At 42.6% G+C, this 576,716-nt stretch overlaps 5 protein-coding genes across 6 annotated transcripts; 2 read left to right on the top strand and 3 right to left on the bottom strand.

Moving 5' to 3' along the window:
* Window positions 1-5,035: 5,035 nt before the first annotated feature.
* On the top strand, window positions 5,036-84,290 carry DOCK11 (dedicator of cytokinesis 11). Of its 2 annotated transcripts, XM_058814178.1 has the most exons (54): window positions 5,036-5,197; window positions 21,414-21,530; window positions 21,753-21,842; window positions 22,516-22,598; window positions 23,651-23,720; window positions 26,105-26,200; window positions 29,333-29,467; window positions 30,468-30,645; window positions 31,082-31,161; window positions 31,541-31,624; window positions 33,463-33,603; window positions 35,624-35,833; window positions 36,166-36,288; window positions 37,288-37,370; window positions 38,769-38,891; window positions 39,071-39,147; window positions 39,650-39,834; window positions 39,957-40,022; window positions 40,190-40,282; window positions 40,679-40,802; window positions 41,398-41,519; window positions 42,384-42,470; window positions 43,602-43,691; window positions 45,209-45,327; window positions 46,997-47,066; window positions 47,189-47,314; window positions 47,895-47,966; window positions 48,325-48,471; window positions 48,912-48,995; window positions 49,444-49,555; window positions 52,061-52,239; window positions 54,221-54,334; window positions 54,844-54,919; window positions 55,197-55,300; window positions 57,226-57,337; window positions 57,454-57,520; window positions 57,988-58,035; window positions 58,223-58,288; window positions 58,536-58,669; window positions 59,307-59,422; window positions 61,169-61,306; window positions 65,663-65,845; window positions 66,485-66,598; window positions 68,271-68,486; window positions 68,569-68,626; window positions 70,304-70,410; window positions 71,394-71,516; window positions 72,400-72,513; window positions 74,311-74,457; window positions 75,273-75,483; window positions 75,807-76,000; window positions 76,458-76,558; window positions 77,700-77,838; window positions 80,315-84,290. In XM_058814178.1, the coding sequence occupies exons 1-54, from the start codon at window positions 5,096-5,098 to the stop codon at window positions 80,435-80,437; spliced, it is 6,273 nt and encodes a 2,090-aa protein (XP_058670161.1). In that variant the 5' UTR covers window positions 5,036-5,095; the 3' UTR covers window positions 80,438-84,290. The 2 variants fall into 2 exon arrangements, with proteins under 2 accessions (XP_058670161.1, XP_058670162.1); XM_058814179.1 differs by lacking the exon at window positions 58,223-58,288.
* A 3,672-nt stretch (window positions 84,291-87,962) lies between these two features.
* Window positions 87,963-106,394, top strand: IL13RA1 (interleukin 13 receptor subunit alpha 1). Its single transcript, XM_058814061.1, has 10 exons — window positions 87,963-88,075; window positions 91,169-91,326; window positions 94,852-94,987; window positions 96,872-96,992; window positions 98,760-98,944; window positions 99,331-99,482; window positions 100,648-100,777; window positions 101,230-101,326; window positions 101,597-101,681; window positions 102,798-106,394. The coding sequence occupies exons 1-10, from the start codon at window positions 87,994-87,996 to the stop codon at window positions 102,915-102,917; spliced, it is 1,266 nt and encodes a 421-aa protein (XP_058670044.1). The 5' UTR covers window positions 87,963-87,993; the 3' UTR covers window positions 102,918-106,394.
* A 2,475-nt stretch (window positions 106,395-108,869) lies between these two features.
* RADX (RPA1 related single stranded DNA binding protein, X-linked) lies at window positions 108,870-129,436 on the bottom strand. The gene is made up of 15 exons (XM_058814191.1): window positions 128,797-129,436; window positions 127,376-127,518; window positions 126,440-126,632; window positions 123,226-123,334; window positions 123,005-123,096; window positions 122,788-122,910; window positions 121,907-122,005; window positions 121,194-121,361; window positions 120,583-120,743; window positions 119,975-120,168; window positions 118,871-118,939; window positions 114,284-114,363; window positions 113,514-113,807; window positions 112,206-112,388; window positions 108,870-111,788 (listed from the first exon to the last, which is right to left on the bottom strand). The coding sequence occupies exons 1-15, from the start codon at window positions 129,434-129,436 to the stop codon at window positions 111,643-111,645; spliced, it is 2,694 nt and encodes an 897-aa protein (XP_058670174.1). The 3' UTR covers window positions 108,870-111,642.
* Window positions 129,437-133,134: 3,698 nt separating this feature from the next.
* NRK (Nik related kinase) lies at window positions 133,135-220,274 on the bottom strand. Its single transcript, XM_058814211.1, has 31 exons — window positions 220,142-220,274; window positions 215,675-215,740; window positions 192,754-192,810; window positions 187,805-187,930; window positions 186,913-187,023; window positions 184,981-185,071; window positions 182,742-182,872; window positions 180,281-180,335; window positions 178,244-178,322; window positions 177,385-177,560; window positions 175,614-175,686; window positions 175,015-175,210; window positions 173,553-173,717; window positions 172,651-172,809; window positions 169,439-169,588; window positions 164,164-164,295; window positions 161,880-161,947; window positions 160,703-160,818; window positions 158,548-158,645; window positions 158,039-158,166; window positions 154,339-154,432; window positions 152,112-152,285; window positions 151,491-151,620; window positions 150,894-151,052; window positions 149,089-149,232; window positions 147,747-147,881; window positions 145,920-146,020; window positions 145,209-145,358; window positions 142,138-142,297; window positions 137,620-137,762; window positions 133,135-136,831 (listed from the first exon to the last, which is right to left on the bottom strand). The coding sequence occupies exons 1-31, from the start codon at window positions 220,181-220,183 to the stop codon at window positions 136,748-136,750; spliced, it is 3,693 nt and encodes a 1,230-aa protein (XP_058670194.1). The 5' UTR covers window positions 220,184-220,274; the 3' UTR covers window positions 133,135-136,747.
* Window positions 220,275-240,972: 20,698 nt separating this feature from the next.
* Window positions 240,973-572,530, bottom strand: IL1RAPL2 (interleukin 1 receptor accessory protein like 2). Its single transcript, XM_058814193.1, has 11 exons — window positions 572,470-572,530; window positions 560,065-560,165; window positions 401,466-401,739; window positions 387,084-387,270; window positions 383,111-383,264; window positions 333,483-333,557; window positions 265,748-265,877; window positions 259,509-259,654; window positions 254,225-254,368; window positions 250,086-250,256; window positions 240,973-241,670 (listed from the first exon to the last, which is right to left on the bottom strand). Exons 2-11 carry the CDS (start codon window positions 560,144-560,146, stop codon window positions 240,973-240,975), a joined length of 2,061 nt encoding a protein of 686 aa, XP_058670176.1. The 5' UTR covers window positions 560,147-560,165; window positions 572,470-572,530.
* Between the last annotated feature and the right edge of the window lie 4,186 nt (window positions 572,531-576,716).

Below are 576,716 nucleotides of genomic sequence, written 5' to 3'. Positions count from 1 at the left end.
GTGTGCATCCACATCTTAATTGCTGTATTCTTTGTCCAAGCTAGAGAGCTGCTCATGGGAGTTGTGTGAGATAACAATCCTCTTGTGTGTGGCATTTATTGTAAATGATCTTTAAAGCTTTCAAGCAGAGGAAGATAAATAGGGGAGTGCTGATAAGCTGGATGTTGCTGTATTACAGTAGAGCTCTGTGCTTAGTCTGGACCCTGTGCTTTCCTTCCATCTCTCCTATCTGATCAGTTGTGCTCCAGGATGCAGGAGAGAGGGGCAACAGCTCAGGGGATCATCACTGCACTGCTGGGCTTCCCAGTACTCAGAGAGGCAGGGATTTGCTGGAGAGAGTCCAACAGAGGGCTAGTCAGGGTATGGAGAGCTTGAGAGAGCTGGGTCTGCCCACCCTGGAGAGGAGCCATCTCAGGGGGATTTGCCCATGTGTAAAAGTTCCTGACTGGGTAAATGTTGGCGACTTCACGGTGGTATCCAGTGGAAGGACAAGTGACTATGGGCACAAATGAGATAGAGGAAATTCCTATGTTTAAATAAACATTTTAAAAGTGTTGGGTTGGGTTATTTTTTCCTGTCAGAATAGTAAAACACTAGAACAGATTCAAACATCAGCCTTTTGAGGTGTTCCCAATTTACCAGAAATTGTTCTTGCCCTTTCTCCCTGGGGTTAGGGATGGAGCCTGCAGGGCAGTGAGCAGCTAGGGCAGTGCTGTCACTGCTGTGTGACCATGGCTGTGATGTGCTGGGGCAGGCAGCGAGGCAGCCAGGGCACTGCCGTCCCTGTGTTGTGTGACCATGTCTGTGATGGGCTGGGGCAGCCAGGGCAGTGCTGTCCCTGTGTGTCCCTGTGCTGTGTGACCACGGCTGTGATAACCATGTTTGTGGTGCAGGCAGCAGCTCTGCAGTTGCTGTCAGGGCTCTCCACCCGCACAGTGAGACCAGTGCTGGCCCTCACCAACAACCACGCCTTGACCTCTCTCCCTTCCAGTGTCTGGGTGTGCAGAATACCTGGACTGAGGATGTTTTGTCTCTGCTCAGTTCTCTGTGGGAGAAGTTCTCTGTGTGCTCCTGCAGAGCTGAGTGCTCACCCGAGGGTGCCCTCCTGGGCAGGGCAGTGCTCTGGCACTCCTCCCATCCCCCGGGCTGTGCCCGTGCATCGGGGATCAGTCAGCAGAGGGCAGCCCTTTAACACCAGGGCTCTGCAGCCCAGGGACCAGCTCCGTGCTGCCCGGCTGGAGCAGCCTCCCTTCACCGCCTGGAGAAGCCAACAAGTGGCTGCTTAATGACAGTGCCACTGCCACCTCTAGCCATGGGGGACACGGCATGTGGCTCCCGGGGAGGAACAGCCCTAGCTGAGGTGTCTGACCAGCTGCTCCTGCCATACCCAGCCTTGCACAGTGTTTGTATCTCCTGAGACTTCCTAGATTTCCCCTAAACACCTCAGCAGTGCTGGCTGGCTGCATGTGCAGCCCAGGAGTGATGGCTGATCAAGATAGCCAAGCACTTGATTTGCCCCTTGCTTTGGCAGAAGGCACAAGATGCACAAAATTGGACCTGTGGCAGTCTGTGCCTTGGCTTTGCTGTCAGGAGGGGTCAGTGTGCAGACACCATCCTAAGGACACTTTCTGGATTGTTTGTTTGGGTTTTTTTTTTTTTAAATTTTGAAGTACTTGAAATACAGCTATGATGTTTGAATGTATCTCACAGGAATTTTGAAGCTGGGAAATGGAAGATGTAATGGCATCTTCACAATCCTTCTTCTGCCCAGCAAAAAAAAGCACATCTGGATCTGGGTAACTGAGTCTGGCAGGTTCTCTGCAGGAATGCAGGACCCTCCACAATGCAGTGAAACTTGGTTAATCACCTGCTTCAATTAACCACATTGGTAAGTGTTTTTGTGGGATAGGCTCATGTGCAGGTGCTAGTAAGGCCCACAGATAACCACTGGAAGCAGTGAAAAATTGGATTATTGGCTGATAATATTAAGTGCTTTTTATCTTGGATGGCTTGAGAAATTAAATCCTGAGCCTGCCACTAAGCCTTCAGTACCTTTGGGAGGTTTGTGGAGCTGGGTCAGGGTCCCCAGTGTATGGTTCCAGACTTCATGTCAGCATCAGCTGCACTGACAGATATTTGTCCAAAAAAAAAAAAAAAAAAAAAAGAGATTCTTCTTTAGTGCATCTTCTGTGCTATAGTGCTACTGCTCAGTGGGAAGGATACCACTGATACCAGTCTAATATGATGTCTTCTGGAAATTTTCTCTTCCTGTAGTCTGTGCTGTGCAGCAGAGCTGTTTTGCCCAGGTTGCCTGTACCTTCCAGTACGTATCCTCACTGGGAAGTACAAGCTGCTGCTGCTGCTCACCCTCTGATCACTCAGGCAGGTGTGGGATCAAAATGACATTGGGGACTTCAAGGCTGTAGTCTCAACAAAACGACAAAGAGATGAAAATATCAGCACATTTGAATCTGTGAGCTCCCCATGTAAACTGAGTTGGAGAAAGTTTGGTTATCTGAGGCAGTGCCACTCCTCAGCACTTCTAAATGCTCCTGTGTGTCCTTGGATGCCTTTCTTGTGCTGATAAACAATTACTGGCCTTTTTTCCTTGTGAAAAAGGAGATGAAAACTACAGTCCTTGCAGGCCTGGGTTGGTCTGTAACAGCAGTGCTGTGGCTGCTGTCTTGCCTTAACACTTTTTGTGCTTGAGACTTCCTCTGATGTTTAGTCTGCCCAATATGGAATCACAGCTTTCTGCAGGTTGTTTTCATGTGATGTGTCCTTCCCTTTGCTTTTATTTTCCCTTTCATGCTTTGCTTCAAGAAGCAGCCTCACTGTTCCCTGGCCCTTCCTGGCTGCTGAGCTCAGGTCAGTGGGATGCTGCTGATGGGCAGCTCAGCTCTTTGGATGCTGGCACCCAGCCAGGCTCACAATCTTAGTGGGAGCCTTTTGCTTCTGTCTAGCTAAGAAATTGAGTGTGTGCTTTAGAGAGGGCTTTATTTCTTGTCAAGTGACCATCCCAGCACTCTCCTCCCCAGACAAACACTCAGGTTCTCAGAGCTGTTCCTAATGTAGCAAATGGAAGGCAGGGATGCCTCTGGCACAGCTGTTGGCCCCAGTCTCTGGTGGGGCTCTCCTGCAGTGCCCAAACCCCTCTGAGGAGCCACAGGGGCCAGGGGCTGTCCCCAGCAGCCAGCAGGAACAGCGCTGCCCTCACTCTGTGACCAGCATCGCTGTGTCACCTGTCCTTTTGTGGCCAGGTGAAGGAGACCTAATAATTTTATTTGCCAGTTCACTGCAGGGGAGTTGATGTGAGGATTTGAAGTGGCTGATGAAAATCTCCACAAGAACATTCATGGGTGTGGGAATAAGGAAGTGAACCTCACAGTGCTGCCACTGGAATTGTGCATCACAGTGCTTTTAATCTAATTTAGGTTCAGAAAACCTTCATATTTGTGAAAATGCAAGTTCCTTAACTTGTCAACTTTTTCTATCCCGCATCTAATAGATACTTGATAATTAACAATAAAATTTCAGATTTGTTTTGCCTCTGATGTAAAAGCCCAGAGCAATGTTTCATATGAAATGGTGACTGCTGCCCCTTCAGTGAACTCCTAAAAAGCAGAACAATAACTGGCTTGCATGCTTTGGGAGTCACGAATAACATTTTAAATGGTTTGGATCATAATGGCTGTATTCATTGCCCCCTACAGATTGGCTCTCATAATCAAAACTACTTCTCTATAAGTTGTGTGATTTATGGGATGCCTATAATTCCAGTGAGATCCTTGTAGATAGTATTTAATCAGTCATATGGCACAATGTGTGTAAATTCCTATGAATATATGGCAACTCTATTCAATTCAGTATCTTGCTCTGAAGACACAACACACAAAATAAGTTTAAAAAAATTAAAAGGTTTTAATAAACAAAACAAAGGCTCTCTATTGTAATTTCAAAATCACCATCCTTCAAAGAAGTGCACAATGACAAAGTAATGAGGAGTAGGAATTGAGTCCTAAGGAATCTTCTTTTCATATCCTTATTTCTTGGTTTTGCAGCTGAGCAAGCAAATGGAATATGATCATGTCCTCTGTAACCAAAGCAGTTTCCTATAGCAAACTCTATAAGTTGGATATTTTCTCATTTAACCCCAGCTCACAAATCAGCTGCACACAGCTGTTCCATCCCTTCCCCCAGTGGATGTGGGGAGAGAATCAGGCGGGTATAAGTGAGGAAACTAAATACAGTTCAATAAGTAAAGCAAAAGTTACATAGGCAAAGCAAAACAAGGAATTCATTCACAATTTCTCAGGGCAGACAGGCGTTCAGGCATCCCCGAGCCAGCAGAGCTCCCTCATGAGTGATGGTGACTTGGGAAGACACTGAATGTCCCCACTCCCTTCTTCTGACCCTGATTTATACCATCACCTGATGCCTCAGGGTGTGGGGTGTCCCTTGGGTCACTCGGGGTGAGCTATCCTGGCCGTGTCCCCTCCCAGCTCATTGCTGCAATTTTGGGCTGGGGTGAGGAGCAGAAAAGTTCTTGCCTTGACTCTGTGTCGGCGCTGCTCAGCCGTAAGGAGAACATCCCTAATTATCAACACAGTTTCCAGCACAAATCCAAACCACAGCCCGCTGCCCTGGTAAATTTCACCAGCACAGAGATGCTCAGTAGAAACTTCTTATCCTGGATCCAGCTTAGCCTTGCAGGAACGCCTGGGAGAGCCGGGAGATCATTCTACCAAGCTGCCCGGTGCTCCATCCCGCGAGTGCCGTTGTTCTGAAGCTCCAGCCCGGTGCTCTCGGCTGAGCCCCGGCACGCCGAGCCCTCGCTGGCCGGGTCGCTGCTGTATCCTCGCTGTGCCGGCGCTCCGGGGCTGTCCCCGTGCCGGAGCGGGCCACGGGCCACCTGCGTTGGGGACAAAGCGGGCCCGGGCGGGGCGGGACAAAGCGGGGACCCTCCCGGGCCCGCCCCGCGGCTCCGCCCGCCCCGGCCCGGCCGCGCCCGCCCGGCGGCAGCGAGGGAGCGCGGAGAGAGCGCGAAGGGAGCCCGGAGCTCGGTTCGGCTCGGCGCGGATCGGATCATGTCGCCATGTCGGAAGTGAGGAAGTTCACGAAGCGGCTCAGCAAGCCGGGCACGGCGGCCGAGCTGCGGCAGAGCGTGTCGGAGGCGGTGCGCAGCTCCTTCGTGCTGGTGAGCGCGGGCAGCGCCCGGCAGGGGCCGCGCCCCGGCCCCGCTCGGCGCTGGGCGGCAGCGGGAGGAGCCCGGCAGCGCTGGGAGCGGGCAGAGCCGGGCAGGGGAGGCGGGGAGGGGAAGAGGAAGAGGGCCTGGAGCGAGGGCAGAGCTGGGTCGGGGCTTGGCAGAGCGGGAGATGCGCAGGGCGCGGCGGGGCAGGCTTTGGGATGAGGGCGCGGCTGGGCAAGGCAGGGGATGCGGATCTGTCTTTAGGGTCCCCTCCGTGTGTGCCGTGTCCTGCCCTGCCGTGCCGTGCCATCCCACCTGCGCCGCTCCGGGCCGGGAGCATCGCAGGGCAGCGCCGCTCGGTCCTGGCGTGGGGCGGCGGCAGGAACTAACGGGAACCGGAGTGCGGCGCACCGAGCGAACAGGTGGCGGAGTAACGGGGTGCGGACAGTGTGAACCCGGCACATGGACAGGGCAGCACTGAAGGGCACGGCCGGGCAAGGCGGGAGGCACAGGCGCTGTGAGCCGGGAGCCCGACAGATCCCGATAGAGCCCGACAGATGCCGGGAATCGCGCTCAGGGGTCGGGGCTGAAAGTCACACGCGTGGTCAGAGGCGTTTGTTTGATCCCGGCATGTGGGATGCTGCAGCAGGTTGTCTTTGTTGTGCTCACAGCTGTGCAAACGGCAGCGCTGCGCCTTGGGAGGATGCCGGGGTCAGCTCCCAGCTTCCCAGGCTTTGTTGGATGTGTTTCACTGGTGCTCATTGAATTACTCTAGCGTGTGATCAACTTTGACCTTGACTTTGATGGAAGAAAGGTTAGGCAATGGGATATGCAGAAAGTGCAGTACAAGTTCAGGAAATAATTCCTATTCGTTCTCTACTATTAGATTGAATGACATGTGCTGTTAAATAAATTGAGAGGTTTGAACATTTAAAAAAACTGAGTTTTCTTGTAAATTTACAGATTTCTAAGCCTGAAAAAAAAAAAGCTATGGTAATAACCTAGTCTGATTTCCTCGTGCTAGTTTTTGCTGATTATGTGCAGTTGTTGGGGATTCTTATGAGCTTCCATGTGATTTGCTTTCTCTCTTTCAGCAACACACAGGGACAAAGGCTTTGTACAAGCTAATGGAACTTCTCATTAAAAATAAAATTACGTATACAAGACAAGAAGAGCTTTGGTATCCTACATGCAAATGGTTGTGTGGCACCCGTGTCAGGTTCTTTTTCTCAGAAGGGGAAGGGATGGGTGGGACTGCAGATGAAGATAAATAAAACCTTGACAGGAACCCAGAGGAGCGTCAGAGTCTGTCAGGCAGCCACTCTTTTTCTGAGCCCCTCTAGGGTTTCATTGCCCACGCTGTCCCTGCCAATTCTCTCTCTCTCTGGCAGGCAGATCCCCAGAGCTGCTGTGCTGCCTCGTGTGTTTGCAGCCGGGCACCAGAGCAGGGTGAGGGCAGGTGCTCCTGATCCAGGTCCTGGCAGAGGCTCCTGCTTTTGACAGTTCAGCAGCAGCGGATAAATCCCAGCACTTCTGCATCACTGGGAAGGGCCACAAGGCGCTGCAGTGATCAGGGAGGGAGGAAGGAGATGGCACAAGCTCATAGGATGTCTCACATGGCATTTTGACCTTCCTTAGTGATTAAGGATGAGGTTTGCTCCAGCAAAAAGCTGGCTCCTCTCTATCTTCTGGTTTGTCATCTTTGTGGGGAAGGGATGTGTGTGGTTGTTGGGAGGGTACAGAGAGGATCCTGAGAAATGCTGGTGGGGAGTGGTGGAGTGAGGGCGGGACTGAGAAGTCTCAGTTTCTGATCCTGTTCCCGAGGTGGGTCTCAGTTTTGGTGCTGATGGTGCTGGGCAGCTGCAGAGCTGTGTGAGCACCTCCCCATCCCATCTGCCCTCTGCTTGCCACAGCCAGTGTGGGGCAGGTGGAAGGGGCCAGCATCAGGACTGGGATCCCTCGCCCTGAGGCAGAGCTGAGCTCAGGGAAGCCGAGGGTGGCCAGGGGGTACAGGGAGAGTAGGAGTTGGTGTTTGATAACAGGGTGGAGCAGGCTGGCAGCAAGTGACACTCTGTGTCCCTGGATGTCAGGAACTGGGACTTTCTGAAGCAGACTGGAGTTGCACTGGAGCCTTTGCCTGACAGGATCCCATCATCTTCCTGCATACTGAACAGAGCAAGTGAAATTGAGTTAATAAAAACTATGTGAATAGTTTAATATTCCCTTGGTCATCTTGTCAAGTGCCTTGGCTGTCTGCCTGCCTTGGGGCAATCACAGCTGAAAGCACAGGAATGGTAGCATGAAGGGAATGAAGGGTGGTGGGCAGAGCTAATGCTGCAGAGCCCACACCTCCATCCCTAGCAGGAGTGGGCACCGTGGGGCTCTCTCAGTGTGTTGGGTGAGCTCAGCACTCTGGGCATTCAGGGCATGCCTCGAGACAAGGAACTGTCTGGAGTATGAAGCTGTTTGTAGTCAGTGAATGAAATGCCCATAAAAGAAAACATCTCTGAGGAAAGCTTTTAATGCCATGGACGTGGTCAGCTTGTCCAGAGCCACAATTTGTGTGTTTAAGGAGGTGTCTCTCTGGCCAGAAGTGTCCAGCCCAAGGATGTCTGGTACAGTGTGGTTACAAAGCTGCTGTCTTGCAGGAGCAGTGAGGCCCATGCCATCTTATTTCTGTTCCTCGTTTTTGATTTATGCCTGTCTGGTGCAAGGACAATATTTAGGTTGTTGATTTTGGCAGGGCTTTGCTCCTTTGTGCCTGTGGAAGGGAAGCATTGGATATGGTGGCAGTGAGGGGAGCCTGTCCCTTTCCAAGGTGTCCTGGAGTCCCTGTGTCCACACTGTGCCCTTTGGACCAGCTGCTAGGATGCAGTCACAGCTGCTCCTGTCAGGGTAGGCAGAGTGGAAGTCAGCACAGGCTGTGGAGGGGAGCTCAGGGACACTTTGGTCCCTTGTGAAGCACAGGGAAGGATGAAGCGCCTTCGCCTGGGGCTCCTGTTCCCTCTCACTGTGCTGCTGTTCCCAGCACCCTGGCCATCACTCTGGCCCTGCATCTCATTCACAGACAGGCTGTGCAGGCACAGTTCAGCAGGAATCCCTTGAAAGCAGGCACAGCCCTGCTGGGAGTGCTGGGTGCCGCAGGCAGCGCTCTGTGGGAACCCTGCTTCTCTCTGTGCTCTTCTCTGCAAGAGGCTGCAGGGCAGATTGTATCAATTTCAGCTTTGAATGCTCCCTGATGTGTGCTACTGATTACAACTAGGGATGCAGTTTGGGCTGGTTAATTGACAAATAATGTCACTGTTTAAATAAACAGACAAATTCAGTGGAAATGTTTGTTGGCAGGTGGGATAAATGACACGCTTGAAAGATAAAGGCAGATTTTAAGATTAAGTTAAAGAAAGGAGCAGTCAAAGCCCAAGTGTGATGACTTAAACCATTCTTAACTGAAAGATGACCTGTTGGGGCACCAACAGTAAAATGCTGTGTTAGAAGGGAAGCTTCAGAGCCAAAGTGCTGATGGTACCTGGGAGAGGCATCTGGGCTAGAGCTGAAAGAGCAGCCAGGGACCTTTGGCAGTGCATGGAGATGGGTGATTTTGGCTCAGACCTTCAGTGCAATCTCCCTCCTCCCATCCTCTGAGGTTGCTGAGTAATAGTGGGAAAGTCGAGCAGCAAGGAGGAGAGCCCTGCTGGGGGCACTGCTGATGGGGAGCTGGGCAGGTCAGACTCTGGCCAGCAGGATGCACTGAGTGCTCAGGTGGGCAGGCCTTGCTCTGATGGCACTGCCTGTGCCCCTCTCCTGCACCCCAGCTGCAGCCCATGGAGGCTGTGGGGCATTGCAGAGCTGAGCAGTTTGAGCTCACGTGTGTGAGTGAGATCCTGGCTCTTGTGACAGCAGCAAGGGCTCTTCCTTCTGCCTGAGGACCAAATCAGCTGCACTTGTTTGGGTGGATGTGAGGCCAAAGCTGAGACCCCTGTGCCTGCCCTGGCTCTCTGGGTTTGCTCAGCAGCTCTGGGGCCCTGCAGGGACAGGGGGCTGTGTCTCAGCCCTGTGCAGGTTTTCCAGAAGTGTCGTTCTCTGTGTCGTGACAGGGAAATTAAAAGTGTGGGAGGCACAAGATCAGAGCAGCAAGCACTTGACAAAACACAGCTGATGCATTTTCCCACAGCGCTGCCAAGCCCAGTCATCTGGTGGCAATTCTAAGTCTAGCACAATTGCTCTGATTTTCTTTAGATCATTTCTATACAGTTTGACTGAAGATGCATTTACTGCTTTGCCATGAGGATTTTGGAAAGGGTGCAGAGCCAGACTATATCTGAGAAGGAGCAGCTGCAAAAGATCAGCCCAGGCTGGGTCAGCCAGGCCAGGGGAGCATCTCTGGGTCAGCCAGGGCACAGCTTGGTGCCACTCACAGGTCTGGGCCAGAAATGGCAGTGGGAGAGCCTCTGCTTACAAACAACTGTGTGCATCCTTGGCACCCAGAGGTATTCAGGGCAAGTGTCTGCTCTCTGTGGTGTGCTCCCTGTGAGAGGGTGGGCAGCGTGCCAGGAGGAGATGGGTTTTGTTTGATCCTGGCTGGGCTGGGCTCCTATGGGTGGCTCAGTTTCAGTCAGACACAAAAAGGAGATATAAAGCTCCTTAATGGTGATAGTAAGGAGGTTTTGACTGGAGGCAAAAAGGCATTTTGTTCTTTCTGTGAGCTTTTTTTTTTCAGCTTAAACTATATTATTAGTGTCTTGATTTATGCTCATGCAGAGGAAATCAGCTTTCTGCATAGAATCCTCTTTTAATAAGCTAAATTCACTTTGATCAATGTGAAGCCTGTTTATATGCAGCGTTTGTAGTGATCTTGGCACCCAAGAGAGACAGAATATATGCCTGTTCCCCTGGGGGCAGTCAGCATGCTGTGTTTGCACAATTTACATAGAAAAACAGACATATATGAGGCACGGGAGGAAACTCTGCCCCTGTCAGTGGGCGGGAGCTTTGCTGTTGGTGTAACCAGGGCAGGGTTTGCCTGCTGTGCCACTGCTGACTCCTGTGCAAGTGTCTGTGGAGAGAATCTTGTTCACAGGGGCTTATTCGAGAAAACACTTAAAAGCATTGTTAAAATTATTCACATGCTTTCCTGAACCAGGGCTGCTGTGCCCTGAGGGGCTGGGTTTAGCCCAGGGCTGGCCAGGTGTGCCAGGGACGTGGCTGGGTTTGCCCCTGCCTGAGCACACACCAGTGGTGGGGTGGATGAAGGGCTTGGCTTGGTGGAGAGGAGCAAGGCTCCAAGTACAGTCTGCAGCTCTGTGGGGACAATCTCTGGCATACCTGCTGCTGATACCCATCCTTAAGAGATGGTGCAGTTCCTTGCTCTTCTGAGTGCTGAGGTCTGACTGGTACAGGATGAGCTGCAGTCCATGTGTCCAGTTCTGGAGGTTTTTGGAGGCAACGACAAGCTTTTGATGGGTGCAAAACCTTATCCTTCCCAAGGCATCATTCAAATGTTTGCGTCCTCCTGCCTGTTACAGGAAAGCTCTGGGAAGACAATGAAGCACCACATGTGTTTATTTCTTTCCACATTTTGCTAGCTGGGGCTTTAGCACTCACTGGGCAAGCTGAAAGTGCTGAGGACAATGCCATGGAAATGCAGGTGTCCCTGCACTGGCAGCATCTGCACCAGCCCACCCCTGGCAGTGCAGTGAAATGGCTGGAGCAGATGGTTGGTGGTGCTGCCTGCAGCCACTGCCAGCACTGCAGCTGGGATTTGTGCTCTTAGAATCCAGAGAGGGGATGGCTCCTGGGCTTTGCTTCAGCCTGTCCTGGTATCTGGAGGTATTTGGAGGTATCTCCCCCAGCACCAGGAGCATTTGAACCAGCACAACCTGCTGCAGTGTGTAGCGTAGCCTTGTTTTCTGTATGCAGCTGGGTGGCTCTTTCATCATTTCACTTAGCCCTGTGCATGCTGATTTATTATCTCTAATGGTGCAAAACTGCACAAAGCTTTTGGGATGCAAGTCAGGGTCACACACAGCAGCTGAGCAGCCGCCAGGCCTGGGGTACCACGTGTGCTTCAGCATCCCTGGTTAATTGGCCTCCTCACTCCTGCTGTGCAAGGAAGAACACAGTAGTTTCTTAAACCTTTGTAGCCATTGCTGTCATCTTAAAAAATGCTGGAATATGTTTCCCTGTCACCAACTCTTCCATCTCTTTCATTCTTTAAAAAGTACAAATCAAAGCTCTCCCTTGATGGCTCCTCTTTCCTTCAACACAGCCCTGACTTATCTGTACAGCCTTTCCCTGCCTCCTGCTGCTTCTCTAATGGGGTCAGGGCTGCTTGTTCCTGACCCCTTTCTCACCCCTCTCTCTCACTGAAAAGCAGTTTCTTCTCTCCCCTATTAATATCTCCTGTCACAGGACTGTTCCTGGGGAGTGCTTGCATCTGGAAGGAGACTCTGCTGCTCCACAGAGAGCATTCCCCACTCCTCATCTGCCCCTGCCTCCATGCTGGGTGACATCCCCACTGCAGCCTGGCCTCTCTGTCCCCTGAACAAGGGAGAAATGGCATCTCTCCTGTGCAGTGGTGGGAGCTGGTGGTGTCAGGGTGCTGCACATTGCCCTGGAGAGCCATCCCAGCCATGTGGGACTGTGTTTTGGCAGTGCCAGGAGCTGGGTGTGGGCTGGGCTGCAGTGTCAGTGTGGAGCAGTGTCCTGCAGCTCTGGAGGGCCCACAAGGGCAGCTGGCTGCCTGTGTGCCAGGTTTTCCTTTCCCTCTCTTGCTCCCTAAACTCTCCCTTGTCCTGTTGGATGGTGTTGCAATTGTAGGGATGTTTTTATTTGGGGAAGCTTTAGGGTGCTTCTTTGACAGCAGCACTTTGTGGTTGGGTTGAAGCCTTGAAGGGTCCATCCCCTGCAGAGCCCATCCACAGCCTCCTCTGTTTGCTGGGGGAACAGAGTTAAACTTTACAGCCCCTTTGCACCTGTATCCAGTGCCTGCAGCCTGAAAATGGAGCAAAATGAGGCTGAGACAACTTCCTGAGCTGCTGAAACCACCCCTGACACAACTGGGTGCTGAGGCACCCAAAACTGCCCTGGGACTTCCTGCTCTGCTCTTCCTCTCTGTGTTCTGTGGGCCTGCACTGTCACACACATATTTTTTCTGACAAATCCTTTTGCCAGGATTTTTTCTCCTGAGAGGCCTCAGAAAGGAAATGTAAACAATGATTATCTGCTGCTGTGGAATGTGGCAGGTGCATCTTTGATTGGTCTCATGTGGATTGTTTCTGCTTGATGACCAAACATAGGTCCAGCTGTGTTGGGACTCTGGTCAACATTTTATTATCATTCTTTTCTAGCCTTCTGATTAAATCTTTCCTCTTTCTTTAGTATAGCTTTAATGTATCATTTGCTTTTAATATAATGTATATCATAAAATAATAAATCAGCCTTCTGAAACGTGGAGAGCCAAGATTCTCATCTCTTCCCTCATACTGGGACCCCTGTGACCATGACCACACTGGACAAGTGTCCTGCCCTGCTCCTGGCTGTGTCCCTGCCCCAGAGGGGTGGGATGGGGTGGGAGTGCTCCCCTGCTCACTGGGGCAGAGTCTGTGCTCTGGCTCAGCCCTTGGCTCAGCCCTGCGTGCGAGCAGCTGCCCAAGAGAAAAACAAGAGTTTGAGACAGACAGGAAAGGGAGGGGTTCTGCTTATGTGCCATTAATTGCTTTAAGATGTTCTGGCTATTCTGGATTTGGATGCTAAATATAAAACTGATACTACATAAATAAATGATGGAATACAAGTGACATCTGAAAAGCACTTTGGGATGTTCCAGCTAAGAACCTAAATAAATAACATGTATTATTGTCGTTGTAATTACTATTTTCCTTTTTTAGCATGCCTGTATTACAGAATGCTTTGAGAAGTCATATCTGGCAGAAATTCAGTTATCCCATAGAAACCAGTACCCTTTTGCCAATTTCTATCAGCTGTATTATTTCCGAAGGAGGAAACCAAAGCTGTGACGTGTTTGCACCTCTCTCGAGCTCTGCAGCAGATGCTCAGCTGGATGCAGGTGCAGTTTGGCTGACACAGAGCTGCCCTGGTCCCTCCCTGTGCTCCTGGAGGAGAAGGGCTGGGTTTGAGCCAGGCTGTGCCTGTTCAGAGCCAGGCTGTGCCTGTGCAGGCAGGGACTCACAGGACCCCAGGGGCTGGCACTGCAGACCCCATGGCAGAGGGTGCTGAGCTGTCACTGTCACACAGCAGCCCTTGGTGATCCTGAGGAGGGTCAGGCACAGGGACAGGGGTACTGAAAGCAAAGTGCTGCTCCTGATGCGCTGCCCTGTGCAGGAGCAGTGCTGGATCACCTCAGGTGTGGCTCTGTACTTGTTCATGGTTTTCAGAGGTGGTGTGTGGAGGTGAAGTGCAGCTGGGCTGGAGTGGCAGCACTGCCTTCACAGCCACTCACACTCGGGCTCTGAACTCTCACTGCTCCATTGCAATGCAGCTGTTTTCTGGGGCCTGTTTGCTTAAGTGATTATGCAAGAATCTCAAGCTTTCAGAAAAAAAAAAAAAAAAAAAAAGAAAACCAAAACAGTGTTCCTGCCCCTCGTGGCTGCAGAACTCTGCTTCAGAATAGGATCTGCTAAAGGCTGTGAACTGTGGAGTCCATTTTTGAGTAAGTGGAAGGAAAATGAAGAGTCATGTGCTGATTATTCTGGTTTCCTGTATTTCTAAACCAACTTGTAGACACTTCAAGGCCTGAGTTCATTTTATTTTACAGGCCTAATAATGACAGCTAAATGTTTGCATGTCTACAGTGACATGAACTTTTTTGACTGTTTCTTCAAGCCTTCTCCAGGCTGGTGTCTCACACCAATACTGTGTTGCTCTCAGGGACAGCAGTGTGACTGCAGGCACTTGTTTTTTCACTGGGATGTGGGCATTGCATTGAAAAAGGAGACTTCCACCTTACAAAATACCCAGAACCCGGGTTCTGGTGCCCCCAGGGCCGTGGATGCAGGAGGGGAGGGCTGTGGTCGGTGAAATGCTTTTGCACAGAACTTGGGCGGGGTGGAGGGAAGCACAGGGGAGGGGGCTGGCTTCTGATTCGAGCTTTGGGATGGAAAGAGTGAGTCATTTCCACTGCTGATGTTTTCCTGCAGGGTGCCAGGGCTGTGCACTCATCCTCCCCTTCCCCACGAAGGCTTTTCATTTCTCTGAGAGCTCCTGGGAGGTGCAGCCGTCTCCGTGCAGTGCAGGGACGATGTGGGGCACAGCAGCCTGGTGCTGGCTCTGCACTCAGAGCTGGGCAGGGCACACACTGGCACAGAGTGGGGTGGAGAGGGGATGTGTGCACTCTGAGCCAGACCCCTGTCTCATGAGAGCCCTGGCAATGATGTGCTGCTGTTCAGGAGGCTGCTGTGCTGCTGCCCGTGGAGGGCTGTGCAGAGCCTTGCTCTGAGCTCTGTGTGTGTTGGTGTGTGTTTATGTGTTTGTGTATGTTTGTGTTTGTATGTTTGTGTTTGATCTGATCACTCCCTGGCAGGCCCCTTCTCCTCACCAATTCCTTCTTCCCTTCCCAGTTGCCCTGGGGCTCCTCTCCTGCCTGCAGTGCCCACCTTCTCTGCCAGCCCTTCCTGGCCTCCCTGGCCCCATCTTCTGCCTCTCACAGCTACACAGCCCATCTTGGCACAATTCTTGCTTCCCATGATGTGGCCCCTGCACAGATGGGTAAAGCCTCCATCCTCCATTCTGCCCTCTCCTGCACCACCTTGGGCCAGCTTCTGAGCCCTTTCCCTCTCCATTCTTCCCCTGCTTCTCCTCTTTCTGGTGAGGTTTTCCTCCCTTGCCTTTTCACAGGATGCTCTGTGTGTTTGCATGCCCACCTTACAGCCCACCCCTCTCACCTGTCCCAGGTGCAGCCCTGGTGTCTCAATGTTTTGGTGTCTTCAGCAGAGCCAGAATTCCTGTCTGGATATTTTTCTTGTGTTTTTAAATTTCCTTCTTTCTGGCCAGTGTAAAAATAGTTTTGGTCTGCTCATACCCAGCTTTATGGACTGTTTTTCACCCTTGAGCTTTTACCATTGTGCATCTGCTGCATCCCTTTATGGACTGTTTTTCACCCTTGAGCTTTTACCATTGTGCATCTGCTGCATCCAGCTGAGTGCTGGCTTTGCAGCAGGCTCGTGGACACCAGCTCCCCATCACCTGCTGGGAGCTGCCTCATTGCCTCCCTGCTGCTTTGTTCCCAAAATGTGGCTTTGCTGAGAAGCCCAAACCTCCTGGCACCAGCAGGGCAGCCCTGTGTTGTGGCTGCTGCCATGTGTGCTGACTCACACTGTCTCCCTGCTTGCCCTTCCTCCCTGAGCTCTGCTCCCGCCTCTTCCCTTCCCTTCCCTTCCCTTCCCTTCCCTTCCCTTCCCTTCCCTTCCCTTCCCTTCCCTTCCCTTCCCTTCCCTTCCCTTCCCTTCCCTTCCCTTCCCTTCCCTTCCCTTCCCTTCCCTTCCCTTCCCTTCCCTTCCCTTCCCTTCCCTTCCCTTCCCTTCCCTTCCCTTCCCTTCCCTTCCCTTCCCTTCCCTTCCCTTCCCTTCCCTTCCCTTCCCTTCCCTTCCCTTCCCTTCCCCTGGAGTTTGGAATGCAGAGTCCTTGGGGCTCAGGCTTTATTCTGGCTTTGCAGAGGTTTATGGCACTTCCATGAACATTGAGTGGCCAAGCCCGGAGTTTCTGGGTTTTGATGATTCTTTCTCATGCCCAGCAGTCAGCAGTGATGACTTCTCTGAAGTGAATCCGAGCTTTTGTAAATTGAGCTCTGTAGCCTTTCTGCAAGCTGGAGTGAGAGTGTGTAATGGGATCAGATGGCAGTGCAGGAGCTGGGGGTGGAAAAAGTCACAAATGTGATACTAAAAGGAAAAAGCTCCTAAGGCCACACAATGTGAGTTTTCCCTGACCTGATCTTTGAATCCCTGGCTGTGGAAAAGCTTTTTTGTGGATAGAAATTGCTCATTTCCACATGCCCATATGGTTTGCCAAGTGAGTTTGCTCAGTTTCCAGGCATCATTTGAATTCTCTCATGTACAGTCAGGTTTCTTGAGCAAAATAAAAAAATGGGGGCTTCTCTCTGCTGTTTTTGATTGTGCACTGCAGTGGGGAGTGGTGTCTCTGCCCTGGAGTGTTGCCAGTCTCAGAAGTGATGTGATTTTAGCTGTGACAGGTGTGTCCCAAGGGTAGTTGTACACCTCCATTTCACCCTATTTTAGCTTTTCCTCTCATTTTCTGTGCATTTCACTTACTTGGCCCTTTGGTGTTTAGTTTAAAATTTGGGCTTTTGCTTGGCTTTCATGTAAGTGCATTGCAGGGTTGCAACAGGTGAGGCAGCAAGCAGATAGGTGTAAAATGGGGGCTGAGTTTTGGGGAGCAGTTTTACAATCTGAGATAATGCAGTTACACACATCCACGTGACCTGTCCTCTTCCTCCTCCTCTCTTCAGCTGCTCTGAGCAGCAGCACTTTAACAACTCATCCGTTTGTGTCTCTGGCTGCTCTGGGGTGTGCAGCACACGCTGGGCAGGGCTGCACTGCTGAGGGTGTGGGGACAGGCCCGAGCTGGGGCTGCTGAGTGTGCAGGGCTGGCAGGGGGAGGAACAGAGGAAAGGATGCAGAGCCGAGGGGGGGGGGGGGAGTGTGTGAGTGAGCATGCATGAGTGTGAATAGTGTGCAAAAGTGAGTGTGAGTAGCGTGCAAGAGTGTGAGTAGCATGTAAGAGTGAGTGTGAGTAGCATGCAAGAGTGTGAGTGTGAGGAGTAGTGTGCAAGAGTGAGTGTGAGTAGTGTGCGAGGGTGTGCATGACTGTGCATAAGTGTGCAAGAATGGGAGCAAGTGTGAGTAGTGTGCAAGAGTGTAAGTATTGTGCAAGGGTATGAGTGGGTGTGCGCAGCTGTGCGTGTGAGCGAGTGTTCGTGTGTTTGCTCTCTCTGGTGGTTTCTGCCCGGGCAGGGTTTGTGCTCAGCCTGGCCGGGGCAGTGTCACCAGCACAGGGACAGTGTCACCAGCACAGGGACAGTGTCACCAGCACAGGGATAGTGGCACCAGCACAGGGACAGTGGCACCAGCACAGGAGCCCTGGGCCCAGCCAGGCACTGAGCACAGGCCCCTGTTTGGGTTTCCCTCACTCTGGGCCCTCTGTGCTTGTGCCTGGCCAGAGGCAGAGCCGTGTGTTGGTGTTTGGGGCCTGTTCCTGTTGTTCAGAGGCAGAGCCATGTGTTGGTGTTTGGGGTCAGTTCCTGCTGTTCAGAGGCAGAGCCGTGTGTTGGTGTTTGGGGTCAGTTCCTGCTGTTCAGAGGCAGAGCTGTGTGTTGGTGTCCTGGGCCTGTTTCTTTTGCAGGAATCCCTCTGAGTTTCCTGTTCAGTGCCATCAGCTCGCTCATGGTGGGTGCTCCATACTCCAATGGAGGCTCCTGCTGTGCCTGTGCTGCTGCCCCAGTGCAGCCCCGTGTCCCTGCTGGATGGGCTCAGCACACAGCCCTGTCCACACTCTGTGCTGGCAGAGGACAGGAGCCATGTGTGTTTTGGGAACAGGCTGGTGTGGGGGGCTTCAGCCTGAGGGATGAGTGGGCTTATCTGGGAGGGTGCCCTGCTCTCATGTCGTCTTTGTTTAAAGTCATGCTTGTTTTTCCCTGAGGTATTTCACTTGTTTTTATCCAGCACAGTGAGCTGCAGTGCTTTGGGCTGGGTGCTGCTGCTGGCTGTGCTCAGGTGCTGCATCCACAGGAGCCACAGGAGCCACAGGAGAGGGCAGCTGAGCCCAGGATGTCCCTGCTGTGTTCTCAGGAGCATCTCCATGCAGTGTCTGCTGCCCTGGATGAGGAGCTGCTGTGTGTGCCACAGAGCAGGGTGCCTTTGGCAGCACTGCACATTTTTTCCTGCAGAAATGGATTGATTTTGTTGCTGGACTGGCAACATTTCTTCGTGCTTGGGTATTAGCTTCCCCTGTGGAGGAGTTTGTGGTTTCTAAGACTCTAATTACTTTAGTGTAATAGTTTTTCCTCTGCTTTTGTAGTGACTTTGGTGGGTGCCATCTGCTGTTGTGACACTGCTGGCCAGTGTGAGCCTGGGGTACACTTCAACCTTCAGGGAAACTAAGACTTTGAAATCCCATTTTCAGCTTTATCTGCAGCCTTTCTGGACTGATGGGACTGTGTGGACTCAAAGGGTCAAAAGGGCAGCAGATATTTGGGATGGCTCCCTCCTTACCCCAGGGTCTGTTTGCAGGACCCAGCCTGCCTGGCCCCGCTGGGAGCCTGCACAGTTGAGGGTGGAGGGAGGGGTTTGTTTCCTCGATGGCAGGCAGGAGCCACATCCTTCCTTCAGCAGCTGCTTGCTGACAAACAGCTTGACCTACATCCTCTGGCTTTGCCTCAGACACAGCAGACAGGGGGTGGTGTGCTGGGTGTGAGCATGGTCAGTGCTGGGCTGCAGGGGATGGACACAGGGCTGCTGTCTGCTGAGACAGGGAACTGGCACAGCCTGGGGCAGGGGAGCCCTAGGACTGGATTTCTGACAGCCCCAGAGGAGAAATGTCTCTCTGGGTGCTGCAGAACCCTTCTGGGTGCCAGTGCACATCCCTCCACCCCTTCATGTCACAGGGCCTGGCACTGCTTTGTCAGATATAGATCACAGCCTGCACCACACGTTTTTTCCAATATCATTACATCCATCAGACTAGAAGGGCTTTATAATCCATAACCCTTTATGGATTTTTTTTTTTTGTATTTGTTGTAGGCAGTGCTCTATGAGTTTCCAAACATTTTGTGTGAGGATCAGGGATGCTTTGCAGACCTTACCCTTCAGCTGCCATTGAATCCCACCAGGATGACTGCCAGGACTTTGTCTTGCTGGTCATCAGAGGTATCAGATCTAGAAAAGAAATGTCATCAAAGCCCCAACTTTTTAAAAGGAACAGCTTTAGAAACACAGCCCTACCTTCAGGACCATGTTGCAAAACAATAAAAGGACTGAAAATAATACAGTGTGATTGGAAGGTCTGCATTGCCAAAGAGATGTGGAAGGCTCACAGAGGGACTCTAATTTACTGTCACAGCTGCTGCAGGGTGAGGTGAGGGGGGCTGGTGTGAGTTCTTGGGGTCATGGCACTGCTTTAACCCACCAGGGCTGCTGAGCTTTGCCAGGATTGCTGCAGTGAATCAGGGGCTGGCAGAGCTGAGTGCCTGCTCTATGGGGCCTGCCTGCTGTCGTGGGCCTGTTAATTCACATTAATTTGCAAAGCTCAGCAGACTTTGAGAAGTGCACAGTGCTGTCCTGAAATAAGACTGGTGTTTCAGGTGATTAACCAAATTCAATTAAGCAATTAATGAGCATGAGACTGACTTGAGAGTAAATGAGCTCCTTTTCTCTGTCTACCTGTTGGGTATTTCAAATTCCTGTTTTTCAGATGGACTCTTTCTTTTCTTTATAAATCCCTTACAGCCCAGGTCTTGGATGTAGAATCAAGAAGTTCTGTGTGCAGTGAGACTGGCAGCGTTTGTCACCCCATTCCCAAATCCCTTGTGGCTGAGGGAGCTCCCTGGATGCCCTGGCAGCCAGCCTGGGCTCTCTGCTGCCTGACCTTTATCTTTCTCACTGGTTATCTGAGGAGTGTGAGGGTCCTTTCAGGACTGTGCAAGCAGTAAAGCAACGTTTTCAGGGAGTGATTAAGAAGGGAGCTTTTTTCACATAACTGAGCTAATTCATGCTGGATTTCTGCAGCATGGAAAGGAAACATTTAAATGCAAAACTGTCTGAGGCAGGAGTTGTTTCATTAGTGCATCCCAGGAGCCAAAGGCACAGAACAGGCACAGGACCTTTGGCTAGGATTGGTTATGGAAGAGCAATGTTGACTTCCTTACTTATCTCACATCACAGAAAATATTGGGTTGTGTGGACTCCCAAACAAGCTGGTGTGGCTGTTTATCCAGTGGTGTTATACAATGCTGAGCTTTCAGTCCTCATTTGAGACTCTTTTTTAAGCTGCTGGTTGTGCTGTGTTCAGCAAGAGACCTTGTACTGGTCTCCTCTTTACTCCAGTCATGGTGAGCAGTTCATCCCAGAAAAAACATTTGACTGGAGGGTAATGTTTGCTGCCCATGGGGAAGCATCTGATGTTCCTCTTCTGAGAGGGGAGAGCCCAAGCTCTCCATGTTGTCCTTCAAGGATGTCCTGTCCAGAGGCCCATGGCACCACGTGCTGCTGCAGGGCCTTCATGAACACTGTGGCACGGCCAAGCTTCAGGATTTTGTTTGAGGTTCAAAACAAGACAAAGGTGATGGGTCAGAATTTGGTTCCTGTTTTATTGTGACCACTCCTATACAGAGTCATTGGTTGGCTTTTGGTGTGTGAAGTTTGATTTTCACAATGCAGTGCTGAGAGCCTGACTCTTGCTGATGAAACCTGAAGTCAGGCTGGGCAGCTGAGATGGCATTTGCCTGCTTCAGAAGTTGTTTTTCTCATTTTACTAAGTTCTGTGTTCTGGACTTGTTACACAGACAAAATTGGTACAATAAGGAATGTAATGAAACTCTCCTAATAGTTTTTGCTCGTGACTCCAGGGATTTTTGGAGAAGTTCCTCTTGCTTCCCTGAAATGTGAGTGAGAATAAAACTGGGCTCTGGCCTTTGGCTGTGTCTGGGCTGTGATTTATGGAGAGGGCTTTCCTGTCTTTCCAGAGGGATGCTGTTCTTCCTTCCAGGGGCTGAGATTCCTGCTTTGGCAGTGGTAGCTGCAGCCTTGCTCTCCTCATTCCTAGGAGAGCACAACTCTCATTGCTCCTCAAGCAAAGCCAGCCCTGAGCTGAGCAGAGCCAGTGCAGGAGCCTTCCTGTGCTTCTGCCAAGCTGCACAGATGAGCTGCTCAAACATAAAGATGCTGGATCTTGCAGCTGTTAAAGAGAGCTATGGCCTGTCCAGGAGGCTTTCTTGCTCCATTAGGAAATTAGAGACTGTGCTGAGACAGAGCAGCACAGTGCTTCGTTATTCCCATAGTTTATTGCTTCAAACTTAACCCTTCATTTCCCTCTCTGCAAAACATGCTCATCAGTGCTGACCTGCAGCAGAGGAGCATCAGAGTGCTGAGTAATGGGCAGTCCAGTGTCACACAGTTTGAAATTAAGACAAGAGGTTAGTTACTGGTTATTTTAGATGCTACACATGTGTAATATTTTTCATAATCTGATTTTCCTGCAGGAAAAAACGAAAGTGGTGGAACCCCTGGACTATGAGAACGTGATCCTGCAGCGCAGAGTTCAGATCTACAGCGATCCCCTCAGGGACCTCCTGATATTTCCAATTGAGGATGTGTCTGTGAGTTTGCTCTGGCTCTCTCCCATGTTTGAGGCTCGCTCCTCTCCCATCTTGCTTACCTTGGAAAATTTCCACCATTAACCACATGTTAATTCTGGCTGCATTACTGACACATAAAACCAAAATGACCCACTGGTGGCTTAGGCCCACCACATTTATTTAAAGTGAGTGTCAAGCCCTGAAGATGCAGTTTGTGCTGAAAAAGTTCTCCTTTTCCTGCAGATCTCAGTCATCGGCCGACAGAGAAGGACTGTCCAGTCAACAGTGCCAGAAGATGCTCTAAAGAAAGCTCAGAGTCTCTTTGTCAAAGAGGTAGGGACAAAGCCCATGTGACACCTGCCTTCAGCCCTTGATGGCCCTTGGACAGGATGCTCAGCTGTAGCTCCTGATCTGCAGCATTGCAGCTCCCTTGGCTTCTCCTTTGTGGGCATCCCTGCCTGACCTGCTCAGGAGAGTTCTCACAGGTATCTCACGTGCAGTGTCCTTGCAGTGGGTTTTGGACACAGCCAAGGTGTGTGGCTTTGCATCACCTGCCTGACAAGGGGATCCACAACCTCCCTGGAGCATCTGGAGTGCTGTGGGTTTGTTGTGAAGTGCTGCTCTCCAGGACCATTCCCTTCAAGTGCAGCAGAGCAAAAAGCAGTGGCTGTGTTGAGTTAGATGCACTGTTTTTCTGAGGACAGAAAACTTTTGCCTTCTGGAAAACCGTCTCCTCCCATATCCCTACTCCTTTTTTAGAGCCTTGGAGTGATGTAAATCCAAAATCTGTAGCTGTGTGGCAGGCCGGATGCTGTGTGATTTTTGTCTCTGTGCTGAAAAGGTTCCTTACGGAATTCTGCATTGCTGCATGAAGCAAGTGAAGCAGCCTTGCCCACGCCCTTCCCGCTCCTGCTTACCTCACCCTGCAGTGTGTAACCTCTCAGATGGTGCTGGGCTTTGTTGTGCTTGCTGTAGCTTTCTGAGAGCTGCATTGTTTTCCTTTCAGTGCATTAAAACCTACAGCTCTGACTGGTTCGTGGTGAACTACAAATACGAGGAATACTCAGGAGACTTTCGGATGTTGCCATGGTAAGTGTCGTGCTCCCTTGGAATGCTGATGTGTGATCACAGCCTGAGCAGGAGCAGTGTGCCCTTTCCCTGGTGCCTGTCCCACAAGCAAGGTTAGAGCCAGAGGTTTGTGTTGTCCTGTCATTGTCCCCCAGCTGTGCCAGGGAGGTGCCCACAATGTTGTGTGGGTCAGTGCTTCACATCCCACCCTCCAGTGTGTGCCCACACCCTCTTTTTGGGATGAGGACAGACTGCAGCCCAGAGTCATGGCAGGGTAAATAGTGTTGGCAGTGCCTGCCCAGGAGCCTCATTGCCCCACTGGGCTGATGTTCCCTCTGTGCCTCACACAGGCCAGGCAGATTCTCCTTGTGCCCCAGCACAGGGAGGGTGATGTGATGTTGCTGCTGGTGCTGCCAGTGTTGGGGAGTTGTGCTTGGAAACGCTGGGCTGTGCCAGTGCTGTGCCAGTGCTCCCAGCTCCAGAGCTAATTGGGTTTTTCAGACGGGCACATCCATCTCAGATTTCTCTGGATTGTTATTTCCTGTGTGGTGGCGCCTGCTCTGCTCACTGCCCACACTCTGGGCATGTCTGGACCCCTGTCCAGGCTGCTCACGTGCTGGAAGCTTGTTAAATGCTTTTCTTCTTAATTGGATGTAGTGGGTGTGTTCTGAGGGTCTCGAGGGGATGTGAAGCAGCAATGGAGTCATAATACTGATCAAATAATGTTAAAATTTTTGAATAATCTTGTAGTCTGATCTTGCTTCTTTTTTTGTAAAGATGGAAGATAAACCAGAGTGCTCTCTCTTTGTTCCATAAAAGCAAGTCAGCAAAAACTCTGCAGAATCAAGAGCTAACAAGAGAAAGCTAATTACAGGCTTTTTGTGCCTAATTTCCATGAAATGCGCTCAGAACTTAGCTTTCCCCAGCTGCAGGGAGCTGAAGGTCTCTTGCAATTTATCTTCTGTGCTCTGTAGCCTGCATTTTGGCTGCTGCTTCTGGATCCAGCATCAGCTGCTGGCTCACACAACCCTCGTGTTCCATTCATTAAACATGAAAATGTGTTGTGATTTCAGCAAATCCTTTAGGCCAGACAAGATTCCAAGCCATGTGTTTGAAATTGATGAAGACTTTGAAAAGGATGAGGTAAGGAGAAGGTTGGTTTTTGGGTTTTTTTTTTAATGTATTCCTGTTAAAAAGAAGAAATACATTGAGAAGTTAATTTGTGTTTAATTAATTCAGTTCATAGGAACAGTTTTCTGGTGAGTTGCTTTCTACTGTGAAATTGGGATCAAAAGTGAGGCAGTGATTTATTTCAAAGTATGACATGATAATCTCTTGGAGCCAAGGGTCTCCTAAGTTATCTGCAATATTAGTTATGTTTCTCATGGTTTTTTCCCTTGAAACAGAGCATCATAAGAAGAGGAAAAAAAGGAAGCCAAGTAGTCACTAAGGAAAACTCTTCATGTCCAGAACTAAAACTGGGCAGTCTGTTTTTCAGCTACACTGTGGTTCTGGGGCTCTCCTCTTGGAAAGTTTGTAGTTTACCACATAATCAGCAATTTTTCACCAGTCACTTTGACCCACCCTGCTGACAGTGTGTCAGTCAGTCCTGCTCTGCCCATCCTCTGCCAGTGCTGGGAGGTGTTTGCACCTCTGGAAGGGGCATCTTTGTGCTCAGCTGGCATCAGGGAGCACTGGCAGCCCTGGAGCTCCTCTGTGGGGTGGGCTGGGAGCTCTGCCAGCAGGGACATCTCAGAGCTGATGGTTATTTTGGATGGTGCAGATGCCATGTTTCCTGCCCATGAGTATCACATGTGCTGCAGAAGGGACAGGCAGTGTTTTTCTGTTTCAAGTACCACGTGGAGATAAATCCATGCACATGATATTAGGAAGTTTTTGTTTACAGAGGGAAGCCTGGTTTAGCCCAGCTGTTTAAAATTCCCATGGCACCAGTATGTTGCTGCTGAGAAATTACAGAGCAAAAGGGAACTTTGCTGCAGAGCTGAAGATTTGGAGGGGTTGTTTCTTGCACATTTCTCAAATTACTGGGGTATGTCCCAGCACACCTCAGATCTGGACTGCATTGGCTTCTTTGTAAATGGAAATGTTTTGTCAAGTTTGGCCTTAATCTTTTTTTTAGCTGTGTTGTTAATTTGCATTACATCAGTAACTTGAGGTGGTGCCTCTTAAAAACTATCAGCTCTGGGCTGGAGACATTGCTATGCACTGTTATCAGCATGGTTCCAGAAAAGCAAAAGGACAAAAATACTCTATCAAAATGTGAAGACCTTTCTTCTTCTGGCCAGTGTCCCAAATCCTCAAACAAGAGAAGTTACTGAGGTTTGTTGTGGAAGAGTATTGCAAGTGCTTTCACAGATGTTTTGAGGTTTGTATCTTTTGGCATGGCTGTATCTAAAGGATTCTGTTACAGTTTCCCGACAAAGCATTTGCATTAGAATTGTGTAATGGAAATTCAAGTAAAAGAAATCTCTTGATTAAAAAAGGTGAACCACTATAAAGGAGAGATCATGGGTTGTTTTACCCAGGGAAATAAAGCATCAGAAAATATACTCTGGAAGTTGGACGTGAAAAGAGTGAAGCTCTCCCTTTGGATGCAGCAGGCTCTGTAAAGCAGCTCCTTCATGGCTCAGCAGGGCAGGCTGGGGCTGCCTCTGCTGCTGAGTCACTTGGAACCCCAGGGTGAGATTTTTTCATCACTTTGGGCTCTCATTTACCTCCCTTCCCAGTGGAGGTCATGGTTAAGTATGAGTGGAGAGCCATTCTCTCTTTTTGGGACCATGGGACAGGAGCAGGTGGAACCCATCTGGTGTGCCAAGAGCAGCCTGGTTGGGTCACTTGCAACTTTGTGGTTTGGTAAATGTGAAATCAGCCAGTTACATTTCAGTTATTTTACTGGGGTTTGGTGGTTTTTGCTGAAATTTAAAATATGAGGATGACAAAAGGATATGACAGGAAAAGTTCAGAGTTCTGCATTTTGCAACTTCCTAAACAGACTATCTTGAAAATTTCCATCTTCCCTGTTTTGAAATCCTGCATAAGAACCTGAGCCTCATTGCAAAATCACTGTGCAGCTCTATCAGAATAGATGTAATCTTTCTTTTTTAAAAGGTGACTCAATCTAGCCCATCAGAATAGATGTAATCTTTCTTTTTTAAAAGGTGACTCAATCTAGCCCGGTTTACCTCTTTATTGGAAAGGAATATCCCTGATATTTTATTTTATTTTATTTTATTTTATTTTATTTTATTTTATTTTATTTTATTTTATTTTATTTTATTTTATTTTATTTTATTTTATTTTATTTTATTTTATTTTATTTTATTTTATTTTTTGTGGTAGCACTGTATGCCTAGCTGTACCTGTTGCACATACATTCTACATGTCAGTGTATTGCTGTAGTTAAATGGTATTGCTCTCCAGGGTGGACAAATCCCTTTGTCCAAGAGGAATTTCCTGTGGGAAACAGTTTACCTGACCTCTTTTTATGGTTGTTTGCTGTCTTTCAGGACTCCTCTTCCCTGTGCTCCCAGAAGGGGGGTGTGATAAAGCAGGGCTGGCTGCACAAAGCAAATGTCAACAGCACCATCACTGTTACCATGAAGGTGAGTTTGGTGCAGTTACTGATGAATGAGATGAAGCCCAGGCCACATCTCCAAAACTCCCAGGAGCACAAACAGGGTTTGGGTTGGGATGGGATCTGCCCCTCTTGTATCCATGGTGGGCTGGAAAACCCAGCCTGGCAGCAATTTCTGACCCTCCCCTCCCCAGCATGTAAGGCTGATGCACGTTAGACCATGACAGGCAAGCTGACCAAAAGGTGCAGCATGTTCTGGTAAAGCAAGATTGTTTTGTGGATGAGCAGCTGAGGCCCAGGAGAGGAAACAGCTGCCCTGCAAAGACAGCTTTCTGAATTTACAGTTTCCTTGCTGGTTGGAAACATGTAGAGAGCTTTAAAATAAAATGATAAATCTTTGCTTTTAAGGCAGGGGTGATATTAGTGCAGAGATGTAGCATTACTGACCTAAAAGCAGCAGCTGCCTTGTCTCCTGTTCTCTGCTCTTTATAATCCAGTGTGACATTGCTCAGATTGTGCAGAGATTTTGAGTAGTTCCTCCAAAGGTTTTTGCTATGGCAGTGAGCAATCTGCAGTCCCACCATGCAGCTGCCTTGTCACAGCACAGATTGTTGGGGAGTTTGTAAGGATATGTTGAAATAATCTCCAAAAGCCTAACTGTTCCAAGGCTTAATTCAATGAGTTATGCTTCCAGGGGAAGTGGAACAGGACTGCTCATAGGGCTAATTTTAATTTGAGTTTTAAAATGGGCTTGGAGGTGATAGACAGAAAAGGATTTTCTGATCCTCTGCTTTTCCAAGCAAGCTTAAAGCAACATTTTCCCCTGAAATTTCTGGAGGTGGTGTCATTTGTGCTCAGCATAGTCAGTTTGGTCTGTTCTAGCCTGAGCCTCTGCTGGTGCTGGTCTCAGTGCCCTGCACCTCAGACCTGCCTTTCAGAGAAGTTACCTGAACTGCACTGGCTTCATTTCAGTTTATAAGATCCAGGGTCTCCAGTGAAGCTCTGATATCGAAGTACTGAGGATCAGGAGCTGTTCTCTGAGCTGTGTCTTGGAGCCAAGGGTCTCCTAAGTTATCTGGAAGATTAGTCATATTTCTCATGGCTTTTTCCCTAGAAACAGAGCATCATAGGAAGAGGAAAAGAGGAAGCCAAGTAGTCACTAAGGAAAACTCTTCATGTCCAGAACTAAAACTGGGCAGTCTGTTTTTCAACTACTCTGTGATTCTGGGGTTCTCCTCTTAGAAAGTTTTGTGGTTTACCACATAATCAGCAACACCTCTAAGGCACGTGTGAGGAAGCTGAGGACTTTGGCTGAAGACTTTGGCCACCTTCAGCCTTGCCACCACGTGGAGAGGCTGCTGTGGTGTGTCCATCTCGTCAGTGCTGGTTCTCTGCTGGGCTCTTGGTGTCTCACACTGTGCTAAGTGTGTGCAGAGTGTGTTCTGTGGAGAGCTGAGCCACAAGCAAACTCTCATTGGGCTGCAGCTGCCACCCTTTATTTCAGAGCACCCTTTCCTGTGCAGAGAACTGCCCTGGTTTGGCTCAGCTCTCCCTCTCTGGTTTGCATTGTTGGTGGCCTGTGCTATAACCACAGCACCAGGACTATCCTTCTGTCCTTCTCTGCCCAAATGCACTTCCCCAGCTGTCTAGCCCTCCCTCTGCCATCTCAGTGCTCACCAGCAGCACCTGTAGCCTGATCAGAGGGGATGTTCCCTCTGCTCATAGGTTTAGAGTATTAATTTCATCTTCTGACAGTGATTTCTGACAGCAGTGCTTGCACAGGGGGAAGATCACAGGAAAAGTGTTTGCTGTTTGATTCTGCATTTGCTTTTGAACAGAGTTCAGCAAATGCAAACTGTTTAGCATGAAATCCCATAACCACAGCAGATATCAACCCTGTAATATCTAGAGAGAGATCTGTCATGGGTTTCTGTAGCATCCACTGCAAAAATTCCTGAGATTGCTTCAGTGAAGTGCTAAATCAGTGTTTAGGCTGGATTAATGCTTCACATCCTTGGCTTTCCATGTGTCTTTATGCTCTGTTGAGCTAAAGGTTTAGTTAAATCTGATAAAACTTAAAGCTCAGCAGCCCGTGGAGCATCTCTACAGCTAATTATCATCCAAATGAGGCAAGAGGTTACTCTCAGAAGGGATGGGTTATGCTTCAGGGCACGAGGCTCCCTCCCAGTTCTCTGCAAGCCAGGGGGTTTGCTGAACATGTGCTGGTGTCAGTAATGATAGAAACAGGAAATTACTTGTAATCTCCCATGTGGGATGAAAAATGCTGTGTTTATTCATAGATCTTCCAGGTAGACAGAACAGTGGAAATCCTTGCAGTGTGCTGCTTGGCCTAGCTTCCTTCATGATTCTCCTCACACAGATACCCAGCAACAGTGAAATGCACCCTGCTCCTTACAGCATATGGTGCTACCACAATTGCTGCCAAAATGGTCTCCTGAATTATAGTCCAGTAGCTTTAGGCTGACAAGCATGAAGAAAGGTGTTCAGAGATACTGGAGAGTTTTTTTTTTTTCTTCATGAAAATCAGAAGTACAAATACAGGGACAATTCTCCTGAAATTACTTCTTTTTGATGTAAGAATTCGACACTAAGCCAAAGCCACTTCATGAAAATAGGTTTGTATAAAAAAACCCAAACCCAAAGCCACAAAAAACCCAAGCAGTTGAATGGATTGCATTGTCCCTTGGCTTGCATTTGAGTGCTAGGACTTTCCACATGTCTGTTCCTAAGTTTTCCAGACAATTGCTTTGTAAGTCTGTATGAAAAAGGCTCTTGAAATACCTGCTTTAGGGTGGGATGGATCTTCAAGTAATGTGCTGATCTGAATTTACTGTGCAGCATTGCTTTGTAAAGATAAATGAGGCTGGAGCCAGCTGAGAGATGAGCTGGAAGCCCTGGGGCATTGCTTTAGATGGCAAACTTACAATAACAACAAGGGCATTAAAATTAAAGAAGATGATGGAAATCTCTCTTTGTAAAAGCAAGCCATATTCAAATGGGTGAATCTGAGCACTCCAGGGTCAGCAGTGTTTTGTGTTACGGCCTTTTCTCAAGAGCAGGGAGGGCAGATGTGGAAACCATGGTTTGTGATGCACAGCAGAGTGAATACTTGCCTGAGCAAGAATTTGTGTTTTTACAGGTATTCAAGAGGAGGTATTTTTACTTGTCACAGCTCACAGATGGCTCCTATATTCTGAATTCCTACAAAGATGAGAAGATTTCAAAAGAATCCAAAGGCTGCATTTTCTTGGATGCTTGCAATGATGTGGTTCAGGTAGGTGTCCTTTCCTTCATGGATTTATGGATTGCTGGCTCTGAGACAGACAGGCCTGCTCTCTCGAGAGGTGTGAAGGCATGGAATTGCAGATTAACCCAAAGCTGGCCAGCTAAACTGATCAATAGGCCAGTGAGTAAATGATATTGCTTTATCTGGGGCACCTTCCTCCTCTAATTGCTGCTTGCTCCAGCTTTTTCTTTCTTAAACTGTGTCTTGGTAAGTCCGTGCAAGCAGGTAATCCTTTGGAATTCAGGACCTACTCAGGGGCCATAAGGTTTTAGGAGCAGGTATTTGTACAGGACTAATCCTGGATTGCTTGGTTGTGCTAGAGTGAGGTGCAACAGTGGATTGCTGTTCTGCCTTCTGCCCTTGCTGTCTCTGCAGAAGCTGCAAGCATTGAGTGTGATGCAGGGTGGCTTAATTTACCCCAGTGGTTTGCTTCAGCATGGATGAGTCAGAGCTGTGAGTTCCCATTTATCTTTCTGAGCACAGTAAAAGCAATAATGCACACACCTCAGTGATCTATGGGAGGTACTTCCCAAGTTGCATCAGATTTGCCTTGGTTTCTGGTTGGAAAATGCTCTTTAAAGGCCAGCACAGCTGCAAAAAGCTGCAATGTACCATTTGCTTTTTAAAGATAGATGCCTCTAAGTGTCCTGGAGTGCAGCATTACTTACCATGTCAGACAAATCCAGTTCCTGACTTCTCTGGGCAAATATTACAGGTCTGGTGACATCAGAAGGAGCTTGTTCCTGCTTCTTAGTGCAATGTCTGTGCTCCAGTCTGGCTTTCATTCACTCAGAGCAGCTGGCCATGGACCTGTGCACTGCTCTAGCCACAAAGCCCTCTGTGATTGCAGCCAGATTGCTGTGTCAGGGAGGGTGCCTGCCTTGTATTTTGTGGTGTTTCAGCTCAGGATGCTTTCCCAGAGAGGAGCTGTGTGGCAGGTACTATATTGTTGAGGAAAATGCAATATAAATCTGTTTTTGTTGCTCAGTGTCCCAAGATGCGCCGCTACGCGTTTGAGCTGAAGACAATAGACAAGTACAGCCACTACCTGGCAGCTGAAACTGAGCAGGAGATGGAGGAATGGCTGGTAACTCTGAGGAAGATCATTCAGAGCAATACTGAGAGTTTGGTGCAAGAGAAGAAAGATGCTGTGGAGTCTGTGCAAGGTCAGTTTGTAAACAAACACCTCCCTTCTGCGCAGAATACAGGCAGGGTGCCTGGAGAAGTGTATGATATACTGAATTTAAAGCAAGAATTGTGGCTGACACACAGTATCATGCAAAGGGGCTTAGTGTAACACAGATGATAGTCTGAGGAATAAAAGTGGAGGGAAATGTGACCCTTCTTCTGGAAGGGAAATCCATTGCAAAGTTTCAAGGCTGCTGGAAAATTGGCTCTGTGAAGTTCTGCTCTGGACAGACCTAGCAGACTGTAATAGTACACTTTGATACTGGTAATGCATGGAAAAATCTTACTCCCAAGGAATGGAAAAGTCTCAGTAAACTGTTTTCTGTGCTATTGTTAGCAAATACTGCAGGATGCTTTCTGGCAGAGTGCTGCTCCTGCAGTTGTTTTGAACATCTGTTTCTGGTGTCCTTGCAGATGATGAATCGAGCACGCAGGGAAAGTCAGAGAACATCCTGGAGAGCCTGGAGAGAAGCATGCATCCAGAGCTGATGAAGGTATATTGTGTTTGCAGGACCACTCTCCCCACCCACAGCTACTTCTGTCCAGCTTTTCTGGGAGAGGGATTTTCCGCTTGCTGTGTCTCCAGCTCTGGGCAGGCACCAGGTCCTGGTGGGTTCTCTGTTATCCCACCTGTCTGTCTCACCCATGGTTTGAGACTGTGTGTTCCTCAGCTCCAGGTGTGGTTGCCTGCTTCTGCCTGTTTTTTCCTTCAGCACAGCCACATCTCTGCACTGTCCTTGCACCATGGCAGTGCTTTGTATCACAAAGGCAACCTGAAAAATAATTGTTTTGTTTTGATTCAGTTCTTTCCCAATAGCAAGTGTTTGCCTCTGTGTGGCCAGGCACTAATGTCAATGCCTTCCTTTGTCATAGTATGGAAGAGAAACAGATCAACTAAACAAACTGAGCAGGAATGATGGAAGACAAAACATCTTTTCTTTTGACCCAGAAGTCCAGGTAAACACTCCCACATTTCCGAGTGAGAGGTTTTGTTCACTGTGTCACCTCCCTTGTCCCCTTGCATGGCCACAGGGTTTGCCTGCAGGAGCAGCATGTTTTCCAGTGCAGAGCAGAAGTGCAGCCCATACTCCTGTCAGTGAGAGCAGAATGAGGTGCCAATGCTCAGGAATTATAGCTCTAATACAGGGAAGAGTTGCAGCAGCCCCACACATGGCCTCCCTCCAGCTTTGCTGGCATTTGTGTGATCCATCTTGGTGTTGCTGGATTTCAAACCAGGTTTCTTCTGGGGCTCTGAGAAGTTCTCATGCTTGCAAGAAGAAGCAGCAAAAGAGGTGTTGCATGGATGGCTGCAGTGCTGCATGGGCTCAGCACATCTGGTGCAGGGGGCAGAGGTGGCAAAGACCATGGCAGGGGTTTGCAGGGAGTTTACTCCCTCAGTCTTCAGGGAGTTTTCACATGTAGGGACAGACAAACTGGAAAAAGCCCTGTGCTGGTCTGGTGCACTGGAGGAGGGGTCATTGCCTATTGGCCTGTTTTCTTCTTGGCTTTGAACTTGAATTCTCTGCCAGGGTCCAGGTGTGGGATTTCAGTGGAATGAGCTGCAATTGCTAACAGAGTTTTAGAGAACTGTTCCAGGATCTGTCATGGTTTCTGGTTCTCCTTCTGGTTTGGCGTGTTCACACCTGTAAAGTAGAACATTCTGGTTTAACAAGGAAATGCAATTAGTCTTTAAAAGGTTTAGCTGTACAAAATGAGCTTTTCTCTTGGCAATTCTTTAGAGTCTTTAACAGAAGGAAGATAAGCATCCAGGAGGCTTTTTGGTTTATTTTTTTTTTAGGAGATGCTCTGAGAAGCTTCCTGTATTTTAGTCAGATAATAAAAATGGAAATATTGCTCAGTGTGGAGCATCTAAGATAACTTCTTTTACCTGATCAAATGGTTAGGCTGAATTCACTGCCCTCTTTCTATACCCAGAGTGCTTCATTCTAGTGTGGGTCAGTTGGATCTGCTGTAACACCAGACATTCAGAGTCTTTGCTCCAGTCAGTGCTGGTACACGCACACTTGTGTGCCTGGTGCTAAGGAAACTGGGAGCAGGAATGTATACCTGCAATGTACTTTCTTCATTAAAAGAAAATAAGGGAAGCAGAAATACCTGCTGGTATTTAGGGATGCTCTGTCCCCAGTGCCCAGCACAATGGGTGTGTGAGAGGCTGAGGGTCTTTGGTTGCTGTGTTTGGCTGCTCTTTGAGGAGGGTGAGTGTGGAGGCACAGGCCAGGGTGTGCTGGGCTGGGGAGGAAGTGATGATCATTGAGCCTGTTTGGATTTCCCAGCCAGACACTCTCTGCTGTTTCTAACCATACCAGTTACTGCTGTGCAGCTGGGCCTGCCTTCCACTCTGAAATGTTGTTTACAATCCCATGTGTGCCTTGTCTGTATTTCAGGCACAGGGGCCATCTCTAGCTGGCCACACCTTCATGGTGGAAAGCACTTTTCTGGTTGTTGTCTCGTGTTCCGCTTTCTTGCCCGAGCTCTAAGTGGTGTTTGGGAAGATCCCCTGGGTTACAAATAAGCAGGAAGGAACTGAAATCATTCTGAGGTTTAGTTTGCTGTGCTCTACAAAACAGGTTGCTAAAAATTGATACATACCCATGAATCCATGTCCTGAATACCTCTGTGTAACACCATCAAATCACACTCATTTGTGAATGTCTTGTACCTTTCAACTTTAAAAAATTGATAAAGATAGTATTGGCAGTAATGTGATCACTCAACATTATTCAGGGGGTTGTTTTCTTTTTTAATGAGACCAGATGTGTTTGTTTGCTGTCTAGAGACTCGATTTCTCAGGGATTGAGCCAGATGTGAAGCCTTTTGAGGAAAAGTGCAGCCGGCGCTTCGTGGTGTGCTGCCAGGACTTCTCCCTCAACCTCCTTGCTCAGCTGAGTGACAGGGCAGAAGAAGGACCCACCAACGTAAGGGGAGCTCCAGCATGTCCTGCTTTGTCTTTTTTCCTCTCACCAGCAAGAAAATACCTTGGCAAATTAACCTGTGGGGTTAAAACAATCCCATTTTGCCATGAGCACCAGTGGGACCTGGACAGGCAGTGACTGCTGGCCCAGAGTCCAAAAAGGTGCTTGGGCACATCAGCAAACACCAAAAATTTGTTTGCTGATGTGCCTCAGCCCACTGGGAAACCTGTGCTTCAGGGCTACAGGAAATGGGGACTGTGTGTCTGCCAAATTCTCCATCCCTGTGAGAGTCCTGTTGGTAAATGATTAGGCTCCATCTCCAGGCCACTCACAGCTGTGTTTTATTTTGTTTCCCCTAATGGCAAGGGATTTCCCTGTTCTGGAACCTTCCTCTGACTCCCAGCCTAACTCTATTCACAGTCACTTTACTATATGCATTTGTTATTGTGCCAAAGTTGTGCCCCAGCCTAAAAACCCTTGTATTTTCTGAGCCTCTGATGTCTGTAGGCAGCTATCACATCTCACCCCAGCCTTTGTTCTGCTGGGCTGAACAGACCAGTCTCCTCCAGTCTTTCCTTCCCAAACAAATCCCTGCTGTCACGTCCTGTGCTTGCTCTGGCTGGAGTCAGCCCTGCCTGCAGGGGTGCAGGGCAGGCAGAGGCACCAGCACTGCCCCATCTCTGCTGCTGCTGCCCTGGCTGATGCCTGGGAGAATCACAAAGGCTTTTTTGTGATGGTTTCATATTGGCAGCTCACAGCTCTGAGGCACAACACCAGGCTCAGTGACTCCCAGCAGATGGATGCATTGCTAATAGCAAAGATTCTTGTTATCCATCCTTAATCAGGGCCAGAGTGAGACCTAATCAGCACATTTTCAGCATTGATGTAATGCCTCCAAGTCATGCTGGAATGTCTTGGGCATGCTGCAGTTTTATCTTCAGGCCTGCATTTTTATATTTCCATGGATGCATGCCTACTAGGATGTTTGAATTAGAAATACATGAATTATTGCCACTTGCCTGGTGCTGTCAAGATCAGTAGCTACAAAGCAGTTGGCAGATTTTGCACATGCATTTCCTCAGCAGTGTCAGCCTTGTATTTGAGCTCTCCTGGCTGTGAGAGCTGACTTTCCTCCTGGGATAGCATCTGAGGAACATTTTCAGTGTCACAGTTGAGCCATCCAGAGCTGCTGGACTTTGGGAAATAAATATGGTGATCTTTAGTATGTGATCATAAACACTCTTAAGCTGATTTCTTATTGCAAAATGATAAACAGATCTAATGAATATGGCTCACCTTTTCTTCCTGACTTTATAGTTTACCACTTAGGTAAAAAACATATGGATTTCATCCTTTATATTTCATATAACTTTATTCAAACTGACTAGATTAAAATGTGAGGAGGTGCAGGAAAAAAAGCATCTGTATATTTATAAAGCAAATAAACATGGATTGTGTGTTACTATAGTGGATATTTTTTGCCCCCAACGAGGGAGAAATGATGAGGAGGACTCCATCTTATCAGAAGGCAAATTAATTACTTTATTATACTATGTTATTCTATATTATATTACATCTATTACATTACATCTAAACTGAAGCTGCCAAGCACTCAACTGCACAGAATCTTGTCACTGTAAGCCCACAGTCCTGACACACACACACACCTGGCCCTGATAGGCCAAGGAAACAAAACACCATCACTCTGGGTAAACAATCTCCATGTTGCATTTTACTTTGGCACAACACAGGCACAGCAAATGAGATAAGAATTGTTTTTCCTTTCTCTGAGGTTCAGAGAATGTGAATCTCAGAAATATTCTTAGGAAGTTGTGTCTTGCTTTCCTCTGTGAAGAAAAATGTGGCTACATGTAGCAGTTCTGTAAAATGCTGGTGTACCAAAGTAAAGGAACAAAGAGGAGGAGAAAGTTCCCAGTTTTCTTGTCAGGAAAGCAGTGCTGTTGACACTCTTGAGCCCGTGCCGTGCATTTTTTATGACACACATATTCAATCCAATTTCCAGGTTGAGCCCTTTTTCCTAAGCTTGGCGTTATTTGACCTGAAGAGTAACTGCAAGATTTCAGCTGACTTGCACGTGGACCTGAACCCGCCGTGTGTGCGGGACATGCTGCAGGAGGGCTGCGAGCCCCGGGCAGAGGGAGCCCCGGGGCAGGGCCCTGGGCAGGGCCTGGTGCACGGCGTCCCCGAGTCCTGCCTGCGCTACATAAAACGGGTCAGTGCCTCCCCTGCTCCCCTTCTGGGTCACTGCTGGGGCTTTCAATGGCTTCGGAGTGTGCTGTTATGCTCTGTGTGGTAACCAGAAGCCAGCTTTTCTCTTGAGCTTTGGTCAGTGTTGAAGTTGCCGTGCAGGGCTTGCTGGCGGTGACGGGCAAAGCGCAGGGAGAGTTTGCCAAGACTTGGCCATGCTCAGGCCTGGTGAGCCCCTGTGGCCCATCCCCAGGGCAGGGTGTGTGTGGGGTGTGGGAAGGGGCAGTGGGATGTCAGGCCAGACCCTGTGGTGCACACTGGGGTCCTGCAGTGACAACTGCTGCCTCTCTGTTGCAGGGGGTGTTCTCCGTGACCAACCCGCACACAGAGATCTTCCTGGTGGCCCGAGTGGAGAAGGTGCTGCAGGGCAGCATTGCCCACTGTGCAGAGCCCTACATGAAGAACTCAGACCCTGGGAAGGTACTGCCTGGGGCCATGGGTGCATCAACTGAGTGATGCTGTCTGCTGCTGCTGCAGGGTGTAGAGGGGATGAAACATGGATTGTTCTGCAGCTCTTCAGTTTCTTTCTTGCTGGCAAAAATAGGTTTTGTTCATTCTGTTTGCACTGTTCCCAGGCTGGCTTCAGTTGGACTGTCCTGGGAGACTTGGTTTCTTCCCCTGGAAAGAGGCAGACGATTAGAAAGAGCCAAGCATTTGAGGCCAGACCTTTCTCCGTTACACTTCAGCAAGCCAAAGCCTGGGCTGGGCTGACAGGAAAAAGCGGGATGCTTCATCCCCAGAATGAAGTGTCTGCATAGAATCATGGAATCCTTTATCTTGGAAAAATCCTATAACATCATTGAGTCCAACCATTAACCCAGCCCTGTCAACTCCACCACTAAATTGTGTCCCTAAGCACCACATCCACATGTGTTTTAAACACATCCACCACTTCCTTGGGCAGCCTTTCCAATGCTTGACAACCTTTTGGGTAAAGAAATTTTTCCTGACATCCAAGGGAGAGGCTCTACTGTTTGACACCAGCTTCAGTTTCTGGATCCTTTTGAAGCTGATGCTGTCTTGTTGCAGCCAGTCAAGAATAGTTCCTGAAAAGTCAATTATGGAATACCTGGTAATGATGGCATTCCCTTGGCACACTTTGTGAGTCTGTATAGGATAAGCCAAGTGCAGTCAGTTTTGGAAAATACACTAACACCTTTTGGCAAATAGAGCACTAATAAATACCCTGGCAGTTCAATCCTGAGGAGGTTTAACACGACTGCCCACAAAGTTTGTGCTGCTGCTTTGCAGACTGACAGCTGTGGGTGCTGTGAAGGGACACACAGGGGTGTCTGTCAGCTGCACTGGTTCCTGGAGCAGACAGAGATGCTCCTCCTTGGAGACTGCAGCATCCTTCACTGCTGTTCTGGGGCAGCATCAAGCCCTGGCAGCTCTGACCTGCCTCTCTGTGTTTTGCAGACTGCCCAGAAGGTCCATAAGGTGGCCAAGCAGGTGTGCAGCCGTCTGGGGCAGTACCGGATGCCCTTCGGCTGGGCTGCCAGGTCAGTTCCTCACCTTGGGCTGGGCTCTGCCCACACTGGGAGCTGCTGCTGCTGCTGCTCAGAGTGACCTGGGACATGGTTGGGAAAGGGGCCCAGTGACTGAAGTCAGTGAGGTTGCAGCTGAGGGCAGAGTGTGGCTCCAACTCTCAAGAAGGAATTGGGATTGGCCTGAAGTGCTCTATCTAGAATTAGAAACAAATATTAAAAAGTAAACAGTGCTAGAGCTGGGAAGGCAGTAACCTTCCTACTGACCTGCAGCTACTGCTGTCAGGGCAGAACGTTCCTGGGGACAAAATACACTGTCCCATGCTACCAAGAAAATCACTGCAGAAATTCCCTCCTGGCACCAGCCACTGCCAGGGACAGGATTAGAGCAGAGGCCTTCCCAGCCTGGCAGTGGCAATCAGATGGGTTTGTTTTCTATCTTAAACTCTGCTTTAATTAATGTTCTTGGGAATGGCTGGAGGTAGTGATCCCATTCCCTTGCTGTTGTTTTACTGGAACTGAGAAGTATGTCAGTGCTAACTTTCTTAAAGCTCAGTCAGAGGAAGGCAAGCTCATCTGCTGCCTCCTAGTGCTAAATTGCATATTGGTGCTGGGAATGACATGGGAGCACAGAAAGCTGTCACAGTGGGCTGCAGTTTTAGGGATGTACTGCTTGCAATGTGTATTCTTGAACTAGGTGTTCCTGTGGTGCTGGCTGCTCGTTTTTGAGGTGATGGTTTTGGGATGCAGCTGGATCCTGGCAGCCAGCACTCAGCCCTCTGCCAAGGGGACCCTCCCCTAATGGTGGGCTCTGGGTGGGCATTGGCTTGGACTGGCTCCAGGTTTGTTCTTGATGGGTAAAGAGCTGCCTTTGGACACCAAGGAGTTGAGTGGGCTGGTGCAGGGAGCTCTGCATCCCTGGAACATTTCACCTGTGGGTCTCAGAGGAAAGTGCTTGCACAGAGGTGGAGTGCAGATGCTTTAATGTTCTTATTACACACAAAAACCTATTAATTTCAAGGGCAGAAAGGCTGTTATTCATCCAGGGCAGAGTCCAGTCTCCTGCTCTGACTCGAGGAGGAAGCTGATGCATGTCCCCAAGCTGGTTTTTATTGTGCACTCCTTTCCTAGGGGGATTTCTGTGCTCCCATGTGCAAGTGGGAAGGTACTTTACCACTAGGTGTTAGTGGGAGGGGATGGAAGGGTGTTTGTGCTGTGGACCAGGCTTGGAAATGGGCTGAATGTGTCCTGAGCTGGCTGGAGAGAATAATCAGGTCTGTGGTACTGGGAGCAGTCACAGGCCAGTGAGCCCCTTGCCTGATGAACTGAGCCCCTTGCCTTTCAGATGTGTCAGAGACCTCAGTGTCTGTATGTTTACCAACATTTAGAAAATACACCTCTTCCTTTCTGCAGGCCAGTTTTCAAAGACTCCCAGGGCACTCTTGATGCTGATGGAAAATTCTCACCCCTGTACAAGCAAGACAGTGGCAAACTCTCGAATGAAGATATGCTGAAGCTTTTAGCTGAGTATAAGAAGTAAGTCCAAGAGACTGGTGCAGGGGCTGGGCAGGCATTTAAACATACATTTTTAAACAGTTTAGTGTAAGCATGAGATGGCAATTTCTAATATTTGGAGGGTAGCAAAATGTGCTGATGATGTGCTCAACACCTGAGTTTTCAAGGTTCACACTCTTGTTCCTCTCTCCCTCACACAGACCAGAGAAGACAAAACTTCAAGTCATTCCAGCCCAGTTAAATATCATCATCAAAGACATCCCACTGGACTTCACAAGTAAGGATCTTGGATCTTATCAGAAGTGCTGATGGCTCGAGCCTCAGGAGTTAATGCTTCTAGGGGGGGGTTTTGCTGTTGCATTAACAAGAGTATCTCAGGGCTGCCATCAGAAATGAGTAATTCAGCACAACCACTGACTTTAAGTGTTTCTCATGCATTCTGTGGAGGAGATGTGGTCCAAGTGCAGAGATTTACCTGAGGGATAGATCCTCTTTACATTTTGGCCATCACACCCTAAATCTGAAGGAAGCCAGCTGCCTGCTTTTGCATCGATCTCATACCACATTTTTGATCCATAACTTTGTAGAGCTTTACAAACGTGGTCAATGTGATTCTTTACCTTGCATTTAAAGAAACTGAAGCAAAGAAAGGACTTGTGATGTGTTGAGTGTAATTCCATAGGCTTTTGGCAACTCCTGTCACAGGTTATGTAGGCTAATCTCCTGTCCAAAAGGCTTTTCTAGTGGATCTAATTTTCTCAGTTCTTATTCTCTTACAGATTGTTTCACAGCTTCTTACATTCCTATAAAACCTTTTGAGAAGGGCTGTGAGGACATTGCAGTTGAAGTGGAGGAGCTTGTCCCAGAAGTTGCAAAATACTGTTACCCCTTCACTGTCTACAAAAACCACCTCTATGTCTACCCCTTGCACCTGAAGTATGAGAACCAGAAGGTGTTTGCAAAGGTGAGTGACCCTAGGAGTGACCCAGGGAGTGACCTGGGCAGTGAGCTGGGCAGTGACCTGCAGCCAGGCTTGGGGTGGGCCAGGGTGATTGCTGCTCATGCTCCTGTTCTCCCTTATTTCAGGCAAGGAATATTGCTGTGTGTGTGGAGTTCAGGGATTCAGATGAAGCTGATGCCAGGCCATTAAAGGTGAGTTAATGTTACCTTTTAACAGGGCTGCCATTTTGGGTGCTCTGTACCTGCCAGGCTGAGCAGGGCAGGAGAAAAGCACTGAGTTTCCATGGTCACTGGTTTAATTTGTCCAGCTGATTTAGGGTGGCAGGACCCTGAGTTCAGCTGTTCATTTGTGTTTGCAGTGCATATATGGAAAGCCTGGGAGCCCTCTGCTGACCACACACGCCTACGCTGCCGTGCTGCACCACAACCAGAGCCCCGAGTTCTATGATGAGGTAAAAGCAACCTGGGAAACAGCAGATTTTCCTGGATGCTACAATGCCAAGGGGCTTTTCAGGACACCTCTTTTTCCAGGGCTGGGTGAAATATGGGTAAAGATAATCACCAGCCCTTTGCCTCAGCAGAAGGGCTCAGCACAGCCAGAGCCTTTGTCAGTTTTTAATGTCAGTTTGTTTTCTGCTGTCTTTACTGTCACGCTTTGTGCACTCCAATCACACACCCTCATTAATAAGTAATGTTGCAAATGTGATGGAAATGTTAGGAGTTGTTAAAGGTGGGTAAGAATGTGTCTTGTGTAACTGCATACAACATAACATTTGTGAAATGAAGTAGAACTAAAATATTACTCCACAACTAAAAATACAGTCTGATCTATCATGATATCATTTTAGATTAAAATTGAGCTTCCAATTCACCTCCATCAAAAGCATCATTTGCTTTTCACCTTCTATCATGTCAGCTGTGAAATTAATACAAAGGCAACATCGAAAAAACAAGACACCGTTGAAACTCAAGGTATGTTCAATGCTTCAATTACTTCTGTTGGAGTGTAAAAGGCCAAGATAAAACAAATGTAGGGACATGGAAAAAAAAGTTATTAACAAACCAGCCTATATGAATTTTCTTTTTAAAAAGCAACGTAATATGATATTGTAGGTCAAAAATGGAATAAACTCCATGTTTTTAGTTTATATTAAATCTTGAATTTTTGCTGCAGTCTGACAGCTCTTTCTGTATGTTCCTGACTTGCACAAATGTGCTATTGTCAGGCAAGTCACTAATGAAAACTTGCTGTGAGATCAGGGTCTCAAGGGCTGATCTAGCAACTCTAGGCATGTGCACACCTGGGTCCCACTGGCTGGGAAGCCTCTCCCTTCATGGGGCCCTCAAAGAACCCTCACCATAGTGCACAGCCATGGCTCATGCACTGTTCCTGCCCCTCACACCCACACCTGCTCTGTGCTGTGTTCGAATTTGGTTCACCAGGTAAAATGTGCTTTAGGGACACTGCTGTGGTTGATCCCTTGGGCTTCCTGGGGTGAGCCAGAGCTGTTTTTGAGCTGGGCATGTTGCAGTGTGTGTGCTGACCCTGTGCTGGTTGCCTCTGCAGTGGGGTTCTCCTGGGTGCCGCTGCTGAAGGACGGGCGCGTCGTGCCCCTGGAGCGGCAGCTGCCCGTGTCCTGCAGCCTCCCCCCCGGCTACCTGGGCCTTCCAGACTCTGACTCACGCAAGGTGGGTGCCTTCTGAAATTCTGAAATGGGCTGCGGTGTCTTTGTCATATTTGCTGAAAAATCCCTTCACCAGGATTTCTTCTCCTGAGAAGCCTCAGAGAAGAACGAAAACAATAATTATCTGATGGCTTCTCCCTGTTTTGCTGCTTTGGAATGTGGCTTGGACATTGTTTATCCAACAGGTGGTTGATTGGTTTCATGTGAATTGTTTTGAGTTAATGACCAATCACCATCCAGCTGTGTCGGGACTCTGGAAGCAGTCATGAGTTTTCATCATTCATTCTTTGTAACCTTTTGTCTGTATCCTTGCTCTATTCTTTAGTATAGTATTAGAATAGAATAGAATAGAATAGAATAGAATAGAATAGAATAGAATAGAATGGAATAGAATGGAATAGAATATCCTAATATTATCCCAGTATTAGCCTTCTAAGAACATGGAGTCAGATTCTCAATTTCTCCTTCATCCTGGGGACCCAGAAAATACACAGAGGAGGGAAGCTGAGCTTTTGTTACCACTGTAAATTATGGATTTCTGTTAGTGCTTTGCTCAGCTGAAAGGATCTCTACTTTCTGTGGGGCACCCCCAAAGCTTAAAGTTCTTAGGGGTGTGGGAGGCAGGACTCCTTTAATTCCACTTTCTCTGGGTATGCCAGATGCAGAGGGTATTTGTGGCAGGCTGGGCTGTTGCAGATGGCACAGAGCAGGAGAATGCTCGGTGTGCCTGTTTTCATGGGGAAGGTGGTGTTTGTGCTGGGGGTAGACCCTTTTTCCACCCCAGGCTGTACCTTCTGGGCAGGTGTCTGCACAGAGCCGTCTGCTCACCACAGTCTGAAACCAATACTTGGATGTTGTCTGTTCACAGCAGTCCAGCATGGATGCAAAGTGGGTGGATGGAGCAAAGCCACTGTTTAAAATCAGAATCCATTTGGACTCTACCATTTACACCCAGGTAAGTCAAACACTTTAAAAATTTCCAGCACAAATGCAAAAGAAGAGACTGCTGTGTCTCTACTACAGCTAAGCTGTACCTGGTGTGGGAAGGAGGGCCCTGGTACCTGGTTTGCAAAGCAGCCCTGAGATATTCCTGAAGCAGCATGGCTGGCATCTGCTCCTTGGTTGGATGGGGTGAGATAATTGTGTGACTGAATGAGCCTGGGGAGAGGCTGAGGTTCCCTTGGCCAGTTGCACTGTAACTGGCAGGGCCAAGGAAACATTTGAGCAAATGACCTGCTTCAGTGAGGCAAAAGAGAGACCTGGTGGATGTGAGAGGTTTCCCCAAATTGTAGAATCATTAATGTTGAAAAGACCTCTAAGATCGTTGAGTCCAAACTAGTATTAGACTTCTTATTAAGTTTTTTTAAAAAAACATTCTCTGACAGCAGCAGGCACAAGAAAACAGTCCTGGTTTCCCTTTGAAAGCAGTTCAGGCTGTTTTACCAAGCCCTGCTGTGTTCTGTAGTCTTATGGTAGTGATGGACTTTCCTAAGTTTCACATGATGTGCAGCAAAGGTCCCCAGCACATTCTCTAGGGCTGGGCTGTCAGCACTGCTCCTGGGGGAATGCCCTTGGCTGGATGCCATCAGCTACATTTACATTCAGAAAAAATGGCTTTCAGCATCTAATTCTGTTTTTGGAGATTTACTGACTCTGTATAGCACTGAGAGCAGCATAGTAGTTATGCTTCCTCCCAAATTACATTTCCAGATGCTTTTCAGATTTAAATAACCCAGTAATTAAATCTAACCTTGGAGGAGGAGGGAGAGTAATGGGAAGGAAAGTCTGCCCCAGATGGGCAGTAGGAGGCTGGTGAGGCAGTTTCTGTGAGTTGCAGCTGTTGGGAGGGTTTCTGTTTCTCCAGGCCAGTGCTGTTTGGGGACTGGGGCTTAGGCTAGTACAACCACAGCAGAATTTTAACACTGCTGGAAGTTTTGTGCTTAATATTGAGGTTAGTTGGGACATGGGGTTTGCTGGGGACATGGCCCACTGCTGCAGGAAAGGCACCAGATTTCCAAGTGCAAGCAACAAAGTAAGGGCTGACAGATGCTGAGGCTGCTGAACTGACCTTGTTTGTCTTTTCCAGGACATGCACTTGCACAAATTCTTCCACTACTGCCAGCTGGTTCAGGCAGGAGCCAAGGAAGTGCCAGGAGAGCTCGTTAAATACCTAAAGGTGAACAGTGCCTGTCACTGGGCTTCATTTGTGTTCTTACAGACTGTCAGCAAACACCCTGCCCTGTGGGAGCACACCCCTGCTGGGGCCACTGCATTGTGCAGTACCCTTACTTTTGCTTTATCCTATCAGATGGGCTAGGATTTAAATTAAATGTTTTTTCATGTCCCTACATTCATTTTATCTTGTCAGACGATTTTCTGTGTGCTGCTTCCCTCTGCCTTCCACAAGGGATAAAACAAGCAGTCAGCATTGCTCTGCCATGCTCAGGGCAAAGCTCTCTCCTGGTGCACTCACACTCTCCTCCCTTGCTGCTCTAGCTTTGATTCAGCCCTTTAAACTCTAGCACAATTCCTTGTTTTCTGGAAGCCCATTCAAAATGCAAGGTTTTTTCCAGGCTGAAAAAGATCAGTGAGATTATCAGCCAGTTAAATTTGAGCAGAGGTGACCTATGACCTAGACCAAGCTTTTTGGAAATCACTGCAGCATGAGTAAGGGCTTTGGAGCAGGTCCAGCAAGGGCTTCTGCAGGGAATATTATTCTTGGCTGTTTACTGTCCTTGTTGCCTTCCATAACTGCCTGTTTTTGAGAGTGGTGCTGTAGCAACAGCTCCACTTGCAGCGGTGGGGATGTATCACCACAGGGTTACTTAATATGTGTCAGATAAGGTATAAATATTTTAAGAAATAGAAATAATAGCAGGTTTTGAAGCCAAGCACTAAAATTACAGTAGCTTTGTTGTGAGCATTTTGCCAGGTCCCAGCCCTGCCAAGCCCCAGCACTCTCACTGCAGCCTTCGGACAGGGAGATAGGTGAGATAGGTATGTGCTAACCACAAGTGAGGGAATCTTAACCACCACCACCTCAATAATTTCAGTAATTTAAGTAGCTAGATAAAGATTTAAAAACCTTTTGTTAGATTTGCAGGTTTGAAATCTGAAAATGAAACATGCTGTGTTTCCTAGACTCATATCACGAGCTTCAGGCACAAGAGCTCTGTGAGTCTGGTGGAGAGCCTGTGCATGAGACCATCCTGACCTTCACCAAGTGCCTTAAAATCCATTTTCAATAGCAAGCTATGCTCTTTGAAAAGAAAAGTCTCTCTGAAAGTCATTGGGCAGCAGTTTTTCATGCTCCAAAGGCATTTGTGGAAATGGGACTTCAAAAAACTGGCACAAGTGATGGGAAGACTTAAGAGCAAAACTTAAATTCTTGGCTTTTCAAATCAGATTAGTAGCATGTGACCTCTAATGAAGTCATATCTGCCTGGACACATCTGAGAGGAGGATTTATACCTGCCATGAGTGATTTATAGTTCTCCCTGAGGGTTTTCAGCTGGGATGTGTCAGCAGGTCCTGCTATGGGTCCCAGTTTTCCTGTCCTCCAGTGTGCTGAAGCATTTGCACACCCTGAATCGTTTGCTGTCCCATTGCCACAGAAATGTCTGAGGACTGTAAATGTTTAACATCTGCAACACGTTGAACTAAAAGTGTCTGTGTTCTGAACATTTGTTTTAGTGTTTGCACGCCATGGAGATCCAAGTAATGATTCAGTTTCTACCTGTAATTCTTATGCAACTATTTAGAGTCCTCACAAACGTGACGCAGGAGGATGAAGTAGCTGTCAACTGCACCATGTGAGTGCTGGCTGAACCTTCCAGTGACAAATGCAAGGCCATGAATGGCAAAAGCAGGGTCTGGTTTCCCAGGACAGGGTGCTAAGTGACAGCACTGGCTGTCCCCTGCTGCTGTCTTCCCCTGGATCGTGTGGGTGGCATGGGGGCATTGTGGAGCTCTTCTCCTGGGGGCGGTGTGAGGAAAAACGTGGTACTTTAAAGATACTCCTGGTTTGTTTCTCAAAAGAGAAAGTTTGGTGGCTCTGGGAGCTGAGTTGTCTTATCAAAGGGCTGCAGAGTGCCCAGGTGTGTCCCAGCTGCAGATGTGGGGAGCAGTGTCCTGGTCTCATCCCGGCACACCAGTCCCTGGTGCCAGGACTGCTCCCGGTGCCCTGGGGCTGCTGCAGCTCCAGCTGTGCAGGCTCTGATCTCCAGCAGCCCCGAGAGGGCAGCAGTGACCCAGGCAGCACTGCTGGAGCTGCAGCCAGAGCACCTTCCCTGCAGGGAGAGCAGCCAGGGCACCTTCCCTGCTCCAGCCAGGGCATGTTCCCTGCAGGGAGTGCAGCCACAGCACCTTCCCTGCCTGGCACCAGCAGTGACCCCTGGATCCCAGAGATGCACTAAAACATGCAAAACGTGCACCTTCCTCATGATGCTGCCTCAGAGCAGTGCTGCCTGCACAGGGGGTGCTGGATGTCACCCTCCCCTGGTCCCTCCATGTGCCAGGAGCACCCTGCTCCCATGGAACTGGAGGCTGAGCCCCAGTCCCCAGGGATGTGGTGCCTGTTGCAGTCACAGCCCTGCCCCATGTGGTGTGGGTCATGAGAACTTTTCCTCTGTGGAGCACTGTAATTCCACTCTGTTTGAAGAGGGTGAGGACAGGGCAACAGGTGACCCCAGGTGCCTGTTGGGTGACCAGCTCCCACCTTCATTTCCAGAGATTTTTATCAAAGCTTGGCCTGATGCTTTCCAGTTTGTCAGTATCTTTCTGTTTAATAACATCTCTTTTCTCATCAGATTTTCATGGTGGAATTTAAAACCCACTTTATCTGATAAATGGCTTGTAAGCTCCTCCTTGTGGTTTGGCCTGTGGGGTCTGTGACAGCATGCAATGGCTCGTTGTTCCCTCTTGCTGGGAGTGGAATGTAAATCCCCAGTAGTGGCTGGGGAAACCAGGTCTTGATCAGCTGCCTGGGAGTGAGTCCAGAGGGCTGGCATGTTCTCCAGCATCTGCTTGACCTTCCCACACTGCAAGGCAACAGCCCTAAATAATCCACTGCATGTAACAAGGAGCACATGATGTAAATAAATGATAAAAAAAGAAGTTTCCAGAATTAATAAATCCTGGGGATGCAAGGAAGTATCAGAGTATAACAAGGATGGAAAATGTTCTGTCTCACCTCTTTGTGCAAGGAGTGCTAAAAGTCAGCCTGTCTGGGCAATTCCTGGGCCAGCACAGAAGTGGAGAAGACCTTTGGGCAGCTCATCTGAGTGCTTTGTGCAAGGGTGGTGCAGGAGCTGTGTGTGGGGGTGCTGGCAGCAGAGCTGTCACTGTGCAAATCAGGCCGTGCCAGTGGCCTCTTGAGGCTTTTGTGGTTGGGCAGGTGGGACACGTGTGGGTGTCTGCTTTTGTGAGCTAGAGGAACTTGCCCTTGTGTGGCTGCTGAACACAAACCACGTTTCTCCCCAGGGTTCTTCTGCACATCGTGTCCAAGTGCCATGAGGAAGGGCTGGACCACTACCTGCGCTCCTTCCTGAAGGTCAGTGCTGACACACTGCCCCTGTGGGGACAGCTCACCTCACCCTGCTCTTTTACCCCAGTCAGGGGTGACATGCTGTCCCTGTGGGGACAGCTCACCCTGACCCTGCTCTTTTGCCCCAGTACGTGTTCCGAGCCGAGAAACCCAGTGCCAAGCAGGCCAAGATGACCCACGAGATCTTGGTGCTTTCCATGGCCACCATCTTGAAGCAGTCAGCAGATTTTCTGGCCATCAATAAGCTCCTCAAGGTGAAGTATTGGCAGTACTTGGCTGCCAAGGGCAGAGGGGAAGGAAAGGGGATCTGGTGTAAAGCCCAACACTCACCCCCATCTAAACCCTCTGCAGGGCAAACCTTGCATGCAAACCAACTCCGTGCACCACATCCTTGAGGTTCTCCCATTAAAACAGAGATGAATTCTTGCAGAGAACCTCTGTTTAGGCCCATGGCAGGAGGCAGCAAAAGGCTGTTCATTTGGCCAGTTTTACCTATTTTCCCCAAGCCACACCTGAAGGGTGACTCATGGGAGGCAAGCTGAGTTTCTGCCCCTCTGGGCCTTTGCAGGGCTCGCACCGCAAACCCTGCTGGTTCTAGGAATGGTGCATTTGGGATCCATAGGGGCTAAATCTATTCCCAGCCTAAGACTGGCAGGACATCTCTGGGTAGCAAAGGCATTTGTTCCAAGCCAGCTGTGCAAGCACAGCTGTGCTCACAAAAAGCCACTTGGATGTGAGCTTTCCCTCCCACACAGGTGCTTCCCCCTATAGTTGGGAGTATCAGTCATATTCAATCCTGCTGAGAAAAGTAATAGTATTCTTTGTTCATTCTAGTACTCGTGGTTTTTCTTTGAAGCACTGGCAAAGTCCATGGCAATGTACTTACTGGAAGAAAACAAAATCAAGGTAAATATAAATTTGGTCAACGTTGCATTACAAAACTGTCACAAACTCCTCCAAAAGCTTTTCTGAAAAGCTATGTGACTATTTAAAAACAAAAAGCTGCCAAGCTGAACAGCTTCACTTTCATTTTCACTTCACTTTTTCCCTTTTCCACCCTTTCACTCTTAGTTGTAATTTAGAAATTCCAGCAGTCCTTATGGCTTGTGCAGCCTCTTTTCTGTCACTACCTGCTGCAGCTGCAGCCAATACTCTCTTTAATCACTGTTTCATTAGGAAGCAGGAAAAACAAACACTCAAGAGCTCGTGCCTGAGCTCAGTTGTCCCAGCTGAGCTGCAGCACTGAGTTGGGCTCTGCTTTCAGCTGCCCAGAGGGCAGAGGTTCCCTGAGTCCTACCAGCACGCCCTGCACTCGCTGCTGCTGGCCATCATCCCCCACGTCACCATCCGCTACAACGAGATCCCCGAAGAGTCCAGGAATGTCAACTTCAGCCTGGCTAACTTCCTGAAGGTCAGCATTTCTTCCCTTCTCCCAAGATTTGATAGATTGATAATGAGAAATACAGAGCAAGCAAACAAATGTGGTTTTGATTTATCTTGCCTTTGGTTTTTTCAGTTGTAAAAACTCTTGAGGGGATAAGCTGTCCTAGGAAAGAAACCTTTCCCTTTCCAAAGAGACAGTAACTGTATGTTACTGAGGGTTTTCAGGCATTCCTAGCAACTGTTTGGAACCTGAAATATATCTACTCTCATTTAAAATATTTCTATTGTCCACTGGAGACTTAAGTAAAGTAATCCAAATTATTTCACAGAAACAGGATCATGTATTGGAAAGTTAGCAGCAAGCCAGAAGATGAAATCTGGCTGCTGGCAGGACAATAGTATGGAGGGGATTTAGGATAATTGCTTTTATTTTTAATGGTTGGTCACATGTTGCTATTTTCTCCCCAGCGTTGTTTGACCTTTATGGACAGAGGATTTGTTTTTAACTTGATAAATGATTACATTTCTGGATTCAGCCCAAAAGACCCTAAGGTAAGCAGTAGGTTTCTTGAAAAGTGGTTTGCAGCTGTACATGTCTACATCAGTCAAAGCTTTGTAGTGATTATTTTATACTACTCTTGGAGGTCTTTTAGACTCTGTTCCTGCAGAGTCTTTTAGAGGCAGAGACCTTTTTGTCTGGGCTAAGAGCCTGTAGCCAGATGTTCTTTAAAGTAATGTAAAAGTCAGGATGACAGGAAAGAGTGGTCAATAGCCTGGATGAAAAAGACAAAGGAGTCCCAAGTGATATCTGTATGCATTGACACTTAGGTAGAACAACACAAGAATTTGCCAATTATTTGTGAGTTTCACCAGATGCTGTTTATTAGAAAGCATAGATACATTTATTAGATTCTTCAACCCTTGTGTAACAAGTGCATTGAACTGGAAGAAAATGGGCCAAACTAAAAACATTGTTTGTGTTTGTCTTTTTTTATCTCAGCTGCTGGTTGAATACAAGTTTGAATTTCTTCAAACTATTTGCAATCATGAGCACTACATTCCTCTGAACTTACCAATGACATTTTCCAAACCCAAGCTGCAAAGAGTTCAAGGTATGTTCTTTCTTAAGAGGTTGTCTAAAGAATTATAATTTATTAGTCCTCATGACTTCTGACTGGCTGAACTTTGGTTTGGTGTCAAGGAAATGTATGTACTGGTTAGGACATTAACCTCAGGACAAGATGTTTTCTGTCAGATTTATATAATTTTGTTCCAGAATGATATGCAGTCAGTCTTTTTGGTATTTCCTATATTTAAGTTTACATGGGACTAGCAATATCTGGAAGACAACTGCCTGTGTTTCAGTAAGTAGGAAAATTTACTGCAATTTAGGCAAATTTATTGCAATGCAATCCTTTGTTCTCAGGAGTTTCAGCCTGCCCTGAGAAGTGGGGGGTCCTGTAGGGAGTGGGGGTGCAGGAGAAGAGATGGAACTCACTGCCCTGCTGCCAGCTCTCCCTGTGGCCCCCAGAAGGGGATCAGGTCACCTTCTGCTCTGACACTGAACCAGGCACAGAGGGCGCAGTGTGCTGGAGCTTGTTCTACACCTGAGGGCAGCCAGCAGAACTGGAGCCTGTCCTTGGTGCTCCCCAAGGGTGTTTGTGCTATGGCACCCCCACACATCACTCTCGTGTCACTGTCACACCCTGTTCTCTCTGCCCGAAGCTGCTCAGCAGGGCTGGAAGGGGCCCACAGGGGCTGGGCTGAGGCTGTGTGCAGGTGCTGTGGCTGCAGCTCTGGCACTGCTGGCAGCCCCAGGAGTGCTGCAGACAGAGCCCCAATCCCTCTCATGGCTCATCTGTGCTACACAGCTGCAGTAAGGATTGCCAGGTTTGGGTGCCACCAGCCTGGCCAGTGTAAGTACTGGAGAGGAGGGTGAGGATTGGGATCTCCCATGTAAAAGCCCTGTGGATTTATGGTTGTGTGATGTGTTCTGGTGGAGGAAGTTGGCTGTGCCTCACAGTGAAGCCATACAAGTCCCAAAGTGGTTCCACACACATACAGCTGGTAAAAGCAGAAGTAAATGAAATATCCCTTACTTTGGTAAATATCTCACACATGAGAGCTTTCTGGAGCAGCTGCTAATCTCTTACTTCAGTTTGGCTACTTGCCTGGCATTGTTTAACAAAGAGTATTGCTAGAAACAGCCAAGAAAAACACATCCACAGCCTCCCTGGTGCTTGTTACAGGCGTGGTAACATAAAGATGCTCTTTCTTGGTTAACATTCACCTTTGCCTTTGAGATGGTTGAATTGAAGAGCTGTAAGGGCAGCTTCTCTTTTCTGCTGTGTTTTATTGTGACTGGACCTACCTGCTGAGGTTCACATAGAGCCCTTGGCAGCAGAGCAGCCCAAGCTGAGGTAGCAGAGGTGCCTTTGCAGTGGTGCCATGACAGAGCCATGTGGGGATGCACCTTCACTGCAGACCTGGCTCCTTTATGGACACACCTGTGGTACAGGGCTCAGGAGAGACCCTGCTGGTGTGTCTGACCTCTTCACCAGCCTGTGTGGCTGCAGGGAGGGATGCCCAAACCCCTGCTGCTCTGTCTCTAGGAGGAGAAGGAATAGCCCTCAGGGAGGTGGACAGAGAGAGCTTCTGCAGCTTCAGCCACTGCAGATGGGCACCCTGGCAGAGCACAGCCCTGCAGCCACATCCTGTTGGGTTGGAGTGTTGCATCTTGGAACAGCGGCTTTGAAACCTCCCAGCCAGTGCAGGGCTGGTTGTTGGTCTGTCCCTGCTGCCTCACGTGGGGACAGCAGCCAGAGCAAGCCCCAAGCTCGGCCTCATGGCCAGCAGCACACAGTTAGTTTTGCAATGTTGTGATGGGAAAGAATCCAAGGGATTGACAGAAGCTGGAAGTTAAGCAAAGACCTCACAAATAATATTAAAACATGACATACTGTCCTGTTTCTCCAAGATTTAGAGCATTACTAGTTCCTCTTTATTTTTGCTGTCTTTTTATTTGACTCTTTTATTTTTACACATAATTAGAATTTTTTTCATTTGCTGTGGAATGGTTCACTTCAGTGGGTAGGTCCAGCTGGAATGGTGAACTCCTCTAATGTTGAATTAAGTATGCACTTTCCAATCAGTTAGCTTGCATCCAACTAATATAATAACCATGATGTGAGACAATGAGGCATTTGCTAACATGACTAACAGTGAAAGCTAGGTAATGTTCCAGATTGCTTTTTCTTTCCTCTGAATCAAAGTTTCACAATCCAGTAAATGCTACTTTTGAATCAATGAGTTTAAAAATATCTTCTGCAGCCACAGAGCTGTTGGAACCCTTTGACTGGGATTTTCAAAGCTGAATGCACCCTGCCTTACCACAGAAGAACTTTCATACCTGTGGGGTTTTGGGGGAAAAAAAGTCTGAGCTGAGCAAATGGCATTTGTACTTTTGGGGGAAGAACAGAGAGCTTTGGGGTTATCCCTGTGGTGGTTCTAATTTGGTGAATGGCCTGGCAGAGGTGATGGTGTAATGACTGTTATGTCTTGCTCTGAACAGACTCTTGGAACATTTCCCTTAACCATTGCCTTGTTGTTTCTTTCAGATACAAATCTTGAGTACAGTTTAACTGATGAGTATTGCAGGCATCACTTCCTTGTGGGAATGCTCCTTAGAGAAGCCTCTGTTGCCTTGCAGGACAATTATGATATCAGATACACAGCCATCTCAGTCTTAAAAAACCTCCTCATCAAGCATGCCTTTGACAACAGATACCAGCACAAGGTCAGGCCTGTTTTGTTGGCTTTTTAAACTTAATGTTGTTGCATTTTATGGAAAAAAACCCCACATACCAGAGTTTTAGATATTGCAGGATGCACCAAAAGTATTCCAATTGTTTTTTAGGGAACTGTTGTAAATAACTGACAGTTATGGAACAACAGTAATAGCTCAGAAACCATCTAGGAAATGCAGCCCTCTTACTCATGCTGAGTATGTAGGTAATTATCCCTAAACCATTAAGGAACTTGAGAGAGTCATTAGCCAAGAGTTGTTCGACAAAATGAGGACATTAGTGATGTTCTGGTCTTGGGCCTAAATTCATGTCCTGTATTAATATGCTATAATCAGGAAACAGAGCTGATCTCTGTTACAAGTCAGCTGCATGTTTTACTGATTAGTGACTCAGAGGAGAAGATCTTGATTCTCATGAGGTGCTGGATTTCCTCTGGGTGGGTCTCAGTTTTCTTTGGTCAGTCTCAGCACGCGATGATGCTGAAAGAGGCTGGAAATGGGTTTGTTTTACCTTGGTGCTGCTCCCTGCTGACCCACATGCCCTCCAAAGTGCCCAGCTATCTGTGCAGACACTGCCTGCCCTTGCTCTAGCCTGAAAACATCCCTCTGTGTAAGTTTGGTCCTCACATTGCTCCTAGTGTGCTGCATTCTTGGTGTTATCCAGGAACATGGATGGCTGCCTGGCATCGAGGGTGGGAGAGTGCCCCAAATGTGCCAGGGGCTCTCATGGGCCCAGAGCCAGCTCCTCTTCCCTCCCCTCTCTTGCCCCTTTAAGGCCTGAGCTGGAGCTGGGCTGGCTTTGCTCTGCAGTGAGGATCCATGAGTAACTCAGGAGCTGTTTGCTCCCTCGGTGTGCAGCACTGCCCTGACTGCTCAGAAGCTCCCCTGTCTTACTGCTGTCCCACAGGATATTGGTGTATGTGTTGTAGATGTGAATTTCTTTATTATTTAAAAGGTTCTACTCAATTTGCAAGCCTTAATTTTTTTTTTTAATCTTTCAGCCCAATTTAAAATAATATATGTCTAACAAAAAAGAATTGGATGTAAAAGAGTCCTCCATTTAGAAAATGTCAACCCAATCATTTTGATCTGTACCAGTTAATCCAAATTAATCTGTTCCTACAAACTGTTTTCACTAGAAGCATTTGCTATAGAGAATTTCTGACTGGAAGCAGAAGCCAGCACCAGGCATGGAGCAAATATTCCTGTTATATTACTCTTGGGTGTTGCACTTAAAAACCAAACTATGCAAGTCAAGTGCCAGTTAAAGTGTTAGGAAATCCAGGACTTAGTTTTTCACACATCCTGTGGGACTGGGAATGTTACTTAGCCTCCAAAACCCCTGACTGCCCCAAGCTTGTTGCTAGAAGGGTAATACCTCTCTGGCAGCTCTGGAAGTGGGGATGAGAAGCCAAACCAGCTCACATTCTTGAACACCACATACAGTGTCTAAATACAGATATATGTCTGTATGTGTTTTGGCTTAAGAGTGTCACGTTCACATTCTCTGAAAAAATCCCTTTGCCCAGGAATTTTCTCCTGGGAAGCTGAGGAGCCTGAGAGAAAAAGGGAAACGATTTTTATCTCATTTACTTCTCCTCTGTTTTGCTCATGTGGAATGTGTTTGGAGATTGTTTACCCACAGGTGATTGTTTCATTGGATTCTGGTGTGAATTGTTTTGTCTCACTGGCCAATCAGTGCCAAGCTGTGTTGGGACTCTGGAAAGAGTCACGAGTTTTCATTATTATCTTTTTAGCATTGTGTAAGTATCTTTTCTGTATCCTTTAGTATGGTATAGTTTAGTATCCTTTAATATAATATCTTAAAATAATAAATTAGCCTTCTGAGAGCATGGAGTCAGATGCATCATTCCTTCCTGCCACGGGACCTCCAGCAAATACAACACAAGAGTTTGTCTTTTTTCACTCCATTGGGAATCTTACTGAGATTTTTCTCTGTGCCTGCTTGCAGAACCAGCAGGCAAAAATTGCCCAGCTGTACCTGCCGCTGTTCGGGGTGCTCCTGGAGAACCTGCAGCGCGTGGCCGGCCCCGAGGCCCTGAGCTCCTGCCCTGCCTCCAGCCCTGTGAGTAAAGCTGGGGTTCCTCTACATCTGACATGTCTCTGGACAGGTTGTGCAGTGCTTGGGGGGAGCTGAGTCCCTCTGAGAGCAACGAGCTTGAGCAGGGCTTGGCCTGGGGCTCCAGCAGCTGTTCTGGGGAGTTGCTGCTTGGTCTTCCCAATAATTGTGTGTGTGGCTCCCAAATGGCCTTGGCCTTGCAGACTAGGCTCTCCTCCTTGCTGGGCTAAAAGAATAACAAATAGGATATCTGAGAAAAACAATTCAGAATTTCAACTCAAATGGTGAAAAGGAAAAAGGAAAACACTACCATGACTTATTCTATATGTTCTGCTATTCTTTGTACTCCTTCCCAACTCCTTTGTTTCCTTGTTATACAAGCAAGGAAATTTTTGTTTTCATCTGTGTTGTTTTTAAAACCTGCTCTAATCTGGCATTTTGTATTGCACTGTTCCCTTCTATAAGAGAATAGGTGTTTTCTTTGATTGGTCACAAAACCTTATATTGCTTTGCAGGCATCCAGGGATGAATTCATATGCAGTTTTCCATCCCCCTCAAGCAGATCCAGCCTGATTGCAGACAAAGATCCAGGTAAATTAATTTTTCTAAATTCTAAATTTTCCTATTTATTTTAACACAACTGTTACCAGCTTGAAGCACCCAAAACCCATTACCCAAAACCTGAAACAATCATGTCCTAAAAGACCTCACAGACTGTGCATGGTTTTCCCCAGATGTGGTGTTACCCTAACTGTCCTTTCCAGATTTTTCCTTTTCCAGCTTTTGACACAGGGCTTTGGCAAGCCCCATCTGTGCTGTGCTGACAAGTGCAAAGGGTTTAACTGTGGGGTCTGGGGGTTTCTTTCAGCCTGTGGAGCAGCCCTTCCAAATGGCCATTCAATAAAGAGAGAGGACTCAAAAGGATCCCTGAACTCAGAGGGAGCAACAAGTTCCCCGGATCAGAGTGAAAATGTAATGTACCAGGGGCTGGGCAGAGCAGCACAGCCTGCAGGCTGTGTGAAACAAGGGGGAGGGAAAAGGAGTTTCCCGTGGTAAGACTCTCCGAAGTCAGCTTCTAGATGTCTCTGGAAACAAACAGATTGATGTTTAGCAAAGGTCAGAGTCACAAGTCTGGTATGCTTTCCTTCTTCAAACATCACTGAGCCAAAAATAGAATGGCTGACAAATTGCTTGTTGAAGATGAAAGGCAAAATCTGTGTGGAAAATCTCTGCTCCTGTGGTGCATCTGTCCATCCTCAGATGTGCTCCCTGTGTGTGGGTGGCTCTGAGCCTGGCTGCACCTCAGTACCTGGTGCTGGGAATTGGTTTCCAGATATCTGAGAAGCAAAGCACCATGGTGTGAGGTTGCCAGTGACCACTGACTAAAGATAAAGTGATTGCAGAAAAACCAGCCCAGGCAAGTAACCACAGGCCCAAACTTGCAGAAGGTGACTGTGGTCATGCCACAAAGACCTCTGACCCCACTGTTCAGATAGGGAGAGGTATTCAGTACTCTTCTTCTTGGCAGATTGCACACATGAAAATCAGATATTTGTGCAAACCAGCCCCTGGTTTTCCTCAAGGCACTTTGCAGATATCTTGAGTTGGCGTGAATCATTGATACATCTTCAAAAACTTTGGCCCTTGTAACAAGCAAGGCAAAGATTATCTGGGCTTATGGCTGTGTCCTGACGTGCTTAGAAGAGATAAGGCCTTGCCAGCTCTCCTCCATAAATCACAGAGCTCCAGGGCTGAGTACAGCCGAGCACTTCACTGTCCAGCAAAGCCCTGAGCTCCAGCCCTGCTGATGGGCTTTGCAGGAGGTGCTGTGGCTTCCAGCTCAGCTCTTCCTTCATGGCCAGACATCGTCCTCTTGAATGTTCTTGAATGTTTTTCAGAGTTATTGAAAGCCATCTTTCTTGATTGAAACCAGTGTGCACAGAACCATGTGAAAGCAGTGCCCCATGGAGGAGCACAGCTTCAGCAGCACTCTCAGAGGCAGACTCTGCTCATTGCCCCACTCCCCTGGAGTGAATTGTGTGCTAACTTTGTAGTTTGGCATGGTCAGTAGCAAATCTCTGGCCATAGCACCCTGTCTCCAACTCTAACATGATTGTTTATATCTGCTTTATTATGACTCACATCCACAGCTTATCCCGGAATAAACAGCAAATAAGTTCTGTGGATCCCTCTCCAAACATGAGAGGCAGAGCTTTAGGAGAAGCCTAGGGCTTTATTGTATCCATTTATTGAAGGATACAGCTCAGGCCAGCACAGAGAATGCAAAATAAAATTGCTGTAACTTTAGAAGTCATGCTTCCCGCCACACAATGCCCAAGCCTTCCCCACATAAATTGACTCATCAGCAGGATTTCGTGTATTTTGCCTGAGTCACTTAGTAGGAGGAAAATTGAAACACTTCCAAAAATCAAGGGGAGGAGAAAGTTCTTAAGATGAAACATCCTCCTTTTTTAATAATTGATATTATGTTTTGAAGTGTATGTCTTTAACAGAAAGTCAGACTTTTGCTTTAAATGGTGGCAGCCAGTGAATTTTTGTTTACGGGAACTGGCTTTAAAAATGTCCAGGAGCTTAGCTGCTGCAGAGAGCAGGGGAAATGAAAGCAGGCTGCTGTGTATTTTGCTGGATAACCTGTCATTCTCTGCCCAGACATCTTTTCTCTGAGCAGAGAAGTGTTTGGGTGTTTGGTGATGTGCCCAGGATTCCCAGGCTGCTCATCACTGGCTGAGCTGTTTCCAAGGCACGGTGCTGTGGGGTGCCCATGTGGGGGCAGGAGGGATGCCAGCACCCCTGGTGTGTGCCAGGTTTGCTGTGCCCATGCTGCACAGCCCTGTGCAGAGCCAGGAGCCCTCGGTGTCACAGCTGTGTCCCAGCAGATCCGCAGGAGCTCCATGAGGAGCAGCGTGTCCCACTGCAGCCGGCTGGACCAGTTCGAGATCCGGACACTTCTCATGTGCTACCTTTACATTGTGAAGATGATCTCTGAAGGTTGGTGCCTCCTGCCCACTGGGGCAGCCAGAAAGACAAGGGACCAGTTTTGGCCTGTAAGGTCCCCTCTTTGAGGTTTTTAAAGTCTCAGTGCACTTTTCTTCATTTTCTTTCAGATACTCTTTTAGCTTACTGGAACAAATTCTCTCCCCAGGAGCTGATCAATGTCCTCATGCTTCTGGAGTGAGTATCACAAGGCTGCTTTTCAAACCCTGCTCCTTAGTGTGGGCAGAATGGCTAAGGAGGAGAGCACACACTGTCCTGTGCAGCACTGGGGGTGTCTGGCCAGGTTGGAATGACATGCTCTTCCTCCCTCTGAGGAGAAGCAGGTGTAAATTGAGGAAGCTTGGTTTAGTGGCAGTGCCCCGTGCTCTGACTGGGGGGTGTCCTACCACCTGTGGGCTCAGCTTCCCCTTCACTGTCACAGACTCCACTTTGCAGCAAATTTGGGAGAAGACATGGGTGAGAAGACAGAAATGTGCCATAGAATTTTGAAACCAAGAGTGTGAGGTCAAGTGACTTGTAAATACAGATGCAAGCCCTTGTACAGAGAGAAGTGTGGCTGCAGGCCACAGGGTGGGTTTTAAATGTTCTGGATTGTTCCTGATCTGTAGGATCTTTAACAGATACGTTTTTCATTTTCTTCCTAGGGTGTGTTTATTTCACTTCAGATACGTGGGGAAGAGAAATATTGCCAGGTACTGCATCCTTCCATCTGGTGCTGGGCTGTGGGGGTCATGCCCGTGCTCCCTGCCCCAGCAGAGGTGGGGAGGGCTGGTGCACACCCATTCTGGGCAAACCCCAGTGGGTCTGGGGCTCTGCTCGGTGCCATGCCCTGAGCAGGGGCCCCTCACCTCAGCTCCCTGCCCCTTCCCTCCCCTCCAGCTCCTGCATGAGATCCCCAGGCTCAGGCGAGCGCAGGTTGGCAGTGTCCCCCCCAGCCAGCTGCAGGTGAGACAAGAGCCCCAGCTGCATCCCTGCTTCCTGAGCAGCATCCCTGCTTCCTGAGCAGCATCCCTGCTCTCATGTTAGCCCTAGGGCCTCCTGCAGCAGCAAGGCTGGCACAGCGCGGGCAGGCCCACTGGGACTGCCCCAGACTGGTGTGTTGGAGGAACAGGCCTCCATCCTGGTGCCTTGTGTGATGTGCAGTGGTGTGTTTGCTGCTGGTGCCCCAGGGCTGTCTGTGCTCCCCTTGCAGGGTGCAGGATGCCTGGCTGGCCAAGCACACGGCGGCCGAGAGGAAGTCGCAGACGATGCCGGCGCTGCGCAGCCGGGCCGGGGCGCGCCTGCAGCACCTGGGCAGCCTGGAGAGCTCCTTCACCCTCAACCACAGTACGTGTGCCAGCAGGGCAGGCACTCCAGCCTGGGAAGAACTGCATGGAGCCGTTTTACACTTGCTTTCCACAGGTTACTCAGATTCTGCAGAATTGCCCTGGTCACCAGGCCTCCCTGCAGCATTCCTGGATGGGTGAGGGTGGCATCCAAGCCAGCCCCTTAAAAATCACCCCTGGGATTTCGGACTTGTGTGGCTTTCTGCTCTTGCCTGTCTTGGCTCAGCTCCTTGGCTGAGTGTGTGGGCAGGTGGATAGAGAGCAGGACAAGCAGGAGAAGTGCACTGCCCAGACACCTATGCTGGGATCTGCTCTAAGCCTCTTCATGTGGGTGCACTTTGTCCCATTAAAGGACTTTGCCATCTTCCCTCCCTGGAGACAGCTGGGACACCTCATGCTCTGTCTGGCTTTAAAGACAGTGATATAAAGGGGCAATGCAAATACTGTTTTCCTGGTGTGGCATCAGGCTGAGGCAGCTTCTCTGAGTGGAGTTGGCAAATTCAGCATCTTGCTATTCTGGCATCATCTCCCAAATGCAGTGAAAGTGCAAGGGAGAACCTTATCTATATCAGCACTTAGATTTTTTGGGAGCTGGAGTGTTGAACACTGTTTCCTCCTAATTTTCTCTCTGTCCACAGATGCAGGCACCTCAGAAGCAGATATTGTGCACCAGGCATTACTGGAGGGCAATATTGCCACCGAAGTGTGCCTGACAGTCCTGGACACCATCTCTTTTTTCACTCAGAGTTTCAAGGTCAGCACTGAAATCAAAAATGTTGTAGAAAAGTTTTATATATATTTGGATTTTGGTGACCTGTTCTCCTAGAGTGGAAGAATTTGGAAGGCTTTACAAAAGCAAATAATTTTCAGTTTGGTTATTTTCCAAAACAGTGTTTCACAGAGTAATTATACCCATACACAATTTTTCCAGTTCTTCAAAGCTGCAAGGCCAGAGAAAATCCCATGTATGTTATAGCAGGTTTTACAAAAATAGAATAAGAGGAAATGTATATCATGTAGAAAGGACGGACTAGAGAAAAGGGAAATGAATGTCCAACATTTTTAGAAGTCGCTCTTTTGTACCCTAAATTACCTGGAAGCAAGGCCCATTTTTCTTTGAATTGCTGTACATTAATATCTCTGGGGCTGAGGCTCTCCAGCTGTGGTTACCAGTGCAGGACCAGAACCATGGGTAGAAGTCTTCTCTTCCATGTTGGGATTCATGCTTTTGGCAGCCATTGCCATCTACACAAACCAAGGCCTCTGTGGTGAAGAGATCCCCAGGATGGCAGCAAAATACTGTCCCAGAAATTCCCTTCCTGAAGTGTAGTCAGAGGAATCCTGCATGTAGCAACGTGTCTGGTGTGGTGTCACAAGAACAGCTCTGGATTTCAGAGCAAGCACGATGAACATTTCCTTTTTACATGGAGATGAAGAGAAAGCTGTTCAAAGCCTCTGCTTCCACTGCAGAGCCAAAAAGCCATCCTGGTGCAGATGTTAAATTACTCCTTGGAAGTTTGGTAACAGCAAAAGGATTTAGATGCAACATTTAAAACTTGCTTGACTTTCTCAGCTGCCTCTTTGGTAATATTGCTGAACTAAAAAACGATGTGATTTTCAAACCACAGGACAGACTGGATTCCCTTCCCCTTTAGTGGGCTTTGGCTTCACTTTTATGGCCACACCAGACACGAGTGGGTCCTGTGCTGCAGCAGCTGGGCTGGTGCTGTTCCACTGCCACAGGAAATGAGCTCAGTGTAAAACTCTGGATCCTGAACTTACCACAAGGTCTGTGCAAGCTGGCAAAATCTGAGCCAGCCCAAGGACTGTGAGGACTGGCAGTGTGATGGGGGCTGTTGATTTCCTGTCAATGCAGGATATCCACATCCTTGTGTCATGCCCAAATCTCCTGCACAGCCCCGTAGGGATGGCGGTGGGCAAAGTCCACCTGGTCTGACACCAAACTGTATCAATAACCCCCAAGTAATTCCATTTTGCTAAATCTACAAGATGCAAACTGGCAAAACTCTTCAGGAAACAAGGGAAGTGAAATTACTAACTACAGCTACTGATCTATCCAGTGAGAAAATGGGTCTTTTTTTTTTTCTTCCCCCCTCTCTTTTGGGCTACAAACAAAACAATTTTCTAGAAAAATAAAAAGAAATGGAAAAAATCCCCCCAGAGTGATACTTACATTGGTAACATGTTTTGTTTAAAATAACTAGGCAACCAGTCACAGTTGCACAGAATATTGACTTACTCTTTGGAATTAGTGATTCAGAAGTGATATTTTCGTTTTTTTTCTCTGCTGCAAAAATAGCCTCTGCTAGCTACTATAAGTTTTTATTGATTGTCACATTTTATTGGTTATATTTTTACTGAAGGCCCTGTTGCTTATCTGGCTCAAGAATTAATATGATTAATTATGCAAAATTATCTCTGTCACTTCCAGCTTCAGGCACAACATTCCTGCTAAGCAAATTCTCCTGTTGCTTTCCAGACCCAGCTTTTAAGCAACGATGGCCACAATCCACTTATGAAGAAGGTTTTTGATATTCATCTGGCTTTTCTCAAAAATGGGCAGTCAGAAGCAGCCCTTAAGCACGTGTTTGCCTCTCTGAGAGCTTTCATTAGCAAGGTAGGTACAATGACAAAGGTGTGGGAGAACTTGTAAGTATGGCAGAGAGGCCAGTATGATTAAACTCCTGTTAACCTGATATTTTGGAGATGTGTTTTAGCTACACTGATTTAAAACACAGCCCAGGTTAAGTTCTCTAGTTATTTATTATTTGTTGGACATCAGTAAGCAAAGGAGAAATCATGAGGAATTCCCACACTTGCCTTGGTCACAAGGATTAGTGTCTGTTTGACCAAGAGCTGGTGCTTGAATCTTTGCCCCAAAGTGCCAGTGCTGCTGACAGTGCTGTTGCTTGAATAATGCATGCACTGACAGGCAGCTCCTGAGCCACTGCTGGGAGAAGTGATAGCTCTGCTGAACCTTGTTCTGTGCTCTCTGAGCCCTGACAGGTAGTGAGGCTGTTTAATGTCCCGAGCTCAAGCAGAGACAAAGCCACAGCTGACCACAGAGGAGCAGTGATTGATGCTGACATTGCCCTCTGTTCTTGTCAAAACCTGCCACTGCTCAAAAGGACGTTTTTCCAGATCTGATGTACATTATAACACCATTCCTCCCAGATGTGCAGTTATCATAAATACAAAATTAATTAAAACACCTCAAAGCCCTTGAGCGCAACACTTCATTCATGATGAAAATCCATGTGGCAGATTGCAGCCAGACAGGGATGGTGTCTGAGTGGTAAGCAAAGAGTAACTTTCAAAGGAGCTTTTGCACTAGCTGCTGAGCAAAATCTGATTAAAATGAGACTGCTAAACTGCTTTTTAATGGTGGAAAAAGTCTGTACTTTTTACATTTTGCTGTAACCCCACAGCAAAGCTGAGAGTTAGTGTAAGTCTAGGGCTGGATTTTGGTGCTAAGCAAACACATGAGAAGCAGAAATGCAGAGTTCTTGCTGGCTCCCTGTCTGCTCCAGGCAGTGTGGTCTCCTACAAGGTGTTTTTCCACGGGGCTTCTTAGAGCCTGCTAGATTGGCAGCTGGCAGGGGCAGGAATCACTCAGTTTTTCTGCAGGGTTCAGTGCCTGTTTATTACTCTGCCTTTCTTTTGACTTTTCTGCTTGCTTGTGATCTGCTTAGCCTTGAGATCCATCCTGCTGCAGATCTGCGCACACCCTGCTCTCCCACTTGCTAGCCAAAAGTTTGTTTAGCCAGAAATATTTGTTTTGTGCCTATAGCAAATATTAGGCATTCCTTGCCTTCCTGACATATTTTCTGTGGGTTTTTTTTTTTGAATATGAAGCCAGACCTGCGCACCTGCTCAATTTGATCTCACTGTCAGCCTTCAAAGCCTGGAGCCCTTCAGGGCTTCCACACTTGCTTTCCAAAACATCAGTGGCAGCAGGGAGGCTGCATGCTTGGCTGCTGCAAGGATGGGGGATTGTTTTCTTGGATTTATGCCAGTCTACATCCATGCTGAATTTCACCTCATGGGTCTTTAAAGACACAAATTATTGATTTCAGCTTTCTTGCATTTCCCCTATAGCAGGGCATATATGGCTTCTGTAAAAGCAAGATATGAGTCCAGCAGATGGTATCTAGAAGGAGGAAGTGTTTTCTTTGCCAACTCCATAACCACACGAGTCCCAAACTTCCTTTTAAGTCCTTTCAAGTGTTCTTCTGAGGCCTGAAGTGGCTATGGTGGCCAAGGCAGGTGGTCACTGCATTGTATGACAAGTCAAGGATGAAATGTTTTCCTCCAAGTTTGTTTTCAAATCCTAGCTCTGCTCTACTTTGTAACTTCCAGAAAAGCAAAAGGGAGTTATACCTTTGTCACAGTTAGAATGGAAAATTTTTCATTTTTAGGACCTCCTATAGCTAAAATTACAATGAAATGAATCCCCCTCTTATTTGTGGTCACAGCAAATGGTTGCTGGAGGGAAAAAACTCCTGAGATGTATTCTGCTACCTATAATTTGTCTTCTACATTAAACCCAGTTATTTGATAGGCAAAAGACTTTAAAAAAATGTTGCAAGAGAGCAAATAAAAATCTTCTATAATTATTTGCATCTTTGGTTTTGGTTGCACGTGTGTGTTCTGGGAATTTGGCAAGAAAGCTTCCTCTGTTTTACTGGCTGGTAAGAACCAACCAAAGCTAGATTGCTCTTGTTTCACACTCTAGGTTTTCTTAAGAACTGAATCTGTCTATTTACAGATAAATACATATATAAATACCTCTATGCATGCTTAGGAATGATCTTTAATTTAAAAGTTATAAAGGAAAACGTGCATAGAGGAGGGGTGTGCATTACAGACTGGCTCAAACGTCCTTCTGCCTGTCCCCATGGCTGTGCTGCCCTCACATCCCTTTGAGCCTCGCTGGGAGCTGGCTGCTGGGTTGAGCCCTGCTCTGGTCCATGGCATGGGGCTGGGTCAGTGCAGAGGGCACAGTGAGCACCTCAGGGGCTGTTCCATGCTCTCCCCAGTGCTCTGGCCCAGCTGGGGAGCCACAGGCAGCACCAGGCCTGGCTGGGCCTGCAGCAGCCCTTCATGCCTGGATCTGCTTCCCCGGGCCTGGCACCAGGAGCCATTGCCTCTGCTTGGCCTCCAGGAAGGGACGCAGTTCCCTGAGAAAGGGGCACAGGTTTTCCTCCAGAGCTGGTGTGGAGGGGGGTGCACAGGGCAGCAGATTCCCAGGCAGGGGCTGTGTCCCTGGCAGTGCATTGGAGTGTCTGAAAGCCTCTGCTGGCTGGCAGTGTCCCTGCTGGGAGAGGTGCCAGCCATGACTGTGCTGTGTGTGCCTGCCCTGTCCCACAGCTCAGCCCAGGGCTGCCTATGATCCTGTTTGGCTCTGGGGAAGGGCAACACTGCACTGGGCAGCAGCTCTTGCAGCTCCTTTCCCAGGTGCACACACGATCTGTGTGCACCTTATGATGTTTATTTGCCTCTTTCCTTCTTTCTCTTGTTTTGTTTTTTGATGATAATTTTTGGCCAGAGGCAGTGAACAAAAAGTGGTTTGTGCCCTAATTCTATTTTCTTGGTGCAATCCCAGTATCTTGCTAGCCACAGGTCCCAGATCCCTGTTTTAAGACTGTCACCAGCACACCATGGTGGTACCTACAAGTTTTCCTGGATCATCCATACTTAATGCAAGGAGTGGAGGGCCACAGTAACAGTTTCAGCCTCTGGCTGATTCTATTTACTGTCACCTCCCATGGGCAGAAGGTAGTGGGGCAGATGAAAGTGGCTAATGGGGCAGATGAAAGTGGCTAATGGAACATGCCCCATGAGGACCATGGGGTCTCAAACAATCTGAATAGGTAAAATGGTGGTTGCCTCCGTTGCCTGTTTTTAGCAGGAGATTCTCTGGGCCTGGGCGCCAGCCACAGCAGCAGGAGCAGAGTGCTGCTGGGCCATCCCCAGCAGCCTCCACCCCTCGGGAGGTGCTTTATCTCCCCTCCCCAGCAGGTCCCTGCGTGCCAGCACAAAACCCTTCCTTGTTCTGCTTCCCTGTGCTCAGCCTCTGTGCCGAGGTGGAGGGAAGCCAAGGGTGGTGTCACCTCCCTGCCAGCCACCTCCTGTGACCACAGCCACAGGGACAGACACACCCTGGCATCCCCAGGAGGCTGCTGCCCACTGGGACAGGTGTCCCCCCTGTCTGCTGCAGGTGTCCCTTCCCAGGCAGGGCTGAGCTTGCCCTGACAGCTGTGCTCAGGGGTTTGCTGAGGGGACAGCCAGGCCACCAGGGTGTTCCCCTTGTCCCTGCTGCAGGTCCCTGAGCCCTGCTGTGACTGAGGGAGCTTGCACTGTGGCTTGGCTTGGTCCTGCTGCTCCCTGGGTGGCCCTGGCTGGGGAGGCAGGGCAGGTTACTGAATTTGATGCTCTAAGTGACAAGCATGTTTGCATTCCTGAGGGCATGCAGGCATGATTTTAGCTGTTTTGGGGGGATCATGTAGAAGTAGATGTGTGAGCATTGCAGGTCACATTTCCCAATGAGGTTGGATTCCTAGTTGGGCTCTGATGGATTTTCTGATCTTCCAGATAGCACCTTGTGGTGGGAATGCCTGTGGGACCTCTCCTCTTTGCCCCACTGCTTGGGATTATGGCTTTTGGAAGAATGTAATTCTATCAGTCCAGTTTGGTGAGAATTTGCCAAAAATCCCAGATGTTATCAGGGGAGGGGTTAGATGGACACAAGCAGTCACATCCCCAAGAAGCGTGACAGCAAAGTTCCCATCGGTCTAGGAAATGAGGTTAAAAATAGACCCCAAATTCATTCCCACAAATACTCTCAGGCTCAGAATTCTGGCAGAATTTCTGCTGAGGCTGTCCAGGCTGGAGCTTAGTTTGTTGCCCTGCCCATCTGATCCCTATGCCATTTCGTGGTGTATCTTCTAATATTTGCTTTTCTCTTGTGAAGTTTCCCTCAGCATTTTTCAAAGGAAGGGTGAACATGTGTGCTGCCCTCTGCTATGAGATCCTGAAGTGTTGCACTTCCAAGGTGTCCTCCACGAGGAATGAAGCCTCTGCTCTTCTGTACCTCCTGATGAGAAATAATTTTGAGTTCACGAAAAGGAAAACGTTTCTGAGAACACATCTTCAGGTCAGTGGCTGGAGAAAAGCTAGAGACAGGACACCTCAGATTGAATGAACAGTTACAGCAACAGAGCTCTGTGACCTCATACCTGCAGAGGATCCTGCCATTGCCATATGGACCAAAATCCTCCTGCTTTCCAGGCTTTGCTTAATTCCAGTGACTGGTCCAAGCACCTTTAAGTAAAATAATTGCCATCAAGTACTCCAAGCTGTTGAGTTTTAGTGTATCAGACACATCTCTGTGCCAGAGACTGGCTGGGATGGGGTGGAAGGGACAGCTGCCCTTAAGGCAGGAGAAGGGATTTCCTAGGAGCTGCTTTTTTGGCATTGGTAGTTTTTGAAGCAAATGTAGATACCATGGGGGACAGATGAATACTCTCTGGGTTGTAAAGAATCACAGAAGAAGGTAGCTAATGTCTAAACAGGGATTCATATTAGAATAGTTGGATTGTTGGTTCTGCAAAGCAGTTTGGTCCTCTGGGGAGTGTCTGTCCTTGGGGGATGTGAGAGCTGAACCACAGCACCAACCACTGCTTACGTGGTGGAAAAGATGTGATGCTTTCCTGTCAGCATTTTATTAACTGTGACCTTAATAAAAGCCTTTTATTAGGGCTTGTTTAAATAAAGCTTCTACCTTGTCCTACAGATAATAATTGCAGTGAGCCAGTTAATTGCAGATGTGGCCCTCAGTGGTGGGACCAGATTTCAGGACTCCTTGCTCATCATTAACAACTTTGCAAACAGCGACAGGCCCATGAAGGTGAGTTGGAGATGTCACATCCCTCATGTGCTGTCAGCCATTGATGCAAGCCTGGGGACAGACTCCAGGAAACTCTGTTTAAGGGTTGGGCTAATGACTGGAACTGTGATTTATAGGCTTGTAGTAGGCTGCATTTGCTCAGTAAACAAGTGTTGTGCCAGCAGCAATTGGACCAGCTGCTCAGGCAGGTCGTGCTCCAAACTTGAGGCCTCACACCAAGGGGAGGGAGCTCAGCAGCTCAGATTGTGCTTTGCCATGTTCTGCTTGCCAGATTGTCCGAAGAGCTTTCCAGGAACTCCCAGTTTTGAAGGAAATGACAAGGGAGGGTCTGGTATTTCTGTTGCCTGAAGGTAATAATTAGCAGGATTTTGTTTTATTCAACTAAGTGTCAGTAATGTTAAGAAAGAGCTCTTTTGTGGAGATTAATGGTTGTATTTCTTTGGAAAATAATTGCCTATCTTTGTGCTAGAATTAGTGGCTTGTACCCCATCCATTGAGCAATTGCAACGTGCTCCATTTCACACAGAGCAGCTGCCAAGGCAGGATAGGGGAAATGGAAAGTGTTTTTACAGTTCCACGGTTATCCTGTGACCTAAAGGCTTAATGGGAGCTTCCATTAGGTGTTTAGTTGTGATCTAACAAATTTATAGATAGGATATGCCTGGCGAAAACCTCAGTTCTTTTCTGCACACAGATGTTGGTAAAGATTTTACTGAGCCATACTTGTAATTTACATCATGAAATGATCATGATATCAAGTTTTTGTGTTTGTGTAAGTGCAAGAGTACAGGAGAGGTTTCAACACACTGGAGAGAATGCCATGCACAGCCACAGCAGCAGCTGGGCTGCAGGAATCTGAGGAGAGGGAGCATAAATCAGGCTCATCATGGAGGGGAGAGAGCTGAGGGGGAGCCTACCTGCTTCTTTCCACAGCAGACAGTTTATAGAGGCATATTTAGACTCTTTTCAGAGGTGTGGAGTGCAGGACAAGAGGCAGTGTATGCAAGTTGCAGCAAGGGCAATTCCAGTTTTGCTTAAGAAAAAGTTATTTCCCAAGAGCACTGTGCAGCCCTGGGGCAGGGCCTAGAAAGGAGGTGGATTTTCTGTTTTAGGAGATTACAAAACTTGGCTGGACAAGCCTTGGTCTAACTCAATGTTGGCCTAGTTCTGAGCAGGGGATCAGATCAGAGCACATGCTTCTCTACTACATTCTTGTGGTGGGAAGCTCTACAAATGCCTTCAGTGCTTTAGGAATTGAAGACAGACCACATCAGAGCCTAACAAGCCAGATGTTGAATGACATGAAAAAATACTGCAGCCGTGGTTCGTGGTCTCATCCAGAGATCTTTGCATGCATGGAGCACTTGTGTGTTGCTCTCAGAGCAGCTCCTCAGGATGTCAGAGTGGCAGCCTCACTGCAGCACAGGAACAGCCAGCCTGGCACCCTGGGCACAGCCTGGAGAGATTGGCCCTGTGCATGGCATGACTGAAGTGCCTCTGAATGCAGCTGGAACGCTGCACTCTGTGTGCAGTGTGAGTTCAGTAAGAAGAGTTAATTAGCCTTATCTGCTGTGTTCTCAGTGTTCTCAGATAAGTGAAGTTGGCTGAAAGGGTAATTTTTGGCAAACTGTATTTTCTGTATCAGCTTCTAATTCAGTTTGTTTCGTCTCAGGCAACAGCTTTTCCTTCCGAAGTGAAAGATTTGACGAAGAGAATCCGCACAGTGCTCATGGCCACTGCTCAGATGAAGGAACACGAGAAGGACCCAGAAATGTTGGTGGATCTCCAGTACAGCTTGGCCAAGTCTTACGCAAGCACCCCCGAGCTCCGGAAGACGTGGCTGGACAGCATGGCCAAGATACACGTGAAGAACGGGGACTTCTCAGAGGTAATTTGTGCAACTCAAAACTGGTGCACAGCAGGACACATGTACAGATGGCATTTTGATAATGTCCCTTTGTGCTTTGCAGGCAGCCATGTGCTATGTTCACGTAGCAGCCCTCGTTGCAGAGTTCCTGCACAGGAAGAGTAAGTGTCTGCTGCTTGGGAGACACGAGGAGGATGATGGTGGGGTTTGGGGGTGTCAGAATCTTTTTAAAGAAAAGGCTCTCTCAATTTGGTAAATTGTTATTTTATAAACAAGCTGAAAAGGAAAAAGAAATCATTGCATTGTATAAAGCTAGAAGATGATGAGTAGTTTCTAAGAAATGACAGTTGTTCATACCTGTTCACTTAGACAGCCACGCTAGCGTGGTGCTAAGTGAAATAAGAGCTGACACATCATGTCTTGGTTTAAATGTTCACTTGTATTTTACATTAGGAAATGCACTCACTGGGGAAGGCCATGTTAAAAACTGACTCAATATGATCATCAGAATTATTACTATAGGCAGTACAGAAAACTGTAGAATAAAACAGTCAAAATTCAGTCAAGAAATGAGACTGTAGCCTAACCATACACATATGTAAAGAACAATCAGAAAAAAAGGAGAGTTTTGTGGCTTAGTGCAAAACAGGAAGGAAGGACAGAGCTGTGTGTTCTCAAGTTACACCACATTGCAGGTTTTCTTTTAAATACCTGTTCTGCAGTTGATATATTGACCCCATTTCTCATTTCCATTTAAGGGAGTAATTGTTGAAGTGGACCCTTAACATTTCAGAAAGCTAAGGCTGCATGAAAGCTGATTGCCTTGGCTGGAAAGTCCTTCAGTGCCCTGCTCAGGGGGATTGGAGTCCCTCCAGATTCTGTACTTTGTCTTGGCAGAGTGGGAAAAATCAGGACTTGTTCTTGTAATATATATGCACGTTTCACATGGCTGCAGAGAGCGGGGTACTGAAAGTTTGCAATGTTTTATTTGTACACAAAGGCTGCTTACCACAAGTAGTGGTAAAGGAGAACTCCTAAAAGGGAAGAGGAACAAGTCCAAAATAATATTAAATTAGGTTTGAACATTGAGTTATTTCTGTTACTGGCACTCTTTGCATATACAGAGGCTGGAATGATTCAGTAAAGGCTGAACTACCCAAAGCTTTGGTGTACCTTACTGTGCTTCCTTGCTAGGAGTGTACAGCTCTGTGTGCTTACCCCCCAGCTCTCCAGCAATAGCTGGGTAGGAATAGAGTTACTTTTCTTGCTTGGTAGCTGGTGCTCTGTTTTGGGTTCAGTGTGAGAGTAATGTTGACAGCACATGGCTGCTTTGGTTGTTTCTCAGTAGCATTTACTCCAAGCCAGGGACTTCTTCAGTGTCTCGTGCTGTGCCAGTGAGGAGCTGCACAAAAACCTGGGGAGGAGAATAGCTGGGGCATCTGACCTGAGCTGGCCAAAGGGATATTTCACATCTCTGAATGTCGTGCCCAATGCATTTGCAGGGGGAGTTACTTGGAAAGGAGGCCAGTGTGGGAATGGTTTTGGCATTGGTCAGTAGGTGATGAGCAACTGTGTTGTGCATCACTTGATTTTCTCGAGGTTTATATGTCTCTGTTATTATTATTTCCTTAGTTTACTTTGTTTCAATTATTAAACTGTTCTTATCTCAACCCATGGGTTTTACTTCTTTTCCCTGATTTTCCTCCTCATCCCACCAGGGCTGAGTGGGGTAGTGAGAGTGTTGTTGAGTGGTATTGATTTGCCAGCTCAGGTCAAAGTACAGCAGCATGACACATTTGAGATAATTCCACTAATCCATTTGCTTTTGTCTGCTGCAGAACTGTTTCCCAGTGGATGTGCTGCCTTCAGGAAGATCACTCCCAACATTGATGAAGAAGGTGCAATGAAAGAAGATGGTGGCATGATGGATGTACATTACAGTGAGGTGAGGTCCTGTGCTGTAGATAGGAGGATGGGAGGATATTTGATATCTGGTTAGGATTTAGTTTTAGACTTCATTCATATGAGCTCTAACAAATTGCAGTTGTGCACTGCTATGTGTAAACAAGACTGTTCCACTCCAATTTCCCAAGGGAAATCTGCTCTGGAGAATTTTCTGCATGTGATTCAGACAGGTAAAACTGATGTAAGTTCTTGGTTCTGTGAAGGGCTTTTCTAGCACTGAGGCTGAAAAAGCAGCACCCCAACCTCTGCCTGCTGTGTTATGCAAACGCTGATGTTGCCAGCTCAGGGCAGCACAGCCAGGTGTGGTGTTTCCAAGAAGGGGCAATACAAAGTCAAGCTCTGCAAGGGAGAGGTCATCTTAGGGTGCCCCTGGAGTTAGGGCTGTTCTGCAGCACACCATGATAGCAGAACAATCCAGAAACCCTGGCAAGGCCTTGGGGAAGTGGGTAGCTCCTCCCATGAGTCATGAAGCCTCACAAGAACTTCTGCACCATCCCTGTGCAGCTGCCTTGCTTTGGCCATGTGGCTGAGCAAGGTGGCCCTGCAGCCCAGCTGCCCTTTCATCAAGGCTTGAGGATCCTTGGCATCACAGCCAATACTTGTTCCTTGGGTGGGTGTGTTTCTTAGTCACACACCTCTGATCTCCAGTGCTGTCCAGTTCATACTCTCCCACAGTTTTTGCAGTTTCCCAGGAGAGTAACTAAACATACTTGCTGGCTATTATGCTAATGGCTTATGAAGAATTAATGAACTTATAAAAAATAACTTGTCCTTTTTCTTCTTCTTCCCCTTACCCCTCCCCAAAATTTAGAATGCCTTTAGAAAGGCCGAGAATACACAGTGTTTAAACTTATGTAACTGCAATTACTTATTCTGGGATCTGATAGAAGTGTCCGAAGTTAAAATGGTTTTATTTTCTAATCTGGAGTGTTAGTAACACCACCCATTTGGCGGCTGTCACAGGAGGTCCTGGTGGAGCTGCTGGAGCAGTGCATAGATGGCCTGTGGAAGGCAGAGCGTTATGAAACAATTTCTGAGGTTTCCAAACTGATCATTCCCATTTATGAAAAGCGGCGTGAATTCGAGGTGGGTATTTTCAACTCGTTTGCATAGAGCAGGTAATTTTCTAGACTGCTGAGAAATAAAAAACAGGGGACTTTTTTATTTTTGAAGTTATGAGTTACTGAATTAGTGTCAGTAAAGCACACACTGTTCCTCATTGGTGGTTATTAAAGAAATTACTGAAAGCAGTGATCTGAAAGGTATTTATCAGAGCTAATGGGTGACTCATGACTATTTAGTGAATAATTGCCACCTTCCTTCCTGTAAAAAAAACCCTTTTGTCATTCCATATGCTCATTGAAGCTCTATTCTTTTTGAGACCTGAGGTTTTTAAGGGTTAAAACCAGAATGAAAGGACAAGATCTTGGGTACTTCAGTGGCAAGTGGAGAGGAAGGAGGGAGGCTGTTCCCAGCCTTGCTCCTTTTCCCATGTGCTGTGACCTGTGCTTCAGCTTAGTGCTGGTCCTCTTTCCCTCCCTCTGTATGACCTCTTCCCCTCCCATCCAGCCATAAAACTGAACCTGGGAGGAGGGGGGAAAGCCTTACCTCGACCTATTTTTTCATTGCTAAAGCTGTTTTTAATCAAAAAAAGACTTCCTGGGTAAAATATTGCCAGCTACTCTGTGTGTGAAAGCTCAGTCAGGAAACACCCTGAGACACCCAGTGCACTGAGCCTTCTCTCCAGGGGCAGTGCTGTTCCTGCAATCTGTGGTACCTTACAGAACCTGAAGCATCTACTTAAAACCAAGTTTTTCAAACAAGACTGCATGAGTTCAACCTCTTTAGAAGTTAAGGTTTCAGTCCTCCAGAGGATTGTGTTCAGGTATCTCTGAAGCTTCTGGTGTTAGCTAGAATGTGCTGCTTGGAAAATCCTGCTTTCCTCATAATGTTAAAATCTGATTTCCAGAAACTCACCCAGCTGTACAGAACACTCCACGGAGCCTATGCTAAGATATTGGAAGTAATGCACTCAAGGAAGAGGCTCCTTGGAACCTTTTTCAGAGTGGCCTTTTATGGACAAGTGAGTATACACACTGGCTTGCCAGCTGCCCCTCACCAGGCATCCCGGCCCAAGAGCTGCTGCTCTGTCAGACCTGGAGTTGAAAAGCTCCTCTGGTGCAGCCACCAGTGTCTACATGAGTGTTTTGGTATTGCACACTGGGGATGAGGGTTTGTATCTGTTTCTAGGAGCACTTGATTTATTATAAAGTTTATGATTCTGCCTGTAGGCTTTTCTTAAAACAACTCAGCAGTTAGGAAATGCCTTAGTGGGCTCAGAAAATGCTGAGGATTTTTTGTAATTATAGTTATTGTAGTTACATAGACACAATCTAGTGTGGATAGTCTATAAATAGTAACAGTATATAACTATAACCATAGTATATAAACAGTAGTAGTAACAGACTTTTTTTTTTCTACAAAAAAATGCTGCTTCCTTCTGGGTACTAGCAGAGTAAAAGGTTATGAGAGAAGCTGGAGGCAAAATATCTGTCAATGTTGATTACACACATGTAGAGATAGGTAGTGCTAGTGTTACCTGAGGTAGCTGAAAAACTGAGTAAGATCTGGGGCTCAGAGTCCCAGGAAGTGGCATGATCTTATCACAGCTCACTGAAGTCTTCTGAGCTTAGAAGCAGTTGTGGTTTTATTTTTTTTCTCCACCTATGGCAGTTAATAAAGTGTGATACCCTCATGTCCTTTCTGTCTCTGAACAACCTGCTTCTGCTTGAGGACTCAACCAAGGGGAGCTGCAGGACCCCTCTTTAGAAAACGCCATATACATTTTATTGGCCTTGCCTTTCCTTATTCCTTCTTTTCGAGGAGATGATGAATACCCCTGAAACCCTCATGGGTTTGTACCTTTGAATGTCACTGTCACAACATACCACAGCAGTGACTTTTGCTGCAGCAGACATGCATTCTATATTTACCCTCATCTTCCCTGTAACTTTGGATATGTAAAAAGTAAATAAGGTTAGCAACAGATAAAAGGAAACAACTGCTGGCTTATTTTTCTGGAAGTTGGAAATAACTGGATCAGCCCTTAAAATTGAGCTGTGTAGCATCCCAACAACCAGTACTTGATCCAGTTTTGCACTTTGAAGCTTTTCTGGCTTTATATTCCAGCTACACACAGATAGCTTAACGCTGTGTCACGAGTTCTAGCTGGAGCAGTTCACCAAAGCATGAAGTTCCCATGCTGTTTCCATTATGGGTAAGACTGGTGATGCAAACACAGCCTTTGATGTGTTTTGGTCTCCATTTACAGTAAACACACCAAATCCCACTTCCCTGCATACAAGAGGAATTAAAGCACAGGAAACCCATTTCTTTTTTTTATTGCTTAAACTCTCTTGCAGCTTACACAAATTCTTGAATTTTTGACTGTTCCTGTGGCTCTGCTGTCAGGGCTTCCTCATCTCACGTATCTCTCTGCTCCTTCTCTGTACCTTGTTTTTGTGGTTTTTTTCTCCTGCCTATCTCTTTCTAACCTTCCAAAAGGTCAAATGCAGGCCAAACCATCTTCCACATAGTTTAGATTTCTCACTGGTTCTACTCAAGTAGTGATGCATTGTGTTTGTGTTGGTTGAAGAATTTTATTTTTTTAGATCATTTTTGAAGGAAGCTATTAAACAGGCAAAGTTCAGTGAGACTTTATGAGCCATAGTCTTCCAAAACTTTTTGGCTTTCTGAAATGTTAGTAGAAGCTTGCTTTACAAACATCAAATCCAACATAAAAGTTTTCTAAATTAAGAAAGACAGCTATTCCTCACTGGTTTTTTTGTTGGTTTTTTTTTTTTTTTGTGGTTAATGCCAGACATTCTTTGAGGAAGAAGATGGGAAGGAATACGTCTATAAGGAGCCCAAACTGACAGGCCTCTCAGAGATCTCCTTCAGACTTCTTAAACTTTATGGAGAAAAATTTGGGTCAGAGACTGTAAAGATTATCCAGGATTCTAATAAGGTAGAGTTAAACTGTGGAGGTGCCGGAGGATGGCAGAGCATCCCTTCCTTCTGCCAGTGGGAGGGGGAGAATGAGCCCTCTCCTCCACCCTCTTACCCTATTGCCCCTGGCATCCTCCTGCTCCTCGGTGTGGAAATGTTGCACAGCTTGACCAGTGCTGGTGCTGCTGTGGCTCCCAGGTGTGAATTCTGACTGGAAATTGCAATCCCCACTGCACTGCCTTGCTGAAGGCATTAGAAGCCAGCACAGAACATCAGTCACTGGAAGCAGAGTTACTTCTTGTTGCTTTGATGCTGCAAGTCTGAAAGAAAACCTCTTGGGGCCTTGCAGCCTTCTATGGAATACTTATTTATGCTCCCTGCAAGAGCTGTGCACACCCTTGGGCTGCAGTGGGATTTATCTGGGCAGTGCTGGTGATCCCAAAGCTGGTTTAGTGCAGGCCTGCAGGTTTGGCTGGCCCAGCACTGCATGAGCACTGGCTCATGGTCTGGACACTTTGTGGCCACATTAAAAGGACTGAATGGCTCAGAACTGTGCTGCCTTGATGGATCAGGGGACGTGGCTGCCTGCTGCAGGAACAGCTTGTTTGGCACCATGTCATGTATTTCTTGTGCCACACCTCCTTGTCTTATCTGCTGGTGCATGGTCTAGACATACCAGCTGAAGGCAAAAGGAGCATTTGGCATGTCATTGGCCTTCCTGCAGTGAGGGCAGATCAGCGGGCATTTATTTTAAATCAAATCCCAGTGAATAGATTAGTCAATTATAACTTCTTAACCTTTGCTCCCCCTGTGAGTAACCCTCTTATTTCATAGGTCAACATTAAAGACCTTGATCCCAAGTATGCCCATATTCAAGTGACTTATGTGAAGCCCTACTTTGAAGACAAAGAAATGTCTGAAAGAAAAACTGAATTTGAAAGAAATCATAATATCAATAGATTTGTGTTTGAAACTCCTTACACTTTATCTGGAAAAAAGCATGGCAGTGTGGAAGAGCAATGCAAAAAAAGGACCATTCTAACTAGTAAGTACAAATGCCTGAACATGAAACAATATCAGTAACTATTAGGAGACCTTTTCGAGCTCATGAAAATATTCAAGAAGTGTGACAAATTCTCTCAGCTCAATCAGAATTATGAGACAATATTCTGGTTGGGAGGGGGAATTTACCTTGTGTTTTTTATGTGCACATTTTTACAGATTAAAAAACCATCCTGGTAAATTATAGCTTTGTTTGGGATTTCACATCCCCAGGGGCAAGAATCTGCCTGTATATGTTCTATGAAGAGTACTCCTAAGTGCTGCATGACTTCTCAATCTATACATTTCTTTTGCTGTTTCTGCTAGCTTTGAACTCCTTTCCATATGTTAAGAAGAGAATTCCAGTCAATTATGAACATCAAGTTAATTTAAAGCCAATTGATGTCGCTACTGATGAAATAAAGGACAAGACAGCAGAGCTGCAGCAACTCTGCAGCTCTGCTGGTGATGTTGACATGATCCAGCTGCAGCTCAAACTGCAGGGCTGTGTCTCTGTGCAGGTCAGTCTGTTTGATGTCTGCTCACAATTGCATTTACATGCACAGCTCGGGGTGAGGCATGGTCACAGCACATTTACTTTCCAGAAATCATTAACTACCCAGGCTTCAGGGCTGCCCTGCTCCAGCACAGCCTCCCTGTCACCTTCAGTGCTACACACACAGCTGGCTCATGGGAATAAACATTTCCTCCAGTGCTGTTTACAGTGTCAAGTCCAAGTGTAATTGCACATTAATTAGCCATAAGTAACTGCTGAAACATACTCAAGGTTATACTGTAAGGATCAGGCACAAAGAGCTTTTTGTGAGTCTGCCTTCTCAAGCTGGATGAGTGACCTTAGGACTCAGACCACGCTGCTTTTCCACACAGAAATAAGAGGAAAATATGAGGAGACAATCTTAATATCTCTTTTTATCTCAGCAGGAATTCTAGCATAAATGATTTCTTCTTTCATTCTAGGTTAATGCTGGTCCTTTGGCCTATGCCAGAGCTTTCCTAAGTGACAGCCAGTCCAGTAAATATCCTGCTAAGAAGGTGAATGAGTTAAAAGAAATGTTCAGGTAGGATTTCTAATGTAATAAAAACCAGCAGCTGGCTGGAAGATGGTACCTGCTCTGATTATGTTTTTGTCTGTCTCCAAACTCAGCAGATGCTGTATACTTAAATATGTCTTATAAAGATCCAAGTCTCGTGGGGTTGTGGGTGCTCACACATTTGAAAAAAGCCAATGAAATTATATATATCAAGATATATGTTCCCAAGTCCAGGGCTGGGCTCTCCATGAGGAGATTTGCCTGAACACTTGCTTCAACAGTTTCTGTGAGTTTTTGAGATTATCACATAAAGTATGTTTGAAAACCAAAGATCTGACAGTCCAGGGGCTCAAGGGTCTTTGATATTTTGTATTGTTTGCCAGTTTTTCCAAGGGGATTTTTTGCTAGCTAATGATGAACTTAAAATACTTTAAAGAAAATCCTTTCTCAGTTTATGGAAGAGCACTGATCTTGTTTCTGTTGCTAATTTTTGAAACTGTATGACTTGCGCAGGTGTTTTTCCAATTTCCGGACCTCTCAGGTGCAACCAGCTATCCACCAGCCCCTTCTGTGCTGGTGGCTCCCATTTCACCCATTTCTCCATTCTCATTGTATGAAGAAAGCAGCATTTGGGCCAATCCCATTCTCCTTCCGTGTACTGAGTGACCTGGCAGTCAGGGAGCAATCCCTGAGAACATGCCATGCATGGTTTTACTTTCCAGCCTTGCAGTGCAAACACTGTCTCCATTTCAATTGTGAATGTATCTTTATTGAGCTTTATAAAAAAGGAAAATATGTGTGTTAAATGAAGCAAAGGAACAATAACAGATCTCAGAAAGAGCATTACAGTTCCCCATGGTGTGAATTTCCTTCTGGAGGGTGCCTGACCTCTGACAGCCCTGCTGTGTCACGCACACCCAGCCCTGCAGGACTGGCTGTCCCACCTCCTGGGGATCCAGGCTCACAGGAGCTCCAGCAAAAAGCCCAATGCCTGTGTTGCAGTCCCTCTTCATTCCCTGATTCCCTGGGCCAGGGATACCCCTGGAATATGTCTTGCCCCAAACACAGCAGAAGAGGGGGTGGGAAATACTGAGGTTTGCCTGTCTGTTCAGTTGCTTGCTTTGGTAGAAGACTGGGTTGTTGTAAAGTTCTTTCCTTTCCTCCCCAGGAAGTTTATCCAAGCCTGTGGAATTGCTCTGGAGCTCAACGAGCGTCTCATTAAGGAGGATCAAGTGGAGTACCACGAGGGGTTAAAGTCAAACTTCCAGGATATGGTGAAAGAGCTTTCTGACATCATCCATGAACAGGCATGTACTGCACATGGGGAGCCCACAGAGGTGGCTCTCTGTGCTGGAAAACTGACTAAGCTGAGAACTGGCTGGGAACTGAAAATGTGATCACTCCTTGTGTTCTGTAGCTAAATATGAACGGGCGAGTAAGCGAATGTGAAATTAGGCTGTAGAGTTGGTGGGTTCCTAAAACTGCTTGCTGTTGACTGGACATCTCAGCCTGATGTTGGTATTCAGAGTGCTGCAGGGTGGAGTCTTCAGGACACACCACTGCCTGCCATGGCCATCAGAAATCCTGTGCCATGTTCTGCATTGTATTTGAAAATTATAAGGAGGTCATAGGTCAAAGTTCTCTGGCAGAATTTCCATTTCCTCGGTTATAGCCAGCTTATGGGTTTTTTTAAATTTTATATTTCCTTATATATGTTTTCTTACAATTTTGGCCTAATGCCAACATGCCATTTCTATGCGCTGTTAAAATTCATGCTAGTTTATCTGATCTATGATTTTATGTTTTCTTGGATCTTTCTAGGAAAATACTTTTTAATAGTAGCATCAGAGAGGTGAGAGATTCAAAGAGCAGTTGTACTTCTATCTAGTGTTATGCTGTGAAATTAGATGAGAATTATATTTCTGAAGTAATTTCCATGCCTCTGCTCTTTAATGTTGCCTTCATTATGACGAAAGAAAGCTTGTAGAGTTATAGCATCAAGGATATGAAATCAACAATACAGACTGCATTGTGGTTCATACAACTTGAAATTTCAAAAGAATGCTTTCAGGATCTCCCAGTTAGTCAATATGCAGTCTATGTGTGACTATGAATTAAAGATGCAACATCTTAACTCACTAAAAATGAGTTGAGTAGTTAGTTGAGTAGTTGTTCACACTTAAGTGAAAAATCTACAAATGGCAAAATAATACAACTGCACCAGGCTGCTGTTTCTAAATGAGGTTGATTTACAATGAAATAATGCTTATGGGAATCAGAGTCTTGTTATGGAATAGTACAATATCATTTCAGGGCAGCAGTCTCATGATGGGGATGAATTTTGTTGTAGGAATGTAAGGGTGGATCCATTCAGAGTGACTGCTGCATTTCTGTTGCTTTTGTTAGATTCCCCTTCTATTCTGCTCGTGGCCACCATTGTTTTAGGGGGCAAACTATTGATTTTGCACATTTGCCACATTGGTTTTTTCATTGCCACTACCTGCAGAGAGGCTTGTTCACAAGAGCTGCCACCTGCTTACTCTGTTTGCCAGTGCCAAGACTTCTAATTTGCATGCAGCTGCTGAAACTTTTGTGGCTTTTGAATTTTGCAATAGTCAAATCAAAAACAAATCACTCAGTCCTGCACTGTCAAAGTACAATAGCTAAGATTATTTTAGCACAAAGAAGCATTGTTAAAACACACCCCCTGCTACCTCAATAGATTAATCCCCTGCTGTGTTGTCTTTGCTTAACGGGCAAAGTATGACTGAAATGTCCAAGTGAAGGTCTCCCTTGGAAGGATATACTTTTCACTTTCTTCTTGTAATAGCTCAAAAGGCAGCTTAAAATACTGTGTTTATGAACACTGTTCTTTATAGTTCCACAACATGATGATGTACAACAGCTGACTTGAACTTTTCATTGCCATCAAATGACCTAATATCTAACAAATTCATCCTAATGCAATAAGTTTTTTTTTCTTATTTTGCAACATTACTCAGTTAAATGTGAAAAGTATAGTGCATTAACTTAGGGTTCTCGCTGCAAATAGCATATGCTTTTCTAAGTATTGTCAGTGTCCTAAAGCAGCACAGGCATTGCCCTTTGTTTGAGATGCAAGAGCAGATGGTAATCACTGGGTCAGCCTGTGACCTATTTACAGATCTTTTAAGCTACAATGTAAACACAAAAAATTTATAAACTGCAGCTGAACAAGTCCAGGAAATTCCAGAGACTGGCAGAAAGCTGGATTTCCAGAGGCTGTTTATGATGGCCAGTGATCTCAGTTTCACTACTGCAATTTCAAAGTAAACTAACTTGACTGGTGAACCACATGGTGAAAATAAATGCACAGTCAGCTCTGCCATTCCAGCTGGATCCTGTGCTGTCAGGGTGTCCTTCAGGCTGCAGAATACAAAATGTGGACACAGAGGGAGTGAGTGTCTTTGGGATTTAGCTGCATGTACTCCCCATGCTCACAAAAAACCTATTAGAATTCTGTTACTGCTGAGACATAATAAAAAATTGTTATACAGAGAACTGTTTCTTTTCCACAGTGCATAGTTGTAACTAAAAGTGATCCAGTAATACACAGAATGGTGTTTAAATTAATGCTACAGAAATCACTAAACTATTCTTCTTTCTCATTTCTTTGTTACGCTGCCTTTGTGAAACAGCTTTGAAGACAAGGTTGGATATCTCTTTTGCATACCTTTTAAACAGCTTGATTATCATAATGAAGTGAAACCTGTACTGAATTTGTGATTGTTTTGCTTTGTTTAGATCTATCATGAAGACACAATGCATTCACCGTGGATGCAAGACTCCCTTCACGTCTTCTGTGCCATCAGTGGAACCTCTGGTGATGGAAGTTACTGCTCGCTCAGACCCACTGCTGACATATAAACATATCAGTCATATCTTACAGAGCCTCCTCAGGAATTCTTGGAACTGTACAAAGGATGTTTAAAACCATACATGATGAGCAAAGATTGAATTGCAAGGGGGTTTGATTTGTTTTGCTTCAGGTTTTTTTTTTCCCCACAAAAAAAGTTGCCATGCTTTCAAACAGGGTGCTTGCTTATTTTGCTGAGCAACATTGAAAGTGCCTGGACATTGCACCACTGTGCTTGTTTTCTACTATTTTTTTTAAGCTAAATGAACAGCAGGATGTGGAAAGGCAATTATCTAAATACATGTTGAATTGCTGAACTATGAATCAAAATAATGACGTACTGTGTAAAGTTGTACAATGGAATATAATAAAATGTAAAACTACTTTGTAAATAGAAGGACTGTAGAGTATATAGAAATTAGCATTTTATCATATTTGCTGCTAAAAGCTTTGTTGGACAGGGGATGTGAAGGAGAAATTGTATTTACTGGTAAGAGACCTTTCTCTTTTAAAAAGTGACTTGGGGTCCACATACCCCTATTGCACTTAGTGAGAGTAAACTTGCCCTAGTCTGGAATAATAAAACCTAAGTCAGAAATTATAATTTTCATACATCCTCAGAGCAGATATTTCTAAAGTAATCTCCATGAAAGTTGAGCTTACTGTAGCTGATTCCAATTTTGGATAAATTTTCACAGCTGCAGGAGAGGATGGATTGTACTCACTGAGAGCAAACCTGAGAGATGTGTCATTTGATAAGAGTTTTCTCCTGCTTGCCACTCATGGTCTCACACAGATAGGAACTCTGAGAACAGCTTAAATTGAATTGGAAATTATAAGGTGCTTTAATAACTTTCGGAAAAATTATAATAATCAGAGAGATGTGGTTTAAAAACTTGCAGCACATCAAAATAACTTATACAAAATTGAGGGATTTGTTAGCACCACAAGTCATGCATGTTCCCTCCTGTTAAGCCGATTTGTTCTCTGTAAGCTCTCTGTTTTTGTCTGATAGGTGGTTGGAGAAAATGTATTTTCCAGAATTCTTTTATTCCTTCTTCCCCTTCCCAAAGCTTTCATACATTCTCTGCCTCTTTGTTAATATCACGCTTTAGATTCAGGAAGAAGAACACAGTTCAGTAATTATTTTATCCAGCAACATTTTTAACATCCGTGTTTTTCAAAATCCTATCAATTGTAAATATGGTTCCAGCAGTTCATATGGGAAGGGTGGGAGTTTTAAGGATATGTAAAAAAATGTCATAATAAAAGGACTTCAGCTGGGTATTTAGCTTGGCTGTAGTGTCTATAAAATGTTAAGCTTCTACGTTTTTGTGACAAAAATGATCTTCAAATAGTAACTGGACCACATTTCAAAATGTTTATTATGCATGATTCTAAATACCTACAATTATTTGTATTCTGAGAAAATAATGTTGTGATCCATGAATTTACCCATTAGCTGTTTCAAGCAAAATACAGATGTGCCTATAACAAACCAGCCACATTTCTGCTTCTATGTGCTTTTGTGCCAGACAGGCTCTAAATTAAGCACAAACTTTAAGTAAGAGGAAGAGAGATTAGTGTGTGTAAATATGGTTAGCACCTTCCTCATTGTTATCTTTCAACAAATAATATGTAAAAGCATGTAGTGAGAGTTTTCCAAATTACTTTACTAAGAGGTGTGAAGTTCATTGTTAGTCAATCCAATACAAGATACCTTTGGAGCTAATTGACCTCTAAATATCAGTAGTAAAATAATATCTTGACTAGAGTCAGCAGATGTATGAGATGCAGACATCCAAAAGCTCTTGCTTGCACTATAGCTCTTTCAGATACTACAGAAAACCTCCTTTTCCTGGATTTGCAGGGAGATCCTTATGCATGTTTTTGGACGTTTTTAATGTTCTGAGATAATATTGTTGGCTGAATTTTCAATTTCTATTCCTTATCTTTACTGGAATTCCAGTGGATATCTTACTTGTATCTTCAGATATCTTTTAATGGTCCAAGATGAAGTTTTGTCTGAACTTCTGAAGCTGTTGATATTGGAGTTGTTCTGCCATTTCACTGTCGTATACTGGGAAGCTGTCACAGTAACTGGGGCCAAAAAAGAAGTGCTTAATATCAGTCCAATTAGGATATATACAGTCACTGCATTTCAGAAGATACACTTATTTGTGGTTTTAATGAATTACATAAATTATATGCCCTAAGGATTAGCTTTCTGTCCTGCTAAATAATTTTTCTGGATTTTCTACAGAAAAATCTCTTTTTTGGATAGATTATAAGAAGACTGATAACAAACTAGCTTGTTTTTCCTTTGTGTATTCAATCCATCTAGAAAGGATGAGGAGTGGCCATTATTACAGCTGGTTTTGGACAATGATGCCAAGAAGATGATCCCATTTTCTCCATCTATCCTTTTCTTACTTAATTGTCCCAGTTTAGGGAAATCTGCCAGATCTTTTCTTATTTATGGCTAAAAGAGCTTAACTCACAGATATATCTGGAGATTGTACTGTATATGTGCCTGTTTTAAGTAGCTGATACTCACATTGGGTACATCATATTTGCTACCTGTTTAAGAAGAATAGAAATGTCTATTATCATTAACATTTTTTATTTTCTTATATTGCCTAAGGGATGGCAGGATTTTTTAGTCTTGAAAAATTAGTGGAACATATTTCAAATGACATCCTGGCACACACTCTTTCTGTACCTCAGTTTGCCTACATTACATATTTTATTTGTGTGCCTCTAATTATTTTTGCTGTAAAACTGCTGTGTAATACATCAAGTCTTCAGAATGGATACCTTGGTAATTTTGCATAAAAGGAAAAGAAATGGGATGCAGTGTCTGTGAGGATTAAGAGGAGTTGGCTATTCAAAGTATCAGGATTGGTTTGGATAATGGGATGTGTCAGAGCCAGATGGTTTACAAATAGGACATACAAAGCAACAAAGGGTCTGCCAGAATTTTATGTACAATAATTTCCTTTTAGAGATTTACCAAGTAGGCAAAGTATGAACATTTTCTCTCTTGGACCTACTGCTTTTTTTTCTCTGCAGAAGGATTAGAAAGTATCAGTTTAAGAAAAATAACCTCAGAACTCCATTTCCTCTCACAAAAAAGTCTGGAATGAAGAGCTTACTTCAGAAAATGATGTATTTTTACGTATTATTTGATGTTCTAATCTTCTTCTGATATCAGGACTTCTCATGAGATAGGCCAGCAAATGAAAAATCATGGATGAGAGAATACCTGTAGTGTGTAATGTTTGGTTTTGTTCCAGAAGACCTTTGAACTCTCACAACGTGGTATTGTGATATCAAATAAGACTTTACATAAACATAATACCTTTGTCTTAAAGTAGGTAAAATATGTTTGTTTTCCCTTTTTAAAGATACCAAATTCCAGGGATTCCCCATTATGATTTGAGTAACTTGGCCCAAAAGAACTGGAGAAGAACCTAAGTGGAAATTATGGGCTCAAAAACTTCATAGAAATGAAATTACATCTTACCCAATTTACCCACTTGAGGAGAGTAGCACATGTTGATCTAATATTCACAGAGATGAGTTCTCTAACTGAAAAGGGGGTTCTTACTCTGTTGAGGAGCACTGTGTACAGCTAATTCTTATACTGCCAGACTGTCGTACTTCAAATAATAGGCTTATGCCAAGCAGTGGCAAACCAGTTGTGATACAGGGATAATATTTCAGCTGGATGTAATTTACTCTGTTCTCATGTAAATCTAACACCTGTGCTCCATAATCATAACAGGAGTGCTTTTATCCTGCATGTTTACCTTTGAGTGTTGTACCAGCCCTGTTTAAATTTCTGTGTGTGAAAGAACAACACCTCCCGTTTGCCTTGGTTCTTAACTGCTGTACTGAACAGAGCTGCTCCAGAGCTTCCTGAGACTAGCCATCCTATGCTGTTCTTTTTACTTCCTTTTTCTTGAATAATGAGTAATTTTGACAGGAACCCAGGGAAAAAAAAGTCACATTGCAGTCAAGTTCAGAGTTTATTCCAGGTCAAAATAAAAGACTAGAAAATCAGGAAAAATAAGTGTTTCAATAATCATGTTTTGCCTAGAGGTTTTTTTGTGTGTGTTTGTTTGTTTGTTTGTTTGTTTTCCTCATTTCACAGAACAGGGTGAGTGATCAGAAGCTAATAGCAGTGCAAGATTCATGGGACTAAACCCTAGTGCACTGAGCTATCACATATGCACCCCCTAAAAAAGGTTACCAAAATAAATCTTCAAATACAGAAGTGCCCCAAATGAAATGGTGAATACTAAACTATTCAGCAATAAATAGAAGATGCTGACTGAAAAATCCTAAAGGAGCATGAGCACCACAACATCCAGCTCAGGGAAATCCCACAAACATGATTCATCGGGAAAACAGAGACGGTCATACACACAAATTTATCAATAGAAACAAGATCTGAATCACAAGTAATTAAATATCCCAGCAGATGACCCTACTTTCCTAAAAAAAATCTGGTAAGTTTGTGGTTGTGTTTTTGCTCTGTTCTGAAGTTACAAATTTCAGACTTTTGCTCTTTGAGGATGTATTTATTATTGCTCTTCTTCAACTGGCTCAACCTACAAGGTGGTTACAATAATGTACATGCCCAGGCAGCTGAACTAGCTCTTACATTATGTAATGTAAGTCAGGTATAATTGTTATTTACCTCAGCAGAGGATAAAGGAAAAACTGCTTTTTTTACTTCTATCTTCTGGGGCTTCTGTATGGAGCTCTTGCAAGCCTTGGCCAAACAGCTGTAAAACCAGGTTTGTGCCCTGTCTCCCTTAGTGAGTAAAGGCCAGATAAGGCCCTTGCCAAATAAGTAGGTAAATCAAATAGATCTTCATACTTAGGGAATAGTGAGTAGAAAAGTTGATGCATGGGCTTGTGATAGAATTTATCAGAGGGGGAGATACAACATTGGCACAAACATGCTGGGTTCCATGCCCACCCAAAAGGGCTCTTCAAAGGAGGTGGGTTTTATTCCACAAAGTTTCTCTTTTCCAGCAGGGCTTGGGCAGCAGTTCAGAGTTTGCAGAGTTAGTGTCTGTTGTGAACGTGAATCACAAAGTTCTAGATGTCCCCAAAGAGCACAGAACAAAGAGCACAACAAAGGTCAGAATGTGAGGAGCCATGTGAGTCAGACTGGGTTTTTTTCAACACAGTTTTGGATTTTTGTGCCTCAGATCCAGCTGCATTTGAGTTCTTTTTTGAACTGACTCCAGTGGTCTTCTGAAGAGCCTGTAATTATTTTGGCTGAGACCTAAAGTATTGACAGAAGCTGCTGCAAAATCGGAAAGGAGGAATCTCAACATTGATGTGGAATAACTTCTGGTCCCAAAAGGGACAATTCCCCATGACTCTGCTGCTAATAATTGCTGCCTCTTGCTGGAATTGGTAATTGTGCAGGCACACCAGGCATTGGCACAATTTCTTAATTTGATTTAGGCAACATGCACCGGAAAAATTGGATTTTTCTTTTCTTGCATCTGCAAACTCACTGCATGTCCCCACCATCACTGGCTTTGTTTGTGTGGATGGAAAAGGCAGGAGCACACAGCCAAGGGCAGGTCAGTAAGATGATTGTAAATCAGTTGATACCAAACCTGAAGCCATACCCCAGGTACTTGTTCAAGAGATCATTGGAAAGGTTCCTCAGGTGTGTCTGTGCGAGTTCCAGTCAGCACAGCGCAGGTGCATTGACTCACAAGAACATAAGTGAGGATGAGATTTGCAACAGAAAGCTGCAGGACAGGACTCAGTGAGATTGAGAAATGGGAAGTCTCTGGTATGTGGCAGGGATCAAAGGCTCTGGCAGCAATTGTGATTGCCGGGAATCGGGACGGGAATGTAACAACGAGCTGAGCTTTCAGGGAGAAGGAAGAGAGAGGGGGAAAAGTGTCTGACAACGCTGAAGGGCAGGCAGCCAAAAGCAGGGAACGATTGCATGTGTGCTTGGCATTGGCTCTCCTGGGAGAAGGAGTGGACAAAACAGAAAGAAGGAAGGAAAGAAAATAGCAAGGAAAATGAAAGCAAGAGAGGATCAGCTTGGATCAGCTCTACTCTGCAAATGTTCTCACTGGCAGGCATAGCCCGTGCTTGCTCTAATTGCACAATCCAATCTCCATCACACAGCTTAAATGTTCCACCACGTTTATCTGTTTATAATTGCAACGTCCTTGGGCACTTTTAAAGAGCAACTAGAAGTCCTCTTATTTCACAGGGGAACAAAAAGGCAGAAAAGCAAAAAAAGCCCAGCATTAACACAGGATATTCCCCACCCTATCATAAAAAGCTCCACTTCCCTTTTTCTAGAATGAGTGTCTAAAAAGCAGATGCACTCTTGCAAAACTCTTTGAAGAGCTGAGTAAATACTGAAACATTCTGTTGGGTTAGGAATAAGTTAGTTTTACTAACAAATTTTGGTTTGCCTTGAAACTCAGCCAAGTTTCCTCCCTGCTGGATCTATACTATTTTTAGAATACCTGTATTTGGGTGGTAACTAGGACCATGCTTGCTAGCTACCATAAAATTCTGGTTCTGAAGGGAAATTTTTGTCCCAAATATTTTATTCTCCTGAAATTAATCAAAATAGCACTTATGTCTTATTCCCAGTTCTGAGAAAATTTTGGAAAACTTGCTGCATCTCACCCATAAAAAAATGTGAGAGCAAAATTCCAAGTGACTATGTTGTATTTGGAAAGGGCTGAAGGAGAGGGAGTTTGGGGAAGTTTGTGGAAGGCAGATCTGAAAAAAAAAAAGAACAATATGCATTTTTAGCACATACGAGAACTGTAGAAATTAGCTGAATTTTCAGGAGGGATTTTGAAAAGCGGCATTGTGCCAGGCTCCGACATCAAGAGAACTGCTCGGGGATGTGCTAACGTAGCTGCTTTCCTGGTAGAGGACATGAACCATACCCGTCTGGGGCACGGTTCAATAGCTGTAGCAGACAAACAAGTGCGAACCCAGTCGTAAAATGAAAACGACTTTGACTTGCAGAACGAGACCTTCGTGAGCCTGCGGCCGCGCTGCAGCGCCCTGTCGGAAGCACGGGGGGCACGGGGCAGCGGAGCGGGTGTGATCCCTCAGGGGCTGTGCGGACACCGCCCGCGCCCCGCGGCGTCCCTGCGCTTCCGCAACTGCAGCGCGGCCAAGCCCGGGCTCGGGGAGGCACCGGCGGCTCCAGCGGAGGGGAACTCAGTGATCTCACAGTCTCTTCCAATCGAATCGATTCCGTGAATCTCTGTGCTGGCCATGCGGGAGGCAGCGGAGGGTAGCGCATGGGGCACAGAGGGGTGACAGCAGAGGGAGGGCAGTGCGGGCCGGGGGATGCCCCTGTCGCTGCACAGCCCTGAGCCCGGGGCGGTGCTGCCCAGGTGGCGGGGCCGGGCCGCCCCTCCCGCCCGGCTCGGATTACCTGGGCGGGCCGGCCCGGCCCGTCCCGTCCCGTCACGCCGCCCTTCCCGGCTGGTCCGGCCCCCTGACGGGAAGTGGGAGCGAGGGGCCGCGCTGGGGCGGCCGAGCCATGGCTGTGCCCGCGGCAGCTCCGCTGCCCTGCCCGCTCCTCCTCGCTGTGTGCTGGGTGGTGGCCGCGGCGGCGGCGGCAGGTAGGAGCGGGCAGGGCGGCGGGGCGCGGGCGGCGGGGCCCGGGAGCGGCTGCGGGCTGCGCTCCGGGGCGCGGTGCCGGCGCTGGAGCGGCCGCGCCGGGCTCCTCTCCTCGTGCGTGGGGCGGGCGGCTCGGCCGTGGCTCCGCGCACACGCGGGCATGGATGTAAGGGAAATCCTTTCATTTTGTGGTAGAAATAGCCCGAAGCTCGTCAGCCGTGTGCGAGGCAGCTCCGGCTGCGCGCCCTGCGCTGTCGCTTACCGGGAACGGGGATGCTGAAAATCTGCTCTCCCCTTTCATTAAGGCAGGGTCGGTAGAAATGTTTTAAGCTCCATCTTCGTTTCCCAGGACAGTTTCTGCCTTAAAACCCCGAGCAGAGCCCCCTGCCCTGCTCCCGGTGCCCGCGTCCTGCGGCGGTGCGGGAGCGGCTCCGCCGGTGCGGGCACGCAGAGCCCCCCTCGCCCCGCGCCTCCGCTCTTCCTTCGGGATTCCCGAGTTTGGAAGTACGAGTGTTTAGTTTTGGGAGACATGCGTGCGCGTCTGTGAGGGCTTCATAAGGACGCGGGCTTGAAGGTTTATTATCTGCTCACGTTATCCAAAACCCCAGCTATAGACATTAACGAAATGTTATTTTTCAACTGTCTGCAGTTCGGTTTATCACTGTGAAATCAACTTTATCGCTATGAAATCAACTTTCAGAAAACGCAGGAGAACAAAATAAAAATGTGATGAGTTTTATACTACTTTACAACACTCTCACGTGATACTTGAAGCAAAGGATTTGCTGATGTTTCCTCGTTAGGGCTTTTAGAAATAACATGTTTTCTATGCCTCACGTAATCTCTGCTGGCTATTGCTGTTCTTCTTTTCTTAGAAGCACCGCTGTGGTTTTGCATTTTAAGAGTGAAATAACGGCTTGCCCACATTTTGTAGTTGGTCATTGAGTTGTTCTGCAAAATTGCTACAGAAATTTTAATAACGAGAACATGAGATGGTGAGCATGAGCATATTTTACACAGATAAAAGTATGAGATTGGCTTAATCTATGAATAAAAGATGAATTAAAAACATTAAAACACGAGCTTCAGAACTCTGTAGATTATTCAAAAACCTTCTATATTTAAACTTTTATGCTAATATGATTTACTGATTAATTTATAAGCTGGGAATATTAACACCTCTTTGTGTGGATAGTAATCCAGAAACCTTAAGTGCAATGGCTTCTAATCAAATCTTTTAGAAGAAAGTGTTTGGAACTTACGAGTAGAAATCAGGGATGACATTTTTTAATGGTTTGTGACTATTGTAGATAAAAGTTCAGTCATGACAAGATGGAATGCTTGGAGCTGTGTAATCTTGTTGAAAATGTTTTGTTTTGTTTTTTTTAATATGATCAGAAAGACGCAGTATTTTCAAACTTAATGTCCCAAGGCTGTTCCTAAAGCCTGTCCTATGTTTTTGTTAGTGGAAGAGGTAATAGGCAAAGATGTTCTTGCTACGTTCAGTTTTCTCACTGGAGTATTTTTGCAAGAATAAAAATTTCTCTTTTCTGCTCAAACAAAAATCACAAAAATTTTAAGTATTCAAACAAAATAAGCGTATTCAAACTAAATCAGTGCATCTTTGTAATTATTCTCATTATCTGTGCAAGCACATGGATTATAATGGTGCCTGATCTTTACCATTGCCTGTTCCTGTACTATGCAAAGGTCTGAGAGAGCTCCAGAAGTTTGATGAATTCCTTTCAAGATTTAGCTGCTCTGGCTTTTAGGAAATGTAAAATAATGGTGTCATGGATGCTTTGGGCAGAACTGTTGCTCAAGGAAGCTCTTTTCCTTCTGTATCTTCCCTCTTCCTTGTGCTAGCAGAAGGAAACGGGGCTGCGCTGTGACCTGGATGGGAAAACTGATCTTGATGGAATTATTCTGCCCTTTTCCTATGAGCTCACTTGAATATTGAGATGGGTTGAGCTTGGCTCCCTGGGACAGGAGGACCTGCAGCACGAGCTGATATCTGTTTGAAGTGTTTGTGAAACTATTGAGTAACGAGGGTACACTCTGCCCACAGACTTACACGTGGTGGTGGCTCAGTGATGATACCTGGGGGTACCCTGACAAACAGAAATTGGGCTTGTGGTTCAACATCTTCTCATAGTACATATTAGAGTAGCCCTTTAAAAAAAACAAAGTTCACTCTTATTTTTTTATGGAATTCCCAGTTGGTAATGTTTTCTAGAATTGATGTCTGACGCGTACTTTACTTTTTCCTGGAAGTTTGCCATTTCTTGTCGTATTTCCCTTCTTTGTTTTCTAATATGATCTTCAGGGTTTGTGATGGGTCTCGAGTAGGCATTGACTCAGTGCACACGATAAGGAAGGGTCAAAGCACAGATGGATTTATCGCTGTGACCATCTCTGAGTCATGGCCCTGCTCTGCTTCTCGTTGGCTTTTGGGGAGGTAAAAAATGTATCCCTGAAGTGTGGCAGCAGTAAATTACTACTTGTCCCACACTGGTTTTGCTCACTGTGCCAGAACACAGCATTATATTTTTAATAGGTAATTGAAAAAACGATGTGGTTTCCTTGTAGTTTTTTAACATTCTTGCATTTGCAATCTTTGCTTTGCTTGCAATCTTTGCTTAAATTTTGCTTCTAAGATACAGCTGTTACTAGCAAGATGTAATCACTTGTCTTTTTAAGGATTTCTCTTTAAAACGATGCTGATGGATAACTTTTGGGGAGAACACAGTATTAATTGCTCCACAAAATGTATATGCTGTTTTTACTAAAGTTTCAGCGTGTGATTCATCTTCCTGCAATGCGCAAAAGCTCAAGTACCACAACCGCTGCCTTGTTGCAGGCTGCAATTTCTTAAAAATTACTTTTCAGGTAATTTGTGCATACTTAAAATATTTATGGGTTGAGGTAACAAGAATAATAGAAACGCTTTAGTGGGCAGTACCTTATCTGATAGAAAACGTGAGTTGACAAAGCCGACAAGTTATTTGTGTTCTTTTCTGTCAGAGAGTTAAAAATCTGCCAGTATTACTAATGGTAAAGTGTGGATTGTTACACTGGTAACTCCTTTCTTCCAGGAGCAAAAGTTCTTCCATCTCCATCCAACTTGAACTATTCACTGACCCATATCTGTACTCTGACCTGGACATGGAACCCCCCAGAGAACATCAGCAGTAGCTGCAACCTGGAGTATTCCAGTGACATCGTCATTAATGGGGTTCCTGAGGACAGAAGAGTAAGTGCATCACCTTTTGAGCTCTGTGTTCCAGTATATGTCTTATTGTTATGAAACTCCCTGTGGGAGACCATATACACGTATATAGCATTTCATTCTTATCATGGGATCAAAACCTCAAAAATGAATCATACCAGCATATGGGATCTTCAGATCATAAAAATCTGTCTGTTGCTCTCTGATAACTGAGTGCTGGTGGTAACACAAAAGTACTGTAATTATAGTGGGAGAAGTCTCCTTTCAGTCTTTGCTTATGCAGTTTTCTAGATACAGGGCAGTCTACATACTGGAGAGTTAAATGGGAATTTGCAAAGGCTTTTCTCCTTTGCTTTGGACTCAGTTTAAAGAGACATGCAGATTTAGTTGTAGTTTGACAGTATTGCATCTTTTGGAGATAATGCCAAGAATTAACATTCCCCATTTACCCTCTCCCTGCAATTACAATTATTTGTGGGAGGGTTGTGTTTTGAAGACAATATGGTGCCTGTTTGTTGCCTGGAATTGAAGACATATAACTCATTTGTTTTGGGCTTTCTTTTTCTGTGTTAGATGGTTTGCCCAGATGTGCTCCTTGCTGTGGATTAGCTGCTGTTTGACAGGGCATTGCTGTGCTGTCCATTGCTATGGGCTGTAGGACAAGTATTTTTACAATTTATTGCCAGTAAGAGGATAAATCCGTTATTCCAAACTCTGGGAATTTGAAGCCTTTGGTAGATGCCAGCTGTGGGGGAGAGAGTGCTGCTATTTCAGATATGGTTACAATTGATATGATGCCTCTTGAAGCAGTCCATTGTTGTTGAGCCCTGTTAACAGACTTACAGCCTGATGCTTACATTGCCCTTTTCATGCTAACCACTGTATTTTTTCCCGCAGCTCCAGGATATCCTGGACATGAGTAGGGATGTGGTTTGGCCAGTTTGGATGGAGCATTGAACAACCTGTTCTAGCGGAATGCTGGAACTCACAGCGAGGGGGTTGGAACTGGATGATCTTTGAGCTCCCTTCCAGCCCAAAGCATTTTATAATTCTGTGACTCTGGTTTTGCAAACAGCTGAGCCGATTTAATGTCACTGCTAAAAGGGTGATGTTTCATTTTGACACTAATGATCTCTAAAAATCTTCGTTGGAGCTTTAGATAAGCCAGTTGAACCCATTAACACAGCAGAAACCTATTTACCTATTTTGATTGATTTATTAACAAACCAACAAGTAGAAAGTCTCCATGGTTAAAGAGCTAAGTTTCTGGAAGAGTCTAATAGATATTAAGGTCATCGGCAATGAATAAACTGAGGGTCAGCAGTTTCACAGGACAGGATGAAACAGATTGTACATCTTGCTGAATCTTTTTGCTCACAGAATCTGTTGGAGGTTAGGATTTTTTCTTTATTTTTTTTTTTTTAAGGAAATTTTCTCCCACTTGTTGTTAGAGATGATAACGACTGGTGCTTAAGAGAGACAAAAGAAGTGGCCACGGTGGGGTGAAGGGGTGCAGCCGGCTGCAGCCCCTTAGCTGGGGGGTTTTCTTTTGGGAAGGGCAGAGATACTTTGGCATTTTGGCTCAGGGGTGAGGGGCTGGGCTCAGCTCTGAGCTCTCTCTCATTCCTGGGGTCTCAGGCTGCACTGTGGGAAGAATTCCTCACCACTGGGGAGTCCCATCTCCCACTGTTTTCTCCTACCACGAATGAGGCTCATAAGGGTGGCCATTGAACTGGGGCCTTATTAACACCCAGTCTGGGACCCTCATCATCTGCTCGGAGGCCTCAGGGAAAACCCAGGACCCCGAGCCCCTTCCCCCTCGAGGGAGCCTCTCCTGGTCGTGTTCAGGAGCCGGGCTGCCGCTGCCCAGCCCCGCCATTCCTGTGCCACCGCCCCGGGTGTTTCACTGCACTGTAACCCCACACCCTGCCTGACAGGACACCCCGCGGCTCCTGCTACGGCTGAAGAGTTTCTGATTAATTTCATTTATTACTGTGGGATTGTACTCGCCTCTGCCATTCCAGCTTGCTGCTTCTGAGGTTCCTGCTGCAGCTCCTTTTGCTATCCAGAGGGGCACTGACACCGGCTGCCCCTGGGGTTTGCAGGGGAAGCCGCTTTGCTCTCTCTCCCGCCGTCCCACCCGCCATTAGTGCGTGAGGGAGACGCGGCCGAGCTCGGCCACAGCGCCCCCTGCCCGGCCGGGAGCCAGCAGCGCCCCTGCTGGCCGTGCCCGGAACTGCGGCGAGGGAGGCTGGGCTGGGTTTGTGCTCTGCTGTTTGCGGTGTTACACACACGGACATTCCAGTCGAGAACTGGTGATCCTTTCCTCGTGTCTTTGCCTGAAAGGGTTGTTATCTTATTGCAGGGGTTCCATACTGTTGTCTCCTTATCGCAAAAGTTTCATATCTTCTTGATGTTTCTCGAGGACATCTCCTCAGAGCACTGACTCTTTCTTCATCACAAAGCAGCCAACTGACTCCAGTTCCCTTTTCACCCAGCCACCCCACTCTTTTATAGCATCTTCTTCTCATTGCTTATAGCTGTGGCCTGTCAAGTCAGGCCTGTTCCTAATCTTTGATAATTGGCCCAGCTGCAACTCCTTAGGGGTAAGATTACTTTTTACACTATCTTTATTTTCTTATATTCTATCCCCCTACATGAAAACCCTGTTATTTTGGAGTTATAATAATTTTGTGGGAAGGGGGCCCACATTTTCTATTCCACCTTCCTTGCCAGACACCTGTCTTTTAAACCCAGACAAACCTAATCTGTCCATTTGTTTGATTTCTTTACCCTCTCATTAGCACCAATACTTATTATTTTTATATATGAGTGATTACAGCAATCTTTGGCCATAACAAAATTGTTTGTTTCGTACCCAGTTTCCAGTTAACTAAAAGGCATCCTCCTAGGCCAACAGAAGATGCTCAAGAAAGTGTGTGATAAAAGGGTGAGCCTTTTTCTCATGCAAACATAGTCGAAATGGTAAGATCATGAGATACTTGGGCTTGATGTGGTGTCACTGCTTTTAATAGCCATTTATGGGTTTGTTTTGGTAGGTTTTTCTTCTGCTCCTTAAATCATCCAAACTCATCTCACTGCTTTTTGGTTGTGTCTTCAAATGTGCTTCATTCTGTTGGTCGTGCCCTCATGTGTGCACACACAGAAAGGTGAAGGTCAGATCTGTAAGTGCCTGTTTATACCACTGTAGTATAAACATGCTTATTTTGTAGTATCCATGAAGACTTTTTCTAGGATCATTTCCCCCTTATTGTACTTACTTCTTGATCTCTGTGTAGCTTTTGCTTATGTCTGTAGGTCACAGGGGTAGGAGTAGCTCTTCTTTGTGAGTTCTGACTGCGCCTGAGAAAGAAAAAAGCAAAGCCAAGAGATGCTCAGGCTTCCCACCTAGCCAGACAGTGGTTTCCTTTGGCTTTGAGCTGTAGTCTTTCTGAAGGGCTGTAATGTATCCTGACACTGGCAGGAATTCCCATGTGTCTGAGATGGTATGACAGATGTTTTGGTTTTCTTCCCCCCATGTAAACCCAGGAATGGAGTAAGAGCCGATTCCGTGTGACGGACGCGCACTTGAGTGAGGAAATGCGCCTCAGAGTGAGAAGTGAGTGCAAGAATGACAACACCAGTGAGCCCAGCCCCTGGGTGGAGACCTCCCTCCTGCCAAAAGGTAATGCCAGCAGTGGCCAGACCCCTCTTGGCCTGAGAAGACATGGCTTTTTCTCTTCTCTTTCAACAAGAAATCATAAAATGCATCATAGAGAAATACCTGACACAAGGGCTGGTTTTATTGATAGAGCTTAAACAGAATGATTATACCACCTTTAAATGCAACTGGGGTCTTCTGATCCTAAAGTCTTCTGGGCAAGCTTGTAAAATAGAAGCGCTCTTCCAAAACAGCAGTGTAGTTCCTGTTACTTGTCTTCTGCCTCCTTTGAGCCCTTCTTTCTGAAGGGCTGTAATATATCTTTACACTGGCAGGAATTCCCTGGTGTCTGAGATGGTATGACAAATGTTTTGGTTTTCTTCCCCCCATCTAAACCCAGGAATGGTGTATGAGCTGCTTTGGTTTAGGTGGTTGTGGCACAGGAGATGGCTCTGACTCCATTAAGCCTACTGCCTTCATGACTAACATCTGTCAGTTTATTTTGCATGATTTTTCTTTATAAACAGAAACCCATAAAATACAATTGTCTATGTAGGAGGGAGGAATGTAGTAAATTTAATAACTTGTTGAATAAATTACTTAAATAATTGTAATAGGGTTCTGTCTTTTTCAAGAAATGAGTGAGGTCTGCAAAGCATAGCAAAATGAATAGAGAAAAAGTATTTTTTGTTTCTTGGCATGCAGAAGTATGGGGTCCACAGCAAAACTGTTTGGAAACAGACTTTGAGGAGTAAGCTATTTTGCTGAGTTCTTGAAGTTAGGATGTACAGCAAGAAAATGAGCCTCTTGCCTAAAATTCTGTCTTAACCCAGGAGCATGACTTGATGTGGATGAAAACCACATGTAATTGGGAGAATCAGAGACCTTATCGAGCTTGTGTGGGTGTCTGCCAGAAGGGTTCTGGAAAATCAGGGAAGGAGATCATTAGGACAGCATGTACTAAACAGGCTGGGGATTTTAAAAGTGTGTGTGCAGATGAAATATTTTTATATATTTCTTGGAATAGGAAAACCTGTTTCATTTCCCTATACTCTTAGTTGCTGCTTCAGGGAGAATGCAAGCTCTGACTTTCAATGTAGACCTGCATTTAATATGCATTTAGTTTTTAGTTCGTGGAGATGTTGCTGCTTGTTACAAGGAAAAGGTGTCCAATACAATGTAATATGGTAATAGAGTGTAAAGAACTCATACAGAAATGCAAGATTGAATATGAAAGACTTTATTCCATAATTGCTCTGCCTGGGTGATCCATTGACCTATTCACAATTGCTAAGTACTCATTTGTATTGATGTGACTTGAGTTTCCAAATGTTAGATTTTAATGTCTAAAGGTATATGGGTCTCAATTAAAAAGTCAGCTTACCTGGTGTTACTCTTGTCAATATTTAAGACTCAGAGGTATTTCCATATTATAAATATCAAGCAACTAATACTATATCTGGAGAAGCTAAAAATAGTCAGCCTTTCATTATGGTTGACATTGATGGCTGTAAAAACATTTAGCTTTGTTATAGTTTTCCCTGCAATTACCAGCTGCTTTGACTTATTTTTAAATACCGGTAGATTAATAGAAATAAATATTTTCCTGACTCAATACCTTGACCTTAGCATCTGGTAACTCTAAGTTGCAATTCAGCCACGGTGAACCCTGGGATGTGCTGTTGTGATTGGCTTGCCTCTCAAAGTTATTCTGCTGAGCTTTCAGCCATTGCAAGCTCTAAACAGCTGGAATTCATCATTTGTTGTGCTGAACAGGCAGTGTAGAGTGAGAGGTAACCAACACATTTCTGTCTTCCAGTTTCAGTTATGAAATGTTTTACTTCTGGAATCAGCAGAGACAACTTGGACAAAATAAATCTTAGAGAACATTTCCAACTTGCCTTGCAGGTATTCCAGGTACTGCTGCTGTTGACTTGGGCTGTGTCTGGCACAATCTGGAGTACATGGCTTGTACCTGGCATCGTGGGGAGAACGCAAGCAGTGACACCAACTACACTTTGTTTTACTGGTTCGTGGCAGATTTGTCTACCCAGCTCTAAAGTGCTCTAGGACTAATCTTTAGTTTTACATGACACATTCCACTTGTCTGCTTCCTGTTGCTTTTAAAGTTCCCAGGGCATTGTGTCCAAGTTACTGCTCAGTCCCATCCAACAGAAAACTTCACCACTGAAGGGGTCAGGAGCTGCTATGGCCAAGACTTTTTGGGAAGTTGATATAACTGTTTTGTGTCTGCTACTGTAGCCCAGATTAACACAGCTGCTGTTGCTTTCTATATTTTTCTATTTTGGCACTTGATTCAAAGAGGGAATAATTAAGAACTAAGCTAGACCAATGTATTAGTTGCTTTCTTTGCAGTCCAAGAAAACAGGATGTTTAAGTGAGGATCACTCACAATGTATGTGTCAGCTCATAAAGCACTGGGAAATGGCATGAAAGCATTAATAACTCTTAGCAGTACTTCTGTTTGCATCTTCAATGTTGTAAATAACTGATTCACCTTTAAAGCTATGAAGAACATCTTTTTATCATCATCCTCCCCGCTGGCCGGCAGACAGCCATAAATGGTGTCTTGTTCCCAGGGAACAGACTTGTGTGAGCCAGCTCTTGGCATTGATAGCTGTACATGCTGATCTATGCATACTTCTGCACCTTGATGGGACTTGTGAAATCCCAGATTGCATTAGCTTCTGTAGAAATAGTGGAGTTTCCTTTTCGAAAGCCCCATGTTGTAGTTTTAAATCAGCTTTCTGTCTTATTTGAGCTAACTACATGAACTTTTTGCTCGTCTTCTCCAGTGGCAGTCTCACAGGCCAGCTGTTCAGTTCAGGGCATTTGGGCAGCAAACAGCACAAATCTTGCTGCCTACATTAAATGTGGGGGGACTATTTGTTCCCTGTCTAAACTGCTGCTCAAACTTATTCTTTGTTATAAGATCAGGACTAATGCAGGGTTGATGATCTGAATTTCTGGGTAGAGCAATACTTATTGGAATAATGCTAATGGATTTGAGCTATAAATTTTCAACCTGCCCTTAAATTTAATGGAAGATGTAACTGCAGGGATTTCAAAGTGGCTTAATTCATGCTTCTTTGAAAGAATAATAATTTTTAGATTTTTAAAGCCAAAAACTAAGAAAACACTTCAATTTTAGACTGAAAGATAGATTTTCCACAATGCCAGTGAGGTGGGGTTTTTGGTTCTGTTTTTCCTGGGAGGAAAGGCTACTGGTGTATTTTCGTTGAGACTCGGGCCACAAAGAGAAGCAAGGAAGAAGTTTGTCTTCCTAACTTCTCTATTATTGGAAGGGAATACTGACATTTTGAAAATCAAATCAGGTAAATAGGTAAAACTCAGCTGTCTCAAGAGCTGTGCTACTTGAGGCAGAGCTAAAGGTTGATCAGCTCATTCTATCACAGATGAAATTCTGCTGACAAGAAATGGTCCAAATTAGTATGTTTTCTAAATATTCTTTACTCCTTGGAATTGTTCTCCCATGTGGAAAATGTGAACCAAAGCTGACAGCAGTTGTTCTTTTTGATATAAAGCAAGCCTGCCTCTCTTTCTGCTCCTTGGCACTCCTCACAAAAACAAGACTCTTTCTGAAGCTTGAGATAAATTAGAGGCTGCTTACTTTGCTTAGCTTTACTTTTTTATATGCTATAGCATAGCTTTAATGCAATATCAGTCTTTAGAATTTGTAACACACGTTTATAAGCAAGCCTTCCCCTTGCTGTCCTTCTCTTCTGAAGTTTACAAGAATAATTTATTCCTCTAGGTTTGATGGCTTGGAAAACTCTAGGAGCTGTAGCAACTCTTCTGTAGACCAAGGAATCTTTGAATGCATTTTCAATCTTACCTTCCCAAAAGACAGGAGAACTTATCCTGATATAAGTATTTTGATTAGAGGTGATTCTGAAGAAGTCAGGCCTGTATGTGCAAGTAAAAATCCTACCACCCTCGGTAAGTTAACCATCACATCATAACAATATAATTAAAATAAGAAATTTCTAGTACATTGTTGTGTTTGAGAAACTTCACCTCATAAAGTATGGATGAGACAATGAGACTTGATGCTCCCTTTTACTGACCTTTGATTTGAAATTATATAGACAAGAGTTTGTTTTCTGTGGGATGGGTATCTGGGAAGAAGGATGACAGGTAATTTTCTATTAACTTCTGCTCTTATTCTTTAGTTGGATTTACTCATTTTTTGACTTACTGGTGCTAACTTCTTCCTCTTTCTTTCTTAATCTGGTGTAAGTGTAGCATTCTGCAGTACAGGACTGAACCATATTTGTAAGCAGTGAAATAGACTTTTGAACTAATTATTCCATTTTGCATTTCAGTAAAACCTGCCACACCAAGACAATTGACATTGTCAAAGACTAATGATAGAATTGATGTAAAGTGGAGTGAATCAGAAACTTTTCCAAAAAGTTGTTTGCAGTATGAAGTTAAGTTTAGCAATGGTGATTTGGACACTGGTCAGATCATTGCAGTAAGTTTTCATTGCTGTTCTTTTTTTTTCTGTGAATCTTTTGAAATATTTGCAGTTGATAATGAGCAGTTGCATGTGACTGGGTTGGGTGCCAGAGCTGGAAGTGCTATGTGAATGTAGGATTTTTCTCTTATACTGTAGGTTTATGTTAGTAAAAGCTGTACATCAAAATTCATTAAAGTCTTATGAATCCTTCCCATCATTTTTAGTGTAATTTGTTAGTGTGTGAGAACAGTCTGATAAAGGGGGATTTACTAAACTCTCAGGAAATGGTGCCTGTCTGCTTCTCAGTCATATGGGCTTTGGTGTTCTGGTGTTGGGTTTTCCTGCTGTTGGTCTCTGTGGTCGTGTGGCAGCTTTGGATTTAAATGCTGTGACCTGATTGCCCTAAAGAATAATCAGCTGTTGGTGCAGACAAGATCAGAGAATCTCTCAGATTCTCTGAGAGAAAAGCAAAGGGATAAAGACTGAGGATGGAGGGGAAGAAAGAGGGGTGCACCCTCAGATACACTGATTTTAGTGTGTACATAAAAAGCATTGAGTTCAGTGTCTGGATGGACTTGTGCTGTATGTCCATAGCCAAACTGAATGTTCTGTTTGATCAGAATGGTAAAAACAGCATGATAAATTTCAAAGTGAGTGTCAGTCTTCTCCTGTGGAGCATGTTTAGTTGTTTATTCTACCCCAAACTCAAATGCTAGCAACATTCCCCAGGAAGCTGGTATTTTGGATAAAAAACAAGTGCAGTTAGATCCTATCTAGTGTGTGCTCTTTGTAGAGGCATCACAGAACACTTTGGTATGGTTGGTCATGCTGCCCTGACAAGAAGGGAAGGTAAATCACAGATGTTTCTCAGAAAAAGGAAAAAAAAAATTAAAAAGGCACTGTTCCAAACACTAAGTCTTAGTTTAATCTTGATGCCAAATGCTACATGATAGATGTAGCAGTGAATGAGATGAAATCTTAGCTTTGGAATGTGCATTAAGGCCTTCTGTGCTTGTTAAATTCCACTATGTCCTATTTTTAATGAGGTTTCATAGTCATAAAAAGGTCTTCCATCAAAACATTCAAAATCCATTAGCTTCACAATGTAAATAGTCATGGAAGTGGCTGAGAATACCTTGGTAATTGAACAAAGCAAATTGCCTTCTCTTTTTTGCCTTAGTCTGAGAGTTCTGTGTCAATTGCTGGCATTGATGCTCACAGCAAGTACAGCTTCAGAGTGAGAGCAAAGCCAAAGCGGGAGTGCTACAACAGCCACCTCCAAAGTGACTGGAGCGAGGAAAGGAGCATCGGTGAGAGACTTGGCCCTGCACCGTACTTTACTCTTCATCTCCAAGGCATTTAATACCTTTCTGTCTGCTAAATAAATGCGAGTCAAGGATCATCTCCTTATGTACTTACTTAATTTTGAGTGAAAAAAGGACAGAAGAGCTCTAGTCCTTCAGCAGCACCACCAGTCCCTGCCTGTGCTGCTGTTGATGGTGGAGCCATTTGTGGAGCTATGCAAAGTCCAGTGTAGCCAATTTTTCAGCCCTGAGTCTTGCTCATTTGCACTTCCCTGCCAAACACATCAACATTATAATCCCAGCTTTGGAAAACAAGACTGTCCTTGCCTACAAAAGTGCTAGTGAACTTGAAAAAGCACTGAGTCTATGAACAAATTGGAGAATTAACTATTTTGTTGTCATTATTTCTAAAAAGCCTGTCAAAATATCCCTAAGTTTCAGCAATTTCTGTTTTCCAGGTGAGAAGAGGGACTCTACAATCTATTTAGTTCTAATAATTACCATTCCATTAATAGTTGCAGTATCTACAATAATTCTACTGATTTATCTAAAAAGGTAAATATTGATCTCCCTACATTTGCTGCTGTCTTTGTCAAGACGAAAGTTATTTAGAATCTGCCTGTGTCAATGTTCCCTTTCTGTTTTGGGGAGTAAAAATAAGAAATGGGTAGAGTTGCACAGAGAATGAACCACAAAGTTGACTCCACAAATTTTCTTGACTGTACCCAAACATGATTTTGACATTTTTAAATGATTCTGTGGGTTTTAAATTATTTTTAATTAATATATATTTCATCTAAATATTTTCTTTTTAACTTTATGAAGGCTGAAGATATTAATTCTTCCACCAATTCCGGACCCAAGAGAAATTCTCAAGCGCATGTTTGGAGAGCAGAACGAGGATTCCCAGGTTAGTTAGAAGCTGTTGGGTCAACAAATCTATTGAACTGGTATCTCTAGGCTTGCAGTTTTGTTTCTCCTATGCCTGTCTTTTAACTAACTGTGTATAAGCAAGTATTTAATATGAAGATTAAGTATTTTACAATACTAGGAGTTGTTCAGAAACAATTACCCAAAACTTAGATTTCCTTCCCCACCCCCACAACTGTGTATACTTTTCTAGTTAGATTAATAGAATTACATTATTCTGTTACTCCAGACTACTATAGTCCCTTAAATTTGTTTCAGGTTGGGTTTTTTTGGGTGGCATTTTTCTCATTGTCAGGCTTCTTTTGCTGTGTGGGTTTTGGTTTGAGGATTTTTGGTTTTGTTTTTGCAACTCCATTAAATTATTTTTACTGAGCATTCATGTCTTTCTGCTACTTAATCATATTTATGATGCTGAATTAAGCTATTTGTGTTTGACTTCCAGAAACTAACATTTTTAGCACTCTCACATTTATCACAGTCTGTTAGCTAGGAAGTAAATCAGCAAAAGAACAAAAGCAGCTATAGTTTCAGTCACTGGTTGATGAAAGGCTTGCAGTGGTGCATTATTATTTCGGGGAAAATAAACGTAATACCATTAAGGAAACTGATTTCTAAATAAATGTCTCTCAGTAGCCCTTTATACAAGTCCAAAGAGAAGCACACTGACAAGCCCTTGTTCAAACCTTGACATGAATGTTGTTCTCCCAGATGGGACTCTCGGCCACGAGGGCTGTAACTGTGGTAGCAGTTACACTTTGTTGTGCTTTCACAAGTGTTTTGTTACTGCCCCAAGTAACTTTTTCTGTGTGAAAACTCTACAAAGAGTGTACATGCTCAGTTCTCCATCCTCCTGCCTGAGCTTCACCCGTTGGCTGTAGTTGGAAGCACCAACCTTCAGTTCCTCATTTCCAGAGGACATCTCTTCTGTCAGCCAGGCCTAAGCCATGGCTCTGAAAAGCACATTTTGTTGCCCAGCCGCCTTGGCTTTCACCATAATACAGGGTATATGTTGTGGAACAGGGGTATGTCTTATGGGGTGAAAAAGCAACACTTGCCATGAGGAAATACTGTTAAAAATATTGTTCCTCTCTTTCAGAGCTCTGCAAAGGATGACCCCATGAATGCTTTTGACAGGTTAATTATAGAAGAAGAAATTCATTCTTTAATTTTAACAGAAACTTCAGAGAGCACTAATCCTGAAAAAGAAAACAGGTAGACTCTGCTTTATCAAAGAAAAAGGAGGAAGCTGATTCCTGCTCCTGTACCTCAGGTGACTGTAGATGTGAAGAGGCCTGTGAGGCACTGGGCAGCTCTTCCTTCTGCATCACTAACAGTGGCTGTTCCTCCAACTCTGCCAGAAACACCCATCTGAGCTCAGGATGAGCCTGCGTGAAATCCCCTGGGAATGCACTGTGGGTTCCCTGCTCTGGCTTCAGCCAGCTCTGCCCTGCAATTGTTACTGCCACTCGCACTTGTGTTTGTGCCTCACACCACACTGTCAGGGTTGTTTGTTTTTGGTTTTTTTGTTCTGGAGCAAGCACTGTGACTTCTCTGAAGTATTTGGCTCTGTTTGCAGTGGGTGGGATGGATCATTCGTGCTACCACGTGGGGTGGCAGAGCATGGACTGTTTGTGGATAACCCTTTGTGTGCCTGGGCTGGGCACTCTCTGGAGGGCACTTATGGACTGAGCTTCTTGTGCTTCTGCCCATCAGCTGGGGCTTGGTCAAATCCCACCAAAGAGGGTATTTTTTTAATTTGAAAATATGTATGAAAAGCCTCTGCTTTCCAGCTGGTGTTCAGAATATTCATAAAAAAGGCTTAGTTTTGTTAGCCTGTCAATTGTCTGTCCTCAGATGGCTTGCCTTCATGGACTTCTTGGGTTAATTATACTTTGTGTAAAAAGAGAAATATAATTTTTTTTACTTGTTCTGTGCAGTAGCAGATAACTGTATTGAGTCTCACCAGACTGTGATTCTACTTTGGCCATATTGGCCTGAAGACATCTGATTTTTAGCAGCTAAGTTGTCCTGAGCCTGTTCAGCAAAAACATCAGGATGGAGCATGAGTCTAAGGAGAGGTGGTCAAAAGGATTAGCAAATATTAAACCACTGAAACCCAACTAATGCAAAGGCTTCAAGACCCATCCTTACTGCCAAACTAATGGATCTGGGGAAGAGGGGGTGACAACCTTGACCTGTTTTCTAAGAAATAAGTTTTATTCTTTTTATAGTGATGAGACTCTGATTTGAGCTTCCCCTCTAGGACTTAGTAATGTAAAAGAAGGTGCTGATTTGACTTTTTAAAAAATATTTCTTCTATATTTTACAGGTGTAAAATATTTCTTCTGTATTTTGACAGTTGTTTTATGTTGTTGTTTTGTTCATTCTTTGATGGTTTTGTTTTGAGGGTTCTTTACCCAGCAAAGCTCAGCAGGTGTTTTGTGGACAACTGTGACATTTTTCTGTCTGCATTCTCAGCATTAGTTTCTGCCCTGTGCTGCAGGGGTGGTTACAGTGGTACCTTGATTGTGCTGGAGGAAGAAGATAATGGAATGGAGAGAAAAGGATCCATGGAAGCCCTTCATGGTTAGTGCTCAGGGATTTCTTGCTCCTTCCAGATAAGTGTAGACATGTGAGTTGTGGATGTGGGCAGGCTTAGCAGACGGGGAAGAGATCTCCTGATAGGCTTTCTAGGAGCAGACCATAGCTACTAACCTTTCAAAGTTCATCCTTGTCTTCAAACTCCATTCAGTCAAAAAAATGAAACTAAATGCTATATTTTTAGAACATATTGTTCTGCAAGAAGTAGAATGAGTACCACAGGCTTTTTAGCTACAAATGTGCATCTTTTATGCACTTATGTATTCCCTCCTTATTAATACATCCAGTTCTCTCCCCATTGTTCACTGAGCCTCTCAAATACAGTTTTTTCCATGTCTCTTATCCTCCTTTTGTTAGTGGTAGAAAGGAGAGGAGAAATGTAGCAGAACTAGCAGACCCCCGAGTAACACAAGCCTTTTACCTCCAATCAGGCTAAAAAAGCCCCAACATTATAAAAATTATTAAATGAGACAAAATAAAAATAAAGCCTCAGGGATTTCAGTGAGAAAAAACTCAGGTTTTACAAAGTCAGCTAGTAGCACTCTCTGAAATTCCAGAGATTAAGGAATAGCATGAGGAGAAGAGTAATTACATTCCTTGCTGAATTCATTCCCTCTGCAACACTGATGTTCTTATAATGATAAATATTCCTTCAATCTACCTCATCTGGAATGTTGCTCAACATAGACCACTAGGCAGAAATGTATAGTTTCAAGATAAGTAAACATAACTGTAATATAAAGTTTTGTAGCTTTCAGCATAACAATCTAGGAAAATCAGTACTTACCCCTAAATTCTTTTGACTTTTATGGTGGTGTCTATAACAAAACCAAAACTTACTAGCTTTTAAAAAAAAACCCAAACCAACAAAAAACCCCAAACAAATTTGTAAAGCCATAGAATGAAAAAAAAAAATGATGGAAGGTGTTAGGCCAAAAGGAAGATTTAAATGCTAATGATGGTTTAAGTCACTATATAGAAAGGTTTTGAATAACACTAGTTGACACTTCCTCATGGATTCATTTATTGAGCCTGTGTTTCAGCATGTAAAGCAAGTATCTGAATATACTTTCACCTTTAACATGTTTTTTTTTTAAGGTAAGAGGTTTTTTAGCTTGAAATTATCCAGATTTTGCTATGATTTTTTTTCTTCATTGCAGTTACTTGATCTGTAAATTTGTTCAGAGTGAATAAATGTGATTGAATGCTTTTCAGTGTAATGGCATGGCATTTTGTTCTTAGGTTGAGGAGATTAAACTGAGGCCAAAGAGGTGAATTTTTAATGAGGAACCATGTCTGAAGCATGCAGAACTCAGAGAAGAAAAGCTGAGTTGCTTTGCCCTCTTCCCTTTTAAGAGTGAATTGTTTTAAGAGTCCATTGTGGATGGATTGCATGGTCATGGTTTTGGCCGGGATAGTGGAACAGAGGTGGAGCTGAGCCCAAGGTTTGGGCTCTCACCCTCTCTACTCAAGGCCATTCTACTTTCTGACATTGGCACATTATTTCAATGCCATAGAGACTTAATAAACCATCAAACTGGAATTTGACTGAAATTGCTGCAGCTTTCCCCAATGTATCTTCAGTATTTTACATCTTTGTTAGCTGCTGAGTTTATTGAAAATGCCAGGTTGCTAAATTGCTGGAAGCCATCAACTTGTCACTTAGACCCAAATATATTCAAGTGCCAAATAAACACATTAGTAATGACTTCTTGGAAAGACTGAGAGAGAATTCTTAGTTCCCTTTAGTGAGCTGATCATTCAAAATTAAGATATAAACCATGACATCAAACCCAAGACTCGTGTTTCTCTTTCACAATGCTACAGCTTTGGCGGTAATAATGACTAACAATGATTTTAATCACTCCCTGTAAGTGACCTTTTCCTATTTTAATATATTCTGTTAAATAATCTCAGCTTTCTGTATTTGGCATCATTGAGAAATTGAACAATGCTTTTTTTTTTTTTTTTGGTTAAGGGGTGACATGACATAGTTGAAAAAGTTCAGAGGAAAACACTTCAGTGTAAGTCACAGTGTTTCAGTGCTTACTGGGTAGAACTGTTCACAGGTTGGGTATTTCCATTCACTGGAAAGTATTCAATAAACTTATTTCTGAGCTGGGACTTCAAATACTCAGAATTTCCTTTTTATTTTTTTTTCATTATTAAAAAAAAGAACAGAATGAATTTTCTGTTTTGGAGGGTTTTCCACTCACTCAAGCAAGAACAGGATGTAGGTGAGTAGGGGGTGGAAGTCCAGATATGGTCAGGATGTTGTAGAAACCTCTCTCCCTCCTTCTCACCCAAGAGCTGTGGTTGGGCAGCAGCTGAGAGCTACAGGAACAGGCAAGGTGGGACTGCGAGGAGCAGTTCTGCTGGGTTACTGAAGGTTCATCAAGATAATCCCCAAATACTTCTGTTTTAAACAATATTTGCAAAATATGTTTTAGGGGAGCATCACCAGCTGTAGAAATGTAGCTTCTAGATAATACTGAGAATCCAAATGCAAAACCAGATTAAAATCTCTCTATTTGGATGAACTTTCTGCAAGCTGTTGAACCAAGGTGATAGCAGGAGGCTCAGATCACATGATGTAACAAAATCCACACTGTTACCACAGCAAAGCAATGTGGGTTTGGGTGGGTGGCACAGGGAAGAGAAACTTTCTCTCGGGTCCGGAAACTCTGTCTCAGGTTTCTAACATGTAAGGGCCTGAGGGCTTGTTGATGACTTATGGGGGTTTTTTGGGGTTGGTTTTTTCAATCTGTTTTTCCAATATGCTGGTTAGGTAAATGAAATCCTTTCTCTTTGTTTGTAAACCTTGTGGTGTTTATCACTGAAGGACCCCTTCTATGGCCATTCTCTGGTTATTTCTTGGTTTTCTGAAGATAGTAATTCAGTGGGGAAAGACAATTGGTGCTGTCTCCACAGAGCTAAAACCAGCCAGTGTACTCTAGTAATATTCTCTGCTTCTTGTTTGGCTTTTGCTAAAATACTGCAATTATTTTCATGACTCTTGCACAAAGCAGCTACAAAAAGATAACTTTCCAGTTAACCAGGACTTCCAGTAATCATGTTCTTAGTTTGTTATATCAGTTTTCCTCTTTCATTTGGCTCAAACAGCTAAATAAAATAGCAGTATCTTTTGGCTAACTGTATGATGGGATTAAAAGCTTTAGTGAGAAAGATGTTTGGTTAAGCTCAGGCCCCGTCACTTTTTGGAATCTCGGGCAAAATTTGCAAAGCTAGATGGAATGTTAGGGGCAGCTTGAACCAGGAGTTAAGCTAATGCTTTAAAAGTAGAGCTGCCCCTACATCTTCTGTGTTGAAAGAAAAAATAACAAACCCAACGAAATATGTGCTCCCTTATGGGAAAAAACTAAGTTGTACAATGGGCATGCTGTCATAATTTCTGCCTCAAAGTCCTCTGTTCTGAAACACCACATCTGAGCTGTATTTAAAGACACTTAGCCATGTCATTGCCACTTTACCTGTTTAGCTGCAGCAACAGAACAGATTTTTTTTGTTTTTTAGTGGCAGACAGCACCAAAATTAGCCTGTTCTGCCTGTTGGAACCTTTCTCCCCTCTGTACTTCAAAGCCTTTTAGCCTCTCACTAGTTTCCTTTTACCACACAAAATGTCAGTGTGGAAACTTCTAAAATGCCAGCAAGGTACTCCTAAAAGATGTGAAACTGCCTGGTCCTCCAAATGTCAAAATCAGCTACAGGGAAAGCTACTCAAGCTATGGCTATTTAGTTTTAATATCACACCCTGTCATGTTGTAGAATATTCAGCTGTAGACAACTTTGCCTACATGGATAGCTAATAAGGCTGAGCAATTCGTTGACATTTTTCCACAGCTGACTTCAACACACTTGTCTTGCATACAACACCTTGTGACTTTTTTAGCTAGGAGGTATAAAAGGTAGAAATGCTAGCAACACACCAGGCAGAGAGAGAATGGCATTTGCCTTTCTGTATGTGGGATTTCAAGGACTGTGTTTGAGCTTGGTTTGGAATAAAAATCCTGTTTCTAAATCCTTGGGATCACTGGGACATTTTATTAGGTGTGTAACAGTAATTTTGTTTATGGCCTATATGAAAAAATTATATTGATAATCTATTTAATTAAGACTGGGTAGGGCTGGAAGAGTTGTCAGGGCATCCCCTGCCATGTTTTCTTCTTCTGAGTGATGCCAAGACAGAGTGCTCTTGGTGATCTGTCAAACTTGTAAAAAAACTCTACTAGAGAGCCTCACTGCTGTTTTCTCCTTAATTCAAAAACTCCTCCACCAACTGACCAAGTAAAGTCACCTTTTTTTCTGTCCTCCTCTCACCAGAATCTTGTTTGCACTCTGATCATATCTACTTCTCCTTTAAAGTTTCTTGAAAAGAGTAAACATGACTGTGGAGAAGATTCTGGGAAAATCAAAACAACTTACAAGAAGTAAAAAGGAAAGAAATGGAAAGAAAAAAAATCCAAGATGTTTACATATATAAATTTGTTTATTTATATTCTCTTCTTTTCAATGTTGCACAACTTCTATATCACATTAATTCAAAATTAGTATTATTTTCATGATTTATGACTTAGGAACTTTTATACATTCAAAAGTACCACTACCTACATATGCTCTACCTTCCTCCCTTCTTTGACATTAACGCTGAAACACAAGAAACATGCACATGTAAGGTTTTAGAGTAAAGTTCTTTGGTTGGGTTCACCTTCCACAGTAAAGAAACATGTTCTGATCTTATTTTACCCCTAGCAGTAGCAATACACAGCAGCAATAAAGGTGATCCCTTTGCCATTTTGCAGGAGTAATGACGCTGTATCTTTGCTTAACATGGCAAAACTGTCATTTTGACAGACTCAACACCAAAAATCAATTTGTTTTTACACTTGTGTTAATAAACACTGAAAGAAGTAAAACAGCAAGTGGTTTCTTTGCAGAGAACCCTTGCTCCAGTCTGACAGTGCTGGATTGGCACTGTCAGAGGAGGAGGGAGACAGGCAGAGTGGCAGAATCACAATAACACAGCAGCACTTCAGCCACTGAACTCCACATGTTAAGTCCAGTGTTATTTAGTAGGATGGTGACTCTACAGAATGATCCAAAGTAGTAAAATTCCAAGTCTACTACAGGCATTGGATATTCACCAGCTGCACACAAATCCTGTGCTTTCAACACTGGCCCCCCAATCTGTGAGAGTAAGTACCTCTCCTTTGCCATGAAAAATTTCAAACACTTAAGTAAAATCACATCCTTTAATGTTTAAAAACATTATCTATATTCCAAACAATTCAGATATTTCCTTTAGAGTTAGGAAATCCCAACATATAGGATGAAATATTAATGCTTTATGTTTAAAGGGTGCTAAGCAGTGCAATGCCACAAACAGCCTTTGGCTCCATTTCTGTGGCATGGGGTGAAGGAAGGTGGCTGGACCATCTCACTGATGTGGCTCTGTGACAATTCAGCCACATTTGTGATGACAAACACAATTCCTTTAAAATTGCCTTAATAAAGAAGAGTTTCATTAAAATTAGACTTCCATCTGAAGTATATGTAAATAAAAAACATTGGCTGGCACAGTCAGCATGGCTCAGTTTGGAACATGAAGCACTGTGTCACTCAGTCCAGAGCAATGGCCTCTCACCTTCACATACCCATAAGCAGCACAATGACACAAATAATACTGCAAGCAACACCCTGCTCTTCTTGGGTTGGTTCCTTTTCATTTTGCCTTCTGTGGGTACTCTGAAAGGCATGACTTGACAAACATTGCTCCAGAACTAATACTTCTGATTCATATTAAATAGACAGATACAATACAGTCACATTTCATTTTCTTTTAGTTACAGTGCAATTTAAGTTAAACTATTCTTCTTAATATATTTTTAAACCTAAACTACACTAGAAAGACACAATAGTTTTATTAATTTAATGATTTTTTATCTGAAGTTGTCTGTGAACTTGTATGTAACAAAATGAATTACAGTTCTCTGTCAAATTACCATTAACTGAAGATAGGGTACAGACTTTAAGTACTGGGGGACAAAGTCCACTGCCCCCAGGGCAGACAAGTGACAACTACTACTTGAAAGAGGTAATCTCCAATTACCAACAGGCTGCTAAAATGTACCTAAGAATTTATCTGTTCCTATAAATTAACTCTGTGGGCTTTGGTCAATAATGATACAATTTACCTGGCAAGTCTCCGTAATTCTTTCTTCTCAAAGAATTGAATTGAAAGCAGCATTTCAAATGGACAAGTAGTCAAATTGCAAAGAGCTCCTGCTTGAAAATAAGTTTGTAAGAATCCACTTCCTCAAGTGATTTGAGGCTGTTTAACACAGGTAAAAATGTGCTACTTGATTCTGGACCAGCAGGAGCCAGTTGCTCCTCAGGCAAAAAGTTGGCAGAATTTTCCAGTCCTTTGCTTTTGTGGAAGTAGCAGCTTCTCATATTGGCAGAACTTAATGTTCTCAGAACACACTTAGAAATGATGTGGCAAACTGTATATCCTGCCATAATTAGCACTTCTTAAAGGCAGCTTTCTCTTGCAAAGCTCAAAGCAAGTTCCAATAAAAAATTTCTTTAAAAATATTTCGATACTCATATTAATGAATAAAATATGTCAAAAAAGTTTGGATGCTATACTCACTACCTAATACTCTGTGTACAAAAGCAGACATATAAAAAGAGCACCTGACCTTGCTCAGGTGAAAAGAACTGAAAGTGGTTTCCTGGATCATGGTACTAAAGGCACCATGGTATTTAGTCTCTTTCACAGAAAGCTTCAAGCCTAAAGAGCAGTTAGGCTGCCTCTGGTAGCTTTCACTAAAAAACATCACAGAACATCAAAATTCTAATCCTCAAAATTATTCTAATTTCCAGCCAAAATTCTTATCACAGCCTGTTAATTCTTTTGCAAACACTGCCTTAAATATTAGGAAAGCTTGCCTCTCTTCTCAGTTCTCACCCAGATATGTACATTTCCTTGGTATGTTTGTGCACAGGCCAAGAAAGACAGCTGACAATCACTTTGAGTCCTTGGTATCCTGCCAAATGATCAGCTCACTGTACTGCCTAGTCATTCTTCTTGAACATCAGCAAGCAAGACATTGTCTAATCCATTTCAAGACTGAAAAATAAAGGCAACAATTGTCCTCCCCAGTTACATGGATGACCATTACAACTGCCCTAAGAATCATGATTTTATATTTGTGTCTACTAGTTCTAGAAAAGTGCAATGTATAGAGGGTGCATTCAAGTTACAGCAATTTTATTTCCCTCCTTTTGAACAACATACATTTGACAATTAAGTTATTAAATTATACTGGGTCCAGCACACCTGGTTCCACTGTCTTGTAGATTTGGTTCAGAAACACTTCCACCTTGTCATCACCCAAGTGACACATGTCCAAGATGCAGATAACATGTTTGCCATCCAGCTCCTTCGCTGCTTTTACAATTTCATCTAGAAGTTAAGAAAGGTGGTTTTAAAAGGTATTTGCTGTATACTCTGTCCAAAATAAAAAAGATGTACAGAATTGAAAGTGTTCTCCATACAGTAATGTTCAACCTTCTTTCAGTGAAAAATTTTATTCATAAATTCCATCACTAAAAATGACAGAATCAGAATTAAATATGAGTTTGTAGTTTGGATATTAAAATACTGTTTTCAGAGGATGAGAACAGCTCCAGCAAAAACTGCCTTGAAAGTTCAGTATTACAGCAATTTACTAAAGGTGGTGAAATAGAATTCACATCTCTTTCACTGAAGAGGTGAACAGTGTCTGATCTACACCAGAGATTTCTACAGAGGATTAACTCTTGCACTGTCAGATAAACCAAGAAATGATAAATGAGTAACATCAGTGAAAGGCAGCCTCACCTGAAAGAGGAAACGTGTCACCAAGCCTCCCACTGCTGGTGGCCTTCTGCTGGCATGCAGAGATACAACTCATACAAGACAATAATGTATCATTCTGAATGTCTTCCAGTTGAAACAAGTGGGGATTGTCAGGGCAAAACAGTGGAAGAAAAGCAACATCTATTGCTATATCATGGTTTATACCTATTGAAGAAAAATATTTTATGTCAGCAGAAAACTTCATATTCAGCCCATCAGCAACTCTGTGCACCACTTCTCTTTTTTTTTAAACAAACCACTGAACTGATTTTTAGTTACATCTTTTGTCCATTAGTTAATAATGTCTAAAAATATGTCTCTACATAGGATTATGCACAAGCACATTCAAATTGATAGGATGTTATGAAATACTGTGGTTTAAGGCTAACAATGCTGATAGTTCAGAAAACATTAAACCTTGGAAGCCATTTCATCCTCCTTTTAACTTTATCTGCAAATGCAGAGAAATTAACTTTATAAAGTGTGCAATACAGTGTTACTTTCATCTTCAATATTGTATAGTCAGTCTCAGGATTCCAATGACTTCAAATATTCTCTGCAAATGTCCCTTAGCAAATAATGAAAATCTTTAAATTATGGGAACTTAACATGAGCACTGTTAATCAAGGCAATTTCTGTCCCTTTTTAAAGGGAAAACAAAATCAAACTTAATAACCCCCAATAAAGCTAGCAAACAGATACACATCAACTTGCATATTTATATTTTGATAAATAAAAAACAATCAACTGGCACTTCATGTTAACCAGAAGCAGCATGGAGCAGTTAATGAGTATGGCTAAAATTTTCTGCCATGGAAAGAAGGCACTGAAAAAATCAACTCAATGAGAATAATGTTGAAAAGAAGCATTTATAGTTGTCTTTAAGAACACTGACTTGTTTCTCATAAACACCTCTCCAGCAGAAAGTCAGCTGGCAAGTGCAATTTATTAATTTGCCTGATTACATCAGGACCTATTCCTAACTGAAATAATCAATAGTTTAAGGACTAAACACATTCTTCAAATAACACTCATAAGACTATGCCAAAAACTGAAATTATACAAAAAGCGTTCCTACAAATAAGATATTCAGGCATTTCATTGAAAAGTATGTTTAATGAGAATAAAATTTACCCTAAATGGGGACTCTAACAAAAATCTAAAATGTCAATAATTTTTCAAACCTCAGGAAATACTCAGAATCAATTGATTCCCTTAGAGAAATCCATTCAATTTCTGATGAACTTACATTGCTCTTGCTTAACCTTTTTTACACTGCAAGCTACTTACCCAGAACTGTCACTTCATAATATCCAAGGCCAATAGCACTTTTAAATTCATTGATGTTTTTATCTATTCTGACTTCTATTGGCTGGTGCACTGCTGCATGAAGGTTGTACTGTTGCATAAGTAAGTCTTTGTGCACATAATCAAATTTACGTGGGATACTTTCTGGGAAAATTTTGCTGTGATGAAAATAATTCATTAACTTGTCTTTCACTTGTGCCCACAGGTCACTCTGCCAGGAACCACAAGTTCTCCCAGGCTCTTCAGTTTCAGCTATATTATTGACTCCTTCTTGATCTATTATAAGCACAGAAAACTTTTAGTTGCTTATATAATTGTATCACTCCTCTGTTAAATAAGAAACAATTTTCATTAGAACATTTCAATTACGAACACATGGCAGAAATGAAAAGAGCTATGAGAAAATGTGAGGTCTTATGCTATAAAGTGCTTCTGAGATACTAACCTAACTTAAAACTTCTATAAAGATATACTGAGAATTTATTGCCCATAATGGGAAACAATCCAATGCTGTCCTTTCAGCCATCCCTTAGAAGGCAGCAGGGAACATTGAGTAAAATGACATTCATAATATATTGCTACAGTGGTTCCCCAGAGGCTGATGCAAACCAGATGTACAGAGGAACTATCTTAACAAAGGTTATAAGGATATCTTTGTTGCCTGGTTTGGACTTGAAGAAAAGTAGTCTTAAGCCTCCTAAGGTTAATATATAATAAAAGCCTCCTAAGGTTAATAACTATTAGCAACATACCTGTGCAATACTGCAAACTGTCTGACACAGCCTGTCCATTTTTATCTTGCACAGAATGTCCATGCTGATATTCATCTAAGCTATAAAAAGAAAATTATAGTGTGTATATGTATACATATATTCATTGTGACAGTTGTACACAGCAGCTGGACACAACAAGTAAACACAATTTACTTGTGCTCAGTAAATCAGCTCAGCAGAGCTCAGGACTGGCTGATTCCTGGCTTTGGGAAACAGACGGGAAGGGTTCGACACTGGCAGCGGTGTCTGCTGCCCTCTACCGGCACCGGGCGGAAACACCACGTGTGACACGGCCAAACACAGGTGACCGACAGGTGACCGACAGTGACTCGATGGCAAACCCCGTGCTCAGCATGCGGCTGCCCTGCCCTGCCATCCCCTCCAGCACCCAGAAACAGCACGAACGGAGCCATGCCCCCACTCCGGAATCCAAAACGACAGAAATGCCAAATCTCTATTTTCCTGTGGACATACTGTCCAGTTGTAATGATCAGTTCAATGAAGCAAACTAAGTATTTGTTAGAGCTTTTTTTAATCATAAAGTTTTGAATTAATGGTAAGAAACTATTCTTTATCAATAAATTACCTAGGATATTATGCAGGAGAAAAACATAAGAGGCACTCTGCAAGCAAACATGGTAAAATAAGCTCTTAGGCCCATGTAGTCCTTTCTTCTTTCTCCTCTTATTAGAATAAAACCCACTGAAAAATGTCTGAAAAAACTTAGGGAAAGGACTATCTTGATTATCTTGCATCACAAACAACTGAAACAGGTAAGACTGTTAAGGCACCATTAAAATTCCTGATCATCAAGTAGTTAATAATAATGGCAAGATACAGACAGTAAAAAAGGAATCAAAGATGAACATGCTATTTACAGCATATTTTATTGATATTAAATTTCATAGGGATTTGCAGGTTTTAAAAATATTTTTTCTATTTCATACTAGGGTGCATCTTGAAATTTTCATGGTAACATTTCCTAACAAAGGGAAAATACCTAAAAGAGTATCTAGTGAAAAGATAAAAGGAAATGCACTATGGGTTTTGAGTATGAAAGCATATTTTAAGAAATACACTCCCATCATGGATTTATCACCTCTGAAGTGACCTCCTTGTAATGTCCAAATCTAGGCACAAAACAATCCTCACTTAAGCAGTACAAGCTGTGAAATTACTGCCCACAAAATTAATTTTCACTTTTGAGATTTGGACCTGTCAAACATAAAATGAAACCCCAGCACAGTGTTAAGAAAGGCTTGCTCAGAAACCAACATGTCAAGTTAGATACACAACAACTTCTCTCCTCATTAAAGCTGAGGATTAAACCAAGTCCTACTGCTGGCAAGTAGATATTGTGGAAAGTGGATATCATGGGTTCTTTCCTTTTAAAATTGTCCAGATTTGGAAGTGAATAGGCTCTGATTTAAAGCAAGCAGATCCTCAGGAAAATACAAAGAAAACTTGTCATGATTATTCCCCACTTCTTTCACAGATCTGCAGCTGGGATAATTCCTACCTGCCCAACACATAATTCCTCCAGGCCTGCTTTGTGCTGGATGTGTGGACAGCCTGACCTGAGCTAGGCTTGTAAGGGAAACTACTTTAATTCATCCAGGTGCTTCTTTGTGAGTGAACCACCATGTCTGCAATGCACCTGAGGCCACCAAATCCTTCCACTTACTGCAATGTGCTCCTGCTGTTGTACACCAAAACATCCACAGCCTATTTTACCCATGCCAGCTTTAGGAGAACTTGTGCCCTGCCAGATTTACTGTTTCCAGCCTGCACTCTGCACATCCTCCTTTTCACAGATGTCCACTTGAAAAAAATCCTTTCTTCACTATTTTCAGATACATTGATACTCAATTTGTCAGTCTTTTTATTTTAAAGCATTGTCATCAAAAATAACATCAATCAAAATATATGGCAGGTCAGTATTTTCAGAAACCATTGGGAAAATAAGCACATCCCATGCTTCACACCTATTTCCCAAGCACTGGGACTAAATGTGATAAATGGAATTCAGAAAAAAAAACAACTTATGACTCACAGCTATGCCCAAACAATGCAAGGAAGTAAAGTGCCTCAAAGCAATACAAGAAAACATCTCACTCACTGATAAAACTGGTAAAACTTTTTTATAGACTGGCTTGAAATGAACTGTTTTGACACCATTGTGATAAACACATCTACCACAGCAAGTAACAGAGAGACCAAAAAGCCTTCTATGAGAACTGACAAGTCACACAAATTGATTTTTAGTATCTACTAATTTCTCCCTGACAAGTTCTGATTTATGTGAAAAAGGGTTGTGAAGGAAACATCACACGCTGTGAAACTTTCCATCATACAAACCTCAAGATGAATTTCCCTAAATTACAGAGTCCCCATTCCCTTGCTGTCACATCCACAGGAAGGAAAAATATAAAAGGGTCTACGTGACAAAAAAATACAGAAGTGAAACTACAAGGACAGAAGCATGCAAACAAGTTCATTTCATGCAGTATGGAGATGGGGCATGTAGTGCAGCAATTCTATGGTAACACACTAAATTTACAAAGATTAAAATTCTAAGAAAACTACTGAGCTTTTTTCACTTCCACATAAAAATCCTGTCTGAAATTCCTGATCTTTCCTCATTCACCATCACTTCATTCTCTATAAATTAAATTACTTTGGAGTACATTAAATTCTTAGAAGTACCATTATGTGGAAGATCTTTACTAGCAAGGATATAAATATCAACAATAATACTACATTACCCATTTGCTTTGTTTCTGAAACCCTTAAAAATCAGGTAAGTTACCTCAGAAATGCAGGAACTGTAGCTGTCAATAAAAAAACTCCAAATAAGCTCTTACTGCTTAAAAACCCAAAAATGAAACTGCATGCTGAAAATAACATACAAAAAACTTGATGCAGAATAGTTTAAGTTAGAATATGTACTTAAATATCTATGATTGGATTCAATGATCCTTGTGGGCCCCTTCCAACTCAGAATTTTCTCTGAAATATGTAAAGTTTGTTAAAACTACTATTGTTATTTCATCAATATATTAAAGTATTTCAGTGAGAGCTGACATTCTGCTACATCTAAGGAACAGAAATCAATGCAATTTTAAAGTATGTCAGCTAACTTTTTCTTTGGCAATTTGGAGAATTCAGCACAATTCTATAGGTAGTTACAGAAATACATGAGTTACCTTTTAATTATATAGAGTGAAACAGCTTTCCATAATCCAACACAGCCTTTCTCCTCCTTTAGCTGGGGTTCTAGCACTAATGGCATAGAGTGGACACACAGGTAGCGAGGAGAGTAGCAGATTGAGAAAAGCAGAGAACAAAGTAAACATGCCTTAACTTCTGGCTTCACCTATAAGAAATGGGGAGAAGACATTCTTCCCATCCTCCCCCCACCCTGCAAAAAGAGGAACATTTCTCAGCAAGCAAAAGAAAACAAGATTCCTTACAGTCAAGGAAGATCTCCTGATTTTTGGATGGATTTGTATCACAAGTCCCTGCAAAGTCCTGCACCACCTGCAGAACCTAAAGCCAGGTGATGTTTTTAATGAACCAGCTGCAAAGCTAGGTAATAACTTCTCCTAGAAAATGCAGTTTCTACCAAAAGGACAAGGAAACAACACATGGGTTCAAAAGAGCCTCATTTATCCCACAGAAAAAGCTGTTGCAAATTAGCTTCCAGTAAATGTGTTTCAAGAAAACAGGCATGCTGGTAGGGGAGCAACACTGCAGAATGGTCAAAAACTTTGTTGCCCTATTCCTAGCACTGTAATTCTTGGGTTTAGGAAAGGAAGAAAGGGAAAAGGAAGAGATGCTAAAAGTAAACCAAAAAGGCAATAAGCCATATATGTAGTCATGACATAAATCCAGATCACTGCCAAAATACACAAACATCCTAAATTACTGACACCAAGGAGTTCCAACATTCAAGTTGCTCATGTTCTGTCTGGAACAAGTGACAAGAATTTATGGCCCTTAAAATGCTCATAGGAAAGCAGCTTCTAGCCCCTGGTTAACAAATAAAAGCACTCACTCAGTTTTCTTAATAATTTCACTTTTGTAATTATTTCAGTAGGTTCCAGACTTGACAGGGCTCTGGGTTTGAAACTCCTATGTGGACTTCAGAAAAAGCCCACCTTCTCTGGATCCAAGCTGAGTTGTGTAACACCTGAATGCTGGGGAGTGAAAGGAGCAGGGGAGTGGCTTCCCAGGGACAACTATACTTACACCTCTGTAGCATCAAGAAAAATGTACAGCTCAGCCACCACCATAAAGTCCATTAATTACCATGATGAAGCTCTGTTATTATATATTCCCTTAGTAGAAGTAGTAGCAATAGAAGATCTTTAATAATATGCCCAAAATTATTTTTCAGATATATTTAGAGTGAGTGCAGATGAGTGAATAGAAAACATGAAACTCTACCCTGATCTGTTCTTTCATTTTGCTTCCTTAGAGATTCCTGATCTGTAAAACTTTTACTTGGAGTATTTTTGTTTGATTATTGCAATTATTCAACACAATTAATTTCACATGACTTACCCAAGTTTTCTTCTTACAGTCCGTGTAAAATAGGGGTGAGATGATACAGGAGTAACAGAAGTACCTCCCCTTAAAGTAGGAAATTCACCATTACTTTTCAGTATCTATTTAAATGGAAATTCACAAAGCAAAGAACTTTGATTTTTTTCTTTCAGGCAGAACTAAACTAAGACACTCAAACGCTGGAAGTTTTCATATGGAAAAGAATCCACTAAATTTGCTATAACACTGCCAAGACAGAACTTCTATTTACCAAGGTTTTCATAATACTAAATGTTCATTCAATGCTAATTATATTTTATTTCATTTCCCCTCAAAATATACTAAATATCCACTCTCTTCACACATTATGACTTATGAATGTGAAAAGTAAAGAAGAAAAATATACCCTTTATAGTATGAGAAATCCACTGCAAAAAAACCAGATGTGACTGGCCTGACTTTTGAAACTTTCCATCTGTCAATGTGTACACCAGGCTCCCAAAAATGAGTATGGCTGTACTAGATTTTACACAAGTGTTGCAACAAAGAGCAGTCTTATACAAGCAGTTACTTTACTCCAGAATTTAACACAGCTGTATCAAACAAATTAAAAGTTATTTTGAGCCCTTAGATTAGCACATGACCACCATCTACTTTTCTTTCTGACAGCAAGTTACAGCTACATGCACTACCCCATTGCCCAGAAATCAAAAATAAGGTGTGTTTGAAATTAAGGAACAGGTATACCTGATTCTGCATTTTCAGCCAAGATGTCTGACTTCCTCACATCACTGTAACTGTTGTTTGTTCCACAGCTATGTCACTAAACTACATTTGGTTCAAGTATTAACTACTTATATCTCAAATCTGTGAGCTTAATAAGAAAACAGTATAAATATTAATCAGAAGAGAGCACCACAAACCTACTTTAATTAATCCTTCATTAGCATGAACAGTGTAACTGTCATCACCTGATGCCAGGAAAAGTTCATAATTACATTTCAAAGATTAAATTATTTTTGCTTTTAAAGCTCTCTTATTATTTTCTACAGCCTGGCCTCTGGCTTAATTTCTGAAAGCAGTTTTTAGAAGATTCACCACATATTAATGAAGAGAGCTTACTGTTCTGCATCTCTTCTGAATCTGCGTGGTGTCCTTCTCTTGACTGAACTCCTTTTTGACAGTGGAGCTTGGTGCTGATGTTCTCCAGGAGTGCAGTGTGGCCCCAGAAAAGACTGAATTTCTTTGTGTTTTCCCTTGTCAACACAGTCTTCTTTGGACACAGAAGAACTTCCAAGAGACTGAGAGGTATCTTTCTGCAACAACAGTTAATTGTTTAAGAATTTCAATGCACTCAAAGCTACCTCTTCCAACTCAAAAACTTGCAAATTTCTGACAGTCAGCTTACATCTAGCAGAAATGATATTCTAATCACATTAATAAGGTAAATTCTGTCTAGAAGGTGACAAATGAGCATGTTGCAGCAGTTGCCTCTCCCACACTCCAATTTACACGAGGTGATCAGTCAAACTAGTAACTTTGAAACAGTTACAAGTTTTACAGAGGACTGCCAAAACACATTCAGAGAAGCACTGAATCATCACGTTTTAAAATTTTGCTCTCAAAAATCAGATTAAGAGACAATGTAATGAGATTCTGAACTCATATGCAAAATTCTCCATTCTAATGACAATCACAGCTGCTTTGGCATTATCTGTCACACACCATACCTGGACCAGGTCCCCTCCTGGGGTTTCCTCAGCTGCATTGCTACAGCTGATGTATCTTATGGCACTGATTATGCCCTGAACAGCAATTCGCTTGTGTTCTCTGTAGTGCAGGTCTTCAATCTCTTTCCCTATTTCACCTATGGGTTTCAAAACTGATTCAACTGCAAAAAATAAATTTCCACAATCAAGTTCTAGAGTCATATAATACCAAAATCTCTGAACACAAGACTAAAGAGAAGATTTACTAAATATTAAATTGATTCAAACTTACGCTTTTAAAGAATTCTAAACTTTTTTGTTATCCACATCACATGGAAAAAAATTAAAACAATAAATCTTTTTTGTGCATTTCTGTTTCAGGAGAAATTGCCAGTTCAATGTAGCCTTCAGAATAACTATTCTTAATTTTGATGTGGCAGAATATTCAGAGTAAAACTTCTGGGTATATGTGTAGCTCCCCTCAGCTTCTACAATTCTCCTGCAGCTAGTGGTGCAATATTTTCTGCGAGGTGAGGATTTAGCCTATGAAACATTTAGTCACAAAAGGAAGTTTTCTTTGAGTAAGACTGACTGGAAAGGCCACAAATCTAAAGATATTTAATACGTGATACCTTCATTGTTTTTACAATATTTCAAAAAGCTATCAGGAGGTCGTGGAAAAGGGTAATAGCCACCGATGACAGTTTTCTTTATTTGATCAGCTTCACTTTGAGATTCCATCCACTGAATGAAGTTTTTCACTTTGGCATCCTTGGTGTATGGCTGGCCCTTGTGCCACCCTTTTAAGACAAAAATAATCAGATATCAAAACCAAAGCAGGCAGCTGACATTTGTTCTCATTTTGAAACTCCCCTGAACACTACCTAGAAAAAGCAAATTAAGAAAATCTTGAGAATACAAAAGATGTCTTTTGTCAAGAGTGTTTCATAAAATGAGTACCTTGAATTCCTTGACTACACTTGCATTTGACACTGAATGTCAAACGTTAAATAACAGAAAAAGCCAAAACAACTAGCAAAAAAATCCTAGAATAGGAAAGCTGCAAGTGTTTTTTAATATTTTAAGTAAGTGGTAACCACAATTGCTACTCTATCAAAATATTAACAGCCTGAAAGAATTAGTAAACATGTCTTAACCTAGAAATACTTTTTAGAGATAAATCCATTTTAATGCCTTACAAGAATGCCATTTGCCTTCTTGTCTTCTGCAGTGATGTTTCCTTATTACCTCATAGTCTGTACTGATTTATTGTGCTGTAAAATGAAAATACCCTTTCCAAAGAAACAACATGAGAACTACATCAAACTAGAAGCAGTTAAATTACCTTTAATGAATATTTGACTTTCATTTGAAGTTGTAAGATAAACTGTCCTGGAAGGATTCTCAGTCATCACTCTCATCTGTGTGCACACCAAGTATGTCACTGGAGAAAAAAAAAACTTCATTTTTTTTCCTGACAGTTCATTGATTTTAGAATAGCAAGATTGGCACACACTGGATTAATTTTATTAAGTCCTCTAAGCAAGGCAATTTAGTTCTTGACCCTACAAATGTTTCACAAAGGTTTTGAGTCTCCATTATAAATTACCATATGGACATGTAATTAAATTTGGAATTTAATTTCAGCATAGATATTACAACTGAAACATGAGATACTTCATCAGGTAGGATATCATTGAAACAAATATCACAAATATTGGTATTAGATAGCTGTGTTTCTTAAGGATAAAAAGTATAAAATAATGAGAAATTATGGCATGCCACTGCAAAATTTCTAAACAGAGCTCAAACTTACTCTTTGGTTAGTATCTCAGTTAAACACTGGAATGTCATTTCTTCCCACTTCCCCAGAACACTCAAGATGAATGCAGCCATAATCTAAGCAGGATTGTGCAGCTGGTGCTGCATCAAATGATAAAAAAATGCATATCAACACCAACCAGTGTTCAAAAAAGAATGAGTGCTTGGAGGAGAAGAGAAAGAAGGCAAGAAGAAATATTTAAAGCTCTTCTAAAATCCTTCATTAAGGATTCCCTAGTTTAAAATTTATTAGTCTTAGCTCACTGATCCACTATCTTCTGCTTGAGGAGATGAGATAAATTGTGACATTTTTTTATTCAGTGGCAACTAATCTCAGAATTAGAAATTCACAATGAACTAGAAAAACATTAAGAATAATTATTAGTATTATAGAGAGATGAATACTTGGATGAATATGCTCAAACACATCTGGCTGAGAAGTTGCAAACAATTCCAGTATGAACGGTTGTTCTGAGGTCCCATCAATGGCATGTGCCCAACGATACAGCCAGAAGTCTTCACTGTGTTCTAGACAAACAAACATTAAGAAAAATGTATAAGCATTTACTTAGAAATTTAGAAACTATTTGATAAGTTCTGAAAGTCATATTTATAGAAAAACCTCTTTTTCTGGTTCGCTCAGCTCTTCCTACAAATGTCACAAGACCAATAACATCACAGGAATGATTGTGCGGCAAGTCATCCAGCTCTGACCTAAAAGCAAAATAGAAGAAAGCTGGGTAAGCTTTCTCAGAACCTCTGCAAAAAGCATTTCCAATTAACATTCACTGTAAGGTAGTGTAATTTAAATTCCAGCTTGATAACCAATAAAATTCTATTTACCTTGTGATAAACCTATATTTAACTTCAGGTAATCCCCACTCTGGCTTAACCATTTCTTCTGGAATAATACTTATTTCAGTAGGAGGATCCCGAACATTGAGGCAAATTTCTGACAAAGAAAGAAAAGTAACATTTATGGCATGAATACAAATTATCATCATCAACACTGTTATAATAATAATAATATAACAAAAGTATCAAAACCCATAAAGAAACTGGGGTAAAGTTTCTTAAATATTCTGACTTTGTGAAATCATTCATCAATTTCTCTGAGTTCAGGTTTTCATCAAAATAAAAAAAGAATTCAGGTACAACAAAGCAATTTTATCATGTGAGTAATGTTAAACTCTCTAACTGCCTACGAGAGACAACTGGTAGAATCCAGGCAGTATTTTAACAGGAACTAATCCAACCACTCTGATTAGACACAAAGTACTTTTTACACTAGCTGTGTTGTCAAATGCCAGTGAGGTCTGAAACTGATGTGCAGACAATGAAGTAAAATAACTGGTGCATGAGAATTTCCATATTTGATGCCAGTTCAATAGGATAGAAATACACACCATGGCCATGGAGGAAAACAAAAGGTCTTCCCATGCCTATTCTATAGCACCTGAACATTTTAATTTATTTCTCAGACTGTTTTGATGCTAAATTACAAATAATGGTGGAGCACTGGGGCAAGCAAGGTGTTCTTCAACCAGATTAAAAAATACAGGAATAGTGGCTTCAGCTTCTAGAATACACAAGGCAGTACTCATAACAGGACAAATCTTGCTGGTATATAAAAGACAGATTCTGATTAGGTTTCTTGGGTTTGAGTAAGGGATTATTCAAAAAATGCACCCAGGGAAGAAATTAAGTAGATATAAATAACACATACAACTGTTTATGTAATTATATCTAGTGCCTCACCCTGGCAGTGCAACATTTGGAAGGTGTTCTACTTCAAGTCAGAGCCTCTACTTAGGGATGCTCTCTAGGCTTCTGCTTTCTAGAAATGCATCCAGAGAACTATGGTGGTTTTGCATATGGATGTTTAGGACAGCATTGCCACGAAAATTCCTGAAACAAAACTTTCCCATGCATCAAAACTATTTCTCAATTGTTTCATTATTTTGAGATTAAATGAAAGTCATACACTCAGGTCAGGATTACACAAAGGCTGTCATCAGTGCCACACAAATCCACTGCTGTGTGAATCTGAAATATGCACACTGCCTGGCAGGGGAACTCAAGGCATTGGTACTAAGTTCCAAAGGTTTGAGGCTGTGAAATGGCACCTCTCAGCAAGTCCCACAATGCTGCAGCTGCAAACAGGGGCCAGCAATGCAGAGCTGCCTGCACAGCAGTCAAGGGATGTGCCTGAAGCACAGCACCTTGCAGAACTCTCCATTTGGAAACCTTTTAATACTTTGATAAGTATTAAATAAGGGAATTGATAACTCTCCAGATACACTGTACAATATTTGCAGTTGAGTGGTTCTAAGGACAGACTGGAAAGTTGGGATTTGATGGCATTACAAATTTAAAATAAATGAAGGAAAAAGTAATTGTTACTTTTGTGATTTAGTGTAATTGAAACCTGAAATATTGGCCCACATGGGCATACACAGAGATACTTAGCAAAGTAATAATTTCACTTCATCTGAACAAAAAAAAAAAAACAAACAAAAAAAACCTCATGCAATGGAAGTTGCAAAAAATCCATCTTACATATGCTCTAGAATTTTTTTCTGGATATTCTGTTTTCTTGTGACTCTGTTCTTATATGACATTTGGTCATACCCTCCATCCATGCATCATGGGATTATGTGAATTCATATTAAGAAAAAATTCTCAGCTTTGTGCAAAGAACTGAGATCCTGTACATACTTTTCTATGAACCAAAGATTTACAGTTTCTGCAGTTTATCTGTGCACCATGGTGCTCTCCAATGGAGTGACTTCTGTTTCTTCCATTACAGAGCAATTACCCTTTACAGCCCAGTGGCTGTGTTGGCCATTTTGATCTCTTTGTTACCATTCCTACCCCAATAATTCTTGTAAGAAATCAGAAGTGCAGAAGTGCATGAAAATGCAGAGATAGTTGCACATAGAGAAAGTCACCTCACATGGCATATTCTACTCTTCTTTGCATAGAAAGGCTTTGTGGCAATTATAATTGTTTTCAGGGTTGGCTTGTAGTTGTCATCACCTTCCCTCACAAACTTCCATTCCCAGCTGAACATTTCTATCTCCTGCCAAGCCATCACAAATACTTCAGACATTGAGATCTGGTTTAAATGCAAATATTTATCAGTCAGGGAAGATACTGCTTCTGGCAGTGAAAACATTGCTTCTTTTTGTGCACTGTAGCTAACTTTTTGTAGCTTCTTTTTGTGCACTGTTTCCTGACTCCATTAGGAAACTGTCATTGTCAATAAGTGATACATACATCACCCTTCACCAACGTGCATATTGTTACAAGAAGTTATTTGAATTTTCTGAATGTTGGCTGTCATTTTGTTCTGAGTATAAAAGCACAAAATGGGAAAGAAGAAAGAGTGAAGGAAGGGAGAAAACAACCCCAAAGTTGATCAAATCCAGTTTGAAAAGGCCATTACCGTTATATTGCAGGACTTGTATTTTTGTAGCATAGCTCCTGTGAGTATCTGCCACACTAAACAACTGGCAAGTAAGACAATGCTTTTTTTATAGCCAAGGAATATTCTTCATGCACACTCCCACAGTGATGCTCTTTCAGCACACAGAAGTCATCAGTGCAACTTTTTATTCTGTGGAGTTGTGCAGATACTCTGGGCCTTGACAGTATAAAATCTAAAGTCAGATGAGGTGATAATGTCCTTCAATGACCTGGAAAAATATGTGTGCAGTGTACAAGTGATATGTGTGTTAAGCAGGAAGTAGAATCAGATAAAAATCATTACTAGAGGCCTATCCTTATAATCTCTGTTCCTGATATCAGAGATTCTTTTTTATTTTTTAAGTAAAGGGTTTAACTAATTGTGGCAGCAAACTGTGTAGACATGATTCAATATAAACAAGGAAGAGCAAGAACCTGAAAGCTCAGACACCTTTCAGAAGTACTAATTAAGGATTTATACCTTATCAATTAATCTCAGCAATGGATCACTTTCTATTTTATTTCTATGGAGGGCTACTTTGCACAACTGTATTTTATAGACTCAAAATGGGTTTCTGCAATACTTAACCAATTGTAGCAAATCTCTTCATCTGTGAATCCCCTGGGGTGGGGTGTGTTTTAAACGGGTAACTGGATTTGATGGCATACTTGGCAAGGAGCAGCACTGTGCCAACCTTCATGCTGTGATACCATTCAGGACACAGAGAGTTCCACAAAACCATCGACATCATGCCTGAGCCATCAGCAACTTCAAAGTAAGCCTGAAGAAAAAAAGAGACAATCTACAGTCATCATATTTATTATCATTCTGCTAGGTATTTATTTTGGATAATGCACCAGTACTTGACTCATAAATGATTTCTCTTGTTACAAATGGATACAGAAGATGTTCCAGAACTTGTACTGAATACTGGAGTGGAAAAAATTCCCAATTTCTAACCTGGTCAAATGCTGAATCTGAAACTGAGCAGATAACTAAGCAGTTAAAAAAGATTTTTAAATTAACCCACCAAACCTCCAGTCTCCTTTTCCAAGAAGTTCAACACAAAAATATCACAAGTTAAATGTATTAGAAAAATCATTAAGAATTTTACAATAAAATAATCTATCTGAAAATCAACAGATGACAGAATCAGGGCCTAGAAATAATTTAAATATAGTGCTTTTTTTTTTTTGACAGGATATACTAAGTGCAACTTTCAAAGCATAGAGACCAGAAATGTTTAGGCTGTTAAACTACTAACACCTCAAAGTATCCTTTCCTTCACAAAAAGTTCAAATGAACTATAGTAACTGAAATTCATCCACTAAAGTTTGTAAATATATGATCATAAAACTCAGCATTTGAAAACTCAGCTCTAGAGAGCTCAATATTTTTGTAAAGGCAGCATTTTCCATATAAAATAGCTATAAAATAACTTTATGTGCTTACTATACAGGAAAAATTATTTTCAAATATCCTACAGAAATCTGAGTGTTAACCTATGCATTTATCCCTCTTTACCTGATAAGGCATATCCATTTTTTTCTCTGGTTTTCCATAGTACTTTAGTCTAGATTTGTGCAGGATTCTCACAAGAAGTGGATGGAAATGCACTCTGCTTCTCCATGTCATTTCCAGATGACCAAGATTAGTCAGTTTGGAGACTAAGGTTAAGGGGAGGGGAAAAGAAAAAACCAAGAAAGAGCATTCATGATCGAACATCTAAGTTTTCAGGAGTAAAGTGGCAGGAGGTTACATGTATTTTATTAATGTTTCTAACATTTAACAAGGCTCACCTGCTGATATCATTCACCAATAAAATTCTGTTATGAATTATCTGCACACAGCATAGTTTTGCTCTTCTTTTTAATTGAGACACATTTTAAATGACACAGAAGAACTGTCAGATGAGCAGAAGGGCTATTTAAAAACCACAGGTGTCAGCCTGCAAGGGCATCACACTCATGCAGAAGTGCTGTTATACCTCTCTCCTCACCAGGCTTCATGGAATGGCCTGAGCCCCCCAACACTGACCACATTTTGGGTGGCAGTTTCTAAGTGTGAGCATCCTGCCCCACAGACCAGACACAAGACTACCACTGCACCCAGTGTTTTTGACACCTCAGGAGACTGGGCACAAACACCACAGCTACATACTTTCAGTCAATATTTGTAGAGTTTAAAAAACTCTCTCAAAGCAACAAAGAATCACAGAAGGGGTTGGGTTCAAAGGTTCTCGTTCCCTCTGCCGTGGGAGGGACACGCAGCACCACACCAGGTTGCTCAGAGCCCCATTCAAGCTGGTCCTAAACGCTTCCAAGGGTGAAGTATCCACAAGCTGACAACTCTGGGATACCTGTGCCTCACCATCTTCCCAGGGAAGAGGTTTTTCCCACAGGAGCAGGTGAACTGTGACACAGGTGGCACATTCCTAGTGAGGCCAAACACAGCTGGAGGATATCAGGAAGCTCAGCCCAGCTGCACAAGCAATCACAGAATCAATCAGCTTGGGAAACACCCCTAAAATCATCGAGTCCAACCTATGACCAAACACCACCCTGTCAGCCAGGCCATGGCAACAAGCGCCACATCCAGTCTTGCCTTCAACACCTCTAGGGACGGTAACTCCATCACCTCCCCGGGCAGACTGTTCCAATGTTTAATCACCCTTTCTGCGAACAACTCTTCCTTATGTGCAAGCTAAGCTTTCGCTTAAGACTATGTGCCCTTGCACTGCCGCTGGTTGCCTGGGAAAAGAGCCCGAGCCCAGCTGGCTACACCCTGCTGTCAGGAGACTGCAGAGAGCGAAAAGGCCGCCTCAGCTCCCTCACGGGACCTGTGCTCCCGACCCTTCCCCAGCCCCGCCGCCCCCCACACACGGCACCGCCCCCTCCCTCAGGGCGTCCCTGCCGCACCCCTACAGCCGCCTCCTCCGCGCTTACCGTCCACATCCACCTGCACCGGGGGCCTGTCCCGTACCCACACGTCTCCATAGGGATCCTCGTTGTTCCAGAGCGGCAGGTAGTGCCTATTGTCTCCGCGGAGGGGCTGGTGCGGGCGGTGCCCGTCGGGCGGGGTGCCCGCGGCGGCGGTGGCGGTGCCCCCGTCCCGCTCCAGCCCCTCCAGGCAGACGAAGCCGCGGTTCAGGCGCCTCTCGTCGTAGCGGAACGAGCAGCGCGTCAGGCGGAGGCGCGTGCCCGGCCGCAGGCGCGCGCGCTGCACCAGCCCGTTGAGGCGCGGCGCGAGGTGGCAGCGGTACCAGCCCGCGCCGTCCGCCAGCGTCAGGTCGTACCAGTACTGGCGGGGGGCGGCGGGCGGCGCCTGCGCCAGGTACCGCTCCACCGCCACCACCGTCACGTCCAGCGGCTCCGAGAGCACCGCGCTCAGCTGCGAGGAGCGCTGCACCATGTCGAACACCCTCTGCAGGCAGAAGGCCTCGCTGCCCTCCGCCGAGGCCGCCGCCCGGCTCTCCTCGGCGCATTCCGGGGTAGGGTCCTGCATGACAGCGCCCTGGCCGCCCCTCGCGGGCGAGAGCCGCGCTCCGGGGCGCTGCCGGGGCCGGCCGCGGCTTCCCGCTGTCATGGCTGAGCGCAGGGCGCCGCCCCCGTGGTGCGCGCGCGCGGGGCGGGGCGGGCGGGCGCGCGCCTTTCAAACCTCCAACGGCCGGGGGCGGGGCGGGGACAGTGATAGAGACACGGCGGCCGGGGCGGGGACGTGGGGACAGCGCCGGGGACAGCGCCGGCCGGGGAGGGGACAGAGACGGGGACTCGGGCCCGGGAGCGCGGACGGAGCTGAGGCCCGGGGAAGCGGTGGGAGAGGCGGCCGCCGGTGTTCCTCCGCCAGGCCGGGGCCGCGGCTGTTCCCGTGCTCGCTCGCCGGTGGCTGTGGCGGTGACCGGGCGCAGGTGCTCCCAGCACACCGTCGGAGGGACAGAGGCCCTGATCGGCGAGCATCGCCTCGGTCCCTGCCTCCCTGCCGCACCTGTTCCTGGTTCCACAGCGCTCGTCATGGCTTCTTCCTTGCCATCAGTGTGTTCCCAGCCGCGAGAGGCTTGTGCCTGCTCCTAATACTGTATTTGTCTTTTACACAGTTGCAGTGTGAGGGTAATCGTAATCATTTTGCCATTGAAACAGTCTACTGGGTCTTGTTCTTGCTCCTATCTTCAGAAGAAATTCTTGCTAGTGGTTCCTAAGTGTGTGAGATTTATATTATTATTGATTCTTGTCCCACTGCAACTACCCACTTCTTTATCACACCATAGAATCAAAGAATGGTTTGGGTTGGAAGGGGCCTTAAAGACCATCTGGTTCCAAATCCCCTGCCATTGGGACACTTTCATTGATCTCATAAGTAGTCCTGTGAAAGCTTACCGAGATCAAGAACTTTGATATTTTATCAGTGCCTGTATTTTTTTTTCTAGTGGAGGAAGCACCTCTTATGAGGAAAGGTGGAGGGAGTTGAGCATGTTGAAACCAGAGAATTACAAGATTGAGAGGGGATTTAATCAATGCCCACAAATATCAGAAAAACAGGTTTCAAGAGAATGGGAACAAGTGGTGCCCAGTGACAGGATAAGGGGCAACAGGCACAAACTAAGACACAAAGAGTTCCTTCTGAATAGGAGGAAAATTTTCTTTTGAGGGCAGAAGCAGCTGCAGTGTGCTTGGACCTCATGGCTTTCTGCTTTAAAAACACTAACCCTAGGCAGGTAAATCAGCTGGAACTGGAACAGGCTGCCCAGAGAGGTTGTGGAGTCTCCTCTGGAGATATTCAGAAGCTGTCTGGATGAGATCCTGCTCTGCATGGCCCTGCCTTGATGTTCTCCAGAGATCCCTGCCCACCCCAGCCATTCCAGCAGGACAGAGTGAGGAGAGGGGTGGAAAAAAAGGCCAGGAAGAGTTGCAACTTCCAGTCTTTAATACTGTCACTGGTCCAGATAGTCTGGAAACCCAGAAGTGTGGCTGCAGCTTAGGCAGAGCTGGCTCAGGTGCTGGGCCAGAGCAGTTCCTCCAGCCTGAGCACAGCTGTATCCTTGGTCTACTGCCTTTGTTACTGTGGAGCATTTGCCGTGGGGAAATTGGAAAACCTGTCACCTGAATCATTTAAAATAGACTGAAAAAACTAGACAAAGGGGTATAAAGCACAAGCTTTTGCTGGCCTTTAAAATTCCCTAGGAATGATATGACACTATGGATTTTATGATAATCACAGTGCATTCCTCAGTGAGAAAGTTTAAAACAAATCAGTCATTTGTGTTATGTTGAAGCTAAGTATTGGGTAAAACTTCCACAGTGTGTCTTTCTTCCCCAGTAAACACATGACTTGTGTGAACTGATAAAATGGCATTTACAGATTACAAAAATGAACAAATGATCTTGCACAGGATGTGATTTCACATCACACACAATGGATATCTATGGTGTACATTTTTTTTTAGTTATTAAATAACATGTGGGTATAATGATGAAATCTCTGGAATGCCCCCAGCTTATCTCCACTTTTGTCTGTGCTCATGATGGGAATTGCAGAAGAAACTTATTCTTACACAGGTTATTGTTACACGTGCATTTGTTGCCATTTTTATTGTGGGTCACTGGAGTTTTATTCATTGAAGCTGAAGCTTTTGTGGAGTGGTAATGGACTGATAGCAGAGTTAATACTTTATACTGGATAAATCTGTATGCATTGCAGGTTCAGATATAAGATTGCTCCTTCTCTTAGGAACTTGCTCCTGCTGCCTTCTTTCTCACCAGCAGAGGTCCAGCTAACACACCAATTTCAAAACTGGAACAAGGCTAAATCTCTTGCTGTCAGTGTGTCAACAAGTTTTAAAGACTGGTTATGCTGTGAGTTCATCTAGATGTAATTTCCCTAGCATAACAGAACAGTGGGACTGATATGACTGGATTAGAAACTGGAAGTTGAGAAACACTCAGAGAATGAATCAGTAATGCCTGGAGAGGAGCCATCAGCAGATGGCTGTACCACATCACAAGAACTGAGGGCTTTGTGTTGTACTGAGCCTGCTTCATCAGGGTGTGTAAGCAGCTCATTGAAGACAATATGATTTTTATATGCCTACAACCAAGTGTGCTAAACAGTACTTGTGTTCACCCCATGTCAATCAATAGTCTCAAATTCTCAGAGACATTTAGCAGTCAAATATCTTGGGTTTTATATACAACACACCTTAAGAGTAGTTAGCCTTTACAGCAGTGACAGTGAGGAATGAGCTATGCTGAACAGGAGGATGCTATTACATTCTGTTAAATATTTTAATTTAATATTTTATTTAATTAAAATACATTGGAGAAATGAAAGGCACAAAAGAATAAAAGGTGATGCTCTAGATTAAAAAAAAAAAGCTGGTGTGCAAGATCATAAAGCTTACTGTAAAAGTTGTTCACCACAAAGTGTTTTGACGACAAAAAAAGAAAAGTTTTTCTGATGCATTTCACCATTATTTCCTAGGTGCTTTTGTTAAATCTTCTTAGGAAATAACAGAAGTGGTTAAGTAATGCTAAAAGAACATTTTGGGTGATTACCCAGCTGACATACCCTTGCCGTTTAATCAGCTGTCTGCACTTTGAAAGGCAGTTTAAGAAAGTTGTGAGTTATCAGCAGGAAAATTTCTTACACTTTTGATGTGTGGAACTTTGACTTACTGCACAGGTTTTAAAATCTACAGAAGTCTTTCCTACAGACTGCAGGTTTGCTTATGCTTCATTTAACTTAAATACAGCAGTTTAACCCTGGAACTGAACTTGTAACCCAGCTTTTATGGTGGCCTTTGGAGAAACAATGCCAGTGGCAATAAAGACTGTGTGAGCTTACCTGAGAAGAAGTGACTTGGGCTAACCTGGCACTCAGGCTGATGTGCACAAAAGCCACTTCTTGTAGCATCAATGGCTGCAAGCTGTCACTTTGCTGTAGTTCCCGTGCCCTGAGCCACAGGGTGTGTGTGTGAAGAGAAGAGCAGACACACAAAAGTGCAGAGAAGCTCATTAGCAGCACACTCAGCACAGCACTGGCTGTCACCCTCAGGTGCACTCTGTCCACTCTGAACTCTCACACTGTCACTTGGACATCTTTATCCAGACAAGGATATATATTTGTTTTGTCCCTACAGGCAGAAATGGATGTTTCCCTAAGGATGGTGACTGGATTTGGAAAACAATAACAAAGGTTTCTACAATTTTTACAACAGCTGATGTCAATATAACAGAATCATTACAAGTGTGATACTAGTTTTGATTTTTCAGAGTATTTTTATTGCTGTTTCAATTGTACAATTTCCACATTAGAGAACAATACATAGTGTACAGTACATAACTTGCATGGTTCCCAGGTTTTAGAGTCATGTGCCAAGCTTCAGGCTGCAAAAGAGAGTTCACCATGCCTAGAATGAAAGCAGGCACATACACACAGTTCTACATTGCTGCAGCATCAGCACAATCTTGTGTGGCAAATGCAACATTATGAGCACCACCTGTCATTAGGAGACTGCCTGTACCAAAGGGTTGATGACATGGATCCTTAACATTCTGCCCCTGTAGCATTTTTTCATGTCAAAGTGACATCACTAAGAAAACACATTAAGCAGTTTAGTCCTTGGTTTTAAAAGTTAGTGAAAGGGTACAGCTAGTGAAACACCTCATAAATGAAATTACAAATTTGATATACATTTTGCATAGTTAGAATTATGTCTGGGTAATCTTGGTTACTGGATTTTTACATTTTTTTCTTCTGGCCTTTGTCCTTTTGCTTTGAGCTGAACAGTTATTCAAAATACTCCCTCATTCAGTGCCCCCCAGTCACTTCAGACACCTTTCCATTTCTTTGGCTACTTTCTTTTCCTTAACATCTTTTAACCTTTTGTATTCCTCCTACAGCAATATGCTGTGCCAGACATCCACTCCCTTACCTTTGGCTACTTGTGTTTCTTTTCTTCAGCTTTTCCCTCCTCTTCAGTCACTTCCTCTTTCTTCTGTTACTCTTCTCAACATCTCTGAGCTCTTTCTCATCTTCAGCCTTTCTGACTATCTCTTGATAGAGGGACAATGCCACAGGTTTCTCTTTGTGGCATTCACCTCTAAGTGCCTCCTGCTTTCCATAATTACACATAGAAAGTTTATGGTTTTTTTACAGTGAACAGAAGATGAAAATCCAACTCACTGCCTTGAATTGGAGCTGGAAAGAAGAAAGCTAACAGAGGGAAACAGAATGAATTATGATCCCAATGAAATGGTGCATATTCCCTCTCTTGAACTTGTGGTTGTTTGGGTTTTTTCCCTTTTAACACAAACTTTTTCACAGTGTGTCAATGTATTGTTGTTGTAATTTTCTGCTACAGTAAACTTAAGCTTGATCACATTTACTTCTTTAATCTGTTCATATGACTTGTTATAAATTCCCACTGTTCTTTGCTAAATTCTTTTTAACTAGTCCCTAGCATCAGGAAAATATCAGCCTCCTACCTGTTGACACCAGAACAGGGGAGACACAAATCCCATGCATCCTCTGTAGTGCAGAGGCTGCTGAGATAAACACATTTTCAAAATACTACAGGGCAGCCTGGATCACTGATTGCTTACAGCACGAGCAGCTCTGCAAGTTCTGCACACCTATTGTGTGCAAAATGAAAGCTGCTCTTCCTTCATTCTCTTAGACTTGAAAGTCAAAAGTAAGTAAGTTGCTTATAAATTGATTGTCTCCAACTTACTTTTGCCAGTAATTGTAACTTTCATCTCTGATTCTGTTATAGATTTGGACTTGTTTGGTTTTGTTGGTGGCTTTTTTCCCCCCATGTTGTTTGTTTACTCTATAAGTCCAATGCAACCAGCCCAAATGTTCAGCAGCACGGGAAGCCAAGCCAGGCTTTGCTCATGTGCCCCAGCCCTGGCCCTGGCAACAGGCAGGAACATTACTACAACAGAGCTCCTGTTGTCACACAGCTCTGCTCAAGCAGTTTCCATTCAGGTTTCAAGTCTGCACAAGCTAATCACTCACATACATTAAGAACCATTTTGAGTATTTAAATGTATTTTTTTAGTATGGCTTCAGGCTTATTTTTCTGTTAGTTAAACATTTAAAAGGAAAATTCTTCATTAAAAAGCACTGTAGGTTTTGAGATAAGCTAGTGCCTGTGAAAAGTGCTAGGTTAGTAACTTTGGAAAGTGCAATCCTCCACATAGCCAAAAACATAAGAACAACAGTGCAGGCACCTCTGACCTGCCTGCAGCAGGGAGGTGCCAGCCCAGGGAACAGGGGGAAGGGTGAACAGCCCCTGGTTTGAATCCCTGCTGGGACAGCACAGGGACACAGTTCTGAGCACCTGTCAGTCACTGCCAGCACCCAGACTGACACACTGGACAGCACAGCTGCCAGCTCCAACAACTCTTTCTGCCTCTTATCAACACAGAACCATCATCCTTGAGGTAGACAAACAGATATTCCAACACGCTTTTCCTGCACCCTTCAGTATCAAATATTTCAAGTAAAAACACCTATTTTCAAGCACTGGAACTAGTGATTTCACTTTTGCCCACAGCATTAGCCCTGCTGTATCATGTCTGGAATGAGCTCTTTTTGATGCTCATTTGATGCTCTACATTTTCAAAGCACATCCAAAAATCAGCTACATAAAGGTTACATTAAACCCTAAAATTGAATCATAGTATATGATTGTATATAGTGTGTACATATATATATATATGTATATATTATATCTCTATAGTTTTATGGCCAATTTATAAGCCCCTGAGAACAGAGTTTATGCAGAAACACTGGCACCAATAACACTAGAAGATGCAGCTTTATTTAGGTATAATTAGCATAGAAAGCACCTGGAATTATTTATATTTTCTATTTATAATAGATTAACTCTTTGGATATTTTCATAGCTATATTAAGAATACATTTGTTAATCTTAATATCTGTTGTGGAAAGATTATATTTACATACAAATACACAAAGACTTCATGTGAAAGAGCAAGAAGGAAGAAAAGAAAGTGCCTGCTCTTGTGCCCTTCTTTATATGCATGGGTAGTGCCTTTAAATCAATTCATATAAGTGTGGGTCCCAGCTGTGAATGAAAGTTACAGGTTCTGTTTCATAATGCTTTATGCATCTATGATTTTGACTGAGTATTTAAACAGTTTTTACAAATACATCCTACAGTAACTGTGTCTATGGGCTCAGGCATCCAGCCCTGAGAGAAACACAAAGTCTGTCCCTCCCTGCATTGGTAGAAATCTCCCAGCTGGGGCACATGTTCAGAATTAACTATTTTTACAACTCTTTACTGAAACACATCTGTCCACCCAGCACAGGGGATGATCCCTCAAGGTCCAAGGAGGATCCCTCAAGCCTTCTGGTCTGGCTGGGACCCACCACAAACCCTTTTACTCCTTCCCTGTTGTAAGGCTTGGACAAGTCATTCAAGTTCATCTTGGTGACAGTAACAGCTTGCTTAAACTGCAAAAGGAGTCCAAACCCAATTCAGAATAGATTCCAACTGTGCTTTTGTATCTACCTACAGCTGTCACTGTCCATAAAAAGTGACTTCAGTTCAAGATACCAACATTACATCACCTGTGAAAGTGTAACTGTCCATTTTTCAGAGTACAGGAGCTTCTTACATTGGCTACATTCTTCACTAAAGTCTCCTAATACAATCTTTGTTTGCAACATACTTTGAAAGACAAACTAAACATGTTTGCAATACTTCAACAGGAAAATGGAATTCTTTCCAGACTGAAAGAATATGAGTTTTAATAAGTCAATAATGACAACATTTTTGTAGGTAAGAAGTGCAAATTTGTGTATATTACCTCTGAGAATTTTACACTGCTACCTACAAGGAATTTTTCATTGTCTTCATTTTGATGTGCTTTACCAGTTGAATAGTACATTTTGACCAAGAGTCATGAAGTATATTTGACTGCTGCCTCCTGACTGTACAGATGCAAAGAACACCTTGAAAGGGAAAAAAAAGGAAGAAAACAAAAGATGCTACTGTCAGTTTATATTTATGAAAATATTTTTACTCATATAAGAAAGGTGATAGAATGCCACAGTCCCAAATACAAGGATACACATATATCACAATTGAATTTTAATCCCACGAGAAACTTTTTACAGTGAAACTGTACATGTAGTACAACTGCATTTTTTAAAATGTATTTCTTTCCCTATTTGAAAATATATAGGAGAAAATTTAAAAATAATTAATCTAAGGTTTTAGGATTTCAATTTTCTAAATATGACAGTGGGACTAAACAGATTTCAGAGAGCATTTACCAAAATTGCTATATGCAAGAAGTCATACCTGATTATCCATACCCTGGTGTCTGCAATGAGGAGTGTTGGGGTTTTTTCCCATGATGACTGCTCTAACTCCTGTAATTTCAGTAGTTCAGGAGAGGCTGTCCTGTAGCTGGGAATTTTCGGGGCTCCCTCACTAACCCTCCCCACTACACCTGTGGTGCTGTGCAGTTCACAATGCCTGCATTTGTCTGCACTGATAGCAGTGAAGGCTGGGTGGAATAGGGAGTTCTAACAGCTGGGGGTGGGAATGTGTGCAGCATCCCTAATGAATATCCATAATGGGTGCTTTGTGGGACCACTGACTACACTGGCTTTGAAGAGGGAACTTATACCAAGGTAGCAAATAACCAGTAACAAAGTTACCAGAATTAACTGGTGTGTCATAGTAAGCTATTACTCATTTTTGCTAAGTCGCCACACTGTAGTCATCTCTGTACCTTATCATTTCTTTCACATAGAAATTTTAGCTTCTGTGCTTTCTTGTGCATAAATACTCCTTCCAGATTTCCTGTTTCCACAGAGCGTAGTTCAATCGCTTTTTCTCCCCAGCCCATGACCTGATTGGACTGAAGGAGGTAAGCTGTAGGAGAAAAACAAAAAAAAAACAAAAAAAAAAAACAAAAAAAAAAAAAAAAAAAAAAAAGTACTGTTTAACAGCTGAAAGACTGTTTCTTGCCTCATTTATGTTAATTATGGAACTGATTAAGTTTGCACAAAAAAAGCCTTAGGAATAGTAACTAAATTTCATTTTGTCTCTCAGACTTATTTTGAACTCTAGACATAAACCTTAACTACTACTGTATATCTTAGACTTACAAAAGCTTGGAGGAAAACTCTGAAGGGCATCTTGTTAACCACTGCCCCCCTCACCCCAAAGTGGGGCCAAAATAGACAAGGTTACTCAGGACCTTGTACAGATATGGTTTGATGGATATTTCACAACCTTTCCAAGACCCTGCTGCAATGCATCACTACTTTCAAGGCTGAACATTTCTTCCTAATATCTTGGTACAACTTGTGCCCATCTTTGCCTCTCATCCTTTAACTGTTCATATTCAAGAAAAGTCTTGACTGTCTTCTCTGTACCCACTGTACTCTGTTCCTATTAGGAAGCAGGGTTTGTATTTACTGTGGAGTTCAGCTTAGTCTGAAACCTGAATACTTCAGAATCTGAGACCATGGCATTATTAATTTGGTGTCTTCCCATGCCTGGTTATATGCAATATTTACAAAACCAAAACAATATATTCTAGCACTGTGGAAGCTTAGTACAACATTCCCATTAAATCTGGCAATAAGAAAGTAGAATAGTGATGAAGGAGTTAAGACCACAGATTTCAAATTAGGCACAGTTTCAGTGAAAGCCCTCTGACTGGTACTTGTATGGGTTTCCAAGGTAAAATCACATTAGTTATGCTCTATTGGTAGTCAATACTCAGAAACTGTTCTTGCTCAACTATCAAGTGTTACTGCATTAGTCTGAGAATTCTGTTGCTCTAAAATGATGTAGAAGGAATGTGTGCACTGGACTGGCTTTTAGCTTCATTGGACAGTGTATATCTGCCCTACATTATTAGTGTGAGCAAGGTCTGCTTCCTAAAACCTTCCATGTTGATTTAGGTTTTTGTTTAAAAATTGAACTTTCAGTACAGACTGATCCTGGAAACAACAGCCTGCAATCCTGCTTGAGAAGGACAGCAGAAAATAAAGGCAATATGCACACATGACTTTATATACTTCTAGCAGGGTTGATTTAACATTAACTTGGAATCCTTGCTTCATAATTGTTGTTAGAACAAATGTATGAAAATCATACCTCCTTGGAAACACATATGGTTTGGTTACAGTGTTGTGATTTTAGCTTCCTCAGAGTCTATATAAATTTCCCCTAAATCTGTTCAGAAGACTTTCAGTTATTCTTTGTGCACACTGAAGGCTTCCCTGCCACTAGTGCTGAGAGCAAGATAATTCTTTCCCAGTATTCCAGTCATGAGTAAAGAAGAATAAATGAACTGTTTTAAAAGCAAAGCAACAGTGAGTAACCAAGGGTGAGGGGCAAAAGAGGAGTAGTATTTTCTAAAACTCAAAGCCATGAAATGAATATATTTTACAATCTTTTCTTCATGCTTCAGGCTGTACAACAGGGCACCATTGCTGTAGGCTGTGAAGAAAGTATCATTAACATTTGTGAACAGTGCAGCAGCAGCAGCATGAGCCCAGGGCAGCACCCATGCAGTCTACAGGATCTGAAAAGTAAGCCCAGACCACACATAAAGAACATCAAAATGATACAAGACTCAAACTTTTGTTATTTTTTGTGCCAACTGATATCACATTAACCTTTTCAAAGTTTGCTTTTGAACACAATAGACACAGAGACAGCCTGTGGTTCTGGGGGTGGGAAGCAAGGCAGGTGCATGTGTATAAACAGCATGAAACTGTTCTGTGGTTACTCTGTTTAGTATGGGTCATATAGGTCTAGCAACAAAGAACTAATAAGTCTCCTGATCTTTTCCACTAGATGAAATCTACACTTCAGCTGCCACTGTGCTGTGTCTGTATCAGTGCCTTTGGCAGATTTCAATTTGATAGCTTCCTTGCAACTCCCAGGAACCACTTCATTAGTGTCTGCTGCAACCTCTAGGTCATCTGCTGGGCCACTTCTACTGTGTTCTGAAGAGATCTGACCTCCAGGCAGTATTCAAAAAGGAACTGAATAAACCAGATACACCAAGTTCAGCCCTGATGCTCTGCTGTCTGGCCAATATATCCAGAACTTGGCAACTGACAATGGCAGGTTTAAGTACAAGTAGCAAAAAATTTCAGTTTTGTAGCAGAATCAAAAAATTATTTCCCAAATTTCTTCTGTGAAAGAAGAAAATGGCCTCATTACACTCATTACACCATTTGCACAGTTGTCCAATAATAATGACTTATTTATACATGGAGATAATTGTGAAGGATAGCAGGCTATCAATTCAGAGGTCAGTACTGAGTCATGATAATCCTCCCATGTGGGAGCTATTAGAGGTGTTTCATGTGAGATGAAGTGAGAGCAGATCCTCAGAGTTGTCTTATTTTGGAACAATAGCTCCTATACCACGAGCACCTTGGGAATAGTTACTCTGAGTCCACTTTCCACTGCAGCTTTAGATAAAAATATCCTGTGCTTCCAGCTGGCATACTGTAGAGCATTGAGGCAGTAATTTAACCACCTTTTGGTTACACTCCCTGTTTCTCTACAGAATAAGCTTCTAAAATGTACAGGGAAAAGGAAATAAAGACTTTTACTAGTTCCTCTGGGAATATCCAGATTTGTGTCAACCCTTCATGGCTACATACTATAAATAATTCATTACTCACATGAACAGGCAAGAGTGCTCCCAAATCTTATTAACCTGATGTTTCTTAATGCCTTTTTAAAACCTGTTTCATAGAAAATATTACAGCTATATTTATATTTAGCCCTACATATGTGTACATCTTTCAGATTAAACATAGAATACTTCTACAGTTTTTTAATTTCCCATGGGATTTGAGCTTCCTCACTCTGATTTCTTATTAACAGATTGGTCACAGAGGTCCCAGTTTAAGACTATGAGTAAGATATATTTAGATTCTCTGCCCTAAATCCATTGATTATAATACAAACTTTTAAATTTTTTCTATCAAAATACTCTACCAACTACAAACATTTCTTTCAAAATGCTTGTTTAAAGAAATCAAGAAATGATCAAAGGATGACTAGAGAGCACCCTGAAGGTAACACAAGACCCCTCTGTCTCTGCAACAAAGAATGAAAATTGAGATATACTCATACAGACTTCAGGAGGTTTGAAATGGGCATAGAAATTCCAGGAAAACAGGATCTTTTAAGAAACTGTTAAGTTGCCCCTAAGCTGGGCCATTCAAATAACGGTTATTCACACTTCTCTTATAATGTTTTTATCTGCAGCCAAGGATATCAAAGGATTAATAAAATTTATAGGAGTTTGGGGTAAAATTATGAAAATAACAGTTAACAGAGACCTTATCTGAAGTTTGAGTAGTGTATCTAGAGGTTAGGTTAATTTTTAGTGGAAATATAATTTCAATCAGAAGTCAGATTTGGTTTGTACCACATCCCAAAGATGGGTTTTCCCTAAAACTACTCAGGTAGAAGTGAAAGGAAAAAGGTGAACATCCTTAATTTTTCACTGTGCTATCCAGTTTTCTCCAAGCTAATAACAGGCTTCTGTGCGTCTAATTGTCTTGGGCTTGTTTTGTTGGAATGTTTGTTTTAAAATAAAGAACAGGAATGAGACAGAAATTAGCAAGTAATAAACTCAAAAATCTGCCTGTGTTGTGCTTCATTTTCCCCACTGTTAGCCTGAAGTCCTATGGGAAAGGTGAAACAAACAGCTGTCCTGGCTGCAGTACAAGCAGAATCTCCTCCTACACAGCCAACTGCAAGCATGGGGAGATTAAGAATTTATCACAAATACCCTGGGCTGGCAGCCCTGTGAATTTAAAGTGCTAAAATGAAGGGGCCATTTGACAGCAGTTACAGATCTCTTCAGTAACTGACCCCTCAGTAGCTGTGAATTTCTACATAAAACGCTGTGAGCTATGAACAACCAAGACACTTCTTCCCCTCTGTAATTCACATCATTCTCCCTGTGGAAACTGGTGGTAAGCTGCATCCTCAGTGAAGTCTGTCTGTATAGTCAATGTGTGATGCAATAAACAGTGTGACAAGAATACAGACTGTGTCCAAATGGGAAGCCCCTATTGCAATCATTGGCTGTGTTAACACAAACACCCATAAATCTGTTTACTCTTTTACACATCTGCTTTGCTCAGAAGCTGCTTTATGTGCCATACAACCATTTTCACAGAGATACAAACCTCATAAAGAAGTCAGGCTTTGTGCAGCAGCATCTTATATTTAATAGAGAGCAATTTTTCATACATACCTACAGATGCTGGCATTTCTCCCCACTGTAGAACAGTCTCCTTTGTGAAATGTCCATATATATCAATGTAGATGCCTTCATCTTCGTAGGTGAGCAGGAGCTCCATGCCACTGGTGTTTGGGAGGATGATAATGGCATGGGGGCGGATTGTCCCCTGGATCTGGAATCGTATTTTACTGAGATTTATATCAGAACACAGACTGCAATTTCAGTGATGACATCGATCTAACTAGCTTGGCAGAGCAATAAAAAGAACTAGCTCATGGCTCATGGAAAGTGAAAGAAATGCCTGTTCTCAGAGGCTGTATAGTTTGCTAGTAAGCCTCTGAAACAGACTTTCTCTCCTTCTCCCCCCTTTGAATATGACAGCAGGTTTGCAAATAAATCAGTGTTCAATAGTTCACACTAAATTTACCAGCGTTAATTGGTTTCAAGAAGCCATGGAGCCATTGAGACACAATAATATTTACTTAGTCCCTCACAAAATACTTGTTTTATATAAATAGGAGAAAGGTGAAATAAATTTGAATTCACAACTTTTTCAGAAGATGAAGGACAGAAACTTCCACATTCCAGGAGATCAGTGCTTTCACTTTCCATGATATTTCCCTTTCCCCACTCACAAGTTAAAAACCTGCAAATTTAATTGTATTTATCTTGCTGTAAAAAGTTCCCTGGACCTTTTCACTCTGTCTTTCCCTTCCCAGATCTTTCACTACAAATAGCTGCCCATTTGACAGCTGTTGGGCACACCTCTGCATGCCACAGGAACAGTGCATTTCACTCACACGAATCTCTCCCAGAAGCCAACATATCCCAAGCAAAAAAAAAAACCAAAACCAAAGGTGAAGTATACAACCATGAAGGTGGGGTTTCATGAAAGCATTTTTGAAAGAATAAGAGGACAGCCAAGCACTTCCTTGTTTAAAGCGCTACTCAAAACAGGATGTTACATAGTAAATCAAACCACCACAATTAATATTTTTATAGGAAGCATATGACTGGAGCTTTACATCATTCTCACAGGCCAGCCACACACAGGTATTTTATTTTTTCCCCTCAAGCACAGACATTTATGCACACTGTAAGGGCACAACGAACAGTAAAAGAAGCACTGAAGCTGTACTTGCCCAACTGAATACACTCAGGCCACCCACTTGACTCCGTGCCTCGGCAAGAACTATCCGTAACACTAGAACGGGGATCCAGAGCCGCAGAGCAATTTTAATGCGCCGCCTCGGGACCCGCATGAGCGACCGCAGCAGGTAAGAGATGCAGAAAGAGCTGGGCAACCAGGAAAAGAGGCTACCAGAAAGCAAGAGTATCTCAAGTCAGCCTGTTACAGTCTGGGCTAGTGCCACCACAAAGCTCCTGGAGGTAAGTATCCGGTTCTAGCTCTTTGGAAATAATAGAGTATCAAAAAAGATAGAGCTGCTGTAGCAGCTGATTTATTTCAGGTCTAAGACTCTGAAAGGAAAATATATTTTTAGTCCATGCTAACTTGTGGCTGAAGAGCTCACACAAATGCAGTCAGTCTCAGGTGCCCCACATATTCAGGGCAGTCACCTGGGAAATCTCTCTCATCAGGTACCTAATTGTATTTGCAGCCCATTGAAAAAGTAAAGCCTCTAAGAAAGTTCACTTTTTTCTTTGCCTTTCTTCTCTTGGGCAATTATGCTAATGATCCTTTTGACAAGTCACTGCTCACCTTGCTCAGCAACCCACTTCCAGAAAGGCACGTGGGTACCACGCTTCAATTTACAAACTGATGGGAATTCAACACAGCTGACTAGCTAACAAAGGTACTGTCAGATTAAATAAATCCTCTAACAAGACAAATACTAAGTACCTTAAAAAACCAACACAGAAATAAACAGTACAAGCCTTTAGCAGGTGATTCAACAGTTAGAACAGCTAGAAGTCATTTTTCAATTAAGAGCAGCCTATAAATCTAACAGCCAATGTTACACACTGTGTCCATCAGGAACACAGCTCTGACAGAACTTGGAGGCTGTGGCTTGCAGGGGCAGCAGAGTGATCAAGTGGCTTAGACAGCAGGAGTGGGGGTTTTCATTTGGGTTGAAAATGAGGGGCTGAGAGTGGAGAAAAGTTAAAAATAGATGGATTCACAGCACAGGCTGCAACATGCAGATCTAGGATGAGATTTCTTCAGACCTGCCAAGCATAACTTTGGGACACATGGTCTGGGGATGCAAGGAGGCCATCGCACCCCCAGCCCCTGTGGAGCACTGTTGACTTCAGGGAGGGTTCAAGTGTGCACAGAAGTTTCTCTGCCAGGGGCCTCCCATCAGATTGGAGCCAGTCTGGAACCTGCCAGTTTGCTGAACCTAAGCCCCCAAGATTCTCTGGCTTTTGGGACTCACAGCTTTGAAAAGAATAGCTAAAAAATAGACAAACAAACAAAAGTCCAAAAATATTAACACCATAGCATAGACTTCATATTGGACAGCCCCATGCCAGCCATTTACTTCTGCAGGGCAATTTGCTGTAATTTGACCTGAAGCAGCATTTAGTGCTCTCCATCACCTCAAACAGAAACACAATGCAAAATGTACACATACCCCTGAAATCAACATCTTCATGCTAACTTACTGACAATCTAATGAGAAAGTCCCAAGGAAAATGTAAAAACTTCTTCTGAATTTACAGAGTGGTTTCATGAGCAACTGAATGGCAAGAAGATCAGCAAATTTATTTAGTCTGAAGTTGGTTTCTGATGTCGGCACAGTGGCAGATTGTAAAAGTCACCTAAATTCATGTAGATATTATTGTGTCTTTGACTGTTTAAGTCCTAAATTTCCAGGATAAATCAATTCAAAATAGTACTGTCCATACAATAGGCTTTCTGACATTAAACCACTAAAATTGATATTCTAAACGTGATAAAAGCATTTAAACTGGACTTCAGTGTTATAAAACTATATGAAAAGTGGTTTGCATTACCTGCCACTAATCATTCTTTTGAAAAATAGTACAACTCTTAACCTGATCATCATCAATACACAACCCAAAGAACAAAGGCATTAATGTAGGTTTTTGGATTCTCTTACGTGTGTTGGAAGGTACAAGTCATACACAGATCCAGAGTCCACATCAATGGCATGAAATCCCACCACTGAGCCATATATGACTTTTAGTCTTTGCCCATTTTCAACAGTCAGGTCAACTGACAGTGGTTTGTGATGAAGTGAGGTAAAGGACTGGAAAAAAGAAAAATGCAGTATGTAGCACAATAAAACTGTTGGTTTGCAGAACTACATTTAGGATCCTAAAAATTCTCAAAACTCAAAAGTTAGCTATTTTGGTAAAATAGTAGGTTACATTTAAGGAGCTAAGTATCCATCATCCACTGAGTTGCATGGACAGTTGGATAATTCATTTGTGGTTTGTAAAAGGAATCAAGATTCTAGAAATGGACTAGGCAAAAAGTAGGCTGACTACCACTGTGTTTAATTTCATCCCCTTTTGAGGGAAATCAACATCAACTTTGTCAATTCAAATGCACATTTTGGCACAGCACCTGCTGAGTTTGGCTGGGGTAGAGAGAAACAAGTTATTCACATCTAACACTCATGACTGTGACAGTTTCATGTTTGCCATCTCCAGAGTACATCAAAGGCACTACATTTTCTTTAAAAGAATACTCAGTTTATCTTTAGCTAGAATAAATGTTAGACACAACAACAAAAACAAAAGCAGAGCACAGATGAGAGGCAGTGAGAGACAGTGACACATCTGAACCAAAGTGATGTTTCACTTACCTTAAAAGCCATGAATTTGTGATAAGGCTTTGGAGCCCAAGCATAAACCTCCACTGAGTTTTTCAAAGCAATTACAAGGAATTTGATTCTCTCATATCTTACTGTAATACAAGAAGAAAAATTCCTTAGGTACCAGGCAGATGCTTAAATCAAAGACCATCTCATCACATGAAATTATTTCAATGGATGACTTGTAGGGGTAGACATTATCCAGCATGGGAGACTAATGCATTCTGGACATCAATGTTTAATATCACCAGTGACAATACCTTGACTGGAAACCTACAATTCATTTATTTTCAGTAAAGCCAAATGACTGTTACCAACATTTATATATTCCTTGTCATATGGTGATGAAAAAAACCCTCACTATTCAGAGTAAAAGGTCTTGACCCTACAGCTAAACCAACCTCTTGATTTTTTAAGTATGAACACACTCCACTACTACTGGTTATGAATAAGCTACTGTTGGAGGACTGGTGGTTGTTGGCTAAACAATTTTGTCAGACTTGGCAGGATGAATTTTCATGTCACTGCTCATCTGTGGGTTAAATCCCCAGGTGCTGTGTGGATGAAGGACTCCCATCTTTCTAAGATGAGTAAGCATTTAAGAGATGAGCAATTTCTCCAAGACAATTAAGGTCATGCTGGGCCTATTGAGAATAAATGAAGAATCATGCATTGAAAATTAAGATTTCTTTGTGCATTGTGTTTTCACAATGGAAAACAGGATTCTATCTCACATAGGCAGAGAACAAGAAACCTCAGCAAACTCCACCAAAATGCAGAACAGTACTTTGTTTTCTTTTCTACCTGGAAAAATAGCTGCACAACCAAAGGTCAAGATACATGAAGATTCTCCAAGAGAAAAACAGCAGCAGCTGTGCTGTCAAAAACGCAGGAGTGGCTTGTCATATGTAAACACAGAAGCTCCTACCAAAATGTTTGCCTAATTTTAGGATAAGTATTTTGTTGTTGTGTTTTTTAAAAATGCACCAAACCCAAGGATGAGCAACTGAAGAGGAATATGTGGGTGCTTAGCTGTAATCACAGCTAAAGTAACGACATACACCTGTTTCATATTCTGCCTTGAGTTTAACCCCTGCCACTTCTAAAGCCAAAAAGCAAAACCTTCAAGCAAAGTATTAATGAGAAGCAGCCACCTCACATTTCCTGCACTCCTCTGTATCATAGCTTTGACTTCGGAGGAAGTGCCACTTTCACACCATCCTTCACCAAAGCAAAACGTGCCATATATCCACCCCCACAGTTAAATGACAGAAATTATCACAATCCTCACATTAACCTTGAAAAAAGCTGCCTGAGAGCCCAAGAAAAGTAAGATGGTACCAGTTCCAGGGTGTTTAAACAAAGGTATATTTGGGTCTTTCATGAGAGAAAGGGATGAGCTGATCTACATAAGGTCATCCTACAAATATGATTCACTAGTACTTGAACTAGGTCCAACTTCTTAGCAGTTACCCAGGGCCAAGTGGGAAGATGAGGAGGGGGAAAACATCAGTTCAATTAAAATCCTAAGTAACTACAGAAAAACAGAACCACTGACTGAGCACAGACCATGGCTGGCACTCCCTCCTTCCAGCCATTACAGGGAACAGCCATAACATCATCTGGTAACTGCTGCAAGAAGAGATGCTGCTGAAATGACAGGGAGCAAGGCACCTGCCATGTACAAGAGGGAGTCTTGAAAGAACTCATGAGATATTCACCCAATACAGTCCTGAAACAAAGCTGAAGAACGCTGCTGTCACAAGATGCAAAAGAAGGATGATTAAGCATCTCTAAGGAAAACCAGGAAATCCTTACCGACTTTGTAGTGCACACAGCCTTCCAGGTCACCCACAGACACCCAGCCTTGCCGCTTCTCCACCTCGGGATCGTTGCGCAAAATTTTGTTTCTCAACCATGACAAGTAATAGACCCTCAACTTATTCTTCTTCCCTGGGATTTGCAAGAAGAGACAGAACACTTTAACTCCCTGAAGTAGAAACTCTCCCCCACTTACAAAAAGCTAGAGTTTTGTGACCTTGAGTACAGTGGGTCCTTGTGCCTTGCCAAGGTGAGAGAACATAGCAAGGGCATGAAAGGAATGATGGGGACACACAGGGGGAACTGGCACAGGACCAATTCTGTGGCACTGGGCACATGTGCACTTCCCTTGTGACTCAAACTTCATGCAAGATTTTCACACCTGACTAAAATTCCTCCCTCAGGCCAAAGAACAGTTTTCTACAGACACAAGTGTTATCAGAAACCATCACACTAACTGTTTATCCTGGAACACAGGCATGTCCTGCAATGGCCACTTTGAATAAGCTATTGATGTAGTTCCAATTAACTGTCCATCTTCATTCAAAGTAGCTATTTCACATCTGGATGCCTTTACACTTGAGAATTATTTTGTCATCCTTCATCTCAATCACTCTTTTTGCTGTATTAGTTCACAAGCAGCCTATGGTCAACAGCACCCTGGGACCACAGATTACTCTGAAGAGAAGGACTATGTCATGTCCCAGCAACAACAGGACCAGGCAGTATGGGACAATCAGCTGTTGGCACTGCCCACCATGATGAGTCTGGATTGGAGACAAGCTGCTACTCCCTGTTGGACCCACACCTCTGACCTTGGTATGTATTGTGCATCCTTTGAGGCCACTCAGCCATGGGGAATAAGGCCAGAGTCCAAACTGTTTCCCAGCAGAAGTTGAAAACCTCCACTTAATGTTATTGATGCTTACACAATACAGATCCCTCTCATGTTACTGCTCATACCTCTTGTTGAACACAGGATGAGGTTATATCATGATAAAGTTAATAGAACTGCACTTAGATGGATGCTCACCCATCACAGAAACCAGAAAAGTGACAAACTACAGCTTGCAGAGAATCAGCCCATTTAAGGAATATGAAACACTCTGTACTTCCCACAAACCATTTTACACATTAACCAGGCAATGAATTGTCCCAAAGCCTCTCTGGAATGGGAGTATAAATGTTAAAAATTCAGCAGAGTTTTCCTATTAACAAGAATAACTGTCCTGTGATTTTCTGAAAGAGGAAATTCCCCAACCTAGTTTATAACCTAATTCTTCTTTTTAATTGCCTCTAACCCCAACGTGGGTCAGATACTTTTAGCCACTGAACCAACCTGATATAGTAATTAGCACATTGAGTCCTTCCAGAACATCCATTTGCTGGAACCGTCTCCTCGTAATCAGCGTATAAACTCTTCCTTGCCCACTTCTGTCCAGCAGCCACAATCCATTCTCTGTTCCCACCAATAAATTTACCCCTGTCGATATGTGAAAAAAAAAATACTGCATAAGTCACCTAATGATTCAGAGGTCACTGAGTATTCATTGTTTTGAGAACCAATTTTTATTTAATCTCACTTAATGGAACCTGATAATTTCCCTGTTGCTCTGTGGATGACTTCCCAGAAGAAAAAGGATCTCACTATTAGAATTTTTACTCAGCAGAACAGCTGTATACCTATGGAACTTGAAGGATTAGTAGCTCTGCTGAAGTCAATGTTGATTTAAACAAAAAGGAAAATATTCTGTGAATGTGAACTTCTCAAGTGACCTTGGAAAGTACCTGTGACCAATGAAAAAATCCCAGTTCAGCACCATTACACTAGTGACACAGGAGACCCAACTAAGTGTTCCAAGGGTCCCTATTGACGACAACAAAAATAAAAATAAAAATAACCAAAAAATTCCCCCCAAACTCTCTTTTTCCAAATACAACATTCAAATAATGGGGACACCAAACTTGTGGGAAGAAGCACTGTGTTACAAGGACACGCAGGGTCTATTTGAAAACAGTCTCTGGTTTGTAAAATGCTTTCAAATGCCAAATTAAGGAGTGAATCCATCTGAAATCCAACTGCTGCTAAGGAAGACAAGGCTCTATTGGGTTAGTGACATCAGAGAATGTCAGAAATTGTGTTTAGCTGGAAAGACATCTATGTTTCTAATCAGCAGATTCTAAAGACACAACATAAGGTATCCTGCTGTAACAAGCATCCTCCTCCACTCTGACAAGTACCTGGTACTCTTCAGCCTCAGTGCACATTTAATTACACACCTTACCACACAGCTCTATTCTTAATTTAAAATTTTGGATTCCTACAAACCCACATTATGCAAAATCTGTGAAGCTATAAACTGGAAATCTACATTTGCTTTGGATAAGATTCCATCTACTTCATTCACTTGCCATTCCAGGCTCAGAAAGCGAGGAGAAAAAGGCTGGGTGGGTCCCATAGAATACATCTGTTCTTTTGAAGCAGAAAGATAGTTTAAACAACTCAAGAGTTTGGGTAATGCATGACTGGGACAAGGTCAACAGCTGCTGAGAGTGACCTGATCCTGTATCTTGGTTTTACACCATGTGAAGCTGACCCTGTAAAAAGCATGTAAGTTTAAACAATGGTTCAGTGATGTTCCATAATAATAGAATAAGCAGTGACAGCAGGAACTAAGCAAGACAAGCCTTTGGTAAGACCTGACCTCCTTTGGATCCTTGGAATACCTAACACACGTGAAAGCAAAAGGCTTCATGTTTGGATTATTTCCCCTGGGTCAAGGCTCTGTGATCAGCTGTACCCATGTGCAGCTCAAATGAGTCTCATGAGCCACAAAAACTGCTGAAGCATTTGCAACTTTTGGCTCTCCCAAGAGCATGGTTTCCTGGGAGAAACTTGGTGCTTGATCAAAACATTTTCTCATTCTGATGCACAAAATCCTTTGCAGCTGTATTTCATGTGTTTGGCACCTCACCCCTGGGAAGGCAGGACCATGTAAGTGACACAGCTATCAGCTCAGGGATCCACTCCAGCACTCTCTGCCAGGAGAGCAGCAGTGCAACTGTGAAATCTGCCCAGCAGACACTGCCAGCCACTCCTGCTGTGCCTTCCCTCCACACATCTGCCCAAGGACTCCAGCTTACCCCACAGAGCAGCACACAGGACCTCGGAGTTGAATTTCTTCTTGTATTTACGGATTTCTGGGCTGTCACTTTGTGGGCGGATATTGGTGGGATTGACATTGACAACGGAGCCTTTCCTTGCATTTTCCCTCCTGACAGGCTCAGGTTTGGCACTAGATGCTGGAATGAAAGACACACAATTGTGGAAAATGTGAGTGTTTGGTTACAGCTCATATCTGAGCCACCTTGTTCATGGTAGAACAAAAGAAACTCCAGAGGGCTGAGAGAACACCCTGAGAGCTTTGTATAGCAAAAAAAAAAAAAAAAATCTGGAAAATTCTTCAGGCATTCCTGAGAAAGCATGGTGGTAACACAGCAGCAGAGCACAGCAAACCACATCTGAAAGAAGGGCTGAAGCAGTACAATGAAAATTCACAGTAATGTGAAGTTCCAGTTTCAGAAGACTACTCAGAGTTTTTATTTCTAAGCAATAAGCCCTTGCCAAAAAAAAAAAAAAAAATCAAACCCCAAAAAACAAACAAAAAAACCAACAAAAAAACCCCCAAAAAAGCCAGGAGGAACATTTTACATTTTAATGCAAAGGCAAAGCATACTCACGAGAACTACAGGAAGGTCCTACAGGACTGGTGGGAGGGGTGATTGGCAGCAGTCTCGGATCTATGAATGATGTGAAGGATGTTGTGGAGGATGTGCTGCTCTTGGCAGGTGGGCTTTCAGCACATGGGCTCTGCAATGAGAAACAGGAGCTGCCTCAGGTGGGCAGTGCTCAGGGCACACACTCTGTGCTGCTCTGACAGAGCTGTTACCTGTCTCAAGTGACCCCTCTCCCCACAGGCCCACGCTCACAGCAGTGTCAGAGCCCTCTGGGGCTGCCTGTGCTCCCTCACATGATGCTTGGGTGGGAGAAAGCCAGGGACAATGAGCAGAGGCACACCAGAATGCTGCCACAGCAAGGAGCAGAAGGTGTGAGTCCTCTAGCTTGTGCAAAAGGGGAGAAAAATCAAAGCAAGGAAAGAAAGAGAGCAGAGAAGGAGATGGGGGAAAATAAGTGGAACAATGAAATCTGTAAGGCAGCTCAAGATTTCTTATCTTCCTCCCAGATAAAACTTTTAAAAGAAAGAAGGGATGTACTGAAAAAACTCATTGTAAAAAGAGACAGGATAGAGGAACTTAAAAAGGCTGGAGCTCAATCCAGGCAATCTGTAATTTATCTCTTACCTTAGTCAGAGGTTTGTTCTGAGGTTCCTGGCAAGTCAGTGGCACTTGTGGCGGGTTCACAGAGGAGTCTGTAATTTGGCTTTGCTGGAGGAGATCTGGCAGGAGATAGTTCTGGTTGTTTATGCTCCAAAGGCCTTCTTGAGTGTTTGGAATTTGTTTCCCTAAAATCTGATCCTGCATGAGAACATACAGATAAACACCACATTTAGTTTATTTCCAATGCACTCTGCAACTCCAGTTAATTGGGATGATAAATAATGAGAACATGGAGAGGAGTGCTCTCCCTTGATGCATCATTTAAAGACAAAACCTATGGCAAGATGAAAACCAAAAATTAAACACCAAAGTGTATGGCAAACATCCAAGATGACAAATCTGGGGTTTACTCCTGAAGAACTCCACAAATATTCTTCATCTACAATACCTCAAGCACAGAAAAAGAAGGAACTTCAGCCTCAGAGATACCAAGTCAAATGATTTGCTAATGAGTTTCAGACTTGACCTTGGCATACTGCAGACAGAAGAAGGCACTGTGCTCTGGACTGCATTTAGTTTGAAGCCCTGCACCATTAATTTCATTGCCACTTTCCATTTACTGAATTAGGAAACCTTACTCCAGAAAGAGGACATTTAGTAGGACCCAGCATTAGCATTTGCAGTCCAGTGACATTTGGTCCTGCAGACTGCCTTACAGCATGCCATGGAAATACTTGTGAACTTTGTGAGCTACCACACAAACTCTTTCCCTGACAGCACTGTCTATGGAGTCAGAGGTGGGTTTCTGGGAATACATTTTATGCTTTAATTTAGATGTAAAAACTGAAACCAAAATATGCAAGTCAGTACTTGAGATTGAGGAACCAAGCCAGTATGGGGTTTTTAGTTCCGTTTTCAGTCACATTCAACTGAACAAAACCAAACCAAATCCCCATCTGAAACACTGGGGCAGTTTGGTACACCCTAACCACTTCAAAGCTGCTCAGGCTGATGGGACAAGGAAAGCAATGCTGGAGACGATGTGGAGACTCATGGTGGCTGTAGCTGGTGGGTGAAAAAGAGCTCAGAGGAAGGGATGGGAAACTCCATGAGAAGGGGGGAAAAGACTAGAAGGCAGCAGAGAAATTTATGAGGTGTCAGCCATCTGCCTGTTCTCCCTGTTCTCCCTCCCACACTCTTTCCTCCAAATCCACTAAAACACATAACCTCAACTCTTTATCATCTTCCCTCATCCTCAGGGTGGGCCTCAAAGACCCCAACGTTCTCCCCTCCCTCAAGCAGCCTGGGTATCAGGAGAAAGTGGAAACACTGGGCTGGCTTTGTCACAAGAGAAATATTGATTTATGCCAAATTTATACTTCTCTCTCCAAAGCAGAGTCCTTTCTCCTTGAAGATGGTGGGACAAAGGCCAAGTGGAACTCCCTCCCCAGGCAGGAGGGTCACCACTCTGGTCTGAAGCTTAGAGACACCAGAGGTAAAGAAAACTCCTTTTTCTTTCTACCCTGCCACAGGTCTGGAGAAATCACCAGTTTCACAGTGATTTATTTTCCCTATCTGTGAAGCAAGAATACACTCAGTAATATCTAAAAAGAACCTTGACACCAAGTACAAGTCTTATTACTGTAATTTTTTTCTTGTTTTCAACCACAAAGAACATTGTTCTGCTTTGTCTCTCTTCATCTTTTCTGCGCTGATATTTATCACAGGGGAAAATCCACATGACTGGAAGCCTCTACTAGAAACTACAGCTGGAAGGAACCACAACATGACATATGAGAACACAAGAATTTTTGCTAAGCCAGTTGGGAGAGATAAAGTGGTTTTCCCCTGCTCTGGTAACATTTTAAGCAGTAGGAGGTAGTTCACTTTAAACTGGAATAAAAAGAAGTCAAGATTTTTTAAAAGTAGCAACAATGCACACCAATAATAATAACAGTGCTTTTTGCCCAGTGCCTTCACAAAATACCTTGACATCAGAAACTACTACAGGTCAATAAGAAGGACAAATGAAGAACTGCAATTCTGTACCTAAATGTAAGCATTTCTACAGGAAGCACAAAACCTGAAACTACATTTTTTTTTTCAAGGCTTATAGCTATAATTTGCAATGACTGAGCAGGACTTCAGAGTGAGAATGCTCCCAAGAAGTAATGGATATGGCATTTATCATGCACATTAATGACCTGACTCCCCCTCACTGTACCCACCCCCTTACAAATGGCCAAATTACCTTCTGTTCTGCCACGGTGCTTTGGGGTTTCAGTTCAATTCCATCTGGTATCCTCGTCCTTGAGAAATCTGCAATTCTGCCGCTTAGCAGTTGCCTGGTAACAAACTCCAATTAATGAACAGAACTACTTCAGGGGGGGAAAAAAGGAAAAAAAAAAGGAAAAAAAAAACTACACCTAACCATGTTCAAAAGTGAACATAATTAACATTCAATAGTTACACTCAAAGGTTCTTGTACAAAAGCAAGCTGATTAGTCCGTGGATCTGCCTGAATGGGCTTGTGCCTGAGGACCACTCACACACAGCAGGAAGCTTTCCCCACCTTGACAGAGAGCATCCCTTCATCTCCCTGCACTTCATTCATCATCTTTCAGACACTGCATAGCTCAGGCAAGTCCCTCAAGCTGTCATTTGGGAAGTGCCTACTTCAAAACTTCTGTCTCCTGTCACACATTCCCCTGTGGGGTGTAATTATGAGCCACCCTGCTCTCCACAGAGAGCAGCAGCTGCTCTGCCATGTGCTACTGTCAGGGACCTCTCTGCCAGTGCCTGCTGGGACAGGCTACACTGGAATTTCATCCTGTGAATCAGTCCCTGAAACATGGACCTCCTCACCTTAAAAGGAAACACAGAAAGTGCTGCCCAGTGCACAGAGAGACAGAAAAAAGCAAGAGCTGCTGGACTGGCTGGGGCCAAGAGTCCCCCTAGCCCAGCATCCTGTCCTCAACAGTGATCAAAAGCTGATAGCAAAAGCAAGAGTGAGAACAAGGCAAGTGTCTGTTGTGAATTCCCAGTACATCACTGCTTCCTGCACTGCCTGAGGTATCTTTGCATTTTAAACTTTTTCACCCAAGTGGAACTGCTTCAAACATGTCTTGGCCCCATTTCTGCACACTTCCACCTCAAATGATTTATTTATCCCATTTATTTATTTATACTCATATCTTTTTTACTGCAATCCATTTAAGCCTATTACATTTTTGCCTCCTTTCCAGTAATTATAAAACTGTTTGGATTCAGCCAGTGTGAAGGGTTCTGCAGTACTGTGTGCCAACTGCACTGAATGTATTTTTTTTCTTTTAAATGATGCCCCATGTGATAACAAAGAAGGCTTGGTGAGAAATCTACTGATTTAAGATGGGTGTGTAGGAGTAGAAGTTTTTGTGGGATTTTTTGTTGTTTATTTTTTCATTTTGGATTCTCTCCCCATTCTATGTGAGTGGGTAAATATTTGCATACTAAACTTAGAAGGAATGACAAGATGTGGATTAGAATCAATGGTGAATGCCAGGACCTGTTCTTATTAGGGAAGCAAACAGCAGCTGATCTTACATAATGTCAACCTCCAACTTAGGAGAGGGAGACAGTAATTCCTAGGAAGCACACACCTGCATCCACATTGTCCAAATGCTGGTAGGAAACAGCAATCAAAGAGCAAAGAGAGGAAACTGAACTATACAAATGAGTCCCAGGATACTCAGTGTTTTAGGGGCATACTGCAGGCACTGGAGGAGGAAGCACTCCATAAAGTAGGAGAAATTAATATCAGTGGAATAGATGTGCTAAACAAGGAGGTAAGACACTGGATCCTATAAACTGACACTCTTTCCTCAAAACCAAAAAACTGGAGTGTGTGAGGAAGAATTCTGGCTCATCTACCTATAAAGAAAAACAAGACCAGAAGTTGCTTTACTGGTGAAACACAGCAGCCCTTAGTCCAGCATGCTCAGAAAGGAGCCTTCTCAGGGTGGTTACCAGGATTCATCCAAGAACATAGGAAACTCCTTCTCTTGCAGATGGCCCAGGTGTAGTCCTACTGGGCACCTCCAGGAAAGCTGGAGTGTGGACATCAGGTGCTGTGCCTCAGCCCAGGCAAGAACAGGAAATCACAGGTTGGTTTCAGCAGCCCACTAAAACTTGGCCCAAGGTGCTTCAGCCAGAGCCCCCACAGAAACAGTCCAGAGTGCAAGGGGCTTCAGATCCTACATGCTTTAGAGAGAAAAATACCCCCAAACCCTTCAGTTCAGCCAGAATATGCAGTTTCAACACTGGCTGCCCTTTCAATCAGATCACTATCCTATTTGCTATTTACTTGGCAGCAATCAGGATATACTTCCTGAAGAATCTTTTAATACAAATGATGTTCAGCCAAGGTGAAGGGACTTTGTTAATATCAAGATTACACCTATGGTTTTACAGGGGCTCTTGCAGTGGCTGTGTGCACAGGAAGGTAAATGTGACAAGGAGCATCCTAACTGCACCTCTTCAGAGGATAGGTGGATCTCAGACACAGAGGAGATGCAAATAACAAATGCAGAGTTCCAAAGGCAGTGATATCACTCCTTCAAATCATACAGCATGCAAGGATCACAGCAATCTGACACTTACACAGCAAAGTCATTGCTACAGGGCAAATCCATATTTTTATGTAGAGTCTTTCTGAGGTCTAGGATGAATTCTACGACCTAGAGTGAATAAAACTTTTTACAGATCAGAATAAGGTGGTTTAGAAGAGGATCAGTAGGAAAACAAAGGCATTACAGTGAAAGTCAGCTCTTTCAGGTGCACTGAATAAGCTACAAGATTTTTAACTATCTTTTTCCTCATCTCAGCCTTGAAAATGAACTTCAGAAATGCAAATAAGCAGCATATGTAGGCACAAAAATTCTACCTCTTCAGAACAGCAGAGGGGAAATGAGTGGTACCAGCCCAACACAATAACCTGCCAACAATGCTCCAAATCTGGGCATCTCTGCCTGACACCTGACAAAACTGCATCTGTAATTCTGTCAGAAGAGCAAGAGCCCCATCCCAGAGAGCTCTGTGGCCCTGGGATACACTTCAAAATAAATCCTAAAAGCTGAATTTAACTGGAGTCCCTTTGCAAGAAAATCAGAAGTTTCATTCACCAATGCTAAAAAATGTTTGTGTTTGCTGTTCCTGACCCCCTGACTCCCTTCTCTTGGAGTAGCAAGCTATTCCTGCTCCACTATTTGTCAGTAGAATACACATTTTACATGGCAGGTAGAACAACACAAGATGTCAGTCACAAAACCAGCAAGATAAACTGGAAAGCTACAGAGACACAGTTCAGGTGCGATCAGCTGTAGGACAAGCCACAGCATCAGCTGAAAAGCACAGCAGATACAGAATGTCAGTATTAAAAATACAGCACATTTTACAAAACCATCTCTCCTTTTCATGAACAGCCCTGGTGAAGAAATCAACTTTCCAGTGGCAATTATTTCTCCCAGAGTGAAGAGACTGTGTGATCTCAAGGGTCATGTTTGCCTTGTTTTCTCCAGTATAACCTGTATTTGTCATGAAGGCATACAGTTTTTACAGTTTTGTTTCCCTTTCCTTTTTTCTTTCAAAAATTCCATCAAAATGTAGATCAATGTGAACTAATCCCTATAAAAGCACTACCCAGTATATCCAGTTAAAACAAGACATTTCCTCATTGTCCCAGGGCAGTAAGTCATCAAGTATATTATTACCCTGTACACATCTGATGGAGCAAACATTTACCCCCAGGAGTTCATTAAAATGCAAATAAATTGCTTAATTACAACTGACACAAATGAGTGATAGCAACTTCAAAGGAGAGAGAGTATTTAGGCATGCCAGCTTTTCCTAAGTATTTAGAATTGTATAACGAGAATAACATTATTAATAATAATAATAATAACAATCAAGCCAACCTTGTGTGATTTGTGTCATCTTCCTCACTGCTGCTGCTGCTGCTGCCTTCATCACTTGAGGAGGAATAGTCTGCTGCTTTTAACAAGGAGTTGGCACTGTCCTTCACCTTGGCAAAGGGGCCTGGACTCTGAGCAAAGAAAACTCAGCTGAAGAACCCACTGTTAAACAGCACCTGCTGTATTTTACTGTCCCAGCATACACAGTTATTCACTTCCACCCCAAAAAAAGCTTTACTAGGAAGCTGATCTGGTTCTGTTGGTCCATACAGGTGGGCACTCACACAGGAAAGTGACTTGAGCCAAAACTGGACACTCTGCTGAGGACCTGAGCTGGACAAAAGTCAGACCTGGACTGAGAGCACTGAGCCTGAGCCAGCCTCACACACCCCTCAGGCTGACTCATGAGTGACAACAAATTCACGCACCAAAACAGAGCTGTCTGCACAGACAGACCTCTCAGTGAAAACGATGGACAAATCAAAAGTATCAGTGGATTTAAAAGAACCTACTGCAATCTGGCCTGGATGAGAAACTTTTTCAGGCTTCTGATGCAGCTGCATGTGGTTCTGGGACAAAACATTCTCTGCCTTGGCCAGTCCTGGATTCCCTGGGGGTAAAAAACCACAAAAGTTTCTTTTTTTAAGTGTACATACAGCAGGTGAGAGAGCAAGACAAGCACACATAGCTAGGACCCAAAGAAGATACCAGTCTCTGCTGATAAACTTCTCTTTTCTCTTTGTTGCAAAGGAAAATCTCATTGCTTGTTTCCCAGTGGTTCTAGAAGCTGCAATATTACATACATAAATTGATACCGGTGCACTTTCATGCAGCAAGAGTAAGACAAGCAAACCAAACCCTTGGTAACACACTCCCATTGCACATCAGCAAGAGCTCCATGGAAAGGGAGCAAGGGAAAAGGTGAGGGCATCCTAATACCTTCCTTCAAGCCTTCAAGGGATGCTCTGCATACAAGCCACTGTCCCCTCATCCTGCCCTGGGACACACTGGCCAGCTCAACACTTGCCATTTTCAGCAGCTTCTCCCATGACTACCCCACTGTTACCAACAGGACTCCCTGTGAGTTAAGGGGGGAGAATTCAAGCTCACACAAATTAGGATTCACATTTGGTAATTTAGTTTTGTCACAATGGTTTCATGTCTTCATCCATTTTGCAAAGCTTTCAAAACTCACAATTCCTTACTGGTCAATAAGCAACTAAGCAACTCAGCAGAACTATTAGCTTTAAAGTATTTATAGCCCTTTCCTCCAATTCATTATCCCTGTGGGTTTGGGAAAGCAACAAACTCCATCTGAAATGCCATATGCCAGAACAAGCTGTAATTTAATGACACTTAAGAACTCAAGGAGACAGTTTAAACCACAAGGGAGGTTTTCTATTCTTTCCATTTCTGGTGAGATTTTTGTTTCTCCATGCCAAAATAGCATAGGAGTTACACATCACATGGACTCTGCAAAGTTGAGCTGGGCTGTTGCATGTTGTTCAACTCTGTTATTCAAACACAAAATGACATAAGAGCAAAAAGAAACAAAACCCAAGCAATTTAAAATGTGATTTGGATTTCTCTTGAAGAAAAGCTTCCTATTCTGTGTAGCTGGTAAAAGCAAAGCTGGCTTGATTGTGTAAGAGTAATAAATAAGCAATTTGTTCTCCGTTATCAAGGGCTTTTAAATTAACAATGTAAACCTCAATATAAAAATAAATGACCTCATAAGATCACTGGGGTGGTTTCAGAACATTTTTTGCATCCACCCTGCTTTGACGTGGATTCCCCATGTTCCCAGTCTTTAGTGGCCAACCTGGATGCATGGCCTTGTGACACACCAGAGCTCTGTGAGGGGCTGCACAAGAACTGCCCTGCAGCTGACCCACAGCAAACATCCATGGGAGTAGCAAGAGAGAAAAAAAGCTGTCCATTTCTCCACATCCCCATCTGCCAGAACCTCAGCAACCAGAATCTGTACTGCAAAACACTCCACAACCATGAGCAAGCTGCTGCATTCCTACACCACTTCCCGACAGCAAAGGAGATTACTAAGCTGTACTTTGCCTAAATCAGATGGTTTTATCTTCCTTTTAACTTCTAATGCCCTTTTTTTTTCAATTCCACTATCTTTCTGCACATAAAAGAATACTGGAGAAATATTTCATAATGTGCTGTAGAGAGAGATTTATGCTTTATGTTCCTTTTGCCAGTATATTATTAGAGTGCAGAAATATTAGTGTACATCAACTGCTTAAGTGTATCATCTTATCAGTGGGCAGTGCAAAGAGCAGAATTTGCCAATGAGTGAGTATCAGTATTGAATTACATCTGTATTTCTGGAATGTTGGCTCTGCTGAGTTTCAATTGTGTCACTAACTGCAACAGAAATTATTTTTTCCAATTCTTAATTGACGCAATTCAAATTTTCCATATGAAAATATATTCACAGTCACTTTTCTAACTCAAAAGAGGAAGTAAATATATTTTAGGGACATGGGACCATAAAATCCAGAGGGCTTTCAAAAGCCTCTCACCAGAGGATGTGATTAAAAGGACATATCCCGTTTGCAATGCAGAACTTGACATCCTGCAGACGACCATTTCATGTGACAGGAGTTTAGCACATTCTAACTGACGGATTTTTGACTTAGGAATCACCTGAGGTTGACCAGCTGCTCTGATGAGATCCCATCTCCCACTGCTTGGTGCCAGGAGTGCTGCTGCTACTGTTCAGCTTCAGAGCATGTCCCCCAGGGGATGACTGATGAGTGTTACTGAGCAGAAAGACAAAAAGCAGATGAGACTCTCGTGTGCTAGAACAGAGACTGGAACAGAGCTCCTGCTGTTACAGTACAAGGTCATATTCTGGATAACTAAACTTCATTGCTGCTCCAAGCAGGGCCACCCAGGAGTGAGAGGAGATGATGGAGGGGACAGTTTCCTCTGGGCAGTCATCCTGGGAGACTAGAGATTTCCAAGTCATTACTAAATATCCTACATTACATCTCCCTTGGAATCTTCAGAGTCAAATGTCAGTCCTGATTCCAAAATCTCATGGCTTGACAACTCAAGAGAATTGCTCTACTACCTTCCTAGAATATACATCAGCAGTCACTTATCAGTGGAGAAAGAAATGCATTGGACAGTAAAATAAACTGCCAAGCCAGTGGCTCAACCAGAAAACCAGTCCCAGAAGTCACTCATTTGTAACACTGACAATTATTTATAAATTTCTTTTCTGCTTTGCCTCCTGTAATTCCCAAGTGGGGAACATTTAGGGCTTGATTTCACTTGAAAATTATTTCAGAAGATGTTTCTGACTCTGACTCATCAGAAATGCTGCACATCACTTTGTTATTTCAGCTAAATCTACTTCACTTTCCAGTCTCTCCAACCCATTCTGTTCCCTGATTAGACATCCAGTGGGGGCTGCCCTTTACTGCTGAGCTCTAGACATCCTTGGTCTTTTCTCCTGGGATATGAAAAAAGTACACCAGCCTTAAGGGCAGACTGCCAAAAATGTCACAATACATCTACAAGCTCCCTGTTCAAGCTGCAATCAAGCAAAACAAGCTGCACAAGCTGTAATTAAAAGTGCCTGTACAAGGAGTTGGGGTCAGACCCCCCTCACCAAAGCATCCAGACACCTGACTGTCCTTTGAAACCAATGCCACTGAGGTAGATCATCTGCCAGATACTTCAGTTTTCCTACTGACAATAAAGCAGTATTAAAAAATTACTTTAGGCATCGAACACAGTATAAGCACAGTGCATGTCTATAAAATATACAGTGTAAATTTAGTTTAGAATAAGCACAAAACACTTTAGAGCTTACCTTGAAAGGCATCTCTGATGGCCAGGCTGATCCCTGCTGTAAAATTTTGAGGTTGTCCTTTCTGGAACCTTAAGGATTTAATCAAACATTTCAAGGTTGCTATTGATATTTTAATAAATAAACCAAGTCAATAAACCTTGATAATGCTTATCCTGTATCAATGAAAAAATAAACAGAAATGAACAATAGTTCAGTGGAACCTGTGGGGAGGTATTCCATGATATCAGCACTGGACGCCGCAAGTCAGCAGCAGGTGCTTCCAGTTTACTCTCAGCCAGTGCAGTCTATCAGGGGTGCAGACAGAAAGAGGTTTGCACCTTTCCTCAGAGTCAGTATCATTCCTGGTCAATATTTAAAGCAGACAGTGAAAGGCACCTGCAGTCACTGAATGCAGCTTTCCCCAGCTGGTGGATTACCTCATGTTGTTACCACAGGCTGGGGAATGAGACACCCACACACGCCCCAACTGCAAAGTAATAAAATAAATACACACATGGGCATATGACTTCCTGCTCAAATAGTCTTGGACTTGTTCTTAGAAATTCTGTTAGAAAGAGAAACACACTATCACCTCAATTACACAAACTAACAAGCTTTTCCACAACAAGCCAGACCTTTTCACCAAACAGGCTGCTACAAATACCTGGTCTAACAAAAGAGGTGTGTCTGCAATCACAGATTCTGCAGATATTATATGTGTGCAGATATCATACACTGTGTTGATTTGGCATGGCCTGGTTTTTGGTAGCAGGGGGAACACAGAAGTGGCTTCCGTGAGGAGCTGCTGGAAGCTTCCACCGCGTCTGACAGAGACGATCCTGATGGCTCTGGAGATGGACATGCTGCTGGCCCAATTAGAGATGTCAGTAACCCCTCTGTGATGCCATATTTAAGAAGAAAATCCAAACAGCACTGGCAGTTTTTCCCCAGAGCTGGTGAGGTGCCCCTCCCAGGGCCGTCCCAGCACAGCCCCAGTGCTGTGTGATCTGTGCCGCCCCAGCCGCCGCCATCTCGGTGCGGCCTGCAGCGAGCCCGGCCTGCATGGCCGCCCCAGCCAGCCCCGCTGAGGGCAGGAGGGCAGGGCCGGCAGCGGCTTCTCCTGCCCGGGGCCCTCACCAAGAGAGGCCTCAAACAACGCCAGGGCCGCCATTGCCCACACAATGGCAGCAGGGCTGCCTGGCCAGCTGTGAAAACATGGCGGGTGAACCTAAACCTAAACCTGACACTGAACCTGAACAAGATCAACCTCTCAGCTGCGGCATCCTGTGGGAATCTTTGAGTTGATGGAACTTGTTGGCAATGGTACTTACACCAGTTTTACTTCTAGTCAGAGAAGAGGAGCAAGTGAGAACATGTGAGGGAAACAACATGGTGGCGCCAAGGTCAATGGAAAAAGAGGGGGAGGAGGTGCTCCAAGCACCGCACACGAGATCTCTCTGCAGGCCATGGTGAGGAGCATGGTGAAACAAACTGTTCCCCTGTAATGCATGAAGTCCACAGGGGATGCAGAGATCCACTCACAGCCCATGGGAAAAGTGCTCACACCACAGTGGGTGGGTGCCAGAGAAAGCTGTGATCCAGTGAGAGACCTGAATGGAGAGAGAGGGCCCCTGCTTCTAGAGACAGAGACAGGGCCCTTGCTTCCAAACTAGAGCATCCTATCCTTAGAGGATGGCACCCTGTGAAGGGGTAAGCCATGCCACATCCCTCCCATGTTTACCTGTGGGAGGGACCCCACAGCACAGCAGAGGAAAGACTCTTCTCCCTGAGCAAACAGAGGATCTCGAGTGATGAACTGACCAAATCCCCACACCCTGTCTCCCTGCACTGTTGATGGGAAGGAGGGAGGGGCTGAGGGGAAATAAGGTGTTTTAAAGGCTTATTTTACTTCTCATTATCCTCCTCTGACTCTGTTAATAATAAATTTACTTTATACCTTTAAATTTGAACCTGTTTTGCCCTTAGAGTGTCTTCTCCCAGTCCTCAGCTCATGAGCCCTTTGTTAATTCTTTTCCCTCTCCTCTGCTCAGCTGAGAGCAAAAGAAGGTGAGTGAATGGCTTTCGTGGGTGCCTGGCATTTGGCCAGTGTCAAACCACGACATACACATACACATAAACCCACACCACCAACCTCCTTGTAAATTTGCATCTTTCTTTCTAGATTAGTGTGACCCAGTTTATACACAAGGAACGAGATTTTCAGAGTTTCACAAAGTGTAGAGTGCGGATACTACACAGTGCAGTGCAATCAACCCCCAGTACAAACACCCCGAGTTTTACCCACCTTTGGGGGCTGCTCTTTGCTGTGGCTCATGCTCCAGAACACCTCATCCTGCCCAGGGCTGAGTGGAGCTGTCACCACGTCTGACAGGGAGCTGCTGTGGTACACGTCCTTACTAGCCCGGAAATTCTCACACTTGAAATAAACAAAACACGTGGTGGTGAATTGCACTTCCCTGCCTACCTAACAGGCTGCAGTCTCAACAGAGATCAATGGTTCTGCCTTGGAGATTAAACATTTACTAAGTGTAGCAGGAATATTGTGTCTGGATAGAGCCCTACTCACCTTGCTCACTGTGCAGTGAGCTATTCATTTCCAGCATGTTAGCACAAATATCCCAAGGTGAAAGGTACAACAAAAAGAAATAGTAAAAACATCTATTCTCTGTGTGTATATATATATATATATATATATATATATATATATATATATATACACAGACACACCTTTCTTAAATCTGTGGAGAAGCAACTAGGTCACTGGCAATGCACAGGCAACTAACTACCTGGATGATGCAAAAAATGCTGTGGAATCACTAAGTTTCATTCAAACCTGGACAATGCTTCCACTGCAGGATTTCCATAGTCTAATCACCATTGGAACTCACCTCCCCTAACTTAGATATTGACTTCCAAGCTATTCATTGCATGGCCACCACCAACTCACAGTCAGTGGAGGCAAATTGCCTGCTGCAAAGACTTTTTAAGTGCTCCAGTGATTATGAGGGGACCCTGGTCCTCCTCTGAAACAAATTTTTCAATTACTTGAAAAAAAGAAAGATCAAACTTGAGAATGCAGCAAGAAAGAATGTAATTATGTTCAGATTACACCCTCATGGGTGGTCAAGTCCAGGTGATCCCATTGCAGCCACCTGTGTTTAAAACATCTGTAAAGGCATCCACTTAGAGCACTAGGATAGCAAAAACCCCAATCACAGCAGAGGAAGGGGAAGGAATCAAGTTACTTCCTTACAAAGTCTTCACTTAAGGGGACCAAGAAGTAAGTGGTGCAAAACTCAAGCTAAAATATTCAATATTTGGTTCTCTGATTTTTTCTGCATGTAAAAGAAGAAACTCAGAGTTAAATGTATCAGCTGAGAGTACTGCCTCCCTGAAATGAGAAATCCTCTTGGACACAAGACCAAGACAGAGCACACAGAAACTCTGTCTGAGCTGGGCCTGTCTGCAGGGCAGATTCTGCTATGCTGGAATCAGTTTGATACTACAGAAACAGAAGTATTAGAGGAATGCCTGAAGCTGTACCACTCTCTGCTTCACCTTGTCTGATCTCCTATGCAATGCTGGGCCAGGGCTCTCTGGGAGGTGCCTCTTCCTCAAACACACAACAAGATCAGCACCTCCAACACTTGGAGGCCTAAGAATGAAGTTTGCAATTTTTTAATGAGTCAGAGTTCAAACTCCTGTGTCCCAACTGAGTTACTGCACTTTAGAGGCACTTGCAGTACATTTTCCCCAAAGAATTACTCAGATGAGTATTTTATTGATTTATCAGGTAAGTCCATACAATTCTCCAGTTTATCCATCCTAAAAAGTAAATCACTGTAACTAGAACTTCACACAGCTTTCAAGAAGATAATAGGATTATGAACCCTCTGTAACTGTACAAGACTGAATTCCATGGGAACAATGTTCAATGTCAACTAAATACTGATAGACAGTAATTCCAAAACTAGATAAAAGATGTCAAAGACACCTCATTGCAACCTCCCAGACCTGTATGGCAAAGTCAACTGCTAAAATCAATCCTCAGAAGTTCACTTGGTTATTCAGGTGCTTTTCCTGTCTTTTTGGGACAATATGTTCTGTTGACTCTCTTTAGAGAAAACAGCTTTTTCAGCAGTTGTAACATATGTCCTTTCAAAATACCTTTTTGTCCAACAAGATTGTTTCTAATAACAGTTTTTAGTTAACCAGAATTATTTGAGCAGCAAAGTGCTCACCTGAAGAGATTCATTGTGGGTACAGAAACAGATTTTGTAGCAGGTGTATTATTATCAGAATATAGGAGGATTTTCTTTTCCTTGCCATTTTTTCAATAAGATACATATATTTCTTTTTAAATTCCAGCCTTTGAGTCCTGCTGATTACCAGAAAACTATTTGTGTTTAAAAGCATGGATAAGCTTTGCTGAGTCATTATATAAGTGAATCCAAACTCTGCCCAGTACACCAGCTCTATGCAAAGCCAGGAACAGATACCTGCTTCCACAAGCAAGCCAAAACCATCTCAGATAACCCCCATAATCAGTGTTTGATATTCTCCTTAGGTTTGTATAGGAAAAATAATTTAAACCCCTCCACCTAACAATGATTCTAAACAACTGAGATTTGAACTTTAAATTGTTTTTCTTGTAAGTAATATCTAAAGAACAGCAGCTCTCCTCAAGCACAGAAAGCATTGGTAGAGAAAGTGTTACCTACTGTGCGTCCTCAAACCATAAAGGGACATGTAGCTGAGCTAAGAGAAAGAACACTTTGATTCACAAGATAACATAAGGTGATACAGCACAAAAGACTCATTACTAGAGTTAGTTTAAAACCATTTAGAAGCAAGAAGTTTTGAAAAGAGGCTGTGCTGCTTTTTGGAGGATGCCCAAGTTACTAATTTGAACTGAATCTACATAGAGGAGATAAAGTGCAAGTGCTGTTAGGAGACAGCATAAGGAAAAGGAATTTCTTAAACTTCTGAGCAGGTATTCTGGGATACTAGGGCACTCCATGGCTTTACACACAGCTAGCTCTTGTAATATTGTTACACTTCTTGTTCAGATTCAGTCACATCACCCCACACAACAGAGAATATCTACCTAGCAAATCCTATAGGAAAACTACAGGAGTTAATTAAAAATGGAGCTTATTTCAGATGTGAGCTAAATTTTTCCACAAGTCAGGCAGCAGGAGATGCTGGGCAGAAGATCAGACTCAGTGACTTTGTTCAAGAAGCCTCTGTGGAATTCTGCAAGCAGTCCAAACCAGCTCATCCCACACCAGCACAACCAGAGAGCCAGATCTGCTGTGTACTGCAGCAAACACAAACCTGGAACAGAGCAGGTGGAATTGTACACTCTGACTCTCACATTTGCCACAGCAGACAGAAAGGATGTAAGGCATTGAGAAATCACGCTCCTTTCACCTCAGGAGCTGTGTAAAGTTTTTCAGTGAAATAATTCTGAGAGAGATATGGGCATCCAGGACATGCCACAAGATCTCACAGAATATGACTGTTGAAAATAAGCAATTTTTGTCTGAGCAGAGCAGTGATGGCAAACTCTCTGACAAACCTGGCTGGAAGTTCTTCAGTGCAGGATCTCTGATGAATTCAGCTTGCATTTTAACTCCACAGTTGACTTTTATTTTAAATCAACTAGGCACCCACATACTGAATTTCACAAGTGTATTTTTGTGGTTTTTAATCTCCAGGTTTTTAATCTCCAGGTGACTACCTGACCCATCACTTGTATTGCCTAAACACCTCATGCAGTCAATGCAGGCAGCGTGTCCAAACATGCTGCCATTAGCAGCAACAGCTGCTCCCAACCAGCAAAGGGAAAAATAACCCTTCAGGGGATTGATAAATTACCCATTGAAGCTCATGTGGACTCCATGTGAACACAGCAGGCAGCAGCACAGATTGGCTTCTCCCTGTCCACACACACTGTCAGCTGGAGCTCTGCCTTGTGAGGGGGTACCAGGGCACCTCCCAGCAGAGACTGAAATCACAGCAACCACTGTGCATCACTTGCTGCTGTTATCCTTAAGTAACACCATCACTCTGAACAGCATACATTTTCTGTAGTGTAATCTCCATCAAGAAATGTGAAAGAAGTTGGTAAATACTGCTTCATTCCTCACCACTCCCCTCAGTAACTTGGAGAGGTGCTACAAAACAGGAAAGCACTGACAGGGTGCAGAGGAATGACCTTGTCCCAGGTGCAGCCTCTCATCCCAGGAGCGGCTCCCAAGAAGGACAAGACTATCCTCTGTACAGCCACTGTACTCCTGCAGAATCCCAAATGCCCTGCAATAAACTATGGATGCTCCCACTGCTATCACAGGGCTGAAATATTTGCCTCAGGGAAGCGCCAGCCTCTGCCCAAGGCTAAGCTACAAATGTCCTTCTTGTAGACCTTGCAATAGCTCTCCAGTGATTTGATGCTGCAAGCCAGGCCATCAACTCAGCCCACTAAAAATACTCATGACTTGAAACAATAAACAGGCCCTGGAAAAAAAGGATGTGAGAAGACAAACATAAATATTTTTCCAGGTAAAAGCTATCAGGTGAAATGAGGCCTTTCTGCTCACAACATCTGTTTCTGGTGATTTTTCCATCATCACCAAAGAGCAAAGCAAGCTGAAGAGGAAAGGCACAGGGAGGCTTTGACTCAGAGACATTAAGAGCCAGCTATCATCCACCTCCCAGACTCCGAGACTCGCTCCAGGGCACGAGCCAAAGCAGGATAAGGGAGAGCTGCTTCCCCAAATCCTCCTGCTGGGGAATTTCAGCTACTCTGATATCTGCTGGGAAAGCAGCATGGTGAGCTGAAGGCAATCCAGCAAACCCTGGAATGCACAGAGGGTAACTTTTCCAGCCAGGTGATAGGCAGCCCTGCCAGGGGGGATGCTGGTTCTGAGGGTCACCAGCGCAGGGGAGCTAATCAGTGAATTCAAGGCTGGAGCAGCTGGGGCTGCAGTGATCACACACTGGTGGAGTTCATAGTCCATAGTCATAAGGATATGGCTCAGGCAAAGGGTGAAGTCAGAACCCTGAATTTTAGGAAAGTAAGGAAAGAAATTTTTATGATGAGGGTGGTGCAACACTGGAGAAGGTTGCCCAGAGAGGCTGCACATGCCCCATCTCTGGAGACATTCAAAACCAGGCTGGACAGGGCTCTGTGCAACCTGATCTAGTTGAAATGTGCCTGCTCGTGGCAGGGAGGCTTGGCTAAGTGACTTTTAAAGGTCCCTTCTGACCCAAACCATCCTATAACTCTGTGACCTTTCATGCAGGATGTTCACCTGAAGCTCATGACAAGCCAAAACAACAATGAGTTTACGAAACATTTAGGATAATACAGTCTGATCTCATAGTAATAACCCATAATTACAGCTATGCTCAGAGAAGCATACAGGCTCATGCTGCTGCCTGGTGAGACAGTGTGACATGCACTGAAAGCAGCTGAGCTGCCACCAATAACCCACCCTCCTCTGCAGCCTGTGGTGCCTAGAGCCACCCCTGTCCCTCCCCAGGCAGTGCAGTACCTGCACGAGCAGGGCTCTCTGTGGGGCAGGCGTGCAGGGGCTGGAGCTGCTCCCGGATCCCATCCTGGGCTGCGCGGGGGCCTCGTGTCCCAGCGCCGCCGGCCACAGCGGGGGCTGCACGCTGTCACTCTGCTTGGCTCGCTCCTCCGCCTGGGAAGGACAAAAGCAGCAGCACATTGCACAGAGAGCCCCAGTTCATGGGCTAGATGCTGTTTCATGGCAGCACAGAACACATCACCTCCAATGGACCTTCCCACCGAGGAGGACAGCCCTGGCACAGCACAAACCACCATCTCCTCTCTATTTGCCGCCCTTCCTCCTCCATCAAGTTTCCAAACAGAGCAAGGAGAAGGGCTTGAGTTTCCATCTGCTGTATTCTACGCCACTCCTTTGGCTGCAGGCTGAGATTTTAGCTGGGAGGAATCATCTGTCTATACTTACTTATCTTTGACAACATGCAGCCTCTGTTTTGCTGTGCATTAATTACCCCCTTCCACAGCATTGACATTACTGCACTTTGCTTTTTACCTTAAAACACTTTCAACACTCTGTCTTTTGGTATGTTACTTGTGTGAAAGACTGAGGAACATGATCTAGAAGGAATAAATTTCCTGAGGGCATTGCTCATTACAAAAGTCTTTATCCTGTGGTTTTGACTCCACTATGCTTTTCAATTCTGTTCAACATGACTAATTCCCATTCTCTAATGTAAATCTTCAGCATATCCTCTGATTCAACAGCCTGGAAACAGCTCTACACAGTAAACTAGAGATTAATGCCATAAAAATACCCTGTATCTGTGTTAGGGTGGGCATTCTTAACAGTATCTCCCACTATATCTGGATGTTTGTGCTTGTATCAGAAAGGTAAGCATATTCTTAGCACAGCCTAGAAACTGCTGAGGACATGAAAAATTATTCCACTTTGTCTCACTGTGGAAAAAAAGAAGACCAAAACCTAAAAAAAAAACCCCAGTTACTAAAACAAGCAACCACAGCCAAACCACGAAATTCTAACTCCAGTGAACACACTCTTGAGGCCACATTTTCATTACCTACAACTTGTAATAATGAAAGGCAAATTTTACTATAAGCAAGGAAGAAAATGTAAAAGCCAGAGATGATAATTCACCCCTCAGCTCTGGGCCCAAGGAACTCCCAAGAGAGGGTTCTGCACCCCCAAACATTAAACTTGAGGCTTTGGAGGGCTTTAGGGTTTTTAGTTTGTTTTTAATGTCTCAATGAAACTATAATTCTTGTGCTCTTCTGTGTATTGATGACTGGTCCTAGAAATGGGAGCCCTAAAAAGTACAAACAAACTCACTGTTGAGTAGGCTACCACTGTCCCCATACAGGTACCTCTCAACAGAGGAGCTAACATCTCTGTTGCTAATGAACTGGAAAAGTTCAGCATCAACAGGAGCAAAATCTCTGACTTATCCCTGTTAAAAACAGTTACAACTTTAAAGCATTTTCAGATCACTGCAAATAGTTAAGACTGCTGACAAAGAAGTCTCAACCAAAAAAGGCTGTACCACCAATTATGAATTTAGTGGAAGGATCTATGACTTCCAAGAAGTTCTGAGATTAAGTAAATAATATTGTACAATATCCTTAAAACTCGAACATATTGTTGCAGCCATGACGACAAAAGCCTCATGCTGTGAACTTAAAAAGCAACTAATCTGCAACTAATTACACTAAATTAAAAGTTAACAGTGACTGTACACTAAATTCTTCATTTTGCTATCAAGGAGTAATTTACAAAACACATACCAAAACAAGAGATGAGTATCTAAGACAGTATTTTATTGGTTTTTTTGTCTTCTAACTACAGTAAAGTAGAAAATAAATTAATCATCAGAGTTGCATTTTCACCCATTAAAGGCCTAGAAAAGGCAAAGCTTTTCTATTGACTTTGATGTTGTGTATTTAGAAAAAGCAGCTTACTTCTCTGTCCACACTCAATTTGCTCCTCAGCTGGAATAAAACCAGCCCTCCATCATCAAACAAATACTGGTTTCAAGAGCAGTTCATTCAAATTTCAGTAACGATTTGCTTAATCAGTCAGTACAATAAAGCCTTTAGAACCAGGGCATTTGTGGTTTTGACAGTTAGGTTGTACTTCAAACAGAATTACTCTCGTTTTCACAAACTGCTGCTCTAACAAGGAGCGTAATATCTTTTGTTTTCCTAACTTCATGCTGCTGCTTAGCTGATTGCAGACTCTATTCAGTTACTCAAATTCATCATTTCACCAATTCTAGCAGTTACATTTAAGTATTTATCAGTGCAGGACATTTCAGCTCAGGGAATAGTTGCAGCACACACACACGAATATGACAAAGATGGCAGCAGCAAGGTGTTAAGAAGCTGCACTGCATTTCTCCTATTTACATGTGCATGAGCTGCCCTCATGCCTCTTTGGGCATTTTGGGAAGATGACTGCATTTTGCCATGACTGCACTGAACATCAGATCCATTCTTCTACTGAGGAGGCACCTGTGAGCTGCTGAGATTTTGACCCAGACTTTAGTGACACAACAAATCACACACCAGCTGTAGAACTGGGTTGACCAGTTGGGATTATATCAAAAAAGCATGCCAGGAATGAGGAGACGGAAATTGACCCAGAGCTTTTCATGGCATGGTGACAGTGACCAGAATGAGTTGGTGGGTAGAAATACTGTCAGAGTTAGCAAAGGAGGAAAATGGATTGCAGTACGGGCTGACTGTATGTGGCTATCCCTGATCCATCAAACCTTATCCTGGGACATAAAAACCAAGAAAAGGCATCACAGGCTGCTTGCTGGGGCACAGAGGTCTGTGCTCAGGGGGCAGGATGCTGTTCTATGCCTGGCTCAGTTCTGTGAACCCTAGCATCAGGCAAAGACCTCTATTAAAGCTCAGGTGGTATTACCTTATTTCATGCCTCTCTGAAAGACAAGGGAATGACACCTATTGACCAGAAGAACCTCATTTGTCCACTCACCAATCAAACACTTCCCTTAACTCAAAAAGAAGTGACAGAACAATACTTCCTTTCCCTTATCCTCTGAATATTAATGGAAACTGAAGACTGCAGCATAAGTGTGTAGAAAAACAGGTCAAGCTCCAGATGTAGGTTTAAAAATCAGTCTGCTCTCTGCTTCAGCATTCCTACAGCATCATAAACTACAAAGCACCAAAATGCTGCCCTGGCCAAGACAGTACCTCTTTGCTTGTGCTGCTTGATGGAGGATGCACTCCCACATTTGAATTCTTGGAAGGCTCCTTCTTCTGCTTGTGGTCATGCTGGAGTGACAGCAGCTGAGTCTGGTCTTTGGGGAGGGTTCTGTGCATCTTCCTGTTGTGCTGCACATCTTCCATCTTCTGAAAGCACAGAGTGATGGACCTCAGAGACAATGATGCCTTGGAGGGCAACCAAGTTGCCTGCTGGAAATTGTGGCTTTTCAAAGAACACAGTGACCACAATTCCAGCAGGGCTGACAGAAGAGTCAGAACCCTGAGTAACAGGAAGAATAAAGTGGCACCAAACACTGTTTGGCTTTTTAGACAGCAGGTCAGAAAAACATATTTGTTCTTTTTACTTTTACTAAAACCAGAGGTCTTTAATCAAACGCTGCATGCTTCTGTTTGATTACAAATCAATTTGCAGCTGAAACATTAGAAAAAACATTGTGGTCAAGGTGACAGACTTGATAACGACAGTTCAGCGTTAAAATTAACCTCTGCTCCACTGTTTTTGTGAAAAAGAAATGGTCCTGGTTACAACATGAATGCAAAATGGGGACTGGAGATGTAAGCTTAGGTTTAGCTGATGCTGGAAGCTTTCAGGGTAAAGGAATTTCAATCAGACCAATTCAGCACAGAGGAACACCAGGGACAAAAGTGGGAGAGGCAGTGTCCCTGCTGTAGATATGGAGGGTGACTCAGTAACATCTAAGTCAACTCAAAGGAAGGCTGAATCTGAGAAGAAGAGGCAGTAAATGCATTAGTGAAGTTCCTCCTTGGTCCATGACTCAGAGGATGGGAACACCCTCAGGGAACTGAGAGAGACATCAGATACAGAACAGGGAGCTGCAAACTGCTGTCAGCAAACACCCTCTTCATACCTGCTTCTTTTCCAATTTCCTCTGTCCATCTACTATGAAGTATTCATCTTCCACAGCCCTTTTGTCTTCTTTGCCCCTTTCCTCTTTCCTCTGACTGACTTTCACCTCTGGCCACCTCTGCTCACACTCCTGCTGCCCCCGTAGCTCCTGCTCTCGCCTCTGGTGCTGGAAGAAAGCCAGGGAACAACATTTTACTTTACTTTAGTACCCACCAGTTACTCATGCCAGGGCTCATAAATCACAAGGCCCATTTCCTGCTCTGCAGTCACTAAAGGGGGGGACACCTGGCACACCACAGAGCAAAAGTGGGCAGGGACAAGCTGCCAACCTCTGCCCTTTTGGCAGCCCAGGGCAGATCTGTTATTTATGAGGCATGTGAGATCTCCCTGACAGCTGACAACTAATCTAATGACAAATGTCTTCCCAACATTTCAAGAAGGGAGGGGTTTTTTTCCCAGTGTTCCCATTTTGCTGGAGCAGCACTGTGCTTCACAGGTGTCAGCTCTGAAGTGTTCACACAATGCTCAAGTTATGTCAGATACAAGAGAGAAGAGACACGTTGATGATTTTTGTGTTGTGCCACTGCAAAAGCGAAACTGAGGGGCTGGAGTGTGTCCAGAGAGGGGCAGCAGAGCTGTGGAAGAGTCTGGAGCACAGGTTTGATGAGGAGCAGCTGAGGGAGCTGAGGGTGTTCAGGAAAGGAGGCTCAGGGGGGACCTTACTGCTGTGCACAACTCCCTGACAAGAGGTTTTAGCCTGGTGGGGGTCAGGCTCTTCTCCCAGGTAACAAACAAGTGGTGCCATTGCAGGTTTGGATTGGATATTAGGAAAAATTTGTTTACTGAAAGGCTGGTCAAGCATTGGAACAGACTGCCCAGGGAAGAGATGGAACCACTTCTCCTGCAAGTGTTGAAAAAGGTATGTGGATGTGGCACTTAGCACCAAGATATAGTGGTGGACATTCAGTGTTGGGTTAATGGTTGGATCCTAGAGGTCTTTTCCAGCCTTAATGGTTCTGTGATTTTATGATTTAGCTCTGCCTCTAAGACAACAGTGTGTCAGGCACCTGAAAGGGCAATCAGCTGCCTTTTAATACCTCAAACAAAAGCAGGGCCAAGACTCAGGACCAGACCAACAGACTGCAAACTGGGGAATACACATGAGGAAGAAATGGGGATCTCTCACCCCATCTACCAGGGCTACCACCACCAAACCTACTCAAGCAAAATGCCCTTCCCCTTCTGCTCACAGAGCAGGGCAGGTTACCAGCAGCAAAAGGACAGAGCCCATCTAAAACCAGCCCATCTAAAAAGTGTTCAAAAGTGACACAGATCTCCCAAGGTGCCAGACTTGATCCAGGTTGAGCTGACAATTTAACACAGCCTTCTTGCCCTGCAAAGCCTACAGGCACATTTTCCATTTGTGATGAGACATGGAATAACAGCACAAGCCAGGCCCCTACATCCTCCAGCCTCCTCCTCTGCTCCTTCTGCTGCTCGATGCGCTTCTGCCGCTCTGCCAGCAGCTGCTGCTTGTACTTCTCCTGGTCCTTCGGCTGCTGCTGCTGCCGGTGAGGGTCTGAGCGGTTCTTGTTCTCCTGCTGCAGCCGCAGGAACTCGCGGCGCAGAGTCGACTCCCCCGGGAGATTAACGATGGAGCTGAAACAAAGAGCAGGTTTCTACATGACAAAACACAGCATTAAAGAGAGAACAGAGGTACTTTGAGAATGTTTGCTGTCCTATGTTAGCAAATCATGATGTATTTCTAGCAGGTGACTCTACAGCAACACTTGGTGTGCTACAAACCAGCCTGAAGCTGATTATTGGGTCCTTCATTTGAGAGTTTCCCCCCTATTGCAAGGAAAGTAAAGCAGCAGCCTATTACAGGCATTTCATACTCAGCAGTTATGTTTGACAGCTACAAAACAGTTAAAACTACTAAAGGGGACCTAGGGGACTAGGGATTCAGAGCAAGTTAAAAAAGCTGTTCTGGCTGAGGAGAGCTGCCTTCAATGAGAACAGCTTGGGCAGTCAAATTTTCTATTTCAGTAATAAAATTAACCTTGGTTCTCCTTCATCTTCATTCAGCTCATCATCTTCCTCCTCACTTCCACTGTAATCATAGTCTGTTTCTTCTGAAAAAGAGAATAAACAAACACCAGAGGAGGATGCTGTTATTTGAGACATGATCTTGAACTTTATCTCTGAGCAATCAGCCTGAACTACAGGCTAAGGAGGAACTGGAATTTAAAAGTCACATGTTGTAGAGGGAGGCTGAGGGAAGGCAAAATATCCATGTACATAATTCAAAATCTAGTTCAGTTAATGATTCAGGGCAGCCCCTTTACAGACACCCACCTTTTCCCATGACTGACTGTATTGGTTTTGCAAAACTAACCTACTTCCATAATCTGAAGCAAATTAGGCTAAACCCACAGAGAAACCCAACCCCCACAGCACCACCAGCAGAGGGGTTCTCAAAAACACATTTAGGTAGGACATAAAATCTTACACTGCCCTGCTCTGCTGTCATGGCTATGCTGAGGCCACCAGTAAATCCAGGTTTTCCTTTTGTATCAAAGGGAATAATTAGGTAAGCAAAAAAAGAAAACATAAACTAATACTAGTTTTATCACAATGTTTTAAAGGCTGACCGATAGTTTTAAAGTTCTCTTCAAGACTGACATGAAGGCAGTTTTTATGGGATAATTTCAAACTGGTCCTACCCTGCATTGTTGGCTGTAGTACATGCTAAATTGTCACTTCATTTTTCTTTTGAAATTACTATTTTGAAGTGTGTAGTCTGGCAATTCCATACTATTCTCCTCCTCAGAGGGGTTTTGATTAAAAATAGTATTTTCAGGTCAAAATATAACTATTTATGAAGAAGTGGCATCTTTGCACTCCTCCACACCTCTCAAGAGCATTTGTGAGAAATTCCAACTCACTGTCTTTCCATTTCAGTGTGCTTTGAGATTCACAGCTGAAAGAGATGGCAGAATTTGCAGCTACTACTGGAGTCAGTAAATCTACTTTGCAACAGCAATTTAATTTTAGATGCAAATATTCCTGTTTATAAGAAACCTTCCAACACCACAGTGCTTTTCCAGTTTGCTCTCACAGTCCCTGATCTTCACATCATTTCTGGCAGTATAAAACACGCTGAAGGGGAAAAGGGGAGAGAGGGCAGAGCCATTGGTCTACAGGCCACTTGTCTCTGTCCCCTTTGCACAGCCCTTAGTCTGCCATGCACAGGCATTTTCACAAGTATCACCCCAATTCCTGCACTGCTTCTTCCAGCTTTTGCTCTGAAGGGTAAGGCTGGCATTTGGAACAAATTTTCTTCATACATGCTGTGAAGGAAATGATTCATTATAACATCTGCATTTTACTGGAGCTTGGAGGTCTTTTGTGCACTCTATTTCAAAACACTTAAAGAGCCCTGCTGCCCCCAAAGAACTCACAAGACAAAATTACATGGAGATCCAACAGGCAAATCAATTGGATCTGGGACAGAAATACGAGAGAGAGAGACCAGGAAACACTTGTGGCTCAAGAAAGCAGAGACCCAGATTTCACTAGGAATCCTTGGTCCCTGCTAGCACCAGGGCTGCTCTCAATAACTCAAGCTTCCAAGGACTTTAGCACTAAAACACCATTAAGGACCCAGGCTTCAACAAAGGAATCTTCAAAATGGCCCCACTATTGAGGACAACGCTTTCTCAATTTTCCTGGTTTTAGTATTTCAGCTGCATTTGCCTTGTGCTCTGCTGCCAAAATCTGAAGAGGACATGCTCTCTGAAGTGTGCTTTATTTTGGTTCTGCCATGTTACCCTTCTCTCCTTTTTTCTTCCTTGTCCTGTCCAGGTGGTCCTTGAGCATGATGCGCACTTGCCGCTCGTTCTGCATGTCGCGGATGAAGGAATGCTTCAGCAGGGTCTCCGTGGATGGACGGTGCAAATAATGCTTCACAAGGCAGCTCTCAACAAAATTTAGGAACTTCTTTGACCTAAAAAAGACACAACAGTGGAGAAAGAGTGATAATCCTTTTCAACTTGTGGCCCAAGCACTACCTGAGTGGTGGAAAGCACTAACTTTGCAAGGTTTCCTTCTACACATGATCTGAAACAATTTGAGTTCTGCCACCAGTGAGACTCCTGTGACCAGCACAGTGCTGAAGGTGAACTCCACCTCACCATCCTCTCAGAGGAGTTGTTACCTTGAATTTACATCCTGACCAACAAAACCACAATCTGGCCAACACAAGCCTTTCAAAAAGGCCCTTGACCTTTTGATAAGGTGAAGATTTTCTTTATACACTTAATTTAAAACATAAAGTAATTCTCTGTAGGGCAGGTGACTGCCATTAGCCCCACAACGTCCAAGCAATCTGATAAAGCCCTGACCCCAAGCAGCACATCTAAGCCTTCCTTGCTTACTCTGCAATTTCGGCCACAGACACCAAAATGAAAAAACTGCCACAGTTCAGGCAGAGTTCAAAAAGAGAGGTGTTGTTTCCCAAAGGTCAACTATATCTGCCCTCTGGCTCAATCCAGCTCATAGAAACAGCTTAGGAATCACCTCATAGATAACTACATGATTTAACAAAATCATTGTTTCTGAACAAGAGAGCTAAAAGCCCTCCTAAGCCCACTGCAGCAAAAATACAGGTTTTTTTACACATCTCTTTACCATTTTCTGGATTTCAGCTTTGGGGGTGGGTTCCTTGGGATGAGGAAGAGTGCTCTCATGGGATGCATGTCACACAGGGCTGCAAAGGAAACCACAAATTATGGAAGGATGCATGTACCCCCTGTGACCTCACTTCCCACTTCCAACATCACAGCATCTGCCCCAGAACCCCACCAGGAGGCAACCAAATTCACACTACAGCCAAGAAATCAAGTTTCTGAGTACACAGAGATTTTCAGGTAAAAGAGATTCAAAAGAAAGGTTGCAAAGCAAGAACAAGTACAACTTTCTAAATATTTTATATAAATACAGCTTTGGAAGGACATAAAAAAGCTCATTTTTCCCATACACAAAAGCATGTTTGCACATACACAGAAATTAAACCTGAGATTGAAATATTTATCTAGTTTTTATGTCTGGCTTCTGGTTTCAGATAAATTATAAGCTCCATTTTAACCAAACTCTTTGCCACATTTTTCATGGCATATGAGAAAACTCAGGAAGAAGAAAAGCTGACCCAAAGCACAGAGCTCACAACCTGCCCTGTGGCACAGAGCAGAATGACAGAGCACACATTTCATCCATCCTGTGCTCTGGGAATGGGAGCACCATTCCCAGGTCACAGATTCCACCCCTGCATTCAGAAGCCACCTTCTCTCCAGCCCACTGTACTTCTCTTCAGGGCTACTGTTGTGGAAAGCTGAAATTATGAGGAACTCAGGAGAAAGCAAATACCATCCCCAGGCACTTTGTATGGAATTTTGAGTGTGTTCCATCTAGCAGGGAGAAATGTTGAGAGTAAAAGGTTTTCCTTCACCAGAGCTACTGAATGACAGCTGATAGGAACTACAGGAAGGCTGATTTCTTATAATATTTAGGTGTTCAGCAGTGATGCTCTTAGCAGAAATGAACTTAAAGCATCACAGAACCAGTAGAAGTGAGAAGCTCTGGTAAAGCTTTCCCTACTTTCTATTAATTTCTCAGTCTGCCTCCACCTGCCATTCTCACATTTGGTTCTGGCTTTGACATTTTCCTTGGTATGTTCAATAGAACATGATGCAGTGGCAAGGAGGGGCAGAAGTCTGGTTTCTAGCTCTGGGTTCCAGACACTGTTGTACTACAGTAAACAAAACACAAGGCAACACAATATCATCCACAGTAATTCCCTGTCAAAACTAGGGAAAACATCAAATACATGAGGAACTGGCATGCAAAACTACAAAGTGTCTCCCAGAGAAAACTCCCCATGGACTCATGTCTCAGGACTAAGCTTCAGTCAGGCTAAAGCGCTCCTGAACTCCAGCTGCTACAAACCAAGGCTGATGGGAGAGCAGCCAAGTGGGTTGTTTAAAAACAGCCTACGTGCTCTCAGGCTCAGGCCAGAGTTTGATGGGTTTCATCTCCCTTACTCTCAGCAGTGACCAGATACTCCACACATCCCATCTGCCCTGCAGGAGCTGGGCAAAGCCACCAGCCCCCCATGCCAACAAAAATGCACCCACAGGTCTCTGCCTGACCTGCAGGAGGCTCTCTGGGGGAGTGAGGGGGCAGCAGGCTGGGAAACTGTGGCAATCTGCTCTCAGGCTGAGAGTGGTCATGGATCAAAGCCATTGCATGTGAGTAAATGCCACATTAGTCCCAAAATCTGTCAGAAACAAGTCAGTTTCAGAGTAAAAAAATAACCTTTAGGCCTACCTTCTTCCACTGCCACAATTTTTTTAGTGACCTAAACCCAAAAGGCAATATTTTCTGCTAACATATCAATCACTTCTGCTTAGTTGTATCCACAGGCAGCAATCAACAAACTGATGCTAACAAGAGCTTTAAGAAAAGAAATTTTGTTTTCCCAGGAAATAAAGGCAAGGAACCAAAATACAGACTGAAAGAGTCTAAAAGGAAGAAGAAAGCAAATGAGTCCAAATGAGAAAAAATCACAGAGTGTTTTTAAAGATACAGATAGAACCAGAATTCTGCGCATTAGCCAAGCATGAGTTATTTTAGCAGAGAACAGCCCCACCTTTATACCAAATCACTTACGAGGAGCTCCTTCAGCCATTTCAATAGCAGTGATTCCCAGGGACCACAGGTCACTCTGCAGGAAAAGAAACAATACTCATTGCAGCTTGCAGCATTCAAGCTCAGTTGTTTTACTTGTTTGTTTTCTTCTTGGGTTTGGGTTTTTTTGTTTTTTTTTTTACAGTTTCCCTAGATCTCTCCTGGATCATGTTGTTTTACTTGGAGTGAAAAATATTCTGCTCCCTTCCCAGTCCCTACTGAGCTTTTAGGAAACGTGCTAATAGCCAGAAGCTTGCTATTCCCCATGCAACTCTGATCCATCATTTAAACAGCCAGCCCCAAAATGAGACCTTCTGCATTCAAAAAACAAGAGCCAGACAGAATATAGCAGGCACTGTTTAAATATATGTCCTAAATCTGTTTTCATGAGGCAGCAAGACACAGCAGTGCCTCACCCTTCTCCTCCTGGCCAAAAACTACTCTTGGTTTTAATGCTTGTTTCAGAGCAGTCATTGCTGAGTTTCTACACTGATGGAACAAGAATTGTAGTCAGGCCTTGGGGTCTGATTTTTTTCTGTACCAAGTATCTGGTCACACATTTTTGGGCACATGAGAGAAGAGTACATTGTGCAGTCAGATTTGTGCCACAATGTATGTTCAGCTCAGTTAACAGAGTGGAGTTCTCTTTATCAGCTGATCTGGATGCCAAGGGCCAGGTTTTGATCATGGAAAGTAAATTGCAGCCACCATCAGTGTCAGTAAAAACTTCACACGTTGCCACTTGATTAATCATGTGCATTATTTCACTATTCTTTGTATCTAAATGTAGCCAAATGAGAGGCACATGGCCAAACCATCTTGCAGAGCTTCTCTAAAACTTATCTTTTAAAAAAACAGTGACAGAAAACCTTCAGAGGTTAGAAGGAATAAACCTTTACATGAATAGCAGCTCATGCCCAGCCCAGCACTCTAAATGCAATTTTATCAACACAGCCCTCCCAGTCCAGCTGCTCTGAACTCTTCACACAAGCTGAAAGCCAGTTCACATCAAAGTTTGTGGAGGGATTCAGCAACAAAACTGGCGGGGATTTCACAGATCCACAATCCTGACTTGTAATTAAGTAAATGACTGAAAATAAAGAGTCTTCAAGGGGTAGTACTGCAGGTTTTGAGGACAGTGAGATAAACATCCAGGCTATAAGGAATTTTGGTTTGGAGTTCCAAAGCATGAGAGGCAGACAGGTGTAAGGGAGGATGACAGTGTTTGTAAAGCTCAGTGTGCATACAAACACATTTATGTGGATATATTTGTACTAGTTTTGTCTTGTTTGTTTGTTCTGTTTTTTTTTGAAGAGCAAGAAGTTCCAGAGCAGCTTCCTGCTACTTAGCCCTTCCTACCAGGTGTAAGTCACTGTGGAAAGAGAAGCTCCGTGCCACCTTCTGAGCCACAGCACTGTTTGCAAAAGTGCTTCCAAAACCCTCTGCTGATCAGTTTTAAACTACCATCTGCACTATCTGTTTGGGAGCAGACAAACTAGTATTATTACTGAAGGCAAAGAAAGCTCAAGAATTAGAGCTGCATTCTTTATGATTTTATTTTCTGGTAAGTACACATTCAGAGAAGGAAATAACGGGACAGGGAATGAAGACAAGAGATTAATTTCTCGAGGTTTCAGTAGAAGATTTGTATGATATGGAAAAATTAAAATTCTTTAGTCATGACTGACACACACAACATGACCTCACTGGGCCAGAAAGTCTCAGCAAGGGAGAATCAGAGCCTCTGAATCACCAGGAAATGGAAGCAGTAACAGGATCTTCTCATAAATATTGCTGAAGCCACAGCTGGAAGGAGAGGTACAAAGTGGCAATGGAGAGAGCACCTGAATTAAAAGAGTGACTGTAGGATCACCCAGAGGATTCCTGCTCAGAAAACCATCCCTGGAAAACATGCTGCATGGCAATGCCCACAACTGAAATACAGGAAATTCTGTGCCTCAGCCACCCTGCCACTGACCAGAAACCATTCCAGGATGGGAAACCACTTCCAGTCACATGCTTATGAATGAGCAAAGGGATACTAATTACTGCCAATTAACTCAGGATTCACAGCTGAGTACAGAGCAAAAAGCTCTACCACAGTGTGCAGTAATTTGCCCTATTAATATTACACTACTTCAAGTATTCCTTTGGAACTCCTCTCTTCCTTTCTTTTCTACCCAGACCTGCAAACTCTTAGTACTTTTTTTTATTGTAGAGAAGTTCATGAAAGCGTATTTCATGTACTAAAAATTCAGAAAAAATACTCACAGTGAAACTTCACTCTTAGAAAGAGCTGCCACCCACATATCACAAATATTTCTGTTTATACAGTTCTAGTATTATTGTGGTTTATAAGGCAGGAAGCTTGAACTTTTCAGATGAGCAGGATTTCAGCAATAACCCACACGTTTTCTTACCTTATGGAATGTTTCACACTTACTCTGTAATCATATGTAGAGTCTGGGTTCTCCTCACAAGCAATGACCTCGGGTGCCATCCAATACGGGGTGCCAATAAATGTGTTTCTTCTCCCAATTGTCCTGTCCAGCTGAGCACTTACACCAAAATCCACTGAAAAGCCAAGAAGAGATAAAGAAATTAGCAAAAAGTTGTATCCACATGGCAGAGCATGTGCTTGGTCACTTTCATACTATTTAGAACATCAAAAATTTGCCCTACTATATATATACATATATATATATATATATATAATATATGAAATCTGAGCTCCTCCACCATGTCTTATCCAATAGTTGAGATTTAACTACCTCTTTTTTTCCCTTCTTTTTGACAGAAGAATTAAATAATGCTGAATTATTATTTAAATTATTTATAAATTATTTAGCATGCTAAATCTGCCTGGTGGGTTAGAGGAATTGCTCTACAAGATATTATGGAATAATTTATGCTTAATTTAAATGCTACACTGAGTAGGACTCAAGGTCTTCAACTAGACTGAAATAGGATCTACACACAAGGCAAATTTGGATGTGTCTAATATAGCCACTGTGAAAGCTGGAAAGAACCACTTCATTCTGAGGTGTATGGAATAAATTCTTCCCTACGTTCATACATTATCTCAGAACAAACTGGAGAATCTACTACTTTATTCTCCTCTTAGATCATTATGATGAGTGAATCCTGTGGTTCTCTTTGTGCTGAAAAGGGTGGTACTTTCATAAGGACTGCACAGCAAAATGGCTTTGTTCACATAGGAAAAGGGTCCATACAACCAATAATTATGTGATTGTATTTCTCTTTGAACAAAACCCCAAAATACAGTAATTGCATCCACTGGGATAGCACTGGAGGGATATTCACAGAGGAGACAAAGGAGGGGGAAAGAGAAGGACTGAAAGGACACAGCCCCGTGGTTACCATCAAGGAGCACATTTTCTCATTGATGTCTCATTGCAGATTATCTGCAAGCCAAAATCATTTGCAGTGCTATAATTCCATGTGTCTGCTTAGCAAGAAGGTGCCTCCAAGAAGAAGGTGGAGCTGACCTTTGGGATCATTCTGTGCTTCTGATGGGAAGTGCACACTCACATTGAGGTGGAACAGAATTGGACTGAGAACCTCTTGGCTTTTGAGCTTCTTTTCCTTAAGACACATGAGCTAAATCTCTCTGGAAACATCTTTCTTTCTTCTTTTTTAAAATCATTATACATAGTAAATGTATTTCATTTTTACCCAGAGTTAGAAAGGTTTAACTGTTTTGTCAGCCATGTGATGAAAGGTTGAAGTAGTAATTACACAAGACCATAAAAACACACAACACCCCCATCTTACCTGTTCTAAGAGGGAACAGCTGACAATTAGTACATATGATTTAGAGACTACAAGCAAAATCCTGCCTTCATTGAATTTGACAGCAAAACTCCATTTGACTTCAGTGAAGCCAGGTTTTTGCCACAAGGTTTAACCATAATGAGATTTTTTACTTGCTGCAACCAAGCATGCGACCCCACATCCACAAGCCATGTTTATTACTTGCTCTTTTCCAACTCTACAGTGAATTGTTTTAGTTAAAGAGAGAGGGACTGGAAAGATCATCAAAAATAAGAAGTGTTCCCCTTGAGATTTCTCCTTTAAAACACTTGCCTGTGATGTCTTTCCAAAACATGAAAGACATCTCAAGAGAGATACGTACTTGAGTTTAGTTTTAGGAAGTCAGAAGTTGTCAACACTGACATGTCACAGTAATAAAAGGAAATGAGTAAACCCTCCAACTTTTCTGAGAGATGACTGTTATTCAGTGATAGCCCTTACTCATGAGTAATTCCACTTATTGTCAGGTTTATGCAAATCTCTAAGACTGCTTCCTTTAGAAAAATGGATAAGCAAAATTCGCTCCCCCAACTTTTTTACTCTGGAAGTCTTTTGCATGGCAGGATCCTCTACCAAGGCCTGATGGTGCTGTGAGCTCCTGGGCTGGCTCTGACTGCCTGCACTGCCCTCAGGCTGTGAGGGACACCCTCGCAGAACAGTTTACATTTCCCTTTGCAGAACACTTTACATTTTCAACTCTTTCCACACTACACACACCTTGTAAGCACAAGTATTAATGACACTTGGCACACATCCTGCACTTAGGTTACTGAAAGTTCTCTCTGAGTCAAGATGGAAATCTTAAATTTTAACAAATAGGTTTCCAGCACACATTTAAGGAAACTTACCCAATTTTACTTCTGCATTTTCTGTGAGAAGAACATTCTGCCCTTTAATATCTCGATGGATGACATGGTGAGCATGAAGATGTGCCAATCCCTAAAAGAAAACCGGATTTATTCTTTTTTCCTAACATTACCCTGACTATGGCACTGTTGACTTTTTACACTTTTGCCCTTTTCAGTCTTTATTCATAAGGAAAGTCCTTTAGATGTTATTAGCAACATTTTCAGGGAGGAGAGAGGACAGCAACCATAAATTTGACTCTCTTCTTCACCACAGGCCTGACAGTGGTGGAGCATCTCATGTGAAGAGATGTGTAGCAATATTTTAAATTATTGTAGCAGTATTTAAATTAAAGTGTGAAGAGAACAAGGTAGCAATATTTTAAACTTCTGTTTCAGAATCTAGGGATGCTCCTTACACTCTATGCTAAATGCAAACAAAAGGGAAAAAGAGCAAAGCAGAATGCTCTGTATGAGGACCAGAGACTGCAGCTGGCTGGTTGTAGTGGCCTAAATTTTGCATTCAATAAAATGAGAAATTCAGTGGTAAATGGACTAGAAAAAGTTAAAAATACCATGTCAGGCCTCTTTTTGAATGCAGCAAATATTGTTTTCAATCAGCTGATATTTGTTGTCTTCTCCTGCATTTCAAAATTGCCCATGGTTGAACTATCATAGACATAAAGGAACACACTGAAATAATTCATTATAGCAATCCAGGGATTCTTCACTCACAGCATTTAGCCTCTCTAATATTAATGGCTTCAAACAGAGCTTCCACCCAGCTTGTAAATTTTCCAGAAGGAAGCACTGTCAATCCATGTGCAACTGGGCCATTTTGTCTTGAAACAAGCATGATTAAATCCAATCCCTTGTTTCACCAACATGCTGTTACAGTTCTCAGTTGCATGAGCATAAACCAAACGTTTTAGCATCAATTGTTTTAACAGAGACATTATAGCCACACTAATGAGGAACAACCTGACCACACCACTAAGGTTTTTTCTTTTGAAGAACTCCCCACACTCTTCAGATACAATGATAATCCTCAGGTAGTGCTAAATCCCTGCAAGAAGGCCAATACTCTCAGCTGAGCACATTTCTCAATTGCTATGCCCCAGAAAAAAAGTTTTACCCCTATTCAAGCATTACTTCAGCATGCCAAGTAAATTCCAACTCCCAGAATACGCATTTATCTTACATTATTTAGAAAAGATGTAAAACTCTATTATAGGGAAGACAGATCAGTAACTCTGTAATGGGTTTTGAATTCAGAATGACTGGCTCCAACATCACATTTTTTTTCCAGGCTAGTTCATTAGATTACACTTGGGAATTGTTTTATCCTCTGCGCTTTCCAGGAAAAAAAAAGAAAAAAGAAAGAAAGCAGCCCTAAGCCTGCATGGAATGAAATATAGCCACAAGATTTTCTTGGGGAATACTGTCCCAGCAGGGCCACCTTGAAGATTTTGGAATGCTGTTTAGTCAGCATTGCCTCTAACAGTGTGGAAAAGAGACCCCTGAGTGTGTGCAGGTAAAGGAATTAGGGACAGAAAGATCTTACAACCATGAACAGCTGAAGCACTGAGCAGCAAGATCTCCTGATGTGGAGGGCAGACATACTGAAAACAGAAAATTTATTTCTTATTCTAGGTGCCCAGTGTCTGGAATTTCAGAAGATGGCTATTTGCCACAGGAAAGAGGAATTTTCTGTTCTTCATACAGAAAATGGGATTAGCTACAACAATATGGGATGTCAAGCAGCCATCATGCTGGCTCTCAGGGCTCCTCTGAACTCAAGGACCACAGCCCACGAGCCCCATGGATCACAACCTTTAAACAATAATGCTCATTAGTGACCTATTTTAGCAACCAAAGGCTTGGAAAGGCCTTTTTGTTGCAAATGAGCAGCGAAGCTCTGCTGGCAGGACTCACCCTGAGAACCTCTCTGCAGATGTAAGCAATCCAGTCTTCCTTGAAACAGTTCCCTTTTGTCTTCTTCACCAAGTCGGTGACAGAGCCTGCCCCGCAGTACTCCATCACCAGCTGCAGGGACACAAACACACACAGGGCACCTTTACCCAGCCCTGCCAGGCCAGGGGGACAGCACCTGCAAACACCCACTCCCACCACAGTCCTGCAAGGCAAACTACAGGTGGCCTTCCTGGATGCCAAGTGACTTAAAACCTCATTTTCTGAATCATACACACTGCTAAATAAATAAAAAACCTCACTAGTGCTCCTCTCCTGTTGCAGATTTTAGGTAGATTTTTTTGTTTGTTTGGGTTTTTTTTTTTTTTTTGTATATACAAAATTGGAAAAGCAAGAGTTAACAGCACTGAAAAACACGGGAATTTTTCAAAAATTTAAAATTTCTCATTTTGCCGCAATGCTTTAAAAATCTCGCAGCCAAAATTTGGAGGATTCATTATTCTGCTTTTCCTTACTGCCAATTCCTCTGCTTCCTTTCTTTTTCATTTGAAAAAAGGAGAGGAAAGCAACAAGAAGGAGAGAAGGCGAAAAGGACAAGCTCTTTCACTTCAGTAAAAAAAAATTAGAGAAGAATTTAATTTGGAAAAAAAAGGGTTCAAGCAACAAATCAGAATGACAGCAGCAGTCACATGAATCATAACATACTTTATTCCCATCCTCAAAGGAAATCATAGGGATGGAAGATGTCTAGGGAGCAGTGATTTTTCTCTTTTATATTTTATTCTTCAGAACAATGACTTCAGAGCTTCACTGAGACAGAGTCCAAGACAAGCATGCTGGAACTCGAAAGAAGGGGCTGTAAATCTGATGAGCAGAAATGACACTGAACACTTACCCAGAGCTGATCATCTTGGCCTGCAGGACTTTTCTTTACAAAAGCCCCATAATATGTAGCAATATTCCGGTGATGGGAGTACTTCTTCAGCATGTTTATCTCCAACTTGATTTCCTCCTCTTCATTCTGTAACAAAAAAAAAGAGAGCAGGAGGCTCCTTAGGGGACTAGAGATCATGGAGCCCAGAGCTGCAAAGCAACCTCTGTCTTTGGCCACTGTGAGCAACCTGGTCTGAATCCATGGCTGACCCTGAGCAGGGACCAGAGTTACTCTGGGATTATGAAAGTGCAGCTGAGAGATCTGCTCTTAAACTGACAACTCAATCACCCTGATCCATGGGGCTAAACCAATGAATTGCTAGGGTTTGACCTAAAGAATCAAAAATGTCCCCACTCAGGCATAAAAATTGCACATTGTCTCCTCAGGGAGCTCAGACAGTTCCTGTTACTCCCCCATTTATGGCTTCTGCATGCAGTAATTGAGTCTCGGAGAATAACCAGATTCAAACAAAAATAAAATTGTTCCTAACACTCCATTACTTAAATACTTGGAAAAGCACTGAGTGCACACATCAGACAATCTGTCTTCCCAGTCCTGTGGAGGGTCCTGCTGGGAGGAAACCAAAGCCAAGCAAGAGGTGACTTACCACAAATCAAACCCCAGCCTAAGCCAGGGTTACGATCTGCTCCTTCCTTACAGCTGTGAGCCTGCCCTGTCCGTACCAAGGCTTCTCCCCTTCTAACACCAAGCCATCCATGAAGCTCCTGGCATGCTGGGGGCTAGCACACCCCAAACATCATCTTCCAGGCACCAGCTGCCTGTTTTCTCTCGGTTTCAGTCTTGCCAGGGCAGACATCCTCTTCTGCCCATACAACATTGTGCACAATAAGACAACTAGTGGAAGTGCAAGTTTTAATAATTATGTTAGAAGGAAATGCCCTTTTTCAGGGAGAACTGCTTGATTTGGAAAGGCCCCCTCAGAGCTGGCTGGCTATGGTACACAACACCCAGTGAAACACACCCAGGTTTTGCCATCTCACTCACTTTAATAGGAAGTGAGTGTATAAGGTATCCTTGTATCAGTTAAAAGGAGTACCAAAAACTTGAAAATTCATTTACCTTGTTGTAAAACATCCCAGTCAGCACTTACTAGTCAAAGGGAAAAAAAAAAGAAGAGGCAGCAAGAACAACTCAGCCCCAAAGGACATTTTTCTGTGCTTTTCCTCTATTTTCCAGTAGTTTTGCCATTGAAGCATTCTTTTAACCACCATAATGGCCTGCTTACAAAGCCAGACACATTGACCTTTTTACCTGGAGCAACCCATTAAAGCTAAATGACAGGCTAAAGCCAAACTCTCTCAAGAACGGGCATATGATGTGTCTAATTAAACTTGACCACACAAAAATCATTCCCAACAGAAAGGACCAGTAAGTTTTTCCCAGTAACATCAACACCCAGGAGACACATTACCAGACCAAAGGCTAAGCCTTCAGAGATGTAAAATAACTCTAGTTGAAGCTAAATAGGCTATTTCAGGTTCCCTAATAATCTTTGTTGAACATAGGCTCTCAAGCTGCACACATTATAATAAATAGTTAATTTATCTTTTGTTTGCAGTTAGGGAGAAAGAAGGACCCTTAATCCTGATGCAGCCCCGGATGTTGCATAACTGAATTAGTAAGGCTGAAGAGGAGCCCAGTGCAACACCTGGAGTGTCCAGCAGAAATGAGAGCTGGCTGCAGACAGCAGGCAGGAAATCCTCAGGATTCTCTGCACATGGGAAGGGCACAATCAGAGAGAGGTGAGAGCCTGAGGGGTACAAGGCTCTGCTCCCTTTGGAGCTCCAGACAGTGCACGAGAAAGGGCGGACACAAGCAGGTAAGGAGGAGGCAGAGAATCAGGACATGAGAACTGTCATCCTGGACCTGACCACAAGGGTTCTGCCATCTACACAAGCTTCAGGATCTTTAGGGAAGAAGGGCAGAAAGAGGAACAAACAGGGAGGATTCCTTTCTTCCTCTGCTGTCCCTCCTGCATTCTGCCCGCTCCTGCAAATGTGTGGAGGCAGAACACTCATCTTTGGTAAAAGCCTTCTGTAAATTACTTAAAATATTTACAGATGTGAAGGGTTTGGGGTTTTTTAACTCTGCCCATCAGCATGAAATTTGCCCAGGTGGAGCCCAGCTCCCTGCAGTGCCCTCAGCACCAGCCTGTAGATTTCACAAAGTTCCCCTTGGGGAGCTGGCAAATCCCAGCCACTTCCTCATAGCTGCTGCCTCTTTTTCAGCTCTTCATCCTTTACGCAATTAATTTCCTGGATGTTGGAACCATGCTGGCAAAGCTCTTATCCAAGTACTTTCTATTCCTCTGCAATCTGATCTCCATGTTTTTAAAAGAAAACCAAGCCTGTGTCTGTCCATGAACACAACCTGGGTACCCCACAGGCTCTTCCACACCCACTGGCAAGAGCCAGAGGAGCTCACAGGGGTAATGTGTATCTAGGACCAGCAAAATTCAATTCCTGCTTTCTCTTGTGTCTTTATTTACCCTGAAGGCAGAACCTGATCCCTCCCTGCACCTGTTTGTCCTTCCCTTGCCCATCCTGGCCTGCAGGGCCCAAGCACCACTGCCCAGCACAGCTGAATGCCTTGGGGAGACATCAGGGAGACATCACTTGGAGCAGGCAGCAGGCTGAGCTTCAGGGGCTGGGCAAAGGGCTACAAAGGACAGCAGCTGGGCATTTCACAGACCAATGCACTCTGGCTTCCCAGTGCCTTGGTGAGTTTGGATAAAAATGCTCTGTGCTATGGAAAGCCAAGGCAGAAGGGTAAAGGTGAGTGATTGTGCCCCATGGGCCATGTCATGAGGAGCTGAACCCAGACCTGCTGAGCCTCAGTGCCATGTACACCCTTCAAGCACAGTGACCATGGACAAAAGCACCCTCAGCTTCTCAGTGCACACTCAGAATTTCCACTTGCTACCAGCCCTCTTGCCAGCATCACCAGCAGCCCATGTCCCAGGGGTCTGCTCATAAATAAAGCTGCTGAAGGAAAGGAAGCAGCTCACAGATGTGCAGGTGCACAAAGCTGTTTGCTTCACAAACCAACACTCCTGGCACAGATGGCTGCGTGCACAGAGATGACAAGTTCATGATCAAAGGCTGTTTTTGAAGATGTGGGCCTATCTGCAGTGGCATTAGAGCTAGAAACACACTCCTCAGACCACAACTGGAAACGAGATCATCGGCCGATAAATACCGCACCAAGGGACCCCTTAGTACTGGGGCAGGTCGAACAACAAGTTTCACATTTAAATGTTATTTTGCTCTCTAGAAAGAATGAAATCAAAGACAGATGGAGGATGATGTGTTGGAGAAGAGCTCTTTGATCACCTGCTCCGCTGGCTGAAGAGACAAGCAGCAAGAATCCAATCTCCCTGCAAGCACTCTGCTTGTCTGGCTCTGTCAGAAAACAGGAAGCAGAGCCTGCCTGGAGAGGCACATGAGCACACGTTGCCATCAGCTCCCCTTTAACCATTTCACAGGGCTCCCCCCACCCCCGTGCAACTCAACACAGCAGCACTTCCTGACAGATGTCCAGGGATCCCACAATGACCACAGCATCCTGCTGCTGCTCTTAAGAAACCAGCCTGGGGCTGCAGCTCATGACAGCAAAGGGCAGATTTGCTGAGCTCTTGGAGTGCCCCAGATCTGAACAACCACAGCTGGAGCTGGGCAGGCAATTTCTGATGAAATGACTTCTTACTGGAAAAAGGAACCCTGAAGATTTGGTGAAAGAATCAGAATCTTTTGGTGAACAAAAGTGGCAGAAGTAGCAGAAGTGACTGCATCCAGACATGCCAGTGCCCTAGCAGCAGGAATACAGCCAACTCTGCACTAGGAAAGTGGAAATAGGAGCAGAAAGCCCTGCACTCACCCTGTGCCAAGCCCAGAAAGCAGGAACAATTGAGCACAGTTGAGCTGGAATTGTTCAGGGTTCAGTGGGGGAAGAGCAGCAGGGCAAATCCCTTTGGGCAGTTGCAGTAACATGCTCCTCACCTTCCCATGAAGGGTCTCAATTGATAACAGCACACCCTGCCATCACTGCCCTCAATCAGGACAGGCTCCCCAGCAGGCTCTGTCACCTGCAGACAACTTTGTTTTGTTCTCAGAATCCTGCAAGCCCACTAAGGTAATTCCTAACACAGGACCATTTCAATTTTATTTCCAAGTAAGTAGGCATTGCTGGATGCTGCCAAACCAGACTTCTAGGAAACTCAAGAGGAAGAAGCAGGGACTCTCGTCAGCCTTCCTGGGGCTCAGGCTAATGTGGTCTCAAGGAGGCAAACTGCTCCACTACTGGCTGTGCTCTTAAAAGGAGACACAAAAGCCAATATTGAGGAACTTGCTCAACACCCTGTTTCAGCACCGACACCCATTTATAAATGTAACACAGTGCCAATTAAACTGTCTGCTTCCCTCATCTGTCAAATCACAATAAAAAAGCACTACATTTGCATTTCTAACATGATCCTGCTTGCTGGCTGTCAGGGCACTACTCTGAGCAACAGCTGGCATGTGAGGGGATAGGATGTGATGAAACACAGCAGAGGCAGTGCAGAGATACAGGAAATCTTTTAATTGCTATCTCTGAAAGTAGATAATCAACTAGAAATAAGCAGGAAGAGACTTCTTGTCTTTGATATTATTGAACACCAAAATATATGGCAATGTACTCCCTTATTGCTTTGTCACCATTAGTCAGCCACACTTAAAAAATATGGTTATGTTAACACCACTCAGTACTTTATAATACACAAACTGGTGCTCAGGAACCATGATTTACATCAGTGGATCTTCTTTCATGAGCTGTCCACCTTCTCATGATCTGATTATTTATTTTTCCTTGCTGCTTAACAATGACCTTATTATTTCTGGTTTTGCACTCACCTCAGTAACATTCATCACTTTGATTGCTGCCAGCTGCCCAGTTTTAACATGGCGACCCTGTTAAAACAACAGAAGACACTGTGTGAAACATGTAGGCAAACTGAATACATCAACAAATTAGGCCTCTAACAATCAGGTTTGACTAATTGCTTTCAATCATGTTCAAGGCAATGTTCTAGTTGGAGGTGTCCTTGCTGCAAGGGGGTTGGACCAGGTGACCTTTACGAGATCCCTTCCAACCCAGACTATTCTATAATTCTACGTACCAAACAACCTTTCAGTGACACAAAACCACCAAGGTGAAGTTTGGTGATGTGTTACCAGAGCCACACCCTTACTGTACTCTGAATTTAACAGAGTTATCTCTTCCTTTCAGCACAAAGGAAGCAGCAGTGCTGGGACAGCTCTGTTCTCACAGCACAACACGGCCCAAGCTCACAGGCCTCCACCTAACTTCTGTTCCACACGTGATGCCAGCCCTCAAGCTCCTCTTCCAGGAAATCTCAGCACAGCCTCAGAATGTCTGAACAAGCCACGTTCCTGTCCTGCCGTCCATGGTGGAGAGTGCTGGGAAGCTGGAAGGCATTGGGGAGGTGGCTCTGTCCCCACCTTGACCCCTGACATGTCCTGGCAAAACTCTGGGTTCCAGTACATCAATCTGGTAACCTCTATGTGGCTGCCAAGAAACTAAAGTTTTATGCATGTGTTTGGTTTTTATTCAATTATTTTTTAATGCTTTTTACTTCAAAATGCTTAGTTTTTATAATTCTTACTTCAGCTGAGTTAACTACATCTCAGTTAGTATCTCAGCTACTTCCCCAAAATCATGCAAGAGCTTTGAATTTAAAAATGTCATTTTCTGTGATGGTGGGGAAGAACTAACCCAGGACTTTGACTGTGTGAGTGCCTACATATGTCCACAGTTCATTATGGAATGCCCACACCCCAAAGTCACTTTTAAACAACAGACAGCTGGTAACTCCACTCAAGTAATAGGCTTGGTTTTGAAAACACAGCTGGGTAAAGGAAGGTAATAGGAAATAAAGCTATTAAAAGAGCAAACTTGCTACTGGGAGTGACAAAATGTGATTCACAAGAAACCCACATGCGAATTTTGCTGTCAGCTGCAGTTTCTTGCTTTGGTGAGGTCAAGCTGCTCAAAGATACCACAGATGAAGCCTTTCACCACGATAACCAGCACTGACCTCACACTGGAAGATAGTATCAACAGATTTGAATAGGCAGTGGGTTTGCTGTACATCCCAGCTTATCACTTCCATCAGATGTTCAGAAATGGGTTTGAAGCTTTGAGACCGCAATTTTATTCCCAAAATAGAGGTGCCTGCAAAGCTGTATATCAAAATAACTAACTGACAGCAGTTAAGGAAGCCACTGGAAATCAGGAAATCAAATATGAAATGCTGCAGTTTGCAGACAAAATGATTTGCAGGTGCAATTTACACCCACAAAATTAAAAGCTGGGTTGATGTAATTTAAAAACCCAGGTTCTATCTGCACAAAAGTGCACACAAATGTTATTTCTAAGATGAAGCAATTTTGCATCAAAGAAAAATGATTCCTCATTCTCAGGCAATATGTCACAGTCATGTTTTCTTTTACAAAAAACTAAATCCTGCTGAGTTTTTTGTGTATTTAAAGGTGTCCTCTTTCCATGGAAACACTCCTGGGATTGCAAAGCCTTTTGTCATGAAGTAGAATGATAGGATTTACCCATCAGCAGAGAGCTCAGGAGGAAGACAAACAGGGCACCCTCTCCCCAGGCCACACAGACCTTGGTGGGTGAGTGTGGATGGGCTGTGACCATGCCAGCCCAAAGGATGCTGGTGTTGGGTCAGCATCCATCCCAACGCTGGTCAGCAAGTTCAAAAATAATCAGTGAGTACTAGGCTAACACTGCACTTGAATATTCATCAGAATAAGGGACAGGGAAAGGCTGGGCATTCAGTCCTGGTGTCAAAGCATAACTCCTGGTCAAGTTGTCCCTCTGTGTAACAGATATTGGTCATTTTGCTGCCACAGTAATTTCCACTGGATGCAAAACCTGCTGCTCTCACTTATCACTATAAATGTGAATAGTAACCACCCCCCCCCCCCCCAAGTTTGGAAAATCTTATTTATGTGGAAAAAAAATAGCAAGTCCTTTTATTTTATGAGTTGTGATTCACCTTTCTTAAAAAATATATATGTCCCTGTTAACTAAGATGCACAACTCAATCCTGCTCCTGCATTAAGGCACAGACTGTGACTGTGCTGGCAGTTCAGAACAAAAATTACAGATTTCTCAGTATTGGTCTTTTAAACTGTTTGGAGTCAATGTTCCTTAACATGTCTAGAAGCAGTAAACATCCTGAACCCAGCCCTGGGCTTCTTGCTGAGAGACAGAGAGTAATGCCTTAGCAAGGGAAGATTTCAGTGCTGTCCCTTATTTTTTTCATTTATCAATGAATCTCAGAGGTTAGCCAGAGTTCATGGGAAATCTCACATTGCTGCTTCTGCTGAAGCTACTAAGTTGAGCATGTGTGAATTGTTTTGAGAAAAGTGGTGTTTTGATTTTTGTTTAAAGCTTCCAGGAGCAAACTGGCTGTTTTAACTTTTTCCCAACCGAATGAGATGAGCTGATTCATTCACTTCCAGTGACATGACAGGCTGAAGTCATCCTTACTGATTTAATCTGAGAAGAACAAGAGGCACTGCCCTCCCAGCCCTCTGCTCACTCTGCCTCTGCCCATCCTCTCCAGATCATTGCAGTTCAGCCTGCTGTGATTCCAGATCCTCCACTGCACATTTCCCCAGAAACTGGGCAAGGGCTGGAATGGTCTGTGGGCTGGTTTCCCTAATAAAAGGTTTAATCTTTCACCCAAATGCTCAGTATAAGAGCTCTGGAGAATGTAGTGAAAACATCCAACAGCCATTTGCAACACCCATATTCCTGCCCAGGAGTACAGCATCAAATTCTATCACAGAGCTTAGACACGAACAATTCTGAGGCTCAATGCCTTTCTAAAATTGAAGTTCCACCCTTCATTTTGATGAGGTATCCAAGCTGGAAAAAATTCTCCCATTAGCTTTGAGTCCAGCTAAATTCCTGGTCTCCTCCAGAAAATATTTCTGCATAGTCTGCTGCAGTTGCCAGTTACTCACTACAGCAACACTCAGCAAACCTGAAGCCAGCACACACATTTTTCAAATCTACACACTGCTCATTGCAGCCAGACTTGTGGGAGATGCTTGATGCCAAAGATCTGGTTCTGATGAGCTCCAACCCTGCATTATCACTGCAGGGAGAGGTACATGGAACAGGGCAGATTGCTCAGTGTTATTTCTGTTGGATGTGTATTTATTTTTTCACCTTAGATAAAGGAACTGCTTATCTACGCCCCTCACTAAGGGTCAAGGCACATATTTTTCTATTTGCATCCAACAAGAGTGTCAACATTAGCAGCCAGCTGATAAAGGGGCTTTACATGAATTAAGTATATTTACAAAATGATGCATTCAGTCACGTACAACACCTTTTCCTCTTATGTTCCAAAAAAAATTTTGGACAGTCCCTGGCTTGGGCCATGATTACAAGAAGAGACCCAAGGTCCCAGTGAGTTTATAGGGCTGCAAGTCACAGGCAGAGAGGTTGGTTTGACAGCTTCCCTCCCAGATCCTGCACATATCTCTCTTCCTGGGGGTGGGAAACAGCTCCCATCAGCTTCCCTCCCCACCTGGGATCCGACAGATTGGAGTGGACAATTGCAAGCCCAGACAGCAGAAGGCAGCTGTCCACTGGAGTGCTGCACACCGTGCCAAGGCAGCCACGGCAGCCCCAGCACAGGCTTCCTTTCTGGCTCTCATCAATGCTCACGTGTTTCTGGGCCTGTCTGGTGGAGCTGTCCCCACGTAACCGCAGCAGGGAAAAGCGCCTGAGAAAGGCAGGGACTGCCTGCTGCAGGACACCAAGGCAGCGCAGAGCTGGGGCATTTCACACACCAGAAGTCCTTGTTCTTGTCCCTGTCCTTGCCTTCTTGTCTGCAACCAGAAGCAGCACAGAGTCAGGTGCCTGTGTGCAGGGACACCTCTAGAAAACCAGAAGACTTGGACACTTCAAGTTTGCACCTTTGTGCCCTCATGAAGGGCCATTTCATACCAAACACACTCTGCTATCAGGCACGGACCCCAGAACTACCACAAGAATAGGGGACTCCTGGCTGACCCATCACTGCCTGCCTATGTAATCCTGAAAGCTGGTAAATACCACAGCTTTAACTCTTGGGACCTTCTCTGGATGTTCAAGACTTGCACTGTAAAGCGAGATGTGGCTGTTGGAGGTGTGGGACTTTGGCAGACAAGGTCCTTCTCCAGCAGACAATCCTTATGGGATAACAGATGCAGCTTGTGGCCATCCGCCCTTGGGGAGCGAGGTGAAAGCACAGCTGTGTGCTGCAAGCTCTCACCGAAAGTGAACTCGAGCAATCAGATTTCCTGTTCCAAATGCACTGATGAACTTTGAAGTGTGAGCCCATCTGTGTGGCCCTGCAGGGCGGGCAGCCTGCCAGCTCAGCCCTGTGGGACCGGTCCCCACCCTTTCGCCCCTCTCCATCCTGCAAATACAAGAAAAGCCTTTAAGAGATAATGCAGGCAGTGAACAATGCTCTGTGCAGGGATCCAGGAAACCCTCTGTCCTATTCCACGTGACCTTAATGAAGTCATGATCCTTCTGTTTCCTTTCCACCCGCATAGGACTCTTCTAGTCAGACCCAGTTCTTCAGAAGGGATGAGGGATGTTTGCTAAGCCCAGCCCCAGAGCAGTGGGAACAGGAGCTCTGCCTGTTCACACTGCAGGCAGGCAGGAGCAGCCTCCCATGGGGCTGCACTGTGCTCCCCAGTGGGTCAGCACGGCAGGGAGAGGAGAACCCCAAAAATATAAAACCTGCAGACAGGCTGCCCCTATGCAGCAGCTTGGACACAGCCACTGTTGTGCAGTAAAAGGCTCCTCGTACAAGCATCCTGCTGTCCCTCAGGGTCTTCATGACGTTAACAAGTGGTCAGGGCTTGCACACCTGGGCTGAGTCACCTGAGAAGACAGTTTTTAGGTGAGCTCTATCAGCAGGAGCAGTCCATACCTCACACAGTCATGGTAGGAGCTCTCCAGCTAAAAATACAGCAGTAATGCAAAACCTGAAAGGACCTTCCAGGAATATATTCCAAGGAAGAAGTAATTAAGAGCTTATAGCTTGTTTTTGTTAGTTAATGGCCCAAGGCAAAATTCAGAGTAAGTCATGCACTGAATACTAGCTCTGGATTTCAGGAACGATTCCTTTCATCAGAGGCTATGACATGTAATCCACGTCAACTCTGATAGTTTAAAACCCCTCCAAAAACACAAACACAGAAAAATGCACAGACCCCCTCAAACCACAAATGCCTTGGACAGATGGACACCAGTTTCACAAAGCCTTTTTTTTTTTTTAAACGCCCCACAAAGACCTCAGGACACCAGCCAGGTGGGAGCACAGCTATCATTTTGGTTACAGCTTCATCCTTTTAATCACAAACTCAGGCTGCAGAAAGCCTCCTGTGATTGACATTATAAAGTTTTGGTGCTTCCTGCCAGGGAAAGCAAAGCACATCACCCAAACACTGCAAAACACCACCCTTGTCCTCTGCTGGCCAGTGCTGAACAACAGAATTAGTAACACACTGCAGATAACCAAGACAGGCTCCTCAAGGTTCATGTGGTACTGGTCTTTTTTCCTCCTATATGCTAAACTCTACTCTGTGATTTTTCTAAGAAGTCAGCTAAAATTTATCACTTTAGGCATAGACCATACCAATAAGTCAAATGTTATTTCACATATCCCAGAACTTGGGTTGCAAAATATCATCAGCACTAAACCCTAAAATGCCTGCATGTAGATATATAAAGAATGGAAGTTAATTAGTAACACCCTGTGTTCTTTAAGACAAAGGCTGCTACCGTTATGAAGAAATATTAGGGATATATATGATTTATAGAGGGATTTAAAATTATTTTTAAAACCCTAAAATGTTACACTGAATTCCAAATTTAAAAAATATAATTCTGTAAAGCTTATCACATTTACATAGTAAAAATGTATTGAATATTCAGTGAAAAACAAATTCTTTTCCTCACAAACACCACCACCCTATTTATGTGCAGAACATGTCATTTTATCCCTCCCACTGCTTTTCTCTCCCCCCCTCATATCAGGAGTGGGAATGTATTTGTGCTCACTCAAAGTGAAAATATTAGTTTTATGAATTTTTCCAAATGAAGTTTTAGATGTTTCAGGGGTAAGATGTAAAAAAAAGAAAATCAGGAAATTCACTAAGAGCCCCTACTTGTGTCACATGTTTAAAGAAACAAAAAAAAATTATCACTGTAAATCATAATGCCACTGAAGATAACCAAGTTGGCAGTGGTATAGGAGAACTTCCTCTATACTAAAATAGCTCACATTAGCCCAGAGAAGAGATTAGAAAATACAACCTCCACCAGTCACTTAAAATTCTACCCACATGCACATTGTCTACAAGGGAGGGATGGATAAAGGTCATTTCAAAAGGACCAGATCAAATCACCTTGATCTCTGGAGGAAAACAAGAATTTTTAATCCCCACTGTAAATGTCTGTACCACAACCCTCCTGAACTGTAAAACCCAAGAGGCACCAGAAGCAGTTTTTCTGCTCAGGTTTTTTTTTATCCTTTCAGTTCCTATTTCCTCCCATTGTATGAGTGGAAACACAGATTGTTTGCTTTGCCTAATGTTTGTCTGTGTCTGACTGCAGACCAGTGGGAAAAGAAAATGAAACAAAGGAACAAATTCAAGCTCTTTCACGAACACATATTTGAATATTGACATTTTTTGCAATATCAGTATGTTCACTTGCTCAGATTACCATCCTCATCCAAAACATGAACCACTCAAGGCTACTGCATGCTTGTATGAGAAGGGACTAGGGACTGATGCTTTGGGATACTGAAACCTGCTCCCAAATGGGTCATTCTCACTGTGATCAGCAAGATCAAGCAAAGCACCAAGCTCTTTTGAAAATATCATTCTAGCTATAACACAGAGAGGTTCGTCCTCTACTGATTTGACATGGGTGGTGTCTGCAGAAGAACAGCCCATGTAATCTTCTGCAGCTCCATGCTCATTTGGAGGGAAGTTCCCATTCCTGTGGCTTCTCCTTGCTCAGCTCACATGCAGACATGATGCTTTAGACCTCCAACTGCTACTTAAAGTTTCTGAACAATGTGAGCAATGTGCAAGACAGAGAGCAGGAACACTTCTCCTGGGGCAGGTAAAACCAGGGAGGCCTGTCCTGGGAGAGCTGCAGCCCACAGAGCACCTTGGAGGAACAACCTTCCCTTGCCACATTTGGGGTCAGCTCTGGAGGCAGAGCTGCTCCTGGTGAAGGACCAGACTCCCACTGACTTTGATCAGGTCCAGTTTCCATCTGGTGGTGCTTCAGTAGCATCTGAGGGGATGGCAAACACCAAAGCTCCAGCTTCCCTCTGTTCAGAGGTCATCCAGGTGTTGAGTTTAGAGGGAACTGCTGCCAACACAGAAAGAAAAGCAACATTTTGGGGCCATATGTGGGTCGAGTAACTCAGACAGCAGCACAGTGAGTAGGAGAAGAGCTCTGAGAAGCAGCTTGTGCAGCTATCCCATCTTCCTCACACTACATATACTGGGACATAAAAACTGATTTTGTTGAGCGTAAATATCACTATTTGCACAAGTAACAGCCTTGCTATTCATCCTGGGCTTTGCCATTTGTCACATTCCTTCACATCTGTTGATACAGTCTCAGATTTCCAGCCTCAGACCCTACCAGGGCCTGCCACCCCTGTCAGGACACGGAGGCTCTGCAGACATGGGATTCTTTCCTCTTTCCATGGGAGTTCTGGCCTGGGGACGCTGGGCTGGTGGGGTGTTCAGGACAGCACAGGACAGGGGGGATATGGGGTATTTGAAGTCCCAGGGCTCCTCTTGTTGTGAACAGGAGGGTTGGAAGAGCCCTGGCACAGAGCCAGTCCCACAGAGCACTTGGGAGCCCAGTGGTGACTTACGACAGCAAAGGCCTGCTGCACCAGAAGTCTATTCATCCAGAAAAATAAACAACTTTGGAATAGCCTCAGCCTTTGGAAGGCTCCCACTCTGCAGAACAGGGGTTGCTGAGAAGCTCAGGCTGGGGTGAGGTGCAAATCCCCCCAGCCCGGTGGATTTTTGCTGCCTGACTCACTCACATCCGTTTACAGAAATGCAGGGCGCTACAGAAACCTGCTCACAGCACATCTCTCTCTGCTGGATAAGGTCACAGGCAGCCAAGGGTGTGCTGCCAGCCCCATCCTGCTGAAAGGAAGTCAGGGCTGGGCTGCAGGAGATCAGCTGATGGGTGGCCAGGATTTTGGAGCAAGGATCCCTCAAAGGAAGGTTTTTTGGCTCGCCACTGCTACAAAGCTACAAAGGTTAAGCTGCACACAGCAATTACAAACCTCATGTTAGGAGAGTCATCTTTTAGCTTTTACAGTAATGTAGCTTTATTAGCCCTCTATCCCACATAAACACAACCTTGTGTGCACATTAAGCTCTTAGCATTTATATCACTGAACTTTTAAAGATCTTTCAGCATTCTTGTAAACAGCAACTGTAACATAGTTGAGTTTTCTCTTGCATGTAATACAGAACATGGACACGGCTCTGCCCAGGTTAAAACTGTGTTGTTGGGGTTTTTTTTTTTAAAAGGCTTTGAGGCAAGCAGGGTACACAGCTGCAAGTTCCAGCCTAAATGATGAACAGCTACAGCAACCTTAAGGGTGATTTACTTTCCCACTGCAGTTCTGGGGGTGTTTTTCTCACACGGATTGCAGCACCATGCAGGTGGCTGTGTCCAGCTCACACGCCATGGACAGCCCAGCACTAACAGCTGGCATTTCAAGGGTTTCTCTTACAACCCCTGAGTCCTTTCTGGGCCAACACCCTCCCTATGACTCTGTTCACCTGAGGTGAATCCTGAACTCAAAACTCTGCTGACTAATACTGTCAAGTTCAGAAGATCTGAGGTTTGCCTAAGGAAAGGTCATATTCTTTACACACATACCAAACTCCTCACAAAGCATTTAACTGAGGGGGGAAAAAAAAGAGGATTTAATTATGCCTTTTCATTTGGCTCTACCCGGTGAATCCTCTCCAAAAATTAAAAGGGAGTTAATGAACACAATTAGTCTGTGAAAAAACACACAAGCCTCCAGATTTCTGAATTATTTCTGTAAGAGATGAGCTACATGGCACTGATCTCACAGCAGCAGTCAATTCCCATTTCCTTCCAAAATCCTATTGGCCAGATGGTCCAGAAAACTCAAGGGAAAATTACTTAAATGTTTGGAAAGGCTTTCAGTGTTAAGTTAGTCTCCAAAATGAAACCAGACTACCCTTTTAATTAGTCCTACAAGTGAAGTATAGCTCGCTTTTCTAATGAATTTAAAAGAGAGGAGATTCCAAGTTCAAAACCAAAAAAAATCTGAATTCACGAGGAGCACTGGCATTATTTTTTTCTAAACTGATCTAATCAGCTTTGTACAGCAGAAGCCTGGCTGGCAAAGGTTCCCCTCTCAAACAAACTACAGGTCAGATGCACAGGAACAGTTCCTGAACAGCTACAAGCAGTTACTGCTCAATGCTTCATCTTCTCAATTTCTGTATTACTTGTAGGGATTGAAGTCAATCACAGCAGGGTAGAAATGAACAGTGAGGTCTTGAGAGGAAGAAAGAAATAACTACCCCTGCAGAATAATTTCAAGAAAATGGCTAAACACATTACAGCTGAAGAACCGCAGAGCCTTGAGCAATGCAGCTCAGCGTAATTACAAGCACACACGCAGCAAAAGCAGCAGTGAATCATTGGAAGAACTGGTCACAAGAGGTACCAATAATTTCCTGAAATTAACTACTTAACAGCCCTAACTGGATTTTTGAAACTCTCATCTCTTCGTCTCGCCCTGTTTAAACAAGCCAAATTAACTCTGTGCAGGGCAAGATGAAGCAGTGAACTGCACAGAGAGCTGTGTGTGGGTGAAACAGCCCCAGAGCCCCAGCACAGGCTGGGGGCCCTGCCCTCCTCCCATGCACTGCTGCCTACCCCTAACAAGGGTTCCCTGCAGCCCTTCCCACCACCAGCTGCCCCAACCATGGCTTGTCCAAGCACTGAGGTCCTCACACCCACTTCTGCCCCACTGAAGGCAACCAGACAACCTTAACGATTCCGTGTCCTAAGGAATTTCTGCTGAGTTTATTATTATCTCATAAAGGGTCACATTTCTAAAACAAAGCTCACCTTAAATGAGAAAAGAGTGTATTTTCAATGGTTTCCCTGTTGGAAAAGGTGTGATTGCGCAGATTCTCTCACAGGTTTGAGCCAGAGCTTGTGACACAAGAAATAAACCTCAGCCACAGCTGCAGTGTGTGCACTTGTGTAAAAGGACCTCTGACAAGGCACTGCAGGGCTGCCACCCAAAGTTCACAGCCCATGGGAGATGAGGCTCTGCACAAACCCACAGATGGAAACAGGGAGCTCTCACTGCCCTGACCCTCAACACTCACTCATGTTCCAGGTGTGGGATGGAGGGCATTGCCCTCACTCAGGTTTGCCAGCTGCTGTGCCACAGGGAGATTCCTCAGACAGCACTGGGAAACTCCATGCGCTTCTTCCACACCAAATACAACAGGGCCCAGGTACTACAGACAAAAGGGCATGCACAGAAACACACAGAGAAATACTCAAAACTGAAACACTGAAATCCTCTGGCCTAGCCTAGGGTACCTCAGATGTCAGTGAAGCTGCCCCAGAACCCTTCCCATCGTTGAGTCTCAAAGCCACTTCTCATTTTCCAAGCTCTGAGCCCTATGTGCTTCCTTTACCTTCTAACAGCAATAGCCTGTCCAAGCAGCTGCATCACATCCAAAGCAGCTGTCAAGAAAGACAGAAACAAAACAGCAAAACAACCTCAACATTCCACAAGGCATCCAGCTAATGCCAGCAACTTGCTGGCTTACGTGTAGAATATAAATTTTAAAAGCTAGCATTTCAGCTTTAACATCTAGCTGTGCTCACTTAAAAAAAAACACTTAAAAAGTGTAACTATCCACAAGTTTCCAAAAAATCTTCCTTTTGCAGCTCCTTTGCATATTCCGTCATCTACATCCAGATGCCAAAATACACCACCAAGAGCTCACTGCTGCTTTGGATAAATATGAAATTATGTGCCAGAGGAAAATTTTGCAGGATAAACTAAAACTCTACAGCATTGCCAATGCACATATTTAAATAACAGAAATTTAAATTATTAGGTCTCTATTTACAACAAAAGGGTCATTAACAAAAAACATATCAAAGTGCATATGAAAACCCCACACCAGAAAAGCCATCTCCCAGCTGCTTTGAATTGCCTTCTACCTTCTGAACCTTCAGGTTTAGGGGAGCACATGAACTTGCACAAAGACAGAAGCTCAGCCAGTTTGTTTTTGTTTAAGAAAACAGAATGTATGGAATTGCACTGCTCTTGCATCCAATCATGTTTGAACCAGTCAGCCCATTCCAACCAAATGTGAAGTCTCCAAGATGACTCAATTCCTGCATACTTTGTGCAAATCAGAGGAGACAAACTCCTTTCCTCCCTGCACCACTGAGGCTTACAGAAAATACCTATTTTTGACATGTTTGCACAAGAAAATAACCTGACACATTCAGTAACTGAGGAGTTACAGAAAAACAAATACCTAACAAGAAGGGGTTCTGAAATTAGTCACTGAGTCATCTTTGGGGACTGGCTCCCCTGCACTGATCCTGATTTGCCATTTGCTCCGTAACCAACGGAGTGCAAGGTGAGCACAAAGCACCATCACACACTGTGAGCACTTAACTTCCCCTCTGAATAGGTCAAACAAATGACATCATGTGCAAAGGACTGGAAAAAAACAAGGTTTCGTATAATTATTTTTAAAGACCTGGTTTGCATACATGGTTTGACCCAGTTTAATTAGAAATGTTATTTCCAGCTCAATTTTGTTAAGTGTGGACATGCTCAGTGGCCTGAATCAGGTTTGTTTGTCATTTTCCTTTCACTGATCCAGCCACACCAGTCATCAAAATGCTCGTTTTTTGCATATCTCCATTTCTGTCCAATTTCACAGTGGCTTTAATAGAAGGAGATTACTACTTAGATCTTTTAAAATGTCTGTTTACTTCTGTTACCAGCTCTTCTTTTAAAAAGAGAATTTGTTTTAGAAAAGTCATCAATTAACTGGAGTATTTTAATATTCATATATCTCATGATCCAATGAGGGAGAACATGAGTTTTATCACTAACTGGTACAGTAAATGCTGCCCACAGCCAGGGGTGGGTCCAGCTGTGGTTTTGTACTGATATGTGAGAACAGAATTTTGCAGCAAAGCATCACCTCCTACCTGCTGAGGCTTCCTCTTGTTTTCACCAAGGAAAACAAAAAACTATTTTCTGCCAAACCTCAAGAGAGCTGTTGCTGTGCCTCAGCAGCAGGGCCAGGCCCACGCCCTGTTCCAGCAGCCACAGACCCACCTGAGGCACCACAAACCCAGCAGCACATCTGCAAAAGGCACTGCTGCACTCAGGCAAGCACAGCTTGGGTGGGAATCACAGAAAACCAAAGTGCAAAGCCCTCTGTGTCACCTCCTGTACTGCAGACACTCTTTGCTCATCAAGGGTCCTTCACAAACGTGGGTGTCCTCCCTGGCAGGCAGGACAGATGTGGGTTATGCTACCACAGCCAGCTCCTGAACACTCCCAGAGAGCTGCACAGTCACCAGCCTGCCCAGGGTGGGGGAATGCAGGGCAGCAGCTTCCCCATTTCTCTCTCTGATCATGCTCCCAAGCCTATAAGGAGAAATCCAAATGTATCCTGCAATCTCTGGGGACGTTTCACATCACACAATGGCAGCTCAGACAGCAGGGCTCTGTATGATGGCACTCATGCTGCCTGCCTGGCAATAAGGGAAGCAGAAAGGAAAGAAAACCCACTGATAGCATATGCCCACCTAATCTGAAGGCACAACCTTTCCACAAGATCAGGCAGCATTTACACACCAGAGGACTCAACCAGACAGGCTCCCCATTAAGATCCACAGTTTACAGACCCCAGAGTCATCTCCAGCCCAAAATCCAGTGGCACCTACAATCCCTGTCCAGCCCTGGTGTGCCTCAGCATTGCCTCCATCCTAGCACAGGTACCTGAAGCCTCCCTGCCACCTCTGACAGAGCTGGGCTGCAAGAATATCTCCACATGATAAAGAATTGCTCTATTTTAATATTAATACCTTCCAAAGGGAGAGGTCTGCCAGAACAATGCAAAAAATGCAAGATACAGTAACCACTAAAGCTTAGCCAGCCAGATATTTCATACACTCCCTCTGACAACCAAATCCCATCTGTGTGACAGACAGGGCAAGTGCCATGCAGGCTCCAGCCATCACCCAGCCCTGGTAAGGACATTTCCCTTCATTCCTGGTCACAGAACCATGACTTTGGCAGATGTAGGAAGCCAAATGACATCAAAAGGCCTGACCAGGAGTGTGCTGTGACTCTCTGAGCAGCCTCAGGAATGCAGGAGGTGCTTTGCAAACATGGGCAGGAACCTGAGCACTCACACAGGGTCTGCACAGGCTGATCCCCTCACCAGCATGGAAATACTGCAACTCCATCATGCAAGCCAGGGACGCAGGCCATGCAAAGCCTGCCAACAGGTGGGTACCTAGAAACTAACATAGTGTAAAGAAAGGAAGAGGGGAACAGAGCAAAGGATGAGTCCAAAATCCTCTCTGTTCTTTATTCTCCAATGTGTGCTATCAGAGACCTGAGTTTTCAGCCTTTGTTTTTTATCTTCCTCTACTCAAAAGAGTTCTGGCTGATTTTTCAAAGTGTCCAAAAGAAAGTTAGTGCATCTCTCTATTCCTTCATCCTTTTCCAGGCACATTTTTGGAGAGCAGGCTGCCATACATGGACCCTCTCCCTGTTCAAGCCCTTTGCTGCCAGGGAAGCTGCCCCAGTTGGGCACCCAGCAATCTGCACCCCAAACACAGCACAAGCCCAGACAGGAGCTCCAGTGCCTTTGGGAAACGTCAGGCCTGCTTAGGCTGATCTGCACAGGCACAAAAAGCCCAGTGTGCCCTCATTCACCCCATTGACAGCTCAAACCCCATCCTGAGCCATGCCAGGCTCCACTGGGTCCATGGGGCACCCCTGCCCCTCCAGCCTGCCAAACTTGGCTGCCTTCCCTGGGAGGGCAGCAAAGCACAGCCCAGGGCCTCTGGAAACAAACCCCCCTTCATCCCAAAGGCATCCCAAAGCAGCAATGCTCATGCACTGCTGCTGCCTGCGCTCCTCTGCAGGGATAAACACAGGAAAGCTGCCAGACCCCACCACAGCAATTTGATTTTCAAAGCACGGGAGATAATGCTGGCCCCCAACCCCTAACTTTGCCCTCTGATCATAATAAAAGGCAATCAGATATCCACTGACACGATTTGGCTTCTGGGGGCAGAATGTTTGCAAGAAGCCTGTTACAATAAATATTTCATGCTAGACTGCAAAAAACAAATATTATTTTTTTCTGGCTCTTTCCTTTTTCCATATAACAAGACAACATAATGAAAAATCTGTGTAAATAATACATTTGACAATCCATTTTCTAAGTCATATGCATATTTATTTCATGATGGTTTTGTTGCATATTTTAGTATAATTGTTCACAGGTTTAAAGCCAAGAGTAAAACAGAAGTAGACAAATCTACTGCAACAGAAATAATTAGTAAACTGGTTACTCTTTTGTTATTTTTAAATACTGGGGAAATGCCTTGCCAAATTCAGCATACTAAATAAGAAAGATATCTACATTTTACTGAACGTGAGGAATTTTCTTTTCAGAAGGCCATCACACATTTCTCTTATGACCTTTTCCTCTAAATGTTTCCATTTTTAACAATAGAGATACAAGGAAAAATTGCATTAAAAAGCTCATATCAGATGTAGCAACCACAGAGTCAGAAAACAGAATTTAGTAAATTCCAGTCTTCAGTAAACACCAACAAAATGTCAATATTTTGCCAACCGGTCTCGCTTTTGGTAGCAAACACTCCTTTCAGAATATAAAACCAGAATAATTCACATTAATACTCACATTTCATTTTTTCATGCCAGATTATTTCAGTATGACTGTACCTTTTTTCCCCCAATCTATTAAACATCCTGCTGAATTTAAATGTATGTTCAAATGTAATGTTTTGACATTTCTGATGCAAAATTTGGAAACGAAAGCCAACTCATTCCTTGAAATTTTCCCACTCTGGTTTCTCTTTCCCCCATGTTTGGATTGAAGTGAAGCTGTTTTCAAACAGCACGCTGCTCAGGAAGTGGCTGCTAACCAATTTTCCCAGATGACCTCCATGAGCACACTGGTTCCTCCCAACCACAGTCCCAAAGTGCTGCACAAGACCAAGGGCTGCCTCCATTTTCACAGCTACACTCACACAAACAGCTCCATTTCCAGCAAATTCATAGTTTTTAGTGAAGGTGGGAAGCAGAGGCAAGAGGAGAAGCAAGATCCCCTGAGCCACAGCTGTCCACACCAGCCCCTCTCTTGTCTTTATCAAAAAGTGCATTTTTCACTCTGGGAGCTCCCAAAGGCGCTGCCCAGACCCCACCCAGCTACTGCACAGGAGCTGATAACATCATTTATGCAGGACACTGAAAAGGGCGCAGCTTGCTACAAAGTGTGTCTCCTGGACTGCTCACTTGTAAGATCTCAAAAGTTACTGAAATTCAGTGTTTTCAAGGGTAGGAAGTAGGGGATGGGGAATAAATGGCCTTTGAGAAGGTGCTTCTAAAGCAAACCTTGCAACCTTTCAGGAATTCCACCAAGGTTCAGAAGGCTACAAGGGCAGAGTTAAAATACACAAGGACTTTGAAAAATAAAAAGTATACTACAAACAGCTGAAAAATAGTTCCTTGGTTTGTTTTAGGAAACCAACGGATTTGTTGTTCCTTCTATTATACTTTATTAGCTATTGCCCAGAGGCACCAAAGAAGGACTTTCAAAGAAACACACATGCACTCTTCAGGACATTAAAGCAGGCCTGGAAAGTACAATTCGTAAGGAGCTCTAAGAAATAAGAGATAACAGAGATAAGGTGACATGTCTTCACTAGGCTCTAAAATCCTGCAGTTCACTGTGAAATGTAGTTACTAGAGCTAACCTGCCATGGGAATCAGCTCAAACATCTGCTAACAGCACACTAGATTTTCTGCTGTTTAAAATTAAGTAACGTCATGCCATTCACTCATTAACTGTCAGAACCATGGCCTTCTGTAGCGCAAATAGACAATTACAATTTTTCCCCCAAGTTCCCCAAATTCATATATCATATGCAATGTAAATAGTTGTGATAGGTCAGATTCTGCAGAGCTCAGGCCCATGGAGCGCTGGCCATGCTAAAGCATCTGCACATTGGTGTGAACCTGGATGCCACTGAGCAGTCAGGATTGCTGAAATCAATGTCACTGCTGAGGTGCTCAAAGCACAGCAAAGTGCTTGAGCAGGGAATTAAGAGCTTGAACTACTTCCCACCATGCTCACATTACCAGCAGTGCATTTTTAACACGTTCTCTTACCTTCAAAATAGCACGACCCAGTGACAAAACCTGAAGTGTTATGCAACATGAGCTCAAAACGCCAACAGTTTAGGATGAAAATGCACTGTACTCTCCCACATGGACTTTTAGGTCCAAAACATGGAGGAGCTGAAAGCAGGAGGCCTGAAAACAAATTATTTGCAAGGATTTTACTACTCTCTAATGGCACATCTAATTATTGTACATTGCTCTGTTCAGCCACAGCCTTTATTGTATAGAGGCACTCCACAGCTGAGAGGTTTTTTTCACATCCTTGCTCTTCTATTTTTGATAAACTAGTTTGGCTTCTAAGAATCTTAATCGAGTTCCTCTGAAATATTCACTAACTAGAACCAGGACTTCACAATTTGCTAATTAATTTCTCATGTTTGATCCATTATTTTAAAATCCAGTGCTGAATATAGTTTGGCCCTGTCATGCAAATAGGCAGGGAAGGCAAGATTAAAAAAAGAAACCAAACAGCACCAAACCTCTAAAAACCCCAGCACAAAAATGCTCCTGACAACTGAATACACACCATAAACTACCTATTATATATATATATATATATATTTCATATAGAAGAGGGGGTTTTGTATCCTCCAAGTTAGTAATTCACACCCTAATAGGCTGGGTTGATAGTGGATATGTCTTGAACTCAAAACTGAGATTGGAAAAGACCTCTGGGAACACAAGGTCCCACTTTCTGCTAAAAGTTAATTTACATTAACCAAGACAGTTTCATGTGGACAAGACAATCAGCTCTTCTGCTGCTGCCATGATGGGTTTTGCCTTTTCTTTTTCTACACCTTTTATGTATTCTCATACCCTTAGCATGCATAATCTGAATTCTTTAAGCCTGGTATTCTCTTCTAGGCCAGGAGACCAAACATCCCAAGGTCCCACAGCTGGAGAGCCCCACACCATCCTGAGAAACCAAGGCTGCCTCTAGAACACATCCTGCAAAGTAGGATTAGACTGTCTGGGGGAGAATACTTTGACATGTCACACTATTAATTCAAGCCTCTCATTGGGACAGCTTCATTAGATATGCTAATTTGCAATTATAAATTTTAAATTTTAATTATAAAATTGTAAACATTATCTACCATGTGTAATTTTAATTTTAGGACCAAGAAAAAGGCATCACAACCAAAACCCAAAATAAACAGATAGACAAACAAGTACTTTTATCAACTGCTAGTGAAACAGAGAGTAGCACTTTGTCATTTCTATAGAGTACAACTGATTTCCTTTCTTCACTTGTCAAAATCTCAGTGCCTTGAAGACTAAGATTACCTTGAAAACTGTGACTCACCACAAATTACAACGAAACAACCTGAGATTATGTGTCATTTTTAACATCTCTGCAGCACTCTGGAGACTCTGAAATTGCATTTCAGCCCCAAGACACAATCTCTGGAAAGTGGCTACTGCTGACCCACTCACAGAAGGGATGGTTTAAAAGTTTTCAGTTTATACACATTTACTATCTGGATTATACTGAACATAATTACAATGTTTCTTACATTTAGCCCGTCCATGTGCTACCATTAATTATGGTTTACAATACAGCCCACAGATTTTAACACTCCATAACAGCATGGTCTGGTGATTCCACACACTGTCCAGTCTCAAAAGCCCCCATGTTCCTTCCCCCACCACTCCCAACTCAATTACAGCAGCCAGTTATTCAGCGACATGGAATACCAAGAACTTAACAGACTTTCAAATTAAGATAAACTGAAACATTGTATTTGTGTTTTGCTGCCCTCCTGCCACTCTACATCAGCAGCAAAGTTGCTCTTAACTCATGTCAGTAATTGAAACACAATTCAATGCCAAGAAGCAACTGTGTTAAAAAAACCAAAAAAAACAAAACCCCATACACTTCCTTACTCAGACCTGCTTCCTTTTTGTATCCTGAGTCTTATGTGACCACAGAAAAACAAAAATGTTGGCTCTGCAGAGTCCCTGCAGGAAGGCAGGGCTGCTTCCAGCCTGCTCAGCCTCAGCAGCAGCTGCTCCTCCATCAGCTGCATTGCTGGGAATCCACTTCTTCCCTCCTGACTCCCAGCCCCAAACCACAGCACCTCTCTCAAGCTCCCTGGGCCCTCAGACTCCACTACAGATAAAACCATTTTGCACACACAGCAGCTGCAAATCTGTCAGGGTTTGTGACCAGCCTCCAACTCATGTGCCAAAAAACATCAGCCCCTGGAACTATCCTAAGACAATGGCCTCTCTTTGCCTAGGCCATTGAAAACTGGCAAGTCCAGGAGAAGGCTAACCCACATCACCAAAAATAAGGAAGACAAAAGCCCCAGTCAGGTACCTCTTGGCATCAGAAAACCATTGCTGACCTCATTTGGCCCACAAAAGCTTCAGAAGGATGAGGACTCTCAGAGCATGGCTGAATGAGAAGGATTAGGAACAATTCCTCTTCATCCTGACAACTGTCAGAGTCTCACAGCCTCCTCCAGAGCTCAGGAAGAATTGTGTGACCCAAACACTTCAAAAATGGCAACCCCTTCAGCTGCCCCCATATCTCCCTTTCCCCGTTTACTCAACAGAAAAATGACCCTCCATCAAGAATTGGAACATAGACAATGCATTAAGAGGCTTCTATGGAAGAAAAACTTCCCATCAAAGATTACAAAACTAACAGCAGAAGTCTTTGGAAAAAATATTTCACTTCCCCCGAACTTAGAGTTTAGTTCTTGCTGAGCAGACAGGCACAGACAGCACAGAGCTGCTGAGCATCAGGGGTGAGGGACCAGCCCCAGCCAGCACCCCAGAGCCCACACAGGAAAATCCTGCAGGGAATGGGAGCAGGCCCAGAACTCACACAGTGCCATGGCCCAGCACATCCCAGGGACACCTTCAGCCTCCTCACTTCCCCCCAGATGACACTGGCAGTTACATGATACAAAACACTGCTCCGCTCTCTGAAGGTCCTTAATGATCAGCAGCTCTGGAAACCCTCAGAAATGCTGGCCCTCATATTTGGAGAGCAACTGCTGATGCCCTGAGCACCCATTTTCATCCCTGGCCCCAAGAGCACACGCAGGAGGATGGACAGATCTTGCCAGAATAGTGCATAGGATCTTCAGAAACTTCTCTTTCCCAAATGCATTCGGTGGAGATGGTGCAGAGACTGGACACAGCCTGACCTTCAGCTCCTCAGCACTGAGGAGACAAAGGCAGGGAAAAGTCAATACTCCCAATTCCCAACCATCAAAAAATGCAGTTTCCAACTACTTTCAGTTCTCCCTTCTGTCAGGGAGGACTGTGCTACCACCTGCCATGGCATTATTCTGAATCACCTCTTACATGGGATTGTTCTTCAGATTCCAGCACATGGAAACAAAGAATTACCCGAAAAACTCACCTGTAATTTCAAGAGATAATGAAGCCTAAGCCTCATGAAATTCTGGTAATCAGATTTTTTTTTTCACATCTAATTCACACTTTGCAGAGGTTGAAGTTGCCAGTACTGGCGTATTTATGTCCTACTACTTCATAAGTTGTCAAAGAAAATCTGCTGGCATTTAGTCAGCTATTCTACACAAATTTTTATAACATTTCTACTCAGCTCTAGCATTGTTATGTGTGCAATTCATACCTTTCCATTTCATTTTAAAAGACCTTGAACTGGAATAATTCAGTATGAATAATATTCTCCTTCAATAAATCTGTTAAACATGGTTTTCTAATCTAATGATGAATCCTCAAAATTTTATTTTCATTTTTATAGAGTTGCATATATTAAAATATGAATCATCTTCATGGTCAACAAAGCAATTTAGTAATCCTGAATATAATTTATTTAGCCTGAAATAAGCTTTTCTTTGATTATGCGCAAATTATTATGTGTGGTTTCTGAATGTATGGAAGAATCTAACACCTCAGGAGAATAAAAACATGCTGTAATGATATGAGTAAAGTATATGGATAACAGAGAGTACTTTATAACTTAAATATTTATAATCATAAGCTTATACTTCACAAACTGCAAAATTATTCCAGAATTCCATTTGTTCACTCTATCAGTTGTAGCATTTTATAGATCAGAGGACAGACTATACAAAAGTTAAAAAGTGAGTATGAGCCTCACTTCCTATGGCCAGAGCTGCAGAAGCAGTGCTCCATTGCAGCTGCCCTCCTCCTGAGAAAACTCCTTTGCTGTGGGTGCAAGGCCAGCACCAGGGAGATGCCACCAGGCACAAAACACCTGAGGGTCTGCAGGAGGATTCCAAACCCACTGAGCCTTTGGGCTGGGTGAAAATCCTCCACAGCAGTGACAGAGCTGCCTGCTGAGTGTGCAATGTGCATTCTGCATCTGGCCCGCCTGGCTGCCACCACCAGCTCCTACAAGAGCAGCTGCCACCACCATGATCCCACCAAGAGCTGCCCCATCCCCAGCACAACTCCCACTGCCCACACTGCTGTGTGACCAAAGTTTAACCATTGGTTTCACCTCAGCTGGGGTCCCACGCAGCCCCTCACCCCTCCAGGGCAGGATTCACGTGCACAAAGCTCCCCCAGCCCTCTGAGACCCCTTCTCCCAGTGCCTCCTCATATGTTCCAGCCAGCCCTAGTGCAGAATGAGCAGAAACTGAAACCACCCCATCCCCAGAGCTGTCAGAGCCTGCTCTCTGGCATGCCTGGTGAAAAGCAGCCTTTGGATGCAATTTTAAATTGCCACTGTCAACATTTCTTGCACAGTTTGGCAACTAACATTCTAATGAGCTACATGATGGCTCAAAACATTTTCTTTTGCAGCAGAGAAGCAAACTATGTTGCTCCTTCCTGCCTCTGCCATGATTAAGCAGCTGATTCATGCTCAACATTCATAAAAGATGACTAGATGGAAGTTTTTCTTTCCCAATATAAAATTAATCCAGACACAAAAAGAAAATCAACTATTTCACAGAACATTCAGGATGTTTGGGATCTTTTTACAGGTAAAAAACAAAAGCACCCCTAAATCTCTCTTGGCTTCTAATCTGTCCATGTGAACCCCTGAGCATGTATTTTTGATTCAGTAGCATTAAAAGCAGTATATCTGGATGACAATCTCAGAAACAACAAAGACTTCACCACCACAAAGAGCTACATAAGATCCTGCTTCTGGTATAAAAATAATAATAATTTTAAAAATGGTAGCATGGAAATGAGAGACTCCCCATGATTGCACCTGTAAAGCTTCTTCTAGAACCTACAGCTTCAAAGGGAAAGTAAAATATGATCACAGCAGATCATACCCACACCAGAGGATGGACACCAAAGTGCAGCATGCATTCAGTGCCCTGGGGAAAGAAGAACAGCTCTGCATTGCTGCTCCAGGACCCTGGTGCCCTTTTCCACAGAGGGAAAAATGCACAAAGAGCCTGCACACACACAGGACTTGTCAAGCAGGGCCAGCAGTGGGACCTGGGGGAGAAGCAGCACCAGGCAGATTTATTCCAGCACCAGACAGATTTATCCCAGCACCTCTGCTCTTCTGAGGCACCTCCAAGGGCTCAGCATGGCCCACTCCTTCCTCTGCCTTCCTTCTCTAAATGGGAACCTGGTTCTCTACTTAATCACAGCTATTTCCTCTTCTTAAATCACTTTTAGGGAAGGCTTCACAGTGAAAGAACACTTTCCTAGGCTTGTTGTTGTAACTAAAATAAGCTGTGCATGGTGCACAGAGTGCTGTGGCAATGTTAACTGCTGCAGTTTGTGTTCGGTGGCTCTGCTTTGACACCACAGGGACAAAGCAATGTGACAGTAATGACAGAAATCAAAGACTTCATTGCCTCCTACACAGCAGGGCTCATTGACACCTTGCTGGCTGAGTTTTGAACTTCACCAGTCCAGGCCAAATTTAACCATCATTGGTGTAAATTTCTGCCAGACACCTTTTCAATAATTGTGAAAAAGAGAAAATAAGAACAGAGCAGAGGGAAGTTAGTACAAAAGATGTTTATATGACCTCTGGCAGCCAAGAGACATGACAACAGGACAGAGGGAAAGGCCATGGAATTTCACAGCTAGTACATTTTGGATTATGCAGAAAAGAGAGCAAGACAAACCAGGCTATTACTGGAATTGTCCAGTTTCTTAAATGGTGCTCACTTCTGCTTTAGGTAATAGAGCTTTATCAAGAGCAGCATCCTAAATTAAAGAGGGATCCAAACCTTGTAGACTTGTCCATATGTGCCATTTCCAACAACCTGCACCAGCTCAAATATTCCCGCAGGGTCCTGCAAAAAGCAGAAGAAATAACATTATTTGGATTAGAGCAACCACTTCATAGCAGAAACTAATTGTACACCACCAAAATGAAATATCCAAGGCACATCTCCTAATATGTTACACAGTAAAAGGGAAATTGCCAAATCATGGGGTAAGAAATGCATTAATATTTATGTTTTTAGTCAAGTTTCACAAAACTCTGTATACAAAACAACTTGGTGAAGATTGGCAGGATGGTTCCACAGCAAATACAACAAATAAATGAAGGTGTGTGAAAAATACTAGAATTCAGCTGCAGACTCAGCTTACAGTAACTCCAGGTTCCTGAGCCTTACCACACTGAGCTAACCTGGAGGCTGAGCTGCTGTGAAACACTTGGTATGAGCAATGCAACAAAGGAAAAACCTAAAGAGCAGAATTGAAAAAATTACACTATAAAGGACCTGAGCCCAGTTACCTTAGTGAAGGGAAATGTACCAAACCAGGCAACCTTAACTCACAGGCAGGCTGAGAACACTCAACTCTCCTGCTCTGCAAACACAACAAAGCGAATTTGACTGAGGTATTGAACTCTTGGCTTTGAACCCAAACTAGATGGCTGTTAATTTACATAAGAGATTAATGAGTCAGGTGATCAGTCCACCATTCCACATGAACCATCTTCCACAGCTGCTGTGACACCAACACTGCAGCAGGGCTGCAACCCCTCAGGCACGGGGAACCCTCTTGTTGCAAGGCATGGGCAGTGCTCATTCCTGAACCACTGAGTACATAAAAAAAATCTGGTGCTCAGTTAAAATTCACTTGAGGGATTTATTTAAAACCATTAAGAACTCAAGAGATCATTTCTTGGTTTCTGGCTAAGCCATTTATCACTCAGCTCATTTCTTGCCATGGTATCACTGAGAGTGATATATGCTATATAAAATATTATTAACTCCATGTGTCAGTTTTACCACATCTGTTTCAGCAATCCATCATGTCAGTTACTGCCTGTTGGTACTGCTGAGGGATGTGATACAGAAAAACATTATCTCAGAAGTACAATTGCTATGCCCCTGGTTGCAAAACATCCTTTTATTTAGAGGTATCAAACTATTCTCCACTCCACTTATATGTTAATCTTTTAACACAAGCAATTCTTTCTTCATATTGGATACAGAAATGTTTACCTTGGCAAAATCCCAGTGGAAACACACAGGCTTTATTTCTGAGCAGATTCCACCTTTATTGGCACAAGTGTCATGGTAAATGCCAAGAGCTTTCAGAGCAACACAGCCCAGACTCCCATAACTGAAAGCACTAATGAGTTCATTTCGTTTTAAGTTAAATGCATTTTAATCTTAAGCTTCTTGGACTGTCAATCTTACAAGACTTTTTCTTTTCTTAAAAAAAGCAATGCACAAATCAGATCAAGATGACTTCTGACCCATGCAGGTCAGTCTGTGTCTTTTTATTACCTGTCACTTATTTTAAAACAAGGCAGTAAGCCCTCTAGACTTAAACCCCAATTCCAAAAGCCCTCACTGAAAAGGAAATCAATGGGAACACTCACACATGGATTTAAGGACAGTCATAAGAATGCCTACAAGACTGGATTTCACTGCAGTTTTCTTTGCTTTCTTCTCATTTCCTCATTTTATGTTTTGACTAGTCTGGATATAAAGAAATGCTTTATTCAGTGGGGCTGAAGGCAGCAAATAAACCATTGCTACTGCTAAAGCAACTGGTGGGTGGCACAAAACCCCTGCACAGAGCTGTGCTGTGGGCATGGTCCAGGCAGTGAAACTCACAGCAGCTCTCTCAGGAACTCGCCCAGTAAGGGCTTCCATGCACAAAATCTACGGCACTCCATGGGAGCAAGGGCATGGAGCAAGGGCACCCTAATTCACACCTGTCCTGCAGAAAGCGGCTTTGCTGAATTAACAAGTGCCGACAGTGCAGAGAAACCCAGGGGAACCCAAAATGCATTTTCAACTTGGACTTTCCAACTGCCTCTCTCACTTAACTGTGTGCTGTCTTCACTCTTTAAGCTTATTGATTATGCAACTATAGTAATTTAAGTGCCTCAAAATTAGCTTCTCTTTCTTCTTTCAATAAATTTAGTTCTGATTCAGCATCCTAATAGTTTGCTTCTACAGGATTCTGACACTCCAGGAAAGACCCTAACAATTACCTAAATAAACATTAGCATTAGAGTTAATACAGTGCGAATCCCATCCTGCCCTTGCTAGCAAATTGAGCATTAGCACCTCAAGCCCTCACAGGTCTGAGTGCAGCCAAATACTTGGCCATCTCTCTTCTTTAATCAGGACACCACAGTGAACCAAGCCTTGTGAAGAGTCATAAAGGATATTAATCTGGGCTCTGCTCCTTGGATTGCCTTTGTTTGCTTGGATATCAGCACTGCATTGTTTGCTGGCATTGCTCACAACAGGCCACCTTCCTAATTGTCTTGGAGCTACATATCATTGTTGATGTAGTGCTTCCTCCCAGCTACCACCTAAGCCAAGGGTCCAGCTAACCCTTCCCCAGCCCAGCTGCTGGATTCCCTTTGAAAGATGCCAAAATTCTGGCCTGAACATTCATCACTCTGAGGTTAATTGCCATCACACATTGTACATATGGTGACCACCTTGATTCCCCCCCAGTCCTCTGCAGCACACTCAGAAAGCAAAGCAAGGCTGCTGGCCAGGGGCACCCAGGCCACATCCAGCTCCTCTGCAAGGCAGAATGAAGAGCAGCAAGAACACGACCAAAATGCACTTTCCACATCCCTGCAGCTGAAGAAGATCCAGGTGTCTGAAGCACAAGTTCTTCCACAGGGCCTCTGGAGCTCAGCACAGAGTTCAGGGATGTTTAGCCTCTGACTGCCCAGGTGAACCCAGCAGTGTTAGGAATCCACAGGCTCTTTTCTTTCAGGGAAAGGGGAGAGCCCTGGCGACCACCCATTTGGAGGGGAGCAGGGCAATCTCAGATTGAAAATGACCCCACTCACACTGTGGGAGGCTGGAGCACAGCACCAGGCAGCTTCCACTGGCCCCAGGAACACCTCAGACACAGCAAAGACAAGGCACCTGTCTTTAAATAATTTCCACAGCTCAGCCTCACCTGCCTCCCATTTCCTACTTAGCACAAACCCCAAACTAAGGCTGCTGCTGTGCTCCAAGGGGTTTCTCCCAAAATGAGACATTTATCCCTTCCCCTGTGGAGGCTGAAACTCACAGTGCTCTCAGCTTTGGAGGCTGTGAATCAGATGGTTCTGTCACAAAGCCTGCTGTCTGCTTTGCAGAATCACTCCTTTTCAAACTCACAGTATTTCCTTATTTATTTAAGGAGATGATATTCATCTGCTAAAGCCCTAAAGAAGAACTTCCATTATTTTGCCTTGCACCTCATAGCAGAGCCAGACTAAACTTCTGCTTGCTTAGCCAGAAGCCTTTTGCCATCCTTCCTAACTTTACTGTCCCTGCTGCTTTTCCTCTTTCTGCCTCCAGTCTGGAACACCCTCCTCGCCATGTGAGCATCGCACAGGCTGCTCCCAGCCCTGTTTTTTTTTTCCCTGATATTTTTAGCAAGTGGCTTGCTTTGGTTTCACTGTCTGGGGATGACTGCTTCTTGCCACAACTGAACTCTTCCCTCCTCTTCTGTCGAGAGAACTCCACAGCAGCCCTGCCTGGGTCGGACGGGCGCTCAGTGCTCAGCTCCTGTGTAAAAAGGGCAAGTGGAACTCGGGGCATCACACACAGCCCTGCCGCTGCTCTGTGGATATGAAACACGGACAGCGCTGCTTTTAACGTGGCCAAAGTTTGGCTTGCATTAAAAAGATAAGAGGATAACAATAAAAATTCACAAAACTAGGTAAATGCTGACTTTTTTAGCTTGGAGAAAGGAGGGGGGCATAAAACATCTCAAACTTCAATAACAACAAAAAGGCCACAAAAGCCAAGCCGCCACGCTTCCAGAAGCTCCTCGTTTCCCATTTGTTTCGTATTCACAGCACTCACAACATCTTTAGGGATGTCGGTAGGAATTATTCCCTGTCCTGGCAGGGAAGGAGCTCCGCGGTGCAGCGCTCCGAGCCGGGCAGCGCAGCGGGACCCCCGCTCCGGCCAGGGCAGCGAAACCGGGAGAGCCCCGGGACAGCGGCACCGGGAGAGCCTGGGGCTGTCCCCCGAGCCCCCGGGCATCTCGGTGCGTGTGCGGGCACGGCAGCACCGCCCGCCGTCCCCGCTATCGCCGCCGCGGATGAGCCGCGGTCCCTGCAGCCGCCGCGCCGGGCTCGGCACACGGAGCCGCTCCGGGCAGCGCATAACGGGGCTGAGGCTCGCACACGCCGCGGAGCGGGGAGCGAGGAGCGGGACCGGCAGCCCCGAGCCCGGGGCAGGCTCCCCCGGCGCAGTCCTTACCCGCAGCGCCGCCAGGTCGATGCCGTCCAGGCTGCGGGCCATGGCTCCGTTAGCGCTGCCGCGGGCGGCCCGCGCAGCGAGCCGGGCATGCCCGGCCGGCCCAGCGCCCTCCCGGCCCGGGCGCCGCCGCCGCCGCCGGCAACTTTAGCGGAGGGAGCAGCTCGGGGAAAAGTTTGCGAGGAAGTGACGTGCGAGCCGGGGGGTCGGGGCCACCTGCGCCGGCGGGCGGGGGCGGCCGCGCTCGGCACCCCGGGCGCGCTCCCCGCGGGCGGGAGCCGGGATCGCCCCGGCGAGCTGGGACCGGACCGGGGAGTTCCCCGCACGCACCGCCCCGGGAAGGGCCGGGCCGGCAGCGGGGACCCCGCCGGCGCCGCGCTCCCGGCGCACGGGGCGATGCACCAGCCGCTAACCAAACCCAAAAGCCCCAAAACTGCAGTGACAGCGTCCAAAGATGAGGATTTATACACACGCGACTGAGCCACTGCCAACCCCTTCCCCTCGGCTGACGGGCGCTGCGAACACGAGCCCAGGGAGGTGACGGCAGCGATGCTCCAGGGATGCTCCCAGCGATGTTCCCAGGGATGCTCCCAGGGACGCTCCCGGGCTCGGCTCATCCCGCGGCCCCACGCGGTGCGGATCCCGCAGCAGCCGCTCGGGCAGCCCGGCCCGCAGGCACATCGCATCCCCCGCAGCCCCTCGGAGCCGCCTCTCCCCGGGAGCTGGGACCGCAGGGAGAACACGCAGTAGTGTAGCAGGCTGGAAGGACTTGCGGGTATTCTTGGGCCAAGTATCAGTGGAAACGCACATTTCTGAGATAAAGTCCTTAAACACTCTCAAGGGATGTTCCGGGCGCTGTCCCCTCGCAGAGAGCAAGCAAAGGGGCAGAAATTCTCAATTTCCACAGTTGCAGACATAAAATCAAGACAAAGTGGTTGGAGTGCCTTTGGTGCCTATTAGCACACCAGGAGGGCTGCAATGCCAGCAGCGAGGGGCAGTGTTGTAATAAAGGCGTTTGGCAATTTCCTTGAAAGAAGTGCTGATGCTTCACTCAGCTTCAGAGTATTCTTGTACAACAGCCCGCGTTGGGTACATTATGGCTAATGTGACCCTGAGTTCGAGCTCTCTGCCTGCCTTCGGGCCAGCATTTGGAGGCTCTGCTAAAGAGTTGGGGCCAATCACTGCATTAAAGTGTAAGTTTGTAAGAACTAAACGTGCAATGCAGCAGAAATCCACACACAGCAAAAGCCCAGCCCCCTGCTCTCCCCTGGGCAGCATTTAGAAAATCCTGGCCCTCCTGTCACCTTTGTCAAAGTTAAGCCAGAACTTTGCTCCCCATTTGAGCCTTCCTGCCTTACATAAATGCATCATTAGCCTTTTTGCTTGTGTTATTTCTCACAATCCCTATTAATCTCTTCTCTCTAACCTTCAGGCTGTCCTTTGTCTCTTGCCACTTTCCATTTCCTTCCTGCCTCCCAGTGAGAATGGGTGTGAAACTCCCGACTGCTCTCTACCCAATGCCCTCCCTCCCTCTCCATCTCAGATTCTTGGCTGAAATTATTCCTGCCTGCCTTGCCCACCTCTGATGAGTGCTCAACTTGAGGATTAGTTTCCACTTGACAACACTCTACCCCAAAATGAGAAGTATTAAAGTGTTTAGAAGTATCACATGGCTTGTAGTATTTTACAGGCAGGTCTCACTGTCCCTGCTTTGTGCTTTTCCCAGCACTGCCTTCCCCTGCACCCTGCTGGGAGTTCCTGTGGGTGCTCCAGCCCCACTCACACCCTGCAGGCTGAGCAGCTGTTCCCTTGCTGCTGAGGAAGGCAGAGCATCATTCCCCATCAAGGCCTTGCAGGTCCAGCAGAAGCCACAGCTGCTTCTGTCACTGACACTCACAGCAGATCTGTCGAGGCTGCAAATGCCACCAGGACAAGGGTACTTTACACGGTAGAACCAGATTTACAAGGCCTGATTTCCTCACCAGCCTGCTGACAGGTTCTACAGACACAGAAATGTGCTCCAGGTGTCCCCCCCGGCCTCGTGCCCTGCTCCTGGCACAGCCTCCCCACAGCCCTGACCAAACCAAGGGGGTTTGTGCTGCTGTGACCTGTGAGCAGCCTCCCCACCTTGTCCTTCTGCAGGAAGCTCTGTGGCAGAGAAACTCCCAGGAATCAGAAATTCCATGCATTAGTGCAATTATTAATAAACCCACATTCACCTTCCCAATAATAAAAAATGAACAGGTTCCCTTAACAATAAAATCAATTTTAAAAATTGAACAACCAAAGCATAGCAAACATAAGAGACAATTAAATGCTATCTGTACAACTTTCCTCTCCAACAGCCATATTCAAAACCCTGAAGCCACATTCAGCAACCAGAAACCCAAACACAAAATCCTTTTAAATGTCTCTGTGCCTGCAAAGGATGTTTTGTATTAAAAGGGAAGTGCAAGAATGAAGGGGAAAGAACTTCCTTTGTTTCAGCAAAGGAAATGCCATTGTACCCCAGAAGTGCTGGGCTAATTCTGAGCTCTTCTGTCATCATCCTAACACAGATTTGGGTCCACAATAATCCTACCAAGAGTAATTGCCCCTGCCAGATGTGACACTCAGTAAAGGAAGAGAGTGTTTAAAGCTGAGGCTCAAATTGACGTGCTGGCTTGTTTCCTCCAGCTTTGTTTACATTGGGTCTTAGCTACAGGTGTGAAACTGGCAGAGAAATAAACAAGATATCTCATAAGATAATAAGATTTCTGGTCTACAGGAAATAAACAGCTTCTTAAACTGGGGGCTTGGCCTGAGAAAGACAAACTGACTCTTTACAGCATTTTTCTGTACTGTAAATTCAGAAAAATTGTCATTCAGAAAAACTCCAACACACATGAAAATGTTATTGAAATACTCAACCAGATGGTGCTCAGGGAATGGACATCCCTGCCTCTCCCTTTGCTGTGGGGACAGCCAGGCTCTGCAGCTCATGCCACATCTGTGACTCCAGAACCAGCCTCTGCATGCATTTCCCAGCATTTTCAGGATACAAATCCAACATGAAGCTCAGAAATCCCAAAGCTCAAGTCAGGCTCCCTGCTATAGGCACAGGAGACAAATCCCTCCTCAAGCCTCTGGGTTCCCCTGCTCCCAGCTCCTGGTGCAGAGCCATGCCCGTGTGCCAGCCTTGCCCAGGGCTGCAGCAGCTCCCAGCACGTGCCCCAGGGTCAGACAGGATCTGCAGCATCTCCAGCCTTCCCTGGCACTGGAACACTCCCCAGGAGATGATTTTGTGGAAGGTTTTTACCTTCTGTAAGGAGCCTGTGTTATGCCCATGCCCGAGGCACTGATCAGATTGATGCTGACTCCAATGCCAGCACTTTTCTCCCAGAATAAAAATACTTCACAAGATTCTCCATTACTTTTGGCTTTTATATAAACTAGAGATTTTAGACATCTCCTTAGTGCCTCTTTAGGGGACAACCCCTGTCTGGCTAAGGTTGCACATTAAAACTCTTCAAAGCCCTGTGTGCAGCTTGGATGTGTCTGGGTGCTAGCTTGGCAGCAGCCACACCAGGAGCACAATTTCATGGCCACAGAAAAGCAGAGAACACTTTTATCAGGCCACACCTTGGAGAATAACAGGATAACTTAGTGCAGCTGCTGCAAAATGTTTTTGGACTGCGAAGGGAAGGTTTGAGTTTCAGGCCATGGACATCCACTTACATTCCAATTTAGTTAAAAGAGGCAAAAAATATGAACTACTAACACAATCCAATTCATATCTCCAGCATTCCTGGGACCCATCCCTACAGTGCCTGGAAATCACAGTAAAGTGTCATTGTTTTCAATGCATTGTTGGATTGTGCTCTGAATATTTCTCATGCTTTCTCCTATTTGAACTAAAGAAAATTCCCACTTCATTCCAAACACAGTAAGGCTGGGCCAGAAAATAATATTTAAACCTGGATCTGCCTTCAGATTTCCACTTTGCAGAGACTGCTGCATTAGGATCAAGAGACGGGGTTGCTATCCTGAGTAAACTGGAAATGCCAGAGCTCCAGACAAACAAACCAAAGCAGTAATTTCCCGTACAGTACTCAGAAGCACATACAGTAGTTTTCAGCTCTTTAAAAATTAAATAACTTTTTTCTGTTCCTGGCAAACATGCTAGTTCAGTTGCACAGGATATCCAAAATGAGACCAAGCAGTTTCCTTCCCAAAGGATTCCTGAGTGGACAGGCAAGCTGGAAAAAGTGCCTCTGACTGCTGTAACCCCAGCCAGGATGTCCGCCTCATTTCCCAGGGCTATAACTTAATGTATGGGTGTCCCACAAAACATACACTGCTCCATATGCCACTCACTGGGGCTTTTTCAGGAGTTTATTTTCTTTCAGCGGTGCCCAGAGCAGGGACCTGTGCCAGGCTGCACACACACGCAGCTGGGGGAGCTCCCTCCTCTCCCTGCACACCGATAACCCTGACCCAGCACTTCACAGCATCGTTTCAGCTCAGCCCTTCGGGCTTTCTCAAGGAAACAAAAGCTGCCCTGGGGGTTTCCAGCTTCCCTGCAGCCCAGCACACAGCCCTGCTGTCCCTGGAATCAGCCACACCAACCCCTCCAGGGAGAGCAGCCGTGTCCTCTGCAAGGATGGAGCTTTGCGCTGCTGCCTTTGCACTCTGTTCCAGCACCAGCTGAATCCCCAGCAGTGATTTTGGCCATAATAAATTAATTAAATAGATAACTGCTTCCCGGTGTGAAAGCTGTTTCTATTATTTTGTCTCCCCATTAGAATTTTTCCTACTCTGATTTTCTTTCCTTTCCTGTGTCACTGAGTGTTTCACTGTGGCTGTGCCTTGTATCAGAATACCAAGTCAGTATCTGCCTGCTGCAATGATACCAGTGCACAAAGGCTGGCTGGCAATTTTGCAAAATAAAGATAATTTATTGAAATAAATTGAACTCTCACGTTTTGTATAACTATTGTATCTTGCTGCTGTGCAGCCATCTGCCTTGGTAGAGGTTTTTCCCTTCCCTCCCATCTTCTGCAGATTTATTTCTTCATTCAAAATAAGAACACTTTGAAACACTTTGCAAGGAACAGTAGCTATATGTTACTAGGTCATCAGATCCCAATGGAGTTTATGAATACCATAATGAATTTCAGCCCAACATCTGTCTGCTCTCTGAAACAGATGCAATTATGGAAAAAAATGGCTGCTGCCTCTTCCCAGGCAGATCTCTCAGTTAAAAAACAACAACAACAACAACAACAACAAAAACAAAACAAAACAAAAAAAAAAAAAAAAAAAAAAAAAAACAAACAAAAAAAAAAAAAAAACCAACCAAAAACCCCCAAAAACAAAACACAAAGAAAACTGCCAATGCACAGTTTAATCACTACCACATTAAATTTATCAGTCAAAATATCACATGGCAGACAGTCTTTTTTTGAAAGCAAGACAAGCTGTGGTACTTCTGGCAGACAAGCAGGGCTTTTTGACTTCAGAAAATCCTGCAGGCATGGCTTTGCCAACCAAACACTAACTCTGGATGACTCAGACCACGGTTCCCTTTTATCCAAACCACTGTAGTTTGGTGGTTGGCTAAAAAGGAACTGGTATCTGAATCACCCTTAGCTGGGAGGAATTGTCAGATTAAAGTCTTGGGCATGGGGTTTTGGGGGCAGGGTGTTGGTTTGGTTTCTGTTCCCTTCTTTCCCAAAGGAAAATAAATCAAAGATCAACAACTTTAAATGTGGGGACACCTTTCTTACTCAAAAAATTATTTTAAAAAATTAACTTTATCCTATCTTTTAAACCATCTCAATGTCATGTCTCAATTTGGGCACATTCTCAGTAAATTAAACAGATTTTTTCACCCCTGTTGCAAGCCTAACCTGTGCCTCAAAAAATTACACAATTTTAACCTTGCCTTAGCTACAAAAAAAGCCCAACTCATTGCTCAAGTCCCTCTTACACATCTGCATTTCCCAGGCCCTCTGCTTCTCCTTTTCTTAGAGGAGGGGAAAAAAAAGCAAAAGAGGAACTGCAATTTATAAACCTCTATCCAGCCTCTGGAACAAAACCTGCCCTCTGTGACCTATTAAACATCTTTGGGGAAGTCTCCTCTATTCTCGCTCCAACTTCCAAGCTGCTTTTCATCTCGGTATTTTGCCAGCTCTGACCATTTCAAACACACTTGGGTGCCCCAGTGCAGGGCCTGAGTGCTTCAAATTCTCCTCTTTTCCTCGAGGGAAATGTATCCTGTGTTTGGGAGGCTGCCTAATTTGTGTGTGTGTCTTCTGGATGGGAAAGGCAAAGGGAAGCTCATTTAGGCACTGAGCAGCAGCGTCCCCTTCCAGCAGTAACTAATGAATAAGTCTGTGACTTTTCCTGCAGATCTGTGCCAGTCCTATCTAAACATTCTCTATCTTTGTATATTAATAACCTGCATGTAACTTCCAGCCAAGTTTCATTGTGCCTGTAGCACCATGCTCAGCCTGGAAAGCTCTGTGGGGCTCTGGCAGCCTCTCTGCATTTTGGGCAGAGCCCTGAGTAGGTGCCCTCGCCTTGGTGCTGCTGCTGCTCAGTGCAGCTGCCAGCTGAGACTGCAAACATTTAAAAATTAAATCAGACAAGTTGTTCAGCGGTTTGGGAAGAATGGGAAGGCTCAGTGCATCTGCCAGTCATTCACTGATATTTAGCCATGGAAGTTCTGTGGGAAGGAAGTGTGTTTGCACAGGTCTGAGACGGGGTGCATTCACTGTTTTGATTGATAAGTTGGAAACAGCTGCTAAATTAAACAATAAAAAACATTGAAACAATATTCACCTCGTGCCAGGCTCGGTGCAAGCCCAGCCTGCACACAGTGGGTGAAAGCTGGGGCACAGACCCTCCTCCCTCTGCCTGGATAGCGCCCAGAGACACAAACTGTGCCAGATCTGAGGGAACACCTCAGTGCAACACTGTGGGACAGGGGCTGGTGGGATCAGCTCCATAAACAAGGAAAGACAAGGAAAGGACTTTCCCTCCAACACTGCTTTGTGAGGCTGCAGCTCCAGCCTCTTTCTAGTAATGCACAGAGCAGAAATGGAGACTTGGATTCAGTTAAAGGAAGGGACACAAAAGTTAATACTGAGGCCAAAATGCTTTAATGTGTCCACTTGGAATAGCTAAAGCTCTAACCTTATTAAAAAGAGAGGAGACTTTTTTATTTTCTCCTAAGGAGAAAATAGTGGCATTGTAATCACATGAGATATAATGAGAGCCAGTAGCTGAAGCAGAAACCAAACAATAAAAACAATAACTCCCTCCCAAAACTAAAAAAAACTTCAACAAAGTAGAAACAAAGGCACCACGTGCTCCCAGACCTCCCGGTTTCCATTTCTCATGGGTCTCATGGGTCCCTTTCTGGTTTTTAGGGTGTGAAAGAGTGCTCAGACCTCCCCAAATCAGAGCTGCACTCAGCAGCCTCTCAGACAGCTCCACCAGTCCAAAGGCACTGGGGAGCCAGGTGTCCTGGCCACAGCAGCTCCTGTGCCAGCCAGGAACTGGCAGGAAACTCTCCTGTCCCCTCTGGAGAGCTGCAGCAGCCACGGCACAGCCAGGCCCTCAAATGCCACCCTACTGCACGCTTGGGCTTCACTTTCCAGCAGGGAGATTTGGGGATTTAAACCAGCTTCCCTTTTCACAGCAGCTTAAGCTCTTTAAGGAGTTTAGCTCCATAAGCCAATTAAATATCTTTAAGTCCTTGAGCTCTCCTACCTTCCCCGAGCAGTTTGCATGCTTACATGGCTTTGCAGGCTGAAAGCTGATTTCTCCCAGCCAGGACCTGAGCATCTTACGGGGTCACAGGCCAAGCAATCCCAGCAGAGTCAGCAAGTCTGGAATCCCCTGCAGAGCTCAGAGTGCTGCATCCTGTGGCCTCCATCCTGAGAGAAAATTCTTGCCCGTTTGGAAAGGCCAACTCCACCTTTATTCCTTTGCTTTCCAGAAGTCCCAGCTCTAGGAATGGATGGCCCATGGGCTCATAAACTTTACACACTGGGAGTGGGAGCAGAGCAGTTATTATCCTCATTACACATCCCCTGTGGAAGTGCAGGCAGACAGAACTGCTGTCATCCCCTCAGGTCCCATCCCAGTGCCTCATCTCCCCTTCCTGCCTTTTTCCTTTGGATAGTTAACACTACAAGTAGGAGAACAGTAGTACAGTCATTTGATATTTGAATATGAAAGCTTAGAACCAAGTCTCTGAAGTACTGGTCTAGGCTTTTTTTCTTAGGGTTTCATTCTATTTGTTTTTAAATGGACAAATCAGCAGCATCTCGAAAGCCAGAAAACCACAACATAAAATTTTATGAGAAGCTATCACCAGCCCCCTTTATTTCCTGTAATACATCCTGCATAGCTAGATATATTTTTATATATTTGTTTCCTGTAAGACATATCATGCATGGCTAGATATATTTATATATAAAATATATGGATTTACATTATATATACATTTAAAAAATCATTGTATATCTCCTAAATGCTCTTTTTAAGTCAGTTAATAACCATATGTCATTATGTTGTCAGAATACAGTTTTAACTCCTTCAAAGGAAAACCAACATGCTGCAATAACAATATGATTCTGTAAAGAGTTGTGGATTAACATTCAGTGACCACTGAATCTTCTCTGTGATTAAAAATCCCCACCAGCTGCCCAATCTGCTTTTGTCAGTGAACTTGCTGTCATTTTACAGCAATAAATAAACAGTTTGCCCACGTACTTGAGGTCAGTCGTGCTTATGCCTGAAAAGGAACATTTCCATGAGTGTTGTGTGAAGGGCAAACCCAGAGCTCTGGAGCTGCTCAATGTCACCATTCTGTTTCTTCTAAAGCAGTGACAAAAGACCCCAGAAGGATGTGACACCGAGGTGCAGCCCTGGACCCTAAGCAGACGTGGGGGTGCTGGAATGGGGTATCCCAGATGAATCCTGTCCCATAAAGCACTTTGTGCTGTTCATTACTGAGCCCAGCTCACCAAAGCCTTTGTGCAACTTGGCCGCTGCAGCTGTCACGTGCAGATTGAACACGCCAACACAGCTGTGCTGCAGAGGCAGGAGCGGTGCCCCCACCATGGTCCATCACACTTCCTCCAGAGCGCCCCACGCCCAGTTTTGGGGCACCTCAGCTGTGACTCGGTGGATTTTGGGTGGTTTCTGGGTGGTTTTGGCCAGCCCAGCACTGCTGCCCTTGCCCTTGGCTGTGCTGTGTCCCAGCCTGGCTGTCCTGTGGGCTCCCCCATGTGCTCAGCACCTTCTCTGCTTTAGCCTGCTCAGTGAGAGCAGGGTGCTCAGGCTGGCTGAGAGCAGCCATGCACACGCTGGGGGTGCTCACAATCCTCTCTGAGCCTCGTGCTTTGTGCCATCTCCTGCTTTGAAGCAGCTGTACCACTTCCATTCTTTTCCCCAGTATTTTTCCCTAGTATTTTTCCCTGATCAATATAAAAAAAAAATTAAAAACCAATAGAAAAAAAAAAACACCAGAAAACTTTCAGTTTAACTCTGCAGTGCTTGAACCCTTTTGTTCTTTTTGCTGGATTTATGTCATCCCACAGAGATCAATTGTTTTCTTTCTTGTCCAGGCATGTCCTCCTGCTCAGGCTGATAATTTGTTCTACTTGTGTGTGGCTGCATGGGTCTGGGTTTTCCCTTGACATTTCTGTGAACAGTGTAGCAAAGATTGGTAGTGTTTATCCTCATTCCCTTTCTCCTTTTTCCTTATTTTGATTACTCTCCCATACCAGTGCTGGCTGTTTCTCCAGTCATATTAATCCTCTTTGTGGCCACCTCCAATTTTCCAATGCATATGCTGGCATTAAATTGCCTGTTATCCCATCCTAATTTCCATGTTACAACTGCTCAGAGGATAATAAAAATTTATCTATTATTTTTCTCTTTTCCTTCGCATTGTTTATTGTTCATCTGTACCGGGAGAGCCTATGAGTCCTTTCATGACTGATATTTTTTCCACATGTCCAAGCTCAAACTGAGAATAAGAAAGCTTCCAGGGCTGATCCCTCCTTGGCCAGAATTTCTATTGCATTTTTATTTTTAACCTTTTGAGAGCATTTTCTGCAGTTTTGCCTTTCCAGCTCTGGGATAGGAACCTGAGGGTGGCAGGGAGGGCTCACAGGGGCCATTTCTGGGGTGACTCTGCAGTCAGATGTGCTGAGGCTCTTTGTAGAGCTCAGGCCAAGAGAAAGGTAAGTGAGGCTTGCTTGCCCTTAGGGTCAGGAGGGACAATTCTGGCCTCTGTGATTTTTGTGGTCTTTTAGAGCACAGCTGATTTCTTCAGGGAAGATTTGGTTGGTTTGTGTGGGAAGATCACTTCTTAAAATTTGGTGCAGTCCTTGATGTCGTCCCCATGTAAAACTGGGGAAGGGGATGACTGTGGTTTTGTACTGCAGCTGGCAATCTGAAAATACCTCTGGTAACTTCCCTCCATGCTAGAGGGAATCACAAGTTCTGCCAAGCCACATCACATTAACTAATCCAGTTACAAAAACACAGACCCTGGAACTCACAGGTCCTTTTTGTCCTCGATAGAGACCATTGGACCAGCTGAAGCCCAGTGCTCAGAGTTATTACAGTCTTCCCTTTAAGCCACCCAGATTGATGGAACAAATTCTCATTCAGAGAAATCAGGTACAGATCCCCAGTGACTACACTGATTTGACTCTGGCTTTTGAGCAGTATAAATTACAGCAGAATATCATTATTAATTTCAGCTGTCCCCTGTCCTGGCAAATTATCATTCATCTCCCCAAATGGGTATCTCAGCTGGAGACCTTTATTTTATCATTTTAGTGGAAAAAATCTGCACTGTTTCCTCCCTCCAAATTAGCAGTCTGTGATTTCCCTGGAGAAGTCTTTCTTAAACGTAGTGCTGATTAGTGCTTGACTAACAGGCACCAGCACATTTTTTACCTTCCAACACATACCTGAAATCTCTCACCAGCTCCATGGCTGCCTGCTCAGGAGTTAGTCACTTCCTCCATGGCCTGTAGGGAGGACAGCAAAGTTAAAGAAATGCTCAGTTCTAACAAAGAACTGAGCATTTCTGACACCAACTTATTGTTGGTGTGTCACTGCTCACATGTACACTGAACTAATTTCATTCCATAAGGAAAATACCCAGGCTGAGGCCAGGGCTGATCATTAGAGACTGATTTCTTGATGGTACCTGGTAAGCTTCTGAATCAACCAAGCACCATGAAATGGAATTTCCAAGTGGCACAGTCAGCCTCACTGCCCAAGTGCTGCATTTCAAGGTGCCCACGAGGAACTTTTCCCTTCCCAGAGCCAGGGAATTGCTCATGTGGCTCAGTGCAAGGTACTGGTTAAACATGACAATGTTTTGTCAAGGAAATGGTGCAGGGTGTTTGTGGGGATCAGCTGGGATAGCCCAGCCCATGGTAAACCTGGGAAAAAGCACAGAGGGCTGGGGAGGTCAGCCCAGGGGAAAGTCCCATTCCCAGTGGTGCCAAAGCCATGAGGACACTGAGGCTGATGATTATGTGAGGTTGTTCTGCTCCAGCTGCTTTGGAGAACACTGCTTCCACACCACAGTTTTTAAGTACTATTAAAGAAGCTAAAACTGGCTGCAAGTGAAGCTGGCCCTGGCTGGGAGACCTGCTCACCTTCAGCCACGCTGACATTGCAGCTTCGCCTCCAGTGCTATTCCTGTGGCTTTTTGCTGGCTTAAGGGGAGTGAGTATTAGAAATCAGACCCACTGTGATTTAAAAGAGCTTTATTGAAATGCATCTTGGCCTGTGGAAGGGACAGTGACAGCTCCTGAAACTCTGTGCCCTGGATGCTGCCCCAGATGGGCATCCCTGTGCCATCCCTCCCACTGTGCCCTTCTGCCTCTCCCACCTCAACTTCTGCCACCCCTGCACAAACCTCTGCACTTTCCCTGGCTCTCTTGGAGAGAATTGGTGCTTTACAGTCTTACTGTAAAATAACAAGAATCAGGCTTTTAAAATCAGGAAGAAGAGACTTCTGTGCTTTTGCTATAATCGCTCCATATGCTCCTCTGACAATTTCCATGACCTTATTTCTCAAAAAAAAAAAAAGAAGAAAAAGACAACTCCCATCATCCCTCAAGTCTCAGAAGAGCCCTCCATACAGTAAAGGAGAAGCAGATGCTGCCAGCTCTCTATCTGGATCTCTTCTTACACATGTTTAACCCTCAGGGTACAATGGATGCTGAGAATTACTCTTTCGTAACATTTGTTTGGCTGCCAGAAAGGAAAAATGATTAGCAGCTCAAAGGTTACAGTGCTGTATTTTGCAAGAGAAGCCCTTGTCATGGGCTGCCTGTGTTTTGCTGGCTGTGGATGTGAGCTGTGATGCCCCTGGGGCTCTCTGCCCACTGGGCTGTGCTGCCCCAGCTTTCTGCCCATCCCAGTGCCCTGCACTGCTGCCCTGCAGGGCTGTTTGTCCTCTCTCCCCCCATGGGCAGCAGCACCCAGACATCACAAGGGGTGCCCAGACCTTGGAGGGGTAACCCAGACCTAATGTCTCATCTCCCACTTAATCTGAATGACCATGCCCAGCTTTATTGGCACATAAAACACTTCCTGCTCTGTGCAGTGCTATTCCCACACCCTCTCCCTAGACTTCAATATGTTAAAAACAAGTAAGATTATAAGTTTTTAAGATATAGTTAATGGTTTAAGAAAGGGATTTAAAGTAAATTGTCCAATTAATGACTATTGTTATTGTTTCCTTTATTAGCCCCTTATTAGCCTGTTTCCTGAGGGCAGAGCTGTTTGGATAGGATTTGCCTCTCTTTGGACCCGGAGGAGCTGAGAAATTTGGTATAAATAGCTTTAGAAACCTTTCTGTGGTTTTTAGAGCAGGCTGCAATGATCACAAGGTGCTGCTGCCATCGTGTCTGAGCAGAGCCCCTGCCCTGCACATCCCAGCAGCGCCAGCATGGGCAGTGGTGCTGGGCAGTGGTGCTGGGCAGTGCTGGTGGGTAATGGTGCTGGGCAGTGGTGCTGGGCAGTGATGGTGGGTAATGGTGCTGGGCAGTGGTGCTGGGCAGTGCTGGTGGGCGATGCTGGTGGCTCCTTCCCCTCCTGTGTCAGCTCCTGCCCCTCTCTGCCCCTCTGTGCTGTTCTGTGGCATCCCCTGGACACACTCACCCAGCCTGGCTGCTTCTGCCCCCTCACTCTTCCCACAGAGCCCTTGTGCTTGTGTTTCACACCTGGGGCTCTGCCAAGGACAAGCCAGGTGAGCAAGTTCATCAACATCCTCCTTTGGTTTGTTGTCCCAGGCTGCTCACTCTTGTTCCACAATAAAGGGGCTGCTCTGAAATATCTCTGCACTAACTGTACCCACACCTGCATTGGTCTGGGCAGTTTGTACAGAGGGTAACTGAAATTTCTGGCCCTGGGTTGAAGCCTTCCTTGCAGATTGTCACTGTCATATCACAGATGCTTCTTCTGTTCATTTTGTTGATGGGTGGAAGCAATGAAGTTTGAACTTTGTTCAAATTTTCCCTGAGCTTGGCAGCATAAGAGCTCTAATAGGGGTTCAGGCTGCCTGTTAGGTACAAATTATGTGTCAGTTCAGTGCTTTCCCTCCTGTCTTCTCTTGCCAATAATTTGCTCCAGCACACAGAATTCCTGTCATCCCATCAGCCTGCCTCCTTCCAAAGTCACTTCAGTGCCCATGATCAGCTTCTGTCTTTTCCCCTCTCTGCAGTGAGCTGCTGATCCCACACAGAAGCAGCACACTTCTCCCTGGGAGAGCTCAGCTGAACCCCAAACAGCCCCACTGTGACCCCTTGGGCACACCCAGAGGTTGCTCACACAGGCTGGAACACGACGTGGCCACAGAGCCAGGATGAGGCAATTTGCCCTGGAGTTACCAGCCCAGTCCAGGGAATATTATCTACTGCTCAGAACTCCAGACTGAGAGACTGTGAGCGCAGCCCAAATTCTGCCTTTGGTTTTTTTGTAACATCTTGGGTAAAATGGTTCTAAACCCTATTTTTCATTTGCTAAAGGGTGGATGAAAATACTTCCCCAGAGGAGTTAGGTGTTAGATTGATTGTTTCATGATCACAAAGCCTTTGATATCCTTTAATCAAAGAGTTGTTAAGGGTTTTAAAGGTTGTTATAATCTGTGGAAGAGATGTTAATTCTCTGTGTGCAGCCTATGCAGAACATGGAGTCTCTAATGTTATTTGGGGACTAAATATTAAGTGCTCCCTTCAAGATGCTGACAGAAGTTACCTTTCAGCCTCACACATGAGCTGATTAGAGTACAGTGTGCTTTGAAAGCTTCTTCACTTCTCATTAGACCTTCTCTTCTTGAGTCACCTCATAAGAGGCTAATTTGCATCAAGTCTGGGCCACATTAGGGTCTGGATTTCTCATGGAAATACATCTTGGTAGCAAAAGCAAAACCCCTTCTGCCCTCTGCATAAGAATCACTAATTCTCTCCTCCACATCATAAATCCCAAGGCATGCTCTGAATCCCAAATAAGTTTGATTCAGAAAGAAATTAGGTGCATGTTCTTCCTTTGACAGTTTTTATCCCCGCCTTGGCTTGACTGTATTTCTCCATTAAAAGAGGGCACCAGAGATCTGCAAATCCCTCTGTGCAGTGTGAGCACACTCTGAACTGGTGCTCTGTTCTCCAGCCAAATTCTTGAGCCCACCTTGCCTTGCTGAGCATGGTGGGTGCCCCACTGCCCTCAAATTTAGCTCTGCTGCTCCATCAGCAGGTCCAGCAGCAGCTGTTGGTGCTCTGAATATCCTCAGTGGATACTCACAGCCAGGAAAACATTTCCCACCCACTGCTGTGTACAAAGGAATTACTCTGCAGTCCTAGAAATTGCAAAACTCATCTAATATAAAATACATTGTTCTGTTGTTGTGTTTGTCCTGAAGAGAAGAAAACCCTTAAATCTTTGTAAAGCCAATTACACTCTATCAAAATGAATTAGAGGAGTTTATAGAATACCTACCGTGAGAATCTGGCTCAGCTTGACAAACTGTATTTTTATTATTGTTATTTATTTGCTTTACTGCTTAGTCTGTAGCTATACAATAATATTGCAAAGAAGAGAAAATGCTGACAGGTCATGTTCTGCTTCTATTGGCAGTACTGATGTTTTATATTTATATGACAAATATCCTGGTAAAGCTTGGTAACTTTTACTTTGTTTCCTTTTTTTTAGACATTGTTTTATACCTCTTTGGAGCAGCCTTATTAACCTCTGAATTTCTCCAGTGGCACTGAAATGATCAAAAAGATTCTTGTGGTGAGCACTGCAAAGCTGCCCTTCCCTCAGCACCACAAACGTTGCAGGTCCTTTCTTCAGGGAAGCAAAAAATATTGCAGAACACTGTTCTTTGTGTTTGCAAGAATGTGACATGTCATTACTTTCAATTTTCAAATTCTCCTTGCTTCCTATAACAAACTATTCCAAAATGTCATATTTTTAACATTTGCTGGGCTGACTACTTCTAAATTGGACCTGTTTCAATCAATGTCATTTATGAAATTTCAAAACCTTAAATACTTCCAAGACAGTAGAGGAAAGTACATTTGTTTACTTTTCATTATTTTATAAACAAATAGAACAATATTGATTATATTAAATCAATATTATTGCACTGTTCACATACCCATTTTCCTTTGGGCCTGAGCAAGGAAATACTTCTGGCATTACATGCAAGTTGAAAACCTGTGGGACTGAAGAAAGTGTGAGGTTTTATTTTGTGGGGAATTTTCCCACACATAAAGAAGCAGATTTTTTTTTTTTTTTCCCCTGTGGATGAAACCAAGAAATTCCCATCCAAACAAAAAATGAAATGCTAATTTTAAAATTACCAAGACAAGGGTTCTGAAGCAAGTGGGCTGGCAAGAAATTACGTCTTTTTGGGGAACTTCACACAGCATCCATTGAAGAGTGGACAAACATGATGCATTCATACAAGAGCTCCCATTCCCCTTTTTCTCTCTATGTTTCTGCCTGGAAAAACCCTTGGACTCTGACTGCTCTCTTCTTCCTCTCCCTTCTTCACATTCTCCACTTTTTTCTTTTTAAAGTCCCAGAAACTGCAGCCCCAGCAGGAGCCTCAGAGGGTGCCCAGGAGAGGAGGCAGCAGCTGCTGCAGGGATGTGGAGCTATCCTGCAGGCAGAATTTCTGACCAAGCCATCCCATGGATGAGCTCCCAGCTGCCCACCTGGGACCCAGTGCAAACCCCCAGTTCTCCCCCAGGCATGAGGAGTTCCCCTGTGCTGGCACTGCCAGGCTAAGGGGCACTGAGGCTTTCCCTGCTGTGGGGCCTGGCAGATCCTCTCTCCTCTGCTCAGACAGACATTGGGAAATGCTCAGAGACCCCAGAAGGGCTCAGCTCTAAAGGCTGCTCAATGCTCTGATTCCTGCCCCTCCAGACCCTGCTCAGCAAACCATTTCTCACTGAATTAAGGGGAATTTAAGTATGTGCTTATGTATTTCGATGAACAGAGAGAGCCTGCTGAATCAAAGGAACTACTGAGAGCAGAGGCCCTTATGAGCAATGATTTTTTTTCCCCTGTAAAAGTATCTGTTATTTATTCCCAAGTTCTTATCTTGTTTATAACAAAGAATGAACAAAATTCCTTTCCCAAGGCTGGATGGTCCTGGAGCATATCCACACCAAACAGGGACAAAAATAAGCTTCATTTTAGACAGAATAAATAAGCAAATGCTTCTTAGTCTCTTGCCTTCTATCTCTCTCTCTTTTTTTTTTGTATTCCTCTGTACACAGCAAGCATAAGATGTTATGGTCTTCTCCAAAATCTGCTGGACTTCATGGAATTCTTTCTGTTGGCTTGAATGGGTTTTGGAGCAGACCTGGTGCCAGAGTATGGCAATATCTTTATAGAGACTTCTCATCTACTGCCTTGAAAAAGGAATATTATTAAAAGACCATTCCAACACACAGCCCCCAAGAACTGTCAATATTCACTGTGTTACCTAATTTACAATTACCCTGTTTTCTTGCTGAACATTCTTCAGGAGCATCAAATCTGTAGCACTGGATAGGCTTCCAAATTCTGGCTCAATTTATGGACAATCTTTAATCCACAACTGCCTCTGAAGTACATCACACACAAAGGTAAAAACAGTACCTCTCAGACATTGTCATAAACCATCTTTAAGAGGAATGTGCCCCAAACCAGAAGTCCCCATGGTTGCAGTAAGGATGTTTGCTGCTGGTGGCTTTTGTCACTGGGCAAGGCACAGCCTGACAAGCTGGGGTGGTGGGGCTGAGTCAGGGTGGTGTCCTGGCCTCCCCCCTGATAAATCCAGCTGATAAAGCCACCATGGCTTTGGTGAGGCAGGGGAACACAAAATGCCCTTATGCCCTTCTATTTCAGCTGATGAATTTCCTATGATTGAGCTGGGACATTTTTGCCACCGAGGCCTGACCCAGCTGTCACTGCTGCCCCACTGGAGAGCTGCTATGGAGGTGATTGATTCCCACAGCGGGACAAGCTCATGGCTCCTGTGCCACCCACGTCCCACAGAGGGACACATTTCACTGACAGTGATTTTCTAGACCCTTAAGTGCTCCCTATGGAAACACTTGGACTCTTGCATGTCAGAGAGGGGCTGGAGCATGTCCAGAGCAGGACACAGAGCTGTGGAAAGGTCTGGAGCATAAATCTGAGGAGGAGCAGCTGAGGGAGCTGGGGGGCTTAGCTTGGTGAAAAGGAGGCTCAGAGGGGGTCCTAAACCTCCTGTCTACAACTCCATGAAAGGAAGGTGTAGCTCAGGTGTGGCTCAGTCTCTTCCCCCAAGTAACAAACAACAGGACACAAAGAAATGGCCTTGAACTGTGCCATGGGAGGTTTAGATTGGATTAGGGAAAAAACATTCACTGAAAGGGCTGTCAAGCACTGGCACAGGCTGCCCAGGTAAGTGGTGGAGACACCATCCCTGGAGGTGTATAAAAACTGTGGCACTTGGGGACTTGGGCCAGTGGTGGGCTTGGCAGAGCTGGGTTAACAGCTGATCATTTTAGAGATCTTCCCCAACCTAAACAATTCCACGATTCTGTACTGGTGTCACACAAACTGAGTCAACAAGAGGCCCCCGAGCTCAGTCCCATCCCCACACTAAAAGCACAGGGGTACAGGCAGGTCTGATTGATGAATATATTGTTGTAGTACTCAACATACACTCAGAAATCTTAAAGCAGATTGTGACTTGGCATCTATAACTAAAGATATTGATACACAGACACTCAGTGTGCTTTTGCAAAAGGACTGAAAACCTGTTCTTTTCATGTTTCCTCAATACAAACATGACTGCATTTTGCTTTAGGATAACTACTGCTCTGAGACATATTATCATTGGGTAAATGAATTTGCTACCAATATTAAATTCTTGTAAATAAAAGAAGCAGACCAACCTGCATATGTTTTTTTCTTTTCTTTCTTTTTTTTTTTTTGAGTTTGCATGCTTAATACAGAACTAGCAGGTTTAAAATCTCACTGAACATTCTATGTGAATTAATCAGATTCTAGAGTAATGTGGGAAGGAAAATAATGAAAAGTACAGCTTTTCATTTAAACATATGCAGCTCTTTTCATGCAGGGTTTTCATTTAGGATTTTTTTCCATTTTTTAAAATTACACTTTGCATTAAAGAACATAGCCAGTGTAAACACAGTCTGTAACACTTATAAAACAGTGCAAATTTTGTAAATTTTTGGGAGGAAGTTGAAATACATATATTTATAATGGAGGTAAAATCGCTTTCTTTCTCAGTAGAAAAATACATCTATTAAACACCTATGTTTGGAACTTAACTTCACAAAAGAGCAAGTTATAGTTCTATACTGTGTAATAAATTAATATTTTTTCTAGATTTCCACTTTCGGTGTTAGTGTCAAATGCATAATAATATTAGAAAAAATGAGAGAAACATGTATTATTTGAACCTAATTAAAAGTCTTACAGACAATGACTAGTGAAGGAGGGCACAGAATAAAGAACTGGGGAAAGAAGCAATGGAAAAATACTGACCTCTATGAATTATTGCACATTTGAGATAATTTTCACGGCCCTTGGGCCAATTCTGGATACTTTTAAGTCTTAGGTCAGTGTTTGTTTCCATTTGACTGGAGGGTACAATTTAGGAACCACTGCAAAATGTCAAGGATTTACTGAATTTGTTTGCTGATGAAACCACAGGCAGCTGAGTGCAGAGTGCTAACTTTTTTCATGCAATCAAAGAGAAAAATGCTAAAGACATACTGAAGCACAGGCAAGGTTGCCTGCCTTAAAAATATTTTTGGGAACTTGCTCCAGCAGATGTTATTGAGACAAAGCTCTCATGTCTGCTGTGTTTTCATTAGAGCCATGCCAAAACCTGCAAAACTGGCTTTTGCCTTCATTATTTTAGAGCTTTTTCTTTTAATACAATTGTCTCCATAGGTTGACTCTGCAACCCTTACCCAGCTGAGTGTGGAAATCTCCATGAAACACCCTGGTACTCACAGAGCAGCAATCCCTGATGCTGAGCGCCTGTGGAACAATTCTCATCCACCAGCAGCAGGAAGGCTAAATGACAGGATCCTATTTGACTGATGGGATCACTCACACAAGTGTGAAATGCAAGACCTTGCCAGTTGCTGAAAAATATTACTTTTCACCAGTTACACAGAGAGTAGAAATATTCCTGCTTCTGCCATATTTAAAAGGTAAATAAATTGGCAGGTAGATAAAGAAGAGAGAAAACTGTTTCAGGTGATTATCACTGCAACAGAAGTCAGACTTACTAGTAAACCTGAATAATTCAGCACTTAATCTCTGAATATTGCTGTAGTTTTCTATTGCTGATGTTCTCACAAAAAAAGGTTAATTTCAAATTGTAACTAGTGGTTTTGGAAAAAAAATCCTACATAAAATTACTTTACTACAAATCTTAGCTCTTAAGAAATTTCAGATTAATGAATTGGCCAATCGACAGCTAAGTTTATACTTAAACTGTTTGGAAAAAGTCATTAAAAATCTGCAAAAAATTGTGAAACGATCTATAGTTTAGAGAAAAATTGTTTAAAATCCTCTTAAACGTCTTCCAGTATTCTAGTAAGTTGTTTAATAAAACCACATTGCTAACCATTGACTAGGAATAGAACATACCTCAATAATAAAATGAAGAGATGCTGATGGGAGCAGGTGATTTATTTTGTAACTGTTACTATGCACTTTATTGATAAAGCTTTGTCTGCACTGTTTCAGCTGGGCATCTTCTTAGAAGTATTTGCAAGACAATGTTATCAGGAAGGTTTCCTTCTCCTTCCTTTTCAAGATGATTCACCCCTTGTGGTCTGTGCAGGAGAAACTAATTTTTGTAGCATGATTAGAATTTCAAACTGTACTGTAGTCTGTATGAAAAACCCAACAACTTCTGTGTATTCCAAATACTGTTACCTAAATATGTATGGATGTTGGAGACCATACACAGTGACCTTTTCTCCGTCCCAGATTGTAAACCTACTCTGAAGTGATGGGATGCGTTTTTCTCTCCCCCCTCCTTTTTAAGAAGCAATAAAACTGTACACTAAAAGACAGGAAGGACATTACTGAGTTACAAAAGAATGCCCCCTTTGTCAATAATTTGTAAATGTAAACAAGACAGTTCAAGTAGAAAAGCAAACAAGTGTGCTGCTGCTTTGAATAGGTTTTCTCACCCCGTGCGGGTAGGGCAAAGTTCTTTACGGGTGTCTCTTCATGGTGGCCATGAAGCATCTCCAAAGAGCCCTGACGTTCTACCAGATATCACTGGTGAAGCTGAGCTCCTTGGCCGACAAAGGTAGCAAGGGGCTGTTCCTGTGGAACTCCTGGGGGTCCTTGACGGCGTTGTTGAGAGGTAGCTGTCCGTTGAGGAGCGCCAGGGGGATGTTACAGTACGTGTGGTGGTTGCTGATGGAGGCCAGGGGCAGCGTGGCCGCCGACACGTCGCACTCGTAGCCGCGGCAGAAGTGCCGGCTGTGCGCGGAGTCTGCCTGCTGGAAACCGCCCAGGCCCGCCCGCGACTCCACCAGCGTGGCAGAGGTGCCCGTGACGGCGAGGGAGGGCACAGTCTGCAGGTCTCCAAAGAGGCCCTGCTCTGCAGAATCCAGCACCTGATGCCGAGACACCACCTCCTTTTTCTTCCCTGGCATTTCAAAGACTAGGCGCTTCCAAAACTTAGAGTTCAGTTTGCTGCTTTTTGGTCCTTTCCACTTGACCACTGAGAGAAGTTTGATGGTGTGCTTTAATGATTCCACTTCGTGATAATTCACCTTCCCTTTTAATTCAGTACACTCAATCAAAATAACTTTGATTTCTCCACTGACTAGCATGTTATGGAGTCTGTTTTCCATCTCAAAAATACTCCATCCTCTCCTGAGAACATAGTCTGGAGTTAACACGATAATGAGTCTTCTGCTTTGCTCAACACATCTTGTGAGATCTTCAATGTAGGCTACAAATTATAGAAAAAGAGAAAGAGTAAAGAATAAAGAAGTCTATTGTATTAAAACATCAGGCTTGCAATCAAGTATAACAAAATCCTGCATTTAACTGATCCACACCATATAAAATAATGGGCGTTTCAATATACTCCAACAAAAATAGGATTGTGTATCACAAAATATTTCTATTTATGGAGTACACATAGGAAACTCCTTAATAACACCCTCCATCCTTTACTATTTTTCCCTGTTCATTGCAGCAGGATGACATTTACATAACACTCTTGCTATGTAGGTGCATTAGTGAATAAAAACACACAGTTCACTTAGTGAAAAAAATATAGGTCGAAATCAATGCAATGTTTGTGTAAATTCTAACATTAACATTGGTTATGATTAACACTGTGCTGAGGGAAGCAGGCTCTGGGGACTGGTTCCCGTGTTCCAGATGCAAAGACATGAGGGTGCTGCAGGGTGTATGAACCATAACTTGCAAAAGCTCAAAAGAAATGAACCCTCATCACATGCAGAACTTGTGCTATTGCATAGAAGCATCATGGGAGCTTTTTCTTCTTTAGGTATTGACCACAATAGCATAAGAACATTCTTTGTGGCTCAGTGGTCTGTGTTAGTATCACAAACCTGTGCTTCTATGTACCCCAAGGTATTAACAGAGACTTCACAAGTGACAGGAACAAATGGAAAATTTAAACATATTGGAAGTATTTATTTGTTGAGACATCAGTGACAAAGAAAATAGTAGAATTCTTTTATTCATGCATGCCAAGTAGTTGCAAATGATCAGTGTAAGCAGAAATTCCAGTCCCATCAGCAGCTCCATGATGCCAGTTTACTGAACTTCAAAATGTTTGTGAAATTGAACTTTGATCCCTGAGTTTCACTTATCCCAGGGATGGTAGGGAAGAGAAGCCAAATACACTGGTCTGCCATGGAACAGGATGGGAAAGAGATCTACTTACAGACCTGATCAAAAACCCATTCAAATGAACAGACTTCATTCAACAAACTTCAATGGGTTTTAGGTCAAGACCAGAAAAATTAAATCCCTTGAACAAAACCGCTAAGGGCAGAAAATGTTCATTGGTTGCACAGCATTACAACTGCAAGCTTTGAGACAGGATATCTTTGTGTTTTTAAACTACATGAACCTCTTGACCATGCTGCTGGGAATGTGCTGCCTGACCACAAAGGAGAAGCACGTGTTAGAAATGAAGACTTGGACACAAGAGCTGCACAGAACAGATCTTTACTCAGCACAGGGCAGGACCTCTCTTACACATCTGCCCTCTAGCAAGAACAATAATTACAAATAACATCATTAATCAACATCTGTTACTGCAAGACTCATTTTATAGTCCCAGGCACCATACCACAGCATGCTTATTCACACCACTTCCAGTAAAGTAAATTGCTACAAAATAGGCCAACAGGAACATTCTAAAATAGCTTATTTTCATGAGACTGAAGGCATAGTTAGCATCAAATCTGCCTTTACCAATGTTTTATTTCACCACTTAGCAGCAAGAAGAATTTCTTTCACAAATGGAAAAAAGAGGCAATTGCAAACATCCCACAGACACACAAAAATTTAAAGACATACACATACATTACAAATGTCTATGCAACAATCCTGACTTTTAGTTAATGGTTTATGACTTTTTAATCATGCAGCATTTACAGTTGGTTTTGTTTTTTGTTTCTTGAAATACTTTATGAGGAACCCCCCCCATTGTTCTGTGTAAAATAGTTACTCATTAATGAAAAAAATTTCAACATTAAAATCCATGGGAGAGGCAGTGGAGCGGGGAGAGAATCAGCAACAATGAGAAAATGATAAGCAGAACTGGTGAAACAAAACTTAAGGAAAGGTAGAAATGTTCAATACAATGGAAAGATATTATCCCAATGTATCAACAGCTCAGACTCTTCATTTTCTTCCTTTCTTTCTGCTCCCAAAAAGAAAGAATTTAGGTGGGAAGCTTCATCATTAGAGGTTGAATCTGCAAGATACAGTAAAACAACAAACTATCATGCATCTTTCCTGAGACATATTCATCCCTCCTCCAAACACTCAGAACACTGCTATGCACAAGACAATTCCCTGCAGGACACAATACTGGGCAGTACCATGTGTCCAGGGTAGTGCTGAGCATGGCCATGCATATCCAAATGCATCCAATTGAGAAAAAACATAAACCAACAAAACAAACCAAAAAATCACTCCACTTTCATCTCTTCAAATATCCAGCACCAATCATTTCAGTAGTGACACCCCAGCAATAATCCATCACACCATAGCAATCAAAGAGTTGTCAGCCTTTGCCTTGGGCAAACAGGGTGGAAAGAAGATGGGAGAAATTCCCTATTTTCTTGGGTGGACATTTCTCTCCCCTGTGCTTCTCACATCTCTTTTGGATGCCCACCTTCCTTACTGGGTATTGCTACGTCAGCGCTCTGTCCTCAGCCCAGTAATGAATGCCTTCACAAAGAGTCTTGAGGCGATCCCTCAAATTCCACGTTGGGAACTGGTCACTGGTGGACATGGCCAATGAACAGGGGACTGGTTGGTGCACTGAGGGTAAAGTACACTGAGCTACAAGAAACTGGAACCCTGAATTTCCAGCCATCTGGTCCAGAAGTACTTAGTACTCCCACTAACTCCAGCTTGGGACTACTACTGAAGGCAGGTGACAATCTTCCTGGAGCCTGTGGCTCCTCTGGGTGCACTCTACAATATGTCAAATTTGCACCACTTGAACATTTCTGTGAAGAAAAGCATGGGGAGACAGATTCCTGTCCCTGGAACTTCCAGCTTTATTTTTCCCAGTGGTACCACTCTGATTGCATAAACCTCTGAGTTGCTAAATCATCTGCTCTCCTTTTACTTTAGAATTGGAGACTTCCCAAAATCCTGTAGGTTCAGTTGTCTGTCTCAAGTGTTCACTCCATTAGAAAGTACTAAATCCACGGAATCTATATTGCAATGTGGGATGGAGAAAGTGTTGCTTTCACCTTTCCAGCAACCTAAGAAATTATTGTCAGGAATGGCTCAGTTTCATTTGCAAGAAAAAACTGAATAGGGACTTCAGGAATACTGTCACCAACCAGTATCAACTGTAAAGCTCCAGAGCAACATATTTCCATCAGATAAATATAATTTCACTGTAACTTCACTTTTGTTGCAGGAGGTGTCAACTTCAATGATATTTCATTGAAAGAGGAGAAAAAAACCATTGTCTTGGTGAAGCCAGTATGGAATTATTCACTTTTAAGTCCCAGGGATTGTATTTTATCATAAATTAGAATGTAAAACTAAGATGTCACTGTTAGATCAGACCCACTTGTTTTTACTGAAAAAACCACATTTTAAATTTTGATCATTTTTTCCCCTCCTTGAAACACCGTTTTGCAGTATGGTACAAAACTCTTTCCAAAATGTTAGCAATTCCTATAGTTAAAAAATATTAAATAAAATTTACATTGTGAGTGGCTTTATCAGTAACTTACTTGCATCAAGTTCAATGCAATGCCCAAGGAGGAATGGACAGCAAGAAGTGTTATACCCAAACATTGTTTTAGTCTTTCCAGAAAATGGCAAGCAAAATTGTCTTGACAGCAAGTATGTGCTCACCAAACACTGTCTACATGCAACAATGCTGAACTGGAGTTTGAAGCACTAAAGAAGAGATTTTTGAGAAATGCATCCCATTTGCAATTAAATAATGTGGAACTGCCTATGGAATCCTTAATGAGCTACATTAACCACAGGCTGGAAGGAAATCTAATATGCTAATATGCAAGCAGACTAGGAGCAAGGAAATTAATGAACACTATGGGCACAGAGTTGCTTACACAAAGAAATGACTGACTAACCAGATTCAGATGATTTTCAGGAGTTGAGGGAGAAAATCATATGGATATTTTTGGGCAGCACTATGAGAATCAAAGAGTATCTACCATCAAACCCATGTGGTTGGTTCCTGGCACTCTGAAAATAACCAGCCTTTCTGTGTTTGGCAGTGTGACCATCACTTGAGAAAGTTATTTATAGAAGAGTAATTCAATCCTGGTTTCCTAGTTGAATAGTTCCCAAACCCTGAGTCTGATTACTTTATTATAACACCAATGATTTTTTGTCTTGCTTTTCCTGTTTATTAAATATATTTTGCTTCTCTTAGCTTGGACCAGAACAACTGAAACACAAAGCAGAGTAATGGCCCCTTCCCAGACAGAGCCCAATCCCAGGATAAGCTGAGGGACAGCTGATGAGTTTAACATAAAGAAACAAATAATGCAGATTAGTGCACTATAGGACAGGCAGCCCTTCTGCCTTTTGTTCGTATTTATTCCTCTTTCAGCTGACATCTGTGTGTATCCCTGCTACCCTTACCCATGCCTGACATTAAAAGCAAGATTCATACAGAGCAGACAACCAGGCACTCCTGAAAGGAGTTTGTGGAGCTGGATACCAAAGAAATGGTATCCTATAGGTAACAAAGTCTCCTTGAAAAATCCAGACACATGATCCAACCAGGTTTTCTTCAGGCAGGAGCCCAGGAAGCTGGAATTCCCCAGGCAAAACCCACACAGATGGGCAGACAAAACTACAAAGTTCCAGAACTACAATATTGACTGTCGCATGCTTTTCATCACATGACGTTAAAACTCTCCCCTTGTGCTGAGAACTTCTCATTTTTCAGGTAAACAAATATTTTTATTCCATCACCATTTTTTTCACTGCCTAATCATCCTACCCTGATGAGTTGGAGTGAATTGTTGGTGTTTTTTCAATCCTGTCAAGACCAAATGCACATATGCTTAGAGAACACCTAGATGATGCTCTAATAGATATGTATTGCTGGTATTAAAAGTCTAACTTGACAATTTTTACCTCTTCATTTTCAGGTTTTAAAATAATTTGCAGAAAACCATGGAAAGAAGTACCTTCCTCTGATGTAGTCCTGATTTTAGAAGAGTGACATGCAAACAGATATTTTTCACTGCAGACATCATCCTTGGCAAGACAAAAAATGGCTCAAGTGAAAACATAACTTGTGCTGTTAACCCCCACCAACTACTCAATCTCCTCAGGTCTCCTAACCCTGAATTAAAAATCTTACAGAGCTTGAATGTTTGTTGTGGGAAAAGGTTTGTAAAAAGAGCCCTGAAAATGAATAGAGTGAAAATAACGAGAACTACTCAGGAATTCAGTAAGAAGTGCATGTGCATCTCAGGGATCCCAGTCTCCTTATGCAGGGTAACTTGTCCAATTACACCTAAGTTACCTGGCAGGGAGGTGTGTGTGCTGTCAGCTTTGACAGAATGAAGAACACTCATTCTGCTAAGAACAAAGAGTATTCTTTAAGAAAGAATAGCTGCTACAGTACTTCCCATAACATGCAACTCAGTTCCTGGGTTACAAACTTGGTCTCCATTGCCATGTCTCCCTGCTGGGTCACCAGTCTTGCCTCCCACAGCTCTGTGGGATTCTCTTCCATCTTGCCAGCTCAGGGATCCATCCACGCTGCTCTCAGGCAGCACCAGAACATCACAAAGGTCCCTGCTGGCCATGTGTGACAGGCATTGCTGAGGCCATTGGCATCCTTCATGGGACATCCTTCATGGTGCTTCTCCTTCCCACTGGCACAAAATGCTCTACTGGGATCAAATTTGTCTCCCAGCAGGGCTCAGAACCAACACCTACTGCAAAACATGACCCATCTGACCTGAACCCTGGGATCTGCTTCCCCATGGTGAAGAGGTGGCCTCAGTCCCCACAGCCAGCACCTCTGTCCTCCTGGGGACAGCAGCAGTCCATGGACATCCCTGACCCAGACGCAGAGCTGAAATCAGAGCTTGGACATGTCCCAACTACAGCACATCTGGCTGTAATCTCTCTGTAATCTCTCCCTGTGCTGCACAGGGACATGCAGAGCCCATCACAGCTTTCCTCCAGAGGTTAGCAATGAGCCAGCTGGACAAAAACACAATCAAACTCGTCCCTGAATTTTCCCCAAGTCAGCTTTTTAGGCTGTTTGCAGAACTGCGCAAGAAAATTAATGAAATAGTATTTGACAAATCTATTTTTTGCCTGCTCTCAAACGCAGGGAGCAGCTGTAGGAGCTGCTGCATGCCAAGAAGGAAGCGAATGGTGCACACCCTCCCGTGGCAGCTCCTCACAACTGCAGGGATTGCAGCAGGCACCAGCCGTACACAGCTCCTGGCTGCACTGAGGGGGACACGCCAAGGTACACAGGATACAGAGGGACACACATTAGAGCAGAGAGTGGGAAACGATTACATTGATGAAAGTAATTTACCCTGAAAGATGAGGAGGTGAAACATGTGAGAAGAGATATTTCTTAAAATAAAACAATAGCTGTGATCAACTCCCCATTTTTCTACAGAAATCTACCCTGGACAGTAATATATTTTGTCACATCTGCCACTTTTTGAGACAGTCACTCTAAACCATGCTATGTTTTCCTCTGAAGTTTCCAGCAGGCCCATTCCACATCACACTGCCCTCACTAAGCACTGCAACTCCTGGTGAGAGTGGTGAGGATTCAGCAGAACACAGGCACATTCCACTACTCCCGGGCACAGAGAGAGCTCACAAATGCAGGAGGCCGAGTCTTCCCTCCTTCCCCATTCCCTCACCCTCCCTCTAGCCCCTCTTGAAATAAGTGCTTTCCCCCATATCTTTTTCAAAGCCAAAGCATGCAAATCACACTCATTTCAGCTCCACATTATATTCTGCCTCGTCATTATGTCTGATTAGGCGTTCTTGAAGCTCCATGTGTTAGAATCAGGCCTTTTCATAACACTGAAGAAGTGAGTTTGAGAGGAAAGAAGAAGGATTAAATCTGTGAATGTTCATAAATGAGAACTGACATTTTCAGGTACCCTACATTTTCAGGAGAGGTTTAATGAATACCCAAAGTGATGGCAAGTGTTTGCTGAGTGCCTTGCTGACAAAAATAGACAAAAATAAAATACCATGCTGGCTGGAACAACAATTGGAAAAAAGAATTTCATTTCAGATTAATGTGTGTTTCAGCATAGTTATTATTGAAGAGTTAACTTTAAACTTCTTAGTTCACTTGCAGAATTGCTATGTGTAACTCTGCTATATTGTTGGATATGAAACAACTAGTTACAACAACTAGTTTTTTACCACAGAAAGATGTATTTCCCCTTAATAATATCTAAAAATTTGGTATAATTTGCTTGTACTGTAAGAAATAAGAAAGCTATAAGCCAAGTCCTCTTTCTGTAATTTCTCACTATGGGAGAAGAACTTACACCTTGCAGGGGCAAAAAGAAAAAGTGAATCAGCTCTAAACTAAGAGCTGAAAATGCACGTGATAAATTCAAGCCCCTGCACAGGTTTTTCATGATCTCTGGTGAGGCTCTGAGTCCTCTTTCAGTGCTAAAGGGTTCAGAGCTCTGTTTCCAGTGCTCTCCAAGGTCAGAGAAGAAGCAGGCTCTGACTCCTGGGTCAGGCACTTGGCACAGTGAGGCAGCAGTTCCAAGTCTTTTGGCAGGCAGGTTGTAATGCAGCTATGCTCGAGCCATTCCATGTTTGGAAACATCTGCTCCACTACAGCCATTGCTTTGTTGTCTTGTTCACATTTCCTACACAGTAGCACATACAGAGAGAAGTTCATGTTCTTTTCTATTGTTTTTATGAAAGTGATTTGGAGATGGAATTTGTGAAAAAAATAAGGCTGATTTTTCACAAGGGTAGCACTTGAAATAAATGTGGTATTAAAGCAAACATACTGTGCATTCAAAATTCATCAGCACACTGGATATGATTTGTGGTCTTTTTGATTTGCTGAAAAATTAGTCTGGTAGAAGAAATGCCATAACTACCACTAGGAAAGCATTGACCTTTGCTAGAGACATCCAAAGGTGCTGCTTATGAGACTCCCAAGTTAAGGAAAACCCCAAAAGACAATAGAAAAGACGACTTTTACTAGTAAAGCTGCTGCAGAGAAAACAACTACTCACTGAAAAAAACAAATAATCCCATTTTCAATCATGTAACAGAGATGGTAAAATCTTTTAGAAAGTTTTCTGCTTAGTTACCTGTGTTTCATGTAGACATTTTGGACTTGGTAGTGCTTGCAGTGCTGCAGCCTTCCCTGTAGGAAGGTTGGCAAATTGATTGCCAATCAATGATTTGCCAATCAATGGCAAATTGATTTCAATGGAAATTCCCTCTGATTTCAGTGGTGCAGGAACAAGCTCTAACAGAGAATTCAGATTTGCAGTGCTGAGGAAACTTTTCCAATCTTTGCAAACATTCCCAAGGTTTTCCATATCTAGTACTTATCACACAGTCCAGGCCTTTGTGACACATCAGACAGAAATTAAACTGAAAGGTCAGAAATACTTACTTCCACTAGGGATCAGGTCCCTATCAGGAATGAAGAGTTTATATCCATAGTGCTTTTCTAGAACATCTGGCAGAATTTCAAGTGCAAACTGCTCTTCTTCATTATTATCATGATCTAACGCATCAGGATCCACTTTGGTGTAGGAAAGATAAGCATCATATTCTTTGTTGTCTGTAAGAAAATAAATCATGTTCAGCCTGCTGTTTGCAAGAACACTATAAGGAACACAGGAGAGTACTGGGAAATTGTATTATTCCTTGAAACCACCAAGCATTTCCCAAAAAATGGGGACTTTTCACAGGAACATATAACCTGGCTTCCAGGCAGAAATCACATGGATCCTTTCAGTTTTCTTTTGCATGCTGAGCAGTAACTCTGCTCCATGTGGTCAGACATGTGCCACAGCTGAAAACATCATGGGCAAAATTTTCATACAAATACTAAAGTGGAAACTTTTACTTTAAGCCTTTACATATTTGTAATGCAATTTTTTCAACCTCTATTCCTCAAGAGTTCTAGGAGTATGTTAAAGTTTTCAGCTTGGAAAAGTTTTGAGCCTGGAAAGTTTTGAGCAAGGAAAATTTCCTTCCATAAGTAATTGTGAGAAAAGACATGATTAATTCAAATAAATACTGACTATTCAGAAAACAATGCCAAATACAAACAGTTCAAAGCATTTTTTTTCCAGAAAATCCCATCATTTTAAAAATAAATATCATAATTTTGGATCACAATCCACTTGATCCACAAGATTTGAAAAACTTGGGGATCACATTATAAGAGAGACAAATAACTCCCATTAAGGGCAACATTCCTTCTCCTCCCCTCCTTCCTCCTCCTCCTGCCCAGCACTGGGGCTTGTCTCCAGCTCTGCTTCTGAAACATGGAGCTAAGGGCTCATGAGTGTGCCAGGAACAGAAGTGGTGCCACCACAGAGCTGGGGACCCATGCTGGGATCAGACTGTCTTAGTGACATTTCTCTTTGTATTCCTCTGCAGTAATGGAAAACAGTATATTGAAAAAGTCAACCTTCAGCAATTCAGCCTCTAGGGAAGAGCCCAGCTGCCATTATTTACAGAAAATGAAAACTCAAATAGTTAATGTTGTGAGAAGAAAACTGCATGAATGGAGGGTTTCTGAGTACCAATTATCTGTAAAGAATAGTGCACATGAAAGATAATTAAAGCAGTTAAAATTCCTCAATATATTCTGATAAAAAGAACAAATACCTAATCATAATAAAATATATCTCTTTATGACCTTGAACTGATGGTTACTTATAATTCCTGACACATAGCCAGACCCATGAGGGTCAGAGCTGCAGTCAAAGCATGTGAATAATTACATACTTGTAAAAGGCAATTTGCCTAGTGCCACCATGGCTGTAGGGGACAATGGAAGATGTCCACCTGGCTTGCTGACATTCCTCTGAAGTCAACAGGCCAGCCAGCTTTGGAGGCCTGTCCAAAACCTGCCTCCCTGTCCATAAGGAATCCTGCCAAAACCTTTTAAGAGATGCCAGTGATCGTGGAGGCAGCATCCCTGCACAGTGTGGGAGCTGCAGAGCCCCGACATCCCCGGGTGCAGAGCACCAGGGTCCCTGAGCCCCTGGCCACAGGGCCAGCCAGCAGGATGCTGACAGGAGCAGCTCCCTCGGGCTGCTGGCAGCTCGGGCAGTGGTGGTGCAGCTCCTCAGCCCCGGCTGGCTGCCCACAAGCTCTGTGTTCCAGGGCAGAGAAGGAGCAGCTGCCCACACTCACCCACTGCTGCCTCTGGGGGCTCTGGGAGCAGTACTGTTTGCAGCCATTTCCTAAATGCATCCTTTAATCCTCCGGGTCATTTTCTCTAAAAGCAATGCTACACACAACACAGGGAGTGAGTGTGTCCAGCATTGCTTACGTGGGGTATTTTTAGAAATAGGAATGAAGCAGATCTGTTGAGTTCCAAATCTTCTTTTTTAAAGAAATACACATACAAGTGGAAAATGACCCTGTGATTGCATCCATACAGCTGAGAGCTCATGGGAGCTCTGTATGCTCCCCCTACATGAGAAGAAACAAACATCCCCATATATGCTTTGACTTCTGTAACATTCTGCCTCCATCTTTCATCCTGCAGGATCAGAACAAGACACAAGGCTGTGAAAAGTCTACAATTATGCACTGGAAAAAGAAAAGGTCGTTTTCAAAATTTATAGGCACACAAAAGCCCCTACATACTCATGAGGCTTCCTCTAAAGAACCAGAAAATAATATTGTTTCATATATTAAAAAATGATTGAACCAAGTATTTTTTATATGAGTAAAAATGCAGCAGTTTCATGCTGAAAACACAGGATAAACAAACTGAAGTGATAGTGGAACCCTGGAAAAAGTTAAAGATAGAATCTAAAATGTTAGGCTTTGTGCTTTCCCAGATCAACTGCACCTGCGTAAGCAGTATGATAAATTATATAATTGTTAGATGTGATGATTGTTTAGTAATTAAATGTAATTATTATATAACCATAAGAAGAATAGTGAGAAACTATGCTGGAAATTCAGAGAGGGGCTAAATTCATGTATACAATAGAACAATATAAGTTTAATAATTAACATGAAAGTTATGTAACGATTGAGTATAAAACATGATCATTTCGGATGTATGGTCGGAGTCAGATTTGGGTTGAATATACCCCGATTCCCAGAGCTCTTAATAAAAAGCACCACATATAATCCCCTGTGATTATGTGTTTCTGAACGCTAACAGAAGCAGGCTGGAGGAAGTTACCACTTTTGGTTGGTGTGAAGCAGGGATATTATGTTGGCATAATCCCAGGGTGTTTCAGGTAAAGTACTTCTCAAACCACATAATCTCACCCTTCCCTTTGTCCTAGGTACCATTATAAATATTGTGCAGTATTGTAGAGTATGGAAAAAGCATAAATTTATTTTTTTCCCAGTCATACATGAGGATTGAGAAAGAGCAAGTTTCCTGATCTCTATTCCTGCTATTTATCACGGAATCACAAAGTATTCTGAGCTGGAAGGGACCCACGAGAATGATCCCTCCTCTTTCTAAAATTCCTTAGATGTCATTCCATCCATTCTCCAGGACTCCTATGGATTTCATCATAGTGGAACCTTTTCACGCCATATCTACCCTTTGTGAAACAGAAACATTTATCACTGTGATAACAGAAATGCCAATTGCAGGAGGTAACATGTCTATGCAACTGCACATTGTTTTGGCACTATGGAAAATGTGTCCCCTGCTCTCTTTTCAAATACATTTGAGTTTCTGGATGTACCATTCCAGAGCCTGTGTGACTGCTAAGTGCTGCAGTGGGTTGTGGCAAACACCTGGACTTGAATACTGCACTTTCTCTCTTTAGCAGATACTACTTAGATGAATATTAATAGCATATTAATTATAAAATAAGTGTTAAGAACATAGTAAGAGGATTTAAAGATTGGAATTTAGTTTAATGGGCTTACTCCAGCTTCATAGAAGAAGGAATGTTCTATATTCAGAATTAAAACTTCAATTTAAAAATACAAGTTTAGTTTTAGGCACCAATAGAATATATGCTAGTGAGAGGGAAGGTGGGGGAAGAAAAATGGAAAATAGTCTATTTTATTCCTAAAGATACACCCCAGGCAAGCTGCACATTCCCACCAAGTTGTTTACAGTCTCCCAATGAGCTGAGGTAACCAGTTAGCCTTAGAACAATCACCTCTCACTGGTCAGAGGAGGTCACTGGAAGCCTGGTGGCAATTCAATGAAAATGCTTCATGAAGGACACCTGGTGAAAGGCTGCTCAGGTTTACAACATGCATCTCAGGAGAGGGGACCCTGGGCACATGTGGCACTGGACACATGAAGGTGAAGAGTTCACAAATGACATGTGAGCCTCTGTAGCAGACTCATGAACAATTCTCCTGGCTCCCTTTGGCTCGTGGCAGAGCCCAGTGACATTCCTGTGGAAAGACTCATTGATCTCAGGGGGCTTTGGGAGCAAGTCTTAGGGCTTTACACTGTTGGGTGCTTAGTAGTTTAAACTAGCAGCAGGTGTCTTTTAGGATTCATTTCAATCTCACCACTTTGGGTCTCTGAAATATTTCCATTGCATATATTGAGTTTACTGTGCAACTGCTTACCATCAGCTGCTTCATCTCCTCCAAAGTTCTGTCTGTAGAACAGCATTAACTCTATGTTGTAGCACTTATAGATGGTCACGAGCAAAATAAGCAGAAGAAGGATGGCTCCCAGTCCTCCAGCAAGTTCTATTTTGTAGATCAAATCTAAAATTAGCAAGGAAAGGCAAAAAGGTTATGATCTTTCCAAGCTGTATTTTCTCTAATCCACTGTACAATTCCACAAAAAATTTTGCAGCTTCCAATTACAACCACCATAACATTAAAAATTCCTAATAATTTTGCCCATTGCCTATTATTTAATTTTACTCATTTACTCCATCTACTGCTCATCTGAAATAACCATCTGAAATCCAGAATGCATTTGAGGCTACACATGTAAACCTCTTACAGAAGAACTATGTAGTGATTTTACACAGAGGAGTAACCAACTTTTAATGAGCTGGTGGAGTTTGAAACTTCTGCACTGCCAGAGTGCATCAAATGCTGTATGCAGCATGTGAGGACAGATTGGGCAGGATCTGGTGCCTTCCCCTCCAAATTAGGCAGCTTTGGTTTTCTATTTGTGAAGCCTGTGGACAAGCTGATGTGAGCTGCCAAGCTAGGAAAATGAGTTGGGCTTGCAGGAAACCCAAGGCAACACAAGAAGCCAGGAGCACACATCAGGCTGCAAAGAGCCAATTTGTTTGGCACGGCTGCTAATGGGGTTCTCACATATTTGTAGAGCTCACATTATAATTTAATGGGACCTAGTGTTAGCTAAAATTTCCTACTCAGATGCTTTTGTTAGGAAACAGCACAAGAAGTCAAAGAACTTCACAAATGTATCCAGACACAATGATCCATCTTTTACAGTTGGGGAAACAGGCTATCAAAGAGAAGCAGCACGTTCAAGGTCATTCAGCAAACCAATGACAAAATGGGATAAAACCCTTGGATACCAGTCCAGAGCTCCATCTGATGCAAGGGACTAACTTGAACAGCATTGCTTTTTATCCTGAAATGTCCTCAGAAAGTAATATTGCTCCTAACACCACCTGGCATATTACTTAGCCATAAAAGACAGAGGATGACAATTTGACTCTCACAGCCTGTATTGGTTCAGATAAGACGTCATGAAGATATTTGCTGCTGTGACAAACACAGTGAGAAGTTGCCAGACTCACACAGCTGGGACAAAGTTCTTGTGATATTTATTGTTCTAAAACTTAGGTCAGAAAAAAATTACTCATATGTCATTTGTGTCACTTTCAAGATAAAAAGCAAATTAGCTGCGTATCTTTGGGGGTTATTTTTGCCTCACCATGCCTTCTATTTCAATAATTAACATCAGATGTCAAGCTATTCCCAGTTTACAGTATCTCTGATGTCTGTCTGGCAAGAAGTCATGGACTAATAGATGGAAAAAGTCTATTATAATAGCTATTTAATCTCTCTGAGAACACAGGGAATTCATGGGACTTTTACTACACTGCATGATAAAGCCTGCATCCTCTGGGGGATAAATCTAGGCAAATGGAGAACAGACTTGGTTAAAATCCCTTTTGAGGGGATTTTATTTTTTTAAATTGTACTGAATCTTTTTTGCTAGGAAATGGAGATGATGGCAAAACTGCCAGCTTGGAAGGAAAGAAAATGCTGAGCCTTGCAGCCCACACAGGAGCACAGAGTTGTGCTCACTTTGGTGGGGGGAATAGCAGGGTATTAAGCTAACCCACAAAACCCAGACTGAAAGGCAAAACTGATCAGCTTTTGCATGTCCATTATCTTGCTGCCCCATGAATTCTCCTAGAGTACAGACATAAGGACTCTAGGAGATTCCTTATGGAAAAAGAGGCTTTCCTTATGGGAAAAGCTGGGGCTTTTGAGGTCTCCTTATTTCCACTCCAAAGTGGAGACAAGGAGGAAAACCCAGGATGTTCATTTTTCTTGCTCTACTCTACTTAGCCTTGGCATCTGATTAATTCCTTCCTCAAGTGGTCCTCATGAGATAAATAGGGAAGCAGCATATCCAACACTAGAAAAGAAGTTGAATCTGGTCTCTGTGCTATAAGAGTGACTGAAAAATAGCAAATAATAATATTTATAGTTTCTAATGTAAAATAATGTAGAAGGACCTTGCCACAACATATTGCACATATTTCAGAGGAAAATGGCCTCTAAAATAGCAAAAGTCTCATAAATACCCAATGAGAGACAGATACATTTTAGAAGTTTCTCATAATTAAGTGATGTATCAGTATCAAACCCATCCCCCCCTAAAATTAGTTTCTTGCATGTCTTAATTAAAGGCAGCCTCCTTTAAAAAAATCATGAGGAAAAGTCATCATAATATTTACTTTTATCTCAATTCACTACTTCTTGCCACCAAAAGCATGGTCTGACTTTATTCTGTGGTTTCTGACAAGTTATTTATCTTTCAGAACAGTTATATTATAGACTGTGTAGACTTCAGACACTAAATACTGGACTATTTTCAAGTCCTTTTGAAGGGAATCCTGAACTATTCCCACAACTAAGGGACAACTGGCTGTATATGGTATTTCCATGTTATTTGAGTACCAAACATGCTAGGACAGCATGGAGAAAAAAAAAAGGCAAACCAAACCCAAGATTGTTCAGAACTTATTTCTGAACTGCTTGAGAGCAACTAACAATGTGGTCTTGAATTAAGTCAGTGAAGAAGAATGTGACAGCAGACAGTTATGTTCAGGTCTTAGGAGCACCTCTGACTCTGCCTTTGCATTGGTGGCTTTGGGTTTGAAACTTGATTTGGTTCTTTTTCAGGTGAAAACCCCAAACAATAAAAATAATCCTAAATGATGGCACATGCTATGAGGCTACACTGGAGCTGTGCAAAAAGCCACTCCTGTATTCTTCTGAAGGTTAGAGGGGACTTTACCACTAATACAGCAAAATAATTTAATATATTTTCCCTGAAACATCTGAACAGCTAATTTTTTTTTTCAAAGCAAATTATGTGCTAAAAATAACAATCTGATGTCAAAACAAGAACTCTAGAAAATCTTACACAACATCTACAACTTAGATTTTGGGTTTTTCCTGTTTTTCATCCAAGCCAGGAAAAAACCCTGAACAGAGGGCAGGTCTGAAGACAAAACCGAGCTACAAGTGCCTCTTGTCAAACATGGATAATGCAGCTCTTAACAGGTAAGTCTTTGGAGGGAAGAGGATTTCTCTGACTGAGAGATCTGTGCTGCAGCACATTGTAATAGAAATCCCTTCTTTGACATGCACAAAGGATGCTGGTCAACAGCTTTCTGCAAGTCCTGCCCTAAATCTTATCCCAGCTCAGTAAATACAGTAGTATTTCCTGACTCATGAATATCTACAGTAAAATCTAAGCTGGAGAAAGTTAGTATAAGAAGCAATTAAATCAAATTGCAGAAAGGAAAAGTTTGGTCAAGTATTTGTGAGAACTTAATAAATAACAAACAGGACAATAGGACAGGCAGTCAAAGGACACAGTAAAATACAGTGGTTATTTTAAATGACACTTTAATAGCCTGAAAATCAACTACTGAGAGTGCCTGAGGGGAATATAAGTTTTCTACAGCCACAGTGCAGAGAGAAATGAAATAGTAGCTGCAAAGTGATCTTTTCCACCTCCAAATTCTGTATTCAGCAGTGCCTCTTCCATAATTCCAGCAGAGCTCTGAAATATCTGCATTTTTTTGTTATAAATAAACCGAGCTTGTTATTCTACTATATGCACACAGCAGAACATTCACCAGTGCCAACAGAGATATACATACTATCAGTTGTATATTTATGAGATTCAGCGGAAGGAAAGGTAGAACACTTTTTGCACTAGACACTAATCCTTCATCATGATGACCAGATTCCTTAATTAAAGCTGTGACAACCTGTCAGTTTAGATCACAGAATTGTAGAATTGTTTTGGTTGGAAAACACCTCCCAGATGATGGAGTCCAGCCATTAACCCAGCACTGCTGAGCCCACCGCTAAACCATGCCCATGAGGGCCACATGTGCACGGCTTTCAAATCCCATCAGGGATGCTGACTCCAGCATCCCCAGATCCTTTGCCTCCTGGCAGCTTTCCAGCCCCTCTGCCCCAGCCTGGAGCCTGTTGTGACCCAAGAGCAGGACCAAGCACTTGGCCTTGTGGAACCTCACACAACTGGTCTCAGCCCATGGACCCAGCCAGTCCAGATCCTCTGCAGAGCCCTCCTGTAGGGAAGTTTGTAGTAGATAGTAGAATGATCTGCTAGATCAACATTCCTTTATTCCAACTTTGCCACAGTGAAAGCACACAAAGGACTGGAGCTACCCTTTCAGGTTTGCCTCATGAAAATAATTCTTCATCTCCTGTTTTGGCAAAATAATTTACATCCAGGAGTGATGGCAGAGGTCTGGATAATGTATCAACTCCTTAGTCAATCTCCTGTCTGATGTTCTGTGGTTTCACACAACAGCTTTGCCCCAAGAGTGGAGTCTTCCTTTGCTTTCCCAACAATTACTATTCTTACAGCTTTTATGTTTCCTAATACACTGTATCTCAGAGAGATCAACATCCAATCTAAATGTCAGCCCACTTATGAATAGGAGAGCTGATTGAACAAACAACAGAAGAACTGCCATGAGATACTGTTACACTCTCTTGATAGTGACTTTTTCAAACGCAGAGCACAGCAGCACTTTTAAATTTGGCACATTCAAATCCCAACAGTTCCCCTTGTGCTGTAGGTAATTTGTCAGTAGTGCTGTTCTCCATTCAGAACAGTATCAAGCAAGACAACCATGATGGGGTAACTCTCTATGTATTTGTGGCTCCCATTCCATGTTTTCATTCCTGATGCAGTCAGAAATCAAAATGCATGGAGACAGCTTAAAGTTTTCAATTTAAAACACAAAGCCAGGAAGTGGAGAAACATGAGAATATCTGACCTCAGTGCCAGGGCACTTACATTCTAAGAAATGTAAGTTTTAACTGGCCTAGTTAGTCAGTTCTGGGTCAAATTCTTAGGTTGTTCAGTTCAAAATACTTCCCCTGATTACTGGTGCCTTATGGGTGACTGTATTCCAGGCAAGTGCATCACCTGCAAGGCCAATTTTCTAGACACCGAAGAACAATCCATGATTTTTTTCCCACAAATGGTAAACTGAAGCTGTACATAAGCAGACTTCAGCTCCAAGCAGGCACACAGGAGTCCAGCCTGACTGAGAGAGGTCAGCAGGACCTCTGATTGATGAGTTACTGCTGAGGCAGGTGAGGTCACAGATAACTAAAAAGGGAGAATTACCTTTTTTGCGCAGAAGAACGCTGGCGTGTCTCCGTCCATTTCTGTTCTCCACATGACATGTGTAGTTAGCCAGGTCTGCCTCCTCTACAGCATCAAAGATCAATGTCAACTCAACTTCTTTTTCTCCAAGATGTTCTCTGAGGAGTCTGGAAGGAAGGATACAGCCTTTGTTTTAACTGAATTAATATGGATGGAAGATTCCCCAAAGCACTATGATTTCTCAGAACAGGACAATGTTCCTTGGCCTCCTTCACTCCTGGAGATTGACTTGAAAGGAGACTCATGTTGCCTGAAAGAAACTTCACAGAGACATTCTCCATGACTACCAGAAGGCTTTTTCTCCTGCCTTGTCTAGTGAGGAGCTGAACCAAGGGCAGGAAGAGTGGCCATGAGCACAGTGGTTATGTGTGGCTACTTTCTTGGCTCCATCAGAATTAAATGCTAAAAACAATGCTTCTTTTAAAAGAAGTGACAAATATCAATTTTCCAGAAGGAGGATGTGCCACTAAGCCATCAGTGAACAAATTACAGGGCAATTTAAAGGCTGGGTACTGTGATACATTTTAATTCAGTGTGGAAAACCAACAAAAGGAGCTGTGCTACTCTTTGGAATTTTCCTCTGTTTTCTGGGGCTAGATTCTGACTTTTAAAAGAAACAGTGTCAAGAACAAGAGCTCTCTCCTTCTTTGACAGGAAAGTGGAGATGTGCAAAATCCCCACAAATGGAATAAAAGTTCTAGCAGACTTTCAGGCCAGAGGTACAGCCTTTTCATGTCATTGTTCTCATGTGAACATTAAAAAGAATGCAAAGTAAATGCACGTTTTCTGCTGCTGACATTAAGTCTAAAAATACAATACCCTATTCTCTCAAAAGGCTTATCACTTGCTCAAGAAATGTTGCTGCTCCTTTGAACAGAGAAATGTAATTTCAAGTAAAACCCACCAGATTAATTTGATCCTGTTTGTGTAATGCTGCACAAGAAGGTAAACAGAAAATGTGGGGTGCCCTCAGAGTCCCCTGTGAACTCACCATTGCATGTGGCACTTCAGTGAGTCTGTTCTCTGAAAAGACTGCACAGCACTGTGATGTAAAGGTAGAAATAAAACCCAGGGTCACCAAAAAATAAATATTTTCTCCCAAGACTGAAAGAAGGAAAGTGGATGGGAAGTAATGAATCAGAGCGCTGCCTGCTCTGGATGGAAACTGCTGCTGGAGACATTTACATTTGTCAGTAATGGCAAGCCCCAAACTTCACTTTTATAAACCAAAGATATTGTGTGTGCACACATTTCCTTATGTAAGTGATTTCACATGACAACAATGGAACTCCAAACACACTGAAAACAAATCAAAGGAGAAGTATGAGGGCATTGCAGTAGGCAATCACAAACGCAAGCCTGACTGCTACAAACACATCTCTGCAGTAACTCAGAAGAGGCACAGGAGTATCAACAACAATTCAGCCTCTTTCACTGTGGCAGCATAACTTGCAAAAAAGCAAGTGGAAAAACATTAGTTTAAAACCAGGGTGTGTGTGTGTTTGAGAGTGTGTGTGTTGAATTTGGAAACTTGGATTGCATCTTCCCTTCCCCCCCCCCCCATATTAATTCTCATTGATTATTCCTCTTTTTTCTTTTCTATTCTTTTTTTTTTTTTTTTTTTTTTTAATTCTGGTCCAGAGTCCAAGTGATGAAATAATGGAAGAAAGGTTGAATTTGCACAATTTCTGGCCAGAAAAAAAACCTCCTCAGAAAGCCTGGTCTGTTTCCATACTCAGCCTAATCACTGGGAGTGAGGTAAATCAATTCTCATTTACCTATTATTCTGCTATATCTATATAAAGACTCAGGAAAGCCATTCTGCTGGTAAACAGTATGCCCAACAACTTTTGGTCTACCAATCATGCTGCAAGGAACAATATAATCATTAACAGAGAAGATATCTGGGAAACTAATCTGGAGCATTCTGCAAATGTTCAGATTTTCTTGTTTACTGTAATCAAGATATTTTACACAGAAGAAAAATGGAGACACATTACAGTTAAGATAAAAGAAACTGTTATTTTTATCTAGATCTAAACTACACGTATGTCAGATAAAATAACTGACCCTTAAACTAAATTTAAATAATACATAATCAGCTAAAGACGAACTTTCATAAAAAAAGAATATCCAATCTATTTGGGCTGACAATTTTTTTAACATATCTTCTAACAGCAATTTTTAGCAAGGGAAATCTATAAAGTGGGACCTGTAAGGAAAATGCTGACAAACATTTAAGCATTGTGCTAGCAGCAAAGTAGAGAAAGCTCTTAGTTAAACCTTTCATTCCTGCTTTTTAATTTTTCTTCTTTTTTCTTTTAACATCACTCTACACTTACTTTATTGCCACAGAAATGCACAGCTGGTCACCTGTATTTTTTTAATACACATGCAGCCCTTAATTAATTGCATTGATTAATTAATTGCTGTTGTTCGTTCAGAGAACATGGAGCACAATACAATATCAACAAGTAAGACCTTAAAGGTGCAACAGCATTTGGAGCACACCCAGAAGATGAAGCTCTGTCCTGATCTGAGGTGGGAGAAGCTTCACCAGCATCACTGTCAACACATGCCAGCTCCCACAAGTTGAGAAAAAATAACTCACTCTTTCTGGGTTGCTGAACAAACTGTAAGAGTAATTACAACATTTAATGCACAGCTAAATCAATGGTACTTGACAACTCACAACAAACAGGATGGAAAGAGAGAAATAAAAGGTGAGTGATGTAAAAACAACACTTAGTGCGTTCTTTTCCTTCAGGCTGAAGCATTTTATTTGATCTGAAACAAAACATTTTGTCTAGTGAATAATTTTCAGGTAAGAGTATGAATTTTAAAAAGGAAGTGTCATTACAGAATAGAGATGCTTTCTTTGAAAATTATGCAATGACTTGGATTTTTCAAATCCTTGGTCATATTTTCCCAGTGCTTGTATGCACTAAGTTGAATCTGAATTTAAAACACTTATTTGAGACCATATTTTCCCAATATTTTCAGTCTTTGTATGACCACAGGTACAAGGCCAGAAGAAAGCTTCACTTGGGTCTCTGCATGACAGAGGCTTGAATTGCAAACCTTTACTAACTTGCATGAGAGTTGGGATTAGCAAAAATGAAACTTTCATTCTTTATAAAGCTGAGGATCTTGACTGTGAACAGGGTTATGAATCTACCCCCCTCCTTCTGTTCCTTAACAAGAGGCTGCAGATAAAGGAAAGTTCTGTGCGTACACAAGCACCTCTCCAAAGCAAAGTCATTCAGCGGACAGCACAACAGTGACCTTCCCTCCTGCTTTCCTGCATTGTGTTTCTTGTTCTCTGCCCTGAATTTGTCTACTTGAGGAGTGTAAGCTTTTCAGGAGACAGCTGTTGCTTCCATACCTCTCTGCCAAGCACCCAGCACATCAGCTATGGGAGTTGTGCCTCCTGCCCCCAGCACCCTCTCCTAACAGAAAACAACATCCTCATCTTGTCTGAGCATTTCATAACCATCTGTTGGCTTCTGCGGGTGATAAATCAATCAGAAGAAATAAGGCTGCCATTCAAAATGTTTCCAGTCACTTATTTTCATCCCTCTAGGATAAGTTAAACTATTTCTACTTTAAAAATGGACAAGAGGGACAAAACAAGGACAAACATAGTTTACAAGATGAGCATTATGACTATTTTGCAGTGTTACCTGTTGAAGAACAACAAAAAACAAAAAAGTAACTCATGGATGTCTGAGAGAGCAACATTTATGTCTGAAAATACTTTGTCATGGCAGAGAGCTGGTGTTGAAATTTGCTGTGGGCTGCTTGGATAATTAGGTACAACTGAAAACTCTGCAGACATGCTTAAAGACTCTGATTCCTTCTTTAGTAATTCTGGTTCAATTTACATGACATTTTTCATTACTGCTGTAAAAAATCCACCTAGAAAGCAAAGTCTCTTCCACACATGTCTGACACCTGGGGATTTTAATTCAAGGGAAGACAAGGGGGCAGCTCAGACAGGGTGGCATTGCCTCCAAGTCCTGCAATACTTTGAGTTACTTTTTATCATGAAGCTTTGTAAAAAGGTCTAATAAATACAGAGAAGTCCAGAGTGACACAAATGTTACTCTTGGTGATGTGTGCTTACCAAAACCCAGTTCCATGGACTGGGTTTGAACAGGAATGCTCAGGTTACATGCATCCTTATTTTAGTGCTTTCATGAGAGCACAGTGAGTGTTAACCCTGCACACTGGGGATGGGTGGTTTGTGCTCCCACATATCTTTTGCAGACCTGAGCTCTCATCATACACAGAAAATCCAGCAACACAATGGATGGGCACAGCCCAGGGTAAGGACAGCACCACCAATTCAGAGTGCTACTAAATTTGTGAACTAATTCAAGACAGGGGATGCAGAGCTGAAATGCACCAAAGGAACAGCCCATGGAGCATCTTGTTCTGGTTGTATGGATTCTGTACTACTCTTAGCTTCTCAAAATGAAATGTCCTGGTAACACATAGAGAAGCAAAGTGATTAAGAAGACATCTAACCAGCAAGTTCACCGTGGCTCATCAAATTTAAAACATGACAGTTTTTAAATACATCAATAAATATATCTGGGTGGAAGATGTGGGCTGCCTCAGGGTACTGACAGAATAATTAGTGCTGCTTAGTTCCCCTGAAGCAGCATACCTGTAATGGAACACAAAAACAAGAGCTGTTACGGGCAAAAAATCATTTGCAAAAAGTTGCCACTTCAGTTGCCATAGCTACTTCTAAATAAAAAAGGGATGGACTGGGGCACTGCTGGTAATGATGCAGCGTGTTTTGGAAAATGCTGTTTCAAATGCTGGCAGTGATCACAGGAGATTAGGGAGGTGATAAGTAGCTTTGCTGAAGAGAAGATTCAATGAATTGTGCAGGGTCTGTAAACTGAGTCAAAGCACTTTAGTGGAATGAGAAAAGAGACTTGTCACAAATTAGTTTGAAACATGAATGTGCAATGAGATGGCACAACAAAGGACAAGTAACAGCCTTTTCAAATTCAGTTTCACTAATAAATGTACATAAAGGGAAAGTTCTGAACTGTGCTAAAGCTAGAGCACTCTTTAAATACAACCCTCAAATTGTCTTGATGCAGGGGAAGAACATGACCAAAATCACGCTGTTCATATATATACACACCAGAGAGAGCACAATGCCATTAAGTGCTGACTACTTACAATAGCAGAAGTTTCCAATAATTGCTTTTTGTGGTCAGAAGCACAAAAGAGGATTGTACAATGGCAATATAAGATAAATTTAATCTCTGTGCAATTAAGTATATCTTAACAACTCATGGCTAAGTGGCTGAACTTCACATTATTGATCAAGTAATAAAGCAAAGGGATCTCTCTCCTCTTGCTCTCCAAAATCACCTTTACAAGAAACAAAAACTCAGACAGAAGATTAAAAAATGTGCACTGGAAAGTGAAAAGACCTTGGTTCTCTTTATAATCCATATTCATTGTACCATAATCAATATTCATTGCATCTATAGGAGCTGGGACCAACTTGCCCACAGTATAACAATAACTTAGTCTTTGCTCAAAAACAATAATAAGGTAACTATTAAGGAGGAGAGTAAGGTGCAAATTCCATGGAAGTTCATGAGGATACAAGTGTGTTTTCTTTACAACTTACACCAAGTGATAACCAGCACCTGGGAAAAAGCCCAGAACAAGCTGGATATTGGACACAGCCACTTCTTTCTCTCCCTTATGTGTTAAACCTGGAGGGACAAACACTGATTCTTGAAGGCTCAGGTTAAAGCACACTGAGAGCTGAACCACACACACATTTAGGAGAAGAGAAAATGTGTGGTGGCTTTGACAGTAGACCATTTGTCTTCAAGATTAACAGTGGTGCTGGAATGGACATCATCTTGCCAAGGCAGGTCCCATGGCATGCCTGCAGTGGACAGCACCAATCCCACACAGGGCTAAAATCAAACCCCAGAACACTCAGGAGATGCTTCAGCTTCCAACCATCAGGGGAATTTGGGAACAGATTTTCAGGCACAAGTTACTCTGTCTTTAGGGAGCAACTCACACAGCCCTGGCTCCAAGTCATCCATCACTCTTTGGACAGAAAATGATTTCCACTTTCAATTAAAAACTTGTCAACCCAACAGGCTTGTGGGACGTACAGTATTTTTAATAGTAAATAATTCAAAAAGTACCTGACTTCGCCTTCTCTAATGTGACCTTCCAATTCTTCTATGAATTTTTCCCCTTTCATCCAGTAGATCATGGGGCCTGATTCTCCACTGAATCCAAAGAAAGCTTTGCAGGCCACAGTCAGTGGATTTCCTGAGGACAAAAGGAAGAGAGAAGATTAGAAGCTTTGTCATAGCTACTAGTGAGAAAATTATTTTAAGAAATATCAACACCTCAGATAAACGTCCTTACAAAAACTGGAGGAGGAAAAAAAAAAGAATAGCTATAAACCACGTGAAAAAGAGTGATGTTGATTTGAATCTACAGGAAATGGGTGTAAAATGAAACTCTGAGGTTATCCATCCAATTTTTTTTCTGAGAAAAATAGTACATGAACAATGAGAAGGTATGGAAATGGTGGCAACATAAGGTGACACCAGACTGGTTGTTAAAAAGAAAGAGGTGACTTCCCTGTCAGACTCCTTGGATCTCTACCAGGTTTAGAGATTTGTCCCTAAAAGGCAGGTAAATCACTGAATGACTGCTCCTTACCTACGCATAAAAAGACAGAGGAATAATTCCTTCCTTGGTGAGCTTCTCAGAGAGCTTTTAAAGATTCCCAAGAAATACATGATGCCAGTCAGCCCCACACTGATGTTACTGTCAACAGGCTTTTGGCTAAGGACCAAACTTCAAAGCATTATTCAAGCAATACAGTAAAGAATTCTTCCTTTCACCTCTGCAAAGATACTCCCCCCCCCCCAAAAAAAAAAAAAAAAGGGAAAGAAAGACTGTAAATTGTTCAAATTTCTTTTCTCTTAAAAAAAAAAAAATAAAAAAATCAGCATTTAACTGGCTTTATGTCTAGCTACAGATTTAACTGTTCTAGGTAGCCCAGAACTGTGCTTACACTGCCAGAACAGATGACTGTCTTCCTGCAGAAGACAACAAAAAAGAAAAACAAAAGAAAAAAGAAAACAAAACCACAAAAACAAACAAACAAACAAACTCAGAAAAACCTCCAAGAACTCAGGAAATTTGGAAGAACCATTCTCTTAGTATTCACATACAGCTGCTGCACCCACTTTTCTTTGCCTATTTTACTTCACATAGGTGCTCCAGGTTATGGAGCAGGTGTAGAATCAGCAGCTTAGTGGGACAACAGACTTCATTTAATGTCAGTGGAGACTGCTGCTGAATCTTTCAAGGCTTTGAGCAAGCATGGAAAGCCTAAATAACGAATTTTACTGTATTTGAAAGAAGTATTTTGCTATGTCAGGTATTCTCTGTGTTAGCAGGAGACTCTCCTGACTGAAATAGAACAGGCCTCCACTTTTCCAGGAGAGGCTGATCATTTGGAGCACACCACTTGGTTGAGCATTGGATAATGGTTTCCCATGATTGACTTACTGTGCCTTAATCATTCACCTCTTGTCTGCCCAGGAGTGATAAGTGGCTGTGTGCACACTCAGAGCATATCAGAGCTGTGTGTTAAAGTGCCTTTGCCTAAACCCCCACAGAGCTGAGTCAACTACTTGCACTTGTCTATCCATTATTTCAGTGCCCAATTTAAGACATGTCTAAAGAGTCTGATTAGTCAGGAAGCACAGCACTCCCAGCCACGGAAAATCAGCTGCCTTTAAATTGTTTCCAAGTCAAGATCCAAAATTACAACTCCTTTGAAACATTAGGATACAGCAAGAAAAGATTTAAAGGCTGCACTTGAGTCTCTGTTTCTCAAATAGCAAAAGACAAAAATGGAAAATGTTTATCCTGAAAATGTTTTCCAGACTCTTTCATTATCTCCATATTCATGATGAACTCTGGGACACAGCTGGCCCCTGAACAGTGGAGATGCTGGCAGATTACAAAACTAGACCAGGCATACAAGAGAACGGGTGGATATTCAGTTATCTGCACATCCCACAACACTGACAACCATCAGAGAAAGTTCCAACTTCAGTAACTAATGAGGAGTCAGAAACACTCCTAGGCAGACATTTAATGCCACTACAAGCTCACCCAACCCTGTGAGGTGCTGTGTGTCCTCCATGGGTAGAGGGGACAACTGGAGCCTCTGGTTGTATCCACCTCACCTTTTCCCAAGATGCTGAATGCCTGCACGGTGTGAGCTCTTTTTGTCCTGCTTGCCTTGGAGTCACAATACACATCTTTTTAAATACCACTTGGTGATTCCTAGCATGTGGCTGCTCAGTCCTTGCTTGATATTAATGGAAAAAGACATTGTAGCAATGTGAAAAAGAAAAGGGATAGACAAGGCCTATCAGCATTGACAGATATTTGCCCTTTTCCTGGCACATCATGCTGGACATTAAGTGTTACAGGCAAAATATCTTACAGAATGTACTTTTCCTCAAACCAGCAGATGTTTACCTAAAAAACAAGCCCTGAGAAATGAAAATATTCCAAAGAGAGTCTAAGATTTCTATACATGCAGAGTAAATACCCTGAGGTAATAATGTCTGGTTTGAAGAAATATGAAGTTTCCTACACAAATAGGAAAACTTAAAAAACCCAGCTGTTGGTAGACAGCTTCTGTAATAAACAAACTCAATATAAAGCATCAGGAACCTTTACCATGACAACCTGCATGCTCTGAATGTGCCTGGGCAGATCTATTTCCTAGCTTTGCCACCAGGGAAACTAGCAAAATAAACTAATACCATGAACAGGAAAATCTGGAATGAGTTCATATTCCCAGCTCAAAGTTTGGTACCAGCAACACCTGAAAAACCCCATAGTTCATCTCATCTGCAAACCCATCACTGATCAGGTGGTGGCATAAACAACTTTTTTCTCATGGAACAACTAATTTTTATCTCAGCAGCAGAATGATGCAGGTCTGGGTTGACCTGATCTGTCTTGGAGTGGAAAGAACTCGATGATACTTCAAGGGCCCATCCAAACTCAAACTCTCACTTGCAGTTCTGATACTCCTCAAGCTGGTAAGGACCTCTCACTCCTCTACAGCTTCTGAAATAACTTCTGGTTTATAACTCTCATCACTTCTTTTGCCTCTGGAAGGGGGACACCATCAGAAAGGTAAGACTGACTTCCCTGCAGAACCACTTCATCTCCCAAAATAAGCCTCCATGTGGAAAAGTAAGGGAGATTTCTCCTCTCCTGCTCTATCACCACACAGCTACAGCAGCAACCTGTCACTACAGGTTTTCAGGGAACTCCAGCCATTCCCATCCAGAAAGGAATATGGCATGTGTTACTACATTCTCCCCCAAATACTGCAATACTAAAAATGAGGCTGAAGTCTGTGGTCCCTAAATGTATCCCCCAATATATGGAGAAATAGGCACTGAGCATGGACAGTGCCCCTTTGCAGGTCCTGGTTTAGGGCTGGCTGCAAGCCATGCAATATTACACTGAGCCACAGTTCCAGGCAGAAGGAACTGGCAGGCAATTTGTAACTCCACAAATTTATCTTGTGTAAGGCCCAACCTTTTGCACATCATTACTGCTATTCTGCATGACCTTCAATAGTCCCACTACTAATTGGTCTTATTAAGAAATATTACCCTTGCATCATTTAATTAACAACATCAAAATTCCTGGAATGAATAGTATCCTAAAAGTTTTCCATTTACAGATGGATTCTGTTTAGATCAGATAGACATTTCAGATGCCTTTTACTTAATAAAATAATTAGCTGAGGAACAGAGAAAGTTATTTGTGAATTTCTAATGAATCAACAGTTAAGAGAGTGTTTGAAGAAACAAGGAAAGAAAGTAAAAAGGCTTGTTTGCAGACATCACTGTCTTCTGCTTTGCTGGGGTCACCTTGATACAGTAAAGGACCAGGTTCAGCAGAAGTCTCTGTTTAGCTTTTCTCCCTGCCTTGTCAATCAAGCAGGCTTGTTGCAGACTCCCAGCTGATAAGACACAATCACTGGCAGTAAAAAAAATTATTGCTAAATCTTATTGTCCAATTTTCACCTGTCCATTTTCACAGTCAATCTGTGTGAACTCTACCATGCATTCAAGCAACTTCTTTTCTGGCAAAGAGAATTCCAGAGAAATGCAATTATTCAAGCAGAAGAGCTGCCTGGTGGTGGTAGGAGCACTGGCTAATGATGGGAAAAGGGTCTGCAAAAGAATTTAGCCAGGAATGGTTTGGAATGTGCTTAATGCAGGGCCAGCATGCTTTGACAGAGAATCATAAATTCTGCAGCACAATTTCTCTTGAATGAGACATGCCTCAAGTATAAAGTAAATTAAGCTTAAAATACCTAAAAGTTGTTCTGTCTTTTAAAAACTTCAATGTCAAGGCTGGATGACTGACCTGCATGGATGCAAAGGCTCTACACATCTGGCTTATGCTGGCATGGAAAGCAAAGGCTCTTCACACCTGGCTTAGGCCATGGCATTTTTCTGGATTTGTTTTTTTTTTTTAATGCAGATGGATAGTTTGTTCTTTTTCACTTGTTTTGCGCAGGTAGGTGTATTTTGTAGCTTTGAAGCCCACATCAGAGAATTTGCTTCCAGCAAATCAGACCTTGACTTGCAGAGCACACCATCTCAGAGCAACCTCAGCAAGCACCCAAAGTCTCTGTGAATCCCTGGGTGCTGTTTTTTCCTATGTTTTGAAATATGAATTAGTTTTCCTTTTCTCTTGCATTTTTGTGCCACATAAAATACTGCTCTCAACAAGCCTGAGCTGAAGCAGATGAGCCTCCCCAACTAGTGGCAGAACTGACTGAAAATGCCAAAGGTTATTATTAATGCAAATCCCTTTGTGCTAAGCAACATCATAAGTCAGACCCGCCCACGTTGCTAGCTGGATTTACATCTTCCACTCCAACAGGGTGCTAATCCACTGCTTTCATCCACTGCAGAGCCCTGCCACTTCTGGGAGGGCAGATGAGAGTGCAGTGCTGCCACCAGAGGGTCATTCCAACACTCCAAGTCCCTCTCATTGATGCATTTGCATATTAGAGCTCCTCTCTGATAATGGTGCTTGTGTCTGTCCCTGTTAGATTGGAGAGAGCTCTGAGTGCCGCCAAAGGAGCAGCTTCCCACTCCACACATGCAGATGTTTTACAGGCACTTCATGGGCTTTGTTTCTTTCTTTTGCTGAGACAGGGAACAGGAAAGGCAGGTTACTTATCACTTCTCACTAAGTGCATTCTGCAGGCTGTCTGGAAGCTGACTTTCCAGGCTGTGAGGTTTGCAAGGCAAATCACCATGTCACTGACAAGAACATTATTGTTCTAATATGCTTTACAAGTGCTAGAAAGTGGTCAAAGAGCAGCAGAGTGATTTAAATTCCCCTGGCAAAGCAAGGCTGGGTTGTATACAACCCTGAAGTAAAGAACACATTTCCTTTTCTTTCAGAAGGACATCCTGGATAAGAAGATATGGGAGACAGAGCTTATGCCTGCAATTTATCCACAAAACAAATGCCAGGGGCAACACAGACCTTGACTCATGAAAAACAATCTCTCTGTGTGGTAGTTGTGTGCAGTTAGCAGAGAGTGCCAATTGTCTCCAAGTGCTCTGCAATGACATCCTCTGAGCTGCTCTCCTGTGCTGGGAGTGACAGCAGAGCCAGCAGCAGATGGAGGGGCTGCAGCCTGTAGCATTTGCAGGGAACCCCAAGACATGGAGGATTCCATCTTATCAGAAGGCTAATTAATTACTTTATTATCCTATATTATTTTACACTATGTTACATTACATCTAAACTGAATCTGCCAAGCACTGAACTGCTCACACTGCACAGAATCTCATGGCTGTCAGTGACAGTCCCAACACACACACCTGGCCCTGACAGGCCAAGGAAACAAAACACCATCACTTTGGCTAAACAGTCTCCATGTTGCATTCTACTTTTGCACAAACACAGGCACAGCTAGTAAGAATTGTTTTTCCTTTCTCTGAGGTTCAGAGAATGTGAATTACAGAAATAATATTGGGAAGAATATTGCCTTGCTTTTCTCTGTGAAGAGAAACGTGGTGACACCAGCCCAGCCCAAACCATGGCCCTGGCCTGGCTGGCTGCTGCTGGACACCAGGCTGAGCTGCTGATGGGCACGTGAGGGTGCCCACACAAGGTTCCTCCTGCTGCTGAGCACAAAACCTCTGTCCAGGGCTCACCACTGTCCCAGAGCAGTCAGGAGTACTGGCAGGGGCAGCTGAGGCTGTGCTTGGGCTTTGCTTGTGTCACCCAGCACAGCTGATCCCATTTCTCATCCCCATCCCAGTACAGACCTGCAGTACCACTCACACATCAGGGGCTTCAGCCTCTGGAAAACCACAGATACATGATCCCTTATTTTCCCCGGGTCATATCCCAGCACCACTTGCTCAGAGGTTCCATGCTGTGATTTTTTCAACAAGATCAATAACGACAGTGATAATTACTGTACCTGGGCTTCTCTTCCCTCCTATTTTACCTGGATATTCTACAGAATACAGGACTAGCTGTGTGCTAAATCATGTTATCCCATTTAGATAAAAGTCTCATGAAATTCAGTGACTAGTTAGAGAATTACTGGATCCAGTGAAAATAAGACATACTAAAACCAAATTATTTTCCCTCATGAAAAAAAATATAATTACAGGAAATTCTATAATATTTCAGAATTCTATTCCAGCAGCCAGCAGATTCATGACTGGATATGAGCCTTCCAAACATTTGCATAATTAAAGCTCAGCCAGGAATTAATGAACTGAAAGCATTTTAAAGAAAATTAAGAAACCTGCTTTGCACAGTGATAATAATTTTCTTAATAAGATAAATTTATATTGAAATCAAATCTAACTAGCCTCCAGACATTCATTTCATAACAGTTTAAGAGCATTTGAAAGCACACCCATATAATATATATTTTATTAAATTTAGTCTCCTGGTTTTCAGAAGAAGCCTAAAAGAAGACTAAAGGAGGTGCTCTTCCCCTGTGCCATGAGCTGCACATGCATCCACTACAGTAATATTCTGGCAGCTGTAATGATGTGCTGGAAAAATAAATGGCTGCAGCACATAACTTAGAGTTAGCTGGCTCTTCACTCATATGAGAACTTTTTGACAAAGGCAAGTCTTTGGCAATAAAATAGGAGACTGGCAAAAACTTGATGAGAAAAATGCAAGAGATCTTTAGGTCTTTTTTTGTTCTCTGTAGTTTACGATCTTAATTTTAACTTTCTTTCTCGCTCTGCTCTTATTTCTTATGCCCTGAGACATCAGAAAACACATAGCCATGAGACATTTGTGCTTTTCTGTCTCACTCAAGTGAGCAAATAGCACATATAAAAAGTAGGATAAAAATAACACTAACAGCAAGCAGAACTCCAAACATGAGACAAAGCAACTAAGCCTCCAGACAGTTTGTTACCAAGAACACAAGTCAATGCATTTGCTGTCATTCCATACAGCCCCAACTGTTGCCAATTTAAATCACACAATCACAACCCACTGCAAGGACTGCTTGTAGGCTTGGCTATTGACTGTAACTCCCACAGAGAGTGAAAAACAAAACTAAAAAACACACACAAAGCTGGAATGTTGCTGATAAAAATTTATCAGATGTTCCAAAAATCAATCAATCAAATCAAGATCACCTAGAGTAGTTTTCTTCAAAAAAATAACATACAGAAAAACATCCCAACTACTACCTCTCCCTCCTCACCCCTGTAAAAATTTAACCTTACCTAAATCCTGTAAAATCCTTTATCCCATTTTCAGAACTGCCTTGGGGGCAGAATTTAAAATCTTAGTTATTGAGAGGTCAGGTGTAACTGAAAGTCAAGGATTTTATCTTTTCAGTTATGCACCTGCAATGAAGACAGATGCTTAGTGGGATTTCCAGAAGCAGCTTGAAAGCTGCCTTGTGCTGGCTTTAACTTGTGCTCAATGCTGAGATCCTTCTGCAAATCTCATTTCTGTGCATTTTGAGGCACAGAAACATCATTTATGAGAAAAGCCCTGCAGGTACTTGGAAAATGTCCCCTTGGTGCTGGGGTTCCAAGGGCTGGGGCAGCCCCACGGCAGCAGAGCAGTGACATCCAGAATAAGGTGAACAAAGGTACTTGCTCAGGAAACTGAAATGTAACACAAGAACAACCATAGAAAATTCAATTCAGGGGCAAGCTGGAAAGCTGGAAACTCCTCAAGCTTGCAAGAAGCAGCAATGTGAGGGGTAGGATCCCCTCTAGCCACAGCAGATTGATGTGAGGAGACAGGAGCATCTCTTTGTGGTCCATCTCTTTGTAGCTCAAAGATAGAGTTGGCTGTTCCTGCTCTTCACCGTGGGACAGCAATCTAAGGAAGCAAATGTTCTCTGAATAATTCCTGCTCTTCTCTCAGAGCAGTGGGAGAAATGATGGCTGTGATGGCACGAGGCCATGCCTGGGCCAGAGAGACATGATTTGTTCCCTTACTCTGGAGAAAGTAGCTTTGATTTTATAGAGTCCTAGAGCCTCAGAATGTCTCTCCACCTCCCCCCATCTTGCCCACAGTGGTGTTTGGATATAAGGCACTATCTTAGGAGCTCAGAGCAAGATCTTAAAAAAGCCATCCTGAGAGAAAAGCTTTGCTCTTCTGTATTGCTTATCTCTTTTCTTAGCCGTGCTAGAGCCAAGAAGGAAATTAAGCTGCTCTCTGCAAGGTCTAATGTGAAACCTTGGCCACTTCAGCATCAAGATTGTTATTTGAGCTTTTGTTCTAGTGCCAGAAACCTTTACATGGCCTTCACCTCTGCATTAACTAGAGAAGGTTACAGGCTTCATCTTCTCTCCCCTGGCAAAGCTCCTGCTAGCACTCAAAAGGACCCAGGTAATTGTGATTGTCTGCAAGTGTGATGGTCTAATTGCACAGTGATGGGCAGGAGCCAGAGCAAAGGACTGGCCTTCAGAGATGTGCATCTGCCACCCCCAGAGCACTGAATAAAGCTGTGCCTGCAGCTGGCAACAGGCTGAGGCAAGCCCTGTCCCCAACACCCTGACAATGTTCCTTTTAAGGATTTTTAAAGGGATGCTGCATGTGCTCTCAAAAGTTCCTGCAGCAATACCAAATAGAGACAAATACAACTGAAGGAATCTGCTGTAGTCCAGAATGTATTTTCAAATGCAGGAAAGACACTATTTCTCCAGCACAGGGTGACATGAACATGGCAGCACTTTGCTGTTATTTCCCACTGCAGCACCCAGGGGAATCCTGGTAGAGGGCTCCCAGAACAGGGAGATACCTGGGAAGAGTTGATAGCTGCCCCGAGGGGGCTGTTGCTCTTTGAAGTCAGAGAGGTTTTTCTCCAGGTCTTCTGCTGACTCTGCTGAGTTTTAAAGACAGAAAAGGCTGAGTAAAATTTTCCCTCTGTTTGGATCATTGTCTTCTGTGCTGCCTTGTTGAGAACAAATATGTCTGAGCTAATTTCTTTTATTTCTCTGTCAAAACCATACCTCCTTCCTTAGCTGATTCATTCTTCTTTGGGCTAGGGCTCAGAACAATACAATAACTTACATTTGTCAGGAATTATCTTGACTGAGTGCCCCTCCCCTCAGCCCTTAACGACAGAGTCAGCCCTCCTACAGCCTGAATCTGTGTTGACTCAGGAATGGACAGAAAGCTCCTTCTCTTGGGTGTGGTTTGTGTACTTTGGCATTTCACTGAAGACCTCTCAATATTTTGCCTTATACACTTTTGCTGCTCCATTTCAGTCCAGTATTTCTCAGAAAGCATTCCCTCCTCTGAATTGTGCAGGTACCAAGCAAGAAGCTGAAAGCAGCCCTCCTTTGGGAAGGTTAGGACAGATTTGTGCTCTGTGCTATCTATACTTGTGTCATTTCCCATTTCCCACAAAGGACAAGCTCACAGCTGAGCCCAGAGAACGAGCACAGACCCCTGCAGAACACTGTACTTTGAAAACCAGGATCCCTGGGGGAGTTATCAGCTAAACAGACCCAATAACCCTCACTATTCCCAAGTGCCAAACAAATGAGCTACACAGACACTCCCACTCCGCTTCAGTCCCTCTAATTAAACCCTCTTTAAAAGTCAGCTCCACACAGAAACACAGCTCTGTTTGCAAACAAGTTGAGGTTTTCCTTTTTTTTTCCAGTGAGTTGCTGATTTTTTCTTATTTTCCCAATAGACAGAAAATACATTAATTACTTGCTATATTGACTCCTGTAGTACTATTTTTTCAGCCCTATTAGATTTCCTGACCCCTACCAATTTTCTGCTCGAGATGTTGACCTTCTCAGAAAGCTCTTGTCCCCAGCCACAGGAAGGCAGAGCTCAGCTGCCTTTCTTACCCCTGAGCAATGATTAGTGAAACACCCAACTGTGAGAATAAAAGGGACACGTTGTGGCCTTCCTAAATCCCAGGAGGGCTGCTTGAAAAGTCCCACTATGCCTGCCCTGCCTGAAAGCAGCATTGCCATCCCAAGGCTGCCACAGTGGAGATCCTTGCCTGCGCTTCACCAAAATAGTCTCAAGCTCAGTTTCAACAGTGCAAAGGGCAGTGCTAATGAGGGCCACACTTCTCCAGAGAGGCTGGCAGGGGATGGTTGCTCTTCAGCTGCTGTCATCCTTGACAAGGAAGAAGAATCTGCCCCAGATGCCAGTGGAACAGCAAACCCATGGCTGGCAGTGAATTTGCTCTGGGCTGGGCTTGCAGGGGAAGACACAGGCAGGGAACCCCATCATTGCTGCCTGGCAGGATTAGCCATGCCATGACAGCAGCCTGCTTGTCCCTGCTGTCACAGGCTTGGAGCACAGCATGGGGTGGCCCTTGGTGGTTCAGCCACCATCCCCTGCCTCTCCTCTTCACAGCCCATGGGCCACCTGTGCTGTCACCATGCTGGGCAGGCACATGAGCTAACACATCTTTTATAATGGGTTAAAAAAAAAATCAGCCTTTCAGTGCACAACCCCTGCTGAAGTGGGCCTGCCCCAGCAGGAGAGGGGCCTCAAGCAGCCTTGCCCCCTGACACTGCCTGCCCTACTTTGGTGGTTGGCTTTAAATGCTCAAGAGAGGAGATGTGACAGGCAGTTTATGGGAGATCCTGATTGCTGGCACCCTGCACTTTGCTTTTGTCATGTCAAGTCATCTGCAAGCTGCTCAGAGCCTCTGTGATGGTGCTCTTTGCTTGCTCACATGGAAATGAAGTGCAAGCCAGGCTGACATGCACGACTGTGCAGAGAGGCAAACACACAGAGCCTGAGCAGCACTTCCACCAGATCTGAGCCCCTGAGCCTCACCAGTGCCTGGTAGAGTCTGCTCCACAGAAAGAAATTTCGCTTTGGACAACATGAAGACAAGGTTCAACCTCAAACCCCAAAGCAATCAGAATTGTGGGAATTGTCCAATAGAAAGCTGATGCCTGCCCTGCTTCTGTCTGTGCTTTTCCTTCCTCTGTTCCTGGCCACCCTGAAGCCCTTCACAGGTAACAAGTCACCACCCTGAAGGTCACTTGCCTTTAGTGTGAGCAGCTTGGTTCACAGGGCAGGGAAACCTGAGTGTCTGGCAGGGTGTGAGCAGGACTTACTTAGCTGCTGGGCCAGCAGCTTTGCCAGGGGCTGGTGGGCTGTGTCAGGGACTGCAGACACCTGGTGGTGTGCATCCATCCATCCATCCATCCATCCATCCATCCATCCATCCATCCATCCATCCATCCATCCATCCATCCCCCAGACTCTCTCTCCTCATCTACCCCTCTATAAAGGGAAAGTAACTTTTTTGCACAGTTGTTCCAATACATCCCTCAACCTATGAAATATGAGCTGGGGTAACTGAGAGAAACACCAGAAGTACAAGAATACTATAAATCATTCCAGAACATGATGTGACCCATTTCAGCTCAATCAGAAGTATCTTAACTTCCCCACAATATTTTCATTTTCAATACGCTGGATCTCTAGAAAAGTCTAGTTTTTCAGAGATGACAAAGCATTCTCTCAATAAAATAAAAAAATATCTTTACTCCCAAGCAGAAAAATACACTGTTTGCACTTTGGGACCAGAGTTGAACAGAAAGGAAGAGAAGCCTTATGAAGACAAGTTCACACAATAAAGCCTTCGGTTGCAAACAGACTTTGGATGGTAAGATCCCAAAAACATGATCCCTCTTTCAGTGACTTCAATTTCACATAAAACCTGAGTAGTGAGACCTGCTGTGTCCCAGGTGACAGATGGAACCACTGTGAGTCAGATTAGCAGCTTACTTCCCATGCACAGACACAGAGGTGTAGTCAGCAGCTGATATCGGGTCCCTCCCAAATGAAAAAGTGCTCAGATGTCTCCCTTGAAAAAGAGGATAATAAAAATCTCCCAAAGACTCATTTAAAATAGAAGTTATTCAATTTTCTTTTGTTTTACACCAGATGTGCTCCAGACATGCAAACTCAGCCTCTAAAGATTCTCCTGCCTACTACAGTCTCCTAACTACTCATCAAAGCACAGCAGATAAAAATTTCCCTCCTCTACATCACTAGTCACCAATACAACCTTGTCATTTCAATTTCTCACACCTCTTCTTTCCCCCTGCCCTGTATCTCTGCAAAGTCTCATCTCTACAGCTTATTGCCATTGGCTACTAATGTTGAACAAAGTGTTCCCAATTTCAAACACAATGAAAAGAAAAATCAGTAGCAAAAGAAAGAGAAAATTAACCATGGAAACTACTCTCCCAGGGCTGGCCAGGTTCTTTAGGTTCGACATCTGAATCTGCTGCTTTATAGAATCATGGACTCACCTGCTGCTGCTATTCCTCATTTCCTCCAGAGTTTGTTACACTGAACAATCTGTTTCCAAATAGAGGAAAAGCACTGGGGCAGGTGCCAACCTGAGCCCTCCCACCCTCCTGAACAGCACAGAAGTGTGGCTCTGCTCCCATGATCAGGCTCACCTATAGGCACATCTCCATGCCTGCCAGGAGCCCAGCTCGTGTTTTACAATAAGCAATGATGAGGAGACATGAATCATCCCTCAATCCTCTGTCACAGGCACACAAGAGGCACCTCTCTCCCCTGCTCCTGCTGGAACTCCAGCAAGCTGTTCTCATAGCAGGTTTTCACTTTAGAAAGCAATTTGTCAGTACAAGCGATGCTTAAATTTTAAAAGGTAGTGACTAGTGCTGGGATTCAGAATCTCAGTCCTGACTCAGGCAGACCAAATCAGGCCACTGCCTCTTTGGAGTGAGGGTTGGTAGCCAAAACTCCATTTTGCTCTGATTGCTGGTATTTAAAATTTTAGTGTGTTAAAAATGGCATCTCAGGCTGTCAGTCTACAGACATGAGGGCACTTCTGAGAGCACCAAAGCACACCAGGCCTGGTTCCTGCCTACAGCCATTTGGCTATGGGACAGAGAAGGAAGACAAAAGCAAGCAGGTTTTCTTTTGGGACAGTCTCTACTTTACCTGATGGTTTTTACAGCAAGAAGGCTGCTCCTTACCCCTCATCCATGCAGGAAAGCATAGAAGGGGAAAGCTATGGGCTTTGCTTCAAAGACAGCAGCAATTGTCTGGTTCCATTGTACCACAGACTGCTTCTAGCATCTGCTTTAGGAGGCAGTGAGGAAAAGCAAGCTTGGCTGCATTGTGGGATCATCTACCCTCCTCTTCTGTGGGCTGGTTGATAGCCTTGTGCACCCCTTGGCACCACAGCAGAGACCAGCCCCTCATTTTCAGAAACTTGCAAATAACATGTCTGTACCAGCCTCCCCGGGAATTGTAGATTTTTTTAGTCCCGATTATTTGTAAATTGAATTTTTTAAAGAAGGAAAGAGAACACAGATTAATAGGGTGAGCAAATGGAAACCTTCTACCTTATTTTATATGCTCCTGGAGAAAATACTTATGTGACAAAGTATTTTTAAAGTAGCAGTTAGGAAGGTATAAGCTACCTGCAGTCCCTATAGTATATCTAATATATCTACTACATCTACTATATATACTATATAGTATCTATAGTGTATATTGGGACTATATATAGTATATATACATTACTATATATAGTAAATGTGTTTTCGAAGGTAAGTACAGCTATATACTCAGACATCTAATATCAAATGACCCTGTCCAGTTCTCAGGAGAGATTTGTAAATCTGGCAAATCTCAGCAGAGCTGGAAGGCCCTGATCAAGAGAAAACATCATGGTGACAGGAAGGCTTCTGTCAGGATCAATTTACTTTGGCAAAATGTATTTAAGAAGCATTGTAGAAAATATTGTCCTGTTATATAGATAACTCTGGCTATGCCAGAGAGCCTTTTGCATATACTTCCCCCAAGGCAGGAAGGGTTTATGACTGCTTTGTCCTCAGTAAAATAAAATTTCAGTCAACATCCTTCTTTCCTTTAGCATCCTCCCCATTCTGCACACTGCCCCTAAACCACCTTAAAATAAAACTTTGGCAGAGTCATCTATCACTATGAATATAAGAGCAGATATTTCATGAAACTTAAAAAAAAGTAATATCCATATTCTTTGCCCAAACATAAAGCATGATAGATATGGATTGGTTGCCATTTTTTATGAATCTGCTTAGAGCCCCAGTGGATATAAATTATGGTAAAGGACAAACTACAAGTTCTACATGACTTGGCTTGTAGTAATGAGAAACTAACCCTGCACAGTGTGTCAGCAGATGACATACTGCTCCTCGTAGTTATTGTCAGTATCCATCAGCTTCCTGGTGGGGAATTCTCCCTGTCCTTATCCTGCTTGTCAGAGCCTTGGTAACAATCCAAGCAGTTGCTCCTGTTCAGTCACATCCACAGCCAGTGACCAGCTGTAAGGATCCTTGTTTTCAGGAAAACTTATTTGGTTTTAGGGAAGGAAGGAAGAAAAGGATCTTACTGCTTTTGCAGTATGTCTGGTTTCTGTCAGTCTAGCTTCTCACAGGGGTAGTGATCACCTTCTGTTCAAGTGCCTTCTCTGCCTGCAAGTCCAAGGAAATGAGCTTTGTCTTTTTGATGCATCCATTTTGCTACGTGTGGCAGCAATGCTTCTGTCATTACGAGGAGTCAGAATGCTGAGCTCCAATCCAGGTACTGATGTGCAGAAACCTAACGGAGACTTACCTCAAACTTTAAAGGGCAAGCTGAAAAAATATTCTCATTCAGAGAGAGCATGGCCTATTTGCCAACTACCACTGCTTTGAGAGATCCTCTTTGCACAGGACTGAGGAGAACAAGCTATTGCAATGTTTGACCCCTTTAGTGTTACCTTCCTATCACAAGCAAAGGGCTGTTATTTCAGCTCTTCAGACAGCTGAGCAGAGAGCCAGAGCATTGCTGCCCCTATCTTCCTAGCTGGTTCAAAACTTTCACAGAGATTTTTATCATAAGGAACTTCCATCTGGTGGTGGTGGGGTCATTTGCATCTAGAGATTAAAATAACATCCATATTCCAGGATTCATTCTGGACACAAATGTCCACAGTGCTGGCCCAAGAGGACAAGTGAAAATGTTACACTGAGGTAAACTTGATGTGATTCAGTCTGTTGGCTTCAGCAAGGGTATCCAAATGACAGAAGGGATTAAGAGATAGCAGCAGGCAGGCAGGGGTAGTGCAGGCTGTTGCTAAGGTGGCTTTGTGACCTCAGGGAGCAGGAGCTGCTCAGCACACAACTGCCTATTGCTTATCTTAATGATATCAGCCAGAACCACACTGGCTTTCATGTTTACTGCAAGAAGGACCACAAGGCAGTAGAACTTCAAAGGAGACTAAAAAGTTCAAGTGGAGACCAAGAGCCATGATCCTGTCCTCAGTGCACTCCAAACCCTCTCAAACCAGAACAACTTCATGCTACAGTGACAGCATCTGATTGGGTTTACAATACAGTTTACCAAGCACACAGAACAGGCTGGGGTAATTTTTTCCATGTGCAAATCTTACTGAACTTCTCAAGCTGAATGGTTGAAAAACAAACCATTGTGTCCAAAGCAGGGAACAAGGGGAAGAGGCGGTTTGGGACAGCACCATGCTCAGATCCTCCCTTGATGCTCTTGGGTATCAGACATGCCCTTCATTCTTCACCCACTTTACCAACCCAGCCAGAGAGGGGGACAGGCTCAAGCTGAAAGGCAGAAACAATTTTGCTTTAAATAATATGCTTTGCTGAGCAGCTGATGATGCTGAAGCTTCAGAAGAAGGTAAAGTGACAATGCCTGCTCTTGGGATGGCATTGTGGGACCCCACTGCATAGATGGTTGCTCTAATGCTTGGCCTCTGTGTGGCACAGATCTAGAGGAGAATTCATGGCTTTATCCTGTTGGTTATAGAGAAAACTGAAGTTCAGTGATCTAATTCAAGTATTATGAAGTGTCCAACAAAGCCTGAAGACTGTTCTGGCATTTAGATATATATTAAAACTCTCTCATGCATTTTTGGAGCCTGAGTTCTGTTTTAACTCTTTGGGTTGTCAGTGGTGTAAAAGAATAACACACATTTGAGTTCCCTTCAAGGAAGTTCAGTCAGCAGGGAATCAGATCAGGTGCTCTCAGCAAGATGTAGGGCAATGAACCTCAGGAAGGAATCATGATTGATCTCTCTCTCTTCCTTGCCAGGCTGGGTGGCTGAGAAGTCCTAGAAGGACTCATGCACAGGCAGTACTGGTTGGAAAAATTATGACAAACCACCTCCACTGAAGTGTGATGGAATTTACTGTTTAATCCAAACTGGAATTTTTGGACATTATTAGAATGCCCACCGAGCTGTTTTCCAAAAAAGACTCAGTTCTGAAACACAGGTGTAGTATTTCTTCCAGGCCCAGGGAAAAAGCAAAACTACAGGGACCAGATGGGCATGTGAGGGTCAGGGAAGGAAAACTGGGCCCCTCTTCCTGTGCTCTCAAAACAGCTCCTGCAGTGCATACTGCTTCTCTGAGACACATATCTGCTTCCAAGAAGTATCACTAAAGCTCTATTTGGGATTATATTGATCAGTGGACATTTACAACATTGTCAGTCCCACACAAGATGACCCAAGATCAATTACTATCTTGGCTACTACTTACAAATGTCAGAGATATTACTTAGGAAATTGATCCTGACTTTATGAAATTTGAAGATCAATAGCAAGTAGCAAAAATTACCAGGCTATTAGTAAGGCACTGATGCTCCTATAGACAGTTCTCTGGAATTTATGTACTCACAGGCACACGTACTGTGTTTACATACCTGACACCTATGGGCTACCTATACCCTCACCAGATGCTCAATGCTCTCACTGAATTGCACAGCTGCTCCAGAGTCTCATCCCTTTTGGGATTTTGACCCATCATTTCTATCATTATCTCAGTGCCATCATAATCTTGCACACATTCTCCTTGGGATACACAGGCATGCACCAGCAGCACTCAGCAGCTTCCTTTCTTAACAAGTGCTCCTGGAGACAACTTATTAAGAAAACTGAGCTAGTCAGTCACTAGGGGACAAAAGAAAAAGAGAAGTCTGCATTGTTGTTATTCTAAAAGACAAAATAATATTAAATATGTTTGTGTTAGTGTCCTGAACTAATTATTCCGGAGTACAAAGAAGTCTAGGAAAGCACAGCATTTCTCATTCAATTGTGTTTGTGCCTTCAGAACTGAGCTTTGTAATCAGCACCCTATCACCACCCACAGGAAAGAAAATGGTTGTTTTGTCACATCATTTACAAATGTCATTTTAAACTTCTGTTGCTTCCCTGGTAGGAAGGATTTGAGTAAGCACAAAGCCATCCATGAAATTATCTGTATTTCTTTCTGGCTACCTGCTACATAGTAACTGCTTTTCTCTGTCAAAACTGCCACTACTTTGAAAAGAAGGATTTAAGAACTCCGAAAATGCAGCTTGATTTCTCTTTCTTCTCCTCAAAAAAGAGATTCATGAGCTAGCTAAGCTGCCAGGGTTTTGAAAGCAGATAATGACTGTCTAGCTGCAGGTGAACAGAAACCTGGTACACAAAACTCTCAGCTATATTTGGAGCCCCCTGCATTCATTTTGGTTGTTAAAACTCCACAGGTCCTAAGAGTGAAGAGAAAGATGAAAAGTGTCCTATGATTAATTACAGTTGTGTCACAGCTGCTCAGTCCCCTCATTTCCTCTTCCCCCTACCATGTAGGTACTTCAGTTTTAATCTGATCAGTCTGGAGGAGGTTTGCAGGAGAATGAATGCCTGTGGACATTGAAGGTCATCAGAAATTCTGCCTGGGTTTAATTGCAAGTGCTCTGCATTGCTTGTTTGAGAGGGGCTTGAGGTGACAGAGATAAGAGGGGATTTAGAAAATTTTCTTTATTGCCTTTCAGATCCAAAGCAGAATCAAAGACAAGAACCTCCTCCATTAGGCCCATTCTCACTTTCAGGATGATGCTTTAGAAGTATCAAAGAAAGCAAGCAGAAATACAGGTGGGAATCTCTGATTGGAGTTAAAAGAGGCTAAGGGGAGGAGAGGGGATGCTTTTTTCAGACAGATTCTCTGAAAAAGAAATGTCAAATCAAGTGACTGAAGCAAAAATACCACTGCTGCCTTACAGGCTACAGTGTCTTCCCATTTCCTTGCTGATTTGTCAGAAAATCATTAATGTTGAAGAACAGAAGATGAACTAATGTACATGACCTGAATATACAAAGTCATTCTGGGGGTCATCAGGTGGAGAAAACCTTCCTGGAGCAGAACAGAGAGATGACAATTCAAAACTCAACAAGAACTTTGACTTTTTCTCTTCCAACTTATTTTTATAAAGCAACACACAGTTATTATTTTTCCTTGTCATTGACATTGTAACTGTCAACTGAATAAATAGTGATGTTTCAAAGGAACATCACACACTGGGAAGAGGACATCAAGGAAATTAGAACACTGAGCAGGAGCCTGACTGTCACAGGAGGCATGACAAGAAATGACTTTGTAACTCTGCCTGTGAGTGTAGCTGGGCAGTCAGTAAATACTGGCACGCCCTTTCCATTGCATTTTATTCCTCCTGGCACAGCTGCCAAAGGAAAAGCTTCTCATTTAACAGATTCCTGCCAAGTGTAGTAAGGGGAATAGCCTCATTTGTGGTGTCTGAGGATTTTGTTACATGGCACCATGTTTTAAAGTCCCCAAAGATCTGTCTAATAATGAAGCCTACATGCTCAGATGTTGGTATTGGCAAGTTCTTTGATTTAAGTGTACTTGTCCCTTTGTCAAGCAATAGTAAACAAGCTGTGCTTTTGCATTTTTGATGTGTGTGTAAAAGCAATGTGGAATGACATCAAAGCAGCTCCCACAGCACTGCCCACAATTTCTTTAGCACAAGGAGCAGAAGGCATTAGCAGCACCTGGGAATAAATAAGAAAGAATCCTGCTGATGTGATCTACCCTGTGCTGAACAAGTTAACTTTCCTAGAGATTGAGCAGTCAATGATGTGACTCAGTGATTACATTTTAGCAAGTTGTGTGCAGTTTCTTTGTATGCCAAATGCAGACTGGCTGACTGCAGCACATTCAGCTGAACCACTTGGCAGCATCCAGTGCTGAACCACACTTCTCCTAATGCTACACCCATGCAGAGGCACAGTCCAGCTCCCATCCCATCCAACAGGGACTCACAGCTCATGGAATTATACCTACTTGGCCAAATCCAAGATTTACCAGCTTTGGTCACGATTCTGTGAAAATTTCCTTAATTACATAGCTAATTCTGTTACAGCCACTGAGTCTCGAGATGTTGGGCTTGACACCAGCTGAGAAAGGCAGGCGGGCAGAACACCTTAAGAGGGCCAGGGAGAGGACAGAGGAATTCAAGGACTTGTATGTTCAGGTTGTTGGTAAGAGAATTGGAAGGTGCCTACAGTACAGTGTACAAGGATTTCACTGGGAAGAAAGGCAAGAAAGAGGAAGATTTAGCACAGCAGGAGAGGCATTTAAAGAGCTGAAAGGGGTACCCAGAAAAGTTTTAATTGCAAACAAAATACCAGTTTGAAACAGTGAATCTAAACAGCAATTTGAAGAGATGACCCTGAGAAATAGTGAATTCTCCAGCTCTCTACACCTTGAGATCAAGGCACGTTGTCTCCCTGAACTACATAATCTTTTAAAACACGCTGTACTGGGCTCAGTACAAACAGTGACTGAAAATTTCATTGCCCATAATGCACATAAGATGAAACCAGGTGGACTAACAAACTGTCTCTTGAAACTCTGAGAGTTACAGACTAATGCTGATGGAATTACTTGCATGAAAAATTCCCAAATTAATCAGAGCTTGCATGACTAGTGAAAATTTCTCCCAACCATCTATTTGACATACTCCACCACAATAAAGCAAGATGACCTATCTCCTAATTTAGAGGAAACAACAAAACCAAAGGGACTTATGAAGACTTTTAGAAAAAAACTTTGTGGTGTTTTTTTTTCTCCCAAAGAGTTTCTTGGTTGCTCAGGCTTGTTTTGTTTTCTGCAGACTTGACTACTGAAGTGCAGTTGTCCAAATCTAATCTTAGCACATTTTTCATCATCTTCAGAATTTCCCACATCTAATGAAATCTTCTTTCTCATGATTCTGCACACATTGGGGTTTTTTTTCCTGTTTTAGAGGTAGAAACAAAACATATTACCCTTAAATGTAGGGTCACTAAACAGAATTTAGGGAAAGGCCATTTTAGCCGTCTATCTGCAGAAGAAAAGTTATTCAAAATACTAAACATGAAATTCCTTAAATTAGTTTTAGGTTAAGAGGAGAAGCAAACAAATAGAAAAATGATCCTCAGGCTTGACTGAAAACCTCCTTATCTGTAAATTGGCCTTTTTCTCTGAGTTCTCTTGGCAGCTTTGGCCTGAAGGAAGGTCTAGATGATGTGACTGCTTTCTTAGTAGAGCAATAAGATTAATGGGACAGATCCTCATTCAGTGTATATAGACAATTCTCTGGGACTTACTCTCTGAGGGTCTAGCCCAATATAATTTCACAATGATGAAGCAATTCTTAATGGGGTGGGTTACATTTCAAAAGGCTGTAAAATCATTAAAGCGTCATTTTTGCCAGTAATGCTAAAAATTTCCCCATCCTCCTAGGAGCAGAAGGTAGTGGACACACTGTGAATAATTTCTAATTCTGCAGTTCATCTCAGTCTGTGGCACTGAGAATGTCAGCCCAACTTACTCTGGCAATTATTCTGAACCAAGAGGACATCTTTAACGAGCCAGGACTCTATTGCTGCTCCTGTTTCCAACTCATTAATGCTTTTATAAGTCTTTGCCATCTTTCACTTCCACATCAACTTCCTCACAGATGTACTTACCAGTACACCTGGCACTTTGCTAACAAATGATGTGGCACACAGCTCTCAGCCGGGAGAGATCTTACTCCAAAAATTAAAGCCACACTTTGAAAATGCATTTGGAGTGACAGTGAACTCCATCAAGTCTCAACTGCTTATTAAATCAGCAACACTCAGTCAAAACCTGTGCAGTTGCCTGAGTCCAATACCATTTTTCACTGATGTCATACCATTCTAAAGACTTTCTTCTTGGCTCTTGAATAATTAAACAATATCCTTGTAACATAAAAACAGCCATACAGGATCAGGCCAGAAGTTCATCTAGCCTCCTATCTTTGGCAGTGACTGGGATGAATGCCAAAGGAAAACAACCACCCTTCCCCTGAAACACACTTCATCCTTTCAGCAATCAGCATTGTAAGGACTTCCTGAGCTGCAGGTTGAGTCACATTTCACAGCCTCTGCCCCAAGCCCTCCTGCCATGCTGAGCCTGTCCATGAGAATGTCTAGAGGCACAGTGGTCACAGCCTCAGATGATAAAATTAATCAATTGCACAGAAACACCAATCTGCCAGCACAAAAATGAAACTAGCTTTGATGATGACCATTCTCCCTCTTTACATAATAGATGCATAATAATGACCAAGATATTTCTGGTCTTATCATGCACAAAAGTCAGCTTGTGACAAGACAGAAATAAACTTCTCCTTGTGGTTTAAAGTTTATTTACATATTAATTTCCCTTGTTATTATCTGTTTAATTGTGCTAAAATTTATTAGACTGTAATTCTTTGGACAGAGACTAAGAGCCATACTTTCTCCAGAGCTTAAATCCAGGTATCTTTGATATCAGTTTTGCTGCCTGAAAGAATATTATATTTTGTTTCATATTTTTCCTGTATTTTGTAAAGTGGATACCTGAAGCTTTCTGCAGGACAGACACCCCTGGAATTGTGTGCTATTACACAGTTAATCTCTCCTGGACTCAGTAAATGGGATAAGCCAGTGGCATTGTTAGCCTGATGGGGCTGCTGAATTCCCACAGTGCTGAGCCCGAGCTGCCTGAGCTCTGGCTCAGTGTGAACCCAGGGCTGGGTAAAAACTGCTCAGGCCTCATCCTCTGTAAATGCAGCTTTAAAGCTAAGGGCTGTGACCTGCCTGAACAGACAGCAGTGCTCTAGAAAAACCCATCTCTCTGAAGGAATAGTTGGGATGGACACAGTGTCCCTTGGTGGGATCTCTGCCACACCAAGTGCCTGCCCTGTCCTTCTGGAGGAGAACCCAAGGAGCCATGGACAAGGAGAGGGAGGGCTGCTCCCCACGCTTCTCCTCCTGCTTCCTGCTCTAAGCAGGGCCAGGGGCACAAGGGACATGTGTGAGTGATGGGGGAGAAGAGGAGGAGCTGCTCTTCCCTATGGCCTGAACACATTGTGGGCAATCAGGCTGCTAAAGCTGTCACAAAGCAAATATGCTGCATTGGTTAAAAACTAACTGAACAGTTACCTACAAATGCAATAACAATAACTCACCAAGTAGGTGGGTGCAGCTGAAGGTGGAAACCATGCCAGCACCAAAGCCTGCCTGTCCCTCAGAGATTTTACTGCCTGGATTTGGGACTATTCCTAACACTGACACAGCTGATACCCTAGAATAGAAACGTGCTTTGTGAGAAGATAAATGACATATTTATCCAAGAAGTGTCCTGGTAGCTGTCAGTGCGAGTCTCTCATCCATCATACTGTCCCCTGTCCTAAGGGGAAGTTCATCTATCCCAATGTATGTTCTGATAACCTGGTGATGCTTTAAGAGCACACTCTACCTGCTGGAAATCACCAGTGACAGACAGGTTTGCTGCCTCTCTGCTCCAGCAGCAGCACTGCTCCTGTTAGAGTAATCTGAACGTTGTTTGCAGCAGCAGAGCCAGAGCAGCCAGGACAGAGCAACTCCCACAAAACCCCCTGCTCTCTGCAGGCTGCCAGTGCTGGGACCCAGCCCACAGCCCTGACACAGGACACTGCTGCACTCAGGGGGCACCTGTGGAGAGCCTGTGCTGGCCCAGGTGCTGCTCCCCATTTTCTTCCTTGGAATGCAGGCAATTTATTATGTCTACTCTAAGGAGTAAAATTCTTAAATGATGCAGTGTCCTAAAACAAAGCCTTCCCACCATCAGGCAGCAATGATGGCACTCACTTTGCACAAAGTCAGAGTGGTCAGAGTGCTATTCAGTCTAAAAGCTCAAATATTCTTCTGCAGGGCCAAAAACACTCCTAGGGCCAAAACCAATAAAAACCCAAAAAGAAATGCCTTGAAAGTTGCAAATGCTTTAGCTTAAACATTCTCTCTCCCTCAGGGTTTCACATTATTTTTGTTCCATACTAGAACAGCTTCTCCTCAAGTCCCTGCTTACCAGAGTGCTTGAAAATGTGTAAATTTAAGTGTCAACATCAATGAAGTACTTGCATGCTTAAAAGTCCTGCTAAGCAGAGGCCTTGGGCTATGTCTCACTGCAAAAAGGTCTCTCACCACATGGAGCCTCCTGTGCCAGACACTGGGTGACACGGCACAGCAATACCTGCACTACTGCAGTGGTCACATTATTTCTGCACAGGGGCTACACTGCAACTGTCTGGACTGAGGTAAAGTACAACATCAGCTCTTGAGGGTGTTTGTATAGACACTCTGCCAATAGCACAGCCTCAAGCTGCAGCAGTATCATTATTTCTTCTTGTGGTGAGAAAGCTCCTCACTGGAGAAAGCAAACTGAGCAGCTAAAAGTGTCTGTAACTGCTTTAACAAGGGAAGGAATGTGCCACCATCACAAGTCTGTCAAAAAGCTTCTCTTCCAGAAATAAAAAATGAGAAATTACATCAATAGGGAATTTTACAGTTTTCCCCTGTATTACAATGGGATAACAGACAGATATAAAGCAAAACAACAGTGAGAAGGAAAGAAACCAGGGTAAGAAAGATGAGAGCTTCTCCCTTACAGCCAGAAAGAAAATTTTTCCTTGAACTGCAGGTAAAGGTGGATGAATTTTCCCCAAAGGAAAAATAAAGCTGAAACTACTCATAAAACCCACCTGAGTGTACCAGTTAGTCATCACTTGAAATCTAAATAAAACAAACTTCATTTTTATGTGAATTCTGTAGAAGAAAGTATTTTTTAACAAAAAGCAGAGAATGCACCTGAGTAGGAACAACATCATTCACCCTGCAAATCAATGTGGGAGTGAGCCATGGATGCTCCCAGGGGTCTCTGTTGCCTTTATGGACACAGGATCCTGGAGCTGCACTCATCCATTCTGGCTGCCTCACCAAGGAAGTCGTGCCTGCACCCCCACATTCTCCCCAGAGCCACTTCTGTGACAGTCTTGTTTGCTGACTGCCTTCCTTCCTTCCCTGTGTACACACATCTTAGTGACCAAAATGAGACCTGTCATTTAGGCTTTAACATGGCTGTCTGTGGAACAAAGCTTTCTAAGGGTTTCCTTTCCTCTTCACCACACACCTCCAAAAAATGCAGTCACTGAATCTGAGATGAAATTAGCTCCCTTTATCTTTTGCTTTGACTACTAACCTTGAAAAAGAATTATTTGGTCAATTCTTGTTTTGGTCAGCATCTTCTTATGTTGTCACAAGACAACATCTCTTGTGATTGACTCTTGTTACATTATAGACATTTGTGGTGGTTCCTACAACACATCCTAAACACAGTCACAGAAAGCACCACAACAACAAAAGGTGTGATGCCAAGTGCTTGAGAGCTGGAATTACCTGCAGCCTTACTGCAGCCTCCTTGTGCCTCTGCAGCACCAGCAGCCCAGAGACACAAACACAAGGGGTTTGTTCCTGACAGCCACTCCCTCATACACTGCACAGGCAGAATGCTGCCCATGTAAAGAAGAACCATTCAGTATTTCACCTTTGTTCACTGCATGGTCCCAGGCTTTATTTACTTCACATCACTCAAACACTACACTGATGACAGTTTGTAATTTCCTCTTCTTTTCTATTGGGTTAATCCCTCCCGTTTCAAATGGCTTGACAAACAATAAAAAAAGTCTAATTTTCACAGCAAGTCTGAGAGGCAAAGTGTGTGTGCTGAATCTGGACCACACAGAATTCCCACACCTTCTGCAGAAGATCACATCATGCTGGATTGAAAACTGCCTTGGGCAGTGACTTTGCCTTTTCCACAGCAAAGTGCCATGTGTATGAATAAATCCAAACAGCAGCTGCAACTTTACAGGCTGTATTTCTGAACATTACTGAACCTGTCTTAATGCCATGTAAAAGACATTTTCTAGAAATGGAGAAACTAATTCTCCAGTTAATTACATGGGTGCAGAAAATTCAAAAGAGAGACATTAGGTAACACTGTGCAGCCAAGAAGGGCCAGGGCCAGATCCCAATTTCACTGAAGTGCAAGAAATTTGACTCTCTGGGGGACTGACTAATCAGGCCCTAAAAGCTGATAGTACAGCTTTTGTTGAAAACAGGCAAACTTTTTTTCAAATGTGTGTTTTCCACCAGTGGAGAGATCCAGAGGCTTCTTCATGCTGGGTGGCCTGGTGTTTGCTCTCTGTTTTCAGATATTTTTTGCAAACCACGTAGAAATAATGCTATTGATTGCCAGGGATTTATAAATATCAGTGGTGTCAGCACAGTTTTAATCACAGCATAAATGTGGTGCACAATAGGATTTCTAGGTAACAATCTCTATTCTAGATGAATGTTACAGACAAACTTCTCAGCAGAGAGATTTTGTAACCTCTTTGCAGAAACCATTAACATTGATATATTTATATATGGTACCTCAGAGAACATTTTGTAGTGTCATAGTAGAAAATCTGTTGCAGAGGGCTTCAGATTCTGGTCAAACCTTGTTAATGAGTCAGGCTGTCATCTTGTCAGATGAATTATACAGATTTGCAGGTCATTAACAAGAAATCACTACTGCTAATTATTACAAGGCCATGAAAGCAATATAATTCCAAATGTATGAAGGAATTAAAAATAATAAGGGAAGTGTCTTTTAATCTGAACACAGTTTAAATGAGTATTAACTGTCTTTTCTCAGTATAAAGTAGTTTGTTCTGGTAGTTGAAGTTATAGTTAGGTATTTTTTTTACTGGAAGAGGAGATTAAATTAGAGACATCCCAATAATTTAACTGCATTCATTATCTGATCATGCATATTTATTCACAACAAGTACTACTCAGCCCTTACTGGTTTTTCTCTTAATATTTTCCATGCCAAGACATTTGCAATTACAGAATTTTGCCTTCCATATTTGCTAGTAAATGGATTTAACTGTCACAAAACACCATGTTTGTAATAAATTACTCTCCTCTGCAATTTAGTTTAGCCTAAGGTAATGACAAATGGAACTTCTTTGGAACAAACAATTTACACTTTGCACATAGGCAAATATTTGTATATTTAAATGCTTCTGGAAGTTTCTGGTTGCCACATTGAATCCCACAGGAAATCAGCTATTGATTTCAGAAGGGCACAAAGTTACCACTGCAGAAACATATTTAATATCTTGCTGTGGCCAAGTCCCTGCAGTTTAGGAGGGTATATTCCCTAATGTTTGCCTGGCCACCAGGCAGATGCTGCTACCCTGGTAGGAGAGAGGCAGAGCAGGGGGCAAGCCTGTGGTTTTCCAGCACATTTTCCAGCCTGGGATACAAGTTCCACTTGGCAGCAGCTCCTCTTTGACAATAAAGGCTGTGAGCTGCATGGGCTCTTCTGTCCCACCTTGGCTTTACCTCCAGCATGGAGAGCCTCAGTGGCCCAGCACCAACCCCAAACCTCTCCCTGTGACCAACAGAGCTCTAATTCTCACTCATGAGCCAAGGAAGTTGTGTCCTGATCCATTGGCAGATCCTGTTGGCAAATTAGAGAGACTGATATAAACTATAGAAAACTTCGGTCCCCAAAACACCAGGGTTTTTTCCTCGCAGACCTAGCTATGGGCAATGGCTTCTCCTGCTGGCTAGTATGGCAGAGAGGCAGTTGATAAAACATTTGTAAGTGCAATTTGTAATAATGTCTCAATGGTGAATTCCAGTAGAATTAGCATCAAAAAAAGCTGTTATGTGTATTTTCACTACTGAATGTAATACAATCTGAAGCAGAAAATTGCAACTTGCATTTTGAGGAAATTTCACTGCAATCTCCTGTATCTGAGGGTCTTCTAATATACTGTCAAAACCCAAAGTCAACACATTCCCTCTATAAAATGTAAACACAAAGTACTTCAAAATCTGGCCTGAAGCTTCAATTTGTAGTATCCCTGCAGAACACAGAATTGTTCCCTGCCAAAGAATTCTGCAGAGCAGCTAAACAAAAGAATAGATTATTTTGTGTAAAAAACTGTAGTATTTTCTGAAAATGGAACTCTACTGGGTATATTTCCACGAGGATTGAAATGTCTATTTGGAACATACAAGCCTCTGTAAAATATTTTCCACAGTAGTTAGATAATTGTTCATTTCTGTTGCTTTGGTGGGAAGCATTCCTGTTGAATTGAGTCTTGAATCACAGAAAAAAGATGGCTCAGAAGCACAATAGAAAAGCAGTGTGGACTTCAAAAACAAATCCAAACCTCACGTTACCTCTTGGGAAAAACTTTGCAGCAATGTGCTTAGTACAAGTTGTGAAGAAGCACAATGATGCCAGCATTAGCAGCCAAGAAATCCTCATTCGTTTTAGATGAAAAGGCAGAGCCAATTTCAAATTACACTTGCTGCCATATAACATATGCAACAAATAAAGAAAAAGCAAGGGATTGAAGTCATCCCTGAACACCACACATGGTACACATTTCCAAAGTGGTTTTGTGTCTAAAACAAAACGTTCTCTCAATCCAGCACATTTCAGTGGCCCAAAGGGCTACCCAGCTTTGTAAGCCACTAAAAGGGACAAGCAGCTCTGCCACAAAGATGATCTCCAGTGCATCTGAGTCCCCAAATCAAATTGGGAAATTTTTGTTCCTCCTGGTTATGCATCACACTTCTTAAAGAAATTCAGTGGTTTACTTGGAAAACGCTCTGGTATATTTAAAGATTTGTTCTCTGGGTAACTTTCCCCATCACTATTACCAAAACAAGTTGCTTAACCTGAAGCAATATCAATAAAATGAAAATCATACTTTCCCTCTGCACCACAAACGTACCAGAGGGCACATTTTGTGAAGCTGCACAAAATCCACATCTTTATCACTTATTCTGCTTCTGGATCTATCTGCATTAGATCAGACCACCACTACTGGGGTCTAAATGTTCTCCAAGGCCAACCTATCTTTTTTTGTAAATATCTTAAAGTTGAGGAACTCAGCTTAAAGGAATGAACTGTCTGGATTTCACCCCGAACTGCTGAGTGCTGGAATCCTGCCTTGGGCAAAACAGTGTGTGTTTTATGTTGTGCAATCAACGGCCCAAAGGTAGAAAACAGATAAGAAAAAAATTTCTTTCAACAAATTTGAAGTTTTTCCATGGAGCACCAGCTTCTTGAGAGCTTTGCCCCTTCTGCCAGCCACCAGTCCACAAGTGTCCTCCTGCATCCCCTGCCCCTGCCTGGGGAGGATTGTGCCTTTTGCCTGTAAAAGCAGAGCTCTGTTCCCAGCCAGAATCCCAACAAAAAGAGACTTAAAGGACAGAGGATTTCTGTATTGAAAGTCAGATTAGGACAATGCTCTGTGTTTTTTATTTAGTCAGTTTTACAGTATAAATAGTAATATGTTCATTTTTATTTTTTTATCACAATCTGTCAAACTACCCTGTACCTACTAAAAACTCCTGTAGCACTATGAAGTGGAATGAGTAGAAATCTAGGTTTGTTCCTGACATGAGGATTTTGTTTACACTTAAAGAATCAGTCTCAATTTCCTACACAGTCTGAAGCCTGAAGCCATCACACATGTGACAATTATTTTTTGGGAAGGAAGGCAAGTATAAAAACCAGAGATTGAAGGCGACCTTTGTAGAAAACATGGTGAGTTCCTAGGGATTTCTATTTGCTCTGGAATTTTTCATCTCAGCAGGACTATAAGCACCAAAAGTTTTAATGAACATTAAAAGACTATAATTCATGTCTCTATTTCAGCTGCACAGCCCTACTTTGCATGAGATTTGGCAGCCAAGTCCCAGGCTTGGCACAGATCTCCTGTGTGCTCCCTGCTCTCCATCTGTGCAGGCACTGCCCAGAAAAGCTCCCGTCACAGTCCTGGGGTGCCTGAGTTATTCATGCTGGAAGGGTGAGCACAGGCCAGCACTGACCTGAACCAAACACTTGGCTGATCCATCTTGCACATTTCCTGCATGAGTGGGAAGCACCAAACCACTGCTGTGTTATTGCTGGGAAGCCATGACATTTTAATTAATGGCTGATTACCAAATACATGAAATGGAATGAAAGGAGGACCTGGGTACCCCAAAATGGAAACTGGACATGCAACTTTCAATGAAATGATAATGAATATTCCCACAACCATCTTGTCAATTAGAAGAAATCCTTCATTAACCATTTATTTCACTGCATTTACTTTCCTGGAAAATGCAGCTGCAGTAAAGGGTTGATGTTTCATTTAATTTATAACTTTTTTTGTACAGACACTACATTGTGCTGAGGTACCTGCATAAACAGAAGTACAATAGATTATGTGGGTACACACAGATACTCAGTGTGCAGAGGAAGGGAAACACAACCATGAGAGTTACAATTGCCAAAAGGACCACCAGTGTAGCATTGTGGATTAAATTAGTGGTAAACGATTTATCTCAAATGGCTCTGCCTGTGAAAGGTAATAAGTAATATAAATATCTAAATATACGTGTGTATGTTTTATCTGGGAAAGTCACAATGCACCAATACTAGCAATTCCAGTTTTCCACTGAGCAAAGGACACAAGTAAAGCCCAGAAAGATGATCAATGCATCTCATGGCCTAATGGATAAAAGCAAGACGGAGTGATGGAAGCTCTTCTGAAGCCTGGATAGCTGTGGAACAGAATCATTTACAGCCAGATGGGCTTATGAGCTCTAATTCTACATCAACCTTCCCAAAATCTGCCCTGCCTCCAGCAGAAGCACTCACTGTGTCCACCCTGGCCTTCCCCAGGCCCTTCACTCAGGGGCTGTGCTCTGCCAGAGCCCCAGGCTGGCTCAGCAGATGCCTCAGCTCTGTGCTGCTCCAAAGCAGGGAGCCTGCCCAGGCAAAGGCTCAGCTCCCCTGCCACACAGACAAATGGCACTGAATGTGGCGTTATTTACCTCCCCCTGCATCAGAGAGAAGATGCAGAGGTTTGAATTATTCCACTGGAGGAAGGAACGTTTTTTCAGTGTCTCAGAACCCGAGTGCTGCACACTTTCTGTCACAGCCTTGTGACATCCATGGCAGTGGGCCCATTGAAATCCATAAAGCACACGAGACCTGGCCTGGTGCTGCTCAGCTGGAGGCAAAGGGAATGGAAACTTCCAGGACTGCGCTCACTGACTACAACAAATTAGTCTCCAGTGAGCCTTTGGACATTTGGGTATTTTGCTTTACTGATGGCTTTAGAAGTTGTTAAACACCTGGATCTTGCTGTCTAAAAAGATTTAAAACAGAATATTTATGGTGAAAAATAAATGACCATATGGATGAGCAGGGGTGAGTGTGCTAAGTGTGAGCACTTACAGAACACAGCTACAAAGTTCCTACTAACTTCAGGGACTAAAATCTGCAGGGACACAGCACAGAAACACAGCACAGTCTTATCAGCAATGTTTTCAATCTCTGAATTTCTTCTTGTCTGCATAGTTCTCTTGACCAAATTTTCAGCTCATATTTTTCATGTGCAGAATTACCATTCCATTTAAATCCTTAAGGAATACCCCTAACAAAAAGGAATACCAACAAAAAAAAAAAAAAGGAAATTTAAAAGAGGATGCTAATATTTTTTTCCTTACTCAATTGACTTCTAACTGAATTTTCTGTGATTTATACTTAGGGGGACTCTCAGAACACATATAAGGTAACCAACCCTTCCTTAAAGATCACCATGATTTAGCATCACTTATTTTAGATGTCTTGAAAGTCACATTTAATTCTTCATTTTAAATATTCAATAGGATGTGTCTAGGAGCATTTTTCACTTGGTTATATTAACATGCTCTGACAAGTGAATATAATAATGAGATTAACAGCCCAGCTGAGAAACAAAACTCTTAAATTTGTAACTTTTTCTAGGCAAGCAGTCATGTTATGGCAGGTTTGGTGAGCTGCTTTGACTCACCTGTCACCCACTCATTCTCCTGCAACAGGAATATAAGAGATCTTCAAAAACCACGAGACAGGTCTGTCTACTCATGTCACTGTGAAGAACCTCTGCCCCTAGATACGAGGCTCTGAAGATCTGGACTTCCACTATTTCCTCTGTTTCAGTAAAATGCAAAAGCCAAGAGCAAAGCTTGGCTATGAAAGAGCTCTCTAATGATTTACAACATGTAGACAGAGCTGTACAAATCCCAGGGAAGAGATGCCAGCTATGGGCATGAAAGCTGTCAGCCAGGACTGAGCCTGAGGTGAGGGTGCTCCATAGGAGGGCTTGCAAAAAGCAACATTTAAGCTGCTGTTTTCATCAATGACCTGCAAGCAAAGACAAGATCATGTACTGACACATTTGCAGGTGACAAGTTGTGGTTGAATTACCCGTCAGGAGGAGGCAAGCCAATTAAAATGATGGGGATTATTGGGAAGCTATGCCCAGTTAAATTAATTAAATTTTAATTAGCCAAGTGCAAGGAGTTTAGAAATAAGAGATGCAAACCTATTTGCAGGAAGAAGAATGCCTCTGTGATACCAGAAAGGATCTACATTACATCACACTGATATCTACACATACCTAGCAGCTCCCAGTATTATCACAACTGTAGAAAATGGAAACTTATTCCTTAAATTTGAATACCAGAGGGCAACGAGAAGCAGGGAAGTGTAGACAGCACTTGTGAGACCTTGGGTTAGAACACAGTGTGTTCATGCCTTGCCTTGGAAAAAAAAAAAAAAGGAAAAATACAGAAAGCAGCCCCAAAACATTGACTACATGGTCAATATGAACAATTCCATATAGTGAGACTACAGAAATCTCAAGACATTTAGTTTATAAACCAGAAGATTGACAAGTGACTGGTTTATACAGTGTAAGCACTTTCCTGTAGAGAAAACAAACACTGGGTACTTAGAGTCTCTCTCGTCCAGCAGAGAGAAATTACAAAAGAACTGATGGCTGGGAACAGAAGCCAGACCAATTCATTTGGGAAACAAGGCACTGCCTTTGAATGCTGAGCCAAGCAGTACATTGAGTTCTGCATTTCTTTACTTTTCAGCTGGGGGATGCCTTTGGAGAGCAAGTATTGCACAGGCACAAGTTCTCAGGTGCAGTCTGAGAGAGCCAGGATAAGCTTTAATATGCAATTATCTTCCTTTTTTTTTTGTTACCCTAAAGTAAATAAACTTCTCCACATACACGGACCTTTTGCAAGTGTCAAACAGATGTAATGGTTTCCTTTAATTATCAAACACTGCAGTGCAGCAAAGGGGGCCCATTATTTCTAGTGACAAATATGCTGCTAACAGTGCAGCAATACCTAGACATGAAAATGTCTGCCATCACTGCTGCTGAGGGGATAGGTTATATTAGTAAACTTTTAATATTATGCTGTGAAGAATAGCTCATTTAGTATTGTTAGCTCCTCCCTGGTGATATTTCCCATAATTTCTCATTGGAAATTTCACACTCTTCTCTGGAGTGGATCTAGCTCCTCTTAGGAGCACTTTAGGGGCTTCCCAAAGCTGCTCAATTCACTTTTAGCTGGCCAGATGAGTTGCAGTATTACTCTAGATTGGCTCCATTGTCAATCAGCAACAGACACGTTACTGCCAATTGTGGGCAAAATCCACAGCATGTCACTGCAGAACAGAAGGAAATCCTAAAAGCTCAATGAATTCTATTGGGAACACCTGCTTCAGCTCTTCAGGATACATGAGTAGCCGGCCTGGGGCAAACACAATAAAATACCCAAAACCAAAACTTGTGTCTGTGTATGCATTATGTAGCACCTCACTGCATTGGGAACCCTTTAAACTCAAATCCATTTTGCTTTTGTAAATGGGTAGGGATGTCCTTAAATTACCTCTCTTGAACAATTTTAATTTCTCCAATGAAACCCTTATGGACTTAGAGATGATTTTACATAAGAGAAAAAAAATCAGGAAAATTTGGAACAGGCTTTGAAACAGAAAACATCCACTCCTTTTAAAAGAGGCACTGCAAAAGGAGAAAAAAACTTAAATGAAACAGCATTGTCTTTGCAACATAAAACATGTTCTAATGTTCTAGCCCTGGTCATGTATCCAAAGGGGTTAGTTTATTTCACTTGAATTAGCTCCATGTGGAAAACACCCAAACAAATAAACAAAAAAACCCCACCCCACTAAACCAACCTAAGTCCAACCAGAATTGTAAAATAAGCTGAAAAAAAATTGCTTACTCATTTTGCCATATTGTTATGTATAAAAGCTGCTCAGACATGCCTTAGACCTTTCTCTGCCTACTATGCCCACAATAGCTGCTGGCAAGCAGAGTTCTTGCAGTAACAGGGTGTGGGGTGCTTCCCCATCCCAGGATTTCTGCAGCCTGTGCTCTGCCATGAAATCACTGACAAGGGCTTTTATTCCCCTGGGTGAAGAGCCTGAACAAAGCTTAGCACCTCTCATGCCAGCCCCCAGCTGGATTTCAGTGATGCACAGGCTCTGGCAGAACAACAGCAGGGGCCAGATGGAAATGCCTCACACCTTATGTGCATAGCAAGGCTGCCACTGAGGACACCAGCACAGGACCTGACAGGGCTTGGTGTCTCACAACACTGAGAGTGACAGTGACGAATTCCTCTATTCCAGGCTGCTCCCTGCTCCTGATCCATAAACCCTTGTGGTCTTGGTCCTCACTGACTTCTGGGACAACTGAATCAGATGACCCGACAGAGATCAATGGTGCTTTGCACTGATTTAAGATGTCTTCCATATCTTTCTCTCTCCGTCAAGCAGAGCAGAATTAGCCTTTTGTTACAGAAGCCAAAGCTATCATTTACTTAAATAAAATGAAGAGCACTCTACATCAAACATGAGCCCTCTAAATGGAGAGGGTCTCCTTCAATACAAGGTACTGCAGGCACCAGCAGATTATCTCTGTCAAACAAACCCTTGGCATATGAGATTTTGAAAAGCAGGAGGCTATTTAAAAACACAGGCTTCTAGTGAAATTGTAAAACTTATAATGAAAATATCCAAATTTGCTTATTTTCACACAAATGGATTTACAAAGAAGAGGTTTTCCAGCATAAAATGGTGTCTCAAAGCCCTGGCTGAAAAGGGAGGTGTTTTTATTTTTGAGCCTCCAAATGAGCTCTCCAGCTCCATTTGCAAAAGCACAAAGCTCAGAAGACTCAGATTTGTTGCCTACCAGGGGATATAAGCATAGTCTCAAGCATTTATCAATTGGCTTCAGCACAACCTTTGCCAAACTGAGCCCTAAAATTTCAAGTTTTACTGACTCTGTCATTTACAGATTGCCCAATGTGTCACACACACCACCAGCACTCAGCTCCTCATCCCTCCTTAGCCCTTGTCTGTGCTCCCTCTAAACTCACACAAAGACACGATTTCCAGGTAACTTGAGTGTGAAGGAAAAAAAGAAAGGATTTGTTTGACAATTGGTGATAATCAAAACTAGCATTCCAAGCTGGTTTTACCAGAACAGAACAAGATTTGACCTGAGCTTTTGCTGGCACTAACTCACAGACTGAGTGATGCAACAACAGATGTCCCCACAGAGCTACAAAATGATCAGTGTTTCCACCACCCCGAGCAATGATGGGTATTTATTTTTCCTCTGGAGGAAATAGTGTGGCAAACCAGCATCCAGATGGTTAAAAAGAAGCTGGACTAAAGAAAGTAAGTTTCAGAAATTCCTGGAGTAGGCAGATAAATTTAGCAACTATAATTCAAACAGCCATTGATTTCAGCAGGATGAATTCCCTGGTTGCTGCCATCACATTTTCCTCATAATTTTTGCTGCCCTTGAAAAGCTTAATTTTGCCATGTGTGCAATGGTCAGGGCAACAGTGAAAAGTGGTTTGGTGCTGTGACCTCAGATGGTGCGTTTTGGCAGTGGCAGGAAGAACAGATATTTCTCTGAATTATTTTTGAACATGTTCCTAAAGCAGTATGACTTCTTTGGCTTCAGAGGTAGCAAAGGAAAACTATTTATTAATTTGACTGCTGCTATTTCATCTATTTAATGTTGCTGGTATAATGTCTCTACCCATTTTGTGACTTGAGTTTTTATTTATGCTTGTAAATCTGTGCTTAACATTTTGCATTATTATAGAAATAAGCTTCTTTTAAATGTTCTGCTATTTTTTATTTATTTTTATTTGAACATGAAAATCCTCTCTGGCTTATTTTCTGAGTGAACACATCAACTCCCAACCTCTTTTTGCTTTTGAAGTAAGGGTTTTATTGTCTGTGGCATTTTGCAAGATGTTTTTCTCTTACTTATAGCCTGGTTTTTGGTGGGATAGTTGTAATGCACCAGCTCAAACTGCCTTACTGGTCAACTGGGAGGATGAATTCAGCAATTATGGGATTTATCATTAGTGTCCTGAGGCGCTTCTGAGCACCTCTCTAATTATATACCAGTGTCACTGGGGCTCTGTCCTCTGCTAAGGCACCAGGTTTCATGCAGAAAATCCCACACAGCACCTGAACTCCTGTGAGTGCTGGAGCACTGCCCAGCCTGACTGCCCCTCCCCAGCCCTGCTCACACAGCCCTGGCATGCCCTGCTTGGAACACACCTGGAGCCATCAGAACAGCACAGCCTGGCCCAACAGAATAACTGGGTTAAACTGGTTTGGAGTTCTTCTCCACCCAAGGAAAGCAAATGCAGAATGACTTGACTGCTCTGGCTTTGAGACATGGTCCTGCTCTAGGTAAAACCAAGGAAAGGGTTTATTTAAATGCCCTTAGGATCAGATCAAGCCCATCACAATCTATCAGGAAGGGGTCAGTGCCTTATTCCCAAGAAAGCAGGATGTTAACATATGAGTTCTTGAAAAAACCCAACATCCAAAGCTGTTCTTTTTCTTCTTCTCAGCAACTTCTGAATCAAACATGAGCTTTTTCAGTTTTCCCTTAAACTCTAGCAACACACTATATCCTGCAGACTCTCTCTCTGAGGAAATAATTTTTCTATAGCCTTAGCTCTCTTCTCCCTCCAGCTCTTTGAATAGCAAACCACAGTTAGTGTCTATATAAGATATACTTTTTCTAGCTGTTGAAGGCTGCAGCTCACTGTTTCTCTTTCTTAGGACTACTTATTTAGCAGCTCTCTTCCACCTACAGATTTCTTCTTTAAGATTATTCATATTTTTCTCTAGGGGGAATGATTTTAGAGGAGCTGTTTTTTGACAGGAGAACAAATGTTTAAGACCTGAACTCATTACTTTTACATTTCTGGCAAGAATAAGAATTCATAATCATCTTTTGAAAAGTAAAAATTAAATCTGACTTCCAAAAAGTAGAAAAGATGTTAGAAAATAAGAAAAAGCCAGGAAGGATGCTTCTCTCCTTATTCATTTAACTACAGTGAATTTCAATGTTTTTGAGGTAAATTTTGGCAGCAGCAAAACTCAATATCCCAGAATCCCTAATTTGCAAAGCAGTGACACACTATGTGGACAAATTGGAATTGTGAAGTGCCATCAGTCACCATGGTAAGAATTCATTTATGTTATACTGACATGAGTTTAAATTAAGCAACCCCTGATTGTGCACACAATGTTAATGCAGTACTATTAATATCACTCAAAAGATTTGGGCCAGCCTAATTCTAAGATCATCATAGCAAACCAGAGCATATTGAACAACCCCAGGGTACATTTGTTAAAGAACCCGAGTGCATTAATACTTGGTGTTCCATTGATTTTTCCCACAGATGTCTGAATCAGTAATGTTTATTGCCAAACACCATGTGGCTGACACACCCCAGCACTGACTAAAATACCAGTTACGCCTTTCAATTCAAGCAACTTAGTCTGCCCAGTTTTAAATCACTTTGAGGAGAGAAGCTAAATAAATACAAACAACCTTTGCTGAGCAGGGAAGCACTTTCCCGTCAGGGAGTCCCTCTGGAGATGTTACAATGAACACATAAAAGTGCTCAGCAGTGGAAGTACCCAATATTTTCACATTAGAACAGTAAGCTCTTCCACAACAGTATTCATCACATTTTCAGAACAACCAGACCTAGTTCAAGGCTTCCACTAGTACAAAAACATACTGCAATGTAGCAACCAGCCAGTCACCTCTTCCTCCACCAATATCTTTTAAGCTGTAAAAACTTTTAGAACTTGCCTGACTTACTCTGAGAAGCTTTTTTACTCACTAGAAATCTGCTACAAGATGTCCTGGACTCAGTACTTCTTCATTTTATTACAGCAGTGGTGAGAGAGCCATTGAAAGCCTCTTCATATCAGCAGCTGTGTCAGTCTGTGTAGTTTTTATCTCCCCAGACAACTGCCACCAGTAGAAAAAGAGGCTCAGGAAAGATGACATTCATTCTTTAAAGCTGACAGATGTAAAACAAGGTTCTTAGGACTGCAAAGACACCTCAAAGATTACACCAGTAATCAAGTCAGTTGAGTGTTTCTTTTTAATTCTCAGCTGTCTAGGGGCTTTTTCCTTTCCCAGCACTGCATCTCACAGCTGCCTGCTAGAGATTAGGTGCCACTCACAATTAAAACTGCAGGAAAACTATAAAGATCATGGTTCTTTTGACACCTCTCTCTCGCTCTCTGAGCTTGTAATTGAAAGCCCATTTAGTAAGTTACAAGTACCTAGACAGTGATTTCAGCTTATCAAAAACTCCACATCACTGGAGTTCAGGGTAAGATGAAAGTCTGGAAGTGAGAAGGATCCTTCTCTATTGTACTTTACAGAATGTTCCCTCTGCAAGGGTATGGAAAGGGTACAGCTCTGAGCTTGCTCTTGTTACTGAGACACATTTATGACTGTGCCAGTTGTGCCATTTCTCTTCTTCCCCAGATTTTAAGTGCCATCCAATCTCTCCCAAATCTCCACTTCAGCGAGCTCATGGGAAAGTACAATCTTCATGTGAAAGTGAAAAGACTCTGTGAGGCTCAGATGCTCAAAATGCTACTGCAGAGCTGGAGGCAGCCCCAAGGAGGGAGAGAAAAGAAGCAAGGAGAAAGCAGAGACCTGCCTGGACCTGTGCAAGCCAAGGGGAACTTTTTCTATCAACTTCCTGAAGAGCAGGCTCTGGCAGGAAAGATGAAGGACACAGAGTTGTGAAACTGGCTTGAAAATTTCCTACTTACACTATTTTCCTAATTGCACTGTTTTCAACTAGATTTTATTAGTCACCCTTGGATGACACATCTGTGTCTATTTTGTTTTGTGATTCTCTTGGGATGACCTAATCGTGTAAAAAATAGGGAGGCTGTTCATGTCTAATCAGATGGCTGTGTGATTAACTCATTTACAAGCATTTTAAAGGCAATTTTATAAATGCATGTAAAGGCCTTTGTCTCCAAACTTGAAAAAGTCTATTTCAGTGTGTGTATACAGTCAGGCTGAGTCACTCCCTTTCTGCTAGTCAGCGAAAAGACATCCTATTATAGGACACTGAACTCTTATCTATTTGCTGGTTACATTTATAGTTCAGAAAGACCCTGATTTTTTTTTTTTTTTTTGCCTGCTGCACAGATTTAACGCCTGGGGACAAATGAACTAGGTGACACCAGTGTCAGGCCTGTCCAGAAAATATTTTTAAAAACAAGGCTTTTAAACTCAACTTCCTCCAGTGTAGAAGAGGCAGCGTCACACAGTAATACCAAGAACTGGGGAGGCCTTGTTCCAAAGCATAGGAGCTCAAGATGAACAGATGTAGAGCTCAGTTGTGCTTTATATCAAAAAATTCTGTGTCTCTCCAAGAAAATGGAGAGGGCAGCAGCTCCTCTGCCTGTGTCCCCATGTGTGTGCTGTCCCCTGCACGTGGCATGCCAGCCCTGTGAGAGGTTCTCAGGACACTGCAAGCACTGGAACAGCTATTTTGCACCAAGGCAGTTCTCACAGATCCCAACTCATTGTGGGACTGCTAAATATTGAGAATATCAGTTTAACACAGAGATGCCCTCTTTAAAAAGAGTAGTAATATAATTCTGCCTCAGAAGGAAAACATAATATTAAACAGCTTTACACAAGGTTTCCCCCTGAGCTTTACAATGTGGCTGAGACAGTGGGTGAAGAGCAGCACACAGACTCCAACAGGACGGCTTAAGAATCTCAGTAAAAAATATATTTGCTTTTTGAGCAGAACAAAAGCACTTCCTCAGTCAATAGGTCTGAGCAGAGTTAAAAAAATTCAGGGTATAATTCTGCACCAGGTTATAATTAACTTTTTCGTGAGAATAAGACAAAACCTATAGTCAGTAAGTAGTTCTATAACAAAACTTGACACTTAGGAGATTTAATTAAAGTACAGATTTCCCAAATCCATTTCCTGTGATTATTGTTGTTATTCTTTAGAAGCTGACTAGGCAATAGCAGATGTCACCACTGTGCAAATCTACATACACATGCACAAATACCATAATTGGGAGATTACTTAGTTCTCACTAAAAGTTGCTTATAAAGAAGCAAAAACTAAATCTTGCTCCAAATATTTTTCAACATTTCAATACAAACCAAATGAACTTAATAGCATAATTAATCTGTAGTTCTCTACCACTGGGTTTATCTATAGCAAAAACATTCAGAAAGGCCTTGACTTGGAAGCTTTTTGGGTGCAGGGGGAAGGTTCCCGCAGTGCCCTGAGGTGTGTGAACACTGATCACCACCAGCACTGCTCTCTCTGCTCCTGCTCCTTTCTGCATTCAGTGACTGCTCAGAGCTATCACAGAGCTCAGCAGCTCTGCCTGGTGACACAGTGACAGTGTTGGGCTCACTCCTGCTTGGTGAAATATAACATTGAGGCCCTGCAGCCCCAGAGCCCATTTCAGCTGGGTGGGGAGATGTGGGACCTGACCTCTCACCCTGTTGAGTTGCTCTGCTTTATGACATTGTCATACATTATTAAATTGCAATAAATAAAAAATAGTTTGCAGGGGAGGTGCTATTGTGTTCCATGCAAACACCTTATAAAAGGATTTTTAAAAAACACCTGTGCAAATCTGAAGACTCTCTGGTTTCCACTGACAAATCAGGGATATCCATACTCCTACAACAACTGTATTTGCATTGAATATCTCATCCCTCTCAGTCTGTTTCTCCTGTAACAATCTGTAATTCTTTTGCCCATTTGAAAAGTCTTGTGTTTCCTTTTATTACCATTAGCTAAAACCATTTCCTGCTGAGCAGTGTAGTAGTGTTAGCTTCTGATACATGAGCTGAATCAGCTTCTGGATGTCTACAGCTATTTTCTTTTTTAATTCAATTTCTCATTTTGCTTCATGCTGTTATTGTTATTCCCTTGAACAATGGAGGCAGGATTCTCTGTAACAATGCACAATAGGTATGGTGTAATAATAAACAGTCCTTTCTACACATCCCAGCTTCATTCAAATGAAAAGCACTCACTTAAGAAAAGACAAAACACAAAAGTGATTATTACCTGACTTGAAATCAGAAAAACAAGATGAGAGAAAAAAAAATTGCTCACATGGGATTCAACTAATATTTCAAAGGTAAGAATGCAGGAAAGACTGATGCCATATAAAATTCTACTGCTTCTAAATGAAGTCTTAGACATTTAAATTAAATGATGCATTTGCACACAGGAAATAGCTAAGATTAATAATATGATGAAGACATCAGCTCTTACCATAGCAATGGAAAAAGGTTTTGAAATACAAACCACTGAATTGATATTTAACTATTTTGAAACCTATTTCAGTTTAAAAAGCTGGAGGAAGTAAAACTGCATAGCAAATACCAGACTGGAGTTTACAGGCAGCTCCAACGCAGGGTAACGATCAGCATTTCCCAGGAAGGGAGGAGGGACCATCCCATCCCATCCCATCCCATCCCATCCCATCCCATCCCATCCCATCCCATCCCATCCCATCCCATCCCATCCCATCCCATCCCATCCCATCCCATCCCATCCCATCCCAGCTGCTGCCTGGGCTCCCTCCTGCCCCGGGGGTGTTTGTGGGGCAGCAGAGGTGATGCCAGTGCTGGAGCAGGGCCAGGCTCAGGATGCAGCTGTGAGCAGCAGCCACAGGAGGAGTGCTTTTGAAAAACCAGATAATCCAGCTCAGGATTAACAACTACTATGTAGCTGTGGAATTTGTTCAACTATATAAATACAAGGCTGTCTGCCCTCAATACAATTTTAAACATTTTTTGGCTTTTGGCCCTTTTCCACTTCAAGGCTATTTTTAAGCTGATTTAACTTCCTTTTAACAAAGACAAGCCCCACTTCCTCATCACAAAAAAATTCTTTACATGGCCACCAGGAATGCTCCATTTAGTCAGCACTCCAGAAACATCCCAGACACTTGTGGGATTTGGTGAATTCACACTGGCAAAGCTACCAACATCCCCAAGTTTGCCCTTGTCTGGGACCCCCAAGTCTTTAAAGGAGTGATCTCTATCTGGCTCCAGACAGCAGGCCCATGGTGAGAGCAATGTCAGCTCACACAGGCTGTTCTCTATCCTCTCCATAGGTCAGATGATGGAATGAAAGCTTTTCTATAGACAGCAAGAAAGCAAAGGTTTAAACCTGTTTTCTGTCCAGTCCCTACATGACCTGGAAGAAACAGAGCTGCCTGTGCCCCAGAGCACAGTCTGCCTCTGCCTGGCCCGCTGGATCCAAGTGTGTGTCCATGGAGGAAAGCCCCAAATAATGACAACAAACAACACCTGTGAGAGGCTGGATATTCACCTGCACTATGAAAGTCTGGCATTTGGTCAAATTACACAGGTATTTTCAGCAATTCCAAAGAACACATTCCTGAAATCTGTGTTAACCTTCCTCTCCAAGCTATCAAGATTTTGTTTAAAAAGTCCTAGTTAAACAAAATGTTTAATTTTTGCATTGGTCCTAGATACATGTGAGTTGATTGAATTTTAATTAATTGTTGAAGGCATATTCCCCCAGAATGGGAAATTTGAGTTCAAAGGTTGTATTTTACCCAAATTCAAATTAAACCAAAGTTTTATAGTGGAGGATACACAACCACCATGATAAAGCAACAGTATGAGCTCTGCTTATAAAACAAAGTGTACTATCACATTCTAGCACCATGTGGTGAAAGTGAAGACCTACAAACCCGCTACATCTGGAAAGATACAGTAACAAAAGTACAAGATTTCATGTTCAGTCACACATGGAAAAAACCAGTCCAGGACTCATTCCAGCCCTGTTGTGAGGGAATGGGAGCCTATTAATCACTGACAGGTCATGCTAGACAGTCCTTGTCCTGTCAAATGAGCCAGGATATACTTTTGCTCCCAAGGCTGAGAGCTGAGGAAATGAGCCATGTTCTGTAAAAATGGTTCTTTTGCCCTCACAGGCCATAAACAAGTTTAACAAATGTAAAGTAATGAATTTGTCCTGGTTTGAAAATACCACAAGTGGACTTCAACTTGGACAGCTATGAATGTATGTGTCATCTTCACTATCAGTGCAGATGTGTTGGTGGCATTGATTTTACACCAACAACCTGCACCACATTTGTGGAGACCAGAAAAAAAACTCAAGAAACCCAAACTACAGAACATGAGAGGAAATTATGAAGAGATTGTCATTTCCATTAACAAAATGTGAATCTGGGCTGCAGGAGTCACAGAGTTCTGGGCTTCAGCAGACACAAAGAAATAGTTCTGAGTTGGGTAGGTCACACTTTGAACTGTTACCTGACAGCACAAGCAATATTCCATTTGCAGTTTTGAGATAAGGCAGATAATAAGTGATGTAACTTTTTATTCATGTGAATGTGAACTGAGCTGGTGCTCTGTGGGTAGAAATAGGGCTCTAGATCAGGCAGCCACAGTATTTCTGAACAGTGTCTTTGTCTTAAACTTTCAAGGACTGAAGGTATTCTCCAGCTACAGTGTTCCCAGTGATGCTGCAATATATGGAAATAATCCATCTCTGTGGCTTGGAGGGGTTTCAAAATGAAATTTCTAAACACTTCTATGCTTTCAAAGTTCTGTCTGAATAAATCACATCAATGTGCTCTGCAACAGTCCTGCCACCACTCACAAAGATGCACAAGAGTAACTTCTGCTCTCTGTGAAAGCAGAAATGCTGATTACAGTGGACTCTAATTTAGATCAGCTTTCCAAAAAATCTACCCAAGACGTTCAATTTATCTACAGGACTCAGTCCTCAGGCATGTTTTCCAACATCTACCACACATAGCCCTGGGGTTTTTTGATTGAGAGTAAACTCATAAACTTTCTGGTTAGATAATTACTGGTTCATCTATAAGTAGTGATTAGATTTGTAAATATAACTTGCAGCATCTAAACCTACCAATTTACAATGGGCAAATGATTTGAAAAACAAGCAGACTATCAGTGCCACAAACCACTGAGCTGATTGGCACATCCTGAAAGCATTTTGCATAATGCTAATTCTTTGAAAGCAGTCCTCCCTACAAGAAGCTACCACTTGGCATAATGCTAAACCCTTCTGCTTTGCCTTGGGCTGTTAGCTGACTAAATGATCATTAATTCTTTGGAAATAACAAATACCTCCGAGATTAGCACTTTAAAGTTGAAGGGAATCTATTTTGGTGCAAGGAATACAGAGAAATATGATGCCAGTTTTCTGCAGTGCATTAATATTTCTAATTATCTTTAACACAAAAACTCAGTAATATCTATTCAGTCTAAAATATACTTACTCAAGCATCTGCTGTGGCTAAGGCAGTCTCCAAACTCAGGTTGTTTTCACAATCTGCCACAGATCTGCTTGCCCTGTCTTGGGTTACAATGTGAGATGTAAGCAAAAGCATGGATTCTATTACCATCTTCATAAGCTGTTAAATCAGGTGGGGGAGGGTTCTTTATCTTCTCCATATTCAGCCCTGATAACTCCCTCCAGGGGGCCATGGTCACTGATGGAGCACCAGGGTCTGTCAGCACGACTCACAGAATTACAGTGTCCCATTTCAGATGGTCCGCCCTGAGGAGAGGAACCAAGTATTCCTGCCTGTGAATAATGTGAGTTTTGCCTGTGAATAATGTGAGTTTTGGAACACCATGGGCAGCACCTACCACTGGATTCCCAGAGGACAAGGGCTTAAGAATCACCACTGAAGAAGGATCAGATCTACAGGATCACCACTCTGACAGAACCACATCCATCACTTCAGCAGGACTGCAGCCACCATTAAATCAGACTGCTACCACCACCCTGACCAACAGGGTGTCAGGTTGTACTCTGACTCTGTCAGTTTAAGCCAGTGTATCATTGCCTTTATTTTAATTTTCCTATTAAATTGTAGTTCTGACTTGGAATCTTCTCCTGGCTTGCTTTCAAACTAGTACACCCTAAAAATCTCCACTAATGAGTTTGTACATTGGGATGTTGGAACCCAGGTCTTTGGTGTGCCAGTTATAACGACTACCAGAAAACCAAAATCAAGACCTATCCACTCCACAAAGCCATGAGAAGAACAGAAGTAGGAGAAGGCAGAGGTTTTACACAAGAGGATAGCTCAAGAGTCTATCTCAAGAGGTTGGATTTATGATGCACAAATTTTTTTTCTGAATCAAGTCAGACACCTCTTGATTTCTCAACTAATGGTACAGATGACTTCCATAAATTTCACATTAATATAAGTACCTACAAGCATTATGGTGGGTCCAATCTGCAAGGATTTTGCACCTTATTGAAATAAGATCAAAGTGACACATCAGTAGTTTGCTTTTGTCTTTTCTCATTATAGCCAAAACTGATTGCTGCTTGGCACATCACCTAGCTGGAACATCAGTGGTGTCAGTAGCTAGTGATTGATATAGTTGATTCCTTGAAAGTCATTCAGCATTCATCAGTCTCGTTTGATCCTTCAGGCTAATAAAGCATAGCAGCCAAGTCACAGGCATAATTATCCTTTGAGCTGGCTGCACTTCTACATTCACATGGTCTTTCTGTGCCTTTTCCAAGAAGCCATTGTTAGAAATTTCAGATGGCTCAAAGACAGTCTCAGAAATCTATTCCCTTTTCCAAGGAATTCCATTGTCTGTGGATCCAGCTGTACCAGGTCAGAGATGAGGGCCAGGTCCTCAGCAGGAATCTCAACTCTACCATACCACCCTTGGCAGCAAGGGCATGACTGCAGTGTAGCAGTTATGTCCTAGTTCCATTAAAATGCTCTGTTTTGATTTTCTTCTTAAATATGTCATCACAGAGGGGTTACCAACCTCTCTAATTGGGCCAGCAGCATGTCCATCTCCAGAGCCATCAGAGATCAGCTCTGTCAGACACGGTGGAAGTTTCCAGCAGCTTCTGACAGAAGCCACTTCCATGGCCCAAAAACCAAAAACCAGGCTGTGCCAAATCAACACACACCAACTGTATTATCTACCACTTTCATGCGAAACACTGGAAAACAGATGCCAGAGAAGGGAACAGGAGCTATGTAATTAGCAGTCACTGTGAAGTAAATGGGAGAAGAAGTTAAATGAGGGATGGCAGCTGGGTATACTCAAAGCTCCCACTTAGTTTTGAAATAAAGGTTGAGACTTTTATTTGTAGTACAAAATTCTATCTCGTGTTGTCATAACCTGAGGGCTGACCTGAGCCCCACTGTTATCAAAGGGACTGTTCTTCAGCCAGGGCATGAAAGTGGAGAGGTGCTCAGTGAGAAACATGTCATGTCTGAGCAGGCAATGCCCTCAAAATCACTAACAGCTAGTAGTTTCTTCCACAGAGCTATATATTCACCCCAAACCCATTTGAGTTTTTTGGTATGTGCATGATCTTTTTAAGCATAATACTGTCGGATTCTGCCAGAGTAACAGTGGCAGGATCTGATTTACTACATGGCAAAGCACGGAACTACACTGTTTAAAACAGAATGGTGCAAGCTAGGGTATCACCAAGCAACTACCCAAGATCCCCCTCATGAATCTGTGTTACCAAACCCACTAAACAGAAGCACATAAACACTGCATATGTTCAACACCACCTTCCCATCACTGTCCGGAAAAATAACTTAGAACTGCAGTTTGAATGACAACATACAAAAGATATCTCTCTTTCATGATCTGCTTGAGTGTAATATACATGGCAAATGATATTATGTCTGTTTGTAAATGGCTTAGAAAAGAGTTAGGGGCTAAGATTATGCTGAGGAATTCTAACTTCTGCTTTTATGGAGCTTAATAGGCTTAGGCACCACGCCATCTCAGCCAGTCAAAACCATGACAGCAACACAGTGTACAAGATGACATCAAACCAAAAGATTTTCAGAGAGAATCAAACTAAAACAAAAGAAAAAAATCAGCAAACACCTGCAGAAAAGCTGCCTAACAGTGTTCTAAAGCACATGAAACAGATGTGATGAGATTCAATTTTTAAAGTATTCACAGGAACGACATCTACATTTAAAAACATGAAATGAAAGTCTTTCATGCAGCAGCCCATAATAATTCTCTTAGGCATGGAGGAGACTATTTGCTGTAAGTATGAGTATTCACTAGTCCAGAAGAAGAACATATCTATTTTCCAAACATTACCTGTAGCAAAGCCTTATTTTTATGACAATGATTATTTTTGTGCTGCTGAAGTATTGAACTCAGTGACGCCAAGTTATGTAATGGGAGACTGAAAAAATCTGAAGCTTGTATTTAGAAATTCAGATAATCTTAGTATACATAATTTAAGGAGTAATAGTCTTATTCTCTAAACCATGTTTCTCAAGCCTTTCAAGACTATCAATAAATCCAATATCACTTTCTTCCACCAGGAGCTGTTCCAAGCCTCCTTGAAGGGAAAGGGAGAGCACTGAGAGCAGAGCCCAATGATGTTTGCAAACTTCTCTCCTTTTCTTGGTATGCTGATGTGCTGTGGCACAAATCCCATGCTAATAGTTTTCCAAAGGTTCCTTTATAGCCAGACATTTACTTTTAAAGCCCCCTTTGCAACTGAGAGTTGTGTCCTGGCCCAGCACTGCCTCCGATGAGGGGATGGGGAAGTCGGCAGCTGATTTTGGCACAAGCTGCCCCTGAAGTGTGTGGATGGATGTCACCTATAGGGTGACAATCAAACAACGGCCTCTGATTAAAACCAAGTCTGGGTTAGGAAGCATGAACAGTAAAGGTCAAAAACAAACAGGCCAGATTTCCAAAGCTGCTCTCCTTCCCCTTACACTGTCCTCTGGATTCTCAGCTGCTCTGGAATTATGCCTCTCCCAGAAAAAAACTTGCTCACACAGCAAAAGCCAACCAAATACACTCTCCCTTTCCTCAAGCCCTTTGAAATCTCACAGCTCAAAGCAAACTGGAAGCCACACATTCCCAAAGGGCCTCTTTTCCCACAGCACCACGATTACAATAGAAATCAGAATCCTTTTCTAGAAAAGCTCATGCAGCACGGCCCACTTCCAGCTGCGTTACTGCAGAACTGAAATGGGGTGAAGCACCTCCAGAATTCTTCATTTCATTGAACATGAATATTGTTTGAGAATAACCATGCACTCCTACTACTGTGATCCCTGTCTCTTATCTGAGCTGAAGTTAAGCAGAAGCATTTGCACTTTCCACTTCTAAAGATCATGCAAGCTGACTGAGGGGAACTTTCCCATTACTTCTGAGTGGGGATTATATGGATGAGGCCATAAATAATATCAGAGCTATTGAAATGACCTGACAGGACAGAAAGATTTATTTCATAGTTTATCTGAACACTTTTGTGAGACGATGGAATGAAGCTTGAGTGTTCAATTTAATCCCTTCCTTGTTTTTTTATTGAGTCAGGAGATGTTTAAAGAAATTTATGTAGCTGTTTGAAAGTCAGAATTTTTAATAAGTGACACAGAAAAAGAGATTACAGTAAGGAAAAGACGCAGATAACACAATACTGTACATAAGAAAAAAAGGCTTTGCAGTGACTTTCCCTATCAAGGCAGAGGGACAGAAGATATTTTTTTATGATTTATCCACACAGTTTCCTTAATCACTGCACTTAAGAAAATGAGGGGGGGGAAAAGGACAGTTTTAACTTTATTGCAGAGCTACAATATATGAATGCAGAACTTCCCAAGATACAGCACATAGAGATGAATATATGCATGTGAGACAGGGATGAGGTCTTGTATGCTGACCTACTCTGCCCAAAACCAGAATTCTGTGGCTCAGTTGTCCATATGGATACACAGACAGTGAAATAAAATGTTTATTCCATTAGTACCAGCTTTATATTTCCCTTCTACAGAACCAATATTTCAGCTTCATCACTGAAATCTCAGTCTAAATAAAGGTGAGGAGAACACCTGAAGTCATTCACAAATTGTTTATAGGGTTGTGGGGACATCTACTTTGAAGGGCATTTCTCTGAATCTCGACTTTTTTCTCCACTTAAGATATGATTTTGAAATGGTTACAAAGCTAACTTCATAATATCTCCCTCAGTCACTTCAGATTTACTGTTGTTAGCTAATTAAAAACTCATCACAGATTTAAAAAAATGCAGAATAATTTAGATTTAAATCTCATGTAACTGTGGCTTTAAAGACTTACTTGCAAGCAAAATATGATATATATGCAGAAATCTCTTTCCAAGCGTCTGCATGAAGCATAAACAGCAGTAATTCATCTCTAAAGGACAGCTAAAATATGCACTGCTTTGAATTCTTTCAATATTGTACACAAGGGATTGGTGAGGAGAATCAAGTGCCTTATGCTGCCTGGTTGTATGTATCAGATGGGTAACAATAAAAGAGAAAACAAAACCATTTAGAACTCTTTTAAGCCCATATGCTCAACTTCACTGGCAATAATTAATGGTAACTCCAATACTGCATGATTCAGGGTGAAGAACTGGAGACAGAATCTGTGCTCCTTTGGAAGAGTTACATAATCCATCACACACACTTGCTGCTCTGCTTTTGGCACAGTTGTGTAGTCCTGAAGATCCATGTGGATGTACAGATTTATCCCTTCACACACAGCCAGGACAGATTAACTGAAAGTCACACACACTTAACCATAAACATGCAACAAAAGTAGAGTCAGGGTCTGTCAGTATCCAAGCAATCCTGCCAGGGTTCAGGGAGTGGAAAGCATAGAAGCCAGTGTTTGAATAGAATGTTAGGAAATTATTCAGACTTCAATAAAACATACATCTGAGTTGCCAGGAGAAGTGATGTATCCTATTAACATACCTCAATTTTAGAACAGCTCTCCTGAGGCTGGATGCTAGGTAGAGACACTTAAGTCTCACACTTTTTCTTGTCTTTTTTCCTTTTAAAAAGATTCTTTCTTCTCTACCAGAATCTTTTCATGTTGCTTTTCTTCTTGCTGATAGGTGGTAACCTTCTCTAGCTTTCTGTTTCTCTCCTCCTGTCTTTCTGACATTTCTTTTTTCTTCCCACCCTTCAATCTCTGCTCTGCTTTTTACTGTATTTCATCCTCATCACTAACTGGTTCTTCCTTAGAATTCCATTGAATCATACAATTCATGGTGAATACAGCAATGGTGTAGGATGTTCTGGGTCTACATAATGCATAATTGCTCTAATTTATTCTTAATAACAACAACTTGGTGATAATGAATTAGCCCTTTTGTCTGAATGTCCAGTGACAGCACATTGCAGGCAAAGGGACAAGATGTTTGATTAAGGCAATGGCTCCGCTACATTTCCATCATTTTCTGACACAGATGGGACCATTGGGAAGCAGGAGAGGACTAGCTGGAAAAGCATAACTTGCCTTGAGGAAAGTTCACTTGAAGCCAATAAATTGGGTCATTAGCAGCCCTGGATAAAATACCATGTCCACATTTATAATTTCCCTGGTAATTTGCAATACCTTTGAAAATTTCGCTCCTTACCTCTGAGAAGTTGGGGAAAAGCACATTGCCTCCAGACACATGGAATACATATACACTACACTATGTTAAAAAAAGCCACAGCCTAAAATGCAACAATTAAAATTCAGGGAACTAAACAGGGAAAGAACAGATAAAAAACCTATGAGCATCTGTTTTCATTTTATCAGGGTATCTTAGTGTCTGAAGTTGCAGATGATGGTAAAACCATCAGGTACAATGAACATGTCCATTCCTGGTACAGCTATTTATGAGCTCATCTTTCAGGTAGTGCAGAACAAACTTGAGATTTACTCAACAGAGTAAGGCATTGCAGGCTCCTAGGCAAACCACAAGCTTTATATATTACTTTTCTCTGGTAAGAGGCAGAATCAGACTATGCACCTCCATTTCCTTGGGAATAGCTAAATAAAACTTTGGGTTTAGACTTATTACTTCATAAAATAGAGAATGGATGAAAAAAGCAGGCTCTTCTGAACACCAGAAACAGCTAACTTTCACAGTCTATTTTACTCTCCTACTTTAACATGATTCCAAATGCAATTTTCTAGCAGAAAAATCAGAGCTAACTGCATTACAACAACAGCTTCTGGAATCAAATCCCTCTTTTCAGACATTTAGACATATGTAACTAGAGCTTAGCTCTTTATTTATAGAGAAATAAAACCAGAAGGAGAGCTGGTGCATAAAAAGTAAGCATAATCTGATATTTGTTTTGTGTAAGCTCAGAATATCAAAGGGGTTTATTAAAACTATCTGTTACCTCAGAATCTGCATGTACAGGCACAGACATTCAATACTTAGAACAAGAAAGTATTTTGAAGCATAAGATACCATTATATTAGCATAACTATACAGCAGGGAGTGTGCTGGCGTAACTATTTTAATTTTTTAAAATCATGAAAGTTATTAAATCATACCTTGCCCATGTAGGTGTATCTCCCAGATTCTCCGCTACTACAAGTTATCCTGCAGCAAACAAAACTGGAGGTTCAGGAGAGATTTTGGGGTGGGAGCCCTAGGTATAGGACCTCTGTTTTGTTCTGGAGCAAGACAATCTCCAGGACTCTGGGGTCTGCATCTTGAACGCATTCTGCCTTGGCCAGTTATTAGAAATAACACATTTTAGCCTGAACTAGGCTATTTTCTCTCATGTACTGGTTCTCTACAGAGTGTACTTGTACATAAAAGCACATTCACACATAACTGACAATTACAAACTAGAAATTTCACTCTGGCTATGTACCAAGGCTCATATCCTGCTGACTTTGAAAGGGTTTTAAAATTAAGTCATTTATATAACTCCAGGTTCAAGAGTTTAACACTGGACATCCGGTGTTTTGGAGGGACAGAGGCAGAAGGGCCCTCTGATCTCCCACTCCGAGCTCTCTTTCCACAGGCCACAGGAGGAGGTCAGACAGCCGCACATCTTGAACTGGGCAAAGTCTGAAGAACTGACACTGATGGAGAGCCACAAGCTGATAAGCTGCTGCCTTTCTGTATCACCTCCCCTGGAAAAAGGCTGTGCTGTTAGTCTGGGATACACTCACAGCTTCAACACAACATAATCACTTCTTGTTACACACTTCAGCCTAATAGACACAAGAGCTCTCCATCACCAATTCCAGCTCCCTCTACATGTAACTCACAGACTAAGCTATGTGGAACACAGCAGAGATTCTGGTCTTTTCCTCTTTGCTTCTCAGGATGAAGCTGACATATAAATCCTCTGCTAAGGATAGAGTGCTTCAGGGGGAAGTTTTATTGCTGATAAAGCCTGATTTCCAGCTTGCCACAATGAGGATGAAACACAACACATGGAACAGCTCTCCCAGCCCTCAACTAACAGTGAAAAACCTCACAATGGGTCACCTTCTTCCTCTCTGCAAACCCATGGTCTGCAGAGACACCATTCCATTCACCTTCCTGCTCTTTCATGGCTACACTGACGGATACACATCCATCAGAAACTGCTTCCAGGTTCTCTCAGAAGCTGCAAACCTGCTGACAGATGGCTCCTCCTTCCTTCATCTGCTCTTAAATAGGTGATAAACATGGATTTTATCACTTCCATCAGGCAAATCATTCCCACCAGATTTCCCTTCTACAGACCAGGTTGAATTTAAGCCCGTAAAGCTCCCAGGCTGTGGAGCTCAAATCCCTCAACACAACCAAATCCTACCAGAGACAAGGAATACCAATGCCAAAAGACACAAAACTGGGCAGGAGGGGTGGTATCCATACTGGGGAATATACATGGACCACATAATGAAGGAATATTTGTAACTCAGGCCTGAGTCTCTGGGGATTTGACAATGTTTTATTAATGTGCTGGCTCTCTATTGTCATTCAAAACACAACTGGAAAACAAAAATGCATGAAGCTTTACACATCACACCAAAGGGTTTTATTTTCCCAAGGTTAAATGTACCAAGGTTGGCTGATACACAGAACAAGAGTGAACAAACCTCAAGGAAAAAAAAAAAGTAAAAAGAAAAATCACTGATTTATTGATGGTGCTATTATGTTTTCTCTTTGTGAACATCTGAGAGAATCATTCATTCATATTCTGAATGGGAAAAGGCAACTGAAACAGGTGGTCTATTACTAGATCCATTAAACAAGAGATTTATGCATTACATATCCATCTTGAGACAATTAGGCTGATCTTTTTTTTTCTCTTTTATGGCTTCATTGAAAATTTTTGGCAATAAAGCAATTAAAAAGTAACTATCAAAGCATTTATCTATGATATCAAAGACAACCAGCCTTTATCAGAGAAAGGCTGCTTCACTTTTCATATTTAGAAAATACAAATTTAGAGGCAACATTCACACTTAAGACAGTGACATAATGCTGCCATTGTTCCAAGCCTGAATGGTGAATGATGGGGTATGGACTATCTAAATCATTGTTTGCTTTCTCTTTTGGAAAATGATTCTTTTAAGTTTGACTTTAATCTCACGTGGCATCCAGAGAAATGAAATTGCTGTAAAATAAATCTTGAAGTAACCTTGCTGCACGTGCTTTGGGTTTGTACAGATACTGTCCTAATAGGGGAGCACAAAATCCACATGGAATAATGATTTTCAAAGCTCAGGTTGATGTGACAGTTGGAGCCAGCCAGACACTAAAGCATAAAACGATTTCTGCTGCAATCCGCTGCAAGTGCTACAAAGATTTTTTTAAAGATACTTCACATCAGTGGTAGAAACCAGTCTGTGACATGGATCCCAAAGAAGAGGCAACAGAAAGAGGATATGCAGAATGTAGTCCTCATAGTTCCTCTCCCCACCGCCCCAAAAAAATATCTCAATTTGTAGATTCTTTCTTCAACCACCAAAGCAGCCAAAGCTCTGTCAGTAACCTAAACAATCCAGGCACTGGGCACACACTGACTGAGTGCAAACTACAGGGACTGATGCAATTGCTCCAGGTGTAGGAATCTGCTGTGGCTGCCAGACTGTGCCTGAGCATGGCCTCATCCCTGGAAATACTCATGGTCAGGCTGGACGGGGCTTGGAGTGACCTGCTCTATTTGAAGACATGCCTCCTCCTTATAGAGGTGATGGACTAGATGACATTTAAAGGTCCCTGCCAACTCAAACTACTCTACAGTTCCATAATTTTGGGCACTACAGATGATTCCACCTCTCCAACCACACACATTGATACATTTCAACAGCAAAGATCAGAAATGTATTAAGGAAGCTGACAAATGGAATCTATTTTAATAATTTGATTATGGAATTGAAATTAACTGCAATGAAGCAGTGAACAGAAGAGGTACACTGCCAAATTCATCAACATCTTGGGATTTTACCAAGAGCCTCAATCTTTTTAAAACCTCCAGCTTCTTAAATCATAACACAGTGGACGCTGAACCAGGAAGGGTCTTGCTTCTCTGTTGTGTGGACAGTCAGATGTGGGATGACCTGGGAAAGCCATAAATCCATTAACATAAGCTCTATGGGATACAGTGTGGGAAATAGAGAAGCTGGATAGCAGTTCCTAAAGTGCAGCTCTAATGATGTACTTACAGGTAGAGTGCAATCTACCTTTATAGGAAACAAAAGGCAAAAAGCCCCTCGAGTCTGATATGTAAGTCAGTCCTGTGATTTATAAATAACCAATTCTTGATTTCTGAAAGCCAATAATTCCATATATCCTAAAAAGTAGAATGCACAGCCACACAATATTCTATAGGATTAAACCCATAAATTACATTCAGTTTAGATTGGAGCACACATTGCAGATGGAGCTCTTGGTCTTACTCCACCCTATGTTAGATAAGTTCAGTAGTTCTGGAAGTAGTGCAGCACATTGTGAATGATGGATGAAATGAGAAATCTCTGCTCAGTGCACAGCAAGTAGCCAACTCCCTTCTGTGCTGCATAGTTTGCTTTCAGGTACTTAATATGCAACTTCAGTGAGAGACATTCAGAAAGTCCCAGTGAGTCCATTTGTCTCAAAAATAAAAATGGACTGTTGCAGTTTTGTCCCTGGGCTTCAGTTGTTTTTATTCAATTTTGATTTTACTTCTGCCTACCTCCATCCAGTGAGCTCCCTTGTCAGGGTGCATTATGGACTCAAAACATAAACATGCACCACTGCTGGTTGCTCAGTTACAGGAGAGGTTTAAGAGATTGGTTGCTTCATCTCTCACTAATCAGACAACTTATACTGCACGAATACTTCTTTTTGAAAATGTCTCGTAAGTGAATAATCCATCACTTTTTTAAATCAGGAGCCACAGAAGCACATTGTTTTCTGCTGCACTTGATTTCTATAAAATATAATTCAAGCCACAAGCAGTTTGGATTGGCTTTCACTGAGCTGATTTTCCATTAAATAAAATTTGCTGCACAGAATTACCATGGAGGATGAAAGATTTAGTCTTTTGCTAACAAGGAGCACAAGTTGGCTTACAAAAATTTATGTCAAGGTTTAAGTCATGGCTTCCCTTTTGCTGGGTCAGAGAGTTAATACACTCTGGCTATATTACTGTACTGCTTCAGGTTGTTGTATTGGGTTCATGGTCAGCTGCTATGCTGCTCCTGAAAGGTTAAAACTGCCAAAACCTGGCTGTGTTGTTGCTTTGTCTCTCTGGTCTCTCACTTCTGCATGATAGTTTGTATCAATTTACTACTTGCAATAACTGCAGACAATATATTATCTCCTACATGCATGGGCAGAGGTCAGAAGTTCCTTCATTCCTGTCTAAATGCAATGGTGTCTGTTGTAATCCCATTAGGAATGTTTAAATAAGAAAAGCAATAAAACAGTTTAATACCTGAATGCACTTCTGCTGCATCTCTCTAGTTAGTAATGGGGCATGGCAGGAAGAGAAAAGAATTAGCCCTGTCACCACAATTCCTCCCACGAGGTTGGCTCCTTCAAAGGAGAAGACAGGAAATTATTTAGAGATTTTATAGAGTTATAGTTTTATTTACTCCTTTATTGGCACTGTAAGGCTGTACACACAGCCTTTATATAGAGAATTTATCACTAGATACAGAATTTCAGTCTAAAGATACAAAATTTGCCTGAGGAAGAACAGTAAGTCTTTCCTGTGCCCGCATGCCAGGCTCCCTTTGAAGTCCATGGGCCAAGAGTGTGAGGCTCATATTTAGCACAGGGGAAGTGTGGGATGCCAGGTTTGCTGGATCAGCTGTCCAGGCCCCTTTCAGCTGACAGCATGGTGCTGGCTTCCAGGGGTCAGGAAGGTGTTTATGTTTCTTTCTCAGCAGCATCCAACCTCACTATAAATGTCTGGAAATTTGTTTTAAGCCATCATTAAAGCAACATCCACTGTGGGAATGCCCTGGGTGCTCCACTGGTCCATCACTAATTATCGTTCAGCCAATGTGGTATTTTAATAACACCCAGCTCTAAAAATGCATTTATTTTTATGTACATATCAAAGTCCTGACAGCTTTATTTGCTTGGAAGGGAGGGTGGAACTGTTCCAGCAGACTTTCTATTTTCCAACAATTCCCTCAAGGATATTAAGGGCAGAGAGCAGAGTGGGTAATTCCCATCTCTGGGTAGAAAATGAGTCAGACTAGTTATGCAACAGAGGCTTTCACTGATTAAGAAGATGCTATATTCAGGTAGACAACTGGCCAGAAACAGATGCTATTTGTGGGCATAACTGAGAATTAGCAAATTCGCTGTTTATTAAAACAGGTGTTTATGGGGACTCACGTGTCTGACACTGCAGACGTGACATCCTGCTAGAGAACATTGGTTCCCTTCCCAGTTACACTCACGCTTCAACTGAGTTGATGCAGGAGCTAAATTAGATTCAACAGAGTCAGCATCGGCTTTGAAAACTGGTGATTTCAATCAGAGATATAGCAAAAAAAAAAATACAAGTTTTTACTCATGCCAGCTGTTCTGCTGCCCATTTTTGATCTCATAATCATTCATTATTGTATGGCCAAAAATCCCCCAAAATCTGCTTAAAAATGTTTCTCTGGTTTCCATTAGAAGAACAACAACAAAACCCAGCAAGCAACATCCTCACACATATTTCCAAAATTCCCAAGTTCTAGACAAAATACATCCTATTCATACCACAAGGAACAGGAACACAAGGAGAGCAATGTCTCCTCAGATGGAAATTAGGCTCATGTCAGAGCAGGAACACTACACTGTCACTGAAAGGCCACTCCTTTCCTACAGGAGACATCATTCCCATTGATCCTTGAGTTCTAGGTGTGTCTGAAGTGTCATCACTCGGATGCCATGGGCAGCAGGCTTCATTTTGGGAGTTCACATCATTTCTTTAAAAGGCATGCCAGGGTAGCAGTAACATATAACACCATACCAAACGCATCAGGTCGTTTTTTTTGACACAACAAAAGACAACAATTATTCTACATTTGTAACACATTAATGATGGGTGCTTCTTATTGTGACTGAACATAACCTTGCTAGACAGAAGTTCCTTTGGCTTGTACTGTAACAGAACACAGTGAACTAGGCTGGGCCTGGGTGTATCAATGCTGTTTTAGCAGCTCTGTTCATAATTTAGACCCTCAACTTACTCTCATTTGTTACCTAATTTTTGCTGTGCCAAAAGTTGACATAAACCAAACTTCTGATACCATCTCTCTAAATGCTTAAAGTGCTGTTTCTGATCATGATGTACTTTTTACATGGTTATGTAGGATAACAGAATCACAACTCAAAAATACTATTTGCAGCAGAAATTTGCCAAAGCTCTCTCAATCAAAAGATATTTGTAATTTTAACTAATGTGGCCTTAGAAACCAATTAATGGAAACTCTGGCAGGGATTTCACTGCTTGAGACTGTAAGGTAAATAACTACAAGAGGGGAAAGAAAACAAGGATGCAGATACACCAATATTTACAATTTAGTTACAGAAGAGTCTCATATCACAGAAGAAAATGAATCTGCATGGTCAGTTTTGGTGAAGTGTTAGTAGAACACATCACTACACAGCTGGCAGAGAATATTGCACAAGACAGGTGGGAACCAATGTTCTAATACAAAATCAGCACAGAAAACAAGATGCTTGCAAATTTCCAGGGAGGATTTACTGATATCTCCTTAAAAAGCTAACCTAAGGCAGCCACACCGGTTGTTACACACTACAGTGCTGTGATTCACTTGTGGATTTCCTGGTGTTTTTTACAGGCAAAACTATGACTGATAACCCCCAAGTGCTGCTAAAAAATTCATCTGTTTGGAATCACAAGTTTGTTTAAGAGTCTTCTGACTGAGGAGGCATTTCACACAAGGGAGGTTAGGCTGTGAAGGTACCAGCTGAATGGGTTTAAAATCCTGACACGGAGAGAAGCAGCATGCTTGCCTGCCTCAGAATCACTACTCAAATGCAACAGATCCCCTCTCAGAGGCACTGTGCCCACAGGGTGAAAAACAGCTGCATAACTACACACCACTCACTATGCCAGGTGATATTTAGAAAAGTTAAACCACAGTCCTAAATAAAAGCACTTGGCCAATGATCCTCAGTAAAGCAGATTCTTTACTGCACACAGTGCAATCTCTTCAACTCAGTTTGCAAAGTGAGTTAAGCAGGAAAGGCAGGTGAATTCCAGTAAAACTAAACCACAAGTACCCACTGCACTTACAAATGAAATTCTCTGCCTACTCTGTATGCATTCACTTCATTGGGGCAGTGCTCAAATGTTACAGCAAAGCAGTTTTCTGCCTGCAATGTTTTTTAATATCAACAATTTGAATGACAGGCTGCAGAATATTATCTATAAAATGGATTTCAAATTTATCAAAACAGATGAGGAAATCATTAAAAAGAGCCTACAGTAATGTGATTGGGAAACAGAAATCCTGATTTGATCAGCCTGCCCAATCATAGTAGTTTCACTTTTCAAACTCTGCATATTCAGGACCTGACAATAGGCTATTCAAAATAGCATGTCATGTCCATAAGCATTTAGAGGATGTATCCAAGGAAACATCCACATCTTTTCCTTCATAAAGAAAGGCAAAATTCAGAGAATAGAGTGTTTGCTAACATTTAATCATCTCACTATTAATGAAAAAGCACACTTAACACACCAGTTGTTTTCCTTTTTAAAATTAAAATTACTGCATCCTAAGTATTTAAATTCTCAAGTCAATCCACTGAGTTTGATCAGAGAAATGTGAAAAACACTTTGAGTTTGCAAATGGTTACATCACATTTGGCCAGGAAAGCACATAGCACCATTTACGAACTCCATCACTGACATTAAAGCAGTGGCATATTAGCTCACTTAAATTTGCAACTCTGCTGGATATAAAATGAAATTTTCTTAGGCCTTTTAATTAATGCACTGTACAAGACCATCAGTGAAATTTGTATTAGAGTATATATAAAACATTGCTCAGGAAAGAGTTTAGGCTCCTGTGATCTGAAGTAACTGCACACCTGACTGTGCATCAATGAGATCTCTGTGGATGTTTTCATGACTAATTATATTCACTTATTCATGGGACTAGAGCCAAGAATGTTAAAATTAGTAAGCTTCTCATATAGTATAAGCAGATAATAAAAACCCACTCAGTAGCAGAAAGTTCCAGTCATCATTCACCACATGGCTTGTTTTAAACTAAAAAAGTATGGCAGAAATCAGAGTGCCTCTGCCGCCTTTCCTCAGATTACTGCTTCCTCTATTTTTTACTTTCCATCTGATTAGGGGTTCTGGGAAGTCACGTAACATGTGTCTTCAGTAGGTAATAAAAATATCTCTTAATTTCAAGAGAAGCCTTGCTTTGACTGTCTTTCATTTGGTCTTCATTGGATTGCAATATCTAACACGAAAACTGTAGCTCAATCTCGTTCTAATGGTCGAAGTTCAATTACCTAATACAAACTATTTGTTTCTGCAGGATGGAGACAAGCACAAGGGTATTGAGGATGAAGGTAAGAGCAACATTTATCAAACATGAATTAAATGAAGCAAAGATTTGGTGAGTAGAATTCCATTTCACTTCTTTTGAAGGACTATGACAGCTTTGATTTTCACAGCCTCTAAGATCATGACATTACGGTATTGAAATTTTAAGAAATAAAAATTATACCATCAGTCTTCATTTTCTGCATTGCTGCCTTTGGAACAGATTACAAAATACAGTTTTCTATTATTTTTCAGTGAAGGAGGAAAAAATCATGAGAACACTTAGTCTAGATTTTAATCTTCCCTGCCCACTGAACAGCAGTGCTGTGATGCATGACCCTGACCTTTCCCAGCCCCGTATATTTTGACTGTTTGCCCACTCAGCTCCATCCCTACGTTTTAGTGAGGCCGTAAACAAAAGATGTGGAATGGCATGCCCAGCAAATCACAGAATGCTGAAAAGGTCAAAATAGTAGTGCTGAATGTTTCTACTCTGTAATTTACAGAATATATGAGGCATTCACAGCTTAATAACTCATTCACATGACAAACACTGTAGAGGGAATGTAAAATGGCAGCCCATGAATTTCTTCCAGTGACAGTGCTTCCAACAAGCATGGAAAATGGTGCAAACTTTGCCCTGTGGTTCTCTTTTCTGGAACATTAATATTGTCTGACTTTCAATGCACAATAGCATATGTCTGTGGATGGTGAAGTTAAATGTCTCTGTGTTTGCAGTCAGGCTCAGAGCCCAAAAAGGCAAGGTCCCTGAGGCAAAAAATCCAGGCCAAAGCTTTTTCTATCTGCACTCCTTCTTTGCCCTTCCCGGAGCACTTTCCCAACATCAGGTGATTTTATTGTCACCACGTTCCTGAAAACTAGAGAAGCAATATCCTCACCTTAAATGGGGACAGAGCCCTGGTCAAGGTCAAGAGAGTTATAGCAGAAAAAAAGCCCCACAACTCTTACCAACAGCCCTAATCCCCTGCTCTCCACCAAGACCATCTTTTCTATTTCTTGTCATTCGGCTGAACTTCATTTTTGCAGAAACAAATTTGTGCCCATTTCCCAGACACCAGTCAAATGAAGTAAATTGAGAAACCAAACAAGAGATCCTTTAGCCAAGCTCCGCACAGCTGCATGTCTGTGGCAGCTGAAACGATGGTTGCACTGGTTGATGGCAGTTTAATCCTAATGAAATGCTACAGATCCATGTCCTGGGCACCCCCACACTACAGTCACCACTTTCAGAGGAAGATTTACTGGAGCAAGATGATTTGAGGCATTCCTCAATCATCATAAGTTAGCTAATGCCCTTGGATGAGTGCCTTGGGACAGCTGTAAGTCAGGATATACTGAAGTGTTTCCTCTAAATCACTTTCTTGGAACAACAGATTAATGTATAGTATTGCTGTTTCAAAACTAACTGAAAGGGTGTCTGTCTGACACCAATTAATCAGTTTTTCTATGCAGGCAGACTCATGTTCCCCTAAGAGCATATACTGACCTAACATCCACTGAACCTAACATAAGCAATACATAGTTTATAGAAGTACAGAAAAAAAACTGGAAAGTGCTAAATCTTAATTTCTGACATATCTGTGCCAATCCCATGGATCCAAATGAGTGTAAAAACCACAGATGAGCAGTCAGAATTTGGCTGGTCTTTCCAAGTCCGTTAAGACAAAAGAAAGAAGTGTGCCAATGAACTGTACCGTTCCACAGGTGAAAACCTGGATTAACCATACAAAAGGCAAAACAACTGTGGATTTACACCAGCTGAACCACAGATCCCAGCCCAGGTCTCTGAAGTACAGCATTTCACCATTATCCCTGAGAGAAGAAGGAATATTAACAACAGACCAAATTAGCATCAAAGCATTAGCAGTAATACACTTTGGGTATTTAGGGAACTACTTCAAAACCTAAATGTCAGACAATTTGTCTCTAATATTCCCTGCAGATTAGTACAGAATGATTGCAATAGATGTAAATCCTGCCTCCTTTCTTACAGGCACGTTCAGCTGAAATAGCTGTGGAGCTGTATCCTTTGTGCTGCAAAGGAAGACAGGTCCTAAAGACCATCTCCTCAGTTTCTCTTCATTTCTAGAAAATTGCTCCTTTATGTACTTCTATGTACTTCTATGTACTTCTATGAAGAGCCATGGAGTTTTGGTACGTGAGTCTGCAATGCTGGGAGACGATTTTCCAGCACTAAATCTGGGGTGATTCACATAGCAAGTCCTGTGTGAATCCTGGTAAAGGGAGGGGAACAACATGTGAGGTTGGGTCCACCCATGGGAAGAACAGGGATCTCCCAGTTTATCTGTGGGAGGAGGTGGATGCAGTGAAGAGCCATGGATGACTGGAAGAACGTGTGGAGGAGACAGCAGTGAAGGTACCAGCTTGCTCCTCCAGACAGCAAATGTACAGGGAGACAGGGCTGTGGGGTGAAAATGCAGTGTGGGGAGAACTGGGGATGGAGGAAACCAAATTATTGCTGGTGTTGGGATGGAGGGGACACTACCCACAGGTCTTCTCTGCCTTTAGTCCCACCTTCCCTCTGCTCTGTCATTCAGATCACTCAGACCTTAATTTGTGAGGTGATGTGGGTCACTCCACACACAGAATAAGGCAGTGGGACATGATTTGGGGCAAGACTGTCACTTATCACCACTCAGGCCTTGCACTAGGAAAGAACAATGAGTCTCTATGGGTAACTTTCAGACAGTCTCTTTGCTGACTCAGGGCCCACATCAGGTCACCTCTGATTCCTCAACATCTGTCTCTTCTGTGCTGTCCCAGACGAGCTGGGAGGTGCAAAGCTCTGGGTTTGACCCAGCTCACAGAAACACAGATCTCCCTCTGAGAGCCCCTGCCCAGCCCTAGGCTGGGGAATGCCTGGGAGGAGCTGAGGGAGGAAAGAAAGGCAGCATGGAGTAACCAACATCCAGGATCCCTGTTTTGTGTAGGCACCACTACATTCCTGAGCAGTTGTCTCACATGACCCTTTAATCAAACCCCAAATCAAAAGGCTTGTCCACTAAACTCAAGAGGTCTCACCATGGACAAGTATCAGTGCTCTTTCCACACTGCAAGCATACTAAATGAGAATTTCTTACCAATTTCCCTTTCAAATCACTTGCTCTATTTGAAGCATTTTACAGTTCAAATTTTCTGCATTGCTTTCTGTCCAAGATCACCACTCTTTTCAACTGCTTTTCAAATACCTGTATCTTTAAATATGAAAGAATGCAAGATTTAATGAGCAAATCTGTAATGAGACAGTGCTGGATTGTCTTGAATAAACAGGCTTGGTATGAAATGAATGCCTCAAACATTTTGCACAGCTTTCTTTGTTAAAAAATATTATTTAAGAAGAGAAGTGGCATCTCAGTGAAAATTAGGGCTGTGAAAAGTGAAGTGGTATATTTAAAATGTCAGTAAATGCATGAGTTTTCACTCCTCAAATAATTCCTTCCAGCCACTACTGCAAACTAAAAGGGTTTTTTTATTCCTGACTATTTTTAGTCTATTCCTATACCTGTCAGCAGATGTAACTTTGTACATTCCCTTGCACTTGTTTTACAGTAGCTGTATTGATCTCTATTGATCTGCCTAATAATGAGTCCCAGGGAATTGTGCTGTTAAATCTTTTAGAAACAAAATCTTTCTGAACAGTTCAGCTATTAGGAATAATGACAATCCTCATAAACTATGTGTTTTCTTTCCTCAGCATCTTTAGAAACAGAGAAACTACCATGGCAAAAAGTGAGTTAAACCCTTTGACATCCTTTCTGTTCAGTAAATGAATTGACACAGAGGATTCTTGCTTTGTTTTGTAAGACTCCTGCTACATTTCTTAAGTAAACACCTGAAAGCAAAACTAGAACATAGCTGAAAAGCAAATGATATGTAAATTATATATTCAATTAATATAGACCCAAACATGCAAAATTTATTCCACTCAAGTAACTCATTCATAAGAAGACTAACTTAACACTGCACTGCACTCACTGTAAAATGATACAGAATTAACAGATTTAGCATCTATTTTGATATTGTATTTTTAGCTTTTTTGCTACTCCGTGAAACACACAAATGAAAAATAGCAGCCACGGTGCAAGCTAAAGAACTCTGGCAGCTGCTTATACATAGACTGGCTGGATATAGATCTTACAGATCTGTGTCCAGCCAAAAATCAGCAGAGCACAACTTTGCTTCCTTTCTCCCACAAATGCCTCTCTCCCACTGCTTCTACACCAGCTCAGAGCTGGCAGCACAACAGCTTCAGGGATCAGTGGGATTTTGGCTTCTTGGTGCCACTAAAATTGTGCGAATGAAGAGGAGAAACCTACTCTGTAATCATATAATCAAAACACAAAAGAGTGGTTTTCCTCTTTCCGTGTTGTCAAAGCACAAAGAGGGAACAAAGTTAGCTGGAAAAGAATGAAACAAATGAATTAAGAAATCAGCAGAGCAACTGCCAACATGTCATCTTTAGACCTACAGCACAGCATGCTCCACTTGCTGTCAGGCAGCTGTATGTGAAAGCAGATAACAGATCTTTAAAACTTACTCTCACAGCCCCCAGACACCTGACTGAGGTCTCAATCTTTACTCTTCTAAATCACATAAGGAATTATCTAAACTCAGGGATTTGGCACAAACAATCCATAAACACACTTAGGTTTGTATGGTCAAAGTAACAGCAAGCTGCTGCTCCAAAAAAGGGCCTTTGAACAACTCAACTATGAATCACACCAGCACACACTTCAATAAATTCCCAGTCAGAGCTTCACATGGGAGATGGTGTTCAAAGCCTTCTGCCAAAGCCACCCCATCTCCTGGGCATGAGAGCTGTGTATTTTGGCCTGTACTATCAAATTTGATTTTATTATCATGAAGATAATTTAAGATATTTTTTTTTGAGGAAGAACATTTTATTATCAGAGTAATGCCATATATTTGCAAAACATATAGTAATAAAAAACATTATTTGTTAATACCAAGGTAGAGAAAGACTAAACGTATCACATACCACACAATCAAGAACTATTTCTATACTGACCTCAATGGAAAAAAACTAAAACACAAATTTTTTTTCTAGTTTTGTTTTTTCAAAAAGAAAGCAATAAATGGACAATAGAAAAAAAAAAATCTGTCATTATTTTCTAGGTCTATCCAGAGATGAAATGATTATCTGACTTGGTAAAGCAAATGAGTGAAACTGTTTTGGACTATTTCTCCTCAGGGATGATCTTTTGTCCTCCTGTCAACCCTCCCCCATCTCTAGCTCTGTTTCCCCACCACAAGCAAATACAAAAACCAAAAAAGAAGCAAATTCCAGTTTCTGCTTCTCTCTAATCTTGACAGGATTGGTTTTAGATCTCTGTCACATTCCAAAGAAAATCAGAAAACACAAAGTACATTCCTGCTTCTTAAGAAGAACAAGGCAGGCTCTGGACCACGTTTGAAGCCTGAAGGAGCTCTTTTATCCACTGTCAATAAGAATGATGCATACCTGTTTTCACTAAAACTTCCTGTAAGATCTGAAAGCTAAAAGGTGAATATTGAAGTTTGCAGTAAGGGCAAATAAGCTGTTAAATAGTTAGGCCACTGCCTAGAGGCCCAGGGAGATTTTTCATTGCATTGTGCTAATCATTAAAGATAAAGACAGTAAATAATTATTAATCTCCTCTATTTAGAGAGGAAAGACAGCTATTTCTTTAAAGATTAGCTTTCCAATAGAAAACTAAAATAATCTCTGCAGAACAAGTAGATGGATTAAACTAATTTCTTTTGTAGCTTAGTGACATATTCATACTTGCATAACTACTGAAAAATCAGGCATATTGGGTGATTTGACTCCATTGGCATGTAAAACACAGAAATTTCCTTTTAATGTCTAATAAAATATCGATTAATGTCAATTTTCTAAAACTCCTAGGAGCTTAACAAGATTTCAATGAAGTGACCGTATAGGTCCTAACACAAAACTTCTCCCCACCTTGCATTCTGCAAGCAAATAATTCCCAGTCCCTCAAGGCTGTGGCACATTTCAGAGGCCAGCACAGCCTTCCTGCCCCAAGCTGCTGGTGGCCTCCACGAGTTGAAGGTGTTCCCTGAGAATCTTACAGCTTTATCTATTTGACAAGTTAAATCAAGAGGGAAATCAATAAACTTCACTGCAAAAGAAGTTAAGGTTCAGTCATATGAATATGGTTTAGTGGCAATAACCAAACCCATTAACATATCAGAAAAAAAAGCCCCATATGTAAATGCCCTGATCTTAAGGGACAACTAATGGATTACATTCCAGCATATAAAGATGCAAGATTTGTATTTCCCTCTGGAGATATTCCAAAATCCTATTACTGAGCCACATCTCCATGGAGAGGAGTGGGTTTGTTTTCATTTTTTTAATCAAACCTCCTTTTAATCAGCCAGAACAAAATGTTTTCATGCAAACAACAACAACAACAAAGAATTCAGTGCAAAACCAACAGAGTCCTGCTGGAACAGGGGAACTTGGAAGAGAAAATGAAGCTGAAATGAAAATGCAGGAAACAAAGATGTGTACTCTGAGTGCATTTATTACACAAATGTATATAGGGACAGCATGCTCCCAAAGGAAATCATTAGAAAGTTGACTTTTAAGAAGTTAGACCAGGAGACTGAATTCAGTCTTTTGGCTTATCCAAACTTCAGTGATTGAGTTTTGCTGGTAACTCAAGTAGGGTTTTAACTATGGCTCCAGATCCATTTAATATCCTCTTTTAGGGGCAATTTCTGTTCAGCTGCAGATATTCAAGGCCTGTGGAGGGGAACCTAAATATGCAGATATGCACCTGTCTGCAGAATTCATCTGGCACTGGCTGCTGCCCATATCCACTGCTGTCTTCCCTGTGCAAGCCCTTACAGACTCCCTGAGTCAATTCAGGTGTATGAGAGAAAGCTAATCTTTAACATTCACTAAGGTCACAAATAATTTCTATTCTCACATTCAAGAATTCAAGCCCTATTTTTAAATATTTCATAGCATCTACAGTGCTTCTCTGACACTGTTTGGCACCTGGCTTACGAGCAAGGACGTGTCTTTGTACTCATCTCAAGTAGAGCTCTGTATGCAAAATTTCACAAATACAAACAGCTTTACCACAATGTCACCAGCCCTTTTCAGATGTTTCACACTGACTCTGCTTGCCATTAAACACCATTCCACCTCTAAATTCTAGACAGCTTTGGTATAAAGGAGGAAGAGAGTCAAGCTCAAGAAGGAAAGTGCCACAGTTTCAGCACTGAGTGAATAATCCCCATATGCAATACATCTCTTGTAATTTACGCTCATGGCACCACAATCCTTAACAGCAACTCCAATTCTGCTTCTTAAAATTAGAAATCTATTTTCAAGTCACTGAAAAAAAAACCCTGGAACCTCAATGCTGAACAGTTCTTTCAGTATCACAATGCCCTACAGCTCTCCAAAGTTAGCAGAACTCTCTAACATTATTTTCTAACATGACAGAAAATAGAGGCTGCTATGTGAGATTCAGAGATGTGCATTCACAGAAGAATATATAACAGGAGTGAGAAAAGCATGCAAGCATTTTAGTCAAAAACCCTTTCTGGTACACACTCAGAACAACCTGGAAATGCAATGCTTTACACTAACTTTTAAAAGAATCAGCACTTCTTTTATGAGAACATTTGTCTTAGGCTGAACATCAACTGACCAATACAGCACCAACATAGACATATTTTACTCTACCAATCATATATTAAGAAAAGCATCAGTGTTTTATATTTAATACCCATTGCAACCGATTAGTACTGCCATTCCCTGAAGTTCACTCCCTTAAATTGCCGTGGCAGTAAATTCTACGGTTATAAATGAGAAGCTGCAAATTGATTTGCATGTAATAACTACCACTAAACCATTCTTACCACTTTCAATTTATCCCATCTGCGACCAGAGTGGAAGTTTAGGATCTATTATTCCCAGAAGGGGACTTACCCAGCTGGACATCTATAACAGTTGGCTGGTTCTCCATGGGGAACAATGGCTTTGGAGGTTTGTCTGTGACTAAAGCTAGAAAAGAAAATGAGAACATGTAATGGAAAAATTGAGACCAACGACTGCAAAAGAAAAGCTCTGTCATGTAAGCAATCAAATGTTTGTATACTTGATGGCATGTAAACATTTATTACATAGTACAGCTGTTACACAGCCCATGTGTCACCACCTACCTTGTGGCTGTGATTCAACAGAAATGACCAGTTTCAAGAATTACATTTTAGCACAAAGCAGCAAAACAAACTCTACTTCTCACTTTAGCTTACGTGTAATAAGTAGAACAAGCAGTTTAGACCCTCACATTCCAAAGTTAACACAATGAATTTGAAGTGCCAGACAAATCTATCTCAGTGTGACCAGCCCCGACATGTCTTTATGCCTGTCCAAAACAACACATAGAAAAATTGCACATAATTGTGCTTGAAGGACCCCAGCAGCTCCACAGTAGCTCAGACTCCCACCCCAGCAGGTGGGGTACCCAGGCCCTCTCCTCAAAGCCTTGCTGGGGACCCTGCCTCCTGCTGCGCAGAAATATCTCCATCTGAGAACACCCCAGCCTCTCCTGCCAGGGGACTGCTCCAGCAAGCAGATTACACAACTATTAAAAAGCATAGCTGCAGGCACAGGCTTCACACCCCTGTTGGAAAACTTAGGGCCAGACTGTGCAAATAGGTTTTGTAAATTTGGCTTAGCTTGAAATAAACGACTGTGTATTCCCAAAAATGGGGAGAAATGCTTTTAATACAGTACAGCATCTTACACCACATGAAATTAAACATTTAAAAATTACCTTCAAAGTTTTCCTGTTAAAACCCATCACCTGAAATTATTTGAACAGAGATTGTAAAATAAACGATTGTCAGCCCACAAACCAATTTTACATCCACAACAGCCTCAGAGTTTCAGTTTCTGGTATAGTTATTTATTTTCTTCAATTTTTCAGGCTTTTCTTGCTACGTTTATGCTTTTCTTATATTATTATTTTTATTTTCTGGTATTAAATAGTACTCTGTTCATTGCAGAATATGCAGAAAAGTTGATGGAGCACCTTCATCCATGCTGTGCCACTGTGCTCAGGCTTTCCTTACTTCATATTCTTTTCATATCCCAGTCCCACCTACACCCTTTCTAACCCAATCTGACCAGGGCTTCCCCCTGTTTCCATCAGCTTTACTTGCAACATTTGGAAGTTTTCTAGATGTGCTCCTGCATGTCATATTTTAAATGGTTATGGTCTGCCATGTTCTTCTTGGAGAGTAATCACCATAATGAACTGGCAGCCTGTCAGAGCTCTTTCCATAGGAACTGAAATGGCCCAAAGGGATTTTGAGATGAGAAGGCAACAAACTGCTGGCTCTTCAATGTCAGATGTGCTTACTGAAAACAAAGGCTAATCTTATTTTAGAGGGCAGACATCAGATGACTTATTCACCTTATGAAATTCACTTTTGGTCCTTCTTAAACATAAAAGCAATACAAGATATTTTCAGCTACAAGGGGCTCTAGACTTATATGATCTCTGTACTTGACAGAAGTCCAAAACCAACATTTATTCAAATTCCCATTCCTCTACAAGAAGTTTCTTTAATTCTAGGAACAGTTTATAGACATGGGGCACTGATTTGCAGCATTGCTCAAGGAAAAGAAGAACAAAAAGTTACTGCTGTTACTGTATCAACATGTATTTAATAAAAGTAATAGTATAAACTGTTATTTGACCTCTCACAAAGCTACATGAAATTAAAACAATTAAATGTATTGTTCCTATTATCAAAGGGCAGTAATTCTTCCTATTATCAAAGGGGCAGTAATTCTGCTATGAAACTGAATCCACCTCATGAACTGTCAAGAGAAGCGCTGTGATACAGCTGTCTACACTCTTATTTTTCCCTTCCAAATGCCATGGAATGTGGCATGTCCCCAGGCTGCTCTGAGCAGCAGCACTTACATGGTGAAGGCACTTGAATAAGGATGACATCAGCTTCCCAAGACAGCAATTCCTGTGGCCACCTAGACAGACCCACCTTGGGAAGGTACTGGCCTGACAATGCAGCAGCCTCAGGGGCTGCTTTGCCTTTCCTCATCATTCTAGGGTCTCATCCAGTGACCAGGCTGGGACTGCCTGGGCTGGATTTGTTTGTGGAAGATACAGAACTGAGACTGAGGGGAGGCTTCTGTACCTTGTCCCAGGAGAACAGCACTCACTACCTGGGGCATGGCTGGACGTCACAGGTGTTGGATGACAAGCTGGAAAGGCATTTCTTTACCCAGAGGCACCTGGCAATGCATGTGCCTCCCAAAAGAGACTGGTGAACATGGCCAGAGGCTGTTTAGCAGCCAGACTGCTCAGGAACTGTCTGAAGTGCTGTTGCCTCCTGTGCTCATATTCACCTCATTCAAAAGTAACACAAACTTTAGGACAATAATCACATTGCTGTGATTTCAACAACACTTGTCACTCCATTTGTCCATGAGAGTTTTAAAGAGACAGTGTTGTACAGATCAATACTCTGATGTGATCCTCTGCAGCTGGTCATACAGGTGCATTTTCCTTCCCAGCATACATGATATTTTTATTGTCTCTTTGTCATAGTCTCAAGGAGTATGCTGTCACACCAGAAATGCTGCAGAAAAGCAGAGAAGAGACCTGTATAAGATTTGGTCTCTCCAGTTAGTTACACAGTGATCTCTGTCAGATAAAGCAGAGCATGATGTGCTGCACAGGTCAATGTTTAGCTACTCACAGGACCAACTAAAGAAGAAGACTGCCTGAAAGGAGTGGGTCCTGCTTTTAAGTGCCAGTAAAGCCTCAGAGTCTGAAGGCTCATTTTTTTCCCCCACCACAGCCCTACTGCTTCAAAAATCTTTCATTCCATATTCAGACACACTAATGAGTTCTCTTGAAAAAGTAGAAAGCAGTTGAAAACAAACAGCCTTAGGATATCTTTACATAGGGAAAAGCAGTGATAACCAGCTAGAAAAACCATCAGGCTTCTCAGTAAGCCCCAGTTCCTTCACAGTTTGTCATTTGACACAGCTCTATTTCCCCACACTATTTCCTACCTTCCCTCTGCAGCAGCTTCACAGCCCCCACCCCACTCCAGTCAGACTTTTACAGCATCCACAGTGACAGACAGGGAGCCCAAACTGTTGCTACGATGAACTCAAGTCTCTTACTGTGTATTCTGAGTGGCTCACCTAAACACAACTTCTGAGTTGAATGCAGATTCCCTTCTCCTGTGCCATGCAAAAGGGCACGCCCCAAGCCAACAGGCATCACCTGTGCCCCCGGCCCTGAACTGCTCCAGTCAGCACCAGGGTCATCACTGAAATCCAGCTGCTTATGATTTGAAGGGCCTCTTTCTTGTGTGCAGGCCACTCAGCACAGCTGGAGTGTTTTCCAGACCAGATAACTCTTAGAAGGGAGATAAAATGTTAACTCCCATGTGGCTAGGAACTGTCAAATCCTGGGGAACAGCTTTCTTCTTCCTAGTGGTGGATAATGACTTCCCTCTTCTTGAGATAAGCACCCAAAGTACATTTGCTGCTCTATAATTTTGCTATTGATGCACCTCCTGGACATTTGCTCATGTAATTTGCAATGATGAAACGAAAAATTATCTAAACACGAAACAAAATGCAGAGAATCTAACAAAATTGTTTCAAAGCTTCTATGAGACAATTGTATGCCAACCTACTTCCTTCAATCAAAAGATCTGGCATTTTCCCACCATTAATTAACACAGTGCCTCTAGTATCATTCAATCAAGAATCTGGCTAACCTTTTGACAGCAGAACAGATCTGTTTGAATAGCATCCTCTGGGGCAAATAACTGCATGCCAAATCCTTAATCTGAATCTAGCTCATACCCAAAGTTAAGCTTTTGTTCACTCCCAGTTCAAATACATATGCTTCCAGACATGGCTTAGATCTACTTTGGCAAAGACAAACCTTGGCAGTGATACTGCAACTTGCACACCACAGATTACAACAGAACTAACTGCATACAAAGCTCTAATCAATATATTAACCAGAGGGCATATGTTGCTATGAGAAGCTCAGCATTTTACCTTTTAAAAAGATATGTATCTAACTCCTTTTGTCTCACCTGAAATCCCAGCTTGTGCCAAGAGGTTTCTCAGAGGCTGGCAGTCAAATGCTTCAGGCCTGACCTGCTACTGCTTTGTCTTTCATGTCTCTGCTTACAACAAAGCAAATGTGAGAGCCAATTGTGCAGACATAAATGGAAATGTGACAACTGTAGTTTGGCTGACAAGGAATGAACTCTTCACTTGAAGGGTTAAAAGCTTGTTTAAAAAGCCAAGGGTTCTCACTTGGACTTTGTGGACTGAACCTCTAACACACTATCACCAGCAAGTCCTGCTACCAGATAAGAATCATTGCTTTTCATTTTCTTGGCACAGTAGAAAATTACCACACAAGGTGAAAAGTAGTAGGAAATCACATGAAGCAACTCATTCATAAAAAATGCAATTTTGTGACGCTGTGTTTATACAAGGACCCTCTTTCTTGATTAGCTCTATTGTAGTGTGCTCCACCAGTCAGTCAAAACACACTTCTCCATCAGTTGCCTATTGTGTTATTTCCTTCCTCTCAGTTTAAGCTGACAAAATGATTGCACCTCCATTTGTTATTTGCTCAAACAGAAATAAAGCCACTGCAATGAGATGTTGTCTAAGGATAAATATCTCCATCTTTGAAAACAAATAATGAACACTTATTCTCAAACAACTCCAACTTAGTAAATGCAGAAATTGTGTGGAAGTCAGGAGTCATTAGCCAGGGACAAAGAGTTTTTTCTATTTATTACCATTCAAGCAGGAAATGCTTCTTTTGGGAAAATGCTATGGAATGATTCAGCAGCTGGATGCCTCCCCCTCGGCCACCACCACCATTAACACCACTTTTTGAAAACCATACCTAGGATCAAGAGTGCCTTAATGCACTGTTAGGACTGACTCTGGGGGACATTTTCTGCAAAAAGGGGTTTAGCATTTTTATATCAGCAGTAAATAACTGGAATTCTTTTTATGACATTGAGAGAAGGAGAACAAAATCACAGCTTTCAGCAAGATGCTGTGTCCATGCTGAAATGCAGCTCACAGGGGAAATGAATTTTGAGGCACTGCAATGATCTTGGTTCATTACTGGTGGTTTTGATTTTAACCCACTAAGTCCTCAATGACTCAGAACAGACCTGTGTTTCACAGGTCATGCTGCTGGCACCAAGGGGAAGCTGGCCATGACTGCAGCTCCCTTGACTCTGAGAGCAGTGAAAATCCTGCACAACTGGCTGTGCCTGTCCTGTTCTTACTCAGCTGCTCCAGCAGTTTCTGCTGCAGGCATGACCTTGTAACCCATGGTGACTATTTAGAACTACTAGGAGCAGCTAATCATTCCATGGGCAAGATCACTTCTAAATAAAGAGTCTTGCTGCCAGTCTCCTCACCTGTCTCCATCTATTGCACATGGGATGCTATCAGAGTGCACAGAGAGAGCCAAATGGCTCTAGAGAGAAGGCGCCAGATGAACTCTGCTGAATTCATGAACATGTTAAGAGAAGTAGAGATTAACTAGATTTTTGGTTTGGGATCTTTTGTGCTGGACCTTCTTCCGTCTTCTCACAAGGCAATTAAGTAACATAGGGCTGTAGAAAAGAAACTGGAGAGATTGGTGGAACTTATGCAATAGAGTACGGCTCAGGACTCTGGAGAAGTGGAGTAGAAACAATAGCACAGATTGCATATTACTGAAGCACAGATGGCAAAATCCCACAAGGTGCCTATCACAAAGTAATTACAACAGAGCTGAACACTTAACACGACTGCAATATACATGTTAAATGCCCATGGCATTGACTGTTAGCATTTCCTGATGTGAAACATTCAGTGGCACTGATGGCAGGGGTTACCATTGGTGCTGTCACTAGAGTCATTGCAAAGTGGGTGTTGGAAAGCAGAAGAATTCTGTGCTAGCAGGGCTTTCACTGTGTGATGTTATCAAGCTTCCTCACTCCTACACTTGCCAACACACCTTTCCTTTCACTGCATTTCTAAATTTCACAGATTGTGTTAGATTATGCAAAGTTCTTTCCCAGCCAAAATGATTCCTGTGATCATTTTATTCCTTTCCTAAACGTGGATCATGCAGCTTGCTTTTAAGAATGAAGCATGAGTTTCCTCTGAAGTAGGAAAAAAGTGTAATAAGTTCTTACTAAATGTAAATTACATTTTCCTTCAATGTAATTCATGAAAAATCTCAAATGGACCGTGCTTTATTTAATGAACAGAGTGTATTTAGCACAAAGGACACAATTTCATCTGCACTCAAAATGTTTCTCTTGGACTCTGGGCAGAAATAAGATGCTTGAAATTACCCTCTATTTCAAGGAGATCTGCAAAGAACATTTTATGACATTTTATGGTTTGGCTTTTTTAATTCTTTTTTCTTTCTGTCTTATAAGAAAGTAAAGAAGTGGTGACAGATGAAGCCAGGTCCCTTCATCCATCTTAAAGGAACAGCTGGACTCTGCATGCAAATGAAAGCTATCATTCTTGTCAACCTGAAGCCAGGCTACCAAAAGCCTGCAGTCCACAAGCCATTAATATTCCATGATCAATTTGACCACTTGTGCACAGTGAGGTACTGCACCACAGCACAACCCCAGACACATGAATTACCACAAAGAGCATTTTATGCACTGTTTTAACAAAACTCAAAGCAATCCATTATTCTCCAGAGCTAAAAAACTTGTATTAGCTGCAGATAGTGTATCAGTAGAGAAATATTGTGGACAATGAATATAAAATGAACTAAGTTTTAAGTACCTATAGTACCATATGTTGGCAAAACAATGAGTGCTCTTTTTGAGGAAAAGCCATCTCCAAGCTCAACAGCAGCTTCCAGCAGTGCTCACCACAAACTGCTGAAGGAAGAGCCAGTGCCATTTTGTCACCTCTTTGCTGTTTCAGCCAACCTCATGGCTCACCTGTGCCCTGAGACAGCCCAGATCAAACCCTCGCTGCAGACCAAACAACCCTGGGCAGCTTTTCAAAGAAAAGGACAGAACTACGGAAGAATGACATTAAAAATGCATTTCACTTAAGTCTCAAAGGCAGTAGCAACCATTTAAAACTTGTATTTTTGGACAATTTTAGATGTTGCACAGTGTGACAGCTCAAACAGCTTTGATGTTCAGCAGGGTCATTATGATTGCAAAGCTGCCATACCAAAAAATAAAATTAGATGGAATTTTAACTATAGGTCTTTTAGATTAATTATATTCACAAGTAAGAAACATGAAACTTCAGTTACGTCACCTCTTGCCAATTGATTTTGCTCTGTTGGGGACTAATGAGAAGGTTTCACCTGCCCTATCTATTAATTCTGATGCATTCTTTGGATTAGCACCCTGGCTTCCTAAGCTTGTTACAGTGATGAAAAATGTTACTTTACTTGACAAGGAAAACCTTTTCAAAAAATATTTATGCAATATTTATGTAGGTTCTTTGTCTCTAATTTGCCTTCAAAAGCTGCAAAATATACTCTACCAGGTTTGTCTGTTAAATTTTCAGTTTTTCCATGGAAGAAGTTTTGAATTGTATACTCACTAAGCACATTGAGCATCATTAAGAAAAAAATTGGGGTGAATCATGTCATTATTGGTTGGATGAGGAGGAAAATGTATAAAAGCAGGCATAATATAAGGAACTCATAGATACACTTGCTATTGTTTATCCTGCCTCATGACCAAAGATCAAGAAAACATAAATTTTCTAATGAAAGACAATGCTTTAAGAAATGAAGGAGGTAGTTATCCCAGGAAATTTGTCTTCATATTTGAGGAAAAGGATTTAAAAGAATGAACTAAAAAAGTAGCATCCATAGAAATCTCTGGCGGGACGACCCATTTTCAGAGTCAGCTCTGCTGCCTTTTACCACTTACATCAGAGTTTCCAGCAGCTGATGGGAAGCAGAATAACCCCTGGTGATCAGCCTGGGACCTGAACCTTTCAGTATCAACTACTATCAAACAAAGGAACATGTCTCTGATCCAAGAATGCAATTTCTTTTTCACAAAAATACACCAAACATGTGCAAAGCACTGCATCAGGTTTGCATAGGGCAAGTATTCAACAGTAAATGTGATATTTTAAGACTACCATATTACTTGAAAATGTTTACTGATCAGTGGGGATGCAAAGAATTGCAGGCAAACCTCCAAGAGGAACGTGACTAAAGGCTGCACAGGGATCCATTAATGAAAATGTCTGAGGATTTGCATTCCAGTGCCCACTGGGGCATCTCTGGACAGCCCCATTAACCAGCCCAGTGAGTGACACCCAGCACAGCTGAGAGGAACAAATGAACTGCCCAGTGAAACTGTTCAAAGGCTTCAAGGCAATTCTAAAAGCAATGGAAAACAGTGAAGTCATAGCCAAAAAAAGGTCATTGGGACTTTACTTGTTTTGAATCAATGTGACCACTGTGAAGCAGGTTGTCAACACACCAGACATTTTTATCAGAGGAGTACAAAATAAACTTGTCAGAGAGTGAGCCATGGATTGCACCTGTCCCACAGGTCAATTTGAGCACATTTATACTGTATGCAGCAGAAACTGCAGAGGCCTAGCTTCCAAATCCTCTGAAATGTGAGATTAAACAGTCCCACAGGCACTTCAAATGGCTGCAGATAAGGGCTTAATCCTTCAGTATATTTCCTCCATCCTTTATTAAAAGATGAATATAATCTTTAAATCAAGAGAAAAATAGAAAAAAAATTGAAAGAACCAAAAATCATCAAGTGGAAAAAGAGGAGAGCAACCAATTCTATTTTTATTAACAAATCCTCTCAGCCAAGGCTCATACACCCAAAGCTGCAGGACGGGGAAGCTGCTCCCCCAGCCTCAGTGGAAAAGGCAGCACAAGCTCCTTGTGAGGGGGCCTGGGCACGACACTAAAGGGCTGCCCCAATACCCAGGTCCCCCACCTGCCTCTGCCTGAACCACTTGCACACAAACACTCTCCTGAGAGGGGTTTTCTATCCTCCTGTCATGGCCACCAAGCTCCAGGACAGACACCAGCACTGCTCCTGTCCCTCAGCCCCCTGGGCAGTGTTGGTGAAGCAGCCCAAAACAGAGACCCCTTTCCTCAACTTCTACATTGCTCTGCTGCTCTCAGAGGAACAGTCCTTACCCATCTTTTAGTTTTTCTGCTGCTTTTTTTCCCGGCAGACAGATAAGAGTTTTGCACCAGGGATGCAATTTCTGAGAAATTTCTCACAAAATTGTGTCAGCTTCTTGTAAGGAACCTGCTTGACTCTTCATTCTCCTGTTCAAAGTGTCTTCTGTTTGTCATGTGTTGAAGCAATTTAAGATTTTGCTTTGACATTTTCAACAGGAGAACAAGACTATTCAATCTGCTCTGGGTAGTAACTGCCATTACATTTAAAATACATCATTCAATTGAAACTCAACATAGTATTTTGACTGCCATTTTATATCTTCTGTGTGATTATGCAGTGTTACTGCCCCAGCTCATGGAACAATTTTAAAGCAATAAAGACATTTAAAGAAGACCCCCTCCAATTTTCCAGTCAGGCCACTGTGAAACTTCTATTTCTTTCTGAAACAGCATTCTCACTCAGCATTTGTCAGACATGCCTCTGTGACAGGAATTTTGTGAATTTTGGATTTTGTTGCAATGTAAAATAAAAGAAAAATCTGATGACTAAAAAACCCAAAAAAGCCACAAAATTCCTTCCAAATAAAACCTATAAATTTCTTACCATACTTCAGTCCTAAAGGATGGGAAGGCTGGTGGATGGAGAGGCTGGCTGAGCACAAATTCACCAGTGGCAGGGCAGGAAACAGTAAAGGCTGCATTACTTATCATGTTCTTCATACAGTGAGTGTCATAACCTGCCCAGGCACGTGTAATTGTTTTACCTACCACCCAGCCCCATTTGAATTTTTTTTTCCACATTAGAGTCTGCTCTGAGATACATTATCCACCAATTCAGTTCTCTCTAATCAACACATACTTGCCCATCAACTCCTTCTGATACACAACAGCTATCAAACACCTTTTTATTTATTACAGGTAATAAAGATTGCCTTGTTCAGCAAGTGTTTTATTTCAATTCTAAGGTCTGTTTTCTAATGATGTAAGGCAAGGGCTTAAACTGAAAGACGTGAGATGCATAGCTAAAGAGGATGACAGTTTTTCAGGAAGTGAACAATATCTGGATTAATAATTACAGAACAAACTATTTTAAGAGGGCATTATAGAGATAATCTAAATACAGGATTAGAGATGGGAAATATTAGCACTTTGTCTCACAGATTTCAATTAGTAAATAAAGAAAATCTTTGTGTGTCAGCTCACTTTTAATATGGCACTAAATAAGGATCTATCACTTATCTGCAAACTACAAGATATCAATGCTCTTTAGAGAACCAGAGGTTTAAATACAGAAAGGAAGAGCTGGTGGTTGTTTGTTTAGCTGTTGTGTTGGGTTTTTTTAATTAGTAAAAGCATTGTGTCATCGTAAAAGGGCTGGATGACAGAAGCAAAAGCACAGTGCAGCAACACTGTAAGACACTCTTTCAGGGCACAATGTCTGTCCTAATCTGTTATTACTCTCAGATTGTGTCTAAAGACTATCTTTTGTACCATGCCTTTGTTGTGTGTTGCCCATCCTGCAATGGGTCCCCATGCATGCATTTCTGATATCACAACCACAGGGAACATTCAAATGCAACTGCAGGACTGGGCTGCACTTCAGCAAATACACCACAGCAAGCCAGAGACCTCTCCCAGCCCTTGGTATTATTCTGCAATGATGTGCTTCCTTACCAAGGTGCTGTAAAGGGATCTAATATACTGTACTGTGCCATAAATTGGCAATGTTGGCTGAACACATTGCAACACTATTTTTTAACTGCTGCAGAGCTGACATTTAGGGAATTCTGAGTTGTTGCTGGAATGCTGCTTTTCTACATACTCCCAAGTTAGTGTATCTCTTTCTATGGCAAATAAGCACCTTTCTGTTCTTTTAGTCTCAACTGGAGCTGCTTAAAATAGTTGAAGTATCATTAACACCATATACTGATAGTAAAAGAAGCAGAAAACTGCAGCACACTTTCATATCAAAGCAATGGACCCTTAAGCTTTCCTATCTATGAATGATGAGCAACATTACTTCAAATGACATCTTTTGTCAGAGTTGCTTGAGCTAAATACAGAGTGAATCCATTTGTATAAATTGTGGCTTTGCTGCTGAAAGATTGCAAAAATATATGTTGCTATCCTTAAGTCTCAAACCATTAATATTGCTAAAATATGCCATCTTTTCCCAGGAAGAACTAGCAAGTCCTTAAAAACTATCATCAATCATGACTAATTCACTAAATACACAATTCCAACAGCAACAGAAGAACAGACAGTATAGGGTGTCATCTGTCACTGCATCAACATCAAACACCTCTGTCTTTCAATGGAAAATGGAAATCAAGATTTCCCAGGTCTGTGATATAGGTGGTTGGTAACTGAATTCCTGTTCCTCTTGGATTAGTCCTTTGCTTGTTTTCCATTTGATAGATCCAAAGTTGCTATTTTGCTTTGAAAAAGAAAACTAACATTAATTCCAGGCCTCAAGAAAATATCTGGATTCTATAGTTTAGTGTCATAGTTTAACCCCAGCTGGCAACTCACACCCACACTGTCACTTGCTTACTCCTCCCATGTTGGGACTGGGGAGAGGATCAGAAGAGTAAAAGTAAGGAAACTCACGGTTGAGATAAAGACAATTTCATACAATAAGCAAGAACAAGAAAATTAAACAAGAAAACAAGAAAATCAAAACAAGGAACTCATTCCATGGGCAGGCAGGTTCAAACCTGAACCTAAATTCCCTGATTTATTAGAATTACAGAGATTTTATACTGGGAGAACGTCCACAATCATTACAAGGTGGAGGCCAGGAGTCCAGTGTACTGTACAAGAAGCTCCTGCCCATGGGCACTATCTTGTTTGACTCAGATCATTGCCTTATCAGTTGTATTCTCAAGCTGTTAGGTCATGGTTTGGAGCAATAAGCATTTCACTATGCAGGACTGAAGGTCACACTAAGGAAAAGGAACGCTAATGGGGTGAAAATGAGTATCATGAGCACAATAAATCATACTTGGAATCCTATTTAATTGATCATTTTGTAGCTGACCTTGCTTCCACAGAAGTCAATGGCAAAGCTTCTGTTTCTGTGGATATGAACAGGATTGGGTCCTTTAAAGTACAGTGTGTTTTATGAATGTTGAAGGTAGCATATTTTACACTAGAATTTTCTTTATTACTTCTCAATACAAAACTTCACCAAGAAAACTAAATTGCTATATAAAAGCATTCCATAATACAGTACATTAATTTAACACATGATAAATTTTCCTGCTAGTAGTATTAGGTATTGTCACTTTCAATACACAGATATCTAATGGAGTATTTCCTCCCCCCATCTTCCTCACCAGTATTTTCCTCTCATATTTTACAAACATGCCTATTCTAAAACACCATCTCTCCACCTTTGGCAGTCTGATATTTCCTTTAATAATAAGTGAACTCCTCTGAGGCAATGGGAGCTTTACCTGAGAGCCCAGTTCCTAGCAGCACAACACCCACAGCTCTGTGAGGACTTACGAAGAGTATTTATGCTTACTTGGAATGGAAATTAACAACAAAGATTCTGCAACCATGTCTTTTAGGGTAAAGAACCTGATTTAACCTAGTCTGATGTGAGCCATGAGAGAAGCAGCAGCATCTCTGGCTCAGCAGTCTCTGTGCTCACCTTGACACTGCGGCTGTGGCTCTTCTCTGTGACTGAGCTGAGCTGGCCAGGGTGGCAAACTCGCTTGGAAAGAGCTTTGGCTGCATCTGAGGAAACTTGTTTATTCTCTTTTCTTTCATTCTAATCTTAACTCAAGAGATGCCTCTTTTGTACACTGATTGCTGTTAGTCACAACAAACAGGCTTTGATGAAGAGTTTTCACAGAAGCGCAGGTCTCTCCTGGTGCTCACCTCTGCTTTCTCAACATATTTGAAAGATCTGGATCAGAACAAGCATCCACCAGGAAATGCTCAAAAATCTGCAGATTTGCACTATGGTGAGAGGAAACAGAACCACAGAGTGTGCTTCTTCCATCCTTCTAATGGCACAAACCCTGTTTCCCCTCCCTTCCATTTCCCTGTGTCTCTCAGGACAATGATTTACCAACATCACAGACTGAAATGTCTGCTTTGGGAAACAAGCATGAGGGATCCTAACTGGGAAGAGGAGAGGCAGTACAGTGCTAGTAAAAGCCATGAGCATATGGATGTGGGGATGGAGCCCTTCCTTGAGGGACTTTGTACAGGAACAGAGCCATGAGATGTGGGCTGTGACGAGGTGCCCTGGTGGGAACAATCTCTCTACCCCAAGTGAAGCAGTGCTTTACTCAGACCTCCCTTAAAGGCCTGGTCTCATCTTAACTGATGTCTTTTGGACTGCTGAAGGGGAAGAGTGGCCTTTAAAAGTAGGCATAATCCCTCAGACTGGGGAACTTTCCAATCTGAGTCCCTCTGGTGAAGTAAATTTCAACTGGAGATGTTTCCTTGGAGAGATGATGCTGCAGTCTCACGTGAGCACATTCAGGGCAAGCAGATCTGGGCTGATTATTGTCATGCTGCTATTTATCAAGATCCTTTATGGTTTTTGTCTCCTGACTTTCTGTGGTCTAAGTGCTGGCACAGCAGCCTGTCACTGAGGAGAGTAAATTTGGCACCTGAGTTCCAAGTTCCTAAATTTTGGGAGCAATAGTTTGGCAGTAAGGTATCTGATTCTTTGTGTTATTTTTTGCTGGTACTCTTGGTAAGTACATTTTTTAATTAATAACTTTTCTTATAAGTTTGGAAATATTACATCTTTTCCCAAATGTCACACATCTCAGGTAATAATTCATTCGTTTTCACTTCTACTTATTGTTTATTCTTTTTTAAATATAACAGTGAGAAGAAGGAGACTAGGAGACTCCAATTATATTTTCACAGAGTTTGAACACTGAGAACTTCTCAAATATTCAAGATAGGAGCCCCATTAATTTTTTCAGACAAATAGTTTATGAAGGAAAATAAGTGTGTTCTTGGTTGCCTGAAACTGTTTGTACATTAATATCAAATTCAGTTTTGTGTAACAAAATAAACAAAAACAAGAGAACAAACAAACAAACAAAAAAATAAAACTCAACAAAAAGGAAGAGAAATATCTCCACAAACGGAAACCCCTTTGTCTCACATTTTTACTATATAAAACATACTTATGTATTTTTCTTCAGAAAATTAAGACAATGTCTTTGAAGGTTATTTAACTTCCTCCAAGCTAAAACAAATATACTGCAGAAGTTTCATTAAAAAAGGCAAAACCCAAAATATTACTTTTTTCCTCCAAAATATTATATTTAACTACTATACTGAGAAAATTGCCATACGGCACTGAGCAATGTCTTGTCTTCCCTTTCCAAGGCTTTAAAATCTGTGCAGCTGACTTTCTTCATAATCTCCCAAATGTGTCCTTTTATACCTTGCCATTAATTTGATTAATCTGCATGTAGGATTTCAGGATATTGAATTTCCCCTGGTTTTGCATAATTTCATATGATGCTTTCGTTATTTCATTAAGCAACTAAATTGACTGCAATGACTCTTACATTTTCAAGTTTCAGATTCAAGCACATAAAACTTCCTAATTTAAACACATTTAAAGTTCTGAGAGCTTCTTTTAGCAGCTAGAGCCTTATCTATTGCCTTTTTCTTTTTTAATAAACCTGTTCACTCACCCACATGTACAACCTGCTTTATACCAATACTTAAGGTAAAGGGGTGACCTTCTGCTCTACTCTTTGTTAAATCTCTGGCCAGGAAAGCAGGAGTAAGGACAACAAGAAGTGTTTTGAAAATAAAATGAAGAGAAGCACTTCCTGTTTCTGCTTAGTTCTGCTCCTGAGCACCATGAATGAAACTACAGCTACAAATCAGGTTTTCTCTCTGTTCTAACCCCATTCAAACCCTAAGCTTATTCTGTGGTTGAGCCTTAGCTCTAAGACCTGCAGCCACTGGAAATGTTTGATGTTCAGCAGGGGCATAAATCAGTTCTCTGTTCTGAAAAGACCTTGCAGGGCTGGACATGCACTTCTGTTAATCCCAAACTGAGTTAATCTGAGACTGCACTTCATTCTCAGGCTCCTCAGTACACACTGCTCACTTAGCAGGATCTCACCCAAGGCTGAGCCCACCTCTCCAAGCCTCTATAGCATCATTAATTAAGTGCTACTACACAACTGAAAATTAGCACACTTTCTAGCTATTCAAAAGCCAGTGAAATCAACACATCACTAACTGCTAGGGAAGACTTGCTAAAAGGTTTCCCCAGTGCCAATTATTGCTGCCTCAATGATCACTGATTCTTTGAAAAAATCATTACATATACACAAAGTCAACAGTCTGCAAGCAGAGCAGAGTCACAGCAGCAGCTGGCAAACACCAGTTACTTTGCACTGGCATACTCACAACATTCCTCTTGCATACATGATCCACAATTAAATTGTGCTTCATGCCCCTAATTTTGCTTCCTGAATGCAGACAAATCAAACAAGTATAATTTAGGATACAACTGACAGCTTTGCTGTCAAAATTTTGACCCCAAGTATGATGAACCTGGGTGGAATTGAGTGGTTTAAATGGCACTTTTGAGCTATTTTAAATGAAAATGACAGTTTTTTATGTAAGAATTTGGCATACCTGCCTTTGGTTACAGTCCTTGAACAGAACATATTTAAACTCTGCTTCTTGAAATGAGTAATTTTAAGTACTGGACAAAATGCACACAAATTAGGTAAAGATATCACCATTTTGGAAATTATTTTCATTAATATTTAATATGAAATAAAATGTAATAATAGTGATTATTGTAATAATTATTATTATTATTATTAAACTCAAACCATTTAACTGCAGCAAGAATGACCTCAAGACTTAATGCATGGTCTTTGTGGTTTTCTTCTCCTCACGATTTTTTGCTGAAAAGGATGGAAAAGCAATTTGGAAAATCTACACTCTCTCTGTCCAAACAAAATAGTTTATCCAAACCAGAAATTATATTAAATTAACAGCTACTTTCTCCTCTGGCAGAGTGGATAATCTCAGGTACAGTCACCCAGCCTCACAGAAATCTTTTATATTAATGTAAGGCAACATCACCAACCCACACCACTCCAAAGCAGCAGGAACAGGAAGGGTGGAGTGCCTGACTCCTCTTATAACTAAATTTAATTTACTGTTTATCCTCTTATAACTAAATTTAATTTACTGATCCAATGTTCACCTTTTGGTTAGAAATCCTCCTGTATTCGAATTTCGGATTCCTCAGGACAGCAGCTTTGTAGACCTTGCTCTCAATGAAAGAATATAAATAACTCTTGGCACAGCTAAGTCAAGCCCTGATGAGCTGCTGCTCTGACACTTACACTGAAGTGCTCTTGTACAGCAGATGGAGGTTTCTAACACAGCCTCATCAGATACCTGGTGCTAGATCCAACATTCTCCCCAAACACACCATTATTCCACCAATTTACAAGAAAAATGCAGCTTTCTATCAACTGGTCTTCCAGCCAGCACAGCAAAAAGCCAACCCTGCTCCTACTGTCCCCATCTAAATGCACACTGCAGATGCCACTCCCTGCCAGAGCTCAGGGCTGGCACGTGCTGATTTTTGTCCTCCCTGTCCAGCCAGGAGAGGCCAGGGGACAGAGACAGCACCATCCCCACCACATGGGCACTGTGTCTGTGTGCACCTGGCTTCATTGGTACCTTGCTGCTTGTGTTTTCTCTTGTTGAGTGGCAGTCAGCAAGCCCTTCAGTGTGAAAGCACCACACACTCTGCCAGAAAAGCACCTTCCCAGCACTTCTACCAGACAGAGATTATATTTTTCTATATTAAGCCCGTTCAACAGGCTGTCACCAACAGCCTCATCCTGCCAAAGGGTGCCCTGGCCACGCACCAAGGAACTACTGCGGCTCCACTGGCAGAGCACCATCATGTGCTCTCACCCTTGCAGCCCTCAAGGTGCTCCAGGTTTTTGGGGTACACTTTGTAGCTGTGCCTGGCTTTCCCTCTTGCTGGACACATCACTTTGTGTCTGCTACTGTTAAAACATCATCTGGTTTAATATATCCAGCTTGACCACTGATCTGGATAATGCTCTGAATTTTTGATAAAGCAAGGCCCGTTTTGATCAATAGGTGTTTCCTTAGAAAACAGGATCATAAATAAAACAATTTTAAGTTTTAATAATAGAATTAATATGTAATGGAAATCCTAGCAAGGCAGGAACTAAGCTATTATTATAACCACTACTTTATAATATTTATTGTCTTGGGGACTTTTAATAAATAATTCTTGCCTGTACAACACATCTGTTGCTTGTCCTTCGATTTTCACATGGCTTAACCTCCTCTACTTTGGGAGGGTGTTAGAACGACCCTGCAGTACCTCTGGAAAACTGACAGCACATTCAATATTATTTACTTAGGCACACGGTGTCCTGACCCATTTTCAGATTCCCATACAGTGTCACACAATGGGGACATTTGTAAGGAAGGACTGTGGCAATGGAACCCTATTTGGAAAGTCATATTCACTTTAAAGAACAATATTTCAGCTAAAAAACATTACATGGCATTGAAACAAATGGTTATAATTGACCATGAATTTATTTAAGATATGAAGAGGTATTTTAATGACCAGTAAAGAGAGCATTTAGAATAGGCTTAGAAAGCATGAGCAAAATCCCCTCAATTTAATTTAAAACAGGACTGACTAGCTTATAAAGTCGAGTATTTGATGTTGTTAAAAAGAGAATGACTGTTACAGAGGACCTGGGATGTCCCTGCCAAATGCTGTTCTTATTTATATCAATAAAGGGAAAAGAGCCTTGCAGCAGGAAAAGAAAGAATTTGCAAACAATGGAAAACAGCATTTCATACCTTTACCACGTTGCTATTTGAAAGCAGACAAAATGTCTTGCTAAGTGCTAGAATCTCCTTTTCCATTAAAATGCTAATAGGAAGGTTAACTTCAGCTTAAACCATTGTAAAAAATAGCAACATAAGCAAAAGAGTTTAGCTTGAGGTTATACTTTGAGAAAAACCCCACAAGTTTAAGCTAAATGGGATTTCCACTGAGAAAGAACATTCACACAAACAGCAGGGGAAAAAAACCTCCCACAGCAATATGGGGAACAATTCTAACACCTGCATTTGTTTATGTGAGACAGTCATGGACTGATGTTTTGCTTTAAGAAACAAAAATTTTGTGGCAAAAAATAATGTCTCCTGAGTGGAAGTGCATCACATGGGAGCCTTGCCTATTTATTGTAAAATTAAATAAAAATTGTCACTTCCCTCTCCCCATGCTGTAAAGTGAGCACTGCACAGTCCCTGTGCTGATTTACACAGTCCCTGCAGAAGAGTCACTAACAACCAAACAGGACTCAGAGCACAATGGTTGAGGAAGCTTTTGTGCACATCCTGAAGTATCTCAGGGATAAGGATCAAATTCTGTAATTATACACTTATGTGGGGATACATGCAAATCTGCCTTCACTCCTTCATCTGAGAATTGGAGCTTTTCTTTTGTGCTTGATTATGCTGATGTTTGTTTACTGGCATATGGGGAACATGCAGAAGGGAACATTTTGACTTAACCAAAATTCTGTTGTGACTCTCAAATGGCCTTCCCTGGTGCAGAGACAGACTTGGAAGATCCTTCCATGCAGACAGCTTCATCTGTATTAAGCATGTAGCCCTTCTTGCCCTTTTGACAAAGGACAGTGTATGCAGAATGATGAGCGTCAGGCCGTGGAGTTCGGAATTCATAATTACACAGTGCGCATCAGCGATATTCCAAATTTAATGGGAGTTTCAGAATTGAATATCATCAAGAGATAGAAGAAGGTAAAAGTGAAAGGAGAAAACATCATGGTCCAAACAATTCCCACTGTGCAGCCCTGGATTGTGCATCCACACTGGTCAGCAAACAGTGCGTCCCAATTTCAATTCAGGAAAACTTGTTTGTTAAGCATCCAGCCAGCAACTTCCAACATTCTTAGATTTACACAAAATCTAAAAGCTGCTTCTAATACAGCCTAAGTTCATTTGCACTGATGTCTGCTTTAGAAGGTAACTTTTATTCTGAGACTAACAAAATGAGAGGAGAAAGGATTTCTTCTGAGGACTGCACTCAGTATTTTCACTGTTTTCCAGGAATAGAGGAAACTGCATTCACTGATGTTACTCCTAGTCTGAGAAAGACAAATGGTAAAAGTTTTCTCAAACTGGAGGATAAGATGCAGTGATCTTCACTGGAACTGTATAAGCCTGAACCAAGTCTTCATGTCAAGGATCCATCACAAAAGTGAGTGAGAGAATAATGACACATCCAAATCGGAAAAAACAACTGCACCAGCTCTGAGTAAATGTTTTCTATAGCACAAGGAGTGTTCCTGTAAATATGAACACATCTCCTTGAGTCAAAGTAGTGCACATGCAGTAGAGAGGAAAATCAGCATTGTTCATATTGTCCATATGAAGGCTATACAACTGAAAAACCAAAGTGCATGTCCTGTTTCTTCTCATTTCTGTTTAACTGCTAAGTGAAAGGCTGTCTGTTTATCTTGGCTCCTCACAGCTCCTCCCTGCCATCCTGAGAAGGCACAAACAGAAGCACAAGCTCTCCCATTAGTTGTGAGTGTGAAACTTTATGCCAATTGACCTCTCCAATGGTTTGTGTGAATACCATACTGCAGAACAACATAAGACTAAAAATATTCAGAAGGCATCATTCTCCTCACTCTAACCAACTCTCACAGACACAGGACAAAACTCAGAATGAAAACCACAATTTCAGAGGTGCCCTCCATAAATGCTGCCTTTCCTAGTGAAACTGCAAACAAATAAATAAATCCCATTTAAAATACATTTGACTTAAATTCTAAGAGACTATCCCACATCTACTGTTAAACAATGACTTCCAAAAGATGACTGAGGTGCTATCTAGCCAAACTTGGACTCACAATCTGTTTGCTTTTGTTTTGGAGGTTCACACGGAGCCTATTTCCATAGACTTTTTAATATATCATGGTTTTCTGCGAGAGAACTGCAGCTGTAAATTTCATAAAATAGTTTCACAGAGTCTGGAATCAAGGCATTAATGTAACAGACAATGCTTTTGATTTCCTGTAATATTTTGGGTGCCGGGTTTTTCATACATTTTAAAGGCCAATCTTTCAAAATGTCATTTGCTTGCCTGAGGACACCATGGAGAATGACATTATTGATTCTCAAACAAACTCTGCATTTGAATGTTATTCTTGTTAGTAAGATTCTTACAATAAGAAAGTACATTAATCTGCAACTTTTTCAAAGGAACCCACTGTAAACAATGAACAGGATGTTCACATTTCTGAGAACAAGGTACATTAAAATCAACAGTGCAGCTGTTGGTCACACTCAAAATGCCAGATAACCAGGCAACTCAGTACACCAAGTATTGGGAAGGATTAAGTGAGACTGATGTGATCACAGATTGCACACACACTGACAAATGTTATATACACTTATATATACTTAAATATACTATGGACGTCTCCTCCTGCTTCAGGGACCTGTAGTGCTTGAAAGTGTCTCAGGTGGAGAACTAATGACAGACAGAAGAATAAAAGCAACTAGACAGATTATCATTGCTACATTTTACTAAGGCCTGACAAAAAATGGCAAGGTACCTATAGAGACCATTTCTACCATTCTCTCACCCCAAGGGAGGATCAGCTCCTCTTTCAAGAATCCTCTACAACCACTGCTTTCCTGACAAGTGTTGATCAAACTACTTCTTCAATGTTACAGTAAGATATTTAAGGTGACATGGAGTCACTGTCTGAAACAGTGACTTGATACTCCTTGATACTTGATTTGTTTTATACTTGATATGTTTTATATTTGTTTGATACTTTATTTGTTTTATATTTGTTTTATACTTGATTTGTTTTATTATTTATTTGTTTTATCAGGATTTTCGCCCAAACTAAAGTACTCCAAGTAAGCTGATGCAAGTAAACACACTCAGAATCAGACAGTGCACATGCTGTTAATCAAAACCAAGAGCTCAGTAGGTCAGCAGCAATTTTCCAATACCAAGAACAAACTAAGAATGGGCATGCATTGCCTTCTTCCCTTATCTTCTTACTTTACCCCTCAAAACACACCTCAGTGTGTTTTTTGCCTTATTTACAATCAAACACATTGTTGTCTCATTTTCAACTTGGCATCCACTATAACCCCCAAGCCCTTTCCAGCAGCCCTGAGTGCAGGAGTAAATTGCAATCTCAGAGATTGTTCACACAAGGCTAAGCACTTTCAGCTCCCACTGGCACAAAACCACCTACGTTTGTAGTGAGATCAGGGTATCGGATTCCTGTAGGTTTGGGTTCACTGCATGTCAAGTGTTCCCTACTTTCCCTCAGGCACCTCACTAAAACATCTCAATACTTTGAAATTTGTTTTCTTCTTCACATGCCACTATAGAAAAACTGAGAACGGGAAGTTCCCAATTAAGTTCCTTTCTTCTCTAAAATTCTCAAGGAAGGGTTTTTACACTATTCTTCTTTAGCACTAATGGGAAATAGCTGAAACTTTTCTAATTATTGAACTTCTAATGGGTTACCTAAAGGATGGAACTTGTAGCTACCTTATATTCAGTGATTAACTACAATAGCTGGGTCAAATTACAATGGCAAAAGAGAAAGTTGGCTCGAGGCTTTCAAATCTTTGTCCTGTGATATTATGCCCAAGGCATACCTTTCAGGTCTTATTAAAAGAAATTCCCTGAAGTATTTCCCTGAGAGCTTCATCCTTATCTTATTCATGACAGTCTTCAGTTCAAGATTCATCATTTTTTAAACAACAGGCACAAGTGAATTATTTTATAATCTTCCTTTTATTATTATTTTACAAGACTGTGACTTTGTCCTGCCTTGTGATTTCTTAGTTTTGCTGTAAAAACATTCCTAAGTCATCAGATAGGGAATCATTAAAATGAAGCATCTTCCTTCAACAGGATTCATCTCACGGTGACACTTTTCCCTCAAACCTTAGATTAAAATGTACATTTTAGGCACACACTTGCACATCCAGAACAGAAAAGAGACTCAGAAGGGAAAATGCAGGCCAGCTGTTTGCCTACTTTGCTTGTTCACCTACAAATTAGCAGTTATTCTGGGGTTAATAGGATCTTTTGGTGACATTTGTGTTCCACTCATGCAGCAAGAACCAGCTTTTTTTTTTTTTAATGATTCTGTGCTTCAGCAGCAACACAACTCACTAGAGCACACACAATTGGAATATTCAGCACTGGAAACAGTTAGAATGACCACAGCGGGTTGTATCTTCATTCAATTAGGGACTCTCAACTTTTATCACAGAAATCATCTTTGAGAAATTGCCACAAATTGTCCCATTAATATAGAAATTAATGTCATGAGATTCCTGACTTATTTTTCTCTGACAGGAGTCAGCTGGAACTAAGCAACTTATGTCACTAGATTGTAATGCAAGCTACAGTGATTTTCACCATTATGGTTTGGGATAATGAAATAAACACAACTGTTCATTTGAAAATGGGAAGAGTACAGACATCTGCATACACACAAGCATTTGTGAGCAAGGTATCTTGCAACTCTGATTTATGACTTTTTCACTAATGGGAATAAACACATTGTTCTGACTACTGAGGATAAAACTCATAATTCACAAACATTCAGTGTATGTCTTAAAAAATATTTCATTGTCAAAATATCTTATGCACTATTTAAATCTGCATCACTCTACATACAGCTTCTCAAGCACCAAAAATAGTTTTGATATGTACTGTGATACTTTAGCAATTCAAATATTGAAACTATTTGAGACTTTCATACATATCCTTGAGAAATAACCAAGCATTATTTTGCAGATGAACTCCAACCACCACACAGTAAAATGGAATGCCCAGAGGTTAGCCTGTTTATAAGCATTTGATGCCTTATATTATTATTTTTTAAATTTGTTTGTTGTGAAATTACATTGCTTGGAAGAAATGGTAACATTTACAAACTGTGATATAAAACTCCATGACCATGGTTCACACAGTATATTAGAGAGACTAGAGATTAGAAATGGAAGCTGAAAGACTGACAAATTGGTACAAATCAGGTTAGGTACTGTGCAGCAGAGGAACATAATTTTATGATTAAAGTTAGGATGGATTTTGTATCACAAACCTCTACAGATTTGTACACATGATCAACATCAGTTGCAGGTACAGTGGCTTCTTTTAAAAATGATCTGCCATATGAACTAACAGCAAAGCTGCAGCCCAGCCCACAGTGCTGCTGATGCTGGGGATGGAATGGGTGACAGCACCTGAGTGCTCTGTGCCCCCCCTGATGTGAGCAGGCACTGGATGAACAACTGGAGTCCAGCATGGCCTGGGAATATTGCAGCCTCTGTGCAGAGGAGACAAGCCCACTCCATGGACACCAAGCATGCTTCACACATGCCCATCTTTGGATTACAGTATTTACTTGTATAAATCCTATCATTTAGAGAACAAGTAGATAAGTGTCAATGTGCAAAACTGAAGCTGTAGTTTCTTGAAAAAAGAATTCCCATAGGATTTGAGCAGGAGAGAGATGTGACCTTTCCTGTAATGGAAGTAATGTGCTCCAGAATGCCCCCCTACCATGCCAAAGCAATATGCAAAATAAACATGGTTCTGGAGAGGGTCACAATAATAATATTTCTATGTGTGTTACTTTAACAGAAGAAATTTTCTGGTAGTCTTGGGAATTGCAGCTGGAAGAACCAAGTACTGTAGTAAACACATACAAACCCACATAAAACATTAAAGTACCATCAGTTATACTGACATGATTTCACGCTAAGGATTCCTTGGCAGCCAATTATTTATCATCAGAAATGCAGCTCACTTATTGTGCTACAAATCTCAACTGACTCTAATAAGGAACTAATTAACAAAGATTAGCACCCTTTTTGTATAATGAGCCACAAAGCCAATCAAGACAAGATGATAACAAGATGCAATCAAGAGGTATTAAAGACAACAAAATAGTGCCTAAGACTAGAGAGAAATATGCTGCAAGAAAAGAAATATCCATCCAAAGAGGAATCTTCTTCCTAGGGAAGTGGTTGCTTCACATCTTAAGTATTTATTCAAAATGTTGAAGACAGTGCAAGATTTGTCTAATAATTGGGCATTTTTCTGAGTTACAGAGATTTCTGGGCTCTCTGATCTGTTGTCTTCCAGCACCAGAAGGGAGTTGCTAATTCCTTTGCCAGGGGATGTGAAACACCTGCCCTGCATGCCTGTGTACAGAAGTTTCAGACCCAAGGGATACCTCTGGTGTATCCCTTCCCAGGGCTACACTGGAATTCCCAGCAGAAGGCATTTGTCCCCTCCACATGTCTCTGAGCTGTCAGGAGCACTCAGCTCAGCTGTGCCCAGCACTCAGAGATGCACCCAACCCAAAAGATGGCACAAAGCAATTCCCCTTCCACAGCTGAGAGCAGATAATAAAACTCTGCCATGGGAAAACACTTGTGATGTTTGTCACCTGTGACACCAGCATTAAATGGGATCATTCTCAGATGTGGAAATAATTTAGGCTGTGACACCCAGGGATACCCTAAGGGCTGATGTGTGTACAGTGTGAAAGACAAGATTGAAAGTTTGGGTCAAACATATTTCCTGTCCATTTCCCACTCTTTACAATTGCACTGATTTGGGGATAATCAGAACACAGAAATTAAATCTGGCAGGAAAGCCAGAGGAGACCTATTTTTCCACTATTGCTTTTAAGCTATAAGCAAATCCTGATCCTTCTATTCCAAAACACTGAATAAACATCAGAATAGGAGACAACAGAATAGAAGGAGCAGTGGTCTTGCAGAAAGGGCAAACAGTTAATTTGGGCAGAGAATTTCAGTCTCCACAAGGTGATTGCAGGGACATCAGCCTCCTGGCTGTTTCTATAATGCCCTCACTTTTCCCAATACCCTTGAATTTCCACCAATATTCATGCATTTCCATGAGCAGGTCCATATTGATGAGACAGCATTTCCCAAACCAAAAATGAAATTTGCATTTGAAAGGTTTTGCCAATTAAAAATGTCTTTTATTTATATTAATTATGTATTTTAATCATGTTATTGCATAAGGCTGGGTTAAAATATAGTTGCTGAAGTTAAAAAATGTAGAATTAAACCAAGCCTGACTTCTTCAGTAACACCTAAAGCTTCTATAAAAAGCAACATTTCAATTTTATTATAAATTTCTGCTAAAATACAGAAAAAATGAGAAATGGGATACTTTCACACCTTGTCTGTCTGAAGATCTAAATCACCACAAAATAATACCCATTTTAATCTGAAAGTCATTTAATTACTTCTAAATGGAAATAAGATACAAGTTAAAAGGTATTGTATTCACTTTAAGGCCTGTGATCACATCTGCTCTCAATAGGATGTCTCAATCTGTCAAGTATTTGCTCTGTAATAGAATTAACATTCAGCTCATAGGACATATTTTATCAGCTTCCTTTGTTTCACTGAGAACATGTTTCACTTTTCCATTCCCCTATCAGAAGCTGAAGGCATTGACAAAGCTTCTGTAAGGAATTCTACTTGCTAAGCCTGCAATAAGACTCAAGTGTGGGAAGGTGTATCAGATCTGAGATAAAACACACTGCAGGGTGCAGGTGTGGCAGGACTGAGGGTGCAGGTGTGGAAGGACTGAGGCTGCAGGTGTGGCAGGATTCAGGGGTGCAGGTGTGGCAGGGCTGAGGGGTGCAGGTGTGGCAGGATTGAGGGGTGCAGGTGTGGCAGGATTGAGGGGTGCAGGTGTGGCAGGATTGAGGGGTGCAGGTCTGGCAGGGCTGAGGGGTGCAGGTGTGGCAGGATTCAGGGGTGCAGGTGTGGCAGGACTGAGGGGTGCAGGTGTGGAAGGACTGAGGGTGCAGGTGTGGAAGGACTGAGGGTGCAGGTGTGGCAGGATTCAGGGGTGCAGGTGTGGTAAGACTGAGGGGTGCAGGTGTGGCAGGACTGAGGGGTGCAGGTGTGGCAGGGCTGCACCTGGCCAGACCTGGCCACACACCTGCACAGAACTGCCCCCACCTCTGTGTGCCCACAACCCACCCCTGCCAACCTCCTGACCTGCCTTCTTGCTGGGCAAACACAGCCCCTTACCTGCTTTGTGGAACCTCCCACTAAACCTTGAAAGTAAAAAATATAAAAGGATTTTCTAGAGAAAGAAGCAGCTGTGAATTTTATCATAGGCCTGTCTCAAAATGAATAAATTACACACCATAATATCATAATTATGCCTACATCAAATCACATAATGAGAGATCAGTAGCTCTGTAACTACAGAGATAGCCAATGGACAGTGCAAGGCAATTAAAATAAACTCAGGATCAAAAGCACCTGAAGGGGACCTTAGAGCAAATGGGAACATGGAGCCACTCCCAGACAAACACCTGTAGCCAAGGGTGAGAGCACAGCAGCCTTTCCTGACATGCCACTGCACACAAGAGCTCATTTGGAAAGTCTCAAACCTGGGTTCAAACCCCTTATAGCAAATAATAAAGTACTCAGTCTGAGTACAAGTAAGCAGGTCTGAGTACAGGTAAGCTGGCAGCTCGAGTCTGTGGAAGCAATTCCACTGTGGCTGCCCATTTCTGAACCTACAGAATTCACCATCACGCTTTTACACACTTGTGTCTATTCTCCTTGCAGACACTTTACTGCAGAGAACATCTGGGGAAATGAAAAAGGCAAAACAAAATCCAGAATGATGAAAACAATCAGGAAAAAGAAAACATGGGTAGGCAATGTTGTCTAAAGACAACAAAGAAAATATGCCCTCCTCTTTCTCTTTGCTTTGCCTCCTCATATCTGGGGCTGTGTGAAGTCTCCCTGCCTGAGATTTTCTCATGATTTTCACTTCAAAACTAGGAGCACACTTACTGGGATTTGCAAGCAAGCTTTCTCCTGCTACTGCCAAAACCTGCTGTCACTTCTAATTCCATATTTCTCTTGTTCCTCACCACAGGAAAACTTCAAAACAGCTCTAGGCAGACCAAGCTGCTGCCACAAGAAGACAGGATCATCTGAGGGTAAGAAGATTCCTGACACTATCAATGAGGAGTAGCTCTGGTGAGCTGCTCCAGCCAGCAACACTCACACCTCCAGGCCTGCTCTGTTAGAATAGTCCAGCCTGTCCACAAAGGAAGAAAAGGCTTCCATGTCTTATTTCCAAGAAATTCAGGCATAGGGTTTAGTCCTGCACAACCTCTGATACCATGCTTTGAAACAGACAGAAGACATTACCTCTGTGCACACCATCAGCAGACAGACTCACCTCAAAACACAGCACATGGCACCGGGAAGAACAACTTGTTGCATTTCATGGACAGGCTGTTAGGACTGGCTGGGAGTCTCTGCTTGAGCTACATGGTGAGGAACAAAAAAAACCTCACAGCAGTAACAGAAGTGCTGACAGAAAGTAAGGCTGTGAGACAGCAGGACCAGACTGCTGCCATGTCCAGCACTAAGGAGAGAACAGCAGGAAAAAGATTTTTCTTCACTATAGACTGAAAAATAGCTTAATATAAAATCTAAAGAGCCAGAGGCAAATTTCATACTTCTTGCAGGTTGGAGAGATAAGTACACTCTGCCCAGATGATAGCAAATAACACTGAGTAAACAGCAGATATTGGGAACGTCTCACCAAATGCAACACCATTTTCATCAGGTGCAGAGGAAAAAACTGGACTTCATCAAGTGCTTTGTGTGCCTAGGAGATCTGGCCTCTTAATTGCACCAAAGCAAAGAGAAACCTTTCATTTTAGTGAACACCTCTGAGAAACTATTCCTAATTCCTGAAAATGAAATTGTTACCAGAGTAACCCTAAGCACACTCTGCTGAAATTTGGGATGGTTCTCTTTCACCTTGTGCAATCAAGACTGACATCAGATGCTCCCAAAACGAAAATAAGGAGATGCCAGCTATAATACCTGTCCCCAAGCTCTCTAATGAATTCCTTTTACACAGTCCAATTTCCTTGCATTTTCTTATTAATGCCATTTTTCAAAACTGTTTTAAAAGAACTCTTAATCTACAATCTGAAGCAAGCAGGTGCAAATGGGGCTTTGACAGTGTCTCTTCCATTAAAAAGTCTCCAGACATCTAAAAACCTTCTAATATAAAAGTAATCCTTCAAAAGGGGAAATTTCTCCCAGCTGCTGCATTCCTGATATCTTTTCCATTAGTTTGAACCAGACTTCTTGAAGTTAACAAGAAATAATCACAAAAACAGATAAAGGGCAAACCAATGCACTCCTCTCCTGTAGACTGCTGACCAGGGGGGTTTAGTAGCTGGACTATATGTAATCTCTGATTCATTTAGAGGAGTGGCAAGCTCTACATCAACTAAAAACTGAGATGAACAGAAGCCCAGTAGTCTTCATGGTTTTCAGTGTTTCTAGCAATTGCAAGAACAAAATAATTCTCCCACCTTCTCCTCCACCCCTCAAAGTAGCACTCTCTATGTACCTACTGAGTAATGGCTACATGAGCAGCAGGCAGGAGGGTACACACAGAATTAACCACCCTGGACAAGCTGATTGCTCTTTGGCAGAACTGTAACAGTAAAGGCAGGCAGCAGCACAGGTCAGAAATTCACATGTTAGCAAAGTACCCAATAGCGCACCTTATAAATTTATTACAAAAATGTGTATAGACACCCCAGGAAATGAGTATCCACAGGTAAGCTGAAATCTGGCTGCTAAGTTGGATATAAAAGGGGAGTTACAAACTGTCCCCTGTCAGATGAAGCAAAGCTCTGAGAGAGACGATGGGTGGAGAAAGACATACAACACCAGGGAAACCGAGCTTGTTGCTGTATTAGTTTTGTACTTTCTATGTCTCTAAGTAATTCTAGAAACATCTCAGTTTGTCAGAGAATTGCCTCCAACCCAGTTGCCCAGGGAGGCCTTTCAGGAGTAAGCAAAGCAGGCAGGATTGTGCAGTGATGCCCATCCATCCCCACTGCACCATTCAGGGGAGGTGAACGAGCCTCCACCAGGCAAAGGTTTGTCCACTGAAACCACCAGAATAATGAGCTCCCTGAACTAATCCCAACAACACAGCATGGCTATGTGCTTAACAAAACATACTCCTTGCTCAGGAAGTTACTATGCTTTAAAAGTGAAATTGTGAACACACAAATGATTTGGATTGGATTTGTAAATTCTTACCAGGTGAGGTAAGCTCTAAAGCTTTCAAAAATGAGAAACCTGAGCCTTGTAAAATCTCCTCAAAAGACCTTTTTAAAGTATTTCCTATAAATTAATATTTTAACTCAGGAACTGCTTATGTGAGAATTATTTCTTATCTCTAGGCCCTTCAGCATGTCCAAATGGACAAATCTCTTTTGTTAGCTGTGCTCCATTACTCTCTTCTGAATGAATGCCTCTGGGATGGCTATAATAGATATAATTTTTAACATCATATCTAGTCTGCTAATAAAATGATGCCACTTTTCAGAGAGATATAACACCAGTAGGCCTCTCCAGCAAATTTTTGCTCCTGCTGTGGGGACTAACTTCTGAATATATGGTGCAATCATATGGTTCTCATCCAGATATTTTTATTCTCTATGAAAAAAAAAATAGCTAAAATGGTACTACATTATTAGAGATATTTTACAAGAGTATCACAGACACCATGATGAATTGACTCCTTGCTGTTATTTATCCCTGTGTAGAATCCTGGGTTTTGCGTTACCACCTGAGAACCTGGGGCAGCCTGGGATCAGGTGCTTTGCAACTAAGGATCATTCAGTTCTGAACCCAAAGGGACATGCCAGAACTGGAAATTCTGCACCAATCCTCCTCACAGCCTGGATGACTGATTTAACATTTCTGAATCCATAAACATTTCTCTGATTGTAAGACAGACCTGAATTTTGTATGATTAGTCTTAAAATGTTTGGATTCAGGACAAACACTGTAACACTGTACAGCAGTACACAGCTGCTGTTCTTCCCCAGCTTCCATTTTTTAGTACTGGCATGAATCTAAGCTACTGGAATGCTGTCCTGCTGGCATATTACCAATGATATAAGAATTATTTGCTGGGGCATGGACTTTTTTACAATCAGCTCTACATTCCCAGCTAAAACACCCTCTGAGATTACATGATGGCTTATTCAAATGTGAAAATTTTTAGCCAAAGCCAAGTGCAGGAAGAATTCAGAGTTCCTGCCCCAGTAGATAACAGCTATTGTTTTGAGTTCTGTCCTTCTACCTACAGAATACTGGAAGCATGGATTCACTGAGTATCCCACATTCTGTGTATGGTATGCTATGTAGGAGGTATGCTTGAGATTTTGCTGGGAGGGGAAAGGACACACTTTGAATTTGATAACTTGTTCAAAGCCATGAGTTGAATACAGTGAGCAGCAAAGCTGAAACCCTGAAGGTTTAATTTTTGGCAGCTTCAGATCTCCATGCAGCCAGACAGCAGCCATGTTAAGTAGTGATGCTACTTTCAACCAGTTGTATTTTTATCATGCTGGGTCAACCACTGGTAGGGAGCAATGACTCTTTCTGTGCCAGTTTGGCTTCCACCTGTTCTAATCCACTGACCAGAAGCACCTCAGTAACTCACAAAGAGTTAAGTCCTCTAAAACCAGAGGCACTTGCACCCTAAGGGAATGCTCACATTCTTTTTTTCCCCCTTAAGTTATTGAAAGAAAATCCAGGCAGGTGCAGTGCAAGATCCTTTACTAAACTGGGATCCTACCTTCCCTTCTGGTTCTTGCACAGAAATTATTAGGGTTTAGGCTCTGCTTTCCAGCACCAAGTCTGTAAAACCTTCACAGCTTTCAGAAGAGTTTAGAACGTAGACTTCTAGCTGAGAAAAGTGTAGTAAAATACACAACTGCTTGTATTTCTATCTGAAAAAGCAAAGCTGAAAAATATGAACGCTAATTATAGGCTAAAAAGCTATATGATTCTCTTCAGATCAACTAGAATCTTACATAATTATTTTGAACAGATGATTATGTGTCTGCAGTTACAGGAACTCAGCAAAAGACACAATTATTTAGCAGTCAGCAGATTCACAGAAAGCCTGTGGTCTAAGAATACAACCAACATGGCACCAGAGCAGTGACAGACATTATGTACTTATTTATATTACAATTCTTTCTGCACTCATGCCAGAATTCTGAGTGCTTTGAATTACAATGATCAATAGAAGAGTTTGATATTTTATTAAGCTGTTTTGTATTTCATAAAAATATCAATCCTTAATTAAAGACCATTGTTTTTCAAGGACAACAGAACTAAAAATTTTCTTCCTCCTTCATCTGAATGTGACTTGACTTATAGCAGCCAGAAAAATTCTTGTTTGAAAAGAATTCTTGTTCTGCTTGGATTATAATGGAAGTAACTCTCAAATCATACAAGCAATTGTACAATTTTAATGGGAGTGAACAAAATATTTTCCTTGTGTTCCTTCCTATGCAAGAAGGCACTGTGATTTTTCAGGCTCAGTTCTCCAGTACTGGTTCACATCAATATGTAATGGTTTCTAGGTGACCTGTACCATTGCCTCTTCCTCCTCTGAGTGCATTCTTTGGATAGAACTGGTGGTGGGCTTTGGAGATAAACCCACCTCCTCCTCTGAGCTCTCACAGGTACTCCTGAAAATTACTTTTACTTTCCTAGTGAGCAAGTGTGGAACTGCCTCATCCTTAAACTGAGATCTTCTTGTGGAAAACATTAAAAATCTGTGGATCTGATGTGGTTTACTCATGATAACCAACTCTTCCCTCCTTCACCTCACACCAAATGATGAAGCATGAAACAGTGCTGAAGAAGATATCAGTATTAAGGGAACTGTCTCAGGTGAGGAATCCAAAGATCCAAACCTTACTTTGCACTATTAAAAATATTATTTGTCGCCAGAAAATTATCTCCTTGCATCCTTTAACCTTGAAATTATTGTTAGCCAGCCAATTTCATGCACTTAGGCTACTCACAGATCTTGTACCTTATCCTTCCCAGACATTTCCAATACTTGCAATGTGGTGTTGAGTTTTACTTCCAATGCAGAGAAACAGAATAATCCCACTGACTTTGATTTCTACAGCTGTTTTCTGAGCAATTTGCTCCATATCTTGTACTTAATTATTGCTTCCCTATTTTTCAAAACCAACAAATAAACCTCACTTTTTAACAGAAGACTATTGATGGCAGAAAACAAGCAAAAAGCTGCAGGAAGATGCACAGGAGTGTGGGTTACACTAAGGCATGCCCCATATCTAATACAACATTACATTTGCTTCCAAATTGTCAGAGGATACTGCTGCACTGAAGTGCCCCTTCCATGCTGTTTAATGGCAAGCAGCTTTGCAGCAGCTGTTTAAAAAAAAAAAAAAAAAAAGGAAAAACCAGAGAGAATAGAGTAACTCTAAAGGCCTGTCTGTGCCAGGAAAATGAAAGAGAAGTGCATGGAGTCAGATTCCCAATCAGTCACACTTTAAAAACTTGAACTTTTGGAGGAGACAACAGGTGTTGTAAATCAGAAGTTACACCAGAACTGAGCAAGGATTTAATCATGTACTGTTTTGTTAAGATACCATCTCCTCCTTCAGATCCAAGATCACATGCTTTATAATGACAGGAAACTTTTCCAAAATCTTTGGCTATTTATGCTCCCAGTGAATAAAGTGTCTGTCATGGACAGTTGTGGTGCTTATTTTTCTCTTGTTTTCAGCCTTGCTGAATTAATTTCTGACAAACTGAAGCCAGACTGTGTCCACATTACTAAGTGACACTTCGTTCAAGCTGTAGAGATCTATTTATCAGGTGTACAAATCAGACACACCAAGTTAAAGGACCCAGTACAGAACTGACTTTTATTGTTCTGTTCCTGCTTTTCTCTTGAATCAATAGAGAAGTTCTGACATAAGCATGTTGTAGAAGTGATGGATGCCATCACTGCTAATTATTCCACCCATTACAAGACACAGAATAAATCACTTTTTGTCTGGTGACTGTCGCATCAAATTTGTAGAGCACAAAAGACACTGCAGATCTGTGATACGCCTCTGTTCTTCTCATTACATAAGAGATAAAGATATGCATACTTAATAAATACATTTATTTTAACAAGATGAAGACAGGCCTAATTCAAGTAGTAGCACTTTCTGAACAGCTTTTTTATTACCACTATTACACGAGCACAAGACAAGTTTTATTTTCAAAATGGTCTTCACAACAGAGCATGGGGTTTTGCCATTTATGTTTCTAGTAACTGCAGCTAAAAATGCCATTTAGAGATGAAGCTGCTGCACAAGTACACTTTGTTCAATAGAAGAGCCAAACACTCATTTCTGTCAAGAGCTCTGTAAGAAAAGCTTCCTTATTCATTAGGTATTGATTCAGCTTAAGTTTCCTGTACACTTTCAAGTGTTTGGGATTAGAGGGCATTAGGGAAAAGGACTGGATGTTTTACAACAACAGTTGGAGCTGTGGTGCTGTGACAGCTGGAAAAGCTGTGCTCTGACATGTACTGCTGGAGGTGACCACAGGCAGCCCTGTGAGACAGAAGAACCCTGCACAGGTTTGCACATCTACCCTCCTCTGAAACTCCATTTTTCTTCTGCCCAAGACTTGAGATTGCCCTTAAGCATTGTGCTTAAACCTTCTCCACTTCCAGCAGAATAAAACATATGCTTGTTTTGCTGAATGCAGCAGACAATTGGTCAGGGATGGGCAGTAAGTTCATGCTTTACCATGTTCCCACAAAAATCAGTTAAAGCCCATGAGTACCTCCTGACATTCTTGAGTAAGGAACTGCAGAGTCAGAGCTGACACTGGAAGGCTCAAGCAGATCCAAAGCATTTGTCTACACAAGCAGAGAATGAAGAGCTCTGAGTAAGCTCATGTATGTGGTACCATTTTAACAATGCACAGCAAGATGGGTGTGCACACCTGCTCCTGGTATAAATGCATTCCTACATCTACTTTTATTTTAGTGTCTTCACATCTTTCTTCAGAGAAGATAATACATAACCTAAGTGAACAGAGTGCTTTGTAGTTAAGACTCAACTGTTTCATCCCTATTCTTTGTTATCTTTTGAATGAACTGCTTAACATAATTTTTTTTTTTCATTTTTCTGCTAAATTCTCCAGGGGCATTTATTTTTAAATGGTTGGGGATTTCAGAGCAGACTTCAATTTCAAAACTCAAAACTTGATTTGAATTTAGCCCTGGATGAAGGCCTTTGCTGTGATATGCTTCCAAAATTATAACTACAAAATGAAGTAGCAAAGTCATTTGAGACTTGTTTACTGCATGATAATTTCCACAGCTGGAACTGCATATGTTTCTCTTTAGCTGAGGACAAAGAATGGCTTGAAAAGCTTGCTCTCCATGGCAAAGGGAATTTAACACCCACCAAAAATCAACTCTGTTCCATGAAAATGGAAGGTTTTTCTTGCCAGCTCACCTCAACTCATACTTTTCTAACCCATTAGCCGATGCATGTGAACAGCTTTTCTCCAGCACTGGCACCTATGCCTGCCACAGACCAAATACTCACCTGCCCTCTGGTGGAACCCTACTGAGGGCACCACAGGTTCCTCTGATTAACATCAACAGAACCAGACTGTTCTTTTCAGATGTTTGCCCCTTCAGTGGCACATCCACCTAACTGATACAGCTCAAAGAGACTGCCCTAGATGAAACCAGATTAATGCATTTGCTTTTGTATCCTGGATTATCCTCCTGGTGTTGGCTGTCTAGAGCACAGTCACCTTCCCCTCAGGAAGCTGGCAAATACCACCCTAATTTCAGTTTCATGCTGCAATGAATTTCTTGTAAGTCTTATCCTATTTCCTCACCCAGTTACTTTTCTGCCACTTACACTTCTCACATTATGTTTTGTCACTCTGAGGTTTTCTTGGCACACGTTAGCCCTTGTTACAGTAGTCACAGCTGCACTTACACATACACTACAAGGTTGCCCCTTTCATGCCAAGTCAGTGACTTAAAAATCTTTCCCTTTCAGGCCAAAATTTCCCAGGTGTGAACAGAGACCAGAGTTGATTTTACTGTTGCTGTTGCCATTTTTGTTGCACGGAAAATATCTGTTTAGATGGTCTTTTATGAAGGTCAGAAATGCAAAACCAAAGCCTTTGGGACAAGGGAACTGTGCCAGCCAGCCCAGCAGACTGTGCTGCAAGGATGCAGCGCCATGACAGTGTGGTGGCATCTATCTTGTCCCTTGGGATAGTCATCACACCGTCTGACAGAGATGGAACAGAGCTACATTCCTCCACTGCTTTATATTACACATGCACCTTGCCTGCAGGAGTGATGTACAGCAGCCATGACAACAACCCCACCATGGCAGCACCACATTTGTTACTCTGATAAATGAGCTTCACACACGGAACTGCAGCCACACGCTTCCCAGTGACTCCATCTCCCCCCTCCTTGCTATGGATAAAAGGAAAATAGCATTTAATACTTCAAAATTGCTCCTGCTATTAAAGGGTTTATGATAAACCCTTTAAATTATGATTTAAAATATTTATTGGTGCACCAGGGTTTCAGATGAGAGGAGGACAACTGCTCTTGTTACTTTTGCTATCTTGCAATGCCCTCTCCGGTGGCAAGGTCCTTGGCACACATGAAAAGCGCAGGCTGAATCTAAATCAACAGGAGTAACTTCTTAAACTCACCTCCATAATAACCAGCTGAGAATTAAACATAAAGGTCAGTACAAAGCAGCACTGTATCTTTCACTTCTACTGCTGGTTTGAGCTAGTTGACACTCTGGATTCTTTTAGGCACCTGTTTTAGCTGCCTCCCTCTGTATCTCTATCAGGTTTTTGAACTGCTTTGGACTATTGGTGCTGGGTCACAGATCGCACCCGTTCTCTGGACACTCTCTTTTTATCTTCATGATGACACAGCACAGCCTGGTTATAATTTCTCAGCCAGACAGTCAAGCATGCATTAGAATGACAGAGAACTTCAAAGATGGAAACAATCTCTGGGTTTAACTTCCCTTTGTTCTGGGTTAACAGCCATGGTATGCCATGGATTTGGGAATTTAAACTGCCACTTTCCACACTTGCAGCTGTTTCTCACGTCAGCCTCTGGGATTTGACTACGTCCTTATATTTAGTAAACACAAGAACAACAGAAAGATTTCCTCTAATTTAGGCATCTTTACTTGAAGATAAGGATCTGCAGTTTCATTTCCTATTCTTATTTTCATAATGTAAACCCAGCAAGCTGTTACTCACCAAGAATGTCACCAACAGGGAAAGCAGAGAAATGCAAATGTCTGTGAATTAAGGCAGAATCAGAGCAGTAAAAGCATACTAAGCCAAAATCAATCCTATTTAAAAGATAGAAACATGCCATGAGGCATCCAAATATAATTGATAATATTCTTGAAGTGTAGTGTTTTTACCAAAATGAGCACTTATCTATTTTCCTTCATCACCCAGAAAATTTAAACAAAACAACAGCCTGTAATGTTCAGATGAAAATATATGCATTGCCCAGTAACTTGTTTTTTAACCTAGACTTTATTATCAATTTTTTAAAATGTCATGTCTTAGCAATACTTTTCTATCCCGCAGCTCAGCTCTTTTCACCCTGGATACTTCAAAAGAAAACCTAACAAGAGAGGTTGGTCTTTTTGCAGTGTTAGGGATAAAAAAAATAAAATCACTCTTTGTCATACTGAAAACATGAGAATGATTCAGAATCAAAGGAAGAGGATTTCATCAAAGGTCCAGAGAGAAGATGAATAGCTTCAGGAAGGAAATGGGCTTTTTAAACGCAGTTTAACATTGAGAATGAATGTAAATATCTAGCCTGGCTGTGCAGAGATGGAGGGTTTGGGGGGAAGGAGAATAGGGAGAGATATAATGTACACAGGAGGGTATCTAGCAGACACTACAGACTGGGACCTGATGTTCCAAGTTTTTCTTGACCTTTGACTAAACAGCCCCAGTAAAGAGCTGGATTGACACATACAGAACTCAAGGCTAGGGAGAAGAATATTTCAATAAGCAGCTAAGTTACTGTAGGCATGAGGACATCAAGTTTTAGTCTCAATTCCTCCTCCTTCTGACATTTTGAAATGTCAAGCTCCTGTCCACATTGCTGCCTTGTTTCCCACCTCATCTACAACTAAGCAAAGGAAAGTTACCTATTCACTGCATAGAAAGGACCACAGGATTACTGGTGATGTTCAAATGAGAAATATGCAACCACAAAGTCAGTGTAATAGTGCAACTATAGGTCAGGAACTGCGGTGTGGTCAATTTTATGTTCATTTTTGAAAGACATCCATTTCCAAACACCACAGTCCTGGGGAGAATCAGTGAGGGCTCCATGCTGGATGGGGTCTGTCTGCAGCACCTCCATCCATGGCTGCATTTTGGTGTCAGGCACCACAGGGAGCTTCCCCTGACTACCAGGGCAAGTGACAAGTTCCTGTCACCTTCAGCTGACACCCCCTGTTGTCAGCAGCTGTGTCAGTGAGAAGCACCCAAACTTAACAACAAAGCTCTTCTCTCACACCAAAGAAAAGCTGGTGAACAACACAATATTTAAACTCTGCAAAGTCCTTATTAAATGTGACAGCAACAGCTGTAGCAGCTTGAGCACTGACAGAATGAGGGAAAGAATTAAAGCCCTATTGAGGGTTAGAAAAAGAAAGTAAGTACCATTTTAAATATTAAAATGAGGTCTGGGCTGAACAGCGAATATAGATCTGGTGGCAGATAGCCAGAGAATTTGGAGGTGCTCAAAGATGTTTCTATGACCCTCCCACAACTTAATGGAAAGGAACCAACTTTCTTTCCAGTCCATATCTTCTACATTAAACTAATATATATAATTCACTCTCCTTATCTTCAGAGTATGATGTGTCCCATTAACCTCTCCCCCACATCATGAGCTCCAGCCAAAATAAATCTCAGTATTTGCTTATGAAATGCACAATTCCCATTGCAGTGCCAGAACAGTGGATAGTGGGGAATAGAATTATTAATTTTTGGAAGGTGGAAAAAAAAAGCAGACATTAAAAATAAAACCCAAAAGAGAGGCATTTTCCCCCACAAATAGAATGATTCAATATGTACATTATAGGTAGGCTCAGTTTCCTTGACTCTGCTTTTCTGGAATGAAGGCAATGATAACTTTCCTTGAGGGAGTTGTTGGAAGTATTTCTGTGCTTTAGCCTACTGGTTCAGTTATGAGGCCATGATCTACAGGAACTTGAACAGTCCTGTATAGGAAGCCACTAACGTGGAAGAGAACTTTCTCATGGATAAGTTTAAGACAAACAGTCCCAAGTGAATTAACTTCAGTATATGAGTGAACAATGAAACATTTCTTTGTGTGAGATGTATGAATTTTGTTAAAGGTGAGAACTTAACAGGCTTTGCCACTGCTAGGAGGTGTAGGAGCCACAGTTCTAACCCCTGAGGACTCCACATTTCCAGACTGACCTCTTCACCATCTTCTCTTCTTTCAGCAGCAGTCTGTGATCACAGTATTTCCTCTGAGTGCTGCACTGCCCAAAGCTTTAGGGCAACTTCTTTGTCAAGTGATAGAAAAAGTACTCAAGCTAGAAAAGCAGTGAATTCTCTCCCTCTGGAGAACAACACAGAAAAGCTGCAGTTTCTCCCAGAATGGAATTCTTACTATGAAGGGGAAAAAGAATTTCATAAGGGGGCAGATGCTAACATTCCTCTCTGACAAAACTCATGTTTTTTCTGAAAAGTCACATTTCTTCATCAGCCTGATATTCTGGTTAGGTCTTTCACCAGTTTCAAACAGACTTTTATATCAGAAAACCAAGTAACAAAGGTCTTCCTCTGTCTCCCTCCAATCCTTCTCACTCTAATTCTGAGATCCATCCCTCTCACACTGGCATGCACACCATGCTGAAAGACCCACTGTGTACCACTCTTATTTCATTTACAAATTAAGTAGCCTGTACTTCTGCAACATGTCCACATCCCAAGAGAAGCACAAATGGCATCTCCTAGTCAGACTGCTTTACTGCACAGTCACATGTACCAATATATAGATAATACTCCCCTTAAAAACATCTGCCTAAATACAATTGCTACGGCCACTTAGAGGTTACAGAGCTGTCATAGCCTTGGCAGGGTCTTGTTCCAGGTGCATTTCATCTCACATTAAGGAAGAAAAAGCAGCATGGCAGTGTATTCAGAGAAGCTCTAAGGGCATACACAGCTTATGGCAAATTGGTTGCTTCCCTGCCAGAAGCTGTAACCACTCGTGGCCCAGGATAGGAGGCTCAGCTCTCTACAACTGGATTGCTGATGCGACAAGCACTGCATAAAGATGAAAAACCATTCGGTGCTTGGATCTAGCTTCCTTCCATATAACCAAAGCCCCTTTATCATCTTAATCGATTATGAAATTATCTCAGACCAGTTCCTGGCAGACAGGTACCCACACAGGAGAACCAGCTCCAGCCAACATAAAATAAAATCAGAGACTGCACAGACCAGACTGCCCTTTCTGAGGAGAAACAGGGCTTTAGGTCCATTGCTGGGCTATGCCAGAAAAAAACAGTATAAGAACAGATAAGAACCCATAGCTGCCTTAGAAATTTATGACTATATTGTTTATTAATTTTACTGTGGAATCATTTTGGTTTGCAATTTGCACTTTATATTTCCTGCACTTTCTCAGAGTACTTCAGCCTACAGGGCTTGTCATAAAAAAAACCTTGGAGAGCTTTTCATTTCAAGCCGAAGAAAAAGATGAAAAGTTAAATCACTTACTGTTGCATTCCCATTGGCTGCAAATTAATTTTACTTACTGAAACATGCTTGCATTGCAAAAACTACTCAATACACACAGTAAATAAGTCAGTACATGTAAGTCTAATGTAACAGAGTAGTTACCCAGCCCTTTGAAATAGACTGGAGTAATAAACACGTAAATACAAATTCAGTTGAATGCTTATTTTTCTCTTGCTTAGAAAAGGTCAATCGATGATATCAAAGACAAAAAATAGCTTGGTCGGTGCTGATGAAAATTAACAACATATTTTCCATGCTGCCCCATGATATCAAAGACAAACAAGGTACTTAACACACCCAGCATATTCTTGTATGTCCTTTCAACTTAAAAATTGCAAGGCACAGAGCAAACATTGGTAAGTTATTAGCTCCAGTCTTCTGGTGAACTTCATAAGAGCAACATCAGAGCCTGAAGCAATACTACTACTGTCAGATCTCATAAGCTAAACAGGGTCAGGCCAAACAGGCACTTGAATAAGGCACCTTTGAGGATCACATCACTGCAGCAAGAAATAATGCTGACAATTCAGTAGTGAGCACTATTCCTTCCATGGCAGAACTTTTCATCTCAGATACACAGCTACAAGTGCCAGGCAGGACAAACCAGTTTTGAAAGGCATTAACGTTGTGCTGTGGAAATATTATCCTGATCTCCAGCTCAAGTTATAGCAGAGCTTTTCACCTATTAAAATTTCTCCAGTCATTTCAAAGGAACGAGACAGTCACTGCTTCTGGTTCTCAAGCTTTTCTTATGAGACAATATATTAAGCAAAATTTGCAGTTTCTCTGGGTGGGAAAGCTGCATTTTTAGTGGACAAGGCAATCTGCTCACTCATGTGTATCTATTTTACCATTAGCAAACTGGTTTCAGGGGCAGTGCTATTTTGTGCCTGTGCATCTATCTGCCTATCTATTATTAATAAAGAAGAAAGAGCATCCAGCCTACATTTTCATGATGAAGGAAACTTACTCTAACACAGAAAATGAAAACATACAAGTTTCTTTCAGTGTGTGCGCTTTTACCTCACTGTTCGCAAAATCTCCACAATCCTATCATTTATACTAAGTCACCTCCACTACTGAAAGCACAATACACTTAGAGAATGTGGCTCAGCAGCTCCTGGACTGAGCAGCAGTTTTTAAAGTGGGAGCTCATATCTGACATTTACAGTATATAGCCAGTGATTCAGTGAGCTACAGTTGCTGTGCACAAAGACAGGTCATTGGAGAAATGAGCAACCCATAACATGCGTGGAAGCCTAGGCTGCCCACATCAATAAATTAGACAATACCAAATAATCAATGTTATAAACTGCAAACTGCAGGTTTAAGGTGGAAGGAAAAAAACGTGATGTTCAAGAACATGACAGAGAACTAGGGGGCAACATAGGTCAATAAAAACTAATGCTATTTGCCATTCTAATTACTCTGCATGTTCATGAGTCAGGAAGGCAGGCTGTGGAGCTGTAAGTAAAGCGCCAAGAGTACTGACACTATATATAATTCATAGACTGCAGCATATTGCTACATTTCTCACTGCCCTTAGAACTTGCAGTTTTCTCCAGGAGATGTGGAGGTAATACTTAATGTTTATCTTCCAAACTATATTTCATGAGCCCTGTATTAACAGGTCACTCTAGTGAATGGAAAAGTCATCAATCTGGATCACTTGAGGGACTGCAAATGAAGGAGCTTTAATCCTTGTGGATGTATTTTGTTGTCACTTTAACACAGTGACACAGTTCACACGGTGACCACCAATGGGCACAGGCATCCCTCAGACACTGTCTAGATCCTCAGCTTACAGACTCTGATGAGGTGCTCCTGAAAGCAGAAGAGTTGGTCCAATTTATCAGGACCTTGCTGGGTGTCAGGTGAAAAAAAGATGTTAAAAGACAGAACAGGACTGGCACTTCTTCCAGGTGAATGGGCACCCTCACTGTACTGATACCATGGTCTGGACAGAATTTTCCTGTGGACTCTTTGAAGACACAGAAGTTGCTGCAGATTAATAACAGGGTTTTTGCATGGTTGAACAAGAAATACTCTGAAAAAGGCAGAGAAATTGCTCCATTTCCCAAATGGGGTCAAAAGCAAATGAACACATTTCTCTTGATGGATCATACTAGGCTTTGCCTGAGGTAGTTGGAAAAACTAAAGTCACTACAGAAATCAGTGGCAATTAAGTCTGCTTTGACCACAGAAACATGCTATCTAGAGGAGTTAATAGGATGCCAGACATGCAACAAATCAGAACTGAAATTAAAGTTTTAAGATAAATACATTACTGTATTACAGAAAGCTAATATTTACAAAACAAAGACCTTGGTAAAAATTAATACAAATCACATAAAACATATCAAAAGAAAACTCTAATTGTTAGTACTTCCTATATGTAGCTTTAAATAGATAGTTATTTTGGCAATGGTTTGAGAACCCAGCTGTGAAATTCATTTCCTGGTCTTTAAGTACTGTATTTGTCAGCACTTAACCCATTTCTGCCTTGCTGTCTCTCATAGAAAGGAAGGTTTCCTTTAGAAAATAAAAATAATAAAAGATGCAATGCATCATTTATAAGAATGTGCAGCAGAGGAAATGCTAAGAACAGTATCTCCTACCACAGATCTTTTAAACCTTGGGACTCTCAATAAAACCTTAATTTGGGCAGGGTTTTGCTGTCCCTTGCATTTAATGAAAAAGTGATTCCCTGATTGTGTCAAGATATTGCAAAGAGATTAAGTCTTGCTATGGAAAGGTGTAATTTATATGAGCAAGTAAATGTCACTTGAGATATGATGTGTCAATATTAGAAGTGAACAGGAAGGATTTTCTGTTCCCAAACCATCTGCCATCTCCCTCCCAGAAATAAAAAACTTATGCAGATTTAAATTGTTCATTTTAAGATTTCATTTCCAAATTAGCAAGTATCTAATTTTCACAGTTGTTAGAACTGCAGTCACAAGCAAGCTGCTTTTCTCTTTGTCCATTGTTTTGTAAATATCTTCCCCTAAATAATTGGTTTCTCCAGATTCTTTTAATTTATTCTCTTCTGGGCCCAAATATTGGTAAAAGTTCTATTATGAAAAAAATGTTTTCTTAGAGGCAGGAAGGCCTTTCTGCATCTACCACTATAAATGCAGTTCATTAGTTAATAGAAAGCACTAACACCATGAACTAAAAAAGAAACTGAAAATCTCACTAGTTTTTATCCCTCTTTGCTGCTTATGTTTCATTTGAGGAAAATATGAAAACGCAAACTTTATTTTGAGCTCAGCAGCCTTAGCTGGTTAATCATTGTATCTGTCTTTGTGACACTATTTGGGTAGTGATACCCAAAGCCACCATGGCACACAGGCAGGTGCCAGGAGAGCCACAGTGAGAGCCCCATTCTCCCAAGCCAAGCTGGGAGATCCAACCTTGTATCAGCCAAGGAAACAGGGTGCAAGCATCCATCACCCCCTTGCTCCAGGAGCTTTCTGCACAGGGATTTGCTCTCTGTATTACAAAGTATAGGAGGGAGTTCCGACTTATGGATTAAATTGCCTGTTAAGAACAAAAATAGTTCTAAAGTAGGAAGTGCCAATATTCCAGTGTTCCCTGCCTGTACTCCAGCAGCTCCCCAAGAAGTTACAGGGAGCAGGAATTGGGCTTTCAGCTGAAAACAGCACATTTCCTGCCAAAGGGGTGCTCTGGTTGGAACACTTGCATGGGATGCAACAGGGGACAGGCATCCCAGGCCGTACGTCAGAAGTGACGAGGACTGCCAAGCACTGGGAGTGAGCTGAACATTGTTCACAGCAGGCAAAGAAAGGCCAAAGCTGCCAAGCCAGGAGAGGAGGGAAAGAATAAAAAGCATGTCCCTACAGCTGCTGACAGCTTCAATATCGCTTTAGAATTCTGGTGAACACTAAACAGGGGAAATTTTTCTTTTGGAGATGTGGAGCTAAACAAATAGAGCTCTCAAGAAGGAGCATCTGCTTCCAGAAAAAGGGAGACAGCTCCAAGTACAGCAAACACTTCCCATGCCCACCAGCAGTGGTGATGCAAGGGAGTGAGAAGCAGCAAACCCTGAAGGCCAGAGCAGCCACCACCACCCGCACGTCACCATGTTTTACCTTGGGGTGCTTTTCAGGCTGCTTCATCAGGAAAATTCACAGGCTGCTTTAGGCTTTCCTTGAAATGTTTTCTGCTTTATTTGAGACAACAGACTCTCTGACCCATGCTTGAAAATACAAACAAATAAGAGAGAGGGGAGCTAACAGCCCTCATTAGAGCTGCTGGCCAAAATCAACAATAAAGCACAACTGCACTTCAAGCAACTCCCAGATCTACAGGATTAGCTGAGATATTGAGTGCTGACAGGAACCAGAGCTTGCATTTGGGGAAAATTTTGAAATTTCACAAGAAATATCCTGCAAAACTTCAATTAAAATAACCATAGCTTCCTCCACATCTTTCTCCTTGGAACCAGCCTTAGCCCAAGGCTGCTTTTGCTGCCTAGGGTTAGGGTTCCAAAAACCACAAAGCCCAGAGCTCCAGGCACACTGCAGCTGCAAAAGGCATCCCAAGGAAAATACAAAACTGCCACAACATGGCTTCCTCCATGGCTTTCTCCGCGGAACCAACCATCAATTACTTTTGCCAATAAAGGGGTTTCAAACCCACAAACAAATTCTAGCAACAGAAGCAGGTGCAATTTGAAAAGTGAGAGATGTAATGAGACTTGAAATAATTTAATTGAAAAACTATGACCAAAGAGTGAATTCGGGCAGAATCATTTAACTCAAGTAGCCATGTGGAATAATTTGTCATTTACGATGGTCAAAACAGATATTGCTGCGCAAATGACTTTTAGGAACAGCCAGGCATTTTAGCAGCCTGTGAAGAATATGCCAGAGTAGAGGATGAAGGAAACTTGGAGGACAGAGCTCCTGGACAGAGTGGTCCAGTAACTCCTGCATGTCACTCCAATCCATCACCAGCAGTTTATGAAGTTGGTCAGATGGCCACTTTCTGCTGTCATACTTGAAAATAATTCACCAGTACAAGCTCACAAATCACCTCTTTCCACAGGCAGCAGAAAGAACAAGGCAATTTCTTCCTCTAGCACAGCTGTCCCTGAAGAAACACATCCCTGCAAACAGCCTCATCTGCCAGGGGCACCTGGGCCACGCTGTGAGAGCAGGTCTTGCTCTCTTCTCAGAGGCATCACCCTTTCCCAAAGCTCCAAGATATGTCTCCTTGCGTTTTCTTCTCAGCCTGTGCCTTTACAGACCAGTGTTCCAAAGCAAAAAGAGTGCTGAAGGAGCAGATAAACACAGCAGGTGTTTTTCACAATGGCACCTTTTCACTCTCAAAGCTATTGAAATATTGCTGTGCATCAAGACAGAGTAAACTTGTTGTTAGGGCTGGGGAAAACAGGAAGATGCAGAAATTGTCTTTCAAAACCAACACTGCATTCTAAGTCTGGGGTTTTTTTTCTTTTAATCTGAATAATATAACTGTTTAATGAATGTTGGCATTTACAATGCTCATTAAAATGCTTTTGATTGTTGATATTCCTGAATAACTGTAATTTTAATAAATTCTAATAATGTAGATTACCTGTAACTTTATATTAGTGCATTCAGGTTTCTTCTAAATGGGTGCACTCTAACTTATTATCTAATTAAAAACTTAGTTTCTGTTACATTTTTACACTTTAGAACCCTAGATCACAGTTTCTAATCTCACTTGTTTGTAACTCTAAAACTACCAAGAAGCAAAGTGAAATGGTATCAATATATTTTTTTTACATAGACTGAAGGGTTATATGTTATTTGCTAAGAGATAACACTGTTGTCATGTTTCTTCAGTAAAAAAGGCTGACAAGACTTGTTTCACATCTGTCTGCATAATATAACAAACCCATGAAGAACTAGTGATGAAAAAGCTGGTTTGTTGACAATCTATTATTGTTAAATGCACCCAAACACCAAGATTTAGGCACTGCTCATTAGTGCTATATTGTAGCTCAGGATTTTTTCCCTATAAATACTTTCTGTCAAAATATTTTTCAAATTTATTCTAGGCTGCAAGCCTTTCCCTCAGAACCCTGAAGAGCTACAGCCTCTGAAGTCCTTTATCAACTGAATCCCACCCAGCTGTTCATTACCCACTGCAGCCAGAAAATGACACTGCCATGCCTGCGTCCAGCTGCCCCTTTGCCCCTTCCTGCAAATGCCATCTGACCTGTTGGCTTTCTGCTCTGCTCACCTCCCAATCCACTCAGGTCTCTCTGTGTGCCTTCCCCTGGCCAGGCATCACACACTGAGAGCTTTCAGTTTCCATCTAAGACTGCTGAGATTTTTTGTTACAAATTATTTCACACTTGCTCATATCGTGACTTAGTAACAGAAGAAAGGGAGGAGGAACTCTCCTCCTGCCTCTAACTGGCCCACTGAGATCTTCCAGTTGGGCCTGGAAAGGCCAGAAGGCAAGACAGGATCCAAGGAAAGCACACTGTCCTTGCAGCTCCCTGCCACAGGCACAGCCACTAAGACAACTGTGCTGAGACTTTGTCACAGGAAATTAAGGGAACACCTTCTAATAGCTCTAATGACATCACTGGACTTCGCTGGAGAAATAATAAGAGCAGGGTTGTGTCCCAATTGAAAGCCTCTACTTCAAATAAATCCTTAGGCAACACTGATATAAATATCAAACAGGCAGACATCCTTCCCTCGGCCCACAGCTGCTCTCTTGTCTGCTGTGAACTTGATCAGCCTGGCTTGTGGGATCACATCTTCAGCAGAACTTCTGCATTCAGCTGGGATCTCATTAACTACTCTGATTAGTTTTACCAACAGCAAGTTAAAATGGTGCTGCTGGCTCCTGCACCTTGAAATTTTCCTAAAGCTTTTGATGTAGCTTCTGTTATGACAGCACTGCATTTATTCTGATTTCAAGTTTCACTGTTTAGATGCCCGTTCTGCATTTAGCTACAAACAGCAAATATTTCATATTGCTACTTACATAAGTACCACAACCTTCACAAAGGATTAAAAACCTCACGTACCATATTTGATGTGACTTCAAAGAAGAAAAGATCCTTGTCTTACAACCAAGAGATAAATAACTTCATCCACCTAACTGGTGCACTTTGTACTGTGTACTTCAGCAAATGCCTGAAAAACTACAGGGAATATAAGTCAGCTTCCCCTCTCTCCATGGCAGTGCACCTCTCCTTGCTCAAGGGACACATGGAGTTACCCATTTCACTTTCAGAATAACTCTTCAATAACAATTTCAGGTTACCATCGCTGCTAGCAGTGCCCAACAGAGTCTTTCTGTTCAAAATCTTTGTTAGAGGAACTCAGACACTTGCCAATAAATGCCAATTCAGACATGGTAATAAGTATCAGTAATAGAAACAGCATCACAAAGCTCCTTCAGAAGAAAACAGCAGGCATGATCCTTTTCTCCACATCTGTGCTGCAGGCTAGCAGAGACAATTCTACCCCAGCCTTCAGCAGTATTTGCTAACAGTGATTTTAAAGACCAGCAGGTTCAGAAGTCAGAGCTCTGGTTCTCCCTCTAGCTTCCCCTGGTGTAATATTTTGATGAGAATCCATTTTCAGACAGATGAAAAATGGGGCCCAGTGCAACACCAATTCCAATTCAAGAAAGACCTGGACAAACTGAGATGAGTCCTGAAGGACCACAACATTTATTCAGCCAAGTCCCTGAGGATGTCATGTACCTGCTCCCAGCCTGTGATCTGACCTCAGGACCCCTCCCCTGGTTTGGACAGCCACACAGCACAAGCAATCCTTTGCTGTTTGTTGTACAAGTTTTCTTTGACCTCTCCCCCACAAAGATCTAAACCTACAGTAACATGTAAAATTCACCAACTGAAACAAAACAAAAAAAAAACAGGAGTAACCAACTGGCTCATTCAAGCTGTCATTTGTAGCTGTGATCCACATTTTTAGGTTTTTATTTACATAAACTTACTAGCCTCTTTCAGATATCTAGAGAGATTCAATAAGCAAACACATAACATCAGATACGTCTCCCAAACATTTCCATCTGGAAAAGGTGTTTACAAACATATGTGCTTTTATAAACTAAACAAAATTTAATGCAATGTGAATTCACACCAAATTAAAAGAGGAAAAATCTTCTCCTTCTCAAGCATTTTGAAAATGGAGAACACTGACATATTTCATACTTACATTTTAAATAATACAGATAATGAACTTTTTAGTAAGAGAAATAACTGTAAGAAAGTCTATATTTAGTTTAGGACAAATTCCTTAAATTGTGAAGTATAAATACACCATAGTGTTTAAATAATGAAGGGAACACATGACTTTTACCAAGGTCATGATGAGAGGGAGAGCATAAAATACCCATCATGAGGAATTGAGTTAAATGCATCTCATTTTCACTTTGTCAAACTTAGTTCACATTCTGGTTGAAGACCAGCATGCTACTTAGGGTAGCAACCACCCACAAAGCAGGTATTATATCTTCATGCATTATATCTTCTTTCATATCTCAGGTCTAGAATCAGGCAGGTCAAATCAGTATTTTAGAGCTCTGTCCATGACCAAAAATGGACAATAAAGGGTCACATGACATAGGGCACACAGGGAAAAGAACTCACTGAAAATGAAAAATAATGACAAGAATAAAAAATCAGATTCCACTCAAAGGGAAGACTTTTTTTCAAGAACGTATTAGAAACATCATATGGAACAGTTCTGTTTGATATAAGAGGAATTCTACCAGGTACCGCTTTGAGTAGGGGCCTGTTTTAATCAGTATGTGGGGAAGATACCTAACCATTTGTTTATATGGTTTTGTGTGAAAGGCTGAAGAAAACCTCAACTGTTTTCAGGTACTTGCAAAGTTCCACAGACACAGAAGGCAAAGTAATAATTATAGATGTCATACTGTACAATGAGATGAAAAAGGAACAAGAATATATCAGTAGACAATACTTATTTTAGCTGTTCATTTTTGATACCTGGCAAAAATAGACAGAAAAATACTGTTGTCTGGTAAATACTCCATGGAGTCAGAACCATAGAGTGTATGACCTCCTGACAAGCAGGTTACTTTGTTTTGACAGCCCAATATTGCCAACTTCCTTCTTGGAATAGGTTGTGCCATCCTCTTCACTAAAGACAACCCTTAGACTAGAACAGTTGATCATCATAAATTAAAGAAAAATTTAAAAATATGGAGCATTTCCAGGTTTTGAGCAAAGCAAAAGGTAAAAGTACTCTCCTGTGGAATTTTAGAAGATCTTGATATAAATTTTCCTGAGTCTGGGACTGCTCAGATACTGGACTTGCTTTGGACTTATTTCTGTCAAACAGATTCACTGACAGATTTCACCGACATATGAGTATCATTTTTTCTTATTATTTCAAAGCTTTAATTTTTTTTCCTATTGGCATAGAAAAAAGATTCTTACCAGTAACCTTCAATTCAACCGTCCTTCGTATAAGCTTGCCTTCAAACTTTAGTTCACAGGTATAATTTCCTCCATCTTCTTCCTGGACCTCTTGAATTAAGAGAGTATTTCCCTTCTGAATTACAACACTTCTCCACATTTTCGGCTCACATTCCTGCAAAAAAAAAAATCCAGTGACAAAATTACCTGGCTTGTACAACATAAGACAGTGTTGTGCAATCGTATTTTCAGTATTATACGTAAGGAAACAACCACCTAGATATATTTTGCAATTAAAATTCAAATATAATTTCATAAAGCAGAGTGATCTGAAACTGGAATTAATTTGAAGACTGAAATTAAACAGAAATGTTTTTAAGGTTCAGTTATTCCTACTGTATCACATGGGCTGCGTTTAATACATGGTGCCCTCAAGCAATGGTTAAGTATCTTCTTTTTCTTCATAACAACTGCCAAAACCTCTCCTTTGGAATGGACCACTAAAATATATCTCTATTTGAAGGGAGTAAGGGCAACATCTGTTAAGAGTTAGCCTGAAGGCAAATTTTATACATAGTCCCAGGCCAGAACCATTTACCAGTAGAAAAAAACAGGAAGAACAGCAGTTTTTTGAGAGAATTCAGAAATAAGGCTGGTTTCCTTACAGCCTTATTTCTCATCACCAGCTTCTCCAGCACCTGAAGAGCTTTGATTCAGTATTTTCTCATAACCAGGCACTTTGTAACATCACCCCCCGTGCACCCTGTGATGCAGGATATGGCACTGATAGCCTGCAACTCTCACAGACTTCACCCACCCAGTCCTTAGCTGTTGTTTGGCAGATTTAGGTTCATTGCTACAAACTGTGGTCCTGCTGGAAGCATGTTTCAGTCCTTCTGGACAGGGTGTGATACAGTGCAAGAAGAGGTTCTCTCTTTCCCATCATACTGGATCCTTGCAGGCAGATCAGTCACTTTCCATGTGAACAGCACTCATGATTGAACCATTCTTGGAATGCTCTGAACTAAAAGCACCGTTCAAATCTAACCATTGTCTCTTGAAAATGGCACCTTAAGATAATGTATTTATTGCCTCTAAATACCTTTAACATCAAGCCTATTCTCCCTGCAACAAAATCACACTTTTTGAGTTCTCTAAAGCACTCAGTAGTCCCAGCAGTTTGAGAGGCTCTGGCTAATCCTGCACCCAGGAAACACAAAGCAACATAGGCCCTGAGTACCTTCAATGCCTCTCTACTCCCTCTCTCAAGGTGGCAGCTTGGAATAAGCTCTCAGACTGCTGCAGTCTCACATCAGCTACATCAGGCTCAGCAGCTTCAGAGACTGGTGACATGCCCACACCTATGCCCCATTTTCTGCTCGTCTGCAACAGCAGTGTCAGAAACACAGAAAACAAAATAGAACAAAGCTTTCTCTTAAGAAAACAACCAAACAAGAAAATACGTCAACATGCAAATATATTGTACCACAGTAAGAGATCAGCGTGACACAAACAATAAATTTTTCATGGACTCCATACACATTCCAAATCCACGTCAGATTCTAAATTCAAGGAGCACGACAAAGAAATAAAAAGACAGGACTGAGAGTTTCTGGCCTCGCACTTGAAAAGGGAGCACTAAAGAGTTCTCCCTGTCCCTAGGAGGCCAAATTCAGTCACAATATAATCAGATTTCAGATCCAGAAGCTGTGCAACACTGCGGCAGGTACCAGAGTGATCAGCACATCTCTCTGTTTCCAAAGAACAGCTGTAAGGGAAGCATCATCTTGTCTTGCAAGTAAACTTCAGTTAACACTGGTGATAGAGAAGGACGAGAACCCAGATCCCATCTACTGTGCTGAGACTCACTCAGGACACAGATCTGAGCAAGGAAATCCCATTAAATCATTTCTGATTTGAACTTGAAATTTTGGATTTATTGAAAGGTACATCAACCACCTACTCAGTGTAACTAAATCTGAACACTGGGCAAAGAATACAATCCAGTCCTATTTAATCCTAATTTAGAAGGAATACAATTCCCAGAACACACAAAGTAAGCATATTTCAGCTATGCACCCTTTAGTGCAGCATTGAAATAACGTGTGCTACCAGTTTTATATTTGCTACTTTATTTTTAAAAGCATAGGAACAAAGAGATGGAAGATACATTTTTATATGCTTTATATTTTTATATAAAGCATATAAAATTTGCAATAAGAAGGATGACACTACAGGAGTAGAGGAAGGATTTACTACTACAAAGAGTAATAATTTAGTAAAAGCAATGTTTGTGCTATTGTGGTTTTACATAGAGGAGTTGTCTTGGTGGAATTGTACCACTAATTTCCTTATTATTTCTTTTTGTATGTTCTTGAAGTGCTTCCTATTAACGATTATTTATAAGCCTTTCTTTCCCAAATTTTAGCTAATTATTTTTTATTCTGCTGACTATGCCGGCTTTACAAAATTATGTTGAAAATGCTTGTTTATATATTTAATACACAAAACTAAAAGCAAAAAAGGGGAGAAGCTGGAAAATGCCTGAGAAACAAAATTCTTATGAGTTTTTATATTCTGAAAACAATCTAAATTTTACTGTCGGAGGTCTGCTAATTTCCCTAAAAGAGTAAGTGCTGAATTGTATGACTCATTGCGTGGAATCACAGAATAGTTTGGGTTGGAAGGGACCTTACAGATCATCTCTTTCCAACTCCCCTGCATGAGCAGGGATAGCTTCCAGTAAGCCTGGTTGCTACAAGCCCCATCCAACTGGTGTTGAAATCTTCCAGGGATGGGGAGTCCACAGTTTCTCTGGGCAACCTGTGCCAGTGCCTCACCACTCCCACAGGAAAAAAATTAACATCTAATCTAATTCTACCCTCCTTCAGTGCAAGGCCATTCCCTCCTGTCCTGTCTCTACATGTCCTTGTGGAAAGTCCCTCTTCAATCATCTTCTAAGCCCCCTCCAGGTACTGGAAGGTGTTCTAAGTTTCCCCCCAGTAATTAAGGTGTGCACTATTATGCATCTTTTTTCCTTCCTTGAAATCTAAGTGGCAGTACCTCAAAAGTCTATTTTTCTGGTAGTTAACAACAACCTGTCCTTCACCTGACATTTTGATTGTTCTCTTAGCCCTCCTTTCAACCTAGTAGTAGAAAAGACATGATGGAAATGGATTAAGACTGCACACTCAAGATGTAATATACCTTTTCCCTCTGCCAGCTGATTTTTCATGAAACTGCTCTTACTCTTAAATCCCATTCATTCAATCATGCCTTGACACACACATTTACTTTGAAAAAAATCCCACACATCTTGTCAAAACAGTTCTAATAAGCATAACTGAGCTGAGCATATATCAATGGCATTAATTGGGGAAATCTTTAAAAATAAATATTTAATGCAGTGTAATTCTAGCCAGAAGTGAAGCTCATACTACTGTTAAAACAAATCCTCACAGCAAATGCTATATTATGTACACGTGGAATTCTATTCAGGTGTAATTAAGACCATGTTTAAATTACAGTTAACTCCCAGTAAATTGATGCAATTACTAGCTCAGATTCATTAATCCCTCAACACAGAGAAGCCTTTCGGAAGGCAGAGCAGGTTCTGCACACAATGAGCAGGCATCATCACTGTCTTGTCTGATGGTATTTCATAGGTCAAGTCCAAATTCCCTGACTACCAGTGAATTGGCAGGTTCTCACGAACACAAGGATTTCTCTTTTCAGCAGAAGAAATAAAGAAGGAAATTTCAAAGACTTCCTCATATTTATTTATCTATCTAGTGTTCTGTTTCAATTTATGCTCCCTGCCTGGGTGAAAATCTCTAAATATTCCAGCATAATGGAAAAGAATATCCCCTCCCACTGGCTTCCACCAGTGCTTCTGGAGTAGATTTACTCAAAAAGTAAATCTGTACACAGATTTTATGTACAGTGAAAGTTTTGAAGAGTTTCAGCCCAACAGCAATAAGACAGCAATAGTTACCTTGTACCACACCACATCTGGCTCTTGATTGGCTGTTTTGTAATCCTCAATATCAGGACAGGAGATTGTCTTTCTTTTAGTGACTTCTGATTTTTCCAGATATCTGATCTTGCTGTTGTAGCAAAGCCCAGATTCATTCTCAGCTACCGTCAAGGACATGGAGACCTTCATGCAATACGTTGAGTTTCTGCAGGGACAGAAAGATGGTTTTGTTTATCCTGCCTTCTTTTCACCATGTCTGTTTTGGCACAGAAAGTTTCTTTGTCAAGCCCTCATTTTCACAAACACTTGAGTGACACATTCAAATAGTGACAGCCATGCTGTGCATTTCCAGCCCAGAAGAATTACTAGGAAACATAAAGGCTCACTTCTGACTGTGAAGACTATGAAGAACCTTGAAGAAATATTGTTGACAAGTGATCCAACCCAGCACAGCAGGTCTTTCAAGCTTGCAAGTCTATGAACACAAGAACCTGTTGGCATCTCAAATGTTGGTCAGGAGACACAGTCCCATTTCCTCTGTATCCCCCCACACTTATCCTCACCCTTGTTCTCTCCCACAGTCAGATTTCACTCCAGTGTGCAGTGCTATACATTTGAGAAGAAGGGTCATGTGCTAGATGTTAGATCACATCACACAGGAAGGATTTCTCCCTGAGAAAGAACCCCTGTACAAAATTCTACAGCACATGATACTGTAGTGGGTTGACCTGAACCAGCTGCCAGCCTCCCACCAGCTGCACCCTTCACTCCCCTCAACAGGATGGGGAGGAGAAAATAAAATGAAAAAGCTAATGCATCAAGAAGAAGACAGGGAGACCATTCACCCATTACTGTCACAGACAAAATAGATTTCACTTGGAAAATAAATGTTTTGATATATTTTGAAATATTCTTCTGACACTAAAGATGCTGACTTCTCACTCCCACCAACTAAACCCAGGACAGTGGTTTTTATTTAAAAAAAAGCCAAAAATGCTCAATAACAAATCTTTTACATTTCCTTCTGTCAAGGGAGCCTGTAGATAGGAAGAAAATAAAAAGGTCTACAGGGACAGTTCACCAGAGCTCAAAGCTTCATGCTAAACAAGTGCTGGCAAACACTACAAATGGGTTCTTGTCAAAGGTGTGGCATATACAGGCATTGGCAGACAGAGCCATTTGCAAGGCAAATCAGGAGGCAATCTTCAGAAACATCCCATTTTCAGCATCATTAGTGTTATGCATTCAGCAAAACCACAGACTTTATCCTTCCTTCTCACTTCCCCTCAAAATGCCACCTGTACATCTGTGTAATAAAATTGGTGGATATTTTGTCCATTCCCTCGCCTCTGAGTGAAAAGGTTCACTTTGCACACTGATGTGATGTGTTTTAGTTGAGAGTCTATAATAAAGTTCTCATTCTCACAAACTGCACAAAACATATTATTTTACCTGAAAGAAAATTTCTCTGGACTGAAAACAATCCATCATTTGGGGTGGGCTTATATAATTTAGGGAAAATAAGTCAACTTTCTCCTAAATTACCTTTTGAAAAGGGTTGCCCTTCTTGTAGGAAGAAAACAAAACATATTTGAGATTTTTTTACTGCACTGAAAATCCAAAAAATATGGATATAACCACTCAGTGTAATCATTACGATTAATGATTATTTAGCTTTCCTGAATGACTATAAGTATTACGGAGTGCAAGTAAGGTCACATGTGCTCAGTAATAATGATCCAGGCTAATAAAAAATAATGCCTTTGAATAGTTGTCCATTACTTGGTGTTATTTAATAGTGCTGTATTTTCTCCTAACAATCTTGCATTATTTAGACTGCATTTTGAACAGTGCTGGAGGCTACTTCTATTTAAAATGCTTCCTGGAACCACAACCTAAAAATGCAGTATGCTTTTCATTAGTTACAATTAGAATTGAGTAGAATTGAGGAAACTAAGTGCCTGGGGAGTACTATCACTTTTGTTCACACTCCATGACCAAGACAATAAATCTATTCAGGCTCATGGTGAAGAAAGCCCTCACTAAGCCAAAAGCAATAGACTTGAAAGCTTCATGGATGGTTCTTCACCAGCCACTCACATTACTGCTGCTGCTGGTAATCCAGAAAAGGGCAATTTCTGCAGGAATGTCAGTGACTAAAGCAGGAGTCTTCCTTTAATCTAGTCAGCTCTAGAAAACAGTAATATTTCAAGGCATGTGCAAAAGGAATCAGTATTTTGATCAGCCTTGCTGTTTTCCTCAGTTTTGAGGAGAAGTCTGGAGCTGAAGTCTGCTAAGTTGTGAGCCATTCCTTGCTGTGCTGGGCAAACTGTTCCCCAAGGCTGGGCCATTAGATTTCCTCTCTCAGTTCTCTGAGCAGCTGATGCATCTGTGCTGATTTTTTCTTGGTGTCTTCCCTGCGTTATGGGTTCTGGAGGCGCAAAGGGGCTCTCTAAAATTGACAGCTTGAGGGAGAACTCAGGAGGGGGATCACAAAGAGGTACAACTTTGTTTATACCACCTGGCAAGCAGACAGAAACAGGGTGGGCCTGGCCACACAGGGCACTGATGGGAGCCCACCTAAAGAGTTCTCTCAGGAAGGCCATAGAGCTGCTGCATTGGGAAGGCATCCAGTTATTTCTTTCCAATTTTTTTCAGGACCCCTGTGTCCACAAGTGCTCTCCTTCATGACCTGCATTTAAATTGTTAAAGGTAAGAGTCTTTTTCCTTTTTTTTTTTTTTTTTTTTTTTTGTTGGTAGAGGTATGTAGATAAACTAGCACAAACCCCAGGTTTTTGATTTTCTTCTTTCAGAATCTAAAGCTAAACAGATGGCCTTTGAATTATTAAAGGGAGGATCCACTTTTGTTTTCGTACATGGTCATGGAGCTTGATGGGGGAGGTCAGTGCTCCCAGCAGTCCGTGGCTGGCAGGAAAGGTTATATGGCCATTTCTAATGAGGAAAGGCAGATACAAGAAGAACAAAAGATAACAAGAGCAAAACTACAGGTAACCTGGGCTTTGCTGTCAGAAACAGTAGCCAAGAGGAATGAAAAGCAAGCAGCTTCAAGGTGGGTGAGGAAGATGCTGGAGGGCCTCCAGTGGTGATCTTGGTATTGTGAGGCCAGGTAAGAAGAGTTGTATCTAAGTAGCAAATGTTGGAATCCACAAGAAAATGTCAGAATGTACATTTTCCATATACATGTAAAGGAAATACAGACCCATGGGTCTGGAAGTGGGTCTTTCAACAATTTCTCTTTTCTGAAACGTTTACAAACCATTCATTTTCCATAGGAGTTGATTTCTAGTGGGTTCTAATTCTACAAGAAGTAGTAGTGGTCATGTGGGGAACACGAAGAGGGAAGAAAAGAAAGAACCACTCCAGAGTGCAAAGAAGAAAAATTGTCTTGAATTTTCACACTGAAACGAAGACCTGTAATTCTCTATTCCAAGGGAATAGTTACACACTGGGCCCACTCTCTCGACTGGAAATAGGAAGAAGAGCTTAGCTTTGCCAAAGTTCACAAAGCAGTTTCCTTTGTTCTGGTGGCAAGGCATCTGTAATCACCAGGCCACCTGGAGCTGGCTCTGAACCACAAACTGAAGCCAGCTCTGAACCAAATAGAAAAGCAGAGGGAGAACCAAGGGAGTTTAACAGGTCTAAAAACAAAAGCAAGCAAGACTGTGTTTGGCTTGATTTTGAAGCAAGGACAAAAGGGAAACAGGGAGGATATAAAGAAATGGATAAGGACATTCGAAATTGGAGTTTCAGCCTCTAAATTATTTTTCATCTTGTTTTGGATTCAAGACAATTAATCAGCCCCAAGGCTGAATTCAAATTAAAGTAAATATTCACAACTTTTGAAAAAAAAAAAACCCTTTTTTTCATTTGTGTTTCTGCTAAGTGAGGGTCGTTTGTTAAAAGAGTAAAGTAGAAAACTTTTTTCTCTAATATGCTCAGAATCACCCCCAGCCACCCCTATTTATTTTCTTATAAAGAGGAAAGACGGCAGAAATGTGGTTGTATATTTTATATCTACTAGATTTAAAAACTCCACCTAATTTTGAACTGCATATTTATACAAGAGGATTCACACTAGGTTTTTTTCCCCTTATAGATTCATTTTTCATTGTACTGGCTTTTTTATTACATTCTAAGACTTCAGTGATAGATCCAAAAGCTGAGAAGTGTATTTATCAAAGCAGTGCTCAGGGAACAGCACACCTCACGCTTAGAACTCTCACCATGTCCCTGAACACTCTGGCTGTGACATTTTTATTGGCTCACTGACTACAGGACTGAATAGATCAACCTCTACATTCATCTTAGCTCATTTTGAGTTTGAGCAACAACAGCAACGTCTTGATTCGAAGGACAGATGTCTGCCAAAGAAGGCAAGAACCTCCCCTGGAATAGAAAATGCGACCTACTTCCCTCCAAATTACTATAACTTTGAAATTACGGGGCTTTCAGGCGAAGATACAGGATAACGTAAATTTAAAATGCTGCCAACAGCAGAGCACAAACCCAGCCCAGCCTCCCTCGGCGCAGCTCCGGGCACGGCCAGCAGGGGCGCTGCTGGCTCCCGGCCGGGCAGGGGGCGCTGGTTCCCCCGGGCCTGCAGGGGGCGCTGTGGCCGAGCTCGGCCGCGACTCCCTCGCACGCTAATGGCGGGCGGGCCGGATGGTGACATTGGTGCTGCCCGAACCTTGGAGTGGAGCTGGGGCAGCAGAGATGGGCACAATCCAGGGTGGCAAACAAACTGCAGCAGAAACTCCTCAGCTGCAGCCACGGGGTGTCCTGCTGGGCAAGGGATGCTGAGTTTAAAGTGTAAAAAAAAAAGCCCAAGGAGGCAGTGTAGAAAACACCGGGGCTGGGCAGCTGCAGCCGGGTTTCTGTGAGCAGGTACCGCACGCAGCTGGGAGACCCGGCCTCTGGGAAGGGGGAGGTCAGGGTTCCGGGATTTTCCCCTGAAGCACCTGAGTGGATGGTGAGGGTCCTTTCAAGTGTGATCAGGTTTTAATAAGGTCCCAGTTCAGTGGCTCCTCTTAGGAGCAAAGGCTCACCTGCAGCAGGAGAAGCAGTACAGGGCTGGATTTCACACAGCAGAGAATTCTCCCCATAGTGGCAGTAACCTGACCATTCCCCTCTGATCTGAGAGTGAGATCAGGCAAAGGCCAGCCCCTCACCCCCAACCAAAATCTCATGGCATCTCAGCCCTTCCAAGGAGAAAACTCCTCAGGTAAGAGAGTAACCAGCAGAACCCTTTCCCCCACCTTGACCACTTCTTTTGTTTCTTAAGTACCATTTGTTATCGTCTCTTAGGTAACAAATGGGACAAAACTCCCATTTTTTTCATTCCCAAATGAAAGAAGGGAAAAAAGAGAAAAATCCTAACCTCCAACAAGCAGTAACTACACCACCAACCATCTTTATGCATCTGAAGCATTAATGCACAACCAGACTGGCTGTTGTGCTATATAAATGTGCTGGTTTATCAGCTCTTAGACTTAATTGAGCATTTGACTGCTTTCCTCTCACTTCATAGGAGTTTAATAAATTTATTCCTGTCCAAATTTTACAGTTCACACAATGGTTACCAAGGTCATGGTTTGATGATCTGCTTAAAGAAAAATAAGTTGTTTATCATCATTGTTCTTTTTCAGATCGCACAAATGTATCATCTCAAAAAACAACTTACTCTTCCAAGGTTTCACTCGAGTGTTAACTTATTTCTCAGTGACTCCCACTCACTCCTACATATTTGGGGTCATTGTCTGGAAAAGATCAAATTCCTACACATGGTGTGACAGCCAGAGGTTACAAATCACAGACCCCTGATTTTTTTTTTTGATTTTTAATTCTTATTGATTTGTCAAGTGAGAGGGCAACGGGCTGACAGTGCTGTAGTTGCTCCCCGAACCAAAGGCCAAGAGGTGCAGTGATTCTGTGGCTTGTGTGGGGTACCTAGCCTTGGTCCTGCTCCAAAAACTCTTGTCCTATATTTTGCTTTCTTGTTGCTTTTATCTAATACCAACTCCTATGCCTGAAAGGGAGAAATCCTAATTCCATGTTACCATTCCTTTAGCATCTGACACATTTTCAAGATACCCCGGTAAAAGAAAATAACACCATAGAAAGCATGAGCTCAGAAATTAAGTGCTAAATCAGCACAATGTTACAAATCCAGTGCTCTTATATTATCTCTACTTCCTCCAACAGAGGAAGAGATGGTGAATCCTGACAGAGGTACCATTCAAGGCCCCATTCCCTTCAAGCAGAAAAAGTATCTGTGTGGAACTAACCCACCACTCCCCAAGAATTTTTATTCTTTATGCACTTCTTTTCTCCTAAGATCCAATCTCTAGAAACAGGACAATTTGACCTTGACTAAAACATACAGCATGTCCCAGAGGGTCATGTTTTACAGTGAAGAAAGGCCATATCCTTTCTATTCAAAAGAAAAGGACTTCTGAGCAAAGTCACTGAAAGGTAATTTTAAAAGGCTCACATTAATAACAGCTTGAAAAATAGGTATGCAGGAATGTCTCCTCAAGTCACCTGTCAACAACCTAGTTCTCACCAGAGGCACTTAAAAGCAAGACCTGTACTTCTCACTATGAGCTTACCCATCTTTAGAGAACTTTTGTACTTCTAGATCCTGGGACAAAAAATGAAAGATGTTTGGATATGGCAGTTGGGTAGAGCATATCACAGTTGGGTCTCTCTCACCAAAGCTTAGCTCCAAGTTTAAATTTAACTTGGACATCATCTTAAGAGGGAAATGTGACATAAAAATGTCAGGATGTGTACAGTCAGCAATACAGCCAGTAACAGAAAGGCCATGATTTGAAAATTTTTGGCTTTCAAATTTGTGAATTTGAAAATTCATGGGTAATCCCTAGTATTAGGTTTCTTAAGTGTGTCTTAAGAAAGAAGAAGAATAAATGACAACCATCTGATTCATACATAGTGAGGGTCAGGAGGAGCTATTTATTTTCTGGGTGCCTTCACACACACATGCCATGGTCCCAATGACCTCTGTATTTTGACAGATGCAATTGAAAAGGAAATCACCAGTCAGTCATTCCAACAGGGACTACCCAGACACAAAGAGAAAATCTCCCAACACTGAAGCTGAATCACACAGGCCAAAAGTGTTCCTTGGGTTTGAGGGTTTTTTTATACTTGTCATTGATTGTAGTCATTAAATGTTATAATTGAATATATGGAAATACAATACAGAACACAGAAGAAATGCAGAAGCCAAAAGAACACCAAGTTATTGCAGCATATCACACCTCAGTTCATGAACTAGGTGGTCTCTGTCAGGTTTAGACACTCTGTTCCAGCAAAAGAAATCCTGTAATTGGCTGGGTTTGCTCTGGGGGAAGATTCCTTCTTTGTCCTTAAGAATTACAAGGCAGCAAATTGCTTTAAAGTTTGCTACTACAAATGACTAAGCCCTTTTCATTTATTTCCTAATACTTTTCTATTAGAACTTGGATATTAATGTTAAATCACATTGTCTTACTGAAAAGCCCCATTACAAACGACATAAATCTGAGGCACAGGAACAACTGCTCCCAGGACAGTATTAAGAAATTCCCTTCCAACAATTTTGCAATTGCCATACCCTGTTTCTGAGACAACTGAACGCTTTCTCCTTTATTTCTTCCAAAACACGAACTGTGTGGATTAGCATATTTACTCCTCTATGCTTTTTTTTTTTTTTTAATTAGGCACCTAGCACACAAAAAAGCTGCATTCAAGACACCCACCAGACTTGTCTGCATTGCTAAACCTCAACGATTTTATTGCCTGGAGGAATAAAACCTGTGCAGCACAGCCTTCGTTCTGCACATAAGTCCTATTTTGCAGATGCAATGTTGAAAGGCAGGTCCTGCTCTGTTTGTACACGGGCAATTGAGCAGGAAAACCAGTGGATCAGTTATTGTCTCACAGGGTATACAAGGAATGAAAGAATCATGAAATGAATGTCCTTACAATGTGAACTGTTTGAGTCCTACAGCTGAGTCCTCCTGGCTGTGCCTTCCCTTAAAGTGGTGGCCAGAAAATAAGAGATTTTCCTCCAGTATCACTTACCAAATATCAGTTTAACTCCCTGTAGTTCTGTCATCTTGTACTTTGGGCATAATGGATTTCCCCAGGAAACCTTCCATTTGTCTGTCCACTCATGGGACACAGACAACATTTCCTACTAGTCTGCTGTAGTTACAGCTGGCTTCATGGGGATTCCAACAGCAATGATACCTGGGTGAGCACATTGTCACTGTTATTTGGAGAAAAGAAAGGAAATAAAAACTCCCTGACATGTTGGAGAAGAGACGGCTGGGGAGGGCTGAAACATCTCAGCAGCAGCTCTCCTGCAGGCAAAGTCTGACTGCATGAGGAACCAGTCTTCCATTCTGCATCCTTTCTCTGCTCTAGGCAAGGTTTGAACCCCACCAGGGAAGGCACTTCAGGAGCAACCAGTGAGCTGAAACATTACTGAGGCATTGCAGCACAGGGAGCTTTGTTATGACAACCTGTAGAGGCTACGAAGTCAGGTCAGTCATTTTAAAAGAATCTAAACCTGGGACTTCACTATTAGGAAAACTGAGGGATTCGCAATGTTCTCATTTCTTGTCCATGCCACTGCAACAGGGAAGCCACTGGATGCCCTCCAATCACAAAGCAACATGGATATTTCTGCTTGAAGCCCTGACTGTTCTTGCAGCTTCTGATCGACAGTAAACATTGTTTTTCAGAGCAACAGAGGATGAATAATTTCTCTTTTAAAGCTTTAGAGGAGGAGGGTGAGGGAGCAGAAATACACATATCACCAGGGAAGAGAAACAAATCTTTGTTTTTTTGCAAAGAATAGATAGAACGGATTTCTCTCAATAAAGACAATGTCATCAAAATGATTTGTAGGAGCACCATCACTTTTTACACAACTTTAGAAACAAATGTAGAAGCATTCTGATTCCACTTTCCCCTGTATTTTGATAACGCGAAAACATTATATCTCAGTGATAGAACCTCAAAAAAATTTATTTTATCATGAATCATACTGACTTTATATTGTATCTGCTGTAGCACTGAATTCAAGTATTGAATACTATATCTCGCAGGGATTTTGTTTATACAGAATGAGTCAATTTTATTGTGGGAAATGTCACCCACTTTTAATGTGTGAAATTTAATGTTAGTGCCATAGGCTGGAAAGCCTGTGCCATGCTGAATCCACTTGCTCCAAATGTGAGATGTTGCTGCTTCTACAGACACACCTGGGACTGTACAGGAAAGCTGATCATATACCAACATGCAAAGCTGAGAGATAACTATGAGATATATAATCCATCAGCTACTTAGATGTGCTCCTCTTGGATATCCAATAATTAAAGACACTAGCCCACAAGAAAGTATCATCTTTAAATCTTTCCAGAGTAAATCTATGAGGGAAAAAAGCACTTGCCAGTAACAGCTATGGAAGACAATATTCTATGGCTGAACTGGAATTACAACACTGCATCCAAAAGGGTTTGAGATACAAAATCACCTTTTTCACGAGCAGTTGAATGCTGAGCAAAGCCAAACATTCTGTATTGCCATCAACAAAATGAGGAACTGCATTAAAACACATATTGTAAGAACCACAAGAGATGGCTGCAGAGAAAGCAACCTTACACATGTTCACCTTATGACTTAGTTCAACATTTCTGTTTGGATCCAAAACCACACTTTTTTCATGCTGCTCAGAAGCCAGACTTTCAGCACTAAGAGAAGGTGTGCAGCTTTTCTTGAGCTGATGGGTGCATTCTGCACTCCAGACAGGCACTTACAACAAGCCCCTAAGCCCTGCCTAACATCCTCTGAAGTGAGAGCACACAGGTTGAGCTGCAGATTTTACTGCCAGGCCCTCCAGGCTGTCTAAATCTGATTTTGATTTGCTGGTCATGCTCTCCACAGATATTCAGAAGCCAGAACGCTTAAAATCTACTATTGCTCTATTTTATTACTGCTCAGAAAGTGGTATCTCAATAACTCACCAATGGCTCAGCAAAGGCTCAATTCCTCTGTGCATGTCCATAGCAATGCTGCTCTCCATTAAGAACTGTGCACGCAGGGATACAGCAAGGGAAGAAGGACACACAGATTTTCTAACTTGATTTGTCAGCAGTTCTCTGGCATCAAATGCTGGTATTAAAGATCTGCAAGCTTATTCCCCATAGGCATTCAAGACCCTCACTCCCTCGTTATTGTGCATCCTATACAAAAATCAAGGCTTAGCTTCATTAGTCAGTTTGATGACCACAAATTTTCACCTCCTGCTCCCCTGCACCCTCTTGAGGCTCAGATTTTCTACCCTTCTTATTCTCATTATGGGAATCAAGATTATTTCACCAACAGTTAATTAACAGCAAATATGTACTTATGTTTTTTACCCTTACTGGTTTTATTCTTTAAATCCTGACTACAGTTTGGTTTGGAGTTGAGCCTAGTTAGAAGAAGGTTTCCATGAGCAGTCCCTGAACGAGGGCAAATTTAGGCTAAATTTTTCTGAGGTTTCCTCCTCAGCTCATCTTCTTTTCTTTCACCAGGTGAAGATGATCTAAGTTGGCCCATTTCTTGTTCTGTCTTTAAAAACCAGGCTTTTTACCCAGAAAAACAGATGTATTTGTTCAGAGAGCAAAAGCAGACCATGATCTGGCAAAAGACTGTCCTACATATTCAGAACTTTAGGGCCACCCTATGCATTTAGGTTGAGTGTAATTTCCATGTTTTGAGTTGATGCTTCATGATTTTGAAGCTCATCTCTGAATTCTTCAGTGAAGAATCTGCAATCCAGAGTGCTGATGTGAGAATCCCAGAACATCAAACCTCCATAATAGAAATGCCAACAGCTTTATCTGAAAGTAGCATTGGGGGGTGCTGGAAGATGGATGGCATATCCAGGATATGTACTGGAAGGAGACCTCCAGAACACAGCATTTCCACACTGGCCTGTAAAGTCATGATACAAGCATCACAGCATTTACTTGGGAACTGCAATGAAATACACAGCTATCTATTTCTTAGGATGCCTCTTGGATGTAACAGCAATATCCCTGATTTGACACAGAAAAGGCATCCAAGAACAAAGAAGACCCTTGGAATTCACATAGCTTAACTAACACACCTGGAACTCTGCACTCTTAAAAGTCCTTGCAGAATCTGGACCTTTTCATATGCTTAACACTGGAGAAAAATATAACACTTCAGTTTGCCTCTGAGTATGAGCTCAATGTCAAAATGCATTGTGAGAAGGGAGAAGTAGGTTTTAATGCACCAATAAGTTCCTCCTATTATACACACACCCCCATACCTGTCTATGGAATAATGTTTAATTGGTTAATAAAGGAGAGGCAACATTTAAATTATGATATCAAATCCCTTCAATCCAGAGAAGCAAACTCATTTATAAAGGCTGATCTAATACTCCTTAATTTTATGCAGTATTACAGGCTTTTTACAAAACAGTCATTATGATTATTGAAATGACAGTTCTGTATAAGAAAGAATTCACTGACACATTTAATTTTTACCTATCTTCAAATCACTGTCACAGCAGCCTATCCTTCACCTTCTCATACCTGCCCTTTTCAAGCAGGTTCTGAAAAATTCCTTCACATTGCTTCACTGATAGTCATGCCTTGATCCTATGAGCACATGTGAGAAACCAGAAAATGCAGCTTCCTGAAAAAGAGTTTTGCCTTTGTTTTTTTTAAGAATCAAGAAGAAACATTTCAACGAATAAGAAATTCAGTGAAAAGTTCAGTTGACATTTTTCCCATACAGTTTTCTTATCTGTCATATTGTGTTGACTGGGAAAAAAGTAACAATTTGGGAGAGTGTAAATTAAAGCTCTCACTATTGCCTTTCCAGATCAAGACTGAGTCCATCATTTCAGCCCATGAACTTCTGGGACCAGGACCCCTCATCAAACTTGGCCCTAGCACCACATCTAAGCATCTCACTCCCTTGCACCCTTCTGCAAAGACAAGCACAAATAACAGAACACTTCCAAGGTTGGAAGTGGTGACTTGAAGTGGTGGAAATGGCCACTGGGACATGCAAATGTGGGATTTCATGCTTTGGACAGCACAGGGAGATGTACCAGAGCTTCACATGTCCGTGGTGAGTGGCTAGAAAGACATAAATTTAAAACTGAATTGCTTCTGATTTTCTCTTTAAGAACCTGAATGAAAAATTCTCTGTTGAGAAAAAGTTTTAAATTTATCTTGAATCAAGAGCATTTTCCTCCTCAGTTTTTTTTTCTTTCAGCTATCAAACCAAAAAGCTCAGCTATGCATGTAACCCTAAAGCCAGTGTTGCACACTGATGGAGACAGTCACCTCTTCATTTCCACTGCATCACGTTATATCTACCAGTCTCTGCTAATTCAGTCTACAAAAGATGGCATTTGTAACAGAGATTGTTAATGCTTCTAGAAAATAAAATCATATTCTAAAATTACTGCTCTCATTTGTGACCTCTTAACTCTCATAAAGCAGGTGAATCTGGTTAATGACTAAAACACAAACATCTGCTTATCCCCCTCAAAAAAAATGGATTAATAAAGCTGAAATTACACAGTTAATGGTGTGGATAGTCTCCCACAGAAATGTAATCACATTTCAGAACATTACATCTAGCTCAATTTTAATGAAATTAAAATCAATTACTATTGCTACATCCTCTGCTATTTTAAGCCTCCTATGGTTTCATAAACAATAACAGCAAGGATACAGTGCCACACTTTTGGAAGAAAAAAATAATTCAGTAAAGGAAGAAATTGAGTCTTTTATCTGTAACCACTACACATATTATTCTGCACTCTGACATAAATCTGAAAAAGGCAAAAATATCTGTAATTATGTAAAAAAGTTCTAGTCAAAGCAAGGAAACTGCATAACTGACAAGGAAGATCTTGTTGCTGTGTAATGCCTTCCAATAAGCATGTCATATAGTTTTTAGCTGAAAATTAGAAGAAGCCATGAATTATTCAAGAACTTGCCCATTTGTTACCAAAATTACTTTGTCATGTAAATGAGCAGAGTTTTGAAATTTCCCAGTAAAAAAGTATGCCCCAGAATTTGATCCAAGATCAATTCTTTATTTTTCACAAAGGATTTGCATGAGAATGTTTCAGAGTATTAAACTAGTAACTTGATTATCACAACAATGACTTCTTATGAAAAAAGCGCAGCTCCCTTAAAACATACAAATCACCATCTTCCCGTAACATTTCAAAATCAGGGCCTTCACATCACACCCCACCTCTGACCGAGGAGCTGATAAAACTCCAGCTCCAAAGGCTGCAACTCAATCCAACTGCTGCATTAGGTAGATACATCCAATATTTAAACTGGACATTGGTGCTCAGTACAACCACCACAATCCAGGGCACAGTCTTTGATTTAAGCAGCATTCCTCAGGATCACAATGGTCTGAGGCAGCTGAGGCAGCAAGACTCAGCAGAGATGGACAGAGAGTAAATTCTGGGTTCTGAACAGTGCTGTTATTTGCTGCAATACTTGTTATTTAATTCATGAAACATGTCTAATTTCAGTATGGAACAGCACACAAGGATGAAGAAAACTTATTTTCTGAAACTGAATAGTTTAAAACCAAATCATACAAAGCATCTGTAAACTCCTTTTCATTCAAAACTGGATAATTTAAGGAATATTTATTCATTCTTTCTTTAAAAGCCCTCCTTTTTTTTTTATCTTCTAATTCTAGGCATAGTGATGACACCAACATCTACATGATGGAAATCACGAGCTCTAGCACGTTTAATTTAAGCCTCATCCAACAGTTTCAAGACACTTCTGAGAAAGGCATTTTGGTGTCTTACCAAATGAGGTCTGCTTAAATTTATGATAAATCATAATTGTATATTAAAATAAGCATTTCTTCAAAACCAGACAGAACTGTAACTCCCCATGGCCTGATCCCATCAGAATAATTCAAACTGTAACTCTGTAACAACTCAGAGGATTTGAAACAGAACAGTACTTACGTAAAATACTTCATGATTTAAGAAGTATCAGGTTCTGAAGGTTTACAGAACATTGAGAATTTGCAAATATTGTACTTAAAAAAAAGAAGTAATTAAGTGAAAGCACATTAATTATAGCTACTTGACTAGGTAACTATAATTACTTGGGAAACTAATTTTGAGACAAAGCATTATGTGACATATATAATTATGAGAATAAAAAAATAATATGCATTAAGTGGATGTATATCTAAATTCTAATGGCTAAAATTAATTTTTAACCAATATCTAATACTCCATACATTATTAACCAATAATCCCCACATTCTTATTTAGACTTTAATACTCACCTCAGAACACATGTGTAGAAACCACTGTCTTGCAGCTCAACCGAGTGAAACCATATGGAATCTTCATCCTTGCTCATTCTAACTTCAGAAAATATAATGGGTTCTTCTAAATCTCCTTTGTTTTTGTACCACATAAGCCTAAGACCTGTGCTTTGGGCCATGCTATAATTAGTTCTGATATAGCTGTAGAAAAGGGCACATTTCACTCGGACTGGTTCACCTGCCAAAGCCATGTATGTCTTGAGATCCACTGACCAGTCAATGCAACCATCAACTGAAAGCAAAACAATAATAAAGAAATATTAGACACAGATATATTTTCCAATATAGTGAAAGGCAGCTTGAGAAATGCAATACAGTGCATTAAAAGAAATGGCTTTTGGCGTGTGCTGAATTGTTTCAGGGTAATATGAAAAACATAAAGCAGTTATTGGCAACTAAGAGGTTTCAAACACCTTTTTTAATTACATCTAACTTCTAGCTTGGAATGTGCAGACAGTAAATAGAGCACACTGAGCTTGCTCAGTTCCACTTCTTTAGAATATCATTACTGTCATCCCCAAAACACTAATTCTTTATTAAATAAGCCAAATGTTTTGCACCTTAACTACTTGCTTCTGTAAACCAGTTTTGAATTCTCCAATTCCTTGTGGAAAGAAAATGTACATTGGCATCTGATGCCAGTCTTATCCCTTAAAACTTTTCCATCCACCTCTGTTAGTTATGTTATGCAAAAATATCCCCAAATAACAGATGTGACATTTATAATTTTTCTTTCAAGGCAATTCCACATAGTGGGTTTTTTACCTACAGCCTACTCAAACTGTAGAGGTCTGTATTATACACAACAGGATACAATTACAACATGCTGCCTATGCAATCAAACTTAATACAGGAGTCATTCAAATAAAAAAGGACTGCTTTTGATGTTCTGTTCAGCAAAAACTTTTGAAACAGTTTTCTTAATACTTCACTTTAAAATTAACATACATCATACAGTTTAATAGAAGTTTAGTCTCCCTACAATTTTTTCTCCCATTGTTATTATCTTAGTACAATACAGCCCTAGCCCACACATATCAACATATCACATATCAGAGACCTTTTAATTCAATCTTCTTCATTGCTAGAAAAAGTATCAGTGTGAAAATCAGAAATATAAAAATATTTCAAGGGCAGATCATCCAAAGGCAAACACAATACCTAAAATAATTAGAATTCATTAAATATGTAGGGTTTAGAATTTATTGATCGTATTAAGCAACAAGTAAATGGAACAATTTTACCCTTACTGCAGCACTTCAAATTCAACCAGATAACTCTTAAGTTGCGTCTTCTGCATTTACAGTATCAATTATCAAACTATAATTGTTGGATATCCTCATACACTCTTCCTTTCATTCACATTATCAATTGCATTCTTTCATCAAGTGATTTTTTATCTTACTTCCTAAACAAAGGTAATCAGCAAAAATTCCTGTACATGGAATATCAGGTCTGATCCTACTTTTAGTAACTTTTATAGCCTCTAAATTATGTTTACCAAGTTTTCATGTTTCTCTTTAATCATTCAGAAGTAACTGTGACAAACAGAAGGTTTTAATTTTCCCATCACAGTAAATCAGCTTTAAGTGTACTGTGATCACATACAGCATGTGTTAAACTTGTTGACACTGATCACTTTAGTACTTTTCTGGTATATAAACTTCCATATAACATCTTGCTGCAAAACAAACCTGTAAAAAGAAAAACTAACATAAACTCAGGAGGGAAGGAAAGCCCATTACTCAAAACATTACTCCTGACAGTTTTGACAGGTGAAGGGATATCATGGAGCACCTTTCCCCCAGGGTGTTTCCTGTTCCTGCCCCTCACCCCACAGGCAGGTGCAAAAGCAGCAGCTGTTTGTACCAGCCAACGTCTTTCTTCATCAAAAAAGCCCCCAAATCAACCCTTCACCTGAACTTATGTACACACTGTTCCAGTTAACTTTAATTTTGATCTTCATTCTCATTTTGCTGACAACATCCTACTGATTTAAATTAAAATTCGTTGCTTTTAATGGCTGCTGTTAATGACATCAGCTGAAAGGCCAGCAGCAATTTACTGATGTTCCTCTTCCTCACTGCTTCCGCTGTGTTCTTCCACTAACAGTGCCACACACAACAGGACAAGTTTGGATAATCCTTATTTGAAAATCCTGTACTGCAGCATTTGTTCTAAGTGCATCTCCTCCAGGTTATTACCATCCTTCACCATGACCAAAGCTGCATACTGTAACTTGAACATGCCCTTGCCAGGGCCCCAAGAAACATCACACTGACCTCTCTCTATGCTGCTGCTGCTGCACAGACATGGGCAACATGCAGCAGAGCTGCAGAAAGAGCCTGGTTCTCCCAGTCCTACAACCCCATCCAATCCACTTTTATATTAAATCCCTGGTTCTGACACCATGAATTATTTTATATAGGTGACAGGACTTTTACATGAGTGGGTATCATTGTATTCCCCTCAGAGCTTCCTCTGAAATCCTCTGTGCTTTTTTTAAGTCCTGCTCTTTAGGCTGCTGTGATTTACAATTGAAGAACAGTGCAGAGCTCACAGCTGCCTTCTCTCAGCAAGGGACGTGCAAGGCAATGCTGAGCTCTCCAGATGGCTCATCCCTTGTTCTCCAGGACACATATTCTCAAAGGCACCCTTCTCTCTTGTGATGTAGCAAAGTCACAGAAGTCTAAGTAGAGCCATAAGTTTGAATGAATATGGGTGTCCAGAACTGGAATTTAGATCCAAACTAATCCAGCTGATCTAATTAATTCAGCTGATCTAATTAATTCTGTCACTCTTGTGTCAATCAAATCCTGTCACATCATCTAATGCTTTCAAATCTGTGCTGGTTCAACAAAGTTAAACCACAACAAAGAATAACTAACAATGAGACACACATGGAAAGGTTGTGGATCAAAGACCCGAGTGTCAGGTTTTCATTTATTTCACAGAGCACAGTCACAATTAGTAAGAGTTCTGTAGTTAAGAGCAGACCCAATATGGAAATCCAAATTTGGAAGCTGAAAATACCCTACTTTCAATTAAATTTCTCCCATATCCACACCAAACAACTTGTCAAACCACAGCTCAAATGAACACTAAGCAATCCTCCATTCAATCTTTGTCATTCAATCTGCTTCATCCTCCACTTTCATTTGAAAATTTCTTTTCCCTTCTCGTGTGCATTTCTCTACTACTCTAATTTCAGAATTTGAGCTGCAGAAGTATAGGAAGCACAGTGGAATAGATAAAAGGCATTTGAACAGTAATTTATCAGGGTGACCAGAGTGGCTAAAAACCCTCCCCAGCTGCCCCCAGGGGACAACACAATGGTGGGGCCAGTGCTGTGTTGGCCATTGCCAGCGCTCCAGTGGAGCCGCCAGACACGGCAACCTGAGCCCAGCATAGCACCTGCATCCCAAGGAACAAAAGAAAGGAGAGGAAATTCACACTAGAGACTTTTTTTCCCTATTAACAGTACCTGAAAGAAAGAATTTGAACAGCCCACAGGAAGCTGACCCCACCAGGGAGTGGGGTGGAGGGGGAAGGTTCAGGCAGGCTGCTGCCCATGGCCCTGTCTGCCCCAGCTGCTCCCCTGTGACAGCTCTCCCTGCAGCAGGCCAGGAGGGGGTAATTACAGAGAGAAGAGCACACAGGGAACAGAGCAACCAGTCATTATAGTGTTGATGACATCTGCAGAGGGGAGAAGTCTCACAGAATAAGCTAAGTCTTAATTATTGAAGAAAGACTAATCAAACAGGAGATGACTTTTTCCCCTTGCTCTTTTTTTCTTGTTAAATACACAGGTAAGAATGTTTCCTCTTCTGAAGCTGTAGAGGCTAAAATCTAGGTCAGGCTCCCTGCACTCACATGGAAACTGGAATTTTTCCTTTTGCCGTGCTGTCAGTCACTGGAGCGTGAGCATTGTTAGATTCGTTTGGAGTATTCTCCAAGCTGTCATCACAAATGACTGGAGCTGCTTAGGTGGAGTTCAGCACTCTATTATCCAGAACAAAGTTTGCTGTCATTTTTGTTGGGCTAGCTCTCAATATGTAATATAATCAGGTTGGTGTGAAAAATATTAGCATTAGAGAGGCACTGATATAATAAATGTATATACACTATTTCTCTGCTACTGTGTAATCACCTGGTAAGTGCCTGACTGAAAGCTCATTCAAATTAAATCCTGTCTATTGTGGATGTACTTTACACGCTTCCAAAAATTTTTTTTTTTTTTAATTTGGAACACTAAGAAAATATGGGAAACACTGCCCCATTTTCATCCCAGGTTCCTAAGGAAAAGTGGTTTGCCCACCTATCTGTCAATCTTCCCCATCCCCTTAGCATACCTTCTACCCCAACTGACTAAATTCAATCCTACTGCATAGCACATGGAAGTGCTCAGGAGTGCTGTCTCCTGCAAGGTTGCAGAACAGCCTCCCATTGTGCCCTCCACAAGCTGGGAAACACAGCAGCAGTGAATCACAGTGCAGCCCCACTGGGCCCATCCCAGTTACCTACCCAGGCTACTGCAACCTCAGCACAGAGTGAATTGAAAATGAAGGCTAAAAAACTATTAAGGAAAATATAGATTGAGTTGGCTGACAATAAGTTACTGTACTTTTGTGTTAGCAATCACCCAAAGCATGTACTGCATCTTCTTCCTCACCATTTCCTGGCAATTTCCCATTACTCTTATTTTAAATAAATCTAGTTGTCTAGGGAGTCTAGATGCTTTTTAACATGAACCATAATAATTTATAAGCAATTATAGAGGAGCATGTACATCGTCTCTAAGTAATTTGTCTTTCTGATTGCTGTCACATGAATAATTTTTTGCATTGCGCATCTGCCTGTTATAATTTTTATAGGGATCTGTCAGCTACAGCAATTTATATTGTGGCATTGTTAAAGATGTTTTCCTACCTTGTTACCTGAAAATCTCATTTTAAATTGAAATTGTCTACAAATAAATCATTAAAAAAATAATTCACTAGCTAATGTATTAAATTTATTGCTCTGCAAAGCAGGCAATGCTCGTGACTGTAGGTACATAGTCAGAAATAAAAGCACCATTCGTCTAATACAAGAGTTATATTTTTATGTATATGTGAGCTGTAGGACAGCAGAGTCCAGGAACTGATATCCATCATGCTCAGGGTTTGCAGACACGTAGCAATGATAGATGCGCTCCATTAAGAATGTCCAAAGAGAGATGCAAATTTTTTAGAGTCTTAAAAGGGAGAAATCAGTTACAGCCTATGAATTTTTGGCAACTTGGTATTTTCAGATCTTGATTCTGGAGGAAAGGGAACATGCCCTGCATTTGAGCACACACAGTAAAGCCTTCAGCAGCTTTGGCTGGTTGTGGTTGTCTCGAGGGTCAGGGTGTTGGATCAGCCTCACCAAATGTAATTGGTTTCACTTCCCTGAATTTTTGACTGCACTGTGCTAATGCTGCTGCAGTGTTTGCAGACCTCTGCCAGCTTCTCATCACAGCCTGGCACTGCCATGTGAGACCTGAACATCAGCAGAGCCCAGTGTGAGTCCCCTGCCTCCTCCCAGAGCCCTTCCCTGCTCCTCCCACCATGAGCTGCTGGGGACCTGAGTTGCCTAAAAACTGCCAGCAACCACCACACCCTTCTGAGAATTCTTCAAATACTCCAGTGCTCAGACCCACATTTGCTGGTCAGAGAACACATTGCAAGTAACTCTCTCTTTGTGCACTGTTCAAAATCATGGATGTTTCCTCCAAAGCGTGGTGAGATCTCTGTGAGTGGAGCTGCCTCATCTTAGCTGACTGACCAAACTGGATGATGAAAGAACATTCTCATAACTGTTAATAAAAATTCTCTCCACTGACAGACATCTGAGCCAGTATCTCTGCCATGAAGAGCAAGTCACCTGGCTTTACAGGGGAGAAGGAGAAGCCCATGCTGGCAATACTCCAGAGGGGAGTGGAAGGTGGCCTTGTCCAGGAGCAGAGAGCATTTCCAAGAGCAGGCCAGGAGGATAAAAGGGGGAAATTCAGGAAAAATGTCTGTCACACCTCTTTTCTGTGAGTTTTACCCTTCTTTGAACTGAGTAGACTCTAGGTTTTGACTCTCTTTTCACATATTGAACTGCATTTTAGAAAAAATTCAAATATTTTTCCCCTGAGGGACACAAAACCAAAAAAATGTATCTGTCGGAGATAAGATCACTTAGAATACAACAAATCCTGAGCAAAAACAAGTTTGTGGTTCAAGATGGGTGAATGTTGTCATGCTTCTCCTACAACCCCGTCAGTAACTCTTACTAATTCTTCTATGACAGTAACACTTTGTTTCAGCTATAAAGCAAGATTTTTTTTTTTTTTTTGCTGTAGAAATACAGCATCTAATAATAGGCTCACTCACAGACTTTGTAGTTTCTCTACTCTGATCTCATTTTCTGAATATTTTCCAGCAAGAATTAGACTATTCAAACTTATTGGTGAAAATGTTTGGGACTTTCAAGGCATATAAAAGTGCAAATATTCCAAAATTCCTAAGCCAAGTAATGATGAGTGCAAGAAATCTTCACTAAATTTAGCAACATGCTAATGTCTCTCCAAATCTGGGCCAAAAATAAGGAAAAAAGCATTTAAACATCCACATACACTACCTAATTTTTTTCCCTAATTTTGATCAAAGCTTCAAATTTCTGTAGGATGAACTAAAAGATTTTTTCAGACTTGTGTATGTTTCATTTTCTTTTTTTACCAGCTTTTCTTATGATTCACAGCTAAACAACCCAAGTCAAATGTCAAATATTCCAGCCGAACACTCATCATTTCCTTTGAGGTCAAACTCACTGTAAATATATACTGCCAGAGGTTCAAATAACCACAGATTGCTCTGCCCTGAATTACATAAGCATGGGGAGCCAGGAGCATTTTAGCCTTATATTGAAAATGCAAAAGAAAGAACATACTGGTAGATCACCAAAATTCTCATGGGAGAGAAAAACCCCTGAACAAAGTCTCAGCTTCCAGGGGCGATGGCATATTAATGAGGTCAAGGCTTAGAAATTATACTTGAAGACTGAAAATGCTGGAGCAGCATCAGTAGAAGTGACTGGACAGGGGCATTTCATCCTGTAGCACTTGTCAGAGCCAGCTTTTCAGGTGGCACCTTATCACAGGGGCTTTCTGGAACGCTTGCTGATGGAGAGGAGAGCAAATCACAGCTGGCAGGTTAAGATTTTGCTGGAGACAGGGAGGTCTGAGACACATTCTGTGATGGAAAGGAAATCTCTGTTCTCATCACATTCTTTGCTATCTCTTCCAAGTCAGATGTTCCCAGAGACAGATGGAACCTGAAGTGCCCTTCCAAAGCTGTGCTCTTTGTGTTCAGCTGATCGCTCTGCTGAGCACAGAGAAAGAGAGGGGGAGGGCACTAAAGCATCTCTTTAAAATGCAGCATATTCACCCTAAAAATGAGTATTTGGTGACCTTGATCTCCTAATCACTTCAATATCTGGCAGGTTTTTATAGAGCCTGTGTTGAAGTAAACAGTACAGAAATTGGAACTTATAAAAGTGGTTTGGTTTAAAATATTCAGTGTAATGCCTTGATTCTCTGCAGCTGTCACCATGTTAGAAAACAATGTAAAAGGCACCTTGAAAATCAACAGCAGTAGAGCCAGGACATGAACAATAAAAAAAACATAAGAAATCATATTTCATGGCTTCATTCTTTCATGTATTTTGTAAAGTCCCAGCCATGGGTTCAAGGCATGTGCCCCAGCCTGTCTGCCTTCTCAGCACCCCCAGCACTGCCTGGCCCCCACCCTTCCCACTCCAGTTCCCCTCCTGCCATGGGGCAGCAGGTTTGGAAGAGCTGTAGGAAAGGTCATTGACAAATCTCCGGCCTCTGCCCAGCCTCCCTCTTTGCTCCAAGGCAGTAAACCCAAGCAGGTGATCTGCAGCAAACAAGATATCCAAAATACTAAACTTCTGTGAGGATCTATTAATACCTATGTCTTCAAAGTCAGCCAGGAAATAACATGATTAATTTAGCACCAAAAACCTGGGAACATTATCTTAAGCAAGGAAAGACTGTTGCTCTAGATTGAAGTGGCCAGATCAGATACTTGAAGTTACATCTGCTTCTTGGACTGAACAAGTAACAAAACTTTCCTGTTTAAATTCTAAAATTTAAATTCCATAGATGAACAACTCAGATGACCAAAAAATCACTGCAAACTCTGGTATGAATTCAAAAGGCTCTAAACTAGTGTTCATCCAGAGCTGAAACCCATCTGAAGATGTTTTTTTTCTTTTCTTGTCCACAAAATCTAGTAAACAAAAATACTACCCTTTTCCAAGCTTCAAAATAGGGGAAAAAAGTCTTTTTTTTTTTACTAGCATGTTGCACAGTGCATGTTGGCATTTTTGTTAGCTCTTTGGAATCCTGAGGGAAATAATAAATGACAGAAAAGCTCAAGGAGAGATTTCCCAGCATCTCTGAGACTTCTTTGGTGCACATAACTAAATTCAGGCAAAGGAGATGGAAAGAAAGAAGAATCACTATCTAAGGGAGAACCGTAACTGACACCAGTAACAAGTATAGTAACAGACTGGAAATATCTCTTTGCATTTATAATATAAGTTTAATCCTAACACAATTTTGGGTAAGGAGCAACACACTGAAGACACACTTTATACATGAAAGTATGTGCATTTAATATTTTAAGTGTTGTTGACTACACATGAGCTCTTTAAGGACACTCTCCAAGACACTTTCGATATTCTCCAGTCAACTACATTAATAACCATGTGAAATTTCACACAGTTCTGTTTTCATGTCTTTAGCCCCATGCAAACTTTGGGAACAAAGCTGAATTCATTTCAATAATTGATGAGTCTCTTTTCATTAGTTTCTTTGAATAAAGTTACTGAAGGTAAAGTAAATGAAAACTAGCTCCCAGATCAGGCAGCTGCAGTCTCAAGTAATCACACAATTAGAAAACTATATCCACTGCTTGAAATTCCCAGAAGGGAGTACTAGGAAAGAATTGTGAGTAAAGGAATTTAAAATGAAAGAGAATGAACCTCTATTAACTTGGTAGCCCCAGTGGGGTAGAATAACCAGTGTACATACACAAGATTATTTTATCTGGCATCTGTTTTTCAAGTATGTGGACAGTTTGAATTGGATTATCTGCTCTGAGGGCACAGTCCTCTTGAGATTGGATTAGGTTAGGAAGATGGGTTGGGCTCCCTGTTGAATACACAGGGATAAATTAATTTCTTCTGCTGTCTGTAGAGGAGAATCCTTGAGAGAAACAGGTCTGCTGTAAGAGCTCCTACCACACCTCCCCTGTGGCAGAGGCAGAGTGCTCAACAGGAAAAGAGAGAAAGGAGATATGAAAAGAGTCCACCACCAGAGGAAGGCAGGACTGAGTTATTCCTGGGGATGATCTCTGTGGTGTCTGTGCAAGGTTAAGCAATCATTCACTGGACACCTCAGCAGGGACATTTCTGGTGACTCAAATTCTCCATTTACCATGAGCAACTTGTGCCTCACCAATGCTCCTGCCCAGCTGTGCCATCATCCCAGGCCTTGGGGCAGAGCCAGATTCCAGATCTCCAGGGGTCCCTTCCAACCCACCTGACCCTATGGTTTGTCCTACAACCAACACAGCCCTTCACAATCCACAGACACATAGAGGGAGCCTTTCTCACAAATATCTAGATCTGGGTGCACACCAGCACTATTCTAGTAGTTAGTAGTTTATTTTCTAGCTTACGAAGATGCAATCAATCCATCAGAAGATTACCAAATGTTTTAAAAAACTGGTTTCCCGTCATAAACACACCAGGTAGAATGAGTGTTTTGAGGCTTGGATATCTGTAAAGCACTGGATGAACACATAGCAATGTTAAAAAAAAAAAAAGAGTGAGAATGCCCAATTTTCCATGAGGACATGCACATAAATAGAAGGGAACAAGTCAAGTTCATCTAATTTATTTGCAACAAATAACTAGCTTTGGTCATTTGCTTCGACTCTACGCATTTACCTTTGGGTATCTAGACACACTTGCCATTCTACAATTGCTGTGCCATTCTTCCTGTTATCTGGCATGGATAATTTCAGCTGCAGTGAGCCAACTACCATTTCCACTTGCATGACAGGAGGGCCTCTGTTTGAAAAGGTTGTGACCCACACTCTAACCTAGGTTGTAATTCCTCCTCTCATTTTAATTCATTATCTGCATGTATGCAGCAGAATTTAAATAGGAAGCTGTCCTGACTGCAGAACATACCAGATTCCATTTCAGTAAAATGAACATTCACAAATCAAAAGAGTATTTGCTTTTACAGGATAGTCATGAATGGAAGTGTTAGTGGGTTATTTGATTAAAATTTCTGTAAGTGATGAATGATGAAATGATTTCAAAATTAGATGTTTTTAAACAGTAAACATTGTTCTTAAGACTCGTTTCTATTTAGAAGAAACAAACAGGTTTATTCCAATTGCAAGCCATTATAATTACATGTATGAAAGAAAAATGAAGGATGATTGAAAAATGAGCCATTACAAGAGCTACCTGTGCAAGAGACAAACCTCTCTAGGTAAAGTGGCAATACAGTGCTGTGCTCTGGAACACAGAATTGCACATTTGCTTAGGAACATCTTTACATTTACATATTCATTTTCTAAAAGCTGCCAGTAGCAACATCTTACAGCACTGCATCCACTGGCAGCCCCTCACCTTCAATGAGAACAAGGGTCATGTTGGTGGGATCACGTCCACCCCCTTTTCTGAAAAAAGGCCTTCGGGGAGGACTGGCATCCCAGCCTCCCCTGTGGCCTGCAGGTTCCCCAAATCCCCACCCACTTCCAGATGAGTTGTGAGCCCTGACTGAGCAGGACTGGTCACCAGTACCACCACTCCTCTCAGTCCCCTCTCAAGCTCCCATTCCTGAGACCTTGCTCCTTTCTTGCCCCAGCCCCAGTGATCATCCCCTATTGGGGTAGAGGGGCCATTTTGTCATCAGTGGGACTGCAGCTCCCAATATGGTCCCATTCCTAAGCACTTCATCCTATTTCAAATAATTTTTCAAAGTCTTTACTCAGGAGATTCAGAGCAGAGGCGACACTGACTGAAATCCCACTAAAACTGGCCCTGCTTCAAACTGACACAAAGCAGTGGCTGTCTTTAAATGAGAACCTCCATAAAGCAGACAGAGCCCAAACCAGCCCAGTTTTTTTTCTTCCTTCTCCTCACACTTCCCTGTAACTTCACGAGCCAGAAAAAAAACTGGGAACAGGAAGATTTCATTTATTAGTAAGTAAAAGTAACAAACCGCAAATACTTCATTACTAATACATCATTTGCTCAGAATGGCACAAAACAAACAACTCTGTGTTTTATTCATGGGCCTACTGTCATCCTCAATGGCCTCGACTCACTGCAAAACACAAAACATGCAGCTGCTGCCTGTTCCTCTGAAAGGGGATGGAAGATGGAGATGTTTGAGCTCCAGGGCTGAGGCTGAGCAAAGGTGGGAGCTGAGAATACAGGAAGGGAGCTGGAGAGCTCTTGGCACCTCAGGCCTTTCTTTGGATGTCAACATGTCCTCCAGGTGGGACACTGCCTTGCAGCCCCCTAATCCATCAGCACATCATTATTAAATCATCACAGCACAACTGTAGCATTCTGAAACTCATCCTAAAAATCTCCACCTGAGCTACTGATAAACCAGAAAAATCACACAATTGGAGCAACATGTTTAATTAATGTCTCTCCACTGGTTACCCAATACTCAGTGAGCAATGTGGAGACCACTCATTTGCTCACTCACTCCCAGCTTCTTATCCTAACTTGCATTCCATCTTTTCCTGTCCCAGCCTTGGGAATTGACTGCCATGACAGCTTGAAGACAACTGTTTGATGAATATTTTAAAATTCTTAATAAGGCAAAGCACAGAGATGACTACACCTGGATTGGCCACTGTAAGGATCACCCCAAAGAAAACCACTATGTTTTCCACTTAAGAAACCCTCCTTTGAAATATGGAAAATCAGTACTTCAATTCTTAAACAGAAAAAAAACTCACAGTGATTAGGGAAGACAGGACAGAAATGCAAAGCTGGATCCCTTCTTTTTCCCCTCCATCTTCTTCATAGAGAGGGGGCTCATTTCCAAGCCTGGCTGAAGCTACCTCAGTGAGTTTGAAGCTGCAAATGCTCAGTGCCTGGGGGACTCCCATCCCTGCTCAGGACAGGCTGTCCCCACTCCTCTCAGAGGGCTCCTGCCTCTCCGGTCTGCTGATCCTGATCAGGTCCCTGATCCTTCCCTCACTGCCCCTGCTAAACACAAGCAGAATTCAGCAAATAGTGGGGAAGTTTCCCAGTGGGGAAGCTGGAGATGGGAGGGAGGATTAATTATGACACACAGTGTTTTGAGTGGATGCATTCCCAATTAAAAATGCTCTATTTAATTCAACCCAATTTTATTATTGTTTTGACTGTATTGTTTTTTTCAGCTCACAGTGACAGATTTTTTAGTTGGGATGACAGAACTGTCATCTGTCCAGCTCTACATCTGAAGGAAGAGGAAAATGACTGTTCCCAGCTGGAGAGGAAAAAGCACACAGGAGGCATGTAACCTCAGGGTAAGGATTTTGGGTACAGACAGGGAAGTGAAGTGAAAGGTGTCTGACAGACTAACACATGTTACTCGGGCACAAAAAAAGAAAAAAAAAAAACAGTTTGAATGTGCTCTAATCAAGGTTAAAGCAGAATTTAATGGCAACAAATCATTCTTGTTTTCACAAGATACAGGGTCCAGCCTCAGAGGTGTGGATGGCATCCAGCTCCCACGGAGATCAGTGCACCCCACACAACCTCTGCATCCTGCAGCGCTGGGGGATGAGCACGTCCCCACAGCAAAACCTCTTTGTGAGAGGGGAAGAAGAATAAAACAGAGAGAGGCTCTGTTAGACGCAGGGATCTGAATCAGAAATAGAGATGCAGGCATCATGCAAACTGTGTTAAGGGAACTGCTGATAAAGGGGACTTCTTCAAAGATAAAGACTGTCGTATTTCTGTTAAAAATAAGACTATCACAAATGCAATCATTTTTCATGTGTCACTTGTGAAATAAATGATATTTCACTGGGAGGTTGACAGTGTAAGAAATGCAATTAGAATGATTTACATATTAAAGACATTATTATGTCTTCATTGTAAATATTTCCATCATGATGACTTTGAACAGAATCTTTGCAAACAGAAATATAAATATCCTCATGCCAGATTTCACATAATCTGAAATCATGCTGTGTCAAATTGTCAATTTTAAGAATTCTCCTAAGCCATTACAAATCCCATTTTAATCTCTCCAAAGACTTGTCTGCTTTTACATAATTGAAAGTAACCACTGCTTGTAATGTGTTAATTTTGATGTGCAGTGAATAACATGGCACCAGAACCCTTCTAGCCAACCACTATTTTGAAAAACTGTACTAAGCTTTCCATCTCCAGACTGCCTAGGGCTGCATAAACCTTTACAATGCAATTTTTTTTGTTATTGTTTAATGCTAAATATTCCCAAGTATGTCATCAAAATCATGAGAGTTGGATTTTTTTCCCCTCTTCCCTGGGACTGATTAGTGTGTCTTCAGTAAGAAAGATAAGCAAATACAACCTCATTAATGAGCTAGGAACTTTAGATAACAAAAAGCACCACTAACAGCCCAATTGCTATTGAACAACTTCTCTGTTAGAAGAGACAAATCCACTCTGCAGGAATCACAGACCCTGCATTTCTTTGCTTCTCTTTGCATATATTTAAAACAGTCTTGGCACTCCAGAGAGCAAAGCTAAGATGAGGGATGTGAAGGATGACAGCAGTGCTCCACCAGACATGCAAACACAGCCATGGACAGAGGGGGCTGGGGTTACAAGAATGTAGTGCAAGAAAAGTGACTTTCAACCTGGTTTTGCAAACTCTAAATTAATTAGGAGAGCATATTCAAACTTTGTGCTGGGAAAAATATTTACTGCTAAATGACAAGTGTAGACTGAACACTAAATATTATGAATTTTTGGTACTCTGAATAACTGTTAACCCAACATTATTCCTGTCTACCTTTGGTTTTTAAATGGAATTACATATAGCCTGCAGCTCCAAATCTAAATGAAAAATAGAGCTCCAATTTAACTTTAGGGAAAAAAAAAGGCAAAAGTTAATGAGATTTAAATTAGTAACAGCCTAAGCTTTCCCTTAAAGAAAACATTATTGATTTTAAAGAGCTACCTAATGAAAAAGAATGGCACTCATTTAAGACTTTGCATGAGCTGCATTAGAGTTTCATTTGTAATAATAAATAAGGATGTGCTTTACAGTCCAATTAATCAGCAGAATTTATGTACATATTTTTATGAGGTAACTAACATTCCCTAAGCCCTTAATCACAGTTTTGGGTGAACTGTTTATGGTAGTAAAGAAATTACAATTTCTAAGGCCCAGACTGTAAAGATAATTAAGTACCAGTTCCCTATAAGAGTTAAACACCTGCATGGTTTCTGGATTTATAATCTATTCTTCATTTGAAAAATTGAAATGCATAGTGTTTCACTTTATTCTTCATTAAAAAATGTTTATATTTTCAGTTTAAGTAACTGATTATTGGAAAAATTCTCCTCCTCTGAATGCTCTGCAGCTTTTATATAATATGAACAAAAAATATTACTCCCAGAAAAGGCAATACATGGACTCTTTGTAAATTCCCTGAATAGGTAGGAAATTTGAGCTGATGGTTTTCATATTTTTTCATTCAAACATAATTTCATACAATCACAAGATACTTCATCCTATCAGAAATTCAGGAATATAATGCTGTGATCCTATGACACTTAAATATGGTGACCATGCAGAGTTTCTTCTCTGAGAACTGCTGAGAATACAGATGAAGTGCAAGGTCCTCCAAGCAAGTTTCAAATGACATTCAAACCCAACTACTTCTACAAAAAGTAAGCATTCCTGGACCCAATCCAAATAGAATTTCACCTCATAATTAATTAAAGCTCCAGACAAAACCCGTAAGAACAACAGGAACATTCAGTTCATTTACTGAGATACCGGAAAGTGCTTAAACTTTAAATTGCTGAATTCCCTACAGATGCTGAAACCAAGCTCACCTGGGGGAACCCCAAGCCCCTGCCTGGTTCCTCAGCTCCCACCCTGGGAGGTACCTGCTCAGATTGCCAGTTTATGCATAGAGCTGCTCAGCAGCAGCTCCCAGGGCTGTCAGTGTGTCACCTGCTCACACACAGACTGCCCTCCATCTGCTGTTGATGACCACAGTGATGTTTAACTCCTCACCAGCTCTAAAGAGGACATTTCTCCCCAACAGCAAACCAGCAACAAAGGTAATTGCAGTTTCTCTATGAAGCAAGCAACAAATGGTTCACATTAGGCTTGTGCATGCCAAGATGACAAAGAACATGTAAAGGTGCCCCATATGGTACAACAAATACCAAAATCCCAGCACAGCACTTCTCTTTCAATCCAATTCACTGGGACAGCACTTCCCAGGGGAGATAATACTTGTCCAAACACGTCTGAATGGTTGGGCTTCATCTTTGCTTTGTTAAAGCAAAAGATAGATTTACAAAGAGATGCATTTATTTTTAATAAAGAACATTCATACACATTAATTTCACCTGCCACAAGACTCTGCCTTGTGAGAAGAGATTCTTTAAAGTAACTGAATTAAACTTAATCCATCTGTTTCACAGAACTAAGAATTATATCTGCCTCTTTGAGAGCTGATTTACAGATCCCTGGCAGATCTCCTGCCCTACCTTCAATGTCCTGCTCTGACCACTTTCCCATGAATGTGGTCACCTTATTCACATTGCCATCACAAATCAGAACTGTAGTGCAGCTTGGAATCAAATCCTACCATGACCATCCCTTACATTTCCCAGTCCAATCCATAAAGTGGATTGCCTCCCAGAGGCAAGCCAGCTCTCAAACACAATCTTTGCGTGGAATTTTGGAAATTGCAACTCAGGTACACTAGGTTATTTTTGTACTTTGTTCTTCCCATTCTTTAATTATGAAGTAAATTAATAAACATGAGCATTATATTTGTGGTATTGCCTAAGGCATGACAAAAACAACTGAAACCGCAGGAGCTGCATCCCTGAATGGATCTTAAGGGAAATAATTAATAGACTCTAACCTATCATTGCTGGTTCCTCTAAACTATGTATTTTAGTAATGTTAACAAACCTCTTTGGAGAACAGAAGGCAGTCCTTCCTTCCCCACACAAATGTGACTGGAGTACATTGCACATTTTTTGTGAGATGCACCACAGGACCCCTGTGAAGGCTCAGGACAGCAGTGGAGATGGACACAGTGACTCCTGTAACCCCAGCTGGGATTTAGATCTAAGCCAAAGGGACTAAGAATTACTTGTGGACTGAGGGCATCAGCTGGCAGTTGGAACAGTCCCAAACTGAAAAACCTGGGCTAGGTCTGAGGGAAGCAATAAACAGCTGCTACTTACCCTGCTGCCATACTCATTTTCACATCCATGTAAGCCTAACATCTAAAATGTTTCTCTCACTTTTATTTGACTCCACTTTATACCACACTGTTTCTCTTCTGTTGTTTTACAGCTGATGCAGGGGTTACTTTCTGATGTGTATGGACCACAGCTCAAGAACTCCCATTTTAAATCCTATTTCCCAGAAAACCAGTTTGTACAGAGCAGCTCAGGCTGCTGTGACAGTAGGCAATCTTGTACTTCTTAACATCCTCCTGCTTTTAATTACCATTGCCCACATTTAATGAAGAAAGTTTACCACATCCCTTCTGACTTTTGAAACTTTCACAAGTAACAGGCTTCCATAAGATTTTTTCTTTTTTTTCCCCTCCCTTGTGTCTCCTACAGATTACCTTTTTTTGCACTGTTTCAACCCACAGAGTTTAACCAGGTTCACATGCTGTCTGTACAATAGTAGAAACTTCAAGACCTGGAATTTGAAGTTTGATTTCCTCCCCAAGAGCCCTTAGATGAGTGTTTGCTCTGTTTTATACATTCTTGTGGGAATTCCTACAAGTACCTTGACCTTTCCTCTCTGCCAGCAGGAGGACTGCTGCTTTTATTGCAGGGAGACAACAACAAAAAATATCCTGGCTATACAGACCCAAGGTTCCCTGGTGGAGCATGTACAAGAGAGATGGGAATTCTTTGGGGATGGAAAGACAGTGTTCACAAAGAGGTGGCTGAATCATTCAAGCATTTTTTATGCCTGTAACTTTATGGAGTCTCTTTTGAGCTTTGACAAAAGTTTCACAGTCAGATGAGACCAAGTGCTGGGCTCTTTAAGCATCAGCTGCAAATGAAAGAAGTCCTCCTACAAAAAGCATCTGAAAATCATTTCTTTCAGCTTTGCCAAGGCCAGGCATTCCCTGGTCTTGTGTCCACCCAGATGGTGAAGGCTATCTTAGGACAGCCTTCTCAAGGAGACAAAGTCTGCCCACCAGTCAGATTAATATGCTAACACAATTCACTGGCCATTAAAGATGCTTTAATCAACTCTGATTTCTTTTGTAATAAAAATTATGTATTACAGACTTTGTCAAAAGAGCTTTGTTAACACTAACACTTGAAAAACAACTATGCTAATATGACATTTCCCATCCACTTGTTCTGTACTTTTATGCCACTTAGCAATGAACTACAGCATTTCCCTTCCAACCTCTAATATTTAGCCATGGGAATATGTGGGAGGGCACTTTTAAAATTATTTTTACTGTGCTAATATATTGTCATTTTTGACTTATTTAAAATACACTTGCACTTTAAAACTGACTAAATGTGCCATGTGACAATATTATTGGTCTACTAAATCGGTTATCACTAAAAATGGGTTATGACTAAAAATGGTTATTATAGTGGTAGACTAATACCCTGGAAAAACCATTTGGTCTTTGGCAAGACCATTCCTACATGTGCCATTTCTCCATGCTTTCACACAAAATATGCCCTGGCAGTCCCTAGAGCGCACAGAACAGCTGTTAAGTCTCAGCTCAGAAACCTAAATGAAGCTGCAAAGAGAAGTCTTAGGGAACTCTGGCACTTAAAAAATAACATCTTGCTGTGACACTGGAACTACATTTACAAAGGAGACAAAATGGCCATCCTTCCCTAACCAGCATTTTTTAAATGCACAAGAGTTTTCAAAAAGCATTAATTCTGCAATTCAAGCGTGCAAACTGGTACTTGCACAGCCAATGAGGTTCAGCACACAACACTTGGTCATCTCCTCTGTGTGATTGTAACGAACATTCCCCACTTAGTGTGATGAACAAAAATCCCAGGCCATGCCAAGATGTGTATCCAGCTTGGACCTGGTGCCTCACAGCTGAGCACTGTGCACGGCTGGCGGTGCGGGGCAGCGCTGACCCCTGAGCAGGCAGTGGTTACACAGCTCCTGCTCACAGCAGCAGAGAAAAGCCCACAGGGACTGTGCTCACTCACCTCCCATAGCCAACATGGTCCTTCTGCATGCTCTGATCAATATTTAAATGATGGTGACAGCATTAAGAGGCCTTTTCCCATGCACTGATATGGTGCCTCCAGCCATCCCATCTAACCAAAGTCTGAAGGAAAAAGAAAAGATGAGCCTTGCTCTGTATCTTGAAGGTCAGTAGGTTCAGGCATGTTTGAAAGTTTATCTAAGGCTTTCTGGCAGGTCATCTCCCTATTTCCTGACGTGGAAACAATTTTATTTAATACTTCATTGAAATAACAAACCATTGCATAATACCCCTGACAACAGTCTTCAGTGCAAACCTGCCACCTCAAACAGGTAAAGCTTCAGTGCAGCACAATTAACAGAATGTGAGTTAACAGCTCTGTAACATCCACCTGAAGCTGAGACACCGGTCCTTTCCCTTTCTACATCAATGCTAAAGCAAAGAAGCTGGACACTGCATGGAGGTGCTGGCTGCTTCCTGGCTGTGACCAGCCTGTGGCCACTCAAACCTGTGACATCCCCCAGAAAGCCTCAGCAGGTCACTCCAGACATGCTTTGGCTCACTCCCACTCACGCTGCTTCAGCCCTTGTTACTTAAAAGGTGCAGCTCATTACTGATGACACTGCTGATGCAGTTTCCACTGTGAGGCTCAATTTGGCTTTTCCAGGAGCAGAGCTGGGAAATTGTGCTCTCAGAAAACATTACCCCAGCTGCTCTGAGACACTGCTGCTCTGAGGCTTCCCCAGTGACTGCAGTGGGTGTAAAGTGCCTTTCCCCTCTCAACACACAGCAAAAGGCAGCACCAAACACACACTGCTCTGCCCATCCTGCAACTGCAGCAGGAGGGCCACAACTGCATCCCTTCAGCCTGTGACAGCTTGCAGGCAAAGGAAAAGGAATATCCCAATCTGGTATTTAAAACATGAACATATCAGGATATTCCTCACTCCTAACTCTGATTTTCTTGCTGGTCCTTAATTACCGTCCTCTAAGACACTTCAGGATACAGCGGGTGATGTTGTTCATTCTTTTAAAAGAAGGGGCAGGAAAAGGAGACAGAACAGAAGAGGAAAATATTTCCCAAAGTTTTGTCCATAAAATCAAACTGTAAACTCAAAAAAAAAAAAAAAAAAAAGGAAATAAAAAAAGAGCATGCTTCATTCAAATTTCCTTGCCTGAATTTCACCTTGAACAAAGCCCTTGGTGAAAGCCCACTGTGTGTGGTGACTTGGAGCATTCAATGCCAAGCTGCTGAAGACTTCAGAAAATTCCTCTCTGAGATGCCAAGAGGAGCAGCAGGTAGAGAACAGTGTGAGTCACTGCAGCTGTCCCAGGACACCAGCCCTGAGCCAGCTGCACTTCTCCCCTGCAAAATCATTGGCACTGGGCTACAAATAAATGGCAAAGGCAAAGAATTGCTAAAAGCAGCGGGGAGGAGACCTCAGAAAAGCTCAAAGACAACTTCTGTTTTAAAGATTACTTTGAATTATGGCAGATGCTAAAATTTGTGGATGACTCTAAGTTTTTCTCTCTGAGAATGGTGACTCTGCCCTTCAGATACCAAGGCAGAGCCCACCAGACAGGCAAAACACCATTAACTGAGGGTACTCTCTACCACATTTACATTTTAACTCTATCAAATAGAAATGGAAACTAGATTTTTCCATCAAAATATTCAGACTACTTTTCTTATTCCAGGCCAGCAGAACAAACGTATGAGGATGTGATTTAGGTTTGTATATCCTATGACCTTCCAGATACTGCACTGATTCCAGCAGTAATATTGTCCACACTTCCCTGTCACAACAAAAAACCCTACCTGCATTATCTGAATGCAGACACTCACGGGAGTGAGCATTAGGCAGATTTTCACAAGGTAACACAGATTCAAACAGATGGACAGCCCCTGGTTTTTAAGCTGTACCATTCCACAGGGTTTCCTTTAGCCAATTCGATCACCTCAGAGGAAAGGAAGCTTTACACCAGATACATCTGTGCTGAAAGACCCCCTGCCTTCAAAATGACTTTTCTGAGTGTTATTGGAAACAACAACATTAAGATAATGACAAGACTGGCAGTGAGAAATTCACAGGGGATGCAAAATAAATGAAATCAATTAGTATTATAAATACAAGCTGAACTTCATGTGTCTTACATGTCGATTACTCATATGAACTTCTGAGACTTTATTATTAACAGATTTGTTTTGTCAAAAGCTATAAAAACGAACAGAAAAACCCAACAGTGCTATTTTAAACTTGTACGACCTCACTGCAGTTTACATAGCTGCAAATAAAATGGAAGAATGTTTTTATGAGCCATAAAATGGCTCCGCTAGTACCAAGAGGCATTTACTGAAATAAAAATTTTGAACAAGCCTGCATCAGGCAAGCCTTATTTTGATTTTCCCAATTAAACAAAGGACAATTAGCACCAGTATAAGAACGTGGATGAGCTCTGTTCAAGTATCAGCTCTGGTGGATCATACATTAAAACTGAACTTGTCAGTTTTGAGGTCAGCTGTCATTCTTCCCAAATTGCTCCCTGAGCAGATCACAGAGCAGATGGAAAAGGCCAATCTGACATGACTCTTTGGCTTAATTATAGCATTACTAAGACAGCACATGGGGTTGGTATGTACTGTAGAATTTTATCCAATAACTTTGTTTCTCACAAATTCAGTGATCTGGTTCATTTGCCTTGACTTGATCTCCAGTACATACATTCACTAGAACTGAATTATTCTTACCTGTGCATTACTAGACCAAACTTTCTTATCAAGTCCAAGAGCTTCATATCCACACTAATGTTCAAAGAATGACAGAATAGAAATTCTGTATCAAATACAAGATCTTTTCCAAAACATTAGTATTTAAACTGATTCACTGTTTCCAGCAGTAATTATGTCAGACCCCTCAAGTTAACCTGGGAGAGATGAGAGATGCCAGACTGGTCTAGTGACAAAAAGGTTTTGTATTACATAGACTAGCACACCCCAAAGAATCATCCCATGGCATATGCCTGTCCATATGCACAATGCAGACACTGTGCTAGCAAATATAGCAAAAATAAGTCCACTAGGAAAAGCAGATCACACAAAATCCCTAACACTACCTGGAAGCATAGAGGGTTTATCACCTTATCATAGCACTGCTCCATTTGAAACCCTCAGCTTACAGAAATCACTGCAGTGTTCACTCTTGCAAAGTAACTACCTACCAACAAGAGATTTAAATTCTTGGCACTTATCATCTGCTGCAAATTCTTTAGGAAAGGTGAACACCAAAAGAAATTGGAAGTTGTAGTTCAGGTTCTCCAAATTCTGCAGTGACCTGTGTCAACCATTCCATTTGCAAAGCTGATATGCTTTTTAATGTTCAGATGGGGTATCGGGATATGTTGGAGGTGCTGACACAAACTACAGAACCATTTGCCATCATGGCAAGGCAAACTTTAACTGGCCTGGAACCATCAGTAGAATTGCTCCATAGTCTGTTATTGCCCAGAGGGTGTTTTGACAGAATCTCAAATCACGGCCAAATGTATCAAAAAACAAGAAGCCAGAAAACCCAGCTTCTACTTGATTATTTAATAATCTTTCCTTGTAAGAGTTATTTAATTACTCTATTCCTATTTTCCTAAAAGGAGGAAATGAAAAAAGGACAGAGCTGTCAAATTGTGAGACAAAGTGGTTCACTCCACTGCCTTCTTTCTAAGCAGTTCATCTTTTTTCTGCTGAGAGGAATGGGACAGGGCAGCAGTTTGAAATTAGGGAAAGAGGGAAAAATTACCACCACCAATAAGGAAAGTGTTGGGTTCCTATGATTTATAAATGGAAATTTCAGGGGAAAACTTCATTTTGAAATTTCATCATAAAGTGAAATAGAAAAGAAAAATTTTCTTGTAGAAATGTCACCTCTGAAAAACTGAGTTTTGAACCAGATTATGTAATTTTTAATCACCTCTCAGCTCTTTCCTGAAATACAAAGGAGTTTGAATGCAGGCACTTGACCTGAAAAGGAGACTGTCAAATCTCCCATTGAGAACTTCTTTCTACTTAGGACCCCCATAACATCTTCAACACCTTTTGTTTTTCACTTTACCTTCCTTAATGAAAAATCCGACTCAAATTAAAAAATAAGCCTAGAAAAACCAAAATAACACAGGATCAAAAATGTAACAGTTCTGAAAAATTCTCACTGCCTAAAGCATTAAAGTGTCTGATTTAAGAGGCTGGTATCTCACACTGCCACATTAACAAATGATCACATCAGCCTGCAGTTTAACTACTTGAATTTATAATCCTAGTGCAAATAGATGGATGGTGTGTAATGGCTCTTCATTTGTTTCCTGGGCAAGAATCAGACCCCAATTCACCAACAGACAAGCAGGGACAACTCAGAGGTGCCACGGAGGCTGCCAGTGGGTGCTCCCAACTCCTCAGTGTTTTCCTCACCTCTGTGACCCACAGACCAGAGTATGGACAGTGATGGGATTGGAATCCACAGCCAGCCCTGCTGCAAAGAACAACTAGGATCAAATATCTCTGACAAAAGAACATCAAACAAGGAAAGAAAATGAGGAATACCTGGGGACATGGTTCAGTGGTGGCCGTGGCAGTGCTGGGTTAATGGCTGGACTCGAAGATTCTAAGGGTCTTTTTCAACCTAAATGATTTTGTGATTCTAGGATAAAAAGAGTACTGGTCTGCAAAATTATGCATTTTCTATCAATTTTATTTACTGAAATTTTCTTTTTATTTATTGTTGCCTCTAATCAAGTGTGCAAAGTTTTCATAAAACACAGGACAGCCAAATAAAACTGTCAGTATGTTTAACTGGAGGAATTCACTCACTTGTATGGATTTTCAGCATTAATATTAGATTAACGTTAATTGCATAATTATCATGAAAGAATCACAAGAAAAACAATTCTGAAGCAAAACTTGAAATAGCTCATGTTAATAGGAAGACTGAGATAATACTCACATTTCAGAGTCTTGATGCAGCCAGTAATGTTTACAGGCTGGGGAGGGGGATGGGGGGTGGGATAATCAGTGCTTCCTGTAAAATTTGTTGCTTAATCCCTCAGAAGATCTAATGATGCTACTTAGGTCTTGCAATTTGAGTTTTTGGACTCAAACACTTATAAAGTCTTTCTAATATATTTCACTTTTCAGATGTATGGCTCAAGTTCATTGCCTGGTGAGGATGAAGGGTGACCTGCACCTCCCACTTATTACACATCTATCACCAGTCTGACCAGGAACCTTGCTCTCCCAGAGTCTTTGCACACTTTTTCACCATCAAAACCCTACTCAGTGGCTTTTTTGTAAACATAGATTTTGCTCAAGTTTTGGAAGCACTCACTCAAAACAAAAGCAGAACTTCACATTGGTGGTGTGAGTTGATATAGTGGTGACGAGTAAAGGCAAGATGTGAAGGGTCAGGAGTAAATTTCAGGAGGAAAATTGTGCCTGAAAAGGTTGTAAAGCCAAGATGGAAGGGAGAGTCTGAGGACTGCAGTCAGAGTGTCGCCATTTCAGTTCAAAATCAGCCATGTCTGAACTACTGAGTTCTGAGAATTCCAGCTTCATTTTCACAAGTAACTACCATGATTTAAAGTGAATAATTTGATCCTGGAGATATTCTGAAGTTAAGAAGCCACCCAACATCCATTACTGTTGCTACCGTGTTGGGAACACGATGCCTGAAGCTAAAATAATTTTTCTCCACAGCAGTCAGAGATCAGGGCAGGGAGGCTCATTACAGATGTGCACTTCCATCACTCTGGACTACTTCCAATTTTCAGCTCCTGCTTAGATCCCTTCATTCACCCTGAATTATTGGCAACTGCAGGATAATTAGTCCATCATCGCTTGGGAAAACTAGAAGGTTTTCAATATTTTTTTCCAATCACTTAAGCTGGCACACAGTAGTACCATGTACCATTATTTTGCACTTTACTCTTATTAAGGTCTTTCACCCTCTGTTTCTTAACATTGAGATACTGAGCAATTCCTTGGCTTCATTCTAAAATAAAAGTTACATCACATTTGAGCTGATGCCTTCCAGCCAACCGATGCCAAATATAATTTGCTTAGAAACCTAAACTTCTCTAGCTGAGGTTGGATAAGAAACTTGTGGCAAGTGCTGCTTTATAAATAAGACTTGTACTCTTGTACTTGGGGGAAAACAAAGGAATCTAACACAGGAACTTGAGAAAACCTAGAAAACCTGACTCCACATAACCAGAGGAGACTTCCACCTGTATCAATCCAGTCAGCCAAGAGGTTCTGCTAATTAAAACCAAATGACTCCTTACAAATGGAGCAGCAGTTTAGTTGGGTTTGAGTAGGCAGCATGTGACTCTCTGCTTTCAGTTCCTGAAAAAGTGACAGACATAACAGACAGACGTTGAGTAAGAAGCTGCTGCCTCCACAATGTGCCAAGGGCCAAACTTCAGCTTCCCTGTAATGCCTCTGATTCTGAAACAGCATGAATGGGCTGGAGGCTTGTCTCCCTGAACATATTTATAGCCATGTTAGAATTATTCTGATGGCCACCAGCTGTGGTCTGCTGATGGAGGAAACCCTCCACTGGGTTCTTCCCAAAGTTGTGTTTCAATCGACCCAAAGAAAATCTGCCAATTTTAAACTTGGTGCTATAGAGCTACCTTAGCATAGCCAGGAAGTGCTGGATGTGTGAAGAAGTCTTTCAGAATATTTACTGTATGCATGAGATGTTCTTTTTGATGCTATGCATTACAAAGAAAAATAAGATCTCCCTTCATCACATGTTAATCATACTTCTGAAACCACATTTGGTCCATTTAAAGCAGAGGTGGTTAAAATACCACAAGGATGGCAATCAGATGAAATAGTACAGATAAACTGAGAGCAGGAGTAATAGTAACATCAGCTACATGCTAGGGTTAGGTTGTCACAAAATCCTGTAAAAATATCATTAACTTCTTATACATCAAGCAAACTGTTTCAGACCAAAACTGTTCTCATGTAATTACTCTACACTGATGACCATCCCTAGCACAAATTTTAGGTAATCAGTGTCTCTCAATATGTAACCCTTAATAAAGATGGTGTGCCCTGAAAGCTATATTGAAAATATTTTTATAGTGACACAAATAGGAAATAAATTCTATATTCTCCAAGGTTTCTAAAAGCAAAAAGGAAAATATGTTTAAGAGAAGGCAAACTGAAAAATCCTTGAAAATTTGGGAATTGGGAAGAAGAAAAATAAAACTGCTTTTTGAAGTAGGTTTTGAGAAATTTGCAGAGTAATTTAATTTTATATTAATTCTTTCAGACACCATAGGAAGTGGTTGTCAAACCCCCCCCACAAAAAAACCCAAATAAAATCCCCCACCATTCTATTGCAAATGATAATTTCTAAAGCTCCACATGATCATCACCAGTTTAATTCCTATCCTTTCTGAACACTCAGAGTACCAGATGTAGAGTGCCTTTGCTCTGTCTACTATCCAGTAAAAAGCAGAGTTATTTGTTATCAATTGAGACCCAGCAGAGATGCTTTGAGAGACTTTATTCTGTTGATAGAAACCAATTTGTTGTGAAGAAGGAAAATCTGGGCTCTTGAAGTTCACTGAGAAAGTTAAATAGGCATCTATCTCACTACCTGGTGTATTCACAAAATGAGTTCATTAATCTCATATAATTAGTCTTTCTTGTGACCACAGAAAGGAAACAAGATAGCAAGGCCTAGAATTTATACTTGAAGCTTGTTAATAAGCTTGTAGTAGCTTTGCCTTCCCAGGAGTCTCTGAAAAGCTCAGAATACCAGCCCTCCTCCTTAAGAAGGCAGTAAAAACCCTGGGACTGACCCTAAGGTATAATTCCCATGCTAAATCTAGTTGAGAGCAGGCCAAACTTGTGTGTTTTGGGATGGCAGTGGGTGAATTTCCAGGAGTACATGGGCTGGAGAGACTCCATTTCCCAGGAATGGCATCGGAGTCCCAGGGAAATCTGAAGAGATCAGAGCCTGCAGACTGGAGCAGGTGTCAGATCCCTGAACAAAAACCCTGCTCCTGGGGGCTCAAACCCTCAGGCTCAGGCCAGCTTTGACAGCCTACAGTACATCTCCTCCTCAACAGGTTCTGTGAGGTGCTGAGCTCAATATTGTCTCCTTCCCACAACAAGCAAGTTTGCACAGTGCGAGTTTCTCTCTGCCAGTCCTTCATTCTGAGCACATCAAATAAAAAAAGGCAAAAAGCCATACCAAGAACAAAGACCAAGCTATAATTGAAAAACTGACAACTTCCCAAATCAGATGTGACTGTGACCCAAATCAGGAGGGGAAGAAACAGTAATTCATCCTGGCATGCTAATTAATTATCACACAGATTGCTTATTGATTTTCTTGTGTTCACTGATACCTTATGAAGTACATTCATTTCATCCAAACTTCTCATAGAATGGCAGATGCTGACAGGTCAAAAGCAGACACAAATTCACAAGTAGGTGAGGTGTCCCCTCCTAGAGATGGGCAAGGCCCGGGCAAATCCATTCATCCACAGCACCAAATCTCAGCATCAAGAGGCTCATCTCCAGTCCCACTCATAAAAGCTAAATTCTTCAGTAATGATCCCCCAGTGAAGCAAACCAGCCCTTGCCAATAAAAATAGTCAGATTGCCAAGGTCATAACCAAACCAGCTTCTTGAAGGTTTCCTGCACTGGACAATAGCCTGAGTTCCCAGAGAAATTATCTAATAGGACATTTTCTAATTATAGAATTAATTACTGCCACAGAATAAACAGCAGAGGCACATCAGGCTGAAAATAATTATTTGTACAATTAGCTCTTTCACATCAAATAAACATTTACAGCTATTCTTGAACTGGGAATTTGTAAGATTAGGAGAGGTCCCACTCTCATCACCCCTGGAATATCCTGCCACTACAACAAGCAAGTGAAAGCAGTTTATATGTTCTGTCTAAAAGAGTATGAACATATTCCATTTAAGTTGTGGATTTTCTTTGGAACTTTCTGGGTACTAAGCATGCATCCTCACTACAAAGGTTTTAGTCTCCTTTGTTGTGTTTTGATAGGGTAAAAAAACCTGTTTGCAAGGCATGATCACAGGCAAACTGACTGTTCTCCTGATGTGCCTACAGCAGATGTGTCACAGAGATCAAGGAGAATTCATGTGGACAGCAACTTGTTTGCTTGTGCACAGGGAAATAGCAATGGTCTCATTTCCAGCTCTGCACAGGCAGTACAATCATCATCATTACAATGATAAAAGCAGCCTCTGAAGATGTTTCTGTCTAGTAAAAGACCTGCTGAAGAGGGAGTGTGAACAGCCTCAGAGAAGGGCTAGCATACGAAAGGGCCTAATTTTGTGATTTGAAAATAAACACGAGTCAGCTAGCTAAAGCATCAACAAAGTTGAATAGCTTTGAGCATGGATCTGTTTACTGGACTCAGCAACAATTCAACAAAACATTAACAGAACCCAAAATCAGGATTGGCCCCTGGTCTGTCATCATACCTTCAAAACTGCCCGCAACCCATGCCATGCATTTCCCTCCAGATTTCCCTGTCAGTTCTGTCCCAAGTCACAGGCAGGTACTTGGGAAGAGTGGGCTGGTGCATTGAATGATGGATATCAGTAGGTCTACTTGTGAAAAGTAATGGAAATTAGAGTGTGCTTTCCCTAGTCTAGAAGAAAACACAAGTAATCTACTTAAATGAAAATCAATTTTGGATGTTCCTTTATTACACTTCATGGTCTGTGAAGATCCTTTCCTTTCATGCTGTCATGTGAATGGTATGCAATTCCCACACTAGCCATAGATATTCCTTTAGAAAAGTAGTGAAGGTCTTAACTTTTTAATACAAATTATTCCTCAGGAATCCTTAGCTGCTATTCAAGCAGTTTAATTCAAAGAGTTATATCTCTTATTCAGGAAACTTTAACTGACACTAATCAGACCCAGCTATTTTTATTATTAATATACAACAATAGTAATCTGGTGTGACTAGCATCTTTAGCCAGAGTATTAAGGCCTTCCACTCCCTAAAGTGCTATTTAGTAATAAAAAAATTAACAGTTTTGCATAATCTACTTATGTGTGCTGCAACTACTAAAGATTAGCTGCAGCGTTTTCTTCTCTTTTCTGAGCCTCATCACAGACATACAGACCAAAAAATTAACTGATGCATGTTTGTGAGCTGATAGGAATGTTTCACTGTGTTGGCCACGGATGCAGCAGGGACACATGGAAACACATAGTCCTCATGATAACTTACACACAAGCCTCAGAGCTACAGAGGGATAAAAAATCAGGCAATTTTCATCGCATTTTATATTTTGAAAGATCTAACAAGGCCTGCACATGGCAGCTCTGGTTCTTTTAAACCCTACTGGTTCCACATCCCCTACCACAGGTCAGGCTGCACAAAGAAAGGACCTGGCCTCAGTCCATACAGGTTTAAGCAGAGGAGGCAGCCAGCCAGCCCAGAGGTTTACACGGAATGTTGGTGTATCAATACACTGAATTAACATAGGTTCATATTTTAGCAGTGATCAAAGCATTACAAGCAGTGAACTTTAAAAGGACACACAATGCAAACTGCAGTCCCAGCACAGTCAAGAGTCCAACCACACAAACTCATGGAAATAGATTATGGAATACATTTCTTCATCTTAACTGGACATTGCTGCTGAAGCATAACCAGACTCCTATGGCATCACCCTCTCTCATCAGAAATAGGGCACAGAAAACCAAGCCCCTTCACTGTTTAACTTTGACTAGTAAAAGGCAGGATACAGGGAACAGCTCCCTTGATGTCTACAGGAATTAGGCTTTTTAATGTAAGTAGTTCTCCCCTTACAAGATGCACTGATGTGTCTCCCTGTTTCTGATCTGTTTCCAGCAGAGCTCAGAGCTGCTCACTGCGAGAGCAGCGCAGCCGCCCGGCCCCTCAGAGCCCCAGCACAGGGCAGGACCTGCAGCTCCTGGGAGCCAGCAAAGGCTGGCAAAGGCACAAAGGGGAAAGGCTCCACAGACTGACAAAAGCTCCACAGACTGACCGAGGCACCACGGATCAGACATCAACCTCTCACATACGGCCTCACCTCAAATGAACAGCATCCCCACCTGTACTAACAAGTTATTTAGAAAGCTCCTGGAAACTGTTTTTCAAGTCTCTTTCCACATCCTCACTTCAGTCAAGTGCATCCCCTCATGCCTGAGATTTAAGAGGAGCCTCCTTCATTCCCATAGTCCTGTCCACAGCTCACTGTAGGCAACACATCACCATTGATGGGGGGGTTAGGTTGGTGCAGAGCTCTCCTCACAGGGGCATTCCAAAAAATTCCCCAATTTGCAAAATCACCCTTTCCTCCAGAAAAAAAGCAAAACAAACCAGAAAACCCTTGTGCTAACAGCCTTCCTGTAACAGCAGAGACAGCTGGAACAGAAGCAGGGCCAGCCAGAGTCTCATGCAGCAGCTGAGGGAAGCTGGGAGTTACTGGTTCCCCAGAGGGAGAAATTAAGATCCCAGTTTCAGCAATCAGCTCATAGGAGCTTTCATGCAGCAGATAAAGCAGCTCACAAATTCTTTTCCACTTTGCCTGGAACCAATTTTTGCCCAGAAATCTTTCTGTCTTATGTTTTATGGGATTCCCCCCTCCCACAATTAATTTCAGTTTTTTCTTTTAAGCTTTTTGTCCAGCTTTGAAATGAGTTTCACTAATACAAAGTGTCTCAGAGAAAAGAGCTTCTGAGCTAAAACTGAACAAGATTTCAGGTCACTGCATTAATATTGATAGCTTTTAAACAATGATGTGCATCAGAAGCAGGATAGGATATTTTTCTGTGCAGTCTAATACAGCTAAATACCATATCATTCCTACAAAATCTATTTCAAGTTTATAGGAAAAAACTAATTAATTTCATCCAAAGAGGAAAGAGATTTCTATGTCAAAAGCACACAGGGACAGTGACTCACATTGTCAAGTGCCAGGCAGCTGCTACAGCCCAAAGCAGGCACCTCTTGGAACTGGCAGCTCCAGCCAGGTGTTAGCAACTCCGTGGAAAGTTGTGCCTTCCCTTCTACAAGCAGGGCATGCTGCTTAGCTCTTAGAAACTGGGGTGTAAAGCCAGGCATGCTACATAACCCCAACACTTTTCTCATTGTAATGCAGCTCTGGCTTCTATTTCCCCCGGATGGAGGAAGGGTTTTGCTAATCCCAGTTGTCCCTCCTGGTTCTCATGTGATAACTGCTGAACTCTGCAAACTACAGTCTGCTACAGGATGAAGAAAACTGATGCTGCCCTACATTAACAAGTCAGGCTGTAAAGTGACATGTCAGGAACTGGAAATGATAACTACATTCCTACCTTGCACCTTATAAAGATAAGGTCAACAGCAGTCCAAACCCTGACCGGGCTCCGGAGCCTCCTGTCACCTGAGCTCCTCTGGTGAAGTCCTCTGTGCAGAGCATTAGCATCCTGTGTAAATGGAGCATGGCATTTCATCTCCCATCAACGGGAGGGACTGAGGAGAAAACACTGGCTTTATGAGCAGAAAGCTTCCTGTGCTAATGAGATACAGCACTAGCACTCTTTTAAATCATATTCTTTCCGTATTAATTTTGGCTAATTCAGTGTGACTGTCCCTAATATGATCTGGCTCTCATACCCTACTGGTGACGACTAACACTAATCCAGTCTGATTCTTATGTGACAGGATAGGTGGAAAACTGATAATGTGGCAGAAGAGCAAAGTGCTTTCTAGTAGACTTTTCAAGGACCAGATTCACATCTACTAGTAGTTTTTAAATAATCAGATAATATCTCCATGAATAAATTAATACATATCCTGATATATCTTTATGTGTAAACACCTCTATTTTTTTGTTTTTTCTTTTTCTTGTGCTACATAAATACACAAAAATCCTTTAATAACCCTTTATAAGGCAGCTTTATTAAGTAGAAATTATTTTCCTAATTCTTCCCAGCTCTTGTCAAGCACCAGAACGTGATATATTGCACTAACTGCTAGTAAAGTATACAACAAAAACAACTGCCTCTCTCTCCCCTCTTGGTTTTTCAGTGCTTACATATTGTTGCTATTCCTCTTAACCACAAATTTATACCTTGGGTGCATGTTCAATAGGTTCTCCAATGTGAGCTCACATGTTCAGAGCTGCTGCTCTCCAGGCACAGCTCTTTACCCATATAAGCACAAGCTACATTCTTAATCTTAGATGTATCTTCAAAGTTGTTCAAAATAAATTAATGTTACCCTGTTGACAGAGCTTGCATCAATCATTATTTACCCCTTTGCCAACATCTAATCCTTCTACCAACTTAATCAGAAGAATTTTTTACTTTTCTTCACTGAAGAACAAGTGTGGCAGGACCAGCATAGTTTTTTGCAGAACATCCCAGCTGCTTGCTATTCCCAATTAACTTTGGGTCCTTTGAGAAAAGCACAACATTAGTACTTTTTTGATCTCTAACCATTTCACATAGCTTGGGATCTGAGACATAATCCTCCATTACTCTAAAGACTACAGTTGTAAGAACTTTTAATTTGAACTTTGCAAATTAACCACAGCAAAGAATCATTCACACAGGATATCCCATCAGCAAAGATGTCACATTAAATTAGTGACTATCCAGATCAATGGGTTTTTATTGAGCAGGATCCCTTATGAAGGTATTGATGTAATATTGTCAATCCTGGGAGCACACAGAGCACCAGATTCATAAGCACAGGTATACATTGCTGCCTATTTCTAACTCTATCAAAACAATTATCTGGCATGCAAATTACTTATGGAGACAAAAAGCATAATCATAATAGTAATATCCTCCTACTCCTTTTTGGTTTATATTATAGCAAAGAGATAGAAAAAAATCTAGCACTGGTTATTCCCTAACTTCTTCACAGCCTGGGAAGACAGCAAACACTAATTAGAAATGCAACTAACGTTACTAAATTAGAAGAACCCTCCACTTCTGCAGATTACACAATGCTATTTGATTTTTTTCCTTGAATACAGCCCTTGCTACATGAACAGAATCATTGTTTAGAAACGAACTGGACAAAACTTACATTGACCATAATGAGCTTTGGCTCAAATCCTGTGTTGATTTGCTTTAACCCGCAATAAAATTGAGAAACACAAAGAACTCTTGTAGCTGCTCATGTAACACTGAAGTCAGATTCAAAGCCTGAAGTTCAACTGCTTAAACCAATCTATGCCTGAGTGCTGCAGACAGATCTTGTTGGGGCAAACACTGACAAGCTCTTTTTGAAAAGACAAAAGTGATTTCTGCCATAGGCAAAAATGAACAATGCCCAGATAATGCACATTTAGGAATGCTGGGAATCACAGCCACATTTGCATCACTCTTAAGGAAACAAAATTATGCATCAATTGTGTTTAATTATGAAATATATAGATCTCTGGCTGACAGCACAAAAAAGAAATATTTTCTCTTGCTTGCCAGACACCCAAATGCATGGCCAGGGCTGTATCTGTTAATATTTGTGACAATTAGTCAGGAATACTGTTAACATGGTTCTCTGCTTTTATCTATGTAACTGTAATTCTATTCTAAAATCTGACAGGCCATCACTCACCATGGTCAGCCTTACACTGAAACTTACTTCCACACATCAATGCCATCATTTGAATTGATTTAATTCCACATTATTCTTTCCCCCCAATGGACAGAGACTTTCCATTTGTCCCCACGCCTTAGTCTTACAGGGCTGTGTATGCCTTTAAACATTTTTCTCTGAATTTAACTAATTGTGAGTCATGAGAGAAGAGGAGTTCCACATAAGTGATCAGGCAGGGGATGTCAGAGCAAAAAGCTCTCCTGGCTTTCCTATGAGAGCACACAGAATCACAGGCATGTTTGGTGTGGAAGGCACTTTTAGAGGTCATCCAGACTGACTGCCCTGCAGTGGGCAGGGAGGTCTTCAATGAGATCAGATTCTCAGAGCCCTGTCCAAGCTGACCCTGAAGTGCCACACAGAGGCTACACAGCTGGGAAACAATGCATAGCCATGCTCATCTAGCAGGATGAGGCTGAAACTTATTATAAAGAGCATCAGAATATGCACCTGTGAGGATGGGGGGAAGAAAAAGTAGTGGAGAAAATGAAGCAACACAGGAAGCAGCACATACAGCTGATCTCAAGGATCAAACATGTCTCCAGGTCCCTTGCTATGAAATAAAGGAAATCTCACAGAAATATTAAATGCTGAAATTTCCTAAATCAGCCACCAGAAGCCAAGTTACACACTTTTCAGGAGATCCTTTCCATAACACCTGGGAACCAAGCAGTTCCGTGCTCAAGTCTTCTGAAACTCTACTCCCTCCTGCAAAGTTAATTGTGGGACTGAATTGGTTTTCAAGGTAGAAGCCTTTCATCCACACATGCACAGCATAGGAGGCCAGGTCAGAAACCTCATCCAGCATGACTACCCATGATGGCCCAAGGAAGTAAAAGAAATGGTATAAACCTGTAGGGAAAAAAATGCCTTTAAACAGGCACTAGGCATAAAAGGCTACATAAGAAATGAGCCGAGACTGCACATGTTCTTTCATCATAAAATAATGCTAAAATATTGAATGTTCTGAAAAGCAACAAGAAGTTTTATCTCTTGAGTTGAAAGTAATGACACATTAGTCTCTTAGACTCCTGCTCTGAGAAATAGTTTTATCACCCTCTCAACAAAAGCATTCACAGAAAGACCCAGTTTTTTGGATTTGTGCAGTTTCGCTTTATTGTAATTTTCATTTGTCAACCCTAATTAGTGGGCTCACTGAGTATCTCTTGATATTCTCCAACTTTTAGTCTCTTTTCAAAGAAAGTTCCAGCAGCATCCTGGGATGAAGATGTCCCTTTAATGGGCAGCTACAGAGAATCATGCCTAGCTTCAGAAGGATGTTTTTTCACAATTCAGTGGGGAACTTCAGACACAATTAAAAGAGGACAGAGTACCATGGTATCCTGGATATGGGTTACAGCAGGTTAAGCAGATTGAAACAGGCACAGGTTGAAATATGAAAGATTTCAGAACAGACTTTTGAATCCTCAAACAAACACAACACCGCCAGAACCTCTGGATGGCAGAAAGCTGCTCCTGGAGCACAAAGTAAATCCCCTGGATACATAAAGACATGTTTTGTGACAGTAGAGATAAAGGCTCCAACACAGATCCAAAAGCAGTAACAGTTTTCACATTTTGGGGTAATGTCTTCTTGCTATTTTTACTAATGGCTCCACTGAAGCCAAGCTGAAGGTAGTGAGCAAAGCCCATTTCTTCAGATTACCATGAACTGAAGAAGTAAGATGTGGAACTAAGGATCTAATTTCCTGAGTCTTATGAGCCTAGAAAAATGAAATACTCCATAAAAATAGGTAGATTTGCCTTTCATGGCATTTCTGGAAGGCTGATAATTTGCTTAACAAGAAGATCATGTCTCTAGTAAGACCTGTTGAAAGAAGCTGGGAGATAAGCAATTGAAAGTAAGTCAGCATGTGAATTCCTGACAACTCAGAAATCTTATCCAGAGCTCAGCTGGTTGTGCCCTTTAGTACCCCACAGGCAGCCAAGGTCAAACTGCACAGGCCTTGGGCCACCTCAGGCTGATGGCTCCTGACAGAGCAGGTTTCAAGCATTCTGCAGGTGGCTCTGAGGGACACAGCAGTCCCTAATTCTCACTCTTTGGAATTATTTCTGTGTGCATGAGCACTCAACTGCATATTAAGGCCCTGGTGCTCAGCTCTCTCTTACAAAGATGCATTTCAAAGCTGTCCCAGCCACTTGGCACATTCCTGCTAGGGCAAAAGGGCTCTGGATGAGGTTCCATTGGACAGGGGATATCCCTGCACACAAACAGAGCAGGGTGCTGCTGGAGCTGGAGCCAGGAAGCCTCATGGGTGAAGAACTATTTTGTATTTGAGAATTGACTTTAAAGTCTCCTGGCAATGCCACCTGGCAGCTAATGCCATAGAGCAACCTGAAAAAAGCCCACTGACATCTCCCAGAGTCTGTCAGGCCTCAGGCATTTACAGCAGGTGGTCTTCAGAGTTCACAGAATAGAATATAATAGATTTCCTAATACATATTTACAGCTAGTGGTTTCACTGTTCTAAAAACAGCATTTTCAGTCATCACCACCAAGATCACAATCCCTTTAAAGATCAATAAAATATTTATTTCCTTGAGTTAATATATGTTCTGTGCAAATTGCCACTGCTTCATTTCCAAGAGCTCTGTGTGAATATTCATACCTGAACTATACAGACATAACTTTATTTACTGTAGAAAAGTATATTACTACTGATTTATTTAAACACTTTACCAAAGTGGCAGTTTAGTTTAATCAAATACTGAAATAATTGGATTATGTTTGATTTTAAACTTTGAACACCCAACTCTAAGATTTATCAAGGGCTGAATTTAGCAATGTTCTCATCATTAAAAATTGATATTATAAAATGGGGCTACACTGGCTCCCCTGGCACATTGCCAGGGAACAGACCTTTTAAAAGACTAATTGTTCATGCCTGCATGATTCCCCAAGTGCTCTGCACAGGGGTCACCAGCTCCCAAACACCAAGTAGTGCCAAACACACCAGGAGGGAAATGCAGAGTGAGGGAAAGGGACTGCTCTCACATGGTACAAACCTGCCTCCACCAAAGGATGAGCACTCTGCCCTCCCTGCTCCTTCCATCCTAGTCCCAAAGGTGAGTTCCTTCCTGGTGGGAGAAGAAAAGGGGCAGCCAAATTCCTGCAGTGAAAAGGCTGCAGAGAGCTGTGGGGAACCCCCTTGGCTCTGAGCAGCTTTCCCAGTGCCTGTGCTTGGAGCAGCCCTGGCTCCTCTGCATTTGGCAAGGTGAGGGATGCTCCTGCTGCCTCCCTCAGGAAAACCTGCAGAAGTCAATTATTGCACTACTCCAAACGTCCAAGCCTCACTGGAACAGGGTAAGCAACACTTCTCAACTAACAATACTGCTACTGAAATTGATGTATTTTTTGCCATTTGATCTCTGTTTTCCAAATCAGAGAATGCTGAGGAATTGAACTCAAGGCTATGCCCTGGCTTTACTGCTGTAGGTTCTCTTCCCTGTTGCCTTACAGCTCCACACCCATGGAGACAGACCTCCATCAGAGGCATTTCCAGCCTGAATCCATTATATTTATCAGGGCTCTGGGAGACATCCCTATGGTCTTGCTGATGGACACCAAGTCAGGATCTATCCCTACTCCTCCAAAGCAGCTGAGGAGGGTAGTTTGCACTCATCTGACAATCCCATACATGGCACCTGAGGCTTGACTTTGTGGTCTGTCTCTGTCAGCCCTCTTCTTTGCCTCTCCAAAACACACTCCAAGGGTGAAGACTGAATAATATTCCTCCAGTCTGTGACCCGTGGGGAACACTGTGGTGCAGAGTCTGCAGTACAAACACAAGAAGCTGACAAATTTAAATAAACAAAAGCCCTTGCAAGGAAGGGCTGATACAGATACACTCACACCTAATTATTTTTAAAATCTTTTCTCAGGAATGAAAGAACAAGAAAGCAGTGACAGCTGGAGGAAAACCACTACATCTAACTAAACATTTAAAATTATCTTCTGGAAAGAAATCTGCCCCATTTAACGGACTTTTGTTCATGTTAAAAAAATCTTCTGGCAGAAGCAACCAAAATAGAAGACATCTAAAAAATCTGAAATTCTTGTGACAGCTTGTCAAAGTATTCTTCATCAACAAATTATCAGAATATTTGTGTTTGTACAGAGAGGTAAGTTCCTACACCTAAATAAGCTAATTATTGCAGAACACACATTTAAATTGTTACACTGTCCAAACACCATTTTCCCCAGAATTTCACCATTTTCCATAAGTGAAACCTTTGAAAAGCATTAGTAGGGACATATGGAATTTAAAAAACACATGTTGTCACAGCTGAAGCTGAACACATCAGTTCTCAAGAGCAATTCAAACCAAAACACTCCCAACCATGCCCTCACTGCCAGCCCCCAGCTAACAGCTCTGGGGGAAACCACCCAGGCTGCAGCTGCACAGGAGCCCTCAGTAGCCCTGAGCTGTGCAGGCTCAGCCCATGCACAGGAGCCTTCAGCAGCCCTGCCCTGAGGGCTCAGCCCCATGCACAGGAGCCTTCAGCAGCCCTGCCCTGAGCTGTGCAGGCTCAGCCCATGCACAGGAGCCTTCAGCAGCCCTGAGCTGTGCAGGCTCAGCCCATGCACAGGAGCCTTCAGCAGCCCTGCTCTGAGGGCTCAGCCCATGCACAGGAGCCTTCAGCAGCCCTGCCCTGAGGGCTCAGCCCATGCACAGGGACGCTCTGCCCACTGTGGGTGCCCTGGCTCAGGTCTCTGCCAGGGCTGCAAGGGAGGGGCACAGACTGGCACAGCCTCCTCGCTGCCAGAAATGCAAGCCCTGGGACTTCCCAAAGCAGGAGCTGGACTCAGAGCACCATGTTTAACAGATTTTGACATATCTATCCGCCATTAACTCAGCCAATGAACTTCTAACCCCTCCATATATTTAATCTTCATAACACGCAGTGGCAATGAGCACCACAATTTAACCTCATTCTCATCTAAAACATACTGCTTTTACTCATTTTAAATCTGCTGTCTCAGTCATCACCAAGTGCCTTCTGGGTTTTTTATAATGAGGAACAATAAATATTTGCTCTCTAGTCACCTTCTCAAATCAGTTATTTCTACTGTCAAAGTTACTAGATCTCGGACAAAAATTTAAAGCAAATAATATTTACACTTTTTAGCTTATGAACTACAGTCTGCATGCTCATGACAGTGAAGCTAATGAGAATTTTGCTTGAGGAACTATGGATGAGACTACCAGATTTCTTTGCAGAATCAGTTTTGCTTTACTGAAACTTCATTTTAATGAAAAAGCCACATAAGCCTTGGGGACATTGTTAGGTTGTGACCTGAAGTCCATTCTTTTTGCCTACCTTTAATTAATAGTAATTAGCTTGCCTCTTGCAATATTGGTTCCACACCCTACCTTCTTAAAAGCTGTCAGTGCTGTCTCAGGGTACTACAGATTTTATTAATCAATGCTACCACAAAACAAGATTCCAGCTATTCATTTGCAAATGATGATAATAACAAACATGCAAAATATTTGCCTAAAAATGTGTTCGAGTCAATCTGCCAAATACCTGATGCCAAAAGCTGAAGATTATTGAAGTGGTTCTTAAACTCCATATTAAAGTTGTAATGGATTTTTAAATAGTAGATAGTTTATTTCCAGTAATTTTCCTACAGTTTAGGTAACCCACTTCTCAGAGGGCTACTTGTACCAGCAAGCTAAATGAGCCACCTTCAGCTAATAAGGAAAAAAATACTTATAATTCTATGTATAAAAGGCTGATTTCTTTTTGCACAAAGTTTTAGTAAATGAACCTAAACTTACATAAATTTCTCTCTTTATTCTATGAAACCCAGCCCAAAGGTGTGATACCTCTTCGATATCCCATTTGTGGAGATCTTCATTATTTCTTTTAGCAACACTACCTTGTAATTTACCCAAATGTATCAGTCTGACTAACCTGGCAGTGGTCCCTCCCCAGTCCATTCCAGGAATTTTGTGCTGGATTATCCTAAAGAAATTGGAGTTTTTGCACTGAACTACCCTAATGTGAGGGCTTTGCACACACCCTCTTGGTCAAGGTGAATTTCAGCACAGGTGATTTTCCTGACAGTTCACATTAAAGACATTATTGACCTCAGCAATACTCATCTCTCTGCAGGAACCGTGCCTATTAACTCAGGAACTAAAATGAAGAAGAGGAGAAAAAAAGACTTTTGAAATTCATGTCTCATCTTGTAAACATGAATGGATTTCAGGAGCTTTTAAAGAGTGCAACTATTAAAGATCAGTTCTAACAGCTTCAAACAATCCACCATAATGTGTTTCACAAAAGCCTTTCAAGACCTTTTTGAAGCTCCTCCTCTTGCATTGTTACAGCCTCTGTTACATTGTTGCTCTGGGAGCACTTTCGGGTGCTCGGTAGGTGGATTTTTGACAGAAGGTCAAAAACTCTTTATGACCAACTATAGAGATGGTTCAAAAGCAAGTAAAATAACCTTCTTTGAAGGTAGTTACCAAAGGTGCTCTGCCCAGACAGACAGGATGTACTCAGTGTGCTCTGCAAGAGCCAATTTTATTTCCCAATTCATTCTCACACACAACTGCCCCTGATAAAACAAAACAAAATAAAGATCAAACAGAGAAATGAGGATGGTAAGTTCTCCAAAATGTCTCTGCACAGCAGAGGATGGTCCTGCCCCACAGCCATGAGGACTTGAGCTGTGTGTGCATCTGGCATCTCCATGCTCTCTCTTCCAGTCCATGGTGACCAGTCCCCTCTCCTACCACCCCTGCAGTGTCAGCAGCCACATTTTGGCTTCAAGCACCAGGACACTGGCAGCTGTGGATGAAGCAGAGGAGGAGGAAGGGATGGACCAAGCCCAGGGCTCACAGCTGAATGCACAGCTCAGAGACAAAACACCACACGTGGGTCCATGGCCTGATTACACACCAGAAGCTCTCTCAATCCACTGTGCATCTTTGGACAAATGACTTTGCATCTCCACATTTATTTCCCAACATTTTCCCTCTCCATGAGACACCGAGCACTGATAGCTGACTATGGAACACTGCAATGCATTAACTTTGAGTATGAATAGGAAAGTGCATCCTTGCAAATCACTCCTTTTCTTTTGGAAGCATGAAATTACAGGAACAAGAAATCTTTTCCTGAAATATCTCTGCACTCTGTTTGCTTTAATGATCCAATCTTTTGACCACCTTATGGTCTTCAAAATAAAATAAAAATTAATGACCTCAAACAAAGTGCTGTGGTTTGTGCTAGATTCAAAATTATTTTAGCTGTTAGAAAGAAGGAAATCCCTCCTTAGAAGGGGGGATGATAAAAATATGCTGACAGCACATCAAAGGTACTAACAGAAATAACCATGTTCAAATTGACAACTCATGAGGATTATGGACATACACCATAATGTAAATATGTAATGGATACAGTTATCATTAGCTCCTTCTCATTTTATCGACCATTTCCTACTCAAGCAGATTCTGAAATGCTATCATACCTCCAAGATGGGTTCTTAACAGCATTGTAAGGCAAAGATAGCACCAGAAAATGAGCAGGCACAGACATGTCATCTGGTTCTGGTACTAAAACAGCAAGAACACTTACTGCATTCATTCTTCAAAGGTTCTTTATTTGGGGGCAATCTTGAACTCTTAGCTCTGCTGGAACACACACTAACACTACTGTCTCAATTTTGAGGCAAATTTCAGAGAAGACATTCTACAACGAGTAGTCTCCTCTAAAAGGTTTCAACAATCCCCCTCCACCAATAGAAAATGAACACTAATAGAGGAAAGTGAAACAAAACCCCAATCCAATGTTTTATTAACAACAGAGTGGGGAAAATGTTGAAGAAATACCCCTTCCTGACATGTGGTGCAAGATGGGGCTGGCTTTCACTCTGAAGAAGTGGAGCCTCCATAAAGGAGTTCCAGCAGGACACAAAAACCTGGTGGCTCTCTGGTGCCAACCTCCTCACCACGGCAGACAGAGCAGCTGGGCTGGAGCCTCTCTGTGTGTTTCCTCTCCCTGGTTTGGCTTTTCAAGGCTGGGACTGGAACAGACCACCAGCTCTTGAGTTCACCTCCAGGCAGCTGAAAGATTGCTACTGCAGCCTCTTCAAGCCAGGGAAAGGAAAAGCTTTTTGCTTGGGCCAACAAAACCAAGCTGGCCAAGCAGAACCCAAGTGAAGTGCATTACAGAGTGCTTGAGCAGTGAGGCTTCAAAAACTCCTGTCAAAAAGTCCAAAGCTCCTCCCTCTCCCTGGCCCCACATACACCTGGGCTCAGGTTTTGATACACTTTTGGGCATAAAGCAGAGGATCATGGAATAGACATATTCATAAATCACTCCAAGACAACTACTCACATTCAACATGCACAAAACCCACTAAATCAGGTGCAGGCATCTCAAAAACATTTACCATTTTTAGAACCAGTCTGCAATGACACCAGGCCCTCAATACTGGCCATTCACTTCAAAAGCCCAAGGAGTTGGAGGGTTGAGCACTGCTGAAACCTTCCTCCTTCCTCTCCTAGGCTGAAAATTTTGTACCACTCTACAAGCCTCAGCTTTACCTTCAGAGACTATTTTCAACAAGCAAACAACACAGCAAGTCCATAAAAATAAACTCAGCCATAAAGAGATTGTTTACAAGTAAACAAAACTTGCTGCAAATTCTCACACTTGTGTGTGAGAATCTCCCAACACTTTACAAACAGTTTTGTAGACTCTAACTCCTGAACCCTTTGTTTTGCTTTTTTTTTTCCTTAGGCATCTATCACCAGGATATTTAAGTATCCAACAGTTACAGAAAAGACTCAACAAGTTACCTTTTTAGTTCTGAGCTCCTAGTACTTTCCAAGCAAAGAGTTTGACACATGAGATATATGAAAATGTATAATCTTTCACAGATCCTTTCCAAAGCTGCCTGTGAGACTACCAGACTGTGCTGGTAACAACAGACCAGACCAGTGCTGGCTGTACCTGGAAACCCTGGTACTGAACTGTGAGACCCCATGACTCAGAGCAGGCAGCAGGACTGCCTGGTGACTGGCTGCTGGGGCAGGGCAGATGGCAGCTGAGAGCTGTGTGCTCCCCACGGGTGGCTGTGACTCACACAGCCCCACAGGTGTCTCCTCCAGAGCCAGATGTGCCCCCACTGCGACATCGGGGCAGCGGCTCCCAGACACATCCTGGCACGGAATGGACAAGTCAGACCATGAGGCTGCTCTGTGATAACCCCCAAGCAAAAAATCCTGAGCAGATGGTGGAGCTGCATGGACCCAGCAGTTCAGCTGTCCATGGAAAACATGTGGCAGGGCTCGGCTGACACCTCTCAGCAGCACTGCCACAGCCAGAGACTGCTGTGTGCTGCCCTCCTCCCTCTGCTCCCCACTTGCAGAGACATTCAGCTGCTGCTCCTAAATCAAATGGGGAAGAAGGGGAGAGTGATGGTGGCTCAAAAGAGGAAAGTGCAATTAAAACATTCAGAAAATAAATAGCTATTAAAAGTATCTAGGAAATTATTCATTTTTATTGACTACTTTGAATATTCAGACTTTGGTCAGTCTTGTGAATATGCACTTGATTTTAACACTGCTATCCGTAGTCTTTTAAACCCTTAATTGCTAAGAAAAAATGAAAAACTTGGAATGAAAAGCTTGTAAATTAAACATACAGCCATCTAAACCCCCCAGCAAATGTATATAATTTAATATAATAGCCCTGAAATAGCATTTCCTCTGCTCAAGTTGGTACTTACAAATCTAGATGGGTGTAAAGGTTTCATTATCTAAATGATATGCTAACAGTTTTTTGAATTTCACAAATTATATGTTGGCAGTAACTTCTATTGTACTGCAACTCATTTCAGTATGAATCCACCTTGTACAAAAACCAGCACTGGGATTTAAATTATTTCTGAGAAACATTAGGAATTTCCTAAAGTATGATTAAGTTTAATTTGATGCATTAAAAATAATCAATATTTAATTTTTACCTGGAATGTCACAAGTTGTCTTCCTGGGGGTTTCCCAAAGAATTTTCATTAGCTAACAAGGCAATTCTACCACAAGAACACTATTCATTAGAGCAATTTAAGTACTAAAGAAGCATCTAAATACATACTGATCTTAAGAGTTATTTCTGTTGAACAGCTGGACTATTGTTCATGTCTCCCTTTTTCTGACTTCTTAATTGCTAATGTGCATGCTAGTACTAGTTGTACAGTACTAGTAACCTCTGTACAGTAATAAGGAGTTCAAAGTTGCTTTCAGACCTTAAGAGTTTTGGTTGTTAGGGCTGCAGCTTAATGAATCATCTACAGCACAGATTTATACCACACAACAGCTACAGCAAGCAGAGAAGCAATTTCTTTGTCCCAACATTCCAAAAGCAGCAGCACTCAGCTCTGCAAGAGGAGAGGTTTGTGCTTCTCTGATCTTTGACTGGGGCTCTGGGCAGGCAGTGGAGGTGATCAGTAAGCCATTTCAGCTGAAATTGGGGTTTTCAGGTCCTACATTTTGTTCCTTTGTTCCTCCATGCTGGCAGAGAGGGTTTGTGGGCATACATGTCTTCTGCTGTGTGTTACAGGGGCTGACTGGCCATCACTGTATCATCTCATGACACAGAAAGAAAACTAGGATTTTGTTTGGAAGGAATCATAGTGGAAAGCATTGCTGACTTTACTTTAAACATTAAAAAATTGTAAACCCAGCCTCTGAAGAAAAAGCAGTTGAAAATCCTCCCTGAGAAGACCAGGGAGTGAGTAGAAGTAGCAAGAGAAATAGAGGCTAAGAGCAACATGTCTCTGAGGTACCCCAGCACACAGGCACTTAACCAGAGATGCCCTTTGCAGGGAATTCTCCTACCTGAGCCACACTGCCTGCAGAGCTCTGCAGCTGCACTGTCAACCCCCTGCACTGGGCTGCTGGCAGCACCACTCAGTGCAGGCATTGATTGCACCATGCCAGAGCAGCAGTGCTAGGTTTAAAATGTGAGGTAACTTTCAGGGACACACACATTTGCAATTCATGACTTCTTTTCACAGGCCTGGCTGCTTTTCAAAGAGGTTTAAAACCAGATGTGGAAAATAAGATCGCTAAAATCATTTGGCAACTTAATAAAGGGGTTCTGCATGTTCCCAGGGTAGATTTTCAACAACAGAGCACAACAAACACATGAGAAAATGCTTTCAGGGCAAGGGGGAAAGGCTTTGAAAATTTAGTACTGTAGGAGATTGAAATATGTTTTCTTTATATGATTTGGTTTTTGCATTAAGCATTTTGTCTATCTCCATGTAAACAATTTTGAGAGGTTAAAATTCCTATTTTCTGAGAGGAAAGGATCAATCTCAATTGCATGTGATTTCAGTTTGAGTCTTGGTTATGCTGTCTTGTCTCACTTCTAGGAGATCAGGCAGCATAACGTACAGTTTCTATGCTTCAACTAAGAACAACATAAACCCCACAATTATTATCAATATGAAATTAATTTGTAAACTGGGAGTATAATAGGGACAACAATGCAAAACTCAAGAACAGCATTTGCTGTCAACATAGTCCTACTTGGTCAGGCCACTGGGTCCATAGTGGTTCAGATACCATGGGATCCACCCTTGATTCCATCAACTCCACTTTTCTGGACAAGCCATTGCACTTCTACTTGCCATCTCAATATTTTGTCTTCTTTTTCTTTGTCTAGATGTTTTTTTCCTGAAACATCAAGCTCAACATGGAAATGCATTCTACAATGTAAACCAAAGAATGGGGCCAGCTGAGCACCCTTGGTGGACACAGATGTTCTCCGGTGCTATAAAACCGGAAATTATTACAGGTGGCATTTGGGACAAAGAAGAAAATTGGCTAGAAAAAACAAAGACAAACCAAGCAGAAAGCCAAACCCAAGTTGTTGCTCACAGCCAAGATAAAAAGGCCTCTCTGGCTGAGTGCAGTAGAGATCCTGTTCTTTGTATTATGCATAACAGCAAAGTCACACCTGAAAATCCAGTGTAAGAAATAGCCTGCTCACCAAAATAAAGTGGGGGCATTTACACCAGTTGGTATAATTTGACACAATGTCACTGCCCCAGCTATTCACACAGAAATGAAGGCAGAAAATCACAAAAGCAAGCACAGACACACAGAAACGTGCAGGGAGAGACACAATCCTGTCCCATGGGAGCAGGGCTGGGGTGATCCCATCAGGGCTGGCTGCCCTTGAACTCCATGGGCAGGGGATAAACACTTGGCATTTAGAGAACAGCCTGAAATGTAATGCTCTCTAGAGGCATTCTGCGTGCCAAATAAATATTCTAAGTTTATATCAAGATTATTGTCACCTATTTAATGGCTCATTGATTTTAGAAGCCGTACCAATTCTCTCTTTCCTTTCTGTTGAGGTAGTTACAGCAATAACTAACCATAAAAATTAGATAAGATGCTGAAGTGTGATTTTAAAACATCTGTGCATTTGATATCCCTACTTTTAAATGAGAAGTGAGTTAATGTCTGCCTGCCTTACCCACATCACCACCTTTGCCCTATATGAATCCAAAGACAGACAAGACAAATTGGATTAAACTGAGCATGATTTTGAAAATAAAAAAATAAATATAAAATCCTCAAAACTCTACTATTTCTTCTATGGTCCTTTGAAGCACATATGAATACAAAATCAAAGAGCTGGTTCCCAGGGAAAGGCTCCAGCCTCAGATGCCTCAGAAACATGCATGCTCCATACCCCTCCTTCAGACCAGGTCAAACATAACTCCACTGTAGCATTTCCCATCAGATGAACAAATGCACATCTGATTTTCGCAGCATCAGATCCACTTTCACATTCTTATTTAGAAAAAAATGGAAACTATCTGTAAAATGCAAACAAAGCACCTCTCCTCTGCACTTATCAAGCAACGGGTTTCAATTTTTCATTTCAAGTAGACATTATTCAATCCACTAAACTTCTAAGTAAAATATTTTAAGAAGAATGAGAGAAATAAAATCTAAAGAACACACTGAGAGTTTATTCAAATATTCCAACAGAGAAAAATAAGAGAGATTTTATTTAGCAAAGAACATTCTTAGTGGGTTTTAATCTTATGCAGGGTCGAAAGAAAGTTTAAAACCTTAAAAAACTTATTTACCCATAATAGAAAAAATGTCTTTTCAAAACAGGCCAGCAAATTTCAACCCCTTGATTCACATTTTTCCTTGATCTTGCTATTGCATCGTCCTTAATACCAAATATAATCCTTTTTTCCACATACTTTATTAAACAATAATTTGGGAGGTGTGGGCCATGCAGAGGCATTTAGTCCCTGTTTCTTTACAGCATTATCTACCCTCTCCCTGGCCCAGGAGGATTACAGAGGTTCATGTTTGCAGTGAATGCTCGCTTCATGCTTTCAGCTAAAACTCTAGCCAGTGTAGAAAACTTCCCAAAATTGCTTTTCAGCTGACCAGATGGGAGGTCATCCAATTTCTGAGGCACTGAAACCAGAAGGCCACTTTGTCCCTGGTAGAAGACTTTTTTTTCTCCTGAAATATGGCATCATTTTCTCTGAGAACAACCACAAAGAGCTGTAGGTTACATCTCACCCAGCAAACAGATCCAGTCCCCAGTGGATACTGCAAACACAATACCAGTAACACACCAGCACTTCACTGGCCACCTTTCTGCACACACTTATCTCCCATTACTGTTTTAGCCTGCAATAAACCCAATGTTTATGCTATGAAAATAAGGATCTTTTTTTCCTTGGTTACTTTGCATATCCTTGTTCAGATACACTACCTGTTTTCCTTACTCCTGGTACTTTTATTGCTAGGTAACGTGGGTGACATTTGCGCATCTGTTCAAACATCTTTAAACACTTTCTCAACTCCCATGGTGTCCTTTGTGGCACTCTCTCAATTGATTTCATGGAATTATTTTCACAAATTCGTCAGTCCCACAAAAATTTATTTGCAAAATTTCATTTTAGCAGCAATTAGCAGATCTAAATGGTTATTCAAAAATGTTCACTGGGTCTCTGCTTTGTTCTGCTGTATCTCCTCCCAGCACCCTAGGGATGCAAAGAACCTGGATACAACCCCTCTGACACAAACTATGGGTACTTCTGCAGATCATCATTCAGAGCTCTGCCCATCTTATACCCAGCTCTGACTGGAATGCATCAGACACTGACAACACAAACACCTCCCAACCTACACATGACCCATCACAGACTCACACAAATTCCATTTTTAAATGAGCTACAGGCCAAAAACTGCTCATTTAAATAATTTTCCAAATGTTCTTGAATGAAACTTAGAAGAACACAGCTTTGTGCTGTCAGGCATTTCACATGCCCCCAGCCAGAGCCGTTTGATAATGACTAATTATACTGAACTTCATTAAAGTTCAATCTTGATTGTGATTATTACTGATTAAGTGCTACTCAAACTCCACACTTCAGTACAATAGCCGAGATTCAGAAAATGAGTGGAGTGCCCATTGCCCTTGGCAGCATTAACACACACTCCAGCCACAAACACAGGTTCTAACGTGACATGTACAGGTTTCCAAACAACTGGGATTCTTTACTTTCACAGAGTTCAGTGATACTCACAATTTCAAAATTAATTTTGACCCTTTCTTAGTCACTCTTGATCTCTGCCCCTTCTACAGCAGTGAACCAGTACCTTTAGGTATTTACACATGCTGATACTTCCTAAGCCTCTCCTTGTCCAGGCTCCCTCAGCTGTTTCAGTCCCTTTAACTGTGGCCCCTTGTTGGTCTCTTTCCAGTATGTTCATTTCTTTCTTGCACTTGGGAGCCCAGAATTGAGCACAGCACTCCAGGTGCAGCCTGACAAGCGCTGAATAGAGGGAAAGGATGACCTCCTGCACCCTGCTGGCAATGCTTCCAATACAGCCCAAGATACCACTGAACTTCCTGACAAGTGCACATTTATCGGCTCATGGTCAACTTGGTGCCCACCAGGACCACCAGGTCCTTTTCTGCAAAGCTGCTCTCCAGCTGGGCACTGTGACGTGATGGATGACAAAGGCTGAGCTCAAGGCCTTCACACATGAAAGGTTATATTCTCCACACATTGCAAAGGAGTGTTCAGTTCAAAACCAAGTATTTCATTTTGCTCACAGCCCCTGACCCAGATGGTCTGGGCAAGCATGGTCCCAGTTTACTGACTCACTCACAACTTTGGTAAGGTTTCTAGCAAGCTCTTTATCAGCCACTGCTTGCCTGCCTTTAAAACTTATATGCAGCCAAAATGCTTGTTCATGTTGATGAGTCAATTCTAGTATGCTATTTGTACCAGATGTATTGAATATTAGTCTTTCATTACCTGTAGTACATCATGTAGATAGAATTACATCCTATGTGAACAAATTTCTTTGCAAATATAAAATCAAAGCAAAGAACATTAATTTGAAACACAACTGATAGTGCAACATTAATTTCATTGCAAGGAAGAGGTTCTATTCGTGCTATTTGATTTCCTCTGAATAATAGTACCTATTTACTAGACCAAGGAGTTATTAATTTTTACAGTTCTCTACTGGTAAAACATGGTAGCACATAATAGCATGACTTTGCTGTATTATTAAAAAGGGTCAGTATTTCAGTAACACTCTTGTTATTAATAAAGTTACTCAGCATAAGCTGAACATCCTGTGATTCTGAAATGTTAAAACATATAATTCTAATCATTTTTCCACTCCTTGCTAAGTACTGCTGCAACTCAAATTGCAATGTCAGCTGCCTAGATAAGGATTATGTAAGCCAAGGAAAAAAATAGTGTGAATATCTAACTGCAAGTCAGCATGAAAATAAATGTCTCAAACACAGAATAATTCAGATTTTGAGACTGGCACTGCAAGTCACATCTGAGTCCATTTCTGTGCAAACAAAACAATGGCCTATTACAAAAATTTAAAAAACGCCAAAAACTACTGGAATTGGCTTCTGCAAAAACCAGATACATTTCATTGAAATATTCAGCTCCCAGACTATGGTATCATACAAAATGGGAATAGTAGGAATATTATCTACAGAGAACAGAGCTCTCATAGCACATAATAAAATTACAGTGGTTTACAGTTTATTTAAAAAAAATTAAAATCTGTGTAGATATTAAAACAATCAAGACTGCCAAACATAAAAAATTAAGAATTGAAAATCTTGCAGTATTATTTTTTTAAAAAATAGATAATATTGTTCTGAGAAGAAATTGTTTCAAAATAACATGACACACTCAAGCCACAATATAGAAAAGACAACAAACATGGCTGTTTCCTATGTCATAAAATACTAAGTATTTTGAAATGCTTAAATAAAAAGTTTGAATGAAATAGGATGCTGCTTAAAAAGTCCCAAATCAAAGATCATGGGCTCCACAGAGCAATTAAGTGTCACTGTCATGAGTGATTTCAACATTCAGTCTTTGACCCATCAAAACACAGCTGAATTTTGCTTCCTCATTAAATAAATCACTTTTGAGAAGGGAGGGCAGAATTTATTAAAATCTTACCAGTGGTCCCAATCTTGTTACCACTTCAGCACTCAAGGCTTCCTTCTCAAGGAAACTATGCCATTAAGCAAGAAACTTGTCAGTCAAGGCACTACCACTGGTATTTATGTGTTCAGAACTGGAGGTTCCCAAGAACAGCTGCACCTATAAAAACCCTGAGCCAGGCAGGAATCACTGCTGAACATTCCCAGCAGCAATGACACATTCCAAAGCAACAAATTGGCTGGCAATGGAAATATGCAGGAAGGCTGAAAGAGGGCAAGAAATGCACCTCAAAACCTTTTTGCCAGAAGCAGACTGAAGAAAAAAATGGGACAAGGAAGATGAGATCAAGGCACTGGAATTAAACAGAGTTGCAGATGGATGGAGAGACTGAGAAGTGCCACCTTTATGCAGCAATATTTTTTAAGACAAATACAAAAAAATGTTCACAGAAAGTCTAATGGCTGTACTTAGTATTTGGATTAACCTTGTCCCCTGGTTTGACACTATCATTCTCCAACCCCAGTAAGTCTGACTAAGTAGCTATGTGGGGCTATAAGCCAGATGGGGAAACAGGGCAGGAGAACAAAATGGAAAGTGGAGACCTGAGGTGGACCCTGAGGGACCAGAGGTGCCCAGATAAAAGAGTTTGAGGAAGGCATTCAAGTAATCAGCTTTGTTATGAGCTAATGAAAATTTAATGTTGGTTAGGGTTAGGTTAGGGGCCATGTCTGGCCACTGTCACAGTGGGAGACCAGGCAAGTGTGACCTGTGATCTGGCATGGAACAGTCTTCCTTATGTCTCCTGGTCTGTGATCCATTGTGCTGTACCTGTATGTGCTGGATTTGTATTCACTCACAGCTGGGGGTCAGCTCCACTTTCCAGCATGAAAATTTTTAAAAGTGAAAATAACAGGAATTAGCACAGAAGGGAAAACATCGCTGTTCTCATGTTGAAAAAACATCAAGATTTCTAAGATAGAGTAGCCTGGCATCTGAAACAGTTTTCCCTCTGAAGCTGTTGACCTACTTTGTTAGCTATACAATTTCTTACAAATTTACTATATTATAACAGCTGTGTTCATGCTGTTCTAGTGTCAGCACTTCTATTCTAAACCCCATTTTTTACACACTTCCGTAATAACTCAATTATCAAACTTGGGTAAAACGTGGCTCTCCACAAGCATTTTCTTCTCCAAAGTACATTTGACCATCCACAAAAATGCACCATTGCAAAATGCCAAATTGCCCACTTGGGTGTGATTTGTCTCCCAGAGCATGCCGGGACTCTGACTGAGGGTGGCTGGGGAAGGTTTCTGAGCCCATCCGTGCTGTCTGGAAACAAAGACTGCTCTTGCCACTGCCAGGCTGACTGCAGACATTGGTGTGTGGCCCTACAGAGTTTTCTGTGCTGCCTGGGTGGGTTTACACAGACCCCCCAGCACCCTACAGAGGTGCTCTACAGTCAGGCACCTCAAGTGGGATGGCAATTTCATGGGGGACAGTCTGGGAAGTAAAGGGGAGGCTTGAGCTGGGAGAAACCAGTACAGGGAGGGAAAGAACAGAAGAAAGGGCAATTTGTTTTCCTATGACACTGTCAGCAGTGTCCTTACAGAGCAGCAGATAGGAATAAGGGAGGGGAACCCAACAGCTATACAGACTGGCAGGTAGATGGCAGCTATACAAAATGGCAGGTAGAAATCTATCTCCCCAGCTCAATTACAGCCCAGCTTTGTCTTTCCTAATTCCCTCTCTGCTTGCCTAGGACCTCTCTTTGCACCTCTTGGATCCCTGTCCCAAACTGCCTCGTAACCCTCCCCCTCGTTTTTCCTACTCTATCCTACTCTTTCTGCTAAAAAGGCACCAAAACTACATGAGATATTCAAAGTGCTGGAGCAACACAGATATGGTGGCACAACAGTGTTTCTCCATTTTGTTCTCTATTTCTCGCCTAAAAACCCACAACATTTTGTTTGCTTTTCTGCCTGCCTCTGAGTCTAGCCCCCAGGCTGTCACAAAGCTGACTGATGTAGATTCGGTCTCACTCCTGTACAGGATCTCTCTGCTTAGACACATCAGGCCAGGCAGCACATACTCCCTGATGCTACATCCATACATCCACCACCGTGCTGTCCTTGGCACTGGCTGCACACAGCCTGAGCAGGACACAATCAACAGGCAAGGACTTCAGACAGAAGACTTCCTCTAGCAATGCCTCCACTTGACAGCACCAAACCCCAAAGGTGCTAATCTCCAAAAAATCACCAAGGCTGAAATAAAATCAACCTTCTGTACATCCATTCCCATCCAGCTTCTTTCCTCACTGAAGTGTAATACATAAGGTAGTCTCCACACTGGAGACTCTCTTCTAAATAGAGGATTGTTGTCATTCTTACAGACATTACTTTTCAGCTCATGCTGTTTTTCTCAGACTGGACTTACTTCTGGAAGTCTCCAAACAGCCACTGGGCTCCAAACACCAGCAGCTTGTTTACAGTAAAATCATCAGAAAATCTTAATTCAGGAAATGAGAAAATTTTAAGCAATTACAATTTGTCATATAAAATACATCTTGAAAACTCTTTATATAAAATGACCAATCATTTTATGTGTAAATGATGTCCTACTGAAATAAATGAAATTCTGTGCCTACAAAATTAGGCATGACCATGTCCGGTCAATTGTGCATTATGAGTGATTCTCTTTGACTTGTTACAGCAAGAAATGCTGCTGTATACTAATTTTGATAAGTTACAGAAATTTGATTAAATTCTACAGTTCATTTTAAAATGTCACAGAAAACCTTTTATCTGTTCCTCCTTTCTTCAGTTGTCATAACCAAATGAAATAATTCAGATACAGTCCATAAATGGATCTTCCCAATCGCTACCTAAGCACATATGTGACAGCTGTCAATTTGGAAATAGTTTACCACAACAGAAAGATGACAGGAAAACACTACTGATAGAGTAGCAATGGCAAAACCATAGAAATAATGGAAATCCTGTAGGAAATCTCTGTACTATAAGAGATGTTCAGTAGTTAGAGAAAATCATTAAAGCCTGAATTGAGGAAATGGGTTAAATTTTTCACAGCAAAGGGTAACAGATAAAAGTAAGCAAACATCACCAACCTTCCAGGGAGAGCCATCCCTTGTGCACAGTGCAGATACCTATCAACAGCGCAGGGAGGGCATTGGATTTCACAGGCACACTGCTATACTGGATAATGACTTTATAATCATCATATCATTTCCATACACCATGCAGACAATACAGTCATGCAAGTGTCATGATTGCATAATTGCACAATTATTAGATTAATCCACACAGGCAGCAATTACACTCACTCTGCCACAGCTGCCACAGCCCACCCTTGCTGCCAGCACGCTGGCTCTGGATCTGCCAACGTGGAGCCCGGGAAAGCAATGGGTGTGGGAAGCATGGGAATCCCCTCCTCTAATGCTTCTTCGGGGCCTGCAGGAATACTGCACTTCCAGGTGTTTTGGAATACACCAGTCAGCTGGGATGGCATGTGGCCCTTTTGAAGATAGAGACTTTCCTCTACATTTGAGAATTTTCTTCTTCTCAAGAGAGATATTAGCAACATATACAAATACTATATTTATATATATACAAAACATCAGCAAAGGCTGACTCTTGAACTGAACCCCTCAAAGTTCATATCCTTCCAGACCAGCCCTTTATCCAGAAGCACCAGATCTGCGTTTTTGTATGACTAAAATATATTCCAGCACTGGGCAAAGACTATGAAGATTTCCTAAGAAAACTAGGACAACTTCCTTAAAACTAGGAGAAATTCAAGGTGTATGAGCATTGTAACACATCTGGGATGCATTCCAAATGACAAGGGCTAAGATAGGGGATTGGGGAATTTTATAAAGCTAAAACATCACAAAGCTTCCTTTTGGGACCCATTTAAATGTGAAACTCAGGGACCACAAACCTGTGGGAGCCAGGGAAGAGATGCCTAATTCATTCCCACTTTTAAAGGCCTTTAAAAAAAAATCCCTGGGGAATGCAGTGCAATACTTGTCTGAGTGAGAGCACCTCAAGAGCTGCGTGTCTGAGCGCTGCTCAAGGCTGACAAGCCTGTGCCTTACTTGCACAGTCCAGGGGATGTGCTTATGATGGTAAATGCTGTCAGACTGTGTGTATTAAAACTGCTGAGTTTAAGCAGTAATCAGAAGAGAGAAGTAGGAGCAGATCTCCTCACCCTGGGGTGTACACAGCCATGCAGTGGACATCGTGATGGCACTGAAAATTCTCTGAATTTGATTTTTAAGTCCTTTTGACCACTGATAAAAAATAAGGAAACTTTTCTGCTGCTGAAATACAGTTCCTATTCCTTTTCCCAAAACACAACTTCTATTTTAAGACTGATCTTTAAAAAGCATAAAAGCTGTTTCTTCAGCCGCACCACACATTCCTGTGAAGTGTGTATCATAAGCAACAGCAACTAAATTAACTTCATAACAATGTGGTGGGATTTCAAGGGAAAGAAAAACAAACAAACAACATTGTAATGTGAAGAGACACACTTTTTCATAAGATCTCTGCCCACTGGATGAGAACAACCATGCTTCCAGCACACTGTTCTTGCTCATTTAATAACAGGATACAATCTTGGATTGTGTATATGTTGACAGAAAGCAGAAGTGACAGAAAGCTTGGAAGGCTTTGATTTTACTATATGCTTGTTGGAATGGAAACACTTGAAGAGAACCTCCAGGCTGCTAAAATCTGTCACTTGAACATCAAATAAATATAAATAAAATCAGTTTTATCTGCCAATAGAAATCTCCCATCTATTTCCATTGTGAATTGCAATAATATCTGGTTTAGGCCTTTTCTGTTTCAGCCACTTCATAAGCTTCTTTGTGCTTTGGGGATGCAAATATTCTGCACCTGCCAAGGAATATAGCAGCAATACCTCAAAGTTGTCTCAAACTCCCTGCACAGCTGGAATTTGAAGTCTAGAATCTGAAAACAAGGCATGAAGAAGATTCAATGCTAAGGGGCATGAAAACCCCAGCTGAAGACTAGCCCATAAAGACAAAGACCACAGTGGGCTCTCCTGACTATGGACAAAATTCAGTAACTGGGAGAGAGCTCTGCTGTTCCTTCAAAATCAGCATCAATCCTTAAAGCAACAGGAAGTTCCATCTTTCTGAAAGATGTTTTTTTCAAAACCTCCAATCATAATAGGTAATTCTGACAAACACAGGCTATTTAAATGCTTAACTTTGGACATCTTGACTTTCTAAACTTAATTCCATAAACACACAAATGCACATGTACCATCTAGACAGAGGCAGTAATTACAGCTGGCAGCTGTGAGGGCATTTTACATGTTTCAGTAATAAACCTATCTATCCCTATTAAATATTAATGTACAATCTCCCCCTATTACCTATTATGCCATCAGTCACATCACTTTAAGGAGGAAGGTCAGCAAAAACAACATAACAAGGTTTTTGTCCTTTTTTTAAATACAGCCCAAGCAGTTTATAGATATTAATAAAACCCCTGACAAGAGAAGCATTATTTATTAAAAGGATTGATATACAAGCAGGAAAAAAAGAATGTTTTCCTGCTTTAAAATTGCTGGTCTATTGTATAAATAACAGAGGCTAGGAAGGATAGGGAAAGGAAGGTGAAATGAAAATACACCCTGGTCAGTCTCTGTGCTGTGATGTCCCAGCCCCTCCTGGGGGACTCGGAGAAGCCTCCACTGGAAGTTGGTGCCACTCCACAAGGACACCTGAGCCAGGCAGAGCTGTGTGGGTAGGAGAGTGCCCAGATAAGGGTTCAGATGCACCTCACCATGGCCCCAACTCCCCCATCTGTATTTGAGAAGGCACGCAGAGGCTGCCTTCCAGATCTGCCATTAACCTGAGTATCTTCAGCTGTCACATTTCTCTTAATCTCACCATTTATTTCCATGTCTTCCTAAACAAGGACGGCTCTGGCAAGTGAAAGCACATACAATACCCACAGACATTGTGAATCACTTGAAATTATTATTTTCATTTTCTCACTTATTAATACAGCCTGGCACACAGTTTATAAGCTGACTCACTTGACACTTAGACTTCTCTACTTAAAAAAAAAAATGCCAGTTTGATATAAATTGAGATGTTTCACTAACTGTATTTCCCACAAGCCACCTCCAGTTAAACTGAAATGTGTCCTTTTATGTTTGACATTTCTGGACTAAGTCTACAAATTTCAAGAAAACTCATACTATTAAGAACACTTTAGTTTCCTTTTCACCAGTTGTTTTTGCCCAAATAACTCCCATACCATTCTTTTGAAATTGCTATTTTTCCCCTCCTGTAATAACTCCTACAAAACACCAAAAAAAAATCCTTTAAATCATAAAACATAGGAGAAAATTCCTGTTTTGAGAAGGTAACTACATTTGAATACACACACATGCACACATATATATATATATATATACAGTCCACACCACTTTCTTCTTTTTTTTTTTCCTCTTTAGTGATTCAAAACCAGTTTTGACAACAAATTTTGAGTCAGCTTCAGTGCTTATTACTGGCTTCAATTTTCTTTTACTAGGGGATATTGCTCCATTAAATCAGTGTCTGCAAGATTGGAGTCCAGGAGAATTCTATCCTATTTCATGCTTCATTATGAAAGATTCATACAGCCTTACTCATCATGTTTCTACAGTCATCTACATCAACTTTAGCATACTCAAACGCGGCACGGTACCGAGTGACACGTTGGAATGATCAATCAAGTTCAGCAGCTTAAACGCTCTGACAGTGATACGCAATCTTCCTTTGGTTAGGGATAAAGACTCATCCTAATCAGCACACAAGGGCCATCTTTATAGTGGTAATTAGCATTCACCAAATTGCAATGCTAAGTACAAAATGTTGAAAAGTGCCCTGGAGGCAGAAGTATAGGAGAGAGATTGCCCACAGGCCAGGAGCACTGGAAGATGCCTTTGTGCTGGAAGAAGTCCTGCAGTGATGAGAGCACCACATGCCTGAGCCTGTTTTCTGTGGGAAAGGGTAGTAATAGGATTAGTTTTCTACATGACATTTTATTAAATTGCCTCTCAGATACATACCTCAATAAAAACCCAAACAAACAAACAACCACAAGTCACTCCTGTGTGAGATAGACTGAATCACTTCAGTTGGTATATTGTTTCACCTTATTTTTCCATTGCACATAAAATACCTTCGAAGAAACATAGAACAGGGCTGGAACTAGAAGACAACCCAGGTCCTGGCCTGTCTGTCAAACCAGAGTTGGGACATTGAATTGTTATCTTCATTTAACATTGTACACCTCAAAAATCTGTCTGTATATGGGTGGACATGCACAGCAAAGGTTTATATTGGACATTAGGAGAAACTTCTTCACTGAAAAGTTTGTTCAACACTGGAACAGGCTGCCCAAGGGAGTGATTAAGTCACCACCCCTGGAGATGTTTAAAGACATGTTGATGTGGCACCTGGGGGACGTGTTTAGTGGTGGCCTTGGCAGTGCTGGGTTAATGGTTGGACCATCATCTTCAGGGTCTTTTCCAACCTAAATGAAACATAATACCTAACAAATGTTCAAGCATTTGAGGGACAGCTCCATACTAGGCTGATACTGCTGGAGAAAACAGATTGTTTTCCCTACCACAACTACTATTTTTATCATTGATAGTATTTCCTGTTTCTGGTCTTGCTACCTTCTAATGATCTACATTTCAATGTATACATTTGTATCATTATTTTACTAAGAGAAAAACTTCAAGAGACTTTACCGGGGGCTTCATTTGCATTTGATGATTCCATTTAATAGCCCTGTGGGCTAAAACGAACCAATAAAATTTTTTAATTCATGATGACAGAGGAGGATGTTAACCCCATTAGCATCAAAAAGAAATGACCAAGTGTCAAGACAGTTTTCACAGTTCCATTCCTGTCCTTTCAGACCAGTTAAAGCTCCCAGAATTAGGTTAGTCAGTGGTGCAGACTAGTTCTTCAGTTAACATGTCCAGTGGTTCTGTTGGACACGATGCATCAATCATGCTCCTGGATCCAGTTACTGGAAATTCAAAACAAGCAAACCAAAGGATGCACAATGAATCAATGAATTCTTCGCACTTGAAAGCTATTCGTGGGGAGAAAAAAATTAAAAAAAAAAAATTCTCTTTTTCCATTTGAAAATAAGTTCACATGGTTAAAATGGATGAGATGGGAAGGACAGGTATTTTCTGCACTATACCATTTGTCCTTCTCACTATCATGACACAGGAAAATTAAAGGATCTTTGTACAATTCTTAAACTTGACTAGATAAATCACAGGGTAAGCACAGGCTTTTATAATACTCCTCAGATATCAGTCCCATAAGTTTGGCTGAGTCCTCATCTCCTCCTTGGTCTCATTTCAACAAAGCCTCCCTGCTGAACAAGGAGTCATTCCAGGCTGGCAAAAGCAGTGTTGCTTGTGTTAGGAAAACTTCACTTCAACCTTTTTAGTTCTAAATATCTACTTTTCTTCATTTTTCTCTTTTAACTTCAATGATTAGATAAATCCCCACAGCCAGCCATCCATCATCCAAAAAAGGTAAACTGAGGCCTTCCACAGAACATGCTTCAACATGAAGAGTAAGCAAATAACTTGAAACACAGCAAAATTGGGCACATTTTGCAAGACTGATCTTGCAAGGCATTGACTCTCTGGTTCTACAAGGTTTTGCAGTCTTCAGAGGACTCAGTCTTTTAACTCAAGTAGGAGTGTTTCTTGCTTTGGAAAAAGCAAAAGCCATATCAGTGGCAATGATAGCCAGTTCCAAAACACAAAGGAATAAGAGAATTTTTACTCTTATTCTTTTGTTCATTAAGAAGCTACAGAAGTATTTTTACCAGTCATCTTGTATGCACTTGCTGTGGCCAGTAAGGACATTTAGGCTCTGAAGATAAATATAGAAATTACAAACAGTCCTCCTTCATTCCCCAATTAACTGAGATCCATTTCCAAAACAACAACAGAATCCTCAAAAATGTGGGTCAAAGAAAATGCATTAAAAAGTTTCACTTAACAACAGCATTTTTCCTTCCAACCAAATTCCCAACTTTTGTCTTAGGCAATCTTAGACTCTTCACTCTATTAATAGTTTAATGCATGATAAATAATACATTATTCAAAAGGAACTTGTACTTCCACATTGGGTACAATACTTGCAAGCTACTGGCACTGTCTTCCACTTGATTTCAAGTGACATGCCCAAAGTCTTTGCAAAGAAAAATCTCCCATTCAAAAGAGTTACTGTCTCTGCCTTGCTGAATGCATCTTTTTCTTGCAACTGAAGGAAGAAAGAAGAAAAAGAAATACTCATGTTCAAAATGTACTTCAAAGGGGAGGAGAGCACATAAAAAAGAATGAGGTGTTCTATTTAATTTGGGTCACACCACTTCCAAAAGGACGAAGCAGGATTACAAAAGTCCCAAAGATAGGCAACCACATTGATTAAAGTCATGCTGATTCTTCTGTATCAGCAGAGACTGAAGATGTTGGGACTTCTTAGATCAGAGAAGCAAAAGCAAAGGTAGAGATGACATGAAAATAAAGAAGACAATATGATAAAAGGTACAGCAAAGATAAATCAAGGTCTACCATTCAGTCTCTTTCATAAAGTAAGATCAAGGGTACATTCAAGACTATTATAAGACTGCAAAATAGACAGAATGCATTATCCACCTGTGGAACTTAAAGAGTATGTGATATTATTAATGTCCAGGATTCAGGTCAAGTAGAAGTCCCATGCACATTATCCAGGCACAGGTTGCAACAGGATTTTAAAATTTTATTAATTAGTGTTCTGATCTGTCCAAATAAAATACTTTTCTTAGTTTTTCAGAACAGAATTTCCACAGCCTCTAATTGCGACAGTATCAAGAATACCTAATTTTCAGTTTATCAGGCGGCCAAAATGCTTCACTTTTTACACAGCCATAAATGAAAATACAACAGAAAGTGAAATAAAACATTCTGATTTTACTAGTGTCCATAATTCCATTACAAAATATCTGTATCACATATTTAATTTCTAAATGTCTTGGTGGTTTACAGTGGAGGAAAATAAATTTATAAATACTGGAATTTCAGAAATGAAGCTTCCTATTTCAGCTAGCACCTTTCCATAAACATTGTAAATATCAATACTTTCAATGTGTCTTTAGTAGGAAAAAAAAGTCAACATTGCCAAGAACAGAAACTGAAATGGTATCAAGCGTGAATTAACTGCAAACACAAACAAGAAAACAAAGAGGTGCATACAAACAGCACCTGTTTTGGCAATGCATCCCTGTTACAAAGCTAACAACATTTCCTTGAGATCATCAGATATCTCACACTGGAAGACATCCATAAGGAACAGGATACTGAGCATTCAAAAAACACACCTCAAGAGGAAAGCCAATTTTAAACAAGGCACAGGATTAAACTTTCCCTGTCATACACTACTGCCTGTTTACTGAGGGGTTCAGCCCAGTTGTCACCAGGAAAAGAAGGCTCCTCATGCCCGTGGTGTCAGAGGAAGACTCAGCCTCAGCCTCCTCACAGGCTGCACTGGCTGAGCTCCTCTCCTGCCTGCACAGAAGGGCAGGGTCAGCCCAGAAGGATTTGGACACACTTCAAAGCAGCGGCACACAGAGACACCTGAGCACCTTGCAGCAGCTCTGAGCTGGAGAGCCTTTGCACAGGACAGAAAATACTCAACTGCAGCAGAGAGCAAGAGAAAGTCTACCCAAAGGACAAGATAAGAGGAATGTCACCAATATATCACTTTACATCTGTGTTACTATTTTCCTGTTGCTATGGGAATACTAAAGTAGTTATCATTGTGTATTCAAAGGCCCATGTAAAGTCTAGGTGTGAACAGTATCATTTGTTTGCAGCCTATAATTTTCTCATCCAAGCAGTGTTAAATAGTTTTGTCTGGGGGGGAGGGTATGAATAATATTCCCTTCTCTATTCACATGTTAAAATTAGCTAACCTTCTACCTGCTCTGGAGAACATCCAAAAAAATCTATAGCAATGGCAAGCACCAACTTATCAGGGTAAAACAGATTTTTTTTCCATATAATTAAAATTAACACACTAACTGGAATACTCTTCATAGAGCTGATGTTATCATGCATTCTATGATGAGGCCATCTACAAAATTAATTCCATCATATTTAACTTGAGTGTTGAGAACTAGGCTTCAAAGCACTTTAGAGGAAATGGCTTTGAAAATTTTAGTAATGATTACAGGGGCAGTCTAGAAGTCCTTCCTTATCCTAATTAAACAACATTGCCTGCCTCCTCTGAGACAGGATCGGTGACAGAAGTCAACAGAGGTATGTACTGAATGTTTTATTTCAGTTGTATCAGGACAGAAAAGGAGAACAAAATACCCAGGATACACTGTCTTGTGTTTGTGTACTCATGTGACAAGTCCTCAATTCAACCTGAAGGAAAATAACACTCCTTACATGTTTACTCAATTATTGGCAGGAATAAGCAGGTCCTGAAGAACAAGATGAGCACCATGAAAACGCTACCAACACTTTGTGTGTTTCAATTAAGTGCTTAATATTCTGACTGAAGACTTAAATTGTGTAGGAGTAAGTGTGCATACCTAGTGAGTGATTGCATTGCTGCTCACTCATCTTCAAAAATTAAGCTCTCCTTCAGTATTTTCAAAGCTAAATCCTGTGAGGTTCAGGAGTGCAGTCAGTCCCTGTTCTGAGAGTGTTTTCTACGCAGTTTATGTACTACAACAACAACAAAACAGATAAACTAACACACAAAATGAAGAAAACGCCAATATTTAGTCTCTAGGCTGTTTTCACTGAACAATGAATAAGAGTTTGCAACCCAAGCTAAGTATCAACTGGAGACAGTTTCATGGCATCAGGGAAGGGCTGCACAGAAAGGTTCAAAGCAGCAGGTTTCCCAGAGTAATGACTTAGTTACAAATTCTGAATTATTCCTCCCAAGCTGCAAGGACCATTACAGTAATTTCTCCTAGAAAACTTGACAGGATTCAACCATAATCAAAGAGATTCAGCATTCACACCGACAGCAGTGTGGACAGGGAGTTACTTAGTGTGCTTCCACTACTATCAATCTTACACAAGGCTCACAAAGATCAACTAAAAGAGTTGACCTGACCTCAAAAATTTCTGAATCAGCCCCCTTTGTGCCTGTTAACAATACTCCAATGATGCAGCTCAGTCGTTGATTACTCAAAAGTAAATATAAGAAGCTGTAAGTAGGCATATAAAGACATTGAAGTGATAGTAATGAGAAAGGCTGTTTCCCCAGGAAGCCAGAGAAAGAACTCTTAACAAAATTCCACTTCAAAATCAAAAATACTTTAGCTCAGCACGATATTCTCTTAGCAGAGGTCATCAAGTATTTCGATGAGTGAAACAAAGAGGGTAAAACATGTCCCAGATTTAGATGAAGACTTGATCCACTTATTATAGAAGGAGCTAGAGGTATTTGCTGCAACACCAAAATCTGTAGCAGCAGTTAGAAAGGGCTGACTAAAATTCAGATACTATAACCAGAGTGTGTGAAATGTAGAGCTACATAATTCATAAGCAGATTGCCACATTAAATAGCATTAAAGATCCTGTTTATGTAAAAGCAAAGATACACAGAACGGGTGCTCTCCTGCTCAGGGCATGTACCAAGCCCTGTTCCCCTTGTAGGCACAGAGAGACATTTGAACATGGCAAACATTACTCAACTGCTCCAGCATGAGGAGACAAGGAGCTCCACCAAAGCCTGGAGGACAAGGAATCATCAGCTGAGGGGTACCAGTAATAATTAAACATTGTGGGTTCTTGAGGGTTCCCAGCAGACTCCTCTCTGCAGAGATGGCACCGCTGCTGAGGGCGCATGCTCTCAGAGCACCAGGGTCAGCTGGGCACCACGACAGCTGGTGGCGTACACACTCTGACTTGGCAAGTCATCCACTGCCATATAATGGCTACTGCCAGGCATTTAATTTGGGATTAACGGGATAAAAAATGGATAGTAAATGAGAGCCAATACTGTATTATAAAGAAATCACAGGCCAAGTTCTCCATTGCAGGGATTCACCTTCCCTGAGGTCAATCAAACAACACCGGCAGGAAATATTGTCCCATTACAAGGATTTAAGGAAATAATTCATACCAAAACATTTATCTAATTAATCTCAAGTTTTCAGCATGAATGCTAGCATGCTTCCTCTTATTTTTATTTGTAGTTATTCACTGAATAATCCCTACCCATGACACTACTGCAAGGCATCCACAGAAGGAGGGGAGAACTTCTGACATGTCCTCAAGGTTACAGAGCATGTCTGTCCACCAGGAATACATGATTTGAAAAGCAAAATTGTTTCCCACCATTATTCTGAGCCATTTGCTGAAAGGTCAATGCTATTGTTTAAAAAATTTTGCCAGTGAACTGACTCAGTAATGCACTCAAAATAAATGAACACTACAAATGCTGTGAAAGAACCAAGATCACTTATCACTGTTTCTCTTTTGCTTATAATAAAAAACAACTAAGAGAAATAATCCTTTTTGGTTTTTTTTCTCTTAGAATAAATGCAGGGGGTTTGTATGGATATGAATAATTGAATAACCCAGTGATTTATAGCCATTATATATTTATATGTTCCCTCTCTCTCACTGTTTTTCTTTTTTTTTTTTAATCAAAACAGTTTGCAGAGTTGAACTATTCAATGGATCTCCCTCCCATGCTCCAAGGCTCATTTTTTGCTGAACATTTCATGCATGCATGTTTATTTGTCACAGTCATTGTTTTAAGGATGCCCTTTCTGTGCTCCCTTGTTAAAACCCTTGAGAACAGGTTCTCTTCATTTCTCCACACATCTATTTTTGTTCAATCCCTTATGTTAGTACACATTAGTACTTAAAACTTTATGGACTTAAAGCTTAGAGGCCAAACTAGGGCTGACACCATTCTGCCAGACACTAGACTGTAGTGCTCAGAGTAGAAATCCCTTGTCCCAACCATGGTCAACACACAGAAAAGTCACAGCAAACAACACACAACACAGCCAAGAATGGTGCAAGCCACAATTGAACCAGGATGGGAACAAGCCTTAGCCTTGCAGGAGCCTTTTACCACACTGCACATTTATCAAAGTAATGCTCAAAAGGCTTTTTCTGGAGTAACCAGAGTGACTGCACCTTCCTCCTGCACAGCCATGAACTTGGGAAAGTGCTTTCATCCTTTCACAGCAAAATACAATGTCATCAAGGAGGGTTGAATCAAGAGATGAAAAACATCTTGCCACTTTTTCTGACTGCCAGTTGTCCAAAAAAGCAATTCAGGAGTTGTAGTTAAATGCTCCTCAAAACATTAATGTCACTACCAAAAATTGCTAGGAGTCACACACACAGTCACAAGTGTGCATTATCTGTCATTTCCTCATTTTCAAACCTTCATATTTACACTCTGCAATACTTGAAGCACTTCTGCTGTGTCATAACTATCCCTCCCAGTGAATCATTCTGCATTCACAAGGGGCAAGGCAGGAGGGCCTGAAGGATTTCTTCACAAACCTTTTACATTCTGAAAAAGCACAGTCTTTCTCCCTCTTTCATTTAACAGCAATTTGTTGACTGGAAAAAACAAAAGGATTAAAAGCTCTCATGCTTCCAATTAAATGCTTTGGCCTTCTCTACCTTGCTTTTTAATCAGTGGCTCAGGGGCCCACTCCTTTTATACACTAGCGAATTTAATATTAGCTCTTAATGAGCCATTTGCTGACAGCCAACAATGAAAGCTGCAGAGAACAGAGGAAATTACTATAGAACATAATTTGCCTTTCAAATTATATGTAAAAATATGACAATGGCATGTCAATTTTTTTAATTTATGTATGTTTTACCTATTTTCACTGATTATTACATAAGCTACTACAATGTATTAGAAGGCCTGCTGTTTCTAAAGTAGAAAGATCACTCTGCTAGGGTCAAGTATCTTATTTTTACTTATTGAAGTTACTGCATTTAGCTCCAGAAGCCCTGTTTTTCACCTCCTGTTTACTGACCCAAAAGGTCATCAACCATAAATGCTGTGTTCAGTGTTGAAAAAAATCTCACTAGATGTGTCAAGTACACCCAGAGACAACATGTGAATTTTTCTTTCAGCATTAAGAAGCCAATCCCTGTGAGGATTTATCCCTTCATCACTTTCTGGGGCTTTGAAGGCTATCATCAGGACTGACATAGAAACTCCAGTGTTCCACATTGCCTACAACTTTGCTTAACACAACAGTCAGACTCATAAACCCCACACCCTTTTGAACAGGAAGAATTATTGAGGGCTAGGGAACAGAACTATCCCAAAGTAACCTTCAACAGCAGCCATGGAATTTGAATCCCTTTGTACACTTATTAAACAAAGAAGTGTGGTAGGAAGTCAAAAACATCAAGAAAAAACTTGTTAACTTACTCTTTTTTTTCCCCCCTCCCTTTATTCAGACAGTGAGGGATTTTACCAGAACTACATCAGACCTATCACACAACAGTTTCCTAATTGGCATTAACCAGTATTTCAGGAGGTAACAATTCACTAATTAAAAGAAAATCAGATCCAACTTATTATAGTCAGTTTGCAGTAATAGTACCCTTCAGATTTTGGCAGTAATGAAGATAAAGCAGTAATGCACTCAAATAATTGTTCCCCCCGATTTTTAATCCCTTGGACAGCTATTAGCCTAAAGCACAATCATGGCTCATTAGGACTCTCTAAATAATAACTTAGAAGAAAAAGGGAAGGACTCTTCATCCACAAACTCATAGAGTTTGTCCATATGACTGAAGTACCTGACTGAGATTAGAGTTGCGGCAAACTTCACAGGTTTAAATGTGTTAGGCAGAAAAAGAAACTTTTGGAATCTGTTTGTGCTGTGTCCTGCTACATCTCCCCTCTCTCATCTACAACCTTTCCTTTACCCCCAATCTCTGTTCCCAGATTGCTTTTTATTTCTCCAACACTCCCATTATTCTTTCAGTGTGCTCTCAGAGGAAAAGCAACAGAGGAAGATTGACATGAAACAAATCCTAAGCAGCTCCAGACCAAAGGATGAAGGCAGCAGGTGAGGGAGGGATGAGCAAGGAGCACAGTGGGGCTGTACAAGGTAAGAAAGTCTCACATTGTTACTCCCCTTCCAAGAGCAGCACAACTAAGGAAGCAGACAGGTGCCTTCTTGCAGGCAGAGCAGCAAAGTTGGTGTTGCTAGTGGAACAAAACATTCAAACATGCTGGAGAAGCCCAAATGCAAGAGCAGGATCATTAGCCTGATTATTCCCAGTGGCCAGTACTGAAGGACACAACAAATGTTGGAAGCAGATTACAAGGCTAAAGTCAGTCTCCACTTCATCAGACTCCCAGTCATTAATGCCCAGGACCTAACAGAAATCATACCAATGGTATCTTTATAAACCTGCGAGAAACAGAGAATATTTTTTCCAGTAGATCAGCAGTAAATCCAGCAGACAGAGCCTCAGACTGCTTAATTCCTTCCACTGAGGATGTGAAAAATTAGAGATATTTGTTGTCTCTGAAGGACTGAATATAAAAGAAACTCTGAATGGAGTAAAAAGATCAAGTCATGAAATGTGCCCTTAAAAGCAAATCTGGCTGGCCTGTGCCAACTCCTCATCCACACATATTTTTCAGTCGGCTTTAACAGAAACAAAGATAGGAAAGTTTGGGCTTACTGAAGCAGAAAAGCTTATAGTGGAGAACACCAGAACAGTTTAAAAAATTTAACAGACCCTTTCATAACCAAAATCAGAATGATGTCTTGTGGGAGAGTGAGCTGGTTTCTGAGATCAGGACGGCTGAGCAATGAACAAAAGAAATACTTTGAGCCTAAAGTCAGAAACCTCCATGCCACTCCCAGCTCAGATAGTCTCCCTATGTCATCAAGGGCAAAACCAGCTGCACCTCTCTGGATCTCCGGGTCTTGGTTGCTCTTTTTCTACTTGCCCTGCATACAGCAGCAGAGGTTCTCTCAGTCTGCCCAGCACTCGGCCAAGCTTATGACACCAGTCAGGGTATTTGCCATGGAATGCAATGAAAACAATTAACAAGTGACTGACTATTGCCAGAATTTTAATAAATTGTTCCATCAGCATATAAATAAATGAAATCTCCTTTTCAGAAAACACAGGGCTGTTCAGCCACCAAGAAAGATAATTCATGTGAAGGGGGTCACACAGACTATTCCAGAACAAATACTGTGATGAAGAGTCTACCAGTCTGGTCTTGGCAAAAATTGATAAAAATGACAGATACACATGTCAAAATAGATGAAGAACTGCTGCACAAAAATTCACACCAGTTAATGTGCCAGAGCAAACAAAACTACCTGGGGTCATATCAGATAAAGACATAGATAAAACACTGTCAACAATAAAAACAGTAATACAAAATGTTTGGCTGGTGAACAAAAAACATACTTGGACTGAGAAAACATTAGCAGTCAAAACTGACTGATACAGACTTAGACCACACTGGCTCTTCTTGGGATATCCAACTTGTCCCCCATCACCTCTCAAAGAAGGGCTGCAGGAAATCATTGTCAGTGATTCTGCACTGACACTTTGGTCACAACACTAGACTACTAATCTATAGGCTGGTTCTCAGCCTCAAGAAAATTACCCAAGCTTGATCTAGACAAGAAGCTGCTGCACCCTGCATTTCTCTCTTTGGTATCATTTCCCCATGCACTGAAAAAATTAACACTCCAACAAAATTTGTTTCTTTGCAAGAATTAATAACCTCCCAGAATTATATTTTTAACATTGCATTCCCTTATCCTATAACCTAATTGGATGAACTATTTCAAAACAAAAACCCCAGAATTTTAGCTAAAAATTAAAATAATAAGCAAGTGCAGTTCTGTGTATGACAACAAAAGCTTTACAGACTTTTTTTAATGGTTATTTTAGGAAAGAGTCTCTCCATCAAGTCACACAGTGAAGCAGTTGTGTACATACAAGGAAAACAAACTTTAAAGAAACTCGCAAGAAAAAAGGCAGGGTGGGAGAGAAAAGAACTATTTTACAGCTACTTCTGTCACTAAGAAGAAAGTTGATTATCACTCTTTGATAAAGAAGAAGAAAGCTGTCTAATGCTTCTAAAGTTGAGCTGGGACATAACTTCCCTTTAAGTTCTTTGACTTTCCCCTGTGAGCCTTTCTTGTGCAAGGTTACATGCGTCAGCAGCGAGCAGTTGGGTTTGTGGCTCTTTTCAAAGCACATCCTGGGATGTCTGAACTCCTGCGAGTGTCCTAAAGCAGGCACCGCGTGAGAAACACTCTCAGAACAACAGCCTAACGTGGGCAGCACACAGCTCTAACAGAGAGGAATCACTTCCCAGAGATCTTCAAATCCCTCACATGTAGGCTAACATGACCTCCCTCCATTTCAGCAGGACATTTACATCATTCCCAGGGAGATTCACACAGGTGTTCTCACAAGAATGGGGATTCACACATGTCAAGCCTGAAAATGCTGCCCAGTGCCAGGATCTGATCTTTGAAACTCAACTCTCCATAGTCCAGAAGGTTTTGTGAGTAATCTTTCCCATAACACACCAAAGCACTGATAAGTTTTTTGCCACAGCTCACACCTTGCTGTTTTTCCAGGAACTTCATGCCAGGTTATTACTGTAGCACAATCACCAATTACCAGTGAGCCTTCCACTCCCAAGCCCTTTACTTCTGCAATTACAATAGATTAATATTATTTTCAGCATAAAAAAAATCTCATGTGCTGTCCTTGCTCTGCTGTTGGACAATGGAAAGCTGCACCCAGAGCAGAACATGTGAAACCAGGTTCTTGTACAGCCCTGAAAGCGACGAGTCTCAGCAGGCAGCAAGGAAGCAATATGGAGACAGTGTGTGCCTATCCCCCTTGTCCAAAATTCCCCAAAACAGGCTGCTCTCAACTTGCAGCAGGGCATGAGTGGGAGGACGTGCACTGTGGCTGGGTGAAACACAAAGGCAGTGCCTCACACCAGCTGGAGTCAGGAGCATGAAGAGAGTTTTAATCATTAATCCTACAAGAAGCAAAGATTAAAGAACTATTAAGAACAGAACAAGCTATTAGTAGACTACTGAAGGCACATTTTTCACACTCAAACAGCCTGATTATGAGAAGGCACAAGACCTCTCTCCTTAAATGATAAAGAAAGCACAAGCAAGTACTTTCCAAGATCTACATGACTTCATATGACCTGTTTTACAATCAGCCAAGAGATAACAGCAAATACAACCAACCATTTCACCTAATTTAGTGTTCAAGCAGGCTTTGCTGGACACAGACAGGAAGACATTGCCATCCTCAGAATCCAGTCTGCCAACTGCAAGTTTCTTCAGTCACCTCCACAGAGGTCCCATAATAGTGGGACAAAGAAATACTGCAGCTCTCACATCTGACCCCATCAGATTCCTGCAACTGGATCCTGAGCTTTTCCCATTTCCCAGATGTTTTATTAACTGTCTGAGGCTCTTGAGGTGCTCTGCATACCTAGAATTGCAGTCTCCTACTTCTGAATAGAGACAAAGCATTATTCTCTTCCCTGCAATACTTTTATATTTCTGATAATACAATATTATTTTGCTTTCATAAAAGATCATTAGATCTACAAACCAATACAGTCCTTTCCAAACATCAATTACAATTAGAAAATATGGCTATGGGTACCATGGAAAGCCATTCTAGTAGTGGGTGCTACTTTGAAGGCAGCTTGTCACATTCTCAAGCACACAAATAATGCTGGGTTTGCTCATCTTGTTAGGAGGTGCCATTCCCACAGAGAGAAAACACAAACCAATGCACTGCTACACAAAGAGGTAACAGGTAAAACCCTGAAAGCAAGTAGTGCTTGTGAGAGAAATGTGGCATAGAGTGCATGGAAGAGGGTTTAAACTGAATTAAAAGGATTGGTAAGTCTATCAAAGTCAGTCTGCTTCTTCCTGTAGACCAGTAGGAGTATCAATAGATGGTGCATTGATCTGCAGTAGGGAGATGAGTTAAATCTTTCATCATAATCCATGTTTCCCACATCTCCCATGGCCCTCTATGGAGAGGTTGTATAAAAGAATTGAAATACAAACAACGATTTGGAATCTTTTTAAAGCCGGAAAAAAGACCCACCTGTGTTTTGGAAGCACTAAGCAATGTGTCTGGAAAGCTTATGTTTTAGCTGGAAGCAAAAATTAAATTGGGTAAGAGTTAAGAAATTTTTCATTCTCCTTATTAGAAAAGAAATTGCAAATAAGACACCTTAAATAAATTTGACTATGGTAAAGCAGGTGGGATTAAGGGAGATTCTACCTGTGCCCAAGCAATCAAGATGCTTCAAGCACATGCAATGTGTTTTCACCATGAAATGATACCCTTCTGTGTGATGTTTGCATTTTCAGAGCACTTAACATGAGCAGTGCTCTACAGGTCCTATATCCAAGGTATAAATCTAAAACATTTTTAAAAGAAGACATGTCAGTCTGGAGATTCTGGCCATCAGAGCATTGCTGCTCTTGTCACACTGTTTTAGTTGTGATCTGCCCCACTGCCCTCCTCCAGAGAAATTTCAGCACACTTGAAGCAGCCAACATCAGACAACATTGTAGGATGTAGAGTATCTGGAGTTAGAGCTTATTTTAAGGATGGTTACCAAACAGGAACTAATTCTGAGGAAAAAAAAAAAAAAAAAAAAAGTAAGTCAATTGCAAAACTGCTTTTTATGAGGGAAAAAAAAGAAAGAGGAAGCATTCACACTTCTTTCTTCACTGCTTGTTTTGTCCTTGATTGAATATAAACCCCTTCCTTGGATATGAGAACTCACTTCCATTGTGTCTTGTTCAACTTTTACGACTCCATTAAGGTCACAACACTCCCTACTTCACTCACAGAATGATCTCTTTTCTCCTGCCCTTGGCTAAAATGTCACTCCACTGGGGCTGACCTTCAAAGCTTTCAGCTTTAAAATAAACTCACTCAAAGTGGCAGCTTCATTTCCCATTTACTGAGTAAAAGAAGTATCTGGGTTCTTGTCTTGAGGATGGTTTATTATCCCATCTCACTTTGGGGGGGTTTTGACCTGTTTTGTTTAGTTTGGTGCCCAGGGGTGTTGCCTGCCCTATCCCCACACTCCCTGGCTCCGGGGCTGCCGCGATGAACGGGAGCCAGGCCGGGGTTTCCAGGGGGAATTGGGGAGGGATGAGAGGCAGCCCCTCTCTTTTGGGGGGCAGTTTGACTGGACACACGGCCGGTATCTCCTACCAGGGATCCTGCTGGTTCTGTGGGCTTTGCCTGCTTCTTTTTGCTTTTTTTCTTTTGCTTGGGCATGGTGACTGAGCTTGCCAGCTGGGCTCCTCTTGCCGCTGTTGGGAAGCCCAGAGTCAGCGCATGCCCCACCAGGGCCTGGGACTGCCCTCATTTCCCACCAGGGAGCTGCTTCCACCCTCCACACAGCCCAGACCCAGGGATCAGCCAGAGAGAAAGTGCCCAAGAGCCTTTTTCTGTCCTGCATTGAGGAGCCAGGCTGCGACGGCCCAGCGCCCACCATACCTCCACCATTGCCCCGGCTTTGTGTCTCATTGTAGCTTTCCACCCTCTGCCTACCAGGAGGCCCTGCCATTCCACCTTGCTTCTCCTGAGGTTTCTGCTACAGCTCCTTTCGCCATGCAGAGGGGGCACCGGGATCTGCTGCCACTGGGGGTTTGTAATGGAGGCCCCTTCCCCATCCCGTTCCCTCGGCTGCACCGCCATTGACCGTGAGGGGGAAGATGGCCGAGCTCGCGCCACAGCGCCCCCTGCAGGCACGGGGCAATCACCCCTGCCCGGCCGGGAGCCAGCAGCGCCCCTGCTGGCCGCGCCCGGAACTGCACCGAGGGGAAAGCCGGAAGAGACTTTCGGGTTTCTGCTCTTTGTCTGTTGTTGTTACCTCGTTACTCACACACACACAGGTAAAGAAGTGTTACTCCTTTTCTCATATCTTTGCCTGAAAGCCCACTTAATTTCAAAATTATAATAATTCGGAGGCTAGGGGGTCAAATCTTCCATTACAAGGGAGGCTCCTGCCTTCCTTAGCAGAGACCTGTCTTTCAAACCAAGAGAATTCTTCAATTCGCTTCCTCCCCTCATAAAAATGGAACTCCAAAGATCAAAGCCTGGTGGTCTGTTACAGTCACACACAGCGACCCCACCATACCATATATATTTTTTTCTTCCCCCACTCCCACAAGGAGCTCAGGAATACCTTCAGGCAGCCCCACACAGCTAAAGAAGTGAAGAGCCCCAGCAGTAATGCACAGCACCGTAAGTTGGGAGACTTTTAAAAACTCTGTTCATTATATGAGCAACCTTTTTGCCAGACTTTACACTTGACCTGGAAATGAAGATGGCTCACCCCAACACAGACAGGTGATATTTTGGATTCAGTGACAGTGCTGGCTCCTCCTGCAGGCACCAAACCCTGCCTGTTTTTGAGGCAAGAGCCATGGGACAGTTTGGCTCTGGCACTGGAGCTACACAGATCCAAATGCATCCACAGCTCCAGCAGACCTCAACTTTAAGGCCATGTCTCTCAGTCTGCAAAACTCCCAGACAGATGCCAGGACTCTTATGTAATTTTCATAGTTATAAGAGAGACAGCATTCAGCAATAAACATTACTAGATCATTACTAGATCTAATTAGCTTTAAGATACAGAGAATTTAATAGTTTTCTCCTCCAATATAAATGTCAAAGCGGGAAAAAAAGCTTTTTGTAATCCCTCACCTAGTTTCAATGCAAGAAAATTTTGTAAATAGCCAGGATTTGAGAGAAAGGAAGGCCTCTGAGATCAGAAGACAGATAAAGCTCTGTTAATTTGTAAACTCTTCTTCCAATAGTTTATATTAGCCAAGATTTCTTTTTGAACAAAAAGAGCCTTATGACAGGCTTCAGCATCCATCAGAGCACTTCTCATAAGCTCACAATTACCCTTCCCTTAACAAAAGAGGTGGTGCCAAATGCTTCAAAAATAACTCATGCATATTCCTTCCTGATACTTTGGGGTTTCACAGTTTATAGTTGATTTTGTGCCAGTTTTCTTTTACTGTTCAAGGGTGTGAAAACGCACAGCAAAGACACGATGGAGCTTGTGTATAAGTTTATGTGGAGTACAGAGGTTTCTCCTACCAGCACTGCTCATGCCATGACTCAACTGAAACTACCAGGCAAGGTAGGCAGACAATTTCCACTTTTTTTCCATTTAGAAAGTCTCATTACATTCTTCCTTCTCAAGTACTTTGCTGATTTGAAGAAAAAACAATTATACGCTATGTAAGGAAAAAAACCCACACAGGGAGAGATTACAGCACTGATGAGATTGTAATTCTCAGAATTAATATTACAAGCTATGCTCTCTTTAAAAAGCTACTTACTTTCATGCTTAGGTTCTAGGCCACAAACAATGTATGTGTGCAAATAGTGGGATTATGTCACCCATGTTTTCCTGGAAAAATGGAAAATGAAGTTTTTCTAGTAGATCTACATAAAGTGAATACTCACTAACCACTATTTTTATACCCATGTTCCTTTTAAAAATTATTTTGATATTCCTTCAGGGAAAATAGAATGGAGTCAGACACCTTCCAATGTGTGAAGAAGACAGATTTTCAGTGTTACTTCATATAAATGTTTATGTTTGCTGTCAACATATGAACACATGCAAAAGCTGTAGTCTGCTAAATTTCAAATATTAAACCCATGAAATTATAAAAAGCTAGATTTCCAGACCACAACTATAAAAAGTAACTTGACTCATTCAAGAGCAAATTGAGTTTCAGATCTTGTTTGGTTCACTGACACTGAACTTTTTCCTTTGAATAAGTCTAGGCTTAGCACCTACAAAATGAAGCATCTTCTCCTGAAATCAATAGCACATTGTCCCAAAACACATAGTTCCCAGGACTCTAAACTGGCCTGAGACAAAACTTCCATTTGTCACTAATATCTTCTTTATTTCACATTGTCTTGAGACTTGTGAAAAACCGCTGGCTCAAAATATTCTCTAGTCTCAAGCATGGCAGACTACAATATACCCACAAATAATCAAGGCAGAGCCGATGAGGTTTTCCAAGTTTCACATTATTGATAACCTCTTTTCATAATGAAGACTTCACATATAAATATCACAAAAAAAAGCTCCCTAGCCAGGAGCAGCTCTGAGCACACTGCGGGTGCTCAGGGAGATGCTCGATTTGGCAACAGCTTCAGCAAACAAAGTCCTGAACAGAGTAGAGTGCTTTGCAGACTGGTCCCAGATTGCAGAATTCCAGTTTGACATCACCTCATTTTTGGAAGTGCTGGGCACACATTCAACCCAGTAAAGTCAGAAGCAGTTCCCAAAGTCAGAACCAGAGCATTTCTCTGAGCTTCTCTTGGCCCTTCCTCTCTAGTTACACTCCGTAACAGGACTTTGCTTTTCTTTAAGGGCACACAGAACTCTTTGCAAAGTCTCCAGTAAAATCACCTTTATCCATACAAAGCCTATTTTGGGCAACTCACACTCTGTTCATCACTCTTCCCCTCTTTTTCTCACTGCTTTTCTTGATAAAGAGTAAGAATAAAGTTCACTCAAGCAGAGATGCAGCAGAGACGGCTGCTAGCCCGAGGCCAGTTTCCACTCCTGAGATTTACAAGGCAGCCACTTGGAGCTGATTATACACTTTCAACCACACATTTCTGACTTGACATTGGGTCACATACGAGTTCTAAATTTAAATCCCACTCCATTAAAGCACAAGAAATGTCTTGCAGGGACCCACTGCCCCTTCCTTGCCTACAGCCGCTGCTGGCTTTCCCACACCTTCCCAAGCATTCTCCCAGCCATGCCACTCTGTCCCTCATCCTCAGAGCCATGCAGGTGTCTCCAAAATCTGTTCCATGTGTGTAATGCACTATAATTAAAACTCATCTTCCAGAAGCAAAGCATGCTGTGAGTATAAATACTATGTATTAATACATACTCTTACCTTTTTCTCCCAGCAGGCCATACTATTTTTAAACTCTCCATAGCTCTGATTATAGTTCAGCTAACAATAAATATTCCATGCTCAGCAGTTCCATAGCAGACATATATAGGTTCCTCTTACTAATGCCCAAGTCCATTAGAAAGTCAACCTTTGTTGAGATGTCCAAGAGCTACCACACTACAAGAACTCCAGTCTTTCCATAAGGTATTTCTTCCCATTTATACAGACAGCCCAAACATTAATCCCCCCATTTCTAACACTCAGAGCAAAATCCAGTCTTTAATAGCGACCTCCCTCCTCAGTGACAGTGATGGCCCCAGCGTGCCCATTTCCCAGTCCAAAGCCCAGGAAGCCCCAGATTGACACCAAGCCCTGGTTTGAGCCCTGGGGCAGAGCAGCACCATGAGGCCAATACAGCAGGAAGGCAGGACCACCTGCTATGTACCCTATTGCAGCTCCACCTCCTCTGGCTACTGCTGCAGGGTGCAGTGACACCTGCCACAGACTTAATCAATATTCATTATTTTCTATTAAATGGAGTGCAATCGTCTGGCCAAGTTCATTCCTGTTCCAGACACAGCTTCAGTGAATTCAATTCCAGTTACATTTGTCAACTGAAATTTGCTTAGCATGTCTGATCCTGTTTTACCTCACATCAGACTTCTCTGTTTTAAAAAGATCTGCCAGAAATAATGTTGCATGTTTACTTTCTATCTGTGTTTTTCAGCCCTTTGGGTGTTGTGATTTTTTAAACCATGCATATAGAGGAGAAAATTCTGGGGAAATTGTGGAATCCTAACTCAAACAAATTATGGAAAACCACTCTTTATTTTGTTTCCATCATGGCAGCTGACTGGTCATTTGGTAATATGGGTTCTGTTGTACAAATGAATTGGTTCTTGATGGAAGTTAAGCATCAAATTCAATAGTAGCTTTAAAAGATGTGTGTCTTCTCAAAATTAACAGTCTGAAATGCAGTAGAAAAGTAAGGGGTTTATTGTGCTCATTAAATTGTGTTAAACCTGAAAATAAACTGTTCCTGCTGTACCTGTGGAGTCAAAGTATGAAAGCATTCAGGCCACACAAGAGATTAAAAACTGCATAAACACTTGTGCCCAGTCACCTTACAGGTTTTTGGAACTGAGGTCTCAATGTCAAGCCTGAGTTAAACTGACCTCAAACAGCAGCATGACCATAATCACTCTAAGGACTTGAGTTTGTTCATAATCAATTTAAATTGTTTAATTGTCTGTTTATCCTGCAAATATTAACTATATATAATCTCCAATTTATTTGCATATTGAGCTCTAAGAAATAGAACTCATTTTAAATTACCTAGGTTACCAAAGCCACCTAAGAGTTACCATATACTTTACTTAATAGAATATGTGTCTCATCAGAAGTAATTACATTTTTATCATTACTTTGGGAGCTCCATTAAACATGGTGGCATTTTAACTTTTAAGTCTGCAGTACTGCAGGCTGCCAGCCTGTTGTTTTCATGTTAAATTTTTTAACATCCTGGTAACACAGATTTACTGCAGTCAAAGATTTTTGCAAATTTAAGATCACTTCTACCTTCCCCCCCCAATCACTACAAATCTGCTACCTTGAAATGTCTATTTAGCAATGTTTGTGTTGAACATATGAAGCTTCCAGCTGAAACACAGGGAGGCTGCCCAGGAGCCCAAAGGTGCTCCAGCAGCCACAGACTATATTCTGTGCTTGACCCCTCTGCAGCTAGAGCTGACCAGGGCAGGTTAAAATCCAAACAAGAACAGATCTCACTTTATGACACATCAAGGTTGCTTGTGGCAACACATAAGGTACAGAAAACAAACCGTGCTTCAGCCTCCTCAGGATTTTGGCTCTCCACAGCCTGCTCAGACAGAGAATTCATGCCCATCAGAAAGAGCCTCCCCTCTCCAAGCCCTCATGCCTGAGCCCAGGACTGCACAGAAAGCCAAAGTTCAGGTCCAGCTTGCTGCTGAGGGCTCACCCCATGGGGCAGGGAGGCAGATCATGGTGGAAGGGGTGAAGAACGAGCAGCACAAATGATGGAACAAGGCACTGGGTAACTACCTGGGCACACACTGAGATTGAATAGCTGTAATAGTGAATCAGAATTTACTAAGTACCTTCTTTCCAGCCAAAAAGCCAGTAGGAACAATCAGAAGAAAAGAAAGCAGTTCAGGCAAAGAAAAACATCAAAGAATGAAGAGTTTAGGATGGAAAATCAGCACAAAATTTATCTCAGTGATGTGAAATGAATTAGCACCCACCCCAAGGAACAACTCACCCAGTCAGTTCCAAAGGGAAGGGAATAATATTTAGACATCTCTTTTTGACAGGAAATACAGGAACCTGTATTTTGTAGCCACAAGTTGGACTAAACTACCCAGTGCTAAGGCTCCCTGGGATATGCCCCAAATTGCAGCAGGCAAAAAACAGGCACCTCAAAATTCCTGCACAACCAAATCCAGCACATACTTGAAAACCTAATGATTACCAAGCCAGGCTAGGTTTTAACAACCTTAAAGCCAGCATTGTGGCTTTGCAGTGGAAGATGGATGTTCTGCAAAGTGAACTATCAGGGGTTAACTCCACCAAAATCCTGACACAGACAGCACCTGTGTCACACAGGTCAGTGAACATTGTTTTGGCATGATCCCTGCTCCCCAGAGCAAGGGGAATTTCACTGTAAAATCCACTCATCTTTTTCATCAGGCATGAGAAGACAGTTTTTCACTGCAATACTTTGAGCTCTGTACTTAAGAGAAGTGCATGATTAATGCCCGTGTGAGAAATACCAAGGTGAAAAACTGAAGAACATTTTGGAAACGTGTGTTTGTTTTTAAGTTGTGATTACAGGAAATATATTAAAGATGAGTTTTCTGAAGGGACTGCAGCCCGCTCCCAAGCTAGGCTATTTCCATTTTGGTAAACAGACAGAAATCTCCTCTGGAGTTAATGCCCCAAAGGCCAACTCTGCAAACACTAAAACAAACAGAGAGCATGGCTGAGTGGGCTGGACTGAGACTCACTGTGGTGAACACAACCCAAGCAAACCAGAGCTAAGGGCTTTACACCAGCTCTCTGTTGAGCTCTCCAGCCTCTGAATCCCTGTGCATAAACTGAGGCACAAGATGTGTCCTGCTGCCCCAACATCCCCCACAACACCCCCTTGGCAGGGGCAGTTCTCCCATCCTGCCTGCAATCTCCAGCTGCAGAAAACCTCTACTAAAATGCTGAGAGAAGGGACAGGAGCAGCAGTGCTCTCCTGCTAATGAACATGAGAGTCTACCCTAAAGCCATAGACAAACTAACTCTTGTGAGTTTAGACAAACACAGCCAAGCATAAAGTAACTCTGGTCACAGGTGCCAGCAAAGAAAAATGAGTTGCAACTTCTTACTGCATTAGTGCTTCATTTGCTTTATTTAAATTGAGAATTTAATATTTAACTTTTTCTCGTGAAACTGAATTTAGCTTGAATGTCAACCAGGTGAAGCATGGCTTCACTTTTATTTGCAATCATTGCAAAGAAGATCTGAAGAGAAATGCATGAAATGGACTGTAAAAACCCAGCAGAATCTCAGGTCAAATCCAGTTTCTGCAGATGATGAGGTTGGAGCCGGGTGCTCCTTAGGAGCTGGGTCCCCAAACAGCCACCTGAGTGTCCCAGGTGCTTGCATGAGCCCCCATCCCTGGCAGAGCTCAGCCTCCTGAGCTAGAACAAGCTGTGGGTTCAGCAGGTTTCCAAGCTGAAGGGCCTGAAGCAGTGATGGGCCTCTCAGTCAAATATAATGTCTCTGTAAAGGTGCTGGCACAGCTTTACAGGGAGAACACGCGTGAGGCACTGACACCCCCAAGGCAAGAGCAGGGCAATCCAATCTGCCCATGCTGCTGACTCAGGGGACCTGGCAGCCCAGACGTGTAGAAGTGACTCAAGCTTGAGCTCCCAACCTCAATTCTCCAAAGCCAAGGACCAGGGATCTGCTGCATTGGGCAGTTTGGGTCTGGGATGGCTCCAAAGGGCTCAGTACAGGGCTGGAGAAATCTAAACCAGTTTGCATTTTGGGCCCTGGGCTGGCTGACTACCCTCAATGTCAAGTGGGGAGCTGAAGGGGCCCACTCAGGCAATAACAATTTACATTTTCTTCACATAAGTGCACTGCTGCCTTGCACATGAGTCAGGCTCGTGAAGGATGCTTCAGACTGGTCTAACAAACAAGCCACTGTGCAGAGGGTATCATAACTGGGAGCAACCTTCTGAGTGTTTTGACACTTTTGACAGCAAGCCATAAGAATAATATTCAGTAGCAATAAACTGCATGTTAAATAAATACCAGCAAAGCTTATAACAGAATTACAAACAAGCAATTCAGCTTCTCTCAAGAGTCTTGCGTACTCCAAGGAAAACCTCTCTCAATTATAAAAAAAAAAAGCTATCTCAGATTTGCATAGTTCATCTATAATATGCTGATTGAGAATGTAAAACCTATGGCTCAGGTATTTTGTATAATCAGCTGTAACCTTATCCTCAAGTGTAATAACAAGCAACTGGAACAGCAAGACTAATACTTTAGCTATTTAAATTCAGATTGCTCGCTGTTTATACTAGTATTCCCAGCAGAGAAAGGAAACAAAATATTTGAAACAAACAAGTATCTTCTCTGTAATATTAATCTTCTCTCATAACAGAGCCCTAGTGGAAAAACAGATTAATCAACAACAGAACAGAAACAGACAGTGAAGCAATTCAACTACATCACGCCTTCAAGAATAAGCAAAAGGCCAATGTGTGGAAATCAAATATTTCACATCTCTGGGTAAATCAGTGACCCTCATTAAAGGGTCACTACAGACCCAAGGAAATAAGGATTTAGTCCACAGGCAAATGCAATGGTTCAGGAGGAAATTGTGGGCAAAAGAAAATCACCCATTGGAAAGGCCCAAAGCAGAACCCTGTTGGGCAGCCCTGGAACCAGGGGACCAAGTCCTTGCTTGCACAAATCTGACAGGTCCAGAACAGACCATGGGATGCACAGAATCATAGATTGGTTGGGGCTACTGTGCCTTTCTAACAGAACTGCCCCTCTGCACCGGGAGAGAAAGGTACCAGACATGGAGCTTGCAGATCAAAAAGCATCTGGGGATAGGCAGAGAACTGCCAGTTGCAGAATCAGCTACTTTTCAGCACTGATTGTAAACACTCAAATGGCCTCCAGACACCAAAGCCTACTCTTGTAAAAGTAGGCACTTTTATTCACAGAGATGATTTGGCTGCTTAATAGAGTAGAAAATCTGTCAGAAGATTGCTGCATTCCCTAATAACCATGTCTGTGAAAAGATCTGGTTGAAATCAGCCTCTTAGCAAACCATCAACCACTCTCTTGACAAGGAGGTTGTACAAGTGCAAATGACCATTATGAAACAATAACACTCAAAAAGAGAGTACCAGCAAACAAGTGACTGTTTAAACACAAACAGTCCTCAGAAGCCTCAGGAACAATTTTGGGAACAATTCCTTATTCACACACCACAGCTTTGCAGAAAACCAAGGGTATTGCTCTGTCTCTGCTCCCTGCTATCTGACATCTGTAAAACAGTAAAGAGCCAAAAGACATGCAAGGCTGCAAGCAGGTATAGAGTAAAAGTGAAAATGTGTCAATGCAAATTAAACATCCATGTCAGGAGGCTTTACAGTTCAGCAGGCCCCCAGATGTTCTGTCTGCACACAGCTGTCTTCACTAATGTTAAAAAGCAAATAATGTTGAAAAGCACACAAACAGAGATGTTAAGGAGACTCATTCCCAATCCCAGTGACACCCTGTGGCAGAATGAATGCAATAATAGCAACACAAAGCAAAAAAAAGGTAAAGAAAAGAGACAAAAACTTTGACAAGGAGACACTGAGTGTATTTTTGTAACCAGTGCAGATGCAGTGATCTAGGCTGTGGATCTGGCTCCTCAGCTTCAATGCATCAGAGGGGCTAAACTCCTCTAGAGCAGAGCTGGGGCAAGGCAGTTTACAGGGTCAGGACTCAAACTCCAAAAACTCAAGCACTTTAGGAGAAGAAAAACATAGTTTAAAGGGAGAGGATATCAGATACCTCTTTGATTATTAATTTCATTGCTTGGATGCTTTAATTTCTTGCTAGGAAGTAATATCTTGTTTGATTTTCTGCATGATTCCAGGTACTTGTGCACTGGGTAAAATATCTTCCTGGTTTTCCACCTATCATTTCTGTCCCTTTGAATTGTACTACTTCTCATACACACACAGTACCAGCCTGTATTCTGAACTCTGGAAAATATAACAATTTGGCTTCTTGAGTAATCAGAAGCATTTTTCCTAAGAAGTAACCATATTTCATCCTGTTCAAAAGTGCAATGTCTCAGCACCATGGTACTTTCAAATGACAAAAAAAGCAGCATTCAAACACTGCCAAAAACTGATATTTTATGCCAACATAATCAGAAAGAAACTTACTGTTTTTCAAAGAGAAATTTTAGTGAGGAAAAAAAAAAAGTTGGACATTATTTGCACTTGTGCAATACTTTGTTCCATCCTGTGCTTCTCTAAATATGAAAGTCAAGGAAAAGGAAAGAAAAACTACATCATTTTTTTCATGGAGAGAAGAGTTTTCCCTGAGAGCTGAAGCTTCTTTGTGTTTTGTCAGCTGGCGTGGGAGGCATATTATCCAGGAGTTAAGCACAAATTTCCAAAAGGAAGAGAAAACAGACAGGGTAGACAGTCCATCAACAAAAGGCAATATTGAAAGTTTCCAGTGTATGAAACACATCAGATAGAAAAATCACTTTTCTTTAGTCTAACTCACTTTTCTCTCCCTGTCCCCCCCAAGCAGCCCCATTTTCTTTTTATTTCTTTTTGAGAGAACAATTGCCTCAGAAATCTATGGGAGCAATTCCAGTCCTAAAGTTAAGCCTGTGCTTAGCTACCTCCCTGCACCCAGCCCTTTGTTGATGAGGGGGGTGAGAGAGCTCCTCATGCTTGGCACAGAACTGTGGGGCATAAGGAAAAGGAAAGGAAAACCCAAAGTATTTTGCCACTGAGATTTCTGACAGTGTTATTTGTCCTTCACATTCCAATTGAGCTCAGAGCCATCAACCCCATCTGTGCCCAGCACAGATATTCCCATCAGAGACTTGCAGGATCTGGGGATGAGCACAAGGCAGAAACACCCAAGCACTGACACTCACCACACTGAAACCACCTCTGGATATGCAGCTTCTGTGCAACCTGGGGTCTAATGACATTAAATACCTGCAATAAATTGTCAGCCTCATCCTTACACACCACTGCATTAATAAAACAAAAATTCAACACTGTACCAAAGTGCAGAAAGGCAAATAAGAACTATGGAAAATATTTCTTTGTTCCCTATGCAAGAGCATCAGCTTGATAATTCTTTAGAAATGGAACATAGCTGCAATAATCAAATAAATTATTAGAAGGCATATAAATCATTACCACCTAATATGACTGCAACAAGATTCAATGCAATTTACAGATAAGTATGAGGAATGACTATTGCATTTTACAGAATTAAAACTGGCAAAAGTTCTAAGAACACGAATGATAGAAGATGACCCTACATTCATTTGCAAACTAAAAAGGCAGAAGGAAAGCAGCAGACTGATAAGTCTTACTTTTTCAACTATTCTGCAACTTGCCCTGAAAAGAAGGATTAATCATAAAGTGGAAATTCTTACATTTAATTATACATTGAGTGGGTAGGAATCTGGAGACAGTCTAAAGCTGTATGGAAATTCTTAATGCTTTTGGAAATGAGGTGTCCTGGACTGAGACAGTGATGCAGACTTTCAGAAAGTCCAAGTCCAGGCTGCTTTCTGGATTGTGTCTGCTGGCCCTCATCATATATTTACACCCAAAAGGACATTTCCTAATAGGACATATCCCTGCTCCCGCACTTGGTCTAGATACCAAAGAGTTGTCTGCCTTCACTTCCTTCAGGGGCTGGAAGAAAACACAAACAAAACCTGGTGCCAAAGCAGGGATTGGGACTGGCAAATAAGGAGTGCACCCATTTGCACCAGCTGAGCATGGCCTGGGAGAATTGCCTTCTAGGTTTTTCTTTGCCCCTGGGTTTTTTTATGACACTATGTCAGATCCTTAAGCCATGAATTTCACAGACTCCCCCTCACCTCCTGGATGTCCCCACAGCACAAGGTCTGTCTGCAGGCACAGGGTCCTGTCTGCCATCTCCAATGAGCCCACCAACACCTGCTGTAGGAACATAACAGCCTTGGGGCTCAACTTCCCCAGCCTCTGCTTTGCCCATGAGGATGGGAAGGGGGGAATTGCAATAGAGCTTTCCCAGGCTCCCAAAGTGTTACAAGAAGTTAATTGGCACTTACACAGGATTACTCAGTTACTGAGATTAACACCTTGGAAAATCTTTGGGAAAATTGTTCATTCTGCCTAAGAGCGCACACCCAACAACATGCACAGTCCCACACCAATAAGAATCCTTAACACCCATAATCTGCTTGCTACATCCAGATTAGTGCACTCTGCACCTATGGGATCTCTCTTTCTCTGTCTCTGAAATGCCCTTTGTTGTAGTTTAGATCTTGGATGACCTGCAGTACTAAGCAGGGATTCAAAAATCAATGCAAATCTCAGTGCTCTCCTGCAAGTCTCTGGCCATTATTTCCTGCTCATCTCACCAAAACATCAGTCTTTTCCACTGAAAATCTGAACAGCCTTCAGCACTTCTCTTTTTGCTCCATAGTCAAAAAGAGCAGAGGATGAGCAAGGTAAGAGTCTTCAGTTTCTAAAATCCCAGTCTCTTCTTTGGGGTTTATTATTGCTCTCTAATTTATTTTGACACTGTCAAAAAGCAATCTCAGTTTCTAATCCAGGTTCAACATGGACTACTCACATACTTAAAAGCAGACAGGGGACAGCAGGGCAGGGGACAGCACTTCTCATCAGCTGATCTGATTAATTAATTCCCCCAGGAACTGTGACCTCACCATAAACCCTTACACTTCAAAAGGTCTCTTGGATAGAGCATCCTTAAATAACAGGTACACCTGCTGCCACACCACAACAGAGCAGCAAAACTGACCAAAACACTGCTCCAACCCTACTCCAGAAGGAACTGAGGGAAAACGGACTTAATATTGAACAAGTGGTGGCCACAGGGCTTGCTACAGAAACAAAGGCACTCCTACATCCTGGCAATGTGCCATCTATAAAAACTGTCCAGGACAAGCAAGCCAACCCTTGTCTTAGAGGCAATGAAGGGCATGCACCCCACCTATGCATGGGAGTGACATGTATACACACACATATAAACACATTAAATATGTTGTACAAAAATAAAGAGGACATGTACTTTTCTCTTAATTGTGAAAATAAGCACTAACCCATCAGCATGCTTTGCTGCCTACACGGTGTGGACTACACACTGTCATGATACACATCTCTCTTACTGGAGCCCTGCCATTCCCCTCTCAGAGTCCTCCAGCCCTGTTTATATTCAAAGGTCAAAAGTTTTATGTAATTTTGCTTGATCTAATCAGCAGTTTGCAAACATTCCCAAAAATTTGGCAGTTGCTATCACCAGTTTTAGCTGGAAAGCCATTTTCTGGCTCCATTGTCTCAGTTTTACAAGGTCATTTCCAGTTCTGTGACCTTATGCCTTACCTGCCATCCCCAATTAAAATATGGGGGAAGATTACCAAGAGACAAGTGCATAATTTCAGAGAAAATTTAAAGCCAGAAGCTGACAGAGGCTGGAAGAAGCAAAGAGAGGAGATAGCTGTTTCTTTTCTCCAGGGTTGCAACCTCAGTTTCAAAAGCCCCACAGTTTCAAAAGCCCCTTGGTTTCAAAGCAGGATCTTTCAAGTGCCTGTGCTGCTGCACTGCCTGTCTCTGTTTGTGACATGTGCAGTCACAGGATTTTAATGGAGCCCAAAGCCCAGTTTTTAATGCAGACACTTGTGCTGGGGTCTGGATTTCTGCAGCTGACATGACTCTAGGGAGCAGCTTTCATTGCAAATAAAAGCCAGAAAAATGTTTCTTCCCTGACAAAGATTTTAAGCAAATAGAATCCACTGTAGCACAGTACGTGCAAACAACACAGACACAGCTATGAACAAGAAATCATTCCAGGTTGATTACAAATTAAAGTGATGTACAGGCACATGCTGTAGGCTCATTCTCCTGCTATTACTTCACACATTACAACAAACATTTATTGGTAGTGGAATTAACTTCACCTTGACATCTCTCTGGGGAGAAAGGGGTTTACATACTTCTGTAACGTGGGCCCCTAAATAACCAAGCTCCAGAGTGTGCTGCTTGCTGCTACTCCACATCACTGCATCACTAAAGCCCTGAACTAAGCATTTCAGAAAGCAGGATCCAAATCACTGTCAATCCCCTACCATTCCACAAGAACAAAGTCGACAGGCAGGGCAGCAGCAATTTAAGATGTCTTGCATGAAAACTTTAGGAACTGGTACAAACATCTGGGGGCACAGCACATCCAAGCCCTCCCTAGGTCATGATCCTTGTGCAGCAGCAGAGTTTGTATCCACACTCACCCTGAACAAGCCCCAAAATCAGCAGATAAATAAATGGGTCCAACTCCATCTGCCTCTGCTGAGGCCAGGGGAGGATCAACCAGCTACACATTACTCGTCTGTATTTTTATAGCACTTGCTATGTGCTTCTTAAACAGTGAGTAAAACTGAAAAGTCTTTTCAGTTTATATGTACCTTCCTCCTTACCATTTGCTCACTCAATCCTCAGCCTCCATCTGTGTGGAGCCAACATTCCCACCATGCCTTATGCCCACCTTGCTGCTCAGTCACACGCTCTGATGGCGAATTCCCCAGGGAGGTTAGTGCAGCCAGCCCCACTGCACCAGCCAAATCAGCAGTAGAAGGGTGGATTCTCATCTCAAAGGATAAAAAAAGATTTTTAAAAAAGGAAAAAAAAGAAAGAGTCTGGCTAACTCATGCTAGCTAGCCATGGAGAACTTCCAGATAAACATTTTGACATGATGAGCTACAGCAGCATGGAAAATCAGTGTTAGCAAAAGCAGAAGCTTCTGGCAAAGTGTGTGCTTTATAACTTCTAGATCCATTGGAATGCCTTACCTTCTTCAAGTCCCACAGAAACAGCAGCCAGTAGGTTGCCTTAGTATCTATGCAGCAAAACAACACATCTGAGTTGCAAGTCCTGAAGACTTAATTGAGAAACCAGGTGTTCAGTGACATTGTGCCTCATCCTCCCCCTCCCACATTGCCCAGGGAGACAGAGACCCCCAACTAGGGGAGGGCAGGAGATGACACTGAAGAACCACAAGCTAGAAACAGCTCAGATCCAATTGGTTAAGAAATTCAATGTAAGTTATCTGCAGAGACACCTTGAAAACATTCACCCCAAACTCATACTTCCCAAAACCTGTAGTATTCCACAGGGGACCAAAACGAGTAATTCAGACCTGACTCTGTGTTACAAATACTCCCAGCAAAATTTGCCTGGTTTCACTATGGGAATTCAACATAAATCTCAACTAATTCCCAAACATAATGTTTTTAGCACGTGGGTGATCTAAGGCATGTGGAATCTTCCGAGAACTTCACAACATCCATGTGTCAGATTTTTATATATAGGTGCTCCATACGGCATATGGATTGCATCACTTCACAGCTGCTGATAATAGTTTAAGAAAAAAAAGGTACAAAAGCCTGGCTTTCCTACAGCTGAAGTTCCAAAGCCATTTTTAAAATGTTCATCTAGAAACCACAGACCAGTGTCACATAGAAATGACCCTCTAAGGAGCCCAGCTCACACCACGCCTGAGGCACTTCAGCCTGTTGGGTGCATTTCTAACTTTTCTCCCATGTCTCCAAGACAAAACCCAAGACTACAGCATGGGACAGGGATTCTTATTGCCCCATTGAGCAGGGAGAGGAAGCAATCCAGAAGTTATCACCAATCACAGTCTCTCATCTTCATCCTCTTCCATGCTAGGTGCACGTCAGGCACACCCTGGCTCCCTGCACTGTCAGTGGGAAGGAGGGAGAGACTGGGAGAAAAAAAGGTGTTTTAAAGGCTTATTTTATTTCTCATTATCATCCTCTCATTCTGTTAGTAATAAATTCAATTTGCACCTCTAAGCTGAGCCTGTTTTGCCCCTGGAGTGTTTTCTCCTGGTCCTTATCTCAACTCATGAACCCTTCATTAATTTTTTTCTCTCCTCTTCCCAGCTGTTGCAGGGAACTGTGAGTGAGCAACTTTTGTGGGTGCCTGGAGTTTGGCCAGTGTCAAAGCACAACATCTCCAAACTACAGTGAAGACTTTGGCCTTGCCCACATGGCTGGGCACATTTTCTAGCACTGTCACCTTCACATATCTCCTGATAAATCACTACCCTGGTACCAGCATCCCTGGCTCACCCTCTTGCTGTTTTGAGCTGAGAACTATTTAATCAACAGGAATTGAACATACATAGAGTTCTATGCCTTGAGAGAATTTTATTTTTGTTATACATCAAAAAGGCATGTTTCTGGTTAGTCAGGCAAGTTTCATTTACACAGGCTTGCAGCACTTGCACACAGCTCATTTTATTCTCAGCTTGCCTCCAGAGTGACTGTAGGAGTGCATCCATATGGCCAGGGCTTTAGAGCTAAACTGGAAGTACCAAAACAGAGATGCAACTTGGATGCAATTATATGCACTGCTTCAGTTTCCACATTGGGAAGCACACAGCAGCTCCCTCCCACCACATCCGCAGAGGAGCACGTGGTGCCAGAGGGGGCTGTGGCAGAGCCAGGAGCTGCTGCTGCTCTGCTGCTCACACCATGCCAGCCTCAGGGGGCTCCTGAACCACTGCTTCACAGGGCTCCATCAGCCACCACACCTATGGCTGCCAGAGAAACACTGCACCACCTTTCTGCAGCCTAAGGGTCACAGGGAAAAGCTAAAGGTGGAGCACCTATGGCTTTCTGTCTCTTGACCCTCAGTAAGTGAGCACTGAAACTCTGCTGAATGTTTCTCTCCAGTGATGCCCAAAGACAGCTTGGGTCACTCATCAGGCTCCACAGCACCCAGCTGTGAGACCCTCACAGCCCAGGACCAACAGGACTCTCCTGCAGGCAGCACACAGAGCCAGGCACAAATGACACTGGAAGTTTCCTGAGCTGAAATGACAGCAATGCATTGGTCTGCCTCCAACCTCTGCACTGAATTCTACCAGCAGAGCATAATTCCTCCAAATGCTCTGAAAGCAATAAAAGCTTTCCTATTTTTTAATAAGCTTGCATTTTAAACCACTTCATACATATATAGGTATATGTTTGTCTGTGTGTATATATATCTCAAAACATAAAACAAATTGAATTTCTCAGTGAAGAGTGAAAAATGGAAATACCTAAGACTATTACTCACAAGCCAATTCATCTCCTCAGAACCTGGAGTTCAAAAATCCCCAGTAAGGAGTTTGATAAGCAAATTTAATGACTTTGAGACGTATCAACCTCCTTTAATATTGCCTGTGATCAGATGACAGACATTCCTTGCTAGATTTTTTAGGTACTTGCTCATTTGCATGCACTCCAGAATAACCCATTAAAGGCTGCCTTTTCTTGACAAACTTTTGCCTCTGATAAATGGCCAACTCTGCTGGCCTGACTTCATGACAGTCCTTGGTCCTGACAGCTCAACTTAATTAACCCATTTAATTTATTGATCAAGCCCATGGCAAAGGAGTATTCCCCATTAAATAGGAATTTTTATCACCCTTAGTTATATGACTAAAGGCCTTCCTAAAAATTGAAATTTAGTTAGCAGCTTCCATGCTGCCCATCCAAAAAGCTACTTAGGAAAAGAGACTAAAAATGACTCAGTGATTTTAGATAATGACCAGGTTGGGCTGTAAGTTGAAGTAATTTTCCCGTTTCACAAAAAAATGCATTGCAAAGCAATAAGGAATCCTTGAAAAGCTGTTCTGAAGACTGTCTCTTCCATTGGACTGTGCTCTGTTATAGTTGTGTCACTTGGAGCAAACCAGACTGTGTTATTTGTGCAAACTCTGGCAATTATTTCACTTGAAAATGCAGATTATTTAGTGCTACAATATTTCCTGGATGACTTATTAATACGCATATAAAACCTTGCAGTTAAAAATAAAACATACAAGGCAGCAAACCATAGGCTGAAGCAGATAAATGAAAGACCAGCATAGTCTTTAAATCTAAAATTAACAAATCACACTCAGATGAAAGACATTTGGGTAAATCAATTCCCCTGCTACCTAAGCCCCAAAGTGCCTTTCCCTTTGCAATCAAACAACCAGAGGCTGTTATAAACTGGCAGGAAATTATCAGCCTAACCAGCCAGATCAGAAAGCTGACACACCACACACCCTACACATTAGCCTTGCTGCCTGCAATAGCACAGCTCTCTACAGCCACATCTGTTTGCAGAAAGATATAAATGAGGTTTAACTCTTGCAATAGTCTAGCCACGGGAGGATAATCAGAATAAATACTGTTTCTCTGCTAATCATATTTTGTGTTTTTGCTATAAAAGCAATTTGTTCAGGGAAGCTTGACTAAACAGATAAGGACAGGTAGACTGGACAAAGGTTAAATGGTCTTGTCATAATGGCATACAGTTTAATTTCTAGATAAGAAACAGAAATCCTTTTTTTATAGGATTCTGGTCATATCATTTTAGCATTAATATGCCAGATACTTTACAACTGCCACTTCATTTTCTTTCTAGAATGTTTTTAAACCAGTGGCAAGCAGGACGAAAACATTTTCTCTAAATCTATCCAGCATCTGAAATCACCTGAGTTTTGTGAGCAGCAAGCTGGGGGAGAGGCACCATTTGGTCAGTTTGTGTGTTTCTGTTTTCCATCAGCCTGTTTGGCTGCACATCTCATTTTCTGCAGGAAGGTGGCTGTGCTCCGCAGGAGCCCCAGCGCTGCTCTCGCCTCCCTGTGGGCCGGGAGCATCGCTGTGCACAGCCCCCAGAGACACACGGGCTGCAGGCAAACTGAGCAGCCTCATCCAGATGGAAAAATCAGATGACAATCTTTTTTTATCCCAGCCTCGAGTCTGTCTAACTCTGGCAGGTAGCAGTCTAGGCTAACGCATTATTATGCTTAATTCCTCTCACAGAGCAGAAACCAACTGTTACTATTTCCCCTTGCTGTGCAAGTTCTAGGATGGACAGGTCCAGAGCCATAAGACATTGCCTCTCCTCTCCCAGGAGCTGCACACCCTCCAACACTTGGGCTGCAGGACACCCACCAGCCCTGCACAGGGAGAGCTCTGCACTTCCCACCAGAAGGGGCCACAGTCCTCAGCTCTGCAATTCTCATTACAGACCCCAGTGGTGAAGCTGCCTGCTCCAGCTCCATCTCTGCCAACAAAGGACAGCCTTGTCCTGGTCCCCAGCATCAGCAGAGATGCAGGGGAATCCTTCAGTGGGAGAATCCTGCACCCTTGGCCACCCCTAAGCTGAGCCCTCAGTGCCAGCAGCTCCACCAAGCCCCAGTCCCACAGACAGAGCCAGAGCTGGAGCTCCTGCTCCCCAAGGGTGTGCTCATGAGTACCTGTCAGAAAAAGAGGCACGTGCATCTTGCAAGCAGGTCTCTTGTCAATTTTTCATCCCTGAACAGCTTTAACTGTATCTCCTAATTAAAACACACACTGCTTTTAGTCTACAGATGCAGATAAAGAGAGCATGGAGGCTGGAAGCTGTCTGTTTACACACCACAAATCAAATCACAAATATCCAAAAGTGCATTTGACTATCTAGGGGATGGGGTTTTCAGCCCTTTGAGGCTACCAAATTACTTCTGACAACAAAGAACATTCTGAAATTAACTTTGAAAGAAGTCTCTGTTTTATTAAGATGGGGGAAACAAAAGTGATAGTTCATGCTTCTTGGCAGCATTTCTGTCCTTGATACAGGGAGGATGGATTCCTGTAGGATTTTTGCATAGCTCTGACATGGTGCAAGAGCCTGGAATTGGAGAGTGCCTCATTTACAGTAATTACATTTAAAAGTGGGTAGCAGGGCTTTATCTGTAACAAATGCACAAGGAGAAAAACTGCATGTGATGACAGCAGAATCGACAGGATGCTGCTTTCCCGAAAGGCCAAAATCAATTGCTCCTTTCCACCCCTCCCCATTTCCCCCAGCCTTTGCTGAAGCAGCTCTGCATGTTCACAAGCTATAGAGCAGTAAGTGCGTCTGTATTCACACGCAGCAAATCACATCAGCCATCAAATGCTGCCCTGCAGGATTCCAGTGGAACCACAAAGCACATGCAGGGACAGACCCTGGCCCACACACACATCAGAAAGAGCTGCCCTGCTCCTCCTCTCAGCACACTGGGACATTCCCAGGCCTGCTCCCCTTGGACACTCCTGCACAGCAGGGAGAGATGGGCATTGATGCAGGGGGACTTTATCTACAGGCTCCCTCCTCAGGGTCAGGAGAAAGTTTCTTTGCCTTGCGCCCATTCAGCAAAGTGGGAAAACAACATCTCTGTTATTACAGCACACACAAAGCACAAGTCACTAATTGGCTCTAATCACATTGCTGTAAACATTGACAACAACCCAGAATTCAAAGGCCTCCCTGTTTTATGCAACTCAAAGGGATTTGCAAGACCTAAAGCTGGGCCACAGCCAAGGTTCAGCTTTGACCACAGCCTGCAAATGGCTCCTGTAGCAGAAGCATTTTCTGGTACCTGCTGAAACACAGACACAGGTTCACACCTGTGAAGAGGGGGTTGGATGAATTTTCCATTGAAAGTTTCTCCTACAGCATATAAAACTCTGCACTGCACACTTATGCACGAGAGAACAAAAACTAACCCAAACCTAGGAACTGGGGAGACAAGCCACTTCTTTGATGTTAATAAATGGGATATAAAATAATAAGCTATAAACAGCTGTAGCCCTGATTCCACCTCACTGTATCAAGAGCAAATGTGGAGCAAAGACTACAACACATCACCTGCATCATATAAAAACACGGGAAATCTCTCTTGTATGAAAACTTCTAACCCAAGGAAGAGGATGGAGGTGCCATCCTTAGATCATTATTTCAAAATCTGCTCAAGTCAAAGCTGCCCAGTGTAGGTGTTTCTGTTAAGCAGCCCAAAGTTTGGTCCACCCTCAGTTCCCACAGTGGAGTCTGCTTTCTGCTCACAGGCAGCATAAACAATACCTTTGAAGCCCAGTGTATTTAAAAGCTACCTAGACCCCTCTATAACTTAGGCATGTAAGTAACTCAGGTGGTACTCAGCTATCAGAAACTCCCCCAGTATTTCAGCTACTCAAGGATATTTTCACAAGAGTATCAGGAGCTGTTAAAACTTTTGGGATCCTGAATTCACAGCACTGCAGTGTACATAAAATTATTAATTTTAATTAAAATGATAAAATATTCTAAAGCAATAGAAACATCCAATTTTTGTAATTAAAGTAATGCAGAAAAAAATTGCTTAAATGGTTCCAGAACTAAATTTCACAATGGTTATGCCATTTTAAAGTTACATGGTTTAGAAACTAGGTTGCACTTTTAAGAGACTCTTTAATAATTCAAGACCTTTCAAGGTCAGAGAGAAAGCAGTGATACAGTGATTTTTCTTCTTGAAATTTGAGAGCTCTGTTTATTCCTCTTATATGCATGCATACATATTCCAAGAGTTACCATGGGATTCTCCCCAGTCAGGGTCAGCGTGTCAAGTCAGTGGATACAGCCTACCACTGTGTACCTGCAGCTTCACTTCAAAGCAGAACTTTTCTAAAATATTCAGCTTGGTGCACCCTTGATAACAGGGCCAGGTAAGTTCTTTCCCTTAAATTCAAGGCAATGCATTATCCAGAAGTAGTTGGAATAACCAATAATTTTCTCCCTGGCTCCTCTGAAATAGTTATTCAGTATTTATTTTCAGGATTGCTTTTTCATGGTAAAAACATAACTTACCTCTAAAGCTTCTGGAACAGGAACCCTTTTTTCAATATGTTTAAATGTTGTTTAGTGTAGAAGGGAGCCAATCTCTGAATCTTTTAAATGCTCCTCCAAGGAAAACAGTGATAGTACCTATTGCCTGCAGAAAAACATAAATAACTCCCAATTAACTGTCACTGAAGCACAGCTTCAGTTTGAGATTTAGTGGATTGAGTACTTTCATGGGAGTGTTCAACTCCCAAGCAATCAATCACACCATTGCAAAAGCCATCCAGAGCAAGCAAGAAAACTTTGGAGAATTACAGAGCAAAAAAACTGCACATGTAAGTGCCAGGAGAAGGACTCTGATACTTCATGGAGAGCTGCAGAACAAAGTAAAACTCCTTATGATAGTGGTCAAAAATACAATGCACAGGTAGGCTACACAAAATAATATTTTGACACTTTCATACAAGCATTGGGCAAAGAAGTGTGTGAGGGAGAGCCTTCCTTATCTTGCCCCACATTGCAAAGTCTGCTTTGACAAAGGAGTGTTGAGGAAACCTTTCTTCCTTCTGTGCTAAAATACCTTGGCTGGCCCCTGTTAGAAAAAGATCATATTAAAAGCAGCTTCTTAAAGAGTCCAAACATTCATCCAATTAAAAGCCAATCCTCCAACTGTGTGTGGACAGAGAGAAGAAAAAGTGCTGCCATGCAAAAGCAAATTCAGAGACATACTGACAGCAAATTACTGACACAACACCTTGCTCTATGAGGGAGATCACTCCCCATTTCAAGCAGTTCCCTGCTAGTTGGATTCTCTGTTCTGCCTCCAAAGAGCCAAAACACAATTTCCCTCCCTCTACCTGATGTTAGGAAAAGCCCATTCCCTTTTAGGGGACAGCAACTAGAAAACAGGAGGAGCAGGCACAAAAAATCAGTGCAAATGTAGGAGGCACAATCTCAGCAGCTCCCTCTGTCCTGTCTTTTATCACAGAATTCAGAATAGTGTTGGCAAGCTCTCTGTAAAGTTTATTTGGTGTCTTTATACATTTTTAAATGTAATTTCAGTAAGGTTTGTTTTTGCATGGATCTGTCAGTGTGTTATGTATAAAATGACAATTCAAGTCTCAAGCTATCAGCCTCTTTCTGCCAAGTGACAAATAACGGATGCTTAAAAAAGTCTCGTGGCATTCCAGAGAGCTAAAGAATAATGAGTCACAATCTCAAAACTTAAAATTACTTTTCCTTTCCCCCCTTCCCTTTCTTCTTCTCCCACCTTCCCCCAGTTGCTCAGAGAAGGGAGGGTTAGGTCATGGGGCTCAAGAAAAGAGAATTTTCATTTTGGAGTTTTAGCATAGGGTTTCAAGTACCAGCAAAACCTCATTTTCACTTGCACATTACGTGGGGCTTTGTCATTAATTTGCACAAGGTGTCAAAAGAGTAGAAGATAAGCTGCAACACCCTCCCCCAAGCTACACTCTGCTGTTAGATTGAAAAGGCCAGGGTAACAAACGTGTCAATAAAATGTATGCAGTGTTTCCCTCCTCTGGAAAAACCTTGCCAGTGCTTAAGGAAAATAACTAAGTTTGTACAAGAATTATATTAAATGTATTTATTAAGCTTTATTCCTTATTTTTATTTGCTTTTTTCCTACGTTCATTTTTTTAATATCTTTTCCAGTTTAGGAATCCCGTCCAATGCTAGGAGTAATATCCAGGAAGAAACCATAATAAAACTTACTATAATGTCAGAAAATAAGTATGATGTTGCACATCCATGTAGTCTCTAGAAGAGCAGAAAGAGAAAGCAACATCAGGCAGTTGTTGGTCACATCTCCAAGGCACAGATTTCTCAAGTACTGAGATGATACAGTTTCATATTGAAACCAGAACAAACAAGCAAAACAAAACCAGCAAAGAAAACTCCTTTATGTTAGTAAAAATAAATAAATCCTCTTAGTCATTCTCTCCTGGCCCCTATTTTTACAGCTGTGCTCGTCACCTGTGCACTCAAATTGAACCGAAAGTAAGGCAGCATCCTCCATGAAATTTCACCATAGAGCATTTTCAATCCCCAGGCTTTCCTGTGCCTCACCAAATTTCCTGTGCTTCACAACAGCAGCACCTTCAGCTGGGACAAACCCCCTGAGTGCTCCAGCTCCATCTTCTCTGGCACTTACTGACCCCAGCTCTGCCTCTCCTGCTCAGTCCACCTGGGGACAGGCAGGAGGGCTCATCAGAGAGCCTCAAATCCAACATTCCCTACACACTGAGGCCTCTTAAGTCATGAATGTGACTTATAACACAAAGGTTTTGATCCAGATCTGTGTTTTCATCTTTTTGACTTTGCCAGAATAAATAAATAAATAAATAAATAATCCAAATACTGAGATGGGACATCTTTGTCTTTTGAAGTCTTCATGGAATTACATCCAGGTCTTCGAGCCTAATTTGGGGGGGGGGAAACAAAAACTTTGGACTCAATATAAACACCAACTTTTCATTCAAATGCTGTCCTAAGAAAGAGTACATGAAATCAAATGTTTATGTGATTCTTTTGTCAGTCTTACAAGACCAAAAGGCATGCGATGAAGAATGATGACAAAGAAGCCATGGAAGTGTCCCAAATACGTAGGACACTGTCTCACTAATAAAATGAGCTCAGTCAATCATTATCCAGCACCCCCAATGTTTCAGCCCTGGCTGGAGAAGCAGTCTTGAGAGGAGCTGTTCACAAGCCTCATTTCAGCAATGAAAATCCTGACAGACATGAGAAGGTAAATGTCACACAGCCAGCCAGGCTGCTAAAGGCCTCTTCCCCTGATGCTTTGAATAAATACATCCACGTTGCTATTTCTGTTTCATAGGAAGGGTATAAAGTTGTGAGGCAGGGAGAGCCTGCACTGCTAGGACACGTTAGCAGGCTGTGTGCCAGGCTGGCAGCTCAGCACAGACACAGCCAGGAGATCAGGGCCCAGCAGCTGGGAGAATTTCAAAGCTGACATCATCTACTGGGATGGGTGGTTTCCAGCAGCTCCTCTCATTCAGCACAGAGCCAACTGCTGGGCCAGCTCAGGGTCTGCTTTCCAAAGAACCCACTGACCCACTAAGGGAACAGCAGGAGAAGGGCTGAAACTACCACAGGAAGGACAGGAACAACTTCCATTTTTGTTTAAATCACAAATTTCATCAGTGACAAAAGTGTCCCAGGCTGCATGGAGCATATTTAGGTGGCAGCCCCTGCAAGCCCAAGCACAATGAGAGAGGAAGGAGCAGCAAGGGAAGTGCCAGGCTCTGTGTGCTGGGAGGGCTGTGGGGCAAGAAGGTTCCTGGGCCCTCACCCATGAAACAGGGAACAACACAACCATGGGGACATCTCAGCCAGAGCCACATGAGAGCACTTCTATAGGAAAAACAAAGCCTGACACACAGAAAACAGGTTTTTGTCACACAGCTGTTGCTTGCAAACATGTTGGTAATTCATCACAATAGTCTAGCTCCAGATGGACTTAGACTGTGATAGGAAAGCTTATCTTTCCTTCAGCATTTGTGTACCACAGCATCATCCCCCATCCCACTGTGCTTCTCTAACACTGCCTGAGCTTTTCTTGATGTTGCTGAGCCTCCTGATGTCAGTGAAAGAATCTGTGTATTGATTAAAGCTGCCTCAGGAGAGCCAGGGTCCTTATGGCACACATTTGAGTTACAGAACTTACAGGTGAGGACAACAACCCCTTGGCATTTCACAGCTAGCCAAGCATCTCACAAGTGGTCAGCACAGCTCCTCTGTCACTCAGCCAGCACTCCTGACAGCCTTGCTTTAAAGCCCTTCACTGGAAGGGGTTTGGCAGCACATAAAAGTGGCATGGCAGTATGTGCTTCCCTCCAGGCTCTGGTCAGATCACACAGTGCCTGGTTTTAGAGAAAAACAGGTGTTGCACAATAAAACCTCTGAGGCAGCAAATAATTCAGATGTGATTGATGCCTCTCCAGGCACCATGATCAAAAAAGTGTCTACACCCATGCAGCAGCAGCAAGGGGACATTGTCTTCTACTCACAGCAGCATCTGCACTGCTCCAGGGGAGCCCAACTGCTCCCACTGTTCCCAGATGGAGCCCACCAGGTCCCTCTTCCCTGTGGAAGGGGCTGCTACTGCAACAGCAGGTTTTGCCACATCCTCTGAAGATCTTGCATGGAACACAGAATTTTACAAACTCCCTGCTGAAAGGCAGAAATTCTACAGAAATCACCTTTGCTACAATAACAGCAGAAATTCTCCTTCACCTCCTACTGAGGATTCTGAAGGGAAACATGAGCCCAAACCTTCCATCCCTCCAGCAAAGCTCCTCTGCAGATTTTGTCAGTCACCTTTGAGGAGAGTGGGAAAACCTGATCTGAAGGGGCTGCCAATGTAAAACAGAGATCTGTGTAAGCTGAGAAGTGTTTTCTATTTTAAATGTAATAATTCATATAGTCACAGGACATTGGTTCCAGACTGCACCTGAGCCATCACAAACAATCACAGCAGGTCAGCAGAGAGCCAGCAGCAGCCCTGTCTCCACAATCACAGCTCACCAGGACTTCAGGAGGGAATTCCCAGCGCACCAGGATGAGCCACAGCTGCCCAGAGCCCACAGGGGCTCCCACTGTTATCTCCAAGTCAGTGTTTGGGTCTCTTCTACATCCACCTCAGAAAGCAAAAACGTAATTAAAGTGAGGTGACAGAGAGCCTGGGAAGAAAAGTGCTGAGGAAATTCAACAGGAAAAACAAATTAGATCAAGGGGAGAGGAGGGGGAAACAGAAAACAGGCAATTGATGGCAATTTCATTAGTAGAGGTCAAAAATGTTTCCTTTACCATTTCCAAAAATATCAAATTCTCTTGTGCTTAACCTTATAATGAATTAAATATCAGCAGTCAGCAACAGATGAATCTCTTTGGAATGGAAGCATAACCTGAGCATACTTACAGCAATAAACTGCTGCAGTGGGTTCAAATTTTCTTTGAATTGTTTCCATGAATTTGTATTTAAATGAATACACTGTATGCCCATACATTCAGCAGAAAGTGAAACCCTACTCTTCTGAAAACTGAAGTTTCTAAATGGAAATTGTTTTTACTACTTAGACAGAAACAAAGAAGAGAGACAATGAAAAATTCGAGGGAGTCAGTCAAATTAACCTTTTTTGATCAATGACTCGTTTGTAGGGACAGACACATTTCTAAGTTGTGAAATTTCTGATGTATGCAAGCCACCAAGGTTGGAATCAATAAAAAGTGAAAATAAAGTGGATTTGTGTAGACTGATTTTTAAAGCAAAACTATGCATTATTCATACAGAAATCTGCCTATAATGACTGGAAAGCAGATTGAAAAGTCTAAAGGTTTAGACCTGGGAGAAAATTTAAGACAAATCACATTATTAAAATGAGCTTTGATTAGATCTGCAGAATACACAAATCCAGTCTTGCTCGTCTATAAACTAATTTCTCATGTGTGTATTTCTAGGTTGCAGCACATGTACAAGTAAGAAGACGCTCTTAAAAGCAAGACACATCAAAGTTCCAGAAAAGGAAAAAAAACTGGACTCTGCAGGAAACAGAACAAATTAACTACACAAGTAATTAATATGTTAAAGATTTAGAGCACACATTTTGTTGCACAAGGTACCTTTTTAAACATTTGGAACAGCTGCTTTGAATAGCCAGATTCCCACTAACCAAAGCATGTAGGATCTGCAAGTGGTGAGAAGGCTGCTCTCAGCAGGGATGGGATTTCCAGCAGACCCTGAAACACTGGCTTTGTCTTTAACCCAGTGGTAAAGAGCAGCCCATAGCTCCAGTGGAACAAACATTGTCAGTGAGCAGTGCAGTGTGACAGGGCAGGGCTGGGCAGTGGAGCAGGGGGTGCTGAGCACCAGACCCCCAAATCTGAGCCCCTCTGGCCCTTCCCAGTCAGAGCAGCACTGATCTGGTCCCTCACACTGTGAACCAGGCAAACAATGGGAACCCCTATCTACATCTGTGCTCACTGGGAAGGAGCTCAGCCCCTGCACTGAGTCCATCCTACAGAGCACACCAGGACTGTGGGGACATGCAAGGTTCATGTAAAAATACATTCCTGAACCAAACTGAAAGTGATGGCAGAAAGAATGTGTTTCTATTAAACACCAGTGTTTAAAGATAACTTCACTGTAACAACAGACCATGTCCAGTGTTTCCCAGCAGTTTAAATATAAAGCATTTTTCACTCTTTCATCTTGAACTGTACTTTGCCAGAAGATCAGCTGATGCAGCTCCACACAACAAAGTCAACTCGCTTCACTCCAACATAATTTGGTTGTCAAGTAATATTCTCACATTTTCTCAAATCTCTATTTAAGGAGCAAAACAAAAAAAGCAACCCAGATTAGAAAAAGAAGTCTTCAAAACCTGCAGATAATACAAGATTTTATAGGGAAGAGGAAAATAGCAAGAGGAAGCTGGAATATAAAAAAAATGTCAAGAAGAGAGCTTGTACAATTTCAACAACATCCAGCTGCAATTCAACCCCTGCTTCAGCTGTAATCTCTAAATCAATCCAGATCTGCCTAGAAATGTTTGATTATCTATATGGGCCTATAGTTATATACAACAAGTACAGAAAAAAGCAGTTTCTATCTCTTTACCATTACTGTGATTAACTTCAAAACTTATTTACCTTGAAAATACTCAAGGGATTGCAGTATTAATTATTTTTAAAGGACACTCAATGCAATTGGCAGCTCAGCATTGATGAGTATATCAAAAAAAAAAAAAAGGAGAATTAATTGGGGACCTTGGGACCTTATTAAAATTTGCTCTTGACTGTAAGTTCTATGACCTTCTATGGCTGAACTTCTCCTGATGAGGCAACTGCATTTATACTTTAAGAATACCATTTGGTAGAGAAAAATAACCAAACTTTAAAGAGGTATACAAACACATTTGCAATACAAATCAGTAGTTTTCCAAGGAAAAAGATTAGAAAAACTAAAAGCTTTTGCACTGAACACTGAAACAGGATCTGGTTCTTGTGTCTTAAATGCAAACCTCTCAAAGCATCACACTTAGCAAACCTCAGGAGGCAAAAAGCGCATTCCCAAGGCTGTGTTCTGGACAGAAGCATCAAATTGGGCAGGATAATGGAACCCTGAACCCTTGCAGGTAACTAGACAGTATATTACTCATCTCTCAGATGTGCAGAAAAGGAGGAAAACCTCTCTAGTTCAAACAGCCAGGATCAAACTTCCTTGTCCCAACAGAGCTGTTTCCAGGCTGGAGATGAGCTACACAGACCTTTGGCATGGCACCAAAGATCAGTTTCTCCTCCTGTAATGAGCAGAGGTGGACACAGACACCCCAAACGTGGACTGCAGACACAATGGACAGGACATTCACACACAGAGATGCAGAGTTCATGGAGGCCCAGGGCTGTTCACACTGGTGATGTCTTTGCACTGCCCACCTCAAATCTGAGCAACTGTCTTAAAAACCTGCACCAATCCTATATTTTCAACTAGCAAAACCCAGCTGGCAAAATAAATGGGTAAATATTCAACAGCATTGGGGAAAACAGCTTTAAATGCAAATACTAACAAGATCTCTCTTTTTATCTCATCACCAGCCAACTTTGACAGCTCTATGGACAGAGAGCCCCAGGTGCCCTCTCAGTTTTTTGACATTTAAACCCCTGCTCATATTTCATTCAATTATTAGTTTTATTGGGTTTTTTCCCTCCCCGCTGGCCCCACGCAATGAACTTCAAAAGTAGCAGAGCACAGAAAAACATCTCTCAAAACTACCCCTTACATGCTCTGTGGTGTTTCCAAACCTCTGTCTTTAACTACACCAAATCACTTCGATCCTTTGTGGAAATCTGAATTATGCTATACATCCCACGTGAATTAAGCAGAAGATCAAAGAACTGGGAAGCACAGCCCTTGCCAGGAGGAGGGAAGGCTTTATCTGTGGCACCACAAGCTTTTTGATACTTTTTTTTGCTTCTTTGAATAAACCTCTGTGTTTTTATGAGTGAGAGAAAACACTTCCTTTTCTCAGCTAAACTAATCTCACCAGTCTTATCAGTTTTATTTTAAAAATCTGGCCATTTTGCTTGCTTTGACTACTGGAAATCTGCTTTATAGCAGCTAAAGCAGTGGCTCTTTTACAGTAAAAATCTCAAATTAAATCAAAAGTCTAGAGTCCTGTTGCTGGGGAACTCCTCAGACCCACATCAGAGGTCAGGGCTTCCATCTTTAGCAACACTTGCACAGCTTTGTTTATTGCAGGGGCTTTCTGAGCATCACCATCCAGGACCTCTCTATTCCCCTGAAGAAACACTTCACACATTCCCCAAGATTTCTGCCTCATGATGGTTTTTTTTATATTCATTTCACTCATTTCAGTATCAGCAGTGTGTCAATTCTGACCCCATGTCAGCAGCCACCTGTTTGTCCATCCTCTCCTCCATCCTCTGTGCAACTGCAGGACGTGGCATCAGACTCTTGAGGCCTTGCACATCCTGGTGCCTAGGCTGGCAGGAACACAGGAAACTTCAATTTCCTCAGGGCACTCATCTGCTCCTGCCATTCCCCAGTAACAGCTGAGTAGACTTTGTAGGCTTCATTTAAAACCCTCGTACACTCCCCAGCAATTTGTCCCTTTTGCTTGCCATGCAGATGACTCCCAGAACACTTCTCTTAAGTGAACAATCACATCTTTGCTGTCTCCTCCTTTAAACTTCACTTCCAAATACAGGCAACTTTTGCTGCCATTTCACACAGTGATGAGAAAATCTCCTTTAATATTTACAGAGATAATACAGTTTCAGAAGTCTCTACATTTTTCCTATCACTAGAAAGAGAAGCAAAAGGAGTAGTTCCATGTCAGTGGGTCTGTAAGAGGGGAAAGGATCTTTTTTCCTTTCACTGTATTAGTAATGGGAATCAACCACTTGTAAAGTACCTGAAAGAATATACATTTATAAGCAAAATATTTCTGTTCTAGATTAATACTTGAAGGTAATGGGAGAAGATGAATAACAAAAAAATATTCTTTCTAACAAAAGATTTAACTGAATTCTTTTTCCTGTTCAATCTTCAAATCTGTTTCAAGTTCTCTCCCACTCCAACAGTTGGGGGGTTTCTTTCTTTTAAAGGAGACTCAAACAGAAAGCAAATTACATAATTCATGAGGAGACACATTGAAAAAACTTTTTTTAATACTGATACATAAGGCAGGGCTGTGTGGATGGAGAACCCACAACTCTGGGTCACATTTTAAACACAAATTTCTAATCCAGACAACAGCTGGGAGCCATTGCCCACAGGAGACTGAGCTGATGCCTCACAAAGTTGCCTTTCTTGAATACTTCAAATAAACCCTTCCCTTGCAGCTGCTTCCAAGAAGCCTTTCCTTTCTCCTGCTCCTTGTATTCTGCCAGGGAGAAAAGGCTATATAGCAAGGCAGGAGTTGCTCTTCCTCCAAATTTTTCCTGGTTTTTTAACAGAAGAACAAAGTTATTGAGATAGCTAGGGGTAAAACAGGTTGGTTGAAAAAAAATACTTCCACTTTGACCAAAACCTGAAGTTTAAGTTTTGTCTTGATTCTAAATGGGAGACACACCAAAACCCCCATCCTTTTCTAACAGCACTAGCAGAGTCTACCAGAGCTGAATAGCTTTAATAAACACACATATGGTTAGAGCAAGATCATCTTCCAGCAGGCTCCTTCCCCTGAGACCAGCTGGAGTTATATTTCAAACTGAAGGAAGCAAGCAGAGAGTATCCTCCAAAACCCCTGCTAAGGGAAAGGAGGGCAAAAGGAGATCAATCAGGATGAAGGTAAAAAAGGAAATAAGAAACTGAGTTGCCCTTTGGGAAACATGTAATTACATCTCTGAGTTCCTCTTCTAAGCACAGGCCTGAGGCAGAGAGTTCAGGTCTAAGCATTTGCAGCTTCCTCACAAGTTGGGCAGATAATCCCAAACTTTTCAGATTTATCATTATTATCAGCAGAGCTCCCCTCAGGTTCTCCATGCAGCCAAAGGTTTCAGCAGCATTTATGGGAGAGCTCAGGGAATGATCCCTCAGAGCACACACCAGCAACAGAGGAAGGATGGGATGGATTAGAACGGACATTGAGCCAGGACTCAGCCTGGATGATGACCAGGAACAGCACGAGAACCTGCTCAAAGAGAGGACAAATCTTCCTGGGCTTAGAGGTGCAGGAAGTGCTAAAATTGCTTCAGAGAAGCTACACCTGAGATGAAGGGACAGAAATACAGCTGAAGCATCCACCCTGCAGCCAGCAAAGGCAGCAGCCCTTCAGAGCCCAGGTCCTTTCCAGCCTGGCACGAGGCTTCACCTCAGGCTGTGCTCAGCCCTCAGCTCTCACAGCAAAGGGAGCAGACCTGCGACCACACCAACCATGTGCCACTGAAGGTCTGGTTGGCAAGCCCCACACAAATTTGTAACCCAGTTTCACAGCTTGTGCATGTCACCACAGGCTCTTTACCCATCCCAGGTGAGAGGCAGCCCTGGCTTGGATGCGATTCTCAGGCAATAGGACACAGCCCAGCATCTCAGACTGGCTTCACCAGCTCCCATCACAACAGCACAAGACAAAATAAAAGCAAAATGCCCCAGGAGATAAGTCCTCCAGAAGAGAACACAACCAAAATGGCATGGCAGGACCAACAGGGATCTGGAGGAATGGCAGGACCACAGAGGCTGGAGGAATTTGTACAGCTGTGCCCCAGGCAGCTCCATTCACCAACACCTAGCAGCCCCTGGACTGCTGAGAATATCACAGCAGTAAGTAAAACAAGAGCAAGCAAAGGAGTTCGTCTTGATTTAACTTCAGATCCTCGTTTTAACTTGAGAAAATTCAATTAGTTTCTACCCAGAAGCAGTTTAGCTGCCATTGTTGGCAATCAATGGTCCCTAAATGCTGAGAAACTGGCAACTGTTCAATGTGCTGGCAGAGAGGCTTTCCTAATTAAAGATGTCACTTTTCCAGCTAATTTAAGTCTGCCATCTCTTGAAAGTACCAATTGCCACAAAAAAATATGAATAGGAAATTAACTTTCTGCGCATCTGTTTTTGCAAAATACTTCCTCAGAGTCATATGTTTCAGCTTAAATGGTTTAGGTCACTTGCTGGGAGGCAACAGCAGAGCTTTGTTCTGCCTCCCGAATAAAATAAAGAAAAATAAAGAAAAATATTCTTAAATAAAGAAAAATAAGCAGGGGTTCTGTCATCTACAGGAATGAAAAAGGTATTTGTTGGCTTTCACAGCATCAGTGAGTTGTTCTGTACTCCATCTGATACTGATTTTGTTAGTGTAAAGGAAATCCACACTGAGCAAGTCTGCTTATCTAAACAGCTTCCATCACACTACATTCTTATCCACACAACTTCCCTGGGGACAGGGAAGTGCTGTTATTCCTGCTGGAAGGAAATGTAGAAGCACACAGCTGAGACACAAAGGTTTTTAGATGTCTAACTTCCACTGAAGTCAAATTTCTGACTCATCCTATTATCTCCTTTCCATAATAGCTAAATAACATCCCTTTATTTCCTGAATCCAGCTATCCCAACGTTTCAGCCAAACCATGCATTTTTAAGACTATTTGCACTCTGGCAACAAAAGGAAAGCAATGCCTGTGCACTTGGGAAGGGAACTCCTAAGTTCAGTAATAGAGCAGCATCCTGACTTCAGCACCTCCTGCATGCCCAGCTGTGCTCACTCCACTCCTTCCTGCTGAGGTCCCAAAATCAGCCCTGTTCTGGGTCAGCCAAGGGAGGGAGCACAAATCCCAGCAGAGCTGTCTTCATCAAAAGGACTTCTGACTCCTCTCACTCCTTCTAATTTCTTCTTTTTTAATGCTCTATTTGTGAATCTTTTTTACAGCTTATTGTGAATCAGACAGAGCATTAAACTAGCTTTCTTTACTCCACAAGCATCTGACAAACAAAGCAGTTAGAAGCAGGACTTGAAATCTTCTCCTTTTCTCCTGTCCAAACATCAAAATGCCACTGAATTTTGGTTTTGTGGAATTCTAGATAAGAGCCATCCTTTGTTGAGTGCCACAAGAAATAAACCCCTGATCTTTGACTGGACTTAAGGCCTCATTGTTGTACACAACAGTTAAATTTAACATGGATGAGATGCATTGAACCACCAGGGTGGCTGCTCACATGAACATTACTGATATGAGGCTGTGTTTCGTAAGCTTGGAAATGCTGCCTGGCTAGGTAGACTTGAAGCAAGTCATACATTATTTATAATTTATTAAAATTTATTTTAAACAATTCCTCTCCCACACCATCATTTGATCAGCTCTGTTTACAGTCTACAACTGTGGAGCAGAGGCGTGCAGCATTAATTACACCACTGGGCTCTCCCACCCCCAGGTATGACAGAACAGACCCACACTTCCTTCCTGAAATGGAAACCTCCTAACATAGGTAGGAAAGGAGGAACATTTTATACTTGTTTTTCCCCTGCCAATGCAAGTTCACCTATTCCCACTGCAGTATGCCCCTTTGCCCCTTTCTGGAGCCCAGGTTGGCTTCTGGCAGCAACAAAGTCTCTGGGAGCTGAACTAAGGGACTGCACACTTCACTAGGGAAAGAGCACAGATACAGCTTTTCCTCACATCTAGCTCTCTAGAACAGCAATTCCTAGGACTATACCTCCCTCCTCTTCAAAATGTGTTGGTTGAATTCCCTAATCCCAGGAGGGAATCACAGAATGGTTTGGGTTAGAAGGGACCTTTAAAGATCACCTGGTTCCAATCCCCCTGCTGAGGGCAGGGACACCTTTCACTAAACCAGCTTGTCCAAAGGTCAATCCAACCTGGTCTTGAACATTTCCAGACTGCACGTGCAAACCCTAAATCATTTGCAAATAATTCCTCTAGGCTGTGAGGATGGTAAGATTTTCCAAGCCCAGTTCAGCAATGCCACCATTGTGCCCTGCTCTGGTCCCGAGGCTGGCTCTGAGCTCTGCATCCCCCAACCAAGGTCAATGAGGCTTTCTTTTTTTACATTAAGCCACAGAGCACTGGAATGAATGCTATGCAGAACTAATTTGTCAACCCAGCCACAGTGTCTTTATGTCTGCATATTTGTTGGCAAATTCCCTCCCTCCCCTGGTCCATGTGCTCCCCTCCTGAGGGGGCCCATCATGGCTGAGGTCAATACACAGACTGTCTGCCCCTGCTCTGCCCCCTCCAACACCATAGGGCAGTTTGCACTTTGAGCTCTCCCTCCAGAAACATTTCATTATTCCACTAGTCCCTGTGCAAAGTGATGCCAGAAGAGGAGCAGAGGCAGCACCGCTCGGGGGCACCTCCAGCTCTTGCCCAATTCCTGCAGCTGCTGATCAGACCAGCATCCCCTGGGACCTTTCCAGAGGCTCAATGTGGGACACACAGCAGCTCCAATGGCACCTCCTGATCCTCCAGGAGGCTGCAGGATGGATAAATCAGAGGGTGGCCCGTGGCTCCTGCAGCCTCTGCCTTCCCCAGCACACACATGACAGCAACCACAGCCCACTCACCCATCAGGACAGGATATTCCCATCTGCAGGCATCAAAACTCACTAACAAAACCATCCCATGAGCAGCTTATAACAGGACAACATCCAAAGGCAAAGCCTTTCCCTAGCTCTCCAAGAAGGCTGCTGTGCAGAGCAGGAGCCCCCTCCGCCCACTGTGGCAGGGCAGAGCACCCACGTCCTCAGGTGTGAGGCAGAAGTAGTGCTGGAAATCAGGAATAAAGCTATAAAACACAAAAAAGCCAGGAATCTCAGCTCCTTATCAGACCTCCTAATTACTCAGTCTAGCAACACAAATGCAATATGGAAACATTCATCACCAAGAAAATAAAAAAAAATCTTCACAACTTATATACATACACACATATGTGCACATACAGTTTACTCTACAAAAATAAAATATTTAACTATATATTTTCCATCAGCACATTTCATCTTAACTCAGGGATATATCACACATATTCCAAGTTATTTTATGTACACAGCAGCTGTGTACCAACACCTCCATGAGGAAACCTGCAGGGCACTGCTGCCTTCATCTACCCAAGTGCTAATAGAAAAATAACCTGCACAAATACATCTGTCAACACACAGGGGAAAATTGTATCCCTTGAAGCAATAATCACATTGCATTTGGCTTTCCATGAACAAATACAACTCCTTTCCACTAGGGGAGACTCTCTGTGGGTCAGCACTTGAGACAGTGACAATCCAAACCCACACACCCAGATCTGCTCCCTGCTGCACTGGCAGAGCAACACTCACTGCCTCCCATTTCTTTCCATGCAACAGCACAGGTCTTGCCAGAGCAAATTTGCCTCCTAATTCCCATTGGGGGGAACCTTGAGCTGTCTTTTTGATGCTGTCCTATGACAGCCCAAAGCCTTGTGCATGACACAACAATATTTGGAGAAGGAGGGAGTCTGTCCAGCTTCTGAAAAGATTCATCTCCAGGCCATTACGCTTAGCACAGATTCTATGAACTATGACAACAATAAAAATCAGCAGGAACCACGTCCACAATTCCACACACAACCCCAAGGAAGGGACCTGATGTGCCACTGCTCAGGGCAGAGCTGCTCCCTGTTCTCTGGGAAAATGGAAAAACCAGACCTTCCCTCCTGTAAGACAGCAGCCCTTGGCTCTGCTGCCATCACACTGCATGCCTAGAGTGCACACACACAGACAGACCCCAGGAAGGAGTGGGAGGGATCCAATTATTTCTGTTTCAATTACTCCCAGTTTAAAACCGTGGTTTGAAAGAAAAGAAAAGGAGAAAATACCAACACAAAATCCCCGCATAGCTGCTGAGGGTGGCTTGTTCTCCACCCATCTGTGCTCCTGGCGGGAGCCATTCTGCTCCTACACATCCTGCAACACCTTCTGCTCCCTGAAGTGTTACACAACTGTACAGTGAAGGAAAACCAACAGAATTAACAAGTGGCCAAGCACAGAATTACCACTGAGGCTGAGCACGTTGGTATCCCATCACCTCTGTCTAGTACAAACTCAAGGAGATGAGTTGATCTCAGCTCTAGCCTGTGGCTACTGTTCCAAGAAATAATTACTAATCACTTAGGAGAGCAGTGAAGAACAGCATAAAATTAAGAGACACCGTTTCCCCTGCCTCCCTCTCATTTGTGCAGCTCATTGTTGTCCCTGGCTGCACAGAGCCCTGCCCTGACACCAGTGACTGGCACTTCAGCCATGCTCAGTTCTTGTGCATCAGCTTCCCTGCATTGCTGCTTTTGGGCTTTTCTGCCATGCAAAGTTCATTGTAAGCCCAAATCTGAACCCATACTTTCCATATGTTCTGCCATTTGGATCCAGAATCTAAAATTACCTTGGTTGCCACAAAAATAGGAGCTTGCAATTCCCCTTTGCCTTGCAATTAGCTCTCTAAATCTTAATTGTGGGAGCCAGATTTTCTAGCAGAGTTCATTCATAAGCAGAGTGAGTCAGCTGCAAAATATTTATCACAGTCTAAATTCTCTCAAATTTCCAGCACTTGGATTACAGAATTCTGTTCTGATCCAGGTCTAGGAGTAATGACAGAAAAATTATAGGAGGCGAGAAAAATCAGAAATTGTTTTCACCAGAAAGCACATTTCTCCTTCAGGAAATGTTACACCTTGCCAATTCTTGCACTAAAACTGCCATCTACTCCTTTAAGCTTCTTTGCTGTTCTGCGAAATGCAAGACAATCTTAAGGATGCTGAACAATTATTCTAACAATTAATTATAATTGTATATTATATGAATTATAATTGTATACTATATTCTATATATAATATAGATATTATATATTATACCTATATTTATATACTATTATCTACCATATAACATATTTATTTCTATACATATTTTTTATTTATTATATTTTTTGCTAGCTGAAATTTTTATTAGCATGAAATTTATCAGTCTGAGGATTTAAGCACCTTCTTTAAAAACCAAAAATTAAGAGCATCTTCAGCGTAAAATATAAAATTATATCTGTTTTATCACAGATAGAACAAAACACGTGCACAGCTGCTAAGTAGAAAAGCCTCAGAATACTGTAGAGCAAGGAATATCTGATGCTAATAACTCCCCCTCCCCCAATATTCACCAATCTCAATAGAAATTTCAGTAATTAAAATTACAAGCCAACAGAGTATACCAGGAGATGGTACCTCCTGACAGGTGCTCAACACAGACTGAAATAAGCAGTTCTGTAATCACACTAAGTGCTTACATTGTCAACAGCACTCTTTTAATAAATGGTTGCATTTGTTATGCTTTCTTAAATAATTATTTGCTGGAAGATCATAATCATCTAATAAAGATGTGTTTGGTTTTGAACCAGACCTAATTATAGGTTTTAAAAGCTGGTGACAACATATGCACTGGAATCCATTAGCAAGTTCTGCATAGAAAAGGTGACAAAAAATCAAAAATTTCTTTGGTGAATTGAGACCATGATCTATAGGAAATCAATGGGATTTAAGTGTTTGAAATCCAACTCTCTTTTCAAAATGAAATTCATGCAATTATTGTGGTTTTTAATTATTGGGATAGCACAAAAAACACTGCAATCATCCCAACAAAACCCTCTTGCACTTGTGCCAAAGACTTTTATTTCCTCTATCCATAGGAAGAGGAAACAAGTTAATAACCTGAAACAGTCCAGATTTCAGCTACTGCAAATAGTACAGCAAATTTCTGGGCAGGTGCAGAAATCAAACCATGCACTCTGAACTGCAGGGCTGAGACAGTGAAATGTTCACTTGCTGGTCACAATCTCTTAGGGTACCTGGAGGATTTTTAGGATCAACTTCTAAACAAGAGTACCAGCTTCTCTTTCATCAATGTGTGTCAGAGCTTTAACAGCTTTTAAACACCATTTCTTTGTATTTATGACTGAATTACAGTTCAGTAAGGCACCCCACTGAATCATCACACTTGCTCAGGATAAAGATTCTGTATGTGAACAGCATCTCCCTCCCCAGCTGTCCTTCAGGCAGCAATGAAAAATGACAGAGACTGCAGTGTGCTTATCATGGTGACATGAGTTACCTCTCTGAATATTTCTCAGTGCAAAGCCAGACAAGGGGCACAAGAATCTTACGGGGAAAAAAAGAGGAAAACAAGGAGAAATATCAATTTACATTAAGCGCACAGTAAAGACTTGCTTTGTCAAAGGAATCGTGTGAACTTCTAAGTATCAATGTCCATAACAATAAAAAAAAATCTTCAGAAGAAAAGGGAAACCTTGATTCTCAATAAAAGTATTTGGAGGCTTTCAAAGACTTTGTGTATAACAGAAAATTTGCTTTAAATTAATAATTTTTCTTCAACAGCACAGCAGAACAGCTTCTGGCTGCAGGACACAGCTTCCTAAAATGCAGGTTATTGAAATAATGGTTCAAGAAATGAATATGCTAGCTGGTATTGGAAACCACAGGAGCATTATTTACTTCTATTAAATGCTGATCTAGATGCTTAGGAAACGGAATGCAGATTAATTAAGTGCTTTTATCTAAGGAACTTTGATTTTATAATAATTAGTTTAAATGTCAGCTAGTATTTTCTTACTTCAAGCCCTTCCATCAACAATAGAATGGGTGTTACTGCCGCAGCAATTTCTCATGCCAGTGGAAAGGACTTTTAATATAAATTCAGAAAGACACCATTGTATGGACCCAATTCTAATCAGGAAAGCAAGCCATGCATCTGAAATTGGTGCTCATGAAGCACAACCTGCTTTCCCAGTGTGGATAGTGCTCCTGCTCCTGTCTCCCACAGGCACCCAGCAGCGCTGCCTGCAGGCTGGCCTCAGAGCCAGCAGCACAAAGTGCAGGGGTGCAGCTCAACCACTGGCATTTGTTCCATTAAGAGGTGGATGCATTTACTCATTTATGTGCTTTGCTACACCCAAGTCCACCTCTCAATCACCTTTTCTGGGAGTCACATTAAAGAAGAATGGAGGGCTACAGGAGTAAATGTTCCAGGCTGCCAAGCAGCTCTGGCAGGGTCAGTGTCAGCACCCCCAGGGCACAATTTCCAGATTTTGGTATGTGACTGACCAATGGAGCATGGATAGGGCCGCAACTTAATTCAGAACAGGAACTGCACACCTTGGACCCACGCTTGGAACGTGTGCTGAGTGAATTCCTCAGGAAGCACTGAGCCAAAGGTAGAGGCTGGTATATCCTCTATCCACTCCACAGCTGATGGAGGAAACACAGACTGTTCCAAACACAGGGGAGCTGGAGGAGGAACATTTGTATTCAGAGTTCTCGCCTGGAGATGGCCAGCAAGGGAGGGACTCTGGCCAGCAGCACTCCCTCAGTCTCTGCTGAGGCACCACAAACAGCTCCTCCTGACAGAGACCCGAGCAGTGGTGCCCTCAGGACCCCCAGGCCTCGCTGGGGCTCTGTGCTTTGCAGAAAAGGTTTCTGCAGGTGGGAGGCAGCAGTGGGTTGTGTAGGTGTTGGGTGCTGTACTTTGAGATGTTTTCCGTTGCCTTCTGCACATGACTCACTGAGCAGCTCTGCACAGCTATTTTCAAATCATGAATCTGCAAGGCAGACCCCCTCTGGCTAACAACCCAGATAACAGGGGAGAAAAAACAATGCACCTGTCTCATCCTGAGTGCTGAAGTAGCAAATGCTTTCTGAGCTTTATTTGCAGAAATGAGACAGTCATGGCCGTTCTTCTAGTTTTAGAACAAAATTTCCATCTAAAAATAGCATGGCAAATCACCACTGTAGGATCTCTGCTTTCTTAGGCACAGAGCCACCCCAGAGCACCTGTCTAGAGAGCTGCCCCAGCACATCCCAGAGTCTGCAAATGGCAATTATTCTGCATGTTGAATACATACATCCCATCTGCCTGTGTGTCTTGGCACATGTGTATTTCCATTCTGGTACATCTGTATAATACATCTTTTCTACATGAATTAAGCCAAACAGTGATCACAACATGTTATTTAAATATCACTAAGGATTAGAAGATTCAGAAAGACTCCAAACCCCATAAAGTGATGCTAAGCAGGATTACTTCCTGGCAGCATGTGGATACATGTGTAAGCTGATTATTTATTTTCATGACCTACATTGGCACATAAGGAAGAGCCACAGTCCTCTCCCTCCTCAGACAGAATGAAACCAAACTGAAGACCTCCCAGTGATGCATTCAAACTCACCTTCTTTTCTTTCTCTTTAATGAACAAAAAGCAGAAAAAGATGAGAGATAGACTTCAGCAGCTGAAACAAGGTGGAACTGCTGAGCTATAGGAATAACCACAGTGTTGAGCCAATGGCATTCAAAGAACTAACAGTAGGGATAAATTGGAAAAAAAATAGTAAGGAGCACGAATCTCAAGGTAGATACAAGGTCAAAGCAGCTTTTGGAAGAAAGCTAAAAGATAGAAGGGTGAGAATTAAAAGAAAAAACCCACCAGGGACTGTTCACATTCATAACATTCCCTGGATATTTGATATGCTCCTGGTTACTTACTGCTAATTCAGATTATGCTGCTTACAGCAAGAACAGAAACATTGCTAATTACAACACGGTGATACATACACACAGCAATGCCATTGCTATTCCTTACAGGTCAAGGGCAGCATCCTGTGTTATCCTGCTCAAAAGAGGCTAAATAATGCAGGAACTGTCTGCAAAGTCATACAAGCAAAACAAATGTCATTTTTCATGCACAGAGTAGTTACATTTCTTCACGCATGTAATCTTCAATTACTAAAGAAACTGTGATGTCAAAAATAAAGCTGCCAAAACAATAGGGGCTGAACACAGCTTCTATTTTCAGTCTCACAACTCTCTTGTTTTATATGGGGATTGTAACACAGGAATGCAGCACAAGAGCAGAAAATATCATTAAGTGGCCTGTGTGCTACACCCAGGTTACACAGACAAAGAACTTTAATTAATGCCAGTGCTGGTTTTTATTCAGATGCTTGGGAGTGACAGAAACCTCCAGCACTTACAGGATTTTGAGGATTTTTAATGTTAAAGACTGAGGTGGTAGAGGACTATTTGTAATACAATGTCCAACCCTGCCAAAGAGGGCTCTAACACTAAAGGCGAGGGATAAAACGTGCTGGTTGCAGCATGTTTTCCTCTGCCCAGATTAAGAGCTGTTCAATAGAAGTATAATAGAATCTGTAAATCTACTCTGGCTCAAGAACAGTGTGCCTGACATTGAAGATACAGAGCTGTCATCGTGGAGATAACCTGCACAGTGAACAGCAGGCCTCCAGGTATGGATAATGCATCATCTGACAGCATTATAGTTTAAAAAATAAATAAATTAAACCAATGTAAAATAAAAACTGGTCATATCACAGCCTACTTTAAGCTTTAAAATAAATAAGCACTGGCATGTTCTATCTGTTTCTTCTTTAAAAGTATGCTATAATCAATTTGTCTGAAAATTCCAATGTGCAATGAACAGGCTGAGCACGGCCCTGCTCGGGCACACACTGCCCTGGCAGTGGCACTGGCATGTTCAGAGAGGCTCCAGCTGCTGGCACACCAGGGAAAGCCACACAGAGGGGCAGATAGGCACTGCCCTGCACCCCTGATCTGCCTCATGCTGCAGCTCCTGCTGAAACAGGAACTGCTGCAATCCTACTTTTTTCAGGTTTTTCTTTTCCTTCAGTAAGACTGCAAAAAACATCCCAGGAGCAGGATTTGAGCCTTTACCTCTTCTCTCTAGAAAAGCTTCTAAGACTGTGCTGTACATCCCCTCTTCTTTACCACACTTAACCCTGATACTTTCCACTGAACTGTAGTCCCTCACTCTCTGGAGTTCCTGCTCCTGTATCTCATCATGGCCTCTTCACCCTGTTTCCTCTGCCAAAAAAGCTGGCCCTTACCCAAAGCTGAACCCTCCAAGAAGAAACACACCCCTGTGTTTGAGCAGCTGCTGTGATTTCCACATGAAAAGTTTTCCCTTCCTCTAGGACCTTTTCCCACCACTGCAGCTGAACAGCCCAGACGATCAGGGACAGACCCTGCAACCTTCCATGCAGGAAAGACTCCTGTTACTCTCACACTGCTAAGGACCCCCATGGTGATTTTAATTGCAGCAATGCAGATGGGCTCCAAAACCTTTCCATTAGGTACCTGCTTATGCTACTGAAGATTTCCAAACCAGAGAAATCAGTGGAACAGAGATGAACAGAGTAATTCCAGCACAAAGAATGGTAGAACAGAACCAGGCCCAGTCCTGCAGCTCCTTCCAAGTTCAGGCAAAGGATAACCAGCACGGACACATGTAAGTATCAACAAAAGAAGCCAGACAGAAAATGCAACATGTCTGCACAGGAAGAGGCTAAAATTTCAGAGCACCAGTTGTCACAGGCCTGAAAAACCTTCCACATGCAAAAATCTACAGCCAGGTTTCATCATTAAATATGATGGGCTACATGTAATTACTACCTGGAGCTTTATAGCTCCTCCAGCAGTCCCATCCTGTTCTGCATTAGCTACAACAAGCTCATGTCACTGATCTAATTTCTGTGGTACTTGCAGAAGGAAGAGGCAGAGATTTGAGCTGATTAAGACAGCATTTAACCCAGTAACTCTAGTGTGGAAAAGGACTGGAGTTTTGATCAACTGAATTAACAACTTCACTTTTGATCTAGCTGAGAGAAATCCACAAACATCAAAAGCAGGTTTTACTTAGCCCCCTTAATATCTGCAACTTGCCCTAAGATGTCAGCTCTTCTCAGGGATATTGGACATGAATCACAAATCCTGTGATTACACCTGCCAAGAACCCTCTGAAGAGGCGTAGGATTTTCTCCCCCCCACACCCCTTCACCAGGAAAAGCTGGCTCCTGCTGAACACACACATATCAGAACAAATCAGCAAGACATTGACCTGTTTGGGTGTCAAGTCATTAGTACAAACACAAAACTTCAGAAACACTGGAGAAAATAAGGAAAAAAAGATGCTTTGCAATAAAGGCAAGAATGGACTGCATCTTTAAGGGTCATGCTCCTGTCACTACAAGGAAATTTATGGAATGTGTATAAGTGGCAGAATCTTCAGAGGCATCTCAAGAATAAACAGGGGGAGATGTTTTCAAAGAACATTTCAAGTGCCAGGAGAGAAGGCTGAGGGTCTCAGCAAGAAGGGATTGGCCAGGGAGGACAGGGGCTGGTGCAGAGGCAGAAGCCACCTCAGTGCCAGGACAGGGCTCGGTACCAGCTGAAAAGCCACCAAAGCCAGAGGTGCCCACAGTGCCAGCAGCCCCATGCCAGCCCCACAGCTGGGGCAGGACAGAGGGAGCTCACTGGAAACCAAACCTCACTTACCTGAGTTAGAGGACAGGCAGGTGTGCTCTGACAAACACATTAACACACACACTCTCCACAGATCTCAGGATGAGCATGCAAACACTAGCTTTTCCCAGGATTTCTACTATTTCAGCTCTATAAAATTACTGCTTTAAGTTAGTTTACAGCCTTCCATCCAGTTGGCTGCATTTCAGAGCTATTCCAGCCCACACAGCTAGAGATTTTTTAAGGCACAAAAAAGGTCTGGGGGAAGGAAAAGAGTCTGAACAATGTCATAATCTTGATGGAAGATAAATAATCCCAATCCTTTTCTATTAGGAAAGAACTGGTATACTAAATCCCACCATTCTGACAAATTTTGAAGGAAGATTACACAATGCCTTTATCTACCTCTCCCTTATCCTATTTTATACAACTGGAGCACTGCTAGACAGGCACAAGCAGTCACCATTCTTCTTTTCATCCAAAAACTGGGTTCTCCAAACCACCTTTCCCTCTCCAGCTCTTCACCTACATTCTAACTCTCTGCCACCTGAACTGAAGGTCAAACCACTTTTTGTAGTTGAGGTACAGGAAGAAGCCACTGCAACAACCACTCTGCAAGGTGAGGAAGCACAGTTCACAACAACAGCACTGATGTTACACACAGCAGAAGGCAATTCATCTCCTGTGCATGACCCATGGTTCAGCAAGCCTCCAAGACAAGAAGAGATTATTCAAAAGCACCAACACTTGAGTGCAGCCATCAAACACCAAGCACCTGCAATGCACCCTGCACACGCTGGTATCTGACAATGTCACTGCTCCCAGGTGACAAAATACCCAGGGCAAGAGAGATATCCTCTTACAAATGGCCCAGCACTGATGTACACATTCTTCCTTGCAGGTGAAAAATGACCAAGCTGCATCTACAGCCCCAGACTAGGCTGAATGTGGCCAAGCTGACAAACCTGACCAGCAGGGTGCCCAGCAGGATGGGGCACCCTGCTGGTCATAATCTACCTTCTTCTGACATAATCTACCCTACCTTACCCATCTCTTGCATTTAATAACATTTCTCTTGCTAAAGAGAGGAAATCGGTAGAACAGAACCAGATTCCTTCCTGTCTCAACATCTTCCAGGACAGAGAAGATTCTCCCAGCCACCCTCTCAGACCCAATACTTGCTGCTCCCCAACATGCACCTTGGCTTGACACCTGATGGGATCGATCCTCTCCTCTCCTGGTCAAGGCAATCCCAGATTCTGCATGGCTAGCACCCCACACCTCAGTAGCACAATTTGATGCTCAGTGCCTGCCTTGTTTAAAACCTTGTTTCCAAGCCAAACTAACTGAAAATAGAAGCAGCAGAGATGGTGTCCAAACAGGCCTGTACAGAGCATCACCATCACCCTACTCCTGGGCCCAACTATGTTATTTAACTGGGATCAGCTCACTGAGACCTGTGCAATGCAGAGCCCTGTCATCCCTTGGAGTCAATCCACAGTTCCCTGAGCCCACTTAGGCCCAGCTCAGTTAACTCCTGGCAGATTTGAACCCTCATGTGCACCTAGAGATGAACCACCTCCAGCTTAGACTGACTCCTGTCTATTGTTCATTGCCAAGCATTAGGCAAAGGCTCCCCTTTGGTTCCTCATTCCTTCCCACCCTTCTCAGTAACACATCTGATACCCCAAGCACCGGCTGGCTCTCGTTAGCCTGGGCAGGAGCTGTGCCCAGGACCCTGCCAGAGCCCAGCTCCCACCTCATCCCTCTCCCTGGCACTGCAGGGCAGGCTCGCTGTGGGGCTCAGTGAGCAAACTCTGAGCGCCTCTTCCTCTCCACAGAGCACCAAGGCTCTATCAAAGGGGCTTCAGATAAGGTCTTCAAAATTGCATCTTTGTGCCTGCAATGACATGCAGGCTCTTACTCATCTCTCTTTTTATTAGATAAAAATCCTTTCAAAGTTGGTAAATTAATGGCTATATGCCAGGCTTAGGGCTCTACAGAGAGGACTAGAAGTCCTAATAGGGTTTGTTCCAAATTTGCTTTGCTAGTAATAACTCTAAAGAAACAGCTAAATGAGCACAAACACCATATTTTATTTCTACTTTTCGCTTTCTTATTTTATTGTGGTATATGTAGTTCCTAATGAAATACTAAATTCACTGACGGAGAAGATTTTTAAAACATATAGCAGTAATACATCTTCAACTCACTTCTTATGGAGTATTTTTAGGAACCCCTCCAAAACAGATCTCCAGCTCCCATGGTTGCCATGAAATGTCAGCATTTGACAGTTTCCATACAGTTCTCTCTCAGACAACAGTTTCTGTCTGTAATTAGAACAGTAACTGTAGCAAATCTGAAGTGGCTGTTGCTAAATGGTGTCATTTTAAAGGCAGGTTAGGGAAGTTACCAAGGTCTGAAAGAACAAGGTTTGGGGGTATCCTCCCAAATCTGGGATGTATGAGAAATGTTCATACAGCCTTTGATCTCAACAGCTTCCCTCCAGCACCCCAGGAAAGCCCCCAGGCGCCTCTAGTAAGGAAAACTGTCTCACATACTCCCAGAGCCCTGTATATAGCTGTCTGCAAACCTGAATCCATACATCCCTTGTGTTTTGTTCTTTTCTGCTCAGATGCAGCCTGCAGATGGACAGATTGCAGTGTAGGCTGGCTGTGTTGTTGTTTAGAAGAGGCAAGGTGCTAGAAATCAGATGTTGGTAAACAACACACGTTGTTTTCCATACACTGTGTAACCCTACCTGATGTTTGACGTGTAAATATTCCCCATCATCCACCCACAAGCTCCTCAAGCCTTTCCTGAAAATCGAATTGAGGGCTGGCACCTATCCTTTGATGCAAGTCCCAAAGAGCTTTGGTGTAGGTCTCAAGAGCTTTGCAGAGCACCTTTAATGTTTTTGGTGCACTTCAATAAGATTTTGTACTTGCACTTGTGACTCCACAACTGAATTCAAACACACCAAGAGAGCAGTTGCTAGGGCAAGCAACTTCTTCTGATGCTCAGAAAGCAAAGGTACTTTCAATGTAAGAATCAATTCCCAATTTAAAGACTTCTCGTTGTTCCTAAAAAGAATTGCAATTTTGAGAATGCATGAAAGAAAATATGCCGGACATGCTAATTGCATCTTCTGTCCTCAAAGACCAAAAGGGAAAGCAATTATCACATACACTCAACAGGCTGCAGCACCAAAATACCCATCAGCATTAGGCAGCAGCTCCAGCAGCACATCAGCTTATGTCTGTTGTCTTTGTGCAATCAGCAGCTGTAAAAGTTTGCTTGAAGAGATGGCACAGGAGGGAAAACACAAGTGAATACAGCTGGCATTTCAACCAGAGTTCATCACACTCTGCAGCTGAGGACAGGAAATTGTTGTTGTTGTTGTTTTGTTATGCTTTTCTAAGAAATACACAAGAGGAAAAAGAAAATTGTCTCTTCCTGAGCTGATCCCTGTCCCTGCAGACCACAAACCCATTCAAGGACTGAGTCACAGCCTGAATGTGTACTTTCCCAGAGCAAAGGCACCCAAAACAACCCCATAAAGTGCAGCCAAAAGAGAGAACAAGCTTTTTCACATGCTTCAATGGCTCACAGCACTTTTATTTCCATTTGGCCACCCAGTATTCAGCCCAATTCCTCATCTGGAAGTGTCTAGAAAAATTAAACTGGAGGAACAGCACACTTTAGCAAGAGAGTGAGGACAGTGGCTGTAGTTTTGTACACATTCTAGCAAGGTCCCTTTTGAATGAGGTTGTGCTACACAAGATGCAGCCAATAAACATTCGTGGAGCACCTCCTTCTCCGGCTCACACCAGGGTGGGCAGCAGCTGCCACATCAGCCCTGCTAAAGGTCTCCAGTGGTGCAGGCAAAATTGAATTTTGCTGCCCATGGATCCAGCCTGGGTTGTTCCAGCTTGTGGGAGACACGTGAGGAGTCAGACTGGCTGTTCCTGCTCTGGGGATGCGATAGCAGAGACAGTCAGCAACAGCTGGCGCTGGGCCCCAGCCATCTCCTGCTCTCACAGATGTCCTGTCCTGTCCCACGGAGCCAGCCTGGCTCTCCAGGGCTCTGGCACTGCCCAGGGCACAGCAGAGCAGCAGCTGCTGGGGCTGCCCCTGCCTCAGCATCCTTCTGCCTTGCCTAGAGCTGCCTTGTTTTCACACCTCCGCCTGGAAAAACTGCAAAAACCAGCACAGCTCAGGAGAGAGGGAAACACCCCTCCACAGCAGAACAGAAAACAAGAGGATATCTCTTATGAGGTTAAAAATATTCTCAAAGCAGTATTTTAACAGCCTTCCTAAAAAAAATGAGAAATAATTGCTGTGAACATAGTGTGAGCAAAGCAGGCAGACGCTGGATTTATTACAAGTAGGAACTTAAATATTATAACCTCTTTAGGTCAAGAGATACAGTTAATTTTGATGAGAAAAATGAAGCATCCCACTTGGTTTTGGGCAAATCCTGTTTTATGAGAAGTATTTCAGTTCACATGCTTTTAATTTATTCCAGTGACTTGAAAACCCAGCTGTATTTTTTCAATAATAAAGAAACACAAGATTTTGCCAGCAATGAACAAATACAAAAGAAAATCTGTGAGAGCTAGCAAAGGGAGGAAAATCTAGAAACACTCGTGTGAAGAGGCAAGCACAACAGACATTAATCTCTGTGCAAGCCAGCAGCCACAGCTTCAGAAAATACACCCAGAGGAGGAAGGCAAGGGATGTAAAGCTGCCCTGGCCTGACAGGACATGCAGCCCTTGGGCACTCAGCTCCTGCATTCAGTGACAGGCACAGGCCTTGGAGCCAACCCAGCTCCAGCACAGGCACCTCCGAGTTCACACAAGTTAACAGGAGGGCAGACCTGGTCCTGCTGACATTAATGTCAATGTTTTTCTCAAGCCCAGGTTTGCAGCTTGCTCTGCTCGCACCCCCTAATGGATGTGACAGCCCAGTCAAGGCACCAGCACTGCTGCACTTCGTTCACAGGGGCCAGGGCTCAACATATTCCACATGCTCACAGAATGCTCCAAAGGCAAAGCTCCTTTTTTCAAATCTGTCATCACAGAGGGACACTTGCAGAGCAGATGAGCTTAGAAAGCATCAGCACACAAAGCAATTTTTCACTACTACTGTGTCACTTTTGGACAGCGCAGTGAATTCTGTAACTTCCACATCAAGTTGGGTTTTGTTCTTTCAGCAATTTAATCTACCTGCTCTTTCCAACCAGCCTTAATCTAAGTTGCTTGAGACTGCTAACTGGGTAAAAATTGCATTTTATAGAAACCAGCAGACCCAAATATCCCTTATCTTTACCCTTAAATCAGGTTTAAAAGGTTATAGCATCTTATAACAAGCACTTAAAAGGTTATAACATCTCCAGAGCACTCAAAAACATGAGAGGCACCCACTGGCCATAGTGAAAAGGCTCATTCCAATGAGTTTTGTATCAGCCAGCCACTGAAGTCCTGAGCCTGGCTTGAAGGCACTGACCCTGCCACACAAGGAGCTCACCCGGGCAGGACACACTGGCTCATCCTCAGCACAGCTCCCCTGCCAGCACTGAGATCTGCTCTTGACATTTCACCCCCAAGTCACCCACCTCTTGTACAGCCCAGACTTCTCTCACACTTTCGTGGAGGTGAACAATTCAGAATCTGGCTGGAGACTGTTGTAAAACCTGCAGTTCCTGAAGCTCCATTACATTAAACAAAAACATTTGCTATAAAATGAGCACTACAAGCACAAGCATAAGCCAGATCTTTTTCTGCCAGGATGGATCCCATGTCTTATGACCAGAGATAACTGCAATGGCTTTCTCTCTAATGATGAGCACCTTCTGGGTTCCTGGCAGTGCTGCAACCACCTGGAATGAGAGGCACACCAAAACGCATCTGCTGCCCTCTGTTAGCTCAGACACATCCACATTGGGAACACTTTTCAGAATACGTTCTAAGCAACACAAAAACAAGACAGAGTCTTCTCCACTGAGTCCAGCGGGCTCTGACAAAGACCACATTTGCAATGAGGTATCACTTCTCAGTATATGCATCTTTATTTACTTCCTGGTGCAAGAAATTTCAGCTAAATTAATAGGTTTCTCTTAAGAACTTGGTAAAAGGAGCCTCACATTAGAGAAAGAGCCCTGGCTAGGACACTTGCACAAAGGTTCACACTTTCCTTTCTGGCAGCCAGATTTGGGGGATTATTACCTTTTACCTCAAGGGTAATTTTTCACAATAAGGCTACCTCTTTTATTTTTTTTACTCACAGCAGAGATGTTAAATTGTCACAGATGGTCATTTGTTTTCATTTTGTGTGTTTTACACAGCACGTTTTATGGATTATAATAGCTAATTAAATGTAACAAATAAAATTAATTTCAAATTTAAATGTTGAGCCTGCCTAATCTTCACAACACACCATTACTGTTGAGGTAACAGAGTTTAAACATAACAGGGGTAACAGGGTCCTTTGGCAGTCCCATCACAGCCCAGCTGCTGACTATCAAGTCACTTTACTGTTTAAAATTCAGAGGGGCTGACTGCCACTGATATACAGGGTGCTCAACACCACATAATATCAGGCCCCCCCTTTCTTTACAGTAAAACCTATTTATTTTACAAGGGCTTTTACAGAACAGTTCATATTCATATTTTGTTCTTTTCCACCTAAACTGTATTTGTAGATTCTGTTATTCAAATACACTTCCATGACAGTGAAAGATAACAAATAGAGCCAGGCATGTGCTACTTCACAGCACAGATATACAATTCCCTTCACTATAAGAGGACTGCAATAGCATTCAGAAATGCCTGCTTTGGAGAGTCAGCAAAAATGTAGTTCTAAAGAAAACTTCTAAACTAAGTATTTAACTCACTCCTCCTACAAGATTTTTACTTGACAGAAATAATGGAAATAAATGGAAAATAAAAATGCTGCCCAAAATTTATTACATTGTGTTTCACCTGCTGCTATCCATATTCACATCTCTGATCTTTGTTGAGCTCAGAACTCAGTAATATTGCCAAGTACTATTCCAACAAATAAATTGTTTTTTAGACCTGCCACAATGCTTTTTGTAGAGACTGTGGTGGTGTGGAATAAAGAACATTAAAATTAGTGGGAAGAGCAGGGGGAAACACAACTGTGGCATCTTTTGTTCCTGGCCAGATGCACAAGTCCAGGCTGCTTAGGCAATCCTGCAGCACTCAAGACTGCAACAGCTCAGAATCCCTTTTCATTTCATTTTTCCAGGTGGGAAAAGACAAACAAACATACAAGGATGCTTTAAAAAACAGACCAACCAAGCCAACAAACAAAAGGCCAACAACTTGCCTTGAGTGGTTTGTCAATAACACATGACAGACACTAACGTACCTGCCTGTCTCCCACTGTGATCAAATAAATTTCAAGGTGAACGTGCATTAAGTAGGAAAGAAATGCCAAAGGTTCCACCCCTCTGTCAGCTGGAACTAATCTTGCCTTTTGCATTTTCCCAGAAATTAATGAGGACTGATGGAAGGTGATAAGGAACACCACATCTTCAGTAATGCACAGAGATTTCTCTACCAGGCTAAAATGAAATACTTTAACATCCAAGATTTCACACCCATCTTTGCTCATTTCCTGCTAACATGCCCTTTTCCTCTTAATACAATCATTACTGGTGTGACCTTTCAAGATGCCCATACAATCTGTTAATTTTTCTGAGCACTTAATCTCTTAAATTACCTGTTTTCACATGTCCTACAGTTAAATTTTTTGTAAAGAAAAAAAAAAAAGCTGCTTTGTCTATACATTAAAATAAAACTCTGTACCTTTCATGAGTGTTATTGCTCTATACATGAGCTGTTGGGAAGGTTTATAAAACACAGTGGTTCCTCTTGGAGAAGATTAGAGGGAGGTTGGATATTGATGGATTGCTGGCATTTGGAAGCTGGTATTGGAAAAAATAGTTTGGTTTGATTGGTAAGGGACAGTCTGTGCTTGTTTGGGTTTGTTGTTTAATTTTTCCATCACATTAAAAACTCAACAGCCCAAAGGTTTTAGGGTACTATTCTGTTTTCAAAAGGACTAGAGCAAACAATAAGAGAAGAGCTTTATGAAGCCAGACCTACCCATTCCAATACTTCAATAGCAGCACCTGAAATAGAAATATCTTGATAGAAACCAACTTTTAGAAAAAAAGAGACCTTCCCTTAGCAAATAACTTCTTTTAGAGCGCTTCAGCACAGCAGTTTTGCCCTCCCAGAAGAGCCCCATTGCCACAGTGGGTGAAGCAGTCCCTGACACCTCAGCACTTGAGCAGATGAACAAGAAGCCCCTGACCAGGTTTGTAGAGAAGAGGGGAGCACCACCAAGACAAGATTCAGTCTGGATCATAATTCTGTGGTAATTCTGGAGCCGAAAAGCAGTGAGCACTTGAACAACATCACTACAACATTCTGTGGAGGCAGCATGACCATTTCTTCAATTTTTCTGTTTCTTCACAGAAAAAGATGCATATTTGCAGAAAGCCAACCTTCTTAAAACAGTATTATGTGCAATTAGGTGCATTCATCACACCTCATTCATGCATCCTTGACATTCAGCTGGATTTTCCAAAGAACCTGTTGTGAATTTGATTTTCCACTGAATACTTACATATCTGATAAGTATTTTTCCTTATTTATTCATTGTGATGAACTCATGAAATTCTCTAATATATTCGTTATTAATATTACTCAAAAATTTTGTTGGCAAATAATCCTTGGTTTATAGGTCACTCAAATTGCAAATTGTAACTATTAGAGTCATTTTTTAACATAAGTAATTTATTAACTTAAGTAATGCATACAGCCAATTTAATCAATGTGCAGTGAATTTCAATTTGTGCATTTGGCTTTAATAGTCTTAGATACATAAATCATGCACTCAGGAAACTGAAGATAATAATATGGAACTTAAATGAATAATTGGAACCACATGAACTAGTTCCACAGAAAACATGAAAATAGCCACATATACAAGCCAATCTAAATTCACTGTCCAAATCTCATGAACATTTGCAACCCTTTTTTCCCTTTCTAATTCACTCTGATACAGCTAATTTGTAACAAAACCATGCCAGCAGCTTCAGCAGACACCACCAGATTGCTTTCCACTTCCTCCTCTGCATCCTTATTTAGGATATTAAATAACCCTGGTAGCTATTAACTTTGCTGTGTGCACTGTCTCAAAAAGAGATTTGACCACCACATATAGCAAGATCTTCAACTTCCACAGCATTTGGGAGGCAAACTGCAATTAGTGGTTACTTGAATCGATCCTAAATAGCCTAGGACAGCTCCAGTTGCTTAATGCTTTTGATTTTATTATAAGACCAGAGATAAAACTATAATGAGGTTTGGTGATAGTAGGAAGTTGGTCCTCTGGGACTTAAAATTGAAGTAGGCAGGCAAAAATTAAATGTTTATCTAGCAGATTCCTGTTTGTTCGTGCTTTAATGTATTCCCACCTCAGGTTCTGCTGCAACTAGGGAACAACCCTGTGTCACCATAATCCTTCAAGAAGGAGAGAATAAAAGATAAGGAAGGAAGAACTAAAGAAAGAAACACACGAAGCTGACAGCTGACACCTATTTACCAGCATGACTTTTCCTAGTGAAAAGACCTTACTTGGAATGGGCAACAGACCAAAACTGCACAACCTCCACAGCCTTGAGACTTCTTTCTTTAACTGGATCCAAGGCAGTAAAACACAGCATAACAGTGCTCAAGCAACCTGGAGTAAGCTCATATGTGCTCACCTCTATCAATACACTGTATAGTTCAGAAATGAGCAGGTGATCTGGAAGAGCGAAGATATGGTGTCTTACATCACTGAAGTCAGGTTCTAACAAAAAACACAGCCTGTGCCCTCTGTAGACAAGCCTAGAACAGAGTTTCTGACACACAAAAGTGCTGTGAGATTCCAAGAGCTGGGTTCATGAGGAGAAAAGAATCAGTCACAGAAAGCCTAGACGAGAAAACTTGCATTCCCTCCCCTCTTCTGCAGCTGTGGAGCTGCTCAGACATGCAAGGTTTTGCTCCAGGCTGCTCTCCAGTTATCAGAGGCTTCATGTCTCACAGATAAGGCATCATGTCCCAGACACACCAAGTAAAAAACTGTAACCACCACTGAAGTGTTGAACCAGCATTTGAATGGGCAGAACTGTGGTTATACATATTATTCAATACTTGGGTGGGGAGATGAAACAAAAGCACCTTCTGCAGATCTGACCTTGTGCAGATTCATACAGATGATTTTGCATCCCATGATAACACCAAATAGTAAAAATGTAAGAATCTCATACTGGTGTAGAACATGCAAATGGTCAGTTCCAGATGCAACATCCATTAGAAAGATTGATCCTCATGGACAAGTTCTGATGGCCAGAAGAGAAAACTGACTTTGGGAATTGCCCAGACATTGGGATTTTGAGTCTGAGCAGGAAGGCAGAGCTGAATGGCCCTTCCAAGAAATCACAGAGGCAGTCAAGCCTGAGGAGGGTTAGATGGGAAATGGAGTGATGTAAGCACTCTGCTCATTTGGGTGATGAACTAGAGACCTTAAAAGGGTTCATGGCTGCTACATCAGGGTAGATTTACCCAAACAGTAACTCAGACATTGCTACAGCATGAATGAGTTAGGTACGGCACTGCACAGCACGAACTCCACTGCAAGGGGATACAGAACTCACTAAACTCATTCCTAGATTTCAACACCCTAAATTTTTGCCCCTTTCCCAGGTGGCAGCATCAATCTGCAGGTGGGTGAACGGAAGCAGAGAAAACCAGCGTGCACCTATCAGAACCCACCTACAGCACCCTGTTTACAAAGTGGGGGAGGAAGCACACAAGTTTTTGAGTCGTTTGCACAACAGATTTCCCATAAGAGCTCAGAAAAGCTTCAGCACATGCCATTTCATGCAGCAATGGCCTGTCACACACTGGCAAAAGGAAATTTTTCCCACCACCAAATTCTCTATTACTGCACATTTTCAGGGCAGGCAGGTGGCTCAGAGACAGCACAAGTGGAACCATCCTGTGCAACTGGACTTCAAACTGCAGTCCATGAAGGCCCCTTAAAGGGTGCTGCTAGCACACACCGCTGCACAAAAATGTTCACTGCAACATCTTTCTTCCTTTTCCGTTTGAATCTTTCACCTCATTCTACGTTACAAAATCTGAAATCCTTACTAAGTGCCGTGACACACTGAATTGTTATTAACAAGCTCATTAGAGCTGTGAAACAGGATTTCCATTACATAAATCTCTCACTTTCCCCACAGTACAACAGGATACCATTCTAAGTATCTTACAATGCCCAGTGACCTACCTATTGCCTTGTAACAGAAGCAATCAACTCTGATTTGGCCTTCACAAATTCTCCAGCTGTCGTGATTCATTAACATACTGTAAAGTGTTCCTTGTCTAGCAGTGAAAATGTCCTGCTCTTCCCTCTCATAAGTAGCCTCTCTCCATTCAGCTCCTTGGTTAATCAATGCTAATTACATAGCCCTGTGATCATCTCCTGAAATTAGCACAAATGGTAACGTGTTCTTTGATTGCCAATGTTTTCGTAAATGTTACATTAAAAGACAGCACTAAAATAACAGCATAGACAAAATTTGTATTAGAACCATGCATGCCATTTCAAAATTCACAGCAAGGATGACATGCAGAGTGGGAGCCCACTGCCATTCATTGGAACTGATTTACCAAGGCACCCACTTCCAGTTTTGACAATACTGGGGAGGAAAAATACAATCTACAGTGAGTATTAGCAATAAGAGAACATGATATTACAGCTGCAAATTCTCAATGAGTCATTTTTAAGATAAAAAAAAAAAAAGATTTAGTTATAACAGAGATAATTTAGCAATATTTTGGAATGGGGAAGGAAAAAAAAACAATGCAAACAAATTTCAGAATGTTGTTCAGTGGTTGCCTAAAACCAAGGCATCTGATGAAGATTTCTAACTGTGCAGCATCATGTAGCACCAGTCCAGCACAACACAAAAGCCATTACCAAACAGTTCCTGTGAGAACTTACAAAATAAATTGGAACATGGCTGTTTAATACTGAAAGCCAAACCTCTACAAACTCCCATTATCCACCAGGAGCTAAATAACTAAAAATATAGGACAGGTCATTTTGATATTCATTGAGATGGGAAATAAATGACCATCCAGGAATCTCAGAAAAATGATGAGGAATGAACGTGTAACTGGATCAAGCCATTATTTCTGAAAAGAACCAGGAAGCTGGTGGATAATTTAGTGTGATTGTCCAAGACAAGAAGCAGCTTCTTGGAGAAAGTTTTTATGAACGTGGAGCCTTAAATATTTCATTGTGAAAGAGCTGGTCATCTTCCAGGAATTTATTTTATTCTATTAAAGACAGGGCCACTGGCTTGAGTAATTAACACACCTGAAACAAAGGCCCTATGGGATCCTATGGTGATCAGTTTTAAAAACCAAAACAAAAGCAACACAGGGTGAAATTCCAAGTCAGACACAAAATCTCAATGGCCTTTTCATAGCCCAGACCTCACCAACTGTCCTGTGCATGTTTCCAGCTGCTTCAGCAACTTTTGGTTGCAGCAAAGACCTTTTGAAAGCTTTGAGCTCTTCATCTGTTCTCCAAGAACATCCCAGAGCTTCCAGATGGAGAGACAGCCCCACAGAGCAGTGCCAACAGCACTCACAAAGCAATTGTCAAGCAGAAATGACCTCCAAGGGCTCCTTGAGTTCTCTACTCTTCCAAAACAAGATAGACAAAGCATCATTTAACCACAGACACTGCCAGTGAGCAAGAGGTTTTTGTTGTGGAAGAACTGCCATGGGGATTTTAAGCAGATGTAATGGTTAATTACTGCTTAATATTCCCTCACAGCATTGGACATGTGAAGTAATAACAATTCTGACCTCTTGTAAAGGACAATTCATTTCATTTACAAGGTACTCAAATAAAAACCACCTCAAAGCTTCTGCCAGAAAGAAATGTACCCTTGGCCCCTGGACACGTCTACTCCAGACTTCATGCATTTATGGGACATGACAAGCTCATGGGGGAAACTGCACAGTTCCAGCCACCCTGGACTGAGAAATTTACATTGGTAGAAGTGCTGAGAAGGATGATCTAGAAGACCGGGCAAACTGAGATTCAAATTTGCAAGATGATAGTAGTGAAACATTGCTCCAAGTAACTGTGGAAACCTTTGGGGCCTGAGAAGGTGTCCAGCCAGTGGAGCCCAGTGGTTCTGTGGGAGCAGCAGTACTGGGAGCCCGGATCCCACTGCTTATGAATGGGATATCTTGATAAAATTGAAGGGAGTATGTGACCTATTTGCCCACTACAGCAGAAGACTTGATCCAAAAGCACCTCCATCCCTCCACACGCCTACGCAAATCTAATATCTGAAACTTCCAATTTCAATTAATTGGATGCACTCCACGATTTCTGAAAAGTATCATCCTTTAAAACCTCAGGAAGTATCTACAGAAACAATTCTGTCATACACATTAATGTTTCTATGGTGACTTCCTAGCACTTCGTTGGATTCCCTTTTGTAAACGCTCAGGGTACTCCCACACCACCCTGCAAACCCAAACCCTAGGTAAACCAAAATGGAAAACTCAGTTTTTCCCTACCCAAATGTAAAGTCAAGCTCTAAATACACATTCACTGTTCTGCCCACATCACACCTCCATGGCCTGAGCGTGTTCTAGAGCACTGCCGGATGGTGCCACGTCACCCAGGCAGTGCCAGTGACACAGCCAAAGCTCCATCCTGCTATATATACACCATGATCTCACTTGAGCCAGGAATATCAGAGTATTTTGTCTTGAAACACATGAGCATTTTCCTGGAGCATTTATACTCACGGACTGTTTGCAGATACTAGAGCAGAGTCCACCTAAATACAGAAAAACTACAGGAACAGCAGCCCTTCCTCACTGCCTCCTTGCTTCCTTTTCTTGTCAGCATATTTTCTCCCCCTTTTCCATTAAGAAATTCCTGCATTCTCCTTTAGGGCTCATTAACCTCTCTAAAATCCCATTCTGACACTATCAAATGTCTTCTGAAAGGACCAGTGCTGTCAGAGGGACCTGAGACCCAACAAATACTCCCTGAACATTGACCTCAGAGCCTACTCACACTCACCTACAGCACTTGCACATCCTCATCTCTCTGCTTTCAAGTCATTTTGCCTTTTGTTGATAAGCAATTACCAGATCTTCCAATTTATTCCTGTCTTCAGTTCACTATTAACTATGAAACCTTGCAGATGGTAGTGCAGAATAAAACCCTTTCCCATCTGCCTGATCAAACAGTTGATGACCAAGATGTGGCAGGGCTTGGTAATGCCAGCACTGTGCTTGGCAGTGGGTAAATGGATTAGGTGGCTCCCTCACTGTGTTATTTTCTTAAGGGCCTAGAACATAAAGATATTTCTTGGAAACCCTTGGAAACAGCCCCAAGACTCACAGGTGCTTGCAAGCATTGCCAGATCATGCCATTCTTTCTTCTTACAGCCCCCCTTTTTGCACGTTAAAGATTAATAATTTATTTGGTACAGAACTCAACTATTCTGTCTCACTCTGCTCTGGCACCAATGCAGCTTCCTGCTGAGTTGAACACACCACTACAGATACTTCATTTTCTGTTTTGAATATTTTCTGGCAAAGGTAACATTAACAAAATGAAGGTTCTTGCAAGCAGCAGCTGTTGTGAGTAGCATATATCCTGGGTAACTGCTTAAAGGAAGTAATAGAGGCTGCTTCCTCTGGGAAATATGTATAAATGGAGAAGTCTCAGATGAATAACTCTAAGAGAAATCCAAACCTATGGCTCCCCATACAGTCATTTGGGGATATTCTTATTAAACAAGGATAGATTTGCATAGCAAGGCTCCAGTCACAAACCCTCTCTCATCACACAAACAGCACAGCAGTCTCTCCAGCAAACAGCCTGAGCCACTCTCCCACACAGTGCTCCACTGGGACCCTGCTGGCCAAGACACCTTTTCACAGCCTTGTTCATTTGTGTACAAAACCACTGCTCTGTATAAAACAGCAACACGGTCACGGGCCAGCCTCACAGTGCCACAGCCACTCAGAGGAAATCCTGGCACTCCATAACTAACCCATGCCATGGTGCTGTTTGCTCCTGTACCCACTAATGCACAGGACAGAGTGTCAACTTACATTCTGAAATCCTGTGATGCTGTCACTTTGTGTCACAGTGTTAAGTGGTTTTGATTATTTGATGTCAGCTCAGTTTACTTAAAGCATTCCCACCACTTACATTTGGTCTCCATCAAAATGTGTCAGAAATCTCTTAACAAGAGCTGTTCTTAACCCAAAGGGCTCAGCAGGGCTCAGCTGCAGCTGCTGGTGCTCACAACGTGCAATGTTTACTGGGGAGGTTCTGCTGAGAATGGCTCTCCTCATCACAGCATCTCTCTCATTGAAATGAGCCTGATCCCCAAGAAACCCACTCAGGAAAAGCTTATACATGAAAGTAATTATTAGAAATAAATAAGTATTAGACAGTAATAGTACTTTCTAATGACCAGGGTGCCCACACCCTGCCCCAGCCGTGCTCCTGGCTGCCCAGGCCTCCTCAGCCAGGCAAGGGGTCACTGAGGTTCTGTGCAGTGTCCCAGCACTGCACCCTGTACCAGCTCCAGGGACTGACAAAACCTGGCTCAAGCAGTGCCAGATTTTCAGTGCAGCAATGGTACCAGCCCCAATGCTTTCCATTCACCTATTACAGAAATTACAAGGGTTCTGGTTTTGAAGATGGGTACCACAAGTGCTGGAGTCTCCCCTCAGATATGTGCCCAAAGAACGAGAAGCTGGTAAGGATAACTGACTTTCAGCTTTTCTTCTCATAACTCATTCACTTTTACAGCCTGAATTCACTCTGCTCTGCCTAACCATGGAACATTAACAGCCTTCTCAGAGCATCCTGGAAGAAAGAAGCATCAGCTGAAATGTACTTCCACCGACATCCAACCTCCCTGGACCACGGAGACCTTCACAGGCAGGTGATGTGCTCTAATACTGGATTTGAACACAAGCTGCAGTGCTAGATGAACCAATCACTGAACATCACCCAAATTATTATGAAAATGAGTAATAACATGTTCTTTAAAGCTCTCCTGACTTTAAGTCCTGACCTCCCTATGCACTGTTAGCACTCATAACGTTCCTTTATGTCAAGGAAACTACGACCATTGTCAGCTGATTTACACACGATCAGAATCAATCGTCTGTGTTCTCAAGTGATCCTGGACATGAACTGAATGCCATTAGAACAATGGCATTCAGTTGAAAATTCTGCAGAAAACAAGACTGTATTTTTTTAATAAAGTCATTGTAAATTAAAGAATAAGTGTTCTTAAATTACTGAAAGATTTAATTTACTCCGGAAACACCTGAATCATCATTAACACTATAAGGATCTCTTTGCATTAATTCATACCCAAATTCAAGGCTGTACATTTTGTTAGGTTTCTCTCTTCCTGTTCACATTTGTACCCAATTAAACTTCAGTACAGGTGCATACGGGTTAGTAATCACATTTTATATTTTGCATGCAGATTAGTCGTATTTGAATCTGCATAAATTTGTTATGCATCACTGCAAAAGTGAATGCTCAAGCAACTTTTATTTTTATCTAATCAAATCACTACCTAATGAAAAATGAGCAACTGTGCACAAAGGTGCACTCAGGCAGACTCACAGATCCCTGGGAACAGGAGCCACTCAGGAGGGTTCCCAGGTGTGAGCCTCTCCCTCCTCGTCAGGGAGGTCAAAATCTCATCAGCCACACCCAAAATGCCACTGTGTCTTCTGCGCAAAGGTTAAACCAACATGCCAGCAGAGGATGGACCCAGAAGGGAATTCTACAGAACTTCTTTCCTAAACCTTAGCAGAGCCAATGCTCCTTATAGACTATGATCAAAATCCCCCTTCAGAATGGAAATGGTTAAATCTCTTGGCTTCCCTGTGCCTGAATTTTCTGGCTGTGCAGTGAGCACCACATAGAATCACAGAGGCACAGAACAGTGAGGATTGAAAGCAGCCCTAAAGAACACCCAATTCTAAACCCCCTGCCATGGGGGGACACCTTCTACTAGAGCAGGTTGCCCAAAGTGGACCCTTCCAGAGATGGGGCATCCACAGCTTCTCTGGGAAACATCTTCCAGTGGCTCACAACCTCACAGTAAAGAATTTCTTACTAATATCTAGCCCAAACCTACAGTCGTTCAATTTGAAGACATGCCGCTTGTCCTGTCAGTACACACCCTTGCAAAAAGTTCCTCTCCAGCTCTCTTGTGGCTTTTTGTTCTAAGTTGAGGAGCTGAAACAAGAGGAGGTGAACCTCAGGCAGAAAACAGTTCATTTAACTAAACTTCCAGCAGTCACACCACACAGTGGTAGGTAATATTCAACAGTTTACTCTGGAAGTAACAAGACAAAGCACACATCTTCCACTCCTGAAATTGTATTGAACCATTTTAAAAGAGATTCTGTGATTAAACAATGCTGCACAAACTGGCATCACTTCTTAGCACAAATGGGTGGGCCTAGTCCAGAAACAAGTTTGCTGGTGGAGACAAAGAGGGCTTTGTTAAAGCAAAACAACTACTTGAAAATGTCATCCTGAAACAGGCAACAGTGTTGCACTATGGCTTATGGTGAGAATGTAATAATGGAGACAAGCAGTTAAAAATTTGTGCCAAGTGATTTCAGACTTGAACAGAAAGCTTGATGAACACTGCAGCTCAGCCCTCTACACAGCAAAGGGCAGAGGCTGAGGAAGGAGACAGATGCAGAACTCCTGAGGAGTTCTGGGGGAAACAAGGCACTCCACTCACCCATCCCACTCCCAGATATCATGCTGCATTCAGCCAGGCAAATTATTTTCTTATCCCAGGAGCTAAAGGAACACAGGTACCAGGATCTGGAAAATCTGTGTAATTTACCATGGGGCTGGAATACAGGAATTGTAGTTCATCCACCTGAACAGCTGCAGCAGAAGCAGCAAAGGCCTGAATGGATACAGGTACTGAATCACAAACAGATCATTTGAACATCTGCCTCACCGTGTGACAGAACATCATGCACTGATCTCATCTTCACACTCCCAACCCTTTTTAGGAGCGTGCTGCCATCTTGGAAACATGCTCTGCTCATCTCCTCTCATGCAGTACAAAGAGATAGTGGTTGCACCTATTTCAAGTCCCAATCAACACAAGTGAAGCTTTAGTAAAACAACTACAGCAAAATTAACATGCAGCTCCCACTTTCCATTCAGCTCCATGACTGGTCTCAACATGACAGAAAGGAAAGACGTTCCATGAATATCCACAGAAGGAGCAGCACTGGGTTCACAGGGCATCCCAGATGGGCAAAGCCCCATGGACATCCCTGCTGACAGGGCTCCCTTCCTCCCCACAGACAAGCACCCACCTCTGCAGTACCTGAACTGCCACTGCCCCTTGATTCACATGAGGCTGCTTAAGGGATCTTTGAAAAGAGACATTTGAAAGGAATTAAATGAAGGCTTAGGAGCAAGAAGCAGCTGGCAGTAAACAAATTCCTTGAAGTGTGAGAGGCTTTGTCCTGTGCACTCCCAGCACATTCCAAGGTCAATTGAGCTCCCTCAAGAGCCCTCAGCCAGAGCCAGGCTGCAGGAGCTGCAGGGGCTGGAGAGCAGCACAGACAGCTCTCAACCACGCTGTGCCAGCCACAGCTCCTAACTCCTTCCTCCCCAGCAAGGAGGGTCTGCACCTGGGACAGAAGCTAAAACACTGCACCTCATTGTCTTGAATTGCCACCCCAATTCAGCCAGCAGATCCCTCAGAAATCCTTTCATCCTTTCATTTTTATTTTTAAGTTACATTTCTATTTGCATTTCCTTTAAAAAGCATATCCTAACCTTCTTCTGACTTTCCCATCTGCCACCCCCCTCCTACCCACATCCTCTCAAAAAACACAAACATCACCAACTTTCCTAAAAAATCCATACATTGAGGTAATCGGAAACCAAATACTTCATATTAAAGTATTTATGAAACTTGATCAGGAACAAAAAATAAAAAAGTATTTCTGATACTTTTTTTTCACCGATCTCTTTTCAGAGAATGCATGCACATTTCCAACCCATTTTTTCATAGACTTGAACAGACACATTGGTAACCCAAATTGGTCATTTGTTCAACTTCTTACAGTGAATTTCTTACCAACTACTTGCATAAATAAATTAATCTACTTCAGAAATCAAATCCATGTGACTGATTATTTAAGAAAAATAAAGAAATTTATGTGGAAAATGCTCTCCATTACCACCACCTAATAATACAAATAAATGTATTTCTTTTTCTGTGGTTCTGACACTTCGTCCTGCCCAGGTGGGACAGGGACAGACTGGGGAAACACAACTCCCAAGCAGCTGCACCTGCCCGCCCAGGGTTTCTTCCCCCAAACCCTTACCACCTCACCAAGATTTATTTTATGTTTATGGGGCACCAAAACCAGAGGACTTTTATCAGAAATCCCAGCATTTAGTTAAATATTAATCCATATTTAATCCACTAAATGAATGTATCTTACAACAGTTTTCTTGCTGTGTCATTTAAAAGGACTAATGTGTGCAAGAATCAGTTTTAGACCAAGATTTTACCTGAATCATTTACCAAGATTTTACTATTCAATGGCAAAACTATTGCCTGTGCTTAAAGGCATTCTGCTTTAGGGAAAACAGACCAGTATTAACACAAATGCATTATGTCTAATTGTCATTATTATGGCTGAATACAACTCCAAAAATGTATATAAAATATTTAACAGCTCTAGTAAGCAATATTTGCCTTTTAAAAAGATAATCATTAAAAGCACATTAACCACAAAATGAAATTAGCTTTTCCTTTTCTTAAAATAAACGTATCTGCTTAAATCAATGGATTGTCTTCATCTGCAATTTACACAGCACCAAATGAAGAGTGTCCAGTCTCAGAACACTGGAAACACATTTAAATTTTGTGATTAGCTCCATTGTCTTCAGCTTCTGCAAGATAGTAGATTACTTGGAGCCACCTCTTCCTCCTCATTGACAAACATTCACATACAATATTTCAATAGAAAAAAGCAAAATTAACCAGAACAGCCCAAAGGCTGCCCTGAAGGATGTGCTGTGAGGGAGCCAGCCCTGGTGAAGGGGCAGGGTAAGTGAGCCCCAGCACTCCCACCCTGCATCACTGAGCCCGGGAAGAGCCTGGCTGCTGACTCAGTCGAGGACAGTATTTCAACCTACAGCACTTTCTCCTGTAATTTGGGGGATGCTCTGATTAACTACAAATAATTAGCTCATTTTAAAATGGCATAATCTTCTTTGTGCACGCAGCACACTCTAAAAATGGATTAGCATGGAGTCTAATGCTGGAGCATGTCTGGCATTAGAGGATTCCAGGACACCAATGTGAGCCCGTGGCTCGTTGGGATGGCTGTGTCCCCTCAGCCAAATCCTCTTGTTCTGCCTTTGTGTGCAGCAGGACCTGCAGGGGGGCACAGGCCTGCCCACCACAGCTGCAGATTGCAGGGCTTTTGCTGCAGTGGAGGCTTTCTGCAGCACTGAGTTTTGGAAAGCCAGGCACAAGGGCATTTGACTGGGCATCACTGTTTAATAACCCCAGAGTCACAACTGCAGATGTCTACATTAACACGAGGTCAGGGAGGGGAGCAGATGGTTAGGAAGCTCTTACTGTGAAGGCCCTGATGATTTCCAAAGGTAAAACAGCAAGTAGCTTTTATGTATAAATGATGCTTGCCATATGGCGGGCATGATTGAAATTTTAAACAAAAAAATGAAATTATTACAGTTAGGCTGAACAGAACCAAAAGCAATTAAAAGAAAAGCTGAGTTTTACGTTGAAGATCGAAAGCAGTTTTACATCAACAACATTAGTGATCCCAAAAATGGGAGCAGGGTACACTGAAGAGTGATGTTTCTAAGAGCTAGGCACAAATCTCATTAAAACTCAGCTTGCTTCTCTGAAGAAAAACCCCACAACAAGGCTGTCACTTCCAGGCACCAAAATCAATAAACATACAATCAATAGAAAAATCATATTTCATTGGCATTAATTTATTAATTAATCTATTAATTTATTGATTGTGATTACAGGCCATGATTAAAGCCTGATTGCAGGCTGTGAATAGGTACTTTCTAAAATACATAAGCATTCTACAAATATAAATAACCAATGACGTGCATTTTTCCAGAGCACCTATACATGCATAAAAAGGCACAAAATTACCAGGTGTTCCTAAAAATATAAAAATAATATCTGCTGGTTTTCAGTAAGTTTTCCTGGGAAGATCATAATTTTTTTGCTAAAACTGAGATGTCCTGGTCACAGAAATAGAGATCCCTGGAAGGCTGAGGCTGCCCCATCCTGGCAGGCACCCTCGAGCTGGGAGGGCTCTGCCAGCCCCCTCTGTCCCTCTTGAGCACGGGGACAAACACTGCTCAGCGGGGTGGAGTCAAGCACATCTTTAACTTCACGCAGTCAAATCAAAATAGCCACCTGTGGATCATTAGATTATCTGCTGCCTCTTAACATAATAAGCAGTTAGATTACATGGCATCCCTCAGTTCATTAAATTAAGCTCACTCAGCAGTGCGCAGTCTGTCTCTCAGAAATCTGGGGGTTTATTGAATCCAGTCAGCCATTCTTCACTTTGCCACAGGTCTGTGATGAAAAAAAAACACCTCAAATCCTGATTTACCAAAGTCATTCTCAAATTTGCATAGACTTTAAGGTGGCTGGAAGTTATATGAGACAGTCACGGCAAAAACCAAGATCTAAACACAATTGGGCAGATGATTGCCAACAAATCAGCAGGTCCAGGCTGAGGTGTAAGTGAACCTTGTGCCTATGGTACAGAGTTTTTGCAGAAAAAAACTCAGGTTTGAGCTTTCAGGTTCTACAGAAAGGGAAAAGAACCTCAACAGATGCATATTAAGTCCAGAGGGAAGTATGTTTGCATGCAGGAACACATGCAGAACGCAGCCTTGCTTCTCCTTCTTGTTTTATCCCTATGTCAACTTTCCAAAAACCAAACCCTGGCTCAGGTGGAGACACTGCCCCATGGTAATGCAGGATTTTGAGAAAAACTCTACACGGTTCCATTGGGCTGTTCATTGTACTGTGAAAGATGGTCCCACTCCATGAAACACCAGCCCAGAGAAGCCCTTTGCTATGGTTCCAGGTCCCTTCCCAGAACACAATTCCACTACTCCCATGCTCTGGAATGGGGTTTCCAGGCAGGGTTGGAGACATCGGTACAGGTAGGCAACCCAGTCCTGATAGGCAATGTGCTTTTCTCTCCCAGTACCAGAGCACATCACCCACTCACTGCCCCTGTTCTGCCATGCCTGGGACAGTCTGGCCAGGTGAGATCAATGCCAAAAGTACTGAGGGAGGCTCCAGTACCTGTGTCTGACTCTGGCAGCAGGGGAGCTTCACCTGCCTCCAAAATACCTCCTCCCTCAGGTCTGCAGGGCACAGGAACTGAATTTGTTGTCTTGCTATGTGGAGTGGGAATGGAGGAGCCAAAATATGTTTTATTAATTCTTTCATTTTTTGAATGTAAGTGGATAAGTGGTTTCAGCCTCCAGACATTTCTTAGACACTGTTGACTTTCACGTACTCTTTCAGGGATCATAAAGTTAATTGTTTCCTTCTTTCCCCATGATGCATGGGGATAATGAGAGACCAGGAGCACTCAGAGGGCAAGCATCTAGCAACAAAGCACAGCCAGGCCCAGGGATGCTTGAAGAAAATTTTGTTGCTTTCATTTTAGCCCATGCTCCATTCATAGGAGAGGCTATTCCCACAAAAATACAGGCAATTGGGAAAACCACTTTGCAGCAGCTTAGGGCTGAAGCAGAACATTAGGAAGACAAGTGTGTACATCTCTGGGGTGTGACAGATGGGGCACACTCAGTGTTACTAAACCCCATTCCTTTCCTTTCCAGCAGCCTGCAGTGAGTCACTGCTGCACCACGCCTTCCCCATCCCTGTTAAAAGCCTCCCTGTAGTAACTCTGGCTGCCAGTCACATCCTTCCCTCCCTGCAAGCACTGCATGGCAGGCAAACTGTAAACCTGCTTTCCTTCCAGGTAAAAAGCCACTGTCCCTTGCTGCAAAGCCACTCTGTTAACCCAGAATGACACCTGAAATTCTGGGAACTTGCCTGGGACAAATCAGCACCACTTGAGTTGCTGATAATGCTCCTGAAGAGTTTCGGTTCTCTCTCTTGAATTATCTCATCTAAAAGACTTAATAGATTAATTCTCCATCAGCCCAGTTAGAAAGGCCCCCAGCCATTCCATGTTCCCAAATTGTTAATTACTAGTCCACACTTTTGTGAAGACCACGGTTTCCCCACAAGCAGGTTGACACATGGTGGTGAAGGCATAGGAAGCCCCCTGGAACAGGCTCAGCTCTCTGCATGGGATTGACCAACCTGAGCCTCCACACCTGCTAATTAACTGCTCCCCCACCACTGAGGGAAGAGATCCACATCAGAGCTCAGCTCCAAGGTGCTGCTGCTCTTATTCCTCCATACTGATTTATAAACAGCAGAGATGAGCTCTGAAGAAAACATGCCATGAGGATCTTACACTTTTAATTATTTTATCACAGCCTTCATGTACCCTTTTTTGGATATTATTACCCTGGAGAGTGTGCTAACAACCTTAAGTTGCTGACTAATTAAGTTTTGGTATACTCCAAAGCTGGGTTTTGCACACTAATTAAATTTACAGGCAGTTAGATTTGACGGGTACTATGGTATCTGCCAACGTGCCTTCAGAATCAGTTAAATTATTAATTCTGAGGCAGCAGCCCATTCCCAGGTGTGCTGGGAAGCTCTGTGGCAGTGGAGCTGCCCCAGGAGAGCAGCAGGCAGTGCCCCTGGGCTGCAGGAGTGAGGGATGCATGGGTGAGCATCCCTAGGAGAAGGCAGAGCTGCAGAGGGGGCACCCCTGGCCCCACACTGCTGGGGAGACACCAGAATTCCCACCCAGCTCCTGAGGGGCAGCTGAGCAGCCACGGGTGCTCTGCTTGCTCCTCCTGCAGTCCCAACAGCAGCAAACATCCCCAGAGGCACAACTGCCCTGGCTGCAGCAGCATCCCTCACCTGGCTCTGCACACCTGTACTCAGGGTCATTTCAACAGGCTGGGGCTCCATCACACTCCTGTCCCCAAATCCCCCTCCAGACCACAGTTTGAGGCCCAGCCCACACTGTTGGAGCCTCCACTGCCATGTTGGCAATCCCAACAGGCAGGAAAATCCCCCAAACCCACTGGGTGCTATCACACCTCGGGCCCTCCACAGACACAACACTCATTTAGCAATCTATTTGATCCATGGTGTCAAATGCCTCTCTGATAATTCCCTCGGGCCAGCTGCTCTTGCTATCTCATCTGTTAAATATCTCCAGAACCCAAAAGTCCTCAGGGAGAAAAGCAGTTATTTTGACTAACTGCTCCTCCTCCTCAGCTAGTTACTGTGTGAGCTTCCTCCCACTCAAACACCAGGAGCTGATTAAGACATATGGATTACCTCAACACTACCAGGATTTTCAGTTTAGAAAGTGAAATATTGACATTCTTAATATCACGTTTCACTTTCTCTTGGGAGCCCTTCCTCACACTGACACTGATCCCTGCTGAAACACAGCCTCATTGCACAGACTGCAATTCAAAAGCCAGGCAGATGGTTTTTCTGCATGCATTTTGGTTAAAGTTGCTGATGGAGTCAACCCTTTACAGTTTCTTAATTCTACTTAGAGAACTACTTGCAAGTGGCTCTTACTTATGGAAATCTTTAGGTCCTAAAAAGAATTATTCAGTTGCACGTTAAATTTAGAATTTTGCATTTTGGTCTTCCTCCTTGTTTAAAAAATTATTCTGTAGTGTGCTGGTCCTCTTTTCAAAATAACATAAAAACAACACACATGTAGAAAAGCCATAGAGGAAAATTCTTCACTTGAAAATGTCACATTTGGAAATCCTTTAGTAATACAAGTCTTTAAAGTAAAACCATATTTCCCATTTGTAAAACCTTTGAAAGATTTATGTCATTCTAACTAGAGGAAAGGTGGGGTTTTGTTTTGAACTGGAAATTAAACGAAATGTAATGTGAAGCTTCCTATTAAACAAAAGTCCTGAGATTGGCCCCGCTGGGGTCCCACAAGCTCCCATAAAGCAGAACCACCAGCATCCCCCATCCATTCATCTCATTTCCTGAGTTTCTGTTTATGATTGATGGCCTTAAGCTGCAGTAATGTATTTAACCAAATCAAGAAGAAAATCAGAGTGAACCTCACTGACTTTACATCTAAAAGTACTGGGCAGATGTATTTAAGTTAACCAAGTGTGAACTCACGTGAAATACCTTAAAAAAAAAAACCATAAACTCTCTGACTCCGATTTTTCTTTTTAGTCAAACCTGTGTGAAGAAACCTCTATTTGTTTTATAAAAATACACAAGGAATAAAAAAAATAGGAAGAAAAGGAATAAAAAACCTCAAGGAATAAGCACCTCTGTTCAATAAACTAGAGTGATAGCAAAAGGATCAGATCCAGGAGACAACCTTATTTCAATATAGCAGCAGCCAGTGCCACAATCCCCTGCACCCAGGACAGACAACTAATCCCACTGCCAAAGCCTTTTTACAACTCTACCCCTACAAGGAGATCTGTAACTCCCAGAACTGCTCGTAGCTGACATTTCTAGTGCTCTGAGCCACCATTTCTGAGGCAGTCACACATGAAAGAGGCAAAAGTGATTGCAAGGCTTTATGTTTTGATGCCAGCCATTGGTTTGGAGTCAGTGAACCAAGAAAAATTCACATTGAAATGTACTGAAACAAACAAACTAGAAACAAGCCTGAGGCAAAGAAAAGAGGCTTTTATATATTAATTATACTTTGGTTTTGGTTTCTGCCTCGAATAGCAGCCATAGAGTGAAATCCAGCAAGCACTCAGGTATTGCAGAAATGTGCAAGTCAGTCCAATGACCTTCCAGCATCAGGCTCAAACCCTTCAAACACGGGGAAAGCTTGCTTGAGGCAAGGAACCAGCGCTCATCTTGGCTTTGCTGATGCAAATCCCCTTTACCTTGAGAGCAGTCTCTGATCTCGGGCAGAGCTGGCCCTGAGAGGACGTGAGGAGCCCTTTGCTCTCAGGTTCTGTGTACCCTGGCCAGGCTGTCCCCACCCTGGGACAGTGATCAGACACTGCTGGCAGCACTGTGACCCTCTGAAGGGCAGGGCACCTGCACCAGAGCTGCCAGCCCCAACTTCAGGAGCTCAGCCTGGCTGTGAGCAAGTTGAAAATGACAGAGAGCAAAGCCCAGCAAAGCTGCACTCCAGCAGGGCTGGGCTCTTCCCCTCAGCTCATCTCACAGAGATGCAAGCGGCACCAGGCTGACAGCAGCACAACCCAGAGAGCCTCTTTAGCTACATTACAATGACCCCGTGCATTTTTAATTGGGATCTGCCCTTTGTTTGTGTTCTCTGACAGCCCGAGGGGGGCATACAACGATGCTCATGAGGACAGGTGGGGATTCCAGAGCATCTCCAGCTCCGCAGGCACTACAGCGCCTTTCAGCTGGAGGAATTGTGCCCTGATGCCCCCTGCAGCCAACAAGCACTGCAGAAAGGCTTTGCCTTGAACACACTGAGCCAAGACCCTGCTTCTGCAGAGAAAAAAAAAAAAAAAAAAATTAAAAATGGTCTGAATGGAAGCTGTAAAGTCAGGCAAAAATCGGTTGCTTTCCCAGCCCCATTTTATATTTAGACAAAAGATTACTATTCTCAACTGCTTTACATTTTCCCTTCTAATCTCCTCAGTATCTCTTTGCTGTTCATTGAGTAGGTCCCCTCCCTGGTCCTGCATTAGAAGCAGGGCTCACTTTCCATCCATTCCATCACAGGACTGGGGAGAGGCCACATTTGGGTTCAGGGTTTCCAGGAGAGCCTGTGGTGCCCGTTCTCACAGGAGAGCCTCAGCTCCAGAAGCACAGAAACTAACAGAAACTTCTCTTCATTTATTTTAAGAATTTTAAGTAAAGCTCCCTGAACTCCCCAAGGCAGATTGTTTCCATCAAAGGAAGCCAGCGAGCATCACTGATAAGTTTGATTTTCAGTGGTGCTTAGGTTCTGCAGCTCTCATCAATTGCAGAGCAAGTCACAGGAACTCAAGGCCACATTTTTTAAAGGGTCAGTATTTCAAAATGTATTGCAGTCAACAAAAATTGGGAGTTGTAGTTCTTTGAAAGGTAGGCTGGCCTTCAGCACTTCTCAGAAGTCACACTGTGAATTTTTTTCCTCCTGTTCTCCCTAATGTTTTGCCTTCTGGTTCAGAAAAGACGACAGGAACTCTGGAGCCCCTCATTTCATTACAGAAATTGAAAAGAGAAGATACAACCAAGCATGTCCTTGGAGAGAAACACAAGTAGTGCAGAGAGCATCCAAAAATGCACAAAACACAGGAAGAACACACAGCCTCTCTGCAGCGTCTTTGCTTCTCTTTCCCACAGGTCAGGGGAACTCACACCACCATTTTGAAACCCAAATTTATTCCCTCTTCCAAGAGTCAGTTTAGTTAGCAATAATATCTGTATTAGTACTGCAAGAGGGATCTGACAAGAAAGTCCTCTTTCTGTTACTACTGCAGAAATTAAATAGCAAAACTGCATTATCCACTGAGAGGGTTTTTGTGCATTTGTTTACAAAATGAGAATTATTTTACATTTCTAATTAGGTAGCTCTTAACTAATATACAAAGAAATCACAGCAGCAAATAAAGCTTTGTTATCAGTACAATCTTATTAAAGGAGAGCTTAAGATTTAAAAAATAATAAATTAATCATGATAATGTGGTTTTATATCATCAAATGAGGGAGCTTCTAAAAAGTTCTTTGAATCAACATATTTTCTCTGATGATGTCAGTGTCTTAACACAGGTTCAGTAAAAGAAAAGCTTCTTCAAATGCTTCTGGCATTATTCTATATATGAAAATCTATGATGTACAAAATTAAATTATGCATAGTCATTCTCTCACTGTTACACAGGGAAATAACTGCTCTGGTATTCAGAAGCTTTCAGAAAGTCTTTAACCCTTTCTGAGCTGGCACAGCTGAGTAAATGCTTGCTGAGGTGTAACAGGTCAGAGATTCCACCAAGTCCAAGGAGACCTCAAGTTTTTTATCATCATTCCGTGATCTCCTGCAGAAGACATTTCCTCATACAGTTTTCCAATGCAGTGCACCACCACAGAATTCAACTCAGACATTATTAAATCAGCTGAATTAAACATAGGCATGGTCTTTTGACCTTTTTTTCTGGTTTAGAGATGCAGTTCGAAGGACTGTTGTCATGGAGGGACAAAAAAGTCAAGAGACCAAGGGACAGCATCAGTGATGCTTTAGCAACAGCACTTGGGAGCAGCAAGATGTGAGTGTGCCATCAAAGACTGTGGAAGAAAGCAGCCATAATCTACAGTCTCACCCAGAGACTTCATTAATCCTTCTTGACTTAGGGATCCTTTAATGTCTGTAGGAGGCTGCCACATTTTACTTTGCCAGCTAGCAATGCAAGCTACATGGACTTGAAGTCAAACTGTGAAAGCTGAAACCAAAGGCAGACTAGATGACTAAATACAGGACAAAAACTTATAACAGAAATTAAGATAAAATTATTTTTCTGTGGTTGCTGAACGCATGAACCTGATTTCTCATATCTTATTAAAAATCCCTTGCTCCCACATTGATTTCATTCTATTTAGTTCACATAAAATTGCTTGAAGAAGGTACTACAACCTGGCTTCTAGATGTCTGTTTTGCAGCCTTGGTCTCCAAGAGTTTTTTGAGGAATATATCTGGCAAAAAGCTGTTACTGGCCTTCCCTGGTTCTCCACAGCCACAGTGATGACAGCAGACTATGGATATTTCCAGTCTTATTCCTCCTAACAACGCAGACTTAACAGCATTTTTGGTAGAGACATCATTCACACACTCATGTTTGAGCAGAGTGAATTTGTTTGAAACAAAACCAATTTTTTTCCTAGCTATTTATGAGTATTCCCCCATTTGCCTTATACAGCCAGATGTACACACTGCTGCCATTTTAGCAACATCCAACCACAGTGCTCCAAAAACTAAAACACAAACACTCAGTACACAGCACTGGGTTCTTGCATCCCAACAAACTTCTTGTCCAAGAGGTGTCTCTAAATACACCTATTACAGACATATATATACATATATTTGCTGCTGCAAACTGAACAAGCCAGAACTGACATGGCCACTAAGACATGCCCAGGCAATCCCATGTATTTTCCTGCAGAATGAAGTTAATTTTGCATTCAGTCAGGCAAGGACTGTCTAATTCACAGTGGAAGAATTACCAAGCAATCTTGACCCATAGTGTAGCTCTTAGCCACTCAAATCACCACAAGTCCATTAAAAGTTAATCACAAATAATATCAGTAATATAGTTTTGCTTCTGAATTTTTTTTAAATAGCCCTTCCAGGAATTGCAGTATTTCTGCTCTTCTGTACAAAGTGATCCCAATGTCTGTAAGTAATCTTAATTAACGTTCTGAGACATTAATATTTTATCATTATCACTATGTTCAAAGACCACTTTAGGACAGGCTATAGCCCTCCAATTAGCATTACTAAAGTATTGCTCGTCCTTCATACAGCTGAAGCACTCAAGAGCTCCAGTCAAATACAGAAGAGAGATGATGCCAATTCATGGGAATTTAGTTTAAATGAGTCAACAATTCCAGCCTGAGAGATTATTTTATCCCCATATGTACTTGACAAAAGATAGCTGCCTACTGATACAGTCAAGTTCTGTTTTACAATTTCATTTAGCTTTCAAGTTGCAAAGGCAGTTTCACAGGCAATGCTCAGCTGGAGACCACCACAGCTTTGTTTCTTCATATCATATCTAATTGGAAGGCTTCCAAGGATAATTGTTATTGAGAAATGTATTGATTTGCTGCTGAGAATCTTAAAGATGTTAGAGGAATTGCAATCTCCCCAAAGGATTTGTCTTTGACACAAGAGCAGTTATGTATTACTTTTCTCTTGCAAACCACAAAACTGCAATTAAAATTCAGATTTTGTATTTGGAAACAATACTGTGGTATCCAAATGGATTAGCATTAGAGGGCTTTTGAAGTGGATGCACTGAAGGAATCTGCACAGCACGTCTGAATTCAGCCTGCACTAAACAATTTGTTGTGTGTTTAGCCAAACTACAGCCAAGGTGTCATTTTTGGGGAATTCCTGCTGCTACACCTCTTGACATGCTACCATATTGTCATGCTTGACTTGTATTTTAATGAAGAGCCAGCTCCCTGCAGAATGCAATGCAGCATAATTTTCATCATGGCACTGCCTAGAAGAGGCAAAGATTCTTCCTGGGGATTCACTCTGACACATCTGTATTTTTCTCTCCACTTTACCCACTGCAATGCCTGAGGTGGAAGCAGGAGAGGGACCTGTCAGAGTCTTCCACTGATACCTTGCTTTCCTCCAGCTTGTGCTCTCACCTCAGCAACTTGTGGCACACATCAAATTACACCAACAGGAAAAAAATCAGCTTAAAAAGGGTTCACAATTACAGAATAAGCACACCCATCAGGTGCTCACTGCCTAAATGGCAGCTGCTGTCCAGAGGGGACCTTTCTGCTGCCACCTCACCAGGACAGAGGGGGGGGGGGTTCCCTGCAGCAAGTGCCAGCACAACTGGGCACCACAATGAGAATTGTTGTTATAGGCTAAATAAGCAGCTCTGCTGCTTGATCCTGTGGGCTATGAGGTAATTAGCTGCTAAATAACCAAAATCAATGGATGTTTTTGCAGAATCACACTAAATAAGCAGAAGCTTGGCACACAGAAGGGAGAAACAATCACATTGCTTTGCAGTGGAGTTTTCTAATTTCTAGTTTAATTCCACCAAAGTCAATAGCTTTATGGCAGGGGAAAAAACCCACAGCCTAGGGCTACTTGTAAACCCTATCAAATTACCTTGAAATTTGAAAGCTAAAATGAATACTGCTCTTCCTTTTTCAACATAATCAGTTAAAAGCCCTTCTTGCTTTCAGAACTGCATACACTGCCACTTTGAACAGTTTATGGAATTCCACTGCAACCAAACTCCTGAAATTTCCCTGGAAATGATGTCACTCAGTGGTTTCCTGTCCTTGTAAACCCCACTTCTCCATTCAAGCCAAATCTATAACCCAGTAAATATTTTCAGATTTCTCTTCCAAAGCCTGACTCTTTTACACACATCCTTGCAAAAATCCTTCCTGTATCACATCTATCCCATGCTCCCATCTCTCCATACACCTCTAAGTTGCATTCCTACTCACAGCCTTTAAATGACCTTGGAAACACTGAATCCCATTGGCCCAATAAGTATATTCCATTGTTTCTTCAAAGTTTTCAGGTTCAAATATTTGAGTTCCATAAAACAATCTGTTTCATTACAGTCTGCTCCCTTCAGTGCAGGCTGTGGAAACCATGCATGCTACAAAGGATCTAACCTAAGCCTAAAGCAGGATTTAAAATGAATAGCACTATATCTCAGGGAGGAACAGCATCATTCACAACAGTTGCATGCAACTATTAAATTATTCTTTACAAATTACATGTGTTCCTGGGTTACCTGGTCCAGCCAGTATTGCTAAAATATACTCCAAAAAAACAAAAATGAACCCCAAAAGATCTACCAAAGTGGCTCTGTACCTTACACACACAGAGCAATGCAGACTAATCAAGCTGAGGTTGAACAACACCAGCACATGCTCTAATAACAGACATCCAATCTATGAGAAATGAGAAACAGAGCAAAGAAGCAACATAAATTACATTGGCTGAAAATGCAACAAAGTGCTTGCAGAGCATCAACAAGGGAAACATTAAATTCTTTCATCAGAAAGAATTTGTCATAGTTCATGACAATGACATGCAAGCACTGATAGAAAAATCACCTTTGAACAAAATGTAACTACACAGGAAACCAAGCTCAGACTGTTTGGGAAAGAATGGTTATCCAAGGAAGTCCATTGCTCCCCCAGCCCAGTCTTAATGGTCAAAGCCTCAAACACAAGTCAATATGCTTCGGAATTTGCAGATGGGGTGAGGAAAGTGTCTCGCTGCTCATAGTCAACTGCACTAATTTTAAGATGGGCTCCGACCCTGCTCTGGCAAAAGGAGACTGCCCAGAGTAGGGATGGAAGAGTTCTCAATTCAAGGGGCACATGGGATGAGGAGCAGAGGGAAAGCCCAGCATTTGGAAATGAAGCCATGCTTATTATCACCCCTGAGTCAGCCCCACAGCAGGGCTGTCCCCTCCCCAGGGCTGTGCAGCCCCAGTGGCACAGGCAATGTGTTTGGGAGGACACCACAGAGCCCCTGCCCACCCCAGCAGTGTCAGAGCCTCTCCAGGCCCTGCATTTACCACCTTCCCAGATGGGTAGCTCCTTACTTGTTATCCATTAACATTTGTAGAAAGGACTCAACTTAAGAAAAAGTCTTACTTTGAATTAACTGTTAACAACCTGCATAGCAAAAGAACAGAGAGCAAAAAGAATCTATATATATTCCAAATAAAAATTGGGCTCTGGAAACATCTCCCCCTCTAGGCAATTATATGGGTAAATCAGCTACTGAAGAAATGAAGCAGTTATGCTAAGTCTATTATTGCAATAGAATTTTTCCAGAAACCATAAATTACTCTGAGTATTTATCATAATCTGTTATCTGCAGGAAAAAAAACCCTGAAAACTAAATAAATTTATGGAAATGCATTTGCCTAATAATATTTACCAAATGACACCATTCCCTCTGCTGCTTGTAGCAAACTCAGTCACAGAGGCTAAGGACAGGTTTGCCTTATTAACACAGCTCTCTGCCTGTGTATTTTAAGTACCTCAGAGCACAGTGCCATCTGTGTGTATTCTACTAATGAGCTACTTCTTAGACTGTGGAAGGCTGGCCAGCCAGCCAACACCAATTACTCAGATGGAAACTGCCTAATTTTTAGGCAATTAATGAGCTCCTCTCTCACTTTACATAGATGCTTCCTCTGGTTAATTCTCCTGGCATATTACAGCATATCCTACTCTAAAGTTTCTCAAAGAAGAAAATAAAAGAGAGGAACATGGAACATGACCCAACCCAGTCCAGCTCCCTAGAGCAGAGCCCAAACCCAATGTCCAAATGTGTGGGACAGAACTGTGGAAGAACCTGCTGAGACCACCCCAGAAGGGGCTGCACCCCAGTGCAGCTGAGCCAGGGAACAGGACCTTGAGAAGAGACAGTTCAGCCACCTCCCTTCCCATAAAGTGTTTGGGCCACAAAAATACCTTTCATGGCATCTCAAAGGACAGAGTGGAAGAGCCAGTCCCATGCTTACACAGCACCAGTGATGGTTTTACCCCCTCTCACCTCCCATCCAGCTGGAAACACCAGACCCTGAGTGTCACCAAATGCTGCACAGCTGTGGAGCTCCCACAAAGAGTGGAGACCTGACCACTCTGACTGCTCCCATCCCTTCCCTAATGTTTGATGTGATTTTGAAAGGTGGGTCTTAAGGGGCTTTTAGATTATGCAGAAATAGAATTCCCTCTTCTGCCATTAAGAAAATATTTCTTAATAATCTATACAAAAGTTTAAGGAGATCAAAATTACCTTTTACAGCTCCCTGTTGGAAAGCACCATAATAAAGCATGGAAGAAGCATTAAATTATCCAAGTAACTACACTGATGAAAGCTGTGCATTATCTGCAGAATAAAACTATTAAAGCAGATCTGATTTTTATAAGTATATTACACATTATCATTCTGAAGGGGCAACCCTATGTGCAGGAAAGGATGCACTTGTCTTGCATAAACATGAAAAACATGCCAATTGCAGCTGTGAAAATATTCTAGAGGTCATCTTTACCCAGCAGCCACCAGCAAAACCAAACCACTTCCCTTTCTTGAGGATGACCATATCTACTCACCAGTAAGAGACTTCATGGAACATTTCATCTGTGTGTGACAGTACCAAGCCATTCTACAATCACATTGTGGAATTTGTATTATCTAAGTTCTCATGACCAAGTTACCCAGCATTTCACTTCTGGGGAAAAAAAAAACCAAACGGATATTTTTCCAAAAGACAACTAATTACTACAGCTCATCAGGAGTCTCCCTTACTACAACATGAAGCAAGTTGGTGACACATTCTGCAAGTGACTTCACACAACAGAATTCTGAATCTGTTCACATGGGATCTGTATCCTTCAGAGAAAACCATCAATTGCAGCTCTTCATGAAGGACAGCAAATGGAACAGTTCATTTGTAGACACTTGTAAAATGGGATGTAATAATGAATCTTTCCTCCTCAATAAAGCTGTCTCCCTGTGTAAAGTCCACAGCAGTTGCAGCCAGACATCCCAGGTCATTGGATTTAGGTTTTATCTCTCATGCAGTAAGTCAGAAGTTATGTTGTACAGTTGGAACAAAACCCTTTGCAATAAACACTGAGTGGTAAAGAGCAAATTTAATCATCCAATACAGATGAAAAAAATCATAATGCTGTAAATAATATGATGTAAAGTCACAGCAAATAGGAATTATGTTGACCTATATCAGAAGTCAGCCAAAAAGCTTCAGCTTTCAATCTGCTCCAATAAAGCTGAAACACTCTACTCCTAAGTGCATTTCCACTGTAGTTCCCCATTTCCCTAAAATTACAGATGTCATTTTGAATGGAAATACTATATCCAATGTGTCATCAGTGATACACATCCTAATTTCCTTCCTTATGTCTAAGCCCACACCATTATTCACACCTCTCTGCCTTTATATAATAGGGCAAGATTTTCAAGGTCACAACAAAAACAAATAATACATTCAATAGCTCCAATTTTTAATAATTCCTTTCTTGGCTTAAGTTTCAAACTTTCTTTTCTAAACCACAATTACCAGAACAAGCAGGTGTTTTAGAAACACCTGAAAGGTAGTTGATTTTCTCAGCAAAACATGCTCTGCAACAGGAGCCTGCAACAACAGAGGAAGAGGCAGGTGCTGAAGGAGGCTCTTTAGCAGGGAGGACTTGCAGAGAGCAGAGCTGATGGCCACAGATCCACCCCAGCATGAAGCCAAGGAAGCTGCAGGATCACCTGGCTCCACTAAAGGGCTCTCACTGTTTTCATTCCTCCTCTGCACTAAACCTGAGGAATTTGACACAGGAAAATGCTTCAGGGAATCCCACAAAGAGTGGAGGAGGTCTGACCACTCTGTGTTCCTCTTCCAGCTTCTGCTGACACCCACCTGAGAGATGGCAACGTGCTGCTGTCAGCTCCAGGGCTACAGAGCCTGGGAGTAACCCTGCCTTTGATTCACATTCCAGCACTTTTCCATTGATTATCAAATGTAACAGTCTCAGGGAATTTATTGTTCAAAATGAAATTGTGTCACTGGAAAAGAAATTCTGATGAGCTCCATTCTGTAGAATGTGATTATATTTCTGCATTTTACCAATAACTCAAGGACATCAATGATTGTGTCTCACATTACACCTCTCCTTCCAAGCCCACCCATACATATATTTTTCTGAACATGTAAGACAGCATAAAGGTGCATGAAGTGGCTCTGCACATTGATCCAAATAAGGATCACAGCGTGCATCAAGAGTGCCACTGAAACAAAACCATAATGCTTAAATTCAAGAACAAACAACACTTGCTGTCTTGTGAAAAATCTGATCTGCTATATTAACATCAGTCTTCACAAATAATGAGTCAATTCTATCTTCAACATACCAGAAAAGTAAATCTCAAATATTAAAAAATAAATAAAATCTCAAAAAATCTGTGAAACAACTTTGCCCTCAAATTTTATGTGTATTTGTACAGAGTGATGAAAGTACCTTCATTTCTTTAAATAAACATGAACATCTGGTTAGACTATACACTGAGGTGTCCTTGGACAAAGGTGTTTTAGGCTACTCACTCATCTGAGGACAGAGCTGCAGTTCCTGGTAGTGCTGAGAATCTAAGGGCAGCACAGAGGGAGCCCAGAGTGGCTGAGCCTGCAGAGCCCCAGCAGCTCAGGAGCAGCAAATGCTCTTTAGGTCAGAGCAGCAGACACACTCAGAGGCCGCTATAAACTTGGTAACCCAGGAGATGTGACTGGCACCTCCTGGGCTTGAGGCTCCTCAGGTACTCCATGTGTCATTTCACAGTGTTAAGTGGTTCTTCCTCTTCTTGTGCCCCACTCCTCACTGGAAGGACAGCCAATACACGACAGACTTGTAATGTTCAAAGGCAAAATTTCTAAGCCTAAAACTAGTGCACAAAACCTGGTATAACCAAGTATCTCTCCTTCTTTTCCTCTTCCATTTCTAGCTGACACATTTTTTCTATTTTCTACTGAAAAATAACAGAAATTAAAGAAGCTTTTCTCTATCCCATGTATCCAAGGACATAGAAGCACATTTTATGCACATGCCTATTTAGCCTCAAATTTTTTTCAGAAGACAAGACTGCTTTCCTTGTCCTTGCCTAAGGCATTAGTAACACAACAAAACAGAGGGAAACATTTAATTTATGTGTTATTCTCTGCATCACTTTGAGTGTGCTGGGCAACCTTAATACAGTTTTCTCTCTTGCTGATTTTATGCCATCTGTAAAGTGGGAATAACTATGAAGTAATCATTAGAGACAAAAAGCACTCATATGAAATACCATGATAGCAGATGTTTACTGAAAACATCAACAGTCCCATGAAACTTTAAAAAATGCTGCTCAGGTAAAAAAGTACCACTAGAACATGGGAAGTCAAAAAAATAATAGTACTATCATGTTTCAAGCCCTAACAAACATTTGAACTGTGCACACGGTTACTGGAGGTCTAAACACCAGCACATCCCCCAGACACATGCAAGAGTAACATCCAAAATACTGCACTTTAAAACATAAAAAAGGTATTTGGGAACTTCAGACTTTCCCTTTGTGATTACTTGGCTTGAAACAATTTAACTGTTCATTTATTTTATTCAAATACAAAAGGTTTCCCTTTTGGGAAGGAATCTTGCTTTAATATTTAAGTAACAGCTCCATATTTTAATTGCTTAAATTATATATGAACTCATTTTAAATGTGTGCAATAGCTAAAAATTTGAATGCTTAACTAAGTTCAAAATTTAAACCTTGTCAAGTTGAGGTAACTAAAAAAACCCCAAACTTCTAGCAGATTGTTTATTTCCCTTCTTGCTCCTCTGGTACATGTCCCTTCCTCCCCGCCTGCACACAGGCTGTATAAATGCTGCCAGCTGTCCTCCAGACAGCTCAGTCCAGCTGCAATGCCATTTTCTGTCTAGAGGAGAAGAAATTAAGGCTGAGACCCCTGTAATGGGGTGCAACCAGAGTTTCAGAGCTGACTTTCTGGCAGCCCCCCGAGACCTGACCGAGCACAGGAGCCCAGCTCCTTCTTCCCACTGATCCAAACAGAACAGATGGAGAGCAGCCATGAACCCGTGAGCAGACACAGCTGATGCAGGAGAGGCTGCACTTTCCTGCACTAATGACAGCTTAGAACAGCAGTGATTCTGACTTTGTTTGCTGGAGCTGTGAATAACTTAACATCTTCTGGGAAAAGCAGGAGATCAGCATGCACTGATGAGCGCTGCCAAGCTCCCGTCTCCTCTGCCTGCACAGCATTTGCAGGCAGCAAAAGTCAAAAGCCTCTTTTGCATCGCTCGTATCTCAGACACAGGAGGGCTCATGGCCATGAATTTTACATCAGGGTCAGAAGTCAGCTCTTCAGGCAGATGCAACTGCAAACTAAAGCAAATGGCAAGTGTGAGCACACATCCAGCAGCTCCTCTGGCCCACTCCCACAGGAACAATGGACTTCAGAGTTATGCTCATGCAGAATATCCCACTCCAGGCACAAATCCATGAGTTATCTCTGCAGTACCAACACCTCCACTTCTGTGTATGCCACAGTTTCTGTGGCCAAAGTGGTCAGGCAACACAGGAAGACTGATCTTCACAGAAGGGAACAGACAGAAATTGTAGGCACAGGCAGTGACAGTCACAGGAAAGTGAAGGTCTCTGAAACATCTATAGCAGACCAGAGTAAGTCAGCTGCATGACATTTAAAAGGCACTGCAATATCAAGCCAGTAGGTTTTAAACTAATGTGTTAAAAGGTACTGCAATATCAGTGAGAATTTAAGACAATTTGGCTATGTCCATACACAGCAAGACCCAGCGCCAAGTCAAGCCTTCTCTCTCATGAGCCAACAGTGATAAAGTCAGATGCAGGTAGAGGGTGATAAAGTGGGTGGAGGATCAGAGATACACTTGCTCCTATGGCATGAAGGCCTTTTGGATGGTCCCAAGGTAAACAGGAGGTGAAGGAAGGCTGGAATCCCACAGCAAATCCATCTGACAGAGGAGAGAAGAAGACATGACTGTAGCTGGAGGACATACCCATGCTGTGGGACATAAGAAATCCTATTGAATTCAGTTCAGCCTTGCTCACCACAAGCACTCTGGGGAAGGCTCAGCTAACAGTGAGGTGCAGGGTGGGTTCTATAACAGAGGACAGGCTGCACAGCTGGGCTGTGCTCACCCTGTGCGTGGGGCAGTGGCTGTTGAGACGCGCGGACACCGTGGGGTGAGAAAGCTGCTTGGGCAGAGGGACCCGTGAGCAGGGACACCGTGGGGGCAGGCAGCCAGGCCTGCTTGGTTTGGTTCAGTTTAGAACATAAAAAGGCCTGGTTTATTGCAATAAACTATTTTCTTCAGAGCGAGCAAGAAGGAGGTCCGTGTGTCTTTGCTCCCCATTGATGCACCGTGCCAAACCTGAGCCAGCTAAGCTCAGGTGTTAACCTGCAGAAAGGCTTCTAAATGCCCTGCAGCCACACAGAAACCCTGGGCATGTCTGCCCCTGCTCCTCCACACAAGGCTGGCATGCCCTCCAGAGCTCTAGCATGCTCAGACAGGGATTTCAGCTCAGCAAATAATATAGCAAAAATAAATGTCATCAATTATTCACTAATGGAATTATGTCTAGTAAGTCAAACAGAATCTATAATCTGAAAAATCTTTTGCTTTAAAAAATGCCATGATTTTAAATTGGTATTATATTCCCTGCTGTGATTATTCAAAGCATTGTATAAACAAAGGCTTTGGGAAAAGTCACTTAATCCGATTAAAAGGAAATCACCTATCAGCTGGGAACCTAGCAACTCCCACATCTTCAATTCATTTGTATAACCTACACCTGTAAAATACCCTTCCTAGACTATTACTAAAGCTGCAGTCCCCACATTTGCTGTTTGCTTAGTTTTACTTCTTAAAGCAGGCAAAAAAGGATGACCTGCAGTTTTCAAAAATGCTTCTTAATATTAAGAAATGCCTGTGAAACTTAAATCAACATTACACTCACACAGATGCTTGAGGCAAACTATTCTGTTCCCACCACAAACAGCAATCTTTACTCTGTAGACATGACAGATTTCTTCTGGAACATTGGGAAGTTGCTGCCTCCAAAGAAGAATTTGATGAGCATAATTAAATTAGCTCACCCATTTAAATTATTTTGGCTCCACATCTCAAGTGAGAAGCAGCCAAATTTGTCTTGCTACAAGTTTCTCTGTCATTTTTGCGGCGTTGCAGGGTACTCTAAATCTATTTGCAGTCTTCATGTGCATCCCTGCTTCTCTTTTCCAAATAGGAAATATGGACTCCTAAATCTGTAACAAAGGGCAAGTAAAGTACACAAGAAAAATCTTTCAGTTCTGTTTTTCTATTCCCTTCCATGAGGATTGTTTCTGCAGCAAACTACAGTTCTATGCTTGCAGCTGGAGCACCATTTCATCACCTTCTGTTTAACATCTTAGACCTTCCACTCCTGACCCCTCTTTGATGACTCTTGCCTGTCCAGCCCCTGTTACTCCCTGCACTTGCTGTCTGGAGCTCTCATCCTCAATTTTCTCCCCTTGGGTTCCCATTCCTTAACTTTGAAGGAGAATTTCTGCACCAGCGTCTGAAGAGGTTTCCTAGCCAAACCTTTCCTCTCTTTAAGACAGCTCCAGTTTCACCTTTAAAGCAGTTGAGTGATGCCTTTGTATTACCTGACAACACCACCTCACCTTCTCCTTGCTCCTCTTTAGAGCCTCCCTACCCCTTAAACAAGATACATTCCATTATGTGATATTACACACATGCCAGTCAACTCCATAATTGCTCTTGTACTTGACACTAATCACAATTCTGGTCATTCATGCAATAATTCTATGCATTGCTTAGAACAAATGCCAGTCTACATAAGTCAGCAAAGGCACCAATTTTGCTGGTTTATTGTTCTAGTAGCCCAAATCTGTCTTTCTCATCAGTGTCAGCACCTTCCATGCACTGCTTCACACTGCTCCACACAACTGTCTGCACAATTTCCCTTCCCCTTTTGAGGATGCTCACCAGGAACAGACATCCCCACACCAACAGCCAGCAAGACCCAAGACTACAATGCCCATCCAGACTCTGCTGCAGAGATCCTGTCCCCAGAGCATCCTTTGGGCCCCTCATTCTCTCCCCCAGCTCAGCTCTAATCTACAGCTAAAAAAAAACCCTATTCCTGTTTCCAGTTTACACTGCAGTGCAGCTGCCCACAAATAACCATCACATTCATTTCCCCTTTCCACTCTCCTCCATCAAGACATCAGTGAAAAAAAAAAACAAAAAAAAAAAAAAAAAAAAAAAAAAAAAAAAAACAAAAAACAACCCACAAACAAACCACCAACTCTGAATCCCAGCACCAGCCTATTAGAGCTACTGTCACCCTATGGAAAATAAAATATGCTGACATTGTTTCTTTGTGCATTTGCCTGTCTGCATCCACCCACTGTCTCTGATCTTCCACTAAAACTATACCAACAGTTAATGTTCAGAACTTGCTGGAACATCTCTTCTTCACAACATATAACATTTAGTGAAGCCCCAAGCAATCAAACAGCAATCCTTCAAATGTAAAGGCCTTTCAGAAAAGGAGTCAAATTATTAGTTTTACTCCAAGTGCTGATATCAAAGGAACAGAAAATTATTTCACACACAATGTAGTGGGGAAAAAAAATAAAAAATAAAAAATAAATAGTTTGGTGCATGCAGCAACCAGAATGAGTGCTGAAGGTGAAAGCCAACTACATGATTATGGACTTGCAAATAAACTATAATTTTACTTTATGTGCAATTTTTCCTCTTCATCTTATTCTCAACACATACTGCCACAATCAAATGAAATGAAAAAGAACCACCTATTCACTAGTGGGTTATATTTAGCAAGAGGCAGTCTAACATATTAAAGCATTTTTCCCACCAGTACTGAACCTAAATTGACACTGTCAACAGCTGCTGTAACCACAAGAGTTGAAGTTCTGCAGAGTCAAAGAAAGCAGATTTTAAAAATGTAAATCTAATTAAAGGTAAACTACCAGCTGAACAAATGCTACAGCCACCAGCATGCCACTTCCACAGTTGTGTGCTCCTGGCAAAGAATTGCACAGACCCGTGCTTGCAGCCAGGTGCTGCTGCCTGGCATCAGTGAACAGAGGCTGCTCAGGCACTGGTCGTGCATCTCACAGGGGGTTTCCATCCAGGCCACTGACAGCAGCTTTGGAGAACGGGAACACCATCACCCTTAGCAGAGCTTAGACCAGGATTGCACTGTAACCAAACCCCAATATTCCCGACTGCTCTCACAGCACAAACTGGGCTCTGGGCACAATAACCACAACCAAAGGCTGGTTCAGTTTAGCAACCTCCATTTACACTTTCCATACCAACAGAAGAACTCAGCCCAGCACCTGGCAGCTCCCAGAGTAACACTTCCCAGCCTAGAATGTGACATGCAATTCTTTTTAATGGACAGCCCAAAACTTTTCTCCTCTGTTCTCAAGAAGTGCAGAAATTAAACTCAACACAAGCCACACCAACTGAAGCCAGTAATTTCTGTTTGTACCTGCAATGCTGAAAATACTGAATACTTGGAGGACAGCAGGATCAGTGGAAGCCCTCACACATTTAAGCATAGCACACAGTGTGGGAAAACAACGTGCCATCAAAAGTTTCAAAGTGCAGCATTGACCCTTACACACAGCCCTGTGTAGCACAACACTGCTTCTTTGCCCAATGCCTCCTAAACTCACAGCTTACTTTGTTGTCATCTTATTGCAAAGCTCCCATACCTTCTCAGTGATTTGTCATGGGCATCTCCTTGCAGCTCTGACTCCTTCCTCACAGCACAGCCAACAAACTGCAACTGCCTCCTCACCCACTCTTTTATAGCCATCATCCTTACTGGACACAGCTGTGGCCTGTTAAGGGCAGGCCTGTTGCTAATCTTTGGTGATTAGTACAGCTGCAACTCCTCAGAGGTGAGATTACCTTCTGCACTATCTTTATTTTCCTACATTCTATCCCCCCACATTACTTGGGAAATACAAACAGTCTCATGAAGTCACTTCTTTGAGAGGGCAAAGCTGCATGCAGCAGACATCACTTCAGGCTCAAGTACAGATAACCATTATCCAGAGGAGCTGTCTACCCTGGAAGGAGAGATTCTAATGCCTCTTTGAAGGGTTTTGTTACTGCTAGAAGGTTTCAAAAGCAGATGTAAACATGAACCAACTTCTACTCTCTTTCACTGACAGAATAATCAGAGATTATCTACTCAGGAGAGTTCTTCCCAGTTAACCCTATATATGATCACATGTCAGACCAGCATAACATTTTCAAAGATGACCTTTCAACATACAAAAAATCATCCAGACCTAAAACTTACCACAGACCAAATCCACAGGTAAGAAAATTCCTCAGCATGAGTAAAACATTGGATGTTAGAACAATGCCACAATGCCAAAGTCATTATCATCTTTGTAATACCTCTGGTTGAAGTTTCAATCTAATCAACATTTTCTTTTTATTTTTTTAACAAAAGAAAACAGAAGGACATATTCAAACAGCTTTCATTTACTAAGCAAACCATACCAGTTATGACTTTCTGCTTTTTCTGGCAGAACAGAACAAGTAGTACATATGCAAAACAAAATGCAGCCATCTAAAATGCTTGATTGCATAAGCATGAGGTCCAGATCCAAAAGTAAAAATAATTTTCTGTGACTTACCAGAATTTCTCTTTGACACTAGCTTCAAATTCATGCTGACTACAGTACAGATCACAAGAACCAAGAAAACAAGAGGCTTCATCTTTCACTTTCTGTGGCAGCTGAAATGCAAACATAGAACAAAGTCTGAATCACAGCTTTTCACTACAACAAAGCAGCAGCTACAGTTAAACACTTCTCAAAGAACCACAACAGGACAATGGCTTAATGTAACAACTTCTCAGTTTATGTTTAGGCAGGAGTAGGAAAACACAACAGCTCAAAGTAACCATGTATGAACGATTTACCTCTTACTATCACACAAAAGGGTTGGGTTTTTTTAAATGACACCTCAAAATATCATTTTGCTCTCAAAGAAAAAAATCACAAGATGCAACAGTTTATTTGAAGTAGTATGAGTCCAATCTAGCAGATTTTTGTGTGTTACTTATTTATTTTCTATGTTATGGGAAAACCCTGATGGCCATAACTAGCTTTGTCTCATACAAACAGGCCACACACTTAAAAAAAAAAATCATATTATTCAGGAAAAGAATAGTTCATAAAATCTCTCTTAGCAACCTTACTTTCCCACTGGTGGCACTGTAAAAACTCCTACAATGCCTACAATTAATGCTGTTCCAGAAATTTCTCCTATACAATGAGGTAAAGAAAGGTGAACAAAATTCAGAAATCAATGAATGTAGGTTTCAAGAGTCTCACCTGTTAAGTTTACTATTTACTTTATGTTATGTACATTAAAAAAAGAAAAGGGGAAAATCTACTTTAGAATTTTATTTTTAATTTTATATAATTACTGGAATTAATTCTGTTTCCATTTACAAGTACCAGGCCATTAGAGAAAAGATAGCAAAAGCAAACTGAGGTTCCTTCTCTGCACTTAAAAACAGGTAGAACAAATCTGAATTCAAAGCCCATCTCTCTCAAAGAAAGATGCTTAATTATAAGCTAGAGTCCTCAAGTCTATGCTTAGCTTGAAGTCATGGGCCTTCAAGTGGCCTGATACATTTAAGCTCCAGGAATTCATCTCCATATAAGACACAGACTTTAGATCAGGACCCTTATTATCAGATAAACCTGGCAGCCATCTAAATCACTGTGAAGATATCATTTACACCAAAAGATTCAGCACACATTTTACAGCAGTTTCAATTAAACAGAAATGCACAAAACTATCAGCAATAGCAGTCAAAGCTGAGGCCAGTGAACAGAATCCTCCCATAAATGCTGTAAGACCTCTGCCCACCCAGCTCACTCAGAGGTCTCAAATCCCCAAATCCAGAAAGAGCCCAGACCCCTCCAGCTCTGAGCATTTACAAAGCAGCAAGAGGTTGCAATGTCCTGCTGTTCACTGACGCTTGTTCAGTTTAATTTGAGTTTATTACATCAAATATTCTTTCCTTGTAATTTTATTACTGGCCTATCATTGTGTGAAGAAAATGTAAGTAAGCCCATGTAATCTTTTACACTACAGGAATTGTGCTGCTATTCAATTATTTCAAAATTACCACTTTAAACTGAAGTTCTCTTCCTCTCACCTTACTGTACTACAACCTATAAACAGGCAGTGGATTTTTTTCCCCTCTCTGAATTCTATGGCACTTTATGCCTATTGATTCCTCACAGTAACAATGCTAAGGTATTTTCAAGAAAAAATACACACTGAAGGCTGTCTGACAGTGGTTAATGACAGAATTAGCATTCACTCTTCCTTGACCTCTCCTTGGAGTAACACAATCCTGAAACCAGTAAGGCCATCTTGACAAGAGAGCTTAAAAAGAAGTAATTGAACTAAATCTTTTGACAGATAATTGTAATGATGATGTTATGCTAGAATGATTTTCAAGTATAGCTTTACAAATTAGTTTCTCCATTTTTCCCCCCTCAGTAATTACAGCTGAAATATGGAATTCCTAGGTCCTTCTTCATGTGGGTCTGTACATCTCCACCCCAAACAAGCTAGGCTGCATTAAATACATTTAAAAATTCAAAGCAAGTTCTGCCAACCAATATTAATGCTAGGCAGAGCAGAAAATTCTTGGTTCTGTCAGCACTGATAGGAGTTGTACTTTTTGAAGCCCTATCCTCACCAAGGCAGTCAGTCTCTGTACCTCCACAAATCAGGAAAATAGAGCAGCAAAAGGGCAAGAAACCACAGCACCACCCAGTCATTCATAATAAAGCCCAAAGCCTCAGCCTGTCACGTGTGACACAGCTCCGCTGAGGCTGGCATGAAAACACACATCAGAGTCTGAGTGTCACTCCACCATGGCAGGGATTCCAGCAGGCAGTGGGATCTGTCACAGTGACAGTGGGTCAGCTCTGTCTGTCCTGGGACAGCAGCCAGCCACAGACACCCAGGCTGCTCAAACTGCCCTATCTGAGATGGCTGCTTTTAAACATTAAGGTTAACAAAGGGCACAAGATACAAAATAAGCTGTGTTTCCCCAAGAAGAATGTCCAGCAGCCAGAAGAAGGAAGGTTGTATTCGTTGAAGACTAAGTTTCTAAATTTGTTCAGATTTCTGGAGCCGCGTGTGCCAAGACTCGCCCAACGGGACTGGTCTCAACTCCCTCCTCAGAGCCAGTCACCCACCTGTCAGGCCGTGGGATGGACCCCAGACCCCAGCCAGCCCTGGGCCAGGCTCCTGGGAATCAATGTGGAGTGGATGGCCATGGTCTGATGAAGAACATGAACAAAACACAAGATAGAATAAACCAGCCAGAGTCCAATGCCACTTCCCTGCAAGCAAGGGCTGATTTTGCCATTTGACAGAACTTTCCCCTCACAGGCACTGAGCAGCATTTCCCTGAGGAACCACTTACTCTGATGCTGCAAACTCCAAGCAGGTGTGAGATGGGGCTCACAGCTGTAACAAGAATGTCACAGCTTTACTGGATATGCCTCAGAACAGGGGAACCAAGTTCATGCCATTCCCAGAAGACTGAAGATATCTCACTCAATAAGGACATAGAAATACCAATTACACCCAACTTGCCCAAAATCATTGAGAGGAGGGAAGAGAGACACAGAATGAAGTGCTTGTTGACAGAGAAGGAAAAGTCAGTAGTGCAAGCCTTGTTGTGACCAGCCAGGTTGTATTTGAATCCAGGTAAGCAAAGGGAGGTTGCTGCTATCAGAGGGAGAAGTGTAGGAGCAGCAAGGTGTGACAACTGAATTCTTCACCACTGCACTGCCAATAAGGTCTCTCCTTCCCTCTTCACCCATTTGTGCCACAGACCTGACGTCAGGCAACTGTCACAGTGTCCTGTAGGCGCCCAAAAATACAAGGGGTCCAGGCTGCAAGGCAGCACAAATTTTGTTCTTCTAACAAAAACCACCCTGACTCCCATATCCTGCCTAACACACTTCATCTCTTTTTTGAACAATTTATTTCTTCCACCCAAATCCTCAGGAAACAGAGCTTGGGAAATTGCTGTATTCCCATTTCCTTCATGTACTGCCTGCTGTCTTTCCAGCACCCCTTCAGCTCATGTGTCTTCTGAGACTCAAAGGAACTTCAAGGGACAAGGTTAGAAGGAGGCTTTTAGAAACAGGAAGAAAATCAGAGCATTCATATTTTGCACAAATTCCAGCACTGAGATTCCCAAGTTCACGCTTTAAATATAATTTAGCTTTGCTCTAATTTGTACCACAAGCTTTGTTCATGCAGTGCTCCTTTCTGAAAGAAAACAAGAAAGGAGAAGCAGTGCCTGTGCACTCAGGCACACGTCTGTGCTCAGGCTGAGATTTGCTGACACACTACAAGGCTCTGTAGGTTCTGGTTTCTCCACAGAAGCTGTGATGCAGAAGGCACTCATTAAAAACAGCGACCCACCTCTTTAGTGATTTCCAATTGTCAGGTTTTGTTGCTCAGATATCTCACAAAAATAAATTACCGTTTTCACCCCACACACAAAGGATGAAATGGCAACAGTAATTCTTTCATTGTTTTTACAGTAGGCTAGATGGTGAGTCCTGTTCATTTCTTTTCAAACCATTTCCCCAGCCCACTTTTTAAGGCTTTAAATTTTAATATGAACTCACTCTCAGGTCTTCTCTTTTGCCAACATACCACATTGAGCTGTTCATTACTAAAAGATTTTCAGCCTATATAATATTTTGGTTGGAAGCAATCCACAATGGGCACCAGTTCCCTTTTGTTGATACCTCAAACGTAAAGAAAAAATGCTCAAGATCAGAGATAAAATACTCAAGATCAGAGATGCATGCTAGCTCAAATAATGTCTCTTCAGCTCTACTTGATATGGGTCATGCAGTGTTCTTCGCTCTGCTGCTCAATGAGCATCAAAGAATATTTCATTTTGCCTAATTCATTGTGCATCTTCACCACCATAACCAGCCACTTAAGTTGTCTAAATACACAAGGAGCATTAATTCTACAAGGCAGTGTGCATTCACCATTTGTCTTGCAGGATTGAATTCTCCACTGGACCTTTCAGGTCCTTAACTAAACTCACATCTGCCTAATTCTCCTTGTTCAGGTGAAACGTAAAGATAAATTTTAAAATGAGGAGTCTGAGGGTGATTTTATGCCAGAAGTTTTTTTCCTTTCCCTTACTCCAACCTGGAGGCTGTACCGGGAATCCTTTTGGCGACTTTTCAATTTTGGCTGGGTTTTTCCCTTGAACTGTTTGGGGTTTGTTTCTGTTTTCAGCCCATCAGGGATCCTGTGGGACCACCCGGAACCTGAGTCCTCAGAGGAGCTGAACCAACACAAGAAAGGACAAAAATCCACCAACTTTGGCTGCTGTGAGGAGGAGACCCATGGCAGAAATCCAAGCGGTTCCCAGCTGCTGTGAACCCTTTTCTCCTCCCTTCCCAGAGACAAAGAAGGGCAGCCTCCATCTTTGCCTCTCAGCCATGTGGAGAGGTGGGGCTGAGATGGGAGGTCCCATTTTTTTTCCTGTGCTTTGCAGATATCTTGCTTTGCAAATAAACAGTTTTAGTTTTGTTCATTTTCATCTCATGGTATCCATTTCTCTCACTGGCAGAAGAAAGGGCTTCAATAACTCTCCTTTCTCTTTAGAGGAGATGCTCATTCCAGAGCGCTTCCTCCTAAAATTTGTCTCTAACACTGAGACATGAGGGAAACATGCTCAACACAGTGTTTGTGTTACACAAACTGGAAATAAACAGCAACAAAAAGACAACATCTAAACTGTCTGGGATTATTACTGGCTCAGCAGTGTATCACCCACATGACAGTAATACAACAAGGAAAAAGCAAGGTCTTGTCCTGACAAAGCAAATGGAACCCACAGCCAAATACTGACAAGGTTATAATACTTATCTGTAATGACTTCTCTAAAGGCTGGATGTCTGGGTTAAAGGAATAAAAACCTAAAACTCACAGGTCTTCTGTGATGTGAAAGGAATAAACTCAGAATCTTACTAGTTATTTCAGAAGAAACATCCTTTGGTGTTAATACACAGGGTTTTTTTGAAAATATTTTAATGCCTCCACTAAAAGGTTAAATATCTTCCAAATGGAACTGTAGAAGACAACAAGTGCAGAATCTTAAAGTTTCAAAAATAATCTCACAGTGTAACACAGAAACAAAAAAAATGGGCTTCAGTGCCAAGCACAAAAGAAAATTACTGTGGATCACAAACACCCCATTAACTTCCCTTATTAATATGTCTGGCTGCAGAGTTGTAGAAGTGATTCTAGCTATGGTAAAGTGCCAGTCAGACTCAACACCGAATAAACTGCTGGCTTGCCCTGTAGAGAAAACCCTGCATGCATTAACACAAGAACATTTTCTTACAAGAATTTTCTGATCCAATAGCTGCCTAAAATAGTGCTCATTTATGAAAAAAAAAAAGGGGTAGGAAATGGGAAAATCCCCTGAAATATTCTGAATATAGATAAAGATTACAATATTTGTAGCATCAAACACCACAGAGAGTGATGAGTATACAATGTACACACACATCTAAATTGCTGCCAATTCAATAAAAACCCAAGCAGCCCATCTTAACAGGTTTGTAAACCAGAACTAGGACTAACAGCACTGATTAGCAGATGGAGTTCTATCAGCTCACACCACACACTGACCTCGATTCCCTGAGCAACTCACACAGAATTGCAGTTCATTATATCTTCGAATCAGATTTTAAATCCCTGAATCGTACTCACCCCTCATTGCAACACCTCTTGCACTTGGAAACACAGAAAGCAACTGTAAGGAGGAACGAGATTGGCATAGGAGTGGGAAAGTTAGCTACTGTTTAAGCCTCATACCCAGCTGCACCATCAGTGATGTACTGATGCAGCACTACCCTGGATTCTAGTGAGAACTATTGTTCAGCCTTAACATTGCAATATTCTAACTACATATCCTAAGACAGATAGATAGATAAGACAGATAGACAGATGTGTCCAGTATCACAGCTTTTAAGTTTGACTAGCCCAGACCTTCTACAGACATTCAAAGTGAAATACATGTTGTGGGAGGAGGATTACAGCTGTACTGCAAGCCCTCATGGTTTATGAGGTCAACATAATGGATCAATTCATTTACAGCCTTTTTTTCCCCCTAGAGTAGAAGCTATTAATATTCTACATATATTTACTCCTGCAGATTGTGGTTTAATCAATACAGTACTTCAGGCAACATGAAGTACTGTAGGAAATGTAAAGACTCAGAGGAAAAGTTTACAGAGTGGGTCTTAGCCTCTCACCACCTTGCAGAAGTGCTTAAAAGCTTACAGAAAAACCCACTGGGGGAGAGAAGAAAATGGGAAGACAATCTACACTTGGAAAGCTAAACATGTACACTAGCACTGAGGAAAGGGGAGAGATTTTAAGAATCGCCTTGAATCAGCCTAAGCGCTGGAATTGATGCAGGTACAGCAGGAGGTTCCCAGTGCAGAGCGAGGTGCAGCAGTCACCACAGCCATTGAGGGCAGAGAGGAGCCCCAGCCAAGGGTGACCACGTATGCTTCTCAAAGCTGACAAGGTTGCTGGGCACCATGCCAGGATGGCAAATTTCTTCTGGGCTGAGACAGGCTCAGGGACTACTCAGACCCAGCCCAGCCAGGCTGCCCTGGGCTGTGGAGAAGCCCTGCACAGGAAAAAAAGGACTCTGACTCTTGCTATTCAGAGCTCTTGAGTGAAATAAACCAAGTTGCTGGTAGGTTTCAGATACACTGATAAACCCTGTAAATTCCAGAAAAACCATGGCAGCACTTGACTCCAGCTGCTCAGTTGCTGACACCCAGAACAAGCAGCACTGCTCAGGTCAGGGCTGTTTTCTCCTGGCTGCTTTAGACAGCCCTGCCAGCGATCACAGGTCCTCTCTGTAGAGCCTCAACTACAAAAGCAGAAGACATTTCAGATTAAAAGAGATGAGAAGGGACCATTCTCACCCACACCAATTTCACTCACTGCTCTCTGCTCTTATATCAATAAGGAAGTCTGTCCACTTTGCAGCTTCCTACACCAGGGCATTATTAAGCCAAAAGATTAGATGCTTTGCTTCTTTCATACCCATTCTAACCCTGCTCCCCAAGCAGCTTTTGCAGAAAAGCTATTAAAAATGGAGAGAGACAGTTCAAAGGGAGGTCTCAATCCTGAAAGATAGCATATCCCTCCTCTTTCCCCCCCCCCCCACACCACTTCTCTTGCTCCCCTTGTGCTCCTCAAGGCTCCTTACAGAGGTGCTCAGTACAAACAGAACTAGATTTTAGACTGGGCTGCCATCTGCATGCTGAAATGTTCCCTGCTTTTACAGAGCCTTTAAAACAGGCCTCTTTCCATGGCCACACAGCAGAGACTACAGCTGTAACTGTCAGCATTATTGACATTATCCCTGCTCTTACACACGCTCATAGCTCTGCAATATTAACAGAATAACAGTATTTGCACTATTCATGGCAAGTCTGGTCCAAGCTCACTCCTGCACCTTAATGAAACAGGCTCTGTGAGAACACAGCTCTGCCTGTGATGTGCTTAGAAATACATTCCTTGATCTCATCCACGGCCACACGCTTTCCTAACTAATTCATGATGCTCAAAGAAGACAGAATTAACAGGAAAAGATGACATACCAGCTGTCAGGCTCCTTATAAAACACTCATCTACAGTTTTCCACTTAGGAAACAGTCCCAGAGAAGCCAGACATGGCACTTGGCTGTCAGCAGAGGCCAGTTGCTTTCACTGAACTCAGCATCATCGCTGCTCCTTAAAGTGATAAACAGATTCTTGATGGGGATTTTTTTTCTCCTTACATAACCAGAGACTGGACTTCACACATATTTGTCTGAGTGAAAATAAAAATATAATTAAGTAAGCAAGGAAACAACATCCCCCAGAATTTGAGAACCATGAGAAACTGCTTATAGAATGCTACTTTGACACATTTTATGGAAATCTTGAAAACAATCGAGTTTTGTTCTGATGCAGCCAAAATAAGAGTAAAATACATATTTTATGTGCCCTGAAATTGCTTTGCCAAAGAGACATCCTTGTTAATTAACTGTTACATAAACAAAGAAAAGAGGGGTGGAAGGAACTCTCTGTAGTGCTTTTAAGGTGGAAAGGATTAGCCAAAATCCCTACAGAAGTTTCTAACACACAGTCTCTCTGTCTCACCAGCTTTGTTACTGAATATAACACATCCCTCAGCTCTCCAGCAGTTCCAAGAGGGTTTACCTGGATCTAGTACCAGATGCCAGAGGAAACCCTCACCAAAGCCAGCAAAAAGATTTTTCCTTATTCTCAGCAAGGGCAAGGTCTTTTCTCTCTGTTTTCTTTTCAAGGCTGTTTAAAGAAAGATTTATTTTTAGTTGGACATCCTGAAAAGCAAATTGCCTCTTAAAGTGCCTCTTTATTTTGTGATACACTTTAAATGCTCACTTTCCCTTCCAGCACTAAAAAAGCTCCTGATAAATAGCTCAGACTCTCATTGTTTGAGGAAGGCTTAGAAATGAAGAGCAGACACAGTTTCCCATACAGCTCTTTAAGGCTGTTTAACAATTGCTCACAATTTAGCATCCCTTGATATTTTCAGCTTGAGGAGCAAGAATGTTTCAAAGAGCAGGAAAAGTCCATACACTATAAATGCTTTATTTGCACTCCTCACAGGGAGTACAACTTCTCAGCCTTTTCCCCCAGACACCCAGGTCAAGGCACCTGCCCCAGCCATCCCTAGCAACTTCCCACTTCAGCCAGCAGGATCACAAGCTGCACATCCTCCTTGGAACTTCTCCTCCACCTCTGGTCCCACAAGAGCATCACAACCCTGAGCACAGCAAGTTTTGAGCAGCCTCCCCCTTCCAAATGCCACATAGGAGACACTGTTCTCCATAGCTTGAAGTGATTACTGTAACACGTATTCTTCTCTCCTCAGGAAACAGCTGAGAACAGTCACAGAAAAAAATTACCCTACATATGCAAACCAACCAAATTCCGTTGCAGGAACACCCCATCCAGACAGCCTGGATGCTCCTGCCCTCCTGAGGCAGGCAGAGCATCCCAAGAGGTACAAGTCTCACATGCTGTCCCCATTCCCTCCTCCTGGCTCTCCAGCAGCCTCTCAGCCTCTCTGCTGGGCTCCTCACACACACACTGCCCCCAGCAGCTGCCTGACCCCTCCAGACAAACCCACTCCTAAACCCTCCATGGCTCAGGCTTACCCCACAGTGGCACAGCTCAACACCCAGAGATCCCTAGAGCAGCAAGGGTGCTCCTACTGTCTCCACTTCCACACTCCTCTGCAGCCCCAGCCAGGCTTAAGGCTGCCAAGTCCAGGTTCTCCTGAGGCCCAAGCCTCCAGCCTCCATCAAACCAGGAATTTTCCTCCTCCTTCTCCCACACCACCAATTCCTGCCTGGTTAAAGTGATCTGTGCCACAAGAACTGCCTTTCTGCGGAACTCACCTTCACCACACCAGCCTATGAATCCCTCCTGACCCTTTCAGGCTCCTTTTTGATCTGACTTCTGTTTGGAGAGTGGTCAGTCCCACCCCTGCTAGTTTCCAACAGCTTCAGCTACTGCACTGCTTCAAAGTGCAGCCACCAGACTGGCAGCTCTGAAAATGAAAAGGCTTTCCAGTGCTCTGTGAGATACAGAGCAGTTCAGACAGCACTGGCTGATGCCATTCGTGCACTGAGGCTGCAGCAGTTGTGTGGCATCCACTAAAATTGACTCATGCTGGCTCAGTGCATTAATGTGGCACACCTGGCCTTCCTTCCCCCCTTCTCCCTCCCCCTCCCCTTTAACTGCTAAAGCATCAATCACCACACAAGTTGAAGACAAACCTCCAATGAGCTTCCCGGTACTGGGAAAGAAAAAAGGTGCTCTGCAGAGAACTCTTTAAGCCTTACAAATTGAACATCCAAAGATTCATCTTTATCTCTCTCCTGGGCTCGCCTGCAGCCCAAGTAGGTGGGTGAGTATAAAGTGTTGCTGTCAGCTAACAACCCTGAACCCCCCCCAGCTGAACCCCTTGCCAATAGCCAGGAGCAAGCAAGAAGTGCATGCACACCCACAGGATCTGGACTTTCCAGCCTGGTCAGCAGCTAGAAAGCTTTGGTTCAGGAGGGGCAGGTCTCCCCTCGCAGGCTCGGATCTGGAGCACGCTGGAGGTGCAAGCTGCTGCCTAGCAACACCGGCACTCGGCAGGGAGGTCGGCCCAAGCCCCGTCCTCCCACTGCAAGGGTCTCCTGTGCCCAGAGACACATCCTCAGAAGGATGCGATCCTCAGTAATTTCTCAGGCAGCCGCCCTGCACATCGCCAGTCACAGCCCCTGATGGATCACAGGCTCAGCCCCAAAGGCCACTGCCAGTGCCTCGGTGACCTGCCCCAACTCTCACCTCTCCTGCGCACTGCACATGCATTGCACCCCGCTGGCTGAGGGAGCCCAAACCCCAAATCCCTGCATGCCCCCTCTGCAGTCACTCTACTGCAAAGCCAGCGCTTGTCTCACTCAGCTCCCACCCCACACTCACCTCCCGCCTCGGCTCTGGCACGGGCAGGGCTTTCCAGGCACCTTTCCATGTCCCCACCGGGGCTGGCCTCTCCTGCCTCCGGAGGGAACCTCCTCCCCGTGCGCTGCTCAGGGGCAGGGCAGGATCCACCTGCTCCTACGGACACACAGACAGGCACGCAGCTGCAGAGCTTTAACCCTGATGAGGATCAACGTCCCCTTTCCGGCACGGACGGGAGCGTTTAGGGTGAATGAGAGCCAGTCTCAGGTGTGAATGCAACAGCCACAGACTCACACAGCACCTGGGCACACTGCCCTTCCCCCAGCCCACCGCAGCTCACCCCGCCTGCCCCCGCCGCTAAAAACCCCTGGAAAACCTCAAAGCCACCTGCACTCTGGTAGTGATATTGTAGCATCCACAAACCTTACACAGACGCTAAAAGTCTGTTATTGTTTTTTAAATAATCAGGGTAAAAACTCAGGGAGTATAAATTAGAGACTATAAACACTGCCGAGGAGCGCTACAAACGGCTGGCTCCTGCCACGATAGGTTTCCCCTCGCGGTACAAACCCAAGTTTGAGCGTTAACACAACAGGCACGGAAATCGCCAAAAGTACACAAACCTTGCTACAACTCTGAGAAACCGCAGCTTACAGCATTTTCCACCAGAAACTTTTGATTCTTTGAATCCTAGCAGAGACAGCAGTCCAGGCACAGGCTCTCTGAAAACAGCGGCTGCATCCAAGCCACTTCAGAAGTGTTTAGTGCCCTTCAGCGGATTTCCATCGGACTCCAAAGGAAACCAGAGCAGCTTTATTGTCACGGAACTTTCACAGGCAGAGGTTTCAAGTCCAACACCCACCACAGTAACTCAGAGCAGCCAAGCCTCCAAAGCACCGGCACCGCTTCAGCAGACTCCGCCGCGCCGCATCATCCCGCAAGGAAAATGCTCCAGTGCTTTTAATTTAAATCCCCAGCAGTAACACTTTTCCCGGGAAGCCCCCGACGAGTTCGCGAGGCTGAGAAACCCTCGGTACCAACCGGGATTCCCCCCTTCGTGACAGAAATCATTCCCGGCGCTTCCAACAGCAGCAGGGCTCAGTCCGGGGAGCGCTGGAGCGGCCGCGCCGCTACGGAGGGATACAGCCCCGAGCATCCGCTCCGAGCCAGCGGCACCGGGACAGCGGCACCGGGACCAGAGCCGGAGCTGCGGCGGTCCCTGCCCGGAGCCCCTCGGGAGCGCCGCGGCGCCAGCGGCACCGCGGGGTCCCTCCGCCCGCCCGGAGCCCCGGGAGCGATGAGGCAGCAGCCGCAGCTCTGGCCCGTCCCGCGCGTGGCGGCCCGAGAAGGGACGAACTTTTCTTTTTCTCCGTTTTTTTTTTTTTTTTTCTTTTTCTTTATTAATAAAAAGGGGAACTGGCGCGAGAAGCGCGGCGCGCAGGACTCACCTCCACGGCAGCTCCCCCTAGGGCTGCATGCCGGCGGGCTGTGGGTGTCCCCGGAGCGGCGGCGGGCGGGCCGGTCCCGCTCCCGCTCCGTGTCCGTGGAGCGGGCCGGGACCCGCGGCCCCGCGCGCCAGGTGCGCCCGCCCCGCGCCGCGCGAGCAGCAGCGCCCCCTGGCGGCCGCGCCTCCGCCCTGCAGCCCCGGCCCGGCAGCGCCCCGCGGCACCGCCCGCACCGCGAAACACCCACAGAGACCCGAGAGCAACCCGGGAGCGCCCCGCGGAGGGACAAACACCCACAGAGACCCCACAGCAACCCGGGAGCGCCCCGCAGAGGGACAAACACCCACAGAGACCCGACAGGAGCCCCCGGGGACCCGAATGGCAAGGGACATCTACGGCCGCGCACGTGGCTCCGGTCTCTGCAGAAGGTGTAGCGAACAGATGGATAGATGGAGCGGTAGCAAAACGTTGAGAAGGGGTCGGTGCCTTACCGGGGGACATGGCGCAGAGCAGAACGGGTGTAACCCTAACACTAGGGAGAGCAGTAAAAGCAGCCTACAGCTAAGGCTGGTTCAAAGGAGAAGGCTGTGGAGGAAGCCAAGTATTGGCAGTTTTGTGTTCTCCTTGGGATGTGTTTTGCAGCTGCAGTGTGCCTGGAGCTCTGAGCTTTGTGGTTTTCAAATCCCTGACCCTAGGTGTAACTTTAACTCTAAGCAGTAAAAGCAGTCTTGGGCTAAGGCTGGTTCCAAGGAAAAAGCTGTGGAGGAAGCCACGTTTTTGCCGTTTTGTGATCCCCTTGGCACACCTTTTGCAGCAGCAGGGTGCAGGTGCAACTCTCACCCTAACCCTAGGCAGGGCACAAAAGGCAGAACTGTCGCTCCTGCAGGCAGTGCCCAGTACCAGCACACACTGGAGTGAGAGCTGCAGCTCTCTGAGGTTCACAGGCAAACATTGACACTCAGAGAATCACCAGGGGCCCTTTCCCCTGCCCCAGCAGTGCCACCCTGTCCTAAGGCTGCCCACAGAACCCACAGAAGTTTCAGTGCAACAGAGGGACAGCTCGCCCCGGGGGTTTCAGCATCTTTCAAACCCACTTTGCTTTTTCACACCATCATTAGCATGCATTTTACCAGACTGCCTTTAACTGGACCAGACTACATTTCTCCTCCCTAACTCTGCTTCTGTCATGGCACATTCATGCTTTCCAAAGAATGGTAGTGTTATTTTTAGTTTCCCTGTGCTGATTTTTATTCACTTTTAAATATCTTGGAATAGCTCCATGTAGACTGCAATCTACAGCATTTTACTCAGATTCAGAGGAGAACACAGTATGGTCAAGTAATGAGATAAAGGCAGAAAAATCATGGGACAAATTTCTGTAAGTGGCACCTCAGGACTTTACAGTGCCACTGCTTGGCTTGACTGGTGCTGTGTCACAGGGCATGCAATGTGCCCAGGACCACTGCAAACACTGAGCAACGCAGCAGTGAGAAGCTTAAAACCTAAACACGAGCCAGCCATAGAAAAGCATCTTCCTCAGGAGACCCTCACCAGTGAAATGAGCATCCCCTCATCACCCTGCCCTCAAGCCAGAAGAGATGAGAAAAGCCAGATCCTGCTCAATTGCACGCTGCTCACCTCAGCTATGCATCAGCATCTTCGCAATTATTGTCAAAGTCAAGAAAATACTTGGCTCTGCTTTTGGGTCATTGTCGCATATGCAGAGCTGACAATTAGAAACATTACCTTGTTACCTACAGGCAAAGCAAATCTGAACTAGATACCAAACAGGGATAACAAAAGTAGCAACATTCTCAGGCATTTCTCTGAGTGTAACCACCTTTAAAGCCTCTATAGGCTCAAGGAGACAATGTTCAGCCACATTGACCTGCAAGGCCAAGAACAACCAAGCACAGTGACTTTTCCCAGTCCCAGATGTGGGGAGGACTCAGGCACACTCAAGGTATTCTTACATACAGTAAATGAACAAAATTATTGTAGAGCAGGAATGTGACAAAGATCCATAAACATTTGTATAATTATTTTAAATAATTTGAAAGACACAAAATATTGCCAGGAGACCTCACTTGTCCAGGGGACACTGACTTGACCAAGACACTGATACCTTTACTGCAATTCATAACCTCTGACACTTCGCTACTTTTCACTTCTCCTGGCATGATTACAGTGGAAGAGTGCTATTTTTTCATTATATATCAAGTCGCTTACTAAAGTCACTTTTTAGTTGAATTAAAAGATTTAAAGCTTAGAAATAAAACATCCCATGAACTTTGAAACATACAGTTAGGTGAAGCTGCATTTATCAATATTTTGGAATTATACTTAAAGTGGTATCACTAGACATTCTTCAGCATTTTATACCAAGTCAAAAAACATAAATTATTATGCTCACTATATGAGTGTATGTATTATTCATTTAAAAGTAGGGGAACATATAACTGACTGATAATTTATTTTTTAAAGTAACTTTGTTTCCCTTATTCTGATGTTTTCTCAACCTATTGTGCAAAGTAATGTAGGAAGGCAAAGAGGAATATGGTATTCATGGAGTTGAGTACAGACCAGAAGAGACCAGAGCTGTAGGAGCAGCCTGCCGTGCACCAAGCCCTACACTTGTTTCTGATGGACCACTAAAGAGTAAAGAGACCTGCTTTGGCCTTTGTTTCTGACCTCTGTTGTTGTTTTTTCATGTCTGGTAGAGCAGGTCAGGGACCCCAGCCAAGACCTCCCAGGTGCACTGTGCTGTAGACACACTGAAAGCAGAGAGAGTTGACCTCAATAAAAATGGGAGAGAGAAGAATTATTCTCACTGTCATATCTGTCCATACTAGGAAGGGATGACAAAAAACACCAGTGAATTTGAGCAATGCCAAGCAGTAAATCTGTGAAGAGCCAGGAATCAAATGCATCATTTCAAATTTAGTTCTCCAATCCTTGATTTACTAAATTTCTTCTTTTTTTCTGCCAACCAAATCATTTCATGAGGTAGAATTCCAGGGCTTTAACTCAACATCAGAGAATTCAGGGAAAAGGACTGTTTTCCACTGACTTCAGTTAGCTTTGAGAGAGTCAGGTAGACTTTCTTAATTTAAATCAATGTATGTGTGGACTCACCCACATCCACTACAATTAGATTGTAGCCAAACATCCTCACCAGACAGCCACCAGCTGAGGCTGCTCTCCCAGCTGCTCTTTTTTCACCCACCAAGGACTGATGGATCTGCTGCTTTCCTGTGTTGCATTCTGCTCCTCTTCAGTCAAATAGGAAAGGTTTGGTTTGACTTCACACAGCAGAAATTAAAGAGCTTCCACCTGAGCAGCTTGCTGGGGTACAGAGAGCAGCCTCCAGCAGGAGGAAGGTCATTCAGGGGATGTGAGTTGCCCTTGTGAACTTTACCACCAACACTCCTTCCAGAAGGAGCCATCCTCTATGCCATGATCAGGAGAGCCCCAGCCTTGCCACGAACCTCTGAGTCTACACAATTCTCTCACATCTTTCTTGCCTGAATGGGAAGATGACAGGATGAGAGGATTTACAGTTGTGCAGTCACATTTATTGACTTTATGTCTAGTCTTTCGTTTATAGCAGCGCAGATTCAGGTCTGATCTTTGGGAAATATGGCCACACATGAAAATTATGCATGTGTGTGTGTTTGTGTATGTGCTCCTGCTCACAAGACACCCCGTGAAAGCTAAGTCCATCTCTGGAAACACCATCAACTCTTCCCAGCCATGAATTTTAGCAGTGATGCAAAGCCAATAGATAAGCCCATTGCAGCCTGCCTCAGGCCAGGTGAAAGCTGCAGAGGCCCCAGGATATCCCCCAGGCTGCCTCCACCATCTCCAGCCCCTGTGTGTCCTGCTGCCCTGTGCTCTGCCAGCAGCACCCACGTCCCTGGAGCAGGGAGAGGTGGAAGCACTGAGCAAGGGAAATGCTGATGCTGCAGCAGCTCATCACAGTGGGACTGGGCAGGGCTGCATTTACACGGGACAAAAGCCAAAACAAAGAGTGCCTGTTGTGAAGGGAGGAGGACATCAACAGCTGGACAATGCTGGATGAGGGATTAGCTACAGGAAGGAATAAGCTGACAAGGAAAGAATCCTGCCTGGCTGGTAGCAGCCATGATTCTGATCACCACTTTTCAGGAGTAGTAACACATTTCCCATTCAGCTCTGCAAAGAGGGATTGTTATTGGAGTGCCAATTCCTTCAGTTGGAGGGACTCACAC

The sequence above is a fragment of the Ammospiza caudacuta genome, chromosome 14, assembly GCF_027887145.1.
Source record: "Ammospiza caudacuta isolate bAmmCau1 chromosome 14, bAmmCau1.pri, whole genome shotgun sequence".
In the NCBI taxonomy this organism is placed as follows: Eukaryota; Metazoa; Chordata; class Aves; order Passeriformes; family Passerellidae; genus Ammospiza; species Ammospiza caudacuta.
The sequence above is the reverse complement of the archived record's forward strand: the minus strand, read 5'-3'. Positions and strand labels throughout refer to the sequence as shown.

What these genes read in the sequence shown, in the direction of transcription:
- IL13RA1 (XM_058814061.1), top strand. Translation starts at nt 87,994, where the DNA reads ATGGCTGTGCCCGCGGCAGCTCCGCTGCCCTGCCCGCTCCTCCTCGCT. An exon ending in ACACTGGTCAGATCATTGCA is followed by an intron (nt 99,483 to 100,647) that starts GTAAGTTTTCAT and finishes TTTTTGCCTTAG; the next exon opens with TCTGAGAGTTCTGTGTCAAT. An exon ending in CTACTGATTTATCTAAAAAG is followed by an intron (nt 101,327 to 101,596) that starts GTAAATATTGAT and finishes AACTTTATGAAG; the next exon opens with GCTGAAGATATTAATTCTTC.
- RADX (XM_058814191.1), bottom strand. Translation starts at nt 129,436, where the DNA reads ATGACAGCGGGAAGCCGCGGCCGGCCCCGGCAGCGCCCCGGAGCGCGG. An exon ending in AAATATAGGTTTATCACAAG is followed by an intron (nt 123,097 to 123,225) that starts GTAAATAGAATT and finishes TTTTGCTTTTAG; the next exon opens with GTCAGAGCTGGATGACTTGC. An exon ending in CAGGAGGGGACCTGGTCCAG is followed by an intron (nt 120,169 to 120,582) that starts GTATGGTGTGTG and finishes CTGTTGTTGCAG; the next exon opens with AAAGATACCTCTCAGTCTCT.
- IL1RAPL2 (XM_058814193.1), bottom strand. Translation starts at nt 560,146, where the DNA reads ATGAAGCCTCTTGTTTTCTTGGTTCTTGTGATCTGTACTGTAGTCAGC. An exon ending in TGTTATAGATGTCCAGCTGG is followed by an intron (nt 265,878 to 333,482) that starts GTAAGTCCCCTT and finishes TTTTGTCCTCAG; the next exon opens with GAAATCCACTGACTGTGGCC. An exon ending in ATTAGAGAAGGCGAAGTCAG is followed by an intron (nt 259,655 to 265,747) that starts GTACTTTTTGAA and finishes CCTTCCTTCCAG; the next exon opens with ACTCCTCAGAGAACATCTTG.
- NRK (XM_058814211.1), bottom strand. Translation starts at nt 220,183, where the DNA reads ATGGCCCGCAGCCTGGACGGCATCGACCTGGCGGCGCTGCGG. An exon ending in AGGACCTTCCTGTAGTTCTC is followed by an intron (nt 151,053 to 151,490) that starts GTGAGTATGCTT and finishes CTTTCATTCCAG; the next exon opens with CATCTAGTGCCAAACCTGAG. An exon ending in TATGTGAAAGAAATGATAAG is followed by an intron (nt 136,832 to 137,619) that starts GTACAGAGATGA and finishes TTCCCTTTCAAG; the next exon opens with GTGTTCTTTGCATCTGTACA.
- DOCK11 (XM_058814178.1), top strand. Translation starts at nt 5,096, where the DNA reads ATGTCGGAAGTGAGGAAGTTCACGAAGCGGCTCAGCAAGCCGGGCACG. An exon ending in ACTCTACCATTTACACCCAG is followed by an intron (nt 42,471 to 43,601) that starts GTAAGTCAAACA and finishes TGTCTTTTCCAG; the next exon opens with GACATGCACTTGCACAAATT. An exon ending in TTTTCACTCAGAGTTTCAAG is followed by an intron (nt 59,423 to 61,168) that starts GTCAGCACTGAA and finishes GTTGCTTTCCAG; the next exon opens with ACCCAGCTTTTAAGCAACGA.